This window comes from Eschrichtius robustus, chromosome 12 (genome assembly GCF_028021215.1).
Source record: "Eschrichtius robustus isolate mEscRob2 chromosome 12, mEscRob2.pri, whole genome shotgun sequence".
Lineage (NCBI taxonomy): Eukaryota > Metazoa > Chordata > Mammalia > Artiodactyla > Eschrichtiidae > Eschrichtius > Eschrichtius robustus.
Window position 1 is genome coordinate 95589059 of NC_090835.1, and position 572511 is coordinate 96161569.

At 42.0% G+C, this 572511-nt stretch overlaps 2 protein-coding genes, 1 long non-coding RNA gene and 1 other non-coding gene across 9 annotated transcripts; 2 read left to right on the forward strand and 2 right to left on the reverse strand.

The window, feature by feature from the left end:
- Positions 1–4419: 4419 nt before the first annotated feature.
- On the reverse strand, positions 4420–32740 carry LOC137773966 (uncharacterized). 3 transcript variants are annotated; one of them, XR_011075762.1, is made up of 4 exons: positions 31898–32740; positions 21710–21908; positions 8369–8498; positions 4420–4640 (listed from the first exon to the last, which is right to left on the reverse strand). It is a non-coding gene; the product is annotated as an uncharacterized lncRNA (long non-coding RNA). The 3 variants fall into 3 exon arrangements; XR_011075761.1 differs by having other exon boundaries at positions 21710–21931; XR_011075763.1 differs by having other exon boundaries at positions 8365–8498; positions 21710–21931.
- LOC137774296 (U6 spliceosomal RNA) lies at positions 12662–12768 on the forward strand. Its single transcript, XR_011075825.1, has one exon. It is a non-coding gene; the product is annotated as a U6 spliceosomal RNA (small nuclear RNA).
- Positions 32741–33329: 589 nt separating the features above from the next.
- ATXN1 (ataxin 1) lies at positions 33330–422942 on the forward strand. 4 transcript variants are annotated; one of them, XM_068559472.1, is made up of 7 exons: positions 33330–33345; positions 41344–41458; positions 130041–130162; positions 184647–184775; positions 275798–275926; positions 400548–402603; positions 416835–422942. In XM_068559472.1, exons 6-7 carry the CDS (start codon positions 400708–400710, stop codon positions 417363–417365), a joined length of 2427 nt encoding a protein of 808 aa, XP_068415573.1. In that variant the 5' UTR covers positions 33330–33345; positions 41344–41458; positions 130041–130162; positions 184647–184775; positions 275798–275926; positions 400548–400707; the 3' UTR covers positions 417366–422942. The 4 variants fall into 4 exon arrangements, with proteins under 4 accessions (XP_068415573.1, XP_068415572.1, XP_068415574.1 ...); XM_068559471.1 differs by lacking the exon at positions 33330–33345 and adding an exon at positions 34416–34607; XM_068559473.1 differs by lacking the exon at positions 33330–33345 and adding an exon at positions 35001–35773.
- A 4448-nt stretch (positions 422943–427390) lies between these two features.
- On the reverse strand, positions 427391–470023 carry GMPR (guanosine monophosphate reductase). Its single transcript, XM_068557731.1, has 9 exons — positions 469911–470023; positions 462877–462996; positions 460588–460671; positions 457385–457558; positions 447897–447978; positions 443678–443784; positions 435423–435465; positions 433072–433231; positions 427391–427818 (listed from the first exon to the last, which is right to left on the reverse strand). Exons 1-9 carry the CDS (start codon positions 469995–469997, stop codon positions 427638–427640), a joined length of 1038 nt encoding a protein of 345 aa, XP_068413832.1. The 5' UTR covers positions 469998–470023; the 3' UTR covers positions 427391–427637.
- Between the last annotated feature and the right edge of the window lie 102488 nt (positions 470024–572511).

The window sequence follows — 572511 nt, forward strand, 5'->3', positions numbered from 1 at the left end:
CCCTTCTTCTTCTTCCTTTTATTCCTTCTCCTTCTCCTTCTTCATCTTTCCTCCACTGACTCACTTTTGTACCACTGTAAAAAATCAATTGGGCAAGTGTGTGCATCTGTCTCTAGGTTTTCTGGCCTACTAATACAGTGGATTATATTGATTAATTCCCAAATATTGAATAAGACTTGCATCCCTGGACTAAACTCTACTTAGCTATGGTGTATAATTCTTTGTCTATACTGTTGAATTCTATGTGCTAATATTTTGTTAAATATTTTTGTGTCATTATTCACAAGAAATATTGGTCTTCAGTTTTCTTACTTTGTACCGTCTTTGTTTGGTATGAGGATAATATTAGCTTCATAAAATGAGCTGGAAGTGATCTCTCCTTTTCTTTTCCTCTAAGAGATTGTGTAGAATTGGTATTAACTCTTCCTTAAATGTTTTGCAGAATTTTCCAGTAAAACTCTCTGGGCTAGGAGATCTCTTTTGGAGGAATTTTTAAAAATTACAAATTCAGTTTCCTTAATGGAAAAGGAAATTATCTGTTTCATATTTGGTGAGTCGTTGTAGCTTGTGCTTTTGAAGAATTGGTCCATTTCATCTGTGTTGTCAAATTTATGTAAGTTTTTTTTTATAGTATTCCCTTATTTTTTTTTTTTTAAAGGAGTGTTTCTATTTTTTTTTTAATTAATTAATTAATTAATTTATTTATTTTTGGCTGTGTTGGGTCTTCGTTGCGGCGAGCGGGGGCCACTCTTCATCGCGGTGCGCGGGCCTCTCACTATCGTGGCCTCTCTTGTTGCGGAGCACAGGCTCCAGATGCGCAGGCTCAGTATTTGTGGCTCACGGGCCCAGTTGCTCCGCGGCATGTGGGATCTTCCCAGACCAGGGCTCGAACCCGTGTCCCCTGCATTGGCAGGCAGATTCTCAACCACTGCGCCACCAGGGAAGCCCCCTTATTATCTTTTTGATGTTTGTAGTGATATCTTTTATTTCATTCCTGATATTGGTCATTTGTGTCTTCTTTTTCTTTGTCAGTCTTGGTAGAAGTTTGTCAATTTTATCGATCTTTTTGAAGAGCCAGGGTTTGTGTCATTGATTTTCTCTATTGTCTTTCCTGTTTCCATTTTCATTGATTTCTGCTCTCATCCTCATTGTTTCCTTTCTTCTGCTTGCTTTGGGTTTATTTGCTCCTCTTTTTCTACGTTATTGTGGTGGGAATCTTAGATTATTGATTTAGGCCTTTGCCCCTTTTCTAATGTATGCCTTTGGTGCTACAAATGTGCCTCTCAGCCCTACTTTTAACAGCATCCACAGTTTTGCTGTGCTGAATTTTAATTTTCATTCAGCTTGATGTATTAATTTCTCTTGAGATTTTTTCTTTGGCCCTTGAATTATTTAGAACTATGATGTTTAGTTTGCAAATGCTGGGAGATTTTTTTCGATTATCTTTCAATTATCAAGTTCTAGTTTAATTCCACTCTGGTTAAAGAACATATACTGTATGATTTCAATTCTTTTAAACTTGCTGAAGGTTTTTTTTTTTTTTTCATGGCCCAGGATATGGTTTATGTTGACATGCATTCAGTGGACACTTGAAAAGAATGTGTATTCTATCGTTGTTGGATGCAGTGTTCGGTAAATGCTAGTTAGATCTTATTATTTGATGGTATTGTTGAGTTCTTATATATCCTTGCTGATTTTCTGCCTGCCTGTTTTACCAGTTGTTGAGAAAAGGGTTTGAAGTCTCCAAATATAATTGTGGATAAGTCTAAATATCTTTTCGTTCATACCCAATTTTGCTTGGTACATAGACATTTTGGATTCCTGTATAATGTCCCTCTCTGTCTCTGGTAGTTTTCTGTGTTCTAAAGTATGCATTATCCGATGTTGATGTACCATCCCTGCTTTCTTTTGATTAACATTTCCATGATATATCTTTTCTGCTCACTTTACTTTCAACCCGCCTAGAGTTATGTTTGAAGTGAACTTATCTTATAGACAGCATATAATCAGGTCATTTAAAAAGATCCTCTCTTCCAATCTCTATTTAGACCATTTACATTTAATGTAATTATTGATATATTCAGACTTAAGTCTGCCATTTCATTTTTGTTTTCTATTTGTTCTCTTTATTTCTTTTTTTTTTTAATGTTGAGTTTCTTTAGGAGTTTTTGTTTAAATTCCTGTACTTATTTTTTTTTAATTTATTTATTTATTATTTATGGCTGTGTTGGGTCTTTGTTTCTGTGCGAGGGCTTTCTCTAGTTGTGGCAAGTGGGGGCCACTCTTCATCGCGGTGCGTGGGCCTCTCATTATCGCGGCCTCTCTTGTTGCGGAGCACAGGCTCGAGACGCGCAGGCTCAGTAATTGTGGCTCACGGGCCTAGTTGCTCTGCGGCATGTGGGATCTTCCCAGACCAGGGCTCGAACCCGTGTCCCCTGCATTGGCAGGCAGATTCTCAACCACTGCGCCACCAGGGAAGCCCTTGTTTTCTTTTTTCTGCCTTCCTGTTGGTTATTTTAGAATTCCATTTTGATTTACTTATAGTGTTTTTGAAGCTTGCTGTATAACTTTTTAAGTGGTGGTTCTAGGTATTATGCTATATATACATAACTTATTACAGTCTATTGGTGTCATCATTTTGCCAGTTCAAGTAAAGTATAGAAACCTTACCTCCCTTTACATCCCTTTACTCTCCCCCTTTAAAAATATAATTTTCTGGCACTTCCCTGGTGGTCCAGTGGTTATGACTCTGTGCTGCCAATGCAGGGGGCGTCAGTTCGATCCCTGGTTGGGGAACTAAGATCCCACGTGCCGTGCAGCGCAGCAGAAAGATAAAAAAACAACAACAAGAACATATATATATATATATATATATATATATATATATATATATAGAACAAGTTGGGAAGATATATTTATAACATATATAATAAAAGTTAAAAATATATATATATAAAATTTTCTTATTTCCTCTACACATATTTAGAACCAGACAATATTATAACTTTTGCTTCTCCAATCAAATATAATTCAGAAAACTCAAGAGTAGAAGGAAAATCTATTATATTTACCCATATTTTTGCTTACTGGCTTGCTCTTTCTTCCTGATGTTTAGAGAACTTCCTTTAGCCATTCTTTCAGGATTGGTCTGCTGGTGACAAATTCTTTTAGTTTTCCTTCATCTGAGAGTGTCTTGATTTCACCTTCATGCCTGAAGGATACTTCTCCTGGATATAGGATTTTTTTCTTTCGGCACTTAAAAATATTGTGATACATGATTTCTGATGAGAAATCCACTGTCATTTGAATTGTTTTTCCCCTATAGGTATGGTGTTTCTCTTTTGCTGTTTTTCAAGATTTTTTTCTTCGTCTTTTGTTTTTAGGAGTTTGACTATCATGTGCCTTAGGGTGGATTACTTTGGATTTATCCTATTTGGGATTCGCTTAGCTTTTTGAACCTATAGGTTTATATCTTTTGTCAAACTTGGGAAGTTTTCAGCCATTATTTTTGGTAGTACTTTCTTCAGTCCTCCCTCTCCTCTCCTGTCTTTCCAGAGACATTCTGATGACATGGATGTTAAACCTTTTATTATATAGAACAGGTCCCTGAGGCTCTGTTCATTTTTTATTTCAGCATATTTTCTTTCTGTTATTTAGATTGGTAATTTCTATTCTATCTTCCAGTTTACTGATTCTTTCCTCTGCCCTCTCTACTCTTCAGCTCATCTACTGAGTCTTTTGCTTTGGTTATTGTATCTTTCTCTTCTAAAATTTGCATTTGTTTCTTTCTATATCTTCTTTTTGTTTGCTGAGATTTTCTTTTTTTAATGTGTTTTTGTAATTTCTCGTATAAGCATTTTTATCATGCTTTAAAATCTTTGTCGAATAATTCTAACGTATCTCCCATGTAGCTGTTGCCATCTTTTGATTGTTTTCTTTCATTCAGTTTGAGACCGTCCTGGTTCTTGGCATGACGGTGTAGTGGGCTGAATAATGTTCCCCATAAATTCATTTTCACCTGGAACCTCAGAATGTAACCTTATTTGGAAATAGGGTCTTTGCAGATGTAATTAGTTAAGGTGAGGTCATAGTGTATTAGGGTGGGCCCTAAATTCAATGACTAGTGTCCTTATAAGAAGAGAACACACAGACACACACATAAGGAAAATAGCCATGTGATGAGAGAGGCAGAGATTGAAGTGATGCAGCTACAAGGAATGGAAGGGGCCATCAGAAACTAAAAAAGGGCAAGGAAGGATTCTTCGCTAGAGACTTCAGAGGGAACATGTTCTTGCTGACATCCTGATTTCTGGCTTCTAGCTTCCAGAACTGTGAGTGAATAAATTTCTGTTGTTTAAGCTATCGAATTTGTGATTCTTTGTTATGGCAGTCCTAGGGACCTAATACAGTTGGTATGACAAGTAATTTTTATTGAAACCTGGATATTTGGGATATATGTTTTGAGACTTTGGATCTTATTTCAACCTTCTGTTTTAGCTGGCTTCCTCTGACACTGCTCTTGCTGGGGACGGAGTGGTAGGCACTGCTTCATTACTGCCAGGTGAGGGTAGAAGTTCAGGTCCCACTCGGCCTCTGTTGACAGTCAAGGGAGGATGCTCTTCATTACTCCTAGGCGTTCTCTGACACCACCCCAGTGGAGAGAGGGAAGAATGCCTTGTTACTTCAGGGTGAGAGTATTAGTCTGTGCTCCCTATCTGGTCTCAACTAATACCGGAGCTAGGGAGTAGGGGGGTCAGGAGGAGGAACTACCACCCAGCAAGGATGAAATTCCAGCAAAGGGGTTAGGATGTCTTGTTACAGCCTGGTGATTGTGCAAGTCTAGGCCCCCAATTCAGCCTTTGCTGGTGAAGGTGGGGTTGGTTTTTTTTCTGTAATGTTTGATGCTGGTAAAGCTCTTATTGTCTAAAAGTTTTCTATCTTTCTATACTGCCTTCTTCCTGTCCTTAGAGAAAGTAGACCTTTGTTGGGGCCCTTTTTGTTTGTGTTTGTGGATTGCCACCTTCTTCCACTCTGAGTCTGCAATATATGAGGCGAAAGGAAAACCCAGGGAACTCACCACTGTGTCATCTCCCCACTCTCAAGATCCCTAGCTGGTCTGCTTTCTTTGCTTCACTTTTCAGTCTTTTTACATTTGTTTTGTATATAACATCCAGGATTTTTTACTTATACGTAGCAGGAAGAATGGGGAAAATATGTCTACTTCATATCCCTAGAAGGAGAAATTCTCTGAGCTCCTAACTTTTTATTTCCTTGACCTCCTCAACTTCCTTCCCATTGTCCTTCATTCTCATTCACTGGCAAAACCCAAACTTTGTAACAGCCTAATTCTCTGCCTCCTTCTATGTTTAGGCAGCTAAGTATGAAGAAGAAAAATTGCACAGTGGAGGGAATTGGTGCACCAACATTCCGTGGTATAAAATTTCCAATTGCCCCCATGCTGCCAGCCATGCCTACTGTGTTTATCGTCAGCCCTCTGTTTCTCTCTCCCATTCCTCACACAAGTAACTGAAGCCACCTCCTCCATCCCCTTTCCTAACATCTCACCACCTACCTCACTCTCATCTGCTACCTCATGAAGAAAATGGAAGCCATCAGGTAGGACTCACTCTGCACCTACAACCTTGCACACATCTGCATTCATTCTTACTTCCCTCCCATGATGGAGGATGAAGCCCCTCCTTCTAAAGCCAGTCTCGGCATCTGAGCTATGTAGCCCATCATGGCCTGCACACTCAGTAACCTTGCTCATCAATTATTGCCTCTCTTCTAGTATGTCCTCAACGTCATCCCTCCTAAAAAGCTTATCTTATATCATTAAAAAAATCCCCCTTGCTTCCTTCCCTTCTCATTACCTATCCACTTCTCTTCCCCATTTCAAAGCAAGGATTCTTAAATGTGCTTTCTATACTAGCTGTCTATACTTCCTGACATCTCGTTCTCTCCTCAATCAACTGTGGTATCATATCTGCCCTCACAATGTTGAAACAATTCTTGCCAATGTCTCCAAAGGCATTTATCACTGAAGCCAGTGGATACCTTTCAACCTTACCTTACTTGACATCTTTATAATATTTGCACAATTGAATCTTCTTTTTTTAAAAAAAACCTCCTTTCTCTTGGCCTCTTCTGTTTTCCCTTAATCTCTCTGGCTACTCTCTTTGGTCTCTACCAAGTTTCCCCTTTCTCTGCCAGTGTTCCCTTTTTTAGGCTTCTCTCTTTACACAGTAAGTCTGGACACTCATCCGACCCTTGGTGCCTCACTATCCCTATTCCCTACATCTAATACATCACCGCATCCTTCATTCAACTTCCTTTGTGTATTACTCAGCTCGGGCTGCCCTAACAAAATACCACAGACCGGCTAGCTTAAACACAGAAATTTATTTTCCCACAGTTCTGAAGGTTAGAAGTCCAAAATCAAAGCATGTTCAGTTTCTGGTGAGGACTCTCTTCCAGGCTTGTAGAGGACTCCCTTCTTAATTTGCCCTCACATGGTGAAGAGAGAATGCAAGTTTTCTGGTGTTTCTTCTTAAAAGGGCACTAATCCCATCATGGAGGGGGGCACCCTCATGACCTCATCTAAACCTAATTATCTCCCAAAGTCCCCATCTCCAAATACCATCACATTGGGCTTTAGGGGAAGAGGGGTACACAAGTCAGTCCATAGCACATTGCTCTTAAATTCTTTTGCCTTTTCCATCTCTACTGCCATTTTTTCTTACCTAGATTATTTCAATAGTTTCCCAGCTGGACTCTCTGCCTACATTATCCCACTCAAAGCTGTTCCCCATTCTGTAGCTAGACTGTTATATCTGAGGCAGAAATCAGGCCTCATAAGTCCCCTGCAAAAAATACTTCAGTCATTTTTGATAGACTTTCTATAAAGTCTACACATCTTACTATAGCATGGAAATCCCTCCATGTTTGGGCTCCTGCTTATCTATCTGACCCATCTCTCTTCCCACCCCCTTGTACTCAGTGATACCTCCATAGTACAATACTTAGGGTTTGCTAAACACACCATGATTATTAACATTTCCTCATTCTCAGGACTCAACTCAGATGTCACCTCCTCTAACAAGCCCTCCATGACCCTTAGGCTAGATGAGGTGCTTTATCTAAGTAGCTCACTGTGATTCTTTCTTTCATAGCACTTAGCCCACTTTGTTATAGTTGTGTTTTACTTGTCGGTCTCCCCCACTTGGCTATAAGCTCCTTGAGGGCAGTAGCTGGTCCTAACTCCTCACTCTATTCCAAGTACAGGTGCAATTCTGAGCACAAGTAGATGTTTCATGTTTGCTTCTTAGGTGCAACTTCTGTTTTTGTTGATGAAAAAACTAACAAGAGAACATAAGCTGTCACTCCACCAAAGCCAAGCTAGCAAGAAGCCCAGAAACCAAGGAATGTCACTATCAATGAGTCAGCTGTCAGAGTCTCCAGGCCTAGCACTGATACTATAGAAAAAGGTGACCTTAATCAAATTATTTCACTTCTTTGGGCCTTCATCTGTAAAATGAAAGGGTTGGGCTAAATCACCTCCTAAGTTTCCTTCTAATGCTAATGTTTTATAATTCCATGTAAGGAGACCATAAGTGTCTGGTTGGAATGTCTCAGAAGTCACCAACCTGGGATATTTCTTACTCTACCATAAAGAAATCTGAGGATAGCCTGGGTTTATAAAGAACCCAGGCAATCAGGGTTTCTCTTCACTGCCCATTCATTTCTTTATTAATTCAACATTTATTGAGCACCTAATCTGTACCAAGCATATAATGCTTTTCAGTTTAGAAATTTCATAAGTGCTGATAAACAATAGAGTAAAAAGGACAGAATTCTCTGTGAGGACAATTTGACATATAATTTTCCAAATTTCAGACAGAAACACAGTGACTTCATAGGGGAAAACACTACAGAAGGTTCTATAAGAACTCCATTCAATTGCATTTAGAAATGGTTATGTAACTGTTACATTGAACAAGTGTGACTCATAGGATGTAATCAATCATAAAGCAACACTTCAAATTTATTCCACAGAGTTAGCACTTTCTCTGCTCTTGGGTGAAATTTAGATCAAATTTTTATTCTTCTAGTCACTTCCAGGCAGTATATCCTTTGGTCAGTAATTAACGTGTCTGGATTCATATCACAGTAAAAACGTCAACAGGTTTCTCCCATCCCCATCTCAGCCTCCTACAAAGAGCTACGACTGGGTTAGGAGAGCAACCCATGTGCCCTTTCTTTTCTGATCCCTGCCCCTTGCAGTTTTCAGAAGGTGACTGCACACTTCTCTGCAGTTAGAATACTGGGAGGAAGATGAGGAGAGGGGAGCAAGAAAGTTCTTACTTGCCTGGTAGTGGTGTGAAGAGCTAGTATCAGAGTTCTTTGGCCTTGACAGATATACCAAGTTGCCTCTCTTGTTGGTTTGTATGAGTTTTCCGGAGATGCTCCAGGGTAGGGCTTCTCTCACCTGGATTTCCCTGCAGATGAATGGATACATCTTAATATGGCTGATCACTTACTCTTTCCTGGGACCCCAGGAATCTGGTACCAGCTCCATATTTTTGTTCATCTGGTTATCCGTCCAAATGACCCTCTTAGAAAGGATGCAAGATAACCCCATGTCTGCTTTCTCTTGTGAGTGGCCCACATCTGATTCAATGGAACCACTCACATTTTATTTGCCCCCAGAGATTTAGAAAGGTTGGTTGGGGGGAGGACACCCAGCACACAGACTACTCTATACAAAACAACCCTCACCTCAAATCTCTAGTTTTCATTTTTAATGTACTTTGTATTTATTATACGTAAGGGGTTGAAAAGCCATGTAATCAGATTTTGACAACCTGTGTTGCAAATTTTGCAAAATGGAGGTCTTATACCTCACTTTAAAATGTGAAATCAATGTCTTAGTGGTTTACCTGAAACTTTCATTCTTTTACAGTTCTACCTGCCTTGTGATGCCAGAATGACCAGTTTCTAATCCCATCTTTGGTCTACACTTGCCATGTCACCGTGACAAGTAGCCTTTTCCTCCCCTAGTTTCATCATCTAAGGGAAAGTTAATATCAAGTCTTTATGTAATTTAAAGTACTTACTTGCATAATCTGGAGATTCCTAGGGCTGCCACAACAAAATACCATACACTGGGTGGTTTAAACAACTGAAACTTATATCTGACAGTTCTAGAGGCTAGAAGTCCAAAATCAAAGTGTCAGCAAGGCTACATCCCCCCAAAGGCTCTGAGATTAGAATCTGTACTGAGCCTCTCTCCTAGCTTCTGATGGTTACTGGCAATCTTTGGCTTACAGCTGCATCACTCCAATTTCTCCGTCTTCATTTGATAATCTTCCTGTACATCCATGTCTCTGCAGGACCTTCTTATAAGAACACCAGTCATTGGATTTAGGGCCCACCCTAATCCAGTATGACATCATCTTAATTTGACTACATCTGCAAAGACCCTATTTCCAAATAAGGTCATATTCGCAGGTTCTGAGTGATCATGGATCTGGGGGGGCGGGGGTAACACTATACAATCCAGTACAGGTACTGGATATTTTCTGTAGAAAGGTTTAATATCAGTGCAAATATGATGTTGCGTGGTTTTTTTTCCCCCCCAAATAATGTTTTTAAAACTAGGGAGATTACATCAATTTTGGAAAGGCCTATGGAAATGGGTACCTCTGGGTTGCACTGGAGTACACTGCATAGCGGTAGTCATAATCATAGAGGAATATGACAAAGGAGGCAAACAAACAGCTTAATAAGCATGGGTATGTATCGTATGAGAGAATCAAAGCAAGCTAATAATAGCTACCCTAGAGATGAGCTAGCAGATGCTTTTTCCACAGCTGAATCCTCAGAGGGATGATGTAGTATTTGTTGATTTTGCCATGTGACTTGTAAAAACAAAAGAGATACAAAGAAGACAAATGACATTGTAATTTTGAGTGGTTTGACCATAACTGCACATACTAAAGTTATCATAGCACTGGTAGTGATGTGTTGTTCTATATACTCATCACTTTTTAAGCCTCTGCAACATTTTAGACAGTTTTCCTGAGAGTATTTTCCCCCGGTACCAGGTTTCCCCTTTTCCAAAAGTTTGAATGGTTTGTTGGAACCCTGTTCAAATAATGACATAACATCAGGCATAAAACTGAAAGCAGCTAAAGGAGAATTTTCATGTTATCCATCAAAATTGGGTTTTTTATACTAACTTCAAATACAGTTTCTTCATAATTTATCAATAAAGTCTATCCTGAGAAAATCTGGACCTTCAGAAAAGTGCAATGAATAGGTCTATTTCCTATCCATATCCTCTTGCTAATCTTGAGTGACTTCTTCCTGGACCTTTGATTTTGCTTGGCCAAGACTGCTTTTTGGAAAATCATATATTTACCCATTTCTGCTCATTCAATGAGATTGTGATGCAACTTTGGAAACTTGGAGTGACTTCATTAAATAGCATGTATTTCTTATTCAAAACAATTTGAGACATTTTTAATTACTACTTTTCCTTCTACTTTACATGGAACTTCTTTTCTGACCGTGGCAAATGCCACCACGTGCCTACCTTTGTATGTACAAACAGAGTCAGTGGATACTTATCCATTCTTTCGCTGCAGACGATTGATGCCAAATTTAAATCTTCCTTTGGGTAATTGTTTTCTCTGTGTCTTACTGTGTTATCGCCTCTTTACTGCAATTTGTATTTTCTTTTGTAAGACATTTGGATTCTTATGAAAGTGTTACGTATGTAAATAGCGGAAACAACACCCACACCATTACTTAGCTCCTGTGGGCGCTGCCACACTTTTTTGTTTTCTTTCTTCTTTTTCGTCTTCTCCTTCTTTTTTCTTTTTTTAATCTATTCTTTTAAGAATCGTTCTTAGGAATAGAAATGATGCAACAGTCTAAAAGATATATCAGTGGTCTATTAATTAGTGGAGAGTAATGTTTATATAAAAATTGGCCTCTATAACTGACGGCCAACCTGATTGTTGTGAACGTCATACCATTTTGTGCTGGCTTAAAACACGGTAGCAGATGTGATACAGTTTGTATAATGTTCCACCATAAATTGAGCATGGCAGGATGTATAACACCATCAGTCAAAGTGAAATGGTTATATGGTAACCAGAGAAATTATTGAGCTTCTATATGGATTGGCCTGTTTTGATAAAGTAAGTCAGGCCACAGAGATTTTTCTCCACCTTGGAAAAAGGACCGAAAAGTACCAGTTATGCAAAACCACTGGGCCTGTTTGTAGTCAGTAGTCGTCAAGGACTTTTAGGATATCTTTTACCTGAAGGGCTCCAAGGGCAATGCTTGGAATCTCAAGGTCTACACACAAGCAGTGCCATGAAGTCCCAGTGTTACAGAAGTTTAAGAGAGCGAAGGGGCTGAGGCCTGCTTCCCTCGTTCTCTGCTAGCCTCCTTCTCTTTTGTAGGAGACATTTGTGTGCAAGGCAGGTTGGGACCACATCAGCTCAGGCCATGGGAAGGGGGAAGAAGCCAAGATCCAGTGTGACAGAGGGGACAGAGCATTTGTCTTCAGAAGCTGGCCCATCCCCAGGAGGCAGCAAGGCAGACCAGTGTGCAGCGGTCAAAGGGCATGACTAACACAGATTGAGCCAGACTATTAGGAGATCTGAGTGCATCCTCTCTGCCAGCAGTTCTGGAAGAAGTCCTGGTGACAATAGTCAAAATCAGGCACAGTTCCAGGTGATTGGTCCAGTCACAGCAGGTCCCCAGCAGAAGCTGAGAAGGGAGTAGAAAAGCACATCCTGCTTCCCAGAGGAATGGGCAGAGCAAGAATTTGGCAAAGCACGAGGACCCGAGCTGAGGAAGCTGGGGTCTAGGGCCAGGATCCAATCCCTGCTGAGAACTGGCATGCGTAGCAGAGAAACTGAGGCCAACTGGAGTCCCAAGGCTTTGGCCAAAGTGGTAAGAGAACTCTGAGACTCAGCATCTACAGGAGGAACCAGATTTCCAGGTCTCTAGGCAACCAAACCAGTTTTGTCTATTAATAGGTCTAAGGCTGATGACACCAATCAGGACTGGCTCAGACTGGTTGGGGGCGACTAAGAGCTTCTGGAACTGTAATGTGCATAAGAATTACCTGGGGATCTTGTTAAAATGAAGATTCTGATTGGGTGAATCTGGATGGGGCCAATATTCTGAATTTCTAATAAGATCCCAAGTGATGCTGCTGGTTTTCTAGAAAAGCAAAACTCAGAGAATCCACACTTGCTGTCATGTGCTCCCCCCCACCACCCCTACTGGTCTCCACCCATTTCACCTGCCCAATCAGCCGTCCCTCCTCCCCAGCCCTCTTCCTAGTCATATCTGGCCATCTTCTTTTCCTTTTCTTTTCCCCGTCTTCCCAACCCCTTTGTCCTGCTGCACTTCTCTGTCAAGACCATCAACAGAAAAAGAGTTTCTGTTTAGATACTAGAAGGGGCAAGATAGCAAAAGCCAGAAACATTCTCCCCATTGTCAGCACACAACTAAATGCTTTTATGTTTGATAGAAATAATTAGTCCAGATTAATCTCTTTTTCAGTCTCATAAAGAGCATGAAGAATATGTGACCTTTCCCTCCTAATATAATCCAACAGTTAAGAAATTTCTTCTAAATGCTCGCTTTGACAACACATATACTGAAGTTGGAACAGTGCAGAGAAGATGATCACAGCCCCTGTGCAAAAATGACGCACAAATTTCTGAAGCTTTCCATATTTAAAAAAAGACATTAAAATAGACATAAATTAATGGAGAAATATACTGTGTTTATGAAAGAGAGGAACCAATATAGTAAAATCTTCAATTCTACTCAAATTAATCTATAAAAAGAATGCAAATCCAATAAGAATCCCAACAGAGTTTTAGTAAAACCTAATTCTTAAATTCAAATGAAAGAGCAAATGGCCAAGAATAGCTCAGAAAAATTTGAAGATAAAGAATAGAGTGGGGAAAAGAAAGAAAACTACAGGCCAATATCACTGATGAACACAGATGCAAAAATCCTCTACAAAATACTAGCAAACAGAATCTAACAGCACATTAAAAGGATCATAGACCATGATCAAGTGGGGTTTATCCCAGGAATGCAAGGATTCTTCAATATACGCAAATCAATCAGTGTGGTAAACCATATTAACAAATTGAAGGATGAAAACCATATGATCATCTCAATAGATGCAGAAAAAGCTTTCGACAAAATTCAACACCCATTTATGATAAAAACCCTCCAGAAAGTAGGCAAAGAGGGAACTTAACTCAACATAATAAAGACCATATACGACAAACCCACAGCCAACATCATTCTCAATGGTGAAAAACTGAAACCATTTCCTCTAAGACCAGGAACAAGACAAGGTTGTCCACTCTCACCACTATTATTCAACATAGTTTTGGAAGTTATAGCCACAGCAATCAGAGAAGAAAAAGAAATAAGATGAATCCAAACTGGAAAAGAAGTAAAGCTGTAACTGTTTGCAGATGACATGATACTCTACACAGAGAATGCTAAAGATGCTACCATAAAACTACTAGAGCTAACCAATGAATTTGGTAAAGTAGCAGGATACAAAATTAATGCACAGAAATCTCTTGCATTCCTATACACTAATGATGACAAATCTGAAAGAGAAATTAAGGAAACACTCCCATTTACCATTGCAACCAAAAGAATAAAATACCTAGGAATAAACCTACCTAAGGAGACCAAAGACCTGTATGCAGAAATCTGTAAGACACTGATGAAAGAAATTAAAGATGATACAAACAGATGGAGAGATATACCATGTTCTTGGATTGGAAGAATCAACATTGTGAAAATGACTATACTACCCAAAGCAATCTACAGATTCAGTGCAATCCCTATCAAACTACCAATGGCATCTTTCACAGAACTAGAACAAAAAATTTTACAATATGTATGGAAACACAAAAGACCCCGAATAGCCAAAGCAATCTTGAGAAAGAAAAACGGAGCCGGAGGAATCAGGCTCCCTGACTTCAGACTATACTACAAAGCTACACTAATCAAGACAGTATGGTACTGGCACAAAAACAGAAATATAGATCAATGGAACAGGATAGAAAGCCCAGAGAGAAACCCATGCACATATGGTCACCTTATTTTTGATAAAGGTGGCAAGAATATACAATGGAGAAAAGACAGCCTCTTCAATAAGTGGTGCTGGGAAAACTGGACAGCTGCGTGTAAAAGAATGATATTAGAACAGTCCCTAACACCATACACAAAAATAAACTCAAAATGGATTAAAGACCTAAATGTAAGGCCAGACACTATAAAACTCTTAGAGGAAAACATAGGCAGAACACTGTATGACATAAATCACAGCAAGATCCTTTTTGACCCACCTCCTAGAGAAATGGAAGTAAAAACAAAAATAAACAAATCGGACCTAATGAAACTTAAAAGCTTTTGCACAGCAAAGGAAAACATAAACAAGATGAAAAGACAACCCTCAGAATGGGAGAAAATATTTGTAAATGAAGCAACTGATAAAGGATTAATCTCCAAAATTTACAAGCAGCTCATGCAGCTCAATATCAAAAAAACAAACAACCCAATCCCCAAATGCGCAGAAGACCTAAATAGACATTTCTCCAGAGAAGATATACAGGTTGCCAACAAACACATGAAAGGATGCTCAACATCACTAATTATTAGAGAAATGCAAATCAAAACTACAATGAGGTATCACCTCATACCAGTAAGATGGCCATCATCAAAAACTCTAGAAACAATAAATGCTGGAGAGGGTGTGGAGAAAAGGGAACCTTCTTGCACTGTTGTTGGGAATGTAATTTGATGCAGCCACTATGGAGAACAGTATGGAGGTTCCTTAAAAAACTAAAAATAGAACTACCATACGACCCAGCAGTCCCACTACTGGGCATATACCCTGAGAAAACCATAATTCAAAAAGAGTCATGTACCACAATATTCATTGCAGCTCTATATTCAGGACATAGAAGCAACCTAAGTGTCCATCAACAGTTGAATGGATAAAGAAGATGTGGCATACATATACAATGGAATATTACTCAGTCATAGAAAGAAACGAAATTGAGTTATTTGTAGTGAGGTGGATGGACCTAGAGTCTGTCATACAGAGTGAAGTAAGTCAGAAGGAGAAAAACAAATACCGTATGCTAACACATATATATGGCATCTAAAAAAAAAAAAAAAAGGTTCTGAAGAACCTAGGGGCAGGACAGGAATAAAGATGCAGACGTAGAGAATGGACTTGAGGACACGGGGAGTGGGAAGGGTAAGCTGGGACGAGGAGAGTGGCATGGACATATATACACTACCAAATGTAAAATAGATAGCTAGTGGGAAGCAGCTGCATAGCACAGGGAGATCAGCTCGGTGCTTTGTGACCACCTAGAGGGGTGCGATAGGGAGGGTGGGAAGGAGATGTAAGACGTAGGGGATATGGGGATATATGTCTACATATAGCTGATTCACTTTGTTATACAGCAAAAACCAACACAACATTTTAAAGCAATTGTACTCCAATAAAGATGTTAAAAAAAGAAAAAAAAAAGAAGAGAGTGGGGAAAAAAGAAAAAGAGTAGAGTGTGGGAGGGGAGTTCTCACTCTAGAAAAGCTCAAGACTTAATATGTAGTCAGAGTTATTAAAATGGTGTAACAGGGCTTCCCTGGTGGCGCAGTGGTTGAGAATCTGCCTGCCAATGCAGGGGACACGGGTTCGAGCCCTGGTCTGGGAAGATCCCACATGCCGCGGAGCAACTGGGCCCGTGAGCCACAACTACTGAGCCTGAGCGTCTGGAGCCTGTGCTCCACAACAAGAGAGGCCGCGATAGTGAGAGGCCCACGCACCGCGATGAAGAGTGGCCCCCACTCGCCATAACTGGAGAAGGCCCTCACACAGAAACGAAGACCCAACACAGCCAAAAATAAAAATAATAAATAAATAATAAATAAAAAATTTAAAAAAAAAGGTGTAACAATAGATATTCTATTTAATGTGATCATAAGTGATTTTGATTTTCTTATTTGTGCTTTTTTCCTACACCAAATATGTGCTAGTTTTGTGATTAAAAAAAATAAACCTTAAAAAATAAATGCTTTGAAAAAAGGGAAATATCTTCTGAAAGATAAAAAATCAGAATGGTGTCACATATTTATTTTATGTCCCTACTCCCTAAAAATATATCTATACAAAATATAGATATATGTGTATATCCGTATGTGGTATACACTGAATGTGTTTCCACTTGCAGCCCTAAGGGGTCGCCAGTTCCTGGCTTACACTAAAAAATAATCATATAATGTGAGGCTAGTTACTTAAACCCTCTCAGAAGTTTTCCGATCTATAAAGCGGTGATATTAATAGCTCCCCCAGTTCAACTCGGAGGATTTGTTGTTGGAATTGTATGAAATATGTGAAACTGCTTAATGAGATATTAAACAAGATACAAATGCAAACTGCTATTACTAGTAAGTATTTGAAATTAAGCAGTTGTAGATTTTAGAGTTTTGAACCATCTTGTGTTGGTTTGACTGGACTCTTTGAAGCCATTTGTGTTCCAACAGGTGAAATAAGTGAGTTGGGAAAGCATAGTTTAAATCACAACTCCTCTCCCCACGCCACATCTCATTTCACAACTGTTTTTCATCCATTCAATGACTATATTTATTGGGTGCCAATATGTACTAGAGACTGGAGTCACGATGGTGAAACAGACACTGTCCTTGCATGCATGAAGCTTACAGATTAGCAGAGTATTTGTGGACAAGAAAATAGGCACTTTCAAAATAAGGTGTGACCAGTGCTGTGATGTGGTAAGTCCAGGGTGCCATGGGGCTCTCATGGGGTCACCGCCCAGGCTTGGATGGTCATAGAAGGTTTCTTCAACCATGTCATGATGAAGAGGATGAAATATGCAGATGATTTAAAAGGTAAAAACAGTGGAGGATGCTTGCTGATAGGGCGAGGGGGAAGGGCAGCATGTTCCAGGCAGAGGGAAGAAAACTTTACTGCCCCCACGGCAAGAAAAGCAAAGGAACTACTTTCTGGTTTTTAAAAAAGCACCCTGATCATTTTTTGATCGATTTCAATACTTTATAATGTTTCCTAGGCCAGGCTCAGCATGACGAGTAATAGAATACATTTTAGGGTGACCCCCTCCTCCCGCCAAGCCTCCAGACCACTCCCCTACTAGCCTTTCCCCTCATTGCCTGGTCTTTCCTTTTGAAAAGATAGCACTGAAGAGGTGGAGAGAGGCTTTTCTCTTCTGAAGCAGCAGCATTGTTAACAGAGCAGGAAAAGTCTCCCATGAGCTATGGCAAAATCCTGCAGATTGGTTTATGAATCACTGTAGCTTAGGTTAAAGCCACCTAATTTCCTGAAAGCCACCCCATGGCTTTAGCCTTCCAGAGGGGCATAAAGCTTGTATGATATTTACTTTTAGTTAAACTTAAATGGGAATTGAAAAAAAAACAAGAAAAAACCCAGAGAGTTTCTTCTGGGAGATCCTATTATTAAAGAAAAAAAATTAAAGGCTACAAAGCAATGTGGATAAGATGTATATATTGCATTAAAGAAGGTCTGGGAATATACATATCAAGGTGTTAAAGTGATAACTATCTCTGAGTAATTGGATTTCATGCGATTTTTATACCCTTTTTATTGTGAAATATGACACACGTTAGGGAAAGTGCATGATATATAAAAGTATAATTTAATAAATTTTTATTAAGTGAGCCCTCGCTTAACCACTACTCAGATCAATAAACAGAATATGGCCCAGGGGCCCTCCATCTGCCCCTTCCCACTCACAACCCACTCTCTCCCCGCTGCCCTTACTTTTATAATAACCTCTTTTTTTTCTTTTCTTTAGTTTTACCACCTAAGTGTATATGGATGCTTATATGTATTTATCTTTTCCTGTTTTTTGAACTTTAAGTAAATGGGAACATAACGATTTTTTAATCTCTATCTTTGAACATTAGCTTTCGGTCTTTTAACATTAGGTTTCTCAGTTTCATCCATGCTAAGGGTATTGTGGTTCATTCATTTTCAATGCTGTATGGTATTCCAAGGTTAGATATACCACTCTTTATCCACTGTACTGCTGATGGACAGTTTGGCTTGTTTTCGGTTTGGGGCTATCATGAATAGAGTTGCTATTCTTTTGGTGCTCACGTGCACATATTTCTATTGGATATATACCCAGGAGTGGGAATCTGGGTCACCAGATATGCATATCTTTAATAGATAATGCCAGAGAGTTAACCAAACACTGCAGTAGCAATGAACACTTCCTATAACAGTGTAGGAGTGTCCCCATTGCCCTACACTGAAGTTTTGTGCATATTTTTCTCTAGCTCATCTGAATTTTCTATTTTTCTCTGTAATAAATATCCATTGGTTTAATTAGGCAAAATGCTTTTCTAATATTTCTTAAATTTGTCTTTCCCAATAGGGATATTATTTTTAAACTTTTAAATTGAAGTAAATCATTCTTACAGGAAAAAGGCACAGATCACAGATGTATGGCTTAATGGATTATCACAAAGAGAACCCACCTCTGTATCCACCACCCAGGTCAAGAAATAGAATTTTCTGGCACCCTAGAAGCCATCTTCATGCCCCCTTCTGGCACAATCCTTTCCCTCCTCATCAAAGGTAAACTATATATTTAGTGCTAAAACAATAGATTACTCTTGTGTGGTTTTGAAATTTATAGAAATGGAACGATACAGCATACCTTATTTTGTGTGTAGCCTCTTTTATTTTCCAATATTGTGAGATTCATCTGCGCTGATATGCGTAGCAGTAATTCGTTCATTTTTTTTCTTTTCTTGCCGCAAGGAAGAAATACTGACCTAAGAGAGCTGACCTACTCAGCACTTTTTCAACTCATGGACTGTATTGACCCATGCCACATGTGGATTAGAACACTTTACAGTCATTTGTATTTTTGTTTCTGCACAAGTAATAAGCTTTTGGGTTAGAGATGCTGCAGGGAGAATGAATGTGGTACCTCCGCCCCGCCCCCGACCCAGCTGCCCTCTGATTTCCGTAAAAATGGCTCCACTTGGAATTGTCTCTCATTGATAATGGATGTTTTCTTTGCCTTCTTCTCCATCTAAAACACAAAACAGTATCACATCCCCAGGCTGCGTACTTTTATGTAAAACAGAGCTGTCACAGGATTTTACTGGAAAGTTGATTTATTTCTGAGGATCATGAGAGTCCAAGGATAAAACTGGCATCTGGCCACAGGGAGAGCCCTTGACCTAGAAGCAGAGACAGCTTCAAAGCTGTATTGGTATATAATGGAACAGGGCACTTTTAACATGAATCACAGCCTCAAAACTTTCTAGGGGAAAAAGAAATCCTAAAACTGTCCTCCAAAAGGAAAGGTAAAATCAATAGCTTAGATTTTTTACTCTTTCAGATAAGCAATGCTAAACCCTTCTACACAAAACAGTTGTTGAAATCTAGCTTTTTTTTTTTTTTTAAAGAACAAAGAGTCAACTGAGCTTGAACTCTTAAAGCAGAATCTTGATATCAATCTATTTTCTTAAAGCAGCCAAACAGGCTTTCAGATGGTAACTCTCTGAAAGGCTGCATGTGAATGTGTAGTAAATGTAATTTTTCTTCTTCTTCTTTTTTTCTTTAGGCCTTGAGATGTAATTATTAAAGCTGCAAATGTCCCTAGTGATATTAGCTAGATAATCAAATTTGGATCACACAAATGAAATAACCTAAAGTGTGCCTTCATTACTGCTCTCCTCCAAAGAATTCACTTAATTCTACCCTCCCCCACCCACAAATCTGTAACTAGACAATGGAGATAGTAAAATTAGCCAGAGGAGTCAAAATGGTCAAATTGATTCTCAAAGCAAAGAATGCCATGTTTAAACACAACAGGTAAAAATTTCTCCACCACAAAAACAGAAAAGAACATTGATGAAATCACAAGCAGAAACAACAAATCAAAATGCTGAACAGAACTGCCAAATTTAGGAGACCTTATTGCTAAAGTAGCTTATGAAGCTTACCGATTAACTTTCTTCAAAAAAAAAAAAAACAGGAAAAAATAACATTTCTTAAATAGCTGATTGAGAATAGTTTTTATTAGTAAACATATGTACCCACTGGAAAAATTATCTATGAATGTACAGGTCATTTGAACAAGAATATAATCAGTCTTGTAGAAACTTAAACTAAGCAAAATCAAGATTTTATCAAATTGAGCAGTTCTTAAGTGTTTTTGTACCCTTTCTTTCACTAAAAAGATAAAAATCCCCTTTCGTTCCCACCCACCCTTCTCTTGAATCGAGGCTAGGAGAAATTCTTCAACTAGAAAGGCTCAGGGTAGGAAGTTATTGCATAAGACTCCCTGTTCTCTTTTGCCAATGCTTTTTAATCCCTATGTACCAATCTTCCGGGCTATTTCATGACAAGAGTATCCCAGCTGTGCCAGATTGTGTGATAGCTATATAATCTAGACACAATCCACAGGGGTTTAGAACAGAAATTAACAAATATATTTAAGCTTGAAACCTTAGCTATAAAGAATATCTACCAGTTTCCCAAACATTCATAGACCAGTCAGAGATACCATCATCTTGCTTTATAAAAACCCAAGAGTGAAGATTACTATGAGAAAGGTCTTCTAGAATTGGATCTTGCTTATCACAGAAATGTCCACCTTCTGTGGGTGCTAAAGCAGAACAAACATTGAACTGAGAAATAGATGTCTTGGGTTCCAGTACTGAATCTGCCATCAACCAGTTATATAAACTCTGCCAATTCCTGCAACTCTTTGGCGGAGATTCCTGTCTATAAAACGAAAAAAAAAAAGAACTAGATTCTGTAAGGATCCTTCCAGGTCTAGTAGTTGCGTAAGTGATATTTCTAGACCACAATTAAGTAACAGACCACCCTCTCCCCATTATTCCACATCCACTTGGATTCATCAACACTTTTTCTTTCTTGCTGATGCACTGGGAGACGGTGTTGGGACTGGGAACCTAACTCATCTCCTGGTACCCATCTCAGGTCACATCTTAGATGCGGAGTCAACTGAATATGCTTTAGCATCCTATCTCCTTAGGTTCCTCTTAGAGCAATCCATTATCATATTTGGTCCTTTTTCTGGCATTGGAATTCCCATGATATTCTATGGAGACATTATGCCAAAATGAAAAGTATGAGAATGGCTAAGTATAGAGCTCCAGGCTGCCATATATGTTTGTGATGCTCCCTGGAAAATTTAGAATCCATAAATAAATGAATCACACTCCTTTTAACCTTTGAGAGTTACCACGTGGATCATGTCAGCGTTTAATACTTGTAACTAGAGCTCGGAGGACAATTTGAAATAGTACGTTTTAAGACATCATCAATGAGACGTGACATGTGAGAGAATCTTCCTGCACTAAGAACTACAGCGGATGCCACATGGAGGAGCTGCAAACTGGGAGCAAATCCACTCCATCCTACTATGAGCCCTTCCTGTTTTGTCAGCCAGCACGGTTTCCTAAATCTCAAATTGCAGCCGAACTGTTCTGCAATTCCATGGCTAGCTATTTTGGGAGCCTAACACAGCAGGACAAATGTGTACAAGTCCACACAGTATGACAGAAGAATTAAAAATGTATTTACCATCTGTTGGTAGTTTCCTTGTGGGGCTCTTTTCTTTTCCTCTCCTGAAGCCACGAATCGGGTCTTCTTACTTCCTGCTGTCCTCAGAGAGCAGAGTTCTGTCTTCAGATCTTTGGACATGCAGGGCTTTTTTTCCCCCTCCTTTAAATTTCCCAGACTGTTGAACTCTCGAAGTATTTCCGCTTCCAGGATCGTTTCCCTCAAATATAAAGTGGAGTGAGTCTGTGAAGAGGTGGTAGTGTTTTATACTTTTTTGTGTGGCCAGGTTACTTTCAGATCCTACACCTGAGTTCTGGTCACAGTGGCCTCTGGGAAGTTCAGGGTGGAACAAGAGAAGTCAAACACAGGTCAACTGAAAGGAAATTAAGTCCTTCAAGTTAGGCATGGGAATTCATGTGGGCCCTTTACAATCTATTTAGACCTTACTATGATGGGACGTGCCAGATTTGAGTCACAATTTCTAATAGGAAAGGGTCCTCGGAATGTGACCATGGACTTCAAGTGAGAGTCATTCCAGCCATATAGCAGTGTGGATAAAAAATCATAAGCTGGAGTATAGTTTTGTTGGTTGGGTAACCAGTTAGGTTGCTCTGAAGCCCCTTGGTTTATGTAGGAATATTCAATCCTCAATAAGAATCACTAGCTTTAATTTCTGGGATACATGTATTATTCACTCAAAAATAAAATCTAATAGAGATTAGTATTAAAAATGTTGCTTTAGGGGCTTCCCTGGTGGCGCAGTGGTTGAGAATATCTGCTTGCCAATGCAGGGGACACGGGTTCGAGCCCTGGTCTGGGAAGATCCCACATGCCGCGGAGCAAGTAGGCCCGTGAGCCACAACTACTGAGCCTGCGCGTCTGGAGCCTGTGCTCCGCAACAAGAGAGGCCGCGACAGTGAGAGGCCCGTGCACCGCGATGAAGAGTGGCCCCTGCTTGCTGCAACCAGAGAAAGCCCTCGCACAGAAACGAAGACCCAACACAGCCATAAATAAATAAGTAAATAAATAAATAATTGGGAAAAAAAAAGTTGCTTTAGCCAAAATATTACAATGCAGTGTTATGACTCCACCTGGCCTATTTCATTCAGGTAATGACTTGTTAAAAATTCTCAGGCTACGTAGGTGGATAACTTCACCTTGAAACCAGTGCTGGGTGACCTTGGACCTTGGGCAGGTCCTTTAAACTCCAAGCCTCAGTTTGACCATCTAAGAAATGGGAAGCATGATCTTCACCTCACTGGATTGTGGTGGGGATTTAGATGAAACGACATCTGCAAAACCCTTACCACGCTGCCTGGCATAGAATAAGAGCTTGATAAATGGTAGCTTTTAAAAATTATGATTATTGGAAGCTGTAGCTGTGCTACTTTCTGTTTGTTCTCAAACCTTGCTGTCACGTTTGTACATGATTTTCAATTCTGGTTTCAAATTTTGTTTTTAAAAGTTCTTCACAAATCTGAGTCTGAATGTGAAATTCAGCTCATTCCAACTCAGTCTTAATAGGTATACCAGATATAATTAAGTCAAAGATCAAGTAAATAGAATATATACCATAGTGTGGACAAGATGCATTGGTTTTGGATTAGCTTCTAATGAGGGAATTGTTGTGTTGGAGCTTAAGGCTTTGCACATAGTAGGTCCTGAAAAATATTACTGATTCATTAATTCATTTAATGGTTGATGAATCTTTAGTGGGTATCTGTCATGTGCCAAGGACTGTTCTAGATGTTTGGGGTTTATCAGTGAATAAGACAGACACAACCTCTGCTCTCCTGACAATAAACAAACTAAAGGAAATGACTCTGAATGTTCTGCTGATGGAATAATAGAGCAGAGCCAGGTGGATCAGGAAAGTCAGGGGGTACAGTTTTAAGTAGGGTGGTCAGAGCAGGCTTCACTGGGAGGTTTTTTGTTTGTTTGTTTTTTTAAGAAAAAAAGACTGAAGAAGGCGAGGGAGTGAGCCATGTGGATATTCTGGGAGAAGCATTCCAAGTGAGGGATCAGCAAGTAGAAAGGCCCTGAGGCAAGGAAGCACCTGGCTTGTTTGGGGCTGGAGCTGTAGGAGGGAGGGGAGAGAGGACGGACGTGGCATCTGGAAGACAGAGGGCACCCTGACTGTGTGGGGCCTTGCAGGCCATGGGAGGATTTTGATTTTGACTCCAAGTCAAAGAGAGACATCAGATGCTTTGGAGCAGAGCTGTGGCATCACCTCATGCAGATGCTCAACTATGGCCTGAGCCGGACACGGTGGAAGCAGAGAGATGATTTAGGAGGTCAGTGCAATCATCCTGATGAAGGGTGGTGGTGGTTCATCTCCAGCGGTAGCAGCCCAAAAGGTGAGAAATGGTCAGATTCTGGATACAGAAGGGAGAGCCAACTGGATTTTGGGGCAGATTGGATGTGGGGTGTGAAAGACAGAGAGGAGTCCAGATGCTTTTTGGCCTGAGCGGTTTGAAGGATGGAGCTGCCATTTCCTGAGACGTGTGTGCAAGAACCGTATGGTCCGTCTCTCGGTGACTGTTAGAGAAGAGATACCTCGGGATTCCGGGCTTAAATGTAAGGCCTCCCTCCACCTGCTGGGGAAAACCTCGTAAAACCAATGAGCTTCCAGTTGTGCTTTTGAAAGATGAGACTCAGAAAGACTGAGGTATTCACAAGCAGTTTTTATAAGACTCGAATGAACAGTTTAAAAAAAAAGCAGCAGTTTTTTGCGTTGTATTTCCTCCTCCGTGCCAAACAATTGATTTGGCTTTTTTAGTCTTTTCCTCACCCCACTCCACACATTGAAATGCCACTTCTGAAGAGGAGAGCTGCAGGTGCATCCTGGCACCAGTAGAAGGAGCCGAGGAGCCCTGGGAAGACCTTTGAGCTGAGGCCCAGTCTGGGAGGACACCACCCTCTCTCAGACCTGCAGCAACGTCTGTGCCTCTGGGCCAGAGGCCAGATGTTTCTGGGAGGATGGGGAGGTGGTTCTAGAACTCTCTTGACAACTTTCCTATTCCACTGAAACTTTTGTATATTGGTGCTGTCATGGCTAACATGACTCCATGACTCACATGGAGAACTGACCAGTGGGGGGAGCCACAGAAATGGAGCAATAAGAGGAAAACAGTTACATGGGAAATCGTAAGTGGAGGTCAAATGGGTTTGGGAGTAACAGGAAATATTAGATAAGAGACGCTCTCACTTAGGATAATCTCCATCTGTGCTTATGGCCCTGATTTTTTTCTGTCAGAGTTAAAAAATATATATTGTATAAATAAAAAGAATAAGAAAATAGCACTTCTGTGACTCACACATTGGGCAGAGCTGCAAACTCTTGTGATAATCAGGGAAGACTTCGCAGAAGTGTTGGTGCTTGAGCTGGATCCTGGAAGGTGGGGAAAGATCGCCATGCAAAGAAGGGCTTCCCAGGTAGAGAGAAAGTATATTCAAAATCACAATGTTATCTAGGTGATCCACTACTCTTTACCGTCTTAAGTAGGGTGAAAAGTCTCTAAAAGCAAGGCGCCGATTGTCTACTTAATCTGTATTACTCAGAAACGGTATTAAAGAAATGAAGGGGCAAGAATGTTTCTGGTTTTAATATTAAATGCACAAATCAGCACACAGTAACCTGAAAGAACATTAGGAGCATCTCTAAGGCGGAGTTCATTCTTGGACACATTTGCCAAAGCACAAATATGGAAACCCCACCCTCAGCCAGATCTGAAGAAATCAAAAGGCTGATGTGGTATAAATTCCTCTGCCCTGATTGCATAAAGGAGATCTGCCAACATTTTTGTCTCTGATATATTCCTTTCTGCACAAAGAGCTGAACTGGGTTCTTAAAAACCTGATCGTGAACTGCGATAGGCAATTCTGAATCCCTACCAGCATCTAGGAAAATTAACTCCTCGCTGATCTTCCTAGATAAGCACCCAAGCTCCCCACTTCTGAGATCTGCATCGGGATCTGCCTAGGTTTCTGTCACAGAGCAACTCCCTTTTTTGGCATAAGAATGTACAGGATGCCTGTAAAGTTCACACTGGGTCATCTAAGTCTCTTTAAATGCAGGATGATTCATTGCTGGGGGTGGGGGAGAGAGGAGAGTGAGGGGGAAGGAAGTGCTGAGCGGAGAGGCGGAGCAAAGTCATTATGAAATTGACTGCAGAAAAGCTCCGGCTGGGAGTGCTGGGGTCACATGTTCTTACTATTGGTATTTCAGCTACAACTTTTAAACCAGAGATGGGGGAGGGGTTGGAAGGCATCACCTTGTAACCTGATTGGCTTTCAGAGGAGATGCAGCCGATGATACCTGGCACATTGATTAGAATTACAATGGAGGATTAATTTCTCTTTTTATCTGACAAAGAAGAAAAGCTCTCCCATGACAGTACGGTTAGCAGCATAAGAATCTGGCTGTAGTGGTATGAGTGAACAATTTGTCTTCTCCTACTTGATTTACTCACATTCTAGCTGACAGGGTCTTCCATTCTGTGCATTCATTTTGTACTTAAAAAGGGATTGTTTGTAATTTACAGCTGAAGTCTGAGTGCTATTATTCTGCTCTGTCAGAAAGCATCTGTGACAGGAGCTATCACTTCATGTCTGTGCCACGGCACAAAGCAAATCTGGATCTTCAGTCATCAGTCTTGAGAGCTCCCCAAAGTTGCCCAGCAGTTATACTTTGGAGAGGCCTGACGGACAGGGGTTCTGCAAATACCAAACTGCCTGACAACCCCTGCTGAAATCCCGACACGGACAGTCTCCTCTAGTTGTTTATGTCAAAAAGCGAAGTTTGCCAATGCATTTTTCTCTGACTCTTCCTCTTTGGGGTAAACTTGGTAAATTCCTCATAAAACAGTTGTCTTAAACCCTGACCCTCATTTGGATCAGCTTTTCCTAGCCGATATTGACTCAAGAAAAATAAAGTAACTGTGAGAGCTTATAGCTATGTATTTTAATGTCATGAAGTTAGAGTAACGATTTGATGGGGTTTTTTAGCCTGTTGTTGCCCCTGATCTTAGTTTGAAGGCACCCTAAGCTTTACCCTCACAACCCATCAACTGCCACTATCTTAAGTGTAAACAATGGTGGCTTTGGGCTTTGCTTTTAATTTGGAAAATGTATTTCTTTTGAGGAAACAAAATGCCAAGTTGTTAATGAAATGCTTTTAATAGATTTCCAAATGCTCCTGGCCAATACCAAGCAAAGTTCAACTCACTCATTCCAAGCCTTAAAATGTTGTTCATTTTCTTTTCATGTAAGAAGAACTATGTTCTATAGATGATTAAGACCATAAACTCTTGTTATTTCATAGGTCATTGCATTACATTCAATGTCGGACATAGTTACATTCGTGAAAATGTGTCTAGGTCTTGCTTGCAAAATAACAGCGGTTAAAAATCATCTCGTTTCCTTTTGATGTGTCCTGTTATACTAAATATATTAGAAACTGTTTAACAAAAAAACAGATTTCCTTTTGGTGGCTTTGATTTGTTTTCTAGTGAAGTAGCAATAGTATACTTTGCATTATCCATGCCCAAAGCCATCTGTCATTAAAAGGTATCACCCCCAACCATTCAGCCATAACCAGCTGTAACTTCAGAAGGCTTGTGCTTTCTAAAACAGAGAGCAAGTTTTCCTTTAGCTTTCCAGGGTGGCAAAGTATTTGAGGACTCCCCCACCCCACCTCGAGAGATTGAATCTAACAAAGTTTTAGTCTTACAGATAAGCCTAACAGATTTTCGTTTTCCAGGCCCACATCAGGTCTACCAAGGAGATTATGCCTTCACCAATAGCTTACTCTCAGAGATCATTTTAACAGGGGGTAAGGTCCATGTTCTATACTGCAAGGCGGAAACCTCAGGAAGGTAGAAAAGTAACTAAGTTACTACTACACTACTGCAAAGAGCCATGCCTAAGGTCTCCAATTATGGGTTCTTAGAACTAATTCCTTCACCTTCCCAGCCCCATTGTCTATACCAGTGCTGTCCATTAGAAATATAATGGACACATGTCATTTTAAATTTTATAGTAGCCACATTAAAAAGTAAAAAGAAACAGGTAAATTAATTTTAACAAGATTTTTATTTAACCTAATATATGCAGAATATTTTCATTTTAATACTTAATATATGTATATATGTGCAGATGTATGTGTGTGTGTGTGTGTGTGTGTGTGTGTGTGTATGTTCTAAGTCTTTAGAATCCAAGGTATATTTTACAATTACAACCCATCTCAAGTGCTTAATAGCCATATTGGACAGTACAGACCTATACTAAAGCATTTGTTTTTGTTTTAATTGTAGACAGAATCTTATTTAAAATTGCCTAATGTGTGTACTGTTAAGTCATAAACTGTTGGCAGATGTTTAAATACAACGATTTTAATTTCACTCTTGACTATTGGTGACGTCACTTTCATTACCCAGAAGCCTGGGCTGCTACAGTTTGGTGGAGGGTCAAGAAAGCTGATTCAGAAGGATTAAAGGATTCCTTAAAGGATTCATGTCCTTTAAGAGTCTCTGTGCCTCGAACAGAGCCCAGTGACTTCAGTTTGGGTGTGGCGAGCTGACCTCAGAGTCTATTGTGTGAGTGGTTTTCATTTCTGTTTTTAGTTTATTTTGCTTTTCTGGTCTCTCCAGCTTTATTTGGAAGTACAATCTAAGGAAAGTATATTGGTTTTGCAGGCACACTATGATTTGCTCAGATTTTTAAATGACATATGTGGGCTAACACCCTCCTTATAATACCATGCATGGTTAAAGGTCTGTCAGTGTTTCCATTAAAAATTCAACTTTGGGGTATTTATTACACAGCCATAACAAATTGCTCCAGGCCAAAATTTGGCAAATCTTTCTTTGGCATAGGAGGAAATTCTTTTTAACAATTTTTTAAGAAGATATAAATAATTAAATGTTTACCATTTAAATTTACTCACGTGATTTTTTGGGGGGGATAGACAAGGCATTCAGACAAAACATGTTGTAACTTTACATTTTGTTTGTTTTACAAATTTGCAGTATTAATATTAGCTTTATAAATAAATTTTGCTGATGATTTACACAGTTGCCCTCCCACCACCCAAATTTTTAATGATCCTAATATTTGATTCTCATATTTGGAAGTCTGATCAATATACTGATTCTGAGAGGTACTGGATCAATCAACTGTGAATCTTTAAGTTTCATCATGGTAAAAACAGACATTTTTCAAAAGATAAGATTTGTTTTGCTGTGAACTCACTGCAGATGGAAATGTCTTACTCATCTTTATATTCTCAGGGCCTAGTTATTGTAAATGCACAATGAACGGCTGGTGGTAAATAAGTGATAAACACATAAAAAACATAGCTCAAGAATGAAGACTGTCTCTTTTCATAAGTCTCATTTAAATATTCACTTATTAAATACTCACTATCTAATAACTTTGAAAAATCTTTGAAACTGTAAAGAACATGCCACCGGATCTTTAACCTCTATGATTTCCCTCATTTCTGAACAACTCAATGGATTATTGTTATTATTGAATGACCCAATGCTATGCAGGCACGAGCCAGTTCCAAAACTTTTTTGAGGCTGAGCTTTATCCTGTCTTATCCACCTCCCAGGAGCATTTGAAGATGCAGTGTGGAAGGACTGTAAAAAGTATGAAAAGCTACATAGGTACAATTGAAATGTAAATCCTCCCCACTGCAAACATGAAAGATAAACCCCTGAACTTACTGTGAAAGTAAACATGGTGAGAAGTACCTATACTTTTACCAACGTATTTGACTCCAAATGAAGTGAACTTATCTGATGTAGTATTGGGTTAACTGACCCCAAGCTTTTTAGATAAGCAGGAGTGACTCTCACTTGCCTTACTCTGTGTTGTGTTTCTTTATTTTTCATTGCAGAAAAGCTAAGGCATCTTTTTCAAGTATGACTACTGAGGTCCACTTTCTTTTAAGAATTCAAGCCTAAAACTCTAAATAATTGTATCTATATTCTATTTAACTTCCAATCCATTCAGTCATTTAGTTGTTACAAGCTGCTGAGCCGTTTGTCTTTGCTTGTCTTTGTTTTGCTTTGAACTCTGTAAGAGGCTACTTCCAATGAAGACATATACTACATTTAAAAAGCCCTTACAATTTCGAGGGCCCGTACACTTGCTTTATTAAGTACTCTTGTGCTCCCTCTGCTGCCATGAAGAAAAGTTTCATGTTCAAGACCCTGGTATATTCCTTACAGAGTGTTCTCTTGGCAATGATGATGCAGATTTGTGCATAAATCAGGGCCCTTCTGAAATGCAGTACTATTTGACCAAAGCGTAAAATGTAAGAATTTTTCATTTTAAAAGTGCAAATTAATAAAAGGGGAAGGGAATAAAAAAGAATAAATAGAAGAATTAAGTTCTGCATCTGTGGCCAAATTCATCTAGACAGAGCCCTGTAGTATAGACAGTGTTCTTTCTACTATAATGCACTCAAGAATCACTGCGGGGGTGGGGGCGGGGAGGGAGCTGGTTGAAAGACACATTGGGATTCCGTAGGTCTGGGGTGGAACTCTCATTCTGAATGTCTAAAAAGCTTCCAGATGCTGCTGGTGCTGCTTTGAAGACCATGCTTTTAAAAGCAAGATGTGCTATGTAATTGTATGATGTAAAATATACTTGATAGGCCATTTTAAACCTTCAAAAGTAGACATTACCAAAACAGTGAAATAGATATAAGAGGGTTTAAGCAATGCAGAACCCAGATTAGGAGGATGGCTCAGCTGGCCTTATTTCTCAATTTCCTTTAATTTCAAAGTTCAACTTAACGCTTGCCTGAATACAGTATCAGGTTTATGACCAGGAGCATAGTACTACATCTTTGCTTACTGGCTTCTTGAAAACGCTGCTCTTCTTTCATTGAGTTGTTTGGGTTTTTTTTGCATGAGAAAGTATTGTTTTTAAAGAATCAGGGCCAGTTATTTGTGACTGTACATTTAAAGTTTTGCCATCTGAAACTACAACATTTCAGTACTAAAGGTAATGAAACCGTATCATAAGTATTATGTTTATGTTGGACCTTGCAGGAAGAAATAGTTACAAATTTTAATGGCAGTTTCTGGCTTTAACCTTAATGGCTAAGTAAGTAAATGACACAGTTCTTATTAATTGTTCTTACTGTTTGGGTAATAAACGTATTTAGCTTCCTTGAGGGAACATTTAAATTAATTGACTAACTCTAATCTGAGTTACGTGTTTTAATGTGTTGAAGGTTGTTAAAATAAATTAACTGCATCAGTTTAATAATGAAAATATTGCTCTTTTTTTTAACCCCAAATTCTCTAAATGTAAAATGTCTAAAAATAGAGTGGAGGTGGATGGGACAGTCTGCAGATTAGGAGTTGGAGTGAAAACATCTCAGTTAAGCCAAAAACATGGCAACCAGTATTTTCTGTTATAAAAATATTTTAGATGAATTAATTTTTTTATGAAAGCTGTCTGAAACTGAAATGAAAAGCAGAAGTTCTCTGTTTATTCACAGGCCAGTAATAATAATACCTGCCTCAAAAAGCATACGTCTTTCTCGTGCAGAGCTAGCAGCTCCTGCTCCTTTCAGAAACCGGCACTGCCAAGGGGGGAAAGATATATTACTACCCGGTTACGTTCTGAGATATTAACCTTCACCTTGATAATGCTCGTCAACGAACACAACGCCAGGCAGAGCCTTTTCAGGAAACTGATTTTAATTGTCCACTAGAGGCTGTAATGAGACCAACAATGTCACTTTAGACCAACCTGGGGCTTAAACTGTAACCATCATTGATTTTTAAGTGAAAAAAAAAAAAAAAAAAGTTGTAGAAACGAGTAAACAGTAGTAGTAGTTCTTTAAAAATAGCTATGTATATGTGCATGGTATTTCAAAATGTGAGAAAAAAAATGATTTCCGGGGCTCTACACCTTCCTAGCTAGGGTGCTGATTTTTATTTCTGCAGCACCTTGGCTCTACAATACAGTTGTTTAAAAGCTGACACATTTCTCTTGGTGATTCTGTATCCTGCTTCAGTTGGTGACTAACCGTTAGGTCATAAGTAAATTCAGCCAAAAGGTTTCTCAAATACAGCTTCCAGTCAAATGGAGGCTTCCAGAGAAAAACTTACGTTGGAAGGATCGTATTTCTAGACAGTTGGTTCCAAGCACCTGAGAGAGGTCAAATGCTGCCCCGACACCTACCGGCCTTCCAGAATTATCTGCAGCCAGGAGAACGCCGCACTGAGCTCCCTTTAGCATGGCTGTGCCTTCTCTTCCTCCAGGTGCCACACCTGTTGGCCAGGTACCACCCCTCCAAAGAAGAGTCCTTCCCTTCCAGCTAACGCCTGGCGGTGGTACCCACGGAGGGACGGGGTGGCGAGGAGTCGAGAACCGCACTTAAATTTGAGTCCAGAGGAAGTTCTCCAGCGCGGATTCACGAGAACTGCCATCTGATGCTCGGTTTGCTTTCTCTATCTCCTACACTGGTTGCCTCATTTCCGATGAAATTAATGATCCCGAATTAGCGGCGAGAGGAGTGCGCGGATCGTCTACCCAGGGTAAAGCTGGGTAGTTCCATACCCAAAGCAGATTTCCGGACCTGCAGAAAGAGAAAGGAGAGCAGGGAGGTCACCAGCTTTCGTAGGCAGGAAAGGTGAGGGTGCACGTGCAGACAGGGGGACCCTTAAAACTTTCCTGAGTTGCACGCCAAGGCAATCCCCGCGGCTCGGTGGGCTGGCTTCCGAAACGCTGAGGCTAAACCGGTTTGAGGGTTAACGTGCGTGAAGATCGGAGTCAGCCCTCTTAGACGCTTGTCGGCGCGCCCAGGACGAAGGGAACGTCGGGATCAGAATTGGCCCACCTCCTCTCCCACTTGGGGTATCTCATGGGCTCCGACTTGCAGCTCGACAGCCCTCGGAGAGTCCTCCAGGGTCCCTGAGTTGCACCCCGCTGTCGCTCTGTCCCCTTCAACTAGATGCAGGGACCCGGGAAGGCGCGCGAGGACCCACCGGTCACCGCTAAAATTACCTCATCGCTTCAGCTCCCCGCCCCTTTCCCAAACCTGAAAGCACTGTCCCCTCCAGCCCCGGTCACCCCTCCCGCCCCGCGGCCCTCGATCCCGAGCCGGTCTTGGGGAAACGCGCCCGCCTCCCCGAGGGCCTCCGAGCCCGGGCTGCGCGCACCGAAGGGTTAAGGGCGCGGACCGGCCGCCGCGCTGTGCGCTCGCTGTGCTCAGAGCTGCTCGCCCCGCCGCCCGCCGGAGGGTGCCCCCCCCCCGCCCCCCCGAAGTCGGATCCCAGAGCTGCGGCGGCGGCAGCCAACTGCTCCATATTTGGCTTCTATTACACATTTACATACTGGAGCGAGCTAGCGAGCGAGCGCGAGAGAGCGCGAGGGAGGGCGGGCGGAGGGAGGAGGGAGGGGAGAGGAGCGGGGGGAGGAGGAGGAGGAGGAGGAGGAGGAGAGAGCAGAGTATACCGCAGACATCATTTCTACTACAGTGGCGGAGCCGTACAGGACCTGTTTCACTGCAGGGGGATCCAAAACAAGCCCCGTGGAGCAGCAGCCAGAGCTACAGCAGCCGCAAGACACTGTTTCTCTCCCTCTGCCCCCCCTTCCCCACGCAACCCCAGATCCATTTACACTTTACAGTAAGTGGCTATTTTTTTCTCTCCTCCGATTCTTTCTCTCCCCCCTCCCCCATCTCCTCCTCCCATGATTTAGATTGAGATCCCCCCCCTACCCCCGCTCTCCCTAGAGGGGCAAAAGCAACAACCAGCAAACAAACCCCAAACCCCATTCGGCGGCACGGAAAACAGCTGGAAGAGGAGCGAAGGAAATCGACGCGTTGTGTTGTGGTGTGCTGTGTGTTTGTGTGTGTGTGTGTGTGTGTGTGTGTGCGTACATACACCCTTCCCCGGCTCCAGCTTCCCGGGCCGACATCCCCGCTCTGGGAGCAGGGACAACTAGCAGGAGGGCTGCAGGGGCTGGGTGGGCGCCCGCCAGGCGAGGGGGCGCGCCCGGGCTGGGGGCACGGGCGGGCGGGGAGAGCGGCGGCGGCGCCCCGCTACGGCGGCTGCCGGTCCGGCAGCGAGTGCGGAGAGCCATGTCCTCCTCCCTGGAGGTGGCGCAGGGGGAGGCGGAGGCCGGGGGTCGCGCCGCCCCCTCCTCACTCCTCTCCCCGAAGAGGGCGGCGAGAGTGAGCGGGTCTGGAGAAGGGCTGGGCTTGCTCGCGGGGGCCGCCTGGCCTCGGAGCCCCGTGGTGGGGGGTCTCCCCGCGGAGGCCGGCCTGGCCGGGCGTGCGGCTGCGGACCGGGAAGGGTCTGCGCCCGCGGCCGCGCCGGGACTTCGCGCGCGTGGCCGGCCGCAGAGCGGTGGGAGAGCGGGGGACGCTGAGGGGTGGGTGCTGGGGGAGCGGGTGTGCGGTGCCGGGAGCGCGGCCGGAGTGGCGGTGGCGGCCCTGGCTGCAGCTGCCGCCGCCGCCGCCGCCGCCCTGTTGGTACGGCAGCTTCCTGATCATGTGCAGCCGTCGCAGCGGCCCGGAGCCGGGAGCCCGGGAGCGCCCCAGCCCGGGCCGGCGCCCCCTCCAGCGCCCGCGGCCGGAGCCGAGAAGCCGTGGCAGGCGCTGCCCTGCCCGCGCCGGAGTGAACGGCTGTACGGCTGCTGGGAGGGTGAATGAAGCCGGGAGGAGGGGAAGGAGGAGGGGAAGGAGGAGGTGGCGGCGGCGGAGGCGCTGCGGGGACTGGGATGCGCCCTGGAGCCCCGCTGCTCGCTCACTCTGGGCCGGGCCGGGCCGGAGGCTCCGCCACTCCTGCGACCGCAGCCGCCACCTCCTACGTGGTTCCAGCGCTGCGCGCAGGCCGGTCCCGCAGGGGGCGGGGCGGGGCAGGGGGCCGGCCGGGCTGAGCAAGAGGTGAGGCGGTGGCGGAGCGCGGCGCGAGTGTGAGTGAGTGAGTGCGTGCGATTGTGAGTGTGTGCGCGCGCGCGCGCGGGGGAGGGGGCGGCCGAGGCCGTCGCGGTGGGGAGGGGGCCCCCTCTGTGGCCACTTGGCTGACTCCGCACCGCCCCGACCCCTTCTCGGCCACCCCCCCCCCCCCCCCCCCGCCCCCCGCCTTCAGGCCGCCTTCCTGAACTCCGTGGCTGCTGCTTTCATTTTATTTCAGACCACGTAGGGGGCTGACTGGAAGCGATGAAACAATTCAGGTTTTCGAGGCAGATTGAGCAAGAACCTTAGCGGGGGGTGGAAGTAGGGTGGGGGTGGAGATCCTGCCAGAAAACAAACAAAAAAATCAGTTTCCAAGGACTGTGGGGTTTGGTTCAATCCCGTGGCTGCTCTGTTTTGTTTTGCTTTCTTAGTATATAATCCTACAGATAAGAGGGTAATATAAATACTTCGGGAGATTGAGAAATTGCTGAAGAGTAGTAAGGAGGGGGGGAAAAAAAAAGCCAGTCGGAAGCTGGTTATATAATGCGCGATGTGGCTAACGAGAACGGCAAGCTATTTTTATTTTGTTTACCGTATGCTGTGCAGTAGGGACTCCTACAAACTGGTTCTGTCCCCGAAGAGATTCTTAGTTTCCCTGTGAGATCCACAGGATACAATTAGCAAAATGAGAAGACCCTATTAAAGCCACAGAATAAAAATTAATGGCTTAGAGTGGCATACTCCGTGCACATCCTGGTGCATGCACGGGAATGTGTGTATGCAAATAAGTTCTTTGCCAATCTTGTAGTCACATCTCATTGACATTTGTGTTTTATAATGCAGGCTGTTCTTAATATTTAAACATCATCGTTACATAGCGCTCACAGCAGCGGGTAGTTACTTGATGGTTATTTTTAGGCACAGCTAGTTACTTTTTCGACAGTGTTAGCTAAGCTATTTCATTTGGGTTTCTGAGGAGCCCTGCAGTTCCTAGAAGCCCCTGTCTTAAGCCCACCGGGTGGTTTATTTGGTGGGTGAAGGTAGTTTGACACTAAAGCTTTTTTTGTAATGCAGTGTTTGCCTGAAGAAACCACCAGAGACAAGGATGAGAAAATCCTGCAAATGAACTCTTGGAAAGGGACTGCACCATAACGGTTAATGCTTTGGCATTTAATCTCCTCTGATTGCCCTCTGTGCCTGCATCAGTCAATATTTTAGCAGCTCCACAGATAACCGGGCTTGAGTGCCACCTTCTACATAAAGCAGAGGTTGAAGGACTCCCCTGAACCTTCTGCCTGCCTGCCTTTCTCATCTCGTAGATACCTGTCAGCGGGTGTAGGTTTTCGGTGTACTTACTCCAGCTCTGATCACTCATGTAATTAGATCAGGCTGCCATGGCAACAGACAAGTGTTCCTCCGTCCATTCAGGTGGGTTTGTCTTGTGCCTGGACTACTCCCAAGTGTTTCATGCACAGTATTTGTGCTGCCCCAGCCAGATGAGAGACTTTACTATTTCAGCTACATCTTCTTTCTGTCATTTTTGGACGGGAGACACTGAATGATGCTTCTAGTTACTCAACTTTTATAAAGGAGACCAACAAGCTGTGCTTACTGGGTGCAGTATGTAAATGCATCTCCCCAGACAGTGAGAGGAGCCTGACCGTCCTGCTGGTGTTTATTGTGAACAGATCAACAAGTATTTGGTACTTGTTAGACACCTTTCAGAGCTGACTAAAGCAACATTTCTTTTGCAGGCTGTCTGGTGCCTTTGGCCTTGCAGGCACTTAACCCTTTCAAGTGCAGAAGAAGTCATCCTTTAGAGCTCAAGTTGCCAGTAGTCGCAACTGGGTTTTCTAAAGGATTTATTCAGCGGAAGTAATTTATTCCAGAAGGATATCCCGATTGTCAGATTTGAAAACTGGACGGCCGTCATAATAGCAAAAAAATGCTACTGACAGTAGGCAGTCATTCTGAATGTATTCATTCTTAACTTGGATTTCTTGGCCATGATCCTTACCTTTGTGGTAGTAGGTTAAAAGGTTTTTGTCTCAGGTAAGGGATGATGCAGGCCTATAGCTGGTAGAAATGTATGGTGCTTTTGCACAATAACTTGTACTCTATTTGGGAATATAATTTCATGGGCATTTAATAATTTAGAGAGCAGCATTCTGCTGTTTGCATTAGGGGACCACCTTATTAAGCCTGCTGAGCAAAGAAAAATAACACTGTTCGGAAACAAAAAAGGAAAGAAAAGTAGCTTTGGTTGCTGAAGCTCTGTGTTGCTCAGGCAATCCAAATAAGGGAGAGTATTTTAATAACTCTGATATTTGAAAGAAAAAATAATTGAGAATAATGACGTCTTGATGTCATTGTGACCCTGCCAGTCAGTTTACAGTTTTACAGCCCCATAGCTAAATTGGTAAATCCTTTTTTTTTCCTCTGGGGCTAAGATTGAGAGGGCTACTCAGTGCTCCTCACAGGGGGTTTATGAATTTCTACCATTCTGTGAGTTTATGCAGTTGGTAACGTGATTGTGACCTGCTCAGATCAAGCGTTGCTGTGTTTAAAACGGGCCATTATTTCTAGGAGGTAAATAGATGGGGGAGGCAAGGATATAAAATAAAGCGCAGAAGTTTAAGTTTTACACAACACCTTGGAGGTCCTGGATTACCTTTTACAATGTACAGAAAATCGCTTCACTTGCAGCCAAACGTGAACATGTATTTTTCAGTGTACAAATAAATTCATCCTAAAATAAGTATGAAAAATGTGCTTGATTGGGAACTGTGAAAGTCAGTATTTTCCCTTCTGGATTTCGTTTGAAGAGGGTTTGGTAAACAGAAGTGATACTTCATTAGAAATATTATATCTAGGCTTTCCGGCCTCTGAATTGCCCTATACTCTTGGAGAAGAATTCAAGGACAACTCTTTAGTCATCAAATTATACATGAAATGTCTGTAACTGGCCTTACGTTTCAACAGACCTAACTCAGTTGTCTGGGAGTCCCGGGAAAGGCCAGCCTTAAGAGATTATTAAAATATCAATAAGCATGTTTCTGTGACTCCTGGTTTTGTTGTCATTACAGAGTTTGATTCACATTCCTTTTGTATAAATGTGCCTTTATTTTTTTTTCCATTCTGAAATGTCAAGTGGATTTTCTGTTTGCACTTACCTTGAATGACAGTTTTTGATGACTAACGCATGGTAACACTGGCTCATTTTGTTTCCTATAAGAAGTTAGTCAATAAACATGTTTTTACTAAAAGCCTGAAATTTAGTGAAGGTAGGAGTGAATGTTAATTCTTTCATTTATAGTTGTCTGCAAGTAACACATAGTTTAGACTATGAAAAGCTTAAATACTTGTGTAAGATGACATAGTACAGCAAGGCAGAATATTATTTTTATAGGGGAGACATGATTTGATTTCCATTGCTTTATATCTTTTGATATGTGCAGCTTAACTGCTTCAAACAACAGATTTAGTTCTGCTCATACTTCCAAGCTTATCAGAAGCAGGCTCTCCTTATTTTGTGAAAAGCATTGAAAATAAGAAATCATAGAAATCCCAATAGAGATAATAATTTCTGTTCTAGGGCGTTCCACACAGGACTGCCCCTTTTTAAAGAATTTTGTAGTCCTCAATTATGCTGTTCAAATTTTAGTTTCATTCAATTCAGTTTAATAAAATACGCATTCAGAATTTAAGAGGTGGTATAATAATGAGTATACTCAATGCTAGTGTTGGAGAATATTTTCGGATGTTGGCCGAAAGAGTTGTAATTGGATCAAGGTTTTAAAAATATGTAAATACTTGAAATTGCAGGAGTAATAAAAAGGTTTAGGTAACTAATCTTTATTGGTGGAAATAGTTTTCAGAAATCTCTTTCCTGTTTCATAATTTATATATCTTTGTCTTTATCAGTGTAGTAATATATTTTATAATCCTTATAAATCTGAAGTTTTCAGGCCAATGTACTATAAATATGTGTACTACCTATTACCATTTCAAATGTACTAAAACACATTTTAGAACTATTAAAGACAAAAAAGCAACAAGCATTATATTCTCTTTGACATATTTGATGTGAGCAGAACTGATTCACTGATTTTTTTATAGCTTTTAATGCATCCCATTTGTGGAGTAATGAAAATGCAATGGTAATGGCAATAATGTAAGCAAAAATTGTATCCTAAACCTGAAAATTACTTTTCAGAAAATTCATTGTAGTGTAATCACAGTTTGAGGCTTTCGGGGGGCAGAGGTTCCCCTGATGATGGTGTTTGGATTCAGGCTAAGAGGAACTCCTTTTTTTCTATTTAGGTGCTCTTTAATGGACACGTTTTGAATGAGTTATTTAGCAGAAGTTTTTAGTGATCATTGTCATAGCTGCTAACCTGTAAACATTTATGCTTCTAACATTCAAAGAAAATGTATTTTTTCTGTCACCGCGTATGGCAAATTTTCTTTTATTGCACCCTTAGCTTTGGCCTACTCTCCCCGAAGTATTTATATTATATCCTGTATCCATATTATTTATATATTATCACCTCTTTACTGACTGTCACATCAGTATTACTTAGGCCATCTTTCTGTCTTCCACTATTAATAGTATTGTGTTATGTTGCCCTGCTGTGCTTTTTAAATATTAAGGGTTCCATTTTTAGCAGATACATAAAACAGTCTATAGGCTATTTTCTGGTATGTTGTTTGTATGTTTTTGCAATACAGAGTCCACTCTGCCTTGCTTTATCCTTGTGTTTCTTCCCTCCAGTGGAACACAGCAAGTTATGTTAACTCTTTGAGTTAGTCTAACTGGTGTAGCAACACAAATGCTTTTGAAATAAGTAGGCATACCAACGTGAGAGTAAATTAATATTTTACAGCATTTGCATCATGTTTGACTGTTCTCTGCACTTCAGCAGAATAGAAGGAGACTGTAATTTGGACTCTATAAAAGCTTATCTGCCAGGTGATAGGTAAATAGGATGGTGTGCACATACATCAATACACAAGCCAACACTCTCAACTGTTAGCTCATAAAGCAAGCACTTTGCAAATCCCCGGTACCTGCACCTTGTTTGAAAATGATGATCAAGTATTTTGATGCTTCATTTGAAATGTTACTAGATAAAATCAAGATTACTACCCCCTCCCGGGCCCTTAAAACAAGTACTGTGTAAGGATAAATAGAATATTGTGAGCTTCTATTTAACTTGGCCACTATTTATATTTGTAACTCAGCAAGCTTCTTAGTGAAGGACAGTGTCTTCCAAGGACTTCAGAGACGTTATAGTCTAGAACAGCTTGCTTCTTTCTCTGTCTACACTTACTGATTACATGTGGGGAAACCAAGGCCTAGAAAACTTCCTTCTTCTGCATATCAGTCCCAGGCATGCAATAGATGCTTAAATAAATACTTGGTGAATGGATTAGCTAGAAGTAAGAATACTTTGGCTATTATTCATTACTTCGCAAAGTGTTGGAAAGCAATCGAAATTATTTTCCTTTCCAGCTGGGCTGTGCTCTTAAAAATAGTGAGTGTGTATGGATGAAAATAATCATGAGATGTGTTGCCATGTACCCAAGGATAATTGGCTCACTTACCTGTTTACAGATTATTCACATTGGAGATCATATTCATAGCTCCAGAATAGTTTTTTTTCTGACACCCAATATAATCCTGGGCCTTCTCCTTCCTACTGTTACCTGGCGTGGGCTTAGGAAACCCAAACTAAATTTAAAACCAGCCTAAACAAATATGCAGATCAGCTCCAGGAATCAAAGGCTGAAAAAAATCAGTCCAGCAATGACTAGTTTGGGGATTAGTTTATAATAACTGTGCTACTGATTTTATTTAATGTGGAGAGTTGGGAACTACCAGTATTTAAAAACATGATTTAAATAGATAGTGCTGGAAACTATGTTAGCAGATCGAGCCCTCAACTTCTTCCATTTCTATGCATAGGTCTTTACCTCACAAAACCTACTACAAGCACCAGTCTCCCTGATGGAAAGGTATATGGAAGATTCATTCATTCTCTCTTTCATTCATCCATTCACACATTCACTCATTCATCATACAGTGGGTAATTTTTACTTAAACATGCTCAAGATATTGTGGCAGAATAAAAATCAAGTAGACATACATTCAGTAATTAAATCATTTAAAGTTTAGTGGAAAAAAAAGTCTAGTGAGTATATGCATACTTAAAATTTTTTTTTTCTGCATTTGATTCTTCTATCCCATTAGACTGGTATGCTAATAACTGCTCTGTTTCATGATTGTGCCTCAAAGTTGCATGTTGATAGTAAGATATGCCTCGTGAAAGTTAGACTCTGGCTCAGTTACTATTCAGTCCATGCCCATTTTCACCTGATAGTCCTGTGATTACCAGCATGTGTTTATGAGGAAATTGGCTAGAATCATTAGAGAAAAGAATGACAGTAGCTGTCTCAAATGGGGAGACCAAGCTCTTAATTTGATTGGAGGGATGACCTTTCTGTGTGTTGGCCTCCCTCTGAGCCCTGTTGAATAAAACCAGACCTGCCTTTTGAGCTGGCTGGTGGTAGCTGTGTAATTCTCATAAAACAATGCAAGATTTGATGTTCTTAAAGTTTAGATTTCAGTGCATGGGCACTTTCAGGTGGAATTATGTTTTAAAGCCGTTCGTTCTGTTTCTCATTTTGGATTTCCTCTTCTGCACCCCCTGGACCATTGCAGGAGGATCGTGCAGCAGATCACCAGGGTGGTCCATTCAAGCTGCAGATTTGTCTGTCATCTTCGGACAGCAGGCTCGTCCTCCACAGCCACTGCAGGAAAGCGCGTCACCCATCAGGTGAGAGTTTTGCGATGCTCTCTAGTTTCCATCTGAGGATAAAGTCTGACCTGGGAAAATCGCCTACTAGCCGTACTTTAGCACTTTGTAGACTGTTTAAGATAATTGTTCTTTGCAAACTGTATTGTGTGGGAAATTGAGAAATCGCCAAGAGAGGTTTCTTTAAAGCTCGGATTAGAGTATTTCTCTTTTTGATTTATTTGGTTTATGAAGTAGTCTACCTCTGACTTTGTGGATGGTCGATTATCGTGTGTGTTGGGCTGGAACCTGCTCATTTTAATTGTCACCTGTACTTCAAGCTGGTGAGAATGTTTTGCTACCAAATGGTTATCTTAAGTCACGTTTTAGGTTATTGTGGTGGTATGACCCTTGTGTAGGGAGACGGGGTCGTTTGTTCGGTAGCAACCCATATTTGTTGGATCTCGAATTTCTCTGTGCCTGTTTGGATTTTACAACTTCCTGATTTCTTCATGTACAGTAAATTTTTCTCATCTGGAGAGTCATGCAGACCCAGGGTGGATGCAGGGTTGATGACTCATGGTTCTCTGTTAAAGGGAAGACAAGAGGAGAGTCGAGTGCCTACATGAAATCAGGAGACCATGGAAGTTAGTTAGAAGTTGGGGCAATAAGGGCTTGGGAACACTGGTATTCGCAACCGGAGGAGATTGTGAAATAGATCCCTTCTCTCTGTTTGCCTTGGGAGTAGTCCTGCTCCAAGCTGTGGAAATAGACTAGTTCAGAGGTTCCCGAGCCTGGCTGGGCACCAGAATCACCGGGAGAGGTTAAAAAAAATAGAATAGGGGCTCCACCCTAGATCTGCTGAATCAAAATGAACCTTAATGGTCTCTTGGAGTCATACTGATGTTCCACAGCTTTGGCAAAGGCTGGATCAGGTGGTCTCTGGGCAGCTCTTCCTGAGTCATGTTGGATTTCCTTCCTTGGTGAGATGCACAGTCCACTTTTACCAAACCTCACATCCAAAACTCTGGATTTTCAGCTGATGTTTAAGAGGTGAATACTTGCTTTATCAAAATGTTCATTTTGAAACTGATTCAGTAGATTTCTTTAAATAAAGAACCGCCCCCTGCCAACCCCGGGCTTCTAAGATCCAGTTTTTAACTTCCATATAAATTCCATGGTATTTGAGATAAGAGCGCAGGGCTCTGGAACCAGCCTGTCTGAACTTAAAATCTAGAGCTGCCACTGTGAACTTGGGCAGCCCTGTAACCTTCCTATTCCTCAGTTTCTTCTGTGTAAGATGGAGATAATATTAGACGTTTCTCTAGGGCTGCTGTGAGGATGGAATGACGTAATATTTGTACACTGAGCAGAATAGTACCTGGTATATGGTTTATGATCCATGAACCTGTGCTGTCACTGTGAACCTGTGACTTGTCTTGACAGGGTGATTGTAATGTTCTTATTTGGTTATGGTTGCTTCTCAACCATACATGACTCGGAATAAGTAAATATCCCTGTACCTTGGTCTTTGGACCAACATTGTAGATATTTGCAGCCCTGCAAAGCCAACGGGCCTTTTATTTATTTTTCTGAACTTTGTGTTAGTCTACCTTGATTCCTGATGCAGGTTGCCTATGTATTGTTTTTATACTGTAGGATGAACTGCTGAGTTGCAGGCATAAGTGACGTCACTTGTGGTCTGAGTAAAAACACACACATACCTGAATGCCGGAAGTACTGTGCCTCAGAAAGGGGGGTCAGTAAAGTCCTACTGGGGGACAAGGCAGGGGAGAGAGGAAGTTATCATACACATTCTATCCTTGTGAAATATGGAACTGAGTACTTTACATTTTATGGGCTGTGGGTTGGGGAAAGCGTCTTTCAAAGGAGATAGAACAACTCTAGAATTCTGTGCAGAGTTAAGTCTCATAAGGCCTACAAGTGTCAGCTCCGTCGAAAGGGGTGCGATGTCTTATTGCTAATTTCTCTCTTAGGGGTATTATCCATTTTAGGCAGAAAATCCTCACCTTGAAGTTTTGAGGGAAGTGGCTTAATTGCATATGTGGTTAACACATATGCAATTTTTTTTAACCTGTGGTGTTTAAAGAGAATCATGTGTTAAAACAGGAATGTCTCAAGAATTTATTGTGAAAAAAACGGGCAGCAAACAGTCCTATCTCTTGGTCAGTATGTGTAGCTTATTGAGAAGAGATCCAGGTTTTTATAGTACATAGTACAGTATATTAAGTGTCATAGGAATACTCATATTACTGACAAAGCAGTGCAGAGTCACCTTGAGTTTTAAGCAGCTGACATTTCCTAGGATCGCATTTAAAGGAAGCTTATAAGCATTAGCTAAATGTTTTGCATAAATAATGGCCTCATTACAGTCCTCACAATTGATGGCTAAATGTAAGCAAGGAAACAGTATCATTCATGTTGTACTCTGGTATACTCATTAAGGTTTTTTATTTTTTAAGAAAAATAAAACCTAGATTACAGTTATTTCTGGTTCTAGCTATTTTATTAATACAATACAGCTATAGCAGTTTATGACCTACCTCATTTACAGGCACGGTCTATGTAAAGAAATGATTCATTCATTTATTCACTGTGTATTTTTTTTTTTTTTACTACTGCACAGAGTGAGTAAGAGCTACTAGGAGGAGGTTATATTCTTCGTGGTCAAGTAGGGGGAAGAAGAAATGCTCTGAAATAACTAATACAAAGCAGAATGGGGTGGGTTGTACTTACTGGGGCAGGTTCTAACACAGAAGGAATTCAGGAGAATGATACTGAGTAGGATGATGGGGAAAGACTTGGAGGAGGAGGGACAATTTGAGTTGAACTCTGAAGACTGGTTAGCATTTCTGTGGGAAGAGATGGATAGAGTGTGAGGATGACTGTTTCAGTGCCAGGGCCATAACAAGCAAGTGCATGGTATGTAATTGATGAGGCCATCGTGGCAGAAGCCCAGGTGCCGGTGGACATCTGAGTTGCTGGAGTCCGGCAGACAGTAGAGTGTGGGAATAAGATTACTGAGAGATCTGGTCTGGAGATAAATTTGGAGGAGCCGTTGGCATGAAAGTGATCTTCGAGATTGGGCTTTGGGTTCTTGTGCCTGGCAGGAAGTTTGACAGGCAGGCGGGATGAGTATATTTCAGTGATGACGTCAGCCAGAGTGGAATATGTAGAGGGAAGTAAGAGACAGTGGAGGCAGCAGAAATGGAGCATTGCTGTGGCACAGCCTTTGTATGTTTCCTGTTTAAGACCTGGGGTGAAGGGAGGGAGGATGGAGAAATTGGGATGATGCACGGGGTGGGTAATGGGGGGGGGCGGCGTCTCCCCTAGACACTCAGGCACCTTGGAAACTCAGGGCTGAGCTTTAGCTCAATGAAATCTTATTGAAACCTTTATTCTTTAAGACCTTTAAAAAAATAGAAACTTGAGCTAATTTTAGCCAGATCTAACGTGTGTGTATGAAAATGAATGCTGCTTTTGAAATGCAGCGCATGCAGTATCTCTTTTCATTTAAACAAATGATCCCTCTATTTTCCTCTAAACAGTTTTATTAAGAAGATTTTCAGTGAAGCCCTGGACACACTGACAACGATTCCAGCTTTGCCTTTGATCTTTTCCACCGTGGATTTATTTATCTCATGTGATATGCGTAAATCACATTGTGCCACCTACTTGACTCTGGAGCAATTGTTCATTTGTGGCAATTCATTTATTGTACTTTGATAAATCACATTAATATGGGCGTGTTTCATAACTTTAGTGTGGACTCTTAAATGTTATTTGAGTGTGTGTTTGTGTGTATATGTGTGTGTATATATATACATATATATATATTTCCAGCTACTAGTCACAGCTTTCTGGACAATTTGGCTTTTCATTTATACTTTATAGAAAATGTAGAGTTAGTGAGCCTTGGCTCTGGGGAGAAAGACTGCATAGCTCAAAGTGAAGGAGAAAGCTGGACATTATCTGGTTATATTGCTATTATTGGGGAGTCAGTCTTAATATAATGAAGGAATATTTGAGGATTATTTAAGATTTTTTTTAACCTGAGTTATTTTGATGGGCTGTCTGTAGTCCCCTAAATGGCCCAGAATGAGGCTGTGACTTAGCTACCTTTCATAAAAGACAAGAAGGTTAGGACAGGAGTGACAGGAATGGAGAAAACAACTCAACAACTCCAGGGGGCAGACCATGCTGTCTGCAAAGATTCAATGAGCATATAATATGTGAGAGGCATTATGCCAACAAGACCCTAAAGGAAATCTGGAGATGATCAGATGATCAATAGTCCACACTTTCTGTGTATTAACTCTTTTAATCCTCACTGCAATCCTTTGGGGTAGGCACTGCTATTATCTGCATTTCACAGGTGAGGAAACTGAAGCACAGAGAGGTTAAGTCACTTGCCCAAGACTGCTCAGCTGTTAAGTGGTAGAGTCACGCTGGGACCCCAGCCTGTATTCTTTTTTTTTTTTTTTTTAATTTATTTAATTTATTTATTTTTTATTTTTGGCTGTGTTGGGTCTTCGTTGCTGTGCGCGGGCTTTCTCTAGTTGTGGCGAGCGGGGGCTACTCTTCGTTGTGGTGTGCGGGCTTCTCATCACGGTGGCTTCTCTTGTTGTGGAGCATGGGCTCTAGGCGTGCAGGCTTCAGTAGTTGTGGCACGTGGGCTCAGTAGTTGTGGCACGCGGGCTTCAGTAGTTGTGGCACACGGGCTTAGTTGCTCCGTGGCACGTGGAATCTTCCTGGACCAGGGCTCAAAGCTGTGTTCCCGGCATTGGCAGGCGGATTCTTAACCACTGCGCCACCAGGGAAGCCCCCCCCCTTTAAAAAAATTTTATTTATTTATTTTTGGCTGCGTTGGCTCTTCATTGCTGCGCATGGGCTTTCTCTTGTTGCGGCGAGCGGGGGCTACTCTTCGTTGCGGTGCGCGGGCTTCTCATTGTGGTGGCTTCTCTTGTTGCGGAGCACGGGCTGTAGGTGCACCGGCTTCAGTAGTTGTGGCTCGCAGGCTTAGTTACCCTGCGGCATGTGGGATCTTCCCGGACCAAGGCTCGAACCCGTGTCCCCTGCATTGACATGCGGATTCTTAACCACTGTGCCATCAGGGAATCCCCCAGTCTGTATTCTTAACTGCTGCCATGCATTGTCTCTCAAGCCCTCAGCTCCTTCTGTAAGGCAAGGTGTGCCCAGGAGTAGTATTTAAGGACCCACAGCAGAGTTGCGGCCGGCTCTCAGAGGTCAGGATCAGAGAAGGTTCATGGACGATGAGCCCTCCTTTTCCAGGCGTGCCTGTCTGTTCAGGGTCACATACAGGCTGTCTTTGCTGTGTTGTTTCCCTTTCTTTCACTCTTTGTCCTCCTCCCTGAGATTCCTACGTACTTTCAATAATTATTAATTGAAGAAAATGATGACCATGGCATATGCTTATCTGTGTTTCAGGGGATTGGCTTAAGTTGGGCTCCAAATGTTTGGTGTCCAGTGATGAACTTTTGACTCTTGAAAGCGAGGTGATGAACTTTTGACTCTTGAAAGCGTTTTACTGGGTCAGTGCTCAGTTTGCAAGGTTTGGCAGATAGGAACTATTTCTCTCTGCAGTTTGATAGATGGTGGGTGGCACCCAATCCAACTCAAAGAACAAAACATGGGGTGAGAGGAGGTCACACTTAAGTCAGGGAGGCCATCGGGAAGCTCAGAGCTTGTATCCCCTCCCCTCCTTCCCGCCCCACCTCTGCCCCTCCTGTCCCTTCACCTCTGGTCCCTGCCCCTCCCAGGCTCATTTTCTCACCTTCACTGGACCAGTGATGAGTCTTGACCAACTCATGTCAAAAGGATAGAGAAGAAAGATCACTTTTCTCTTAGGCTGCCCAGGGAGAACTAAGAGTTTCTTTCTTACAGTTGAAGAATGTAAGTGATGATCATTTTGTAACGTGTAGAACCATCAAATCACTCTGTTGTGCCCTTGGATCTAACAGAGTGTTGTAGGTCAATTAAACTTCCATAAAAGAAAGAAAATTACCAAGGATGTTTTTAAAAAAAATGTCTTCAGAGGCAAGTCTTGCTTTATAGACACACAGAACAGGAGGATTTGGGATTTACCCTCTGTGCACACGTGGATGGCAGCCCCAGCCTTCATCCGAGCTGTGATCATATGTGATGCATTTTATTTACAGATTAGGAGGCTCTGACTCTGACATATGACTAACAGGGAAGCTCCTCCCTTGCAGCAGTTGTATGTCATCTGCTTCAGAGAACTAATTGCTTGGCAATTCCCCTTTGGTAATTCCCTCTTTATTTTCTGATGAGTTACTTAACAGTGACGGGCTTGTTGAGCGGAGCGTTGAGTTTAATGTGTGCTCCAGAAACTCCACTGTAGGCCTGGGGGATATGTTTTTCGAATTCTGTTTAGCTTTACTGAAGGAACACTGAAACCATTATATGGCCTGTTAATATTTCACTCAATACGAGGTTAAACGCTGAGCGGTGTGCAATTTTCCAAAAGAAATCAAAACCAGGCTTCTTTTTTTCAGTGTGCCCCTGTGCATTCGAAAATTATTAAAAAGGAATTTAATATTCATAGAATGTTTAATCCTTTTTTTCAAAATAAGATTTCAAATGGAGTAGCTTTCCAGGACACCACAGCGTGAGTGGGGTGTGGTAGAAAGCTGTTGGGCGGGTTTTGGGGAGACCGAGTTTCTTTTAACTGCCTTGCCGCAAGGTGAGGTGGACCACCCGCTCTACCTTGCTGGGCCTCAGTTTCTCCATTTACAGGAAAGAAAGCGGGTGAAAGAAGTGATCACTCGGACCTCTTCTATCTCTAACACGACACAGTTCCGTGAATAGATTTTATTGTAATTCTTCCTCTCGGTTCCCCCCACCCTCCCCCAGAGACCTTTGCTCTGTCAAACATCATTTGTTTGACTTTGTTCGGTTTTGTATTTAATTAGAATTTACATTTTCAGCTATTATTGTGTCATTATTTATAAAGTAAGTCATCAGGGGTGCCTAAAATCATTTATCACCCCATCGCTATTAGTTCCGTACCTTACCGCTTCCTCGGCTCCTTTTTCCTCTTCTTGCTACCATGCCCCAAACAACATCCATTTCTGGAGTGGCTGTGTTATCACTGGAAGGAATCTTTCTGCTAATTATGGAATAATTTTTTGTAAGGAGAGTGCAGAAGCTCTGCTCTTTGCAGTAGCATCGAGGGTCACATTCTGCTTTTAATTTACAAGTAGAAATCCTTTGGATGTCGTTTGGTTTTACCTGCAGGTGCAGATTTGAGGCTCGAGGTAATTCCTTTTTTCTTCCGCATCAACTTTCCCAGTTGGTGTGCATAGCATTACTTTGTCCTTTTGGTTCCTTTGTAAACCGTTCATACTGTTGTCTCTTGACTCATTGAGTAGTGTTTTTCGGCAGCCAGTGCAAATAGAAGAGGTGACATTTAAGCGTGTTTCGTTTTGTTGTTTTGTCTGTTTCATAGGCAGAGAGGAAGGGAGGAGGCAATAGGGGTGTTAAAAGTGAGGGCTTTGAAGACAGGGAGGTTAAGGTTTGAATTCTGGCCCTGGCTCCTTAGTTGTGTGTCCCAGGCCACATTTCTTAAATCTGTGATCCTCAGTTTTTCATCTGTAAAATGGGGATGATGACAAGGTCTATCTTACAGGATTGCTGGAAGGATCAAATGCCCATTCACTGTATATTGCCGGTGGTAGGATCTCAGTACATAATTTAAAGAAAAGAAAGGAGAGGAAAGTATAGAATTTAAGGGCTGGAAAAAAAAAAAACAAGAACTAAGGAAAGAGTTGTATCTTTGGGGGTACTCAGGGTAGGAGGAGCCCTTCACAGCCCTTTGTGGGCAGGTTTGAATTCCAGACGGACCATTGAAACTTGGGAGAGCCTGGACCGCCTTCCCTGTTCTGGGTGTGATGTTCTACTGAAGGTCGACCTGCTCCACAGAAGAGGGTGTTAGTTGCTGTGCAATGGATAGAAATATTACATTTTAAACATCTTTTGTCTATTCTTTACTACAATAAGAGAAAACCAATGAAAGCAAAAGTTCCCTTTGATTCCACCATCCCAGTCCGTAAGTCACTATCAGGTGTTGTCTTTTAGTTCTTGACAATTTAACATATATTTTCACTTTTGCTTTTTCCATTTAGCATAAACATTCTGATTTGCAACCTAGACTGTACAGTTATCCTTTGCAAGGATTATATAATATACCATCAAGTTGTTTTCTCTTAATTAAGGTTTTGTATTATTTGTGGACATTCGAGTTGGTTCTAATTGTTTACTATTATAAAACTGCAGTGATTACCTTTGTACACTTAAGTATTTTCTTAGGATACAATCACATCAGAAGGCTTATTCCTAGATGGAGGGGCCTTGCTCTGAACTGCTTTCTAAAAGACAACATTTACATTGTTACTGATGATATATGACTATGTCTTGCTTCAACCTGATTAATTGTGGGACTTACTCTTTTTTGGCTAATTTAATAGGCTTCTTGGTTTTAAAATTTGCATTCCTTTGATCCCTCTCAGTCGCAGAACATTTCCATCTGTGTTTACTTACTGATTTTCTTTTATACAATTAGCAAGCGGGAGTCTTGATAATTTCTCATCTGTGCCTATGAGCTCTTTGTGTGCTCTAGAAATTGATCTTTCTTAAAGTCATATGTACTGCAGCTGTTTCCCCAGTCCGATTGTTTTTTATTTGGATTCTCTGACTTTCTGTTGTATGGAAGTCCAAGATTTTCGATGATGTCTCTTTTCTTCTGTGATCATACCCAGGGCCAGCCTGGAAGGAAGAAGGAAGATGACTGCAGCTCACATTCTGCACCCGGCCGGCCCGCGGCTCGGCTTGGCTGGAATACTTCTCATTCTCAACTGCTCACCGCCCCCCTGTTGAACACCAGGGAACCGCTCCTTGTTGAAACCCTAGTGCTTTTCTACTGCCGAGGGCCCCTTTCTACTTTCCTTCCCACCTGCTCCGCACTCCTTGACCTTGATCCATCCTGGGCCAGTCTCCTAGATGTCTCGTCTCCTCTGCCCACCTTTGGGGCTCTCCGCCCTGTGTTGCTGACCCCCGTTTCTCTCGGGGAGCCCTGCTGTGGGGGCCGTGCTGGAGGCCTGGCAGCCTCCCTCACGTGGGCCTGGAGAGATCAGTCAGGAGTTCCAGGCTTGGCGAGGTTGAACCCTTCTTCGAGGATCCTGGGTTGGGCTCTTCACACCTTCCGCTCACTTAGTCCGACAGGCCACCTGCTGAGGAGTGAGCTTCGAGGGTTTGATTTTCATGCAGGTTAGACTGAGGGGCCCACTGCTGCCCGGCTTCCCTTGCTATTGTAGCTCTTCCCTGGAGAGAGCTCTGCGGGCAGGAGGGCGGGAGCAGTTTCCCGGGTATGGAGCTCTGGGGGAGTCTGGTCTCCAGGCCTGAACTGGGACCAGTGGCCCTGCTGGGTTGCAGTGGTTTAGGGTGTGCTGTCCCTCCTCAGTGGCCTTTCTCAATGGGCACTTGTTCTGGTCCAACCCGTTTTCCTCTCTGAGGCCAAAATGAACATTTCTTACTCTTAGACATCTGTCTGCATCTCTGTTTCACCTCCTTGGTTTTTCATTGAAGTTCTGAATCCTTAACCTGGCCCAGCAGCTTTGGGGTCCCTTGCTTATCTCCCCGGCACTGTCACTCATCTGTTGCCCCTTCTTTGCTTCAGTCATTTAGCATTTCCTCCTTCGAAGTGCCCTGTCCTTTCTTATTATGTTCCAGCTTTTACTCGTGCTGTTCCCCTTCCTTGACATCCAACTACCCACCTCTATCTGTGTGGCTAACTTTGCCGCATCCTTAGAATCTTTGTTTAGAGTCCTTTCCTCAGGCAGCCGGGGGACTAGTCATGTGCTGCCTGTCGGGGATTCCCAGAGCCCCCTGCTGTTCTTCTCGGCGGGGGTGGGGGGGGTTTGTAACATTTTGCACCTCTTTCCCCAGCTCAGTGACAGCAGGGACAGCAAGGACTGTTTCCCCCACCCCCACCCCCAACCATTCTTGGCATTTGGCATCCAGTAGGGCTGCAATAAATGTAAGCATTTCCCCTACAATGTGGGTTTGTATGATGCAGATTGGATGCAATTCCATCTCTTTATATAGACGATGACTTACAGGATTGTGGTCTGGAGCCAGCCCTGGGGCCTAGTGGACCACAGTCGTGGAAGAAGCTGTGGCATCTGTTGAATACCTGTGTGCATCAAAGAATGGGTGATAAAGGTGTGACCAAAATTTACAAGAGGGCTCTGCTCAGGAGAAAGAAAAGCCTAGTGATGAATTTTCTGGAACAAAAGCTATATGGAATAGATTGCTGGATTTGCTCAGTGATATTTAAATTTTATAGTACTACATTTATAACCACACCAAACGCTATCATCATTGAGCGTCAACACAGGAAAAAAAATTACTGTGTTTTTGAATGTCTAAAACTGTCTTTCTTTGCAATGAAAAAATTCCTGTTGGATTTCGATGATGTGAGAGGATTCTTAGAAACACCGCTAACCTGTGGGATGAATGAGTGGATTTGAGGTTCACCTCCTTAACACCTGTCCTCTGCTTTGATCAGTCTCCCTTACGTGCTCTTGTGACCCTGCTCTCCGATTCAGGTGAAAGTTCTTGGTGGGATAATTTTCCTAAGGAGATCATTTTATCTGGAAGAGAGTAGTTCTGGAGTCTTAAGCAAGGTTGGTCAAGTGGAGGTAAAGCACGCCATGGACCAGGGAGCCCTGAAACCCTCCTCTGCGTGACCCCACCCAGGAGGAATGGGGCTGGTGGGGTCTGACCGTGGTGTCCCTGCCCCTTTGAGTTGGTGGGGACAACCTCCTGTCTCTTGCACGTGAGTTCGTCTAGAAGTTGCCCTGTTGGTGGTGGGTGAAAATACCTTTTCCAGGGAGAGGGTGTCCATTGGTGATCACTGATGTGAGGGTCTGCATGCTTCTGATGGAGGTTCTGACAGGTATGGAAAAGGGTCTGACGTTAGAACTGAGGCCTGGGCCCATCGTCCACTGCAGCGCCCTAAAGCCCTTTCTACCTTGCTCTGTTCTGGCAAGTTCCAAATGGGGGCAGAAAGGACTCTGGATGAATTTTGTTTTGATTGTTCTTCCCCTTTTCAAGGCTCCATGCTGTAATCCAGACCATTGAGAAGTATGACCCCAAGTTGTAGCTTTTTTGGGGAGACAATCTTTTTATAAGGAGCCTGGGAAAAGAATGTTTCCCTTTGGCTGCTGACTCTGGTGCCTGATCTGACACTTTTCATAAGATTAGCAGTTTTGTTCCTTTTGTAAGTGGTTGTAGGCCCATAAGACAAGTTGTCTATTATTTGTTGACAGGAGAAAAGATTATCTAGTTTTTATTTAGATATCTTCTTCCATAAAACCTTGTTTTCTGTTGCATTTGAAAGAAATACAGTGATAGCATCTAAGCCCAAATTTTGGTGTTTTACTTTGGCTTTTCCTGTTCTGCTGAAGCCTCTGTAACCCTTTGTACCGCTCTCTACTCTTCAGAAGGAACAGGTTATATATTTTTTTCCATCTCAGAGCCATCCAAATGAACAGGACTTTTAACAGTCTGTGTAAACAGATGCAAACAAAGGGGGAAGACTACTTTCTTTCTTTTTTTTTTTCCCCTCCCAGCAAGCTTTAGATCCATTTTGGTCATCCTAGAGATTAGAATAGGCCAATGTGAGTAAGAAGCAATGTGAAATGAAAAAAAATATTTTTGCATGTGTCCTTGAAACATGGGTCTTACCCAGGAGTATTGAGCCTTCTCCAAACAAAACTCTGGAAGTCACAGTTCATATCATCTTTAAGCCCTGGAGAGAGGGTTATTAATCTATGAAAATGAACAAACACTAGCTGTTTGCTATTCTGCTGTGCAGAGAACATTCAGTGACCTGACTAATCTGAATTTCTTTCTCTAAATGCTGCACTTTTTACTCTTTACCCTGAAGTCTCAGGAAACGATTTCCTTAAAAAAATTTTTTTGAACTTTTCCATTTTAAATGTGCAGGGTCTTCAGAGACTTCACTGGGATGAAAGTCCTATGTTTTCCTGTTTCTCTTATAGGACTAGTCACAACTATCCTTTTCTCTTGGTGGTGTTTTGCAGTCTGGGCCTCTGATTTAGTAAACATAGCCCTAAGGACCACAGTCATCTGGACCGTGTGCAGTGGCTAGTGTGTCATGGGTCCATCTCAGCTGATAATAGCATATCACAGGAGTCAGAGTGCCTTGTATGACTGGTTGCCCTGGGCAGTCCTAATGATCCCTAGAGCAGAGAATATCCTCTTCCTTTTCTAGAGGAGGAAACAAAACCTAAGAGGTTGACAGATTTGCTAGGTTTCAGGGCTAAAACACACATGGCTTGTGCTGTCACCCGGGCCTTCCGGCTTGCATGAAGTTCAGTGCTTTCTCCATCACCTTGTGAAGCCAAGATCCCCCAGGCCTTATGCAGTTGTGTCTCTGAATCTGTAGACTGAAAAGACAGAACTTTGCTTCATCGAAGGGGCCTAATAGAGCAGTTTTGAGATGGAGCTGGAAAGATGGAGAAAGACAAGAGTACAGCCCCTTGAATGTACACCATCCCCTCTTACCTCTTATAAATTTTGACGTTAGTTTTTGTAGTGCCTAAGCTTGAACTTGACGGATAGGTAGAGAGTGTTTTTTCTTCTGCAGCCACTACACCTTTAAAGTTAAGCTTCTCGAGCTATATATATTTCCTTTAATGCATCAGTGTCAGCAAAGTTAAAAACATCAGGAAATTGTATTGATCTCATCCATGGAATCTTGAAAACTGATGCCATCTTCTCTGGGAAGTTCTTTCCTATGTGGGTGGGAAGGCATTACAGTCAGGTCACTTGCATATTGGTAGGTCCCTCCTGTCTTTCTGCTGGATGCTACAGAAGAGGGTAGAGGAAGCTCACGCAGCCCCCCGTGAATCAGATGTATGCCTCCTGGTCTGGAGAGAGCCAGTGTGAGACACTGAGTTGCTTTCATGATGGGTATCTGCTGTCCTAGGACATCTAGCAGTTAATCTTTTAGTAAAAGTCACCATCCATCTCTTGATGCCAGAAGCATGTATAGTAAGTGTTATGAAGCCTTTTCTGTCTTTGCAGAAGTAATTGGTGCTGACAGCCGTGCTGTTGGTTTCAGAAATACTTGGAATCTGATTCTCTTTGAGACTCACAGAAGCTAGATTTTATATGTGGAATCCTCCTCAGTGATTCTGCAAACCAGACAAAGGCCATCTCTCTTGTAGGCCTCCTCCCCGCAATCTCTTTACAGCTTTTTCCTAGGAGTCAAGGCGCTATAGCCTGGCTGGGGAGTTTTGCTTGGTGACGGAGTAGCTAAGAATGTTTCTCTCTAACAGGTCACAGAGAGTGCTGGTGGACATCTCTCCTTGCCCCAAGATCTTCGGTGGAAGTCCACGGGACTTGGTGTCTGTGCCGTTCAAAGTATATATGAACTCGCCAGGAGGCATAATGCGTCACCATTTAATTCTGGGCCACCCTAAAGGATGACACCCAGCTTCAGAGACCACCTCTTGGACATCATCCCTGAGATCCAGTGTTTTAGCTCCCCATTGTCTGAAATCCGTTTCTGACCGAGTTTGAGCTGCCTTATAGGCTTAGGCATTCAATGGCCAGGACCATGTTGCAGCTACACACCTTTTGTCCCTTTCAGAGCAGCAGCTCGCTCTGAGCTCTTGTTGAGTCTTTTACACAGATATGCTAGAAGACAGGCACCAACCCATTCTTTCCATCTTGGCATTTGCCCACAAGCCTAGTCCTGGGATGACCTGGAGCAGAGAGGCAGTGGAGGATAAATTCATCTTGTACAGACTTGTTCCTGCTAGTTCTAGCCTGTCTCTCGCCACAGATCTAGCTTTTAAATCCTCAAGTGATTGGTTTTGCGTAGGAATGTGTGGATTGTTGGATCGCAGTAATTTTCTCCCTGGATTTCTAGTGTTTATATAAGCAGATGTATATAAAAAAAGTTCTATCATTGGTGTAAACAGCAGGGCCTATTTTTAATAGTTACAGGTGCTTAAAGATGGTGCAAAATAAAAATGTAAGTTTTTTTTTTTGTTTTTTTTTTATTGCAAGTTGCAACACAACCAAAAGTCTATATTAATGTTTTGCCAGGAAAGGGTCAACACGGAAAATTTGCAACAAAGACAAACTAGAATAGAACCAGTGCAAACAGAAGCTGACAAATATATGCCCCATGTTGGGAGTTCAGCCCCTGGAATGTTATGTAGGACAAAAGGAATGGAAGAGGTATTTCAGTAACATTTTGTTCTGTGTCAAAAACCTTGTGAAATATAAATCTGCTGTGTATTGGAGAATGGATACAGCAGTTGATTCAGGTTGAATAGCTTTCATTTAACTAGAGTATCCCACAGAAAGCCCTTCTTGTTCTGACAACCATAGTTTTGTTTTTCTTGACTTAAAGAAAATTGAATTCATGTTTACATATTTTATAGGATTGTTTTATGGACAAAGACACAGGTCAAATCCCATCCCAGCACAGTGGCTATTGTTATAGCAAATAGAAACATTTCTAAATGAAATAAAAACCATTTCTAAGCCATGGCCTGTGGCCCATAGTAATCATACTACATTGGTGTTATGAAACCGTTTGCAACTATCAGTAATTCAGTCGTAGATGTGCTTTTTTTCTAATTCTGTTTTTTAAAAAATATTCTAGTCTCTTGCCAACACACATACCCATGCATATACTTCACTGATTTGCATAGTAGAGAAGGAAGAATATGAATATGTATAATAGGAGTCAACTTTATTTTGGACTTTCTGGAACAGATCACTTTTTTTTCCTCCACATGATGGCTCCCTGAATTGCTTCCAATTATTGAACTTTCATAATTGCCCACAACTCTGTCTGTGTCCTTCTAAGGGTCTTGCCATGTCAACCAACCCAGCCAAAAGCTAGTAGCCAGTGATAGGGGTTTAAGAAGCTGAACTTCAGAATACCCCTGTAAAGGGTATTCTGTTATTCTCCATTTCTACACTTCTCAAGAAGAAATTACGTGCTTGTTGTTTAGTTTTTTCAATTTCCAGATCATTCTGGCATTGATCTTGGACTCATGTGCAAACTATTACTCCTGAAACATTTTGGCTCTCTGTGGCCTATGGTTCAGTAGAATCTGAGGTTTTCCAGGTACATCAAAGACTTAAATTTTAGGGAAATTGATCAAAAGAAAACTTCTCTAGGAATAAATGTCTTTTAGGTTTCAGCCCTATACTACCTTCAAGGTTCTTAACGGGATGCCTTATATTTTATTTCCCTTCCGTATTTATACTCATTTGCTACTTGGATTTACTGTTTTCTGTTTGGAAACAGCTTTTAAAAAGTAACACAGAGCTTAAAAATATAAAACAGTTCCAACCTGCTCCATTCTTACCTTGACTCTCTTTTCTGCCTTATTGCTAGACCACTGCTTCTCTTTCTACTTCTCTTCTGGGATTTTATCTTGCTCAGCGATTCTAGTGTGTGATTCTGAATTCTATGGTTTGAGTTTCCTGACCAGCTTCTCCTTGCATCTGAGTCTATTTCCTGTGCGTAAAGCTTTGGCATTCCATTCTCCGATCCCAGTCAAAAGTGAAACTTTTAGTGCTAATAAGATTAGTCCTTGCGACACTATTAATTCTCTACTCTCCATTTCTCACTCCATTGTTATTTCTCAAAGACCAACATTTCTTTGTCATTAAGAACGTCATTAGGAGATGGTAACTACACTTAATGTGATCATTTCACAGTGTGTACAAATCTTGAACCGTGATGTTGTACACCTGAAACTAATGTAATGTTTTATGTCAGTGATACCTCAATTTAAAAAAAAAGAGGAGAAAGAAAAAAAAAGAACTTCATTTTGGTGTCACTTCCTTAAGACCTCCTGGATTTTTGTTTTACTGATACACTCCACAGCTTCAAACTGCAGGAACCATCAACAGGTCTTTGACAAATTAGTTGTCCCTACACATGGTTTACAATATTACACTTGCTGTTTAAAAATAATTAAGCTTCTCTCAGTGTTCTTTGCTGTGGGTCAGGAACTTTACTTGCTTTGCCATCCAACACAGAAGTTAATCACAAATGGGTCCTCTGAACCAAATAATTAAAAATAGAGCAAAGTTTCTGAACCAGGCGGTTGGCAGAAAAGTCTGTACTTCCATCTGTGCATGGTTAGGAAAATATTTCATGATACTGAAATAGCATCAAGCCTTGCTCTCTTTTGTGTGAGAGTGTATCTGTGTGACTGCATGTCATTCAGTGCTCTGAATGTTTTTGTTTGACAGTTAGCTAATCTTATATATATATATATGTCACTGGCAAAGAAACAGGAAAGCAAATCCAGGTGTTCTGTGCATACATTCTTTATTTGCTGGTTTCTGTGAAGGGAGAATGGTCTTGCTCTTGCTTTTCTGTTTAGTGAAAGTTTTCTCTAAGCACGTGCTTCAGAAACTTAAACAGCATTACATTTTGACTTGAAAATCTATGTCTTTTGATTCTCTGTCTATGAATAACCTTTGCTAATAACTTTTAGGAGCTCTTCTTAGGTGAAATGCTGATGGATCTATTTCAGTTTGGAATGTGGACGATTAGGAGTTTCTGCTCTCCGGAAGGAGACCGTATGCCTGGAATATATATCAAACTCATAAACACTGTATGACAGAGGTACAGACATTCAAGTGACTGATTTTGAGAGAAATTTAATCCTTCAATTTGGATTTTCCTTTGTTTTCACCAGTAATCAGTAACTTATCAAATATGTTCAGTTTTGGCCAGTTCTAAACCTATGCAATGACTTTAAAAGTATATTTTCTATTTATAAGGTTCTAATTGCTATATAAAATAAAGATTATTCCCCTCTGGTATTTCTCTATTGCAACTCTCTCTCTTTATCCCTGGAAAAGTCTTAGTTTTTGGTTGATTTTCTTTCTCCCAGGAGAGCCACTGTAGTAAATAACAACTAATGCTCAATAAATACACCAAAGGGAGATTAAGGAATTATTAAGAGAAAAAAAAAAAAAGGAAATGTCTTAATTTTCTTCCTTTGGCTCCGAAACATACGTATTTCTCAGAGTCACCAGTTTCTTTATGCTTCCGGACACTTAGAGCCTAGGCATACTCTTAATACTGTGATAATAGAATTAAATACTGAAATTAAGAGCTGTGGATTGACCATGCTCACATAAATTGAAATTAAGGAAGGAGGAATATCTTCAATAAATGTCATTATTAATGTAGCAGCTAATTCTTGAGTTTAGCTATGAAGATCAACTAAAGTTGACGATAGTTTGATTATTTAGGCAGTTTGTCATTTATGAAATTTAAAACTTAATAGTTTGATTATTGAGGTACTTTGTCATTCATGAAACTCAAAATTTAATAGTTTGATCATTTGGGCAGTTTGTCATTCATGATGTTTAAGAGACCCTACACATCTTTCTGTCCAACCTCCTGAATTTACATTCAACTTAATTTTGTTCATTTCTTGCAAACCTACTATGTGCAAGGCACAATGCCCAGAGGGAACAATAAAGTTGAATAAATTGTGGCCTGTGGCTTCAAACAAATTAATCTTTGATTTCCTTTTCAATATTATTGGGGGAATAGCTTTTATTTATTTTTATTTATTTATTTTTAAATTTTATTTTTGGCTGTGTTGGGTCTTCATTGCTGTGCGCAGGCTTTCCTTAGTTGCAGCGAGCGGGGGCTGCTCTTCGTTGCCGTGCGTGGGCTTCTCACTGTGGTGGCTTCTCTTGTTGTGGAGCACGGGCTCTAGAGCGCGGGCTCAGTAGTTGTGGCGCAGGGGCTTAGCTGCTCCGTGGCATGTGGGGTCTTCCCGGACCAGGGCTCGAACCCGTGTCCCCTGCATTGGCAGACGGATTCTTAACCACTGCGCCACCAAGGAAGCCCGGGATAGCTTTTAAAAAGAGACACATGGATTTTGCTAATTGTTATTATTTACTAATGTAAGATATTAGGATTTAACTTATTTTCTGCACTCTGAATACTCATAAGGGCGAACGGTAGATGTCCTATTTTTTTTTTTTTTTTTTGGCCGTACTGTGTGGCATGTGGGATCTTAGTTCCCCGACCAGGGATCGAACCCCTGCCCCCTGCACTGGGAGCACGGAGTCTTAACCACTGGACCGCCAGGGAAGTCCTGAATGGTAGATGTCTTTAGACTTTAAAGTTAGTGCTGGATTGATCTTCTCTTATACGAGACAGCTGACATTGCTGATATTAATTAGACTCCCCGGAAAGGGTGCCTGGATACTCAAGTTCTTCACACTTTGCTTGTGGGAGCGTTAAATTTGTTTCTTTCATTCATTTCAGCATCTTCTGGACAACAGTATATGGCCTTTCAGTTTAAAAAACTGCATTTGATTGTTGATATCTTTATTCAATAAATCATTTGGTTGGCGAATATTGATTTACCAGATTCACGATCCAAAACACGAGAAACAGCGCACGCACTAAAGAAAGGTCATTGTGCAGAGAACCTATCGTTTTAATAATAGTAACGGCTAGCTGGCATGTTGAGGATTTAGGGTATGTCAGTGGCTGTGCTGATCACTTAATCTTCACAGTAAACCTAGTTGGTAGTTATTATCTCCACTCAACAGATAAGGTAACTGGGTTAGTAGCTTGCCCAAGGTCACACAACTCGTACGTGGGAGGACTGGGATTCAACTCATACCATTTTCACTTCACACCCTATGCTCTTAACTAATTATACTTTATCGCTTACCACCCATGCTATCATGAGACTTGCAAAATTGCTTTCATGAATGTGAGGTATATACAAAAGCATAGTTGCAAACCAAGATAAACTATAAAGAATAAGGATTCAGTGACCGCTCAACTAACTCTCCACCCAGATTTCATAATGACCACGAGTTCGATGTCCTCTCTGTGGGGTCCTCCCCCATCACGTCACCTTTCTTCCCACCTCAGAAGTAGCCACTAAAGAAAAATGATGTTTGAAAACATCTTTAACACAAGTGCACAAAAACGTATCCCCAGCCAGATGTTTATTTTGTTTTCCCTCCTTTTTCTCGTCTCTCCTCGCTGCTCGGTCATCTCTCTGACTTCTTCCTCCTTTTTCTCGCCATTGTGGGGCATGAAGAGGAACTGAGTCAGATCTGCATAAAAAGGTTAGGGAGAGTGTCCTCTGCTGTGATGTGCAGGCCAAAGTGCCATGACTAGGATGGGGGATTTTGTGGTGGGGTGATAGTTTCTTTGGTGCTCTCAAAGGACACATCCCCTCCCAAGCAAGGCGTGCTCTGGAGGGATGCTAACATACAGATCTGAGGGGGTGATTTAATGTGGCTGGGCTGACACATCTCTAAAAAGCTTGTCAGGTTATAAGTCACAAATATTAGCCATACAGACATGTGGTTCCTGAATAGTGTGACTCTTAAAATAGCGATACGTTTTTGGTAACCAATGTGAGGGCACTTCATAACACAATCAAAAGCCATTGAGTAGAACATGTTAAGATAGTGTAACCTTGTTGTCCCCTAATGCTTGAATGCTGTCTTTCAGCAAGTAGTAATACCTTGTACAATATGTAAAAATCAAAATGGGTTCGGGCCTGGTGGGAATAATATAATTCTTTCATCAGTTGGAAAGTACATTCTAATAATTAACTACATTAAAAAAATAAGCAAAGGAGGTTTTTGGTTTTTGTTTGTAAATCGTACTCTGTTGCATGAAATTTTTTCCAAGGGTCATACAATTCTGTAGGAGAAGGTGGCAATTTAATGCACTCTTAGCTATTAAGGGCTTAGAGCTAGGTTACTTATAAGTTACTCCCATGTCATTGCAAAAATATGTAATGAATTTAAAAGATTAAAAATAATCACATCTAGTTGAACATAAAAGTGCTTATAAAGGCATATGTGTGTACCTGTATGTAGTCATTTGCACATACACATTTATATATGTATGTCTTGTATTAATATTTTTCTGGTGTTGCATGCGTTTGTAGGTATAGATATAGCATGCACTCTTTACAGAACTAATGTTAGGGGACCCTTTTATGAACCAACTATATGATTTGGAGCTTTATCAAATGTGATTTTTTCAAAGGTCACAATTTTGGCCTGTAATGAAAAGCAGTATAGTATTGAGGTTAAAGTGTGTGTATGTGTCTGTCTGTCTATATCTTCTCCCTCTCATCTTTTTGCTTAGAGAAAAATCTATGCTCAAAGATACCAATGTGCCTACTAATAACTTCAAATATGAAAAAAAGAGCTACATATGACACTTCTTTGCAGTTTTGTACATTGTCTCAAAAACATGCTGTAAAAATATGGAAACTAGAAAAATCTTGGCAAATGTAGCCTAAGAGTGTAGCTGATTTAAAAGCTGCATTTGAGTATTCTAAGTACGGTTCTGTGACAGCTATTACTATAGGAATTGGCACAGCTAAGAAAATTTACACTTTAATACTTTAGAGCAAATAATTGCTTAGGATGCTTTAAATAGCACAGGAAATGTGTAGAGTGTTTACTTGACATTTGTTATATTGAACACTAATACTGAAACAGATTCTTTGACCACAGAGAATGCCAGTGTAGGTGGGATGGGGGTAGACGGGAGAGAGAGACAGACAAAAAACAGCCAGCATGATTAGATAAAAATAAAATGGCAAATGAGCTTTTTCATGATAGAGCTATAGCAGAAAAATAAAATGCCCATTTGTTCGATCAAGTTGTCTTGGAGTGTGGTAGCAGAAAGCAAAGTAAACAACTCCCTGGGGTTAGGTTTCTCCTGGTTTTAAGGTCCTGAAGTATGCTCAAGGCTCTCTTCAAAGCCTTCCAGCCCTTGGCTACTCTGGTTTAATTTTTAAGGTCCTGAAAGCGAGAGGAATGACCTCCCTTTTTATAAAACAGAAAGAAAAAAAATCCCTCTTGTTATCTGTTTAATCTGCACACGCTTGTGAGTGTTTTTTTACGATAGCTCTGGCGCCCTCATTTCTCAGTGCAGCTCAGTACTTGTGATGTTTTTCCCCCCCCGAATGCATCTTGCACTCCCAGAGCCTTCTTTTCACCCTTGCCAGGCACTGTTCATGCGATTCTTATCCTAGGACGGGGTCTAGTGCAGTTGAGTGCTGCCCTAAATGCAGAGCATTTCTTTTTGTACCAACTGCATACCATGCAGTGTGATTCAGCTGCATTTAATGGGAAGAAAATAGGATATACTTTAGGCTGCTAAATCCTGTCCCATTCATATATATTTGAGTCAATTGTACAGTGTCTTAAAGGGAGTTTTAAATGCCTATGTTAAAAACGAATTGGTATGTGTGATAGGTCCAAGAATGTGAAATTGTGCAATGTTAATGAAATTTGTTAAAAGCTGCTTCCTTCTAGCTTGTCAACATGAGCCGCTGTAAAATACCCAAGGGAATTTTGAAAACAGCAATCAAGAGTCAAAACTTCACAGTGCAGTGTGGCCCGGCACCCAGAACACTCTGTGGTGGAGAGGCTGTATTTATGGCTTTTCCACTGACTGGAGAGTTGACCTTGAATAAATCATGTTTAACTTCTCTGTGCTTCAGTTAGCTTTTGAAAGACATGTGTGGTTGTGTATAGCCAGTGGGAAGGCAATAACTGAAGTTCCCAACAAAAGGAGAACTTGAAGGAAAATTTTATTATAAAAGAGCCGTGGGCATGAATGCAGGCCTTATGTAGGGTACTATAAATAAGTCTTGGTACACATGGCTCCTAAGAAATGTAGAGTGTTTTATTCTAATACTCTTCCTGTATTTTGTAGAATTAAAAAAAAAAAAATATATATATATATATATATATATATATATATATTGTTTTACCTTTTAATTTCAGAAAGCTTTGTGTTCAGACATTTTTTTTCTATAAGTTCCACCTTATATAAACGGATTTTTTTTCTTTAGAATGTTACAATTTAAATTGTAATCGAGCAGTAACAAATTTCATTTAATATACAAAGACATTTATTTTTATTTTTAAAAGGGCATTCCAAGTTGTTATTTATTTAAAAAATTTTTTTTTTTTTTAGTCTGTTGCTACCCCTGCAGTGATCTCAGTGGTTTTTCATTCATCCGGGGAGTAAGGAAGAAGAATGTCCAACATTTAATACGCCTGAAACACTAGCAAGCACAAAACACTTAAGTACCCATGTGACTTATGGTCAGTGGGCCTGCTTCCCCTTCCTAGTGTGTCAGCAGTCAGCTGGAAGGACTGGAATCCATAGGCGAAAGTAAGATACAACCATGGGGATTGAGAATCAAAGGAGGGCTTTTTAGTTTGTGGTGCCCAGAACCGCACATCATTGTAGGAAGTTGTCGGGTCTCAGTAAACCAGTGGCTGATAGGTCCCCCTAACCCACATCTCCCTGGTCAAGCCCTGGCAGTTAATTGCCTCATTTAAGTTACATTGTTGTAAAAGGGACATAAGTACTGCAGGTCTAGATGCTGCAATTTGAACAAAAGGTTATGAGCTTTGCATGTTACTGAGAGCCTAACTCTGGAGTCTCAGGTGGAGTTGTGCTGTGTGTAAATATAAGCCTCCAGCTCTGAGCTTAAAGAAAACATTTCAAAGAAAGCCAGAGAAAAAGCTTATAGATTTAGCACCATATCCATGACTCACTTTCTCTTTGCTCTTTCCGTACAGCTGTTACTCATTTTACCTCGAACCCCACAAGAAGGCTCCTTGTGATGTTTTCCCTTTGACTGCTTTGCCAAAAATATAAATACATGCCTTGGGAGAATAAGGGTGAGAGAGAGAAGAGACAGAGGTCACAATTTTTTAAAAAATTTATTTTATTTTTGGCTGCGTTGGGTCTTCGTTGCTGCGCGCGGGCTTCAGTAGTTGTGGCTCGCAGAGCACAGGCTCAGTAGTTGTGGTGCATGGGCTTAGTTGCTCCGCGGCACGTGGGATCTTCCTGGACCAGGGCTCGAACCCGTGTCCCCTGCATTGGCAGGCGGATTCTTAACCACTGCGCCACCAGGGAAGCCCAAGGTCACAATTTTTAATCCTGGTTCTGCTGATAACAAGCTCCATGACCAGATACTTTGTACAAAAAAGGAGGATGGTTTTGAAATTCGTTCTCAGTTGCCAGATGGCAGCCATCTCTCTGTAGAAGGGCTTGCCTCAGATGTCCATTGTGTTTGGATTGCTGAGGTACCACTTGGATCAGCTCTCCTGGGCTTTTGGAAGTAGCCCTGGAGGTGGTGACAGCAGCCTTAAGAATCCTTAGCAATTGGGACTGAATTACCAGGAGAACAGGAAGGGATAAAGGCTATGTGGTAGGGAACAGGGTGGCAAGCTCTTCTGAAGCTGCTATTGAAACTTGGCCTGTTATGCCTGTGTGTTCAGTTATCGTTGGATATCCCAGGATTTTCTATCTCCTGTGACACGAATACCAGCCCTGCCATTTACTAGCTTGGTCAAGTCACTTAATGCCCCAGTTTCTTCATCTGAAAAGTGGGGATTATAATGAACATGAGGATTAAATAAATCAATATATGTAAGACACTCAGAAGAGCACTTGGTACCTGGGAAATGCTGTTGATGCGTACTGTTGTCGTGTTATTGTTCTCCTTTGGGGTTTTCTAATTTATCTGTGTAGTGTTTAGGGCAGAGTGCCAGGCATGTGGGAGGTGGTGGTGGTGGGGTTGGTGAGAGGGTGACCGAGCGTGGTAGAGAGTGTGGACATCATCTGGTGTCCACCCCAGGTCTCAGCTCAGCCTTTGCCTGTGCATACCATGTTTATTTCTGACCACCAGGCTTGGCTCAGATTCTTCCCTCACCCCTCTGCCTTCACGCCCGCATTCTGCCCCGCCGTGAACGTCCAGCATGAGCCTCCCCTCCTCCAGGACGGAAAGGTTTCCCCAGCTGTTTCAGCCTAAACCAGTCTCCTTCCCCACTTCCCCCAGTTCCTGTGTACTTGTCTGCACAGCTCGTTTTATCATGTCATTATTGCTTCATTCCGTTTCTTAGAGGTCTTGCTTCTCAGTCAGCCTCCATGTGACTGGGGGCTCTTGCCGCCTCTCAGGGTCCAGGGCAGTGAGGCAGAAAGAGCAAGGATCAGGGAGGAAAGGAACCTGCTTCCCTCTCTCTCATAAACTCAGCATGCTCACGGCATTTGATCTCTCTAATCCTCAGAGCTTTGCAGGTAAAATGAGGGTCTGGACTAGGTGACCTGTGAATTTTCCCTTGCGGCTTCATCGTTTGAGAGTACTGCAGATGTGCATAAATCTGTGTGGAAGGAGTGAACGAATGTCCACTCTCCAGTTGCTCAGGACAGCTTTAGTTATTTTTGTGCCCAGTAGCATCTCTGCTTGGTGAATGGAAGAAACGGTCTGTGTGATGAAGGTTTCACTTTCATTGGACAGAAATTTTGTTCGTTTTGATCCTTTCATGGTCTGAATTCGTGTCCACATCTGAGTTTATATTAGTAATTTGCCAGTGAAAAAAGATTTTCTGTGCTAAAAAGTAATACAAATTATATCACAGACAAAATGTTGAGTACATTAGAAAGGAAAAGAGTACACAAGAAAGCACTTTAGAAGTCCCTGTTTGCATGCATTGCTATTTTATATATTATAATATAAATATAAAGCTCTCATAGTGTATTCACTTAATAATTTATTGCTCATTTTGAAGTTTTTCTGTAAGTACTTAAGAGATTTAAAACTATATCTTTTTTTTATTGAAGTTTAGTTAATGTACAGTATTATATGTTACAGGTGTACAATATAGTGATTTCACAATTTTTAAAGGTTATACTCTATTTATAGTTATTATAAAATATTGGCTGTATTTCCCGTGTTGTGCAATATATCCTTATAGCTTATTTTATAAATAATAGTTTGTATCTCTTAAGCCCCTACTCCTATATTGCCCCTTCCCCCGTCTTCCTCCCCACTGTTAACCACTAGTTTGTTTTCTCTATCTGTGAGTCTGCTTCTTTGAAACTATATCTCTTTTTCAAAGTTTATAATTTGGGCTTATTTTCTTATTCATGTTAGGCATCTTATCTGAATGCAATTTACCGAGCACGTATTATTATTTTTGGTATGTTAGGAGAATTGAGATATATATATATATATATATATATATACACACACACACACACACACACAGTAGCTGAAATTTCTAGCATCAAGTCTTAATAGTTTGGAATTATTTATGCATTTCATTTATTCCTCTTCCCTAATCATCTACATCTGGATCAAAAATTGATTGTTCCTTTATCATATTTAAGGCATCTATTTACTTTATGATTTTATGAATATTTGAAAATTTTGAACTTACTGATCTTAATTTACTAGGGCAAGAGAGAGGGAGGGAGAGATAGAAAGAGACGGAATGGAATTTGGCCGTTTATTTATGGCTGTAACCGTCTTTGTACATGAGAGAAGTGACTTCATAATTGAGGAGCCTTTTGGTCATAAATCACTATGTTTTCAAATGAATTACTCTCTGGAAAAAAATCGCCTTTGAAATATTATGTCATACAAGTTCAGACCAAGGAGGGAGTAAGCTGACTATCTAATTAGGCTCCATATGGCTTGAACTCTTGGGAGAGCCACCTGAAACAGGACCCTGTTAAGAAATTATTCTGTGTCATACATAATCGTGTTCAAGAGGTCTTGGTAATTTGCATTGAAAAATGATAATTGGCATCATCCTCAAAGATGAGTTCTGTGACCTTAGATGTTTTCTGATTCAGCTTAGCAGCGACACTAAGATTTATACTGAAACCTCTTCGAATATTACTGGGAACACCCCACCCCCAACTTTTTATAGTTCACTGAGTGTGAGGAGCTCCTTCCTAGTATTTCATCTTAATCCAGTGATTGGCTTCCATGTTATAACCGAAAGGAAAATGTCTCTGGGTGTGGTGGGGAAGGGGAACTTGCAGGGCACGGGGTCAAGAGGGTAGAGAAATGTCAGCTGCTTTTATTTAGCAAATATTTACCAATCATTCCTGCCCCTGTGCATTTGCTCCTTGTGCACTGGGGTCTGAATTGATCCAAAAGGTCTGCATTTATGGAGTCTTTCCTCATAGAAATGCTTCGGCTTCCCTTGGATGCTTTGTCCTCTTTTTTTAAAAATGGTGCAGAAGAATGCTGGCCTGAGTGTAGTCCGTTTGTATGGAGATGACTCTCTCCCTTATCTGGGCATACGTTTTGTTGGAGGAGAGAAGGTGGGAGTAGGTAGTAACCAAATATGTACCCTGAGTGCAAGTGATAATTGACCTCACTGATTAGAGAGAGGAGGGAAACATAGTTTATAAGTCTTCTTCATAGGATATTTCAAGTTAGATGTTTTTCTGAATTTGGTTTCTGATTTGAAAACTGGACCGAGCTGTTTTTTGTTTCATCCGAACAAGTTTACCGTGAATTGAGGGGTAGAGTGTTTCTTAAGCCTCAGATCTTTAGGCAGCGAGTCATTTCCATGTTGTGGAGACATTTTCTAGCCTTTATTGCTGCGTGTAGCTCATGCTTTTCTCTGGATGTTTTGACTCCTTAAGAAACTCGCAATAACAAATTAACAATCACACTCCTCTGGAATGAAAACACGCAGTAGTGGAGTAATAAATAGCAGTTCTGGAAACCTGAGTAAACAGAAAACTCTGCTTTCTTGCTTAAGAAGGCTCTAGAGAAGGCATCCAGCGTCCAACAGATACAAAGCAAGATACACCATGTAAAGCAAAAAGACATGAATGTGCTTTTCATTTTAATTGTCCAAGGGATTGTGGGGTGGAAACCGTAGATGCACTTTCATTCTTTAAAACTTACTAAGTAAATTATTTTCAGTCTTCTGACCTTCCTTCCCTCAAATGGATCATAACTGATCAACAGGTTTGACTTGTTAAAATGAGCTGTATTTGTTTGGGAACCCCACGGTGGCCTGGGGCTTCTCCACCTCCTGTCTTTCTCTGGTATAACTGGGAATAGCCCTGGGCCTTGACCTTGGTGGGAAAGATGTGAATCAGCACAGTGCTAAGACGGAATGCTGCCCAGGTACTGCTCGGCCATGTACAACCCTGGTCTGTCTCATCAAGTGGCCCATCGGAATTTTTCTATCACAGTGAGATTATAGTCAGCTCCAGGGGCTATTTCCATCCACCCTATTCATGGAGTTGCTTGCTCTGGTGGTGGTGGATGGAGTAAAAGTATACCCTCCCAAGGATCATTACTGACCAGGGTTCTTGGCCTTCCCTATCAACAGAAATTGATAAGAGGCCAGACAAGAAATTCAGGTGAGGCTTTTCTGGGGCCTCTGCTGCAGTAGAAGGGAGCAAAAACAAGTAACAGGTTCCCTTGCTCACTCCCCAAGGAAGGGTGAGCTGGTTCCTTCTATGGGGTGAGGGTAGGGATGGGTCCAGGGGTCAGGCTGGAGGGGTAGCTTAGGTGGTTTGCTTGCCCCTTTGGTGGTGCTGTGTGCAGGGGGCATGCCCAGTACCCTGCTTTTGCTCCCAATACCCTGCTTTTGCTCCCGGCTCCTCAGAAGTGGCAGTTGGCTTTTTGTATCTTGTTGTCTGTAATTTGCCCCAACTGCACATGCACGGAACTATTTTTAGTCCCATATAGTTTCTTTGTATTTTGTTGCTCAAGGAGAGGTTAGTCCAGGTGCAAACACTGCAACAAAGGGTTCCAGGTCCCAGGTCTTAGCCTATCTCAGGGTGAACACTTGATTTGATTAGAGGCCATTGGCATGGAAGATGTTACAGCTCCTTTATGACCATAAGTGCTTGGAGGAGAACATTGATGCCCACAGAATCTGAATGTCTGGGGACTTTGGATTTCCCATTAATCAAAAAGACACCTTAAAGAACCTGCTCAGATTTCATGAATTTTCTCTAGATTCCTACTGAGGAATTGGAGGTAAGTTTTTGTGGGTTTTTTTCCTCCTTGCCTGTTTCAGTGTGTCATGAAATGTGCCCATATTTAGCCTGTCCAGTTGGAAAATGGAATGCCATCCACTTTGTACTTAGGACAGTGAAGTTCTTCCCACACCTGGCTGGAGAAGCTGATTTGGCTCACCTTCCAGTCTGAGGCATGTGAGTCAGACAGAGGCAAAGATTTAAATGTTATTAACATGAGAAAAATCTTTTGAATGTGAAGGCATCATGGTTGAGGTTACTTTGAACATTCCTCATCGTCTCTTTTATGATTTGTACCGAAATCAACACGCTTTAGTTTTATGCTAAAAAACACTGTGGATGGAGTGAAAATGGACATGAATTTGAAATTACATGATAGCCAGAAACTTTCATATTATAGAAATACTACACTGTGATAAATATTTTGTTAAGTTCCTTGGCTCACGGGCTATTTTTTAATGGCTTTGGCGTTCAGGAATTTTGAAAGTCAGATTCTTTGTAATTTAAATTTCCTTCTAAGCAAGGAAGTACACTATGTTATTAATTTTTAAAAAGTATATACTTAGAAGTTCAGATTGTGTAATTATCTTAATGCTCCATAGCCCCTTTTCTGACTAAACATTGGAACTTATGCTGTTGAATGCAGGGAATTTGTCCAGAAAAGCTTAAGGAAATTTAGCCTACACAGGGAAATCTGCTAGATTTATAAATAAAAGGTTTAACTAAAGGGATGATACGTAACAATTTTATCTTATCTATAAAAGATTGCATTTGAGTTTTGTCTCTTAGCCCTTCTTTTAGGATAAGGTAATAATCGTAGCTTGTTTTTTGGTAGTTGATTTATAGCAATAAGTTTTGTGCAATCCGACTGGGGGTAATTGAACTCATTTTAAGTGCGTAAGGATAGACTGCCTTTTAAAGGATCACAAAAAGGCGTCTTTTTTATAAAGTGAAAATGTCCCCAGAGATGGCCCACCTGAGATCTTGAAGTATGAAAGAAAGATAATATAGTACGTCACTCTGTCTCTTGAAGGAATGGCCTCTTCTATTGGAAAATAACTTTAAAGAATTCAAAGTTTAGAATTTTTAGTTGAAATGATTTATAAATCATGGCACTGGCTTTTAATCCTTGGTAGAATTCTTCTTTATTTCTAAGAAGCCTGCATAAATGTTTATATGAACATAACCTTAAGTATTTAAAATGTAGCATACTGACCTTATTTAAAGACAACTTCATGCATGACAGTGCGCACTTAAAGTTCCTGGATAAAAATTCTTTGTACCTTTTTTGGAAGAAAAATCTTACATAGTTTAAAATTTCTTTTTTCCTTTTAACTCTTAACTGTAACAAAGCTTTTGAGCAGAGTAGGAAACTAGTATTGTTACTCACACTTATTGCCATATTGTTGCTCACACTTACTGCTAGTGTTGTTACTCACACTTACTGCTAGCGTTGTTACTCACAGAGCAGGGGAAGCAACACTATATGTTCAACTTTAGCAAGTTAGATGCATTAACTTACTCATTTAAAGAACTTGAGTGACAAAACCTTAATTTTAGAAAATATTAAACCTAAATTATAGAAAATATTAATAGTGCTTAGCAAAGCTGGTATAGAATCAGGTTTGGTTACTATAATGACTCACACGCTTTATAATTTGACATATTTTCTCTGTTTAAGCTTAAGTTTTTTCCTATTATTTTGGATTTTTAAAATTATTACTTACTGTGGGTTTGGCACTCATACAAGGGGAGAGAAATACAGGTGGGTGATCAGGGGAGGAGGCTGGGCGAGGCGCCCGTGGGCTGACACTGCAGTGAGATGGTGGGGAGTCTGCATTTCTGGTCACTGGACTTTCTCAGAACGCCCCACGGCTCCCCAGTAACTGTATTTACATGATGTTATACGAATATGTGTTTTTCTGGGGCGAGGTACATGTAGCTTTCACCAGATCCTCAAAGAATTCTCTGTCCCTCCAAAGTTCTATAAGAACCACTAATGTAAAATTGAAAGGTCCGGATATCTTCGAGGGTAAGATGTTAAGTATGAGTTACAGAAAACAAGCCATGGGTTACCTTTTTTACACAATTAAAAATGACCATGACAACCATAAATTTGTTTTCGGTGTCTGTGAGTTGATAAAATAGATGAACAGCAAGGACCTACTGTATAGCACAGGGAACTATAGTCAATATCTTGTAATAACCTATAATGGAAAAGAATCTGAAAAAGAATATATATATGTATGTATCACTTTGCTGTACACCTGAAACTAACCTAACATTGTAAATCAACTACACTTTAATTAAAAAAATGACCGTGACATGGCCACGAATGAACTACGTTAGGTTGGCATTGCAAACCCACCTGGTACATGTTTAAAACACAGTGTGTTTATTTTGAGATAATGAAAAAATAACATCTTGTGGTTTGTTGCATCCCCATTTTGAGATGACGAGGTGCTGTAACCTTGTTCATGGTAGCTCCTGATTTTTTTCCGTGTTAGAAATTGCTCAGTGGGGGACAGATGAGGCGCCTTTGGGAAATGTGCGAGTGATTGAGTGAAGAGGGTAGTCACTATCTTTCGAGACCTGTCTTCTGGTTTATGTTTGTGTTAAGAAGTATGCAGAGCAGGAGGCCTTGAACAGTTTGGAAGTGGGGAGCTGGTTACATTGGAGTGTCCCGCACACATGGCGCCCCCCTTTTACATTTGCACAGTTGACAGTTTACAAAACTGTACACTTGGCTCTGCGCTTGATAAGGGCAGACATTCCTTGTCTGAGTCTGGCTGTGTCACCATGCTGGCGCAACATCTGGCCTGCACAGTATCCGAAGAAATATTTTGTTGAATAAATGACCTCAGTTGGTTCTCAGGGCCGTCCTGTGGGTACAGACACAGCAAGTTTCAGCATTCCATTCTCTAGGCTCAAAGAGGGCAATTATTTACCTAAGGTCACATGGCTGGTAGCTGAAGGATCTAGGCCTCTCCTTTATGCTGTGCTTGATCTTGACTCTAGTAATAAAAGTGGAAAAGCTACACTTCATCAACTGCGTTTTGATAGAAGAGAGTGGGTGAGTGGTTGTAACCCTCAGAGAGTCTCAAAAATCATGGTAGCCTGTTGGACTTGTAACAGAGAGAAAATCTTAAGTGAGTATCTCTTGATGGTGCTATCAAGTCAGGTTTTTAATTTAGCCGAAGAAAAGAAAAATAATTTATTCCTTTTTATGCAACTAGATATTTATTGACCGTTTCCTCTGTGCCAAGCATAATGTGTGCACTGGGTATATAACCGAACAAATGCAGTGTGAGCCCCTGCCCTCGGAGAGCTTACCTTCTTGTAGGGGACACAGATTACTAGTAAATCCGTAAGCGTACTCTGTATTTCAGACAAAAATCAGAGCAGCGTACGTTAGGGGAAAGAGAGTGATGGTGGCTGCAAGAGGATGATTTTATTTGGGGAAGTCAGGGAAAGCCTTTCATAAGATGTGACATTTGTGCAGAGACCTCAGTGATGTGTAGGAGTGCTGGGGGGTGAGATGGAAATCAGCAGAAGAGCACTGCAGGTGGAGAGAATGGCTCAGCAAACGCCCTGAGGTCAGGAAGAGCCTTTAAGTCTGGAGTGAAAGGCAAGAGGACTTACATTTTATTCTACATGTGATAGGAGACTGAATTAGTTTCCTAGGGCTGCCCTAGCAAATTACCACAAACTTGATGGCTTAAAACAACAGAAATTTGTTGTCTCACAATTCTAGAGGGCAGAAGTCTGAAATCAAGCTGTCACACACTGTCTCTCTGAAGGCGCCAGGGGAGAATCTTTCCTTGTATCTTCCAACTTCTGGTGACCAGACATTCCTTGGCTTGTGGCAGTATCACTCCAGTCTCTGCCTCTGTGTTCACATGGCCTTCTCCTCTGTGTCTGTGTCTTGTCCTCTTCTGTCGCTTGTAAGGACAGTGGTCGTTGGTTTTAGGGCCCACACAGGTAATCAAGGATGATCTCATCTCGAGATCCTTAAGTACGTCTGCAGAAACCCTTTTTCCACAAAAGGTCATAGTCACAGGCTCTGGGACATGAACACATCTTTTGGGGGCCCACCATTCAACCCATTACAGGAACCATGGATGACATTTAAGCAGAGGGAGTGACGGCATCTCTGTCGTTTTAAAAAGATGGCTCGGGTGCTGTGGGAGAATGGTTGTAGGTGGATGAAGAATCAACTAGGGAGACGGGTGAGGGGGCTATTGCAGAGGCCCAGATGAGATAGGGTAGCGGGGGAGACGGAGAGCAATGGGTGGATTTCAGTTCTGCATCACAGGGGAGCAGAGGGGACTTGCTTGATGGATTAGAGGTAACGAGGAAAGAAAAGAGAAAATCCAGGATGATGGTGCCCTTCACGGAGAAGGGGAAGACTGGTTCAGGAAGAGGCTGGGGCAGTGGTGGTGCCCTCTAGAGTTCTGTTTTGGGTACGTAAACCGTGAGAGGTGGAGATGCTGGGCGTTTGTTAACTTACATGTATGGATCTGCAGCTCAATACAGCTATACGTTTGAGCTTTGTCGGTCTATAGATGGGTATTATTGAAGGACACCCCTCTCCAGGAGGAGGATTGTCATGGAGTGGAGACCATGATTGAGTCCACTAGGATGAAGATCACTGAGCTGATGACCACCAGTTTCAATCTCTCAGCCCAGCTCCCGGCATTTATGTCAGTGTCTGAGGGAGGGAGGGCAAGTCGGGTGCGGGTCATCAGGAGAGCCTGGCTCAGTTATCCTAGGCTGTCACAAAGGCTGTTGTGTGCTTAAGTTTTTTTCATTATTATCATCATTTTCTTTGAATTCTTTCATTCTAAGCCCGACAAGCCTGACTGGCAGATGCACTGTCTGATTTTTCTAGTTTTAGATTATATGCTTTTTCTTCAAGCCATCTTCGTCTGTTAACCTACATTCATTTTTAATTTTAATGCTCCAATCAATAATTATTTCGCTTGACAGTTTTTGACAGTCTGCTGCTCCGTTTAGCTGTTCAGCATGAATTTAAAAGGTGATTTCTCAATCTGCACAAGTGAAGTAAACTTGCTCTTTCATCCTCTACTTTGGGGGGTATAGAAAGATACGCATGTTCACTCTGCCCTGGGGAGTTTTTAACATAGAAATACTTAATAGTTTTCTATATAAAAAGAATGAGGACTACAGAGCATTAACATTTTCTGTTATGTAGCGTTTTGCTTATGTTATAAAGTTACTTGAAAGGCCGGATTTCTGTTACTTGGAATTGATATTGTGAGGTCAGCCCTGCAACTGTTTTTTGAATACTCATTTTGTGCAAGGCACTATGTTAAATGTGAAGGGAAATTAATACGCTGTCCCCAGGAAGTACAATGGTCAGGGAAAGAAAGCCACTTCCAAAATTTTGATGGGTAGAAATACTTAGAAAATGCCAATTTTATCTTGCTGCATAGCTGCGCTTAGGCTAAGTGGCATTCCTACTTGGAAATTCCAAGTGAAAAGCTAGGCTCCAAAGTTCACGGTCATCTTTGTGTCTACATTATACACACACATAGGTGAGCATGTTGTAGTCAAGGGCAAATGTAGCCGAAGACCAAACAGAGGGAGGGAGTGTTCTTTCCTACTAGAATCACAGTGTTCAAATTCTTGGCAGCTCAGGTGGTGTCCGCTATAGCTGTTAGTTTACATTTTGATAATTTACCAACGAGCATATAATATTTAATTCTTACTTGGATTGTGCCTCTGAACACAGCATTGCCAGTGAAACACACTGCAAATGTGAAAGTAAGAGTTTTCCTTGGGAACTCACTTATTCCATCGGCTCTTCTGTGAGTGTGAGCATGACCTGTAGGTTAGAAGTTCTGGAACAGAAGGAGGAAACTGGATCATGTCACAGTGAACAGGAAAGGAGGTGCTTAATACTCCTGCGCCTTTGCAGTGAGCTCTGATTTTCCTCCTTGGTCTGGGGCCGTTTGGCCTCGCATATCCTGGCATGATTTAGGGAAGCAGGCCCTGACCTTCTGGTGCCCTCTGTTTCATTTTACTCCAGGCATATTACTAGGCAAAATTCATTGTCATATTTTTGTGGCTAAAACTTTTCCGACTTCAGTACTGAGCCTTTGTTTTTCAGCTTAGCGCAGGGCACAAGAGCTAGCATTTTCTGGACATCACTGACCCTTTACCACAATTGAGATTTTTAAATAAACCTTACATAAACTTCATCACACTTTATGGTGACAGCTGTGCCAGTCACTGATTAGGACCGTGAGTACTGGGCTGTTGCTTGTTTTGACTGAGCTCCGGTTTTTAGATTATTTACTTAGATCTGCTGCCGATTTTCATTGTACACGTACATAGGGATGCAGACATAAACTCTGCCCTGAAGCAGCCAGTGCTTTGGCTTTAGTGTCCCATAAGGACTGCAGAAACCAGTTGAAAGTTAGCAGAGCTGGAAGTGGTATGTCAGCCAGGGCGTCAGAGAGGGCTGGCTGGATCTCCACATGCTTGCCACCCTTAGCCCCTCAGCCCAGAGGTGGCTTCAGGTCTGTGTCCGGGGCTTGCTGGCATGCTAATTCACAGTGAAACACATCACAAATGTACCCTCAGGTCCCCACGACCAGCGCATGCTCTGTGTCAAGCTACCGTGGAATGTAAATCATAGTTGGGAGCTACTCTATTGATTCACCTTGAGAAATTGCTGCTCTCTCTCGATGGCAGGTAGCAGTAGGGGTTATACTACTGCTACCTGCATCTCCCACGTCTCCTCAAGAAACGTTTTATAGGGAGTTAGGTATAATTGCTTGGTGAGCAAGGAATAGAACAAGGAAGTGGGTTCAGTAGCACCAGTCTAACATAGTCTACTTCTCTGTTCATCTCAGGAGAAGGATATTTTTCTAGTGGGACCAAAAACCCTTCAGTCGTTGGCTGTGGTCATCTCACTAGGGTGGTCTAGCCAGTGAAGCCACTTTCTTCCCCCCAACAGCCTTGACACTGCCCACGTTTGCTTTAGGGACTATATTTCCCTGGCCGAGCCAGCCCATGCCCCCTTCTGAAGACACAATCTTTTCTTAAATATATGAATGTAATTCACAGGTACTGGCTGGGGCAGGGGGCAGTGGTGGTGGTATGTTGCTTTCTTCATTGACTTTGTATGTGCATATTCTAAGCCATTAAGTCTAGTTCTTACCATAAACCTTTGACTTGGCCATCTCTTTTCCCTGTTTCCAAGTTCCTGGGGGGGAGTGGTGGTGTATATCTTGTTATACTCCTTGTTGTATTCATTATAAGACCCTCGGAGACGTTGCAATAAAACATCCCGTGAATTATATCTTCAGATCAAGCACTGGGAACTGCACAGCAACATGGAGGCATCTGCCCAGTGCAGGAGTAGGCAAACTATGGCCTGTGGCCCATATCTGGCCTGCTGCCTGTTTTTGTAAAGTTTTATTGGAACACAGCCATGTCCATTCATTTATCTAATGTCTGCGGGTGGTTTTGCAGTATAACTACAGACCTGAGTTGAGTAGCTATGAAAGGGATGGTAAGCCAACACAAAGCCTGAAATATTTACTATTGGGTGCACTTCTGAAAATGTTTGCCAACCTTGGTCTGTAGAATTTGCAAGTCATAGAATTGCAACAGGGGAGAACTAGAAGTCCCACTCCTCCCACCCAAATTCGGTGAACAAATGGAGGCTTAGAGAAAGAATGAGACTTGCGCAAAGGTCACAGAGCTTCTTAGTGGGAGAGCCAGAAACTGAACTCAGATTTTCCAATTCCTAGTGTGAGTACTCGCCTCCTACTTTTGGAGGTGGAACATCGGGAGTTTTACGGTTTACAGATGGTCAACCCTTGCAACACACTGAAATAGAGCTTCTTTAGTGGCAGGAGCTACTTGCCAAACTGATTTCCCCAGGTAAAATCACCAGCCAGGCTGGCATCGATATTCATTTAACAGCACCCACCCGATGCTAAGAGTGGAGGGAAGGGCTAAGGAAACCGATGAATAAATGCCATCCTTACCCTCCGGAAATTTGGATGAGAGGAAGACTCAGATTTTTTTTTTTTTTTTAACATCTTTATTGGGGTGTAAGTGCTTTACAATGGTGTGTTAGTTTCTGCTGTATAACAAAGTCAATCAGCTATACGTATGCATATATCCCCATATCCCCTCCCTCTTGTGTCTCCCTCCCACCCTGTCTATGCCACCTCTCTAGGTGGTCACAGAGCACTGAGCTGATCTCCCTGTGCTATGCGGCTGCTTCCCACTAGCTATCTATTTTACATTTGGTAGTGTATATATGTCCATGCCACTCTCTCACTTCGTCCCAGCTTCCCCTTCCCCCTCCCCGTGTCCTCAAGTCCATTCTCTATGTCTGCGTCTTTATTCCTGTCCTGCCCCTAGGTTCGTATGGAGGTTCCTTAAAAAACTAAAAATAGAACTACCATATGACCCAATATACCCTGAGAAAACCATAATTCAGTCATGTACCATAATGTTCATTGCAGCACTATTTACAAGAGTCAGATATTTGCACATCCTTTTATTTGCAGTGTGTTTAAATGTCATCATGGGGCTGTGATCACGTAAAAGGAAAGATGTGTTAATTCGGCCTTGGCGGGGTGTGGGTAAGGGTGTTGGCAGAGGTGGCTCCACAGAGTTGGAGAAGTTTGAGCTGTGTCTCAAAAGAGAGTTCTTCAGGCAGAGGCTTGCAATGGATGTGGCTTGAGGGCCTCAAGGTGTGCAGTCCAGTAGTGTGGGAATACTTGTCTGCCACAGCCAGAGGTAGGGTGTAAGGGTAGGTGGCGAGGCGGGGACAGGAAACAGAGTTGGAAATGTAGGTTGGGCCCAAATAGTGGAGCCCATGGCATTTCATGATGAAGACTTTAGTTTACATTCTGGGGGTTTCTAACCTGTAGATTTCAGAACACGTGGGAGACCACGGTTCTTATAAAAGAGGGCCTACCCATCCATATGCGCAATAAGCATTGTGTGTAGATTTAGTAATTAATATCACTAACAGAAATCAGAGCTTCGTCCCAAATATATGTAGCTGGCTGATGTGATGAATTCATCAACCCAAAATTCATTTAAAGTGTTACTAAATTAATCGTATCTGTTTGATTGCTGTGTATTTTCTTGATGAACAGATATTAAGAGTTAAATATCCGTTGCTCAAAGTATGCAAAATTTTGGATTAAAAAATAATATTGGGAACTACTGCTGTTGATGACAGAGAGACATGCAATTTTTTGAGTTAACAAATGAATGGTATAGGTTCCGGAGACATGCTGCTCTAAAGCTTATTAGCTGTGTGACTTGGACCAAGTTATTTAACCTCTCCAAGCCTTGGAGCCCTAATCTCTAATAGTAGCATGATAACGTTTGCCTCTTACAGTTGTCATAAAGATACAACAATGTATGAAAAGCGTGTAGCATAGCGTCAATCCCACGAGATGCGCCCAGTATCGTCACCTATTTTTATTATTTTTGGTGGTATATGCAGCGTGTCTTAGATCTGACCCAGCGTGGAGGATGAGTTCAAAGGGGAGAGTTGTAAGACCTTTTGTTACCCAAGTGAGTAATAATGGGGGCCTGGAATGGGCAGAGTGTGGGCGTATGGAGAGTATGGGAGAGTGTATGTCCACTGCAGGTAATAATGTTGAAAATGAAAGAACCCAACTTCCGTTCACGCCCAAAGCGGTGGACTAGGTAGAGACTGCAGTTTAGTGAAACCTGTTCCTGTGATTTCCTGGCACTGTGTGGTGTGAATTATCTGGCAAGTTCCATGGCTCTTAATTCCTGGAATTGATCTAGGTAAGAATTCACCTAGGATAAATTTTTTTATTAGTTTAATGCCTTAATAACCCCTCTTTGGAACATGTTAAAACTAGAATTAGAATATAAGTATTCTGTTTCATGATTATGTAGTATAACTCTGCAGTTTAGCCTATACCCATCATAGAGCTTTCAAAGAAATGTATACAAGACAGTATGTGACATAATCCAAATTTTAAAAAAATTAAGTAATACTTACATATTATTAATTATTGGTATGTCTGTGCTTAGGAAAAAATCAGGATAAATATTAAGTGTCGTCTGAGAGATTTGTATTTCCTTCTTTGTCATTTCTGTATATTCCAAAGTGAATATAGGTATTTAAAAAAATTTTTATTTTATATTAGAGTACAGTTGATTAACAGTGTTGTGTTAGTTTCAGGTGTACAGCAAAGTGATTCAGTTATACATACACATGTATCTGTTGTTTTTCAAATCCTTTCCCCTTTAGGTTATTACAGAATATTGAGCAGAGTTCCCTGGGCTATACAATAGGTCCTTGTTGGTTATCTATTTTATATGTAGCAGTATGTACATGTCAATATGTATTTTTAAAAAGTGCTAAAAAGGAAAACTTTAAAAAGGACTGGATCAGAAAGGCTGAAGGGAATTTGCCATCCCCCTCTTTTTGGGAAGCTGTTTACAAATGTTGGTGGTAGTGGGTGCCCTCCCAAGTGTGTTTCATTTCAGTCAGATGGTGTTCTTCTAAATCTGGTGATATGGGGGCCAGCTCATAAAGGTGGGTGGAAGTGAGAAATTAGAGTAGCGGTAGTGCGTGCTGATGGGGCCAGTCAGAATTTGACTGTTACACTTTATTGAATTATTTTTAATATTAGAGTCCGGGCTAAGACATGGGATTCCTGTTATTTACCATCCTTTCTCAATGTGCAAATTCTCACACACATGGGTGCTGGCACACGTGCGTGGGCATGCAGTGTAGGGGTGCCAGGCCCTCAGCAGGGGCAGCAAGAACACTGATCTAGAGATCAGGAAATGGGGCGCTCTGGTCTCAGCTCTGGTACTTAGTTTGTAGTAGACTTAAGGCATTAACCTCCCCGAGCCCAGCCCTTTCATCTGGGAATGAGGGATAATCATAACAGTTTTGACTACCTCACAGGGTTCTTTTGGAAGTGCATTTTGAACAGATTATAAACCCCTGTACGCACGAGAGTTGTTTTTAATGCTGGCTTGGCCACTCTTCAACATTGTGGTCACGGGCAAGTGACCTAAGCTCTCTGGACCCCGGTACTGCAAAACTAGGGCAATTGAATCTAACTTTTTGTCCATCCGACACAGCGGAGAGATAGGGGGTTCAGAAACAGTGGGTCAGAGGAGCATACCCTGGGGCAGTGGTTCTTAAACTGAACTGGCATCAGAATTACCTGGAGGGCTTGTGAAACCACAGATTCCTGGGCCCCAAGGTTTCTGATTTAATCTGTTGAGGCCTGAGAATATGCATTTCTAACAAATTCCATACTGATGCTGTGGTCCTAGGGACCACCCTTTAAGGGTGAGGGCGGGTAGTAGGATGGTGGGAGAACTGTATGCATTATGAAAAAGCAACCAATTGAATTTAATATTTAATCCCACCCTCCATACATACACACCCAAATCGCCTAAACTAGATGTTTTCTGAGATTCTTTCCTTCTCCTGAATATTTGGTTCTCTCTTGATACCTCAGCCAGTAGAAACAAGAAGGGACTTCGGGATTAAGCAGGTCTCACACAAGCAGCCTAAATAACATTGACAAATCGTTATTCTGTGGCATCAGCTCGAATCCAGAGATGCTTATTCACATATGTATGCGCACCAGAGGCCAGTGATGTCTTTTGGCTCTGTTCTCCTTTTTAAAAATTCAGTGAGTAAGCTGATTTTGTAGGAAAGTCTCAGAAAGCAATTCCTGTAAAGCCAGCATTGGTAAATTGAAATTGAGGAAGCAGTGCTGATTAATGCAATCTTATTGAAGCTTAATCGTGTAGAGGTCCCCCTAGATTCAGAGTTTGGACAGAAACCCTCCTACTCGTCCCTTATAGCTCCGCGGTATGGTAAAGTTCAGTTTGCTCACATGGTGTCTCCTTTTTCAGCCAGGGTTAATTCTTTCACTGGAGGGGATGAGTAAGAGAGAGAGTTGGCATTAATTGCTTCATCAACTGCTCTTGTGAGTCATCTCCTGCTTGTCTTATTAATTCAACTGGAAGGAGGAGAAATGTTATCTCTGGTTCCAAGGCCAGCTTCAGTTAACTAGGATACTCCCTCAGAGGGACTCGTGCTCGTAGTTTCATTCACTTATTAAAGGAATGAACAGATTGTGAATCTCATTATCCTAGCATGTGTATATGTAAATATATAAATAGGAACATGTGACCTCTTGATGTTTATCAGTGATCAGATGCCACAGGCAGGATGTTAGCCGTGGATTATATTGAAGGTAATTGATTTAAAAAAAGAAAAGAAAGGGATGTGTTCAGGTTCATACCTTCCCCGAATTCCCCTCTCCTTGTTTCCCATTTGATTAACAGAGGTGTTGAGGGAAGAAGGGGACAATTTCTAAATAAAATTGCCTTTAGTTCTTTTTGGAGTTAAACACAGTAGCTGGATTATTTTGCAACACAATTGTATGTCTGTTATTTTCTACTACTTACGTTCAGCTCACTCGTGTCTTCCTGTTTGGCTTGTACCTCCCCCTTCTGACTCAGTCTTGATTTCTCTTCTCACTCGACCAGACCACTGTTCTTCCTCTGCCTTTGGCTTTTTCTTACTTGGTCTCCCTTGCACGGCCTTTTTCACTGAAGCATGTCTCATTTTGCTTTTCCCTGATGAAGAATATGGTTTATTCCCAGGCAGACACTCTAGATGGAAAGCACATCTTTCTTATTCAGGAAGAGTTTACATACAGTGAAATGCACACATCTTAAATGTACATTTCAATGAATTTTGATAACCGGATACGTCTGTGTAGCCAGCACCCTACTTGAGATGTAGGGCATGTCCATCACCCCAGAGAGAGTCTTTATTTCTCCTGCCTGTTAATTCCCATCCCCTCATACTCAACCACTACTCTGATTTCTTTCACCATGGATGCGTTTGGCCTGTTCTTGAACTTCATACAAACGGAATCATTCTGTAGGTACTTTTTTGTATCTGCCTCCTTTTGTTTAACTATCCTTTTTGAGATTCACCCAGCTGTTGCATGTATCAGTTCACTGTTTAAAAAAAAAATCTGACTAGTAGTCCACTGTGTGTGTGTCTGTACTACAGTTTATTCATTTACTTGTTCATGGACATTTGGGTTGTTTCCACGTTTTGACCATTATGAAGAAAGCAGCTGTAAATACTCTTGTTCAAGTCTTTTTGTGGACATATATTTTCATTTCTCTTTGGAGTGGAATTGCTGGGACATAGGGTAGGTGTGTAACTTTATAAGAACCTGACTGTTTTCTAAAGTGGTTGTAGCATTTTATGCTCCCTCCACGAGTATATGAAAGTTCCAGTTACTCCACATCCTCACCAGCATTTGGTCCCCTCATTCTTTTTAATTTTAGCTGTTCTAGTGGTTCAGTGAAGTAGTATCACATGGTTTTAATTGCATTTCCTGATGGCTGATGATGTCGCGCATCTTTTCATGTGCTTTTTGGCCATTTGTATATCTTCTTCTCTGTAGTTTCTGTTCAAGTTCCTTGACAATTTTTAAAATTGGGCTGGTTGCCTTTTTTTGATGTATGAGGTCTTTCTATATTCTGAATAGAAGTTTTTTGCCAGATATATGTATTACAACATTTTTTTCCCCAGTGTTTTGGCTTATCTTTTTATTTTTTTTTTAACTGTGTTTTTGGGTAAGCAGTTTTTAATTCTAATGAAAGTCTAACTTATTTTTTTAAAATAAATATTTTTTTCTGTGTCTTTATGGAGCTTTTGCTTGCCCTCTGGTTACTGAGATGTTCTCCTAAGTTTTCTCCCAGAAGCTTTTTAGGTTAGCCTTAATATTTAAATCTTTGACCCATCTCAAATTAGTTTTAATATATGGTGTGAGGTAGAGGTCAAGGTTCAATTTTTTTCATAGATTTATTGAAATCTATGAAATAATGATTGAAAAGATTTTCTTCCCTCATCAGATTGCCTTAGTGTCTTTGTCAAAAATCAGTTGACTATATTTATTCTGTTTCAAGACTCTGTTTTATTCCATTGGTCTGCATGCTAAACTTATGTCAATACCATACTGACTCAATTAAAATAGCTTCATGGTAAGTCAGGTGTTGTGAGTTCTCTAACTTTATTCTTCTTTTTCAAGATTGTTTTGGGTGTTCCAGATCCTTTAGAGCTCCATACACATTTTAGAATTGACTTGTAATTCTTTAAAAAAGCCTTTTAGAAGTTTGTTTGGATTGCACTGAATTATGAGGGATCAATTTAAGGAAAATAAATATATTAACAATATTGAGACTTCCAATTCAAAAACACAGTGTATCTCTCTGTCCTTTTGTTTATTAATTTGTTTCAGTAATGGCTCCCTACTTTTGGTGCAGAGGCATTGCATGTCTTTTGTAAAATGTAACTGTATTTTATGGGTTTTTTTTGATACTGCCATACATTTAATTTTTTAGAACTTCATTTTCAAGTTGTTTGATGTTTAGATAAGGAAATACAATTGATTTTTGTGTATTGACCTTGTCTGTGGACTGCTAACTTCACTTATTAGTGAGGGTAGATAACCATGCCTTGTCCCTTACCTTATGGGGAAAGAATTCACTCTTTTACCATTAAGTATGATGTGAACTATAACTTTTTCATAGTTGCTCTTTATTGGATTGGGGAAGTTTCCTTCTATTTCTAGCTTTCTTAGAGATGTTTGTTTGTTTTTATCAGCAATGGATTTTGAATTTTGTACAGTTCTCTTTCTGCCTCTAATAGATATCATATAGTTTTCTTCCTCTATCTGGTAAATTACATTGATTGATTTTAAACTTTAAAGCAACCTTGAGTTCCTGGGGTAAAAACAAGTTATCATTATGTATTATTCTTTTTACCTATTACTGAATTTTTTTTTTTTTGCTGATATTTTATTAAGTATTTTTACCCATTAAGAATTGTCTTTAATTTTCTTCCCTTGTGTAGTATCTGCTGGCTTTTGGTATTGGCGTTATGCTGCTCTTACAAAATGTGTGATGGAGTGTTCCTGTTTGTACAATTTTCTGAAAGAACTTATGTAAAATATTATTTCTTTTAAAAATAATTGGTGAAATTCAATAGTTGAAAACATTTGGGCCTGGAGTTTTCTTTGTGCAAAGATTCTAAAAGTATTTAATTTAATTAAAAAATATCATACAGCAAAATGTTCTTTTTTGGTTACTGTTCTAAGTTTTAACACATGTGTAGCATTGCTTAACTGTCAACCATAATCAGGATACAGAACAGTTCTATCACTGTGTGCAGAGGATTTTGCTAATGAATTCAGTTTTTCTTAACAGACTATTCAGATTTTTTGTTTATTTTTGGTTATGTTTTGGTAAATTATGTTTCCATTTTTTTAAGGAATTGTTCATTTCATCTAAGATGCCAAAGTTATTGGCATATAGTTGTTTGTACAATCTGCTTATTATCTGTAGGATCTGTAGCAATATCCCCTTTTCCATTATTAATATTATTATTTTGTTTTCTCTTGTTTTTGTGATTAGTCTTGCTACGAGTTAAAGAACAAACTGTTGCTGATTTTCTGTTTCACTGATTTCTGCTCTTATGTTTATTCTTTCTTTCTTAGTTCTTCCTTTGGGTATAATTTGCTCTCCTTTTTATAGATCGTTGATTTGAAATTTTTATTCTTTTCTTTTCCTAGGTGCACAGGTGCATACATTTCTAGGATTATATCTTCCTAATGAATTATATCTTCGTAATGAATACCCTTTAATTTTTATGAAATTGTTCTTTAACTCTGGTAATTCTCCTTGTCTACAAGTCTGTGATATGGGTATGGCCATAACAGCTGTAGCCTATTCAGACTGCAGCCAAGGATTTGGGGTGAATCCTCATGTTTCAGCTGCACCACACAGATTTTGATATATAATACTTTTATTGTTACTTAACTCAGTATTTGGTTATTTCTATTTTATTTCCTCCCCAGGTTGTTTAATAGTTAAGTATTTTAATTCCCAGAAATATGGGGGATTTTTAAGCTTTCTTTTTTTTCTTGATTGCTAAATACATTTTTGATTTACCTGTTTTTTGCCATAGTTGTTGCCTTAAAATTTTGAGGCCATTTTGTTACATGCATATATTTTCATGATCATAAAATCTTTATTGATTTTTCCTTTTGCTGGTATATAATATCCCTCATGGTCATTTGTAATGCTTTTACCTTATATTCCATTTGTCTGATATTAAAAGTACTATCCTAGATTTTGTTTTTATTTTCTTTTTTATAATCCCTTATTTTAATTTTGTTTTATACTTTCACTTTTAAATGGGTTGCTGTTTTTTTCCCCCTACGCATTGTGTATAGTTTAAATGCAATACTAGTCTCTGCTATTTAGTTAGTGACTTTACACCCAATTTTACTTATTTTAAGTATTTTTATTAAGACTTTTTAGTCCTGCTTAATGTTTTCTAATGCCATTTCTTTTTGCTTCTTTTTTTTTAAAACTACTTTCCTTCCTTTGGATAGATTGAATTTTCTTTTGCTGGTTTTAGAAGAATACATTTTATTTTATTCTTATAGTGTCTAGCTCTATCTTAACGTAAACTTAGTTTTCTCTAAGACTTATCAATAACTTCCCTGTTCCCCAGATCACTCCCTACTTTATAACCATTAGATCTTTCCTGTCTCAGTCTGCTATTTTCCTCCTCCTGAGACTTAACTACCTTCTTTCCTCCAAGAGTTTCCCTAAATACTTAGGTTAGTTAACGGGCATAACTCTGAGATGATTCAACCTCCAGCCCGTGCAACTTCCCCATCTTGTTTGGAACCGGAAGTAACTGACACTTTCAGAAAGTTCATTTTTCTGGCAAAGTGGAGGATTGAATTGAAGGGGGTGACACTGGAGACAGAGATACCCCCTGGGGTCTACTGCACTAGTCCCGGAGAGTTTCAGAGGTTGCAAGTGAAGACAGTGGCCGTCAGAGTGGGAGGATTGTGGAACGGTCAGTAGGTCTTGACACATATGAGAGAAAGAGAAGGTGATGGTGCTAAGTGTGAATGGCAGATATATTAAATTCCTTTATTTTTTTTTTTACCCTATCACCTTCTTGAATTCTAGTTGCATGATTTTTTTATCAGGGTTTTGTTGGCAGGGTTAAATGAGGCAAAACCTAAAAGACAAGGCATATATCCTGGTATAGAAGTGATAATTTAGAAAAAATTGAAGAACTTGAAAAATGCTAACTTCCACATTTCTGTCTAAGATGACTGACTGTATGAATGGGCATAGGGAGGCTCAGGTGACCTAGAAGGAACAAGTGTTTTGCTTTTTTGGTTTGGGTTTTTGCTCTTTTTTTTTTTTTCCTGCAGGGGGCAGGGGGAAATGTAATTATGTTATTTCTTGTTATTTTAAATTTGGGTCACCAATGGGACATCTGGGTAGCAGATAATTGAATATATAAGCCTAGAGCTGATACGAGAGAGGGATTGGAGAGTAGTCAGTAAAACTATAGGGGATTGGGCTTCCCTGGTGGCGCAGTGGTTGAGAACCTGCCTGCCAATGCAGGGGACACGGGTTCGAGCCCTGGTCTGGGAAGATCCCACATGCCGCGGAGCGACTAGGCCCGTGAGCCACAACTACTGAGCCTGCGCGTCTGGAGCCTGTGCTCCGCAACAAGAGAGGCCGCGATAGTGAGAGGCCCGCGCACCGCGATGAAGAGTGGCCCCCGCTTGCCGCAACTAGAGAAAAGCCCTCGCACAGAAACGAAGACCCAACACAGCCATAAATAAATAAACAAACAAATAAATACATACATACTAACATCAACATCATTAAAAAAAACAAAACAAAACTATAGGGGATCTTCCAGGAGGAGGTGATAGGGTCGGAAAGAGTAGAGATCCTTGAAAAAAAAAACATTGATAGCATGGATTTGGAGGATGGAAGATCGATCCATCAGAGAAAATCAGGGGGACTGCGTTCTTAACCCAGTTCTGACACTAACTCTTTACTTAACCTTTTGAAAAGCACTTAATCCTTTCAGGGGCTTCTCTTTCTTTTGAGCCCTTTCCTCTCTCTCCCTCCCTCCCCTCCATTCTTCATTAATTCAACAAATATTTCTTGAATCCCTATTATATGTCAAATTCTGCTCTAGGTCCTGAGGTTAAAGCATCAGATAAGATATGGGCTTTGGCCTCTGGTGCTGAGAGCAGGCAACAAATTCAACGATTTTTCTCTGTTAAGCATTGTGATGCATGTATGTTACAGAACCACAGAGAAGGGGCATCTAAATCAGATTTGGGGGGGAGAGAGGGAGTCCGAGAAGGCTTTCGGGACACATGTCCATCAAACTAAGCTTCTCAGAACGCGAAGTAGTTTAGACAAGGAACCTAGACAGCATGTACAAAAAGGGACAAAAAAGTGCAGAATGGTATACAGGTGGGCTGAAGGAGCAGCTGAAGCGAGGCTGGCCTGACAGCATTGGAGAGGTTCAAGGTCTAGAGCAGGAGGGGACCTGGTGTGCCAAACCCAAGAGTTTTGGGTTTTATCTGGAATGGAATGCAGACCCACCGAAAGACTTGAAACAGGGATGTGAAAAATCAGGTGTGTGTTTTAGAAATCCCATTCTTCTCGTGCTGGGCATTTGGTGTGATAAGGGACCAGGTGGTGAGCAGGGAGCCCAGAGGAGAAATAGTTATAGAAACTCAGGTGACAGAGGAATGTTTACTCAACAACCATGAAGCACCTGCTCCATGGTCATCCCTGGCCTGTGTGCTTGGGGATCCCGCCTGGACCTGGGCAGACAGGTCCCTGGTTCTCAGGGAGCTTGTAGTGACGATGGAAAGAGTGGGCAGATTGGAGAGGCGGCGGCATCCAGAGGATTTGGTGACTCATGAGACGTTGGAGGTGAGTGAGAGGGCGGAGTTTCTGGTTGGGATAACTGGATGGATTACCACTCTCTCCGGTGGGGGACCCAGCAGAGCTCAGCAGGGCCTCCAGGTAAACGTGTCCGGCACATAGTTGTATAAACAGGTCTAGACCTCCAGAGGGGCCTCTGCAGCTTACTTGGTTACTAAATGAAAGATGTGAACTAGGTGTTTAACATACTTGATTTTGTTCGGTTCCATGATTCAATTTCAGTCTGTCTATTACAGTTGCTTCACTAAGAACCAGACTTCTTTACATATCTCCCGTAACTTAGTGTGGGGCTGGGCAAAACGGAAGGTTTCTTAGTTGTTTTAGGTAGATCTGGGATCCAGTACCATTGATTTCATTACTCACCCTTCTGTCCCTTTACCTTTCTAGTCCTGGAGTGAGCTCACTACCTCGATTTTGGCTTGTTATGTAAATTGCTGTGGGCAGTGGTCATGATATTCATGAGTGCTCCAGCTTGTAGGGATTTGAGGATGATTTGGTCTAATCTGTGCATTTGACAGACAAGAGAAGAAGAAGCCTGGGGAGGTTGCGAGGCTTCCAAAGTACGAGTAGGGCTGGGATTAGGTCTCTTAACTCACTGGTCTCTTTGGCACTGCCTGCTCCCCCTGCCCCCTTTTCTTAGTTCACACTGGAGTGCTTACAGAGCAAGGCAGAAATGTTTTTAGGTGTATATTTGTGCAGAAGTTTGGAAATGACTAAGCCTGTGTATGTAACTTTGAGACTTTTGTAAAGCTTGTCAAGAAGAACTGGATTACTCTAGCTCTGATGCAGGGAGACGGTGTCCTCGGGTGTCACTCTTGGATTCAAGCAGCTCTCTTTGCCTGCTCGCCTGCTTTGGGGTGCCCTCCAAAGGCTCCCTGTAAGGCATCGTTTGACCCCAGGTAGAGAATCACATTGCACCGCCACTTCAAAGAAAAAGTAAAAAAGTGCAGAAACTACCGCCCTGAGTGTGGGAAGCACTTCTTGTTGGTAAGAGTTTCAAGTGTTAGAGAAGGGATGTGTTGAAAGGACATTTACTTTCATCAGCTCAGAGCATCTGTTTTTTATTCTTTAAAAAGAAGCAACACCTCAAATTACGGCAGTCCCTAGGCAAGTAAGCACTTGAGATTTTGATCTGTACAGATTCTTCGATGGAGTGCCTTGCAGAAGCTTGAAGTAGTGATTTGTAGCACTTGACTGATTCTGTAGAATGACAGCCAGTTTTGGTGGGGAAGGGGAGAGAGAGGCAGAGATGGCTAAGCAACTGCTCTGTAAAACGGCAAATAAGCCATTTCTCTCAGACGTGGGTAGAAGTGGAAACTGGGCTTAGCAGACCCTGGATACCAAATTAAAGGAGATAGGAAATGAAAATTCAACTCCGTATTTTTTTATTTTTAACTCAGTGCCCACCTCCAAAACATTCATGCAGTGTAGGCTCCATTGTAATTTTTCCCCTTTTTTATACAGATTTATATTTTTTTATTGAGGCAAAACATACATAGCATAAAACTTGCCATGTTAACCATTTTTAATGTGCAAAATTCAGTGACATTAAGTGCATGCACAATGTTGTATGTCACCCCTATCCTATCGTTGTAATTTTTATTTTAGGCTAAAGTTTCCCAAATGAAGCAGATTGAGAAGTAGGGAAGTATCACCCTTAACCCCACGGTGCAGCATAACCACTGTTAGAATTAAGATGTTCCTCTCCGCCTCTTTTTTTCTCATTCATATGGTTTTGTTCAAGCTTAGTTGCAATTTTGTTCATAGAGGGTATAAAGAGAATTTTAGAGTTGTTAGGAAATTTAAAGATGGTTCACTCAATTCCCCCCATTTTTTTAAGTTAGGAAACGAGTGGCTACAGAGGACAATGGCTTGCATAGCTGGGCAGTGGCCGAGCTGGGTCTGGTGTCCAGGTGCTCTGTCCCCTGAATCCCCTGCCTTGGCCTGGTTTGTCTTTAGTTTCAAAACTATTATAAAAAATTCATTTGTGGTTTATTTTTAGGGTAATCTTTCTCTCTCTCTCTCTCCTTTCTTTGTGTGGTTTCTGTGTCTGGATTTTTTTTAAATGGCGTCTTCAAACAGGAATTTGTTTTAAACAAGAAAATCACAACATTCATGCCATTCCCAGGGCTTATCACCCATGACCGAGACACTGACATCCACTCCCTTCTTGCCTCTGTTCAGAAATCGCTGTATCCAGGATGTTACCTCCTTTTTTGTTTTTTCCCCATTTTGTTTTGCTGATTGCAGTAAAATCAAAGTTTAAAGGTGATAGTCATTTTCCCAAGCTGAGATTTTTTTTAGCCGGTTTCTTTTCCTTATTAAGATCTGTTTTCCACTTTGAATTGGGTGAAAACTCGGGAAGCAGAGCCTTGCAGCTAAAAACAGAGTGTCTGCTGACCACTTTACCCGCTCAGGGCTGGCCTGCCTGTATGATCCCTTTCAATCCTCTCCAACTTCTAAATTCCTATCAGGGAGTAGTTTGGGCCTCCTCCTGCCCACGTTGGAGGTCTGTGGGAGGTGGTTAGGGAGCTGGAGGAGAGAAGCTGGGGTATATTGTTTGGGTCGGCCATGGCAACCGCAGCAGTAAAAGGAACAGGACTAGTTTTGTGCTGCTCTGTAAATGGCCAGGATTCAGCCATTATCTCTTGACTTCTGCTTGGCACCAGACAATCTGATCTCCTGGTAAGCTTAAACTTGGCTCTCCTCTCCTGCCCTTCTTTGATCACATCCTCAGCCAGGAATGGACGTGGGGAGGGAGTCCAGAACACGGTGAGATGTGTACCCAGCAGAAACATAATGACCACAGAGGCAGAGAACAGGGAGTGTTTTCTCGTCTGTACCCCAGATACAGAGAAGTCCATTCCCAGAGCCTTGCCAGCACTTCCTCTTAAAGGGTTGGGCACCTCCAAAGAGCCTGTGCAAATTCCCAGCTGGACCAGCAGGAGGGAGCAGCCATAGGGAAAGTCAGGGGAGACCCCAGCATGTGTATAGTTAGGGAAGCCGAAATGCACGACCTGCCTGCCACATGTGTTTCATGAACATGTAATTGGAGAAAAGAGTGAGAATCACAGAGTAAGTCTGCATCGCTTAATAATAGCTTATTTTTCCTTGACTCAGAATAGCTTTTCTTTTCATTCAGCAGATCATTTTAGGTGTCATTCAGTGTATTTTAAGCAGTGTGTTTCATCCTGAGCAGATGAAGAATTTTTACTTTTTTTCAACTCCATACCGTGTTGCTTCCTCTTCCTCGGAAGTGTACGCGTGTATGTATGTTTTTTAACGCTGATGAGCAAAATCTAGGTGGTCAAGTCCTAAAGTCTGAATGTGTTTCTGCTAAGGGGCACCCTGGATCCTTATTCAAAATCAGGCAAGTCTGACATTTCTCTTGGGGAAGTCTAAGGAAGTTGGTGAGGGCTTCTGTTAATAAAAACAAGTGTCTCTTTTTCTGCTTATCACCTTTCAGTATCTGTTCGGCTGGCTCACGCAGTGTGGTCTGGCTTAGCTCTCCCTGGAAGTCACATTGTGTTTTAGAGCTCTCTTTTACTATGACCCACAAACAGTCTTCAGACTTCACTCTAAGGAGCCAAAGGTAAAAACCATGAATAAACAGTGCAACAACATCTCCCGTTTCTGACTTCAGCCCTCCCTGAAAGCCACTTGGAATCTGCCTCTGAATTCACTTAGATGTGTTCGTTTTTCTTCTGCTTTCCTATCCTCACCTACTCCTAACCTACTGTGTTCCACTCCCCTTTTATTTTTATTCATTTCATAGTCTCTGACAGGGAAGTAGTTACTCAATTTGTCAAAGGCTGGGTGGTGAGGTCACAGCTTCTGAGATTAGCCTGTAATTTGTAACAGTTTCAGATGGTTGACAGCAAGATTTTGCTTGCTTATTTCTGCGCTGTTTTTTTTGGTCTTTTCAATGCAGTTTAGGAGTAATAGAGAAGTTTCTTTCTGCCGGGGAGCTACTGAACCCTGGGACACAACAGATCAGCAAACACAGATGAACTTCAGCAGGCTCGTAACATTTCTTGTCCACTGGTGAACTGAACATTGCACAGAAGAGAACGAAAATGGGGCTTTTTCTGGAAGTCAAGATCAGATATTAATTTCTGGACAGACTTGGTGTTGCATGGGTTAAATTTTTAAAAATTCTTATCTGGTTGTGTTTTCTTGACCTATCTGAGCTTCTCTGCCTTTTAAAAACCTTTAGCTTCATTGAAAAGGCAGGCCGTGTTAAACACTGTATTTTATTTTACTGAATTGGAAGGACAGTCATAGAATCAGAATTTTAGGGCTGAAAGGGCCTTATCCTAACCTCATGTTCTGATTTCACAGATGAGAAACCTGAGGCGTAGTGAGGTTAAATGACCAACCCTATAACACACAGCTTGTGTGTATTTAAACTGGGACTGAGAAAACCAGCTCTCCAGAGACACCTAGATGAGTGTTTTTTCTTCATTGGGCACAGTTTTTTAGCTTCAGTTAGGATTTTTTTTTTTTTTTTTATTGAGATTAGTTTTAAAATGGGTTGGCCTTGAATATTTATTATTTTAACTTAATTGAAATATATGTACTTACCATATAATGGGGAAAGTGTATATACCTATGTTGAACAGGTTTTAATGATTGCAGGTGTGCCATAGCTACTAGGTGTTTTAATCCTCTCTAGAAAAAGGTTTATTTGTTTAAGAAAAGCCCAGTATAGACTTGGAACACTGAAGCATCACCTCCTAGGTACTGGGAGTGAGAGTGGGAGGGGTAGTGAGTGGTGGTCCTGTAGGCAGCTCAAACACATTTTTGTTCTAGCCTCCCACATGTCAGCACAGTAATTTATCCGTGAAGTCCTTCTTCAGTGGGACTCATTAAGGATAGAGTGACGTGTTGAAACTTGAAGGTTCTAGGCGCTGCTTAAAGAGATAATGAACACAGTCAATTTGCAGTGCAGGTGAAAAGTTAATCACTGAGAGGTGGAACTGGTTGCCACTTTTTTGTTTGCTGGTTGGTTTTTTTTCTCTTTCATCATTCTTTAAAGTTTTTTAAATTGAGGTATAGTTGATGTACAATATTGTATAATTTTCAGGTGTACGACATAGTGAATTTTTAAAGGTTGTACTCCAGAAGGTTATACTTTTTCTCCCCCCTCGTTACCTCTGTGGCATCATCTCTTGCTGTGCCTTTGGAATGGATGATTGGGATGGGCCAGTCCGCTCTCCTGGTGCTCCTGGCAGTCGAGAAGCATTGTGGGTGAGATGTGCGTGCAGGGTGGCCCTCCAAACTCAGGAAGGGACCTCATTCTCTTCCTTGGGCAAAGCTTCCCAGGGCCTGGTGGGTTGCTTCCTAGTGGGTGGGGCTGTTTGGTGAGAACGGTACCCATTGGCTATCAGGACTTGATTATTATTTATTTGTACTTAGGTGTTGTGAGGAGACTTAGTTTATGTTGTTTAATCCATGCTTAGCTTTGTTAGAGGTGGGTTAAAAATTCAGAAGGAAGCAACGTTTGGTCCCTTTGGGGAGGCACAGGTTGGTCGTTTCTCTAGAGAGGGCAGCACCACATGAGTAAATTAAAAACATTTGAAGCTGACTGAACAATCTGGTGTCACAGGACCACTCGCCTACAGATCATGTGGCCAAGGTCCCAACAAAAAGTGAGGTACAGAAGAAAACAAATCAATCCTAGGCTCAGGCTCATTCCTTTACTAACTGAAAAACCTATAGCGAATTATGGAATATTTTGGAACCTCAGTTTTCTTCACCTGTAAAATGGGTATAATAATTCCTGACTCATTTGTGCCTTGTGAGGATGAAATCTGCTGACATCTGTGAACACCTACACAGTATCTGTACTATCAGTGGTGGAGATCTGTAAATACCGGGTTTTTTCCCCACTCTTTTTACTTAATATCTCTCTACCTTGGTTCATCAACTGTAAAAAGAAGATGCTTCATTAGATGATAATTAGGCTCTATTTTGGCTCTTAAAAAAAAATAAAAAAACAGTAAATTATCCTCTTGGTAACAACCAGAAAAAAAAAAAAAAAAAAAAAGAGGATTAAGCCCAGTGACAGTTTTGTCTCTTTTATGAGGGATTTGGGGAGTGGTGGGCAACTACAGGGAAAAAAATTATAGAAAAAAAGAATTTTAAACTAATATATAGCACAGGGAACTCTACTCTATACTCTGTAATGGCCTATATGGGAATAGACTCGAAAAAAGAGTGGATATATGTATAGCAGATTCACTTTGCTGTATACCTGAAACTAACACAACATTGTAAATCAACTATGCCCCAATAAAAATTTAAAAAAATAAAGAATTTTAAAAAGGGAAAAAAAATTAGGCTTAGCTTTCCAGAGATCACCGCCCCCCCCCCCAAATTTAAGTGCAAAGAAGCAGCTAATAAAAGCGCTAAAGTGCTTTTAGTACAGAAACAGAATGGAAGAAGTGTTGTGAAAGAGATGAATAAACAGCTGTATTCTAAATAGCATCTCAATAACTGGGATTTGAAGGGAATAGAAGGCCTGAGAAGGATCTTCAAGGAGTCCAAGGGTGAAAAAGTAAACATATTTAAGGAGGTGGAGATTGTAACAATTTGGTAATAACGGATTTACTTGCTCTTAGAATTACTTTGTGCTTAATACTTAATAATACAGTCTTCCCTTGGGGGATTGGTTCCAGGACCCCTCAAGAGTACCAAAATCTGAGGATGCTCAAATCCTATCAGTCTGCTATTGCTTGAATCCGTGGATATGGAACCGGTGGATACGGAGGCTTGGACCATACGCTAATAATATGCTAAGGAATTCTCCTGCTCTATAACCTAAAGTAAAATTATCTAATGTATGTGCTGCAATTGAAATCCACTTAAAATGCATCGGCAGGTGTAATGGCTCCCCATTCTCCACCCTGCTGGGGTGTTTCCACTTTAAAATGGTGGTGTTGGCACTATTTAAGTGCAGGGCAGCGTCCTAGAGGATTAAAGAAGCCTTGCCAGAATTTTCCTAAAACTCTTACTGATGGAAGTATCATACCCACATAACAAGGATGTTTAAGAGAGAGATGAGCTGAGAAAGTACTGCACTAAAAGTGTCCCTAGTTTTTTCCTCTCTTTAGCTTTTAAGAGTCAAAACTACCTTTTTCTTGAAAATGAGAAGGGGAGAAAACCCTTTCTCCATTATTCCTGTGAGAGATGTTTCAAAACTCTCTGGGTCCACCTAAACCTAGGGGCTTTATGACAGCTGGACCTCTGACCAATATAGGTCCGAAAGTAAATTTATTTCTTTCCTTCAAATGTTCCTCTCCACAAGAGAAGGCAAGCCCATTACTTCTTTAGAGTTTCTTAATGATTATTCACTTTTGTTCTTACTTCATATTTCTCTAGTAAAGATTTAAATATTTAATTTTGTGTACTCCTGGAATTAACTGCTTTCAGATAGACTATTGACTCAGAATATCTAAATACATCAAGTGCTGACTTTGTTAGAAGGAAAAAAAAAAAACCTCAACATTTTCAGGCAGAAATCAAGGTGAAATGCAGAAGTTTCCTAAATAGAGTACAGTAGAATGAACAGTATTTAACTTTTTTTCTTAGAGATTTATTGTCATTTCTCTGAAGTTATTACACTGATAAAGTAGAGTCATGCATGAGGCCCTGGAAGCTCATAATTCTTCTTGATGCCGTGGCCTCTGTCTTATCCACTTTTCTTGGTTGTCATGTCTTAAAGTTCCTTTCATTTGCCTATATCTGATCTGTTGTAAACTTAAGGGAAACCAGATAAGAAAGCTTATAAAATTACTGGGCTGGATTGTATACCCTAATCCTAACCCCTGACTCTTTCCAGCTATTCAGTTTGGCCCAAGGCAGTCCTGGCCATGTTCTGGGTGGCACAGGCTGTTAGTGTGCATGACATTTAAAAAAATTAGTTACAGCCCAAATGGGCATTGGATAAAATAATAAAAATAAATACAGTCACTTCTCTTGCTTAAGCCATTTACGATTCAAGACAAAGCTACTATTAAGACATCTTATAGGACTTCACTGTGTACTGCAGGGTATACAGGGAGGCCTGTTAGGTATAGACCAGGAGCTTCAGAAGCAATCTCAGTGCCAGCGGGGCCCAGAGCTCTGGATTTGTCCCACATGCCTGGCTGGGCATGGGGTACGTAGGTAAACACCTGAGAAACTGGTGACTTAGAGAAACCCACGGCATTTCTCTCCAGCCCCTGTGATCCCAGGAAGCAGAGGAGAGGTGGTGATCTGAATAGTATGAGTTTGCTAGCACTGCCACTTCTGCTTCTAGTCAGCTCCTTTTAGCTGCGGGAGGAGCAGCTGTGGATTTTTATGTACACACCAAAATACTTACTCGGCTCATAAGATAGGTAAGAAGACACAGTGATAATTTATACCTTGTGGGGTTTTTCTTAGGCGTATTTTCCCATAAGTAAAAACAGTAGTTTATAAATGGATCCTTTTCAGAAAGATTATAAATCTGACTTTTGGAACTCAGAATATATCTCTCGTAGAAACGGTGTATGTGATAGCTGGGTCCCAGGTAAGTCCACAGAGTCCCATGATGGCCCTACGACCAGGGCCATCACACTCTCCATGGAGCCGTGGTGCCTAGGAGCCCCTTCAGCTGGCGGTACGTGGTTATAAAGAGTGGCCATCACGGTTTGTAGGACAACAGTGAAAAGGGTGAGTAGAAGCAGGTCGTTATTTAACTGATAAAATGAGTGAAACTAGCAGAGGGCGTGAGGGGAAGTGAACTCACTTACCGAAGTGGGTCCAGAGGGCCCAACTAAGAACAGGAAGGAAGTTAAAGGTAAGGAGAGTTGGACTCCACTTGGGGAATAACGTTCTAACATCAGGACTGCCTGAAAGTAGAACAAGCTGATTGAAGAGGTCATGAGACCTCCATCAGTGGAGATGTTCAAGCAGAGATGGGAGGACCTCCGTAATTCTCCAGAATCCTCCAGAAGGGAGCCATCTGTTGAACAGAGGGTTTTAATGGATGACTATTCCTTTTTCTCCTAACACTGAAATACAGTATTTAAGATACATTTGTGCCCCAATTTTTAATTGGAAAAGATAACAGCATTGAAGTTACTTTAACAAAGGCAAATAGCCATACCCCGATACAGTATAACTTTTTGTTTTGTACGTTATGTTCCTCGTTAGCATACACATAATTTCCATAAAACGGGACAAAATGAACAAACAAAATGTTATTTTCCTACTCTGAGGAGCGTAATATTCATTATGACTCATGTGTTTTTACACTTCTAAGTACTGAGAATAATGAGATATTTAATGGTATATTTTTATGTTATTCCTTGTTCAGATGTTTAAATTCCTTATTAACAAAGCCAAAATTATATTCGAAACGTGGGAATCTTACGTAGTTTATAAATTTTTCATTGTTTCAAGATTTCGACTTCAATATTTCTGCACATTAGTGGTCCTTGAGGGTTATGCAGGGCAAAGTTCTTTTGACTTGTATAATTATCATGCTGGATTCCCGGTTTTTCTTATGCCAGGGTGGGGTGTATTTTAGAGTAAACTCTGATAAAGGGTTATTGGGGGTTGGATGGTGAGCAGAGACTTCCAGTGAGCAGAGAACCTGTGACTTACTCTCTGTGCTTTTCCTAGCTCATCAATTTTCAAAGAATTTGAATATAATTAAATACATTTCATAATGAAGTAGGCTGAACATAATTTAATCTTTCCCTGAAGGTACTTCAGAGTCTTGGAGTGCTCTGGGGTCATGGTGAACATCAATTACCTTCTCACGGTGGGTGTGCAGAAGGAGACAGTTAATAGAGTTCCATTTGATCGAGTCCTGAATGACCAGGACATTTGTTCTATTATTATAGGGAGTCCAGTGTGAAGACTTCGGAACTAGTGCTTAATGTTAAATTCTCAGGCAGGAGAGAATGTGATAAAGATGACCTCTTTGGTTTTGAGAGGCTGAAAGTTGATAATAAGAATTCACATGGAGCAGGAAAGAATGTAATAAAGATGACCTCTTTGGTTTTGAGAGGCTGAAAGTTGATAATTCACATGGACGTGGTAGTATAGAGCACTTTCTCGTTTCCTTTAAAGCGCTGTCACATGCCTTGTCGTTCATTAATTGTTTTATTTATTTATTTATTCATTCATTCATTCATTTATTCATTGATTCATTCATGGCTGTGTTGGGTCTTCGTTTCTGTGCGAGGGCTTTCTCCAGTTTCGGCAAGCGGGGGCCACTCTTCATCGCGGTGCGCGGGCCTCTCTCTATCGCGGCCTCTCTTGTTGCGGAGCACAGGCTCCAGACGCGCAGGCTCAGTAGTTGTGGCTCACGGGCCCAGTTGCTCCGCGGCGTGTGGGATCTTCCCGGACCAGGGCTCGAACCCGTGTCCCCTGCATTCGCAGGCAGATTCTCAACCACTGCACCACCAGGGAAGCCCCCATTAGTTGTTTTTTATGACAGATGAAGCGCAGAAGGTTTAAGTGACTTGGGAAAGGTCACATGGTGTATATATATAGGTGGCTGAGACCACTTGACTCCAAATTCAGTGTTCTTTTTAGCATCCCCAACGATACTAAACCTTGGCACGCACTGAGTCTTGAGTCCTTACCGTGTTCTCTGCGCTGCATGTGAATTACCTCATTTAATCCTCACAACAGCCCTAAGAGCTGGTAGATAACAGTTCTTTTGGTACTGCTGTGATTCCCATGTCTAGAGATGAGGACACAGAGGCACAGAGGGGTCAGGGAGTACAGCTAGTGCGTGGCAGAGCTGAAATGTGAACCCAGGAGCTTGGGTCCAAAGCCTAGCTCTCAGCATCATGCCCCCCGCCCCCCGACTGCTCAGTGTACAGATACAGCGCCATTGAGTAAATCAAGAGCAATGCATCTAGAGGTATCTTCCTATCCATAAAGACCTATGCTGGCTCTGGGATCATTATGACTGAGGTTTTGAACCCAAATCTGCCACGTTATTTAGCCTCTGAGTCTCCGTTTCCTCATCTCTAAAGCCAAAATGTAGAATAGTCACTGTCTTTGAAAGAATGGGATGAGATATATGTAAAGCACCCACTGTAGTGCTTACTTAATAGCCTTTATTTTTTAAAGTGGTGCTGCTTTTGTTACTATTATTATTGTGCATTCATAATGGCTAAAATCGTATTAAAATTTTTTAAAGAATAAGCTATTTGTTTTTACTTCCCATTGTGTGAATGTGTGTGTATTAATTGGATCTAATTGTCTTTCTCGAATTCTTAAAAATAGGCAAATCTTGTAATTACATTTGTTAATATTATTATACCTACCTATACTTAATTTATAAGTTTATTTCATTAGAGAGCTAGCAAGTTGTCTGAGGACCCAAAGTAATTGTCCAAATTATTTGTCAGATAGTTTATTTGTGGCTGTGATAGAGCTGCTAAAGTACAGGTTCGAATTTAAAAGCAGAGAGAAATGTTGATTTCAGTGGTTGCAAACAGGTCAATTATATAAATATATAGAGCTCATTAGAAAATACACAATGATCATCTTTATTCTGTCTGAACACCCAGTGCCTAGAGCTTCTATTTCTACTCTATTTCAACTACATTTGCATGTTTGTTTGTTTTTTTTAAATTATTTGTTCAGGGTATCTTCTCAGTGAATGTTTATTTACCACCCTTTAATTAACGTGTTTTCTTGGTGTTGCGCTTCGGGCTGTAAACTCTTTATAACACAGCAACCGTGTTGGCTTAACTAATGGTACCTACTTAATAAATGGAAGTGATGGTAACTGCTTCATAGGTGCTTTACATTTTTAACTTTTTATAAATACCAAAAAAATCCTATCTTTTCAGATTTGTTTACATTTCAAATAGGTGTTTTTTCATTTTTCCTTAGAGAAAATGATAATACTGCATATGCATTTCCAAACTATGCACATTTCTTCTTCTTTCCTCTTAGGAGTTTCTATTCATTCTTTCAGTAAATTTTACAGAGTACTTGCTCTGGGCTGCGTATTCCCGAGGTTCAGGGAGTATAGTAGTGAACAAGACAGACCAGGTCCCTACCCTCAGGAGCTTTGCCATGAGACCTAGTGATGACTATGATGAAAGGAGCAAGTCATGATTTGGGACCTTGTTCCAAAGGAATATTTCTGTGACACATTCCATGAGATCCTGGCCAGAAATCGTCCTCCTCACTACAGACTGCATGAAGCTTGTAGCACATTATTTCATCATGCACTTAAATGCAAGGAAAGGCACAAGTGGTATTTGCAAGCACTGAAATAAGTTGTCTTTTGGCTCTTTTCTTATTGTCTCCTCATCTCCCCCTTTTGCTTCATCTCATTCTCCATTTTCAGAGCTTAGTCATTATCTCCTAGTCCTTTCCCAAAATGTAATCAGGTGACCTCAGGGCAGGAGGCATGGGTTTTCTAAACGGCACCGGCATGATTTATGAAGGGGCTTGGATGGGAAAGAGTTTGTCACGCTGCGTAATCAGGTCTGACTTTAGGCAGCGCTAACCTAATTTGTGTCCAGTAGAATATGTCTGGGCAAGCCACTCCCCCTCTTGGTACCTCCATTTTCTTGTTATTAGTGTAAGAAGTCGCAGTAGAGTGATTTTCTAAGGTCCCTGCCAATGCTGCAATTCTGTGATTCAGATATTCCTGAAAAGTTGAGTGTACTTTTTTTTCAATAAGTGGAAATATATTTTCCAACGAGCCTGGAAATCGATTTTGCAATTATCCTCTCCCCGGGTTTATAACTTATTATCAATGTGTTGTGGCTTACACAGTGTGTAATGCTATGACTGCTCTAAGCCCATCAAGAGGTTAATTACCTGTAAAGAAGAAGGAGCTGCTGAAGACCTGTCAGACATTCAGGAGAACTTTGGCGTTAATCTCTTCGGTAATGTGAATAAATAAATGTCCTTCATGTATCTAGTACCCAAGTGGAGGCATAACAGAAGTGAGCCATATAGACTGGAGAAGCCATATAGACTGGAGAAGCCATATAGACTGGAGAAGGACTGATGGCGTTGAGTACTGAAGGTCATGATCTATCGGGATTGTCTCTTCTTCCGAGAGCCTCTCCAATCAGAGCACAAATAATACTTTCAAAAAACAACTTATTCTTCCGTGGACCCGAATAGTACTATTAAAAAAATTTTTTTTAAATTTTTTAATTTTTAAAGTAGAAGTATAGTTGATTTGCAGTATTTCAGGTGTACAGCAAAGTGATTCAGTTATATGTAAATATATAGTTATATATATTCTTTTTCAGATTCTTTTCCATTGTAGGTTATTACAAGATATTGAATATAGTTCCCTGTGCTATACAGTAGGTCTTAAATAGTACCATTTTTGATTTTTTGTTTCGTCTTGTTCTCCCATAGTGACTAAAAACTCCAAATGAGGAAACAAATGAGAACATTTGTTGAAAAACATTCTAATGGCCAACACAGTTCATCTTCTTTCCCATTCTTTTCTGTCTGGAATAGAACAGCCCCAGGCCTTTAAACTTGCTTTCCTATGACTTAAGCAGACTCAAGCATTTTAGCCCCATAATACTGCCTGACTCACAGGCTCTGTCCTGAAGAGTATTGTCTTGATTTGCTCTAAAATATACCAGACAGGAAATTCCTGCTGCATATAGGAAAGGTCATGTGTTTACAGACACACACACACACACACATCACCAAGTATATTGCCATGCTTCCGTTCAGTAAAACACTGAGAGAAAGGAAAGAGCTTTCTAACCAGCTTTTGATGTTTGTCAGGAATATCATTAGTGGGAATCTCAAGATATTAAATTTAATTTTATGAAATAGTTTATTGGTAGTTCTAGAATGGCGCTGCTTTTTAGGTAGCACCGTTTGTCATTGCACAGGACACCAAGTGTCACTGAGAATATTCTGTGGAAAGTGGGCATATAAGGAATTCCCTTTTCCCTCCATTACCCTTATTATATTTTTCAGTTTGCTATATTATGTTGAGTGAGGATGGCTGTATTACGTCAACAGCATGTTACAACTTGTCAAAAGTTACTCAGCCTTCAATGTTAACCTGCTTCAGTGTTAAGCAGGTACTTACTTAACCATTTATGAATTTCCTTGGTGCCCTATGGAGAAGGCCTAGGTTAGGAGTTTTGCCTGTCACTGAGACAGAGGCCTCAAACAGGGAAGCCTTGAACTCTTAACTGAGTTGGTATTCTAGTACTGTACCAACTTACCTCTGGAGTTAAGCTTAGAGCCCTCTTTACACTTATTGTTTCTGCGACTTCAGGGCTATTTCAAGAATTTTTTCTTTATTCACTTGTACCGAGTGTGTTTTCTCAGTTTATAGGGAGGGATGGACTCCCAAGAGACAGACATTGCGTTAGTCCATTTTTTTTTTTAAGCAAGAAGGTTTTTTAAGTAAAGCCACTAAATGATATGTCTCACGCTCATGGAAATTCATCAAAATTGTTTTGACCTAGTGTCCACTATCTGACTGCTTTTTACTTTAGGTAATCATTGTGATGGAGTGTACACAAATCCCTGGAGTTTGAAAATAAACTTAAGAGCTAATGTTATTAGTAAGTTCTCAACTCTTAGTGATATAGGAACTCAGTGACATATAATCCACAAGAGGTCCCTGGAGGAAGTGAGTTTTCATGGGAATGTCACATACCTTTGCTATCAGAAGCATGATGGTGTTAAAGGTGGCCAAATGAAAGGACAATTTCTCTATGCCTTATATTGTGTTTGGTGAGGATTTCTGGCAGAGGATTTTTTTTTTTTTTAGCCTCCTGGTTGCTATGGCAATACTGATTTTATAGAGCTTTGGTGACCTCTACAAGTACCAAATAAAGTTAGGTATGATAAAGGAAGCCATATGTGTCCTAAATACAGATATAGAGATTGAATTTCTATGCATCTTTTCCTTCATTACCCATGGTACTTGTTATCTCTGTGTGTGTGTGTGTGTGTGTGTGTGTGTGTGTGTGTGTGTGTTTCTTCTTTTATCCAGGCTGCTTGGGGAAAAAAAAAAAAAAAAGAATGCTGATTCATAGTATCATTGTCTTTTGTTTTCCCAGGGAAATTCTGGGTTTGTTTCTAAGTTCATTTTTCTACAACCCTGAGTTTAATCTCTCCAGATAAATCTTTTTTTTTCCCTCTTACAGACACCAGGCACTTTGCTTTGTTTATGTTAATAGATGTCAGGTTCCTCTCAAAGAATTAGAAGAAATGCCAGTAATTTCATAGGGCTCTTGAGTATGATTTTTTTCCTTGTTTCTTTATATATTGCACTTTGTGGACTTCACCTTTCAGGTGTCTGAAGGTGATATGAGAAGACTCTAAGATTTTACTGGTAGTAGCAGATAATCTTGTCACCACTGATATATACTAACATATCTGTGAAGTAAACTCTTGTGGTTATTTCCTTATCACAAAAGTAGAAAGTTTAATTTTGGAGATGAAGCAGTTTTTCAGATGTATTAAATAGATTTTGTTACAGTGAGGTGAGAGGTACTTTCAGTGGAACATTTCTCATGTACTAGCCAGTAGATGGCTTGGCTTCCTGGTTGTAATTACATGCCAAAGGCCTGGTGGTTATTATTTTAGAAGCTGAGTTCATCGTGGATTCCCCCGAGCACGTAGAGTAACGCACCCTGATTGTCCACATTAAGATTGTAATTCCATCCAAGGTTTATAGTGTCATCATAGAAACTAGATGGAATTACAACCCCAGGAACATTTTGGAAGACTGCATTATTTATTGACATACTTTAGAAAGTTAAATAATTTTGTAAATATCCTGAAAGGTCATGGGACTTAGAAACGTAATCCTGGCCACATAGAAGATTCTCAGTAAATATTTGTTGTTTATTTGATTGACTTCATTTACATCTTTAAATAAACTGTGTTTTTTAAAAAAAAAGTCTGGGTTGTCCTTAAGTATTTGTAGGGCTTAAAAAGAAATCTTGCCTTAAAAGTCTCATAAGGTTTTCTGCTTGTTATTGATAGAAAAATTGGCTCCCCATATGAATATATTATTTAATCTTTTTTGTTTCTAGCCTGGAGTGTAATACTGAGTGGGTCTAGTGGCAGAGAATCTTTATTTCGGGCAAGTTTGGCTATCCTAAGTAATTCTTCCTTAATAAACATCTCTTTCCAGCATAGTCCTCAAAAACCTGTGTGTCTCATACCTTTGAGGTGGACCCGTATGAGGGGAATAATTACACAATCAGAAACTCTGGTTGTCTGTTGGAATATTGAATGGGTGCCTTTCTGATTGGTCTTAATTAGGGCAAGAACTATGAAGATAATTCACTAGTTCATGGTGTGTTACCAGATTGGAAATGGCCTCTGTTTTTCATGCTTCTGGATATACTACTTCAGAAGAATATATGGTTGGAAGTTCAGAAGGACACATTAAGTATTTCAGAATCTGATATGGTTTTTAAGTTTTAGACTCTGTGTTGTTTACTGTAGGATGATTATATATAATCTCTGTAACAAGGTATTACTGGAAACGTTATTGCCTGCGCCATCATGCCCTGCAAGATACAGTATCAAGAAGCTAAAAGTCAATATGTTTTGAGTAATTTTTTTGAATTTGCATTTTTGTGAATTTGCAGGCATGTATGGAAGAGTCTTCAAAAATACAGAACTTTCAATTAAGGAAATTTGGTATTATGCTATTCTTTTAATTATCCAAAATATTTAGAATTTGTATACAATTATATTAATCACCTGTTACTTAAATTTTTTGTTCCTGGAGCTATTCCATTTTTAAAAGTTTGCATATAGAACAGAGAAATATTTAGAAATAAATATACAGGTAGAGCTAAAGTCACTATCTCTGCTCTCAAAAGAATTTATCGAAAAAGAAAATATCTCACTTTGTGAAATTATATTTTTGTTTAAGGGCTTGGTAACACTTGGAGAGTGTTTCAGCTTTTAACAATTTAAAGATTGAGCAATGACTGGTTTCTCTGTTTTCCTGATTTGTTGCCATGTAGTAAACTGTAACTTCTTTTTTATCACCGGTAAGCATTTTGTCAGCTGTGTAAGTTAGAGGCCGATTTAACTAAGTCTGACTCCTTGATGCATCTCACCACTGGCAAAAAGCAGTATTCTCTTCTTCAGCTTGTAACAGGGAGGACTGCTGGGTTTTCTATAAGAAGTCGACTTTACAAGTGGTGGTTTTTTGGCATGTGGTGTGGGTGCAGCAGCAGTCCTGTGCCTGCCTTTCAGAATGTGCAGAGATGCGTCCGGGTCTGTGGGTGGGGGAACCACCTCTGTGCCCTCCCTCGTTACTCATTCAATTGTTCCTCACCAGTAAAGGGAAAACCCAGAGCCCGTACCCGACTCGTTCTGAATAACGGGGGTGGGGAATGGTGGGCCGGAGACGCCACGGTCATTTGGCAAAAGCCTTCATTTTAGAATAGCTTAGCAAAATGCAGCTTTATTACTTTACTCTCAGTACGTATTCCAAGCTAATATGTAAACGGCACTAGTGATCAGAATGGAGTACCATAGTGAACAAAATTTCCCATGCTCTTACAAGTTCACCTGATATGACAGTGAAAGCTTTTAATTTTTTTCCCGCATAAAAAGAATTCCTGGAGCCAGAAGCTGAAGGGTGTGTGTGTGTGTGTGTGGTGTGTGTGTGTGTGTGTGTGTGTGTGTGTGTTGTTTGTAGAAGTTAGCAAATATGTTAGTCCATTGACCGTTTCCTCGGTTTTCTGAAAGAAAGTTTCATTCACTGTGCTTCTGATTTCTTCCCCGTGAAGTCTCTATCACCTTTAGACTATGAAGGTGAATTAATGAAGAATCCTTTATTCTTTTAGAAAACACTCCTAAGAAGGTGACACTTAACTTGCATATAAGACTCTAAAAATGTAGAGGTTATGTAATAAATTCAAAGAAATTGAATTATGTATTCATTAAGAAGACATTATCCTTATTAGCAGAGACTAAATGATTACGGTTTTACAGAATACTAAATACTTAGGAAGTACAGGAAAAGAATGTCATTGGCCTGGCACACCAGGGACTAGGTTGGAGTCTCAGGCCTGTCATTAACCGTTGTGTGGCCTTTGTCAAATACCCTAGCCTCTCTGGGCCTTAGGAAAATGAGGAAGTTGGATTACATCAGTGGTTTTCAAATGTGGCTTCAGAAACCCCTGGAGAGTTCTAGGCCTCCCACCAGCCTCTACTGAATGAGCTAAAGACTTGGGGGCGAGGGGCAGTTTGAGGCCCAGGGATCTCTGTATTATAATAGAGTTTCAGTTCATGAAACCACGAAATCAAATGATCTTTAAGACCACCTCCAGCTCTTATGTTTCAATGCCTATAAAAAGTAGCCCTTGATCAGTTGGCCATGATCCAATAAGGAATTGAGCCTCCAATAAGGGAAACTTTAAAATGGCAAGGGGGGATGGATTTGATCATTTCTGAGGGCTACTGCTTTCCCACTGTCAGGAAAGTCTAAGATCGTCCCAAAGGAATAGAGATGAGAGCTGAGAAAGGTGATTTCTCCTTACCATCTGCCCAGTGAAGAGAAACTCGGAGATAAGAGAGAAATAAGTCCCTGGAGTTGAAGATACTCCTAGATGTCCCCGTGCCTTCAAGCCGTCAACCATGGACTAATTTGTCAGCCCTGTGGTCAGCATCTGAGGTAACAGACACATGATGAAAAAGTGGCCATATTCTGTCATCGTGCCAGACCAAGGAGGGGCCAGGAGAAGAAGCGTGGCACGAACCAGGCCCCTGCCAGGGGCGCTGACAGCTCCTTGGCCCCCAGAGGCACAACCTCTGCCCCTGCAGCCTGGGCACAGATAACATCTCTGGGAGATGGGAACGGGGAGCAGGGGAGGAAAGGAAAGTCGCAGGGATCCTGAAGTGGTAATATCCATAGTGGCGGCAGAACAGTTTGCCAAGAAGAAAACTCTGGCACTAAGTGCCAAGCATGTTTGTACTAGAACGGGGTTCAGACGTTCAAACAGAACTCTGTCTGTTTGCAAGGACTCATGTGAAAGGTTTGTTTGTCCTGAGCTGAAATCCAGGAGTCTGTCATAAGCGCTCTCAGGTCGTCTTCAAGCCCCTCGAATATAATCTCCAAAAAAGGGGAGACAGAGGGCGCGGGTCTTCAGTTCTCTAAGGAGGAGTGAGACATTTTTCTTCCGGACGTCTCTGCCTGTGAGTATTAAGGAGAGCTCTGTGTCCAAAGTTCCTGCAGGAGGGTTAACAGAGGCGGGAAGTTGAAATAACCTTAAAGGCAGTGAAGCTGAGAAACTGCCCTCTTCATCCTCACAGCCACGGTTAGTTTTGGAAGGCTGTCCGTGGAGAGACTCAGGGCTGTTCATTTAGAATGCAGCTGTGTTGGATGCCTCTGGTGTGTTGGCCCATTGGGTACCATATCTCTTCCACACCTTGTCCCGGTCCCAGGTGAAGAAAGCTGCATCTTGCTTGAAGCTAGACCGACGAATGGATATCTAGATTTGCACTCTGAACACACGAGCAAGTGGTTGGTGACATTACAAAAGGAGTCCTTTTTGGTAAATAACCTGAGTTTTTTTTTTTTTTTTGAAAAGGCCAGATGGAAGAAAGCAAAGGTTGCCTTTTCTTTTCGCTTATGTTTTGGAAACCTGGATCTCATCAACTTTCTGATTGGTTTTGGCTGTCAAGGCTCCTTATGCCAGAGCCACTGCAAGCCAGGTTTCTGAGGTTCCTCCTGACCCATGTTGGCAGCCTCTTAAAAATGTCATTCCAAGTTCAGCTAAAATATATAACTCAACCAATAAATACATATAAAGTATATGAACAGAAGGAGGAAAGTGTGGATTAACAGACTAAAAAGTATTAGTCTTGCCATGAAAAATACTATAAAACACTCTTAGGAAGGTTCTTCCTTATGTTTTTACTTGTCCAGCAAATGTAGAGGCGCTGACCCACTTCTCGTGGTCCATAGTTTCCCGTTTCTCTGCCGGGAGGTTGCAAATTTTCTTGGAAAAGACTCCACTCATGTTTGTCGTCAGTTTGTCCTAGGCAGTGCGTGTGGAAGCGATTCAGCATCCTGATAAAATAAATTAAGTGCTCCTTTTACATGCTCCTTTCTTTTTCTTCCATGAGCGTTCTCTGTTGCTTTGGATGAGAAATCCTCGAATATCAAATTACATAATTTTTGCTGATGTTGAAAATAAAAAGTGAGAACAAATAGTCGAAAGGAGGAGGGAAATGCTTCACGTGAGACTCGATATTCACTGTGTTTGGATACAGATTTGGGCAGGTGTGGGGGGCACTCTGAAGGGGAACCAGCTGCTTCCAAGAATGAGGTCAAGACTCAGTAGTTCTGTGCCTTTGGTGGCCGCATTACATCAAGGCTCTTGCGGACGTTACCGCAAAGGGGGACAGGTGACATCGAGTACCATTTTCTGGGACTTGTTTGTTGTACAGGGAGCTCTCATTTTCAGGTCTCGGCTGTGTTCAGAAGAGTAAACGTCGGAACTTTCATCATGCATCTTTTTTTCTCCCAGCTTTTGTTATCTGCCACGTGTATATTTCATTTGGCCTTGAAGTGCACGGTTCTTAAAATTGCTGACAAATAATCTCCATTTCACATTTTGCTGGCACCGTGGTCTCACTGTAAATGCTCCTGGTATGTTCTTGGGAAGTTGCATAATTGCAGCTACTCGAGTTGACTGTGCAATATGCTCAATGACTAATGGCCTAATCAGGACTTGAAAAATATATAAACAGTTCAACAGAAGCCATTGATTCACTGAGCTCTTTTCAGCCAGACAAGGGTGAGCTAATGGGAATGGGAAAGATAGAGGTGTGCAGCCGAGTCTCGGGGTATTGAAGTCAGAGCGTGCCCGCAAATCCCACAAATCCCATGCAGCCTTGCTCATTGGTGACTCATCCTTGTTCACATGCATGAGTCTGGAGGGCCCCAGGGTCGTTCTGATTGCCTCTTATGTGGTGTTCCTTAGTGTGCATGTTATACCTGCGACAACTTTGTGCCTTTTCTCTAAATACTGCTGACTGTGGCAGCTCTGGAGAGGCTGCCGGTCTCACGTGTCGTCTGTGGCATCACCCTGGGATTCTTAGGATAGAATTACAGTGGAGACTGTTCAAGCCTGACTGCCGGGCTTACCTGGGCACATGGTTGATTGACATGTTCTGTCATCCTCAGTGGCACCTTTCCTTCCGAAATGTGCAGCTGAGATGCACAGAGATAGAGACTTTCAAAGGGACTGAGTAGCCCCCCAAAAGGATCCCCAGGTCTCTACTTGGAGCACAGAAAAGTCCAGGAGGAGTAATAACAGTCATCACTGTCATGTCCCCTTCCCTTCAGAATTTATTAGATGGCCCCTAAATTCTATGCCTCCCCCCAGCATAACCTTTTCCCATACAAAATTTTCTCTTAGCTCCACCACTAATTTAATTTTTCAGTTTTTTGATGACATCCTTCAATCTCTAGAAACTAGTCTCTCACTGATGTAATAATTCAAATCATTCCTAATTTTTTTTGATGGAATTTTGTGTTTTCTGAAATAATGGACTGTTTCCTTAAGCACACGCTGGTTAATTCATAAAGGGGAAAAAAAAAAAAAAAAAAAAGAGCCCTTTCACACTTCCCGTGTCCCACATTCATGGTAATGCTTGCCCTTCTTTCTGGCTGTTTAAGAATTAAATGGCCAGTGGGCTTCTTTATGTGTAATAGTGAATAACACTCATCAGTAGTGAATAACACTCATAATGTTTTACTTTAAAGTTTTAAAGCTGCTGGAGTGTAGGTACAATGGATGAGAATTTATTTTGGAGTTCAGGACATTGTAGATTTGGGAACGAAAAGGAAGAAAGGGAAGGGGTAAAACAAGATGTCTGGGGACTAAGGGGCCTTCCTGGGGCTCCTAAAAGCAGTAGCCTTGTCCCAAGGCTGCCTGCAGCTCTGCCCGCTCACCCTCCTCACAGGTCAGTTCTGGGGCTGCTGTCTCACCACAAATCCGGGGTACAGAACCTGGAGGCAGGACAGCATCCCCACTTACTTAAGTCCTACACATTCTGTTAGAGTTTTATTATCTGTACCGGATGTGGGAGACCAGGGGTAAAATACTCCAAAAGGGTGGAGAAGCAAGGGAAAAAAAAAAGAGGTATGAAGGGATTTGGAAAACGTTCGGCACTTATTTGGCTATGTGTTTAATTTTTTAAAATAGCAACCAGATTAAATATTTTTTGAAGAAATCACTTTTAAAGTTACTCTTCATACCACCATGTTAAGAACTCAAGATGTGAAGCCACAATTTTTTAAACTACAACAATAAATTTATTAATAGGCGTTAGAGTTAAAAGAAGCTTCCTGTTACAACAGAATGAATTAAAAGCTGCTGGAAAGCACTACCAGTTTAGCATGCTTCAGCTAAACCTTCCATTTCACTCTAGGGATGTAATACTTATATTAAGAGAGGAATGGTTTGAATGTTCAGACATTATTGTGTGACCCTCCAATGAGTCTAACTCAGCGATTCCCAGACTTTGTATACGTGAAGGTTGCTGTCAAGAGTTGTCTACACAAAATCATGTTTGTAGTGTCTTATGGGAAAGTTAAGGGATTTTCAAAGTGAATTTGAATGATATATGACCTTTGTTTAATGTTTGAACTTAACCACTGACATAAAAACTCACTCTACTATTTTTTTCCTCCCTCCCTCCTTTCCTTACCTCCCTTCCTTACTTTTTTCTTTCTTTTCTTTTTCCCTCCCCTTTTGGTAGATTAAATTCCACAGATTTTTTTTCTGTGAAATTAAAATAGTGGTGTCAATTTATATTCAAATCAGAATATTACTAGCATGCTGAATATTCAGATCTCTTAGAGAAAGTAAATGATGAAAATATGCTGTAAAAGTCTATCTGAATTCCCCATCTTTTGTTCCTACTCAGCTTTCTGTCTTCAGTTTCTCATTTTTAGCTGGAAAAGTGTACCAGCCAAAAGACAGCCAGGTCCTTTGTGCAGCAAAGCATATCAAACCATCTGCAGATTAAAAAAAGTAACATTTTGGCGTAAAAACCACCTTCTGATGTAAGACAGAATGAAAATGATAGTGATTGATATACTAGAGTACATGGCATTGTTATTCAGAATTTGAAAATAAGATTTTCCTATAAATAACTCAAGGTATTCCATAGTTGGTTAAGACTTATGTGCTACAAACATGTGCATTTTCTCAAAAATCAAGAGAAATTAAAGTAGTACCCAAGAAGTTAGATTTTGAAGTAAAAATGTCAGGGAAAATCCTGAAAGTAATTTAAACATTGGCATTGTACAGATTTCACTTATATCTGTCATAGAAGAGTAATTTACCCTGCATTTTTGCCATGTGACATCAACCCCATTAATTTATTTCTGTCATTTCTGACTGGCAAAATTAAAGTAATTCAGTCCTATAAAGAAGCCTTTTTTTCTGCCGTTGTTAAAATTAAGTGGCACAAATGAAAGCTACATCTGATTGATTGCCAGAATTTAGAAAAAAACCAAACAAACAACATTTTGGCTGGAGCAGGTCTTTTAGGCAAACAGCCATGGATGAAAGTTGCACGAAAAAGAAAAAAAACAACCTCACATAAGTTCATCCATGTGCCAGACACTTTCAGACAACCACCGAATTTTTTAAAATTTCATAGACAATTTGAAGCGCATGGTAGATACAGAAAACAGGGTGTGATGGTTGAGGAAAACAATGAATTAAGAGCAGTAATAGAAAATTGTAAACAATTTTATCTGAATTTCATCAATTGCCTTTTGCCTACATTCACACTTTGTTATCTAGTGGAAAAACGAATGTAGGTGAACATTTAGCTTCTTAAAAAAAGGAATTAGCTGCTTGAAAGGACAAATGTTCATGTTGAGTTTTACCTGAAGGGTAACCCTCAAAACACTCCTTTGAAAACACATCAGCCTTCACTGGTATGAATGAAGCAGGATGCAAGTAAAATGGGTAGAATAAACAGGATTTGGAGAAAAATCCTAGTATACAGGGTTAAAAAAAATTGTTTTTTAGTGTAATTAACTCGACCATTCTAATACTGTTTAGACATTTAAAGAAAATACATCAAAAATAAGTTTGTGATAAAGCATTGTTATAGTAAAATCTTCTTCACATGTTCGATCCTAGTCCTAGGACGGATTTGCCTAGAAGCTGCACTGCACTATGAATAAACACGTTTTGTGGCTTTTGATCTTACGTATTGCAAAATAATCTCCAGGTAGTATATAAAAAATTTTCCCCCCAATATTGCTTTTTCCCCATAGCTAGCCATCTGTGAAAAAGCTACTAGAAACCACTCCAGACCTAATGATGAGGGTATAGAGGGAAAATAAGCCAAGAGCTGAGAAATAATTTCATCTCAAATGTTATAATCAAACATCTCAAATATTATATGACTTCTAAAAATAAGTGTTGTGGGCTAAGCATTATGTGACTCCCTGTCTTCTTACCTAGGTGGGGTTTTCAAATAGCGCTTATTCTGGGGAGGGGGATTTAAAAATAGAAGACTCCTTCCCCCAGTCCGCATATAAAACCTGTGTTCCAACTTGGAGCCCTTCACTTGCCAAGTTCATCGCTTGTCATCTCCCAGGGCTCATCCACAGTCTCCTGATTCACGCCTTATTATTTGTTTACAGGTTTGTCTCCTGGACTAAGGTTGGGGAGCTTTTTTAGGACAAGGGCAAACTCCTGTTCCTTTGTACATTTCCCATGGTGCTTTATTACCTGTGGCCACTCAGACATTATTCATTGATTTAAAAAAAAATTGTTAGCTAATAAGTGGAAATAAAATAAAAGAGCCAAATGAGTTAAAAGCTCAGATCTGAAAAGTTAACAAAATCGTGTAGGGGGTACAGCAAACATGGGATAAAATGAACGTGCTATGCTAGATCTTGTGGTGGAATAGAAGAAAATCAGTGATTGATGCTGGTGTAAAACTTGTCTTTGTCAGCTGAACATTCCAGAGTAGAGGCCAGTGTTGTAGTTAAATCTGTTCCAGAGAGGTTTCCAACCAAAAAGAATCATACTGAAATTCTTTGGTCATCATGAGCCATCCACAACAGAAAATATAATTTGTGAGTTGGGAATTAGGGTAGGAAACCCAAGTTTATATCCTTTTTTATAAGAAAAAAATATCCATTCTGCCGCTTGTACTGCTTTCTTCTTTTATGGCTCTGGCACACTCCTTGCCATTGTTTATTATTATTTGTTATTATTGATTGTTTTATCATCCCACCACTACATGGAGAGTGCAAGGACCATATTTTATTCATACATGTCCTTGGGGCCTAGCACAAAGTAGGCGCTCAGCAAATGCTGAATGTAGAAATAAGATGTTTCAATTTCCCTAGCAGCAAAAAAGATATATAAAACCAGTGCTAAGACTAACAAGAGTTGGTTTCACATGCTGGTAATTGTGGGTTTAGAAATAAGGAGCTACTTTATACATTATTTTTATAAAAGTGTGTTGTAAACCTGAGTAACTTTCAAAGTAAAAATTACAGTTATGAGGTATTAAATCTGGCAGGGACTAAAATCCTGTAACTCAGTCCTTTTAAAAGCATTGCCCTGCTCTTCTCCACAAGCCAGATAAAAGTGGTGAGGATAGGTTAGTAAATAGTCTTTTAGAAATCTTAGCTTGTATGTATTTTCACCAGATTGCAAACTCACCCAGCCTTCCTACTTTAGTTCCAAAGGTGGTGTCACTGCCAGCCTGATGAGGGTAGCTAGGTTGGAGACACAGTCTCCGTGCTGTTACCTGTCTTGATGTTTTCATTCATAATGCAATACTTTGGAATTTGGTATTTGGGAGACAATATGTAATGGTGTCCAAGTTTCTTTCCTCCCCACCCCACCCTGTCATCGTCTTCCCTGGCAGTGCCCTGCACCCAATTTTATTTAATTAATTAATGTATTTATTTATTTAATTTTTAATTAAAATTTAAAAATTTTTATATTATAGTTGGTTAACAACATTGTGTTAGTTTCAGGTGTACAGCAAAATGATTCAGTTATACATATGCATGTACCTATTCTTCTTCTAATTCTTTTCCCATTTAGGTTATTACAGAGTATTGAGCAGAGTTCTCTGGACCATACAGTAGGTCCTTGTTGGTTATCTGTTTTAAATATAGCAGTGTGTACATGTCAATCCCAAACTCCCATAGCATAGAAGATTCATCTTCACCTCCCCCTGAAAACTCTTTCCTTTCCCTTTCCCCCTTCAGGTGTCATAAATGCTTGAATTGCAAATCTTCAAAACAAATTGAAAACGTGTAGCACCTTCCAAAAAGGTAAAAGAGAAAATTTGAGTCTGTGGCTGGCAGTGTTGACTGCCAAAAGGCCAGTATCGTTACCTAAAATGAGGAGAATCCAAAAGGAGCATGGTGTTTGGTTCAGGACCTTGGCCCTTAGTTCTTCAGGGTAATGTGATATTATTTTCGGACTTTATAAGAATATTGTTCACTTGGAGAAAGGCCATTGAGAGAAAAATGTAAAATTCTAAAGTCTTAGAATTAATTAATATGGCAATAGTTATGGAGGGTTAACGTACAGAGCTTGCAGTTAAGTTGATCTGTTAAAATGCTACTGGTTATTTGTAGGTACCAAGGATCTATATGCTAATATTCCCTGGAAGAGCATTCTGTAAAGTCACCAATCTCTGCAGTTCGGATCCCCACCTCCATCTAGACTAGACTGATGGTGATCCTATGAATTTAATATCCAATCTTCAAAGCTGTATATTTTTGTTTAAGATTTCAGTAAGAATAGGAGCTGTGTTTTCCATTTACGGTTTTGCTATTTTGAAATTGATGTGGAAAGTCTGAGCGGAGTTAACGAACTACATAAGACAGGATCTTTTAACATCTTGGTTTAAGTCATTTTCTTAGAGAGAACTTGTTGAGGAAATTCTCTATTTCTCTAGTGGACTGATATTCTTTTTCTGAGATGGTGGCTATTTCCTGGGGTCTGATTCCCAAACATCTGTTCTGTCATCAGAGTCAAGCTAAGTCAGTCATCTGCATATTTGATTTACACTGTGTTAAACCTTGTGATTGAAAGGATTTTTATTAATCGTGCCGAGGTAATAAATTGCAGAGAGCTTTAGAGAGTTCTTTTTAACAGTGAAATAGCAAGCATTGGCCTTTATAGCGGCGGAATGGATTGTGAGCTCATTGGCAGGCTTGGGTTGTGGGTCATTGTGGACCAGCCATGTTTCCGTGGCCTTTGGCCGGGAGTAAGTGTAGTGGGGCCATTAAAAGAGGCCTGTGGTTGAGTTTTGACTTAGCGCTGCTTTACAGTGCCAAACAGACTGAATTCATGGGAAACTTTAGTTTGAATGAGACTAGCTGCCATGTAAGTGAAATATATGCACATGATGGAGGCTTCCCCTTGGATGGGAGAAACTGATGGAGAGGAGGAGAGAGCACAGAGCACCAGCTAAACTGACATATGCCTTAGACCAGTGGGTATCAGCCTGGGACCATTTTCAGCCCCCAGGGGACACTTGGCAGGGTCTGGAGACATGTTTGATTGTCATAACTGGGAGGGGGGGTAGTTTCTGCTGGCGTCTAGTGGATAGAGGCCCGGGCTGCTGCTGAGTGTCCTACAATGCATAGAACAGTGCCCACAACAAAAGAATTCTCTGGCCCTAAATGTCAGTAGTGCTGGAGTTGAGAAACCCTGACTTAGAGCCTCTCCTTTTTGTAATTTCCAAGGTGATAAGCCAGGCTGTCTTGGTGGAAGGTGAGCAGGTAGGCTGCAGGTCTGAGTGGGAAGAGCAGGATAAGGAGAGAGATGGTAAGAGAAGTGGCAGTGTTGTTGGAAACTCTTTGGGCCATATCTCATTTGTCTGCAAATGAACGTTTGGGATTCTGTCTTTTTACCTGTTTGGGAAGGCTGAAAAGGATGTGGGCCACTGTACTGTGGCCTTTGTGTTAGAGGTAATCCGAGTGTTTATTTCCTTTTCTTCAAAGAACCTGTATGAGTTTTCTAGGGCTGCTGTAACAAATGACCACAAACTTGGGGACTTAAAACAACACAGATTTATTATCTCCTAGTTCTATAGGTCAGGCATCCAACCCAGGTCTCACGAGGCTGAAATCAAGGTGTCAGCAGGGCTCCAGGGAGAATCCACATCCTTGCCTTTTCTAGTTCCTAGAGGCGCTTGTGGGCCCTCCCTCCCTTCTCAAAGCCAGCAACAGTGCTTCTCCCTGTCCCTTTCCCCTGCAGTCACCTCTCCCTTGACTCACTTCTGCCAGCCTTTTCTACTCTTAAGGACCCTTTGGTTACATTGGGCCCCCCTGTATAATCCAGGAGACCCTCCTCGTCTCAAGGTTCTTAATTGAATCACTTCCGTGAAATCCCTTTTTCCGTGGAAGGTAACATTCACAGGTTGTAGGGATTAGGATGGGGACATCTTTGGGGGTGGGGGGTGCATTATTCTGCCTACACAGAACCCAAAGCATCTACCAGTGCCACTTTTGCTGACTCGAGCTAGACATTGAGAAAGAAGGTTTATAAAAATGGTTTGAAATAATCCTCTTTTCAGGGGTATAATTTCAGTGTTTTAGAAGCAATTTTTCTTTCATTTGGTGTGGTGTGACTACACTCCACTGGAAGGCATTTGGAGAATGTTGAAAGTAATTATTTAAAGTGGCAAAGATACATTCCAATAGAAGAGAAACCAAGAGGGAAACAGGCAGCGGAGGAAACTCCAGACAAAGGGTTTGAAAACTTGAATGTGCAGCTAATACTCACTTGGGGGTAAGGGGCGGACTTGTTGAAAATTCAGATTCCTGGGCCCTAAGAGCCTGGCTAAGTGGGTTAGGGGTGGGGCCCCGGGGACTGTATTTTTAATGTGCACTCTCCTGTGATACATTTAACATAAAAGGTTCTTGGATCACACTTTGAGAAACGAAATGTAAATAACTATTTTAAAACAAATATATATCTTAATAATTTAGTGTAAAATGAAACTATTGCATAGTACTGATATTGAAAGAATAAATAAGTATGTTAAGTATATGAAATTCTTGACATTCTTGTCATTTCAGTTACATTTGTGGGAATGAGATTTGTTTCTGGCATATTCGAATCCTTATTGTATCAAGCCATATTTATATTCAAAGTATATAATGATTTTGACCCTTGATTGTTCTTGTTAAGACTGTCATCTTCTCTGTGTGATTAATTGTTGTGTTGATATAAGTATGATTTTGGCTTACTAATGTTCGAGAACTAATGACTCGGGAATTCACTGGCTCCATCCTATATGTAAGAGTTGTATATCTATCCTATATATACTAGTTTGCATCTGCTCATCCCAAACTCCCAATCCTCCCCTCCCCCACCCCACCCCCTTGGCAACCACAGTCTGTTCTCTATGCCTGTGAGTCTGTTTCTGTTTTGTAGATATGTTCATTTGTGTTATATATTAGACTCCACATATAAGTGATATCATATGGTATTTGTCTTTCTCTTTCTGACTTGCTTTGCTTAGCGTGATAATCTCTAGGTCCATGCATGTTGCTGCAAATGGCATTATTTTGTTCTTTTTTATGGATGAGTAATATTCCATTGTATATATATATCACATCTTTAGCCATTCATCTGTTGATGGACATTTAGGTTGTTTCCATGTCTTGGCTATTGTAAAATAGTGCTGCTATAAGTATAGGAGTGCATGTAACATTTATGAAATTCTTAACAGAATAGTTGCTCAATAAATGCTAACTCTAGCAACAAATTGATTAGAAGCTTTTTCTAGGACTTTCCATTTTAGGAGAAGAAACTTAAGAGTTCAGAATTCCTATCCATTCAGTCCTTAAGGCCCACCTTTGCTATGGCGTCTTCCCTGATACCTCTCCTACATAAAGTGATTTCCTTTCTGAAGTTCCATGGCTCTCCTCTTATTCTCTCACTTTATTGCAAAGAGGTTGTGCCATCTGTGTACATACTTCTCTTCCCAGACGGAGACTAATCTTCCCAAGGGCATGATCCATCGTATCAAATACTTTATACTCCAGACAAGCACCTGGCAGAATTTCTTTCCAAAGCACATATTTAATGCATATGTTGGTGAATTGACTACGATTTAGACAATCTATGGCATCACCTTACAATTTGTCGGGTATTGTCTCTCACTTGTTTAGAAATTGAAAACGTGGCGATGACTTCTGTAAAATCAAATTTGAGAATAGTATTTGCTAAGCTTTGTATGTGAATGATGTCACAATCTCAGAAATTAGCTAGAGTAAGTCTATTTTAATGAAGATGGTTTGTTATCTAGATGACATATTCCACATGTAACATCCAAATGAACTGTAGCATTGAGCCGTTGGCATGTGATTTTGGTGAGCAGCAGCAGTTATTATACATCACTTGGTAAAATTCATATTCATATCTTGTCAGTTTACAGTGAGCCAGAGATTGAAAATAACATTTGTTTCTGTTTTAGTAACTGCTTTAAAAAATATCTCAAATCACTTTATTTTCTTTAGTTTGACTGCTAGTAGTGTTTTTAATATGTGGCCTTTCAAGAAGTAATGAAATGCATCAATGCAACTTGGCAATGCATAACAGGACATCCTTCTAGGATTATTTTTAATGATTAAAAGTCAAGTTGAATTTTTTTTTAAAGACCCAAAATACAGATGAGCCAAGTAAACCCAGAAAGAAATATGTGAATGAAATGTTGGTTCTTGGCCCTTTGCATATTCTCCACATCTATTTTCTCCAGATCCCTTCTTTCTTGCCCATTCACAACAAAAGGGGAAGGGTGATGGGAATCTCAGAGTATGTTCTATTGATGTATTTTTTTGCATTCCCCTTTCTCTTCACTGATAGTTTGAAGAGTACTGTAGTTGTCCATGGTTTGAGGGGGTACAGCCATTAGATCTGTGTTTTCTAGAGGCAGCTTTTGTGGCAGTCTGGAAAGTTGACTGGAGGACCATGAGAGCAGTTGGAAATCTTGGTGGGCGGGCAGGAGGGGTGGGTGAGAGCAGAGGAAGCAATGCTGGAGGGACAGAAGGGGAAGGAAGGATTCAAGTAGTGTAACCAGGAAGTAGAATGGTTAGAATTTGGTACAGCTCACTTGAGGAATAAGGGGGAAGGCAGAGGTACGGATGCTGGTTGTTCCTAGTTTGGGCAACTCAGTGATGTCGGGGTACTAGGAATAGGCTTAATGGATCCATAAAAGTGATGGGCCCCCAGACTCTCTCCTGTCACCCAACGTTGCTTGCCTGCTTTTCTTGATGACCCTTTAGCTTACCTCTTCTTGGCTGGGGACCATGGCTAATGGCATCTTCAGCTTCCCTTGGGTGGTCTGGGGTATTGGGTGCTTAGAAGTGAGAACAGGTGGATGTGGGCACCACTGATGTAAATGTGGAGGTGAAAGAGCAGTATTAATCTAGAGCTGTCCTAGTGTCTAGTATGAAAGGCAGGACAAAAATGTTTGCCAAACTAAGAATACTCACTTCAGATTTCAGTGGAAGAAGTTTGGTATTTACCAGGTATGAACGTTAGCCCTTCACTAAGTAATGCCTGATTCAGAGAACTTTCTTTTGTGGTACAGCACACTGAAGGGGTTCTACCAAGATAGAAAAAAGAGAACAGTGCTTCCTAAACTATAATCACTTAAATGTTGCCATAAGTAAATATTTTAAATATACGAAAATGGCAACATCAGGAAATATGACTAAGAAGTCAAGATGTGACACACCCTTTTGCCCGCACCTTTGTAGCTGCTGAAAATTTCCACCAAGAATGATATATGCAAAGAAGGTTAAGGTCAGGCTGTGAAGTTTCAGAGGGAGGCCAACATTTTCATGGCCTTTAATTTTACAAAATTAAAATCTACTGATGGAGCTTACAAATGGGAATCCAGTATTTAAGTTAGGTAATCTGTCATCGTAATTAGATAAGAGCAGTTACGGTGGCTTTCCTTTCTTAACTTCTGTACAGAAGTTTGGCATGGCAACAAAACAAAACAAAACAAAACAGGTCTGCTCCTAACCACGTTGCTTGCAAATACATAAGCCTTGAACTTATTTGGTTTGTCTGAGAGAAAGAGGAGTTTGGGAGGAGAATGAAATATCTCATGAGTTGGACATAGTTTTGAAGGACTTTTGTTCTTATCACTTGATATTAGATTGTGTCATTTTATACAAAGTTATGTAGCATAATTTTAAAGAGTACAATGCCAAGAGAGTGAGCTGGATTCTTCTGTATCGTGTAGTCTTTGATCCACAGACTTTTTAATATTAAAATGAATATTTTAATATTCATTAAAAAGCTCCATGGCAGTTTGTGGCACTCATATTGAAAACAGAGATATACAGCACACTTCAGTGAGGCATGGGACTACCAGGTAGGGTGTCATTAAGAATGGCTGAGCATTTAGAAAGCACAAGACACAATCAGTGGTTTTCTAGGTTGTACCCCAAATCCATCCTTTTTAATTTTTAAAAATTTTTTTTTTTTGCCAAGGGTTAGTATATACTGTCTTACTTTCTTCTAAAATCAATTCACATTAGGATGGAATGTCACAGATAAACTGGCATGGAGCTTCTCAGTGAATGCCATTGATTGTATTGTACTGTAGACTATTATTCTCTTCCAACATATCTAAAACTTCTGGTTGAATGACACTGCTAATTTGTTTAATTGTGGGACTGAAGAGAAGTATGTTTAAAAATAAAATTGACATAAAAATACATCCTTATGTTCTTCAGTGTTCATCCAAGTGAAGAAAAACAGGAGCAAACATAATATTTTGTGTTCAGCGATGTGGGAAGTGTTGTAGGAGATTCTCCAGAAGGTCTCGAGAACACTCACTCACCAGCTCCCATTAGTCGTTAAAGATGAGACTCACACAGATGAAGCCATGTCACCCACAGTCAGCGAGTGCACAGGAGACCCGTATTGATGGGGGTCCCTGCCAGAGGCACTTTGAGGAAAGGAAGAGCTGGGCTAGTTCTGGGAGGAGAGATGTCTTGAGCTGGGCCTTGGAAAATGATTCAGACTAACCTAGGAAGGTATTCGGTATGTTCTGAATGATTCTGGGTTAGCAGAAGAAAGGCCATTGATGTGAGAGAAATAATGGGCAGAGACGTATAGTGACCCGAGGGAACTAAGGGTTTAGAAAGCATTTGAAAAGGATAATCCTACCTCCCTTGCCTTACTTGGCTGCCTTAGAGATGACAGGCATTTCATTGCCCGTGTTTAATAAATGTGCTTTCAGAGGAATGGAGAGGGAATATGAGCTGAGTGTATCTTGGGTTTTGTTTACAGAACGTCATTAGCAGTGCTCCATCCTCATGACCTTTTAAGCATCAAAAGATTGGGCTTGACATCATCTTGCATATGTGGCTTTTGAGTGAGACTTCATTTTCCATGGATGATCGTTCTGCTTTGGGAGGCAGAAGAATCTTGCTGCTTTGTACATTTATCGGGGTGGGCTCTGAGCCGATTCATCGAGCACCTGTTCACTTTGCAACAGGAAGCGGATGAGAGTGATGCATGATTTGGGGGATAACTGCCAGAGGAAGACTCTGGATTACTGAAGTTCGGTAAACGGTTAATTGGAAATGAAGCAGCATAGTGAGGGCTTAAGAGAGACAGACCCTTTGGTGTCAGACAGATAGAAGTTGAAGTCCTGAATCTGTCACTTAGTTGTTTAGCCCTTCGAATACATTATTTAGCCCCATTCAACTTCATTTCTTCGTTTATTAAAAATAGGAAAGTGTCAGCCATCTAGGACGGTTGTAAGGCTTAAAGAGATAATTTGAAAGCTAAACACTGAAATATTAGCTACTATTATTATTACATGTGTACATTGACACCCAAAGATAACCAGTGTTGTACAGTAGTTCTTTTTAGTTGTTAAAGAGATAACGGTTCATCACTACATAGTTATTTACTTCATTAACTGATTTCATGAAACAGGCCTTTCTGAATCCCTTTCAGGGTACTTTAAAAAGTTCATTGTCTTCAGTTAAGACAAATCCTTCCTAGATTATTAAGGCCTAGGTTGGAAGAAAGTGTTTGCCAAAGAAGTCTAAAATGTACACCTTTCACAGATTCCTACCTGGGAGAATCCAAGTAACCAAATCTTTTCTTCACTGCCGATCCTGTCCTACGTATCCCTTCATGGTTTCTGTCATGGCCGTGGCCAGCCTGGGTTAATAGGCCTTGTTGAGGCTCACAGAAGCCAAGGGCGGGAAGGAAACGAAGTTCTGTGCTTTTCTGCTGGGAGGGATCTGCAGAGCTTAGATGGTCACCTTAGTCAGCAGTTCTCACTTTGAGAACCTCCAAGACCTTTTTGGGTGGGCAAGAGGGAGGACACCTACAAGGTCAAAACTATTTTTATAGTAGTACTGGGTATTCACTTCTGTTCTCTCACAAGTGTATGGTGGGGCTTTTCAGACACTGCGTGTTGTGTGACGATGTTGTATAATGAACATGGTTCGAAAATCTGCGTTAAGTCAGTTGTCACTTCCAGTGACCAGTGTTTGATGTTACAAAATCATGCATGGGAGGAGATCCATCCAGAATGCAAGTCAAACCAATGAATTTTAATAGAACAGAGCACAGAGAGTTCATTGATAAGTTTCCGATTCCGCTTTGCTACCACCCTTTAAGAAACTAGCCCTTGTCGAGTTTTGGTGTAGCATGAAAGAAGAATTTCCACCATTAGCTGAAAATGAAGCCCAGCTTTTCTCCCTGTGCTGCAGCCAAACAACATATCGCAGCAAATTGAATTCAGAGGCACATTTGAGAATTTAACTGTTTTCTGTTAAGTCAGACATTAAAGAGATGTGCAGAAACGTAAATCAGTGCCACTCTTCTCATTAACTTTTTGTTCTGGAAAAAATATGGTTATTTTGCTATTTTATGTAACATGCAGATGGGTATATTGTTACTTAAGCTGAATGAATTAATACATATTTTCAAATTCAGTTTTCATTTCTAATATAACTATCATTAAATGTAATCTATGTAATTGAAAGGGCTTTGGGGTCCTCAGTGCATTTTAGGAGTGTAAAGGGGACTTTGGGACTAAAAACTTAGAGAACCACTGGCCTAGTGTATTGTTCACCAGGGTGTATACTGGTCAGTGCATGTCTACGGATTGCTTATTTCTTCTGGAAAAAGGTATTCTGTGTTCAAATGTATTTTGAGCCAAGCTGCATGCTTTCTCCCCTCTTAGAGATTTACCATACATATTAATACACCAAAGTCCCTCAAAGGTGTTTCCCAAATTTATTCCAACCTTTTTTTCTCCTTTTTATTTTTAGGGTAACATAATGCTCCACAATGGCATCTATCAGCCCATTAAACCACACTGGCTAATATATGATATATGTTACCTTCTCCCCATTTTTCAAAAATAAAAAGCAATTTTTATCAGGTACTTTCCTTGAAATTCATACTTTATTTAGAGGAAGGCCCATGGAAATTTACCGCCTCATGTGATTGCCTCTCTTTTCCTCTCTTTTTAAAAAGAAAACTACTCATACTTTGTTGTATTGTACTATTTTGCTTATAATCTTTGAAGCTGTTTTTAACTTCTGTTTCCAAACTCATATGTTTTAAAACTCTATTTTAAACATTTTTCTGTGTTAATTAGGACACATCTGTTCCTTGTGTCCTAAGACAAAGTACTCTCATCCGCACACAAATTGTCCAAATTGCACGTTAAGTCCCAGCAGCCTAGCTGTGGAGCTATTACTACTGCTTGGTATTTTTAAATGGCAAAGGATACCTTTGGTGATGCACCACATGCCTTTATAAAACACAGTCAGTTTTTGTAACAGAAAGATTTGTAAATGGCAGTGGGTTTTGTATTTTTTTTTTATGACTCTTCCTTTCCAGTTCTTTGGCTTCCATTGGTTTTGGGCACAATCCTAACAGTTAAAACAAAAGAAAAATATTCCACAGTGTGGTTGGGGAACATGTTGCTGGCTGCTACTTGATGGGCGTTTCCCTCCTAAAATATAAGAATGATGGATTAACCAGCAACAGCCCTTTCCGACGACAGTGCCATTCTAAATTTGCATTGAAGCAGACGTGCAGAGATCATTTCTTTCTCTTTCTGTATTTCACATGTCTGTGTCAGGGAAAGAATGGAAAAGTCTTAATTTGTTATAATAATCAAAGGGACAACAGCCTTTGTATTTTATACAGTTCAAGAGCTTTTGTTTTTTTATATTCCGGTCTTGCCAGTTCCTACTTAAAAACTTAATATTGTTGGCATCCTTGGTGACTTTCTGTTGTGAACTGAAAATTGATTTTCCCTTATTATTTAAAAAATTCAAGCAGAATTTACTGTGACTGTCTTATTCAGTATCTTGTTTGTTTCCCTACCACTTAGTAGTTTGCGGGAGAACTCTTTACACGTGCAAAAGAACCACGTTCAGTCTATGGGAATATATTAGAGCGTTAGCAAACTGTGCTGGAAATGCTTTGATAATTAAATCAGCCAGGTTAACCAGACTGAAATTAACCAGACTGAGGTTACTCTTCACGCAGCAAGAGGCTGCTTTTCCGTCTTCTTTGACAGTTGAGTATGGATTGTAGTGTATTTGGGATATCAAAAATTGAAGAATTGTAAAACTATGGGGCAGCTTAAGAAATGTGGTAAAAATGCATATGGGCCATTGATTGTATGAACTATGTTGTGTTAGCACTTTTTGCAGTAGAAAGTCAAATATCAGGTATGCACATTCAAAGTAGGAGAATAGGTTATTCTAGAAGGGTCTTTTTAAAAAAATTTTTTTATACATCTTTATTGGAGTATAATTGCTTTACAATGGCGTGTTAGTTTCTGCTTTATAACAAAGTGAATCAGCTATACATATACATATATCCCCATATCCCCTCCCTCTTGCGTCTCCCTCCCACCCACCCTATCCCACCCCTCTAGGTGGTCACAAAGCACCGAGCTGATCTCCCTGTGCTATGCGGCTGCTTCCCATTAGCTATCTGTTGTACTCTAGACGGGTCTTGACATGCGGTCATTAAGAGCTGAAGCTCTGGAGTCAGATGATCTGAGTTTGTTTCTTACCTCCATCCCATACGTGTGGTGTTGGGCAAGTGATGTAACTTCTCTGTGACTCAGTTTCTCCAACTGTAAAAAGTCATCTAAAATTTCTAGACAGTGCCTTGCACATCATAACTGTATTAGTTATCTATTGCTATGTAACAAATTACCCTAAAACTTGGTGACTTAAAACAGCAAATACTTACGATCTCACCTTTCCATGAGTAAGAATCAGGGCACCTCTTAGATGGGCATCTCTGGCTCAAGGCCTTTCGTGCAGTTATGGTCAAGCCGTTAGCCCAGGCTACAGTCTCATCTGAAGGGTGGGGCGGGGTGTGTGCACTTGGGATCTGCTTCCAAGTTCACTTACACAGATGGCAGCAGGCCACGTGGGCCCCTGCGCAGGATGGCCTCACAGTCTGGCAGTTGTCTTCCCCCAGAGTGAGTGATCCAGGAGAGAATGCGAGACGTCACGATGGAAGCCACAGTCTTTTTGGAGCATTGCATCTTGGAAATGATGTTCCATTACCGCTGCCCCACTCTGTTTGCTAGAAGCACTCAATCCAGTCTATACTCATGGGGAGACGATTATACAAGGGCATGAATATCAAGAGGTAGGATCACAGGGAACCATCTTGGGGGCTGCCTATAACAGTAACTCATGCTTTCACTTGTATCTTCTATCCACATGTTGGTGAATTCCAGTGTATCCATCCACGGGTCTACCTGATACCTCACGAGGATGTCTAATAGGCATCTTAAGCTTAATATGGAAAAATGGGCCTCCCCAACACCTGCTTTTCCCAGTTTTTTCCATCTTGGTGAATGGCAGCTCCATTCTTAGAGATGATTGGGTCAAAAATTTGGAAAGATCCTTTACTCTTTTCTTTTTCTTATACCATGTGTCAACTTGACCTTCAAAATAAATCCAGAATCTCACCAGTTCTCATAACCTCCTCCCCCAGTATCACCACGTTGGTCCATGTATTGTCTCACCTGAATTTTTGCAGTAGCCTAAGTGGGCTCTGTTTTCAACCTTGTCCCATTATAATCTATTCTTCACACAACAGACAGAAAGATAGATCCCTTAAAACATAAGGCAGGGCTTCCCTGGTGGCGCAGTGGTTGAGAATCTGCCTGCCAATGCAGGGGACACGGGTTCAAGCCCTGGTCTGGGAAGATCCCACATGCCGCGGAGCAACTAGGCCCGTGAGCCACAATTACTGAGCCTGCGCGTCTGGAGCCTGTGCTCCGCAACAAGAGAGGCCGCGATGATGAGAGGCCCGCGCACCGCGATGAAGAGTGGCCCCCACTCGCCGCAACTAGAGAAAGCCCTCGCACAGAAACGAAGACCCAACACAGCCATAAATAAATAAATAAATAAATATACAAACCCAAAGTTTAAAAAAACAAAACAAACAAACAAACAAAATAAGGCAGATCATTATCTTGCTCATTCAGGATTCTCTAGTGTCTTCCCATTTTACTTAAAGTAGAAAGCCAAAGTCTTTACAATGGCCTACAAGGCCTTTTGTGGTTATAACATTATTTTTTTGTATCTTATTGTATAAAATGATATAAATATGTATAATAAATGCTGTATAAATGTATGTCTGTGTAAACACATATTAATATGTTTAATTTATCTAGAATTTATTTTCTGAACGGTGTAGGGGAGGGATCTGACTCTTTCCAGATGGAAAGCTAACTTGCCCAGCACTATTTATGGATTAGAACACTAATTCCCCACTGAGGGGTTATTCCACCATGAACCCATTACTCTCTTTCTATGCAATCTGTGTCTAATTGTTGGATTTTAGGATAAAAATGAGTTTTAATAAATCATGTAAGATAAAATTGTGTTTGTAGAGATTTTATTTGATATGGTATACTCAGTTGCATATAAAACCAACTTGAATTATCACTGAGAATTCATTATGGAGAATACTTACTTATGTCCCTTTATTTGATAGATAAGGAACTAATTCTACTTAGGAGATTGTGACTTAAATTTAAAAATCCACTTAGCTGCAAAACTAAGATTAAAAAAAAAAATCTCACGGCTTTTAGACCACAGCTTTTGATTTACATTGATATACTGTACTTTGCTGCTGCTTCTGCTTATAACTGTTCAGAAAATTATCACAAAAATACTTATCAAATTTTAAAATCCTGTAAGGATATATCATCTGGAGTGAAATCCTTGTTTACGTAGCCAACTTTCAGTGTTCCGGCATATCGATGAATGCTGTAGGCCTCTGGCATTCTCGTCTCCTTTCTGGACTTTTGGTCTTATCTCTGTTTGTAACTTCAGCTGGCAAACAAGAATGTGCAGGCAAAGGAGATTAAACTCAAGCCAGTTTGTTTGGTGGGCGATTAGCAGCACTGCTGAAAAGTTTGCTGAAGGAGGGAAATATACTGCAGTTCTTGCTTAAAAGGAGGTGTGTAGAATTTTCAGTGGTTTTCTTTTGATAAAAATTGTTTCATGCCTGTTGCACTATGTGTAATTGAGGGTCAGCTATAAATCACAAAATGAATCACTTTCACATTCTTCACATCTACAGAGGTAAGAATGGAGAATCTTGTCACTTAGATGAGTCTTTTTTGTTTTCTCCTCTGCAAATTGTCTAAGCCTTACTCCTCTGGACACCTGTCTTTGGCAGCCAGTAAAGGGCCCTGAGCTAATAATAGAGGCATTCTGCTTCTGCCAGATCAATTGGCTCTACTTGGTGACCAGAATATAGTCCAGAAATAAATTTCTTTCTTTAGGGCAAGAATAAAACAGAAAAAGAGAGAAAGAGTACCAATGAGAAAGTATTGTGCTTTTGGTAAACTTTTCAAACCAACACGTAACATTACATTCCGTGACATTATGCCCGTTAAGAGTCGGTGGGCATGAGTGATTAAACCCAGAGTCTAGTCAGGGCACAGATTAACTCGCTCTGCGATTTTAAGAGGTTCCTCACCCTCTCTGGGCCAGCAGCTTTATTTGCAGAAGAATCTTGGACTAGATGACAAAGACATTTCCAATTCTAAAATACCAGGACATAAAGCTGGAAACAAATAAGAGAATTGCAGCAGTTTATTTTTAGTAAAAGAAGATTGATACCAGCCAGTAACTCTCAGTGGGCTGGCTTAAATCCTTCTCTCTCCAAATTCTGTTTTTACCAAAATGGTAAGCTAACGACAGTTTGCCGTGCTTTGAACTTCCTGGCTCAGTGTTGATTTGTATCAATATGTTACTGTTACACATTTGAGTGGGAGCTGAGTTACATTTCATGAAAACTGCTCAGAAAACTAATAAAATCGTTAGAACCTCACTTTCGGTGGGTATTGATAGCATCAAGAAAATAAAAAAGCCTTTGCCATTTTCAGGCAGTCGCTCTTCCAGCTAGACTGAAAATATAACGGCCTTACACTCAACTCACTTGTTTAAACATTAACCAAGAGCGGCTTTCTTCTCCTCAAAATCTCTAAGTGCCTACGTGAATTTAACCAGTAATACACAACCCCCCCCCCCAAAAAAAGTCCTTTTAAAAAACGTTGTGTATTCTGTAAAGTAATAGCTTCAGAAGGCTTTCAAGGAATTGATTATTCACACAGCAACCTAGTGAGGCACAGAAAGTATATCCTCTCTCTTACAATTGGGTCATTTGATGATGAGCTCTTTGGCGATTGCCTCGGGACCTTTGGAGATTCATAGAGGGTTTACAGTTACAAGTAGGATGCAGTCACCATAGTTAGAGAACTGGGTGACAGCCTTCCAATGGGCTTTCCGAATAGATGCGGAAGAGCTCAGAAAAGGCTCAAAGAGGATGCAAACGTCTTTTGAAGACCGTTTCCAGGCTCTCAAATGGCCATTGTCAAAGAACAAACAGTGGGGTGGATTTGACTAAGCATCAGAAGAGGCTAGAACAACACCCTGTGACAAGTGAGCCTTGGAAGCTCACAGGGCAGAAGAGAACTTTTCAGAGCGACCTTGTCACACACAGTTCTAATGTGTGGGCTTTATCAGCTGCTCTGAGTGGGGGTAAAGAGGCATGCATATTTTACCCATTCATTTCATATTCAGTGTGTAAAGTAAATGCCACTTTCCAGCTTGGGTGGAGAAGGTATTTATCAAGATATGTCAAGAGTCAGAATGAAAACCCATCAATTACCTATTTGTAGTGCAAAATGGAAAATGTCCTGTCTCTCACACTTTGCCTTTTCTGTTCAATCCTAGTAGCCTTCATTTAAAAATATTACTGTTAGCTCATTCAGTCTGAGTCTTTCATGGGCAGAATTAGATGAATTTTAATTTGAAACATAACTTTCTCCACTTTCTGCCCTCGAGAACTGCACATCAGTATCTCTGTTTTAACGTAATGAATCCTTCTTTATTTACTTATTTCATTTAGTAAACTTGAAACTTTGCAAGCACATTACCAGTGGTAGATGTCATAAAATGCAGCGCCTATCGAACAGGCGCTTTGTTCTTTTTTCTTCCTCCCTCCCTCCCCATCACCAGTATTTTAGGGCTCCATATGGAGATCAATTGTGCGATAGCTTCATTCTGCTAATTAACATGCTTGTTTGAGGTTATAAAATATACATCTGAGAAAGGCCAGGGATTTCCCCCTGAATATCAACGAATTGCTTGAAGTGGCATTTATTTTTCATTCTGACTTGGTGTTGTGTTTTGTTTTACTGCAGCATTCTGGAGCAAAATGAAAGAGTTTATTTTGAGGCCTCCAAAGTAGTGCTGCTACACACCATGAACAAGAAAGAGAAGACCTCAGCCTGCACGAACGGTCTTGAAATGCGAATGGTCTTGGGTAAGTCATCCGAAGGACTTGGCATTCATTAGCTGTAAATTTCATCCATCATCATTAATTTGGTGTCCCAGGCCATCTTATTCAAGTTCACGGTTGTTTCTCTACAACCCAAGCAACAGGATGTTGAGGAAATGTTGATCCAGTGCTGCAGAGCCAAGAGAGCAATGACATTGACTTAGTGTGTTCCTTTCTGAAATTTGCAGAATAGCAGGATTTGAGCAGAATGCATTTGTAGTTAGGAAAGACCAAAAAGACCAAAAAAAAAAAAAAACCCAAACAACTAAACACACAAACAACAAACTTTATCTTCCATATATTCCATTTCAGTGGAGAGCATAAGGGATTAATCATACAAGAGATAGTAGATTCAGTCTAGTGGCATGTTTGTTATCCTGTAAGTGAAGTATTGGGATGAGCAAGGTGAGAGGCGTGGGGAGTTTCCAGATCCTGTTCAACAGGGTCTGTTGAGAACCTTTTAACTAAACATGGTACCCTGAATGACAGTCTTGGTACCCTAAATGACAGTCTTGGGGATGGAATGCAAATGCTCCAAACTATAAATAAATAGGAAATAAATTCCAAACTCTACAGCAAAATAATGTGGACTTCCAAGGAAGTTTCATCAGTCTAGTTCAATGTATTTCTTGGAAACAAGATACCTCAGATGGAAGCCCAGTTCTGCTCACATATCCTGGTGACCTTGGACAACGTATCCACCCTCTTGAAATGAGTCACCTGTAAAAACACCACTACCTTGATGATGTCCGAGGTTGCTTGCAAATTTAAAATTCCACAGCTCACTCTAGTGAAGTTAATTAAATAATACTACCCTTTGATTGTTGGTCATCGGAATTTATTGTGTGCCCTTGGCAAGTCATCGTTCGCAGGGGGCTCCCTGGACCAGCCAGTTTGAAGAAAAGGTGGCAGGCACCTGGGGTCCTCCTTCCTTCTGGCACTGATCTTGTGAGTCAGCCCTTTGGTCAAGCAGGCCTTGCAGTATCTGGTTCATAATTTATTCCCTTGCAGCATTACAGAAAACATGGCGCAGTGTTCTATGAATATAATATTCGAATAAACGAGATAGGTTTCTTTTGAATTATGGTCTTCTGTTTTTCTGTTGGGGATCTCACTTCTTGTTTCTCTGTGCTTGCAGTCACTGTGTTATGGGTTATCTGCCAGTCCTTTAACCCTGTGGAGCCCCAAACTTTGTTTTACGTTGAACGGAATTTATTATTTCCCTTTCTCACTAAATGTCCCTTTTCTGAAGCAGAGCTGCAAATGACACTTTAAATGATGCTCAGATGTCACTCTTGTTAGCGGCTGGCTGTCTGCCTCAGAGCAGTGCATTATTTGGGTTTCATAACAGCATTTTTTTTCTCTTAACAAATGTTAAATTACGAAGTGCAGGAAACCACATGAATGCGGCAGGATGAAAATGCAAACAGTGTTATCTGGAGATGCCAGTTTTATGATTCTCCTGGTGACAGTCTCTTCCCTGCAGTCAACATAGGAAGCCTCCCTACCTGTTTGGTGACAGCGTTGTAGCTTCTGTCTCCATCTGCCTTCTTGCCTTGTCCTGCTGAATTGGGAGTTTGGGTTAAGACGACTGCATGGGACTGTCTCTTTCTATCCAAGTCCTGCCTGACCACCAAGCCCAGCTCACGTTCACAGAGTCTGCCCTGAATGCTCAGGACTTACTGACTGGCCTCTCCTTATGAGCTCCTGTAACATTTAGAGCCTGCATCTTAAAAAAAAAACAAAAAACAAAACAAACAAAAAAACCAAACTCTATGGCTGTGCATTGCTTTGTGAGTTGCAGGCTTGAGGGCAGGAGTCAGATCATAGCCTAGTGCTTCTCAAAGGTGGTCTAAGCCCCAGCACCTCCCCCATCAGAATCACCTGGACGTGTGTATTAAAGCTGCAGATTTAGCAACCCCAGGCTCGATGAGTCAGAATTTCTGGGGATGCTGAGCCCAAGAAACGCACTACAGATAGCTCTTGCGCACTGAGGTTTGTGAGCAAGTGTCTCAGGCTACTTCTTCATCCTCCTCTTTGCCTCGTTGCCCGCAGCAGAGGGTCCAGATCTGAGCACATAGTAGGTGCCCAGGAAATGTTTGCTTGTTGATCTATGCAGCATCAAACCATGATAGTTGTAATATCTCTTCAATCTCCTGACCTTTTCGGATATGAAGTCAGCATATTCTCTGAACCCTGAGAAACCCCTTTTTGTCTAAATGTGTGAAGCGTTCCTCTAGGTCAGAGGCTCCTTTGGAAACCTTTTTATGTCTCTATCTCTGTCACCAGTTGACTCTTGACTGTCCCTGGTAATGGCAGTAACCCTAAGGCTAGTAGAGCAGGAATATCAGCTGTGGGAGCTGGGCTTGATGGAGCCCACAGGACGGGCGAAGGCCCTGAGGATGGGCGCGGTGCTGTGCTAACCTAGATGCTCTATCCTGGGCTCCCAAAGCCACACCTGCTGCCCTTGGCAGTTCGTTTTGAATAGTGTTTCTTTCAGCTGTTAGGGCTAGCAGGTTGTCAGTTTGGGTGGCAGGAGAGCGGTCCCATTGCTGGAAGGGATAAAGTTAAGCTGCAGTGGACACACATCAAAGCACCCACAGTGGCGGCAGCGGATTCAGGATTTGAATCTAATGTTCACAGGTAGCCATGGTGACACTTGGCTGCCTCCTTCCCTCCTCCACTTGCTTGAGCAAGGGCTTGCCTGGGCTTGGATGATCCAGAAGAGATGTACAGGGTGGTGTTTGCTTCTGGTGCAACTCCTGAAGGGCCTTGCTGGAGGATCCCGAACTGGTAGAACGTCTGACAGTTCGAGTTGGAAACCAAACAGAAGAACTCACAGCCAGCCTACGAGGGAACAAGTAGGGGAATCAGGAAATTTATTAGCTGCTAGGATAACCACTACCAAATGCATTAAACCCTTTTTTTGCAGCTTGTTTTGACTCTTGCTTTGCCACAGTTTTTCTTAGCAAAGTTGTACCAAAGCTGAATAAAGTGTGTGTTCCCAGGTACATTCAAGCACAGTGACGGGAAAGCATCTTCTTCTCGGTCTCTGTCTAATCTCGACTACGGGAGTTGTGGTTAGCAGAAAGGTATACCAGAGTGGATTGGGATTGGGCTTTTTCTCAGATTCTCAGCTAAGGGAGGAAGAAAAAAACATGGGTTTCCAAAGCAACGTTAAGGGCAAAAGAGGCATTTTAATATGTGCTTCGTGGAGAGCTGACTAGATTTTCATCTGCTTGGCTTCTTCCAGATATAAGTTGTTGATGTAAGTATCTTCGAGCCCTTGTTAAAGGCTTTCAGGTGAAGGGATAACTAGGGAGAAGAAAATTAAAGGCATGAGAAAGCACGTGATTTTCGCAAAATACCAGATGCTGGCATTGCTGTTTGGGAGGTCTTTATTTCCTTTTAAGTAGCCATCCGTGGTTGGAAAAGAGAAAAACTGTTTTTAAAAGAGCATTTGTCTAGTTAGAAACGATGTCACTTGTGTTGTTTACCGTGAGGCAGCCTTGAGAATTGCGGGGTTTCCAAATGGCCACCTGAATCATGGGGCCCTGCTTTTGGAAGGCAGATAGAAGAAAAGAGCCAGCCTAGTACCCTCCTTGAATGCCATCGTCGGAAAGCTCTTTAACTGCTTTCTAGCTCAGAGGAGTTAGGTACCCTTCACGTCCCTGAGCTGCTGTTCCGTAAAGCAGTACCAAGCATGCCTTCTGTGAAATGTGTTATAACTCACTCTTCTCCTGATACCATCACGGGCTAATAATTACATCAGTCCTTCAGAGCAGCTGTGTGGTTTGGTATAACTGTGAGTGAAACCACACCGGTTCAGGAAATGCAGTGAATTGTCTTCTAATAGACATCATCAAAGCCGATGTTGATTGACTTGGAAGGTACCCTTCCTTGGTGAGAATTTGAGAGCTTCGAAGGGAGGTGTTTGCACTGCCTCAAAAGAAAGTAGAATTAAACGGCCATATTTACACACTGTCAGAGTGAAAACGGAAACTCGCCCGCGTTCATTCCTGCACACGCTCTCCCTGAAGGCGTCATCCCCTCGTGGCATCATTACCAGCTCTGCTCGAATGACTCACGTTGCTCTCCCTTCCTCCTCAGAGTTTAAGGTCATTGGCTTCCAACTTCCTCCCCGACGGCTCCAATTTGAATATTCCAAAGGTGTCTTCAACTTGAGTCTAAACCTGTACTTGTCACTCTCCTGTCTCCCTTTATGGATTCTTTGTTTAGAGAAACAGGATCACCAACCAGCTAGTCACTGATGCTGGTCACCTCCTCCTCTCCCTGTACGTCATCCCTTGACCACATACTCCGGTTTTGCCTCTTAAATCTGTTACAGTCTACCCCTTCTCCCCGTCTCCTCGCCCTTGTTCTCTTTCAGGCTGTTGGCATCATTTGCCTGGACCACTGCAGCCACTTCCAAAAGAGTATTCTTGTCTTAAATCTTTCCTTTCTGTGTTCCATTCATCCTACTATTTTAAGAATTACCTTCTTAAAGAAAGGATCTGATTGAATTATTCCTGAAAAACCCTGACAGTATGCGGAAGTATGGAAGAGTGTTTCTAATACACTATTAAGTGTAAAATTCATAATTCAAAATTGTCTAGACACATTGGTTACAAAGTAATGGTGAAAATGGGTGCCTGTCACCAAAGACTAGGAGTAAATAAAGCAAAAATGAAGATGTTTACAGTATGAGGGCAATTGGTACTTCTTTTTTTAAAAATGATACTCTTGGTGTTTTCCGGAGTAATGAATGAATATGATGAAATGAAAGGAAACATTTAAAGGATTTTGTTAGCTTTTCCTTCCCTTTAAGATAAAATGTGAATTTCGTTGCATAACATTCGCGACCTCCTAGGAACTCATTATCAGCTTAGCGTTTAAATCTCATCTGCCATCCCTCCCGTCTCTCCACACAACGCTTCCTTCAGTTCTGAACATACTATGTATTTTAATAATCATGCCTTTCTTCATGTTGATTCTTCTGCATGAAATTCTGTTTCTCTACCCAGTGGACTCCTCATTCATTGATGCCTAATGGAAATGTCCCCTCTTCCTCTACATGTGCTAGAAGTCTTTGTTTCTGTACTGTCTCTGTGGATGGCTCATGAGGGTGGAGATTGGTTTATTTTAAACCTTGTATTCCAAGTCTTAAGCTCATTCCTGCATATAGTATAGCTTAATACATATTTATGGAAGGTGAACAGAAAGGAAAGACTTCATTTATAGACATACAAGCAATCCTTCAGGTGAGATGTAGTATTTTTCAGATAAGCTCGGTGCTAATTAGCTTGTTGTAAAAATTATAAAAAGTACATGTTTTTGGTTAAATAATTTTTACAAAAGTCATTGAATTCAGCATCAGACCATTTTCGCTAAACTGCTAGGGTGGATCTTTGGTGTTTGAAAATTCTAACATCAGGGAAGATCACGTCAGCTTCTCAGTAGCCATATTTGTGAAGTTACTAGAAATTGCTTTTTTTAACTGTTTTATGTCATGAAAAATATCGGCCAAATCAGAAATCCAAAGAAATAACACATCCAGTGCTGGCAACATCATATGAATATGTGGTATTTTTTTCCTAAGGGACTTTAAAAAGCCAAGACTGGATAACAGGAAGGGATTGATGTAACATTTTCAATTCCGAAAGTCTATTCTACTCTAGAAATACACTTGTTACTATTTTTTCATTTCTAAGAATTCTGTTTGGTTAAAATATCAAAGGAGAAAAAAATATCTTGGCTTAAATAAAATGAAAAGTCAACTTCAAAATTAATTTGGCATCCCTGAAAGTTCCTTTTCAAAGGGTGGAGTAGGATGGTTTTTTAGTATCACATGTTAAAAATGCCACTAAAAATCATCATTCGCACTTGTTTGCAAGGAATTCAGAATGGGATTTGATGGGGATGAATGTATGAGGCGTGTTACACATCTTTTTAAAGAATATTTTGTCATCAGGGTAAGATTGTTTAATACTGTATATTATTTTATAACATTATGTATAATTTTTCCTATTAATGTTAGATGATAGATGATATAATTGCATAAAAGTGCAAGAGGATCTATAGACAAATGGTTAGAACTAATGAGTTATTCAGCAAGATTGAGATTTGGCAGTTTTTTTGCATGATATTCTTACCCAATTTTCAGTTTTCTTGCCTATAAAATTATGCCAAAAGTTGAGCCATCATTAGATGACCAGATTAAGAAATTGGTCAGTCAACAACGCTGAGCACTGACGAGATGTGTTATATACCACATCACTTCTCAGCCTTTCATGTTAGTTGATCCTTGTCTGTTTGCCACAGTGAAGAACATTTGCCAAATTTTCTTCTTTTCCTGTCCTGAGCATTGCATTCATGTAAAAGCCCAACCCTTCGGCTGTCTAGAAGATGTGTCCAGTAATAGACCAGGGCTTGCGTGAATGCATGCAGACTCGCCATTCACTGTTAGTTATTCTCTGGTGCACCGTCCACGGGGCTGCAGCGTTGCCCTGTGACTGCTGCAGTTCATTTACCAGGAGGTACCGACTGTCGAATTGCCCTTTTGTGAGAGCCAGTACTCGAAAGCATCCTAAACACCTGGTGACAAAAACTCCAGCAGGCAGTAGACCACTGCAGTTTTCATTACAGCTTCAGGTGCTACCCAGGGTAGTAGGTGCTTATGTTGAACTGCCCTCTGCAGACCATGTATATGGGTCCATATACTGGGTCCATATGGGGTGATACTGTGGCTGTAGTTTCCTGAGGTTGTTTAGCATTGGCGAGCACAGGCAGATGTGTCTGTAAGCTATAGTAGCCTCAATTAGGAAGTCTCTTCCTGAGACTTTAAGGATCTACAGAACAGGATGCCTTGATGGATCTGAAGTTTTAAAATCCAGCCCCAAAAGAACTGATTACAGTCATCATAGTTTTTTTTTTTTAAAGCATTTAACTGTATTACCCACAAATTCATATTTATTTCACACTCCATAAATTAGTTAACAGTGTGTCCATAGACTTTTTTTTCTTTCTTTTTTTGGCTGCACCGTGCAGCTTGTGGGATCCTAGTCCCCGACCAGGGATTGAACCCGCCCCCCCTGCATTTGAATCACAGAGTCTTAACCACTGGACTGCCAGGGAAGTCTCATAGATTTTTAAAAATAGTACATAATAAATTGCTACAGTGCTGTTGGGAAACAATGTAATGCAGCGTAAGAGCGTAGGTTCTTGAGGCAAACTTCCTGGGTTTGCATACACATCTGCCCCTTACTAGCTGTGTAATGTTCAGCAAGTAACTTAACCTCTTTGGGTCTTGGTTTATCCATCCATGGAATAGGGAAAATAAAGCAGCATCTTTCAGAGTTGTGAGAACAAAATGAGTTAATGCACATAAAGCTGTAACAAAATGTTAGCTGTTATTATCATGTCACTTTCATGGTATTCACTTAGAGGGTTCCTGAGTTTGTAATAAAATTTTTCCAGGCTTCGCCTTCCTTCAGACTGAGTTTATGAATTTACGCTCAATTAGGGAAGGGGAAACTGTGCGTGAGCCCAGTTAGGGAAGGTGAGGAAACGCCGTGGGAACACAGAGGAGTGAGAGACTTGGTCTCCTTGGGGGTGGTGAGGACCTGTAGGAGGCGTTTTGGGCTAGACGTGGAAGCCAGGCTAGGGTCCCAGATGGCAGAGGCGGGAGCGGGGCGTTGCAGACAGGACGGAGAGTGACAGAGGTGAGAAGGGAGGGGCTGTGTGTGCCGGAGGAACCCTGGGGACTGGTTTGGTCCAGTGTAAGGTGTGTGAGGTGGAATAATGAGAGCTTGGGAGGAAAGACATTGATTTAATAATGATGAGGATAATAATAATTAATGTGAATTACTAATTGAATAGCCAGCCACCTCACACCAGCTTCTGAGATTGGTGCTTTACATAAATTAGCTCTGATTGCAATTCACTGCAATGTAGTTATCCCCATTTTACAGATGAACAATTGAATTAATCTCATATTAAGGGTTGGAATTTTTTCTTAAGTGGTGGAGAGCCATTGAAGGTTTTGGAACAGAAAAGGGTGGTGATCAGACTTAGCAGTGATTTACTTATCTGCTGTTACACTCTTAAGTTCCCCGAAATTAAAGACACATCTTACACATCGCTGTGTTCCCCACGAGCAATAATAACACTAGACCTTCAACCTGGTGGATAGTCCGTAAATACTGGTGGAGTCTCTTTTAAAAGCTTCCTTGACAAAACTTGGGGGACACTTTTTATACATTTTACCTTTTAAAGAGAAAACGAATGTAAGAATACTTAATAAATCAGTTTCTTTGTGTCTGTACCTGTTTCATCTCATCTGATCCTCACCAAAAAATTTAAAGACAATGAGTATGACTTTTCCATTCAAGTTGTATGTCATTATAATGCGTGAGGTTATTGGTGCTGAAGAGTATCACACAGCTTGTAGGAATAAAGCTAGGATTGAAACCCTGGACTCTCCCACACCCCTTGCCTGTACTCTGCCATCACCCCCTCCCTCTGTCGAGCCACTTCTGATTTCCAGTCTCTACTAGGGTTGTCTCTTCCACTGCTTTAAAGGGCACTTTGTTAGCACTCTGCTGCTTTCAGAGAAACTAAAGCTCTACAAGAACCTAATCTATTTTGTTGGAGTTGATGGGAAAGAAATTATTTTCAACTGTCCTCAGGACCAGCATCCTTCTAAATGACACTGCTGGCAGGTGGTCATTTCTAGGAGCCCATCAAATTAGCCACTTGTGTAAGAGCCTGGTGTCCTGTGTTGGGTTGGTGTGTAGAGTGAACTTGTCCTTCACAGTAAAATAGAGTTTGGGAGTGAGTACATTGCAAGAGCCTTAAATGCTTTGCTTCTTCCACCTGATTGAAACCAAATTTATGATACTAAAAACACTTAGCAACTGGCCCAGAGCAGCGTTTGCTTCCAAATGCTGCCTGGAATTTGGAGTGACATTTAGTGAAAGGGAAAGTTCAATTCCGACTATCAAAGGTAATGGCCAGTGAACCTACAAGCACATATTATGCAAATTCAACCTAAATCTGTATTTATTAACTTGACAAATTTTGGAGCGGTTATCTGCTCTCTGAAATTGAGTAAGATCCTGCAAAATATCAGATCATCTGCTTAATGCATTTAAATCAGGACTTCTGAATGTTTGGCACCCATGCTGGTGCCGACGTTCAGAGGTTTAAGCTCAGCTGCAGCTGTACCCCCTTTGCAGGAGTGGACATCTATTTCCTGGTGAGCATCCACACTGGTCTCACCCCTTTCCTTGCCTGTACTACTCTCATCCACTTGGGAGAGTCAGTGGACCAGCACTACTCTGTCTTGGGGACCCAGCCATCAATCCAGCACGTGTCCTGAATTTTATTTTTAAATATATATATATATGTATATATTTAATTGCAGTAAGTATATATAGCGTAAAATTGGCCACTTTAAACAATTTTAAGTGTACAATTCAGTGGTATTAAGTACATTCACAATATTATGCAACTATCACCACTGTCCATTTCCAGAGCTTTCTCATCTTCCCAAACAGAAACTCTGTACCTGTTAACCACTAACCCCCTGTTCCTCCCTCTCCCCAGGTCCTAGTAACCTCTACTCTACTTTCTACCTCTGTGAGTTTGCCTACTTTGGGTACCACTTATATCTGGAATCATACAATATTTGTCCCTTTGTGTCTGACCCTTAATTTGATTTTTAGCACAGTGTTTCAGATATTCTTTTTGTGTGTATTTATTTTCAATACTATATTGTATCAGTAATCATCAATAAGATATAATTATTCTAATTTCAGAAACTAGATCCTGTAAGAATATGGGTAAATAGAAGATATGGAAAAAATGTTTTTCTCATTAGTAACCGAAGAAAATAACATCTGTAAGACAAAAATCAAACTCCTGTTAGTTTCACATTCCCTCTTTGGCACAGATTCTTCCTCACTTTGGTTTTAGACCCTCTTGGGCCCGAATCCTTTGCAGAATTTCTGCAAGCAGGCTTGCATTTCCGTAATGCCTACTAAGAAGAGTTCAGAATTTTTTAGATTCCATCTTTTGACTGACTTGCCTTTTCTTCTTCTTTTGGGCGATTTTTAAATTACTCATTCTGTCTACCTGCCTCCGTCCAACAACAGGCAGAAACACGTGACGGCTGCTTTTGGAAAAATTGGTGAATCGTAGCCCTCCACTTGTGGTGATATTACGCAAAGCAGAAGTATTCCTTTCTGCATAGAAGCAGAACCAGTGTCATTTTACTGCAGCAATGAAATTGTAGTAGAGATGAACATAATTCATCTTCTATTTACATCTTTAATGAGCCACAATTAAAAGTAGTGAGTTGACGTGTCAGAGCTATTGGTTTATTTTCAGATTTCTATTCTAGCCGCGGCTGCTGATCTAAGCGGTACTCCACTGGCACCCTGGAGCTCGGAGAGCCTTAAGAAAGAAAGCCCGGAAGGGGCTAATCCACTTCCTGAAAGTTAATGAAACAATAATGACTTTCTGCTGGCCTAAGGTATACATTTGCTTCTAATCCCAGAGGCCTGTGATTCTCGAATCTTCTTTCAGGGTACATCTTTTTCTTCTGGTGCAGGGGCTCTGTGGATTGATTTCAAGTTGAGGTGCTCAGAGATTTTTCTCTCTTCTCATTTTCTCCGGCCGTAAGTAAGATACAGTGGAGGGCTCTCCCTGCGCCAGGTTCCTGGCGCGCGGCAGAGCGTGTTGTAAGCGGCCCTTTCACCAGCCATGCCTGAGCCCAAACCTAAGCTCATTGATTTCAGGGGCACCGTTCCTCCCCGTGTCATCCACATTTCATTGTAACCACTGAGTTTAGTTACATGGTGACACTGATCGGAGATACCCTCTCAGGAACCTTTAGATGGGTTTCCAGAGAATAGGCATCACTGCATAATCAATTACTGTGGATGACAGGTTTTCCTGCCACGGTAGTAAAGCCACATACTGGAATGCTCATCTAAAACATACTGTTTAAACATTTCTGCTGTGGCCACCTGAACTCAGCAAAAATGTGTGCAGAAGTATTTATGATACACTTGATGTTGAAGAGGACTGTAATGAACTATGTAGAGCTTGGCCATTTACAAGTGTCCCCACCCTTGTGATGGTCGCATATACGCCAAGTGTGTTACGGACCAGGCACAGTGGTCTCGAAGCTAATGCCACTTCAGCTTCAAAGCCTCTCACTTGTACAGGCCCCTTCTAAGGCCCGGTATCTAATTTTATGAACTCTTTTTTAAAGACCCATTCCTCCCCCTATTCACCCCTCCATCCCTTGCCTAACTTTATAAGCTTCAGACCCTGCAAACTAGATCCACCTCTGATTAGGAATATATATAAATGTGCTTATGTGTATATTAAATATATTCATTTCTCCTTCATACTAATGTATGTAATTCCTCTGAATCTGTCAGTCCACAAAACTGGAAAATTAAGAGGCTGGGCATAGCCTTTCGTACCTTCACCAGTTGTTTCCAAGGAAATTTATATCTTGGACACTTAGCGAATAATGATATGTTTAACTGATAGGAACTGTTTCCTAAATTCCCCAAACTGATGACTAACAATTATGATTCACATATTCCTGGGAATCTCTCTTCCCCCTGGCTTGCCGTTTGCCTGGAGCATGTACAGTGTATCAGAGTTTCTTAGGAGTTTAGTAAAATTGAACTATATCGCTTTTTTCTTGTTCCCCACGCCACCTAAAGAAAAATTAACTTAATGGCTATTTTGTGAAACATTTTTTCCTAGCTTGACACGGTTACTTGAAGGTAAATTATTTTCCCTATTAAGCAGTTACTTGTTCCAGGTAACTTTGATTGGAGAAGCAGCTGTTGATTTCTAGTGTGCTAAATTAGTTTCTTCCTTTTCCAAAGAGTTCTTTTATTGTTCCCAGTCTGTTGTTAGGTGTAAAAGCTAATTTACTTTAGATTATTTTTGTAATGCACCTGGCATTCAAGGTATGACATTGCCTGCTGAATTAGCGCTGTTATGACCTGGGGAGGAAAAGACCCCAAGAAAATATACCCATTTTAAAAAAAAAGGATAAAGTATCTGTCTATAAAAAGGGTTTTAAATTAATCGTGATATTATTTATTAGCCATTTAACTTTCTTATTAGTCAAGAATCTTAGGGAGATATGGTGTCATAGACTATTAAGGGTGACTGACAGTTGGTGTGGACAGAAGGTCACTATGTGTGATACAGAGCAGAGTGACCGCGGAGTAGAAAGAGCCAAGTATATTTTGTCCTCCCAAAGCAGGGAGGCCTGTTCCAATGGCCTGCTTGACAACAAAACTTACCTTGATGACTTAGCAGCCACAGTGAAGGGCTGGGAAGGGGGAGAAGCAAGCAGGCAGGATGCTGCAGAGTTGGAAACTAGATTGCTTTGGGAGGAGGGGACTGGTCACACAATCCAGGTCTCAGTTCCTGCAATGCCACGACTTTTGTGACCTTTGGAAAATTACTAACCTCTCCGGAACAGTTTCCTCTTCTATAAGAGGAGGGCAGTAGTAGCCTGGATAATCCTTGGAAGTTCCCTTTGCCTGGGACATTCTGTATCTGAAGATTAAGAGACATCTGACTTACAGGGGAAATGAAAATGGTAAGAACGGAAGTGGAACAGGTGGAAGGAAGGCAGGAGTGTAGTGGTGGTCTAGAACACAGGTTGGAAATACCCCCGGTGTAAATTCAGGGGGATGTCTCTCTCCATGGGCAGGTGGCTTTTATTGGGTGAACTGAGCACTGCCTGAGGTTAGGGTTGAGACCTGGGGTAACTAACTTGCACCTGAAAACACCTTTCAGGGAACTGTATTTCCCTTGCATGGCCTGAGCTCCTTGCCCTTCCCCCAGCACAGTAGGCTTAGGTTTGTCTTAGTGCTCAGTGCTGGGCTGGCTTCCTTGCTATCTTCTCGCCTTTTCTTCAGTCATATCTTCAGGATGCTTCTGGAGATGTTCATAGGCCACAGTATATTTTCTTTCTTGTTCTGAAGGCCTCTTACAATTCATTTCTCTGCAGGTTCAGATGTATATATTTATCTTACCACTTTCCTGCTTAAAGAATCAGATACAATTGTATTTGCTTTTGCCTGAACTCACACATATGAATGAGCTTTTGTAATCAGCAGTGTAGGTTGAGTCTGAAATACCTGAGTCCTTGCCAAGTTGCTTCATAGTTGTTTAGTTAACACTTACTGAACTTCTGTCACATCCTTAGTTTCAGGGCCCTGTGTAAGAATAGCTCCTTCTGTCAAGAGTTTAGTAATCAAGTGATGGAGACCAATACAAATGTAAGCACCAGTAACAGAGTAACAGTAATAATAGTCATGCTGTTGAAAGCAGTAGACATTTTCTGAGTACTTACCACGTACCGGAATACTGAATACTGTGCTAAGCTCTTTGCGTGCCCTAAGTGCGTATGTCCACGTACACACACACACATTAAAAATAAATGTTTAATTCTCACAGCATAGGGATTCTTGTTATCTGCCTTCTACAGATGAGGAAACTGAGGCCCAGAAAGGAGAAGTAACTTGCCCAAAGTTACACATTAGTCATGAGTTGGATTAACATTATCACTATAGAGACATCTCTGTCAATGGGAAGTAAGAGCTAAGTCTACTGTTTGCATGGATGCCAGAACTACACAGGGTTCGCTTGGATGGGATTGAGGGAAAAGATGGTTTAAACTGTGTTTTATAGGAAGAAAGAGTCATGGTGGTGTGAAGTGGAGGACAAAGGGGCATTTCAAGCTGGAGATGATTGCTCGTGAGGATTGGACCTACAGAAGCTGGGCAACAAATAGTTTTGTTTAGTTGGAGTGAAGAACATCCTTCCCTGTGATGGCAGCTGGGTGATCAGAATCCAGTGAGTGAAGAGTTATTTTGTGAGCTGTGGTGTAGGCACTGCCGGAATTAGTAGCAAGTCAACACCTTATAAAGTCTCTCCAGAGAGTAAAGACATGTTTCTAACCGAAATGTGTTAGTCTGCAAAGCAAAGTGCAAGCATTAATGTCCTACCCTTAGGAGATTTCTCCTGGGGTTCTCTGTACCAGATGACATGAGCTTCACACCCTGGCTTTGAGCTGTCACCATCTTTGCTTCAGTTTCCATTAATTAGCTCCGAGTCTTAGGTCTAATCGCTTGAAGCTGCTCAGGATACTTGCTCCAACCCCCCGGACAGCGTGGGATATTTGCCTTTTCCGACGTGTCCGTCTCGCCCTGGCAGCCACGTTACACACTCTAGTGAGGCAGGTGCCTCTCGGGGAGGGGTGTGTCACAGCATCTGTTGGCAAACACAGAGCACAGTGGCAGCCCCTTGAGGGCTCTGGATGGTAGGCATCGGGTAAGGGATTTAAACTTGGGTGACCTGGATTTGTGGGTGCTTGGGGAAAAAAATTAAAATGAGGAATTGTAGGTGTAGTAGGTCCTGTTTGTTTCCAAGGTTTTTCCCTCCAAAACTGGAAAAAGAGAAAAAAAAAAAACAAACATTGGGAGGGATTTCCCCAGGCTTGTCAATGGCTGGTTTGTTTGTCTAATTAATTAATTAACTAATTACTTTGTTTATAATCTTCCTTGTTTGGAAAAGATTTATGGCAGTGCCTTAAATCTCTAAATCTATCAAACAAGAAAATCTTATGAAGTGGCCAAGTTAGCTATCCATGCCTCTTTTTAAATGTTTCTTTGTAACAAAATGACCGTCTATCAATGAGAGATTCTAAAAATGAGTACTTAATGTACTGACAATTCTCATCTATTTTCCACTTTAAAAAAATATGCTTTTCCTTTAGCCTTCAGATTGTCTAGCAATTTCACATCTTCTGGTTTCTCTAGAGGTTGGTGTTTGTGAAACTCTAGTGCTGACATGGTAACTCTCGGTTTTTGTTTTTCTTAAAGCCCCTCCCGCCTTTGGGAGCGCTGTGAGTGCAGCGCTGGTGGGAGACACCACCTCTGACTGTGGGACTCTTACTGCCTCCCCAGCCCCCCAGCCCCGGGCTTCATTATCTAGTCTTGGTCTGCTTCGTTGCTTGGTTCCCTGGAAGCTTAAGTGGTTCTGGGTCATTGACAAAAATCTTGCCCGTAGGAATTCAGTTCAGAAGAAATTCAGGAGAGCAAAGACTCAGTGTCTTCCTCCTGCCCACCAATCTCATGGAAATAATAGTGTAACCTAGCATTTACCTCCTGCCTTAACTTATCAGGCGTGTTGCCACGTGCATCCTCTTAACAGCTGTCTGTGTGCCTGTGGCAGTATTCACAGAGGAGCAAATTTTGCAGGCCACCCTTACGGGGGTGGGGGGTGACAGGACCGACTCAATCCCTCCCCCACTGCCCCAGGAGGGATGTCTCCAGCCTGTGGGACACAGGCCAGGGGCCGGGGCTTATGTGAGGAGGCAGTGGGGGAAGAACAGTGATTAGGGGAAGTACACTCTTGGGCGACCAAAGAAAGCAGAAAAGGAAGGAAGTTTACCCTTTCCTGGGCACCCCACTAGGAGCATTACCTATAACGTCCTATTTAAACCTCAAAACCACCCCCAGGAGATGATCGTTACTGCTTTTGTTTTACAGATGTTTCAAGACAAAGGTTGAGTAATAAGATTAATAGCTACTGTGTGAGATATACAACAAGGATTTGAAACCAGCTCTGTCATTAGAGGTTTTCATATCTTCCTCGTTCTTCCTGATGTCAATTTTTAGTTATTTGATGGAGAATTCCTCAAAGGATGTATAGGGGAAATGAGTAAAGGTAGCTGAAACAAAACTGTTATTGATTGACCATTCTAATGAAGGTGTGTGGCTGAGATGGGAGTTTTACAATCAATCACCTTGTGATTTCGGAGCACTGATTTTAATAATTGAGAACTAAGGAAGGGAGAGTCCTATAGAAATGTGGATCATGAAACCAAGAATCTGACTGAGGAGTGGTGAGGAGGGAATCCAGTTGACTTCAGAGACTGATGGAAGGTCCAGTGAGACCTCCGGGGTAGATGTAGGACAGATGATTTAGCTTTGGACTGATTTGGGATTTTGACTTGTGACACCGGTGTGATTTGAATACTTTGCACCATTTCAAGAGCTGGCCAGAGTGTGGCACCGATATCCAGGGGTCTCAGGTGGCCAATGTGGGTGCCACTGAGTGGGAGCAGATAGTGATATTTACACACAGGGGTGGCCAGATGTACCCATCTTTCTAGACCCATCTCTACCTACACAGGCACTGTATACCTTCTGAAGCATTATGGTCATGATACCGCCAGAGTTTGGGCCATTTGATATTCAGGGCGGTGGAAAGAAGCATGGGCTTGGGGTCCATGCGGGGGATGAGAATTCAAATCCAGCCTCCATTTGTTAATAACCATGAGACCCCGGGGCAAGCGACTTCATTCTCTCAACAATGAACCTGGGATAATAATCATGCCTCATAGGACTTCTACATGTAAAGTAGTCAACACATAAATGTGCCTAACTATTATGATCATCTAAGAGTATATATTATTATTATCTAAGAGCAACTAAGGGCACAGGTGGTCTTTTTTATTGAGATCGTAAAAGCTATGGTATACCAATGAAAGGGTCCCTCATAATTCAGTGGGAGAAATCCTTGACATTTCTGCTACTGCAAAAATGCAAATGACTGCTTGGGGCATTTCAGGCGGACATATAAGTCATTGCCATTAATTGCCATTTACATAACGAAACCTCTCTAATGTTATTTCTATTAAAAGCCATACTTCTAAGCATCAGTCTGACCGTTTTGTATTTAGAATCATTCTATGAACAGATCCCTTTTATTGGCTTGTCTTCTTAATATCTTCTGACATGTATCACCTCCTTACTTCCTATTCTAGTGTTTCTGATTTCATAAACTCTTAGAATGTTAGTTTTCTACCTAAGAAGCTCATTTTTAATAATGCATTATTTTAATGTCAGAACTTGGGAGGTATGATCATTGCTTGTTTTCTCTGGTGCAGATTTACAGATGAGCATATAGTGCTCTGCCCAGCATGGTACTTGGAGATCTAGGCTCTCTATACCTTTCTGCATTGAAGTGATTGCTTCTATCAGCTTTTCTCTAACCAATCCCCTGTGAGTCAACCTATACAGTACTTCAGCATATGTTTGTGTGTACATTTGGCCCACGCTGTCCTGTACTCACTTAGGCCCTTGGATTTCTTTATCTGTATGTGAGATATATTGTTAAGTGATAAGACTGATTCTTTAAATCGGCCTCACAACTTCAGCTTAACGACAGAATGGCTTGTGTCCTCCTTTGGGAAGAACTCCTCTTGGGGGCATATGTGGTTTTCTCCTGTTTGCCTCTGACCCCCAGCAGGAGAGTCACAAAATACAGAGGGGCCCAAATGCTTACTGAAGGAATGAATGAGTGAGAGAGACCTGGTGCTTGCCCGTAGTTGGAAGGAAGTTGCCCCAGTAAGAGGAGTTCTAAGACCCAGTCTAGGTCCGTGATTCTATCAGTATGGACATGTCTTATCGGACAGGAACATGGAAGACACCCTCCCAGGAAACATTCTCACCCTCACCTTGATAATATCTAATAAATGGTCAGGATTTTTTAAAAAATCGCTTTTTCCACTAGAGGTTATAGAGGCTCTAAGCAGGCAACATTGATAAACATTTTTTAAAAACTGGGTTTTTATTTTAAAGGAAATCTTCCTGCTTGTCTGTTTTTGAAATATGGCTTTACTAATTAGTACTCTTTTTATTGCCTCATCAGAGGCAGCTTCAGAGAAACAGGGATTTTGATAAGAACATGAGGGTGTCTCATGGACTCTAGCAAAGGGTGGGGCAGCTGGGCCTTAGGTACTGGAAGACAAAACAAAACAAAAGAAGCCAAAACCCAAAATCAACAACCCATGGTGTATCTGGGGTTTGAATCATATAGTATGAACAGGACTGCTCCCACCTGGGTGTTTAGGCAATTTCCAGAAAAACAGATGCTGAACAGACAGGTCCAGTGTGTGTCTGTACTGAGGCTGTACCAAGGGTGTGTGATTGTGTCTTTATCTTTACTTGTACTGCTGTTGAAGATTTTGTGATCATTAGTGCCAATGTTGCTGGAGGAGAAAAATCATTTAAGATGTCTGTCATTCTGTTGTGGTAATTTCTGTTTGCAGGGCTCATTAACATCTTTGCTCAGAATGATCAGTTCTTTTCTGGTTAGAATATGCTAACATCACCCTATGTGTGGAGCCATTCGTCAGCCTTTTCTTGTTTCTTCTTCACCTCTCTTCAGCTTGCTTCCACGAGTTGATCTTCCCCAGATGCTGGGTGGTCCAGTGGAGCTGAGTGGCAGTGTCTGTCCCTTTTGTGATAGGAGATTTGCTGGGAGAGGATCTTGTACTTGGATGTTGGGTGATGTTGATGCAGTGGTTCAAGAAGCAGATGGAAAGTGATCGAAGAGCCTCCTGTACTGGCTGAATGTTGTGAAGGAAAAGCAGACACACCTCCCTGTGGTTTCTGTCATATCCTAGAAGCCTGCCTTGAGTTCATCACATGGCTTCATACAGTTCTAGGTCACCTGAAACTTAGAGCTTGTGTGGTCTCAACTGCTACCTTAAAAGGAGGAAACAGACCTGAAGAAGGAAAATGGCTTGACCAAGAGTTCAGACTGGAACCAGAAATGTGTAGATGGGCTCCTGGTTCCCGTCCTAGCACTCTCTTTCTGCTACTTCACATTGTCTTTCCAAAATGACTGTTTACAGGGCAATAGCTCTGTCCCTAGCAGGTACTCGGCATCTCTAATCATCTGCCAGGGCTGCCATAACAAAGTACCACAGACTGGGTGGCTTAAACAACAGGCATTTATTTTCTCACAGTTCTAGAGGCTGGAAGTTCAAGATCAAGGTTTCAGCAGGGTTGTTTTTCCTGAGGCCTCTCTCCTTGGCTTGTAGACGGCCATCTTCTCCCTGTGTCTTCCCATGGTTTTCCCTCCCTGTCTGTGTGTTCTAATCTCCTCTAATGACACCAATTATATTGGACTAGGACCCCACCCATGTGACCTCATTTTACCTTAATTATCTCTTTAAAGGCCCTCTCTCCAAATACAGTCCCATTCTGAGGAACTGGGAGTTAGGACTTCAACCTAGCAAATTGGCGGTGAGGGGTGGGAGGGTTGGGGGGCAGGGGGGTGCACGACACAGTTCAGCCTATAACAGTATCTGTAAATGGACTTGATTCATTCCTTGAATTCATAATTGATTGATTATGGATTATATTCATCACCCAGTCTTTAAATGACCATCTCAGCAGGCTTTTCAGAGGTCAATTTTACCATAATATGCAGGCAGCGAATTTAAAATGCTAATGTCATAAATGTTTTTAATTACTCACTCTGCACCAGGCATTGTGCACACAAGACTCGCTCCCTGCCTTTTTTGAGGTTAGGGTCTGTCAGGGAAGGCAGATTGCATTCAAATCTTCCCTGGGGGAGAGTTTGCGTTAGGGTCGGCTGGTCATTTGCCTTTCAGTGGGTATTGGAGAATTCGTGTGTCTGGGACGCTAGTTCTAAGGAGGAAAGCATCAGAAGGTATCACTGTGTTCATTCCAAATATGTTTACGTGGCCAGAATGCTCACTCAGTAACTGGATTACTTCTGTGTGCTCAGTGCATTTTTTTTTTTTTTTTTGGAGAGGGAAAAGCTGCTATTTTTACCACCTAGTAGTGTTCTGAAGGCTCCATGATAAAACGGTTCTACACTGAACCCCATCTGTCTCTCTCCTGGGCCCACGTCTTAGTCATATTTTTGTCCTGAATGTCTGGTGGAATGCCTGGCATTTAGTAGGTCTTCAGTAACTATTTGCTGAATAAAAGTGTGTAAATTGAAAAATCGCCTACTATTACTAGCTTTCTGCACGTGATACATGCCTTGCCTCCCCAGAAAGATTGTGGGCTTCTGAGCAGGAACACCGTGAGTCACACACTGTTTGTCTGACTCAGTGCCTTGTAATTGACAGGTAGGCTATGGTAAATCCTCAAGCCCCTTGAGAGTGGCTAGTCATCCCTGCGTCAGGGACCATGGAAGATTCTTAGAGCAAAGATGGAAAAAACGGATACAAGTTATTGCACAGACATACATTAAAAATGTAATCTGTGCAAGATAGACTGACAGACATAGAAAACAAACCTACGGTTACCAAAGGGGAAAGTGGGGTAAGGAATAAATTTGGAATTTGGGATTGACGGATACACACTACTATATATAAAAGAGATAAACAAGGACTTACTGTATAGCACAGGGAACTATAGTGAATATCTTGTAATAACCTATAATGGAAAAGAATCTGAAAGAGAATATATATAATATATATATATAATATATATAACTGAATATATATATGTATAACTGAATCGCTTTGCTATACACCTGAAACATTGTAAATCAACTATACTTCAATAAAAAAAATTAAAATTTAATTAAAAAAATCATCTCAAGGAAAAAAAATGTAATCTCTGCAATTTATGCTCTTTTAGATTTATGGACAGAAATTAACACTCATTCCTTGCCCCCTGGGGGTAGACAGGATTCTCTTCTCCACTTCTGCTGTTATCACAGCTGTCTTCATTATAGAATCCCGGAGAAGTGAATTAAGGTGAACTTTGAAAGAAGGAAGAGATGTAGCTCACTTGATGGATGTGGGAGTGGGAGTGGGAGTGGGAAGGTTGTTCTAGGCATAAAGATGGCATCAAAAAAGGCCGGGCTGCTTTTCCATTTCCAGTCATCGTTGACAGTTTTTATCGTTTAACATTTTTCAAAGTGTCCTCTGAACCTCAGTGCTGTTCAAAAACAAGTATTGCATGGTAGAGATTATGTCAGACAATAAGAGATGCATTATATGATCAGTGGCAGAAACAAAGGTTGAAGCTGCAGTGTGATGAGAATTTAAACATACAGAAAGTCAAAAAATTCAGGAGTTAAACTGCAGGCATGACTCAGTCCCCTCGGGCATATGGTAGTAGCATTTTCTGAATCGTGGCATATTTTGTTAAATTTAAGCCCTTGTTTTTGCAAAGTTGTCGTGTCAAGGTTGTAATGTGAGCAGTAACTTTAGACTCGATTTTTTTAAACCTTCTTCTTACCCACAGTATATGCTGCTGTACATTTGTGCACTGGAATTTGGTATTGCGTATGAAAATAAAAAAAGTGATGCAGTGCTCAATCTGTGGTGCACAATCTCTGTGACTTTATGCAAAAAGAACTCATATCTTTGCTTGAACATGACCTGATACTGAAACAAACACAGCCACCTCCACTTCTGAGATATATATATACATATATATATATATATATATATATATATATATATATGGTAAAATACACACAACATAAAATTTACCATCTTAACCATTTTAGAGTGTAAAGTTCATTGGCATAAAGTACGTTCACAGTGTTGTGCAACCATCACCACCATCCATCTCCAGAACTCTTTCCGTTTTGCAAAACCGAAACTCTGTACCCTTTAAACAATAACTCCCTATTCCCTCCTCCCCCAGCCCCTGGCAACCACCATTCTACTTCCTGTCTCCATGAATTTGACTGCTCTAGGTACCTCATATAAGTGGAATCATACAGTATTTGTCCTTTTGTGACTGGCTTATTTCACTTAGCTGATACACTTTTAGCAACAGCTTTATTAAGATATAATTCACATGCCATAAATTCATCCCTTAATTCTGTGGCTTTTAGTGTATTCATAACTGATATATTTTTGAAGAGAGTAAATTCAATACTTTTTCCTTAAGGCACACATGTTTTTTGTCTGGCAAGTCCAGTTATAAAAATGCCATGAAATAAAGGCACCTTTCTTTAATAAAGGGTTAGCAACAAATATCTAGATTATGCTTAGTTTGGTTCAGATTAATTCAGATACCCAAAATATTTTTGTAAGCATGTTGGCGTTAATTGAAACATCTTCATTTTGCATCTTGGCGCCAGCAATATGTGATTATTTATTATTGTTCTTGTGGGGATATTGTTTGCTTGCAAAGTTGATTGTGATGAGTTAGCCAGAAATTCAACAGAACTGAAATTTCTTTAAGTCTGGATTTGTTCAAAGACCAGTTTTGAATTGACTGAGGCTATAGATGGAACTGGCACTTGAGTTATTTGAGGTCTGGAATCCCCTGTGGCAAAGAGGATATTTTGGTCTAAGTTAGAAAAATGACATTTCATGCTTATCTACTTCTGGTGGGAGTGTTAATTGGTACAAACATTTAGGAAAACAGTTAAGCATTATCCAGTAAAGATGAGTATATATACCCGATGACTAGGCTGTTTTCAGTTTTAAATCTCTTCCCTAGGAAATCTTCTGTATACATGTACCAGAAAACGTGTATGCTGTCCATCACAGGTTTTCTGATATTAATAATGGTTTACAGAATAAACCCAAACCACCCAAATGTTTATCAAAGTAGAATCGATAAGTAAATTATAATATAATCAAATAATAGAATAGAATAGAATAATAGAATACCGTGCAGCAGGGAAAATGAAATGATCTAAAACTTGGTGGAGCAATACAAATAAATCTCGACAACCTGATACTAAGCAAAAAAAAAAAAAAAAAAGTTAGGTTGCAGAAAAATTCTTACAATATGAGTGAATCTGTTTGTACAGTTTCAAAAATATCCATAACTAAACAAGTAAAGTAGAATTTCGTCCTGAGACAGTTGAGAAAAAGCTAAAAGCCTAGAAAGACATGTATTAAAACTCTTTCCCTCTGTCAGAGAGTGTATGTGGAAATGAAAGCTAGCAGCATTTTCTGCCGTTTAAATGCTCCTACGAAATTTCTAAGTACCCTGCATGGTAACTCTTTAAAATACCACATACACGCTACACTAGCAGACTAAAAACCCAACAGGAAGATGGCTGGGTAAAAAACAAATCATGCATAAAGAATATTTTTATTTAAAAATTTTTACATTCCTGAAATAGAATTTTCAGAGAGAAGCTTTTCTAGAATGAAGTCAGATTAAAGGATAGAAGTAAAAATAGAGCTGCAATTTTTAATAACTGAATATTAGTCTAGATTCTAATCAGTACTTCCCGTGTTCAAGACTAATTTTGTCACTCTATTCCTTTAGTTAACATGGGCTGTGCCTGTTCTCACATCCCTTGTACTCTGTTGTTGGGTTATCGTTAAGATCATCACCATCGCCACCACCATCATCACCATCACCACCACCATCACCACCATCACCACCACCATCACCACCATCACCATCACCACCATCACCATCACCACCACCATCACCATCGTCACCGTCATCGCTATCATCATCACCATCATCATCTGCAGCACATGCTTTTTTGAGCCCTGAGCTAAAAAGCTTCTTACAAATATCCCATTGAATGCAAGGTTCTTCCTGCCTCAGGGTCTTTGCCTTACTGGTCCCTCTACTTGATTTCTTCCCCCTCCTGATGACTCACTCTCTCTCTCTTGACTGAGGTGTCTGCTCAGGTGTCACTTTAACTGAAGTTACACCCCCATCACCTTCCATCCCTGTAGCTGCGTTAATTTTTCCTTATTGCACTTACATATATTTCTTTGATTCTCTTCTTCCACTAAAATCTAAGAAAGACTTAGAGTCTATATAAGTGGAGGCTATGGCTGTTTCTCGCACTCTTGTCGCTCCAGCATTTGGCACTGGGCCTGGCACATCTAGAAGCTCAATAATTATGCACTGAGTGAGTGAATGACTGAATCATTTCAGTAATTCTTTGAGATAGATATTGCTACTACCATTCTCCAGATTTAAAAAAGTGGAGGTTCAGACAGCTTAAACTTCCTGCCCCTATTCATTCAGCTGGTGAGCGGTGAGGGCTGGAATTTAAAGCCAGAGTGTCTGACACCAGAGCCTGTTCTAACGGCTCCACTCTTCCGCCTTCTGTCATCTGTCACTGATTCTGATGTGACTTTTTTTTTGCATAGAGCATCTTTCCTTCTTTTCAGATGAATGCCCCCGAATGCATCTTCGTAACAAATAATTATGTCCCCTTTTAGGACTATTTTTGTTTTGCATGTGCAAAGATCCTCCCCTCCCCATTTCAGATTCAGCCAATTTTGGGTTTTTTTTGGTCGTCTTGCCTTCTCCAGCTAACATCCTATGCCCCGTTCAGCACCATTGTCTAGGCTCAGTGACCACAGTGGTTGTGTGAGAGCAGTAGATGAGACTTCGAGTGGGAACGATTCATAGATAACCCACTGAGCTGTGTTATCTCCCAAATGCATGTGTCATTAGACCGTTTCTGATGGCATCTAATGACCTTGTCCTGAACATGTGCTGCCTTGTAATCTGCACTCATTTGTCACTTTTCTACCCCTGCTAGATTTACTGAAATAACACGGATGGAGAAAGCGAAATAAATATTATGGATGCCTGGAATGCTTTATTTATTCTTTTAATTTTCTTTGGCTTGTTTTGGGATACAGGAGCCGGCTTTGAAGTTACGAATAAACCAACTAATGTTCGAGGGTGTCACCCTTTTTAGTAGAACCCCAGATCTTGATGGGGGCTCCGGAAGGTCCTCATTTGGTCACTGAGGAGAATGTGCGGTCCTAGAACCTAGGTTGGTGGGGGTCCTAGAACCTGGGTGTCCCGACTCCATGTCTGGGGCTCCTTCCCCAGTGCTTTACTCACCCAGCTGTAAAGCCATGTGTGCCACGGAACAATAAAAGCCTTTTCTTGGATCACATGTTGGCCAGTTGGCTATCAGCAGCTTCTGTTCTCCTAGGGTATCTGGCTTCTTTATCAAAGCCATCTCTTTCTGACCTTGGTTGACCATAGTGGCCTGTTGGCAGAGCTCAAATGATCTCCATTAAGGCTGCATATTAGTTGTTGCCCAAAACTTCTCAGGATTCTAGGACATGAGGACCTTAATCTTGGGGTGTGTGTGTGTGTGTGTGTGTGTGTGTGTGTGTTTGAGAGAGAGAGAGGGAGAGAGAGAAAAGGGGAAAGGGAGTAAATATGAATATTTAACAATTTGGAGACTATACAACCTTTGAAGACTTCTAGTTTTCCCCTGGCATAGGAATAAATTCAAAGTTTCTTCTATTGTAAAAGTGTTTTTGAAGGGGGGGAGTGTGTAATTGTTGTTCTAAAACCAAAATAATATTGGGTTGGCCAAAAAGTGCCTTTGGTTTTTAAGTAAAAATAAAAGACACATTTTTCATTTTCACCGAGAACTTTATTGAACAACGTATTCACCCTTTTGTTCCACTACCTTCTGCCATTTTTCACGCAACTTCATAGTTCCATCTTCCCAAAACTTTTAATATTTCTGAGCAAGGGACTGTTCCAGGTGCCTTTTACAGTCTTCCAGGGAATTGAAATTTTTTCCATTAAGAGAATTTTGTAAAGACCGAAATGAATGGAAATTCGAAGGTGCAGTGTCTGGTGAATACGGCGGATGAATCAGAACTTCCTAGCCAAGCCCTAACAGTGTTTGCCTGGTCTTCAAAGAAACGTGCAGTCTTGCGTTATCCTGATGGAAGATTATGCATTTTCTGTTTTCTAATTCTGGACGCTTTTCTTCAAGTGCTGCTTTCAGTTGGTCTAATTGGGAGCAGTACTTGTTGGAATTAATCGTTTGGTTTTCCAGAAGGAGCTCATAATAGAGGACTCCCTTCCAATCCCACCATGTACACAACATCACCTTCTTTGGATGAAGACTGGCCTTTGGTGTGGTTGGTGGTGGTTCATTTCGCCTGCCCCACAGTCTCTTCCGTTCCACCTTGTTGTACAGTATCCACTTTTCATCACCCGCCATAATTGTTTTAAAAACTGAACGTTTTCATTACGTTTAAGTAGAGAATCGCGTGCGGAAATACAGTCAAGAAGGTTTTTTTGGCTTAGCTTATGTGGAACCCAAACATCAAAGCGATGAACATAACCAAGCTGGTGCAAATGATTTTCAGCACTTGATTTGGATATTCTGAGTATGTCGGCTATCTCCTGCATGGTATAACATTGATTGTTCTCAGTTAATGTCTTGATTTGATCGCTATTGGCTTACTTGTCTACCTGACCGTGGAGCATTGTCCAGTGAGAAATATCCAGCACGAAACTTTGAAAACCACTTTTGACATGTTCTATCAGTCACAGCACCTTCTCCATACACTACACAAAGCTTTTTTCGCATTTCGGTTGCATTTTTACCTTTCTTGAAATAACAAAGCGTAATATGCCGAAAATGTTGCTTTTTTTCCTGCCATCTTCAATATTAAAATGGCTACACAAAAATTCGAAATTTTGATATGCCTTTTTTTAAATGCACGCTGATATGACAGCTGTCAGATACAATCTAACAAAATGGTTTTGAATGAAGTTAAAGACAACTAAGTGCTACTAGAGCCATCTTATGGAAGAAAACGAATGAACCTTTTGGCCAACCCAATACTAATATTCATTGAGCATTTAACCACGGACAGTTTTAGTGTTTCTAGACATTATACATTTTTCAACAAAGGGATCACACTGATTGGACTGTTTGTGAGCCATCTTTATCACTGGTCCATATATTATGAACATGTTGCATTGCCATTTCAATCCCACATAGCATGATTTTATTGCCTGTATCATTTCATATTTCTAATAGATACTATAACTTACATAAGTAACCTAATGTACTGAACATTTAATTTTCTAGATTTTTTGCTATTGGTAGTAAGGCTGTGCTGGATTTTCTTGAACGTCTATCTTTTTTGGACATTTCTGATTGTTGCCTTAGGATTCCTTTCTAGAACTGGGACTGTTGGCCCAAACAGTAAGAGCCTTTATACAATTTTTGATATATATTATTCAAGTACTGTACTTTAGCATTCAACAACTGGGAAAAAGAGTGTCCATGTGTCTGCACTCTTGGACGACACTAAGTACTATCATTAAAAAACAGAAACAAAGAAAAACCTTGCCGGGCGCTCTCATCTTCTGAGATGGCCCACACTCTGTCTGTGGAGTGTGTTTCTCTCTAAATAAATCCACTCTTACCTAAAAGAAAAAAACAAGAAAAGAAAAACCTTGCCAATTTGATAAGTTAAAAATTACATCTTGGTTTTTTTTACTATTCGATATCGCTTTTTTTAAAAAATTGGGGTATAGTTGCTTTACAGTGTTGTGTTAGTTTCTGCTGTACAACAAAGTGAATCAGCTATATGTATACATATATCCCCTCCCTCTTGGACCTCCCTCCCTGCCCCCATCCCACCCACCTAGGTCACCACTGAGCACCGAACTGAGCTCCCTGCTCTATACAGCAGGTTCCCACTAGCTATCTATTTTACACCTGGTAGTGTATATATGTCAATCCCAATCTCCCAATTCATCTCCCCCTTCCTGCGCCCCATGTCCACACATCCATTCTCTACGTCTGTGCCTCTATTCCTGCCCTGCAAATAGGTTCATCTGTACCATTTTTCTAGATTCCACATATATGCGTTAATATATGATATTTGTTTTTCTCTTTTTGACTTACTTCACTCTGTATGACAGACTCTAGGTCCATCCACGTCTCTACAAATGAGCCAATTTCGTTCCTTTCTATGGCTGAGTAATACTCCATTGTATATATGTACCACATCTTCTTTATCCATTCGTCTGTCGATGGACATTTGGGTTGCTTCCATGTCCTGGCTGTTGTAAATAGTGCTTCAGTGAACATTGGGGTGCATGTGTCTTTTTGAATTATGGTTTTCTCAGGGTACATGCCCAGTAGTGGGATTGCTGGATCGTATGGTAGTTCTATTTTTAGTTTTTTAAGGAGCCTTCATACTGGTCTCCATAGTGGTTGTATCAATTTACATTCCCACCCACAGTGCAGGGGGGGGTCCCTTTTCTCCACACCCTCTCCAGTATTTACTGTTTGTAGAGTTTTTGATGATGGCCACTCTGACCTGTGTGAGGTGACACCTCATTGTAGTTTTGATCTGCATTTCTCTAATAATTAGTGATGTTGAGCAGCTTTTCATGTGCCTCTTGTTTTAATTTGCTTTTCTTTTTTTTTTTTTTTTTGGTGTGGTTTTCAATGAGGTTGGACATTTATTCTTATGTTTTCTGTTTTTTATATTACTTTTTAAACTATGTTCTTTGCTTATTTTTGTGTTAGGACATATATCTTGAACTCATTATATGTATACTCATTTTATATATATATAAAATGTGTATATGTATATATATACATTTTGTATTAAGGCTATTAACTCTTCCTCAATGATGTTACAAGTATTTTCTCACTTTGATATTTTCCTTTGAATTTTATTTATGGTGATTTTGATGTACAAATATTCAAAATGTTTGTGTAGTGAAATGTGTTAATGATTTTTTTTGGCTTTTATACCTTAGAAAAGCATTCCATTCACTAGGATCAGATAAATAATCACCTATAATTTCTTCTAGTCTTTTATTTCCCCATAGTTTATATTTAGAGTTTACTTTGATGTGTGATCTCAGACATGAGAATCAAATGAACTTGTGCCAAATAGTTTATCAGTTCTTCTCATGCCATTTATTTCATACTCTTTTCCCCACTGATAGGAAACGCCACCTTTATCATGTACTAAATACTTTTATAAACTTGAGTATATTTTTGAGCTTTATATTCTGTTGTCTTGATCTTTGTGATTTTGCACACTAGGTATGGTTCTATAGTTTTAATAGTTTTTAACATAAGCAATCTTAGATTCTTCCATATATTTTTTTTGCCCAAAATAAATCTCTCAGCTATTTTTAGACTATTCATTTATTCTTCCATGTGAACATAAGACTAATTTGGTCAGATTTTAAAACATTTTTTCAAAATAAATTTTAGTTGTCATAGATTACATGTTGAACTGGAGAGAATTCAAGTCTTTACACCCCTACTACTTTTGATCCATGTATTTACATAGTCTTATTCAAGACTTTCATTGTCCCTTTGTTTATATTCCTGTTTTCATAGGATATGAGTTCTTAAGTTTTCCTTAGAGATTTTACAGTGTTGGTTATAATTGTGCATTTGATCTTTTATTTCCCTTATATTTTTAGCTTATTGCTGGTTTATAGAAAAACTGTGTGTGTGTGTGTGTGTGTGTGTGTGTGTATGTCTGCATGCATGCACACATGTGAATCTTCTAATAACTGGCCATCTTATTGACCTCACTAAGTTCTAGAAGTCTTGCGGCTAACTCCCTTAGATGTTCTGATTAGGCAATAATAGCATTTCTAATAATGAAAATATTGTCTCCTACATTTTAATGCTTTTAGCTTTCATTTCTTCTAAAACATTCCAATGCCATGTCAAAGATTTTAATTTTTCTAGAAAATCTGCCATTTCTATATTTAAAATTTTATTAACAGAGAGTCAGATATTACACATTCTTAAAATTGAAAATATCCTCAATATTTTTAGTTTTATCCTACTTCTCATTTTTTAATTTGATTTCATTGTTCTTTCTTTGGAGCAGTCGTTTAGTTAACAGTAAATGCGTTTTACTTAGGGATATTTTTAAGGACCGTCTTTTGAAATCTGTTCTGTTTAAAATTTTGAACTTGTTTCTGTCATTATTTTTGTGTTTTTCACCTTCATTTTGCTTTCCCTAGGTTCATTTCCCTTTTCTAATTTCTTGAGTTGATTGTTCTTTTATTTTGAGCTTTTTTCCTTTTTTAAAAATTTTTAAAGTCTTTGTTGAACTTGTTACAATATTGCTTCTGCTTTGGCTTTTTGGCCACGAGGCATGTGGGATCTTAGCTCCCAGGATGGAACCCGCACCCCCTGCATTGGAAGGTGAAGTCTCAACCACTGGACCACCAAGGAAGTCCCAAGTTTTTCTTCATGATGAAAATATTTCAAGTCTTTGCCTCTGAGCATTGGTTGCCTACACTTTGATACATCATGTTCTCTTTATCTTTATTTTCTCAATCTGCAATTGCATAACTTAGTGTTTCTCAGACTCTAAACCTCTTTAGAAGAATATTTTTTAAATGTATATGTTTATTTGAATTGTTTATGCTTTTGTTTATTACTGTGGAGTTTTTTACTGCATTGTGGTCACAGAATATCAAGACGTTGTGAAGTTTCTTTGACGTCCTGACACATGCTTAGTTTTTGTTAATGTTCCATGAGTCCCAGTACAGAAGGTGCATGCTCTAATTACCAGGTTTATCTAGTCATCAGATGAGCCTTATTTATTATTTTACCCTACTTCTCTGTATCTTTATTAAATTTTCATCTGCTTACTTTTCCAAGGACTAAAAGCTGTGGGGTAGTTCAACAACTCTACTGCGTGTCTTTCACTCTCTGCTTATTTTCCTTTATATAGTTCCAAGCTATGTTATCTTGGCACATACAATTTTAACTTTTCTTTAGAATGTACCCCTTGTCAGGAAAAATGACATTCCTGTTTAACGCTTTCAATGTTTATTCTGATTTTATATTAACATTGTAACTCTTGCTATTTTTATTTTTATTTTTTTAAATAAATTTTATTTATTTATTTATTTATTTTTGGCTCTGTTGGGTCTTCGTTGCTGCGCGTGGGCTTTCTCTAGTTGGGGCGAGCAGGGGCTACTCTTCGTTGCAGTGTGCGGGCTTCTCATTGTGGTGGATTCTCTTGTTGTGGATTCTCTTGTTGTGGAGCACAGGCCCTAGGCGCGCAGGCTTCAGTAGTTGTGGCTCGTGGGCTCAGTAGTTGTGGCTCACAGGCTCTAGAGCACAGGCTCAGTAGTTGTGGCACACGGGCTTAGTTGCTCTGCGGCATGTGGGATCTTCCCGGACCAGGGCTCGAACCCATGTCCCCTGCATTGTCAGGCGGATTCTTAACCACTGTGCCACCAAGGAAGCCCAGTAACTCTCTCTTTTAAATGTTCAAGTTTCCTGGTATTCCTTTGCCCCAGTCCTTTTTCTTTTAACTTTTTTTTTTTTTTTTTTTTTTGGCCATGCCACCCAGCATGTGGGATCTTATTTCCCCGACCAGGGATCAAACCCATGCCCCCTGCAATGGAAGCATGGAGTCTTAACCACTGGACCGCCAGGGAAGTCCCTTGGTGCTTTCTGTTGTTTTTTTTTAGAAATATTTATTTATTATTTATTTATTATTTATTTTATTCATTTATTTTGGCTGCACTGGGTTTTAGTTGCAGCACACGGACTTCTTAGTTGCAGCATATGGGCTTCTTAGATGAGGCATGTGGACTTCTTAGTTGTTGCATGCATGTGGGATCTAGTTCTCCGACCAGGGATCGAACCTGGGCCCCCTGCATTGGGAGTGTGGAGTCTTACCCACTGGACCACTGGGGAAGTCCCTCTTTTAACTTTCATAGGTTTCTTGCAGACAGCATAGAGGTCATACTTAATTTATGACTCTACCTGAGATTTTTAAAAAGAATTAAAACCTATCTTCCATGTTGATATACTTGTTCGAATTTTTGTCTTTTTATTCTTTTTGCTTTTATGATTCCTTGATGTGTCCATCATTTTCCACTTTGTGTGATATGGTTTATTCTCTAACAATTTTCGAGTTATACACTATTTAACTTACTAGATATTTTCTTAAATTTGAGAAAAATAACCTATATTTCTGAATGAACAATGTCAAGAAGTTTGCTGACTGTACCTCCTCCTTGTGTAAGATGAGATTAACACATAACACATTTTCATTCGCCTTTGTGATTCTCCTTTCCTTTTCCATGATAGATAGATAGATATTTGATGCATTTTATTATTATTTTGAAATATTATGTAGATTTTCTTATAAGAATTATCTAGATCACCTACGATCTGTTTTCTGGCTGTATTTAGTGTTTGTAGTTTATATGGTTTGGTTACATATCATAAACTATTTTAAAGCACCTTTTGCTTTATTTTTTTTAAATTAAATTTCTTGGTTGACTAGAAACTTCTTCAAATAATGTTTTTATGAAGTACATTTTCTTATTAATCCTTTACATCCCAGAATGCCTTGTTCATGTTTTAACTCTCACACCTCAACAGAAAACTTTAGTTTAGAATTCTTGTATCAAATCCCTTTTCCATCAGAACTGTACAGTTGTTGTTTTATTTCTTCCATTGTCAAACAGAAGTCTGAAGTGAGCCTGATTTTTCTCAGTGACCTGGGTACTTCTATTTTTTCCCTTCCTCATTTGATACGATCTTACTTTGACCTCAAAATTCAAAAGTTTCACCAGAAGGTAAACAGAGGACAGTTTTCATTAATTTATGTATGTGTATATATGTGTGTAAATGTCAGTTTTCATTAATTTTTTTTTCTTGTACAGAGTGAGGTTTTTGTTTTTTTTTTGGTCTGTGAATTTCTTTAGGTCAGTTCAGAAAAGTTTTCTTACATCTTTAATGATTGCTTCTGTGGTGTTTGCTCTGATTCCTTCAGAAACCACAGATACCTGTAGCCTGGCTTCCTACTCTGTCTTCAGTATCCGTTACCATTTATCTTATTTTGTTATCCTTTTTGTCTTTTTGCTGTCCATTTTGGTATAGTTTTTTTAAGTTTGTTCTTCACTGATATGATATTCCAGAGTGTTGTCTTTCCTTTCCGTTGGTCCTAATGTACTTTTAAATTATACTTTTGAAAAATGAGCATTGAGGAAATTCCTAATTTTTTTGTAATTCACTTTCTTTTTGGTTTCGTCCACTTGTCTTATCCTTCATGTCTTGTTACAGAGTCTGTATTTTCTTCTTCTTCCCCTTCTTCCTCCTCCTCTTCTTCTTTTTGCCAGCACAAATCAGATCTTCTCTGAAACTTATTTTCTATTTCCAGTAGTAAATCTTTTTCAAAATTATCTTCTTCCTTCATTTCTTGGATTTTTAAATTTCTTGGATGTTTTGTCACCAAGTTTCCTTTTTTTTGGTGGGGGGGCGGGCGTGCCTTGTGGCTTGCAGGATCTTAGTTTCCCAACCAGGGATTGAACCTGGGCCCCCTGCAGGGAAGCACGGAGTCCTAACCACGGGACTGCCAGGGAGTTTCCGCCAAGTCTTTATAGGCCTGAGGTTGCCTATCCCTGGTATACTCATCATTGAATTGTGAAAGGTCTAGCCCAGCCTGGAGTTTGTTCTTAAGTGATCTCCGTACCTTCTGGAAAAGAATAGATTCCTTCTCTCCATCTGAAGCTGGAGGCTTGGTTCTTTTCCATTTACCAGGCCTGGTGTGTGTTCCAGCAGCTGTACAGATGGGGAGGGCGCTGGAGCCGTGGCAGTGTCTCTTGGGGTTCCTCTTTGCATGGTTTGTGCTTTGTGTTGGGTGAAACCACTGTACATGAAGACAGTTTTCTAATCCTGGATTTCTCCCTGACCCTGACTTCACTCCAAGCCCCCTGTGTAATGGTGAATGATTCCTTCTCATGTCAGAGCCCTGCTGTATAGGGAGACATCTCACAATACACTGGGTAACCACAGGCATGGCGGTGCTTATGCCTGGTTCTCCTATACCCTTGTGCCTTCTGAGTGCCAGTGACCTGGAGCCCAGAGAGTATCTTTATTTCCTAGCCAGCCCTCACCTCCTGCTTTCCCTCATCCAGTTTAGGACTATTACTCACTATTTTTCCATCAGGATCTCTTGTTTTCTTCTCATGATACTACACCACTGTTTCAAGAAGGAGAATCACAAGTCACACCTCTGGATCAGCCTTTTATGTTACGCGTTCTGTGGTCTATCTAGCAAAAATGTCTGAATGATGATGGCTTATGTCTGATGCCCTTCTCTGTTTTCCGGCACTGGGCATATTTCCCCCTATATTTGCATTCTTTTTGTTACTAATATTGAGATTGATGATGTGCTCTAAAGGCAGAGAGAGTGGGGTGGACAGGGGGAGATTTCTTGAAGAAAATCTGATATTCAGAGATCTAAATTTTCAAAGCACAAATGGAGATGACTGAATTTTACCGAACATTGATGGGGTTCTTTGAAATAGTGAACTCCCTCAGGGCACTCAGCACATACAGTAATGTCTAAAAGTTAGGCTTACACATAAGTACATCGTCAGACATGCAGTCTTTGTGTATACTAAGCTACACCTGTATCCTTTATCCTGTAATGGTCCTCACGAGGCTCAGGCTGCGTGGTCCAATTAGATGCAGAACACCTGAGTAGCAACCGTCACTTCACCTTCAGTGATGCTGATGATTCCAAGAGATGCCCGTTTCACCCTGTGCACTTTTCCTGGCAGGGAGTGGCAGCTGGGTTCTGTTTTTTCAGCCGAGCAGATGATTGCTTCACCCCAGAAGCTTCAGTGATCCTTGAAGTCCCTCTCCTAGAAGGAAGAGCAAGAATGCCAACGTGTTATAAAGAAACAACAATAGTGTCACGTCTTTGAATAAGAGCGAAAAAAATAGTTTTCTTCACATCTGAGCCACAATATAGTCAGAAGCAACAAAAGTGAAGTGAAGTGCGCACGGGCAGAGGGTGGGCCGGGGCTTAATGGATCCAGAGGAGCCTTATTTATTGGCTTGGGTTTTCTCCCCTTTCGCTGGTCCAGCTTCAGTTATTGGCAACAGAGGTGACTCAGGAAAGAAAAACCCTGGAGAGAGAGAGAGTGTGTGAGAGAGAGAAGACAGAGGTAGAGCTGGTTTGCTTGCTTGCTTGCCAGAACATCTAGGTCCCAGACAGTTCTAGAACAGAGGGAAGGCAGTATTGCTGGGAGTGTGGGAACAGACCTGGACTAATGTTCAGGCCTGCAGACAGAATCAGAGGCTTCTACTGAAATGTCACTGTGCATATAGCAGTGTCAGCTGGGGAGTTGTTGATAGCGTAAGACACAGACTCCTGACTTTTTTCCCTGAGACTTTAATCTCTCATTTACTGATAGAATTATATGTGGGGAGGAGACGTGATAAGAAGACAGACGTAGAATCTTGTGGGCTCACCATGGGTTGAGGGGCCTTTCTCTGTAGACGGGGCAGTGCCTTACTCTTCTGCAGCCTTGGACGTTTCAGACCAGTTCATGGATCCCCAGAAGGACATGTTGTGAGCTGCCTTCCTGTAGTTAACCATGTTAAGATGTGTGATCGATTTTTTAGAGGACTTTGGATGTGAAAATGAGCAAGGATTCCCATCAGGGATCACGAAGGCATAGTTTGGGGGATACCCTTAAACTGTGGTATCTTTGTTTTCTGCAAGGACATTTTAATGGAAAGCAAGAGGAGGTTCCTGATGATTGATCAAGTTTGCCTGTGTTTTGACATTTCACATGCCAGATGGAAACAGACTTGGCTTTTGCAACTCTCCTTCGAGTTTCCATGCTGACATTCTAGTTTGAAGTTATCCATGAATATAACACTGACACTTTGGAACAAGCTTTACAAGGTTATCTGTGAAATAACATATACCTGGCCTTGGTCATCCAGTTACCCACCCAGCATGTTCAAAGGTGAGACTTTCTTAGTGGCACCAGGCAAGGAGACTATAGTAAAGAAATACTGATAGAATGTTGAATATTGATTGAGCACATGTGCTGTGCTAGATGTTCTTAATATATAATTTCATCTAATCTCACAACTCTTTGAATAAGTACCATTATTGCCCATTTTATGGCTGGGGGAATATAGGCTTGGAAAGTTTCTGTAACTTGTCCTTGACCACACAGCTAGTAAGCTTTGCGGCTCATCCTGGGGTCTTTGACTGGATAACCTACGTTTTTCCTGCTGTCCCACGCTGACTCTCCTCTTGATTTTCTTAACAGAGAGAGACTGTAAATTCTTCTAACGATCACATCATCCAGAAGTGTCTTAACTGAAAGCTCCAACATCTCTATTCTGAGCTTATCCCATTCCCCCAAGCATCCTACCTCTTTTCCAAGCTCCTTTGAATAATTCTGAATTGTGAGCAAATGGTGTTGCAGAATGTGGGGAAAGGGATTGTGTCCCTGCCGTGTTGTCCAGGTGCACAGCATTTTAAGGATAGCCCTGGAGCGGGGCAGGGATCACGAGACGCTCTTGTATCCCCTGCTCTAAGCAAGTCCTCCTGTGGCCTTGGGAAAGCCATACCCTCTCTAAGCCCCGGCTGCTTCATCTCCGTTTCATCTTAAATGAAAGGGTTAGAGTCAGGGATGTCCCTAAGGTTCATTCCAGCTCCCAGACGCTGCAGTTACATGCATCAAAAAATCAGAAGCCTGAGCATATAAAACAGAATTTAGTATTGTCATAAAATGTAACTTACACAAGTGAGTTGATCGAGTACACAGTTCATGATACATTTCATTGATATTGTGCTGCATGGTCACTGGGCATTAGTGGAAGCAGTTCACGTACATGACTCTAATCTGTATTACTTTTACACAATTAAAATAATATTGATCATTTTTCACTCCTTGATTTGCTTTCTGATGTCTATAATTAGTGCAGTTTTCTTTCTCCAGATACAGTATATAATGTGATACGTACACGTGCATGGATGTAATCCACCTGGTATCACATATACCCGTCCTGGGTCCCACCTGTAACAGCTGGGCCTCCCCGTATCCACCTCTTCCCAAACCCAAGGGTGCAGCATTTTCTTGACCCTGCTCTTCTTTCTCTCTTTATTGAGGGGTTCTTGGGAAGCGCTTGCAACTGCTCCCCATTGTCTTCTTGCCATGTTCAGACCTGGTCAAAGGGCCTTGACCAGTCTCCCTTCTGCAAGGTCTTATCCCAGCAGAGGACCAGACAAGGAGACCCCTGGTTTGTGGATTCGGCTTCCGTAGCCCTTCCCACCAGGTCCTGCTGCTCCTAAAGGAGACTGTGCTTCCAGATGCTGAGCTGGAAAACCCTTGCAGAGACGCATCCCTCTTGCTGCCGACGACGTTGTGACTGAGAGCTCCCAGGGTGCTTCTTCCAAGCATCCGCTGCATTGCCTTCCGTGAATCTCGCCTTGGGGTGCCCTCCCTGCCCTGACCTCTGCCCCCGTCCGGTTATTTCTCTCCCTTCACTGCAGCTTCCAGGCCAGTCCCTGCCCGGCGGCCTGTTTGCCCTACTCAGCGTCCATGCCTCCCCTGTTTCTGGTCGAAGCCTCCCGGTTCTTTTGTGGTTTCGTCCTCTCCTGCCTCTCCAAACCTCGCCAAAATGGTGATATTTGATTTGTAAAATTTAGCTCAGACCTCCTCAAGAAGCCTGAGCCAAACCCAGTGCTTTTTGCAAGTCCCCCCCCACCCCCCGACTCCCATTCACGGTGCTGGGGCCTCTCTCTCGGCTGGGTCGTCTCCTCATCTCGAAACGTGCCTTTCCTCGTGGGGAATTTGTTTTAAATCAGGCTCTGGCTGCCAGGGGCTCAAGGCTGTGTAAACTCAACTGGGGGGGTTCATGGAGGTCTCCCCATGAAAAATCCATTACAGGCAGACCTCAGAGATTCTGCGGGTTCGGTCCCAGACTTCCCCAATAAAGCGAGTATTGCAGTAAAGCCAGTCGCACGAATTTTTGGGTTTCCCAGTGCGTGTTGAATTTATGTCTACACTGCTACAGGGTAGAGGGTGGGGACTGGGAAGGGAGTGGCACAGTGAGGAATGGCACGGTATCTCGAGGCTTCTGGGACCAGGGGGATGGGGAGGAGAGGAGTGGGAAAGGGCTGAGATGCTCTCAGGCAGGAAAAGAGCCAGATAAAAGAACAGTAGCAGAGAAGGACTAACCCCAGGCCTGCCTTTAGGGGGCGCCTGGCTCCATGCCCTGAGGCCAGAAGCTTTGAGAAACCGGTAAGAATCAGGCTCTTGAGTTCCCAAGGATTCTGGCCCTAGCAGATGTGGCTGGATCAACCCGGGGCTGCATTTAGCTGCACTTGGGAACCACTGTGTCCTTTCCGAGGATAGTTTAGCCTTTAGGATAGCAATGTGCCAGCTACTTTATATTCATTGACTCATAATTGTTATTATATTCTGTGATAATAATTCCTATTTTATACATGAGTAACTGAGGCTGAGTTACAGAGTTTTTGCCCACGGTCAGAGTGGCGTATGAACCCCGCCTGCGATTTCAATGGATTTCCATCTTTACAGCAGGCCTGCACATGAAACAAAATAAGCTTTTAAAAATAGGGGAGTTACCTTATCCTGTCTCCCAATTCAGAAGGTTGGCTGCTAGCTGATGCTGGAATTTCAAGGCAAGTAAAGCTTTTGATTCCTCAATTTAAAAATGAAAAGGTTTAAACGAATATTTTTTAGGAGGCAAAACAATGAATGACGTATATTCGTATTGAAACAATACGACGTCTCACTGGTGTTACCGTCCACAGCGTTGGGGTGGAAAAGGGGTGGAAAAGGCTACGGACAGAGCAGAAACCCCTGGGGCCTAAGGGGAGGCACCTTAGGGGAAGAGAGGGGATGGATCCTGTGACAGACTTTACCTACTTTACGATTTGAGTCTGTTTCACCTTCCTCTGGGATCAGAAAAATAGATACTGGGGCACGTGCTTTGCTGCTTATGCTTAGCTCACCAAGGATAGCTTAGCATGGGGGTAATATTCATTCCCTTGGCATGAATTTTGAAAACTTCAAGATTTACGATTTGAGAACCCTCCCTCTGAAATGCATGAGAATTTTCTCATAGAAACAGATTCCGCTTGCCAAATAGATTCCACTTGCAAAAAATCTTCTTGTTACATTTCTCCTCTGAGTTATTGAAACAAATAGATTTTAAGTGTCTAGCTGGCTCACGGATTGCATCCTGTTACCAGGTCAGAATGGAAAAAAGATGGGTGTTACCAATGTTCCTGGAAGAATAAACTTGAAGCCCCCTGGGGAAACTCCAGGTTCCACCTCTCCTCCAGTATCCTGCAGGCTCATTTTTTTCTCACTCTTGGTATAGTATCAATTCTAGCACTGAGTAATTTACTCTAGGTGTCTCATTAGAGTGAAGACATTAATATTAAGAATTTCCTCTTTAATTTTAGCGTTTTGATGGGGCTTTTCCTTTTTGTGTGTGTGTGACTACCTGTAATAATTTCAGGAACAAGCCCGGCTTTGTTATGCTTCCTTCACGTTACCTCACCTGGCCTAGATAGCATGCATTCCCAATTGTATTAAGAGTTTGCAGTGAGGCAGCTAAGCAACAGGCCCTAACAGCTGGGTCATTTTCTAAGAATCAAAGGACATGAGTTCGGTTTCCAGGCCTGGCTTTGGCCTGGTTGGTGAGAGCCAACATTTAACCTGTCTCAGCCTGTGCGCTTGGGGATGATTAAAATTGCTTTGCCTGATTCATAACTTAGAGGCGATTAAACTTGTATTTTGAGGCCTTTTCTCTTTCACTCATTTATTCAAACAAGCATTTATCATTGGATGAATGGTGACTTTGACTTAAAAACACTATACAGACATAAAACACTGGCAGCTTGTAGATAGGTTTTTTTATTTGCTCTCCTAAAGGAATTTCATTACCAAATCCTCGTGCATCTTGAACCTCAAGAAGAATAATCCTTGCCTTTGTTGGAGTTTTAAATTTAGACTAATCAGACAATCGTGAAGCCTTCTGTTCAAAGCATTCCTTTTAGTCTACCCACTTATTATACTCTGCTCTTAAGAAGAGATGAATGTGATTAGCGTCGAACATTCAGTTGGTGTTTTTGCATATCTAATACCAGGGAGAAATTTTCAAAAAGTTGTGCCTGCTGTTTAATATTATTCTATAGTCAACTTTTAATTATCTCTGCTGATGGAATGTAATCAGTGATGTGTATACTCCAAAATCATTTCCTTTGGCTTTGGGAAGCACTGTATGTATGAAGCTTTTATTTACCTTCCATAATGGTTTTGCTCAACTAGTATTAAAATGATGCCAGATTCTTTGCGCACACAACTCATCAAAGGAAGGAGGGAGGGAATGGTCTAAAAGTATACTGGGAGTTAGGGAAAGGTTAACTGGAATTTTCACATTTGTAATAGATAATACACAGAATGAATCAACCCAGAATTATTCATCTTGATTATTAGATAGAAAATAATGGCCAATAATTCACTACAGTTGCATAAAGAAAAACACAATAAACCACTTAACAAGATTTCCATGCACATATATTGTTGTTTCCCACTTCTATATTTTGAAATTTTCTAAAAGTGAATCTGCTGAAGTCACACTCCAGTAACCACTACAGCAGTAAACACTGTCAGTTTAGTGACCTCTAAAATGTGGACTGAAGATTACCAATGCTCCAAGGAGGCCTTTTGGGGAAACAGAAGGGCTGGTATCCTGACCTATTAATGTTTCTAAATAACGTCCCTGTTACTTGTATTAGCTGTTACTGTTTATTGCTAAGAATCCCTCTCTCCTTCTTATTTGTTCAGGTTAAGCTTATTTTTATGGGCAGCAATTATAGAAGGAAATTTGGGGAAGGTTTATCTTCTGCGTAGCAGCGTTTTAGATTTCGAAACTCTTCTCAGCCTAAAAATATACTTCTGCCTCAGCCTGCTCTAGAGCCCCTCCCCTCCTACCATTTTTAGCCCTCTCTGTTTGGTCCATTCACCTGAGAGACTGGTGAGATTGCTTGGCTCATGCCTTGGAAGTCAAGGATGGCTGGTTCTCCAGGGTGAGCCAAGGGGTGATCCCTAAGTGTGGAGATACTGATGCCTAGGAAAAGAAAACCATCTCTGGCTACACACTTTGATGTGGGGCCTGTCCTTGGTAAGTTGGTAGGAAAGTCTCCAGCCCCATTGACCTGGCCTGTGGGTCAGTGGGGGTCTGATTGACATCATTGGGCTTCAGCAAGTTGGAAGCTACATTTAATCTCTGCTGCTGGCTTGCCTGCCTGCCACCCGCTCGTAGCTTCACCTAACCCACGCCCTTGCAGGTGACCCTGTAGGACAGCTGTTCAGATGTTCCCCAATGCTTCCTTTCCCCAGCTGGACACCAAGCATGGGAGAGCCTTGGGAGGGGCTAGGCATGGCTCTTTGGCGAAGGCCAGTTGCTAAGTTCACAGCTTGCCAGCCCGTCTACATTGCAGATAAATGTCAGCCTGCAGCCGCCATGTGCCCTTGAGCAGAAGCTGACCTCAGCACATTTGTGAAACAGATTCTGTCACTGGGTCCCAGGTGGCCCTTTCTCCTGCCACCCCCATTTCCATCTCTGCTGACCTCCTCATCATTTCCACATCAGGAAGCCAGCATCCTCACGTTGTCCTCACTTGTTCCCCTATTATGACCTCTTCTGTAAAACAGCAGAGGAAAACTAGTGTCTGAATGTCTGCTATGAGTGGGCCACATACTTTTATGTACATAATTGAACTTCAACTTTGCACCAACCTTCTGAGACAGGTGTTTGTCTCATTTCACAGCTGATGAACTTGAGAGTCAAGCCAATAAATAACTTCCCCAAAGTTACAGAGCTGGAAAGTGGTAAAGCTCAGCTTTAATTCAGAACTTGTTCTCTTTCCATATATGTTTGTGTGTGTGTTTCTTTTTTTGGATGTCTGGATATTCCACTTCCAAGATAGCATATTATTCTGAAATTTAAAGAGAGAGAGAGAGGGAATCTTTAAACCAAAGGAAAGACTCTAATTATGGAATTTCAGGTATCCATGACTTTTTGGAGGGCTGTGATTTTAAAGCCACACCCCTCTGGCAACCAGCCCCTGCAAGGTGTGACAAGCTCTGTAACATGCATCAAAGCATCGTTCTTAATTGACTGCTGCTTTTAGTTAATCCTAGACTGTTCCCTTGCTTCTATTTCCAGCACAGTTTAGAACTCAACTGTTTCTCTTTGCTGTCCCTTGGCCAGGGATGTGTGCTTTCCTGGTTTTCTAATAAAACTTTAACCCATGTTGGGAGCAAAATAGTTTACTTCCAGCCGCCTCTCTCAAAATGAATTTGGCAACACTGCATTTAGGAATATGCTTTGCCTACATTGAGAATAGCTTTATGTTGCTTATCTGGGGGCCCACAGTGACCTTGAACATGAGAGACATTCTTCCCCAAGGAATGTTTTCCTGCCCTGCTGCCTTGATTGTAACCAACAGAAGGGGCGGTCCACACATGCCAGCAGGGTTAAGGGGCTTGAGTGAGCACGTCTGTCTTCCACCGTGGAGACACTCACCGCTGACGAAGTTCCCTTACAAAGCCCAAAGGAATTTTCCTCCTTCCACCGGAGGTGTTTATAACCTCTAATTTGCACTCCATGGCTCTCGTAGAAAGGAGTAGGAGCTCAAACCGCTGCCACGGAGCCGCCATGGGCTGGTGTCCCAGGGCGATGGCACTCCCCTGTGGGTGCTGGGATGCGGATGGGGAGGAGGAAGGATTGGGGTTGGAGCCTCAGCCCCTGGGTCCCGCCCTCCGCCCTGCTCCCTGGAGGTGTGAGCCTGGGCCAAGGGGACAGCCAGTCAGGGAGCGGGAAGGGGCCGCGTGGCAGTAAGTGGAGGAGAGGAGATGAACTCGTGGGCGGGTGGTCCAGCGTCAGAACAGGTCCTTTGCAAGATCTTATACTAAAAGCTTAGCTTTTTTGTTCTCCGTGCCTGCCAGTGAAGAACATAGCCCTGGCGGAAGATTTGTCCTCATACCTGTTTTGCCTTGGGAAAGCACTGCCCTTTGTGCTGCTGTAGTGTTTGATGAGACCTCCACCTGGTGCTTTGAGCATGACCTCATTCCCCATAGGAATTTAAAGGGGCGGGGGGGGGGGGGAGACGACGACGACGGACTGGACCAATTAGTCCCTCCTTAAGCACTTACAACGAAGTACAATAATTCTCCTGAAAAGATCATCTAGTCGTTGAATAGAAAGCCAGACACACTTTTAAGGTAACATCGGAATACAAAGTCATTTTAAATAAAAGCTTTTTGTAGTTGTGGCAGAGGACTGTGTTTTAATAGGATCTTTACATATCAGTGTTACAAAGGGATCCTGTAAAATGTGATGATTTTAGTACCTTTTTTTTTTTAGATTTTTTTTTTTTTTTGATGTGGACCATTACGAAATTCTCTATTCAATGTGTTAACAATATTGCTTCTGTTTTATGTTTTGGTTTTTTGGCCACGAGGCATGTAGGATCTTAGCTCCCCACCAGGGATGGAGCCCACACCCCCTGCATTGGAAGGTGAAGTCTTAACCACTGGACTGCCAGGGAAGTCCCTGATTTTAGTATTTTTGCCGCTCTTGAAAGCTTACCACGCTCTTAGTAGAAAGTCAATGGGAGAGGAAGGAAGGAAAGGCTGATCAAGAAGGAAAGGCTGTTCTCTGAACACTACCTGGCTAGGTTCCAGATCTCTGGCCTAAACAGAGAGGGTATGACTGGTATGATTAAAATAAGGCCCCTTGGCCCTGCTTAATTAAAACAGTGTGGGAGTCTAATGAGAAGCATAATACCTCACTGATAGACAACAAATAATCTCAAATAGGTGACTTAAGGCATTAATACCATTTGCTTGTTTGTTTGACTTTTTATCACATCTAGATGTTCAGAGACACCTATTGTATAGGTGAAGGTGCCCAATGCCACCTTCTCCCCTCACTGTCTGCTTTTCACAGGTCTGTCTGCTTGTCGGGGTTAACCAGTAAGAAAGAGACCAGAATGGAGAAGGGACGCGAAAACATGGTCAAGATAATTTAAAATTCAGAGAGTGGTTGCTACCAATAATAAATGGCCGTGGGGAAGAAAGTTGAAACTGTTGACAACAGTATTGGGTGAAGCTGACCGGGTTTCACAGACTGTTGCCCTGTTCTGTTAACAGGAACAGAACACAGACTCTGTTCCTGTCAGTCAAGAAGGCAGACTAGTTACCGTTACTCTCCTGATTAACTTCAAGGTCTGCTCTGGTGCCGTCCTGCCCTTGTTACCATTGTACCAGGAAGAGGTTCTGTTCATTGTATTCTTTGCCCCTCCTCATGCCCTTTGTTTGCTAAATCTACACTCAGACCCAGCCAGGTCTGTAGATACCTGGGGGAAAGATGTAGAACTGGATGATTTGGACCTCACAGTTGCAGAACAGTAGCCTCCAGCTTTGACCTTGATCTTTTGGGAGGGAAGAAGCCTTTTTCCTCTAAACCTAAGCCTGGCAAAACCTAATTACAAAGGTTTTAAAAATTTTTTTGCTGTTTTAAAATAAAAGCTCATAAAGCTTTTCTTCATCTACTTCAGTTATTTATCCCTCTGTTTCTCTCTTTTTTTTTCTTCCACGTCTTTACTGGAGTCTAAATGCTTTACAATGTTGTGTTAGTTTCTGGTGTACAATAAAGTGAATCAGCTATATGTATACATATATCCCCATATCCCCTCCCTCTTGTGTCTCCCTCCCACCCTCCCTATCCCATCCCTCTAGGTGGTCACAAAGCACCGAGCTGATCTCCCTGTGCTATGCAGCTGCTTCCCACTAGCCATCCATTTTACATTTGGTAGTGTATATGTCAGTGCTGCTCTCTCACTTCATCCCAGCTTTCCCTTCCCCCTTCCCGTGCCCTGAAGTCTGTTCTCCATGTCTACGTCTTTATTCCTGTCCTGCCACTAGGTTCATCAGTACCACTTTTTAAAATTCCATATGTATGCATTAGCATACAGTATTCGTTTTTCTCTTTCTGACTTACTTCACTCTGTGTGACAGATTCTAGGTCCATCCACCTCACTACAAATAACCCAATTTCGTTCCTTCTTATGGCTGAGTAATATTCCATTGTATATATGTGCCACATCTTCTTTATCCATTCATCTGTCAGTGGACACTTAGGTTGCTTCGATGTCCTGGCTATTGTAAATAGTGCTGCAGTGAACATTGTGGTACATGGCTCTTTTTGAATTATGGTTTTCTCAGGGTATATGCCCAGTAGTGGGATTGCTGGGTCATATGGTAATTCTATTTTTAGTTTTTTAAGGAACCTCCGTACTGTTCTCCATAGTGGCTGTATCAACTTACATTCCCACCAACAGTGTAGGAGGGTTCCCTTTTCTCCACACCCTCTCCGGCATTTATTGTTTGTAGATTTTTTGATGATGGCCCTTCTGACCGGTGTGAGGTGATACCTCATTGTGGTTTTGATTTGCATTTCTCTAATGATTAGTGATGTTGAGCATCTTTTCATTCATTTGTTGGCCATCTGTATATCTTCTTTGGAGAAATGTCTATTTAGGTCTTCTGCCCATTTTTGGATTGGGTTGTTTGTTTCTGTGATATTGAGCTGCATGAGCTGCAGTATTTTGAGATTAATCCTTTGTCAGTTGCATCATTTGCAAATATTTTCTCCCATTCTGAGGGTTGTCTTTTCGTCTTATTTATGGTTTCCTTTGCTGTGTAAAAGCTTTGAAGTTTCATTAGGTCCCATTTGTTTATTTTTGTTTTTATTTCCCTTACTCTAGGAGGTGGGTCAAAAAGGATCTTGCTGTGATTTATGCCACAGAGTGTTCTGCCTGTGTTTTCCTCTAAGGGTTTTATAGTATCCGGCCTTACATTTAGGTCTTTAATCCGTTTTGAGTTTATTTTTGTGTATGGTGTTAGGGTGTGTTCTAATTTCATTCTTTTGCATTTAGCTGTCCATTTTTCCCAGCACCACTTATTGAAGAGGACTTCTCTTCTCCAGTGTATATTCTTGCGTCCTTTGTCAAAGATAAGGTGACCATATGTGCGCGGGTTTACCTCTGGGCTTTCTATCTTGTTCCATTGATCTGTATTTCTGTTTTTGTGCCAGTACCATACTGTCTTGATTACTGTAGCTTTGTAGTGTAGTCTGAAGTCATGGAGCCTGATTCCTCCAGCTCTGTTTTTCTTTCCCAAAATTGCTTTTGCTACTCGGGGTCTTTTGTATTTCTATACAAATTGTAAAATTTCTTGTTCTAGTTCTGTGAAAAATGCCATTGGTTATTTGATACGGATTGCATTGAACCTGTAGATTGCTTTGGGTAGTATAGTAATTTTCACAATATTGATTCTTCCAATCCAGGAGCATGGTATATCTCTTTATCTGTTTATGCTATCTTTGTTTTCTTTCATCAGTGTTTTATAGTTTTCTGAGTACAGATCCTCTGTTTCTCTCTTAATATTGAAGGAAATTAAAGAATTCTCTCAATTTGCCATAATTTTGTGTAGCTTAAGTTTGTACATGACTTCCTGTTCCAAGTGGGCAGTTTTGGTCCCTGGGACCCTTAGTATTCTAGATCATTCTTTGACACCTTTGGTAGCCGCCTTGCTTAAGAATTGAATGATTGGAGGCTTCCCTGGTGGCGCAGTGATTGAGAATCCACCTGCCAATGCAGGGGACACGGGTTCGAGCCCTGGTCTGGGAAGATCCCACATGCCACGGAGCAACTGGGCCCGTGAGCCACAACTACTGAGCCTGCGCGTCCGGAGCCTGTGCTCGGCAACAAGATGGGCCACGACAGTGAGAGGCCCGCGCACCGCGATGAAGAGTGGCCCGCGCTCGCCGCAACTAGAGAAAGCCCTCGCACAGAAACGAAGACCCAACACAGCCAAAAATAAATAAATAAATTAATTAATTAAAAAAAAAAAGAATTGAATGATTGGGAAATAAAGCCATGTGGAGCCTTCAAATCATTCATCCTCAGTCTAGTCTAAGTGACTAGTTAATGCCCCATTTGAAGGTGGAAAACTAAACATATCTTAGGAAGTAGTTCTCATTTGTTTTGTTTAGTGAGGAACAAAATATAAACTCACCAGTGTGAGAGAGAGGTATACGATGTTTATTTCTTTATGAATATTCATAACTTGGGCCAATAAAATAAGAACACCAGCTTTAGATCACCATAGCTCTCCTTGATTTTAAAATGTTTTCACAGTTTAAAAAATGATGGGGTGTACTGCTGGTAGGAGTGTAGATTGGCATAGCCATTTTGGAAAACAATATGGCAGCATTGTGTAAGAGTGAATATTCATATACCATGACCCAGTCAATCCATTCCTAGGCAGTACCCCAGAGAAACTTTGCTTATGTGTATTGTTTCTACTGGAAACAGCATTGCTTCTAGTAAAATAATTAAATAAAATGAACACTAGAAACTAAAAATTTTAAAAATCCATTAGCAGAACACTGAAAAATTCACACATAAAAATTTTAAAAATCCATTAGCAGAACACTGAAAATTTCACCCATAAAAATTTTAAAAATCCATTAGCAGAACACTGAAAAATTCACACAAGGGATATTATACAGCAGTGAACATGAACAACCCACAGCTGCTACCAACAGCATAGTTAAAAGAAGCAACATTGTGTGCAAAAAAACTAGCCACAGAAGTCTACATATAATAAGATAGAATTATTTATAAGGTTCAGAATCAAGCAAAATTAAATGATATATTTTAGGGAATGATACAAAGTTCAGGATTGTGGTTACTGCTGGAGAAGAGGTGGGGGAGAGCTTAGGGAAGTAGCAGACAGGTATATGCATCGTTACTGGTAATGTCTTAAATGAGATGGTATGTTTATGGGTGTTCATTTTATTGCTATGCTTCATAGATTATATACATGTTGTGTGCATCCTTTTGTAGATTTCAAATTTTGCATAATACAAAAAATATTTTTGGGTTAAAATTTTTTTTCCAGCTTTATTGAGGTACATTCAGCTCTACGGAAGTTTAGGGTGTACAGCATAATGATTTGACTTTACATGTATTGTGAAATGATTACCACAATGTTTAGTTAACATTCATCATTTCGTATACATACAAAAAAGAAAAAGAAAGAATTATTTTTTCCTTGTGATGAAAACTCTTAGGATTTACTCTCTTAAAAACTTTCATCTATATCATACAGTTGTGTTAAGTATAGTCATCATGTTGTACATTATTACATTTGTAAAATACAAATATTTTAAGGTGATAGCATAAACCAGAATTTCCCCTTGTTGCTCCCATATTCTACCTATTTCCTATCACAGTCCCTTTTTTTAAAAAGTAATTTTATTTAATTAATTAATTTATTTTTTGGCTGTGTTGGGTCTTCGTTGCTGCGCGCGGGCTTTCTCTAGTTGTGGCGAGCGGGGGCTGCTCTTCGTTGCGGTGCGCGGGCTTCTCATTGCGGTGGCTGCTCTTGTTGTGGAGCGTGGGCTTTTCACACGTGGGCTTCAGTGGTTGTGGAGTGCGGGCTCAGTAGTTGTGGCTCGCAGTCTCTAAAGCGCAGGCTCAGTAGTTGTGGTGCACGGGCTTAGCTGCTCTGCGGCATGTGGGATCTTCCTGGACCAGGGTTCGAACCCGTGTCCCCTGCATTGGCAGGTGGATTCTTAACCAGTGTACCACCAGGGAAGTCCCTATAGTCCCTTTTTATAGTCCCCAGTGTCTTGACATTACACACGAGTGTTTAAAAGATGTGGTACGACAGGGAAATCCTTGGGGTCCTTTGGGTGGCTGAGGATATAGGGTGAAGTTGACAGTAACCCCGAAGTGGGATGAGATAGGAGACACAGAAGCCCCCTACTCCTCTTCCTACGTAATGCCTAGAGAATCTTGGGTCATGGAGAAAAGAGAGCCCACTAAGTAAGGTTTGGCGTGATCTTCTGGAAACTCCATATTTATTGTCCCAGTGGTGATGAATAGTTCCGAATGTGGACGATCAGCTTGGATAGCTTATTAGGAGAAACTTGTTCTTTTGCTGCCCACTGTTCTTTTCTGAGAAGAACGTGGCCTTGAGTGAGAAGGGATTTGGCCTGTGTATAATGATGTCATAGGTGACACAGCCAGGCAAATTATCACAGAGGCTCAGTCTTGAAAAATTAAAAGGCGATATGTGAGAGGTTGGTCCATGCGGGAATGAGAATGACAATGAAAGTGGAAAACGTGTGCCAGGACTGGTGTGGTGCTCCTCTGGGTACCAAAGTTCTCTCCTGCTCAGATGCATCATCACTAAAGTGCTGGCCGGTCTTGGAAGGGGAGGGCAGACGTCTCCAGGGGGTCCTCGGCTTACTCTTGAGCAACTGCATAGAGTAATGTGTGGCGTGTGGTGGAGGTTGAGTCTTCCTCTGGATTTCCATTGAAGGAGTGTGTGGAATCAATACCCAACTGCACGTTTGTCCTGAGAACACCCAGAGGCCACTGTGTGGCTTGGTATTTTTCAGACTAATTCTCCAAGAGGAAAATGTGCAGAATGTCTTGTTTTCTAAAATAGTTTCAACATCTTTTATGCAATGCTGATGCATCTGGAAGTGAAAATGCTAAGAGTTTCATTTCACTAAAAATGGATTTTTTTTCTTTAACCTTTAACTTTAGATCACAAGTAGCAACATTTTCACCATAGTCTTAAGGGTATCAAAATGTGTGTGTTCGTTGACACATCGAACCAGTCTTTACTGAGAATATTAATGTGCAAAGGAATGTGCAGTTTGTTACGAAAAATGCAGAGACCTGATAATGACTCTTAGGATCTCACAGTGTAGAGAGGGAAATGGGTCATTCATTACATGACAGGACAAATAACAGTATATGTGGAAGCATGTCACAGACGAGGTGACATCTGAGCTGAATCTTAAAGGAAGAGTAACATTTGAATTAGTAAGAAGGGCCATTCCCAGTTGAGGGACCAGCATAAATAAAGAGGAATTTTGCCTTGTAAATTTCTAAGATTTCACCAGATTTTATGACACAAACACAAGCATCATGATAATGAAATTAATAGGAAATTCAGAGAAATATTTTCTAAGTAAATTAAAACTTTTTTTTTTTTTTGCTAAATTTGTTTGTCCTACCTTTTCATCTTAATCATGTTGCAAAGCACAGTAGATTTGCGTTATGTTAAACTGGTTAATAGTTGTGCCCAATGAATAGAATTATAATTCAGTTTAAAAGTAGTTTAATATCCTACTGGTAAAACAGTTAAGAATTTAGCATTTAAGTAAATTTAGATAATTTAGAGTTTAGATAAATTTAGATAAATTAGAAGTTTGAGGTTAAGAGATACACACTACTATATATAAAATAGATAAACAACAAGGACCTACTGTATAGCCCAGGGAACTATATTTAATATCTTGTAATAACCTGTAATGGAAAAGAATCTGAAAAAGAGTATATATATACACACACACATATGTATACATATAGATGAATCACTTTTCTGTATACCTGAAACTAACACAACATTGTAAATCCATTATGCTTCAATAAAAAAAAGAAAAAAAGAAGTTAGCATTTTTATATTTCCCCTTTGTAACTCTATTACTTCTCAGAAAATGGTTAAGCCCCAATTAGAAATCTAACTTGCTTTGGGTTTTATCATTTATCACAGAGATAAAGATGAATTGAGAATAGAAATCTCAAAGTGCAATAATGATAGTACCTTATATTTCAGTAGCACACAGTATATATAAAATAGTTCAGTATTTGTTATTTAAGTTCAGCAAGTGAGCAGCAGAAAGAGCAATATAAGACTAAATTATAAGTTTGCTTTGCAGAATAAACTATTGCCAGTATATTCTGCTCAACTGTATATTGGTGGCATTTGTAAACAGTTCATTCTTACATTATTTTTCCTAAAAAACCTGTTGCAGAATTATCTTGCTTCTTTCCCCCTCTTTGCAGAGTCTGTTAAATTTTAGCAATTCTAAATCAGAATAGCATCTAATAGACAACACGTGGAATGTGTTGGCTGATAATTCAAACGTTTTTATGGCATATTCATTAGACAAATACATAATATTTATATTTATAAAGTCTGTCCAGTAATTAAAAGAAATGGATGAATATGTATCACTATCTTGTTTTTTTATCAAAAGAAATAATTCACAATAAATGTTTCTAATTATTTCAGCTAAACGTTTATAGCGCTTGAATGATAATATTTGTTGTTTCTATCGTTTAGATTTTATAGATAATTTTTGGACAGAAATGCTTCTTTCCTGTTGAAGTGTCTGTGCCTTTACACATACATTGCAGATTACTGAAACAATAATTTGCCCTTCAGCTGTAGTGAATAAAACTCTCCTTTACCCTTAGTTTGCTGAGGACCTCTCTGATCACCTTTCTATGGCCTTACAGAGATGCTAATGCTAATTAATGTTTTAATAGGAAAAAATGTTGGCAAATAAAACTGTTAAATTTGAAGCATGAATTATAAATTCACCTTGGTTGCCCTAATGATAATGTTTATAGAGTGCTTCCAGTATGCTGAACTCTGTACTAAATATTTTACTTACGGAGACTTCCCTGGCAGTCCAATGGTTAAGACTCTGCACTTCCACTGCAGGGGGCACGGGTTTGATCCCTGGTTGGGGAACTAAGATCTCGCTTGCCATGCAGCCAAAAAAAAAAAAAAATTTTTTTTTTTACTTATATATACTTTTATATATATATAATATATATATACTTATATATATTATTATGTGTATGATATATACACTTATATATTATTTGAATATAAATATTTTACATATATGTGCTTATATATTATTATATGCATATGGTAATATATATACATATATATTATTTAATTTTCCCAATTACTGTGTGAGGTGGGTGTTATTATTGCCCATTTTACAGATGAATTTGTAACCATTATGCCTCACAACATTTAATAATAATTTAAATATACTATATTAATAATATATTGATATTTTAAATATGCAACTCTGGAGCTTTACACATATTTCATATATCTGTAAACTTTCTTTTGTTCATTCAACAAATATTTATTTACTGACTATTTATGTGCCAGGCTGCTATGCTAAACTCTGGGGAGAGTGGGATGAGGCAGTACCCACCCCCTCTTGCCTTTAAGGGACTTAACAATGTACTGGGAGAGATGAACTTGCCTAAGACACAAGTAGAAGAAAATATGATAATTGCTTTAATAGGAGTAGGTACAGGGTATTGTAGAAAAATGGGAGAAGGGGACCTCAGCTCCCCAGAAGGTTTAAGAGAGGTCTTCACAGACAATCAGCCCTAGCTCTGAAACTTGAAGAGTGAATCTGAGTTTGAAAAGATGATCAGAGGGAAAAGTGCAGAGGGAAAAGAATAGACCAGGGTGTGGGCAGGAGCCGGAGCCAGGCAGGCTTGGTCAGGGAGCTACAGGGATTCAGAGGGGCTGAGTGTCAAGTGCAGCTGGAGGAGGGCCATCGTGGCTGAGGTCAGATCACAGGAGGCTGGCCTGCTGTTCTCAGGAGGGCGGACCTTGTCCTCTGTGTGTTGAAAAGCCATCAGAAGATTGATGCAACAAACACTCATTAAATTATGATAAGGGATGTCCTTCTCCCCGCCCTCCCTCGTCTTCTCATTTATTCATTCAACAGATTTTTAGTGAGTGCCTATAACATGCCCAGCATTGTGTTGAACAATGAGGATAAAAGCATGAGCAAGAACTTGACACAGTTCTGCCTTCCTGGAACTTACTAATTAGTGGGGGAAACAAGCATTCATCGTGAATTTAGCAAAAAAAAAAAAAGTAAAATTACAAAGGTGACCAGTGTAACAAGGGAGAGAGTGATTCTGTAAAAGCATGTAGTAGGGGGTAGTGACCTGGCCGAGGAGGTCAGGAAAGGCTCCCTTGAGGAGAAGAGGACTGAGCTGAAGGAGGAAAGAGTACAAGGTCATTTGATGAAGAAGGTGGGTGATTCAGGGAGAAGTCTCAGCAAGGAGGAGATCATGTGCAAAGGGTCTGAGGCCTAGAAGAGCTAGGTACTTTTCAGGAATGAAAAGTAAGGCAGAGGAGCTGCATGGAGGCTGGAAAAGAATGCAAGGGCTGCATCCCACTGGGCCCTGGGAGCCATGGTCAGAATCCAAGCTTTGTAGAAAGCCACTGCAGTGCTTTGGGCAGGTGCTGAGGATGGGCTATAGGAGAAGGGGCTGTAGGGTGGCAGGGGAGGAAGCAGGGAGACTAAATGGGAGGCCAGCAGAATAGTCCAGATGAGTCGGGATGGTGGGCAGCCTGGAGCAGAGGTGGTGGTCGGGAGAGAAGGGGAAGGGTGTGTGCTGGTGGCAGACTCAATGACTGGATGGTTGGGAATGGGGCATAGTTTGGAAAGGACGATGTCAGGGTGATGTCGGTGCCATCGCTGAGCTAGGGAAACATAGGAGGGGGCAGAACCCCCTCTGCTTGGATTTCCAGAAAACGTCAGGAGAGGTGGAGAAAGACATCAAAAGGAATTGAGATTGGAGGTTGGCCTTGAAGAATGAGTAGGCATTTTCTAGTTGGCAAGGAGGGGAAAGGCATGCTAATCAGAGGGCATGGCAGGTTCAGAGGCACAGAGGCATAACCAGAATAGTGCAAACAAATAATGGCATATGTACGCAGGTACAAAAGGGACATTAATATGTGACCCATAAATAACTGTTGATTTCTTGATACGCCCATGTCTATTTTGTACACAGTCATCCTAAGACCTATAGTAGGTAGAGTTTGTAAATAGGTTAAAATGTTTAAGTGGTTTTTTTATTCCATGGACATAATATATAGAAATTCCTCTCTTCCATATTTTAAAGTAAGGATTCACATATGGCTCTTGATTTTATTATCTGCCTTCTTTCTAATGAAATTTAGCCATTTGGGTAGGACTTCGACTTTAGGTTTTTCCTTAGTGTTTTGGCAGCTGGATTTGGGATTAATCGACATTTTAAATTTACTGAAATAACTATAAATTTACTCCTGATGGAAATATGATCATGTTGATTTCAATTTAGCTTGGAAACTAAAATCAAAGGACAATCAAATCCAAAAAGAGTTAGTTAATGCTAAGACGTAGGTGACATATTGACTCTGGGGAAAAATAAGGTGACATTGAATTAATATTTAACTTTTTTATAATAAGTACAAGAGTGTTGATAATCATCAGTTTTGGAGACGTGATATAGCACTGGAATTATGAGCATAGCTTGCGTGAAAGATAGTGGCTTAAATACTGCCTTTAACATCTGCTAGCCCTACAAATGCCCAGTTTTCTTGTCAATAACAGAGATAATAATGATTACTAGCTACCTCACAGGGTGCGGTGGAGTGGAGTATTGTACGTAAAGCATTTGCACAGTGCCAGGAACATAGTCACTGTTCAATAAATGTCCGTGATGACTTTGGGTATCAGTGATACTGTGCTTCACCTGAGTCATCAACAGAGGGGCACGTACAGTTTCTAAAGTGAAAGTCAGGCTGTTATGGTAAATACATGTGCCAAACTTGCTTACCTTTGTGGCTAGAAAGAATCTTAGAAAGCGTCAGATTCAGTAATGTTTCTGACATTTTCTGGGGAAGAACTAACTGTTTTTCATTTCTCAGAAGTTTTGGGATCAATAGGCAGAGAAGGAGGGGAAGGAATAGGGTTATTTTGATGGTGTTATTCCTAAAGTCAGGAGATGGGCTGGGAAGCAACCCCCCTTGGCAGGCAGAGCCCTCTCATCCTCAGAGATGAGGACCTGCTATGTGTCTGCTTGCTGAGTTTTTGGTATTCTGAATTGTCACGTGTGTGTTGTCTCTGTGTGTGTGTGTGTGTGTGTACATGTGTGTGAGAGAAAGAGAGAGAGATAGGGAGGGAGAGAGATTATGCAAATATGTTTTTCTTTTCTGAGAATTCAGCTAATGTGAATGAAGACCACAGAAAACTGCCTAACTCAGTGGGAATATTGTTTTTGTAATTACAGGTCTAGGCTTTTTATATTGAGTTTCTCTACTGTCTCCCCTTCTGCTCAAGCAAAATCTGTGTGAAAAGATCTGCTGGGAAGGAGCTGACTGCTTATGATTCTCCATTGTGATGAAAGCACATGGTACAGGTAAATATCTCCGAAACCTTTAACTGAAAATAACTATCATTTGATTGTAAAATCTCCAAGATAGTGGTGGGGATGTTTACATGTCTGTTCACACACACACACACACACGCACAGAAGCAACATAAACATACATCTGTAGATTCACATGTCCTCCATCTGTTTATTCTCTCCATCTCTTTATAAAAATGGAACCCTTGCTTTTTTGTGGGAAAGAAATTAGCTTCTATTCATTTTGAGCTCACTGACTTGGATGGTGACAAGGCATTAATAAGAAAGAGATAACTCTGATCGTTGTATTTATAAATTCAGCTAGAGAGACTACCATCAGATGGTAGTGGTGAACAATGCAACACGTGCTATCACCTAACCTTTTTCTTCCTCTTAACAATGCAATAATGAACATCTTTTCATTACAAGTTATTTACCTACAAATATATAGCATACCACTGAATACATATCCTAAAATACACTTAATTGATCTTCTCTAGTTGGACATTTAAGTTGTTTCTAATTTTTTTTTCTTTTTTTTTTTTTGCTTTTATGCTACCAAGAATGTTCTTATGGCTTCATGTTAGTTGCCATTATTAATGGTTTCCTTGGGATAGTTCCTTAGCAGTAAATTGCTGAATTTAAGAGTTTTCAAGTTTTAAGACTCTTGATACTTGTTGCCAAATTACTTTCCAATAAAGTCAGACCAGTTTATATTTCCAGAGGCGCAGTATATGACAGACTTACTTCCATACAGTTTTGCCAGCGCTGAGAATTTTGAAAACAAAAAGAGTCTTTGCCAGTTGATTCTGAGAAATGGTGCCTCTGTGTGCCCCTTTTTTGGGGGTGGTGAGGGAGGGGGCATTTATTTGTAAATAATACTATTTTGAAGAACCTTTCTTCTGTAGACAGTAGCATGCTTGAAACTTACCAATAGTAAACATTTGAGAAATAATACTAAATCAAGAAGCATGGAAGGGTCCTAGACAACCATGAGATCACATACTTTTTCAATGGAAAACATAATTTTTTATTTTTTAATAAGAATAAAAACGTATTTAATAAAAAGCAGCCATCATTAAACATGGATCTGAAGTTAATATACATGTATGTGTGAGTGTATATATATATGTACATTTGCAGGTGTGTATATATATGTGTGTGTGTGTATGTATGTATGCATACACATACATATGTGTGTATGTATAACACTACATACATATATGTGTGTCTGTATACATACACATATACCCATCCAACATTGGGAGTAGGATGAAATATAATTATGGTAACCGTATGATTCAGGGGCTGTAGATCACAGTCGATAAGACGGCAGGCTCCAGACTGCCTCGGCTCAAACTCCAGCTCTGCTATTTTCTTGAAGTATGACCTTGGGTAAGTTACTATACAGCTCAAAGTCCAAGTTTATAAAATTTAGATAATACTAGTACCCATCTCATAGGGTGTCTTTACAAGGAGCTATATGTGAGATCATTTAAAAGTCCTATTCCAAAAGAGTATTTAATGCTATGAGAAGATGGTCACGATCAAAGTGAAAAAAGCAAAGTACGACACTAACCATGGTACAATCCCATTCTTGTAAAACTGTTTTTTCCCTTCTTCCTCCTTTGTTTCATCTTCCTCTGGGATCCAAAAAAGGTATAGTATATTTCTGAATGGCTTTTATTAGAATTAATGGAGTAATCCCAGTTCTGGAGAAACTGGCTGACTGAAGTCTGCAAGTCAGAGACCCATTCGCCACAGAGCTATGAAGTCAAAACTGTCTATGACACTGGCCATTGGGTCCCTTGGAGCAGACCTTATGTGAGAACAGAGCCTAATCCCCACCCCCGGCTGCCTGACTCCTGAGATACAGCGAGGACCTTGGATAAGGCCAGCTTCCTGGCCCCCTGGAGCTGCACTGAATCTCTAATGGTCCAGCTCCACATATGAGCTGCCCTGCTAGGCTCATCTTGTCCTCCCATTACTAAATAAGCTTCCTTTCACAAGGGTGAGTCCCTCAACCCTTGAACCACATCATAAGGTTGCAATGTAGAAGGAAAAAGAGTCAGAGCGTGATTTGGCATCAAGGAGACAAACCCACGGCGACTTGTCTGGCTTCAGCTAATGCTTTTCACCCGAGACTCTGCAAGTCTTGTGTAGGTACATTTGTTTTGGCCCAAATTTCCAGTCTAATTTGAACAGCTCTGTACTTTTCAGTAAAAGAGGAACATCTGAATTCCCAATTAAGACAGTTTAGCTTAAGAATTCCTCTTTAGTGGACCATAAATTATTCTCCTCGTAATGATTACGAAGACGCATAAGAAAATGAAACTTGTGTTTATGCACGTACATATGTTATTTCAACAAAATTAATAAGTTCACAAAGGGAGAGAGGACAATGAATGTGTCAGCACAGATAGGTCAGCAAAAGAGTGCGTCGTGTTCTGCCAGACTCCAGCGAGCTGAGGTAGAAAGGCCGAGCATCTCCGTAGTAAGGGCGGTGATAACACCGTCATATGGGATGTTTGGTATTTGGAGAGCACTTTGATTCCTCCCCGACTACAGAATCAACAGGGACTCAAACAGAGAGGAAGAAAGGATTCTCTAGCTGTGCATGCTGGCTGGTGTGCAGAAATGCAGACACGGTGATTACTAGGGGCTTACCAGGGTGAAATTTCTCTAGGGAGGCAGAAGCGTGGGGACTATTTAACCACATTTCACAGCAGTTTTGGGTGTCTCCATAACCAGACCATTGCTGCAATCACGTGGGAAACTTCTCTGCAAGACCAGGCCAAATCATTCTTGAGAACTCAATTCAGAGAGTCCCATAGGGCCTTTGGGGGTGCCTTCTGGCTTTGCCAGTACAGAGTGAGAGCGCAGATTTTGAATTGGAAGAAACTGAGAGGATGTCTTTAAATTCTGATCTCATTTAGTCATTCATCCCTCATTTATTCATTCAGCAAATACCTCTTTGGGGGCTACTATGTACTCACACAGTTCTAAGCACTGGAGATATGGAATGGGACAAGGTAGACAAGGGGCCTACCCTGATGGAGCTTTCATTTCTAAGGCAGATACCGTCGGCAGCATCAGAACCTGGTTTGGGTCAACAGGGGAGATGATCTGGACCATTGTAAAAGGAGGTTTAGAGTGCACCTGAAATGAGAGAGTGGAGAAACCAGTGGAGAAAAAGACTTGTTGATCCGGAAGGCGCAGGCAGAAAGAACCAGAGGAGAGGGACTAGCGGTGAGGTTGTGGTTACTGAAAGCAGGACCAGATTGGGACGTGAAGAAGGTACCGAGAGAAGACAAGTGTGAAACTTGGCTTGGATGCACAGTTGTCAGAGCCCATAAAAATCATGCAGCCATTGATCTCTCAATTTAGGTAATAGAAATAAAGCTTGCTATCGATAATCTGTCTTTTAACAAATTGTGAAATGGGTGTTTTATTCTATGACTGTATAAACATGTGAGACAGGAGGAGAGTGGATGGCTCATGGTATAGGGTGGTACTTTCTTTTTTCAACCGCACCCAAAAGAAGAACTGAGGTGGTGGCTTCACCAGAACACATTGACCTTACTCTAACTTTGACTAATGACATCCCTATTCTTACCTTATCCACCATCCTTCACGTTAGAGAGCGAGATTAGTTCTATGATCAATTTTCCCTTCTGTGGGCAACCACAGTTAACTTTATTTAGTTAACTTTAAACAGATTTAACTTCTGGATCGAAATAGTCTCTCCAGTTGTCACCTCTTGGCCTCTTTAGTATTTTGGTACCCTTCCACTCAGCTTGTTTGTGGGATTGTGGTTCTTCTTACCTTCCTCCCTCCATTCCTGGTTGCTTTTAGTGGTCTCTTAAATAATAAAATCCACTCAGAGATTTATTTTATCTCCTTTGACCTTCAACATGGGTTTGGTAAAGGCTACGTTTTTGGCTTTGGCTTTACTATCATTGAGGGACCCTTGTCTTCAGTTTTATTGCTCCCTAGTCAACTGCTTTATTCTGGGGCTCAAACTTCTACCATATATTTTACTCCCATACTTTTCCTTTCTTTGACAAGCCCAGTTCGTTTAGTTTAGTTGTCCATCCCACTCCCAACCCATTCCACCCAAGCCCCCAACACACACACTGGGATTTGCAATGTACATTTCCAAGGTTAAGAAAACCCTATTGATATTCATTAAATCTTTAAAATAGAGATCTTCTCCAAAATCATCTTTTAGCATAAATATATTCTTCTCTTTTCCACTCTAGTTCCTTCAGTCTGAAGGTAGTCTGCATAACTCATAGCTAGCTTGGGAGAAGGTATTATTTTGAGACAGTTTAATGATGTTTTTCATGGCAAAATGAAAAACGTAGAGACAAAGACTCCAGGGTACATAGTGTTTTATATGTAGGCATAGCTTTTCAAAACTATTTTGGAGTGTATTCGAGTATCTAAAATAATTTACCAGACTTCTGTATAAAGCATTTTATTCTTTGAAAAATCTTATAAATACAATTTACTGTGTCAGTGTGCAAACATTCACATAGTTCTCTTACCTTTCATGAAATGACGTAGAATATTTTGTCATCTGACAGTAAAACACATGAGAAAATGGTTGATACCAAAGCCTACTGTTTTATTTTATTTTTTTTCTTTTCCACGTTGGGACGCTGAAGCATAATGCTGCAGAGATTTCCTCCCTCCGAATACACTAATGCTGCTCTCAGTGTTGGCAAAGTGTACTATTCAAAGTGTGAGTGATGACTAGGTGTAGAAATATCAAAGTGTCAGTATTCTGTGGTACTTTTTAAATTACTCTCTTTTTTTCTCTTAGAGTTTATCAAATGAGGTGAAGTATTTGAATATGTTTTCTAAATTCTAGAATATTACCTATTATAGCTGTTGGTGGTATAGTATTTAGAGGTTGAAGGGAACGTGAAGATCATTTAGTCCCCTTTTCCCCCAATTCAAGACCCCCTCAAATATCATTAGTGCCTTTCATTTCACCAGGGTTCAGATAGCGAGTCATTGATTGTTCATTGATTATTGAAAGAACCATTATCACTGTAAGATTTAGAAATAGTATATAGAAATTCATGGGAGTAATATACTCTTCTGTTTGAGTTAGCAAGAAACAAAAGATGCATGCCTCTAGATGCCAAGCGGTATCAAGGATTATGTCTTTAGATTAAACGAGAAGTATATCATTGATATTTATTTAGATTTTCACTAAGTGTTTTGAGTAAAATTTGGGAAGGTTGTTTCTATGACTTGGCAATTTACTCTGCCTCCTGTTTTCTCTTTGGAAGTATTCTTTCTTCTCTTCCATTTTTCTTTTCTTTAAAGTGAGGACAACAGGTCACTGTGAAGATTACATACATAATCAACTTTGAGAACATTTCCTGGCCTGGCACATGGTTAAAGCATCTGCTGCTACTAATTCTACTCTGTTGTTTCTCCCTGCTACTTCACACTCTGTTTTTTCTGGTAGAGATTTTTCTTGAGTATCAAAAATAAATCAATATAACCAAACAACACAAGAAATTAAGTACTGATATCATATACTTTAGAAGCTGGGGTTGTGTTTGGTTCCACTGGTGGAGATGTGATCCTCTGAGTGCATCCATGGCTGAACCCAAGTTCAAGTGGAACGCCCTGGGTCTGGGGATCAGGAGAGCTTTGAACAAGGTACTAACTTCGTGCCTCCAAGTTTTATATCTGTAACATGAGCAGACTACTCTCTGAGGCTTCTTCTGCTTCTAAAAGAGATCATCATCTTACATCCTTGATGTTTTAAGGCTTTGAAGTCCCCATAGAAAAGAACCCATGAAAAGTCCCAGTCACCCTTTCTGTTCTCTCCATGCATTTGTGTATACGTGTGGAGTGCTTTTTGGTTTGTTTCCTCCTTCATGTTCAGGTGGAGATAATGACCTGCCCCTCAAGTGATGATGATAAAACAAAACAAAACACTTCCTTCCTGCACCAAGGCAACCCCCTCCAGATGCTGAACCTCTTAAGCTAGTATTCAGATGGCACAGAGAGAGCATCACTTCACTTGCCACTGAAATACAGCCATCTCTGGAGGGAAATTTGGCAGCTGTGTAATAGTCAAGCTGCAGTACTTATATGACAGTTTGGGGAAAGGAGTGAGACAGAAATAGCAGATTCCAAAATAATCCAATTAAAAGAGCTGGGAAAGCAGAGTTGGGCAACAGGAAGGGAGGATGGGATGCCCTGAAGTTGGATTATCTCTACGGGTTAGACAATGTGGACTTCGGCTCCTGAAGCTCGATGGTGACCACAGTCAGCAATCTCCTACACACACCAGAGAGGGGGCTTGTCTGATAGCCCATTTGGCTATAATCTTGTGAGTTTTCTCTCTCTTTTCCCAGTGATCTAATTATCAGGCTGTGTTGGCACATGAATAGATCTGTCTTTCAGAGCCATCTCCTCGTTTTGCCCCCTGCATAGGATAATGTCATGGTGTAGTATTTATGACATCAGAATATACTACGCGAGAAGTTGTACGCGAGAAGTTGTTATGTTAAAGCACCTTTTAAATGGCTCAGGCGGGATGAACTTGCAGATAAGAAAGGACAACCCCTCGCCCCCCAAAAAGAAAGGACAGCCCTACTGTTTAATTCAAAGATCTTGGCAATAACAGTGACTGGGGAGGAAGATTCAAGAAATGTACCTGGTAGACGAATGCAGTTGAATAAAAATGGAGAATTCTTTAAGTTTTCTAGAGTGGAAGTTACCATTGTGATTCATATTAGAGCAAGATCATGGAAGTTGTAGTGGATAAAATTGAAAAATACTAAGCAATGTGCACAACAACAATTTTTTAAAAAGCACAGACGAAAGAGTTGTCAACACAGAGATAATCAGATCATCAGATAATAGGACATCAGCTCTCTCAAAAGGGAGATTCCAGGGAATAAAGGAAGCAGATACTAAAGGAACCAGGGCATTTCAATTTAACCAGAAAAGAGAAAACTTTAAAAATATATATAGGGAAAATTTTAAAATCTATAGTTTCATTTAGAAGCATATAAAATCTTTAGGCAAGGAGCAGAGTTCCTATAGTCTACTATTATAAAATAGAACCAAAATGAATTCAAGGAAAATTAAATTCGTGTTGTGGAAAAAAAAAAAAAGGAGATTTGGTAACAGAGATTCTGGTTTTGAGTTTCAGTTGTACAATTTATTTGCTTTGTAACCTTGGGGAAATCACTTAAAATCCGAGGGTTTTTTTTTCTTCTAAATCTGTAAAATAGAGATAATTATATCTCACAGGGGTGCTGTGAGGATCACGTGTAGGAATGCATAAAAAATGTATGGTGAATTGTAAGGCCCCCCACATATGTTATTTCGGTAAATATGCACCGTTTTTATGGAGAAGCTCTTAGGGGCAGTGATCACCTGTGTGTGTGAGGATAACTTAGAGGACCAATCACATAGAGGAAAAATCTATTGTGAATAATTTAAAATATACGTGAATTTTTTTTTTCAGCTCCTCGTTTTTCTGGCCCGGAAATTCTTCTATGTTTATGGGATTTTTCCAAAAATTTTCCAGCCAGCTCTGTTAACAGAGTCGTCCACTATCTGTTGAAGTAGAAACACCATGATTTTACAGTAAATATTGCTTCTGAGTAAACCTTGAATAACAGATTGAAAAAAAGAATGTTGTCTTGTTTTATTTAATAATCCTCATTTCAGGAGGTTTAGGCAGAAATAGGAGGGGGTCTGTGCGAGGGACAACAGTCCAATAAGTAGGATGCTAAATGATGAAGACTTTGCAACGGAAAAGGTGAAGCACAGTAAATCTCTACAGAGTGTGGGCTGGCGTGCTGAAGTTCCCTTTATGCAGCAGCCCATCTGTCGCATTAGCTTCTGTGTTTCTTAATCACAGACTCCATGAAGTGTCTACTTGGCTTTTTTTTTTTTTTTTCCATTTTTGTTTTTAAAGTATTTGTTTACTTATTTATTTATGGCTGTGTTGGGTCTTCGTTTCTGTGCTAGGGCTTTCTCTAGTTGCGGCAAGCGGGGGCCACTCGTCATCGCGGTGCGCGGGCCTCTCACTATCGCGGCCTCTCTTGTTGCGGAGCACAGGCTCCAGACGCGCAGGCTCAGTAGTTGTGGCTCGCGGGCCTAGTTGCTCCGCGGCACGTGGGATCTTCCCAGACCAGGGCTCGAACCCGTGTCCTTTGCATTGGTAGGCAGACTCTCAACCACTGCGCCACCAGGGAAGCCCAGCTTCTGTGTTTCTTAATCACAGACTCCGTGAAATGTCTACTTGGCTTTTTTTGTTTTTTGGTTTTTTTTTTAGTATTTTATCTTAATCTCCTACAAAAGTTAATGAAAGGAAATCAGCTGGATTAGGTGCTGTTTGTGTGTATTCCCATGCAAGTCAGGGACTGCAACAAGCTCTATTTATAAGTGGATACTAACGTGGGGGCCAGTCTGTATGCGTATGAGTGTATTTGCATGTTGCACTCATGAATATGTGTGCATTTGTGTGGATATCTACAGATACAGCACATAGGTGCATCTGTTGTATGTACCCTCCCATGGAAAAGACACATTGACATTAATTAGAAAGGGTGATATAAAATAGTGAAAGTAGAATTCCTTTCGGCAGCATTTACTATTAGAATTAAGGTGCTTGGTGTAACATTGTGTGTGCAGGAGAGTTTGCTTATTCCTCCTTTAGAACAGTAGTAGGAGTTAAATATTAACAGATTTAAGTGTCAATAAGGGTCTAAAAATACACATTCTCTATTGTGTGCAGGTCTTGCGATACAGACGTGTCTCTGCTTGCATGGAATTCAAAATGCTTCGGATAAAGACTATTGCAGAGTGAAATTTGTGGCAGAAAATGTGCCCGATTGTTTGTTTATTATCCCTGAGGGTGTTTGCAGGGCTGAACTATCACATGTAGAAAAGAACAGCTTTGTTTGGAAAATACAGTAGGAGCAGTACAAGAAAATTGAATTAAGTAAAGAAACTTAGGGAGTCCGTCTTCGATGGATGATGCTTCTTCGTTGCTCTTCATTATTCCCTGTGAAGGAATAAAAACTATGAAATTGGATTTGAAAACTGGATTAAGACAAATGGCTTCTCCGATTTTTTTTTACCTAAACCGTTTGCAAATTTCCTAGTAAAGCACATAGTCACTATATAAAGAGTCTATGTTTACTACATTAAATCTTCCTAAAAAATGTGCCCTTGAGGTGTTTGATTTTAGGAATTAGTTTAGAAGATGCAGAGGCAGAGTGTACCCACTAACTGTATGATAGTATTTGTCTCTTAGATTTTTTATATGCCCACTATTTTTATAGAGTGAGCAGTGGAGTAAAAAGGGGAACAAAATGCTGTTTTTCTTAAGAAAGGCTTTCCTGCCTGCCTGTCACCCTACGTTTTCTTCTCCAGGTAAAATTTACAATCTTGCCATTTGACCCATCACTGTACAGGTTTCCCTGCTATCCGAAAGTAGAGTGTTCCTGTGAAACCTTTCGTAAGCCGAAATGGCTTAAAGCGAAGAAGCAATTACCTTAGGACACATCTTGCTAACGGCTGCACAAAACAAATGGGGAGATAAAGCACAGATGCTCACAGACACAGTTCAAACCTGTGGTGTCTTGATGCTGAGATGCTTACTGTAGTTCCAGGAAGGAGCTTGGTGGTGCCACTCTTCTGCTGGGGGTGTGCGCTGCCACTGTAACGGCTGCTGCAAAACCAGTGCTAAAACCATTTCCCCTTTTCACCTGTTTTCATAAAAGCCAAAATCCTCCTCGGATTTCTTTCCATTAGCAAAAATCGGCGCTGATATAGGTCTTTTGTAAAAGCAAAGTGCCATGAAGCGAACTTTTGAAAACTGGAGTAAACTTGTACTCTCCAAATACTTTTATCAAGGACTTCTAGACAGTCACATGAATTTCTATTAACTAGGCTGTTAACATCTTGAAAAAAGGAACTGTTTTATTTGTTGTCACTCTAGCACCTAAGACAAGGCCCTAAACATCATTTGTTTAATGAATGAATCAATGACTCAATCCAATGAATCAGACACCTACTTTTCAAAAGTGTCAAGGTTCTTTAAAGATCAGGAAGGATTGAGGAATGGCCACAGATTGGAAGAGATGAAAGAGACATGGCAACTAAATGCAAGGTGAAATCCGAGATTGGATCCTGAAACAGAGGAGGACATTGGTGGAAAAACTGGTGACATCCTAGTACATTCTATAGTTTAGTTAGCAGTACTGGCCAAGGTTAATTTTCTAGTTTTGATCATTGTTCTTTGGTTATGTAAGATGTTGACTTAAGGGGAAGCTGGATGAAGGGTACAAAGGAACACTCCTGCTTTTGCAACGCTCTGTAAATCTAAAATTATCTTTATGAAACTCTTGTTGAAGGGTGCAATACCAATCCACGAGAAGCAAGTACAGAGCCATACATGACAGTATACAGCTAAGAACTTGTGATGGAGGGGCCAGCTGTGGGCTGAGTGGGTATTGAGGGGAAGGTGAGACAGCTGGGGATTGAAGTGGCCAGGAAGAGTTTCATTCGAGAAGGAAAACCTGATTTGCACCTTGAAAGGAGGGCTAGATATGATGGATGGGGCACACTGAGAAGTTGTTCTAGTTGCAGGGACAGCAGGGGCAAAGGCACGAGGGAGGGATGCAGGTGACCTTTGTGGCTGAGTGATGTGTGTATTTCTGCTGGAGATCAGTGTGAAGGAAAGTTGGGCAGCTTTGGGGAAGACAGAGGAGAGGATCATTAAGACCTGGCAGAGGAGTTTGAAGTTAATAGGGCAGGTGATGCAGAGTTGCAAGTTCTTGTTCAAGGAAGTGACTCAGTGACACTATATATATATATCGTGCAAGGAATGCATATATATATATATGCAGTTGGGGACAGGGTATCCAGGGTGGCTGGAGTTGGGAAAGATAGAGGTCGGAGGGTTAAGAGTTAGAAGTAGGTAATGAGAGCCTATTCATTTGAGGCCTGGGTTGGGAAGGATGGGGGGTCAGAAAAGGAAGAGGAAGCAACATATCCAAAAGCGTTTGAGGAGGTAGAATCATAGAATGTAGTGATTGATGAATATGGGAATAGAGGAGGAAGAGTCGATGAAAATCCCTGGGTCAAGCTTACAGACAGGTGGTGCTGATGTCAGTAATTGAAATCCTTCATTCTGCAGATATTTGAGTGCCTACATTGGAGAATTATGTATTGTAGGTGAAGAAGGAGGATTAAATAGAATATAAACACGATGTCTGCCTACAGTGAGACTTGGAGCAGCAAAGTCCATGGCTTGAGCTGGACTGAATGAATTTATACGTGACCAGGTCAGACCCACCGAAGCGGTGCCTGTCTTCCAAATAAAAAGAAGGGAGAGGATTACTCTATTTTTTAATAGCAGCCGTGAACAGTGGTAGAGTATTTTTCAAGTTGGCATTTCTCTCTGCTTGATAAAGATGTCAAGCCTACTGTTCAGACTCAATTCACAGAAAACCTCTCTATCAAATCACCATTTTATTGAGGAAAAACCCACACATACTCCTTTAACTCTGCCAAGGTAGAGGTCCCTGGGTCCCAGGGGTCCCAAACATGAAAGCTAAAATACCATAAAAGCACAATGAACTTTATGGAAGAAGAAATAGAAAAGGTAAGCTTGCGTGCTTAATTGAAACTGCTAATCTTCAGGCTCTGTGTCTTTTTCACTTGTTGCTATAATGAGTGGGCTCATAATGAATGCTCTTCCGGTTGGGTTTAGTCATGGCATTCTTCTCTTCTCTTGGGCTTGTCCCTCAATCTGTGTAATTTAGGAAAGGGTTTCGGTAGCGTTCATTTCCTTGTTTTCCTCGGTTATTACACACATGTCCACAGATAGTTCAAAGATGACACTATTTTTGTACCTCTGCAGTAAGCTGGTAGCCTCCAAATCAGCAGTTGTGACCTGTTACCCCTACAGTCGGGAGTTAGTCTTGGGGCTTGGGTAACATCAGGGTAGGGGCATAATCGTCGGTGTCTTTCCCTTGTGCATACTTGGACTTACACATTTGATCATGGCTGGCAGTCATCAGATTTGTGTCTTAAAGGAAGGTCTCTGAAGGTTTCCATTCCTCTCTTAGCCAACATTTCAAGTTATGTTTCTAACATAGCCCTTCTTTGATAGCAATCAGGGATTAGGCTAAATACACATTTTATTGACAATAGGCAACTGAAGAGAAGGTTAACCCCTTTTATGATTAACTATAAATGTAAGTTGCTTGATATTCTTGAAAAAACATAAAATTGTGGTTCTGATTTGAGCCCAGAATTGAGTATCACTTTTACAGCACGTTAACTTAATTTTCAGATATCTTTTTAACGATGAGAACTCTCCATGGAATGTGAGTTTGCCTACGGTGGGTTTAAAACATTGTTTAAATGGCAGTGTGTTCCATAATATGAATAGATGTTTTGTGGAGAATGTAAAAAGAAATGACATCTTTTGTAAAGTGGACTTTGGCAATGGCAGAATACTCTGGAAAGTGACTGTGGGGCCCCCTTTGTGGGCCTGCTGTGGAGGCATATATGTTCAAACTGGCAGGATAAAGAAGCTTTTTATGTCCTTTTTAACTAATGTATTGACTTCAGGATTTTTTCGTAGGGAACTTATTTCAAAATTGTAATTGTAGAGACTTCCCTGGCGGTCCAGTGGTTAAGACTTCCCCTTCCAATGCAGGGGTTGCGGATACGATCCCTGGTCGGGGAGCTAGGATCCCACATGCCTCACAGCCAAAAAAAAAAAAAAAAAAAAAGAAGAAGAAAAAAAGGAGAAAAAAACCAAAACATAAAACAGAAGCAATATTGTAACAAATTCAATAAAGACTTTAAAGATGGTCCACATCAAAAAAATCTTTAAAAACATTGTAATCGTAGTCAATGGTTCTATGTAAAGATTCCATAGAAAAATACTTACTTTGTCCAGTGGGTCTTTCCACAGTCCCATAGAGGCCAGTCACTTTTCTTCCCTTCTCAGAGCGCCTGAAGCTTTTGAGTGCATTTACCACAGTGGGTGACTCGTTTTCTTTTGGCAGCAGAAGTGGAAGTCACATGCTGACCTTGGAGCACCATTTTGAACTTATTCTCAAAAAAGTTGCAAGGTAAAGGCAGATGGAATCTCTGCTCTGTAACCCTCAGGCGAGTTCCATAAGGATTGGGAAATCCATCAGGTCATCCTTTGTCAAAGAGGTGGTGCACACACATCAAACAGGTTAATTCATTATTTCTTAAGACGCCACGTGGGAAGTGCATGACCATTCAACCTCGTGGGCCTTTCAGAGATGCAACAAAGAGATGAGGGTGGAAAGTGCCAGAAAATTGCTGCTGGAAGGAGTAAGGATAGAAAGCCAAGTTTTAGGATTAGACAAAATCTGTTTAAATTTATATTAGAGTTTTACTGTACCTTATAACAACTCAATAATGAAATACGGGGGAGATTTACAGAGCAAGAGGTGGGGGATGTTTATAGATTCTTTCTCTTCTCCACTCTCATCTTTCCTTCTTTAGTCTTTTTTCTCCCCTTTCCCATTAAAAGTAAACTGAATGAATGAATATATAAGAGGACGAAGTGAGCAAGCTGCTTTTAACAAAATTCAAGTGATGTCACTTCTGTGAATTTTGTCATAGAAATGATACAATCCTAGTTTTCTTATCCAGCAGACATACTTCCGCGACCCTGATCTACTTATGAAATCAGGAAATAATAGGAAAAAACCTTCTCAGCAAAGAGAAAAATGAAAGACCCCAAATCCTGTACTTGACCCTGTAGGTGAGGTCCTGAGATACTCAGAGCCCTGTTGGCTTAGAAGGACACTCAGATGAAGGTTAATGATTTAACAAGTTTACTTATCCAGTTCCCCAAGCAGACTGAAAGGAGTAAGAAGGCTCTCTAGTATTAAATATACAGACCACAGTGAAGGAAGAAGGAAAACTAGAAAAACTAGAAGCATAATAAAATCTCAGCGGGGTGAGGCCATTTAGTTTGGAGACAGACCAGCTTAATGGATTATTCAGGATAGGCGAACATAAAGGACTTTTCCTGAGATGCAACAAAAAGGTGATGGTGCAGAGGGCAAGGATGTCGCAGTAAAAAACAACCCAACTCTCAGGGAGGAACACAATAGAAGTTTCTTTTTCAATCATGTTATAGCTAACTTGGGTTCCACAGTTGGGGGTGGAGGTGTCCACATGGTGGTGATTCCCAGACCCAGAGTCCTTCCATCTCTCGGCTCAGCTGTTCCCTAGGGTCAATGGGAGAGCTTCTCGATCTTTTGCGGCAATTTGGCCAGCAGTTGGGGGAGAGAGAGAGAGTGAATGTTTTCATTGGAGGTTTGTTAGTGGACGTGGCGCACATCGTTCTCTTTCACCTTCCCTGGACCAGAATTTAGTCCCATGGACATACCTAACTGCAGGTAAAGCTGGGAAATGTCAACCTGTATGTCAGGGAAGCTGGTTTGTTGAAACACAAACCAGCCTCTGCTTCAACTGGATACCTTCCCCAGCCGGGTGTCATCCTCTGCCTCCATCCCAGCTGCACCCTGGGTGTGTACACGGGTGAGTACCCAGTTACTTGCAGGATATCACAATACATGTGTCCTCGGAAAATCAGGATCCCACTGAGTCAATGTATCAGGACTCTGCATCCTTCAAACCCTCTTGATCTGAACGTGCATTCCCTGATGTTATCTTCAATGGGAAGAAGAGCAAACAGTCGTGTGGCTTCACAAGGAAAGGCAAGGACCTTTGTACATGCTGCTCCTAGGAGATGGCACCTCCACCACCATCCCAGGCTTTTGTTTGTGCCTATTGGTCAGGAAACTACTTCTACTTGAGTTTTTTCACCTGTACGTCCCAGGAGCTGGGTCCTCTTCCTGTTAACATTACTAAATAGCAAAGGAATTCCTGCAATTACCCCAGTCCTTCCAGATGGCTCACTGTCTGTGTTCTATTCTCAGAGTGTGGTGGTTTTCCCCACTCCACTCTTCCAAGATTATATCTCCCTTGAAAACTCTGAAAACAAGTGTTGATTGAACTGAACTATTTATTGGCCTTTGATTGTCAGATGGCTGGACACAAGAGGAGTTTGGGTAGAGGGGTTGAGGGTTACCTATATAAAATCATTTTCATGCTCTATTACATGGGCTCGGGTGAAGCATTTAGACAGAAGGTGGGTGTGTGTGTGGGGGGAGCACATAAAGAAAGGCAGGCAGATGCCAGAAAGAACTTAAAAGTTCCAGGTAAGGAAGAAGAAACCCTCTTCTCCCCCACCTCCTCCTGATTCTGGTACCTGTTGTTCCCTGCTTAGCATAGAGGCAGCTTGCTTGAGAGCTGTCAGTACTAGAATTTGTCTACATTATGGGCTTAATAGCTCTTGTTTGCCTTCCTATAAGATCAAGCCTTATTTATAACATCGTTTCTCTGAGAAAATGAGTTTGGAGTTCCAAACAACTGACTTAGAAATGAACTTTCTGTACACAATTCATTTATAAGTTGAGGACTGCGTGTACTAGGCATGTAACCCAGAGATAACATTTATCTGCGCTTTATCAGTATGGGCTTGTCAAGTTAACTTGTGTTTACTTTTCTGTGCCTTCATTTTGATGATAGCCTCGCTCTTAAAACTTAATACTGTCTTTATGTGTTGAGAAACATTTCCTTTGGAGGAGCCTCAAATATTCTGTGAATTGGAATAGTGATTTTATTTTATCTTCCAATTTATCTTTAGTAGGATTCATAGCTATGAAAATCTTTTTGGCTCAGGCAGTCTTTAAATTGTAGAAAAATTGAGAGCTATTTAAAGGAAGTGGGGAAAAAAGGAATTTTCTTCTCATATTACCCTGGGCTGTCAGATATCTTGCAATATAATTACTGTGTTGGTTTGTAAAGGTTAGAGAACTCTGAAGTTTGTAATTCTCTTCTGTGTGTGTTTCATAGATAAAGGGAAAAATCCAACTGATCACAGCAGAATGCCTTGTTAATGTAAAAGTTCTAAGCAGTTTATAGTTTGTCAGTACAGAGACATAATTCATGGATTTTATATTTGCTTTTACAAATATGTGATGAATCAGTTGTTTGCTCCATGGAGCCCATTTGCCGATTACGAACCTTGTTTATTTCTAATCCGTATGTACGTGTAATGTGTGCACAGAAATATTCTTGCTAGCATCGTATTGTGAAGCAAAAAGATGGAACCCTGGCCTTAGAAATGCCCCTTCTTGGGGAACTTACTATCCATATACAAGTAAAAATTTCTGCTGCTAGCAGAGCAGCTGACAGAATATGATCATGAATGTTACTGATGCTGTTCTGTTCAGAGGTAGAATGCTGAGGACTGTGTAAGCTTGTCATAGTTAGATTGTCAGGGTGAAGTGCTTCCATATTAAAAAGAATACATTGTTCCCCGCCTTGAACATGCATGCACCCCTGCAATGTTAAGAAACTGTTTCAGCGATTATTCTGACTTGTACTTGCAGGCTCAGATTTTGATTCTAGTGTAGTTAATATTTAGTGAATAGCAGTCATGTGTAATGATCTTTCCCTTCTGTTTAAAACCGTACTGCAGCCCATGTAAGAAACATTTCCTTTTGGTTTTAAGTTTGTCGTGTCTCTTGATGGTTTTTCTTTACTGTCAAAACTATGAGAATAATTTTGATGTCATGATCTTTCTGCCGTCTCCAGGCTGCAATCCCTTTCCCCCGAGCTGTCCGCATAGATTCCAGATCACCTTTATGGTAAATGTTCATTAATTGACTAATACTTTTGAAAGCATTTTATAGAAATTGAACAGCAAAGCTGTGGTTTAGTACAAAGAAGCCCTTTATGAACGGTAGAGTACTATATAAAAGTGAGGCATTACAATCAAATACTGTCAGGTTTTTACTGAGCATTGGCTGTCAAAACATATAAAAGACATATATATTTTCCCATAAGAACACTGCTATTAATGTTACAAGAGTAGCTAGAAGTTATTCCAATATTGCAAGAGGATGTTTAGGGGAATTCAAGAGTTCTAAAATGCCAACAGAAATCATTAATTAAGGGGGAACTCTTGAAGCCGCCTTTTTAAGACCCCACGAGAAACATGGTACCATCTGAATTTTTCAACCTTACCCAAGCAAAAGCAGAATAGGGTGCTGTACTTCTTAACATTGAGATGCAAAAACATGAAATGCCAAGTGTAGACTATAAATCATTGTTGAATGGATTTATGTTTTATGCCCAGCTCCAGTTTAGATTTCTAGATACCTAGAGATACATGACAGATTTATTCTTGTTATTCGACTTAAATCTTATATAAACGTCTCTTAATTTGCAATGTCATGAAAAATCCTTTTACTTGCTTCCTAGACACTCCCTCCCGTCCCGCTACCCCCGCGCTCCCCACCATCTAGAGTCATGCATGCAGTTACCAGCTCCCATAGCGCTTGGATTCATTTGTAGGTTGTATGCACCTAATGGGGTTGGCACCTCTTCGTGGAAATTGGGCCCAATGGGCTACTTTACAGTTTCCTAAAGTGCTTGTCTCAGTAGAAGTTTTATGTCTTATAGCTGGCACACCACTGACCAGAGTAACTTGTTATAAAACATGATGCTTTATCATTTGTTTCGTATATTCAGCCTTGAACATTGAAGCTGAAACGTGAAGAGACTAACATTTAAAAAGACTTCATTATGTTTTAAAATGGTTTACATGGAAATTCCTTGAGCAATGCTTCCATATTTGATTCCTGGACTGTTCAAATAATAAAGGCATTTTGTGCGTGTGGACAAAAGCCAGCATTACCCAGAGACCCTCAGAGTCATGTGGAAATATATAATAATCATTATTATTGTTGTGATGGTTATTGTTGCAAAGGAATAAATTGGCCTTCTGATTTTTTAACATCAGTATTCCCTTAAAAACACTTGTGGACATTTATGAAAAAGCTTGGTTTCCTGGAACCAGTAGTATTATGAGGTTACTTTTTAGGTAATTATTGGCATGTTTATCAGATAAGTCAAACAGCAAATGCACTGTGGGGAATGGTTTTTCAGTACTTTCTCCTTGAAGTTTGTTCCCCAAAGAAAACGATGTTGGCTGTTCAGTGGAGTAGTTTGGAGGAAACACTGTTTTTAGGAACTCTGTCCTCGTGGTGTGGAGAAGCCAAAAACCAATGCTTCCGAGCGCCCCCTCGGTATTTTTCAGGAGCTTTAAACTGTGTATAAAAGACCCATCCACCTTAAAGCTTTTGCCTGTGAAAGATCAAGAAGATATTGATTTTTACCCACTGTACGCCTGGGGAAACAGAATGCAGTAGCCAAGATTGGAAGAAGCAGAGAGAAAGGAGAAGAGAAATAACCTCCCTGACACCTACCTGAGAATGTCTCCAGGAGGAGGATCAATATCTTCTGATATTTATAAGGAAAGGAACTGCTGGAATGGTGCATTTGATATGCTCTGCCCATCAGGACCTCTCACCCAGGGAAGACGAAGAGTCTTTACTCAGGAGATGGGAAGCAGGAAGCATTCAGAACCGTGGAGCTAACATTTTTCTTTTTAAACTGTACACAGTGCTTTTTACTGTATTCAGAGAATTGTGCAACTCTCTAACCACAGTAAATTTTAGAACATTTTCATCACCCCCCAAAAGGAACCCTGTATCCATTAGCAGTGAATTCCATTTTCCTCTGACCTTTCACCCCCAGCTCCTGGCAACCACAAATCTGTTTTCTTTACATATAGATTTGACTGTTTTAGACATTTTATATAAATGGAATCATACAGTATGTGGACTTTTGTGCCTGGCTCCTTTCACTTAGCATATTGTTTTCAAGGTCTGTCCACACTGTAGCTTGTTATCAGTACTCAGCGCTTGTTATGATAATGATATTCCATTGTATGGAGAGGCCACGTTTTGTTTATCCATTCGTGAGTTGATGGTCGCTTGAGTTGTTTCTGCTTTTTGGCTGTGATGAATAATGCCGCTATGAACATTCCTGAACAAGCTTTTGTGGGGACGTGTTTTCATTTCTCTGGGTAGCTTACTTTTAAGCAGTTAGGAATTAAGATAATGATTTTTTTTCCTTTTCATACATTTGTTTGCTTCACTACTGTTTCTTCTCTTTTCTTACCTATCTCACTCTCTTAAAAATAATTTTCCTTGAGTACGTAGTTGTGTAAGAGTAAGAACATCAATTAACTTCTACTAATCACAAACCACTAGCCTCTCTTCTTTTTTGAACCTACTTTTTATTTATTTATATTATATTTTATTTTTTTTCTTTTTTCTCTTTTTTTAAAATTTATTTATTTTATTTTTGGCTGTGTTGGGTCTTCGTTGCTGTGCGCAGGCTTTCTCTAGTTGCGGTGAGCGGGCTTCTCATTGTGGTGGCTTCTCTTGTTGCGGAGCACGGGCTCTAGGTGCGCGGGCTTCAGTAGTTGTGGCACGTGGGCTCAGCAGTTGTGGCTCGCGGGCTCTAGAGCACAGGCTCAGTAGTTGTGGCGCACGGGCTTAGTTGCCCCGTGGCACGTGGGATCTTCCCGGACCAGGGCTCGAACCCATGTCCCCTGCATTGGCAGGCGGATTCTTAACCACTGCGCCACCAGGGAAACCCTTCTCTTTTTTTTTGAATTTTATTTTGTTATTTTTTTTATACAGCAGGTTCTTATTAGTTATCTATTTTATACATATTAGTGTGTATATGTCAATCCCAATCTCCCAATTCATCCCACCATCACCCCCCCACCCCTCTTTTCCCCCTGGGTGTCCATACGTTTGTTCTCTACATCTGTGTCTCTATTTCTGCCTTGCAAACCATTGAACCTACTTTTTAAAATTGAAGTGTAGTTGATTTACAATGTTGTGTTAGTTTCTAGTGTACGGCAAAGTAATTCAGTTATACATTCATATATATGTACGTATATATTATTTTTCAGATTCTTTTCCATTATAGTTTATTACAAGATACTGAATATAGTTCCCTGTCACCAGCCTCTCTTCTAAGCATCATGCATGTGTTGCAGCGTTTCTGCTTTACACATGTGATGGCAAAGGTTTAAAGAGGCTCCATGAAGCCTGAAGTGTTCAGCTTGGCAGCTGGAGGAGCTGGGATTTGGATCCACACCTATATACTCTTAATCGCACTGCTCTCTGTTGCCTCCCTCATGATAATGTTAACCCAGGTCATGTACCTGTTCATCTCTCAGAGAATTCTCTTCTGTTTATGAGCCTTTCTCTGATTTGATTGTGGAAAGTCAGGGACGTGGTTCCAAGACTCTTCATCGTGTGCCCTTGGACCTGGAGTAGCATTTGTGTTCCCCCTGACAAAATGATGATGAAATATTCCCGTTTGTTTGAGTGAGGGCACATCATTGAAGCCTGGTGCTGGCTGGTGTCAGGTCAGCCTGACTCTTAACTCTCTGCCCTCCCGTTGCTCAGTCTCTCCATCTTGAGATTTGGTCTCTCCTTCACTTCAGCCGCCCGCAAACACTGCCACGCCTACTACCTGTGTCTCAACTTGAACCAGTATCCTTTGGACCTTTCTAAACCTTGAAACCTCCAACTCTGCAATTCCCCTCTCTGGTCACAGCCTCCGGGCCCCCTGCTACCCCTCCCTTCCGCTGAATCCCGCCGTCGCCCTCATTGTTTCAGCTGCCTTCAGGCTCACTGTCTCCATCCCCAGGCCAGGTCTCATGGTTTGTAAGTTTTACTGTGCTTTCCCAATAGTTGTGTCACACAGTCCTTTCCAGACACCACCCCTGGGTGATCCCCGCCACTTAACACAGCTTCTCAGAGGTCCCCAAACCCAGTGTGTTGGTCCTGATGTCAATCCTTGCTCTTCAATTTGGGACGGGTCCCCATGGCTTCTTCTCTAGCAGATGCACTGTCACACTTCCCATGGAACCCGTTCCAAACTTTTCCTGTCTCTTCAAAACTTACCATGACTCTCGCTTTCTGTGGAGGAACATTTATTCCTCTTGCTTTTTGAAAATCTCGAGGGACCCCGACATGACTCCTCCACCTCTCTCCTTTTCCCTTGAATTTTGTGCATTGCCCCCGCCGACCCTGCAGTCTTAGACCTACAAGTGGATCTGGTCTCTAGTATCTGATGTACTGCTAGATGTGCTAGATAACTGATGTGCTAGATAACCAAGGCATCAAGGATTCAGAGGAATTTTCCCTGAAGCCCAGCTGGCTGGAAAGCCTGAGTTTTGTAGAACGTTTCTCAAAATTCTTTCAATTTTATTTCTTCAGCAGTTTCTCTAAGCTGTGTACAAGCCTCACTAATCACTCACCCCGTTCTCTCCTCTGTGAACCCAAGAGAAGAGAACATGAAAGGTGTTAATTTTCTAATCTACAAAAGAGGATGTTGGCACTTTTGACTAAACTAAAGTTGGGGTTTACCTGTGAATTTCAGCCACCCCTGCCCTCCATCCTATCCCACGGACAATGGAAAATCAGCTGTAATGGTTTAGGAAGGTCATAAAAGGGGGGAAAGTAAGCCTTGCCAGCTCTTTTGCCATGATAGATGTGCGTCTTCAAGGGAATCCAAAAAGTTCTGCTTGATAGGTGAGGTTAAAAATACACAGGTATGCTGTAATCTCTGTGAGAGGGTTAATATGAGAAGTTTTGAATCCAGGATCCTGTATTTTTGATGAGCCATTACCACGGACCAGTCTATTCTGCCTGAGCACCCAGGACTCCTTCCAAAGAGAGTCAGAGAGTAGCCAGGCGGAGCAGCGGGGTCTCCACCCTTTCATCTTTACACCTCCTCCCCTCCACCCCCTTAGAATAAGCACTTAAGGGAATGTCTGATGAATTCACTGTAGCGTTTGTCAGGACGTTTTTACAGCTATTTTGTTCTAAATTCAACTGATGGCCAATGGGAGACCTAACAATTCAGTGAGTAGAAATAGGCAAAATTGGTCTTTTTCTTTGTGTCCTGAGGATAAACCTAAACGAACCTGTCTAGTTGGCACATCTCCAGCTGCAGCAGAGGCCAAGTTTAAGTGAATTATGAAGAATGAATTAGACACGTGGTCTTGGAGGCAGCCCTGCCCACTCTGGAGGAGTGTGTGTTGGTGGAGGTGGGAGTCTTACCTAAGGCCTGTACATAGGAAGCTTAGCTGAATGCATCTGTTTTGCGAAAGTTGAATCAGTCTCCTGGGTGATCCCTTGTAAGGGATTTTAAAAAGTTACTAATTTCTTTCTTGAATATACCTATGTTAAAAATAACCAAAAGAACTGTGCAGAATTAGACCACGTATTTTGTTCATTTCATATTTCAGTATCCCTGTCATATTTGTTTCTCTTTTCTTTCTTTTAACTAAAAGAATTAACTAATTTGTTTTAAATCACTGAAAGTACAAAAGGGGTACAATAAGAGGTACAAAGAAAAATTAGTCTCTTATTTCTGTTCCCAAGTCACCCAAATTCACTCCTAGTGGCAAGCTTCATTACCATTTTCTTGTGGATCTGTTTAGGGATATTTTATAACTATAAAATATAAACTATAACTATAAAATAGAAATAAAATATAAAACATAAATATATATATAAATAAAATATAAATATAGGGATATTTTGTAACTATAAAAACTATAGGAGCAAAAATACGGGGTTTTTTAAACACAATGTTTACACCATACACACTGTTCTGTTTTTTACCTTTTTTCACCTAACCATGTATCCTTGAAAACTTTTCTTATCAGAACATAGGGAACAGCCTTATTCTTGTTAGTACCTAAATAGTATTCCATTGTAGGGTTTTGCCGTAGTTTATTCAGCCCGACATTGGTGGACTTTTGCTTGTTTCCAATCGTTTTATACTATGCACAATGCTCCAGTGAATTACTTTCTATAAATAACATTTTCTATATCAGTGGGGCTCTCTGGAGGAGAAATTGCTACAGTAGAATTGTTGGATCAGAAGGAATGTGCCGTTTTAATTTTGGTGAGCCTTGCCAAATTGCCCTCCGTTTTGGCATTTGTACTAATGTGTGCTCCCACTAGCGCTGTGGGCTTGTGCCTTTTCTCCACAGACAGTGTTACTAAACTTCATGATCTTTGCCAATCTAAGAGGTGCAAACTACTATCTTTTAGTAGCTTTAATATGAGTTTTGCTTGTTAGAGTGATGATCGAACATCTTTTCATATGTTTAAGAGCCATTCTTATTTTCTTTTCTGAGAAATGTGTATTGACTTTCACTGCCCATTTTTTACTGGGTTTTTGGGCCTTTTCCAGCTAATTCATTTTTAGGAGCTCAAAGTAGCTCAAAAAAACTAGTCCTTTTGTCTTGAATTTTTTTATTTTTCCATTTCTTTTTTGACTTCTTATGCTTCTTTCTTGCAGGATTTGTTTTTTAAATTATATAGTCTTACTCATCAGACCTTTTTTTTTTTTTTTTTTTTGCTTTTAACTTTTTGACATACTTATGCCTTCTCCACTCAAACATTATGTTTTAAAAATTGTCTCATATTTTTTCTTAGTACTTTTAAAATCATAGCATTATTGAGATGTAATTTACATACCATAATTCATCCTTTTCATGTGTACAATTTAGTGGTTTTCGTATAGTTCCAGAATTGCACAACCATCACCACAATCTAATTTCAGAACATTTTCATCACCCCAAAAAGAAACCCCATACCCATTAAGCAGTCACTCTCCATTCCCTCTACCCCAAAGCCCCTGGTAACCACTAATCTTCTTTCTCTATGGATTCGCCTATTCTGGACATTTCATGTAAATGGAATCATACAATGTGTAGTCCCATGTGACTGGCTTCTTGCACTTAGTGTCAGGTTTTCAAGGTTTATCCTAATACTTTTACATTTTCATTTTTCACGTTTAAATCTTTGGTCGCTCCGGAATTTTAGCGTAGGATGTGAACTAGGGATCTGACTTTATTTTTTCCAGGGGGCCATTCAGTTATTTAAAGTCCTTCTTTCTTCCACTAAAATGCACTGCCAGCTTTGTCATGCACTGAATTCCAGTATGTATTTAGGTCTCTTCCTTTTCTATTGATCTTGCTTTCTACTTGCGTGCCAGTGCATACTGATTTAATTACTGGAACTTAAAAGTATTTTAAATATCTGGTATGCTAGTCTTTCCTTATTTCTCGTTGCATCATTTTTTATGGCTATTCCTTCCTGTTTATTTTTCCATATGAACTTCAGAGTTAGCTTTCTCATGGTATTTTTGGACATCATATCAAGTTTATTGATTACTTTGGGAAGAATTAGTGATTTCTTCTTCAAGGACAAGCAGAGTAGAGCTTTCCAGTTGACATACATTCTCTGTCCTTCAGCAGTGTGAAACTTTTTTCTTTATCTAGATCTTGCATGTTTCTCATCAAATTTATCTCTAGCCATTTTACATTTTTATCGCTATTGTAAAAAGTAGGATGTCTTCTTACTGGTCATCACTTAGGAAGGCTATTGACTTTTGCATATTACTGTTGTTAGTTACCTTATAGAATTCTCTAATTGTCTGTAACAGTTGTTTAGCCGACTCGTTCAGATTTGCAGTCACAGCCTATGCAAATAATGATCATTCTACTGCCTCTTTCCCAATTTTTAGACCTCTTATTTCTTTCTCTTATTCAGTTAAATTGGCTACTTCCACCAGAATGCTTTTAATAGCAATGATGGCGGACAGCCTTGCGGGTCCTCAGTTTAACGGAACACTTCTTATGTTTCCCCATGTACAAGGAGGCCGTCTTTGGGGTTTGGCATGTTTTATGTTCATTGGGCATTTACAGGGCTTTATCATGAGCAGAAAGCCTTTTGGAAATGCTGGATGTGACTGAATGGTTTGCAGAGACAGAAGGCCTGCTCTGCCAGTTCTCCTGCCGTGATAAAATAGTAGACTGATTTTCCTCACTAGAACTGACAGGAGTTTGAGTGGGAAGTCCATGCTTAGAGGAAGAAGGCAGCAATTATACTCGAATCTCATGCTATTTTTCTTTGCCAATCAAGTGAAAAGACTAAGAAGCCATACAAGGAGGTAGCACCAGGAAGATTAAGTAAAGGCTAAAGGGGAAAAGAAAGAAAGGAAGGGAGAACGGATGGAAAGAGAGAAGAGGTAAAAATATATACCACTTTCCTCACTCCCAAAGCAAGCCATGTGATAAACCAAAATACTTCTAGGGTAGTTTTTCCGCCCAAAGTATTATTACCAAAAGAAAGGCACCAAACACTAATTGTCAGCAAATATAGTAGTCTCAGAAAAGGCTTAGAAGAAATAAGGAAGTATTTTACCAGTTGTAAACAAAACAGACTAATAAAGTGTTCCAAATATTGAGAAATCACTGAAGGGAGAAAGAATGCCTGTTGAAACATGTTTACATGTTGATTCTTTTTGATGTTGCCATAAAAAAAGTGTTTTGATCTTTTGCAGAGAAACTGGAGAGGTATTTTATGTGCTAACCCCGAACATGACATTACTCTAGTAGTAATAAATATGAGGACAGGCCGTCCCTTACATTAGCAGAACTAGAAACCAAAACAAAAGATGGTAACAATTGAGGATTTGATGCTTGTTGGAAACATCTACCCTGCAGAATTGGTGCAGTTGTGGTTAAAAACCAAAGAAATTTAGACCGACTCCATAAAGTAGAGAGCTGATAGATGCTGTTTGGGATTCACTACAACATCGTCTCTGTGACATGCAGGAAAGAGAAAGTCCTGGGAAGCGCACAGACTGCCTGGATTGTTCCCACCCGGTTGATTTTGGACATGCACACCTTCAACTTGCACCTGCTGGTCACATGTCAAAACCATGTGTGTGATTTTCAGATTGCAAGAAACATGGGGGTCTGGGCGGGAATCTTGGGCGAGTCTTCTCACCTTCTTGTGAGTTGGTGTGTTGAGAAGTCAAGAGCAAGGGCTTGGAGCAGAAGCATCTGACTCTGCCACTTGCTGGCTGTGTGAACTTGACCGAGCTACTGAACCTTTCTGAGCTTAGTTTCTCATCTGCAAGTCACGTCTACAATTCAAGAGTCTCGTGTGGATTTATTAAGAGATGTTGTACCCAAAGCACCTAGCATAGCTCAGGGCCTGGTAGAGAGCAATTGCTAAGTAAGTGTTCATAGGTGGGCCAGAGGAAGCAAGGGCGGAGGGAAGGAGGGGGAATTGCATGCGTCAAGTGCCACGACCCTGATATACAGAGGGTTCTGGGGAAACTCGTAAAGACTATCACATCAGGACCAGGGATGAAGGGGTGTTTATAGGAAAGACTTCTCAGAGGGATGAGTTATGAAGACTAGGCAGGCAGGATGTTCTTGGGAAGTGCTTCTAGGTAGAAAAGGACAGCATTTTCAAAGGCATAGGCTTGAAGGAGTCAAGGAGTCTTAAACCCAGGGAAGTATGGGTAAGAGGGTATGGCTGAGTCCCAGGTTATGGGTGGGGAGTTGTGAGTGAAAGACAGGAGAGGTTTTCAGCCCTGGGATTGAGTAGGGTCCTGTTTGTCATGTTGGATTATGGTTACGATGGTGGTAGATGTAAACCTGAAGGGCCCTATTGCATTTGCATTTTGGAAACATGGCAGCAGCGTCAACGGGGTGGGTTTAGAGACCAGCGAGAGGGAATGAGCTCCGGGCCATGGAAGTGATTCCTTCCACATTCTCTGCAAATCCTGCACAGTGCTGAGTACATAGTAGGTTTTCAGGAAAAACTACTTGATGGACTTGAACAAAAGCGGTTCTTTTGCCAAGATCATCTTTTCCGTGATTCATTTGTTTTATCATTCATAGATTATTCTCCTGTGGATTTGATCATTTCCCCCCCAATTATTTTTGACCCTCGATTAAATTATCTTAAATGACTGTGTGTTGTGGCATAAACTTACCCTAATCTATTTATAATTTATTGTGCAAGCATCTGTCTCATAAAAGATGTCTTCTTATTTAAAGGGCGCTAGCCTAGAACCGCATGAAAATTGCCACTCACGGTGGTACCCCCTCCTCCCCAGAAATGGTTTCTGTGTTCCCAGCCCCAAGCGCTTTTGGCTTTGCCCATACTCTCTTTTAAAGCTTTCCCTGTTTTAAGATTCTTTCAGGCCTCTAGGCGCTTTAGAAGGAGAAAGCTCTAACAGCTTTGGGCTCCTGATTGACTTCAAGCAGAGCAAGCTCAGCGCCTTACTTTGGAGTAAGGACACTCTCCTAATTAAGGTGGCGAAAGCAGTAACTGTGATGGTGGGCCACGGGTAACTGTTGAGGGCCATGGTTAGTGCTGAATGGAGTAAGAGGTAATTGTACCTATCGTTTACTGGATGAATAAATAGCAGTTGTTCAGAGCATGGATTGTGTTTTCAGTCAGTCATTCAACTAACATTCTTTGAGATTCCACTACGTGCCAAGTAGGGTGCTAAGTACTGAAATACTAAAGTAGGACAAAAGGAAAAGGGTCCCTACCCCATGGTGCTAGTTTATAGTTATTTTAGTACAGTAGATTAAAAAGGAACTAGTCAATTACAATCCATTGTGATAAGCAGCATGAGAGGGAAATACAGGAAGTGGTGGAAGCATCTAGGAGGGGCACCTGACCCCCACTTGGGAGGCCAGGGAAGACTGCCATGAAGATCCAGAGTTTCCTGAACAGGAAGAGGAGTAAGATAGACCTTGGAGAATTTGGGGTGACAGTTTTTATCTATAAGGAAAAAAAAACGGGAGTATCATGGATTTTATTATGGATTTATTACAGATATTTAATAAATCCATCAAAATAGCCTTTGAGCTGTACCATATTTGGAATGTATACTTGGCCGTTGTAATGTAGGTCTGTAGGGTCAGGTCTCTTATCAGACCCATAGTTTTCTTTACTGGGTGTCTCAGCACTGCCAACTGACCAAGAAGCACAGATCCTGGAGGTCAGTGGCCTGAAAGAAAGTAGAATCTGAATACTATCTCTGAAGAGTCTACAAGTCAGGATATACGTGCAGCTGCCCACAGCAGCTTCTGCAGTTGAAGCCATTTTGCTGTCTGTGGTTTTAGTGATTTAGTATTACATCCTCTGGGATACACGGAGCAACCCCACGCTTAGACAGAAGGGCCCAGGTCAAGTTACTCTCAGTGAGAATTCAGTGTACGATCAAGGTGCTCTGCTGAGTTGAATAGCTCGGGTGTGGACCAGCAGGTACAGAGGCATCGAGGTGACAGCACCCCAGGAGACCATGTTCTGTCCGGATCCTCTGGTCAAGACTGGACAGTAATGATGGTTTCTGTCACAGCCAAACTGAATGTTGGATGTGGGCCCATGGAGGTAGGCTTGTGAAAAGTGTATCTTTTATAAATTCAGAGTATGGCGTGGCAGCCCACCTACACTCTTAATTTTTGCTTTTGGAAGCTATGTCCAGAAAAGAGAAGCGAAATTTCTCTGCCTTATAAACTGCACCTTATTCAAAACACACTGTGTGAGTTAATGTGCCACTTCTGCTCTCTGCTAAAGGGAGGGTTTTCACAATATTGTTTCTTTGGCAGCAACAGAGGGAAAGTTTAACAGGAAAACACATTTACTCCTTGTATAGGGACATCTTGAAGGCTCTTTACCCATCTTTGGGGGGAAACTCCCTACCACAGAGCCTCCCAGAAATTCAGGGGCTACTTGCTCCTTAGAAATGGCGTGAGTTGGCTAGAGATGAGCATGAGTTGTTTTGTGTCTAGAAGCATGGAATGCTTAAAATAGTTAGCCATGCAGGATTCATATTCTGTACTCAAATTGTTTCTAGAACCAGCCTCTCCAGGTGCAAGGGAGCAGCTTTGAATGGCAAGAAAGCCATCCTGGCTTGTCACTGAGAGCTTGTGTCCTTGGAGAATGGTTTAGTTCTGCCTCCTGGGTACCCTCACCATGGATGTGCACATGGCGTGTTCTCACACACGCTCAGATGCTTTACTTAGTTAAGAGCTTGGGCACAGAGAGAGATGACGAACAGATTTTTTTTTCTTCAATTGAAGGACATTGCTCTTTTCCCCCTGCCTGTTGAATATGACTTCTCTGTTTTCCGTTTATTTTCAGTGTCCCCAAGGGAAAATGTCAATTTTAACTAGAATCATAGACTGTTAGGTCTGGAAGGAGCCGTAGAGTCCTAACATGCCCAGTTGGAAGTGCCAGCAGGACCCATCTAGAGATGCCCAGCAGGCGTTCTGAAAAACACATCTGGATCTCAGAAGAGAGGGCAGGGCTAGACTTGTGGGTTTGAGAGTCATTCACGTAAAGGCAGTAGACACAGTGCCTCTGGGTGAGGTCATTCCCCTGCTCCAACCCTTCTTAAACTCCTTCAGATTTTACGGAATCATCTCAATTACTCAGAAAGACCCTTGAGATCCTCCGTAATGTGGCCGCCACTTTTCTTTCCCGCCTCTTCTCCCACTGCCATGTCTCTACACACGCCCCTCCAACTGCAGTGGTCCGTTGGCCATATTGGGACACGTATGTCTGTTACCTCTCTTTTCTAAACCTGTTTATTCTTCTAGAATTAGCTCAGATTCCCTTCCTTCTGGAAGCCTTCTGTCATGAATTCAGGTGGTGAAAAACCAAAAGGAATCCTGGGTCCTGTGATGAACTAGAAAAAATATTTTTCCTCCTTCACCAGTCACAAGTCTCGTGTGACATGCTTAGAATAGCCTTGTACTCGTTCTCAGGGGCAACAGTGGTCATCTGGAATGGCCTCTCTCATGGCACAGGGATCCATCCCGACATCCACGACATATACGTGTGCTGCTTCTGCCTGCAGGAAAATATATGGAAATGTATCTAATTTTCTGCTTTTTATCCTTCATTTACATTATTTTCTTTCCAGATGTTTCCTTTCCAAGGAAGTTGTATTGAATTTTCCTCTTTGTAAAATCATGCCAATATTTGGGTTAGAATGTAGAGATTCTTACTCCAGCTCCATGGTCAGCTCATTGGTTCATTTAGGCAAATTACATAACCTCTGCCTTCATTTATCATCTGTAAAATGGGCCTAAGAATAACACACCTCGTTTTTATAAGGATACAAAAACCTAACATTGAAACATTTTGGAAAATGTTTTAAAACGTGGAATATACATAATGCTTTATTCTTGCTACCATACTGCTTAGAGTCAAAAAGAAAAGAAAACTTTTAGTCCTTCTTGATAATTTAACATAGACTATGTCATATTATGTATCATATAACATTGCAGAACTTGACATCAGAAGAAATGAATCCATATTTTGGTTCTGATTTACGAGCGGTGAGTCCATTACTGAATTTCTTAACCTTTTTGAGCTTCCCTTTCCTCCTGTGTAAACTGGGAATAATGATGTTGTTGCTATCTGTTAGAGTTGTTGAATAATTATGTTCTGCAACTATCATGCTTGAAAAACACTTTTAAAACTGCCGAAGAGCATAGTCAGCAATAACCTTCATGGTTTGTCTGGTCGCCTAATAATTGTGCTGGCTATAGAAAGAGGTCAAAAATATGTCCTGATTCCCTTTTCGGAGATACCTGTTGGCTTGCCCCAAATGTGCGAGGGATAAATGGAGGAGGAACAAAAGCATGCTGAATACGTAGAAGAGGATGCAAAGTTGGCAGAAGCCTCTGATTGACTTCTCTCCTATCCTGAAGTTGAAAGGGGTCAAACTGATACGCAGATTGCATGGGAGCCACATGGCCAAAGCTGAGAATTGGTGCAGGAGGGAAGGCAGTGGAAAGAAGCCAAGATAGCATGTTAAAGCCAAGTGATGGTTTGCTAGGGTGTGTCCATGGGCATTGCATGCATATTCCTGAGTGTTCCTTCTCAGCGGTGGTGGGCCTCGTAGGGCACTGGTGACATATTCAGTAGGACAACAGGAACCTCCATGGGAGGTGGCTCAGCTTCCCCAATTACCTCTCTTAAGTTGGGTGGGGATGAAGTGGTGTTATATGTTGAACTGTGTCCCTCCAAAAAGATACTGAAGTCCTCACCCACAGTATCTGTGAGTGTGGCCTTATTTGGAAGTAGGGTCTTTGCAGATGACCAAGTTAAGATGAGGTCATTGTGATGGGCTCCAATCCAATATGACCGGTGTCCTTATAAAAAGAGGAAATTTGGACACCAAGACAGAGATGCTGGGAGAATGCCATATTAAGACTGGAGTTAGTCTGTCACAAGCCAGTGAACGCCAAAGATGGCTTATAAACCACAAGAAGCTAGGATAGAGAGAGGCACGGGACAGATCCTTCCCTCACAGCCCTCAGAAGGAACCAACCCTGCCTGATCTTGGACTTCTAGCCTTCAGAATGTGAGACCATAAATTTCTGTCGTTTAAGGGCCCCAGTCTGTTGTACTTCGTTTTGGCAGCCCCAGGAAACTAACACAGGTGGGTGGGCCGTTTCCCCAGACCCAACTGCTTCTGCATGACACTTGGTCCACAGTTTGGACTTTATGGTGAGGCTACACACGGTATGCATTTGCTGCCAGCCTATATTAAAAATGACAAGATTTCCTGTGGCTTGGCTTTTGACAGCAAGTGCATTTAAAGTCTAATCTCAAGGTTTGGAGTTGACTTAGAATGGAGTTTCTTAAAAGTTACAATTACCTCACTCCCATTATCTCCTCAAATACAGTACCTTTATGTGTGTTTGAGAAGGGAAAAGGGTGCTATCGAGTTGTATATTTCAGTCACTTACTCAAAACCCTGCATTCCGTTATTATTTTTCCAGCATTGGGCACTTTCTTGGGAATATTTTGTGTTCTATTGTAAGTCTGCTTTGGTTAGAGTTTTGGCAAGCCCATGACAAAGAGAGGGAATGTTTCTTTTTTCTTTTCAACTTTCCTTGGGCTTGCCTGTTCCTTCTCTAAAAGATGCTGGACCTTCCCTCCCCTCCTCTCCTGGGGCGGGAGTGGGGTAGGGGAAGGACTGCCTCTTTCCTCGCTGGGAAATGTTGATTCGTATTATATGAAACATTTGTTTTTCCTAGAAACTTCCACTGTGTTGAAATCGTTGGTTCTAATTTATATGTGAAAAATAAATAAACTTGTCATGGAAAGGCGCTGAGGGTACAGTTACATAATAATTATGTATGCCCGCCCCAACTCATTAACATAGGAGACCTCACCTCACAGTAGTTTTGTAAACTTCCATGGCTTCTAACAACTTTTCCCAAACTCCATGAAAACATATTAAAAATAACTGTTATAAGTTGAAAGTCCACGATTTTTTGTAAGTATGTCATAAGTAATTGTATCTCTTAGTGGCAATTTCATATCCCTACTTAATAGTTGGGGCAATTAAGGTTCAGAAAAAAGGCAAAGCTGAGATTAAAATTCAGGATTTCCTGATTTCCAAGCAGTGTACTGCTTGTTTTCTGTGCTAACATTATGGCAGGCCAGGGTTCAGTTAAAACAGGTGGTAGGTGTTATAAGGGCAAGAGAGACAGAGGGGCTTGGAGGAGAGACCACTCAGCCTCCAGTGAGAAGACCTGGGTTCCAGGCCGGCCTCTGTCACTGTCTGACAGCATGGCGCTGGGGCATTTGGCTTCTCAGGGACCTCAGGACAATGACGGAGCTGAAAAACTCTACACTTCATACTGAAATATTTAGGGATTAAGTGATTTGTCTGGGATTTCTTGAAGATGTAAGGGACCATGGGTTGATGATTCTTGATGCTGGGTAATGAATATCCAGTGTTCTATTGAAAGTCTTTTGTACTGTGACGTTTTCCATAAACAACTTCAGAAAAAATTTTATGCTTCTAAAATGTGTACCTTTGATTCTTCTCATCTCCTCTCCTACCCGACGCTATTGTTTGGTTCACTGATTTCTCCTGAACACAAACTCCTCTGAAAGAAAGCACGCCCTTTCCTTTGGTCTGATCCTAATATGTGTATTAATAAAGACTTTCTGACGCCTTCCCCATTTTTAAATTTTTTAACAGATAATACGATGCCTGTGCTTTCGTAATACATTCCAAATCTGCTCTCTGTTCCTCACCAGTGTGAATTGTAGAAAAGAGTACAAAGGATTAGCGTACTTTAAAATAAATCTCGGCTAATTATACATACAACCGCATTCACTGAATGTGAATATTTTCAGGGCTCTCTTTGCTACCAAGTGCCGCTTGCTCATGATGTAAATGAGAACAAATTTAGTTCCATTAAACAAAACACAGCAACTCTTCTCCTATAGCAAAGACTTCTTCAGGTCCTATTTTGGAAGTGGGAACCTAATTCTCGTGTTCCCTTGTTAGCTCTGGGCCTGTGTAAGCTCTGGGCCACAAGGTTGATTACTTGAATATTCTGCAATCTTGCTTTCAGAATTTTAGCAGGCAGACAGGTTGTGATGAAGTGGTTTGTGTTTTACAAGGATCCTTATGAACTCAATGGCATTTGAACTCGTGGTGCCAGCAATTTACCAGGTGGCCTGAATTGAGGGGTACATGCCTTGGCTTTTGCAGTTCTTTGAGATATTTTACTATCTATTGCAAAGAAAAAAAAGAGAGAGAGAGAGAGGAGAAGAAGAAGAAGAAGAAGGAGAAGGAGAGGAAGAAGAGAAAGAGGAGGGAGAAGAAGAAAAAAGAAATCTCAAAATGGTATGTTCTTGGCCCATACCATGGTCTCCCCAGAAGCTGCTGGACTCCACCTTGCTATTTTTTTAAAGTTACAAGGTCATTTAAAGAGGAATTCGTTCATCTCCTATTAATCTGGAACATTCATGATCTCTGTAGGTCCAAAGAGAGTGTTTCTTTGGGGTCTATGAAAGTTAAAACAGCATTCAAATCCAACGTGAATTACCAAACTTTTTCCCAAGAAAGCTTCTATGAGCGGCCTCATCTGTTACGTTTAGAAAGTTAAAAATCCCAGGGCATGGAGGGCACATTTTCCACACTCAGAGAAAAATGGTTTCCTTCCAACGGCCTCTTTGTCTCCAGATATCTGGACCCAAAATCCTTGATGCTGTAGCCAGTATATTAAGAAAGGAGGAGGAAGCTGCTTATCTCTCCTGAAAGTCTTTATTTTTCCTAATCTTTTCTCCTCCCTCCACCCTTGCCCTAAATTCCTTTCCATTTTGCCCTTTCAAAAACTCCTCCCTCCTACAAAAGCTAAAAATAATGGTAATGCTTTCCAGTGATCCTCCCTTAATAGTAGCTCAGATGCAGGCTGCAGGCAAAAAGGAAACCCTTCATGGTTGGTCCTGCTCAGAAGTGCATGTTTACAGATCTTGGCTCACCCCGAGATTTTCAGATGAGAATGTCATCTGAGATTTTTCACTCTCACTTGAATCCCAGGATCTTTGCCTTAGTGTCAGAACATGCCAACATGCTTGGAAAATACCTACTAATGCTAGGTGACACCGACCCCATAGCACCCCAGAGAGAGGTGCATAGACCCAGGAAGGTAAAGATATACCTGAATCCTCTAACTGTGATTAGGGGAAGTCCCAAATGGTGGTGGCAACACTCCAGATTTTAAACCGTCAGATGTCATTTAATAAAGATCACAGACCCGTTCTTACGTTCCCAGGATTGTGCCGACCTGCAGACAAGGGCCCTGAGGAAGGTGGGGAATCTGGAGACCCAGTCCTCCCAGTGGAGTTCCCAGTTGTGTGCGATGTTGCGCCCTAACTTGGCCGGCCGGCCTGGACAGCTGGCTCTGGTTACTGTGGGAACAATGCAAGGAAGGCCGTTGTCACATTCCTCCGGGGCCAAAGGCACAACCTTCCTAACACGCTCAGTCCCTGCTGGCAAAGGGAAAGCCGAGGAGCATGGAAGCAGAGGCTGGGAGTCTGTGACGGATTTTAGAAGTCCGTTAACCCCCGTTGTTTTACTGATTGAGAAGCTGAGACCCAGAGATGTTGTGTGACTTTCCATTGTCAAGTTGATGGCAGACCCAGGACTGGAGTTCTCTAACTCAAGGTCCAGTGCCCCAATGTTTCTCTGGGCATCTTGTTTCAGACTCATAGTGGAAAGGAATTATTGGTAAAGACATTAAATTTTGTGGTGTTTTCACATCCCGTAACTGAGTCAGGTTCAGGAGTGACCGTCTCTGTTACTTTTGGCCCAAGATGTTAAAGCACCACCAGGACGAGTCTAAACAGCAAGCAGCATCTTCGGTGGCCCTAGGGGATGTCATTGGCTTCTAGCCCCAAGCCCAGAAGTTAGAGTTAATTTTTAAGAGTTCATCTTTAACTCAAGCATGAAGCTCTAAAAGCACTCAAGTAGTAATGCTTGAAAACAGCTCAATTCCTCTGAGCTCTGACCACACTTGAACTCTTTCTTTAGAAAATAGCTGAAATTGTAGTGGTTAGGACATAGGAAAACAGAATGACTGGATAAAATTTGTCACATATGCCCTGGTTGGAGGGACATTGAGGAGTTGAATTTATAGGTAATTGAAGATTCTTTTTCTTTCAGCATGCTTTACTTTAAAGAGTCTCACGGGACCTTCCTTTAGCATAGGTGCAAGCCGATAAAAGATTTTCATTTAAGAAGATTTTTACTATTTTAAAAATACACACAGAGGAGGAAAAAAAAAATGTATCTGATCCCAAAGTGCGAAGAATTAGAAACAGCACTTTTACATATAAACTTCTAGATGATGGGATCAATTTTCCTTTCACAGGAAAAGGCACCATAAATCACTTTGCATCAGGAGAACTGGTGCTCGGGTGACATGCTGCTTCCCCAGCAGAACGAGGGGTGGCCATAGTGGGAAGGAGCGAGCAGAAACTGCTGTGGCCCCGCGTGCTTGGCGTGTCCCATGTGTTTGAATGTCATTCCCAAAAGATCATGTGTGGACATGCCGTATTTTAATGCCTCTCTTTCTGTAAAGAATTTGTTTTTTATTTCCCAGCGACCTCTTCCAGGTTCTGACACATGACTGTAGCCTTTAAAAAAAAAAATTGTAAGCTTTTTCCTCCTTGTGAGTTACTGTATTTGGCTGCTGTGAAGGCGCCAGGGCTCACCTAGAATAGGACTTAGCAGAGGCTCCCGAGGTATTTGGGACTGTGGAGGGCTACCATGTTTCCCTCCCACCGAGAGCCCTGACATGAAACAACCAAGAGTCCTGCAAGGAGCCAGGGCAGGTGTAGGGGCAGGGGAGAAGATGAAGCGGCGGCACATCCCTCGCCATGATATTTTCTTTCCGCTTACTGAGGCAGAGTGCTCTCTGCTATTTGAAGGGAGCAATTTAGATTTATATCAAGGAATGAATAAACAGGATGCAGTGATGAAATCTCACCTGGAGCGAATGCAAATCGGGTATGCTAATGATGGCGTGGCCGTGTCACACATTCGAGCAGAAACAGGGAGCCCATCAGAAGCCTGGGTGCTTCTCCCGTCTCCCCCGTTCACCCACTAGATGTTCCAGAGCGATGGAGACCGTGGGAAAAGGTTATTTTTTTTGTTTTTAATGTGTCTCCACGTTGCACCTCACATTATAGGGCCTTAAAGCACTTGACGAGGCTTCAAGTAATTCTGAGTGATGCAGTTTTTAGTTTTCCCAGAAGATCTTAAGAGATGGTTTCCACAGATGCATACGTGAATTCAGTCTGATCCTGAGTGTTTTACTGTCTCTCATTGTTTGACATGGCGAGAAAGTCCCTTTGGTTCCGTCTGCGAGTCACCTCCTACTGTCAGAAGTCCCTAGTGGGAGCCATGCCAGTGTCCGGCTTTGGCCAAGTCACCTTACATGAGTGAGAGGCAGTTTGCTTGTTTGTTAAGTGGGAGGCTGGACCCACGGCTTTCCGAGGTCCCCTCCAGCTCAGGCATTCTGCCTGCTGAGATTCCGCATGACAGGATGCGACAAGATGCAGGTCCGCCTGCAGCACTGTCCTTGAAAACTTGCTCCCTTCTCCCTGACCAACTTTCCCTCCACTGTGGAGTGAAGTCTGCCATGGAAGAATTCCAGGTCTGCTCGAAGATGTTCAGTCCTCAGGAGCAGCTTGCAAAAGCCCTGAGCATGCTTTGCCTTCTCCTGCTCCGGTTGGTGACGAAAAACTAGGTCACAAGAGGTTGCCCCCTTTCCAGTTACCAGTAGGGGAAACCCCCAGGGCTGCAACAGGAACAGATACAGAACAGCTCCAAAGAAGGAAACAGAAAGAGATGCATGAGAGGCGAAGAATGGGTGACTCGCCCTGTTGAGGGGGAGAGGAAGCGAACCCCGACGCTTAGGAAGGAGAAGGAATGCCATCCTGGGCCTCCTTCCATGAGTCAGCAGATCTGTGGAACTTGAGGGAAAAGGCGGGTCGTGCTCTCTAGGAGTTTCGGGGCCTTTGGGCAGAGTCCCCTCTTCTCCCGTGCTTTGTTCTGGGTCGGATGTCCTGGCAGCACTGCACGACGCTGTACGGCTTCTCCAAGTGCATTCTGCAAAGCCCTGCAGGCTCCAGAGAGACCAGGCCCGTGCGCTGCACTTGGCCTCTCTCCTTTATCTCTGTTATATTTCGAGGTTATATAGATCTTGTTTTCTTAAAACTGTCGCATGGTTTTTAAAATTTAAAAACCACTGGTAAATTGTGGAAGAATGCATATTCTAGGCAATCTGACCTTGGACAAGCCGCTTGATTTCCCTGAGCCTCACTTTCCTTATCTGAAAACAACGTTAATCGTAAGTTCTCCGTCTGTCTCACAGAATGAATGAAGGATTAATCAGAATCAGTGATTTGTCCCTTCATTCCACAAACATACATTGAACACCTCCCCTGTGGAAGGCTCTGCTGGGAGAGAAATTCATAAGTAAATGTTTGGGACAGTTATTCCAAGAAGAGAGACAAAGCACGTGCAGAAAAAGCACAAAGATAACTTCTTGGTGCTGGTGCTGGTGGTGATGGTGTTAACTAGACAGTTTAATATAGTGACTCCAGAGCCTAACTGCTTGGGTTTGAATCCCAACTCCAACCACATACCAATGTGACTTCAGGCGCCTTATTTAACTTCCTTGTGCCTCAGTGTTCCCATCTGTACAATGGGGATGATAATAGACCCTATGGCATTGGGTTGTGAGCGAGCTAAATTTAGAGCTAATATTTGTAAACTAACTAGAACAATGACTAATACATGGTGAGCAGTCTCCCACATTTATTATTGTTACTGTTATTGATTATTTCACCATGCCTTGTGAAATTGGTGCTGTAAGGCACGTTGTTAAGGGATGTGCCAGGTGTGCTGTTTCTTGGTCCTCAGCATCACCGTCCCTCGTAATCGTACTTCCATTCTTGTCTTCCCTCCTGCCTCGTGAGCCCCCAGAAGATGCATCCTGTGTTCGAGAGGAAAGGCAAGAGAAACATCATGTCAAAGATTGTCTTTTCCCTCTCTTCTTTCTCCCTTTTTTTGAGGTTGGATTGGCGCTCCTCTCGCACCGAACAAAGGCTTTGCCTTACAGAAAGGATCTTTCTGTGTTCCGTGTGTCATCTGCCTTTAAGGGTGTAATTTGTTTCTGATGTGTATGCAGGGCGCTCCCTGGAGAAGGCTTTGTTGACAATGTGCAGAGGCCTCCTGTATTGATCGGTGATATAACGGTTCTATAGTGGGTGAATGAGATCATTCTCATCGTGTTACTCAAGTCGGTGACCTTGAGGCCGATCGGATGACTAAGCCACATAGGTGGATCCCTGGTTACAGAATGTCCTTGTTTAAAGGTAAATCGGTGTGAGGGTGACATAGTTTTAAGGAAACTACTGCAAGCGAATTACATGCCCCTCGCTGAGAGGCAGTCCATATTAATAAGCTCTCAGGCCACCCAGGCCTTCGTGGGACTGTTGGGGCTGATTTTTCAAGAATTCTTTTATCTGTGCTTCTCTCTTATCTCTTCTCATTAGATTTCAGTTCTCTGTTAAACTGCCATGACAGTGTGTAATACTGTCCATGTGAGGTTCAGAGCAAGATACTTAGTTCTGAGCTAGTTGGCTAGTGTGCTTTTTCTTTCCTTTTTTAAAAATTCAACGTGGGGTGGGACAGAGCAGAAGATGAAAAGATTTTTTAATACAAGAAAAGAGAGGAAGTAAGCATGATGATAAAATCTGCATGTGAAAAACCCTTGTTTAAAAAAGGAGAAGTAAACTCTATAGTTTTAGCTATACATTTAATCTAGATAAACACTTTAGCCTGGCAAATAAAGAGTTTCTGTCTGCCAGCATCCCTGTGGTTGCAGACCAGACCTTATGACATTGGAATAGATGCAGGTCTCAAATGAACGGACTTTGAGCATGTAGGCAGGTGCAGGGCAGTGGTGGGGGTAGGTAGTGGGGAGAGGGTAGGTTATAATACTTGCTTTGGAATCATTGGGTAGCAATTAGCGGTTTTGTTGTGTATGTTTTTAGTATTTTTTTTTAAACGTTTCTTTAATTAATTAATTTATTTATATTTATTTTTGGCTGTGTTGGGTCTTCGTTTCTGTGCGAGGGCTTTCTCTAGTTGCGGCGAGCGGGGGCCACTCTTCATCGCGGTGCGCGGGCCTCTCTCCGTCGCGGCCTCTCTTGTTGCGGAGCACGGGCTCCAGACGCGCAGGCTCAGTAGTTGTGGCTCACGGGCCCAGTTGCTCCGCGGCATGTGGGATCTTCCCAGACCAGGGCTCGAACCCGTGTCCCCTGCATTGGCAGGCAGACTCCCAACCACTGCGCCACCAAGAAAGCCCCTGTTGTGTATGTTTATACAAATGCTTGTATACTACTTATTATGTGCCAATACTGTTCTGAGTGCGTTTTAATGTTTTAATCCTTACAACCATTATTATGCAAATTCAGCATCTGAGAACAATGAAGTTAAATACTTTGTCCAAGGTCATTCAAACCCAGGCATAGGCTCCAGAGTTGGTGCCCTGACCACTTACAGCCTCTCACTGTCAGGGTATCAGGAGCACAGAGAAGGGAATTCCTGTCCCCAGGAGGTATATTTCTTGTGCAGGTAGAAGGAACTTAATTCTTTCAAAGGGTTTCATCAAATGTCCTAATCTGGCAAGTTGCCTTTAAACTCATTGTAATCAGATTGGGAGAATGTGGTGACTCTCAGCATCACTCCTGGGAAGTAAGACTGTTCTCTTCCTGTACCAAACGTCTATTTTTTGCCTGTACCATGATTGTATTCTGATTAGGAAGTCATTGCTAACGTACACACACTCATGCACGAGAGCCCTTTTCTGAGGGTAAGCAGAGAGCTGGCTTTCGCCCTTGGTGGCATCACTTGGCAGAATAGAAATACTTTTTTCCTGTGGCAGTTGGCGAGGCCATCAATTTGCAGAGCAGGAGAGCAGGGAAATGTTCTAGGCAGCTTTAACATTTGCCGGCTCTAATGAATTTGTCAAGCATCTAAACTCAGGACGGTGCACACTTAAAATGATCTGGAATAGACTTCAACTTTCATAAAAGATAATAACAATCTGGTATTGGAGTCAGAAGAGGCACATTTTCCCTAAACCATTCAATTAACTCCTATCTCTCAAGAAAAACTTCATATGAAACAAACAAAAAGTCCTAAAGTAGCTAAGATCAAGTAAGAATTGAAGGCTGAGTGAGTAAATAACCAAGTTCATGGAAATTATCAAAGAAATAGATATGTTTATTATGAATGCACTATTTAAGATGTTTATTGACCAGAGCAATAAGGATGTGTTTTTGATCTGTGATAAGGACAAGTGTTGAAATCCATCCAAGCCACAAACAACGATTTGGAGGGTCCGTGTGGAATATAAAACTCTGCAGTCTAGAGCTCATATCCTATATGGCTTTTTGCTAATTAATAAACATTGGCCTCACGTCTGTGACTTAATAGCCTAATTGCAGCACGTTGGCAAATGTGCCGTCTTTCACTGCTGATGGGGGAAGGGGTGGGATTTTCTGTGAAAGAGGTTAAAAGGAGAAATCATGAAACTAACTTTTTTTAATGAGACACTCCAAAATAATCAGATACATGTGTATTTGGGTCAGATAAGCAATTTCTGAGAAACCTTTTTATGATGATCAACCTCAGCGGTGCAACCCTGAACAATTCACCTTGCCTCTCTGAGCTTCAGTTTCCTCACCAGGGAGGGGAATAATAATAGTCCTACTCGTTTTATTGTGCTGTTGTGAGGATTAGTGAGTTAAAACTTCTAAAGCTCTTAGAACAATTCAACATGAGTTTCAACTTGAATTCCACCAGTTGCTAACTCTGTTACCTTGGGCAAAATAGTTATATCTTTTTCTTCTCCTCATTATCCTCATCTGTAAAATGGGAATGAAAGCATTGATCAGCATTTTGGGGATTAAGCAAAATGATATATGTAAATCACTTAACAGAGTACCTGGCAGAAATTTTTAAAATCATTGTTAACTAAAGTCCATCGTTTATTCAGATTTCCTTAGTTTTTACCTGATGTCCTTTTCCTGTTTCAGGATCCCATCCAGAACACCATGATACATTTAGTTGTCATCTCTCCTGAGGATCCTCTAAAATGTGACAGTTTTTCGGACTTGACATGACCTTGACAATTCTGAGGAGTGCTGATCATTTTTGCGGAATGTCCCTCACTTGGGGTTTTTCCTATGTTTTTGTTATGATTAGAAAAACCCTAGCTGAAGGACGTTCAACAAAATGATCCGTACGCCTCAAAATTGGTAAGTTGCCATTTTCATCACGTCATATATATCAGGGGCACATGCTGTCAGCGTGACTTACCGCTGTCGATGTTGACCTTGATCACCTGGCTGAGGTGATGTTTGTCCTGTTTCTGCACTTCAGAGTGACTCTTTTCACCCACACGGCCCCCTCCCCCCACCTTTCCTACTACACTCTTTGGAAGGAACCACACCTAGGGGCGGGGAGCTGCCTTCCACCTCCTTGAGGGTGTATATCTATTGACACATGAATTATTCCAAGTTCTTCTGCACAGCAGATTTGTCTAGTCTCCCCCATTTATGTATTTACTCAGTCATTTCTTTATATCAGTATAAACTCATGAGTGTTTATTTTATACTTCAGATTATAATCTTATACTATGTTATTTATCTTGTTTCTTAAATTGTTCCAGTTTTGGCCACTGGTAGGTCTTTTGGGAATATTAGGAATATTGTCTCCTGTTTTCCTTTGATATGCCCCCATCATTGTGTTTTTGGTTTTTTTGTTTTGCTTTGTTTTTTTCCTTCCTCTCTCCCTTCCTTCCTTCCTCTCTCCTTCCCTCCCTCCCTCCCTCTTTCCTTCCTCTCTTCCTTCCTCTTCCTTCCTTTCTTCCTTTCTTCCTTCCTTCCTTCCTCCCTTCCTCCCTCCCTCCCTCTTTACTCCCTTCTTTCCTCCCTCCCTCTTTCCTTCCTTCCTCTTCTTTTCCTCCTTCCATCCTCCCTCCCTCCCTCTTTCCTTCCCTCCTTCCTTCCTTCGCATCCCCTTCACACTCATCTTGAATATTCCCTGCCCCAGTTCTACAATCTGCCATTTCTCCAAAGAGCCCTGGTTCCATTTACTGGGAAACGGTGTTAGAAACTAAGATCTGGGCCCTGGGGCTTGCAGAAATTTCCTGCTCAACAAATATTAGTCTCCCTCCCTGCTGTGGAAGTTAGGTGTGTAGAGTAGTGAGCGCCCTTGTGCCAACAGGTCCTCCTCCATTGCTCATCGAGTCCTAGCTGGTGAGCCTCGCTCACTGGGGCCCACTGGACAGTGTCAGCCCAGCTGGTCAAGTCAGTGGGTTTCATTCAGCTCAATCCAGGTCAGACTCTGTGCTGGGCTAAGCGCTGTGAGACCCATCTCTGCCCTCATGGAACCCAACCCTCTAGAATCCAAGAGGGGACAGTATTATAAAAGTGCCATAGAAAATTAGAACAGAGAAAAGCTAGTGCGATCAAAGAGCATTTGAGGCTTCTTATACATGATTGGGCTTGAGCTAGGTCCATTCCAGATGGGGAGACTGGAAGGAAAGATGTGGAAGTGTGAACAGATGTCTTTTAGTGCATGAGAACAGGCCTGGAATTAAGGAAGGACTTTAGCTTTGGGTTTATTTCAGATATGAAACAGGGTTTGTTGATCTTGGTGGGATGAAGGAAATGGGCTTCAGCCAGGGATGTGTAGGAGCCAGCTTGCACCGGTTCTCACGAGGAATATTGAGAACAAGCTGGCATCATGTTGCTAGCTTGAAGTCGGTCATGGTGGGAGCGTTTACAGAAATCTGCAAACGCTACAAACCAGGGCTCCTCTCTTCCCTCCAGCCGGTTATTAAACATTTCCCTGTTTACCAATGGCTTTAGCTATCTAAAAATCTGGTATATATCCTTGCCCTGAATTTATTTTTTTCCTCCAGCAGTTTTTTTTCCCCATGTACACATTTCCCTTCAGTGCTTTGAATTCTGTGACAGGAACTGTCAAAAAAAAAAAAAAGGTTACAATAGAGATGTGTGCCCTTGAACGAAAATTGCATTTTACATCATGTTGGCTGAAACTCTGATAGTCAGAAAATGTTGTAGTTAGTTGGGATATTTGGGACTCTCTAATGGCCATTCTGGATAACTGAGTTAGAAAATGACCTAGCATTCCTCCTTGTTTTGGGTGGGAGAAGATCCGTCATCACCTGAGGGTGGTCGTCAATGTCGTATATAGGCAACGTGGCTGTAGGACTTTCCTCCTTCCTTATGGTTGGGTCGACTTGAAAGAATCTTCCTTTTTCTTATCAAGAATATGGGAAGAAGTGGTGTCATTTTCCTTCAGCTGAGAAACCATGACTCAGCATCATCCTGCTTGTAGTAGGTAATGCAGCCCTCTATCAGCGTGACTTCTGCAAGGATGTAAGGATACCTGAGTAATCCCTGGAAGAGTGCTATGCAAATACGGACAGTTTTCATGAGGTCACCTCTTGTGCATGGTCTATGGTATTGAGCGTTGTGCAGAATTAGACTCAGAGAAGCTTACGTTTCAAGAGAGTCAACTAAAAGTGGTCAGACACCTGTGACCAAGGAGAGTGGGGTTAGGGAGGCCAACTTCTCTTATCATAGCTGGAGATTGTAGGTTTGCACCGTCATCCTAAAAGACAGAGTGGCTTTGCCTTACTTACAGGGATTTCTTTTACCTTTCTTTGCTCTTTCCTATGTCCCTCCATCGAATAGATAAACTTTCCTTTTATTCTTACCTGTCATTGACTATACTCCGGATTCACGGTCATATTGAATCTCTGAGGTTGTAGCATTTAGAAGAGAATATTGCAGGTATTCTGGCCATATAACAGATCTTAGGTGCCGAGTTCACTCTGAGTCAGCGTTACCGAAAGTGGGGTCGGGCTATTTGCAGCCACTCAAAAGCCAATAAAGAGTCAAGGTTGGTGGAAAGGAAAGTTTGCTTTATTTCGGAGGCCAGCAACCGGGGTGGGGGGCAGGGGTGGATTCGTGTCCGAAGGCCTACTGTCGACCCTGCCCTTGACAGTCTGTGGGCTAGAGCTTTTAAAGAGGAGTTTCAGGGGTGTGTAAGCAGAAGGAGGGGGCTACATCAGAAACAGCACAGGCAGCTCTGACCGTCATCTTCAAATTGGTCATGGGGTGGTCTGATCAGCGTCATCATGATTGTTTGAAGTACAGTTAATCTTCAGTTCCAGGGTCGGTCTGTTCCATTTCCTTGAGGCCAGTTCTCGGAATGGTGGCAGCTTATGTCATGGCTACAGGCTGGTCGTCATGTAGTTAAACTTCTTCCACCTGGTGGGGTTTCAGTATCTACAAAACAGCTCAAAGGATATGGTTCAGAATATTATCTGTAGCCCTTGAGGAGGAACTAAAGGTCCTTGACTATGCTTAATGACTAAACTGTTATCATTTGGTCCTATTTGACTGTGTGCCTTTGCTTCTGCATTTTCTCACTTCTCCGATTAAACTTATTCTTTGGCTAAGGTTTTTCAACAGAGAAAAGGCAGGCGGAGGACATGGGGGAGGGAAGGACCATTGGGTCCTGCTCTGTTTCAATAGGAGCCCTCATATTCTCTTCTAGTCCAAATGATCCCTAGATGTGGAGGCTGTCAAATTGTAATTTTCAAGCCTGGTCAAAATTCCTCCGCTGCCTCCTGTAAACGAGCCCTCTCATCATGGCTGACTTGGACCTCCTTGGGATAATCTGGTCCAAAGAGATCACCTGAAAATCTCCCTTAAAGGGCCGAGTGATCACGACGAGACTCTTCTTTTTTTAAAATCGTGGTAAAATATACCTAAAATGAAATTTATTATTATTTTATTTTATTTATTTTTTTATACAGCAGATTCTTATTAGTCATCAATTAAAATTTATTATTTTTAAGTGTACAGTTCACTGACATTAAGTACATTCACATTGTTGTGCAGCCATCTGTGCCATCCATCTGCAGAATGCTTTCCATCTTCCCAGACTCAAGCTCTGTACCCGTTAAGCACGAACTCCCCACATTACCCCTCCTCTGAGCCCCAGCAGCCGTTCTACTTTCTGTCTATGAATTTGATGACTCTAGGTACCTCATATAAGTGGAATCATACAGTATTATGTCCCTTTGTGACTGGTGTATTTCATGTAGCATAATGTCCTCAAGGTTCATCCATGTTGTAGCATGCGTCAGAATTTCCTTCTTTTTTAAGGCCACATAATATTCCATTGTGTGTACAGACCACATTTTGTTCATTCACGCTGGAGTGCTTCCACCTTTTGGTTTTTGTGAATAAGGCTGTTGTGAACGTGGATGTATAAGTGTATGTTCAAGTTCTTGCTTTCAGTTCTGTTGGGTATGTACCCAGAAGTGGGATTGCTGGATCATATGGTAATTCTATATTTAATTTTTTAAGGGACCATCATACTGTTTTCCACAGTAGCTGTATCTGCATTATTTTATGTTCCCACCAGTAATGCACAGGCGTTGCAGTTTCTCCACATCTTGGCCAGTGAGTGTTGTTTTCTGGTTTTGTTTGTTTGTTTGTTGTTTTTATAATAGCCATCCTAAGAGGTGTGAAGTGGTATCTCATTATGGTTTTGATTTGCCTTTCCTTCATGATTAGTGATGCTAAGCATTGTTTCATATGTTTGTCGGCCATTTGTGTATCTTCTTTGGAGAAACGTCAGTTCAAGTCCTTTGCCTGTTTTTAATCAGGTGGTTTGTTTCTTGCCCTTGCACAGGTGTCTCCCTGCTTGCCTAGATAGGGCACTGCTTCAGGAGACTACTGAGCACTTATGCAGGGTTCTCTGGGGCAGCCTATTCCCTTTGCGAGTGTGTCACGCAGAGATAAATGCACAGGGACTTGCCACTATGAAAAACTCCATCTGACATTGAAAGATTTGCCCTTCCTGCTTATTGTGAAGGAAGTTCAATGGTGAATGCTGCAGAAATAAGCCAGTCACTGTTTTTGGATAGCGTGTGATATTGTTATCTGACTTTTTAATAAGTAAAAATAAAATCTCTTTTGGGGAAAAGGAGGAAACAGAGACTCTGTCTTTTATGTTTCCAGTGTAACGATATTCTAGACCAGGGGTTGACAAACTCTGGCCCGTGGGCCATATCCCACCTCCATCTGTTTTTTTTTTTTTTTTAACTTTGGGTTTATTTATTTATTTTATTTATGGCTGTGTTGGGTCTTCGTTTCTGCGCGAGGGCTTTCTCTAGTTGCGGCAAGTGGGGGCCACTCTTCATCGCGGTGCGCGGGCCTCTCACTATCGCGGCCTCTTGTTGCGGGGCACAGGCTCCAGACGCGCAGGCTCAGTAATTGTGGCTCACGGGCCCAGTTGCTCCGCGGCATGTGGGATCTTCCCAAACCAGGGCTCGAACCCGTGTCCCCTGCATTGGCAGGCAGATTCTCAACCACTGCGCCACCAGGGAAGCCCCCTCCATCTGTTTTTATAAATAAAGTTTTATTGGCACACAGCCATGCCCATATGTATAGTATTGTCTATGGCTGCTTTTGTGGTACAATGGCAGAGCTGAGTGGTCTTAACAGATTGTCAGACCCTCAAAGGCTAAAACATTTGCCGTCTGGCCCTTTACCAGAAAAGTTGCTAGCCCTTGACTATTCTGGACATTTAAGAGGTACCATTTTTAAAACATAACATAGTGATGTTGATGGCTGACTGTTCACTCTATACTGGAGCAGTTTGAGAGCTGTAAAGCTCACATAGCTATAAGATAGTATGGCTTTTGAGAATTTACTGAACTCCAACTTTGTGTCCAGAACCGTGTTCTTTAATTAAGTCTTTGTTTTTGATTGGGGCAGTAACTTTCGCATCAGGCATCACCAGGGCTGCTGCCCAACGTGACTGAGATGTTTCTAACACAGGCAGCACTTTTTAAAGTCATAGTATCTGACACTTGCCTTTCCCCTGTGATAGTCCCTGTTTATACTGAACCTTGCTGAAGTAGCTCTGATCTTTAGCTGCAGTGAGAAGAGTTAGACTGCTGGCACATGGCCCTGAAGTGTAGAACACAGAAAACTTGCTGCTTTCACCCTAAAAATAGCATCCTGCTTCTTTTACCCCTCCCTCCAAGCCAGAGGTGCAGCCTTGCTAAGGCAGTGATGGCCAATTTTGGAATTTAGAGGTGCTGTTGGTTTGCTGATTTTGTTCTGCCTTCTCTTGAACCTTTTGGCCGTTCATGCAATGAACTTACACTGATTGCTAGAAGAATGGTGATGGTGTATGGATACTGACTTTGAAGAGTTTATACAGTGTGTTTTGGCAATTCAAGAATATTAAATTTGAACGATTATATATAAAACCCTTTGAGATCATTGGAAATTCTAGACCTGCACACACACACATACACTCGTACTCACCCACAAACACAGACACCCAGGAAATCATAAAGCCAGGAGTGACATCTACCTGAAGTGACATCTACATCTACCTGTGTCACTTTCTCACACAGAGTGGCAGGGTAACCATTTTGTACAATCCAAATAGGATCTCAATAATGGATGAATCTGGTGAAGTGTCACATTTTGCTGTAGATGTAATATTTATCTAAAGGCAAAATTGAGTCCTTATCCCACTTTATAGAGTCTTACTGCCCCGACTGTTCGTGAAGTGATAGGCGTTGGTTGTAATAGTGCCAATCTATTGAAAACTTTGTAGCCATTTACCTTTACTTTTTGAGAAGGAAAGCTGACTTCTTTTTTTCCCCTGTAATCTAATAATCAGTATTTCTCTTCCAGATCTGGTTCTCTAACCTATAGTGATTTTAATTACTCCCCTTGGAAACCATTCCCAAAATACTCTCTCCTCCTTAAGTTACAGGCCTTGATGTTGAACGTAGTCTGGTGAGAATCCCTTTGCAAATGATTTTCTTCAGTTGATATGAGGACAGTATTTCCTTATTTTTGTATTTGTGTGTTTTTACTCCCTATGAACAGATATCTACTGAGTTTCATGGTATCTATTTACAATCATCTTTTCAATTTGTAGACAAGTTTTGGAATTCAGATATTGCCCTTAGAACAACTTGGGGGTCATTCATGCACTCAGTAAGCATGACTTGTTATTTATGGTCCGATGAGAATTCATTAATTTCTGCATATTTTGATTGTCTACTATATATGCCAGGGCTAGATGTTGGGAATACAGAAATAAATGACATAAATTCCTTGCTGTCAGAGCTGGGCCACAACTGAGTGGAGGAGATGCATACCCACAAAAATTTACAATGGAATTTGATTGTAGAGATGTGTACAACATGCAATATTAAGTCTGGGGAATTTGTAAGCCTACTTAAGTCTTTCTATTGAGTTAGACTGTGGACAAATGTATCAAATGTGAAACACATCAATAATATTTATTTACTCTGAGGTAGTAAATGGAAAAGTTGAACGAAATAAAGTGCATTTATTATAACCAATGGCACGCACAAGGCCACTGCCCTTGTGCCACTGTTGTTCCTGCACATTCTTTGTGTTTGGGTCATTAACATTGCGTTTAGGTCAGATGAGAGTATGTTCCATCTGCCACGCTTTGATAGCTGAAGTAAAATGCTGATGGAGATTATTTAAGATCATCTCCGTGCTGTTGATTGCATGCTTGTGGCTCATAATCAGAATGATGCGAAGTAATTGTTAGAGCGACTTGCCGAGGCTACATTTTGTGTCATTGCAACTGTCAGCACTTTGGTCCTGCTTCTCTGCCTGAAGAATGCTTGCCCAGCACCTGTTGGATGGCTACAGCATGACCTGTCACTCAATGTTGTGGGTGACTTTTGTTCTAACATCCTCACTTGCTGCCCCTGTATATTTTATAACCTGAAAAAGAAATATCTACTTATTTAGTGGAAGCAAGTGCTGTCTTTTGTGTTTGACAGAATGCTATGTACTGGGACTTCCATGTAGAAATCCACATGCACATTGCCATGGTGCGCATCTCTTTTCTCTTTGGCCTTGAAACCCAGACAAACCTCGCTTCGAATTCTTGCCTTGTCACCTACTGGTTATATGACCTTGGATAGGTCACTTGTCTTGAACCTTGTTTTCGTTATCTGCACAATGGGACTGACAGAACCTGTTTTACAGAGATTTTGTGAGGATTAGAGATAATAGATAAGAACTTGTCGGCATAATTAGCCACCCACTAAGTGTGGTAGGTAATATTAAGGAATCCAGTGCTTACTTAGGATGACATTATACAATGGCAAGACAGAATTTTCCAAAGTCAATAGTCCAAAAATATATTGTAAGTGTGGAATGGAGAGTATCAGTCCAGTTTTCCTGGCTAGGTCACATTTACCAGAGACACACAATCAGATGGGGACGTTAGAATCTAAACCATCATTTTCCATGGCTGGGTCTGCTCTACAGAATGTGCTCCGGGCCATCCCATGTACATCATCAAAGGATGCAAAGGTCCCTTTGAAAGCAAATTTAAGAATGTGTATCATTAGGTTTCCCTGCGTAAAAGAGACGTTATATAGCACACAACACAGCCTGACCATGTGGTTCTCTCTCATGGAGAAAGCAGTGACCACAAGAGAGTGAAGCAAAGCAAAAATTCTGTCCCTGTAAGAAGTTCATGGTTAGATCTAGGAACATCTCAACAGACTCCTGAATTGTACCATAAAAAGAGATCTGTTAGAAGTAGCTCAGTCCATACTCCTTGATACAGTAAAGTCCCTAGTGGCAGTTGTTGAAGAGATGCTTTCTCTGATTGCATCCAGTGCTAAAATTTAAGGTCTGAGTTCTTATCTCCCAATGTTCATTCTATTTCTCATGGTCAAAATAGAACCGTAGAAATCTCTTCGAAGAGCATGAGCCCCACCACAAATTGTCACCTTCTTTAAAAATTGCGGAAGCTGGACAAGGCATGAACTTTTGTTGGAAGTTAGCATGTGGAGGACTTATCAACTGGTTTCACAAATCAAACTCTATGTTTCTCCACTTTTGTTCTCTCCAGGATTTTCCACTGGTATCTGATTTGGCATTTCTCTGCTGCCACAGTATGTCCTGTCTTTCTTTCTCTGCTGCCCCCTGGCAATGCCCCACCTCCTGCCCGCTTGTAGGAGCAGTGTTGGCAATACTTTAAAGGGTTACATTCATAACTGGAGGAAGAATTCTCTCTAAACATTTTGCCGATTGTGGGGATACATTCACTTCCCCAGCCTCCCCCCAAAAGTAGTATTTTCCTGAAATGATGCTAGTCAGTCACCGTTATAGGTATGGCACAGTTTTCTCAATCAAGGACAATGATGTGTCATACGACTCAATTAAGCTGTATCACATATGTTTTTACGAAACCAACCGTTCTCTTTGAGAAGGAAGTTAGATTAGAAATGTTGAGACTACATAAGCATTCCAACTCTTGATATCTTCTAAATATGGTAAATTCTGATTTTTTTTAAGTTTTCAAGTTCATATAGCGTGATTACAATTTTTAGGTTCACTCAAGGGTTTACAATTTTCAGTTTACTTTTTTCTCTGTATCATTAAGTCACTCCACCATAATCAGACTGAAAAACAGGGACACTTCTTGAACTTCAGACTTATCATTTCACACTTGAAATATAGGCATTTCTATCCACCAATAGCCCTAGTCTTTAAAATGTTGTCCCCTTTCAGTATACTGGATACTCACTGAATATTGTGATTTGTGATATTATTATTCTGTGGTATACGTACTAGTTTGTATTCTTCTCAGCTACACGCACTCAAACCAAAACAATTTTTTGTTATGACTTCTGGTATTTTTTTTAAAATATTTATTTATTTATTTGTTTGTTTGTTTATTTTGGCTGCACCGGGTCTTAGTTGTGGCATGCGGGATCTAGTTCCCCAACCAGGGATCCCTGCATTGGGAGCGCAGAGTCTTACCCACTGGACCACCAGGGAAGTCCCCAAGACTTCTGATATTTATACAAGCTGCCTTTCTTCCTTTTTTTTTTTTTTAACATCTTTATTGGAGTTTAATTGCTTTACAATGGCATGTTAGTGTCTGCTTTATAACAAAGTGAATCAGCTATATATATACATATATCCCCATATCTCTTGCCTCTTGCATCTCCCTCCCTCCCACCCTCCCTATCCCACCCCTCTAGGTGGTCACAACAAGCTGTCTTTCTGACTCTTAACGAAAATATAGAAGCAAAAGAACCACACACTACCCCAGGTGTAGTCATTTCTCACAAATGTGGGACACTGATAGATTATGTAAATTCAGCAAATATGCATTTAGTGGTTCATTCTTTCAGTGCAATACTCTTGCAGCTCTTAAACAATTATGATGGAGATGGATTTATTCATGTTAAAAGAGGTTTACAACATAACAAGTAAAATATTATTAGACTGCAGAACAATACGAATGCTATCATAGAATGTTATGAATAAATTGTATGTATGTATATAATTTTATTTATGTAAGTATATGCATAATATACTCTGTACACTTGAGCACAGGAGAGAGCCTGGAGCCGTAGAAGCCAAAACGTTCAAAGTGATTATTAGTGGGACTTTTGCTGATTTGTATTATTTGGGGTTTTTTCCTCCCTTATCTGTATTATCTAAGTGTTCACAGTAAATGGTTTTACTTTGTTCTCATTTTTCTCACCTCATTTTGGTGGGTGGAGAAAGGGAACACAAGCTCCCACATCTTTGATAAATTATGAAATTATAAAAAAGCCGTGCTCTGTCTTGTCGGTTGTCACAGATCTGTAGACGTGTTGTGCCACACGGCGTTAAAGCGTTTTCTTTTTATTGAGTCTCTCCTGCATGCCAAGCACTGCACTAAGAACCTGAAACATGATGTGACGTCGGTATTATTCCCGCCATCATGCAAATGAGGAAAGGGTTCTGAGAATTTATGTTACTTGCATTGCACAGCTGGTGGGTGACGGAGCTGAGACTCAGGCTCAGATCTGACTCTAAGATCAGCGTTCGGGGTCTTGGTGAATCTCACTGTAGACCTCTTGTCTGCCTTGAGGATGAAAAGGTTAATGTACGCGAGTGGATTATAAAGCGTTGCTTTCAAAAGAAGGTGCTCAGAGATTTTACCAGCGTGGACCATCTTTCACCGCTTGCGGTGTTTCCCTGCAGTGTTTTTAGTTAGAGTGTAAACTTCTCAAGGCAGAATCACGTGGTCTCGGTAGCCCTTAATTCTCCTCTCACAGGCTGGCGGTAGGGTAGGTGGGCTTCCCCCTGGGACTCTGCAGAAGAAGATTGCCTAGAAGATTCTGAGACGCCGGGTCTGGGAATCTCTGGCCAGTGGACACATCCTGAGGAGGAGACTCTGCGTACAGCCCTAGAGGCCTCAGTGCTCTTTTCCTTTTAGGGAAAAGGAAGGAAAAGCAGTGGCCTTCTTACAGCTGGAGGCTGAATCCCCCATGCTCTGGGATTGTGTGAAATTTGCCAGTCTCGCGAGCTAGACTAGCACTGCCTCACCCCCTGCTGAACCTGCAAAGGCATCTTTAAAACAGTCTCTGGAAATTTTTAAAAACTTGGATCTTGAGCTTAGTCCCTTATGCGATGCAGATTAAACGGTCTGTGGCTGTCACACTGCCTTATCTCCCTTTGTCTTCCAGGCTTCCTCTTCCAGTGTGCCCATCGTCTCGGTTCTTTCCCACACTTTATCTCAGGCACTGTGGCTTCCTCGCGGGATTACTCCGTCCGCCTGATATGTGGCCCCCGGCGCCTCTGTGCCAGTCCACGTTCCCGTAGGAGCTTGATTATGGATCCCCTGAGGGCTTCCCCCAACCCCGGCATCTCAGCCTAGATTATGAGAGAGGCATTTAACTCTCAGTTGGCGTGGGGTCATGCCCTCCCCCATCACAACCCCACACAGAGCTGTCCTTTGAATCCCAATACCTTCTGAGGATACAGAGTTATAGGCAGTTCAACCTGATGTAATCCCGATAAACTAATACTAACCTCCCTCTAAGGCAAGTGTCAGGAGTGATGGTTGTTGCTACTTAACTTTCTAATAATCACACTTGGTTACTACCAAGAGAGGTTGATTGCATGGAGGTACCCAGAATGTTTCCATTTTGGACCTCATCTGAGAGGGCCTGTTTTTTTGTTTCCTTTGTGCCTTTCCCAAACCACCGCATTTGCAATGCCCCGTCACGTGCTGAGACTCGGTGGTCCACCTGCTCTGCAGCTAGACGCCGAGGTGCACCTGCAGGTGCGTGCTGGCCAACTGCAGAGCGGCACGCCCCCCCCCGCCCCCCCCAACTCAGGGCTGCCTGCACCTGCAGAGCGAGGCTTAACAGGTTTCTTGCATTGCTGTGCAAATTTGGCCCGCAGTCACAGACTCTCGGAGAAACATTTCTTCACTAAAAAAAAAAAAAAAAATTACGCTTTGTACATGAGGGCGCAGTTGTGGGGTATTGCGGCGAATATACAAATACGGGATCTCAGAAGGTGAACCTACCTGTGGTTCTTTTCGAGATGCCTGTGCCAGACCTGGCTCTGGATCATGTTCATTTAGGTTGATGATCTAGGTGCACTTACTTCCAAAACGTTCCATCTCCTCTAGAGATTGGCCTAAGTGTAGTATTGAGAGCCTGTGTCCATTATTTTATCCCACTTGTCAACTTAATCGCTTTATCTTAACAAATGGGGGCTTCTCTTCTGCCCTTACTGGAGTCCTTGTAAAGGAACTTGACTCTCCTGCTTATCAGGGTACAGAGCTAGTCTGCTTTCTACCAACGCACCGTATGGAATTTAGAACATGGATTATTGATTTCGCTGAGAGACCGTCTGCCTGCTTATTACTCTAAAATTGATCTCTCCTGTCTCCACATACTCTGTGTGCGTGAATTGTGCATTATTTGAAGTGTGAGCGTGAGGGTTTCCGTTTCCTCATCTTATCCAAGAAAAGCCCAGAAAGTTTATCCCCAGAGCACACCAAAGTATAACATGGGACACTGAGGTCTGCTGCTGCCTAGGGAATCAAAGGGTCTCTGAGGAACTAAGAGATTGATAAAGACTAAAGCAAGACACAGTTCAGGGCCTTAGGAAAGGGGGAAAGTGCTAAATTCCTTGCCTATTTTGTGCTATTCTTTAAGTAAAGAGTAAACTGGTAGAGAGGGGCGTGAGGTAAGAAATGGTAAAGCGATAAAATAAGGACCACCTGAACTCACGCCAACCACTTGTGGCAACTTCGGTTTCCTGCTGGGTCGTAAGTAGTTTGAAGTCGACAGTCAGGAGGCATCAAATCATTATCCCAAATACTACAAGCTGTTTGCTTTTACCAGTTGGGGGAAAACTAAGCACACACTGAAGCCGTGAGTTTTTGAAAAGCAACTCAGAGGCTGATCCCCATACCTTGGGTTTGTACCACACAGGTCCGCATGCTGCACGCGTGTCTGCCTTGTAAAAACTATGTGTCGCTGGGCTCCAGCTCATGGTATGCAGGGTGGCTGGACCCGGGAACAAGGCTGCTGTTGTTTCCGAGCTCGAACAGTGCTCGGCCTCGATGGTGTCCCTTTAAGGGAAATCTAGGGAAATGCTCTTGCCAGCGCTGGGATTTTATTTGCTAGAGGCCAAGTAGCAATGGCATGTGTTGGTTCCATAGCAACATGTCTGTGCAGCCAGAAAAAATATAATGACTATGGCAGCCAGTGTATCCTGGGCAGGTTGAGCACAGCCCCGATGCCTCCTTTTATTTTCCATCTTATCCTGGCCTGCCTTTCCCCTCCTGTAGAGAGTGTGGGCTGCTATCTCTGCTATTAACACTTGCCTCCTGTTCCCACCGAGCTGGGGACTCGATGAGGAGGAAGGCAGTGTCTGTAGTAAAATTCTGCAGGCCCCCGAGTGTGCCAGCAGAGCTGGCAGAACCTCCCTGCCTCAGCAAAGCCAAGTCAGCGGAGAGTCTGTCCTTTTCATCATCCCTGTGACCAAGCAGCCCTGGCAGGGTGGCTCAGTGGGCAGAGTACTTCCTGTATATGGCGGTCACCTGCTCCTGGCTGGAAAGTGGGCAGGGAAACAGAGCGGTGTGAGATCTAGGGAAACAGAGGACCCGTTTAATGTGCACCACAGGGATTGAGGAGACCCCTCCTGGGGCAGAGTGCAATGCCAGGCACGGTAGGGCTGCACCCAGAAATCAGTGCACATGGCACACCTTCTCGGAGCTTCCACCAGGGAGGCAGTTTCCAATTTCAGTCTCTCCAGTGGTGGGGGGTTGAGGTTTTAACATTTCTCTGATGTTTTCTCATCTCTAAGATCCTCCATGAAACCATTATAATCACTCTTGGTATCAACAGATGCTTTTTTTCCCCTGAACTCCTGGAACATTTAAAAAATCTTTACCATCTATTTGACATTTGGTTTGTATTTCCTTTTTTAATACATAATGCTTTGTGGGCCTGAACTGTCTTTCTAGGTAGAGGGTAAGGCCTTCAAGGTCAGGAACCATCTATCTTTCTCTTCATCTGTTTTTTATTTTTTTCTCTAATGCTCAGAACTGAGCCCTGTAGATAGTAACCATACGTTAATATTTCTTCATGATAACATTATAGTCTCATCCAGTCTCATAAGGAAGCTTTGAGCCAAGTGTGTAAATATACTGTGTTCTTTTAAATTCTTCAGAGAAAAGATAAATTCAAGAAATTCTTTAACTGCTGTGGTTTTAAAAAAACATGTAGATATGAAATCACAAGGTAAGAATATCTAAAGACTTCACATTTCCTCTTCTTCCTCTTTGTGGCTACTGACCATGACCTGTGTACCATAGGGTTTCACAGTGGCACTGAAGTCATCCCCCCGCCTTCTTGTCCCCCAGTATTCACTACTTCGGTTGAATTAGCCTTATTATGCCTTTTGGGCCAGGCCTCTCAGCCAAACCCCTAGCCATGTCTTCGGAGCTATTAAGTAAGAGATTGGAAGGATTTTTCATTAAGGTGACAGGTTTGATAGATTAGGATAGTGGTTCCTAATTTAGTTTTGAGGTCTGTTGGAGGACGGAAGGTTTTTATTGTATAAAAACCTTTATCTTCAAAGAGTACTCTTCCCTTCCCAAGTCCTGAGGCAACTGAGAACCAAGACAAGTGTAATCATAAGGCAGATGGAGCCAGGGTGCACCTCAGTGACTGATGACAGTTAACTGAGTTAGAAGTTGTATCTTAGAACCAAAAAGAGCTTCCCAACTCATTCTCTAGTCTGGGCCCGATCACAGTCTACCCGCAGGGAAGTTTTGGGTCTGCAGGCCACTGTCTGTGTGAAGAAGGAAGGAAAAAGAGACCCCAGTTGTATGCACCACCCCCACCCCTGTGCTCAACATTTTAACTCTACCCAGTGGTGGATTAACCCTATCCAGTGGGGTTAGTTTCCCGAGGAGAGGCATGGTCCACGCTGGGTTTAGCCTCCAGCCCGCTACCTCACTCCACATCCTTGGGAAAGAAAAAGGATGACGTAAAAGGCCAGGAGGGCTTCGAGAAAATCCTTCCCATAGAAAACAGAGGAATGGAGTGTGCTGTTGGCCTCTGGCTCTGCTCTCTTCTCTCACTCTCCACACTTTGGTCCCCAGTCTCCATCTGACCATTCTCACCCACTGGGTTTTCTCCGTAGCTCCTTGGTTCGTATATGTTTACTGGTTTATTGTTAGTCTCCTCTTTTAGAACGTTAGTGAAAGCAGAAACCTCATTAACTGCTGTATCGCAGTACTTAAAGCTATACATGCACATAGGAGGCATTTGATTAAACCTTTGAATTCATAAATAAATGTTTTTTGGGTTTTTTTTTTTGTTTTTTTAAAATTTATTTATTTATTTTTGGCTGTGTTGGGTCTTCGTTTCTGTGCGAGGGCTTCCTCTAGTTGCGGCAAGCGGGGGCCCATCTTCATCGCGGTGCGCAGGCCTCTCACTATCGCGGCCTCTCTTGTTGCGGAGCACAGGCTCCAGACACGCAGGCTCAGTAACTGTGGCTCACGGGCCCAGTTGCTCCGCGGCATGTGGGATCTTCCCAGACCAGGGCTCGAACCCATGTCCCCTGCACCGGCAGGCAGATTCTCAACCACTGCGCCACCAGGGAAACCTAAATAAATGTTTTTATGCCTCTTCTCACATTTAATTGTCTGGATGTCCTTGTGCCCCATCTTGCCTGGCACATTCCCATTCATATCATAACACTCAGTTCATCTGTCAGTTCTCTGTGGAATCTTCCAGCTTCCCTTCTTCCAAGGGGAAGGAGCACGTTTTTGTTTGTAACCGGTTGCCAGGAGTTGTGTGTGTGTGCGTGCATTTCTGTATCTTCTTTGAGTGTGTACACCTGTGTGTGCTCTCTTTCTGGATCTGGTTCTGTAACACTTCAGTTCACTTATTTGTTTATATATTAAGGTTGTTGTGTTTAACAGGCTCTTGCTTAGTTGAAGAGGTGCGACGACAGGTAAAGTTAAGGAAATCAAAAGAAGTAAAGGGCAGTCAATATGAGAATGATCACGAGGCATTGCTACACAGGATTAATTGCCAAATGGTGATAGTAGAGAAAAGGAAAGCCATCGTGTTAGTCAGGATAGGATAGGCCTCATGCTTCAGAGAGTCAATCCTGAACTCTCACTGGCTTAACCAAGGAGAAGTTTCCTTCTCCCCCATCCAGCGTGCGCTGTGAATCTGGTCCTCCACGCATGGCTCCCCGATGCAGGCTGCATGGGTCTTTTCATCCTACCATCTAGAGACCTCCCTGTGATCACAGGGGGAGAGAGAAAACTAGGAGAATTACACCAGCGATGAAATGGCTTCAAAGCTTTGCCCTGGACAGGGCATGTGCCACCTGCTATGTCCTAGACAAGGCATTCAGCCTTTTATACATAAGCTCCCACCTTCCCAATCCTCTCATGCCTTTTTGTATTTCTCCCACCCAGCACACTGTAGGTGCTCCATGAATATCTGTAGGGTGAAGGAATGAGTGAACGTAGCAATGAATTGTCACTCGTGACTGATTGTGTTTATAACAGGAATGCACGTGACAGCCCCCGAACCCAGACTTGGAAAAACTAAGCCTGGCTTGAAGATGTTGATTAAAATGAAAAGAGCATTATTTAAAAAAAAAAAAAAAACAAAAAACAGAGCTGATATTGATTAGCCACGGTGAGTGGAAAATCATGAAGACATGAACAGATTAAATCCAGTCTAGCTGGTGGTTGAGCTCCTGATAAAGCCCAGCCGTTCATGCTTCAGCCCTATCTCGGCCCTGTCACTGTGTGTCCCCAGCGTGAAGTTCATGTGTTACCTGGCGCCAGCTGCCCTTCTAGCCTTGTTCCTCCTAAACCAGGTAGAGATTACTGTCCTCATTTTAAAACAAAGCAACTGAATTAAGGAGAGGTTAACCTGTCCAGGATGCTGCCGTGATTCCAGCCCAGGTGTGTTTGCACCGCACCGTCTCTCCCCCGCGTCGGGCTCTCTCACACGTGCACCTGCTGCCTCCAGTCCTGGGGTCTGGCAGACGGCAGCATCCACCTCCAGATCCATGGAGAAGGGGGTTCCAGCCAGGGGCAAAGCATAGCTGAGCCAAGCATAGCAGCCGACTGTGAAAAATAAGTTGGAAGCTCTGTGTGTGAATCAATATGGAAAGCGGTATGCTCATAGAGAGTGGGGCAGATTGCACTGGAAAGGTAGGGAGGGGTCACAGCACATGTGTCAGACCAAAGGACGGGGCCTCTCAACCACGTCTCTGTGTGTCCTATTTGATCAAGAGAAACCTGAATGCTGGGAGTACCAGTGATCACAGCCACTAACAGATTCCTAGAAAATGGGACTTGTTTCTGGTTTGGGGGGTGGTGGTCGGTGGAGATGGAGGGGCCCTGCCTGTCATTGTTTTAATGTGGGCAGGGCAGTGCTGTGGAGAGGGTCCTGAACTGAGGGTTCGTAATCACTGGAGATCTTTCGGCAAGCTGGTGATGGGACCAACCATGTTTCAGTGAGATTAGCTTTACAACTGTGTTCACGGCCCAGGAGATGGTGGGGAGAAAACCAGAGACGGGGGCCCTGGTTGGGAGGTTATTACAGGCAAAAGGAGATAAGACTTTGAAAACTTGGGAGCATTATGAAGGGACAGATGTGGTTGACACGACAAGGAAAGAATTGACCAAAACAGGATGATTGTGTGGACGTTAAGAAACAAGGGGAGGAGTTGGAGGTAACTGACTTTTTGAGCCCAGGTGGCTATTGAAGGTGTCCTATGTTATATATTTTTTGAGCTTATTTTAGTAACACTGTTGTTCTGTGAGTTGAGACTTCTTGGGTAGAATTGGGGGTAGCCTTAGACCAAGATAAGCCCCCTTTGAGTAACTGAGTATCGTCTTAACCCCAACCTTATCTCTTCCTGCCCTGTCCTCCCCAAGGTTTAGGATCAATTCTTAAATCAGCAGCAAAGTCATCAGGCTGCAATTTCATCTCCGTCCTGGCCCTCTAGTGGAGATAATGGCTTAAACGTGGGCCGTTTAAACGTAGAATTAAATGTTGCAGCATCTAGCCCCTGATGAGAGAGGGCTCACCGGCCACGCTGTGAGAACTGTCTTTCTCTCCTGCTCGTTTGCCTCGTTACCAGCCTCAAGCTCCCCATAGCTCTGGGAAACACGTGGCAACATTTTGCTGGTTGGTCAAGTTTTTGCAAGCTGACAATTCATCTGAGCTTCACAAGGCCACTGCACATTGCTTTCTTGGTCATTTTAGTCTGACGGAGAGTGCCAGTTTTGATAGGAAGGAGAAAGAAGGCTGATGCGAGAGAGGGGGAACGTTTTGCATTCCCATTTTACTTTCTGGGACTAGTCGTATCACATTTCATAGGCGCCTGTCTCTAGTGGCAGAGGACAGTCTAATGAGAGAAGCTAAACTGTATGCAGTTCACACACCTCAACTCTTAGCTCCCAAGAACCAGAGTGGGTGCTGAGTCCCTGGGATTCAGGAGTCCATCAGCCCCAGGTCTCTTTTCCTTGAATATAGGCTGGAGTTGGAGAGATGCTAGCAGGGGAGAAGAAAACGCCTAACCTCCTGCCCTTCTTCTCTGCTTTCTGTGTGGGTCTGGGAAGCTGGCACCTCTGGCCAGAGGTGCAGAAAGTGTGATAGAGGAGGAGGGCTTCAGGTTGCCGTCCCTCTCCCTGGAATGCCCTTGGCCCTTCTGACACTGCCCTTGGTGGGTAGACCTTCCTGCTTGCCCTAGTTGACAAGTGAACTGCTCTTCTCTATGAAAGCTTTGCCCCTTCTCCAATCTGAGCAAGGAGTAGGGCCCTGCTTCGAGTGGGAGACACTTGGCATTCCCCATCATTTCAAGCCCTCTTACCAGCCCATAAAATCACCACAGTTTGTTAGATTGATTCTTAAGATTCCTTTGAAATAGCAAGATGATCGGAAACCTCTATCATGTTGGGATGGGGGAGGGTGTACATTGAAACAGAAAGCTGAACTATTTATAGATTGTGACGTATTATGTTTCAGGGAGAAGGTGGAAGTCAGCTTTGTTCCCCATCTTGTATAGTTTCAAGAGTAGTTTCTCACTTGTTACTAGAAGACTAAACATTTCGAGGAGTCTCCAGTGATATCTATATTCTTTTGATGTACTTTGCAGAGGAACTCAAGCAGGAACAGGCTTCAGAGTAAGCTAACTAAAGCATTGTGGGCTTTTGATCACTTTCTATTAGCATGAACAGTAATCTCTGTCCTGTCGGATTTTGTTTGAAAGGGCGTTTGCTGTTTAATGAAGATAAACATGTTGCTGGGTATTTAATACGTCTTCTCAACTCAGGGACTGAAAAATTCATACGTGAGATTAGCCCTGTTGCCAGAGAGGGGATTTTCAGTGTCCCAAACATTTCTCTAGCCATTGGCTGAACTTTTGAAATCTGCTTGTGCTAAAAAGAACAGATACTGAACAGATATGTCATTTACAAAGCCTTCTGTTTCAATGTTGAATCCCAGGGGCCTTTCAGCCACGTTGTTGTTATGTAATATTTGGTCAAAGGAAACCTGAGTGTAAGGAGGACACGTGATCACAGCCACTAACAAATTCCTAGAAAGTGATGCGTGTTGTTTGTTGCTGGTTAGATGGTGGCCGTGTGGGGCAGGGGGTCTGAGCCGCTTTTCTTGTCACTGTTTTAATGCATATTCTGCTGTTGCTACTGACTCCGGCTTTGGCTCTTGCTCTGACTTGCAGGAGGGAGAGTGTAACTGCCCTTCTTGGTGTCTGAAAACCTACGGGGAGAAATCTGAGAAGGCAGGTCGGAGGGCCAGCCATAGACTTTGCTCAGCCCATTCTGTTGCTCTTTGCTTGCTGACATATCGGGAGAACAAAAAAAAGGCTTGGGTTCTAAAGTTGATTCTGTCTTAAGAGAAGAGTGCCTTTTAAATGTTTAGAACTTGGAAATGCTGTTTTTAAATTTAGTATTTGAAAAACAGGTGTCCAAGGAGTACAGATTCCTAATTGAAAGAGAACAGTAAGCAAAGCAGTTGCTTCCCTGTTAACATAAAGTGCATTCCTTTCCCATAGAGTTGAGGGGAGGATGCGAGATGTGCCTATTGTCACATGCAGCTGTCTCCAGGTTCTGTGACCATTGTAGATTCCATGGCTCCACATTAGAATCACTTGTGTCCTCTGCAGGAGTTATTTAGGGCCACGCAGACAAGTGGTGCTTTCTGAGGAAGGGGGACCGTGTATTAAAACTCTGTAGTAAAACCTTTCCTATCAGCCTGGGTGGCAGAACTTCTGAGGGTGAGAACATTCCTGTCGCCGTGAGGCTGAGTGGAGGGGGTGCCCCGTGTGTTCTGCTGCCAGCTCACACCTGGCTGCCTCGGGGCATCCTGTCCCGTCACTAGACTTACTCTCGAGTCTGCACAGAGATCAGAGGGGCCTGGTGAGGAGAAAGATGGGAGCAAGGTCAGAGCCGCACACTTAGCAGCTCAGGTGCAGGAGGAAGCCAGGCCACCTGGGAGGGTCCTCTGGCGGTGGGTCAGCCACTCAGGCAGCGTGGTGGCCTGAGACTGACCTTCCCACCCCTGCTGGTGCTCCTCAGGGTCGATCCTGTTTGCTCCAAGCCTCCGCAGCCTCAGGTCTCTGTCCCCTGCTCCCTGAAAGCCACTTCTGCAGCGGGTGTATTAATTTGAATTTCTGAGAATCATGAGTGAGCAGTTTGGAGAAGAAGGTAGACGCTCCAGGCTTCTTGTGTGGCTGGGATGGTTGTGAGAGAGAAAGGAAAAGTGAATAAAGGAAGTCAAGGACCTGCAGGCAAAGTCATTGTCAACCCCTAGTCCTGCAATAGACTCGAGCTTATTCACTTAGCGTCTCTTGGGTTACAGGACAAAGGAGGTTAGGGATAAGTCCTATCATGGAAGTTGTTTGATGCCTGTCCATTTATGAGGGGGAGTGGACGATAGAGGTGGGTGCCCTGTAAATTCCCATGCACGTTTTCTCCTGTTCGAAGTATGAAGTCAGGATAATTTGATTCGCGTGCGGATGCCCCCTAGTGGCCAGCACGGGGCCCTTGAAGAAGGACGGTCCCGGCTGCCACGGCCTCCCATCCCCAAGGAAACGAAACACCCACTTCACAGGAGTTGAGTGTCACATCAAGTCTGTATTTCCTTACTACGCTTTGTCTACCACGTAGGAAAAAAATCCAAAGCGTTGTTACAGAACAGAGAAAGAGGTGCTATTGCTACACCAAAGGAGGAGAACTCTTAGGTCTGTAGCACATCTGTATTATAAGTCTACTGGATGTGACAGAAGACTCTTTAAAGCTTTGATATAAATATTTTCACGGCCAGCTGATGCACTAAAGGAGAATTATACTATTGGCAATAGTGGGCAAGTCCTCTGCTGGCTTCCTACCCTTAAGTAGACAAGTTTTATAAAACTTCAAAATTTTCTCAGCTGTTTAGTTGGCCAAGGCAAAATTTGTTTTCCTCACGCAGAAGGTTGATATATATAGTTAACCTTCTGGTTGCTGACTATAGAGCTTTAATATAGTCTTATATAACGAAAGCCTTATTCACTCATGATTATCTTCTGAATGAATTGTGTAAATTCTGTTTCTGATGAATTTTTTTTCTAGTCAGTTCAACCAGTCAAGTTTGAAATGAGTGGCTAGTGTGAGCTTGATCAAGTGCACAGGAATCACCTGGGGGTCTTGTTAAAATGCAGTTTCTGACCCTCTAGGGCTGAGGTGAGGCCCAAGATTCTGGATTTCTAAGAAGCTCCCAGGTGATGCCAAAGACCGCACTTAGAGAAACAAAATAATAGTTGAGTAGCAAGGTGGTAGGTGATGCAGTCTGTGTCCTCCAGAATCTTACGAGCTAAAAAGGGACTGGAAAAAGTATACAAGTAATTAGGGCATAAGACAGAACATAATGAAATATACAGTGAAAGTAAAAACATGCTTTAGGGGAGTTAGAGATGGAAATGATCACTTCTGATTGGGAAGATCTGGAAATTTTTCATGGAGAAGGTGATTTTTGAAATTGGAGTTGAGTTTTGGGTTAGTCTGCAGCAGTGGTGGGTAGGGGTGGTGAAGGCAAATGAGTCAAAAAGCATAGATTCTGGAAAATGAAGAGTATGTCCAAGGAACAAGCAGCAGCCCGTTTGCCTGGGGTGGGGAAGGTATGAGATACAGTTGGAAAAGTAAGTAGAAGTGATACTATGGACTGTCGGGTAGTGTAGGATGAGAACTCTGGACTAAAATCAAGTAGATTTTAGTTTGTTTGTAGCTTTTCTGATGATGCCCATTCTAACTGGTGTGAGGTGATAACCGCATTATAGTTTTGTTTTGTATTTCTCTAATAATTAGTGATGTTGAGCAGCTTTTCATGTGCCTCTTGGCCATCTGTGTATCTTCTTTGGAGAAATGTCTATTTAGGTCTTCTGCCCATTTTTTGATTGGGTTGTTTGGTTTTTTAATATTGAGTTGCATGAGTTGTTTATATATTTTGGAAATTAATCCTTTGTCCGTTGACTTGTTTGCAAATATTTTCTCCCATTCTGAGGGTTGTCTTTTTGTCTTGTTTGTAGTTTGCTTTGCAAAAGCTTTTAAGTTTCATTAGGTCCCATTTGTTTATTTTTGTTTTTATTTCCGTTACTCTAGGAGGTGGATCAGAAAAGATCTTGCTGTGATTAATGTCAAAGAGTGTTCTTCCTATGTTTTCCTCTAAGAGTTTTATAGTGCCCGGTCTTACATTTATGTCTCTAATCCATTTTGAGTTTATTGTTGTGTATGGTGTTAGGGAGTGTTCTCATTTCATTCTTTTACATGTAGCTGTCCAGTTTTCCCAGCACCACTTATTGAAGAGACTGTCTTTTCTCCATTGTATACCCTTGCCTCCTTATAGGTTAGTTGACCATAGGTGTGTGGGTTTGTCTCTGGGCTTTCTATCCTGTTCCATTGATCTATATTTCTTTTTTTGTGCCAGTACCATATCATATTGTCTTGATTACTGTAGTTTTGTAGTATAGTCTGAAGTCAGGGAGTCTGATTCCTCCAGCTCCGTTTTTTTCCCTCAAGACTGCTTTGGCTATTCGGGGTCTTCTTTTGTGTCTCCATACACATTTTAAGATTTTTTGTTCTAGTTCTGTTTAAAAAAAAAAAAAATGCTGCTGGTAATTTGATAGTGATTGCATTGAATTTGTATATTGCTTTGGGTAGTATAGTCATCTTCACAATATTGTTTCTTCCAATCCAAGAACATGATATGTCTCTCCATCTGTTTGTGTCATCTTTGATTTCTTTCATCAGTGTCTTATAGTTTTCTGAGTTACAGGTCTTTTACCTCCCTAGGTAGGTTTATTCCTAGGTATTTTATTCTTTTTGTTGCAGTGGTAAATGGGATTGTTTCCTTAATTTCTCTTTCTGATCTTTCATTTTTAGTGTATAGGAATGCAAGAGATTTCTGTGCATTAATTTTGTATCCTGCAACTTTACCGGATTCATTGATTAGCTCTAGTAGTTTTCTGGTGGCATCTTTAGGACTCTCTATGTATAGTATCATGTCAGCTGCAAACAGTGACAGTTTTACTTCTTCTTTTCCAATTTGTATTCCTTTTATTTCTTTTTCTTCTCTGATTGCTCTGGCTAGGACTTCCAAAACTGTGTTGAATAATAGTGGTGAGAGTGGACATCCTTGTTTTGTTCCTGATCTTAGAGGAAATGCTTCCAGTTTCTCACCATTGAGAATGATGTTTGCTGTGGGTTTGTCGTATATGGCCTTTATTATGTTGAGGTAGGTTCCCTCTATGCCCACTTTCTGGAGAGTTTTTATCATAAATGGGTGTTGAGTTTTGTCAAAAGCTTTTTCTGCATCTGTTGAGATGATCATATGGTTTTTATTCTTCAATTTGTTAATATGGTGTATCACATTGAGTGATTTGCATATATTGAAGAATCCTTGCATCCCTGGGATAAATCCCACTTGATCATGGTGTATGATCCTTTTAATGTGTTGTTGGATTCTGTTTGCTAGTATTTTGTTGAGGATTTTTGCATCTATATTCATGAGTGATATTGGTCTGTAATTTTCTTTTTTTGTAGTATCTTTGTCTGGTTTTGGTATCAGGGTGATGGTGGCCTCATAGAATGAGTTTGGGAGTGTTCCTTCCTCTGCAATTTTTTGGAAGAGTTTGAGAAGGATGGGTGTTAGCGCTTCTCTAAATGTTTGATAGAATTCACCTGTGATGCCATCTGGTCCTGGACTTTTGTTTGTTGGAAGATTTTTTTTTTTAATTAATTTATTAATTTATTTATTTATTTTTGGCTGCGTTGGGTCTTCGTTGCTGCACACAGGCTTTCTCTAGTTGTGGCGAGCAGGGGCTACTCTTCGTTGTGGTGCGCAGGCTTCTCATTGTGGTGTCTTCTCTTGTTGCGGAGCACGAGCTCTAGGCACGCAGGCTTCAGTAGTTGTGGCACGTGGGCTCCGTAGTTGTGGCTCGCGGGCTCTAGAGCGCAGGCTCAGTAGTTGTGTGTGGCATACGGGCTTAGTTGCTCCATGGAATGTGGGATCTTCCTGGACCAGGGCTCAAACCCGTGTCCCCTGCATCACTGCGCCACCAGGGAAGTGTTTGTTGGAAGATTTTTAATCACAGTTTCAATTTCATTACTTGTGATTTGTCCATATTTTCTGTTTCTTCCTGGTTCAGTCTTGGAAGGTTATACCTTTCTAAGAATTTGTCCATTTTTTCCAGGTTGTCCATTTTATTGGCATAGAGTTGCTTGTAGTAGTCTCTTAGGATGCTTTGTATTTCTGTGGTGTCGGTTGTAACTTCTCCTTGTTCATTTCTAATTTTATTGATTTGAGTCCTCTCCCTCTTTTTCTTGATGAGTCTGGCTAAATAAAGGCTTATCAATTTTGTTTATCTTCTCAAAGAACCAGCTTTTAGTTTTATTGATCTTTGCTATTGTTTTCTTTGTTTCTATTTCGTTTATTTCTGCTCTGATCTTGATGATTTCTTTCCTTCTGCTAACTTTGGGTTTTGTTTGTTCTTCTTTCTCTAGTTCCTTTAGGTGTAAGGTTAGATTGGTTTTTTGAGGTTTTTCTTGTTTCTTGAGGTAGGCTTGTATTGCTATAAACTCCCCTCTTAGAACTACTTTTGCTGCATCCCGTAGGTTTTGGATCATTGTTTTGTTGTAATTTGACTCTAGGTATAAGTGTTCTCCAGTTTGTGAGTCACTCACCCAGCAGTTATGGGATTTGATTTTATTGTGATTGCACCCCTCCTACCGCCTCATTGTGGCTTCTCCTTTGTCTTTAGATGTGGGGTATGTTTTTTGGTGAGTTCCAGTGTCTTCCTGTCAATGATTGTTCAGCAGTTAGTCGTGATTCTGGTGCCCTTGCAAGAGGGAGTGAGTGCACGTCCTTCTACTCTGCCATCTTGAACCAATCTCCATCCTTGTGCTTCGTCTAAAAAAGCTTCTTACCCTGCTTTGCTCTTTTCATGACACTTTTTGCTATCTGACATTATGATTTTTTATTTGTGCCAAGTATGGCAAGTAGGGCCAAGCCTTGCCCTCAAGGAGCTTATAGTCAACTGGTAGAGGTAGACAATAAACATGTAAATGAATAAATATAATGAGAAATGAAGGAAAAATGAGAAAAAATAACAAGGGGGAGGGATGGAGCCACTTTAGCTTGGGTGGGAAGGAAAAGCCTGGCTTAGGAGATGACATTAACCTGAAGATAGGCAGAGCAACTGGCATATGCAAAAGCCTTGAGATGAGAAGTGCTTGGCACATTCAAAGAACCTGAACTTGAACCCATGTGGCTGAAGACCAGGGTGAGTTAGAGGGCTATGAAGTTAGAGTTGGCAAGCCACAGATAGTGAAGAGCCTTGGAACTGACAAGGAGGTTCGATTCTGTTAAGTACCTGGAAAGTTACGTGAGGGCTTAAGCACGCAGGGTGGGTTAGAGGATGGCAAGAAAGAAGGGAACGGGGAAGGAAAACCTGTAGTTGGCCTGAGAGGAAGTGATAGTGGTTTGGACTTGAATGGTGGTAGCAACATCAGAGAGAGGTAGGTGAGTTCAAGATGCATGTATTCTCAAGGTCAGCTGTGCAGGACTTGTAGTTTTCTGATGTGGATGAAGGATAGGGACGTGGTCACCAGGATAATTCCCAGGTTTCTGGCTTGAGCAAGTAAGGAAATGAATGTGTCGCTCACAGAGATGGGGAGAACAGGCACAGAACAGAATTTTGAAAATGTTGAGTTTAAGGTGTACATGAGACATTCTTTTTTTTTTTTTAAATGTGGTGGAATACAGAATTTGCCATCTTAATCATTTTAAGATGTTCAGTTCAGTAGTGTTAAGTATGTATGTGTTGTGCCGCCAATCTCCAGAACTCTTTTCATCTTGTAAAACTGAAACTCCACATTCATTAAATAATAACTTGCCATTCTTCTCCCCCTGGCAAGCACCGTTTAACTTCCTGTCTCTATGAAGTTGACTACTCTCAATGTATCATATAAGTGGATTCTAGATACCATGTAAGTATTTGTCCTTTTGGGACTGACTTATTTTACTTAGCACAACTTTCATAAGGTTCACCCATACTGTAGCGTATGTCAGAATTTCCTTCCTTTTTAAGGCTCAATAATATTCCACTGTACGTATATACATTTTGTTTATTCACACTTGGGTTGCTTTCACCTTTTGGTTTTTGTGAATAATGCTGCTATGAACATGTGTGTACAAATATCTGTTCAAGTTCCTGCTTTCAATTCTTTGGGAAAATACCCAGAAGTACAACTGCTGGATTGTATGGTAATTCTATTTTTAATTTTTTGAGGAGCCATTGTACTGTTTTCCACAATGGCTTCACCATTTCACATTCCTACCAACAGTGCACAAAGGTTCCACTTTCTCCACATCCTTGCCAGTGCTTGTTTTCTGTGTTTTTGGTAGTAGCTATCTTAAGAGGTGTGAGGTGGTGAGACATTCTTTTTAGTAGATATTTCAGGTAGGGTGTTCTGTCTTCAGATCTACAGATCAAGAAGAGGTTTGGGTGTGAGATACAGATTCAAATTTAAGCTATCATCCATCCTTTCAGTGAGTTTTTTTTTGCCAACTTGACTGTAAACATTTTTTTAAAAATAAATTTATTTATTTATTTTTGGCTGCATTGGGTCTTTGTTGCTGTGTGGGCTTCTCACTGTGGTGGCTTCTCTTGTTGTGGAGCATGGGCTCTAGTCACACAGGCTTCGGTAGTTGTGGCTCACTGGCTTCAGTAGTTGTGGCTCGCGGGCTCTAGAGCGCAGGCTCAGTAGTTCTGGCACTACGGGCTTAGTTGCTCCGCGGCATGTGGGATCTTCCCGTATCAGGAATCGAACCCATGTCCCCTGCATTGGCAGGCGGATTCTTAACCACTGCACCACCAGGGAAGCCCGACTGTAAACATTTTAAGAAGTTAGAGATTCAGCTCAAAGAATCAGATTTGTACTTAAACTATTTAGCCTCACAAGCATGTTTTTTTTTTTGTTTTTTTTTTTAAATTTATTTATTTTTGGCTGTGTTGGGTCTTTGTTGCTGTGCACGGGCTTTCTCTAGTTGCAGCGAGCGGGGGCTACTCTTTGTTGCAGTGTGCGGGCTTCTCATTGTGGTGGCTTCTCTTGTTGCGGAGCACGGGCTCTAGGCACGCGGGCTTCAGTAGTTGTGGCTCGCGGGCTCTAGAGCGCAGGCTCAGTACGTGTGGCGCATGGCCTTAGTTGCTCCGTGGCATGTGGGATCTTCCCGGACCAGGGCTTGAACCTGTGTCCCCTGCATTGGCAGGTGGATTCTTAACCACTGCGCCACCAGAGAGGCCCACAAGCATGTTTTGAAGTCATAGTAGATGAACTTAAAAACATTCCTTTTTTTTCTACTTTCATATTAGTTTTGTAAACAAAAATGATTTGTTTACAGCTTCGTAGTGCTAGTGTCTTTGTCATCTTTTGAACCACTTTATAAGTAATCTGATATAGCATTCCAGGGCAGGTTATCTTGACTTCCATCTGAGTCGTTTGAGATACACATATGTTTTGAATCTGTGTGTGATGCTGTCCCCAAGAATTTTATGCCAAGCAACAAGTACCCATGTCTATATCTATTGATTACATTTTAAATACCTTTCCAGCCAAAACAAATCACATAGCCAAGCTCAGTTAATGTGAACATGGATACAAGGAGGCATGATATATTGGGGACCATTACTATAACAATATGGGTACCAAACAATATTGAGAGAGTTGTTTTCTATCCTTCCAGTGAGTATGTATTTACAAACTATACAACTTAACCACTTAACTGTGTTGCTTTAGAAAGCAATCTTTAAAATGCCTTTTATTTAATGTGACATTCATTCTTTTCAACTGTAAAGTCATACTCCCAAGAATAATTACTAGCTAAATCTGTTTTCTTCCTTTAAAAGAAAAAAACAGCAATGCTGCTAGGTGACTTTGTAAGCATGCAAAAGTAGCTTTGACGGAGATGGTTTCAAGGGAATGTTTTCTATAGAGAGTACTTCGTTGTTTAAAATAATGTTTAAGAGAGCAACAAATAATATGATAAGCTTTCTGTGGACTCAAAAATTAAGGGAACTCAATCTTTTCTGAGGGATACATTTGTGAAAAACCTTCGCCTTATACTCAGGCATCCATTGTCAATTATAAACTTGGCTTTGGAGACTTCAGTGTAAGGAAGTTTCCATACGGTGAAAGTTCTTAAACACTTAAGTAGTGATTGAGCCCATTTCTCATAAAGGTTTGCTAAGAAAAATACTTGTCCTGCCTGTTTGAAGTTCAGTCTTTCCTAGAGGTGTAAGAAACCATTCAAGGTTCATTCTGACTTTGCAAAGCTGACCCATCTGTCCATCCATTTATTTCTTCATTAATTTCAAGCACCTTCTATAGTTTAGAGAATTTCTAAGCACAATGTAATAGAAAAGCTTTATTTTTATCAGTGTGGTCAACAAAGAGAGGAATAGCGACAAATATTAAACCAAAAAGATTTGTATTGCTATTACCTCAAAAATTGGACAAATCCGTATTAAAAGTTCTTAACCAAATCTCAGAGATTTGATTTAGGAATTCCATTATATTTTAAGACTCAAAGCATGATGATCTGTTTCTGCAGTGATAACTTGGATAAGGAAGAGAGGGTTCTAAAGAAGCAGCCTTAATATATAATATGGGAGGAATATATGTATTTGGTTGCCAGCTGGTCATTTGTCTACCCATCCATCCATCGTTTCATTTATTTTTACCATCAACTTAATACAGTGTTATCAGTAATCACAAGCATGCCCTTTACTCTCTTAGCATAGAAGAGAATTAGGTAAAAACAAGTACTGCAAAAAATTTTTTCCTCTTACCTTTAAGTTACAAGCTTTGTATCCTAATTAGGCCCACTGGGCGGAGTTCCTCACTTTGACTTCCCTAAAACAAATACTGATATTGTTCATTTCACGTCTTTGACCTGGGAATTGCAAAGTGATTTACCAACCGTAACTCATCAATCCTCCCAACACTTCTGAACAAGACATCAACATTCTTGAACTCAGCATAAAAATGGGTTCTTTGTTTTCCAGAGAATCTAAATGGTTTGCTACCATTGAATAAGGAGTGAGGAGAAGAATTAAAGCTAAAATTGTCCTTTTCTAAACTACTGCTTGGTGACCTGACCTACAGAAAATGTCTTATTTTCTGGGAATTAAAAAAGGGGGAGGGGGTGTGCATGCATCAGCTTTGCTCATGTAAAAGTATTAAATAAGACCATACTAGAGAAAAATCATTAGAACCTCCAAATGACCATTTTCCTTAAAACACTTTCTTCATTGGGTTCGTTCTTAATAAAATGATGAACTTGAAAATGATACAGCCTGCTTGCTGTCACCCAAAGGATGAATCACAGCATGTGGACAAATGAAAACAAATCACCAGCTAAAGGGTCCAACCTCTCTGTTACCCTGGTAATAATAGTTCTCATTTTTCCAGGGCTTCCAATGGTCTTCCATTCCTGTGTAACTCAGTTTATAATAAACCCTGATGCCAAGATTTTTCAGTCAGTTCCCTGCCCAAACCACGATGCTCTCAGCCTGGGCGTAGGCACTGTCCCGCAGATGAAGTGAAAAGGAGAATCACAGAAAGAGGATTATTTCTTTTGGGAGGAAAAGGGATCGTGTACTGCTCATTGTGACATCATTCACAGTGCCTGGGTCTGTGGAGGCTTTTATGAGAAAGCAGAGATTTTTATAATTCACTTAGTCTGGCAAGTGAAGTAACAATAAAATTCCTTAAATGTCTAAAAGATAGAAGCATAGCAGTTTGTTCTCACTCATCTGAAGTTATCACCGAGACCCTAATTTGCTTTCTGCCTGACCATGCTTTTGGAATGAGGGCCTCGTGACAATGCACACGGGTTGGTTATAGTAAAATATTTCAGGAAATTTAAATACTCTGTAGACAGTCAGCTGCAGTTTTGTTAAGGAACAAAGCCTGCTTTTTCAGCAAAACTGGCTTGGGTTCATATTAAATGCCACCTTCCCCTCTTTTTTTGCAAGGGGGAATCTCCAGATCTCATTGCTGTGTCTAACTTTCTATTTTAGTAGGCTGCTGGTGCCCTTATTCCTTCCGATGAAGCCCACAGGTGTTCTTTACCTTATCAACTTTAGGATTTGGGATGTACAGCCTACCCTAATGATAGAAACTCAAAAATAGGACTGATAGCAGCACCCTAGGCACACCTGATAGGGACCTTTTCCACACTGTTTACTTATTTCTTGGTGACAACAAAATCTGGTGGTATTGGTGCTGGCTGGTTAAACTTGATACGTGGTAGGCATACTGATGAGTCAAGGTTGACATGTGGGTTGCGATGTGCTTGTTGCCTTCCTTCAGTCAGGGCCGGTTGCCCACCTCATGTGTATCTAGATATCCAAGCTGATCACAGCTGAGAGGGAGAGCTTTAGATTGTGTCTGGCTGAGTTTTGGCCCCTTGCTCAGTGATCTGGGCTCCCCAGAGGGTGTACGTAGTTAGCTGATATGAAGCGGAAGGTAGTAACCGTGATCCAAGTTGGAAAATAGAACGAGAGCTACAAAAGCTACAAAAGTGGAAGCAGGGGAGCTGAACACAGGAAGAGGTGGGCTCTTCCCCTCAACTGGCCCCAGCCAGCCGTGCAGAGTGGGTGGTGTCTCAGCTCTTCCCCTTGAGGACTCGTGCAGGAAGGAGGTCAGGAATAGCTTACCCCTGTTTGAATGTTAATTTGCCCTGTGTAATTTACACACGGTGAACCTGAGGCCGGAGCAGTGGAGACTTTTAGGGGGTACCAGTTAGCATGGGATCCCAGCCTGGCGTCCGGGTCACCTGCTGGCCTCTACCAGCCACCAGAATGACTTGTCACCCTTTTTAAGTCCTTCTACTTTACTTTGCTTCATAGTCCTCTAAGTGTAAGATCAAAACTGTGATCATGAGATGCAAACATTTTGAACTAGAAATCTAACTGTACAAATACAAAATGTGTACCGGCTTTCTCTAATTTCTCTGATCCACTGATGATAAGATACTCCATAGATTTAATGATTAGTTTCCTGGGGGAATGAAAGACATGTTATCACTTTTTTTATGTGCTGATGATATACCAGTCCTAAGTTCAGAAATGTTAAAGTATGGAACATAAAATCATATGGATATCACATAAAAACTATGTGTATTAGATATAGGCTCTCTGACACACATGCATCTGTTTCTTAAAGGCATGCATTCCATGGAGCCCCAAGCAGTCCTGGGGTGAAAGCTGACCCCAGACAGTTCCTGTTAATAGGGATCAGTGAGGGCTTAAGAGAAAAATCCAGAAAACTCATTTCTAGCAACCTAAACTGCTAGCTAGTAGCTAAGCTGGTAGCTAGGAGTTTCACTGACCATATGTCTTGACCACACTTCTCACTAAGGGAGGTCCCAAGTGTGGATGAAAAGGCGTGAGATATACAGCAGGTGGGGCAAAAGGGAAGTGAAGAAGCTGGGTATTCCAAGCCCTAGATCATTAAACTTCATTATTAAGAATTTTTTAAAAATATATTTATGTACAGAATTTCAGTTTTGCAAACTGAAGAGTCTGGAGATGGATGATGGTGGTGGTCACACAGTGTGAATGTACTTAATGCCACTGAACTGTACACTTAAAAAAGGTTAAGATGGTACAATTTATGCTCTGTGTATTCTGCCATAACTTTTTTTTTTTAATTTTTTTTTAAAATTTATTTATTTATTTATTTATGGCTGTGTTGGATCTTCGTTTCTGTGCGAGGGCTTTCTCTAGTTGTGGCAAGTGGGGGCCACTCTTTATCGCGGTGCGCGGGCCTCTCACTATCGCAGCCTCTCTTGTTGCGGAGCACAGGCTCCAGACGCGCAGGCTCAGTAGTTGTGGCTCACGGGCCCAGTTGCTCCGCGTCATGTGGGATCTTCCTGGACCAGGGCTCGAACCCGTGTCCCCTGCATTGGCAGGCAGATTCTCAACCACTGCGCCACCAGGGAAGCCCTCTGCCATAATTTTTTAAAGTATGTCTATGTATACTCATATAAATGTTTTCCACGGGTTGGATGAAAATGGTTCAACCCATGTCACTCATCCATCCATTCATCCACCTTCATTCACTCAACAGACATTTATTAAGCCCCTACTATGTGCTAAGTCCTGTGCTAAATTGTATTGTACAATTGAAAATACAATATACTCTGTCCTTGACTTATTTACAAGTTAGTGTACATGAATGCCACATGAACAAGAACTACCACCCATCGTGGAGGCAAAAATGAATGTATATACAGAGTTAAGACAGTATCCAGCTATGCAGAGTTGTGGTGTCTTGGCACTTGTCATGTAGGTGAAGGACATGAAGGGCTCACGTGCTGAGGGACAGCTTGGACAAAGCATGGGGAACAAACAGGTGGTGCATAATGCATGCAGTGAACAGTTGACACTCCATTATTGATGACTTGACGATGTGTCATGTGGCTGGTGTAGTGGTGAGCTCATAAGGCTGTGAAATAAAGGAGTGAAGTGTAGAGGGTCCCATATGCCATGTTAAGGACTTCAGACTCCCCAGACCAGTGGCCTAAGGATTTCTCAAAACCTCCCAGATGCCTCCAGAAGTCCTTGGTGGTGATGGGGGGCAGGTAGCAGGTGGAGAAACCAATAGGTCAATGTGAATAGTCTGCTTTATTTATTTTATGTATTAGGTTTCCATTGATACATAAGATTTCATTTGAAGGCACTGTTCTGACTTAAAAAAACACATTTGAAAATCACTGTTGGTGATGAAGAATCACCAAAAGTTATTAGAGTTAGTAACAATTATTTTATGTTTTGAAAAGCAGTATTCAGAGAGATGAACATGTTTTCTCCATTTTTGAACCTCACCTAGCAGCACTTTGCACATGATAAATATTCAATAAAATATTCAGTGGGAATATTTTAGGGATATGACTTGTGTACTGTTGCCATAAGGGTGAATTTAAATAACATATTGCCCAGTAACTCAAAAGGAATTTGTAGAAATATAAACTCACTTTCCCCTCATTCTCTTTGTCCTTATGTAAAATTGTACTGCAATCATTTTTTTTGAGTCTCCTGTCTGTTGTTGAGACGTTAGCTTTTATAGTTTGATGCCTTGGACCTGGTTGACAATCTGATTCTGTATGTGGGATTGAATTTGGTGGAAAGTAATAGTTAATTGTATTTTTTAATGCTTACAATGATATTCTGGGCAAGTTTTGTTTCTTTCTGGACGAAAGCCAGAATCCTACTGTTTTTCAATTTGTTTAAATGCAACAGCTTATACAACATATGTACATGTTCAGTGGAAGATAAAGGATATCATTATTTTTAGCCTATTACAAAGAAAACCACATTTCTCTCTTAAATCTCTTGATAAAAAGTAATTTGAACACAATTTTTTTTTTTTTCTGCTGAACACAATTTCTGCACAAGTCATTTTCAAGAGATTGGCTGTCAAGTGTATTTTTTTAAAGTAGCACTCTCGTAGGAGCCAATGAGACTGTGCAAATTTAGACATATTCTAAGCCTGGGATATGGTTGAAGATGTCAGTTTTTAAACAGCACTTTGAGAAGTAGTTAGCTTAAAAGTATAGCAATTCAGGGCACACAGAGAATGATTTTGAAGAGTAAAGTCTTGATACACTGGAAAGAAAGTTGACAGATTCACTACAATTAAGAGACAAGCAGCTACAACTCCCACTTGTGAAAACTTTTCTCATCAAACCAACTTCTGACACTGGCCTAAGAAAACCTCCAGCAAATTCTTACTCCTTTCCAGCTCCCAATCTGTTGTATAGAAATTCTCCCAGTTTCCTTACATAGTAAGATACAGAATTAAAGCATTGCAGCCCACTGCCCCTAGTCTTTCAGATCTATGCAAAATGACCAGGCTGAAATCTGTTTTCCTACAGGCCTGGTATGTGTGTGTATGTGTGTAGTTGCACACACATTCATGCATGGACCCACACATTTGTTTGAGTGCACCAGTTAGAAAGAGGAGGAAAAAGTGACTTGAAATTCACTTCCCAGCTTCTCCTACCATAACCAATATGTTTTATCAATTCTTTTTTCTACTTTTCTACTATGGTGGAAAGGCTTGTGAATGTGTCCCGTGCTTTGACAGGCAGGATGATATCATGTAAATGTTGTAACTTCTCTACTCTAAGAATATGAATATTTAAGTATGGGCATTTTTGCCTGATATCCTTGGGCCTTTCTGTTTCCCACTGATTGAGCTTTGTAATCATATTTAGGCATGAGACTAAATTCACAAGTGAACGAAGTGTTAGTTTCCTCTGTGTTCATTGTTTTTGTACCACAATAAAGGTGTTTCATGGCCTGTTGCCAGTCTTACCCCATACTGGAGAGAATTACTGTTGCCCCACCATCTCTGAAAACCCTACCCAGCTACAGCTTTGGAGTCATGTCATACCTTCCTGAATTCGGGTGTACCCCTGAGGCCCACCCCTTGTATGGAGACACACACACACACACACACACACACACTCATACTCATTCACACACCCACGTACATGCAACAGAGAGAAAGTACAGTAAATAGCAGGGACAGTGCCCACCGTTCTTTGCTGTATGTATTCCCCAGCCCCATCTTGCAAAATGGGTGCTGGACGGAAGATGTACAGTTGCTGTTTCCCCCATGGGCCCCAGTACCAAATTATATGACCACACTCATCACTTTTGGCCACTTTAAAATTACTGAGAGAGACAAGCATAAATGATAGACTTCGGGGTTGGAAGAATTGCACTGAAATCCCTTCCCTGCCACTTCAAATGCTGTGATCTGGGGCTGTTGCTTAATCTGTCAGAGTGTGATTCCTCAACAGTCATTGATGATAATAATAATAATAAAAATCTCCTTTCCCACGGTTTTTGGGAAGATTAAATGAGAACGACTATAGAGAACTGTTTTTGTTAGTTTTAATCTGAAATTATAAAACTTAAAAAAATGGATGAGTGTCCATCCCTAACTGCCTGCGAGCAGTGGCAGGAAGAGCTGACTCTGAGACCTGGAGGAGTAAGTAGCAACCTCAGATGCCCAACTGCAGGGCGCTGGCTCCCCCCTTGCCTGCACATCAGAATCCTGTTGCCTGGGCTGTACCCCAGACCGATTAAGTGAGGATCTCTGCTGGTGGAGCCCAGGCAGCAGTATTTTTAGAGCTTCCCAGGTGATCTCAATGGGCAGCCAAGTTTGAGAAATGATGATTTAGAGGGATTTGAAAGTCTCCAGTTCTTCTACTGGCTGACCGGATGATACCTAGAATTCTACAACCTATACTTTATTCTTTTTGCTTAAACAAAACAGGGACTTAAGCGTCATGCTAGAAGAATATTATACCTGACTTCCTGTGAGTTAGATTACTAAATTCTCTGCAAAGAGCCAATATTAATAAGCAGGTATTGGGGTGGGAACAAGAACAGAGGTCTCTAGAAAGCTGAGGACAGGAGCACACTAGAGCAGAAGAAACATGGCAACAAATGGAATGAAAATAATGGAAACCCCAGCAATTTCAAGCTACTTGTTGCTTTTGGAAATTAGTCCTTGCAAAAGCACCACCAAGAGCTTGTTGACTTCCCCTAAAGCTCAGGATTATGGCCCTGGTGAGTCAGGGTTCTTGAAAACTTGCTACATTCTCAAAATGTGGGATGAGGAAAACAAGTTTATTCACTTGTATTCACTGTAACCAAAAGTCAGTTAAGTAAATTTGCAACATGATACATATTTTTGGAAGGAAAAACAACTTTTTAAAAAAGAGAATGAACTAAAATCACTCCGTATTCCACTCTCTGTGACCTCTATTCAACAAGTGGTGCTGGGACAGCTGGAAAAGACACATGGGACACATGCAAAAGAATGAAGTTAGACCCTTCACACCATATGCAAAAAATTAGCTCTTCCATTTAGGTTGTTAATCCATTTAAACTATATAACTGTTAGAATAAAACATAGGAATAGATCTTCATGACATTGGATTTGACAATGGGTTCTTAGATATGATGCTAAAAGCACAAGTAACATAAGAAAGTAAATTGGACTTCATCAAAATTAAAAAAAAACTCTTGTGAATCAAAGGGTACTGTCAAGAAAGTCAAAAGACAACCCACAAATGGGAGAAAATATTTGCAAATCATGTATCTGATAAGAGTCTAGTTTCTGGAAGATGTAAAGACCTCTTAGAACTGCACAACCAAAAGACAACTCAATTTTTAAATGGACAAAGGACTTGAATAGACATTTCTCCAAAAAAGATGTACAAATGATCAATAAGCACATTGAAAAGATGTTCAACATCTTTAGTGGTTAGGGAAATGCAAATCAAAACCACAGTGAGATACCACATTATGTCCATCAGGGTGGCCATAATAAAAAGTTAGGAAGATAACAAATATTGGCAAGGATATGGAGAAATTGGAACCCTCATAAATTGCTTTAGAATTGTGTAGCCACTGTGGAAAAGAGTTTGGCATTTCCTCAAAAGGTTAAACACAGAATTACCATGACCCAGCAGTTCCACTCCTAGGTGTATACACAAGAGAATTGAAAACAGTCATTCAAACAAAAACATCTACACGAATGTTCATAGCAGTGTTCTTCATAATGGCCAGAAAGTGGAAACAAACCAAATGTCCATCAACTGATGAATGGATAAACAAACTATGGTATATATGTGCAATGCAGCCAGTATTCAGCCAAAAAAGGAATGAAGTCCTGATCCTGAAAATGTTATGCTCAGTGAAAGGAGCCAGACACAAAAGGCCAGGTATTGTATGATTCCTTTTAGATGCAACATCCAGAATAGGCAAATCCATAGACACAGAAAGCAGATCAGTGGTTGCCAGGGGCTGGAAGGAGGAGGGAATGGGGAGTGACTGATGGGTATGGAGTTTCTTTGGGGGATGATGAAAATCTTCTGGAATTAGATAATGGTGATGGTTGTACAACATTGTGCATGTAATAAAAACCACTGAATTGTACGCTTTAAAAATGATTTAAATGGCGAATTTTATGTTATGTGAATCTTACCTCAATTAAAAACTCTCTCTCTGACCCCATCTGTTCTTCAGTTTTTCACTTTTGGTCTTAAACCAACCCCTTAGCCATTACTAAAGGATCTTGTTCTATCATTTATCCTTTGTAATTCCACTCTCATCCTCTACTTTTTCCCCTCCAATGTCAGCTTCTGCAGAGAGTCATCTACACTGGTCTTCACTTCTCACCAGCACCGCATTCATCACTCCTCCTCAGGCTTTGGTCCCCAGCAGAGCCAGGGGAACATGGCAGCCATGTAAAAGGTCCCTCTGCAGATGCCACACCGGAGCCGGAAAGTTCTGCATGTGCCCACCCAGCAGCTCAGGGGCCTCCCGCTTTACCCAAGAGGGCTTCCAGTTTCTAAAATTTGAAATTGGGTTTCAATGGACTCATCCATCACGGCATCACCACGGAATAGAAACTCTTGGGGACAGATGGGAGAACCGGCATAGCCTCTCCTGGCAGGCCCAGGTGACTCCTGCAAGCTCAGTACAGTGAAGGTCACACATACGAAAATGTAGATTTGTATGAGAAGGTGTAAGGCTGTTACAGAGCCTAAGTCCCTTTCATTCTGGATAATAGTCAGCTCTGATAGCCTTGGAGGTTGATCTCTGAGCCTGCAGAGTGGTCTTAAAGTGGAAGGAAGCTGTATTCAACATTCTCTTAATAATTTCTTTCTTTCCACCCCCTCTTTTTCTGCTGGGGTCAGCAGAAACGGGAATCTTTTTTTTTCCCTTTAGATCAGTATTAGTATGATTATACTGAAAGACCTGTATGGGAGGAATGCTGAGATCTGAATTAAAAATAGCATTTTCTGTCCTCCCACGCACAGCACTTGAGTGCTCTGAATGCCTTTTATAAATGCAGACTTTCTGCCTGGCTAGATAAAAGAAGCTGTCACTTCATTTCCATAACGAAGTCATTCCCAGGAGAATTCCATTGTTTTAGCAATAGAATTTTTGTAAAAGGCCTCTTATTTTGCCTGAAAAAGGTAACAAAAATGAACTTTGGAGAGCTTATTCGACAAAACAATTAAGGAGTGAGATTTTCCTCCTCTTTTGATATGTGAGGAGTTCTAAGTGTGAGAATCCCCTGAGCCATGATATTAGGATAAACCCCCTAAACCTGGAAGACGAAGATGGTGGGGAGAAAGTCTGTTATTCGTTCTTCAAGTAGGAATGGGGGTTCGCCGTTCCCTACCCTGTGGGTTCCAGAGGCATGTGACAAACAGGTGTTGCTAATTCTAAAGAGTTTTAAGTTTATTTTTAAAGTGATGTAGGAAACTTTGAAGATCCTCATAATGTAAGGAATTTCCTTGTGATTTTTAATGAAACGTGATCAGGTGTTTTTAATTGAGTTCCAGGACTCTGCAGGCCAACTGTGGCTGTGTCTTGCTGGGGTCCTGTGCTAGTTGATATTGCCCTTTATTTGACCTTAAAACATTGTTGCAAGTGGCATTGTTACTGAGTCCAAGCTCGTTTGGCTTGCTGCAGGACAGGCCAGTAATTTGAGAGACAAGTTGTTGAGGCCAGGAATAGCAACCTTATTCAGAGAGCCTGCAGACCAAGAAGATGGTGGACGGGTGTCCCAAAGAACCATCTTGCCTGAGTTAGAATGCAGGCTTCTTTTCTACTAAAAGGGGAGGGAGTAAAGTCAAACATTTTCTGGTTCTGGTTGGCCTCCTGGATGTGTTAATTTCTTCCTTCCTGCAGTCCTTCACAGGTGGGTGTGGTGAGGATATTTCCCATAAGCTAAACAAAGGTACTTTAGCTTAATGCTCATTACCTGGGAGGCAGGGTTCCCAGGAATGGGCCATTATGTGTAACTTAAGCTTATAGGCAACATTCCTTTGGTGATTAACTTGTAATAGAATACAGAGTGTCTTCCCTATTAGGGAATAGGAGGTACTTTGTTATACAGCATTACTTGTATGTGGTTCAAGCAGGTATGTGTGCATGTGCCTTCTCCCAGCCTCCCTCCCTGGTGCTACCCACACCCTCCACGCAACAAATCTTTGCTCCAAATACAGTATCAAATCTTTAACTCCATATTCATAAAAAAAGAATAATTGTATTTCTTGGTACTTTCCCGGCACCAAGTAACCCACATCAAAGTCTGCCTTTGGTGTTTCAACAGGTAATCCCTAGATTTAATGCCAAGTGGCATTTCTGTTCCTTGGTCTTTGCAGCTGAGACCACTGAAATGTCAGTTTTAAGCTAGAATAGTTTTATTAAGCCTCCTCCAAAAGAGAAGTTTTAAATAGTGCCTTTGTCTTCTAATGCTTTTGTTCTGATTGCATCAGAAAGTTGTGATATTTAAACAAGGAGGCAGCGACCTGGAATAGTATGAAAAAAAGGATAAAATACAGAGTCATTATATTTTTTGGCTTTCAATTTAATAAAACGTACAAAAAGAAGACAAATGAGGTTGGTTTAATGTAATTATGGAAATCCTGTTGATCCAAACATTATGCAAAGTTGGTTAGTTAAACTGTTGCTGATTTTGAATTTGGGGAAATAATTCTGTTTTTCAAAAGATCTTCCAATAGCCTTTAATCACGTAATGATGCTATAACTTTTAAAGCATGGTTGAAGGTCCTGGTTGAAGCCATACTTTTATGTAGAAACATTAAGTAAAAAGGAAGTCATGGCTTTGATAGGATGCTTCCCAAGTTCTGCTTTTAATACCTTTGGTGAATTCTGTATCTGTCCAAAAGCATTGGGCTGGAGAGTGTATGGGGATTCTGTCTTGTCATTTTATAATGCTTTGACTTACCATTTGGTATTTTGTGAAGTCAGGCCAAACAGAATACTTGAGGATACTATCATACAACTCCTAATATTATGGCAAGAAGAGAATGAGCGGCACATATTCAAATATTTTTCTTAGGATTTTTACTAATTTTGTTATAAAAAGAGAAAAATAGAGCAGACACAGAAAGAAATGTAAAGCCAGGGGATTCCTCGCAGAGGCTACTCAGGAGCCATGACAGCTTATGATTTATAAACGCTTTATAAGCGATCAAGGCATGAAGCACAGGCTCAGTCCCCACCGTCCCCGTTTTTACCAGGCACTTCTGCAACACCCAGACTGACCACTGACCTTCTCCAGCAGGCATGAATAAAACGCTCCTCCCAGGAGAAGGTGTGTGATGGCTCCTGGCAGCCTGAAAGGGACTTGTAACCCAGGGGATGTAGAGCCGCAGTGTGGTCTCTAAGCTTCTTGATCCAGATTGTTCTGTCTCCTGAGCCACAATGCCTTCTGTTGGGCTTCAGCAACCCCCTTTGGAAGCAGAGTATTAAACAGGGCCAGGGAGAAATTGTCAATGAAGGAGCACATGCCATCTTGGTCTTTAAAATCCTAATTTTCCTGGAGACGTCATTCTATGGCTGTTCAGTGCAGATTAGGTATCTCTTGTTTATTTGTTTCCTTTCCTTCTTGATATGCAGACATACTTTTCTCTGGGTGCATAATTGTATTTCTTAGCAAACTTTGCTTTATAGCAGTAAGGAGATAAAACCAGCATACAAATACAGACACCTGCCGCGTCTATATGTGTGTGGATAAAGCCTTACCTTTTGTGATAAGCTGTGCTAATCCTAGGAAACAGTGGCATGGATCAACATGAATTAATTTTTATTTTAACGTTTCATCATAGGATTTTTTTTCTAGCATGTTTATCTCTGATTATGTGTTCTTTCGGCAGACGCTACTTTTAGTTTTCATTACCTAAGCACAAACCAGTGAATATCAGTAGAAGATGTCCCAAGTGCATGCTAGATATTCAGGGACTGCCAGTTTGGAATAAGATTTTACAATGGATAAATCACACAAATTACTGATTTGTTGATTGAAGAGGAATGGCATGATGTGGTGAACAAGTCATATTCTTCAGAATACCCTAGGTTTGGGCTTCATCCCACTGGTCACCTCCCTCTAGCTCCTCTTGAAGTCTTACTGGACATCTATACTTTCAGGAAGTTCTGTGTTGCCGTTCCTGGGAAAGGGGAGTTTTGGGCAACCCCCCCCCCACCCCAATTGCCATGGATGCTCCCTTGTGAGCAGGGTGGAGACAGAGGTTCTGGACCTGCTGGGCTGAGCTGATCCAGAGGAGGCATTTCTGAACTCTACAGTTGGCAGCAACCTTGGCTGCTCCTCTTTCTCCCTCAGAAAGAAAATACGAAGAGTCAGCTTTGGACCTGAGTTGGGAAAAAAAAAAAAAAGGCTCTTATAGAGCATTTCATCAGTTGACTGAGCAGTTTCCATATTGGCTCATGTCATGATTTTTCTCCAAGCCACCAGCAAGGAGCTCACAGAGTAAGGAGACTTGAGGACACCTCAGAGGGAAGAAAGGAAAATACCACATTCTCGGTCAGTTAATCAACAAGTATTCATCAAAGGGTTACCCTTTGCAAAAGCACTGTGGCACTTACAAAGAGAAGACAGACACAGACCCTGCCTTCACAGAGTTCACTACAGTCTGGAGAAATGGTGCCTGTTTGAGGGTAAGGAATAAAATGATTAGTATCCTCGGGAAAAGGAATAAAAACCATAGGAGTTCACATCCAAGGGGAAAAAAAAAAGTACTTCTGATTGAGAAAGTTGTAGCACAGGAGGATGAAGGAAAGAGTGATTGGAAAAGGCAGGACTTGAGCTGGTCCTAGTAGGTACAGCTTGAATTTTTACATAGAGAGTAGAAATGTGAGCTCTTGGAGATGAAGAGATGAGCTCAGTTTGGCTGGTACAACATGCATAAGGGGAGAAGTGGGAAATGAAGTTGGAAAAGCATGTTGGGGCTAGATGGTAAAGGTCTTAAACATCAGATTTTAGGAGATTTTTTGGCAAGCTGGAGGAACCCGTGAAGGTGTGGCATGGAGAAGTTGTATAATCTACTTTAGGATCCAACAGGGATGGCTCAGAGGTTTGCAGGGAGAGTATTGAAGGCAAGAGGACCATCAGCAGGCTGCCGTGAGAGGACAGCGTCTGAGCCAGCATGGCAGCGTGGGTGTAGAGTGCATGCTTAATGGGACTTGACAACAGGTAGACTCTGGGAGAAAAGAGGAGAAGACAACTGTGCCATTAGCATGAATCAGAAATAAAAGGAGGACTGGTTTGGGGGAAAAAGAAGTTTTGAAACAGACATAATTTATTTATACTGCATATATCCAGCAGCTTATTGGGGGAGAAGCCAGGATACGGATTTAAGGATCATATGCAATACAAGGAAATTATTATAGAAGGAGAAGAGAGTCGAGAACGTCACCTTGGAGAGTACATATCCTAGGGTTAGAAGGAATAACAGGAAGGGACAAAAGCCAAGAAAGAGGAGCAGCAGTCAGTGATGTAAGGAACATCAGAATAGTACTGTTTCAGAAATCAAGAGTAGTATTGGGGGCTTCCCTGGTGGCGCAGTGGTTGAGAATCTGCCTGCCAATGCAGGGGACATGGGTTTGAGCCCTGGTCTGGGAAGATCCCACATGCCGTGGAGCAACTAGGCCCGTGAGCCACAGTTGCTGAGCCTGCGCATCTGGAGCCTGTGCTCCGCAACAAGAGAGACCGCGATAGTGAGAGGCCCGTGCACCGCGATGAAGAGCGGCCCCCACTTGCCACAACTAGAGAAAGCCCTCGCACAGAAACGAAGACCCAACACAGCCATAAATAAATAAATTAAAAAAAAAAAAAAAAAAAGAATAGTACTGGGACATTTTGGTTGCAAGAGACAAGTAAAACTCAGCGTGATTTAAACAAAACAAAACAACAACAAAAAAAGAATTTATTGTATCACCTATGTATTAGTTTTCTATTGCTGCAGAACAGATTATCATAAACATAGTGATTTAAAACCACTATTTCTGCAGGTCAGAAGTCTAGCCACGGCTTAGCTGGATTCTCCACTCAGGGTTTCCTAAGGCTGAAATCAAGGTGTTAGCTGGGCTGCATTCTCATCTGGGGCTTGCAGTCCTTTTTTCAAGCTCCTGCAGTTATTGGCAGAATTTACTTCCTTGTGGTTGTAGGACTGAGGCCCTTATTCTGTTGCTGGCTATGGGATGGGCACCACTCTCAGCTCCTGGTGAGAGCCATGCCCCCTCCCACCCCCAAATGTGTTCTTTCATGTTTTGAATCTCATTCCTGGAAGAGCTTGTCCCTTTGAAGGGCTTGCCTTATTAGGTCAGGCCCACCAAGGCTGGGCTTTCTGTTTTAAGGTCAATTGATTTGGGTTGTTAATTTTATCTGCAAAATCCTTCACAGCAGCAGCACCCAGATTGTGTTTGATTGAATAACTAGGAGAGGGTGTGTGTGCACCAGGGGACGAGGCAATCTTGGGAGCCACTTTAGAATTTTGTCTATCACAATGTAACTAAAAAATACAGGAATGAATGTAACTTTTGGCATGGCTGGATCCAAGGGACCTCACTGTCATCAGGACTCAGACGTTCTGTCTTTCAGCCTCGTTCCCTGCTGCAGAGCGTCACCCTCATGTGGGCTTTCCTCACAAGGTGGTAAAAATAGCTCTGAGTAGACCATGCTTCCATGGAGAGGGCATCTCATTCCTCTTAAGTTCCAGCCAGTCTGAGAGAGGCCTTTGATTGGTGTGGCTTTGGTTACATGCCCATCCCTACATCTTGTCATCATGGCAAGAGTGATATGTATTCTGATTCTCCAAGCCTAGATCATATGCCCATCTTTATTTATTTATTTTTAAAATTTTATTGAAGTATAATTGATTCATTATGTTGTGTTGATTTCTGCTGTACATCAAAGTTACTCAGTTATACATACATGCTCTTTTTTATATTTTCCATTACGGTTTATCACACGGTATTGAATATAGTTCCCTGTGCTGTACAGTAGGACCTTGTTGTTTATCCATCCTATATATAATAGTTTGCGTATGCCCATCTTTGGGCCCAAGGCATGAGGTCAGCCCAGCCCAAATAACAAAGAAAATGGGGGAGAGGTCATTCCAGAAAGATGCTGTCCAGGCAAAAATGCTAGTTCACTAAATAAAAAGAAAATTTAAGGAACTACCTTATCAAGTATTATAGGAGAGTCAGTTAGGAAAAGGCCACTACATTTAGAAGACAGGGAGCCATTCCTGACCTTTAAAAGAGAAGGAAGTTTACTTTAAAAAAAAAAAAAAAAAAGTGTTGAAATCAAACTCTAAGGGTTTAAGAGGTACCCGATGAAATACAGTGTTGAATTTATACTACACTTTAACATGTTTTATGGTGAACAGGGGAGCGGTGACAGCCATTTGGGAATGTATTAGGGTCTGGGGAAGATCTTTCAGGGATGGCAAGGATTATGTTTTAGGCTGCAAAGAAGTTTCTGGTAGAGGGGGGAAAACGTTGAAGGAGAGACAGAGGGCAGAATTGACCCCAACAGGCCTTGGAGCCAGTAGGAGACGGACTAAGAGCCACAGAAAGTTTTCCCAGATTATAAAGTGGTGTGGGCTTTTTGGGTTGTTTGGTCATTTGTCACTTCTTTGGAAGGAATGATACCTGTTTATTCCAATGTACCCATCTTCTAGTGATGAAATATACTCAAGATCCTTAGGCTCTGTCTGGCCATGTAATTGACAGAAAGGCTTTACACTTAGAGCAGTGGTTCCCAAAGCGTGGTGCCTGGACCCAGAAGCCTCAGCATCACCTGGGAACCTGTTAAAAGTGCAGGTTCTTTAGCCTCGCCTCAGACCTCCTAGATCAGAAATGGTGGGGATGGGACCCAGCAACACGGTTTCGCAAGACCTCCAGGTATTTTTTGATGGCGGTTCAGGTTTGAGAGCCACTGGCTCAGCATCTGCGTCTCTCCACCATGTACCACGAGGGTTTCCTTAATGGTGGCTTTTGAAAAGCTAGGAGAATCGAGGATAAAGGCTCCTGGTGAAGGGGGGAGGGGTTGTAAATCTTGAAGGGAGATGGCAACTGCTCAAAAGCCATTAGTGACCCAAAATATAATGGATTGGAAGAACAGGAGAGAGAAGAGTAAGTTATAACTTAATTGTTCTCGAGTTCATGCAGGGCTTTCATTTGGATGATAGACATATAGGACCTCCAAGTCCCTGGAGGGCAGAAAAGTGAGAAGGGCTTAAATTATAGCTGTGGAGTAGTGCCTCCTTTGGCATAAGGGTTAAGTCGTAGAACTGGTTTAGGATATGGATCATTTAATTTAAGTGCAGGCTCTTCTACTCAACACCACCAGGAGGCTGCAAAAGAAGGGCATGGCAAGGTTTCTTTCATCAAGGAGCTCATAAACTTTCGGAGCCTTTCAAGACTTACATTGTCCTTTTATACTCCCCTGGATTTATTTAACAGTGCTGAATTGAAAAGAACCTCAGGTCAGAATGCTCGGTAAAGGCTGTAAGTGCTGTGGGCAGTCGGGGAAGGAGAAATTGGCATTGTGTCATTTTCATCTCTGGATGGAGGATGAAACTGTCAGCCTGGCATAATTTCCCAGGTCTCATGGCAGGGTTTTGGACAACTTGGCTTCAGAAAGTTTTTCTTCTTGCTCTTTCTTCCTGAGTTTGCTAAAGCTTGTCAGAACTCCTAAGTCAAAGTGAGGGTTTGGATTTCACGACTTTGAACTTGGAGGATTATTAATATTTTGGGTTATATGAGAAACCAAATATGTAGGAGATACTACATTTTATCCAGTGTCTAAAATGAAAACAGGCTCAAATAGAAGTTTGGCTTATTCATTTCAAACAGACTTTCAAACTTACTCCATTCACGGGAGAACATGAATGAGCCTGTCTGAGGATTGCCTTCATTTTGTAGGATGAAGAAAGCAAATTCCTGATTTTCCTTAGTGGAAAAATTAAGTTGTACCAGCTCTGGGATGGTAGGGAGGGAACAAGAAAGACAGTTCAGATGAACACAACATTTCTGTCGCTTTTTATTTCTGTGCATCATGCTGCTTACCTGGGTAAATAAACAGGTACCAAACCAAGAACCAAAAGAGAAGATGCACAGGACACTCTAGAAAGTGAGGAAAAATACCATTTCAGTCCAGGAGAGAAATAATAAAAACATCCTAATAGTCAAGAGGAAGCCAGCAAATTTGGAACCTAATACAAGGTACTAAGAAGTGGGGTTTTTTGTTGTTGTTTTGTTTTTTGTTTTTAGAAGTTTACGTGTAATGTGATCTGTTTTTAGCCCTTTTAGGGGAGTGTTTTAAGAGGAAGCTTTTATTTCATTGTGATGGTGGGTTTTTTTTTTTAATTTATTATTTATTTATTATTTATTTTTGGCTGTGTTGGGTCTTCGTTTCTGTGCGAGGGCTTTCTCTAGTTGCGGCAAGCGGGGGCCACTCTTCATTGCGATGCACAGGCCTCTCACTATCGCAGTCTCTCTTGTTGCGGAGCACAGGCTCCAGAAGCGCAGGCTCAGTAGTTGTGGCTTATGGGCCTAGTTGCTCCGCGGCATGTGGGATCTTCCCAGACCAGGGCTCGAACCCGTGTCCCCTGCATTGGCAGGCAGATTCTCAACCACTGTGCCACCAGGGAAGCCTGGTGGGGTTATTTTTGATGCATTAGGAAGCCAGAGTCTTCCTTTTCTGTCACATCAAGTGTAATGCCTGCACTGAATAATGTTCCTCTAGCAGAAATTACTAGTTTGTTGCTCTGATGGCCCAGTAGTTGGAAAGAAGAATCATTTCTTATTTCAAGGTATTGAGAACAGTTCAGTTGCTCATTTCTTGATCAAGGAGACCCAATTGAAAAAAAGGGGAAAAAGATGAAATAACAGAAATTAATTGTACAGGTCTAGTCAGCTCACATCATGCAGAGGCTGTTTCCTCTGCCTGGAAACTTGATGACTGGTTAACTCTCGCTCATCTTTTGCTTCCCTGTTTAAGTGTTACTTTTGTAAGAAAGACCTTCCTTCTAAATGATGTTACCCCATTATGGGGTGATTGCAAATCAGTGTTATTTGTCCTTCTTAATGCCTATCTGCTTTTCGAATTTTATACAAATATTAAAAAATAGTATACTCTGATTCTTTCATATCTGTTCCTCTTGCAGCAGTGAGCTCCTTAAAGGCACAGTCCTTTGTCTGTTTTGTTCACCTTTATGAATATAGAATCTGGTGGAATATAGTAAGCGCCAAGTAAAAATGTGTCCAGTGAATGAATGAATAAGAAAGCACTTTGTACACTTGAAACTAATACAATGTTTTATGTCAGTTATACCTCGATTAAAAAAAAAAGAAAGCACTTTATAAACTGAATTCACTATAAAAGTCATGGTTAATTGTATTAATAGCAGACACCTTTCTCCCTTTCATCCTAATATTTTTCTCTGCATTTAAAAAAATTCTTTATTTTGAGGTCTACTTGTCAGTTTTTTGCCAGTTCCAAATCTAAGATTTGATATTATTCATTCTTGACTTTTTTTTGAGATAAGAGATCACATTTTTCCATCGAAAATATTCCTATACCCACAGTGCTAATTCTGGGATTCCCATTTTTGTTCAATGTACGCTTATGACTTTGAAAGAAAAACATGACTGGTACTTGTGGATGATTTATTTGGGAAGCAAACAAGATTCTAGCGTAGCATTTAAATTCTGTTTCTTGTCATCCCCAAAGCCACTCCTGTAAGCTTCCATACCTCAGGCATGCTCCTCAAAAGTACACAAGTCAACATACCCTGATAATATTGGCCCAGGAAAAGTTTTTCCTGGCCCTGTCTTACAGGAGGGAAAAAAAAAAAAATCAAGAAATCCAGGTGTGGAAAATATTAATGAGATATTGAGAGTAAACTTAATCAGGATATGAATAGGTCTTTTCTTTAAAAGCAACAAACAAACAAAAATCACCCTGTCCTTTTCCATCAGGGCTTCAATGTGCCACTTCGGTGGGTGGAAGTGGCAAATGGCCAAGTGGAAAATTTCACAGCCCTGCAAATGTCCAGTGCACTCAACACTGCAGAACAGCAATCCAAGGGAAGGGTGCGGACCAAATCATCATGTTCCTACACATGCCTCCCTCACCAGTTTTCATCTTCTCTGCCTCTTCACTTCCTGATCCAGGCCTTTACTTTTCTTCTTCTCCCTGAGATTCTAGATGCCTCTGTTTCCATCCTCTGCTTCCCTTGGCCCCTCGGTGGAAGAAGAAACATTTGGACCTTTGGGTGCCCCAGGGATGGTTGATTATGGGTGCCTTGCCAAAGCTGGCTTTTATATTCTGGCTCCAAGCTCAGTAACAGGCTTCTGACTACTAATAATCCTTTGTGTCTACGTGGCGCCTTTCTTCTCGGGAACTGTGAGTGCTTTGCCAGAGTGATCTTACTGGTCTTCCCAGCCACCCAGTGAGGTATGAAAATGGCAGAAGGTGATAGCCCTAGCTCCCTCCTTTTTGCAAGAGAGTAAACTCAAGTAGCTTATTTTGAGGCTGTGTTGCAAGTGTGCATCTCAGCTGGGATTGCATCTGAAGTCTCCCAGAATTGGCTTCACCTTGGGGTGGGGGTGGGGGTGGGGGAGAGGCTTGGCTGCACCGTGCTGTCTCCTGGAACAAGAGCAAAAATACTGCATTTCCTTTTTAAGCAAAGCATACTGGAGAATGGTCTTTGGTGAATTATCCATCAGTCTAATTGATCGTGAACTTCATTTGTTGAGATAACAAGGGATTTGACGATGCATTCACCTTTCTCTTTTTCTTTTGTTCTGTTCCTATGCTAGGTACTTCTCCCTTCCCTGTGAAAGGAAGAAAGAACACGCCTGGGCCCAGGAGCACTCCAGCTTCTTGTGGGAAGTCTCCATGGTGAAGGACAGGTTGGGGCTACCTGTGAACCGTGCACGGTGAATGTTGTAAGTTAACAAGATTTGCTTCTGCAGCGACTTGCCTTGTAACGATTTGTGAATCATTGGATCCAGGAGCCAGGGTGCTGAAGTGGTATTAGCATTAGCTCTAGGTGATCCTCCAATTAATTTCTTTTTTTTTTTTTTTTTTTTAAGGGTGGGGGGAGGTTCTGTTTTTATTTGCCATGAACTTGACTTTCTTCAGCTTCTTTGGGGCACTGCTCATTATCTTCTTATGGATCAAGTGTGGAAGACAGTGACTTTCAGTGTAGGAGCGCCCTTTCTCCTGGTGCAGTTAAATAGTATCAAGTTCAGAGCAGCCTCTTTAAACTGGGCTCTGGCAGTTCTTTTACGTTGGTGGGTAGGGGGTAAACTCTTCCAGGCTAAGGTTTCCCAACCAGGATTTGCACCCTGCAATTATTTTATTTATGTAAAGTTTTTGATTGGAATGAAATGTTTTTCTGGCTTTCAAAAATCTGAGGTATGCAAGTACAGTCAGCTGTTCGGTGCTTCTCTTGCTTAAAATTGGCTGATTTATTGCTTTTTATCAGGCTACTGGGTTGGGATTTTGAGATTAGCAGTTTTTGTGTGTCAGCTGCTGGTCACCTTTCATGAGGAGGTTTAGGATCCAGTAATTGAAGAGAAGGCACACTATAGGCTTCGAGAAGCTTATCCAAGCACAAAACTTACGGGTTTGCCCAGCTCTGCTGCTTTCTGGAAGTTTTACCTCATTGCTAGACTGTGTCATAAAAGAAAAAAAAGTTTAGAAGAGTTTTGACCAGGAAAGAGTAAAACTACAGGAAACCCAGGCTGGCCTATGAACATATTACCTTCAAATTTTAGAAAATGAAGCGCCAACTTCGACTTGGTTTGTGTGTGTGTAAATATGTATTTTATATATAGAATATATATATAGACACAATATATATTTGTGTGTATATGTATTATATATATTATATATGCAAATATGTATTTATATATATATATACATAATACGTATACATATATGTACGTATATGTGTGTGTGTATATATATATATATATATATATATATAAATAACTATATCAAGTTTTCAGCTTCTTAATAATTTGGTCAAGAAACTTTTCCAGGCATATATTACCATATTTTTCAGTTGTGTGAGTTATTTTGAATGAGCAAAATGCAATAATATGAGGGCATATATCAGGGAGAAAAAGCATTGAAAAGAAAGATTTCCACCGAGTTTTTATTTCTTGGTTTTCTAAAAATTTGTATTAAATACACATATTTCTCCATACTTCCTGAGGGTTAAATAGTCATATTAAAATAAGCTTATTGAACTCAAAATCTCCCAGTGCCTCAGAGTAAATGGATGATGGGAGATGCTAGTTTTTTCATGTGCTTTCATTTTGTACATATGATCACATTGGTTCTGGTAGAAAATATACAGCTCCTGGAATTATTGACCTAAATTCTATTCCTGGTCCTATGGTCAAGGTCAAGTAAGTCTGCAACCTTGGGCAAGTCACTGACCCCCATGAAGTGTTGGTTTATGAGTCTGTATATTGCTCTATGCCACTTGTTTATTGATGTTGCCATCTTGGTGTGGGCTCCCCAGAAGGAGCAGAGCCTTTTGTAACACACTTTAATCTTACTAAAAAAAATCTCATATTCTAAAGGTTGCTACCACTATTAAGGAATAATTTTGGGGGTCCTCTTGGATCTGGGTGCTACAATAGCAGTGTGCTTTTCTTGAAAGTATTTTCCCAGTCAGGCAGCTGGTAGAATGCACTTCTGGTAATGTTTTTTAAAGCATTTTTATCCTAGGAAACAAGTGTCTTATGGAAAAGTGCTTTAGGTTTCAGGTTACATTTAAAAGAACACTGCAGTTACTATAACCAAGATAGCTTTTGTTTCGAATTTGGTGGTGTTTTTTTTCTTTAAACCATAGCTTTGAACTGCTCATGTGATAACCCTGTCAGATCTCAAACATGAAGTGAGGTTTTCAAAGACGTTCCAAAGTGTAAACCTTAAGATGCCACATGGACAACTTGGAGTCATTTTAAAATCCTTCTTTAAATGGAGTGGGTTGAGAGAGAGGAAAATTTTTCAAAGGATGTGTGCTTGCACGTAGATGGGGTATGATAGTGGGTAGAAGAACATTTGAGTAATAATCATGGCAGCCATTGGAATTAGTGGTGTCCATCCTCAGCAGCCCTTGCAGACTGTGCCCCAGACTCACTACCTGTGTAGTTCTCCTCTGCTTGTCCCCATTAACCACCTTTCAAATCTGCCACCATCTTTCTAGCAGATGGACTTTGCTCCTCAAAGTGTCTCAGATTGGCTCTAAGGTGCGGTATCTTATACAGAGAGGAGTGGCAAGAAGACTGACCTAGGAGTCGGGAGACCTGGGTTTTACCCATGATGCTGCAGTTGCCTGTATAACCTGGGGCCCCCTAAAGCCCTGGGGACCCATTTTATCCTGAGTAACATGAGAAAGTTGAGTTTAGTGAGCTCTGGTGATTCTTCTCAGTGTCTAACGTTGCTTCAAGTATCAGCCTAGATGAGGCAGACTGGACCTTCGTTTTCCCGTTTGGCTTCTAAGGGTCAGTGATTTGGTACAACTTCAATTTACAAGTGCTTTTCAAACATTGAGCACAGTCTTGTGTTTAAAAAAAAAAAAAGGGGGGGGGTGCTTCCCTGGTGGCGCAGTGGTTGAGAATCTGCCTGCTAATGCAGGGAACACGGGTTCAAGCCCTGGTCTGGGAAGATCCCACATGCCGCAGAGCAACTGGGCCCGTGAGCCACAATTACTGAGCCTGCGCGTCTGGAGTCTGTGCTCCGCAACAAGAGAGGCCGCGATAGTGAGAGGCCCGTGCACTGCGATGAAGAGTTGCCCCCGCTTGCCACAACTAGAGAAAGCCCTCGCACAGAAACGAAGACCCAACACAGCCAAAAATAAATAAATAAATTAATTAATTAATTAATTAAAAAAAAAGAATTATTATGTCTGTCACCATCCCACTACCCTTTCCAGAGGACCCTCCCAGGGACCACGTGACAACTGAAAGGTGTTTGAGTGCTTTCTGAGAATAGAGTTTTAGTCACTTAAATTTAGGATCCATACTCATTGGTCTCCTTGAAAATTAAATATGAACCACTTTTGAAATTTAACTTTTTAAAATAGTCCACCTCTGTACTCAAATATTAGTATATAGGTAAGGAGGCAGCGATCTGTAATTCTTTCCTAAGCTTCTCTTAAGCTTCCTTAAGTAGGTCTTCTCCATGTTGCCTCTTTAAAGCAGCCTTCTTTGGCCTATATAAAATAGCACCACCCCATCCCTCTCATCCTCTAGCCTACTTTATTTTTCTTTTAAGCACCTTACATATTTATACATGCGTTTGTTAATCATCCGTCTCCTCAGTTAGACTGTAAGCTCCATGAAAGCAGGGATAACATCATCATCATCATCATTATTCCTGGTGAATCCACAATACCTAAAATGCTGTTTGTCCTGTGGTGGGCATTCAGTAAATATTTGTTGAGCAACTAAGAGCAGAATAAACATATGCCAGGGCTTCTCACGTGTGGGCCTAAGCCATTGAGAAAAGGACCATAAACATGGTTCTGATGAGAACTGCTTCAATCTGATAGTAGTTTGGTCAGGTAGAGGGAGGCGTGGAGAGACTAGTTCATTGTATTTTCCTTAGAAGTAGATGTTAAATGTTTATGATGTGTATAAGTCAATGTGGGAAAGGAAACCGTTAGTTTAAAAAAAAAAAAAAAAAAGGGCTTTATAGAACTATCAATAGAGTTTGGGGATTTTCTGATGCTTGAATTCTACACCGTGTGTATTTCCTCTCCTTTTCCATTTGAGTGGTTTGCTGTGTGGGTTGTTTGTGAGCGGCCTGCCCTGGCATTCTGTGAAGGGTCGGGGTGTTGCCTTATAATCCTATCATTTTATCACTGTTCATGTTTACATCTATTTTCAAAGTGGCAGATGGACTTGGAGTGCCAAGGCTACCTAGAAACTCACCGTTTACTGAATAACATCATTTTCATTTTCTTTTCTTTTTGGTTGATGCATACTTTGGAATAAAAAACAGTGCACCGGTACAGACTGAGTGCGTTGAGTGTTTTTCTGGTATGCAGGGAGAAGTTGACAAACACTTCCTTAGGGAGGGGTCATCCTGTGTGGCTTTTGAGGATCACAGGGATCAAGGTTTCTTGAATTTTCTGTGTTTATTGACCCCTTTTCAGAGTAACTGCTCTGAGAGCAGGAGTTACATTATTCCTATGAAGAAATGGAAGGACTCAAATAAACACCTCTGTGCCTATTTAGACAGCATTATGCTGCCTGTATAAGCTTTGAAAAATGGGAGCTGAATTTCTAGTCTCCAGAGTGAGAGAATTACACACACATACTCTAATCAGAGCGATTTGGGAATTTCCCTATGTGTCTGTCAGTTTGTACCTTTTAGGTTTGCCATCTGTGATACCAGATTTTTTTTATGATCTCTAGCACTGTCATAGAAAAAAAAAAAAACTGAAGTAGATAAGGGGATCAGAGGGAATGGGGAGATTTTACTGTTAGATAAATGAGGGGGGGGAAGTCTCATTTTTTAAAATCCTTGCTTGTAATGGCCCTGTCAATGGGCCTGCGTGTTATAAAGGCAAAGAGGCTCTCATATTTCATGCAAGTACTCTGGGTGTTCTTTGTGTAACCTCGAGTCTTCTGGAATTTTCTCTTTCACCCATGTCTTTCCCTTTCCCAGACTTCCTCCACTTGCTTCTTACCGACGGCATCACTCATTCCTGGCCACTGCTGCCTTGCGGTTGGGTGGGGGGCCTTGCATGAGCTGCCACTTCTGAGAGTTGATGTCAGCCCTACTTCCTGAGCCTCGGCAGAGGGCAGCCCGTCGCAGGCACCCCCGTTCCCCTCGCGTCATCTTCCCCTCGTGCTCAGCCTACTCCCCTCGGCGTCTCGGAGGGGAAAAGGGATATACTTGGAACCCTCAGAAGTTGTGGAAGGACAAATGTTCTTGTATCTTCTACAATATCCGTGTCCTGTGGGGGAAGAGAAGGCGCCTACAGCCTGGTCAGACTGCTTTCTAACTGAGTAGTTGCTGTTACGTAAAAAGGTTTTATGTTCTATTTAAGTTTCGAATTCACTGAATGAATCCTGTGTATGAAAAGGTGGTTGCATGCCAAGGTGTGCTCAGGTCTGTTAGGGATGCAGGGATGGGTAGTCTGCATTCACTGCTCGCTGGGATTTTCCTCTCTCCAGTCACTTTGGGAGGGGCAGAGTCGGGTGCTCCGAAAGGGGTGATGAGTAAGATTCTTCAGATTTGGGCTTTCAGGGAAGGAAGGCTTCACAGAGTGCTGAGCGTCTGAATTAGGCCTTGAAACAGAGGCTGGGTTTCAACGCCGTGTGTGTGTGTGTGTGTGTGTGTGTGTGTGTGTGTGTGTTCAGAAGGCGAGGGAGGGAGGGAGGGAGAGATGATAAACCTAGTCTTTTCTTTAACTGCTTCTTCATCTGGGCAGATGAGACCTCAGAGCCAGAAATGTCTTTCCATCAGGAATGATGTGCCATGACCGCTGACAAAGACATAGAGTGGGGACTTGGAGGACATGGGGACCATTCTTCTTTAGGGTCATTTTATATAAATATTTATAGGCAAAAGCTGAAGCAAGAACTTGGGCCACTTAAAGAAATGGTGCCTCCCCAACCCATGTAAAATGTAGTGTTTTCAGCTGAACTTCGCACAGAAACCACACCCGAAACTAAAAATGTATTGCTCAAGTGGTGTGTCTTTGAAGCGCTTGCTGTGGAAGAATCGGTATACACAGAAAGAAGGAAGGGCAAGGATGACTGGGAGGGAGTGGTGCCCTGGAAGGGGAATCTTAAGCCACGGAAAATTCTTCCAGACAGAGATCAGAGATTGATCAGCTCTACCATCTTTGTTATAAGTATAAATGAATATGACTGTATAGAAATGACTGATGTAAGTCTTTTCTCTCCAAGTATATCATATCATAGTATTTAAATTATTTTCATTGTTCCTCTGAAAGATTGTTGTTTCTCCTTTGCTTTCTTAGAGAAAAAGTAAGGCACAGATAGGAACTAAGTGACATTTTGTCATAAAGCCAAAACAAAATCCGATGGTTCTTATCAGCAAATTGTTCTTTGGGACTAATGTATAAAGAGAAACAGATAATTTCATTCTTTTAATTTCCCACGTTTTCACTTTTGTAAAATGATCATTTTTTAAGACCAGAAAATCAATTAACCCCTCCTTCCCTCAACATATATTCACATTAAATTTCCAGTGCTTACTATGTAATAAATTCCGGGAGGGGGACTCTTAGATTGAAAGAATTAACCCATCTTCTCTATGTCCTGAGGATTATGTTAACCTTTTGCAGACACCTGAATAAGAATGTTACATGATTCAAAAAAGTCATTTTCTACAAGCATAAAATGCTTTTTAGGTGAGATAGGTTTCAAACAGCTAATTTTACTATGTTGGGGGATTTTAGTGTTTCAGTGTCAGTTTTCTTTTTTTTTTTTTAATAAATCTATTTATTTATTTTTGGCTGTGTTGGGTCTTCGTTGCTGTGCACGGGCTTTCTCTAGTTGCGGCGAGAGGGGGTACCCTTAGTTGTGGTGAGCAGGCTTCTCATTGCAGTGGCTTCTCGTTGGGGAGCACGGGCTCTAGGCGCGCGGGCTTCAGTGGTTGTGGCATATGGGCTCCGTAGTTGTGGCTCGCGGGCTCTAGAGCACAGGCTCAGTAGTTGTGGCGCGTGGGCTTAGTTGCATCACAGCATATGGGATCTTCCCGGACCAGGACTCGAACCCGTGTCCCCTGCACTGGTAGGCAGATTCTTAACCACTGCGCCACCAGGGAAGTCCAATGTCAGTTTTCTATTTGTGCTTATGTTCTGAAACAACTTCCTTAAGTAGAATCCCCCAAAATGGAAATATTAATGGGATACAAACGGCAAAACCTCCTTCAGAATCTTTTTGTTTCCAAACCTCAAGTTCCTGTCATGCTTTTTGGACTCTTCGCCATCTTCTTCCACCTGTAAATCTTACTTCTTTCCCAATACCTTTGTCACACACGTCTTGTGACCATCTCCCTTCCGGCCACGACTGTCTAGCACTAGGACTTGTCCACAGTGCAACAGAATTTGCTGCTTGGGACCCCTGCACGGCTACTGGGCTGTGCTACATCTTTCATTCTGTACATCAGCCATCCTTATAGACATTGGGACATCGATGTTTTGCGTATCTGGAAATGAAAATGCTCTTGCTAAAATTGTTTTCTAAAAATTTCCATTAGGTTGTTCTTCATTTCATTTTTCTTTTTTTTTTTCCCTGCAGTCTTTGCAGCTTGCATAGAACTGAAAAATTGTAATTTCTCCAGGGCTAAAATCCAAGACTTTGATAGGCAGTCTTCATGTCTGGGTCTCCTACAAGTTGCTATCCACTATAAGCATTGTAAACCTTACCCTGCAGAACAAAGAGAACTGGACACAAAGATTGTTCCCTTCTCCTACCATGGCAAGCCCTAGTTTCTCAGTGTCTTTTGTCTTTTCTTCCTTGTTCTCCAAGAAGAGGGAGTATGAGATTAGGATGCAGTTGTTCAGAACAGGGACAGCTATGGCCTGTGCAAACAGATTTTTTTCCCTTCCCGTTCTTTGGCAGCCTCAGTTGTTCTACCTGTTTCCGGCTCTCCTGCTTCTGCTATGAACAACCTTCCTTCCCCCACTTTTCAGGAGACTAAGAAATATATAAATGTCAGTTGGTTCCTGCATATCTACAGGCTCACATAATTCAGAATAGTCATTCAGCCTGTATCTTCAGTGAGTTTCTTGCCCCTTCTCTATCACCACCACATCAAGTACAAGTGCAGATTAAAGGATAGTATGTCAAGGTGAGAGCTATCCGCTGGGTAATGTTAGTCTGTCATTCCCTTAGCGGAGCAGATTAGCTGCCAATTGGTATCTTGTTGCTGTCATCAGAATTTACAATCCAGGTTGCCCACTCTGCTGGCGATCTATTTCTGAGCCCCAGCAATGACGCCCGTTGTCCTAGCAACCTGCTGGCTGGCACTTCCCTAAAGGCAAGCAGAGGAATGGCAGTGGAAGAGGGAGGCCTCCAGAGGGTCAGAAGGGGGGAGGTGGCAGTCACCTTGCTCAAAGAGGATTTTCCATTTCCTTCATCTGGGCAGGCCTCCAGGAAGAGTATGTCAGTATCATGGGAGTGTCACTTACTAAGGATCGTGGACCACATGGTCTTTCTGGTGCAGATAGCATCCCATGGAGAATAACAAACTGATTAATGGATAGTCCAGGCAGAATGTGGGGACTGCCGGGCCAGGATGTTAGGTGATCTGAGAACATTAGATGGTATCAGTTTTTCTTGTGAATTGAGTTAATGTTCCCGTTGCTTATCAGCACTGGTGTTCAGAGTTGGGGACATGGGTAGATATTTGGGAGGAATCAGAGGTTAAGGGAGGAGGATAAAGGGAAACACCACAGTCAATCTTGGCTCCTTTTCCTGTTGACAGGTGTGGCCTGAAAGCAGTTGAGTGTAACTAGAGTTCTTTGACTGGGCTCTAGTGATTATCGGTGTTCGCAGCATTGCAAAGGAACCCCCCTTGTCCTCTTCTCTTTAATTACTCTCCTCTGCCGTTGATGTCAAATTGAATTGGCATTAAATGACTTTTTCCCCCTCTTCTTATTTGGATCCAAAAGAACACAGAAGCCTTCTATCTTAAAGCCCCTAACTTAGTTGGCATTGCCTAGATTAAGTCTAAAATTGGGCAGTCAACTGACCATGGATATCTTGGGGACTTAACTCCATAGCCATTTCATCAGAGAAGCCCCTAGCCAGTGCCTTTGGCTGACATTTTTTCCTAGGGAGTGCGTCTGTCTCACTTGGCATGGAGATGTCAGGACATTTTTCACAAAAGGTGCTGGGGCGCCAGGGAATCTGGTGAAAGGGATGTCCCCAGAACATTTGAAGCCCACCAGTGACATAAAATATCATCAGTACCTTTCATTGCTAAAAGAATTTTTGTATTTGCAGAGACCTTTTAGTATTTGCTCCGCAGAATGACCAGACTTAGCTGAGATAACAGCATGTACCTGTGTCTTCAGGATGGGGAAGCCGGTTAGGGTGTAACCGAGCATTTCTAGTACATTCTGTATACTCAAGCAGCGGTGTGCACTCCTATCTAGTACATTTTATATACTCAGCATATATTAATGCCCCCTTTCATACCTAGAATAAGGATAGATAATGAATATCTGGAACTGGAACTAAGAGAAATAATACTTGGACAAAAAAGAAACTCCAAGGGAGTTGTTTGTACTTTCAGAGCATCCTGTGTTTCCAAGATGTTTCTTAAATAAATCAGTTTTGTTTGACAAGCATGTGGTATGCCCAACAGGTCATTATGTTAAGTCGTTGAAATGGTTTAAACTGTGGAAGACATTGTGTGTTTCTAGAACGATAAATATCTCTTAGGTACATTTTGATATGGTGGAGAAGCAGAGTTGATTTTTTTTTTTAAAGGATCATTATGTAACTCTTAATTCAATATTTAATGCTAAGTATTCATTGTTCTTCATGGTACACAGGCAAGGAAATCAATTCTCTCATATTGATATGAATAATAGATACAGACTGTGGATTACATTAAAGTTGGAAGACTAAAGTCCTTCTCTAGGTTGGTTGCTTTTTTAAAAGAAATCTGGTAAAGCAGATGATAGCCCAGTTAGGACTCATGAGCTTCATGCTTCATACTGTTTTTTTCCACAACCTATCTAGATATACAGTAATTGGAAGCACATCTAGAAGAGAAAGAACCTGTTCTCTCTCCCCGTTGAATTTGTTGTTGTCAGTCACAGAGGTAGGTGTGAATCTAAACGTTAACACCTAAGGAGACAATGGGGGTTCCTTGGGCTTGGTCCAGGAGCCAGAAGCATCGGCTAAGGATGGACGCCTGGGTTTTCTTCTCCTTCCCACCCCTCTGAGACCATGGGCAAGCTACTTTCTTTCTCAGTGCCTCTATTTCCATGTCTTCCGAAGGAAGGTAGTTCTTACTTCCATTTGACAGCATGAGATTTAAAGGTATTCATCCAAATAAGGGCTTTTGGACACATCTGTGGGTTCAGATCCTAGACCTGCCACTCATTAGTTGTGTGTCCTTGGGGAAATTGCCCCCCTTCTCTGAGTCTTATTTGCCTCATCTGTAAAATAGGGCTGGTCATACCTATGCTGCAGGATTGTTGAGAGAATTAAATGAGATAATGTGAGTTAAATTTTTTTTTTCACACACACACACTTTATTTTATTTTTACAAGAGATAAAATAGACTGACACCAAGCATTGTAAATGGATGACCACAACAAAAGCAACAATGATTGCAATTACCAAACAATGTGAATTAAATTTTAGCCCAGGGATTGCTCCCTAGTCACCGTGGCAGCTATAATGCTGTTAGGATAATAAATTTCACAAAACAAAATTTATCGTGATGTGTTGCTGAAATGAACAGGTGAACAGTTGCCACTCGCTAGTCTCTTTGTTGTAGAGATGTTTCCTCTGTAATAGGAATTGTCATTAGCTGTCAGTGTCATTGCATAGCCAGCGAAGTCAGTTATGTATTGTCAAAGTCTTCTGCTTCTTTGACATATATGGTAGAGTAATTATGATGGTGAAGGTGGGAGCATTTGTCAGAATTATCCATGTGCATACTCTAAGGGGCCTTGGAATTTTAGGTGAATTTTTTTGTATTAGTCAAACTGAAAGTTACAGTGAGTTTGCAAGATACAGTCGTCTCATCTATAAAAAGAGTAGGGAGATTCCCAAAGGCTATTGATGAGTGGAACTCTTAAAAAAAAAGAAAAACTATAATATTTTGATGTAGTTACCATGTCTAGGTGGTAATAGGTGAAAGTAACCTGGTCTAATTCTTTGAAATTAAAGATAGAAAAAACCAGAAGATAGAGGTATACATTCCTGTGTCTTCTTTCAGCAAGTATTTACTAGGTGTGTGCACTAGGGAAGGCATCCACAACAGCTAAAAAGAGCTTCCAGTCACTGGGAAAAGAGATGAGAAAATAGGCAACTCCTTTACACTGTGGCGAGGGCTCTTTTAGTGGTACCCAGAGGATGCCATGGATGGAAACCAGTGTGGCATCTTCTGGGGTCAGAGAACTCTTCATTCCCAGACCTGAAGGACCGACAGGTGTTAACCTGGAAACAAAGTGGGTGTATCAGTTGGCATATATATGTAACAAGCCACCCCAATGTTTAGTGGCTTTAAAACAACAAGCATGTATTATTTCTTATGATTCTGTGAGTCAGCTGGGCTATTCTAGGCTAGGCAGCTTGGCTGTGACTGGTTGGTCCTTGATGGCCTCACTCGTATGTCCAGCTGTAAGGCTGGTTGGGAGAGGGGAGCTTCCAGCTGGTCCCTGCTCCACGTGGTCTCTCATCCTCCAGGAGGCTAGTCTGAGCTTTCATATTGCGATCTCAGGGATCCCGGGAGCGGCAAGAGAGGATAAACTCCAGCACACAAGTGCTTTTTAACCTCTCCTTGCAACATCTTTGCTAATTTCCCTGTGGCTAAAGCAAGTCACCCAATAAGTCCAGATTCAAGGGATGGGGGAAATGCCAGCTTTAGTTGGTCACATGATGGACAGCGTGTGCCAGGCTCAGAGAGGAGAGAGAACATGACATGTTGGAAAAGTGCAAATAGTCCAGAGCCGCTAGAGCAGAGCTAGAGCAGAAGTGTCAAGGGAGGGGCCAGATCACCAAGTGTCTTTTCAGAAAGCTCTGCGGAGGAGTTTGCAGTGTATCTTGAAGACAGGAGAGAGTCCTTGAAAGATTTTAAGCAGGATGTTGACATCATCAATTCGTTATGTAAAAACTCGGTTAATGGCAAAAGCCTAAAAGCATTTGTAAGCCTAGGCAATTCAGGAAAGTTTCCAAAGAGACGTCCCAGGGATCATTGGAGAAAACAAAAACACTACAACTGAGAGGTGGTTCCAGGTTGACATGGGCTTTCTAAACAGTGGAACCAGAAAAGAGGATGGTGAGCCTCCAAGGAAAGGCAGAGGCGCTCAGGTCATGCGCAGTGTCTACGTGAAGTCTGCCGGGAGGGCTCAGAACACATTAAGGGAGTCAGACCTTGCAGGCAACGTTTATTGCATCACTTCCTGGTGGGGTCCTGCCTGCTCCTGTGTACTGGGGTTTCTGAACAAATACCTACTGATGAGCTGATTGAAAGACCCATAAAGATAGTGTCTTTGGCTGATAGGTAATATTACAGCACCACCCCAGCTGAAGACTCTTCTTTGCAACAGGTTTCCCTGTGACACCTCAAAATAGGCAGTGTGTTCCAGGGGCCCTCAGACACTCTAAAAAAATCCTTCTTTACCCTCGGATGGGATCAGGGCTCACTCGTTAATTTCAAGAAGTGATCTTTTAACTGTGCTATTAAGTGTCACTCTTTAAAAATACTAAAATAGAAATGACTGTTTCATTTCACTAAATTCAGCTCACCGAGACTGAGAACTTGTGGTTTTCATCGGTCCGTTTGGGACCCAGTTTGTTGTCACCGAAACTGCACGATATTGAGTGGGAGTTGGCAGGGTCCTGTTCAGGCTTTGGGGTTCTAACTCCGACGTGCTAAGTACTATCTTTTATAGATTTAAAAAAATGGGGGCAGGGGACACCTAAATGTGCATTAAGCAGATAATAATTTGCCTTGTTTTCTTTTTAATTTTCCAGTAACAAATAGGAAGTACAGAAGAGTGTAGATAGGGCAGTACAGGCTCCTGGGGTGGCTCTTTGCTTTGAGGGACACCTTCCCTGACCGTGAAATTGACAGCAAGTAAAAATCAAGGGGATAGAGGAAGACAAGGCGAGGAGGACTGAAAGCCCAGAGCATGGGCCTCTGGGAGCGCGTGGGCCAATTTTGTAGCTCAGAGTCCTACATTTTCTCCACTTAGAGAGTTTTAAAACCAACCTCTGGTGAGGATACTTGATGGTATCAGCTCTTCATTTGGTGCTCACTGATACAAGTGTTGGGTTAGCTCTGAAATCAATCGGGGGAACGGCTCTGCCCCTTTGGGGCTAGAGGCTTGGCCCCTGTGCCTGGCAGGGTGATCGCCAGGTACTGCTACTTGGTTGGGGACACATTTTCAGACAGGAGAGGGTTTGAGAAACCCCGATGCTGGGTCAGAGGCTAAAGGCATTTGTTTGCTGCTGAGAAACAGCGAGCATTTTAGACATTTTTAGCAGAAAGTCTCAAACAGTTATGTGAAGGACGGATCGATGTGTGGAAGGGGACCTCATAATTTAAAATGTCCCTGTGTGGTGAGCTCCATTGTCCTGTGAAATGGAAATGAAAACATGGTGTGTTTGGGAGTTCTCAATTCTGCTTATTTGCTTTACTAGCAGATTACTGCACAAACACTGACTCATTGCATCTGATCTTGAAAGGAAAATACGGTTTGCTATGTTCCGCCTGGTCTGGTTTCCAGCACAGAGTCTAGAACAGTGGCAGGTGAAGGAGAGAGCCCAGCCGTATAGGTAAAGCAAGGTCCAACTCCCATATTCTTTCTATACAATAAGAGGTTTTGCATGAAATATTAATCAAAATAATATATGTCTCTTTACAAATACGTATTCAATTTGTCCGAGAACATGTAGAGTATAGAGGAGGAATATAGAATCTTATTTTTGAAAAGCGGGTGAAGATGCAGGTGTGTGTATGCTGCCAGCTGTGTATTATTTCACTGGGTTTTGTCACCTTCTTTTCTCACCCACCTGTGCTTTCTGTGGTACCTGAAGCAATGTAACCAGGCTAATAAATCCACAAGGGACATGAGTACACAATTATAAAGTTAACACTGTGATCAAAACCACCTCCTGACAGATTGCCAACAAACACATGAAAGGATGCTCAACATCACTAATCAATAGAGAAATGCAAATCAAAACTACAGTGAGGTGTAGCACCTCACACCAGTCAGAATGGCCATCATCAAAAAATCTACAAACAATAAATGCTGGAGAGGGTGTGGAGAAAAGGGAACCCTCTTGCACTGTTGGTAGGAATGTAAATTGATACAGCCACTATGGAGAACAGGATGGAGGTTCCTCAAAAAACTAAAAATAGAACTACCATACGACCCAGCAATCCCACTACTGGGCATATACCCTGAGAAAACCATAATTCAAAAAGAGTCATGTACAACAATGTTCACTGCAGCACTATTTACAAAAGCCAGGGCATGGAAGCAACCTAAATGTCCATCGACAGATGAATGGATAAAGAAGATGTGGCACGTATATGCAATGGAATATTACTCAGCCATAAAAAGAAATGAAGTTGAGTTATTTGTAGTGAGGTGGATGGACCTAGAGACTGTCATACAGAGTGAAGTAAGTCAGAAAGAGAAAACAAATACCATATGCTAACACATAAATATGGAATCTAAAAAAAAAATGGTTCTGAAGAACCTAGGGCAGGACAGGAATAAAGACATAAAGACACAGACGTAGAGAATGGACTTGAGGACACAGGGAGGGGGAAGGGTAAGCTGGGACGAAGTGAGAGAGTGGCATGGACATATATACACTACCAAATGTAAAATAGCTAGTGGGAAGCAGCCACATAGCACAGGGAGATCAGCTTGGTGCTTTGTGACCACCTAGAGGAGGGGACTAGGGAGGCTGGGAGGGAGACGCAAGAGGGAGGGGATATGGGGATATATGTATATGTATAGCTGATTCACTTTGTTATACAGCAGAAATTAACACACCACTGTAAAGCAATTATACTGCAATAAGGATGTTAAAAAACAAAAAAAACCCACCTCCTGTACTTTTTGAGAAGTTTTAATAGTACGCTGAAGTCTGAGTGAGTGGAACTTTCTTTGAAGCTACCCTTGATCACCTCCATTATTAATGTACAGAGGCAGTCACGTCAGCTAAGGTCTGATGGTGTGGAGACTGTAATGCCTGCTAAGTATTCTGAGGATCTTATAATGAGAGAGAGGCTCTCCTGGTTCAGAATACTGTTGCTTCTCCCCCTTTTTAGGTAAAGTCTCCTGATATCACAGTAGATCTCTCTCTGTCTCTCTAACACACACACACACACACACACACACACCCACCCACCCATATCCCTGGTGTGCTCTCCTGAAGGCAACCCGGCTACAGAGGAGCAGCATGACTCCAGAAAGCATGGAAGCCTTGCATTCAGCTGGCTCTCTAGCCCCAGATTCTAGGATAAGGGGCATAAAGTCATAGCTTACATTAAAGCCCCTCTGATCCACTCTCTTATCTCTTACACCGCTCGCATATCTAGATTCTTTGAACCTAACCTTTTCATTGCAGCTGACTCAGAAATGAAGAGTTCTGAAGCCTGTGTATTTATTTATTCCATCTCAATCTTAGATTTGCTGACCATACTTCAGTTCATGAAACTGGAAACTCCAAATTAGTTTCCATGATGAAATATGTAGCCACAGTTGAAAATTGTTTAGCAGAAGCCATGTTGATTTTAGGATCAAACTCCTTCCGAGTTTTGCCTTGTGACTTTTTGTATTGCTGGGAGTCTTTCAGATAGAAGGGAGGGGTCAGGATGGAGAGCAGAGCTAGGCTTCTATGAAAACCTGTGGCGACAGGTCATCAGTGGCATGGAGAGAATTTCCAAGTAGCACAATTTGATTTCACCAGTTCCTGCTGACTTGTTTTTTTCCACTGTCCGGACTTCCTCTCCTCCTTTTGGACCTCATCTTTCCCCTCTCCCAGACGCCTCAAATCAGTTCATGCACCTTGGTTGACCTGTGGAGAAACAGTCTAATAAAGAGATATGAAGCTGATAGGGACCTTGGCCAGGATAGTTGCACTTTGCAAAAGCTCGGGGACCCAAGGATTGAATTTTTTTAATGGTGGAATTGCAGCTGATCCTGGAGGAGATCTTCTGGGTGTCATTTTTTCAAACATACTAGGAAGCAAGCAGCTGCCCATCTAATCAATACATGCTATCTGTTCTGTCGTCTTTGCAATAACTTTCCATATATAATAACTAATAACAATCTTTACAATACTCTAAAAACTTTGCATATCAATTTCAAAGCTATGGTGTACTTCAACTTTCTTTTGTTCCCAGTTTTTAAAATTGTGATAAAATACACACAAAAAAATTTACCATCTTAACTGTACATCTTTAAGTGTATAGTTCAGTGGTATTAAGTATATTCACCTGTTGTGAAACCATCACCGCCATCCCAGAATGCTTTTCATCTTGCAAAATGGAAACTCTATACCATCAAGCACTAACTCTCTATACTCCCTCCTCCCAGCCCCTGGCGAGTACCATTCTACCTCTGTCTCTATGGATTTGACTACTGTAGGTACCTCAAACAAGTGGAATCATACAGTATGTGTCTTTTTATGACAGGTTGATTTCATTTCTCATAATGCCCTCAAGGTTCATCTGTGTTGGGGCATATGTCAGATTTTTCTCCCTTTTTAAGGCTGGATAATATTCTATTGTATGTATAGACCACCTTTTTTTTTTTTTTAATCCATTCATCCATTGATGGACACTTGGGTTGCTTCCACCAATTGGCTGTTGTGAATGATGCTTCTCTGAACATGGGTGTGCAAATATCTGTTCAAGACACTTCACCAGCTCTCTTTTATGTGCTTGCTGGATACAGTTGTTTGAAGACATGCACCTACCCGCTTTGAGCCTTTTTCATGATAGAACTAAGTAGACTCTGCCCAGTAGTGTTATTTGAAGTATCTTCTCTGCCATCTCTCACCTGATACCTGAAATGCCACTAATAGCAGTTCAGTCCTCTAGAATTGAGCAAACCTTCCTCTTGTTTTACATTCAAATGCAAATGACCCTGGGACAGAAGCTATAGATAAGATTTTAGCACCTTGGTGTGAATTAGTTTAATCAAATCCTATCTTAGAAGCTTTATCTGTCCCTCTCCCTAGTTCTTAACTGTTGGCTCCCTGTTAGTCTGTTTTAATTTATATTAGACATATATTACTATATTTATAGCCTTGCCTTATTACTACAAGCATCACACTGTATTAAAATTGCTCATTTATATTTTGCATCTCCTGATAGATTAGAAGCTTCTTAAGGGACAGGACCCTTGTATAATTTATGTTGGTTTTTCAGGCCCTAGTAAATGTTACACCCAGACAGCTCTAAATAAACATTCATTCATTTATTCATCAGGCATTTATTGAGTGCCCACTCTGTGTCTGCAAGTGAATCTTAAAATTCTGCCTTTCTAGTTTTGGGTGGCCGAAGACCAACTCTGTCCACTGTACAGTTTTGGAAGATTTTAGAAACCTTCAAATCTGCCTTCCTATATTTTTAGGTGCAGAGACTTGATCCAGATGAGTCACTCAACCTCTCAAATAGTTTTCTATCACAAATCTACCCACTATTTTGTGCTTCTGTTCAGAAGCAGCATTAATCTAGGTAAATGTACATTCTTCCATTCAAAATTCTTCCATTCAAAAGACAGCAAGGCAGGAGACTATGTCCCTTTTACCTTCTGGACATGACTTCTAATGTACTGTTTTTCTCCCTTTGCTGCTGAGGAATGATTCAGTGTACATTCTCAAGCAGCACTGAGAACTTCTGGTGGTTCTAAATCTCAGTATCTCCAATATCAGGCATGGACATTTTATAAACGCATGCATTAACTTAGCACATTGTTAATAGTAATCTCCTTAGAAAGGGGGCTGGGGTTTGATTCCTTTGGTTAGTATGCTCTGTGTTGAGTTGTAACTGTGTACCTCACTGTATACTCATAGTCCAGGGTTAACACACACTCCCTAACAGTATGTCCCCCTTTATCAGGTAGTGGTTGTTACCTTGTAACTGAGTTTATTTATCCTAAACTAAATGATCAGGCTCTAGCCTCAGAGTGTGTTATTTCTCAGTGATGTTACTTTCAAGGTTAATAGGAGACAAATTATCATTTTGGTTTATATTGTTGTTCCCCCTGTCATTCTGTGATTATTGCTACAGTTCCCTGTTTGGTAGGTAAACAGAGTTAAATATTCAGTGGTCACTAGATTGAAACAGAAATGGGATAGCTTTACCAAGAGCATATCCATGTTTTATAAGGAACAGAAAAAAACAGGAATAAATGGAATCTTCAGACAATCTTTTAGTCTTCTTTTAGAAAATAGTTTGGCTTTTTCCCCTACTAAAATTTGGACAGTGTTGTTAGCAGGTAATAAAGTTTAAAGTCAACTGTTCTTAAAAAGTTTTCCCTTCTGGGTCTCTCATACTCCTACTTTAATGCACTAGAAATGAAAGTTACAGGAAAGATAATTGCAATATGCCTAAAAACTGAACTACAGTAAATAGCTGTAGTGAATTTATGCCCAAAGAAAGGGAGAATTCAAAACAGATGGCTTTTGGTTAAAGGTATTTCCTGTAACAGATTTCAAGATGAAACTGTCAGCTTAGGAAAGATGATAAAGATAATCTTTTAAAACACTGGTGCTGGGATACCTGTTTCGCTATACCATTCCTCCCTACCCTGAGGACCACTACCATCACCACTCCCTCCTCTGTATGTAAAGCAACAGTTCTGATGGGTAAGAACAGACATCGAAACCCAGCACTGGTGATTGGACCATGCGTCCCTCAGGTTTGTGGATGGGGAACCCATCTCAGCTGAGGAGAAACTGTGAGTCATGCTAATTCCTGGTCACGTTGCTACATTATCTCCATAAATAATTTGCATCATGGGGTATTTCTGCATATCTTGTGCATTTTACTGTTATTTTTAGCCAGGAATTTTTTTTTTTTTTTTTTTTACAATAACAATTTTTAAAATAGACTAATCAAGAAACCCTCCTCCAGAGTCCAGGAAACAAGTGCTGGGAATATGTGGAGGTCTGTCTCCTTCCCTCTTCACACATTTCTCTCTGCTGCTGCTGTCGCTGCTCCTGACGTTACGTTTTTTAACTTCAGTTCTTTGGAATTTCCATGGCTTTTTTCCCTTAGGCATCAGACATGGCTGTTGATGTAATTTGTATCACGAGAGGCTGCACCACAGTGATCTAAAGTGAGCACTGGCTTTTGTGTAAGGCACTGGCTATTCTACCCTTAACAAGGAGAACGTTATTGGAGGCTTGAGTTATGAGATGGAAAGAGTGTTACCTCTTCCATTTGAAAAAATTAGTCTCTTAGAAGTAATCTCTGCAATAGCTTTTAGAGGAGTTAGGAAACTACAGAGAAGCAACATAAAAAACCTACCATGTTGCTGTCGCCTGTAAATGTTGGCATTTGAGTGTTTCCTTCCAGAATTATTTTCTATGCATACATATACAAATAAATGGAGGCAGCTTTACAAAAATGGCATCATAATTGATAGACTCTTCTGAACCTTCTTTTCTCACTTCGGAATCTGTTGTGAACATCTTTCCTTGTTAATAAATATAGGTCTTTAAAACATCTATAGCTTCTGAGTTTTTCAGTGCATGGATATAAGAGTGAAAATTCTCTGGCTTCACCAATGGTAGGTGCCCTTTCTCCTCCCTCTCATTTTCTCTTTCCTGCTGGGATCCACTGTAGACCTCTTGCTCTGCCCTTAACTATGGTAAGATGAGAAACCTGAGTGAGGAGAAGATCTAGGACCCTACTTGATAGAGAGCTACGCTCTTGGGTTCCCTCCTCCTGGTCAGGACTTTTGAGAAAGTATTACTCTTCCACCTTGGCCTCCTTAACATAGCTCAGCATGTCTTTTCTTGGAAATTTTACTTTCCCTTAGATTCCCAGTATCTTCTGTTGACTTTCCCTCAGGGCTGATGACTGATAGATAACCTCACCTGTAGTGGGGTTCCCTTTCTCTCATGTCTCTTGGCCTAAACCTAACAGAGATGCTTCCTTGTACCTCATTTTGACTCTGTCATGTCCCTTCCCAGTTGTCCAGAGTGACCTCATTCACCTTTCAGATCTCATTTTGAACTCCTAAGTACAGTCTAGCACCTCCACTCTTACCTCCAGTTACTTGTCAACTTGTGAGCTTTGTCTTGTGGTCAAGTGCAGTGCTCTGCTGACCACTCTTCCCAGTGGGTTCTACCTCTAAACCTTGCCCGTCACCTCCATCTGAAACACCGTGGCCTCCCAGTTCTTGACTCACAAACCAGTCCCTGCTGGTCTTTCAAAGCCTGGGTGGGAGTCATCTTGATGGCATCTTCTCTGATGAATTCCACTGGGCCCCAGCCAGTATCTGGAAAGTCATCTGGAGGGAAAAATCTCAAACAGCTGACAGTATAGTTTTGTTTTTTTAATTAACAGACTTTAATTTTTTTCGAGCAGTTTTAGGTTTACAGAAAAGTTGATGGGAAAGTACAGAGAGTTCCCACATTCCCTGCCTTGCCCTTCCCCCAAGCACAGTGTCCCCTGTTATTAACCAATATTGACATATTGTTACTAACTGAGGTCCAAGGTTTACAGTTGAGTTCATTCCTTCTGTTGTACATTGTATGGGTTTTGACAAAGGTATAATGATATACGGTATCATTGGTATCAATGGTATATGACACTGTACCCACCATTACAGTATCATACAGAATAGTTTCACCACCCTAAAAATCCCATGCTCCACCTATTCAAGGAGCCCAACCCCCTGCCTCCCAACCCCCAAACCCTTCATCTTTCTACTGTCATCCTAGTTTTGCCTTTTCCAGAATGTCAGATAGTTGGACCAATACATACAGTATGTAGTCTTTTTACATTGGCTTCTTTCGCTTAGTAATGTACATTTAAGGATCATCCATATCTTTTCATGGCTTGATAACTCACTTCTTTTTATCGCTGAATAATACTCCGTTGCACGATGTGCTACAGTTTATCCATTCACCTACTGCCGGACATCTTGGTCGCTTCCAAGTTTTGGCAGTTATTGATAAAGCTGCTATAAACATCCACATAAAAGTTTTTATATGGACATAAGTTTTCACCTCCTCTGGGTAAATACCATGGAGTGTGATTGCTGGACCACGTGGTAAGAGTATGTTTCATTTTGTAAGAAACTGCCAAACTCTCCACCACAGTGGCTGTACCATTTTGCGTTCCCTTCAGCAATGAATGAGAGTTCCTGTTGCTTCAGGTCCTCACCAGCGTTTAGTGGTGTTAGTGTTGTGGATTTTGGTCATTCTGGTAGGTGAGTAGTGGTATCTCGTTGTTTTAACTTGAAGTTCCCTAATGACATGTGATTTGGAGCATCTTTTCCTATACTTATTTTGCCACCTACAGATCTTTTGTAGTAAGGTGTGTGTTCAGGTTTTTTGCCTATTTTTGTAACTGGATTGTCTATTTTCTAATAGTATCATTTTTCCTATAGCTTTATTTTTGTGGTTATTTCTTCGTTAGATCAGGCTGGTTCTTACTGCTTGTTAGATTGTGTGCTACTTGAAGGCATGCGCTCCTCCTTCCTTGATAAACCCCTGTGTCTCCCACAGTGATGTTCACTTCTGAGTCCTCCTGAATGTGAGGTTATCTACCTCTTTCTGTTTCCAGGATGCTTCTTTGTTATAATATCCAAGACAAGAGCAAGAATCAAGAATGTAACATAACATGGATCACCGTGTTTAGGTCCATTTCTGAATCTGGTGTTAAGTTTCAGAAATTCCTTGGTCCCTTTGCATTAATTCCTAAATTTGACTCTATGCTTTAATGATTTAATAGCATATTTTTAAAATATTGTTTCTGATGCCTGTTTAGTTTTCCCTACTGACTACAAAAGTCTTTTCTTTTGTTTTAAATAGGGGTATAGTTGCTTTACAATGTTGTGTTAGTTTCTACTGTACAAAGAAATGAATCAGCTATATGTATACATACATCCCCTCCCTCTTGGGCCTCCCTCCCACGCCCCCCCCCCAATCCCACCCATCTAGGTCACCACAGAGCACCTAGCTGAGCTCCATGTGCTATACAGCAGGTTCCCACTAGCTGTATTTATGGTAGTATAAATATGTCAATCCCAGTCTCCCAAGTCATCACCCCCCTCCCGTGTCCACACGTCTGTTTTCTGCGTCTGCCCTGCAAATAGGTTCATCTGTACCATTTTTCTAGGTTCCACATACATACGTTAATATACAATGTTTGTTTTTCTCTTTCTGACGTACTTCACTCTGTATGACAGACTCTAGGTCCAACCATGTCTCTGCATATGACCCAATTTTGTTCCTTTTTTTTTTAACTTTATTTTATATCGGAGTATAGCTGACTAACAATGTTGTGATAGTTTCAGGTGCACAGCAAAGAGACTCAGCCATACATATGCATGTATCCATTCTCCCCCAAACTCCCCTCCCATCCAGGCTGCCACATAACATTGAGCAGAGTTCCCTGTGCTATACAGTAGGTCCTTGTTGGTTATCCATTTTAAATACAGCAGTGTGTACATGTCGATCCCAAACTCCCCGACAATCCCTTCTGCCCATCCTTCCCCCCTGGTAACCATAAGTTTGTTCTCTAAGTCTGTGAGTCTGTTTCTGTTTTGTAAATAGGTTCATTTATATCATTTCTTTTTAGATTCCACATATAAGGGATATCATACGGTATTTCTCTTTGTTTGACTTACTTCACTCAGTATGACCATCTCTAGTTGCATCCATGTTGCTGCAAATGGCATTATTTCATTCTTTTTAATGGCTGAGTAATATTCCAATATATATATCCAGAAATATTTAATTTTTTTTTTTCTCTGAAGACTGGGACGTGAGATGGGTACCCCTAAATCTTCCTGTTTTGTTAGCTGAGTTTAATTTTACACTGTTTACAAAACCCGGAAAAGTTTTCCCATAAGGTACAATTCACTAGCAGTTCTGGACATCGCATGTTCATTCCTGCATTTAGTAACTCTCCAAATATTTATTGAATGCCAGCCACAGGCCCTGTACCAGGAGAAGGAAATAGAAGCTTTGGCCTGAAGAAACTCACAGTCTTGACTCTGGTTCTTGGCTCACCAAACACCTTGTTTCTCTTCCACCAAATTCCAAGCTTTCTGTTTGTGGATACAATTGAATGCTGTTTGCAGAATTCTCCCTGCTTGTGGTAAGCAGCTATCTTACTCGTTAACCACATTACAAGCTCATGAGTTAGAAAAAAAAACAAAGGGATCGGTGAGTAACATGCTGTTTGGTTTCCTGGGAAGAGGACTGCCCCAGTGATGCTAGGAGAGCCCTTGCCAATGCCACTCCCCACGTGTGCTCGCATTTTCTATACATTCAGCAAACATCTTCAGCATCTTAGAAAGACAAAGAAAGCAAGGCCAAAGATAGAGCCCAGGGGGGTGACAACTTTTTAACCTTTTAAACAACCACGTTTCAGTTCAGTTTGTTCCTGTTGGCTTTGAGAAGGGGGAAAAGAAAGAGAACTCTTAATTACAAAGGCTACGTTTCTTTCAGCTATACTATTTTCAGTCCTATGTGATTTGAACAGCTGAAGTGGCAAGTGCTTGCTTTCAAATGTGGAGAGAAGGGGCCCCCATTTAATGCTTAGAAAATGTTGACTTCTATTTAAACAAAAGGACAATTCTCCGCACCTTTTTGTACGGCATTAGCCCTTGGCGGAGTCTGCCCCTCTCTCCCGCCCTTTTTGTTTGTTTGTTTGTTTTCTCCTCTTGGATCAGGCGTGTTCACAGACTACCACCAAAGTGTGGGGCTCAAAGAGGTTAGAATGAGGCCCATGGCTGGATTTCTGGAAGAGCCTCTTCATGACGCTCAGGAACAGGTTGGGCTGCATCTCTCGCCTGGAAAGTCCATTCCCAGATAGAACTTTGATCCCTGTGGCTGCAGCAGGCTGGTCGGCATTCCTACAAGGTCCCAAGAACAGGGCAGACGCTATTTATTGAACACTGAGTCTGGGGCTAGGTGACTTTCATATGTTATTTCTTGTAAGATGTAGAGGTATCTCGACAAGGTGGATATTGCCATCTCCATGTTGCAGATCAGAGAGGCTAGACAAAACGGAAGTGAGTCAGCTCAAAGTTACCCTACTAATAATAAACATGCTGGTTTTGACCCTAAGTCAGTCTGAGTAATAAAACCCATGCCCTCTCCACCACAGCGCATTCCTTCCCTTGAATCAGAAAGTACCCAATGGGAAAGGTGATGGCAGGGGCCACGGTATCACAGGCAGATGAAACTCTTTCTACCCCCATCCCTCTGTTCTCTGAGAACTGTTCATGTGTGCAAACACGTTGCATCCGTGATGCCTCCAGCCCTTTTCCAGCTTAACTCCAAACATGAAAAAGGAGATTAAATAGACAATGGAGACATTACTTACATCCAAGTGTTTGCTATCATGTGGGAGGAAAGTTGCCCAAGAACTCTGTTTTTTTCTTTTTCTTTTCTTGCCCATATTTAGGCAAGAGCTACAGCAATAATCACCCACAGGTACAAATATCATCCACTGCCTTTACTTGACGATTTACAAATATTTTTAGTACTAGCTCTTTTTCTTTTCTTTTTTGCAGTTGAGTCCAAGATATTTATTTTATGGCATTGACTTGATATTTTCCATGGTATAGTATATTACATGCAGTGATGAATCATTTAAAAAAAAAAGTATACAATTTAATATAATAAACAGGTCAGCAAACATTATTCTCTTCTTCACTTTCCAAATTCTAAGATATCCCCCCCGCAGGGCCCTGTTCACTTTATTTTTATTTTTTAGTATCAGTTCCTTTTTCAAACACAATCTTATGTGAAACCTCAATATATAAAACTGATAAAGGAAAAATTTGTTAGATTTCAATGTATAATGCTGACTTATAAAACCCAGAAAAAGAACAAGGAGGCTTTGTGGATGAACACAGAAATTTGAAATCAGTGTTACGGATGACAGCTGTAGGCTTTTCTAACTTCAGTTTCCAATTTATTCCCTTTTGTTGTTGACGATTTTTTTTTTAATATTGTTGCACAGTATTGAGAAAATCTTGGTTCCCTAAAATAAGGACTTGCAAGTAATGACAGGGTATTGTATTTTTTAAAAACAACTACCTTGCAATCTCAGGATATTTTTTTCCACTTAAACTTAGCCACTTAGAACTTACTCACTTAAAAGGAAGAGTAGAAGTGGCTTCTTTCAAAGTTGAAATCATTAACAATATGAAACAATTTGCATTTTTTAATTGGTAAGGCTTCAATTTGGGGAACCAGTGATAGTTTCCTCAGCTAGTCTAAATCTTCCATTAGAGGCAGAAAACACCTGTCAAATTATAACATTAATGAGATTCTCAATGATGTCTTTAAAAAGAGAAAGAGAAGAAGAAACTTACAAGCCTGGGGACCCATCTCTGTCTATTCCATTTCACAAGGCACCGCTTACCTTGTTTTGCATGGCGAGTCCAATCTTTGATTTCCATGCTGACATTTTGCTACCATAAGCATGGTTACCTAGGTCACTCCAGTGCCAATATCTCAATTTTGTTACACCATTTTCTACCACACACTTACTTCTTATGCCAAAATTCACTGAAGACAAGAACTCGGGCTGTGTAGTTTGGCCTTAGTAATTGAATGTCATGTACCCATGCTATGCTAGGATGCTTACTTGTGAACTTACATGTAAATGGCCATAGGAAGATCTTAAGTTTATATGTTAAGAAAGGGAAAAATAAGGGTAGAGCTACAACCTTTCTAATTAAAGGATGGCATTATATGTGCTGCAATGACAGAAGAAACATTTTGAGATATGCAGAAACCTGGTAGTGTGCTGGTCCCTGGGTAATCTCCACCACGTCAGAATGGAAGTTACCTTTAATTATCAGGATGACTAAATCTCACTTCTGGAGAACTCTGCTATCATCTCCTTTAACCCTCACAATAACAACAACAGCAAAATCCACTAAACATTTAAGATACAGAGACTTACTATCAAAGTGGGATTAAGGAAATGCTTCATGCTAGCAAGAATGCTTTAGAATTCTCTCCACCAGGGATGTTCGAGGCACAGCGGTTTGGACGCCCACACACACACCTGCTACAGACTTTCCCCTCGTGCCTTAGCCTAGCTCAGTGGTTTCTAAACCTCAGTGTTTGAGATAATTATTGCACATGGTGGTATAAACAAAAACCTTCTAGGCTATCCTTGATGCACGGTCTAGGCCCTAGACTCTAGGGGACTTCTATTCACTCAGTAATACTTAGTGCCTTCCCTGTGCCAGCATTCTTACGGGTGCTGGGTCAGCACAGTGAACAAAGTCTCTGCCTCTCAGAAGCTTCATTCTACAGTGAAAGATAAACAGCAAACAAACAGGGAATATATGCTGCAAGGTCAGCTGTGATGAACGCTCTGATTGAAATGTAAAGTAATCTAAGAAGAATCAGAATCGTGGGGGAAAGAGGGTAGGGCTGCTCCTCAGACAGAGAGAGACAGCATTTGAGCAAGACCCCAATGAAGGGAGCACACTGTGTGATTTGCCAGAGGAGGAGAATTCTGGGTCGGAACAGGATTGTGTCTGGCTTGTGGTACAGAACATGGAGGCCAGGATGCCAGAGCAGAGCAAAAGAGGGTGATGGGCAGGAAATAAGGGAGTATCACACAGCTGCAAACAGATCATACATGGCCTTATAAGCCTTGACGAGGACCAGGACTGTAGATTTCTCCATACATGTGGGGGAAGCCACTGAAACATTTGAGTGGAAGAGTGTTAGGATCTGCTTGACGCCTTAAAATCTCAAAATCTTAAGGCTGATTTTGATCCCACACACACTTTGTGTTGGGTGGGAACTTTAGAACTAACCCCTGTGTTAAGTGCTAGTCTACTGTATGACACATGGAATGCTTCATTTAATTGGTTGCTAAACAGTGAGAAATTCAATTTAAAAATGCAGATGCTCTGAAGCCCCTTGGTAAAATGCTTGGCGTTTTAAAACAAGTATAAAAGCTACATGCTTCAGGAAAGATTAAATTAGAAAACTTATACAAAGCTTCTAAGACTGCCACTAGCACCTTAGTGATGCTTAGTAAGTGTTGATTCTGTCCCTTTCTACTCTCTATTCTTTGTCCACACCTTTGCTATCGCTGTCTGGTTGTGATCGTTCATCATCCTGGTAAACTGTTTGCTCACGGAAGAAACCGAGTCATTCAGCAGACTGCTAGCTTCTAATGATAAGTACCGTCGTCAGAAGTGCGTTTTTTGTGTTAAGGACAGTGGCCCCGCTTTTTGAAAAACAGCTCTTGTGACTCTAGGGACAGTTGTTGAACTGATGATGTAGCTGGATGGGGATCACGTTGTTTTTTGTTTGTTTGTTTTTTTAGGATTTTGCTCATCTTTTCTGTCGCCAAGCTTGTCGTCCATAAAAGAGGCACATTTCTGTGACTTCATCCAAGTTATATTAGGCTCTTTACTCTAGTTTATAACCCCCAGTGCTCAGCAAGCTTTAAAAAGTATGATCTGATACCCTACTCCCATAATAGATGGTTAAAATCACTGGCTTGTTGATATGTGACATGGAGAGGAAATATTTTATTGAAATTAAACAATGTGTGAAGGATATTTTAGGTTACTCTAAGGTTTTTTAGTACGAAAAAGTTTTGAGATTTAATTGCTTAAAACTCTTTGAAAATAGAAATAACTTATTTCATGCAAATAAGTAAAACGAAATGGGGTGTGCAGAAGACCCACCTGCATATATGCAATTTTCAGAGCTTCACACCTAGGAATTGTGCTTCAGAAATCAGGGTTGGGCAGACTTTTACTGCTATTAAGTACCCCAAATAGACTAACATGCAGAATACGAAATTTAGTAAGTACCCCAAGTGACAGCTGTGGGAAACCACACTTGAGAAACACTGTTGACTTCCTGAAGGAACATTAATCTTGTGTTATAGAAAATATCAAACCTATCCAAAAGTAGAGAGATCATAAAATGAACTCCCATGCCCCATCACCCCACTTCAACAGCCATCAGCACAGTTTCATCTACCCCACCCCTATACCCAGACTGTTTTGAGGCAAATTCCCAACATCATACCATCTGTGAGTATTTTAGTATTTATATAAACCATTGGGATTATTTTTCTCATACAAAGCTACAACACCATCATCATACCTAAAACATAATAAACAATAATTCCTTAATATCATCAAATATCCAGTGTTTATATTTCTCTAATTGTCTTACAAATCTTTTTGCTATGTTGTAGGATTTTTTTTTTTTTTTTTTTTTTTTTTTTACAGTTTACATGAATCAGGATACAAATAGTCTATTTATGTCCCTTAAACGTCTTCTTTTAAGCTACTGGTTCCATCTCTATCTTTTTTATTTTAGTTTTTTTCTGTTCAAGAAACCAGATCATTTGTCCAGTAGAATATCCACCATCTGGATTTTGATGGTTGTATCCCTGTGGTGGTGTTAGGCACGTTCCTTTGTCTCCTGCACTTCCTGGGAACTGCTAGGAAGTCCTCGAGGCATTGTTTGGTTTTCTTCGCTTTGTTTTGCCTGACAACTTCATAGTTGGACTTGGCGTATTTCCGTCAGGAGTTCACTGGTTAGTAGTATATCCTTTTGCAATGAGATGTTTGTTTAAATTCATAAATTTGCAGGGGATTGCAAAATGGTGCTAGTCTAATTCTATTATTCTTTGTTCATTTATTAGCAGGAATCATTGTTCATGAAGAGAAACTTCCCCTCATCTACTATTTGTTTAACTCAGTGCTTCAGGTTTTGTACAAAAAGCAACGTAAATACTTGATTCTTTGCCTTTTTTCAACATAAAGTTTTTTCATAATCCCCCCCAGTTACCGTTTCTTAAAAGCATTACTGTAAGCTCATAAATTTAAATAAGATATATCTGATGTGTTTCAATCCATTATAGTTTTTACCCTTACTGATACTCAAATGGCCTCATTTTGACTATTGATGGGCAACCTATTCAGTTTGGCTGCTGAGTCCTTTTCATACAGTACTAGTTGTTTTTTGATAGTTGTCTTGCTTTCTAACATGACAGTATGTTCCAGGCTCATCTTGTACATTTCCTGCCTCAGACCTGGGATCAGCTTTTTTCCAAGGAAACCTGTTTCCTGTTAGCAAGCAATGGTATTTGGAGACCACAGTCTGGGCTCAGGGGTGCTCATTATGACTGGGTTTGTCATTGTTTCTCAGCCTTTTCAGTGGGCACAGCCAGAGCTAGGAAATTAATCAATTTCTCTCTATATATATATCTATCTATAAATTTATACATAGGGTATGTGTGTGTATGTGTATATATATATATTGTTAAGATGAAATACATCATGAGTTTATACTGGTGTGTACCACAAAACTCTTCTTGATCTCATTCATCTTACACCAGTATTTCCTTATTTTTCAAGCTGAAAATAGCAGTTCTCAATCACACCAACACAAGTTACTCATTTACTTTACCTCACACTACACTAACCATAATTTCTGAATAAAAATGCCAGTGATACTCCAACAGTATGCTTACTAAAAGCTTCTCACTTTTTTTGTTTAGTTTTGTTTTGGTTTTCAGTCCATTGGGCTAGGGATATACAGTTACATTACAATGTGTTGGGATCACTTGGAATAGTTCCTCTCCGTATGCCAGTAACTGGATATACATTTAAGTTCATTTATTTTATTTTATTTGAAGTTTTTAAAAGAGGCTTTTAGAAAATTATTTTTGTTCAATAATTATGTAAAAATTTTTATAAATATTTCTAAAATTGAGCCTATAAAACAAGTGAAGTTTTGAAGTCTGTCTTTCCTCTCTGTCCCATCTATTTTCTCCTTTCTCTGTACATAATCATTTTAATGCCTAGCCTTTGTTTTTCAATATAAGTAATTAAATTATTTAGGTAGGTTTTTATTTTTTGCTATAATGGATATATTTATATTAATTCCTTAATATAATACCCTTAAAGCCCCCCTTTAAGGGTGTTGCTCCTACTATGAGCAATATTGAAATTCCATATTATTCAGCCATTAAAATGAAGGAAATCTTGCCATTTGTGACAATGTAGATGGCCCTCGAGGGAATTATGCTAAGTGAAATAAGCCAGAGAAGGACAGATACTGTATGATCTCATGTAATACGTGGAATCTTAAAAACAAACAAACAAAAAACCAAACTCTTAGAAAAAGAGATCAGATTTATGGTTACCAGAGGTGGGAGCTAGCAGGTGGGGGAATTGGATGAAGATGGTCAAAACTTACAAACTTCCATTTATAAGACTGAAGTAAATCCTGGGGATGTAATAGACAATATGATGACTATAGTTAACACTGCTGTGTGGTATACCTGAAAGTTAAGAGGGTAGGTCCCAAGAGTTCTCATCACAAGGAAAAGAGCTTTTTTTCTTTTTTCTTTTTTCTTTTTTTTTTTTTTGGTATCTATATGACATGATGGATGTTAACTAAACCTTTTGTGGTACTCATTTCCCAGTATATGGAAGTCAGGTCATTATGCCGAACACCCTAAACTTACACTGTGCTATGTGTTGACTATATCTCAGTAAGCTGGGAAAAAATATTGAAATTCCAGGTAACCCTTTCTTCCTGTTCCCTCTTCTCCCCATAATTTGATTGAGTGTAATATCCTTTTACTCCCACTCAGATGCACATTAGTGAGTTTACTCTTTTCTCTAGTATTCTCCCCTGCCTTTTCTTTATCATTGTACACAGACCTTATCAGGGCCTAAAAAGAACACATCAGGCTTCCCTGGTGGCACAGTGGTTGAGAATCCGCCTGCCAATGCAGGGGACATGGGTTTGAGCCCTGGTCTGGGAAGATCCCACATGCCATGGAGCAACTAAGCCCGTGCACCACAACTACTGAGCCTGCGCTCTAGAGCCTGCGAGCCACAACTACTGAATCCCACGCTCCTAGAGCCCGTGCTCTGCAACAAGAGAAGCCACCCAATGAGAAGCCCGTGCACCGCAACGAAGAGTAGCCCCCGCTCGCCGCAACTAGAGAAAGCCTGTGTGTTCAGCAACGAACACCCTACACAGCCCAAAAAAAATAAAATTAAAAAAAAAAAAGAACACATCAATAAGCACTCCCACCTCTGACTTTGTTTCCTACTCTCTAGTCCCCATTTGTTCTGTCCCAGCCTTAAGGCCTCCCTCCTCTGTCCTCCTACCCCAGGATCTTTGTACCTTCCATTCCTTCAACCTGAAATGCTCTTCCCTAAATCACCACATTGCTTTCTTCTTTGCTTTCCGCAGGCTTTTGCTCAAACGTCACTGTCTCTATCAGGCCTTTCTTGACAAACTTTAAAAAATGGCAATCTAGACCACTGTCCTAACCCCCTTTTCTGCTGTGTTTTTTCCACTTAACATTTATCACCATTTAGTAGAAAATATCTCATTTTGAAACTTTTTGCTTATCTCCACGAGGACCAATAATGATTTTTTGTTGTTGTTCTTTCCCAGAGTCTAGTATGGTGCCTGACAGGTAGCTGCTCAATAAATATCGACTCAGTTAAGAGAGTGTCAATAATAATAAAGGACTAGCATTTATTGAGCAGCTAATATATGTCAGGCACTGTGCTGAGTGGTTTACATTTATTAGTCCCCCAAGGATGTTATTACTCACCTTTTGCAGGTGAGAAAATTGAGCCCCAGAGAAAGTAAGTAACGTATGTTAGATGTCATAGCTGAGTGGAGGGGCCAGAACATCAGCTCTGACAGTCTGTCTTCAGAGCCTGCATCCTTGTCCACGATGCTCTAATGTCTCTGTTAGGAGATGGCATTTCTCAGCAGCTCCATTTTGGACTTTGCCCCCTGCCGGTCCACACTCCCATCTCCTGCTGGGGTTGTCAGTGACTTCCATGTCATTGGATCTTCTTGTGAGTTTTTAAAATAATAGTTCTCATCTTGATATCTCAACAGCTTTGCCAGTGCGGCTCACGCCCTCCTTTCTAAAACACCTTCTTCCCTTGGCTTCTTTAACACCATTCTTTTCTGATTTCCATCCTGCCTTTCTGGTCCTTCCTCCTCAATGCAGTTTTCAGGTGTCCCTCCTCTACCTGCTCTCTCTCTCTACCCCTAAGTGTTAGTGTTCCTCACAGCTTAGTCCCTAGTAACACTCCACTTCTCAAGTTAAGTTTTTCCCCTAGATGATCTCATCCCAACCCACAGCTTCTTGATGGCCCCAAGACTCCCACATTTATATCTCCAGGCCAGATTTCTCCTCTAATCTTGGACCTGTACATCCAGCTGCCTGCTCAGCAGCACCATTTGGAAATCACAGAGGCACACCCTAGCATGTTCAAAGCCAAGGTTATAAGCCTCCCCATCCCACCAAACCTCATCTTCCTCCAGCCTGCCCCGTCCCAGTTATTGGCATCTTCTACTTTCCCAAGACAGATGTGGCTAAAAGCCGTCCTTGAGGTACTTCTCTCTCTCTCTTCCTCTACATCTGTCACCAAGTCCTACTGATCCCATCTCTTGAATCCACCCACTTTTCTCCATTTCCACTGCCACCATGCTAGTCCCCTCATCTCTCTCTAGGAACCCCAATTTCCTGGCCTTCTTATACCACTTTCAACTGTTCCCCATCATCCTATACTTTTCTCTGAGAGCTGTTTTCACATACAAGCATATGTATTTGTGTAATTATGTCGTTAATGTCTTTTCTCCCCAAATAGAAAGTAATCTCTCCAAGAGTAGGGACAACTCCTGTTTTCCTCATTCAGTCCTTAGCTCCTAGTAGCATAGTGCCTGGCATATAGGAGACACTGCGTAAGTATTTGATTTGTTGAATGAAAAAATAACTGAGATGTATCACATGTTAGGCTGAGATCAAGGAAGAAGAAAGAATGTTCAAAAACAGATAGAAAATTATGCTGTGCGGTATAGCATCATAATGAATCGATGGTTATTGATAACACTGAGTCATCAAAGAAAGGTTAAAATTTATTATTCTTTATTTTACAAGGCAGCTACCTAGATGTAGCACTATGAAGGAAACAGATCTTAGAAAAATTTCCATTTGCTAAGTAAATTTTTAGAAAGTGAAGAGCAATTAAGTTAATTTATGTGTGTTCTTCATTTCCCAATAATGCAGATAAATGTTTACATCTAACTGTGAGCACACTTATAATGCCTTCTCACTTATTTCTGCCAATGGAGGCTGAGGGGGCATAGATCATTGAAATTACAGTGACTAAGGAAAGGGATTTATTGATTTACATGCCATCTCTTTTCCTTGATCACAGAAGAATTGCCAGAGAGGCTAAAAAATGGGCAACAGGAAAAAGGAGAAACAGTAAGAATCTTGGATAGTCCTCCACCGGATAATTAAGATTTAACTGGGTCTGTTTTGATGTGTGCACATGTTTCTGTACACGGCAAAGGATGAACCCACAAATATTAGAAATGCCAATTTTTGAAGGCTGTTGGAAAATGCAACCCATAGCATATGGTATCAAATTAATTTGGGGTTTCACTTGTCTCCGTCTGATTTGGGCACATTGAATTATGAGATAATAGTTTGGCATCCGTGTTTGCAGTGCTTTTTGTAAGCTTCTCAATTTCACAAAAATTCTCTGAGGTCAAAGGATGTGTGGTGACCCTTTAGCAGATGAGGAAATAGAGGCATAGAGCTAATTACTGGCTTGCCTGAGCTTTGGAAAATAACTCATCAGTAGAGCCAGTGAGACCTAGGTCTGTGGACTGTGGCTGAAGCATCACCATTTCTGCCTTTACTTTGCGTGCTTTTCTTGCCTGCTTTCTCTTTCATGCTGTTGAATGCAACCTGTTTCATTCCGCTGCCCATCACCGTTAAGAGGGAGGAAGGAATTTAAAACAGGATGGGTTGTCTTTGACAGTAAGGAGCTGTACAGCTGAACTCCATCAAGACATAAATGTGCCCGTAGCCCCAATGGTATTAAAGCTTTCCAGTGATGTTTCATCACGGCTTCACCTGGGCTCCAGGTGGCAAGGGGATGCTTAACCTGGAAAAACCTCTCTGTTTGTAGTGGCAGGTTGCTGTTTTCTGCCCACCTCCAGAATCTCCTAAGGATGTTTGGCTTTTCTTTTCTTAAAGCCAACCATAAAATTTAACTTAAGGTTGAATAGTTGTTTCTCCTGTAGCCCATGTGAAATTTGGGGTATCAGCTAACTGTTTTAAAGTTGCCGGTAAAGAAGTATTCCAAAGGTGTGGACCACCAGTTACTTCTCGGCAGAGCTGTTGAACTAAGGACTAATAGCAGTAGGTACTGTACTCAGCTGCCACATCTGAAGCACAAAAGAGTCTACACTTGATTCCATAAAGTATGTCTATAAGATACTGCTTCCTATTTAGGTGATTACTTTAAAAATATTTATAGACATTGCCAAGGTTTCTCCAAACCTTCACCCAGTTCCTAAGTCTGACACACAAGGGAAAATCATCTGGTTCAGAACCCGTCGTGTATTTGTTGCACTGATGCTGTAGATAAATGCTACGTGGGAAAGGCCTTCTTTGCACTTCTTCACAGGAGAATGTTATTGCTATATATTCTTTCTGAACGGAGAGGTGAGGACTGAGCTCTGTGGTGCCTCAGAAAATATCAAAAGAGTTTTAAAATATTGTTTTGAGGACTCAGAATACATAGAGACTCAGAATGTTTGAATGCCAGCCCAGATGTTGGCAGACTTTGTCGTGAGTAAAATGTGTACTCAGTGACTAGGTTCAAGCCTTTGGTCGTTTATTAGCAAACCTCTCTACTTTTTCTAAATCATTGCAAGCAAAAAAAAAAAAAAAAAAAAAAAAAGTAAGTTAAGCAAATTTTGTGGTGGTGCTTATGCATGCACAGACATGCATGAGGCCTCTGCATCTTCCAAACTTGGAAAGCATATTTTAACAGCACAAGTACATCTCTGCGTTTGATCTACGTCGGAGCCTCTTTTTTCCTCTTTCTCACATGCTTTTTAATTATATAGTTTAAATGTTTTAGCTATTAAATCTGTTTGGTCTTCAAACTGTAAACATCACAAACAGCTAATAAGCTTTAGGAAAGAAAAGGAAATTGACATTTAGTATAGAGGTTCCACAAAGCCAATGAAAGGCTATGCAAATGAGCTAGAACAGACAGATTTGCATATCCTTGTCGGTTTCATGATGATATTCTCAGCGTGAGCCTGGCAGACTCGCCTTTTTACCTCTTGGGATGATGCATGTACTAGCGGTAGAGCACCCTGCAGGGTCAATTTAACAAATGTAACATTGCGATTTTCCATGAGGTTTCTCAGGATCACTGAGCAAAATGCGGCAATAAGTGGTGGCAGAGAAAATCGATTTGTGAAGTAAATGCTTTTGGCGGACAGGGGTAGGGAGGGATAGTCTATCCGTCTTTAACGTTGCCAGGGTAGGGTGAACAAGTTTGGGTATTGGTGCCATCAGCATTTTGAAATAAATGTATACCCACCAATTCCTCTGCTCTCTTGATAGCCCTACACACCTACCACCAAAACTTTTGCCCAGAGACTGGACAAATTTTGCAAGCCTCCTTTGGCTGCATCAACACCAGAAAAGCAGGCTGAGGAATCTCCCTGTGCCACCATCCTGTTAGAATAATAGATAGTAGCCTAATGGCGGAGTTTGTATATTTATTTAATCAAATGTATGTGTTGCCAGACATTGATACCTGGAAGCATAATTACATGGTGACCAAGAAGGATTTGATATTGTCAAGACTGGGATTTGAATTCAGCTCTGGCATCCCTTCCTACCTTGGCTTCTCACACATATGTGAGAGAGAGCTGTGAGCATTAAATGAGAGAGAGAAGGCAAATTGTTACCCTGCCTGGCTCATAGTAAATGCCTAATAGATAGTATCGTTATTTTGAAATGCTTTCCAAATTATAGTCAAGTTTTCCTTTGTAACAAAATTTTTAAAAAATCAAGGTAGCTTTCTGAAGAAAAAGGAAATGAAATTCACCCCTGAAACGGACTTGAAGGATTTTAGAGGGTCTTTTCCAAGTTGTTATAGAACACCTCCGAAGTAAATTTGCCCATTTCTGCCCACACCAATCCTATAACATTCCAGGAATAAAATCTGCACTTGAGTTTAAAAATAAAACGGTGGAACAAACTGAATTAGAAGTCCTTGGCAGACATCCCCCCCCCAGCAGAATGTTCTCTCAATTGGTGGTATCGCAATAAAAAAGAAGATGTATATTTTTTAATCTGCCTTTCTTCCTCTTCTCTTCAGCCAGTCGTATTTCTTTATCTTAAAAACCCAGTGTGCTTGGATTTGACCTCACCCCTCCCTCTGATAACTACACTGCCACCCCCACCCCAGATAAACCACATGCACACGGACTTTCCTTCCCAAGAAAGCATGGAGCAGAGACTTTCTCTGATACCGTATATGTGCATATTGGACAGTGCCGAGCAAGGTCAGAGAAACATGAGAGGGCTCTGCTGTCCTCAGTTGCAAAGACTGCCAAGAAAGAAAGAAAAAAAATCTCAAATGTATTCACATCTCTCCCGCCTCTTTTTTGTTCTGTAAATATTCAAACCCTTTTTAGAGAGGCTTTTGATAATGTGTTATCCCAGCCAACGCCATGAACCTTGGATGTACTGAGTACTCCCAAATCCCATCGGAATGACTCAGTAAAGAGAGTCAGATAAAGTGCGGTTGGCAGGATTGGGTAGAGAATCTTGTTACTACACACACACACACACACACACACACACACACACACACACACACTCACTCTCTCTCTCTCTCTCTCTCTCTCTCTCTCTCTCTCTCTCTCTCTCTCACCCACCCCTATCATCACCATAGAAATTATGTAAAAACTAGACATCCTCCTCTCCCTCACGCAGGCAGTTTCATCTTTCCCAAAAATGGAAGGGGAAAAAGCTTTCTTTGGCTGAGCCATATGCAAAAAATTATGGAACATCTGTGTAAGTAACAACATACAACAAGACAAATTATTGATGGTAAAAGGCAGAGCCCTTGTTTCAAAAACATGTCTGGAGATAGTGTGTATATACAGAACCTTGCTTTGTGCTAATTACGCATAATAACTGTCAGCTTTGGGGACCGCAGGCTGGGCTCTTTAATAACTCGTGGCCTCTGCAGGGTGTGCCTTTTCTTTTTCTTCTCTTTTTTGTCCTATCTTCCTTCCCTCCTTCCTTTATTCTTTTTGGTTCTTGTTGAACGAACTGTATAGCTTTATTTCAGTAGCCGCCGTGATCTGGAAAACTAAATCAGAAATATGGGCGCTTTGGTGACTCACATGTTGAAATGTACTAGTGGACAGATGCCCCCCGCCCATGACCCCTGATCTGAGCATTTCTGTCCAATGGTAATCCGAGAAGTGCGGGAACGGGGGTCCGAGGAACTCATCAATGGGGGGGGGCGGTCTGAGCAACTGACTGATCAGTCAGTTTCAGGAATTCTTTTCCTTTCAACATTTAACTCTATTTTCGTGGCGGGTGTTGAGACTGAGAACGATGTCATTCCAGGCGAATTCGGTTGCTTTACTTATTTGGAGACTCATTGTGATTTTGCCTGAGTGGCAAGCCTTTCAGGCACGTGTACTTAAAAACGTGATGGGGTAGTGCCAATGAGAAATTTGGGGAGTCTCCAGTCAATAAAGAAAAAGGAGTTTGGAAGAACAGGGGGATGTCTCTTTATGGGCAAGAGGTAGTAGAGCAGAATATGGGTTTCATAGGAAGAGAGACAGCTCTAACGTGCTGCTCCTCTCCTCAGAAACCCCTAAGCTCCCAGCACATAGCAAAGAGGGAACAAGGGCAGTGACTGGTGGCCAGGGTGACCTCTGCCAGCCTCCCCAGCCCTTCCCCCCTCTGCTCGCCATCAGTAGCCCCCGTTCCGGACCCCCATCATAATTCCAGCATTCCCTGCATGTTCATCTCCAGGTTCCCCTCCTTCTGACCCAGCCCATCAGAGTCCTCCCCAGGCTTCAGGACCCAGCTCACACCCCGTCTCCTCCACAAACCCTTCCAACTGCAAAGCCAGTTAGTCTGTCCATTTTGGGGGCTCCTAGATCCCTCTATTATTTCTACTCCTTCGCTATTTATAATGCTTAGCACAGCCTGCCTGATCGTGTAGTTTGCTGCGTAGCTGTTTTAGCAGAAAAAGCAGCCCAGAATGCTGGTTAGACGTGCAGGCGCTGGCACGAGCCCGCCTGGGTTCAGATCCCCCCTCTACTAGGCCATCTATTTTAGCGCTGTAACTGGGATATGTACTTAACCTCTCTATCTAGTTTCCTCATTTGCAAACGTGGCTTACTAATAGCTCCCTCACAAGGGCGTAGTGAGGGTTGAGTGCATGTACAGCTCTTACAGTACTGCGTCAGCACTTAAGTACTGGTAGTAGTAGCCCCGATCGGCCAGAAAACAGAGACCACATTTTGTTCACGCTCTGAGCTCTCACAACCGGACTTTACGTGTAGAAAAGACCCAATCCATACACATCAAGTCAGTTCAGGTGCATCTAGCCACGTACTTGAGTCAGCTAAATCATTCAGAGTGCAGCAAACCCTGCGTCCCACAGACCCATCCCTCCGGTCACTGAAAATCTGTGAGGAATCAAGAGTATTTCAAAACAACCTCAGAGCCCTGTGGAAAACCTCTCCAATCATCTTTAGGCGTCTGCTTTCTCTTTTGGGTGCAGACACTCAGCAGAGCCTGATTATAAGGCATGCATATGTATGCAGCATTATTTTGCAGAAGCTGAGGGAAAGAATGGGCGTTTATCCTGCCTGAATGTTTCCCCCCCAGTTTCTAGGGCTCAGTGCTCTGAACACTGAAGGGCACTTTGAAAATGGAGCCCTTGAAGTTCTTCTCAAGCTTTGGAAGCATTTACAACAAATCAGGTGGATAAAAGTATGAAAAAAATCAGAAATGAGAACCACCCGTCCTTAGAGTCTTTAATAACATTGTGTGAGCGTATGTTTATGAATTTGTGTGTGTGCATGTGTGTGTGTTTAACCTTCATGCAAAGAATGAGACGGTATCTCCACTTGGAACCAGCCAACCCTATATAAGGTTCGTCTCCGTGGTTCCCATCTCAGCTCCACCCCCCAGGAGGCATGTTGTCTGCAGACATTTTTGGTCGTCACAACTTGGGGAGGTGCTACCAACATCTAGTGAGTAGAGACCAGGGATGTTGTCCAGCACCCATAATGCACAGGAGAACCCCCCACACAGTGGAATAATCCGGCACAAAATATATCCACAGCACTGAGGTTGAGAAGCCTGGTTTACTTTTTTTGTTTTTTGGCTGCGTGGCTAGTGGAATCTTAGCTCCCAGATCAGGGGTTGAACTCTGGCCCTGGCAGCAAAAGCGCTGAGTCCACCAAGGAATTCCCAAGAAACCTGGTTTACCTTAACCTCAAAAGAACAATAAGAATTCCTGGTGAGGAATGTCTATGACATCTGCCCAGGAGAGAGCCATGGACCTCATGGAATGCCACATGGGGCTCCACCTTTGGACCCAGACTGCGCACTTCCACAAAAACCCCTCCTGCTCTACCTCCCCAGGAAATCCAGTCCACGAGGACAGGCTTTATGGGGAGAGAAGAGCTTGTTCTGACTTTGTCCTTTGCTGGCAGATTATTTCTGGTCCCTTCATCTCAATCCTGCCTTTTTTTTTTTTTTTCTTTTTTTAAAATATTTACTTATTTATTTATTTTATTTGGCTGTGCCGGGTCTTAGTTGCGGCACGCAGGATCTTCGTTGTGGCATGCAGGATTTTTTTTTGGCGCGCGCAGGCTTCTCTCTACTTGCAGCATGCAAGTGGGCTAGTTGCAGCATGTGGGCTCCAGACTGCATGTGCTTGGTAGTTAAGACATGTGGACTTAGTTGCCCCATGGCATGTGGGATCTTAGTTCCCCGACCAGGGATCGAACCCGTGTCCCCTGCTTTGCAAGGCAGATTCTTAACCACTGGACCGACAGGGAAGTCCCTCGATCCTGCCTTGTATTTGAGTTTTTACTTGCAGTTTCTTAGTTTTGTTGTTCCGTGAGAGGAGATACATGTAGAAGATGGAGAAGGGTTAAAGAAGCAGGAGGGTGCTGGGTGGGTGGAGGGAGAGGGAATCGCGTGCACGAGAGAGAGATGTACACATGGAGACTCACTTAGTTTAATGGTCCTGGAGTTTTCAGCTAGAGGTTTTGCTGCCAGTGTCTCTGCATCCTTCACACACACACACACACACCCACCCCACCACCACATACAGGCCAGGTGGCTCCTGCTTACATACATGGCTTGGCGCTTTTACTCTTTGGCTAAGACCATTTCACACATGAACAACACAACCTCCTCCCAGAGATTTGTCATCCATCTGCTTGCAGAAGGGCTGTCTGTTTCCCTCTGAAAATTGGTCCAATCAACATTTTCCTTTGGCCAGAGTAGCTTCCCAGCAGCTCCTCCATAAGGTCCGTAATTGCAATTTCTCATTCTCATTTGCCTGGCTGGCTTCACCCTTCTGTCCTCTCTCTGTGCCTCCCCGCCCATCCCGCACTCTCAGCCCTCTCCTTTCCCGTTAAGAAGCCCTGTCAGAATGAATGACAGAATCAGCTTCCTTCCCCCTAAGCGGCTCATTACTCATAACTTTCAAGCCATGTTGCCTTCTGTCCTTCCAAGGTTTGTAGATTCCCCTCCACACACATGATCCCCCTTCCAGAGTGAAGTACTGGATGCATGCCTTGCCTCACACTCTTTCCAAGCTATGCCACTGTAGCAGGACTGTGGGCAAATATGCCACTGAGTCTTTGCTTGTGATCTGCTCCAGCCTGTCTTTTTCCATATGCTTGTAGCAGACCATGGTTAATATCAGTCTGTGAGCATCTTGAGGCTAGCCCTGAAGTCTGACTCCAGTGTCAGTGTGCTGAAACGGTGCACACCCCTCATTCTGGAACACAGGGTCAGCTCGCACGGGCAAACTTGGTATGGGACGTGGACCACTGACTCCGCTGTTGCAGCCACATTTGTGGTTGAGTTAGGGAGCGTCTGATGGGCACAGGAGAGACCTTCTCCCAAATGACTTCTCATTCCTAAATTTTGAAAAAGCGAATAGCACACGTAGTGAGGGCTATCGCGAGACCCAAAAAGTAAATCTAATAATAAACTCTTCGGTGTTTACAAGATAAATGTCGAAGCAGAAGCCTTAGGGAGTCAGATTATTAGGGAAAGCTGAAATCTGCTGTTTCGAAGGAAAAGGGAAAAGTCTGAAGGTTGATTAAGAAGGTAGGGAAAATCTGCAGAATCCAGGGAGTGAGAATGATGCTTTTCTGTGACCTATAACTAGACTTTTTGTTGCAGTAAAATATATTCGGAGCATTTCTAGACAGTAAGTTAAGGAGTAATCACTCTTAAAATGCAGCTGTACAAAAAGGCATCTTAAACTAATACACTTGAGTAAGGAGTGCAAGTGCCTGATGAGTCACTTTGGGTAAACAGCTTGGCACAGTGAAGTGAAGTGGGGTCCCCGTTTTCCCAAATGTGAAGTTTGTGAGTTCAGAGAGGTCCTGAGACAGCACCTGTAGATATTTGTTTTTGCTCTGCTCCATGGAACCCTGAAGTCAAACATATCTGTATGCTTTAAAATATGAAAGAATTAAGGAGATCTAGTAGTTGGTAGCATTTTAGAGGGAAGAAAAGGCAATAGCTAGAGTATTGCTCTGCTTTTGGTTGATTACTTTTATACGTAGTGGGCACATTGTGAAATAGTCTGCAAAGGCACCAGAAACAGCCATTCATAGAAGAGCCCAGGTGCACAATGCAGCAGAGAGCCCCCAGCCCAGACCCAACACCATCAGATGGTTCTGGAAGGTCCTCAGAAGAGATACAGCACCAGGGATAGGGTTGCTTCCAGCTCGACCAGAGCTGCTCTGAATCTTCCCAAAGGTTCTGAATGGCTCCTAAAGCGACATGGAACACCCACACTCCCGTGGCCCCTAGAACACTTCCCTCCTCTTGACTCCTAACCCCGTCGGAGATCCCAGACGATCCTCTCTATCAAAGCCACACCCAGCAAGATCTTCCAGAGGCTTCCTTAAACATCCCTCTAACCACCATTCTAAGTGGGGAGGGAGGTAATGACAGCAAGGAGAATTCTGGTTTATTCTTCATGAAATGACCACTTTCTCAGGAGGCATGAGCTAATGTGTGCTTGTGCCTGGAACACGGGGCAGACCCTGGAAGTTAGCCAACTTGTACTGCTGTTAAATAGCTAGGGTTTGCCGATACAACCCCTGCAGGTCGTAGAGGGAGATGCAGTCAATAGTCAGGCTCCCAGCAGGGTTCAAAAGTCACCTTCCTGCCACTGTGATTTTCCAGACGAGCCGTGTGGATAGTTCCAAATCATGGAATGATGGCGTGTGCGGCCCACTCCTACACACTTGCACACACATGTGTGTATGCCTCTTTTCTGCCTTCATTTGAACCCATACCTCTGCTTTGGCTTCTAGGAGCAATTATATTGTAGCAACAATTACAAAAGGAACTGAAGGTCAGAACCCCTGAGTTCCAGGCTGGTCTCACCACTGGCTTTCAGGACTGTTGATCATACGTGAACAGGTAATAGATCAGAGGCAGCACTCCAATCCTCAGACTTGTGGATTAACAAGTGAAATATTATTCAGAGATTGATGTGTGATTATGATCAACTCACGCATGTTGATTTGATACATTTATATATTGCAGTATGATTGCCACTATAGTGCTAGCTAACACTTCTGTCTCATCACATAATTGTCATTTCTTCTTCATGGTGAGAACAGTTAAGACAGGCAGAGAGTAGAATGGTGGTTACCAGGGGCTTGATGAGGGTGGAATTGGGGAGATGTCGTTTAAGATACAAACCTGCAACTAGAAGATGAATAAGTCCTGAAGATCTAGTGCACAGCACAGTGATTATATAGTCAACAGTACTCTGTTATAAACTTCAAAAATGCTAAGGCAATAATTTTTTAATCACTTCACTGAAAATGAAGTATTTTTCAGTAGGAAACCTTTAACATTCCTAGTTGCCCTCTGCCTTAGAAAAATATGAAAAAACAAAAATAAGACCTCATTGGCCAAGGTTAAAAAATGGAGAGCTCAGGGATAAATACAAGTGAAAGAAGCATCTCTACCCCAACCCCTGCTGTTGCCGTGTGTTCATTTCCGGTAGCATGTGCCCACCTGAGGAGGCTTTCTTGGAAGGACAAGATTCACAACCGGCTCTCTACAATGAGAAGTAAAGGTGTGCCTGGTTGAGTGAATTCCATTTCTGATTTGCTTGGCGACGGGCAGGACCTCTTACTATTGCTGCTGCTCATTTTTTATAATTTACATAAATCCAAATATTTTACTCTTTGAAAGCTTAATTAAATTTTATTAAGTAACTTTTTAACATTGAAGTGTAGTTGATTTGCAATATTATGTTAGTTTCAGGTGTACAGCATAGTGATTCATTAGGGTTTTTTGCAGATTATATTTCATTATAAGTTATTACAGGATGTTGGGTATAATTCCCTGTGCTGTGTAGTAAATCCTTGCTGCTTATCTATTTATAGTAGTTTTTATCTGTTAATCCCATTCTCCTAATTTATCTCTCCCCCACTCCCTTTCCCCTTTGGTAACCAGAAGTTTGTTTTCTGTATCTGTGAGTCTGTTTCTGTTTTGCATATAGATTCGTTTGCATTATTTTTTAGATTTCCACAATACAAGCGACGTCATATAGTATTTGTCTTTCTCTGTCTGACTTACTTCACCAAGCATAATATTCTCCAGGTCCATCCACGTTGCTGCAAATGGCAATATTTCATTCTTTTTTATTGTTGCCCCTCAATTTGTTAGGGAGATTTCACTGTAGAATTAGGAATAGGATTCACTGACGTAGAATTGCCAGGTGGAGGGACTCAAAACCCCTCTCTGCTAAGTCTCCCTCCAAGAAGGGGGGATCTTTTCAAGTCAAAGAGTAAGAACCTCAGCAAACAAGGTTATAGGTGTCTCGGAGCTTCCATTCATTGAAGGCAAAAGTTTTGAAGGTGTCACAAGAGGAGGGAGAACAGGAGCTATGGTGACACCAGTGGGTGGAGGAGAGGGGTGTGATCTGGACTTTGCTTGTTCCCACTTACTATGCACGGCCCCCTCCAGCTCACCCACGCTGTGAGCTCACGGAAGCCCCTCTGTTGGCAGAAACATTCGCTCAGTGCGTTGCCAAAGGACTGTGCGTCTGATACGTCTTGATGCAGAGTCTCCCTGCCTCCCATCTCCAACTGTGTGGCCTCTCTAAGGAGAATCCTTGCTAGGAGCTGAGACAGCTCTGCTCCAGCTTGGAACGAGTAGGAATATGGCTCCACCATTCTTTCTTGCACACAGAGGCAAAAAGCAAACCCCCGTGTCCTTCAGAAGTTGAATAGCCTATGTAAACACTGTCTTTGCAACAGGCGCTGAGATTCAAATATTAGAAGAAATAAATGTACAATAGCCATGAAGTGGGCTTAAAAGTCAATCTTGGCTAAACGTCGTGTTCTCTCTGTTTATTTCCATAGAAAATCATGAGCTTGGGACTTAATTGTGGTTGGTTTGCATTTGTCCTAGTGTGGTTGTCCTGATCGCTGCCTTGGTATGCAGGAATGTGTGTGTATGTGTGCACACTCAACGCCCCTCCCCAGCACACGTATGAAGCTTTGCGTGTGTCTGCCCTGGCCTTCCCCTCGGGCCTGCGTATAACCTTATAAAGTAGGAGGCAACCCAGTGTTTAACTCTGTAGCTTTTCACGTTCAAAATATTTTTGAAAAGTGCCCATTCAGAAGAAAAGGAAAGACTCCAACCCTCACAAGTCTGAAGATTTATACATTACTTTCCATCCTCTGATCTCAGAGCTGTACTAATCCATTCTTTAAACATTACTTATTTTAGTCATTGTTTCTCCAAGGAGAGGTGGGCAAAAGTAACTGTTAGTGCAATAACTGATTTTGCTTCTTTTCTTTTTTCTTCTGTGTCCTTGCCACTGTTAAAGTGACACCACTGACTGCTCTGTGGGGGCCGTGTGCTGTGTTCGTTTTCGTGTGAATAATCGCACCCTTAGATGCATGTGGACTTCTGTCTTCTCTCACTGTATTAGATAAAAACCTTTAAAACAGGAAGGCCTGAAACACCGGTTGGTAAACAGCTCATGCTGCCCTGGCAACTTGAGTTGCATGAACCTAATACAAAACTGTCCCCTCTCCTAATGTGCTTCTACTGAATTCCAACTGGGAACCTTATGGTTTCCTGTGCAAGTCAAAAAGAGGACCGCTGATACCCAGCCAGAGCGTTTTTTATGCCACAAGCCCGTAAATGTGTGTATATCACATGTAAATCAGGGTCACACAGGGTGACAATCCGCTCTGCAGCTAATGAGAAATTATGCAAAATTAGATGGATTATGTACACATTTTCAGTTTTTGTCTCTTCACAGTTGAAATCTTTAATTAAAATACACAGAAGAGAGGCGTAGTCTGTAACTGTTAGATATTACATGCTCTGGTTGTAAGGTAATAGCCTTCCAAGTTACTTTTATGGGTCATTCTATCCAGTGGCAGCTTAGAAAGTCATCTTTCAGCTTCCCAAAAGGAATGTCTGTTTTCTCACTCTCTAATAATGCCTTCAGGTCTGAGAGTAAGGACTTGCACAGTGAATACAAATTAGGCAATGTCAGGGTACTACTAAACGTGGATTGTTTGGGACTGAGTTTTATCCATTTGGGGCAGAGTAACAAGACCATTTATGGGTGGCCACCTCCATGCACGCTGTGTAGACATACTCAGAACACCAGCGTAACTCTAAGACTGTCTTCCTAATACTCTAGATGGTCTAATAGCTGAGCTGTTGTTAAATAAAACCATGCAGGTCTTTCAAATCGTGCCCCGTTCATCCTCCACCTCTTAAGTGATGCAGACAATAAATGCATTTTAATATTTATATAGAAAGTTGGCATCCTGGAACTGTTTCACAAGATAGCTCATTTGTTTGAAGGTCCCCAGGGACAGTGGCAGTTATACCACCATATCTCTAGCCACCTTCACACCACAGAAACAAAATGCAGCGTAGAACACTCCAACTCAACGTTTATAGAGAACCTTGATGCGGTTGTAATTTTCACTTGATTCAAGTTACTTAGTGAGGATTTACATAATTTGCATTAATGTGTGACTTTCTATCATTTTCAGAGTGCATTTATGTTCCAACAGAGTATTTGCGGGCTCAATCCTCAGAGGCAGTCATGTGGTTGTGTGTACGTGCGTGTGTGTTGTATAAAAAGTTACTGTCCCCCCCCCCCCCACCCCAAGCCGTCCTCCGTCCTTGCATCTTTCTGCAGCAGAATAAATCTGTTCTGATCATGGCCAAGTAGGCCAAAGAATGAAGGCTCACCCTTTAGGAGCTCGGTAGATACGAGCATGAGCAGTTACTGGTCTGTCGCCATCCCCACACACGTCCGCTGCCCTCCGCTGGGGTAGAAGAGTGGACTTTGCCCAACGCTGGCAGACAGCCATGAGATTCCTTCAGATGTGTCACCGGCTTTTTCCCTCCCAGCCTAACCTTGCTTGCCCCTAGCACCTCAACCCCTAGCAGCCTTGGAAATCTGCTCACCACACACGTCCAGCTGTGCTTCCTTCATTTACCTTTCTCCTCAAGGCTCCCCTTGCACCCTCGGTTGTTATATTTGCTGATTTCTCCAAAGAATGAGGTCCACCTTGGGCCTCACTCCTCTGAGAATGGCACCCCTGAGGCCCAGGTCCTCTCCCATGCACACCACTACACCCCACCATGAGGGAGAGTATCCCTTTTGATTGCAAGTCATTTGGACGTTTTGATTCATTCATTCTAAATATTATTTTTAAAAATTCTAGTGGTGATCATTTTGTAATGTGTAAAAATATTGAATCACTATGTTGTACACCTGAAGCTAATACAAGTCAGTTATACTTCAGTGAAAAAGATAAAAATTTATAAAATATACTTATAAAAATTGGATTATTACTGGGCAAGTGAGCAGATAGTAATGGAATGATCATAAGAATAGGCTTGGTTATTAATTACAGAGATAATGACTACAATAGATAACATTTATTGATCATTTCTTTTTTTTAACATCTTTATTGGAGTATAATTGCTTTACAATGGTGTGTTAGCTTCTGCTTTATAGCAGAGTGAATCAGCTATACATATACATATATCCCCATATCTCCTCCCTCTTGCTTCTCCCTCCTACCCTCCCTATCCCACCTCTCTAGGTGGTCACAAAGCACTGAGCTGATCTCCCTGTGCTATGCTGCTGCTTCCCACTAGCTATCTTACATTTGGTAGTATATGGAAGTCCATTCCACTCTCTCACTTCGTCCCAGCTTACCCTTCCCCCTCCCTGTGTCCTCAAGTCCATTCTCTACATCTGCGTCTTTATTCCTGTCCTGCCTAGGTTCTTCATAACCTTATTTTTTTTTTAGATTCATATATATGTGTTAGCATACGGTATTTATTTTTCTCTTTCTGACTTACTTCACTCTGTATGACAGACTCTAGGTCCATCCATCTCACTACAAATAACTCAATTTTGTTTCTTTTTATGGCTGAGTAATATTCCACTGTATATATGTGCCACATCTTCTTTATCCATTCATCTGTCAGTGGACACTTAGGTTGCTTCCATGTCCTGGCTATTGTAAATAGAGCTGCAATGAACATTGTGATACATGACTCTTTTTGAATTATGGTTTTCTCAGGGTATATGCCCAGTAGTGGGATTGCTGGGTCATATGGTAGTTCTATTTTTAGTTTTTTAAGGAACCTCCATACTGTTCTCCATAGTGGCTGTATCAATTTACATTCCCACCAACAGTATAAGAGGGTTCCCTTTTCTCCACACCCTCTCCAGCATTTATTGTTTGTAGATTTTTTGATGATGGCCATTCTGACTGGTGTGAGGTGATACCTCATTGTAGGTTTTTTTTTTTTTTTACGTTTTTATTGGAGTATAATTGCTTTACAGTGGTGTGTTAGTTTCTGCTTTATAACAAAGTGAATCAGTTATACATATACATATATCCCCATATCTCTTCCCTCTTGCGTCTCCCTCCCTTCCTCCCTCCCTCCCTATCCCACCCTTCTAACTGGTCACAAAGCACTGAGCTGATCTCCCTGTGCTATGTGACTGCTTCCCACTAGCTATCTATTTTACATTTGGTACTGTATATATGTCCATATATACACTACCACTCTCTCTTTGTCCCAGCTTACCCTTCCCCCTTCCCCGTGTCCTCAAGTCCATTCTCTAGTAGGTCTGCGTCTTTATTCCCATCCTGCCCCTACGTTCTTCATGACCATTTTTTTTTTCTTAGATTCCATATATATGTGTTAGCATACGGTATTTGTTTTTCTCTTTCTGACTTACTTCACTCTGTATGACAGACTCTAGGTCCATCCACCTCGCTACAAATAACTCAATTTCATTTCTTTTTATGGCTGAGTAATATTTCATTGTATATATTGCCACATCTTCTTAGCAGAAGACCTAAATAGACGTTTCTCCAAAGAAGATATACAGATTGCCAACAAACACATGGAAGAATGCTCAACATCATTAATCATTAGAGAAATGCAAATCAAAACTACAATGCGATATCATCTCACACCGGTCAGAATGGCCATCGTCAAAAAATCTACAAACAATAAATGCTGGAGAGGGTGTGGAGAAAAGGGAACCCTCATACACTGTTGGTGGGAATGTAAATTGATACAGCCACTATGGAGAACAGTATGGAGGTTCCTTAAAAAACTAAAAATAGAACTGCCATATGACCCAGCAATCCCACTACTGGGCATATACCCTGAGAAAACCATAATTCAAAAAGAGTCATGTACCACAATGTTCATTGCAGCTCTATTTACAATAGCCAGGACATGGAAGCAACCTAAGTGTCCTCATTGTAGTTTTGATTTGCGTTTCTCTAATGATTAGTGCTGTTGAGCATCCTTTCATGTGTTTGTTGGCAATCTGTATATCTTCTTTGGAGAAATGTCTATTTAGGTCTTCTGCCCATTTTTGGATTGGGTTGTTTGTTTTTTTGATATTGAGCTGCATGAACTGCTTGTAAATTTTGGAGATTAATCCTTTGTCAGTTGCTTCATTTGCAAATATTTTCTCCCATTCTGAGTGTCGTCTTTTCATCTTGTTTATGGTTTCCTTTGCTGTGCAAAAGCTTTTAAGTTTCATTAGGTCCCACTTGTTTATTTTTGTTCTTATTTCCATTTCTCTAGGAGGTGGGTCAAGAAGGATCTTGCTGTGATTTATGTCAGAGTGTTCTGCCTATGTTTTCCTCTAGGAGTTTTATAGTGTCTGGCCTTACATTTAGGTCTTTAATCCATTTTGAGTTTATTTTTGTGTATGGTGTTAGGGAGTCTTCTAATTTCATTCTTTTACGTGTAGCTGTCCAGTTTTCCCAGCACCACTTATTGAAGAGGCTGTCTTTTCTCCATTGTATATTCTTGCCTCCTTTATGAAATATAAGGTTACCATATGTGTGTGGGTTTATCTCTGGGCTTTCTATCCTGTTCCATTGATCTATATTTCTGTTTTTTGTGCCAGTACCATAGTGTCTTGATTACTGTAGCTTTGTAGTATAGTCTGAAGTCAGGGAGCCTGATTCCTCCAGCTCCGTTTTTCTTTCTCAAGATGGCTTTGGCTGTTCTGGGTCTTTTGTGTTTCCATACAAAGTGTGAAATTTTTTGTTCTAGTTCTGTGAAAAATGCCAGTGGTAGTTTGATAAGGATTGCATTGAATCTGTAGATTGCTTTGGGTAGTATTGTCATTTTCACAATGTTGATTCTTCCAATCCAAGAATATGGTATATCTCTCCATCTGTTTGTATCATCTTTAATTTCTTCCATCAGTGTCTTATAGTTTTCTGCATACAAGTCTTTTGTCTCCTTAGGTAGGTTTATTCCTAGGTATTTTATTCTTTTTGTTGCAATGGTAAATGGGAGTGTTTCCCATTAATTTCTCTTTCAGAGTTGTCATCATTAGTGTATAAGAATGCAAGAGATTTCTGTGCATTAATTTTGTATGCTGCTACTTTACCACATTCATTGATTAGCTCTAGTAGTCTTCTGGTAGAGTCTTTAGGATTCTCTATGTATAGTATCATGTCATCTGCAAACAGTGACAGCTTTACTTCTTCTTTCCTGATTTGGATTCCTTTTATTTCTTTTTCTCCTCTGATTGCTGTGGCTAAAACTTCCAAAATTATGTTGAATAATAGTGGTAAGAGTGGACATCCTTGTCTTCTTCCTGATCTTAGAGGAAATGGTTTCAGTTTTTCACCATTGAGAACAGTGTTGGCTGTGGGTTGTCATATATGGCCTTATTGATCATTTCTTATGTGCCAGGCACTGTGCTAAAATATCTACGAGCATCAGCTCATCAGAAGCTCATGACAGCTGTAAGGTACATGTACTCTTATCCTCATTCAGTAGAAAAGGACATGGAGGCTTAGGGTGGGTAGTAAATGGAGGAGCTAGTTCAGGAAGGCTAACTAGGGAAGCCTCTGTGGACATATCAAGGGTAAAGTCCCAGGCTGGGGACAAACTTGGGGTTTGCACATAGATGATGTGTGGTACATTCCATCCCCTGAAACATCTTGAAATAGGAAAGCATTGACTAAATTCCAGACCGTGACTGATGTCTACATCAGATACATAAGGAACAAACAGAAATTTGTAGCATCATTTACACTAAGTTGTTAACACCTACAATTTTTAGAGTTTGGAGGATTACATAGTCAAACTATCCCAGTCTCATGAGTGATTCATGCTTCTGTTTCTTCTTTGATTTGACATATACCATGCTCTGTATTGCAGTGGATTTCTGCACTTGCTACTTTATTCCAAAGACTAAGCATTTCTGGAAGTACTCTGCTGGGGGTGGTTGAGGGGGGAGTTCATGTGTCAACAGAGAGACGTCCCACTTAGTACGACCCCCCCCCCCATTTCCATTTTTGTACAACTACAAGAACTTTTCACAGGGAACCAGGGATTCAAAGATTAGAGGACGAAAATAATAGCACAGGGAAAAGTGTCTACTTTGTCAATGACAATAATTTGAGAAAGTGTACCTTCTACATAAAAACAGTTCAACGAAGAATTATTCATTAATTTTTCCATTTAATGAACATTTTAAGCACCTGTTATGTGCCAAATATCTTTTGGACAGTGTTCACTTCTCAATCTTTTGCTGTATTAGAGTAATTGGACACACACTCCCATTAATCACCCTAGCTCACTGCTCCTTCTTGTCCGTTATTCATTCATTCATTCACACAGTTTTTAACCTCAAGAGCCCTGAGGTTAAAGATGGAATTAATATGGTGGGCTTCTGAGAAGTTGACTTTTAAACCAAGTCTTTAAAGGAAGAATTATATTCTAAACTGGAGAATCATATTCTAAACATGGAAGTCCCATGTTGCTTCAATTTGTCTCTTCTTGATAAAAAGGTAAAACTTAGAAATCCCACACCAGTTGCTGTCAGTCATCCCATGCTAGACTTACGTAGTCCTGCCCTTCTATAATAGTCTGTAAATTGTCAAGAAGTACACATTTATATAAGTTATTGTTACTGAATATAATTTGACTTGAATTGATCATCATTGCTGGTGTAATTTTCAATAACATTGTATAGAGTTTGATAAGTATATGTTCAGTAGAACAGTATAATTTGGCTCAGGTCTCAATGTACAGAGTACTATTGCATGGAATGGCAATATCCTTGAAGTATGAGATGTTGATAATTTATGATTAGCCTTCTTAGGGACAGAGTCATGGATTTGTTCTTTGAACCCAAATGGCATCAATTGTTTGGTAGCTAGATATAGTATTCATGAAGCGAAAAGCAGGGTGGGCCATTAAAAAAAGGTGTAATTCCCTCTGTTTGTTAAAGTAGGCATATAATCAAATGCTTTCTATTCTGATTTCCCTTAAGAACTATGGCTTAGAAATTATTGTTGGTGTTTGCCTTGCCTTCATGACAAAAAACTTCCAAAAATCCCAGCAGATGTTATCTATGAAACAAACTGGGGATGGGGCCACTAATATTAGTAAAAATTCAGTCAAGATGGGATGGACCTTTTCCTTTTAACAGACAACCTTTTTTTTTTTTTTAAAGTGTATTCTAGAGAATTAACAATTTGGGACGTGTGAAAGGAACACTAAATGTTCAAAAAGATTAAAATATCGGTGGGGTAGTTGCCTGTTGGACCCTAGGATTTATGTCATCATGTATTTCTTTGTTCACTAATGCATTCATTTATTCATTCAATAAATGCTTACTAAAAACCTATACTATACATTGTGCTAAGCCATATTCTACTGAGTATACAATGATAAATGAAATAGGGTTTCTGCTTTCCAGAAACTAAAGGTCTGTGAGAGGAATTCAGCTATGTCCATGACATAATAAAAGGAGAAAGAGGTAGGAACTAAGAAAGAAATACATTGGAAATGGGATGGGATTCAGAGAGGGGTCTGAGGTATTGTATGTAGAGTAATTATTTTAAAATTTATGGTGTGCAAGGTAAGTTGGAGATTTGTTTAGAAAACATCTCTTTATTAAATAGAAGTTTATACATTGAGGAGAAGAATAATTATAGTTGACATTTATGGAATACTTAATATGTACCAGGCATTATATTAAGTGCTTTTCATGAACTGTCTCATTAAATCTCCACAACAACCCTATAAGGTAGGCATTATTCTTTCTTATATTTTACAGATTGCTCTATTGTATACTCCATGGTTATAGCAAAAGCTTTGTCTGTATTAAAAAGCCATAGGGGTAGAGGGTACAAAGGAAAGTAGATGTGTAATGCAGTGTTAATTATTGGGCCAGTAAAATCTCTCTAATTTAGGTTTTGGGGGAGAAAGTCATTTTACATTAATTTGATCTAAATGATGGGATCCTTCTAAGAAAATAAGTTGTGTTACTTCAGATACTCCCAGACACATACATTATTGACTAAAGTTTTTTCTCAATTCATAAACACTGCTTTACAGAAACGAGATAATGACCATTTGTTATCAGCACACTTAATGCAAAAATGGATGCTCAAGAAAGCCTGATATTTTTTTCCCACGAATAAATTAAACATTTACCTACAATCCTATTTACATTATTGACTTAGGTACTGATTCTGTTTCCCCTCACTGGGCATAATTCTCCTCACTCATTTGAAGGGAGGAAAAAAACAATTTAAAATGTCCTCACCTTATTTTTCCTGCCTTGAGATAATTCTTGCTTCCGGAAGAGATGGGGAGGGGTGCTCTCAGAGCCCCATTATGTTCCATACTTGAAGCAGGAAGGCTCTAGATAACAGCAGGACAGTATTTATTTTGGCTATAACTAAGGCTTTTTTTTTTCCATTAATAAAAATGTTACTTTAGTGGTTACCAGTGGGGAGAGGGAAGTGGGGAGGGGTAAGAGGGGAGAGGGGTTAAGAGGTACCAACTAGTAGTATAAAATAAATAAGCTACAAGGATATATTGTAAAGCACAGGGAATATAGCCAATATTTTATAATAACTATAAATGGAGTATAACCTTTAAAAATTGTGACTCTCTATATTGTACACCTGAAACTTACATAATATTGTAAATCAACTATACCTCAATTAAAAAATACATAAAATTAAAAAAATTAGCATAAGCAAAAATAAAAGCAGTAAGCTGGGGATAAAAAAAAAAAAAAAGTTATTTAACTGTACCTTGACTTCATCAGACAGGCAAAGGGTAAATTAAAGTTGTCACATGTGGTGTCCTGGGTCGTCCCCAAGGCTGGAGTAGTGGGCACAACTCACTCATGGATGCTTTTCTCAGCTGCTTCTGCTTTTGCTTCCTACCGAACTCTACTTCCCACCTGCCTGGGGAAAACTAGGACTTAGATGTTGAAATAACTCCTCTGGAACCTACAGTTGTACAATAAAAATATTTGTGCAAAAGAGATATATAATACACTTGAATTGTCACTTAGTGAATTTTATTTCTTTGCATAATGAAAGGTAAACGTTAAAGAAACCCCCCTGCCCGAATCAATACATTCCATTGGGATGCAAATCAATGAGGCCTTGCGTATCAATATCTAACCTCTGTTGAAGTGATCTCCAAAGTTCGAATTCAGTTTTTACTTTCATTAGAAAGTAAGTTTTAAGAGGTACCTTGACAAAGACATAAAAACGAATTATGTATATTAAAATTACATATGCCTATATACCAACTGTTGTTTTGGTGCTTAATATGAATTAATTGGCCATCTTTTTATTCCATATAATCCTTCATATTTTAAAATTATCATTTCTGTTGGAGAAACCAAGGTGTAAGGTAATTTGCCAGGGGACACAGTTAGTATCCTAGGTAGGAAATTGGGTCCCTTGGAGAGTTGTTATAGAAATGAAATGAGGCTCCTGGTAAAATGTCTGAGATGTAATGACATCATCATTCTAGAACCCAGAGAGCCATACTTTCAGTCCATTGTACTGAACAAAATCCCTCAGATATTTAAATTGTACAACCTTATTAATTTAACTTTAAGGAGCCAGAAAAACGGACTTATCAGGAAATATTCCAATCTACCAATATATTTAGTAAATGGAAGGACAAAGGTCATCATCTCTTTCAGAGGCTGCAAACTGTATGTTATTTTCAATAAGCTGCTATCAGCTTAAGGAGGCAGTTACTGTGCTCGGATACATAAACACAGACTAACTCAAATCAAGAGGCCCAAGTGAAGAGGTTCTACTGGATTTAGCTCCTTACTGTCGTTCAGCTGTGTGTTTTTAAACCAGTTTACACTTCATAAGCTGATAAAGCCTTGAGTACAAGTTTGAACTCCAAGAAGCGGGTTTGAGTAAGTCTAGACATTTGGTTATCTTCTGTCTAGCATTCATTTGTGTCGTGGGCGTCACATTCTGGGGATTAGCGTTTCATTATGCAGAAGCTGTTTTATCTTTGGCTTCCTTATAATAGCTTAGCGTGAATGCGGAGTGGAGAGAGAATGAAGGCCAGGGCTTTAGTAACTTCTGGGATCATACCTAAATGGGTTGGATGGATATGCATTATAACCTCACTCTCTTGATAGTTCAGTTGGTTAGAAGCGTCTTGCCTCCTCATTTAATGTGCAGTATACCAAGGAATTGACCAGAATTGCCTGAACAGTGAGATGATACGGTAGAAATCCATTTCTGTACCAAGTATCCGACACCTGGTATAAATGATAGCCGCGAGTGAGATTATCTGAGCTGTGGAAATCTAAGGGCCTGTGGGACACCTCTGAGTATATAATCACTGCCTGGTCACATTTTAATTAGCTTCTTTAGGCTCCAGAAAGCAGTTCAGTTTTTATCCCCTGAATTAAGCATGTCTTCTATAAACAGTCAGCATTTTATTTTCAAAACTCAAAATGAAACAGTGTTTGATTTTCCTGACTCTCTGATTTTTTGAGGATGTGTTTCACTTTTAGAATGTATACAGGAATTTGAATTGTTTGCCCAAATAACCATCTCTTTAATATCTATTTCCTTAAGCTACATCCTTCCAAAGGACATCTTGGCTTCAGGCTAAGTTCAGTGGCTCATAGAAATCGGCATTGTGTCAGGTGGGCTGCTGTGTCAGTGAAAAAGGCCAGACCAGCATCATCCATGCAGGCTTTTTCTTCAGACACCAAAATGTAATGTCACGTGGATTTAAAAAGAAAAAAAATAGTGATTAAGATGCACTGAGGACCAAGGTTACCGATTCAGTCCCAGTATGGACTTGTCAGATTCATTCCTTCATTTATTCTCTCACCCACTGACTCCCATTCATTCAAACATTCAGTAAACATTTGTTGCATAAGATATAACTGCTAGATAGGCTTCCATTATTAGGTTCCCATTTTATGGACATGAACCCACAGTACAAGAGGGTCAGACTAAGAATAAGTGGATGTGATAATCCAAGTCTATAACAAAAAGGATGAGTCGGGAGTCTCACCTTCTACAAAATGAACACACTACATTTTGCACCTAAAAACCAGTTTTTCCTTTTGAAAGGCAGTGTGGTATGTGGTAAGAACAGGAGTTTAAGAACTAGACAGGCCTGGGTTTGAATCCTGCATCTGTAATATGCTAGCTGTGTCATTTTGAGGACGTCCTTTTGAGCTTCGGATGGTCTTTGTGGAGCAATGGTTCCTACTTTGTAGGGCTGTGTGAGATGAAAGATAAAACACGTGGCATGATCACTGGCACATTTGAACCATTTCAGCAAGTGCTATTTACCGTCCCTTCCATTTCAAGCTGGTTTGGGTAGGAATTGGGAGAATCCTTTTCCCCCTGTGAATAGACAGATACCTCATCACCCCAATACTTGAGAACCGTAGGACTTTCCTTTGCAGACAGCCCCCAGAGGGCAGCACCTTGATGCCAGAAGGTCTGGTTTGGTGCCTGTCCCACTGGGTGGCAGGTACCCAGTTTTCCACCATCACCTCAGAGACTGAGTTTCCCACTGTGCTGGGTGTTCATCCACTCTGATGACACCTGTAGCTCCCAAGAGAGACAACAGCCCCACGGAGTGGCCTTGAGAGAAGCAAACTCTCAGCAAGGCTCTCCCCCTTAGGATGCCGTTGTTCCATTGCCAAACTCATGACCTTTGGGGAATTTGGAAATTTACTACTCTGTGGGGGGAGAGAGACAAAGAAATTCAAGATGAAGCTTTATCTAAAGTAAAGGGCTTTTATTATGAGTGTTGAATTGGGTTTGGATTTTGCACACCCTTCAAATTTCTTAGGGTGTGGGTGAGGGCGTCCTAGGAGATTTAATTATTTCCTTGAGAGGTGCCGAAGTTTGTGACACTGAGGCCCATTTTCTTCTGTTGTCCATGGAGGTGGCGGATGCTGGAAGTTAAATTTCTGAAAGACGGAGACTGTTGCCATAGATAGAATTGTATGGATATTTGAATACAGTTAAGTACTTGGTGGAGTTTGATTTTGTTGTTTTGTTTTTGGAAAGGGAAAATTAAAGTAGTGTACATATGGGTAGAGAGGAGTGTGGGCAATGGAGTTATAATGCTCTAATGGGCTCATGAGATAAGGAAGACTGGGTTACAGTATTAGTAAACCCTTAGGAGATAAGGACACACAGAATGCTGCCTAAGGCAGTGTATTAATCTTAATAGTCTCTCACGATTAAGACCTGGCTTATTTCAAACTAAATTTCTTACCTTTGAGTGTTTGCATGCAAGGTCTGGTCTGGATGCCTGGGAACATGCACAGCCAAAGGGAAAGCTTTTAGAAAGTTTCTGCTACTTGGCAGAGTTTATATTCTATAGTTCACAGTTCCTGGAATCAACATTCACATTAACTTAGATGGTAACATCTCAGAATTTGCATCCAAGATCCAACAGCATCTTTACTGCCTTGATTTAGCAAACCTGTATTTCATGCATTTAGTCATATGTTCAACTAACATGTAATATCTCCCCAAGCAAGCTCCTGGGCGATAGAGAAATGAATTAAAACGTACAAGTTGACCTCAAGAAGGCTGACAGTCTATTCAGGGAGGTAAGACAATAACTTAAACACAGGAACCACGTGGAATCATGTTATGAATCGAGATTGGATTCTAGTGGGTGGAGAAATTACTTCCTTCTGAGGAAATCAGAGAAAGGCATGAGGTATATCTGAGCCAGGATTTTGAATGACTAGAATCCGGGTCCACTCTTTTCACATCATGAACCAGCAACCTCCACACTACAATGACATTCATTTCTCTTCCCAGGTCAGTTATGGGCAAGAGTTTTATCATCCTGAACCTCGTCATTGATCTGCGCCCTTACTCTCGTTCTCTCCTATCCTTACCTTACCCCCTCCCTGACTTCTTAAATCCTGATGCAGTCAGCAAGGGTTGTCTTGTTTTGTTTTTTAACCTTCAAGAAGAGTCTGGGTGAGGGTTCCTGGATTCCTGCTTGTCTTCGTAGGAAAATATCAGGTCCATGTTGCTACGACTGGGTGTAAACTTGCTCCCGTTTGCAGCAATAACCGGATTGTCACGGGCTTTCACTGAGCATCACCCATGAGTAGGACCCTGAATTTCCCTTTTTTTTTTTTGCATACTTATTAATTTATTACAAGATCTACCATTGACTTTAATTCAATATCCATGTTGAAGTAACATACAGTATTAGTAAGATTAATAGAGACAGCCAGACCTAGAGTCAATAAGACATGAAAATTAGTAATATATAACTATTATTGATTATGCCTAAGTTATTTTCAAGAGCATAGACTATGGCTAATATCAGGAAGCATCCTTTAGACTTCTATTTTCTGAGTATTTCACATCTTTTAGCATTGATCATTCTCATTCAAGATGAGCACTGTTATGCATGAGAGAACACTTAAATTCACTTTGTTCCACAGATGATGTGTTTGACCTGAATATATGTGATTCTGATATACTTGTCATTCACTGGAGGTTTCCAATTTAAAGGACGCTCATGACGAAGGCTTTAATTTGTTTTACTTATTGATTTTTGGCTGTGTTGGGTCTTCGTTGCCGTGCGCGGACTTTCTCTAGTTGCGGCGAGTGGGGACTACTCTTCGTTGCAGTGCGCGGGCTTCTCATCGCGGTGGCTTCTCTTGTTGCGGAGCACGGGCTCCAGGCGCGTGGGCTTCAGTAGTTGTGGCACACGGGCTCAGTAGTTGTGGCTTGTGGGCTCTAGAGCGCAGGCTCAGTAGTTGTGGCGCACGGGCTTAGTTGCTCCGCAGCATGCGGGATCCTCACGGACCAGGGCTCAAACCCGTGTCCCCTGCATTGGCAGGCGGATTCTTAACCACTGCACCACCAGGGAAGCCTTTAGAAAATGAAGAAAAATTAGTAAAAATTAGAAAAATGAGTAAAGCAAAGGATTGCATCATTTTATATCTCTGAATTTTGTGTCTATTAACCCTGCTTAAAGCAGGGGACTTCATGTAGAAGGCATCCCCTTACATGGGTTTAGACAAACCACTGGTTAAACCCTCATCTCCCAAATATTACTACATGAAAAAATGCCAGACAGAGCCTGTGAAGTAAGTCTTAGTCAGAAATCCCATTGCAAGATCAGCAAGTCGTGTCTTCCTGTGCCTCACCTTTGTAAATCAGATTTATTCTTCAAAGGTCATCTCAGCTTCTTCTCCTCCATGAAAGGCCTTTCAGCACTTGTTTGGTTCTCTAATTGGCTTATGATAGTAGGCCTTGTATCATCCACTGGATTATAAACTCCTTCAGGGAAGAGACCTCAATTAAGCACACAGTGGAGTCGCAGTATTTCAAAATCGAAAGTATAATCAGGGGAGAGGAAGGTGGCCTGGGGTTGTGACTTGACCAGGGTCACAGAAGATAAGAGGCTGAAGCAACACAAGAACCCAGGTCTCCCTGTACCTGCCCCCATGTCATCTTCTATCTCACAGCTGCCATTTGGGTCGCGTTCTTCATATGTTTTTGGTAATTTGATACCCATCCTCCATCCTCTCCAGCCAAAGAACATGAATCCAAGCTCAGTTCTTGAAGGGTTCATTGTAAAGCATGCTTTAGAGCCAGCTTAAACCTGCTCTTCGCTTTACTTTTCTCATCCAGCATCAGTCAGCCGAGACATCACTTCCACAGAAGGCCAGCAGGGGGAGTCCACTTGTGTGGAGCTTCTATAAAACCAACTGTATTTTAAAAACCGCAGACCGCGATGTGTGAGGTGAAGGGGCCAAGAAGGGGACCTGGCTTCTGCATGTCTGAGAGCTTTTTAAAATGGTCTTGAAACAACCCTAGACCTCCATCAACTGGCTTTTTAAATTACACAAACTGCAAGTCAGATTCTTAACTAGGTTTAAAAAGTAGGTACACATCACAACTACAATTACTGTTTTTGTTTTTGTTTTTTTTAATTTGCGTTTATTATGGTTGTGCTTTGCATAGAGAAGACAAAAGGAGAGGCAATTCTGCAGAGCAGGCAACCGCTCAGGGTAACCGTCTCCTGCTGATTTGTAAATGTCGGGGCAAAACAGAGTTCGTTTTTTTGGGAAATAAATGTCAAAGCAAGTCAGAGTCATTTATTCCTTAGCAGGAAATATCGATCTGGTGACATTGTTCAATTATAATGACTGTTTCTATTGTGTTAAGTGACTGAGGTATATTTAACCAATTTCTGTGAAGAACGAAGTGCACTGTGTCATTGGATTGGCTAAATGTTAGAAGCCCTGTGTTGTTTTAGCCAGTTCCTTTGTTCCATCACCAATATTTATTAAGCACCTACCATGTGCCAAACATTCTGCTGGCGGCCAGGATAAGAAGTAGGTTTTGAAAAAAAAAAAAAAAGAAGTAGGTTTTGGAATTGGACACACTGGGGTTCAAATCCCACTTCCGCTACCTACCTGTGAGAATTTGGACAAGTTAGTTAACCGTTTTGTCCTCATTTTCCTTACATTAAAGCCGTAGAGGTTATTCTGAAAATTACAGAATACGCGTCATGAATTTAGACAGTGCCGATCAGATGGCATGGCCTAAGTTATCATTAACTTTCATGATCGTCCTCCTCATGTTCTTTCTTATCATAGCCCTCATCCTCATCTTCAGGGTACCTATTTGGTGAAAGAAATGTTTAACTCAGCAGCTTAACATGAACACATTTACCAGCGAACTGGATCTAGAAATGGGGGGCAGGGAGCAAACGTGAAAGCCAGCTTTGGTGATGACATGATTTAAAATAACTAGTGCTTATTTAAAAATTTAAAAGAGACACTAAGTCACATTTCACAAGGCTATACCATCCTTAAGGGTACATTCGAGGAGTATGCATTAAGGTACCTATAAGACAATACTTTCTTCCTCAAACTCCCAGCCACCCCCCAGCCTGTTCGTCCTCCTGCCTGTTCCTGAGATGTCACCAAGGTTCTCCCAAGCGCCTTCCAGCCCTGTTTCTGCCAGGCTCGTGGTGACCCCCTCCTCCCTCCATCCCTCCCTGTGTTCATGGTATGACCCCCAGACACCCTTCTGGAATGTTTCATCAGCTCCTGTTTCTGCCCTTTGATGTCAAAAGGGCTGGTGATTGGTCATTCTTTTACTCCTTTACCAAGCAGAGATAGGGAAATATGTCCCTTCCCTCCTGAGTGTTAAAAATTCTCTTTTCAGACCATAAAACATGGCAGACTTGCATTCGTTATGACCCCACTGTCCCTTCCCACTGCCTTCCCAAGAGGCTGGGTTGGTAGATGCTCCCACTGTTCCATCTCTTTGTATCAACATCACTCTGCCCCCCTCCAGCATCCCTCCCAGTTACACCTGACCCTCTACTCAGAGTCAGTTCCTTCCTTAGACTGCCAGCTGCTGAGAAGGTCCAAGAAATACTGACCTTCAGACACCATGTGTCAGCTACTGTTGGTTTGCTGCCATAAGTCTCATCAAGCAGGCCTCTGTACAGATATAACGTCTCTCCCCCTACGTCACAGGCCACCCAGACTAACCCACATTCACGGTGGGTGTGCAGCAGCTCACACCCTCCAGCTGGGCTTCTAGCTGCACATGATCCGATGATGAGAAACTACTGACCCAGGATTTCAGAGCATAGGTTTCTAGCCTGATTCCTCGACTCCTTAACAGTATTGTGCCCTCGGGCATTTTAGTCATCTCCTTGCTTCTCCCCTTCTTTAAAGTATGGTTTTTACTAAACACCTTGCAGTATCTAATTGAAAGTGACGTATAAGCAAACAAGATATTGTAAATGAAACCATCCTCAGCATCCAAAGGGTGATACAGATACTTTTGAGGAACATGTGTCGACATATTCTTAGGACAGACTGACCGTGAGAAGGTCATCTCTTGGTGACCTCCGAGTGCCCCAGGGAGAGGAGTTACTGCCATTCCAGTGTCCACCTAGGCATTGGTTTGCATGCAGTTTCCGACTCCAGTCATTCCATCCGTATTATTTTGCATCGTAAAGGCATAGCCTTAGGGGAGAATGTTTTTTTCAAAACATTTTAATAATGTGTTTCTGTCCTTAACCTAAAGTTAAAACTTTAGGTAAGAGTAATGCCTTAGAATGTGATCTTTTAAACTTAAGACATCATTGCTACTTCCTCCGTGACCTTGGCCACGTCTCATCATCTCTCTGAGCCACAGCTTCCCATGGATGACCTCTGACCTCCTCCTGCTGTGAACTTTCACCAATCTAATTCCATATGGCAGATATGAAGGAAGTAGGACATCTAGTAAAGCCTTCACAGGTTATGAATGCAGTACGTGTGTGTCAAGTTCAAGCTCATTCATCTTCGCTGTACCTTGAAACTAGAGATGGCTCCATTAGTAGCTGACTGGGAGTGAATCACAGTAGGGCTTGCTCAAAGTTTCCTTTAGTTTCTTGAAAAGCTATTTCACTTGGGTTCTTCTGGGTATGATTAACTTAGAGAGAAAAGGAATCCAAAAATTCTATCCACCTCACCATTCCTCCAAGGGTTCCACTTCTTTAGTGTCCTGTTGTTTTAATTTAATGAAGGCAAATTATAGAGGGTGGAAAGAAAGAGAAAACGAGGCTGTGGGCCATCAACTTCGTCTGCATTTAAAGTAGAAGAAAACATCCCAAACACATTTACCGTCTTTCCCTTCCAAAAATGGGAGAGCACGGGGTAGATGCTTCTTCCTGTGCTAGTTAATGCACTGTCGTTTCATGAAGAAGTGGGGAGCAGTGTTAAAGCCCCAAAGCCCAGATTCCCTTTCCAGCCCCCAGCGCCATCGCCTCTCCCCATTTGCTGCCTCATCTTTCACCTCCAGTAAACTTAACGTCTTCATTGGAGCACTGATTGCTTGAGTGTTCTGTAAAGGACATTAGCAGACTTTGCACATGAGATGCATGAATATTAGCCAAGACGGAGGGACAGGATGTGCTGTAAATGATCTGTGGGAGGAGTGGCGGGCAGGAGTTGTGGTTGAAGACTGGGTCTCCTCCAATCGACCATGGCAACCGGGAGCCTGGTGCTTCAGCTGTCAAAAGGAGAGCTTGGCATAGTTCACCTCTGAGATTGCTTCTCGTTTAGTGCTAACGATTTATGAAACCTAGGCTGTATAAAACAGATTGTTTTATTGCTTCCTGCATGACCAGTCTGTTGCATTTCTGGGCCCAGCTCCCTGAGAGCATTTTGAATTATAGCTCAGGTAATTTCCATCCACAAGGTGCATGACGTCATAGGGGGCACTGGGGAAAATTGAAAGGAGGTAGGCTGGGAAATAAAGGTGTTTCAGGATAAAAAAAAATAAAGGTGTTTCAGGATAAAATAAAAAATACCATGTAGGTCCTAACTCTCACCATATAGTTGTTTATAGCTCACAGCTAAGACTTTTGGCTTTTATTAGTATGATGTAAGTAGACAGCTCCCTAAGAGACTGTCTTTAGTCAAAAGTTGACTAGTAAGTTTTGTGTGCCTGCAGTATACTTACTACAGAGCAGATTTATCTGCTGACATGTGACACGCGGGGGAACACTGATGCAAATGCACTTCACACGCGGATCCGACTCTTATTCCAGGGCAAGGGGTTGGAATGTGGATTCCTGTGTCCAGGTCGCATTTGATACTCCGAGAGCTCCAAATGCAAAAGGCTTGCTTTTGAGAAATTAGACAAATACCAGGACATCTTCCAAGCCAAGCATGGTGGACGAATGTTTTAGATGCTCAATAAATATTGTTAAATGAAGGAAGAAAGTTTCCCAGACTAAGAGCGGGTGACTGGAAAAGTGATTATTATGCATATAAAATAAGAGTGTGCGCTTCTCGGCTGGATGGTCTTTCCAGCCTGTACTGGCAGCCCCTTGCTTGCAGTCACACCCCTGTGGCTGAAAGATGAGCTGCTTGGGAGGGAGCGCTGGCATCTCACGGGATGTGGATCAGAAAACGGCCCTCTTGGAGTGTGTGTACGCGTGCGTATGGGTTGGGGGCTGGAGACACAGCTTGACTACAACCCGAGGATGTGAACCCGAGGACAGGACTGCACTAGGTGGGCTCTACCCTGCTCCGGTGGGCTTGGACTTTAAAGTCAAGTAGGAGGCTGAGCCTGAGAGAGACCCCCAGCGTGTTGAAATGGCCCTAACCCGATATCGCGCACGGCCTGTGGGATCAGAGCTTGTTGTGTCTAGTTGGGTCTGGCCCCCAGGGAAGAAGTGGGCAAGATGTCCTTTCATCACTGGGGGCTTTGGGAGGGCACGGGTGGAACTAGAAGGTACATTCCTCCCAAAGCATCTTCTGTTGGAAAATGGGAAAGCAAAACATGCCCAGTTTCAACAAGTTTCACTTTCTCTGATCCTTCTTTTGTTATTTTCCTCTGTCTCTTAAATACTGTTGATTAAAAGAGCTCTCCAAGAAAAGATTTCCAGGGAATGCTTTTTAGAGGTCATGTGGAAGCCAAGAATAATTGGCCTCCTTTTTTGGCCAAGAACTCTGAAGTTAAGGAGAGTTTGATTTGCTCCCCCCCGAGTCCCCACCGTGCACGCACTTATGTTCATATCATTAACCGTCAGCTGCTCTGGATCCTTATCAAGGATGGACACACGGACCAGCAAAAGCCAGAATTCGGCTCAATATCAATCCCCTAGATGTGAATGTCTCTTCTAAATTTTAGTCTACATAATTTCAACACTTTTTTTCTACCACTAGACGTTTAGAGCTCCCTCCACTGTCACTGTGTTGTCATATTTAAGTTTTTTTGTTTGTTTTTTAAGATCAATACTTCTTTAACCATAGCAGTGAGAGCATTTTATTTTTTTTTTACACTTATTTCAAGAGTTGCACGTGAAGCCCAGAAATGTCGCAAGGATTCCTAGCACCCATAGACTGGCCGTTGCTGATACCTGTGCTTCTTTCAGGGCCAGGAAAGTTTGGGGGGCGGGGGGCAGAGGAGGGTGAAGAAGTGGTTAGAGGATGGCACTGAGAAAAGGAGCAGCGTGATAAATGTGATGTAAAAGTGGCTTCGCTCAGCTCCTCTGCTGTAGGAAATGGCAGAAGCCCGATCTTTCAGCTAGGAAGCTGGGGCCCTGGGATTCCATCCCCTTGCCTGCCATCGTATGAAGCAGCATGAAATGCCTTATGCGTTTGATTCTGCTGTGAAGGCGGTGGCGCATGTCCACAGTTGGATGTGTTCTGCTAGGTTTGGGATCTGGCAGACTTCTACTTCCTGCTAGAGTCCCAGTCTGTCTTTTTTTTTTTTAATTTATTATTTATTTATTTATTTATTTATGGCTGTGTTGGGTCTTCGTTGCTGTGCGCGGGCTTTCTCTAGTTGCAGTGAGCGGGGGCCACTCTTCGTTGCGGTACGTGGGCTTCTCATTGTGGTGGCTTCTCTTGTTATGGAGCACGGGCTCTAGGCACACGGGCTTCAGTAGTTGTGGCACGCGGGCTCAGTAGTTGTGGCTCACGGGCTTAGTTGCTCCGCGGCATGTGGGATCTTCCCGGACCAGGGCTTGAACCCGTGTCCCCTGCATTGGCAGGCGGATTCTTAACCACTGCGCCACCAGGGAAGCCCCCCAGTCTTTCTGAGTGTTGTGTGCGTTTTGCAGGGGGCAGGGTGTATTTATATTTGTATGTTTCTGTATAGACACACCCGTACAGCTATGTATGTATATGCATATATAATCAACAAGATGTTCAAAATCCAAAACGTTGTTTTAACAATTATTAAAAATTCCTTATCAACAAATCTGAGTTCAGCCTGGGGTAAAACCACCTCCCTCATTTGGCTGGCGAGAAAATGGTTTTGGGTATTGTAAAACTTTTCTAGAGACGTAAGGTACCATTTGATGCTGGGGGGAGAGAAAATAGTTCTCATGTGTAATTGCATCAAAGCTTAGCAACTTGGAGGCCACGACCTCCACGTGCAGTGGCGTCCTCTTCATTTTCTGCAGTGGGGAGACTCTAGCCCTGGGCTGGCAGGAGCCGGCTCTGACATCAGATGCTCTCTGTTCCTGCTTAATGTCAGTGAGAGCTGGAAGTTAGATAAATGAGAACAGGAGAGGTCTGGGCCCATGGAAATGGTTCTCACTTGAAAGGAGACCCAGCTTTCCTAATTTGTTGCAGCTAAGCCTTGCATGCGTTATAGCCCTGATCCTGGGTGGTGAGGATCTCAGAAGTAATGTGTTCTGTCTCTCTTCTTCTGTCATTCTTAGCTTGTGAGTTGGCGTGTCTCTTGTCACCCAGAACACTGCTATAAGCCAGTTATCTCTAATTTTTAAAAACCAGTTTGGAATGAACAGATACATACTACTATACATAAAATAGATAAACAACAAGGACCTACTGTATAGCACAAGGAACTATATTCAATGTCTTGTAATAACCTATAATGGAAAAGAGTATTAGAATATGTATAGTATATGGTATATATAACTGAATCACTTTGCCGTACACCTGAAACATTGTAAATCCAACTATACGACAATTTTTTAAAAACAAGTTAGAAAACCCATAAAATCTTCCTGACCAATATGCACTGTCCCTGTTTTATGAAACTACATTAAAAGGGCAAATAAAAAGAAAGGGGAACAGTCTGAAATGTGCTTAGAGAATACTCTAAATTCTAGGGAAGTAAGTGACCAGCAAGTGATAGGCCTAGAAACAAATAATGGGCAACATAGGAAGATCTTATTTTCTTTAATCACATGGCTCAACTAGTGATTGAGAAAATGTAGCAGCTGAGATTTCAGAATCAAGAGATCCCTGGGGTAGGGCTGTTGACCCTACATGGGGAAAAATACTCAGTTACACTCATGAGATTTAAACATGGTACAGCTGACCCTCGGACCCGCCAAAATCCAGGGATGCTCACGTCCTGTGGTCCACCCTCCAGTATCCACAGGTTCCACATCCGCAGATTCAGCCAACCTCAAATAGTGTATAGGTTAGTCAAATCCAAGGATATAGGGGGCTGGCTGCATATTTGTTGAAAAAAATCTGCGTGTAAGTGGTACCACGCAATTCAAACCCATGTTGTTCAAGGGTCAATTGCACTTCTGTTGCAACTGCTGAGAACTGAACAGTTAAAAGTCAATATTGATTATTTTCCTCTTTAACTAGAGACTCCCAGGGTTTCCACCAGTGGGCACTCCTACTAGAGGCAAAACCTGTAGTGGTTGTTTTTGTTGATGATTTAACCTTTTTTGACACCGTCTCATCTGCTCTAAGATAAAAGTCTCAGCCACAGCTCTCCCTGTTTCCACTCTTTCAAGCTTTGCAACAATACCAGCATCATATCCTAGAAGCCAGCTTACTCTGGTGGATAAGTAGTTTATACCGGCTCGTAAAGTGTTACACTCTTGTCAGAGTAAGTTCCACATCCTCACCAGCTGCTTGACTTAAGGAGGTAGTAACTGTCCAGATTATGACAACATGTTTTCACATGCCTAGTAAAAGAGAAATTGACCCCCTGTTCACAAAAGTACAATATTAATGAAATAAGCTTCCTGTTTAGCTAACCAGACTTATTGTCCTAATAACTTAGCAGTGATTTCCCGGTCCTTTTTAAACCAATTTTTATGCTTTTATGAGAATCTGGCAAAGGTATTAGAGGGAGAGAATGCAGAAGTTCACGTCGTCCTCAGTGCTTCATCCAAGAATTTTCTTTCCTTCTTCCCTTCTCTGTTTGATACCTTGCTTCTAATGAAACTCAGGGACGAGATTCTAGATTAGATTCTAGTTAGAAAATCAAATTTCTATAAAGTGTGCATCCAGAGAGGAAAATGCATTCGTGTATCCAACATTAGGCAGATAGATAAATAGATGAATATAGATATTGAGCACCTTGACTTTTCAGATGTTTTTCAAAAATTCTCTTTTGGGGCTTCCCTGGTGGCGCAGTGGTTGAGAAGCTGCCTGCCAATGCAGGGGACACGGGTTCGAGCCCTGGTCTGGGAAGATCCCACATGCCGCGGAGCAGCTAGGCCCGTGAGCCACAACTACTGAGCCTGCGCGTCTGGAGCCTGTGCTCCGCAACAAGAGAGGCCACGACAGTGAGAGGCCCGCGCACCGCGATGAAGAGTGGCCCCTGCTTGCTGCAACTAGAGGAAGCCCTCGCACAGAAACGAAGATCCAACACAGCCCCCCCAAAAAATAAATAATAATTAAAGGTGCTAATAATTAAAAAAAAAAATAGTTGTACCTTTCTTAAAAAAAAAAAAATTCTCTTTTGGCTTACCTGATTTCTCTGTAAACTTAATGATTTCGCCTTCTGAGATCTTTCTACAAATGGCATGCTCCTCGACTAGTAAAAGCATAATGAAGATGTAAGAAGTAACGTGGATGAAGCAGGTTTGGAGAGGAAGATGCTGAGCTCTGTTTTGGGTGTTTCTGGGCTTTGTAGAGATAGCCCGCCAGGCGAGGTATAAGGAGCTGGGAACGTGAATCTGGAGGTTGGCAACGTGGGCGTCTTCAGTTCAGAGCGGAGCAGTCAAGTTCTGAGTGGACGAGGCACCCAGAGAAAACACAGAGCGAGGAGAGGTGTAAACCAGGGACAGGATTCGTGTTATAGCAGAGGAGGAAACAGCAAGGGAGATGAAGGAAGAGGGGTCAGTGAGCTTGAAAATTCAGTAGTCTCTCCCATCAAAACACAAGGAGACAGGTAGCAGGAGGGGAACCTGCAGGGACTCAGCCCTAAGGCCCTCATTAAAATCCAGCCCTCCCAGCTGCCCTTGCCAAAGACTCACCCTCCCATCCCTTCCCACAACTTAGAATCACCTTATTGGGAGGAGAAGTGGAAAGATAAACCTAAGGAAAAGAGCGCCCATGGGAAGCTTGCTCTCTGAGGCCAAGAGCAGAAATCACGCACGCTGACCATTCTCAGGCCTACTTGGGACAGAGACATCAGAGGCAGCCCCAGGCTTGCATGCAAATTCCTACAGGAAGGAGCATTCCAAAGAGGAAAAGCACGCTCTTCAAAAAAAAAAAAAAAAAGCCATATGGTTTCAAGGGCTTTTAACCTCTCAACTCGGCCCATTGAAACTTCAACCACTGTCCCCCAAGGTCTGGAGCTCCCCTGCCTCTAGGAAAGGGCATGAGAAGAACTTCTTGAATTCATGGAGAGATGTGCACAGTCGCTCTCAGACGTTTTATTCCATTAGTGGTGGTAACAAAGGGGTGGCATAAGGGCACATAAGCACTCTTGTAATTTCCATCAGTCCTCCTTTTTTTTAATGAAGAAAATTGGTGATTTCTCCATCTTGTGTAAAGAGCCGTGCAAATGTGGCTTCAGAGCAAGTCTATCTAACCCACTCCACGTGGACTGTTCCCCATCGAAGCAGGCCCTTCTGTGCAGACCGTGAGAGCTGCTGCTAGCTTTCAAGGGTGAGTTTTGTGAAATTGATGGGGAACTAATATATGTAAGTCAAGTCTTTGTTTTAACATAAGGACATTTTAAAATAACTTTTCTAATCTTTTCAAAAAGGAAAGGACATTTTAACGTCCCCAAAGTAAGAATAATATCTCAGAATGAATCATAGAAATTTGGTGTTAACGACAAATTCGCCATACCATATTTTCATTTCTGTGCATTGGCCCTGGTTCTCAGACCAGCATGTGGGCTAGAGGGTTAGCCAACAAAGATGGCCAAAATATCCCATCCCCAGCAAGGGTAGACCATGACGTTCTTCGAGCCTTTCTCTGACTTGTAATTCTTGAAGCCCCTCGCTAGTGCCAAAATCGAAGACTTTCCCTGCCCCCTTTCTCTTCTAGACTGTGAGCTCTTTGGGGACAAGGACAGTATGGTATTCTTAATAATTTTTAGCACAGAGTCAGGTATGAAAGAGGGGCACCATAAATGTGTGATGAATCAGTGCATGAATGTTCTGAAGTGGGGGTGGGGATTGCCATTGTCGAAAAGATCAAAGAACCGGCAGCTCTCGTGTAAGATGTCCATCCACGTGGTCCCTGAAGAATTCCATGGTTGGGGTGAGCCCAAATCAGAATGCCCGTCAGCCAGGTACCCAGAACACCTGTAAAGGCTGAATGCGACTTGAAAACTGGTACCTCGAAGCAATGAAGGTAAGCAGATGGCCCTGTCATCTGGGCCTGGCTGTGTCATCAGAAGAGAAGGGATTTTTGAACGAGGAGAGAGGAAGCAGTGGTGGAGCCCGCTCGGGGTTGTCGGGGGTGAGCTGCCTTCTCCTGGAAGGGCCGTCGCATGAACTGGTGTCTGCAGGGAGCCGAGCGAGCCTCTGCTGGAGGGGACATTTTGGAAAAACTGTTGGAGAGCATAGCTGCTTTTACTAGATCTGCTTAATCGGAGGGCAGAGTGGAGAGAGTTAATGCTGAGTGAGCAGGAGAAGGACAGACAGCCCTGTGGGGAAGGACTGGAGGATGGGTGAAAGGGACGCTTCCATAATGCTTCTCAAACTGTAAAGCGTATGGGAGTCCCCTGACGTTCTTGGTGAAATGCACATTCTGGTTCCGTTGTCCTCTGTGGGGCGTGAGGTTCTGCATCTCTAGGAAGCTCGCTGGTGGTGCTGATACTGCTGGTCTGTGGACCACACTATGAGTAGCAAGCATGTAGGTCATGGAAGAGAAGGGTGTTGAGGGGGCCCAGGAACCAGTTAGAATGTCGATGGAAGATTCTGTGGCTGATCACTTCTGCTTGCTGTGAGAGCAGGGAATCTCAGCAGCAGCACTCTTGACGTTTGGGGCCGGATGAGTCTCTGTTGGAGGTGGGAGGATGGGGGCAGGAGGCTGTCCTGTGCACGGTAGGATGTTTAGTAGCATATCTGGCCTCTACCCACTGCATGCTTGGTAGCTCCATCCCACCTTCCACTCCCATGTTTGTGACAACAAAGACGTTTCCAGACATTGCCAAGTGTCCCTTGGGGGACAGAATTTTCCCCAGTTGAGATCTAGTGGGTTAGAAGGAGAGTTAGGGGCCCTCCCGTACACATCCACCTCCTGTTTTCTGGGACCACGAGGCAGAAATGACTTAACTCTGATATGCTTAGAAGGCAACGCACTTTTCACTATTTCAGTCTTCAGAAATGCTGAGAAAGTGTTTGCTTTTAATTTGACAGCCTGATTACTTTAAAGTGTCCTCCGCACAGACCAGCGCCTCAGCCCCATTTCCCTACAGTTTGAGTAAAACAGTAGGGAAATTTCTTTCCAAGAAAATGTTGGCTCAGTAACCTGACATCATTTTAAGTCATCACCACACACCCACCAAAATTGTGAGATAAAATGGAAACTCCATAATCTATTCTCAGGATCCCAGTATTAGCGATTCACTGTGGACCGCTAAGAATCTCTTTGTATCCATCCATGGCCACATTCAACTCTTCTTCCACTGCCTCTAAAATGCTTTCCAGCTCCGAGGTCAGTCAGTTGAGCCTCAAAAATCCTGACAAGGGGACAGATGAGCATGCTTTTTTCCTGTTGTTAGAGTTATTTCTGCTCAACGTGTTGAGAAAACATCTCAAGGTTTTAACCCTGGCTTGGTCTTGGAACAAGAGGCACTTTAACGGGCTAGCACTTCATTTGGCCCTGGGGGGTGAACATGCCCTGTAGGGACCGAGGGCCTATCTTGTACAATCGGTTAAACTTTCTCTTCAAGCCAAAGAAAACTTAGATCCAAACAGGATTTAGTCTCAAGCTAAAACAAAAATGTACATCATGTCAAAAAGCCTTCTCCAAATGCTGCTGTTAATAAGCAATGCTGTGTTTTTACTGGAAAAGCATGTATCTAGCCAGGCATTCTTCACATTTTTCCCAGGATTTAGTCATAAAATCATTTTAGACATATTGCAAGGATAAAATGTGTACATATCTGATAAAGGGCAGTGATTTTTTTTTTTTCTTTTCTGCTGTATCACTCCCTAAGAATGGGGAAAAACAAACTATGGGGAAAAACATGTGTATGTATATGTATATATGCCCATGTGTACACATACATGTGTATATGTATGTGTATGTAGTTTTCTCCCCCGATGGAGAATGTACGTGTGTGTGTAAAATAAACTATATAAAACAAACTACACACACACACACACATGCATATATATCCATTTTTACCACTGAATGCAAGAACCTGGCTTTTTAATTCACTATTATGATTCGATTTAAATTGGATACCACAGATCTTTCCCCTGGGTGTGAATAAGTTAGATCCAAAGCATAGAAACATTCCCTTATCATGCTCACGTGCCTACAACGTCTTTAGGAATTCACGTTGAGTGTGTTCGGATCTGATTTATCTAGGCCATTGCAGTGTGGACATAGTTTCTGTGTGTGGTCGGGAAGGGAACAGGGCTGTTTGGGGGTCATTTTCTATCCATGTAGACATGGGTGCGTCGTCATTGGCTGCATTGCTAACCAAAGGAAGGAGAAAAGTGAACCCAGATGTTAATCATTTGAAAAAAAAAAATTCCCATTTTCGAAACAGACTGACATAAAAAGCAGTAATCTGTGGTAGAAACTAAGGAACACTGACTGGACTTGGATTTCTGGGTTTGAGTCCTGGCTGTGCAACTTACTAGATTGTGACCTTGGATGGGTCACCTGACCTGACATTTCTCATCTGCTAAATGTGGATAATGAAACTCAATATCGAAGTAGTCATGAGGACTCGATGATGAGCTCATCCATCAAACTCTGTGAACCTGGTGAAGGTCCATACAAACGTCAAGTGGCCTTTTTTTTTTTCTTGCAGATGTGATTCTTGTGTGAGTTCTTGGTGATGCACACATAACTACGTTTCTGAGTCAGACTAATTTCTGTCGCAGATCATAGAAATAGTCAATCAGTAATAGATTAATTGGAAACTCTGGACAGTGATTTGGTGGTAGGTGGTTTGGTGGTACACGCCTGTGCCTGTAGTGATGGAAAGTCCCCTAGCCCTACTCTTCTTGCCTTCAGAATTCTAGTTCTAGTCTCATTAAGAAAAAGCTGGAATGAACGCCATAGTTGCTGTTAAAAGTTTAGCTACTGGCTTGGGGATGACAGGGATTCTGATTTGTAGCGTTTGCTGACTCTTGTGATGTAAATACTCCCACAGTGACCAATTTCACACCATCAACAGGACATCATCCATTGTGAGGTTGGGAACAGACGCATAGTAACTCACCATTACATAGCATTGGGTTGGCCCAAAAGTTCGTTCGGGTTTTTCCGTAAGATGTTACGGAAAAACCCGAACGAACTTTTGGGCCAACCCAATAGTTCCACTATGCAAGTAGATGGAATTAACCTCAACCATATAGATAATAGTAAAATTGAGTAAAATAATTATGGAGTGATGAGTTTTGAACATAACTTGTTTAATTGTAAGTTTATATAGTTTAATTTTTAATAATGATTGTGTTTGACACTCGGCTCGCATATTTAGCGATCGGCTGGTACAGGCTGGCTCCAACACACCACTATTTCTCTTTGCTTACGTTAAAGCACAAACTTGTACCATGAGTCAGCAAGTTCAGGACCATCCTGGAAAACCAGCATGGAAAATGCAGCCATAAATGGATTTTTATTTCTGTGGACTTTGGATGAGCCAGCTATTCATGGTCCCACATTTTCTACTGTATTTCCCTCTGGCTAACAAAGTGGGTATTGGTTTATGAGAATGGTTTATGGATCTAGTTATTGGGACTTGTATTTGAAAGTTTCAACTTTTTAACTATTTGAAAGACGGTGACGACTTAGAGCAGGATCTCTTTGTTGGTGATTAAGAGAAGAATCTAGAAACTATTCCTAAGGAGAGAATAGTAATTTTTCTTCTTCTTCTAGCTATCCTAAAAGGTCCAGGAGGAAATGGCCATTGGGGAACAAAGGATTAAAATTTTAGCCCATTCATGATGTACATGCTTGGGAAAGGGATCTTCAGGTGACATGTACCTCCTTCTTTAATCAGAAGGTGATGTGATGGAGGCCTCATGTTTGACCAGTCATGTTGTGACTGTGGAGAATTTGAGAAGCCAGGCTAGGAACACAGAGAAAAAATGTTTAAAGGCAGCTTTTATTCAACACCATCAAAAGGACCTACAAGCCAATGAAACCAGTATTTCAGATACTAAATTATTAACTTACTCCTAGATGTGTTTCAGGAATTGGGTTTATTTTGAAGCCTAAGAAGACCACACAAATGTATAGACCCATGATATTTGGGCCAAGCATAGGTTTAATATGGCAGGAGATGGGGGGTTTAACAGGAAAAGAGGCAATGGTTCCATGTTAGAAATGTATTATATGAAAATGTATTATACTTGCTGTAGATTAATTGCAAAAAAGCATATTTTAAAATTCAGTCCCATCTGAAATATTGCATTTTATTTTCTTGAGCAGGACTTAAAACATTAATGCCATTAGGACCAGGATTTTCAAACACATGGGTCACCTATCATGAATTTAGTAAACATATTTGCAGGCAAATAATGTGGTGGTCAAGTCATGTGTTTTAAGACAAAACAACTCACCATAATTCTCCTGAGAATTTGTAAGTCATATGCTGTTTTTGTGTTGGGGAAATGTGTGATCTTTTAGTAGTTCTAAAAAAAAAAAAATAGTCTTCATCAAGCAAAAATGTCAACATGTTATTGTTTTGCTTATGAATTCACTCAGATAAACTAAGATTTTGATGATTCTTGGAAGAAAATAATTCTTATTTCTTTTTGGTGTGTTTACGTTAAAGGGACTTCTGTGGTGATGGCGCTCAAATTTCTAATGGGTCAGCGTCACCTGGAGAGTTGTTAAAACTCAGATTGCTGGACCCCACCCCTGAGTTTCTGATTCAGTAGGTCCAGAGTGAAACCTGAGACCTGGCATTTCTTTCTTTTTTTTTTTTTTTTTTTAATTTATTTTTTATATTATTTTCTTGGGCTGTCTTGGGTCTTAGTTGCGGCACGTGGGATCTTCGTTGCGGCATGTGGGATCTTTCGCTGTGGTGCGCGGGCTCTTCGTTGGAGCGCGCAGGCTTCTTCCTAGTTGTGGTGCACAGGCTTCTCTCTAGTTGTGGCGTGCGGGTTTTCTCTTCTCTAGTTGTGGCGCGCAGGCTCCAGGGCACGTGAGCTCTGTAGTTTGCAGCACGCGGGCTCTCTAGTTGAGGCGCGTGAGCTTGGTAATTGTGGCGCGTGGACTTAGTTGCCCCGTGGCATGTGGGATCTTAGTTCCCTGACTAGGGGTCAAACCCACGTCCCCTGCATTGGAAGGTGGATTCGTTACCACTGGGCCACCAGGGAAGTCCCTCTTTTTTTTTTTTTTTTTTTTTAATTCTTTCTTTATATGGCTGCGTCGGGTCTTAGTTGCTACACGCGGGATCTTCGTTATTGCCACGTGCGGGATCTTTAGTTGCAGCATTCAAACTCTTAGTTGCAGCATGTGGGATCTAGTTCCCAGACCAGGGATCAAACTCAGGCCCCCAGGAATTGGGAGCACGGAGTCTTAGCCACTAGACCACCAGGGAAGTCCCGAGAATTGGCATTTCTAACGTGCTTCCAGGTGATAATGATCTTCCTGGTCCTGAGGATGACACTTTGAGAACCACTGACTAGTGATTTTAGAGATAAAGAATGGGTTGGGGAAAATGTCTAGCAAATCAGTTAAGCATAAAATTAATTTATTATTTATTTAACTATTAATTTGACCATTAATGGTTCGTCAGGCATTCAGAATTCTGAGGAGGAAGGGAGGGAATTAGGCTATTTTAGAAACACTTAATTTATTATAACTGGCAGTTATCCAGTTTACAGCTGCTACTAAGCTCAATTCTAAGGGACTTTTAAGACTGCCCGTTTCTGCATCCTTGGGTATCAGCTGGGGAACCCGAGTTCTGTCTTTGCCCTTAGCACCCCTCCCCACATGTCCTGTCTCTGACGGTAGCATTGGAATTTCCCCCCAATTGAACAGACTGGCAGAATAGCCATCTGAAAAGGAGAAGGCAGCAAGGTTTTTGATGATTGCTAGCCAGCATCACTTCTGTTGCCAACCAGGCAGACGAAGCTTTCCGGCATGTTCTTGATCACCTCTGGAAAGAGTTGCATGTTTCCTCTGGGGGATCAGAGAGTTTTCTGCCACTGAGCTCTGCTTCTCCCGCTCCCAGCTTCTTCCTCTAAAATCATCTCGCAAATACCACTAATCCTGGTGACTGGCTGCTGAGTTTTCACTCCAAGAATCAATCCCCGGACAACTGGGAGGAGGAGGCACGAGGCCACCGGAGGGCAAGTGAAAGCATCAGGACGTGACGAAGGGTGCCGACTTCTCCTCTCTGGGCTGCTGGGCCTGGAGGGCAGAGAAGGAACAAATCTGAAAGGGATGCAAGGCCTGGAGGCCTCAGTAAAGCCCCTGTAGCCACCTGCTGCCATGTACACCCTCCTCCTACCATACCTATAGGTCAAGGTCTGGTTCATAGGACACATTGCTTTTCCAGAGCCTTCCAGAGCCAGCATGCTTGTGAAAACTCTTTCGCCAGGGAAGTTGTCAGACTCTAGAGTTCCAGGTAAAAAACCTGCACTAAAACAGATACCCTCTGTAAGAAGGAATAAATAACAAATTCATGAGTCATAGTTATACTTAAATTTCCTCTGTCACAGAGAAACTTATTTTTAAAAAGTGGATCCCAAATCTAATTGATCGGAATCCTTTGAGGAATTTTAAAAAATAAAATTCCTCTGCACCAACCCAGAATATTCACATTCCGTAGGTGCTTGAAGCTGTCTGAGCATCTGTGTTTCCTGCAAGGCGTGGTGCTGATTCTGAAGGGTAGCCACGCCCGAGAGTGTGTCACTGAGCAGTGCTCAGTTTTGATGGTGATAGTGGTGCTGCATTATAGGAAATTCAAAGAAAAAAGCTTTCCTTAGGAAAGACCGGAATCCATCACTATCATAGTTTTGATCTGGATCGTGTTCTCTTGTTTTTGAAAGACCTTCATAACGATTATTTTATGTCCCTTACAGTGGTCCTGGGAGGGTAGAGGACAGGACATGTGTTACTGGCACCATTTCATGTCTGAGATGCCACTACAGAGCGGGGCCAGAATGAGACAGGAACCCTGCTGCTTCCTGTCTCATGTGCTTTCCGCGATCCCAGCTTTGTTGCTTGCTTTTGCAGGTGTTTGTTTTTGATATCTTGAGTCTGTCATCTTGGTTTTCATGAATGAATTGGCTGCCATTAACATGGATAATCAGGGCATAGGTAGAGGTGGAGAAGCCAAACTGAAAACAGAGCCAGAAGCTAAGGTACACCCAAGGGTCTCGCCGCCTATGTTCTAAACCAGGGAGCAAGGCCAGAGTTCATCTGTTGCAAAGCCAGGCGATTGCAGTTGTGGATATAGGATAAAATCAAGCATCAAAAAGGCAGATCGGTCCGTTAGAGGAAGTTATTTGCATGCATACCGTACCAGGAAATGTACAAGAAAAAATGTATGCACGCGTGCAGCTGAAGTCCAGTGAGGTCCAAGATCCAGGCCACGGAGTGTAATAGAGCTTAGCGAGGAAGGTGATAGGGCAACAGATATTGAAGACATAGTAGTGAGAACACCAGAGTTCAGAGATAAGGATTTCCATTGCCAACACTTGGGAGGAAAAAACAAGAGTGTGGGGTTATGGGTCAAGGATCTCATACTTAAAGGACTAGCACAAGGGTGGTCCTGAGCCTGCAGGTTGGGACCAGCTGCGAAGAAAGTCCAGGAAGCTCAGGTTAGCCAGACGTTACATATACTTCGTTATATCACCTTGAACAAGCCCCGCTTTCCTTAGCTGCAAGATAAAGACTTGGCAAATTAATAGTCCATATACGTGCCTTGCAGTGAGGAAGTCTACCTTTGGCAGATGAATAGCAAGAACGTGGCTTAGTGCAGTGAGTGGATGAGGGAGGCTGGCAGAAGGTGAGTGTGTACAGTACTTCTTAGCACTGATCCTGGGTCAGTGACATTATTGCAAGTGCCGCCTCCTTTCGCGGGGAACAGATTGAACGGTTAGTTGCAGCACAGTGAATACACTGGCAGCCCAGTCAGATACACAGAATGAGTAGTGCACCATTGCTGCTGATGGGATTCTTCCCAGGGCCGCAGCTGGCAGCATTGGCCGGGGACCTATAGTCCCTTTCACCTTGGTGGCAGGTTCTTTGGTGAGGAGACTCCTTCAGTGGTCAGGGCTCTGCCCCAGCTTCTGGGCATCTACATGCTTCCCTGTGTATACCAGGCTTTGGGTTATTGCCTGATCTCAAAACCAGGATGGTTGTTGAATGGCCGAGTATATGAACTTGGGGGTTAGAGGAACCCGGGTTCACACCTTGGTCTCCTCCACTTATTGCTAAGTTGAGTTTTTCTCTCTAAATGAGTTTTCTCATCTGGGAATTAAAAACTAGGATCCACCAAATTTGTTGTTGTGAAGATTCAGCACCTGGCATGCAGTGGTGTTCAATAAATGTTGTCTATCAATATTACTATTGTAGATATCCTCAGACAGAAGACCCTGACAGAGGATGTCTGATAACCCGATTAGATACTTTATGCAGAGAGAATTAAATACAGAAGGACCCTAGGCCAACGCCATCTATTCTAGAGAATGTTTAAACTGTCAGTGTTTCACAAGGAAGCAGGCAGGACGGTCCTCAGCAACGAACACTCTCTTGCTCCTTACAATGCAGTTAGCACCCCTGGTCTGTCCCTGCCCACTACCTTCTAGTCACGTCCCCAAGTTCCTGTAACAATCCAGAAGGCCCTCATGCCTTTTCAGATGTCCGTGGAAGGGTATCACCCTCCTTGGTTGAGAATCACTGACGAAGCACAGCCTGAGCTTGACTCTGAACCATTCGCAGGAGCATGGCACCACCTCCACCCTGTGGCCAGTGGAGAGGTCTTACATTCTGAGTGTACAAGGGAAGAAGTTCTGGTCTACGTTGTCTAGTTTATTCTGTGCCTCCAGAGGGGCTGTGGCTAAGCTTTCTGATGATCCTGCGGAGAAGAGTGGCAGTTTAGTGCAGTGGCGGCGGCGGCGGGGAGGGGAGCAGGAGGGCCTTACTTCTGCTTCATCTGTGTACACACGCTCTGAGCAGGATTCTTGGTTAGTTTAAGTGCTGGTCCTTGACCATCATTGAGCTATGAATCTTTGTAATCAATCTGTAATTCAGGGATTTGCTTGATCCCTTGTTCCAGATGCATTTATTACCCATCTATTACATGTCAGGTGCTATTAAACATGTCATACTTATAATGATTAAGATGTGACCTTTGTCCTTAAGGAAATAGTGGGAAAACAGACATCTGTGGAAACGATGTAAGGGAGTGGTGTTCTGTTACTATTTGTAGGCATTCAGTCTGTCAGCCTAAGGAGTTATGCTAATTGCTCTATATGTACCTCTTTTAGTCATGATGTGCATTTCTTTGTTCCTTTTTATTTTTGTCTCCCACTGTACTCCTTACAAAGGATATTTCCAGCTTCACCAGGGAGCTGATATCCAGGCGGCCTGAGGCAGCAGGTCAGGAAAGCTCAGGGAGCTCCCATTTGCTCTCTTGACTTTCTAGAGGAACACAACATCCCTGCCCATTTGTCGTTTTATCATCTATGTCTCCTTTTATGCAAAAGTTTTAAGTTGAGGACTCAGTCGGATCTGAAAAGGAATGTTTAAGTTCTCAGCATAACTATTCTAACTCTCTGGTGTCTTTGCCAATATGTTAAAATGTTCTCAGCCACCTCCAGTCCTGAACTTGCATTTTTCGTGGTGAGCAGGCTGTCACCCCTCCCCGGCAGTCTACAAAGCAGCCGCAGAAGCAAGGCGAAGACCTTGCTGCGCACATGCGTACAAGCAGGCTGACATGTCATCTCAGGGAGGGCAGGATGGGAGGGGAGGCATGATGCGTGGGAACTTTGAGGGGCAACCTTTGCTTAATGATTTTTGCATAGATTCCTGAATTATGGCTTCTTTGCCAGAAAAAAAGAAGATCCAATAATGCAAGCTGCTGTAGAGCCTGGGATGTGTCATTGTGTTTGAGGATAATGGCTTAGTTCTCTGAGAATGAGCATCTGTCTCTACCTAGAAATTCTTCACCTTGTGAAAGCTGAATAGCTCTCAGGGTGAAGGAGAGGACGGAGACCCTGCCCAGGAGTATGATTGGAGCGGTTGTTGGGGGTAATCAGATGAACGGACTGGAATCCTGTATCAGGAGGGAAAATGTGTCAGAGATTAGCAGGTTATCAGAGAAATGTTTGCACTTATTCTCTGAATAAGTTCCAAGCTGTTTCGCTTCTTTCACGAAGGCAAAGTAGTAATTCAGAAAATGCGGATGTGTTGTCAGATGGAGAAGATTATGCTGGTGTGCCTGTTCAAGTTACCAAATCAGCTGATGTGTATGGAGTACCCACTGTGTGTAGAGGATTGGAGAGAGCCTTCGATGCTGAGTTAAAAATTTTTAACTTTATCCTAGGGTCAAAGTGGGAAAGTAAAGCCCTGGGTTAGAAAGAAGCTGTTACACGATTTCTCCTGCATCCCCTGTGTGAATGGCAGTAGCCAAGCCAGAAGCCCCCGTCCTGCTCCTACATGTTCCCACCTCCAACTGTTCAGTACCCGTGGTGTGCACTCTGCCTGCACAATCTCTCTCCTTCCAGCTCCTCTTCACCATCCACGCTGCCCCGCACCAGTCTGGACCTCTTGATATCCCAGTGGCCCTGGAGCAAGGTCCTCCCAACTGTCCTCCCTGCCTGTAGAACTTGGTCCCTTCCCACCATCCTCCACCCTGTGAACCAGAGTGACCTTTTTAATATGAAAATGACCCTGCTTAGCCCTTCGGAGATTTTCCATGGCCTTCAGGAGACATATTGGGTAGGGAAGGGCCCTGCCTACTTCCTTCCTCCCCTCCTGACACTCCATACTTGTACCTCCCTCCGCGGGCCATGTTCCCTCACGCGACTCCACGTGCCTTTGCACATGCTCCTTCCTTGGCCTAGAGCTGTTCTCTTTAGTTTCATATTTGATCATTTCTGTGTATTCTTCACACTCAATATTGCTGTCTCCTCCAAGAAGTCCACCCTGACTGCCCCCTCAGTTGTGGTCTTACTGAGCCGTGCTGTGCTTCCTGCCCACGTAGGATTTTTACTGTCTGTTCTCTTGACAGTGTCTGCGTAGTAGGTACTGTGAACTTGGGAACAAGAACTATGTCTTTTTGATCTTCTGTTTCCTGTGTCTGGAACAGAGAGGCAGTCAGTGAGCACTTGCTTCTTCAGTGAATGGATGAAGTCTTGAGGCTGAATAGAAGTGGCAGTGGACATGAAGAGATATCACACATTTATGTTCCTTGCCATCTGTGCCATTTGTTCTATCTCATAGTCACTCCATCCAAAGGAAGGTCACACACTATTTTTAGAGAACCTTCTGGGGACTCACCCCATGTTCAATTTTTTTTTTTTTAATCACAGGTCTCTATAGGGGGTCCCTGTCTCAAACAGTCAATGGGAGAGTATTTTTGAAAGCTTTGACTGTCTTGGATACATGGAGAAAGTCAGAAAAGGCAGGTGTATCTGAGGCAGCATAGATACAACTTTCTGATAGTGAAAGAGGTGGAATCATCTTGCCATTCAAAAAGTGGTATCACTTGTATTGTTATATAAATAATAAAAATATTTTGATATAAACAATAAAAGTATTGTTATATAAATTGCAGTGGGGCCATGGGTCCCTTGAGTTACCTGGAAGTACAAAATAGAATTTAAGACAGAGTACAGAGAGAATACAGTCCACATACTTCGTGTAACCTTGGCATGACCATTTGAAAATTGTGGGTATAAAGTGGCATTGACCAACTTTCTGTTCACAGATTAGCAGAGTTGCCCCAGGTTTTCCCTTTAAATGGAGAATTCCTTTTTTGACCCAAGTTCATGATAGTAAAGTGAAGTATACTGTAGTTGGCATTGCATTCATAACCTTTCACAAGCAGGTTACTCTCTTCTGTATATGCTAGCACACTGGCCTTTACCTCGTTGGCGAAAAGAGAGCCCCAACTCAAATTTCCTTGTGTACCAACCCTGTCGTCCATGGGGGACAGGAATGATGGTATCTTAGCCATCTCTGTCTCCAGGTTACTAGTGAAGTGCCTGGCACTTAGATGTTAAATGACTGTTGTTCAGGCAAAGCTATTAGCGGAATGATCTAATGACCATAAACAAGAAAGCGTGCGTGGGCAACTTATATTTTAAGAATTATGTTTTAATAAGTGGTGAATTATTGGGGTATAAATCCAGTATTAATTGTCATCAATAATGGATGAAATATATTGAGCATTTACTCTGAGTACTAAGCCTTACTGCCTCTCCCATTAAGTGAAAGACTAAATTTTATAGTTTGGAAAAAGAAAAGGACATAGAATTTAAAAGTGCATTTAGTAGCATAAAGAGCTCAAGTAGAAATAAGTCTGGTGTGACAAAGTATTCCTAAGTAGGCACCCTCCCAGTTCCGCTTGCATTAATATGGAATGTGCCGCGAATAAGAGAAGAACATTACATATCATAAACATCTGCAGTCCCCTCCCTCCCTCCCCATCCGAGGACTAGTTCTCTGCTTGTCTAGCCTGCTCTTCGTTGTGAGGTCAGAAAGGTGAATGATTAAGCTGAGATTAGGCCAAAGTGCCCCTCAAGAGAAGTGCAGTGGCCAGTGGCGGAGGGGCATGAGACCAGCCGGGGGCGGGGGGGGGGCCTCTTAGAGAGAGTAAGGTGAGGTGGGAGGCCACCTAAGGAGCGGTTGCCACGTGAACTGCAGCTTGGGGAAGAGAGGTGTAAAAGGCTTTTTAGGAAGTCTTCCTGTGCCTGGCACCATAGAGTGGTTCCCCCTAAACCCCACCCTCCCATCCACCCCTGCTTTCCATGCCGCCTCAGAAAATGCTGGCCAAGACCCAAAAACTTGACGCCAGCTCTTCCTGGTGTCAGATTTATGTTTCCTTTAAATGGGACACACATCATGGAAAGCCAGCCTCCGTCTCTACATGGGTTACAGTCACAAACATTGAAAGTCAGCGCCTTCCCTGGAGGCCATGGAGGAATGGAAATTGGAAAACTGCTATAAAAGAGGTGTGGATTTTTTAAAATGTACTGTTCTGTAGTTAAACATCCTGTCCTCTCACCCTACCCCACCCTTGCCCCCTAGCTTCTTTGCATTATTAATTTTCTCAGCTAATCCTATTCCCAGAAAAAGCAAAAACTTCCAAGGGAATTCTTAGTTCCGCAATGGGTAAAATTACTAATAATAGCCAGTTATCAATGAGTGGAGACTTAATTCAGGCTGTTTGATCTATTTTGAATAAACTTCCGTTCCGTATGACTCAGTGTTTTAAAGCACTGTGTTTAAAACTCAGTGTTTTAAAGTGTAGACACGTATCAACACAGAAATGTCAGTGGCTCTTAGATTGAATATGTTAATAATAATACTCTACATCTGTCTGACCATCAGGAACTTCTCAAACTGGCGGGAGGTTTGGTACCTACCTGAGAAATTGTGGGCTGCTTTGTAATGCCCAGTGTGGATAACCTGGGGGATAGAGTTGTCCGTTCTGGAAGAGCGACAGCTCAGGTCACTGTATAATATAATGCGCCTGTCTTTAGCGTTCAGTAAGAATTCTGTGGTTTGGGTGCACAGGCACAATATAAGCTGAGAGGACTTCAGTGGCGCTGTTATTGCATGACAACTGAATTCCAGTCGCTAGATGATAAAGTCATTCCTTCACACACAAAGGACATCATATGCCTGTATTAGTTTGCCAGGGGTGCTATAACAAAGCACCACAAACTGAGTGGCTTCAACAACAGAAATGTATTCTCTCACAGCCCTGGAGACTAGAAATCCCAAATCAAGGTGGTGTCAGGGCCATGCTCCCTCTGAAGGTGCTGGGGAAGGATCTGTTTCAGGCCTCTCTGTTTCTTGACTTATGGCAGCATAACTCCAGACTTCCCCTTTTTATAAGGACACCAGCCACACTGGATCAGGGGCCCACCCCACTCTGGTCTGACCCCATTTTAACCAATTATACGCGCAACAACCCTAATTCCGAATACAGTCCCATTCTGAGATACTAGGGGTCAGCACTTCAACATATGAATTTAAGGGGGACACAATTCAACCCCTAACAATGCTCACGAGTGATGGTTTTGAGGGGTCAGGCTGAGTCTAGCGGCCCTTCGTTCAGCAGAGTCCCCTTTTAGGGAGAAGGGTGTCAAGCATTCATTTATTGCAGGTAACAAGTCCCTCTCGAGTCTGTGATGTAATCTCACACTCCCCTAAGAGCTATTTATGGCCTACGAGCCTGTGAACGCTGGAATGCGCATGTGCGGAAAAGACAATCCGCCAGACAGGCTTCTACACCCACTTAGAGCCCTCACATGGATCAGTCACCCACCCCGAGCATCGCATTAGATTTGACATCTGAAATGTGTCTGGCGTTTTCAGGTAGAGAAGCCTTTAAAAAAAACATCACGTGGATTCCTTACTCTCTCCCTGCAAGAGCCCAAACACAGAGATCCAGACACAGGGACTTGCAGGGCTATCAGACCAGAATCAAGCTTCTGAATAAGCCTGGAATGAGGCCACAGCGTCTGCTGCCTGACTATTAGGCTTAGCTTTTCGTACTATTTAGTCCACCTGGCATGCAGTGGGCACCCATTGAAAGTTTGTGGACAGATGAGAGATGGAGTCTCTGTCCCTTGGGCTTGGATCGTAAAGGTCCCTGCATTTTGCTCCTCCTCCGGCCTCTCTTCTAAGGAGGGGGGAGCCTAATGCCTTGTTCCCAGGGCCCCATGGCACTGTGCACACAATCTGGGCCTATCGGGGTGCTCATGAGTCCGTGATGGACAACTGGATTGCATCCTGAACGAAGTCAGAAATACACGTCCCGCTTGGCAGAAATCCTACAGCTCAACCAATGCATGCCTTCGGAAAGCAGAAACATTCCGCCCCCCACCAGGCCGACATGCACTGTCCATGCTGGCCCTTCTGTATTTTCTGACTTTGTTCCTTCTTTCTTATTTTCCCTTCCTCCCTCTTTCCTTACTTCCTAAGCCAATTATTAAGTGTATCCTTTGAAGCCCCATTTTGAGGAGATCTTTAGAGATGGCCCATCTTTATCTGCCCATATGCACGTGGGCAGTGAGTTGCTGCTGCCTTCTTTCCTACCAACATCTCGTGGAGGCCTGTGTTAGAGCCTTTTATTAACCTTCACTATACTGACCTCTACATATGCCTGACTCCCAATAAGGCGTGGAGTCTCAACTTCATTTTTTTGGTCTTTGTTTCCCTAATATCTACCACAGTGCCTGGCTAGCACAAAGTAGGTGTTTAGTATACGGGCATTGATAAATTGACCAAATGAATGAATGAGTCCCTACTGTGTGCTTGTGGTGCATTATGTCGTGGAGGACACAAGGAAATATATTTGATGGGAGGGCATTCTTCCAAATCACTTACATTGTGAAAGATAAAACATATACTTATTCCAAGCAAATAGCATCCTAATAATAGGTTGATAGGAGGGCCCGGTGGTATAATGGAAAGAGCAATGCTCATAGGCTCAGGAGATTCGGAGCCCGGTCTTGGCTCCACAAGTTACATTTTCTATGACCATGGGATGTAACCTCTCTGACCCTCAGTTTACTGATCTGGAAAATGGGTCTAATGCCGATCTTAAAGGATTGCTATGGATATTAGAGGGAATGATGTATGTGACCTTTGTGAGTGGTAAAGTGATATGTAAGTTTAAGGTATTTTGTTGTCGTGACACAAAGCGCCATCTGAGTTAGCACAGGCCAGCAGAGAGGTATGGGCAGTAAATAGTCTGAGCTTCTAGGCAGGAGTGGGCAAGTCATGCATAGGCAGAAGAGGAACTGAACCTGAGCTTCCAAGTCTTAAGGCCGTCATGGATGGGCAGAAGGAAGGAGAGTGGCCTGCGTAGCAGCACACAGCGTGCAATGGGCAGGGAGCGCGTGTGCGTGTGAGGGGCCAGTGGGGAAGCCTAGTAGCCAGAGCCAAGGGTCCGCGAGATTACCCTCCCCATCAGGGAGTGGGTGGAAGGTGTTTAGGGCTCCACTGTCTCCAAGTGAGCTAAATCGCTTCTCCTTTTCCATATATACACTGTGATTTATGATGACGCTTCCTTTCAACAGAGCTGTAACTCACCTGGCCCTGGGAAATCCCATACCTTTCCCCAAGCCTACTGCACCCTCTTCTGCCGTCACTGTTTTACATGCATTCCTCCCTGGTTGTGGAAATGCGGTCCTCTCTCTCATGACTGCTCATCTTCCCAGATTCAGGTATAGATCTTGTCTTCTCTGTTCCCAGCGGCAGCCCCTCTCGCTGCCTGTTCCTGCACAGTCTTTTTTCCTCTCTCCGCTCAGAGCACTGTTCCCCCTGCCCTGGAGTAGCATTGCTGGCGATGTGCTGGGACAGGTTTTTTTTGGTGTCTGTCTCCCCGACACGCCTGCAGGCTCCTGGAGAACAGGAAGTGTAACCTGTCCACCTGTGACCCTCCAGCACCTCAGAAGCCAGTATATTCTGACTCCAGTAGGTTCTTGGTGATTGGAGGGACAGTGGGAGGTAGGAAGCTCTTTTCAAACTCTGTACTTAATTTTCAAGAAAGGCAAGTCCTTTGGCTTTAGATCTTTGCCAATAGGAAGAGCAGTATCAGGAAAGGAGCGATTGTGCGAATTGAACGTGATCACGTGGACCAGTCAGCTGACTTGCCCACAAAAGCCTTTTGAGCCGGTGCCTTGTTCAGTCCAGTCCAGTGGAATGGCTTCAAACTCACTTCATTTGAGGTCGACATATTTTTTGGCTTTTGGCAGAAATAGTGATCATGTTGCTTTTTTTATTTGCAGTTATGAATATGGCCTCTGTTGATTTTATTTATTTAAATATGCAGGGATTTTTATGGTATGATTCTTGAGGATACTGGAAATCAATTGATGGGAGCACTCGTGTGAGTGAGTGAGTGAATGAATGAATGAATGAAACAATTTTGAAACTAGCTGGCTAGGTCCCTAGCCTAGATGGCAGGTATTTCTGTGTTCGTTTTTCACCTTTCAGGAATGTCTGCCATTCCCTGTGCACAGTAACTTCCTTGAGAATGTAACTACAGTATGACCATGCTTTTAAATTGAACAATTCTAAAGACAGGTTATTTTGAGACCAAAAAGTAGAATTTGGTGTCAATATCTGGTTTAAAAAAAAGGGGGGGGGGCGGAATTCAGAGTTTGCCAACAATTATTCAAGTGGTAGAAAACATAATGTGAATGGCATTCTTAAAAAATGTATTTTTGTATCCTTGGTTTTTAAGAAATAAAGGGAAGGTGTGTCTGGAAGAGCTATAGTTTTTAAATTAAAAGGAAGGTAATACACTGGTGTGATTTACTTGTTTACCTTTGAAGAAACTCAGAGTATGGGGGTCTCCCTCCAGCCCCTCCTCATCCACAAGCTGTACGTTGGCTGTTTCCTTCATGTCACTGCAATGTGGGTTATTTTTTTTTGGAGGGCACACTGTGGTCGGTTTAACCTACAGTCTATTCAGATTCATAAAAAATTGGCTGATCGATAACGAGTTCCGCTGGATTAAGTGAAATCCTGTGGGTAGACAGACTAGTCCAAATACAATCCCCACAGACCCCAAGCGAATATTCCTTTTCATTTCCAATATGCTGTGGGCACGAAGGAAGGATTTAGTCCAAAGTGCCTTGGGGTTTTGTTCTGTCCAGGGTGTGATTTTTTCCTCTTTTGTCTATAGCCATTTCCTTGACATTACTGAAAGGACTTTTTTTTTTCCTAATGAAGCATGAAAATTGATTGTATCTTGCCAGGAGGGTTCTTTCTAAGTCTTAAGATATTAAAGATTTCATGAGAACCACATGAAGAATATCTTCCGGAATCATTTACATTTTCCCCTTTTGTAGGCTTATGTAACCATGCAGAAAATCTAATAATAAGTGTGCTATTAGCGTTCCATGTGCCGTCCTGCAGGCAGCCGTGCTTTGGAGGCAGGAAACACCAGTGCCCAGGGGTTGCGGAGAGCATTAAATTGCACAGTGTCTGAAGTAAAACCCTGTTGGAAACTCTGTAGCTAATTGGACAGAGAGTCCATTTTGGTCAGGCTTTTTTTTTTTTCTTTCCCTAGTCAGTCTTTTCTCTTGTAGCAGAAGGAAACATAGAGGCGGTGGAATATATTCACAAGGGAGTATATTTTCCTAGGCAAGTAGCTTGAACTATTTTGATTCTCGAATCAATGTTGGTCTAATATGAGTGAGGCCGACCCATGTCAGAACAGGGCACAGGTGGCTAAACCGGGGTTAGAGAGAGTCCTTAAATTATTAACAATCATAGTAGGGCAATAAACAGGAAAACAAACAAAGATACAAACATTATCAGGGGAATTTACGCAGCATTTATTTACAAATCACAAGGAGTTCATACTGCCCAGCCTTTCTCAGGATCCAAAATTGATTAAAGGGTTCCTCCCCAGAAACTGCCGTGATCATCAGGGTGAGAGAATGAAGAATAAAGAATTTTTAAATTCTCCTATTTTTGTAACCAGGCACGAGGGACGTTTGGTGGGCTGGGGATACACATTAGCATCTGTAGTAGATAAAAGGAATTGCAGAATCGTTGACAGCTGTGTCCTTAGAGACACTTTTCCTGAAGATATTTCCTTTGGACCCTAAGCAACAGGGCTGTAGTTCTTAAAGTTTATTTGTGCTTGGGAAAAGAAAAAAAAAAAAAAAAAGAGTTTTCTGTTGAAGATGGCTTAGGGGAATCAGAGAAGTTGAACCTGGGCAATAATGTATCCTTTCCAAGTCCTCGTGCCTTCCTGATAATCCAGGAGCTTTCCTTAGTACCCCTTTCTCCTTGGTGTTCTTTTGATGTGGTGTTGGGGTCTGAGCACATCTGGGCTCTGTTTGCTGGGGGCGGGGAACTGTCCTGGCTTGATCAGCCTTTCTCATCCTCTGTCCTCTGTGGCACTTCTGCCACGTCGCCAGGTATGTGGGAGAGTGGGTGCCTTTTCTCTGCCTGCCCAAGAAGTGTTCTCGGGAAGCAGAGTTAGCAGGGCTCACTGCTGCCACGCAGGCGGTCAGGCTGTTTGCATTTCTGCAAAATTCGACAGTTTTCAGGGGTTCTGGCTAATGCTCCGCTCTGCTCTTTGCCTTGGAAAAATAGAATAAAACATGCAGGTTTCACCAAAGGTATTCTATGTTGAACAGGTGTATTTCTTTTCTTTCAGAGTTTCTTCTTCAGCAGTATTCCCGTAATATTTGTGTGCTGGGGTGTCCTCCTTTTATCTCATGCAGCAGCTTATCTCCACGTCAGACAGAGGTGGGAGCTGCTGATCTTTAGGGCACATTTACCTTCCGACCTCACAGCATCCTTTCAACACTGCTAACCTGCGGTAGCGTGCCATTGTTGAAGCATCACCATTTATACCTCTTGAGACGTTTTCTCCTTAATTGATGCTCACTTGGACCTATGATATTTCATTAAGGTCCAGAGGTGCTCATTAAAACAAGCATCGAAGAACGTGCTAGAGGTGCCTCATCGCTATGAATCCAAGAAAGGGCTCTGTGGAACTTATTATAGGAGGCATTTATAGATTGTTAAAGGATTAGTGTTGTGCTAAGCCATTTTCAGGTTAATCAGTTGTGGGGAACCAGATTTGATGCTTAAGCCGACTTGCACTATGGTTTTATAGTAAGGAAAGTTGTTAAGCTACTGTTTCTTCTAATACACCTTCTACCTTGCTAATTGACTGTACTCTGCAATTTTGCACTTAACCGAATATAATTTTGTCCTCTAATTTTGTTAACGTGTGAGCCTTATTTTTTCCAACTGGTCCGTAAACTCCTTTTTAACAGGGACACCGTCTTTTTTCTTTTTTTCCCCTGCCCCCACCCTAAAAGCTTCTGGTGTCTTCTAGGTGCAGAGCAACTTCTAAGGAATTTGTTTATTGAGTGATTGCTACATCGTTCAAATATCATTACGATGTTATCACATGGTTTCCGTCATTGTGGTTCACGTGCAGTGTTGTCTATTTGTAGACAAACACTGATATTACATGTCGCTGTGTAACTAGGTTGTTATCAGCAATAGGAAAAGCGCTACAAAGTTCATATGGACATAGAGGGGAGAAGCAGGCCTAACCTGGGTGTGATGCCATTAACCTCATAAAGAAGTGGCTTCCAAACCGCCTCCCGGAATGGGCTGGATTCGTCTACCCAGCAATGTGGGTGGGACTGATCAAAAGGTCTCTTTGTCATTTATCTTTCACTTACCTGTTGCTAATAATTGCCTTTTGCTGGTGCACATCAACATTCCCATGAGGCAGATAGAAAATAAAATAACAGTTGTATAAATGGAAAAACTAAGGCGCAAACAAGTAATGTTAGATCCTTTTTAAGTGGTGGCCAGATCATCTGTAAGTAGAACTGTACTGTCAAGCCGTAGTGGATATAAGAATACAAGTGATGGTTGCAGATTTCCAGGACTAGATTGAGCCTTAAACAGAAGTGGCTTAGGTGGCAAGACCAGGACATCCACTTGGGCCTCTTGTCCAACATCATATCACATGCCCCCTTCCTGCCATAGAAAGGTCTCATCCCTACCTTCTCCACTCTACCCCAGCCACATTTTCAGAGTCTTGGCTATTAAATACTACCATAAAGGAGTCAATGGGTTGCATACGTGGGCCCTCAGCATCTCAGACATGACAGTTACTGCCAGCCATTGCCAAATGGAATCCACTTTCTCCACATGGGCAGGTTTGGGGCTAAATGTATGATGGACTAAATGGAGTTACTGCATTTCTGTGTTGGAGGGATTTATCTCTTTGCAGTTTCTTCCTAGCTCACCCATGTCTTCCACCTGTGAGTTTCTCTCTTGTTCTCTCTCAACTTCTTTTTCATTCTCTCCATATCTTCTGCTTCTCTTAATTGCCTTTCTCTTCTTTCTCATTGGTATGGCCCTGGGTCTGAGGAGGCCAGGGACGTGGGAAGATCCAGGCTCCATGCCAACCTTTCTTCCAAAGCACAGCCTTCTTCTTGGCATTCATTGAGATCCTCAACTTGCTGTTTTTCTGATATTCCTTCCAGTTTTATAAAAGAGAAGTAGGTCCGGTTTGCCAAATGCCTTGACTGGTTGACTTTAAGAAAATGTGATTTAAGAAAATGTGTATCAACAATATTATGTAGAGATAACTGGCTACTGAATCTGGCCTGCCCTGGATTTAATCAAACAGTCATTATATTACAGAAATTTTGCAATATCACGTGGTCCAGCAGAGAAAGGAGTCAAAGAAATGTGTAAATTTCTGGGACCTCTTTAGACACCTAGGATTAAACCAAATTAAAACACTTCTGTCACTTCAGTTTAAATATTGGTGCTTTGAAGAACAGATCAGCATATTGTATATCTTTTGCTATCATGTTTCCTCTTACCTGACCAGCTGAAATGGGACTAGTGTTCATTAGAAATATTAACATCTGCAAAGATCATAAGTTTTTTTGGTGCAGCAAATCCTCACTTATTCACACATGCTTAGAGAAAGTCAGAAGCATAAAAGGAGTGTAACTCCGTCATTTTTAGTTCCCGTATTAGCCCATATTTAGCATATATAGGTGCTTGAGTGACATTCATTTGTAATTAACGAAATATTTGTGTGCAGTTGGATATTTTTAAAGTGATTATGGTTCCTTCTTGTGTTATTCTTAGAGTATGGTTTATACCATTCATTTGCTTTGCAAAACCATTCTTTCCAGGTAGTGTGAACGCAGATAGAGCCCAGTTCACTCAAATTTTCGGTATTTCCCTGATTTCTGAGACTCTAGAATGTAAGCTCCCAGCATCAGGGACTCTGCCTTACCTGCTATCACATCCCCAAGCCTGCCTCTCTGAAAGATTCCAGCTGCTTTGGATTCAGTCAGTACTTGCTGATTAAGACTTAGCTCCATTAATTTATATGCCAAAATTACTTACCAAGGGCTTTCGACAATTAGTTGCAAACTGTACTGTAAAGGTTTTTCCAGTTTTATTTTGTCTTTAACTAGTTTTAAAAAATAGTTGATTCCATCCTGTAATTTGGATTATGATACAGTGTTCAGTGAAAGAAAGTAGAATTTAAAACTATGTATTCAGAATTATTCTAATTCTGTAAATATACGTGGGTAAATGTGAGCTTTAAATATGTATATACATTATATATATTATATATTATGTATACACATTATATATTTTATGCGTATACATGCCAAAAATAATCAAAATGTAAATAATGGATATATCAGGTTGGTGGGGTTATGAGCAATTTTTATATTTTTAAAGTTTCTGTATTTCTAAATATGAGCACATTTTATTTTTAGGTCAGAAAAAACAAAAATATTTTAGTTCTACATTACAAATATTAGTTTTGGTGATAGCCTAGACATCTGAAAAAAAAACCTGTTATTTCTTCTCTCATGGCTGTCTCAACTTTTCTTAAGACCATCTTTGTGTGCTCGTTCTTTTTAGGACATTACTCAGTTTTTAATGTTTGCTCTTGAAACTTTATAAAACCAATAGGAAAGCAGTTTCAGCAGCTTCTGTTCTTTAATGGAGCTGTACCTTTCAGAGCTTTGATTGTTACTAGTGAAGAAAAGAGCAGACCCAAATGAAAACCAGTTGCATTTAAAAACTATGTCCGGCGGGGGTAGAGGGGTCGGGTAAGTGGTTAACGTGGAAAGAACTGCTCTTCCTGAACTTGACCGTGGAAGCAGCAGCTCTGCTCTTCTCCTTCTGGGTTGCCTGGAGCATATCATTTAACCTTCTGCATCCGTTCTCTCTTCTGGACATTATAGTATTCATAATACCCACCTCGTGCAGGATTCCTGCAAGGAGCAAGTCAGATAATCATGTGAAAGTGCTTTGAATGGCAATCACGACATCGTTATCACCACTGACATTATTTCCCCGTCTAAAAAGGTAGAAGAGGTGAGATGCAGCTGGTTTCTTTATCTTGGCACAGAAGTCAGGGAAATCCAGGTTTTTTCTGCTTTGCCCTCCAGCATGACGAGTCAGAAGGTAAATATCAATATTGCTCTTCATAACTAATAGCCTCATAGTTCATGACAGGTGATTTCTTGGTTTCCGTTATTTCAGAGACCATAATACACAGCAGTCATCCTTCGCAGAAGTAGGGAAAACTCATTTTCCAAAGCAAATAGTCTCCAGTAAAGGATTCCGTCCTGGTGGAATGAAATAAAGAAGGGCAGTTTATCTTTAAGGTAAGCTAGAATTTAAGCAGGCGTTGGAGATGATCAGAGATGCTTGTGGAGGGTGGAGGTTACTGAAGACTTATGCCCTTTTGTACATCTTTAAATGTCTGTAGTTGCTCAGAAGCCAAGAGTGAAACAGTAGATGCACCCAAATGTTAGAGGTTAACCCCACCTATGGGCATTCACCAAGTAAGTAAAATTGATCACGCAGTGCAAGATTATGACTCGGCTACTCCATGGCGCATGCCTTTTATTTGCAAGGATGCACATTGTTCTTCCAAACTTTGGGGCCATATCTAGGGGACAAAAGTACTCTGTTGGATATTGGGTTTATTTGTCCTTGGGAGTAGGCAGAGATATTACTGGAGGTGGAGCAGAATAGGGGAAACCACATATTGCCCATCCCTCTGTTACAATTTTTGTTTTGAATATTTTGAAATAAGAGGAGTTTTAGAAGACTACGTAGACAATTTGAAGTTACTGTAACATCAAGGGGGAAAGCTTCCTTCTATTTTTAATGACCATAGAGTGATTTGTAGAAGTGAAGATGGTAGGCTGGGGGTATGCGGCTTCCCCAGGTAAAAGCAGTTAGTTTATTTTTTCTCATTAATTGAATCTAGTGAGTTTTGTCAGTTTAGTAATATCCGTTAGTTTCAGAGGGTTATTCTGTAAAAGCACCCGGGACTGTGTTTTACAGCTACAGTATATTGATTGTCTTGCACGCATATTGAAATAAAGATACTTTTTTTTTTAATTTTCAAAAAGACTTTATTGTTTCACTTTGTGTAAGATGCATAAAAAGCAGTCAAGCTTATGGAGCCCAGCACAGTAGCTACATAAACCCCTTGGTCCCAACAAATATTAACATTCTTATTCCGCAAAGGAGCTAGTGATTCAACACTAATCTGAGGCTGTGGGCCTCATGGATGCCATTAAAGACAGAATTTTTAGGGCCTGTCCTAATATTCTTCCACATTAGGGAAGCCTCTCATCTCCAGCAAACACTGTACTTTATTTATTAACATCTTTATTGCAGTATAATTGCTTTACAATGGTGTGTTAGTTTCTGCTGTATAACAAAGTGAATCAGCTATACATAAACATGTATCCCCATATCTCCTCCCTCTTGCGTCTCCCTCCCACCCTCCCTATCCCACCCCTCTAGGTAGACACAGAGCACCGAGCTGATCTCCCTGTGCTGTGCGGCTGCTTCCCACTAGCTATCTATTTTACATTTGGTAGTGCATATATGTCCATGCCACTCTCTTACTTTGTCCCAGCTTACCCTTCCCCCTCCCCGGGTCCTCAAGTCCATTCTCTATGTCTGCATCTGAAATGAAGATACTTTTTTAACATTTCAGATACTGACTCATCCCCCAAATTTGAAAATCTTCATTTAGCCCTCTCTAAAACATCAGTGCAAATTAATACAGTTTTATAGATTTATGTACTAAGATGCAGATTAAGACATGTGCCAGTTAACATAACAGGAAAGAAAAACTTCTCAAGTCTATTCATTCCTATGCCTCTTTACATTTTTTTTTAAATTTAATTTATTTATTTTTGGCTGCATTGGGTCTTCGTTGCTGCATGCGGGCTCTCTCTAGTTGTGGAGAGTGGGGGCTACTCTTCGTTGCAGTGTGTGGGCTTCTCATTGCAGTGGCTTCTCTTGTTGCGGAGCACGGGCTCTAGGCGCGCAGGCTTCAGTAGTTGTGGCAGGTGGGCTCAGTAATTGTGGCGCACAGGCTCAGTAGTTGTGGCACACAGGCTTAGTTGCACCGCGGCATGTGGGATCTTCCCGGACCAGGGCTCGAACCCATGTCCCCTGCATTGGCAGGCGGATTCTTAACCACTGTGCCACCAGGGAAGCCCTCTCTTTACATTTTGTATTGTTTAATATCTTATTCCTTGAGTATGTGTGATTTGGGATTAGATGTGCCAATTGGAAAACCTTGGAGGTTCAGAAATTCAGAGACATGTGAAATGTAAAACTACTTTCATTTAACAGATACTGATGGGCATATAAAATAGAACTTCCATCATCTATCTTTAGAAGTAGAAGATTAAACAGAAGTGTAATTAATTTGCCAACACTGCTTCCCTGATTGAGACATTTATCAATGTTGATCTTTAATCGTTAGTTTCCTTATCTGTAAAATGAAGTCTATTATGACCTCTAAGGTCTATTTGTAACAGGATTAGGTGCAGTTCCATGCCATCCCCCCAACACACACACACACAAAGGCTAAGAAAATTAGACATGTATTTTTCTCACATAAAAGAGGTTGGGAGGTAGGATTCCAGGACAGATATGGCAGCTAACCAGGCACGGGGACCCAATCCTATCTTTTCTGTTTTGCCATCCTTTGTGTATCTCTCATGTGCAAAATGGCTGCTTAAGCTCCAGCCTTTACATTAGCATTCCAGGAAGAAGGAAGGGAAAAGAAAGGCCACCTTTTCAAAGATACTTGCAAGAGGTATCATACCACATTTTTGTTTACTTCATGTCAGCTAGAATTGAGTCTCAGTACACCTAGCTGCAAGGGATGATGAAGATAAGCCTTTCAGCTGGGCAGAGATATGTCCATTCAAAATCAAGGTTTCTACTTCTAAGAAAAGTGAGGAGAATGAATATTGGGATAAGCAATGATTAGCCACAAGTTTTGAGCTCAGAAGGGCATGATTTCACATTTCTGGGAAAATTTGACCTATGCAATCAAATTTTAGTGTATACCAAGTGTATAAAATCAGGCAACTTGCACTATATGCCTTCATTGGCTTTGCCCCATTTTTTTAGACCTGAGATTGTGTTTTCAAGCCTAGATCAGAATCCTTCGGTTGATTTGTGTGTGTGCATCAGAAACGAAATCTTTCCTGCTAGGTGCGATGTATATAAACACAGTCGCTCAGCAATTTAGAGCTGCCCAGTCTCTCCCCCCACCTCCCTCCCCAGGGTCAACATACACGATGTTATCCCACATTGTCAACACTTCACATGATTAATAGTCACAAGGAAATGTATGCTTTCCATGAGAGTTGCGTGTACCTGCTAAGGTTACTAATAATTGCAACACTGTTGTGTTATGCTACATGGCTTGTCTGTTAAAACAGGCATGGTGGCTGAGGAGGGCAGGAAGATTCCCCCAGGATAACTGAGAGAGAAAGTCACTAAGAGTTACAACTCTCTGGTTTGGACTGTATGCGTTAAGATCATTCTTGAAAGTCAAAGCGAAAAAAGAAATCACACGTTTGTACTTTTTAAAGTCAGTCCTCCATTTTAGTAGCTAATTAAAACCAGGACTCTTCTATTCTGAGCCAGAATCTCCACAGGACGTTTGTGAATATATTACACGTGGGATGCTTGGAGGTTTGGGTCTGTTTTATTCAGTGCATTTATATTTTTAAGTGTCTCTGAGATTCTTGATCAACCTACAACATCCAGGAGTCGCTTTTGTTATATTCTAAGTCCGTTTGTGCTCCTGATTATAGCTAAGAGGTCAGCTCATAGGATGCCAGAGCCCGAGTTTAGCTAGGTGGAGGGTTCTGAATTAATGTGGTATTGCTGTGTGGTGTAATGTTGTTTCCTAGGAAACTGCCAGTATCTGGCTAGCCTCCAGGAAGACATGTGGTCAGGCAGGTGGAGGTGGTGTTAGAATTGTCATTATTGCTGTTGTTGGTGGGTTTTTTTATAGATCTTTATTGAAGTATAATTGCTTCACAATACTGTGTTAGTTTCTGTCGTATACCAAAGTGAGTCAGCCATATGTATACATACGTCCCCATATCCCCTCCCTCCCATCCTCCCTATCCCACCCTGCTAGGTCATCACAAAGCACCGAGTTGATCTCCCTGTGCTATGCTGCTGCTTCCCACTAGCTATCTGTTTTACATTCAATAGTGTATATGTGTCGATGCTACTGTTTTAAACAGGCAGACATGTCATGAAAACTCACTGCAAAGGTCCCCTTTCCATATCAACAAGGCTTCATAGGGAATAAAAGGTAGACATCTGAGATTTTTTTTTTTTTTTTTTAATGTTGCTATTGGTCCGACCAAGATTTGGCTACAAAAATAAACACAGTTCCTGATGCTGAGAAGAGGTCAGAATGAGTTGTAAGTCAGGGAAACAAGTAAGTAAGCAGACAATAATTTTTTTTCACTTTGGTGTAGATGGGGTTGGTGCATATGGGGGACTCTGAAAGGACCCATCACAGGCAGGTATGTAAGTGGAGATGATTAATATCTAGACTCCGACAGAAGTAATTCTACACCAGTGTGGAGAAGCAGCAGGAAGTTTCTACAGCAGGAGGAAGATAAGGAAAAGAAAAGGTAATTATTAAATATGAGATCATTTCAGGTTTTTTGGATGCAGTAGGATTTCCATTGTCTCACCTAAACGCTGCTTGTAAACAGTTTGCAAGTTTGAATGTACTCTGACTGTAGTCAGTGCTATGAATTGATTAGAATTGGAAAACCGATGAGAAATAAAATACTTTGTCAAGAGGTTTTCCAATTATGTTGTAATTTTCTTCCAGTAACAGGTCTAGGGAGGTTAAGCCCCTGCGGTGTCATTTTGATGTTTCTCTAGTATAAAGCAGAAGGAAGAATAAGCACTTTGAAAACCAATAGTGCAGTGTTAGTCCTCCTTGTTATACTGTTTTTAAAAACTCTGTGCTGATTTACGACACACCTGTGTTTTCGATCCACGACATGTACACCCCTAGCTTCGCACCATCGTGCTGGGAAGATTTGGGCAGTAATCATCAGTCGTGCCCTCTGTCCCCACTTCCTGATGGGAAGCTCTTTGAAGGACACAAGGCACCAGGTCATATTCTACTTCATATCCCATGACCCTATTGTTCTTCCCGGCCCATACAGTGTTTGTTGAATGATCTCAATGAATGGATCACTTTCTAATGAATAGTGGGGTGTAAGTAGAAGATTACACTCATGAACAGCATGGTATTCATGCAGTGCCACACTTTCTATTGGGCTATTGGGGGATAACCATCCCTTTGTCTTACAACCTAAAAATATCCAGAACTTTGGCATGAAATCATTTCAAAAATGGTGCCCTCCCCCCCCCCCCTTCATCAAATACAAGGAATTCAACTTGGGGAGTTATTTTTTGTAGATAAGGTACTTCTGATAGTCTGACTTCAGTTTTATCAGCTGCCCAAGGGCCGATGTTGAGTGTAATTAAAATACCAGGAGGTCTTCAGTCATCATTCGAGGTCCACCTTTAATAGACTCTAGGTGGTGGATTTAGTAAACTGAACAGTTTTAAGCTCTAAGCTCAGAAATTAAAGCCATCTCCTGCTGCCAAATGCATTGTCTCATAATCAAAACGATTTCTAGAGCCTGCTTGATGTAGATGCCCCGAGAAACTCCCACTGACGTGGCCATATCAGGTTGTTACTGTATTTCACAGTCACTTAATAGAAAGATTTCACCAGATGTCATGACCCCAATATTTATCCGTTAACTCTTGTTCTGGTACTTATCTCAGCAGGCCCCGCAATTACATCATGTCACCCTTTGCCTGGGGAGAAATGAAAAGTTTACAAACTCACTCCTGCCTCCACTCCCCACCCCAAGTGAATCCAATAAACAATCTAGAATGGAGAGAGGAGTGGCTAAGAGGAGGGGAAAATGGGTAAAATTTGAGAATGCAGTGAAAACCAGCTAGTTTTAAATGGTGGAGATGGAAACATACCGCCCGGTTTTGCTCCACTTTAAAAATCTCAGAAGGAACTCAGTTCTCTGTGTGGAGGAGAAACTTTGCCTTCTTCTGGGTTAGACTGACCGTGCTGAATAGATCAATTCACACCAAAGAGCATTAATTTTTGCTAATTTAAACCCTGGCTTAAGTCCCATTTCAAACTTTATTTACTCTTAGTGGAACCTTGAATTGACCCCGAATTTTGTTTCGTATCTTTCAGCGGCACGTGGGGCACCAGAATAGCCCAGTCAGCAAATATTGTTAAATGCTCAGGATTATTATGAGACATGATACTTAGCACGTCATGGAATTGATTTGTGTAACAAATATTTAGCGTGTGCCTATCGAGTATGTGTCAGGCACTATGCCAGGGCATTAGGGTTGGGGAAAAGAAAGACATCTGCTTGCCCTCAGGGATCTTAAGAGTCTTGAGGTTTTCTGTGTCCTGCCACTTGTAATTCTGAAGCTGAACGGCCAACCGATATCTAATAAGCATCCATTTTTCCAGAAAAACTCTGTTAAGGATGAAATAATGTAGTAAGGGTGATGAGAAAAATAGGCAGGGGTGGGACGGAAATGGGGGAGATACAGTTACAAAGGAATTACACACATATATGTTACATAGCTCTGTACCTGTACCCATGAATCATCTCATTTAATCAAATATTATAATGGCAACTAGGGGAGGGCTTACTTAAATGAGACTTTCCATATAAAACACTAGCATGTAGTGAGTGCTTTATACATATTAGCTATTAGTCCTACTTCTTGTTAATACGTTGTAGACACTCAATAAAGGCTTGTTAGTGAATGACTAGGGGGTGAAATTAAGTGCTAGAATTTAAGCCTGTCCATAAACTGAGTATAATATCTATATGAGTAGAGAACCTTGTATAGGATGAGTGAGAGTACGATTTTCACGTTATATTCTGACAAAAGTGATCGGAAATCTTAGTTCAACTTCATAGGCTTCAGACACGTTTCTCTATCCAACATCACCCTCCATTTAAAAAAAAAAAAAAAAAAAGCAGCATCTCTAAGATCCTGCTGCTGGCAGGAAGAGGCAAGGAAAGTGTCCTTCTGTTTCACTCCAGAGGGGAAAGGTGATAATAGGAGAGGGACCAGGCAGGAGTGAAGTGATGATGGTGGTGATGGAGGCCAAGGCAGTGGGAGGGGGAGGGTGGGCACCAGGACCAGGATGAGAGAGTGTGAGCCTGTGAAGACAGGGCTAACAGGTGGACACTTGAGTGACTTCCCGGGAATGTCTCCCGATGGCAGCGCTATCCTTTACCTGAAGTGCCCAGACTAGAGCTAGCTTCTTGCTTTAGGGGCGTAATGCCCCAGATGTTTACAAATAGTTTTGAGAGCTGGGCCTCGGATCCTCAGGAGATCTAGTTGCGTTGTTTCTCCATCATCACAAGCTGATTAACGATGGGGGACGGGTAGGCAAGAACGGCCTCCGTTGCCTTCAGCTTGTGCATTGGTTTGAAGCAAGCTTTAGCAGTTCTGCAGGCCATGAGGTGCTGAAAGTCGGCAGGAAGGCTGACTTGGCCAGCGTATTACAGGGAACTAAGGGCATCCACAAGTCAGACCAGGAAGGTGCAGGGTAAAGGAAGCCATTGAATTTTCTAGAGTCGCCCAAATTCACCAGGTAATTATGCAATGTGATACTGCTTTCTTATGGCTGTGGGCACACAGCCTCAGTAAGGTGAAACACTTTAAGTGAATGATCCCTAGGAGTCCGGAAACATTGATCCTTTAGGATCAGAAGATCCTCACTCAAGTATGGCCTCACAGGAAATTCCAACGTAAGGATTCGTGCGGTGAGTTCAAACTGGACAACTGAATTGTGGGTCTGACATTAAGACAACAGGAGGAATAGAGGAGGAGGGATTTGGGAAGAGAGAGAACAGTGGACTCTTCTGGGAATAAAATTTATTCCTGAACATTAAAACACAAAGTCTACAAGTTCAAGTCAAGAGTCGTCTTGTTTGTACCCGAAATGCTGTAATGTCCTTTTCATTAATTTGTTTTTACAAGTTTTAGGGGCCAGTTACGTTTTTTAGCCTGCAATCGACGTTTACTCCCAGAGTGCTGCCCTATGAGACAGTCCATCAGAAATTTCCTCAAGGCTCTGGAAAAGGGGTGAAAAGGCTTAATTTAAACGGTGGGTGTGTATGCGCAGACTACGTTTGGTTTACAGAGATCTGAAATGCTGTAGAAATGATTAGCCACGTGCACGAACCAAAATAATTAATACCAAATGGTGCGGTATCCTTTGTGAACCCTATTTCAGAACAGAACTTGAGTGAAACATGAAGTTCTATCTCCTCACGTTACTCTGGATTTTATAATCACCGCTAGTACCCTCTTGGCTACGAAGTTAATGTCCCTGTATAGAGCCGTCTTCCTAACGTTTCTCGCCTCTCGGATGCCTCATGGCTTTGGGTGTTACACTGCTTGCTTCTCCATAGGGGCCCAGAGGACTATTAACTATTGATCATTTTAATTACCTAAACTAACTGCCTGTTGCTAACGTACAACAGCATTGAAGAAGCTGCTAGCTTCGTGCAGCCTGGTCCCCGGGAGTCATTCATCTTAGAATAGGTAAAGACATTCTCACATGCTGGCTTCAGACTTCTTACCTTGGTGGGTTGGTCCATCACAAATTGACAGGGCTCTTCTAGAATCCAGTTTTCGACTTTAGGGAAGGACTCCAGTGGTGTGTTGGGATGATGGAGACAGGACTGTGTGTGCCTGTGTGTGCGTGCGTGCGTGTGTGTGTGTGTGTGTGTGTGTGTGTGTAGCGCGGAGGGGGTGGTCCTCCACTGTCTCTCTTCAAACGTAAACCTGCGCGATCATGTTGCTAATAACGATTTGCATTACCTCTCACCGAGTTTACCATCAGAGGAGTTGAGATTGGCTAATAGGGCTCCCATGAATGAGCCCTAGGCTTAAAAATCCGTTGAAGAGGGAGCAAACCACAAGAACAGTATTTTCCAAGAGGTTTACTTCCCTTGAATTGAAACCTAATCATGTTCCCTGGCTCCCAGGGCACTTGTACAAAGCCCATCTGTTTATTCAAGCACTTGCTTGATGATGTGGGAGGTTCAGCCAGTATAATCCCAGGCATGAGGTTTCCAAATGCTGAATGTGTTATTCAAGGACATTATTTCCCATTGACATACGTAAATTTAAAAGAAGATGATCAATAATGCAAATGTAGCCATTGAATATAGGACCTGGAGAACACATTCAAGATGTCACCTAGTACATATATCCATTCTCCACCTTTAAAGCAGGACTATAAAACTGTTCTTTTGAAGTCATGTGTGGTCATACAGTTTAATACAATGGTCGTTAACCCGGATTCTGAGTCAGTATCTTTCAGAAGCTCACCAGTGCTTCTGATGTTCAGTGTGGACCGAGAACCACTGGTCTAATCAATGGCCTTTCTTAGTTCATGTCTTACTCAGTTTCTCAGCTCCATTTAATGGAGTTAACGTCTTAGTTTTCTTCCACCTTCTTGACCACTTTTTCTCTGTTGAGGAAAGTGGTGAATCTTGGTGAATCTCTCAGAGATTCTTGGTGTATCTCTCTCAGCCTCAGCTTCCCTCTTGGGATAGTAATTAGTACTGCTTCTGAAATCCTGGTCCCCTCACCTGCTCTCTGCCCTCCCAGGTGAGTGGCCTGTGTCCGTCTTGGAGCCTTGTAAAGCTGAATGAGTGTTAAACCGATGATCCTCTCCTCCTCCAGAGTAACATCCTTCCTATTTCATTCATCCGATAGCATCGTACCCTTCTTATTCCCACGTGAGCGCTCTGGATTCCTTTGGCTTAATTCAGTCAATCGCTAAGCCTTGCTAATTCTTCTCACCTCTCTTCCACACTCACCGTTGCTCCTTTAGCCTAGACCCCAGGAACCTTCTGCCTAGGGAGATGGGCATGGAGTGAAAAGTGTAATGGAGTAGGAGTTGGAGGGACTGAATTCTTGTCCTGATTCTGCATTTCATTAAAACACACAACAAGGTTATATGACCTTGGTAATACCCATGATGTCTCTGGGTGTCAGTTTTGCCACCTATAAGATAAGTGTATAAATGGAATAACTATAAAAAAAATATACACCTATGTGGAATTTGTATAAATTCCATATTGATTGGGGTTTCTTGGCTTTAGGCTGAAACTAGCATTTAAGGATGCTGATGAAAAAGATAAAAAGAGACGGTATTATATGCCATTTCACAGTCACACACAGCCCTTTATATTAGTCGATTCCATGATTCCTGCTCTCTGAATCTAGACCTCCGGAATGTCAACACTAAATGCACATATTTTTGGGTTTTTTTAGTGTGCTTCCTGAATATGGTCAAAATTTTGTTTCCTTAAATTTATCTTCTCCAGAATGTTTGACAAATACTTAATTTACAAACCAGCTTGCTGTCTTTGAGCTACTGTTAGAAGAGAAACCTGCTCCAAAAGAAGTTTGTACATAGTTAGTATGCTAGGATTTTAAAAAATCAGATAATCTAGGGTAATCTGCATAAGTTATGTGCTTTCCCCCAAAGCATGGCAAGCAGCTTTCTTGGTCTCCTGATGATTCTTTAGTTTCAGAACAGTTCACACTGCTCTCGGTAGTTTTTTACAAAATGAGAAACTGAGGCCTTGTTATGTAATCCACCTCTCTGCCAAGGAAAATTGAAAAGCGCTATGGGGAAAATACCAACAATTATCTGGGCCTTGACTACAGAGTCTGAAAAAGGTATTCACTGAAGGGCAAAATATATCACTATTCCCAGAACACTGCCAACAGCAAAGAGATGATGCTGGGAATTAAATACAGCCCTGTTTCAGTTCACCTTAGCTTTGAAACTCAGTGAGAGAGAACAGTGGAACCTTTTTTTCCCACTGAAGGCCAAGTTAGGTCAGAAAAACATGTACGTTGAAACTTCTAAGTCAAGAGGATGAGGAAGGAAGAGGTAAAAAGTCCATGACCTGTGCCATTTGTTTGGTCCCCGATTCTTTTGTCCAAAGAGTGGACACTGTGGGCAAGAAACATAGGAGGAAGAGGGGAATCCCTTCTTGGGTGTCTCCGTGTGTCCAGAGATAAGCAATCTAGCCATTTGCTTCATTTGCTCTGTCTAAGTGGCATAGATGTAAGCACGAGGAAGTTCCGAGGCAGCGTGCCTGTTAGTTAGTTTGGTGTGGTGATGGTCGGACCTCTCGGGAAGGAGAAACAGGAGGGGGTCCCAAGGAAGGAGTGGGCCGCATCAGTGGCACACCCAGAGTCGGCCCTTCATCTGCTATTTCTAAGGAGTGGTGTTTGGAGCTTGGGGTGCTTATAGTCACAGGAGAAGGCAAGAGGGGGTAGCTCTAGTGGTCAGCCTAAAGGATGGGTGAGGACTCATGGAGCAGAGAGGGAAAGGTCATGCCCTTCTCATAAGCTGAGGCTCCTCTTTGCCACCAAGCTCATCCATCAGGGTTGAAGCTGCTCTTTTTTGTTTCTCAACTTAGAAGAGGCTGCTAGGAGAGCAGCAGATGCGTCACCTGTCACTAAGGGTAGGTGTTCCCAGCACTGGGGAGTGTGGAAGGCGGCAGCGAAGCGCCGCTGCGTTTGTCCACGCGGTTGAATTACCACTGCTTGGTGCCCTGATACAGGGACTTCGTGTCAAGGTCATGTAGAAGGACAGTGGCATCATCCGTGGACAGCACAGTGGACTGGATTCTGCTCTCAGCCACCCGAAGCGAGCCTGGATCAGGCCAAGGGAAAAAGCTGTGGACCTGCCTTCTCTTTTATGCAGCCAGTTAGAGGCAGTGACGCTATACACAACAGAGGTCTTTGCTGAAGGGAGGGAGGAGGAGGAAAGCCGTGCACTTCAGCCGTGCTGAAGTCAGATGCGTTACAGGACAGAGGAGCGTGCGGCTGGCAGGGTGTGGCGACGGAAGCTGTGCTGCCGTGGCTGCACGGAGCTCCCTGCTTATCAGAACTGTGGGGGCCTGACGTGGATGAGTATTTCTTGTCCCTGTCACAGGCCAGACAGCGTCGGGCCCCAGCCAGCCAGGCTTCCCTCTTGACCTAGAGGCTGGCCTTTGAGCAACTCAGGGCTTCTTGCAGCGCTCTGCCCCCCAGAATCATAGCAAATTATCCTCTAAACATCTCAAAAAAAAAAAAAAACCCGCTAGATTTTGTTTCCCGGGTAAAGCATGGTTTAATAAAAGCAAATTCCATATAGGCTGACAAATAAATTTGGAGCTCAGTACACATTCATAGATTGTTCTGGAACCTAGCATTTCATTTGTGTTTTTCTATAGTTGGAACGTCTGTAGGCTTTAGAAACGGCATGCGTCTGGCTTTATTGTGGAGGCCCTGCTGTATGTCAGGTACCGGGGTGGCGGGTACGTTAATGAACGTGAACTTAGGGTCTAAGTGGTGATTCTCAACCTAGGATGAAATTTTGGATGCCTGGTCCCACCCTAGGCTTTATGACATGGTGGGCTTGGGATGTAGCCTGACCAGCAGGATTTTTTTAAAATTTCCCCAGATGTTTCTAATGTGCCACCAGTGGGTCTGGTATCGTAGGTTCCCAAACTTCGCTGCTGATCAGAACCACCAGAGGAGTTTTTAAAAATATAGATTCTTGGGTCTCAGCACGGATCTGCTGAATCTTGGAAAACTACAGGGAATGTGTATTTTTAGAGTCACAAGTGTTTCTGATAACCGGCTCAGGGAGCCCTCACTGTAATGTATTCATATACAATTGTGATCTAGAAACGTAATGCTTAGAACAGTTTTAATTTCTTTTTTCTCATAGACAAGGTCATTTTTTACTCATTTGGATAATGGCCAAGCGTGTTTGTGGTGGTTTTTTTTTTTTTTTTTTTGTGGTTGTTTTTAATGAGACTTTCACAACGTTCTGAAGCTACCAACCCCCCAACAGCTCTCCCCGTTCTCTGAGCTCTTTTCCCTGCCACGTTTCTGTCAGGGAACTTGTTTTCTGCCTTGTTAAAATAATCCCTTTTGAGGGGTCTGTTTTCTTAGATCCCCACATCTAGACACACCTACCGCCCTCCTCTGTTACTGAATCTGACTGTAACTTTCCCATCAGGCTTCTGTTGAACCACAGAGCCAGTCTTCGGGATGTGTCTGGCTATGGTCATTTATGGTCATCTAAAGATCTCCCACCATCCTGAGCTGCATTCACCACGAAGTGGTCCTGGCAGTCAGTGTGGGCAAGCTTGTAAATTCATGCATTTAATTAAACATCTTCCACACTGTCCTTGAGGAGAATTTCAAATCAGCTGTGAAACAGAAAACAAAACCCATCGGACTAAAGCGTTAACTCCTACCTGACTGCGGCTTGGGGAAGACTCCCAGGCTGCTCCCTTTCTGATCGCCTGTTGAGAGCTTTCTGTGACGTTCTCAGGAGCTAACACTTTGTATATTTTACTAACTAGGTTTATGATGGGTTCATTTTATCATTTACCTTGGAAATATTATTGATCGACTCAGTCACTGCTTTCCTGCTGGTTTTCACCAGGCTACCCACAACCCCATGAGGTAACCAGAGCAAAACGGAAGCAAACTATAGATTTTTCAAACCGACAGAGCAGAGAAAGATCCCAATTTTTGAGACATGTTCTTATGAAAAAAATGAGTGTATCAGACAGGGAGACCATATGTCTGAAAATCAAAGGGGTGCATTTTTTCTACTTAACACTAAGACATTTCTAATGGGAGCCTCTTTTATTTATATTTTTGCTTATTTTAGGAAAAGCCTAACTAACTTATTTTAAGAAATTATCTCATAGCGAAATAAAAGCCTTTTTTTTTTTTTTTTTTTTTTTTTTCCCATTTCCCAATCTAAAGTACACTCCATGAGAGACCAGGAAAGTAGTGGTCCTCAGCACACATCTGGGACTGTCTGTAGCCCACATCGTGAAATCAGGGGGTGCTGATGGATAGGAGCTGAAAACACTGAAATGAGGCCTAGTTTCCCTTCGCTCTGTTGGAATTACATTGTAAGGAAAGTGTATTGATCCTACATACTTCAGTCTGAAGCAGAACTTTAAAAAAAATCAATCGGGAAAAATAATAGATTTCCTAGAAAAAGAACACCAGCAAAACTCAAAATGAAAATGCTTTGTGGCAAATACTGAATATGTTGACAGAATTCTCAGAGTATTCTGACCATTTCCATCATCTTCTCATAATTATAAAGGAAAAGAAGTTACTATGGATATAGTTCCTACTGGATACGAGGAACATTTCTTAGCTAACGTATTGCGTGCATACCCTGTGCTTGGGCACTGCACGAAGTGCTTAATATACTTAATCTCATTTAATAGTCACCGTAACCCTGCAGGGTAGATACTGTTATTATTATCATTTTAAGATGAGGACGCAGAGCCCTGGGTAAAGTAACTTGCTGGGACTCAAGGCCCCCCACCCTATACTCTCCTATTAGGTATAACGTAGATTATCTCCCAGAAGCCAAAGGCAAAGTCTAGTCCTTTTTTGGGGTGGGGGGGAACAAGGCCAAATTCCTTACTCTGTGGTGGGATGGAAAAAAAAAAAGGGACAGGAGTGAGGCTCTTTTCCTTAATGGTGGAGACATTTTGAAGAAAGATCGATACCTCTAGGGGAGTAGTGGTGGTTAAGTGGTAAGGAGTCATCAAAATCAATGCTGCTTTAGACCTGGGAAGATGGTGCAAAACAGTGGCCCCAGTATGGAAGCAGAGTGGATGCTGGTTTGAGAGGGATGATAAGGGGACCATGTACGTGAAGGTTCCTGACAGGCAGTTGGAGCTGACGTTCAGGAAAAAGAACATATTCGGATTTTTTGTGATAGACGTTGCACTTTCTCCCCATACATCGTCTTATTTCGTCGCACAGCAATCTTTTGAAATCATTATCGTCATCATTCACATGTTATAGACGAGGAGACGGAGGCTCAGAGAGGTGAACTATCTTTCAAGGCCACAGTGCTAGTGAAGAAAATGAGCTTTGTTGTCAACAGGGCACCAACTTACTTGTTTGCATTTCCGTTTGTCCATTAAACATTTTATTGCCTGTTACAGATTATAGTCATTCGATGCCTGCAGCCTCCAGCAGCATTATTTGTTGCCTTTCATTTGCTATTAGGGTCTTAAATAAAATAGCTGGCCACTTTTTGTGCGTTTATAATGTTGCAGAGATTCTCATTAGGGCATGGGTATTCCGAAGAGGTTAAATAGGAAAAGGATTGATTTAATTTGTGAGGAGTAATTGTGCCTAAAATGGGTACTGTGCTCCACGTTCAGATAAGCCAGAAGGCTTCTATTGATACAGCGGGAAGACACAACAGATAATACGAACAACTCCAAATTTTAAAACATGAGCGCATTTGAATTTTATTTTGGAATGTAGATGTGATTGATCATTTGTTCTGCAGGCTAAGGCTTTAGTCCAGTTAGGGGGAAAAAATATCAATGCACTAGTGTGGATTATTTTCTAGAAGACGTTTCAGAGACTTAGTAAACTTTCTGAGCTGTAGAGACTTGAAATTCCTCGTTAGCGGAGGTGAAGCAAGGAACCTTTTAGAGACTGTTGTACCCAGCGTCTTCACTACAGTTGACTGGCCATGTGTTGCATGAAGTAACCCAGGAAAGAACTCAAGGGAGGCAAGTGTGTGGGTTTTTGTTGTGTTTTGTTTTGTTTTAACCTCAGAGTCAGTCATTATGTTTATTATACTGGGCAGCAAACAAACCTGCCCTTAGCTCTGGAGGAAGAGATCTTCTAAGGCTAGAACCTATACAAACATCCTTAAAAAGATAATCCAGGAAGGGGGCGGGGACAAGTTAGGAGTATGGAATTAACAGATACAAACTACTATACATAAAATAGATAAACAACAAGGATTTACTGTATAGCACAGGGAATTATACCCAATATCTTATAATAACCTATAATGGACTATTATATGCAAAAAAGCAGAATCACTATGCTGTACACCTGAAACTAACACAGTAGTGTAACTTAGGTATACTTCAATTAAAAGAAAAAGACAGCCTAGAACAAAGAGAGTCAGTGCCTCTACTTACAAGATAATGCAGCAACAAGAAAGACCCATAGAGAGTCGCCTCCCTGAAAATGACATACACATTCATTGCCGATTACACAGGTACTAATATCCACTAAGAGCCCTAAGGCACTGCTTGTTTTGTGATGGGTCAGGGAATTGCTTGGAGTCGCAGGGTCTTCCAAGTGTGTGTTTTTAATACAGGTGAAAATATGACCCAAGTGAAGGAAGGTGGGGAGGGAGGGCCCTTCTCAGGAGAGAATCATTAACGTCAGCGGCCAATATTTATAGGTCGTGCGGCGGGCCAGGCCCTGGTCTATGTTCTTTGAAGGTGTGAACTCCCAACAAGCCTACATGGGCTGAGTACTGGTATTATTCTCACCGTAGAGATAGGGAAACGGAGGCACGGCTGGTGGGCAAAGGAGCCAGGATTCCAACTCTGGCAACCAGAATCCCAATCCTGTGCCCTCAGCAACCTTAAGGGGAGGTCATTTGATGCCTGGAAGCGGTTCATTGCCCTGGGTAACTTTCTGTGAGGTTCTCCAGCCTGCTTGCTGGGCACTGCATTGTCGCATGCTGTTCCCTAACAATCCCATGAAATAGAGCTTATTATTATCTCTATTTTCTTAAAGAGGAAACTGAAGATTAGAAAGTTGAACACCTCCCCTAAAGTCACCAGTCACCAAATGCCAGAAGCCACAAGTCTCTCCCAGGTCTCTGTGACATCAGAGTCAACCATCTGTCGATTGCCCAGCAGTAAGAGCTATGGCATAAAGTGTGGGCTGTCTCTAAGTGCATAGAATAAGCAAAGCCTGTCTTCTCCTTAGTCTTTGACCAGTTTTTCATCATAGCCTCCCTTCATGGCATAGGCAAGAAGTCCTGCCTGGAGGGGGATTCCCTTCTTCCCAGACCCTACATTAAATAAAAGAATCTAAAACCATCCCTGACATTTCCTGCTGAATGCTGTCTACTTGACAGTGTGCCACATTCGGAGGGCAGCGGCATCCTTCCAGGGAGAGTGTGAAATGTTCTCATTGAATGAATACCTGATTAAGTTCATGGTGCTGAGCCAGGGTGAGGAGGAGCAATTTGGCAGCCAAATTTCTGGCAGCTCATTCAACATCCTTCATGTTCCACCAGCTTCGTGCTGGGCTGCCTGTGAGCCCCCCCGGGAGGGGCCGTGGTAATTAACTCAGCGTTTTGATTGAAAACAGCTGCAGGTAGCAAGTCATCCCATTGTCCGTTTTGCTGGTGATTGGAAACGACTCGGTGCATCTTGGGCTCCACTGCGCAGCCTCCCTCTGGAGAAAAAAGTAGAGGTAGAGTGTAGGTTTCCCACTTGCTCTGCTTTTCAAAATGAACCATTCATCTTTTGAGGGTCAGAACTCAGCCACCCATTCAGTGAGTATGAGTCATACCCCTAATTTTAAAACAAACGTTTGTTTCAGAGAGAAGTCTTATCTTGGCTGATCTCATAAGCTCATCATCTCTCTGTTCTTTGTATGCTTGATTTAGGCTGGGTTTCAGTAAAATTGTTGTCTTTGTAAATACGTATTCCTTCCAGTAAATCCAAAGACCATCAGCAGCATTTCCTTGGGATTAATGCGAGGACAATCTGGACATAGTTTTGGATAATGGGATGTGGCTTTTTAGAGGTTAAAGATGTGTAGCCCACATCTTTAAAAACGTCTCATAGGGTGTGCTTTTACTTCCTGCTACGGCAAGTATCCGGGCTTCGTAATCTCACATGAGGATCTGTGCTAGAAATGGAATCTCTAAGTGCAGATGCTTTTCAGATACACAGTATTTTATGTCTCTCTGTCATGAGTTCCACTTTTGATCCAACACTGTACGATCACGTCCAAAAATTTAGAAGAAGATCCAGAAACACTTTGCCTTTTAGTAGCCAACTTCTAAGGGAGACAGAATAGCAACAGACAGACACAGGATGAGAACCGTCAACCGACAAAGAAAGGACAGCAGCCCTAGAATCCCACAGGGTTATGAAATTCAGTCTGTATCCAGCACAGGGAGTTTACAGTCTAATGAGAAAGAGGCATGAAAATAAGTATAGAATACAATGAACACATTATATAAGTGCTGGTGAGCCTCAGAGAAGGAAGGGCTGTGCAACATTGCAGTGGTCTTGAGTGGCTTTGTCAAGATGTTAGGAGTGATTACAAAAGACAGTTGCAGTCAGGGGGGGCATTGTGGGCAAAGGCATGGAGCCAGCGGCAGTGTTAGCCTAGGTGGGGATTGCAGACAGTTACAGGATGGTGTGTATGTGATAAGACAGAGCATGGTCTTAAGGAGCACAGAGGAGAGGGCATGGGGTTGGGGTGGGGAGAACCTAAAATAAGTGATCTGGGGGGCTTCCCTGGCGGTCCACTAGTTAAGACTACACCTTCCAATGCAGAGGGTGTGGGTTCTGTCCCTGGTCGGGGAGCTAAGATCCCACATGCCTTGTGGCCAAAAAACCAAAGACATTAAAAAAAAAAAAAACCCAGAAGCAATATTGTAAAAAATTCAATAAAGACTTACAAATAAAATAAAAGATCCACAGCAAAAAAAAAAAAAAAAGAAAAAAAGACCTGGAAGATAGGTTAGAGCCATGGTTCTCAAAGTATGGTCCCCGGACAGGCAGCCTCCACGTCATCTGGGAAGTCTGGGTACGAGAACCTCTGGATTAGAAAACAAGCAGCAAGGGGCATTGTGCAGGGGTGATGGCTGGAGTGGAGAGTGTTCAGATAGAGCTGAGGGAATCCACATACCCAAAGGCCTTGAGCCAAGTGTGTTTGAGCTGGAACGGGACACAGCTGCACCCATCTGTTTATGGGATGATCTGGGGCGCCTTTCATGCTGCGCCGGCAGAGTGGAGGCCTTCCGATGGACTGTACAGCCTGCAGAGCCGAAAATATCTACCGAGCAGCCCTTCCCCAAAGTTTACTGACCCCTGATTTAGCAGGTGGGACTGACATTACCTGGTGATGGAGCCAAGGGGAGAACACAAGGGCAGCGATATTGGCCAGCCTTCTGTGTTGAGTGGGCAGGGATGGGATAGTTTGAGGGTGGGGTGCTGCCTTCAGTGGATGTTTCTTAACTTTTTTTCAAGTATAGTTGATTTACAATGTTGTGTTAACTTTGTATACAGCAAAGTGATTCAGTTGTACATACATATACGTTCTTTTTCAGGTTCTTTTCCATTATGGTTTACCATAGGATATTGAATATAATTCTGTGTGCTCTACAGTAGGACCTTGTTGTTTATCCATTCTATATATACTAGTTTGCATCTGCTCGTCCCAAACTCCCAATCCATCCCTCTCCCACCCCACCCCCCTTGGCAACCACAAGTCTGTTCTCCATGTCTGAGTGTGTTTCTGTTTTGTAGGTAAGTTCATCTGTGTCATATTTTCGATTCCACATATAAGTGATATCATATGGTATTTGTCTTTTCTTTTTCTGACTGACTTCACTTAGTATGATAATCTCTAGGTCTATCCATGTTGCTGCAAATGGCATTATTTCATTCTTTTTTATGACTAAGTAATATTCCATTGTCTATATGTACCACATCTTCTTTATCCATGCATCTGTTAATGGACATTTAGGTTGTTTCCATGTTTTGGCTGTTGTAAATAGTACTGCAATGAACGTTGGGGTGCATGTATCTTTTCAAATTACAGTGTTTCCAGATACATGCCCAGGAGTGGGATTGCCGGCTCATATGGTAGTTCTATTTTTAGTTTTTTGAGGAACCTCCATACTGTTCTCCCTAGTGGCCGCACCAAGTTACATTGCCACCAACAGTGCAGGAGGGTTCCCTTGTCTCCACACCCTCTCCCGATGCTTCTTAACTTCTTATGGTTCCCAGTTCTCATTGTGAATGTGAGAAAATGCACACAAGTTTAAGGGCTTAGAGACACCCCAAAGTCCAGCCACGGAAAGCAGGCTAACTCTAGCAGGTATTTGGGGGGATCCACGTAGCTCCAAGCAGAACTTTGGGGGAAGGGGCACTGTGAAGTTTAAAAACAAAATTGCAGTTGGTTTGCAAACTTGTAAAATCATGATCTGTAATTTAAGTTTTTTTTAATTGAGATAAAATATATATAACATAAAATTTACCATTTTAACCATTTTTAAGTCTATATTTCCGTGGCATTAGGTACGTTCACATTTTTGTGCAATCGTCACCACTATCCATCTCCAGAACTTTTTCATCATCCCAAACTAACTATATACACACTCAACAGTAACTCCCCATTACCCCTCCCCCCAGCCCCTGGTAACCTCTGTTTACTTTCTGTCTCTGTGAATTTGCCTGCTCTAGGTGTACCACACACAAGTGGAATCGTATATTATTTGTCGTTTTGTGTCTGGCTTCTTCCACTTAGCATAATGTTTTGTAAAGATTTATCCAGCTTACAGCCCATATCAGAATTTCATTCCATGGCAAGGCTGAATCACAGTCCTTTTGTATGGATGTACCCCATTTTCTTTATCCCTTTCTCTGTTGAGGAACACAGCAAAACCAGCTTGGACTATCCCAGGATGCACACAGCATCCTCTGTGATCTGGAGGAAGTACTTCCTCAAAACTCTGGAGAGGGACTTCCCTGGTGGCGCAGCGGTTAAGAATCTGCCTGCCAACGCAGGGGACACGGGTTCGAGCCCTGGTCCAGGAAGATCTCACATGCCGCGGAGCAAGTAAGCACATGCACCACAGCTGCTGAGCCTGCGCTCTAGAGCCCAAGAGCCAGAACTGCTGAGCCCACATGCCGCAATTACTGAAGCCCGTGTGCCTAGAGCCCGTGCTCCGGAACAAGAGAAGCCACCGCAGTGAGAAGCCCGCGCAGCACAATGAAGAGTAGCCCCTGCTCGCCGCAACTAGAGAAAGCACGCGCAGCAACGAAGGCCCAATGCAGCCAAAAATAAATAAATAAAAAATAAATTTGTTTAAAAAAAAAACAAAAAACTGAGGACATTTAAAAAAAAAAAAAACAGAAACTCTGGAGAGCCAGATGATGGAGCCCAGCCCTGTATTTGGTCTGTTGGGATGTTAAGCATCCATGGGGCCTTGGGAGATGTCTAGTAAGTCAGTTCCACACAGCAGACTGAGAATATTGAGACACCAGCAAGTAGCTGATGGGTTGCCCCCATTGCTCCAACACCTAGAACTCTGTACGCAGAAAAGTGACACATTCAGTGCTGCTTACATGTGTGTGCCACTGGGTAATTGCCACAGGGAGACTTTCCCTATGTCCAGATCAGATTGTACCAGGCAGTGTTTTCCTCCCTCATTCTGTTCCATTCATCTGCCTGGCCACAGGCCACTGTTTTGAAATGTAGAGATTTGGATTTATCTGGTCCTTGGTGCATGATACATTCTTTTCCCTGAACCCCGATGAACTTCATTTATTATGCTTATTTTATTACTTGATCCATTTAAGTGTATAATCATCATGCGCTATAAAAAGGAGTTTATGAGCCAATTACAAAGTTAGAGAACAGTTCCCACAAGACTGCCCTCACTTCTCACACCACTTATAGGTTCTGGGGTGGGGGGAGTCCCCCAAACCACCCTCAGATTCATCCATTGACTAGAAGCACTCACAGAGCTCCCTGAAAGCTGCTATACTCACAGTTACAGTTTACTACAGAGAAAGGTTACAGATTGAAATCAACCGAGGAAGAGGCATATAGGGCAGAGGTCTGGAGGGGTCCAAACACGGGGCTTCCAGGTGTCCTCTCCTCGTGGGGTCGTGGAGGGCGTTACCTTCTCCCAGTCCTGCAGTGTGACAGTACACACACAGTACTGCCACCCATCGAGGCTCCTCCGAGCCCCGGTGTCTAGAGATTTTATTGGAGCTCAGTCTCATACCACCCACGTGGCTGATCTTTTATCCTCAGCTCCTCCCGGAGGTTGGGTGCGTACCTTTAGTCTTTAATTCCTCCAGAGGTTGGCACTGATATCGCATGGGGCCCAAATCCCCCATCATAAATTATATTTTAGACTGGTGGTCAAAGCCCCCAGGCAAACAGACACACTTCTATAGGCAGGACCTCCCAGTAGCCAGAGACAAAGACCAGACGTCTGTTTGGGTAAGGTTAATCCTGCACTATATACCAGCAGATCTACTGCATAATCCGAGAATTGGAACCCAGGTGTTTGTATCAGATGAATCAAGATTTTCATCTTATTTCTGCCATTTATGAGCCATGTAACCTTAGGGGAGTCCCTTAACACGCTAAGCCTCAGTATGCTGGTCTTTACAATGGGGTGATAATACACCGGTTGTTGCTTGTATGGAAAGCATTGCTATCTATAGTCTACACGAAGAAAGCCCCAGTGGCTTCTGTCATACCTGCTTTGCTGGGTCCCAGGAGGTCTCAGGGCCTTTGTAGCCAAGAGGGTGGTAGAGTTGTATAGTGTCCCAGAGACTGGAAGACAACCACAGAAGGGACCCCAACATGGAACTCCCAGGAGGAATGACTTGTTAGTTCAAGCTTATACAGAACCTTCCACCTTCCTTCCACCCGGCCCCATCAAGGGCAACAAATACCTCAAGACTGTCTCAGACTGCCTCAGTTCCAGAAGGGCATTTTTCTGACTTGATGGAGATTTTCATGTTCTCTGTTTGTAAACTCGGGCCATCTAATCTCCTGGAACCCCAGCACCCTGGTAGTTGATAGAATCTGACTAAGCCTCCTCCAGCTACCACTGGCCCCTTGCTGTGTGGTATGTAGCAGAGCTTATGAGAGTGTGTGTGTGAGAAGACAGCTGGCAGCCTTCCCTGTGGGATGTGGAAAGAAGATTCTGCAGTTCCCCACCATGCCTTTGGGGAATTACTCATCTAAGTGTTGTGGAAGAGCAGGCAGAGTGGAACCAGGAACCATTACACTTAACCCTTACAGAGACACGCCAAGCTCGAGTTTAGCATCTCACCTTTCTGTTGATTCTACTTGTACCTGCTGAGTGGCTTTCATGCTTTTGGGTGTGAATGGGGGCCTGTGCATTGGGAGCTATTATAACTATAATCCCTTCTACCAGCTGAAGAAAGAAAATAAATTCTCAAACATCCATGGCTTTTTTTGTGTGTGTAAATCACAGGTGTGAGAAAAAACCCAGATGCTGGAAAAGATTGAGAGTTTGAAGGTATTGTGTTGATTTGATCATGGAACCAGGAGAGATTAGTGATACATCAGTGTGGGTGAAAACAAAGGGATTCAGGAAGAAGCATTTGCTGAGTTACAATTAGGATGGTGAGCATTTATTGAGTGTGTGCATTATGCCAGGCACTGTGCATACTAATTCCTCCCCATTTTTAAAAATATTTATTTATTTATTTATTTTTGGCTGTGTTGGGTCTTCGTTTCTGTGCGAGGGCTTTCTCTAGTTGCGGCAAGTGGGGGCCACTCTTCATCGCGGTGCGCGGGCCTCTCACTGTCGCGGCCTCTCTTGTTGCGGAGCACAGGCTCCAGATGCGCAGGCTCAGTAGTTGTGGCTCACGGGCCTAGTTGCTCCACGGTATGTGCGATCTTCCCAGACCAGGGCTTGAACCCGTGTCCCCTGCATTGGCAGGCAGATTCTCACCCACTGTGCCACCAGGGAAGCCCCCTCCCCCTTTTATAGGCAGAGATATTACTCATAAGATTACACACTGTTGAGACACTTACTGTCTAAACTGGACACATGTATAATTAGGAGTAAAATAAAAATTACAAGAAAGAAAAAGATTCCATAGGCAGTAGGAGTGAGGCCAGGGTTGTTGTTTTGTTTTCTTTTTTAAATTTTAATTTTCATACAATTTGTAAAGGTTACTTTCCATTTACGGTTACTACAAAATATTGGCTCTATTTCCCGTGTTGTATAAGACATCCTTGAGCCTGTCTTACACCCAAAAGTTTGCACCTCCCACTCCCCCACCCCTATGTTGCCTCTCTCTCCTTTCCACTGGTAACCACCAGTTTGTTCTCTGTATCTGTGAGCCTGCTTCTTTTATGTTGTATTCACTAGTTTGTTGTATTTTTAGATTCCACGTATAAGCAGTATCATTCTGTATTTATCTTTCTCTGTCTTACTTCACTTAGCATAATGCCCTCCCAGTCTGTCCATGTTGCTGCAAATGGCAAAGTTTCGTTCTTTTTCAGGGCCAAGTAGTATTCCATTGTATAAATATACCACATCTTCTTTATCTATTCATCTGTTGATGGACACTTAGGTTGCTTCCATATCTTGGCTATTGTAAATAACGCTGCTATGAACATTGCGGTGCGAATATCTTTCCAAATGAGTGTTTTGGGGTTTTTTTCAGATACATGCCCAGGAATGGGATTGTTGGATCATATGGTAGTTCTATCTTTAGTTTTTTGAGAAACCTGCATACTGTTTTCCACAATGGCTGCACCAATTTACGTTCCCACCAACAGTGTAGGAGGATTCCCTTTTCTCCACGTCCCCGCCATCCTCGACAACATTTGTTATTTGTAGATGAAGCCAGGCTTTGAACTTGTCCTTTACCTACACCCCAGCCTATTCTTTCTACTACTCTCTGTGTCCTCCTCCTATTAGTAGTAGTAAGAATATTAATTTGTTACCTTCCTATCAGTAATAATAATGTTTTATCCTGATATTCCAACGATGCCCGTGGAAGTGAGTGCTGGACGACTTCTGAAGTGAGATTTCTCACTGTTGTGCTAAGAACATTTGATCAAGAGTCAAAAATGACAGATCCTTGTCTCCTAACCCCAATTCTAACCACGTTACTGTGGCCAGTTCTTTGCATCTCGTCACAGCAGTCCCTCTGTCCTTAAAACAATTCACTCTGGAGCAGGGTGAGAACTGCTGTGGGGTCGTGGAAAGCACCTATGGTTCCCAGCCTTCAGCCAGAATGGTGGGTAAACAGAGATTCCCGTGTCCCGGGGTAGCTAATCTGGCACACACAACACTTGAGAGCAGAAAGGCATTTGCTTACGTATTGAACCAGGGAAGGTCTTGACAGAAAAGCATTTCCAGCTTTTCTTAAAAACCCAAACTCGACGTCTCTTGGACAATTCATTTGGGACCGGTTTCGATCCAGATGGTTATCCCTTCAAGTGATTATTTTTCCATCTTGAGCCTTTCCAGGAGTTTCAACACGGGCAGGCTGCCAGGGGACACTGGCTGCTCAGATGCCGTGGCGACATCCCACGTGAGCCAGGGACAGCCCAGCCCAGCCCAGCCCAGCTGTGGGCCTCACCCCTCTGCCCACCTCTCTCAGGCCTGATCTCCTATGGACACAGAAGTGGGCCACATCCCCACGCAGTGGACCCACCCAGAGGACAGATCTCCCTGTTTTTCCAGAGGTGGCAAAACCCACTAGAAACAGCCCCCGGTGTCACAGTAATCACGTGGATGAGATAACGATAACGGCAGAAGCCAGGAACCAAGGAAGAGCTTCGCCCAGGCTTGAGGAAGCCTGTCGCTCTATTATGCTGACAGTAGAAGCAGATGATGGAGCCCGACTTAGGGAGGAGGGAGACTAGGGAGGAGGGAGACGGAGCCCGACTTAGGGAGGAGGGAGACGGGGGTTAGCTCCATGCCAAGCAGAGGAGTTCAGTGGAGGAAGGGCAGCAGAGCGGCTGAGCGTCTTGAAGAGTCTCCTCCAGCATCTGTCCATCAAGGGGATAGAGATTTAATCAGAACCGTTTGTTGCCCTCAGAGCTTCCCTGAGCCAGGGAGCGCCCAAATGCAACTGTATTCTTATAGGTGGATTTAAATTTTTTTAATTATTACATTACATTTAGTCACTGTATTCATTGCCCCCAAATCTATAGATGAACAGGGCCCCCCAAAACTATTATTCTTGGTGCTAATAATATAAAGAGAGGGACTGCTTTCTCCTGCCTGTCCTCATTCCACTAACATCTCAGCTGTAGATGGTCATGGCCAGATCCCTGCCTTCCCAGCCCTGTGTGGCGTGCGTCACTTCACTGACCGAAGGGTCCTGCACCCTGGTGCAGACTTGAACTTGCTTTTGGTGACCCTAGAGGGAGAGAGAGCTTGTTTACACAGCGTGATAGTATCCTAGGTTCTCCACCTCTGACTCTGTGGGATTTTCCCTCTGGGGTTTCAGCGCTGCTGTGCCCTGGATCACCACTAGGTGGGCTCATTGATCTTGGTGCTGGGTGATGTGCTGGGGGGGGTCCCGGCTGGCAAGCCTGGGAAGTATGAAGATCTCTCTCTCACTTCCTTAATCAACTCCGCCTCTAACACGGTACGCCACGCCCCCTGCAGTCCCTGATTAGTGCTAGGTGGAGTGCAGCGGTGCCCTGTACGTTTTCTCCCCCTCTCATGCCTATGATTCTGTCTCTCTTCCACATGGGACCATCACTTCGTGTCTCTAAACTCTGCCTCAGCGCTGGGGATGACACGGGGATCCCTACCTCATGAGGCAGCCCAGCTCATTTTAACAGTTCTGATTACTTTCTCATTTCTACTGTATACAGTCGTCGCTCAGTATTTGCGGGGGATTGGTTCCAGAAGCCCCCGATGCTCGAGCTCCATGGTCGACATTCCATGTAGGTGGTTCTGCGTCCTCAAATTCAGCCAGCTGCAGATGATGTAGTACTGCAGGTATTTACTGAAACAAAAATCCCCGTATAAGTGGACCTGCGCAGTTCAAACCCATGTTGTTCAAGAGTCAACTGTATATCAATGTAATTTGTAGGTCATTTCTGCTCTCCTGCCTTCCACGGAGGGCCCATTATAGATCTGAGCATTGCACCTCTGCTCTGGCTTTTTTCTTTCCCCCAGGCCACACATCTTCAGTTGCCTCAGCTGTTACTTACCTGTCTTGGGTCCAGACCTCCCACTAAACCCATTGCTCCACCCTGGGCATGCCCGCCAGCGTCCCCTTGCCTCAGGACTTTGTGGCTTTACCAGTGCCGTATGCTCCTGCAGGATTCATTCCATTATTGGGAATACTGTGCTTTTTAAAATGAAGCTTATAGTTAGGCCAGCTTTTAGGCACCGTACCCAGCTCTTGGTTCATATTGAATGGATGGTCAAACAGAAAATTCCTGGGCTCTTTGATGTGAACTATTCTTAAGCCAGATTGCTCCAACCCTGCTATTAGGCTAATTGAGCTATTGAAACCAAGGGCAGGGCATGTATATTTGTTCTCGTTCATCTTTATTTTTTTGGTTTTGTGCCATCACTTCCAGCTTCTCAGGATACGTTTGAATATTAATTGCAGTAATATATTAAGCATCCCTTCCAGCCTTCTGTTACCTCTAAATATGATAACCAAAACAGTAATAAAATGATGAACAGAATAGAACTGAAAATAGGGTTCTGGCATACCATTTGCCCCATGCTGACACTGAATGATTAAGGTCCACGGTACATACTAGAAACAAGGTAAGCGTTTGGTGAATGAATATGTGATCCACTTCCTTTGGGGCATTCTTGTTCAGTCAACCATGAAGGTATCTAATGACGCTATCATCCAACCCACTCTTCTCCATCCCAGAAACCTCAAGGATGTCAGAGTTGGGCCTATTTTTAATGTTTCACCTAAATGAAGTGCCTTCTACCCTTCCACTACACAGATCTTCCTGTGTAATAATTTAGTAAAGCAAGAGATTTGCATGTCAGGACTTCAAGAATCCTTGCCATGTCCTAGTGACCTCTCCCATCAGGTGCAGGTGTTCTGTCTTTTAAATGGTCATATGGTTTTTCCAGAACTGACACAAGCTCACCAGGCTGCATTTCCTCCTCTTTGAAACCGAAACCACGTCTCTGCTGTGCATGGACATACATGCCAGACAGTCATGGGTTTCACTCAAACTGAGGAACTCGCAGGATGGGAGGGTGCTGGGCAGAGCAACCTAGTTTATTGCCCTGACCTTGGAATGCATTTTTAGGACTGTATGTATCAGATTCTAGGAGTGTCTTCCATTCAGAGCAGTTGGTTGTTATTTACAGGACTTGGAATCAGTGGGGGATCATCTCATTTTCCTAACACTTCGGAAGCAATCTGAATCCACGTTAATGGGTGGGGGACTCTGGAGATTTTTGAATGATATCAAAGATATAAATATCTTCCTTTATTAAAGTCTGTTTTTTTTCTCCTGGAGATGATTGAATTATACATAAAATGTACAGTAACAGCCTTTTTAAAGTGTATTTCCTTATAGTTCTTGAAGATGGAAAGAACCAGAAGAAAAGGAGCATCTGTTACTTAGAACTGTATTGGGTCTAGGTGACCCCACGATAAACAGCTGAGTTCTCCCTAAATATTAGCTGCTTATCTCCAAGGCTCCATCGATTCTGTTTGCTCACAGCACCTAGTTTGGTTTCCCAGCACCTACTCCATTCAGAAGAGCCTGGAGATGTTTACTTTACTTAGAAGCTTATGCAGACAAGCTGAGCTTCTCACACCTTGCTGTGCATATGAATCATCTGGAGTTGTTGTTAAAATGCAGACTCTGAAATCAGGAGGTTTGGGTGGGGCCTGAGAGTCTGCTTTTCTAACGCTGCTGGGGGAGCTGGTCGGAGGACCACACTTGGAATAGCAAGGTCTTATTGCCACTGAGCTAAATTTTAAGATACTGATGAGGAGAGAGATACAAATGTAGATATAAAGATGCTTAAGATGAATGTATTCAGAACAGTGGTTAGCAGGCAAATTGTATGTAGTAAACCCTAAATAAATTTGTCTTGATCCATCTATTAATTAATTCCCTGTTCACTTTCCCTTTCCTAATAATAATGTTGAAACCTATGATCTGCATGTGTGGCTCTTCGGTAACTTAGCAGTTATACAGTGGTGTGTGGCCCCATGTCTCTGTTGTGACAGGTACATCCGGAAGTGAACTCCTCGTGGGCCCAGCTGAACCACTGGTGCGTTTCAGCACTGAAAAGGCAATGAGGGACATGGAGACCATGTGTCTGCAGCTAGAAAGAGACCCTAAAAGCAGGCATCCACTCACCTTTTTTCTTCTCTTCTTTCTAGTCTCTTTCTCTCTCCCTTCCTTTTCCCTGCTGTACTTTGCACCTTCATAATTTACCTCTCTGTTCTTTTAATTTATGAACTATCATCCAATGTACCAGGGACATGGTGGCGTCCTATGGCGCCCTCTGGTGGTTCACTGAAAATACAGCAAGATACAGTCCCTACCCTCACGATGATTTCCCCTGATCAGAGATACAGACAGTACAGAGAGCTAACGAAACACAGAGAAAGGGACACATGCCCCAGAATTAGAGAGACCCGACTCCTCCAAGCTGCACTGGTAAATAGGAGACAAGGTCCTCCTAAATGTAGGAGGAGGGAGTGTTGAAATTTGTATCAGTTTGGCCCCAGGTCGCTCCAGTTAATCTTTGTATCCTTGATTTATCATTTGTATTATCTGGAAAAGATGTTTGTCAATGGACAACTTTTCAGAAGAGAACATTTGAATTTGTGTGGTAAGGCCGATATGTCCTAGTTGGTCCATTAGCAGAAGACCAGCCATGGAATCTGTACTGAGATCTTTAGGGCCAACTAAGTCAGCCAGTGTCTTTCAAAAAACAACACAGTGTAAATAAACCAAGGCACTGCTGAGAACCAAGCCAGCGTTCAAATTCACTAAAGCTGAGTTCTTTTTTAAAAAGTACCTTCAGAGGGGTTTTCTAGGTTTGTGTATGGTGCATTCGGTTGTACAGCAGTTTTACATTTGCATTGCTAATGGACCTCTTTCTGAATGCGTTTGACATTTTACTTGGCTTTGAAAGGACTTTTATGCTGCTATTTTTTCTTCCCTAGAGCTGCCTTGGGCTAATTAACCTATTGCCTTACTGGCTGGGCCTACTATATGCAAATATTCTCATTCCGGATTCTGACATACTATTCTTGCATGAACTTCCCTAATGAAATCCTGTGGGGTTTTATTGGATCAGTGCTGCTGTGGAGCCAGCAGGGGGCGCATGGAACATTTCACTGTGAGTCCATCTCCTAAGTGACTTGCCTTTGCTAGTCTGTGTGGGAACAGAGCTTATGCAGTTCTTTCTTAGAGTGACTTAAAACCTAGAGATAAAAGATCAGTATCAGTACTTTTTAAGCAGTCAAAAGGGGCAGCTGTTTCAGTTTTTGTAGTTTAATTTTATTCTATCATTGTTTTGAAAATAGCACTGTCATCTTAATCTATTTGCACATATTGGGTGTAAATTACGTGCCATGCATTTCATAAGAGAAGGCTATACAGAATGCAGTTATCTGGGACTTACAAAGCCCTAGGTCGGGGAGGGTAGTGCTGAAAACCGCTGCCTTAACTGTGTCTGTTTTAACATCAGACTATAGAAAAGCGGGTCTGCATAAGAGAAATGCTAAAAACCCAGGGCCTGGAGTTCCCAGAGCCTGATCCAAGGCTTCCCAGGATCACAGCGCGTGACATGGCTCACAGCTGCAGCTGCTGCCTGTAGGCGGCCCTCACAACTGCCGCCTGTAAGCCTGGTCCCTGTTGGTTCCATTGATGATCTGCCTCTTGCCAGGTGGGCATCTGTCTGCCTACACAGTCATGGTAACAGAGTTCGGTGGTTCCTGAAGGACCGAGATTAGGTGTCCATGAAAAGTGGCTCCAGGCTCACTACTTGTATGTCCAGGTTGAAACATTCAGGCCTGATGGGTCCAGCAGAGGTTTCATCTCTAGGGTTAAGGGTGGATAGACCCTTTATGGAGCGTGTGGAGAGAAAATTCAGAGACCACTTGAAAAAGAAGTAAGAGGCAGAGATAAAGCAAGCATAAAGTCACCCTCATTGAGGACACCCTCAATGCATCAGCCTGATTATTGCATTTTTTAAAAACCATAACCATGTTCCTATTTTAACTGTCAAACAGATTCCTTTTGGCTTTCTGTTACCACGTGAGTAGCTGTACTGGGAGTTGTTTGGAAACTTGTAGAGAACACGATTATTTGGGGCTCCCTCTGCTGAGTTGGCCTCTGTATAGCGTCTGTGCACGTGCGTGCATGCATGCATGCGTTAGGGAAGAGAATTGTTGTAGATCCAGTATGGACCCAGAGTCAGTGGAATCTTTGAGTAGCGCCTTTGGCAGATGAGCACTCAGAGGTAAGGTATGAAGTCCGCTGAGGATTTCCGTCCCTAACCTTGCCCTCCCAGTGCCTGGCTCAGAGGGTCGGTCTGGCTGACCTTCACCGGTGTCATCCTCCTTGTGGGCATCATTTGATTGCCCAGCGAGGTAAAGATGGAGCTGAGGAGTGGGAGCGGCGTTTCTGGAAGCGAAACTAAGAAATGCATTGTCTACCTTCTGAAAAGAAAAAAAGAGAGAGGGTATTAAGAGAGGTGTCTTAGGAGACTTGCTGAATCCATAAAAAAGGAGGTTTTGACTTGCTCCATGTTGTAATGATCTTCCTGATGTCCTAACCAGCGTGGCCAGCGTTTTACCTGCTCTGATGTTGGGGCGGGCGGGGGCGGGCGGGTGGTGGTTGGAATTCACGTTGACCCCAGAAGCTTAGTCTCCATCTCGAGGAGGACATTCTTTTCCGGTGCTGATGTTCTGATCGCCTCTCTCCTCCCTCTCCTCTTCCCCTTGTCCCCACCCTCTTCCTCTTCCCAGATTCCAGGGCGGCTGCTGGCGGATCGCACCCACAGGGAGATGATTCCTCATGAAGAGCCTGGATCCCCTACAGAAATCAAATGTGACTTTCCGTTTATCAGACTGAAAGCAGAGCCAGCCAGAGAGTGAAACGGTCACCGTGGAGGGGGGACGGCGAAAAATGAAATCCAACCAAGAGCGCAGTAACGAATGCCTGCCTCCCAAGAAGCGCGAGATCCCCGCCACCAGCCGGCCCTCGGAGGACAAGGCCACGGCTGTGCCCAGCGACAACCACCGCGCGGAGGGCGTGGCATGGCTCCCGGGCCACGCGGGCGGCCGGGGGCACGCGGGCGGGCGGCTCGGGCCGGCGGGGCCCCCGGCAGAGCTCGGTTTACAGCAGGGAATAGGTTTACACAAAGCGCTGTCCGCGGGGCTGGACTACTCCCCGCCCAGCGCGCCCCGGTCCGTCCCGGCGACCACGACGATGCCCGCGTACCCGCCCCCGCAGTCCGGGGCCCCGGTGTCGCCCGTGCAGTACGCCCACCTGCCGCACACCTTACAGTTCATCGGCTCTTCCCAGTACGGCGGGCCCTACGCCGGCTTCATCCCTTCTCAGCTGATCTCCCCCACGGCCAGCCCCGTCACCAGCGCGGTGGCCTCGGCCGCGGGGGCCGCCACTCCATCCCAGCGCTCCCAGCTGGAGGCCTATTCTACCCTGCTGGCCAACATGGGCGGCCTGAGCCAAGCCTCGGGGCACAAGGCTGAGCAGCAGCAGCAGCACTTGGGCAGGACCGCGGGGCTCCTGCCCCCCGGGTCCCCACCACCCACCCAGCAGAACCAGTACATGCACATCTCCAGCTCGCCGCAGAGCGCCGCGCGCCCGGCCTCCCCGCCGGCCATCCCCGTCCACCTGCACCCGCACCAGACGATGATCCCGCACACGCTCACCCTGGGGCCCTCCCCGCAGGTTGTCGTGCAGTACACCGACTCCGGCAGCCACTTCGTCGCCCGCGAGGCCACCAAGAAAGCCGAGAGCAGCCGGCTGCAGCAGGGCGTGCAGGCCAAGGAGATCCTGAACGGGGAGATGGAGAAGGGCCGCAGGTACGGGGCGCCCACCGCGGCCGACCTGGGCCTGGTGAAGGCGGGCGGCAAGGCCGTTCCCCACCCGTACGAGTCCAGGCACGTGGTGGTCCACCCCAGCCCCGCCGACTACGGCGGCCGCGACTCCTCCGGGATGCGGGCCTCTGTGATGGTCCTGCCCAACAGTAGCACCCCCGCCGCCGACCTGGAGGTGCAGCAGGTCACCCACCGAGAGGCCTCCCCGTCCGCCCTCAACGACAAGAGCGGCCTGCACCTAGGGAAGCCCGGGCACCGCTCCTACGCGCTGTCCCCCCAGCAGGCCCTGGGCCCCGAAGGCGTGAAGGCCGCCGCCGTCGCCACGCTGTCCCCCCACACGGTCATTCAGACCACACACAGTGCTTCGGAGCCCCTCCCGGTTGGACTGCCGGCCACAGCCTTCTACGCAGGGACTCAGCCGCCCGTCATCGGCTACCTGAGCAGCCAGCAGCAAGCGATCACCTACGCCGGCGGCCTGCCCCCGCACCTGGTCCTCCCCGGCACCCAGCCCCTGCTCATCCCTGTGGGCAGTGCTGACATGGAGGGGTCGGGTGCGGCCCCGGCCATCGTCACGTCGTCGCCCCAGTTTGCTGCAGTGCCTCACACGTTCGTCACCACCGCCCTTCCCAAGAGCGAGAACTTCAGCCCCGAGGCCCTGGTCACCCAGGCCGCCTACCCAGCCATGGTGCAGGCCCAGATCCACCTGCCCGTGGTGCAGTCGGTGGCATCCCCTGCAGCCGCGCCCCCTACGCTGCCTCCCTACTTCATGAAAGGCTCCATCATCCAGCTGGCCAACGGGGAGCTGAAGAAAGTGGAGGACTTAAAGACGGAAGACTTCATCCAGAGCGCAGAGATCAGCAACGACCTGAAGATCGACTCCAGCACGGTGGAGAGGATCGAGGACGGCCACAACCCGGGCGTCGCCGTGATACAGTTCGCTGTCGGGGATCACCGAGCACAGGTAACGTTCATCCAGGTCACACAGGTAGGGGGACACCCCGCCGCACCACCTTCATCGCTTCCCGGCACACTGAATTTCTTCCAAGAGGCAGACCTGTCAGTGGCTGTGGGGATGATTGAGGGTTTTCATTTATACCTAGAGGTTAGACTCATCACATTTCCCAACCACGATCTCTAAGAGAATTAAGCCCTAGTACACCAAAGCACCTGCTGTTTGTAATGAATTTACTTCTCTGTGTCTAGAGGGGGGCTGGTCAGGTACCATTCTCGGGACAATTAAGAAGATAGCCACTCAAGTTATTTTTTTGTTCTGTGGTTTAGATGAGGAACGCTGATTAAGAAAAGTCATCTGTCCCCCTCCCCCCACCCCCCTTTCTTTTGGTCAGGAAAAGACAGTGCTGGTTCAGGTGAGAACATTAAATGCCCAGAGTGGCCACACCCCATTGCACGTCTTTGTTTTAAAATGTAGGTTTTGTTATTATTTAGGTATGGTGAGGCCAACAGATGAGAACACAACTGCCATTGAAAAGATAGTTTGTTATACTCAGATGCCAAGAGGAGGGTTTGTGCCGTGCCATGCAGGGCCACACGGGGAAGCACCAGGGTCAGTCAGGAGGCACTGGGAGTGAGGAGAAAACATGGGCAAGAGCCTTGATTGTGGTTTCAGTGGGAAGGAGTGGGTGAGGCAGGGTAGGCAGACTTAGGATTGGCCAGTTGGAATCATTTCAGCAGGCTCTGGGCATAGGGGCTGTCCCTGGGTGTCTGGTACCTGGCCCTGGGGTGATAAGGGCTGGTGGATAGTGGCCCAGAGAGTGAAAGCTCCATAGAGGAGGTGGCTGGGATGTGGGTGTTTGCTTTGCATATGAAGGACATTCTTCCAGGCAGGTGAGCTGTCAGCTATCTCTAGGAATGAGCTAACCCAGGGAGGCACAGTCCCTCCAGAGTCAACAAGGCCCCAAGATGTCAAAGCATCAGATATAGAGAATAAAAGGTGTGGTTAATATAGTCTGCAAAGTCAGGGCTACCCCAGGTGAGCTCCTGGACTTCTGTTAAATAGGAACCCCAAGGACCAGATGTAGCCAAGCTGAGTCATGTTAAAACTGGAACTATGATTAGCTCTCTTAATTTCCATGGGTTCCTTCAGTCCACTCTTTTCCAGTTTCTTAAATCACTTGAATGCATTTATTCTGCCCATTTGTATGAAATAGCAGTTTCACTGCCTAGCTTGCTTGGAGTCAATCAGGTTTGGCCCCCAGGCCAGGAACTGCCCTGGTGGGTGGTAGAGACTCACTCCCTCTGGGAATGGTTTCACTGAGGACTTTGAAACACTCAGATGTGACAGCACCTCCTTCAGGTTGAAATGAGTTGAAAAATGGTCATGGCATAGCTGGTATTTGGGACATTCAAAGAAAATAAACAAACTAGTTAATGGTTTGAATTGTTTTTAGTATATTTAAAAACAAAAGATCAAGTGAGGTAGGGGAGCCCGATTTTCCAAAGCATTTTCCAGAACTGCTTGTGAACGTCTGGATGTGGGATCTTGCACAATATCAGGGGACCTGTGTTGCCAGGAGCTTTTAGCCCCGAAGACTTTTCTTTTTTTATGATGAGATGTTGCTGTAGCCTTTGGTAAGACCCAAGAAAGATTTCTCAGAGTTCTGATTTAAAAAAAAAAAAAAATATATATATATATATATATATATATATATATATATATATATATATATAGCAAAAATCAGAATATTTGGAAAAGGGCATCATTATTTAGAACTCACTACCCATCTGTAGTTTCTGCTCACTCCCGCTGTCCTACATGGCTTAGGGGCGGATGGATACTCGTTGAAAGAACAAGCTGTCTTTAGCAAAGTTGTCTTTTAACAGACCCCAGGTGAAGCCTGGAAAATAAACAAGAAGGAGAAGTAAACATGTTTTTTCACGGTCCTTTTAATCCTTAACGCAATGCTGTGAAGAGAGGTAGGCACGGAAAGAGGGGTGATTTTGAAAATGCTGCTGTCTCCGGCCTAGCATCTCTTTCAGTAAAGAACAGCTCTGAGCTGAGGACTCATCTCCAAGGCCCCGGCAGCCTCCGCAGTCATCAGGAGCGTCACAGACCTCTAGGTTTCACATCGACCCGACCCGGCAGTTCTTAGAGAGCAAGCATCTCTCTGTGTTTGCCCCCGCTCGATCCTTTGCAGAGTGAACGCTTAAACGATGGTGAAATCGGCTTCCGTGTGTGAAGTCTCATTTCCTTCCCGTCGCCAGACCACCAGTCTCCTTGCTGACAGCCAAGGTGCAAATTAGAAGGCAGCGTGTTTGTCAGGGCCTGCTCACAGGTCTGTGGCTTCGGCTCCAAAGGGTGGCTGGAGTTTCAGGCTGTAGAAACACAAGTGCGGGGCCCCGACACCACCGGCGATTTGTCACTTTACCCCGAAGCCTATCAGAAACAGGCTGACATCATCACAGCTAAAATACTCCACCAGCTGTGTTTACCACAAGTGACAGGAGCACAGTCAGGAGGGAATCAGAGGAAGCGAGAGGGGGAGAGGGAAGGGAGAGAGAAAACGAAGGTCTGGATTTAATTTACACTCCGAGGGCTGAGGACTTCCCTCCATCCTCAGCGGCACTCGGTGGGGTTTTCTCCCCTGGTCTGTCTGCTCAGTGGATTAGAAATCACTAACACTTGCACCCGCAGGGAGATTTAGAAACATGCAAAGTGTTGCACTTAATTAGCAAACTCACAAATTGGATTGGGGAAGTTGTGGAAGGAAGGGGTGGTTTGCTAGAGGACCAGATGGCTTTATGACCCCAGGCATAAATCCTGCATGGAAGCAGGACCACAGGGATGCTTGACTTCATAACCAAGCACGGGCATCCCTGGTCAATGTAGTATGGCTGGTGGGGAGAAGCCACGAGCCTGGGGTCTGGTTGGCTGCAAGAAAAGTGGTCTTAGCTCTCAGAGCTGGGGGTTTTCTCATCGCTAAAATGGGCGAATGATTCCTTATACAAGATCATATCTTGGGCCTCCTCTCATTTTTGTAATCCCTTGCTTTCCTGCCGTGCAGAACAGCCCTTGTAAAATGTACTAGCATCCACTAAGCGAAAACCAAAGGGGGGGGACATAAAGGGAAACTTCCCTGACTTCATGCTGATAATCAGCGCATAGACCTCGTTGGAAGGAAAGCCGTCCTGATAGAGCCAAGGGAGTTTTCATTGAGGGGATTATTTTCAGGAGCCAAATTCCTAATTATTATTGTGTGAAAGACACCTCCAGGGTGGTCTCCAAGCTAACGCTCCAGATGAGGCAGTGTAGGAGAAAAATGCTTTTGCGTGTTCGTCACCATCCGTGTGGTTTTGTCCTACCCAGTGCAGTATCTCTCGGCCCAGGCAAAACGTCCTTGCATCCCAGTTCCCCCACGCCGGTGCCGTGGGAGGACAAAAGGGGCATCCCAGGCATTGTCTGTTAGCCTGTGCGCGCCACATGAAGTCTCTTCGTAGCCACCCGTGGTCTCCTTAGTCTGTGGCGAGTCCCAGAAGGGATCCCCAGGTGATAGCATCAACGTGGGAGTCAGTGTGAGTCGGCTGGAGGATGGTCTGCTTGGGTGGGAAGCAGGTGAGCTGGTCAGAAAATGCAGGAACTGGAGCCGAAAAGACCCAAGGCTGAACCCGTACTCCACCACTCTGGAGCTTGTGCAAACCATGTATAGATTAGTGCACACATACTTCACGGAACAAATTACATATGAGCCTTCCATTCGGTTTACGTCGTAGTGCAAAGAAAGAAGGTTGTCAGAAGAACGAAAGGAAATAACGTTCGAAGGAACCAGCACAGTAGGTAACGCGTAGTAGGCCCTCGCCAATGTTAGTTTCCCTTCCCTGCTTCCACTTGGGTGACTTTGGCCCTGAGAAGAGAAAGGTTAGCTTCATGAAGAATGAATAAAAGGCTTCCTTCTCTCCAAAGAGTTTATATGGAAGGAGAGACGGTTTAGAAAAGTCTAGAAAGAAGGCTGACCTTTTCCAGCGAGTGCAGTGAGCCATTTTGCGCTGCCTCTGTTCCTGTGGCATGTTCCCCTGAGCGGCCCAGGAGCACCCATCCTGCTGCTTCTCTGCGGAAGGCCCCGTGACCTCATGCTAGCCTGTGTGCCTGTCACACAACCTGTGTTTTCCTGAGCGTGAGCCAGACTGGAGGGGGTCTGGTCCTGCGCATCAGTAAGAGGACCGATGCAGAAACAGGCTCGTGCCCCTTTCTTTTGCAGAGAGGATCTAAGCATCGTGCCCACTGGGGGACCCCCTGCCCGGGATGGCCCCCCCCCCCGGGGAGCCCTGGGCTTCCATCTGGCAAACAGTGTTCTGTCTGTGAGCAGCTACCCAACCCGTCCATCTCATTCTTCCCAGGCTCAACTTTTCTGAAGAGTACACAACATTTTGTCAGAATTGTAGTACATTTTATCTGTGAGTTGCTCTGGGGTGCCACTTGTCGTTGACTGCGTTTTTCCTGAGTGCTGGCCTCCGTCTGTTACTAGGGCTGTCTTGTCGCGTCCCAGATTCAGGAACGTGACTGCTTCCTTTTACCTCCTTGGTGGCTGCTTAGTATTCCGTGCCATTTTCTTCTCCCGACTGTCCTGTGTGTGTGTGTGTGTGTGTGTGTGTGTGTGTGTGTGTGCGCGCGTGTGCGTTTGCGCGCGCGCATGCACACTTTTACAGCGTGTTATAATGACGTGATCACTGCACGTCTACTGATGGCTTTTCTTTCATTCCACTGTTTTTTATTTTGACTGCTGCGTTCTGTGAGCCGTCAGTGGCAGCATGATGCCTTTAATGGATTAGTTGGTGCCTAAAAATAGCCAGAGCCCTCACCCAAGCCGCACAGAAGCCTGTATAGTCCCTTAGCAGCCAAGGCAAACCAACTTGCCAAACATTTTATGTGTAGGGCTTGGTGGACATGAGCCCTAATGAATCAGAAAATAGGTAGCGGCTTCCCTCAAAGCAAAGCTCATTACCGGGCCTGGGGTCCAGTGATTGGTGGAGAATACGTTCAGTTCTAATGCCAGAAAGGCTCCAGCAGAGAAGCGGTACCGAACACATTTTTGTTTGTGTGTCTGTGTTCCCTCCCCCTCCCCACAAAAGAAGAAAAATGCTCTCCTTTAGCCTGTGTGTGATGTAAGTTCCCCCAGCTTGGGGATCTCACGTGTGTTATTTTATTTATTTATTTATTTAAAGGCATAGAGGAATTTTTTTTTTTTTTTTTTTTTTTTTTTGGCTGTGTTGGGTCTTCGTTGCTGCGCGCGGGCTTTCTCTAGTTGCGGTGAGCGGGGGCTACTCTTCGTTGCAGTGGCTTCTCCTGTTGCAGAGCACAGGCTCTAGGTGTGCGGGCTCTAGAGCACAGGCTCAGTAGTTGTGGCACACGGGCTTAGTTGCTCCGTGGCATGTGGGATCTTCCCGGACCAGGGCTGGAACCCGTGTCCCCTGCATTGGCAGGTGGGTTCTTAACCACTGCGCCACCAGGGAAGCCATTACGTGTGTTACTGAAGCAGATTCTCTTGGACCATTGTTGTTTATAGCTTTTTTAAAAAATAGACTTTATTGTTGAAATTAGTTTCAGGTTTACAAAAAATTGAGCAGAAAGTACAGAGAGTTCCCAGACGCCTGAAGTTTCCCCTGTTATTAAAATCTTGCATTTTTGTGGTATACTTGTGACAACTGATGAGCTAAATTGATACATGGTTATTAACTAAAATCCATACTTCACATTAGGGTTTACTCTGTGCTGTACATTCTGTGGGTTTTCATAAATGGGTAATGTCACCCATCCAGCCTCCCAGTGTCCTAGGAACTAGTTTCCCCACCCTGAAAATCCTTCGTGCTTCACCTACTGGTACTTCACCCCACACCCCTGGCAACCACTGATCTGTTTCCATCTCTGTAGTTCTGCCTTTTCCGGAATGTCATGCAGTTGGACTCCTATAGTATGTAGCCTTTTCAGACTGGCTTCTTTCACTTGGCAACATGCGTTTAAGGTGCTGCTGTGTCTTTTTGTGGCTTTGAGAGCTCATTTCTTTTTAGCACTAAATAATATGCCGTAGTTCTTTCAGTCACGCATTTTAAGACCCCAGGGGAGGAGGGCAAGTGGGATAGACCCGTGTGCCCCAGACCTGCCCTGGTCACCTGCTGCTCGGGTCCCGTGGAGGCCCTGGGAGCCAGGCGACAGTGCGAGAAGAACCTAGCTCATCTGTCATGTGGGGTTTGTGTTTGGAGGTGTCTCTGCGCGGGGATGTGGGTTTAATGAGACAGCTTCCACCAAAGACTGAGTCAGGCTTAGCGCGAATGTGATGAAATGTTTTAAATAGAACACTCGCAGACGCTCTTACACTCGATTGAAGAGGTGTGACTCTTTTTATTAATGATCTTTCAACGTCGAAGTAAATGGGGCTCTCCGTCAGCCCCTCCGTCTTTGCTCCAGGGTTCTCTGATTTTCTTGACGTGGGGAGTGTGGTTGTGCAAACTGGCCTTCGAGGAAAGCAGACTGGCTTTTCTCTGCAGGTGAAACAGGACCAAGAACTTCACTTGCAGACAAAGTTAGGGATTCCCAGTGTAGTGTAATCATTTCACGAAAAGCAAGACGTCATCACTGAAACCCAGCTTCTGAGCGATGCCCTTGCTCCCAGATGCAGGCAGAATTTGTACTTTTGTGATAGGCTCAAGCAGAAACGTTTTTGTAAAACAGATGCCCTTCGCATTTGTGAAAACAGGGATTCTCGTGAAGGAAAATGGAGACAAATTTAAGCAACAGACGTTTTGTTTTCTTTATATCTTGCTTTTGGTGATACGTAACATATGTGTGTAAATAGACATAGCACCAATCTACCATTGAAAAGTACAACCAAACAGCATAAATATGCGTATATGCATGCATTGTTCAGATACAGTAGTCTTTAACTAAGTAGCTAAAGGAATTTTGCTGAACACAGGAAGGTGACATGGAATAAATAATGATCAGCCCAGAAGTGAGGATGTGTTGCCTCCCTGTCTTGGTTTCTTCATCCCGAATAGAAGTTGGAGGTGATCGTTTTAGAGGAGTTGGTTTAGCGGGGCTGGAGAGAGGGAGGGGAGGGCAGGTTTCTCTTCGGAGCAGTGGTGAGCGATGGGCGTGCCTGCAGCAGCAAGAGGAGGCGGGAAAAGGGCACAGGAGGATGGGAGGTGATCACCCCTAAAAAAAGAGAGATGCTGGATACAAGACGTCCAGAGATGAAAGGCAGAGGGGCCTCAAGCTGACACCAGGACAAAGGCTATTCATGCTCCCATTTCATCTTCCAGACTGCTTAAAGTGTTTGGAAAAGGAGATATTTATGGGATGAAAAAAAATGGACTGTGTCGAGCTGCCAGGAGTTATGTAACATGCTTTGGCTTTATACGGTACTGCCCCCATGAGTTTATTTTCATTGGAGTTTAATCAGAGTCTGTCTGAACCCCGACAAGATCATAAAGTGAATTAATGGTTATTAGCGTGGCTGAAAGAGCAAAAAGGAACCTCAGGGTTGGAGAGAAAGTAACTGAAGTGTGATTCAGTGAAATCAGGGTGAGCTCAGCATCTGACAGGGGAACATGGAGTGAGGCAGCTATGCCTCAGCCAGGAAAGCTGTCTGTTGGGGGCTGAGCAGCAAGACCCAGGGAAGGTGCAGCTCCTCTCCCTGGGGAGGACTGTAAGCCCAATTTAGTCCTGGCTGGTGGAAGCAAGGCCAGCAGAGCCTCTCCAGCGTCTAAACATTGACCTCTGTTGGCCAGTAGTGCCATTGCAGCGTTTTTGACATGTGGAAGGCAAACACAGAACTTGTCTTTCCGATTTGTAGTGAGCACCTGTTACATGCCAGGAAGTATTCTATACCCTGGGGATAGAACAATGAGCAAAGCAGGCAATATCTCAGCCCCCATGGAACATATAGTCTTAGGGGAGTTTATGGGAAGAGGTGAAACAGACAAATATGGAAGTAAACAAAGTAATGCATCGAAAGATAATAAGTGCTATGGGAAAAAAATAAAGCAGCCTAGAGCGGGGGTGGGGGTGGGGCGGGGAATAAGGATGGAGGGTGGTTATTTTAAACAGGTGGTCGGTGAGGCTGTCTCTGAGAAGGAGAACGGGAGGACACAGGGCAGAATGGACTCCACATGGAGGGAATAGCAGATGCACAGACCCAGAGGCACGAGTGTTTTGGAGTGAAAGGACCAACAGGGAGACCAGTGTCACTGCAGTGCAGGGAGGAGGGGGTGGGATGCAGACCACGCCAGGCTTATTCACGGAGGCTTTTTCTCCCCGTGAGAAGCTGGCTTGGCCAGGACTGTGGAGGTGGAAGCATGAGAAATGGTCTTATTCTAGCTGTAGCTGGAAGAGAGAACCGATAGGATTTGCTTGTGATTTGGATGTGTGTGGTCTGGGAGGAGGAGTCGAGTAAAGTATGATGCCCAGGCCGTTGACTTGAACACTGGAATAATGGGGACTGCCCCTGGAGGTGGGGAGGAACCCAGGAGGCGCCAGTGGGCAGGGGCATATCAGGAGGTCTGTTTGGGACACGTTAAGTTTGAGTTGCCCATAGATATCCAAGTGGATATCACCAGGTAACATGGTTGCCAGTATCCACATATGCCCTGGTGAAGTTACTTGTTTTGCATACATGTTCTGGCTCTTCACTGAAGGCAAGTACTAGGTCTTAAACAGTAAGTCCCTAACACAAACAGTAAGTACCTAACACTTCGCAGGTGCTGTTACATTTTGAACTTTATTAAAACTGCAAAACCTCAAGTGTGAACACTTAATAATATTTCTCAGCACCAGAGGGAGACCCACGTGGACCTCAAATTCAACGAATTCAGACTCATTTCTGGTTTAAAGTGACATCATGTCACAAAATCCTACCATCTCTGTTTCACCTCCAAAATAGTACCCGTTGGCATTGACAGCATGTTTTGAGGCAGATAATGTTCCTCTCCAAGGGAGTTTCAAGAGGACAGACCCAACCATAAACGTTCTCACTGAAAAATCTGTTGGTATGATTTGTTCATTAACCGTTAATGATCAGTTAACCTTTAAGAATGTTTATGTCCTTCTGACAAACCTAAATACGAAATTGAAATAGATTTATTATGACTTACTTTCGTGTGCTTATTTGAGATGTGTGCAACAAGAGTTTAACTTTTACCAACGACAGGGCAAAAACTTAACTTTAGTTCACATATATGCAGACCAAAAAAAAAAAGTGCATTATCTAGATAATTCAGGCTACATAATTAGGGTGGGAAGAATATTCGTGAGGATAAATATTAGCGAGGGTAAATAATTAGGAGAAAAAATAACATGTGGCCTGAGCCATCCAGCCCACTGCTTACAATGATCAGATTTATCTGAATCTTTTGCTCCTGATTTGTGTGGACCCAGCTGAGGGGGTGGCATTCTTTTCCCAGGATGGCAGATCACTTTTGGGAGAAGACGAAGCCAGAATTTAGGAGGAAGGGACCAAAGGCAAGCCTTTGAAGTGACAGAGAAAATTTCCCCAAAGTTCTCTAGGTTAAAATCAATCCCATTATCATTGGCTCTTTTCAGCGCACCTCTCATGTATTCTCTCTCCTCATCACTTTTCTTTCATGAATTTTTAGGTAGGCTGTTCAAGTTACCGACCATCTCACAGCATTTAATTCTAAGACCTGCCTTCATAGTTTGGGGAATAATGAAGGGCTTTCAAAATGCCCCAAAATATGGTGTATGTAATGGGGGGGAGCATGTGCATCTATATCACAGCTTGTGGAATCACCATTAATGTTACTTGTCACAAAGGCTTTGAAGCCATTTCTTCTTAGTGAGTCTGCAGATACTTGGCAACGTGTAAAAGTCTTCGAATAGATTTGTATACAGTAGAAGTTATTTTCAGAACATGAATATTGGCTGCTCTGAGGAATGTGTATAATATGGCTCACACAGCAAGAACCTGTTCGTTAGTAGGTGTTGGGCTGTCTGTCAGTGAGACTCTGCCCAGGAGCAGGGGTTCATCTAGGAAATGCAGACGAACAGTTGCCACTTGAAGTAGGAATTGTTCCCTCTGCTCAGTGTATGATGTTAATGGCTTTAAGAGGTTTGGGACAGGATTTATGGAGCCAGCTCCAGGTTGGTCCTCCCACTTGGAACTCAGTTGGCATCCCCATCCGATACTGTTACTTGTAAGTATATTTGTACGTATGTACATGCGAATATATATGTGTGATGTGAATGTAGTTCTGTAATTGAATATCAGCCTCATGACACTTACATAGAGAGACTTGATTTGCATAGTAGATGTAATAAGGCTGATGCTCTTTCACAATTTTTTGTATCATGAAAAAAATCCATGACCTCAGGTCATTGGATCCTATTTATTTCAAGTAACATTCCCCACTTTTGGAGTAGTGGAAATGTTAAGTTCGTGTCTTCTGATGGTATTACAATACCTTTGTTCACAGGGGCAGAGATCAGGAACATAGGAAAAAGAAAATGGGTTTGGGGGCCAAAGAGACGGGGATTAAATTCCAATTCCATCGGTATATAGTCATGACGTTAAGCAAGTGATTTAATCTCTCTGAAACTATAGTTCCTTATTTGTAAAATTAGAACAACGGTATTTTTCTCACTTAGTATACTGTATCGAACAAAATGCTTTTTGTAAAGTGTGTATCTGAATGTTTGACAGATAGTAGAAACTCAAAAATTTTTAGTTCTCTTTACATTATTAAGATAACCCAGAACAATGAAATTTTCCCCTGATAACATGCACACTTATATGGGCTTATGCTCACACACGCACTATAGTAATAGGCTTCCATATAAATTCACTCTAGTTGTTTTTTCTAAAAACACTTAGGTCTTCTATGGAGCAAATAAAGTATACCATTCAAAAAGTGTGTCTAAAACTAGATTAATCATAGTTATCAAAAAAAGATAAAGAGGTTAAGTAGAAAAGCCACAAGCCATGTAAATTACACGGAAATTCACTACATTTAAAGTGGGATATTTTAATTATTTATGTTTCTGTATGTGTGCCTGTGTATGAAATTCAACAGAACATTTTCAATATTCTTGTATTTAGTCAATACAGTCAGCTCTCCATATCTGTGGATTCCACATCTGCGGATTCAACCAACCACAGATTGAAAATATTTATGGGCAAAAAATTCTAGAAAGTTCCAAAAAGCAAAACTTGAATTTCCCCAAACTTGAATAGTTCCCAGGCAACTATTTACATAGCATTTACATTGTATTTTAAGTAATGTAGATGATTTAATGTATACAGAGTATGTGCATAGGTTATACGCAAATACTGTGCCATTTTATATAATGGACTTGAGCATCCTTGGATTTTGGTATACTTGGGGAGTCCTAGAACAAGTCTCCTGTGGATACTGAGGGACAACCATATTATTTTAATTTGCTCACACATCTACCATTTTCATTGTTCTTCATTCCTCCCTGCATCTGCAAACTTCCATCTAGATTCATTTTTCCTCTACCTGAAGAACTCTTTAGTATTTTCTTTAATGCAGATCTGTTGATGGTGAGTTCTCTCAATTATTATTTATCTGAAAAACTGTCTTTATTTTGCCTTCGTTCTTGAAGGATCTTTTTGCTCAGTGTAGAATTCTTGGTTGGCAGTTCTTCAATACTTTAAAGATATTCCATTGTCTTCTAGCTTCTATTATTTTTATTGAGAAGTCAACTATAAATTTAACTGTTGCTTATTTGGAGGTAATGTATATTTTGTTCTGGGGGCTTTTAAGATTTTCTTTTCCTGACCTTGATTTACAGCAGTTAAACTATGACCTGCTGAGGTGAGAATTTCCTTTTATTTTTCCTGCTTGGGGTTTAGACCTTCTTGAATCTGTGGTTTATTGTCACTTATCAGTATCAGAAAATTCTTAGCCATTACCTTCTCTCTCTCCTCCTTGTAGGATTCAAATTATGTGTCTGTTAGGTCTTCTCAATGAGTCTTCTATGTCTCATACCCTTTCCTCTGTGTTAGCCATCCTTTTGTCTCTGTGTTTTATTCTGTATAGTTTCTTCTAAATCTCTAATTTAAAAACCCAGTTCACTAATTCTCTCTTAAACCATGTTTATTCTGTGGGAAAATCCATTGCATTCTTGATTTTAGTGGATGTATTTTTTTTCATTCTAGAATTTCCATGAATCTTTAAAAAAAATAGATTCTAGTTCTCTATCAGAATCCTCAACTTTGTCTTTAATCTGCTTAAATATTGTAAACATAGTCATTTTAAAGTCTATATCTGGTGACTCTATATCAGAAGCCCCTGTGGGTCTGTTTATAGTATCTGTTGTTTCTGCTGGTTTTTATTCATCTCATCTGCTCATGGACCTCCTCCCCCTTTTTTAATTGAACGTCCTTTATTTGAAAATTTGTGGAAATAATTCAAGACCTTAATTTAATTTTAGGGATGAATGAGATGATTAAAATCTGAGCTTCAGACATTGAGAGGAACTGTCTGCTTCTGCTTCACCTTACTTCTAGAATTCAGTGCTTTGAGGGAGCACCCTCCTGTGGCTTACCCTGAATTCCATTCCCTGCCCCCTGAAACCCACCTCCCATGCTCTTGAGATTACCCAACGCCCACTTGAACTGCCCCACTTTGGAATGTACAGATACCCTTAGGGGGAAATAGCATCAAACAGCAGGTTCAAATCTCTGGCCAACACCCTTTCCTGATCCTGACCCAATGACTTTGTTTTACTGTCATATTTTGGTCTACTGCCATAAGAAAAACATATTTCTTTTACATTTTGTCCAGAGTTTTTTTTTGTTTAGAGTATTTAGTTGTCCTCATCAGGAAGGTTGGTGCAAATTAACTGGTCTACTACATCTACAAAAGCCATTGAAAACTGACTGTTTAAAACTACTTCATTCTTCTCTTTTTCTCTTTTATATAGCATAAAGTTGAAGAAATTAAATTTCTATGAAAATTAAACTGTTCAAACCTCAAGTGCATTTCAACTTGATTTAATGGCAGTAGTAATACTTGCACTGGAAGTTTGCAAATCCCTACACAGACCACCTCCTTGCCTTTGTTCACATATCCCTACTTCCAGGAATGTCTTCTCCTTGCAATCATTCCTCTCCTCCAGTCCCATTGTTTTTCAAAACTCAGCACAGTGTATCCTCATCCCAAAAGACTTCCTTACTCACCTCTTCCATGCCTTTTCTCTGCCCTCCAACAGCTTAATCCCGTGCAAAGTATTAGAGCCCCGCTCTGTGACCACACTCGCCACATTCATTGGCAGTTATTGTTCCTGTGCCTCTTCTGCCCATTGAATTGTGAACTCCTTTGTGACCAAGACTGTTGTTTTCAATTTATTGAAATTCATCACAGTGAATGGCACATAGTAGCCTAGAGAAAACAGCAGGTATTGAAAGGATACTGGGCTTCCCCTGCTTTTGATATTTGTTTTTCAAACAAAAGAGAGACTGATTTGAGTACCTGGGGCTTGCCCATGTAGATGGGCCAAGCACTTGAGCTGTCTGTATTCATTTCACCCTCAAACCCCTCCAAATCCTGCCCATCCTTGGGGTCCTGGGAAAGCCCTCCCTGCTTTCTCCAGCCCTCACTGATTCTGCTCCCCCTAAATTCCTAGAGTATGCATTCATTTATCCAGTAAATATTAAGTTTCAGCCATGTGCCAGGTACTCTTTTAGGGGCCAGGGACACAGTGATGAGCACATAAGTGCCTGCCTTATGGGGCTTAAATACAATCTAACTCTGATCCATATTCAGCCCTGTTATACATGAGAATAGCATCTGTCCAGTGAGCTAATAAAACACAAGAATATACCTTGGGCTTGAGTCACGTGCAGCGCCTAGCCCAGTGCCGAACACTAAGTAGGTGTTCCATCATCCTTGGGGGTCCACTGACTTGTTTTAATGGAGACCAGCTGTAGAGCTGATACACAGTAAAACGATATTTTGAATGCTGGATGGACTTCTACCGGCTTCTACCCAACATCTATATACGGTAAGTACAGGTACAGCAGAAAGTTAAGAGCCTCATTTGCATCTGTTGGTGGAGGAGCTTTGGGGAACCGAGTCTTATTTTTTTCCATTCACCTACGCGTATGTATGTCTGTGTACGTGTAATGTATACAATAAAACAAGAATAAAATGTCTTCATTTCTTCCTTCTCTTCCCTCTCCCTGTCTCTCACTGTTCCCACAGGTCAGTGTGGAAGTTTTGGTAGAGTATCCTTTTTTTGTGTTTGGACAGGGCTGGTCATCCTGTTGCCCGGAGAGAACCAGCCAGCTCTTTGATTTGCCATGTTCTAAACTCTCCGTTGGGGACGTCTGTATCTCGCTCACCCTCAAGAACCTGAAGAATGGCTCTGTTAAAAAGGGCCAGGCCGTAGATCCCACCAGTGTCCTGCTGAAGCACTCAAAGACCGACGGCCTCGCGGGCAGTAGACACAGGTACGCCGAGCAGGAAAACGGGATCAATCAGGGAAGTGCCCAGATGCTCTCTGAGAATGGCGAACTGAAGTTTCCAGAAAAAATAGGATTGCCTGCCGTGCCCTTGCTCACCAAAATAGAACCCAGCAAGCCCGCGGCCACGAGGAAGAGGAGGTGGTCGGCGCCGGAGAGCCGCAAACTGGAGAAGTCGGAAGACGAGCCACCTTTGACTCTTCCTAAGCCTTCTCTCATTTCTCAGGAGGTTAAGATTTGCATTGAAGGCCGCTCTAATGTAGGCAAGTAGAGGCCGTGTGGGGAAAGGAAATCTGGCCCTCCTTTATCATTTGTATCCAGATTACTGTACTGTAGGCTAAATAACACAGTATTTACATGTTATCCTCTTACTTTAGGGTTCTGTTATAACCTTGTCCTTAGAGTTACAGCGGGGGTTGGGCAGGAGATGGTGCATATGCTTTTTCCATGCGTGTCTCTCAGCGGGTGGGCAGGCAGGGGCTGGGGCAGGTCCAGCCCGGGCTCTGGGCGGGCGTCCTGGTGGAAATGAACGTGGCCCCATGGTGCCTGCCTTTTCTAGCAGTGCAGATGCACCCATGGGGTGCCGACTTCTCCCAGTTTCGGGACGACGGGCTGCAGGGGGTGCGTGCGTGCGTGCGTGCAAGTGAGGGTGCCGGGTGCCACGGCTGGTGAGGGTCTCTTTCTCTCTGCCTCCCTCTCTCTTGCTCTCAGCACGGGATTGGAGGTCCAGGGGAACGTCCTCATGAGATTCTCACGTGCAAAATCAGCATCAGGACCCCAGGTTCAGGGCATCCCAGAGAGGCCGTCAGACAGCAGATGGAAAACTAACCGTGTAAAAGAACATTTTTTTTTTTCCTCCAACATATTTTACAATAAAAGCGACTTTTAATCATAGAGATATATATTCCCCCCATGGGGCCTGACTGCACTGATATTTTTTTAAAGAGCAACTGCCACCCGTGGGATTTCGTTTCTGCTTTACTAGTGCAGTGATGTCTCCAGGGCATCGTGGTGGGCAGGGCAGCCCCTGATGCCATCGCTCCGCACCTGGGAGGTGGTGGGCAGCAGGGGTGGCGGAGAGTGAAACCCACCCTGGTCTCTGTGCAGTGTTAGGAAAACCAATCAGGTTAATTGCATTGACTTCACTCCCAAGAGATAGACACAAACTGCCCTTCAAGAGAGCCGCGGAAGCTCTTCGCATTGGGTTTGCAAATCTTCTGTCTTTTAACTCTAGTACTGTTTATAGTTCATGACTATGGACAACTCGGGTGCCACTTTTTTCAGATTCCAGTGTGACGTGAGGAATTAGATTTTGAAGATGAGCATATATATTACTATCTCTAAGCACTTAAAATGCTGTTCACACTTTATTACCAAGCATCTTGGTCTCTCATTCAACAAGTACTGTATCTCACTTTAAACTCTTTGGGAAGAAAAACTAAGTTGCTTTCTTTTTTTTCAACACTGTAACTACATTTCAGCTCTGCAGAGTTTCTCACGGAGCAAGATGTTGAAAGTTTCAATGTGGTTTAATGGGATGAATGTGAATTTTGAACTAGTATGTGACAATGAATGACCACCAAGTACAGCCTGACAGGAGGCACTCTTCACTTTGATGTTTGAGAAGGAATTAAAAGCATATGCAGAGCTGGCAGAGGAACTGAGAGGAAAGGGATGGAAAAAAGAATACTCACTTTTGTCCAGTGTTTTTCTTTTTAAGACGAACTTTTAAAGAACCTTGCGATTTGCACATCTTGAGTTTATAATTTGTGTGATATTCCTGCAGTTTTTATCCAATAACATTGTGGGAAAGGTTTGGGGGACTGAACGAGCATAAATAAATGTAGCAAAATTACTTTCTAACCTGCCTAAACTCTAGGCCATTTTATAAGGTTATGTTCCTTTCAGAATTCATTTTGGTCTTCTTACCGCATCTGTCACATAAAACCAGGTCTTAGCAGGACAACTCTGAGAATTTTCTTCAGATTCATTGAGAGAGTTTTCCATAAAGACATTTATGTATGTGAGCAAGTTTTTTTTAAAAAAAAGAAAACGGATTACTTTATTGTTGTTGTTACTGATGTTATTTTCAGAATGACTTTTATTTTTCCATCTGAAATCAAATCGAGATTTAATGTTTGGTACAAACCCAGAAAGGGTATTTCACAGTTGAAACCTTTTATTCCCAGAGATCTGAAATATTGTTTGTGGGTTTTGCGTGTGCATTTTAAAGTGCTTTAAAAAAAAAAAAAAAAGTTTTATAAGGAGGGAGAAATTTTTAAATATTCTTACTTGGAATGGCTGCAACTTACCTGATTTTTTTTTTTTTTTTTTTAACCATTGAGAATAGTACTTTTTCCATTTCACAAATTAAAAAAAAATTCTAATGTCAACCCACATTTTGGCTATCTAGTATTCACATTTAGCTCTCAGCAGAACTAATGATTTTTACAAACCATTTTCTGGGGTGTACCAAAAACATTGGAATAGGTTTAGAATAGCTAGATCCAGCCCTTGACTTTCTTTGATTTTCATTCCCCTCTCAGCATGCTAGCAGAGAGCTGGGCGAGTCCTTTCTTGCAGTCATATTGCTTATTTAGTGCTGTATTTTTTTAAATGTCTCTGTTCAGAGAACTTGCTTAATCTTCCATATATTCTGCTCAGGGCACTTGCAATTATTAGGCTTTGTTTTTCTTTTTGTTTTCATGGTAAGAGGAATATGGGGCTGCCATTGTAGACCTCGTCCTCATCAGTACCACTCATTACAGCAACTCACGTGGACTCAGAGAAACACCCACCACCTTTTGGCTTCTTTCGAGTATGGAACTAACTGGATCCACACCTCCAACACTAAAATGGGAAAACATAACATGGTTTGGAGCAATAGGGACATCATCATCGTTTTTGTGCTTCTATTTCAGGTATAGGAATTATCAAATAATTGGTTCTTTCTAAACATGGTCCCATTTCACTTTCTTGCTTCTTTAGCATGTGCAATACTTTCCGTGCCAGTAGAGTCTGATCAGCGTGCTCTAGAGAAAGCTCAGACCCTTTTGGCTTTTTCCTTACTCGGTCCCTCTTTCCTGTTCTGGCCAGAGAAGGGCTGGAAGGAAGGAGCCAGGAAGGGGAGGGCCTCCTGCTGCGCGTTTGCCCTGCTGCGGATGCCGAATCCTGGGGCAGGGGGCTTGCTTTCGGGAGCCCTGTCTGTCGCCTCGTTGCAGAAGGAACAAGCAAAGGAGGTGGAAGGGGAGAACGGCACTTCCCCCGTCACCACGAGGAATGGTGAATGTGCAGTGCAGACAGGAGGGAGACAGAGTCCTTTCTGAGGCACACTCTGGAGCAGTGTAGTGCCAGGATCAACCCATGCTCCACGATCTTTTCCGCCAGTGGGCAGGTCTGTGTCCTTGAGACTTCGAGCCGAGCCTCTGGGCGTGGGCAGGAAGCGTGGCCCGCCGTGTGCGCGCCTTCCAAGCGTCCGGCCGGTGGCTACGGAGGGGGCCACCTGCGGACAATGGTCACCACTCCTTTGTGGCAGCTCTCTCTTCAAATAGGAAGAACATCCAGAGGACAAGGGCCTCCTCCTGTTTGCAGACAGGGGCGAGCCCCAAGGCTCCCAGAGCAGCCTTTGTAACTGCGCCTGCGTAGCCGACCTAACAATGACAGGCATAGAAACCCTTCCGTGCCGTGCAGCTTACGAGGATCAGCGTGTGCCTCTGTACTGTGTCCACTTTGCAATATTTACTGAACCCGTCTTTTCGTTCTCCTTTCTTTCCTGTTTTCCATTTTGAAACTAATAACAGCAGGCCTTTTGCGTTTACAGTGGAACACAATCACCAAGAAATTAGTCAGGGCGAAAAGAAAAAAAATAACAACCAACAAACAAGAACCTCTCTCTATAGGGATTTCTAAATACATAAAAATGACTGTTCCTTCCTTAGAATGTTTTAACTTAAGAATTATTTCAGTTTGTCTGGGCCACATTGGGGGTGAGGTGGGGATACAGAGATGGATGCCACTTACCTCAAATCTTTTAAAGTGGAAATCCAAAATTGCTTTTTCATTTGGACGTTCAGGATAATTTTCTATGTTGGTCAATTTTTTGTCTTTTCCAACTCACCCAGTTTGTTTTGGGATGATTTTTTTTTTTTTTCATTGCTGTCGTCAATCCCATTTCTCACTCTGAATCATGACCCTTTGTGTTTTCTGTTCGGTGAGTGTGTTGGGTTTTGTCCCCCACCGGGAAGTGGCGGCACCCCTCCTTCTCCCCTCTAAGGAACTCTGCGGAACCTTTCACACCTCTAACTCAGGGACGGGGCTGGCGTGTGTGTGTGGTACACTGATGTGTCCAGAAGCAGCACTTTGACTGTTCTGGAGTAGGGTTGTACAACTTCAAGGAATGTTTGGATTTCCTGCATCTTGTGGATTTCTCCTTAGATACTGCATAGATTGCAATATAATGCTGCATGTTCAAGATGAACAGTAGCTCCTAGTAATCATAAAATCCACTCTTTGCACATAGTTTGATCTTTACTGAAATACGTTGCCAAAATTTATTTTTGTTGTGGTGTAGTTTTGGAATTTTTGTTTTTTTTTTTTTTTAAGGAAACAATTGATAATACCCTTTAACATCTGTGACTACTAAGGAAACCTATTTCATAGAGAGAGAAAAAAAATCTCAAATGCTTTTGAAGACACTAATGCCATGCTATTTCAGATCTGGGTGAAGAAGCAGAGCTCCGTGGACTGAAGGCCAGGCTTTTTGAGCTGTGTTGGTTGTCATGGCTACCGTCTCATGAACTGCAAGCAGCTCAACAAACCATGGTCTGTTTTCTCCTAAAACCCTTTGCACTTCCTATCTCCTAGTCACCCGTGATGATCCCAGGTGAAAAAAGGGCCAGCGGTCTCTGTGGCCCAATCCAGCTTCTTCGGGGTGATGTGAGAGCAAAGGGAATTACGCTTTTTGAAGTGAAGTGGAGGTCTCTGCTTCCACCTTGTTTTCAACCCAGAAATTTCTGAAATAGAGAATTTTAAGAACACATCCAGTAATAACTATACAGAGAATATACTTTTTTATAAAGCACATGCATATGCCATTGTGTTGGGTTGGTTTCCTCTTTTTTTCCATGGACAGTGTTGTGTTTCTGTTGATAGGGAAACTCCAAACTGTTTGCACACCTCTACTCCGGAGCTGAGATTTCTTTTACATAGATGACCTCGCTTCAAATATGTTACCTTACTGATAGGATCTTTTCTTGTAGCACTATACCTTGTGGGATTTTTTTTTTTTTTTTTTTTTTAATGTACACCTAATTTGAGAAGCTGAAGAAAAAAAACTTCGAAGCGCTCACTTTGAGGAGTACAGGTAATGTTTTTAAAAATTGCACAAAAGAAAAATGAATGTCGAAATGATTCATTCAGTGTTTGAAAGATATGGATCTGTTGAAACAATGAGTTTCATACCTTGTTTGTAAAAAAAAGAAGAAAAAAAGCATAAAGGTTGAAAGTTACATGTTTTTTTGTATATAGAAATGTGTCATGTCTAAATGATCAGATTTGTATGGTTATGGCCTGGAAGAATTACTACGTAAAAGGCTCTTCAACTATACCTATGCTTCCTCTATGTTTCTGTTACGTAGAACCCTCTTCTGAGGGAGAGTTAACTCTGTATTCTGCGATTGGAGAATACTCTTCATTCCTATGCCGAAAGTACTTCTCTGAGCTCCCTTCGTAAACTCTTAAGCCATTGCAACTCCTTTTTCTTCAGAGATGACGATTGACATTTTCAGCACTTCCTGTTCCAATAAACCCAAAGAATATAATTCTGAACAAGAAGTGTTTGTAACAAGGGATCCTAGCTACCAAGAAAACAGGACTCATTACGAGGACACACACAAAACAACATTCAGCCTTCTTTCCCCCCAACACCTCAGTTTAATGGGGGGTGGGGTAAAACAAGGATTTCAGTTGAAATGCCTCATTTTACTTTGGTTTTGATTTTTCTTTACTATTTAAGAGGCCAAAATAAATGTGGAACAACTTCTCAGAAGTCATATACTCTGTCCAGAAATCAAGCTAGCCAGCAGAAACTGGACAGCTGGGGGGATATTGAGCAAATCCCCCTCCAATTCTTAAATTCAGAATCTCAGCCCTTCCCTTACTTACATGCAATGTTTCTGGTAGCTGACATTTACCTGTACGGTGGCGGGAGGGAACAGCGGCTTCAGTTTTTCATATCCTCGTGATTCGCATACAAATGGTTCAGCTGTATTAAAATTAAGTGCTTTGGGCCAATAGGTAGTATCTGTACAGTGACCGTCTCTTAAGAATTTCTGTCACTTTTCTTATCTGAAAGGACTCCAGTCTTCCACTGCAGATAATTGGAGATTTCACCCAAGTTTTCTTTCCCTTTAGTTTGTTCGTTTGCTGTTGGGATGGCCGATGAGCCAGTCTCCTTTTCCATGGCCAGTCTGAAGGCCCCCTTTGGAAGCGCTGTTTACAGTCATCCTTGCCGAGGTAACATTCTGTCCTCTGGAATAGCAAATCTGAGCGGTTACCACACACATCTGGGTGTGTAGGTTTCCTCTGCTTCTTACACGAATCACCTACTCTTAAATCAATCCGGTCCAGGAGTGGGGTGAATTCTTTAGTCAGTGAACATTAAACTTGATACCTGTGCATTCAGTTCTGTGAATAACTGCCCTTTTGGCCTTTCGGGGAGGTTTCTTCCTCCTCAGCCTTCACTGCTCCCTGTAAACCCAAATCAGTGTCAGCTGAAAGGCTCCAGTTGAGCCCAGCCAGTATTCGTGGTGGCCTTCGGTTAAGACGAGAGTCCTAATTTCTAGCCAGTGGGGTCCTGGTCCCAGAGCCATCTCTGAGAGTCGCACTGTTGTATTTTTTAATGTCAGCTCACGACCCACCAACCTCCCAATCATACGCCTCCCACCGGCCAAGGGAAAAGAGACACTAGAACTCTGAGGGCACTATCAGACTGACATGGCCAGTACAGAGGAGAACGAGGGAGGGAATGATGTTTTGCACCTTATTGAAAAGAAAATTTTAAGTGCATACATAGTTAAGAGCTTTTATTGTGACAGGAGAACTTTTTTCCATATGCGTGCATACTCTCTGTAATTCCAGTGTAAAATATTGTACTTGCACTAGCTTTTTTAAAACAAATATTAAAAAAAAAAACGGAAGAATTCATATTCTATTTTCTAATCGTGGTGTGTCTATTTGTAGGATACACTCGAGTCTGTTTATTGAATTTTATGGTCCCTTTCTTTGATGGTGCTTGCAGGTTTTCTAGGTAGAAATTATTTCATTATTATAATAAAACAATGTTTGATTCAAAATTTGAACAAAATTGTTTTAACTAAATTGTCTGTATACCAGTACAAGTTTATTGTTTCAGTATACTCGTACTAATAAAATAACAGTGCCAACTGCAAACGTGTCTTTGCCTTGTGTCAGGTCCTCGGAGAAAGATGAGGCTATGGTTCGTAATTCCTCCCTCAATCTGCTGTCATCACTGGGTAGGTTTGTGGTGGGGAGGGTGACGTAAGGCATTGCCTTTCCTACTGATTTTGGGGGTGGGGAGAGGGTTGGTCTTGCTTGAGATGAGATTCGGAGATAAAAGGCATGTTTCAACACCTGATGTCTTGGCTTGTTCCGTTCATGTTTATTTCTCCTATCTGAACATTGCTGTTTGCAAGCGATAACTGTTTCTCAGCAGTCTTTGGCATCTTTGTTGGCTCGTATAGCATTATCCATTCACTCCTGTACAATTTTGCTGTACGCTGGTTAGTTGTCTGAAAGTGGAAAGTTCATTCATGCTTCCTGTAGTTCATGCCTGTTTGTTAGAAACTCAGAGGTTTGCACGGTGCCGAGTCTCAGCTAGATGAGGCTCAGCAGTTGCCCCAGAAACTAAATTCCTCCAGGGCCCAAGCAGGTGAAGCCCTCTGCCCGCATCTGCACGCGTGGCTAGCAAATCCTTCCAGCCCTAAGGTTCTGCAGAGCTGGAAGAGAGCTCTCGGCATTAAATCCAGAGTTGTCGCTTAGCCCAGGCAGGGACGGGTAACTCCTTTCCTGTTACTGCCTTCTTGCTTCACGGATGGGGACCTCTCACCAGGACTCTCCTTTAGGACTTAAGAGTTGAGGTTCCGACGCATTGTGAATGCTAGTGTGTGAGAGAGAGAACGTTGGTGTGTAAACTAGCAGTGATGAGCTGAGCCTTGTAACCCAGACAAGAAGGCTGCCCAAGTCCTCGTCCCCCAGAGCATTCTGGGCAGACGTGGGCAAGTCTGGCGAAGCAGTCTGAACCGCTGCCTTCCCTGCTGTTTGTTTTAATATTAGATGCTAAAGGTCCTGACACGTTTGGGGTCCAGTAGCTGTGAGACTTAACCTGAAGCAGTCAAACTGATGATTAGAGAAAAGCCTTTGCTTCACATGCTGCAACGAGGCAGACCTTGAAGCCGCCAGCAGCACGGCAGGAGCCCACAGGTGGAGCCGCCTAAGGTGAATGGCATCTAGTCACTGGCACCCACCCCTGCACAGGAAGCCCTGCAGTCAGCAGGGTCTGAGGGCTGCTCCAGGGAAGGATCGCCCATGCCCACGGCTACTAGAGGCAAGAGATGAACTTGCAGAGGGTGAAGGGGCCTTAGAAGTGAAACCTCTGCTTCACAATGATCCTGATGAGCTTTTGGCTTCTGCAGTCACTCACGTTTTCGCTCCCCTAAAAACCAGGTGAGCGAGGGACCTGCCTTCCCGCCTTCGTGGAAACAGAGCAGGTAATCTGCAAAAATCTCTGCACAAGATGGATCAAGCAGGTGCACGTCACCGTGGAGAGGACCGCCCAAAGGGATGCCGTCACGTGCTCCACCCTGATGGGAGAAGGTGACCCCCAAGCCAAGACCAGGAGTATGGAGAAGGATGCCATTCTGGAAGTTTCCTTATTACTTACTGCTGGTCCATTTTAATGGATTTAAGACTTCTCCACTTCTCTTCCTTATTTTGCAAATAAAGAATCTCTTACAAGACACTCAAGGGCTCAAGTGTAAAACACGTCTTCCACAGGAACAGCATGGGGCTCATACCTCAGACAAGCAGACAGAAGAGGTGGGGTGCCTCCAGCAATGCCCCACATCTTGCTTGATGTTCCGCATCCTTTAGACCCTCATCTCAAATGTGTAGCCATTCGTGTTTCTACAAGTATAAGAAGTATTCTGAATGGATTTAGGAGCAAAAAGCATTACAAAGGAGTTCAAGTTGCTGGATCTTTAAAGTTATTCTTCTAGGACTAAACTCGGACCTGTAAGTTCCTGGAGTGCCATGGTTTGGTTGGATTCCTCATACGGTGTCGGTCACCATGGACATCAGGCAATTAATTCGCTCTTACGCAGTAGGAATGTGTGGCTCCTTTCTGCTCCAGGGCTGTCACTTGTCTTTTCAAAGAAAATTTAACTCCTGTATCTGCTTCTTCAGCCTCGTTTAAAAGGAGATAAAGTAAAACATCCTGGGCTGCATATACTTCCCAGTCCTAATATTCAGATAATGCTTCAAAAGAAGTGGCTGGTCATCATTAATTCATCCGTGTTCACTGTTTAGACAAGTGTCACAGTGGACTGCTGTGGGATTCCCGCCAAGGCCACAGGTCCTTTCTCCAAGGAAGTACCATTGTCACCAATGAACAGACCCTTATACAGTAGTGCCCAGTGGTCCTTCCTGGAAACGGTGACAAGGGAACGGTTCTATCTCAGATTTTAAACCTGCTCAAAGTTTTGGTTGTTTTCCAGTGGGACTCTACCTGCCAACTTTTCAGTGGATAACCTTTCAATAAAAGATCCCATGGAACTTCAAAATAATATTCTGTCTTTGAGAGGCCAACCTCACGAGCCAGAACTGAGGAGGAGAGGGAAGAGATGGAGCAAAACAAACCAAATGAAAAACCAGGACAGGGACAGCTTCCTAGAAGCAGCACCAAATGCAGCAATAGAGGACCTGCTCCCAAAAGGCACGTGCAGGGAAGGTGATGGAAACATGTCACCGCACCTTGGGGGCACCTGCCGGAAACCAATTCTTCAGGTTCACCTGTCAACTGCTTTTGTTCTTTTCCAGCAACCGAAAGCTGGATGGAGGGGATGCCGGTTCCTCTAGCTGCGGTTCCCCCCAATCCTCCCCTCCCGCCCTCCCCTCCCCAGGTACCTTGACCGCTAAAAGCCAAGCGTGGGAAGAAGGCAGAAAAACCCCCAGCTCCCCCGACCACTTGGTCCTGCAAATGCAGACTCCAGCACTCAGGCAAGTCTTCATAGCATTATATTAAAGTGAAACCATTTTCTTAAAAAAAAAGAAAAGAAAAAGGCGTGAGTGTTACTTTTAACAAGGAGGTTACACGTTCCGGGCAGCTAAGCTCCAAGCGCTGACCCAGGAAGTGCCTTGCTTCTGGGATCAGCCAGAAACTCTGCCGTCACAGGAGGAGGGGGATGGGAAAGCAGGCATGTGCGGACGCTTCCGGCGGCTGGAGGTCGTCTCGTCCTTGATCTCGAGGTTAGCTGAACACGGTGTTGTGCTGCTGGGTCACCCGGATGAACGTCGCCCTCCTGCTGAGCTCTTTGAGTTTGGCGGCCCCTACATAGGTGCAGGTAGACCTCAGTCCCCCGAGAATGTCCAGAATAGTGTTCTCGACATCCCCTTTGTAAGGCACTTCCACGGTCTTGCCCTCAGAGGCTCTGGAAGAAAAAGGGAGGTTTTTCTTTCAATCTGGTTCTTTTCCCTTAAGAAGCCGGCCCGAAGGATTCCCCGCTGTCGCCCAAGGCACTTGGGCAGCGACACGCCACACCCTCCAACGCCACGCCCGCATCGGCCACGCTGCACACACCACGCAGGTCAGGCCAGCATCTCACATGAACGAACTCTTCACACCCAAGATGCACGACCTCGCTGCTGGCTGCCCAGAGCCCGTCAGCAACACCGGAAGAGTCACAGACCCGGACCATCACCCCGGAGGGCGACGTCCTCCCCAGCAGTGTGCACCACTCCGTCCCCATCGAAAACCGGCCCCGTCTCTCCAGTCTCTGTTAATGTGTACACCCACCTCCAGCTGACCCAGAGCCCCAGAATACCTACGGGACAGCGGAACAGACCTCCTGCCCACTGCCCACCAGCGTCTCTCCTGCTTGCTCTCCCTGATCAACAACGGAACAAGCCCAGAGCGTCCCTCCCCCACCCCTGCCAGCTCTCCAATCAGCGTCAGACAGAGCACCTTCACAGGGCACCTTCACAAGGCAGACAGAGCACCTTCACAAGCCAGAGAGGAGGAGGAAGGGATGGAGAAAAGGGACAAGTCAAGCACCGCGAGGTGACGTGGAAACCTCCGCTAGTAAGGTTAGTGGCTCCACTCACATGGCCTGTCGTTCCAGGGCCCTTGTTGGGTGCCCCTGCCCCCCGGCCCCAGCTCACCTCCCTGCGTCTGCACAAACCACTATGCCTGTTGTCCCGGGCGTGGCGCGGGGCCCCTGAAAGGTGGAACCAGAGCAGAACTAAGGACCTTCTCAGCACCGGAGGCTGCAGGGCTTTGGTTAGCATCTTTCGAGTTTTCAGGGGGACGTTAAGAAATTCAGAAGAGCTGGCACGTGGCACCAACACTAAAGCACATCTAGCTGCCCTTGCTGAGTCCTCGTCCTCCTCTTCACAAGGCCACCGAGCAACACCGCTTGATTCCACGTCACGTCCCCTTACGGCAAGATGGAGATACAATCCAGACTTGCTTTAGGAGGGGCATTACAAGAAGGAACTCTCCAATCCATGCAAAACTCTAGCCTCCATCTAAGGGTCAGGCCATCTGGAAATTTTAACGATTAACCAAATTCTGGAACTTTCTTTAGCTGGTCTCTTCAACTGAAAAAGTAGCATCTCTTGATCAAAAAGTTATTACCTAGAATTCCAAAAGGGTAGTAACTCTTGGGCATTGAAATCTACAGCTGCAAGACTACCCTCGGGTGAAATCTAGCAACTTAAACCATCCAGCAGACCAAGGGCTGGCCTAGTTAGGGGCTGGTTTACAGCACCGAGTTCACGAAGCCGGCCACTGGCCACGCCCAAGATGACTGGCACCACTGCACTCTGTGACCAGAGCCCAACATGCGCACGTGTGCCTGAAATGATGGCCATTTCATTTTTTAAAAGAGGTTTCCATGGCCTTCCCGAGGCTTACTGGACATCCTCCAGTTCCTCAGCATTGCTTCTTCGCTAAGTGGTGATGGCACCTTTTACAAGTCACTTATCGTTGATGCCCAAGTCTTCTCATCTGTAAAATGAAGGGCTCTGATCTGTCTCCCAAGGACAGCAAGAGAACTAAGTGGGTAATGAGTGGGAAAGAACTAGTAAAGCATAAATAACTCTGCCTTAATTAAATACAACATCAAAGAAGGAGAACCATTCTCAGGAGGAGACCAGGTGATGGGAGGGAGGGAGGGAGGGAGACAAACCTACAGAGAGAGAGAACACAGATGCAGCCTCCAGGGCTCAGGCTGCCTCTGGATTAAGGTTCTAACTCCTTCAGCACTTTCCTTCCTTGGCTAAGATTCGAATCCACTTCTGGAACTGAGTCTTGATACTCCCAAATCTTCTGTTTTCTTTTTTGTTTAAACCCTGCTGAAATCACAGGAGAGGATTTTTTTTTTTTTTTTTTCCAGCTCCTTGGCTTCTGTTCATGCTCTAGTCTGGTCTGGCCTTCCCTACCTACTTCTCTTAGAATCCAAAACAGATGCAACAGCTAGAGGGCAAAAAATGTCCTCCAGGCAAAGCATCTGGCTGTCACAGAATCGCAACGGCTCCACTTCCAGACCAGCACATAGGAGACAGGCGTGGGCCCTTGAACGGTGACACTGGTCGCTGGCAAAGCATTAAGCTTCTTGGCCAGAGGTCCAGGTCGGATGTGAGACAGTAAACCCCTCCCCTTCTCTCCCACGGCACACTGTACAGCCTCCTCCATCAGTCGCCACACAGGAGAAAAAGGCCGTCGGAGGCTGTGTGGGAGGGGCGTGTCCCTCTTGTTTGGACTGTCTGCAGTTTCCAGAATGAAGGTGTAAATGTCCCCTGCTCCTCATTCCCACCCTGCTGTTCGCATACTACAACATCATTGATACTGAGATTCCCCCCAAAAGAGGAGGAGGACTGAAGTCAGCCTACCAGTACCCAAGGAACAGAGCTTTGGTGGGGGGGGGGAACCCCACCCCTCCTGCCCACCTGAAAATCTCAGTGGAGTTGAGATGTGTACCTCTAGGTTGGCTCCAACCTTACACAATACATCTGAATCCCACATCTTCATTGTAAGCTTTTGGGTATGGAATAAGTGGTAGGAAATGGAGGGTATCAGCCCATGGCAGGGGGCCTGAGTTTCCATCCTTCTAAGGATGCAGGGCCTCCTGTCCTGTGCACATGGCACAGCTTGTCATCAGTGCAAACTCTGATGAGAAGCAATGACAGACTCTATGGAGCAGGGCGAGACAGTGGGTATATTCTGTCACAACGTTCTTAAAACACACGTGCACACAATTAAAATGGAAGTGGAGCAGATAAGCAGACGTGAGCATCCCTTCTGCACAGTAACATAATTAAATGCCTAAAAATACTGCCTGTGTCAACTGTTTGAGCCCAGAGGCAGGGAAGAGTCCTGTGGGAGCTACTGCAGGTGACACACAGCACTCTTCCCAAAAGGCCTGACCTCTGTGAGGTGGTCTCGCCCACCCCTGTATCATATGCAGTGGGAGACCCATCCTTCTGCCTGCCACTTATAGCCTGACTCACCTCAGGCTCCACATCAGCTCTATCAGGACAAGGCCTGGAAGTCTGGAGGGTCCCCTCCAGGGCTGGTTGAACATGAGTCATACCTACTCACACATACCCCTAGTTCCATTTCCAACTTATCCCCAAATACTTCTGCTCTGCACTGCCTTTCCAGGGCCCCAAACACTGCAAAGGCTGGTTGGATAAAAATTATAGCTACTTTGAAAGGGCAAGATATCTTTTCTAATCAAAGATGACACAAACAGATGGAAAGATATATCATATTCTTGGATTGGAAAAATAAATATTGTCAACATTACTACACTACCCAAGGTAATTTACATATTCAGTGCAATCCCTGTCAAATTACTAATAGCATTTTTCACAGAAGTAGGACAAAAAAATCTTAAAATTTGTATGGAGACACAAAATAACCAAAGCAATCTCGAGAAAGAAAAAGTTGGAGGAATCAGGCTCCCTGACTTCAGACTACACTACAGAGCTACAGTCATCAAAACAGTATAGTACTGGCACAAAGATAGAAATATAGATCAACGGAACAGGATAGAAAGCCCAGAATAAACCCACGCACCTATGGTCAACTAATCTATGACAAAGGAGGCAACGATATACAATGGAGAAAAGACAGCCTCCTCACTAAGTGGTGCTGGGAAAGCTGGACAGCTACATGTAAAAAAATGAAATTAGAACATTCTTTAGCACCATACACAAAAATAAAATGGATTAAAGACCTAAATGTAAGACCGGATACTATAAAACTCTTAGAGGAAAACATAGGCAGAACACTCTGACATAAATCACAGCAAGATCCTTTTTGACCCACCTCCTAGAGTAATGGAAATAAAAACAAAAATAAACAAATGGGACCTAATGAAACTTAAAAGCTTTTGCACAGCAAAAGAAACCATAAACAAAACGAAAAGACAGCCCACAGGATGGGAGAAAATATGCAAACTATGCGACCAACAAGGGATTAATCTTCAAAATTTACAAACAGCTCATGTGGCTCAATATCAAAAAAAACAACCCAATCAAAAAATGGGCAGAAGACCTAAACAGACATTTCTCCAAAGAAGACATACAGATGGCCAAGAGGCACATGAAAAGATTCTCAACATCGCTAATTATTAGAGAAACGCAAATCAAAACTACAATGAGATATTACCTCACACCAGTCAGAATGGCCATCATCAAAAAGTCTACAAACAATAAATGCTGGAGAGGGTATGGAAGAAGGGGAACCCTCCTACACTGTTGGTGGGAATGTACATTGGTACAGCCACTATGGAGTACAGTATGGAGGTTCCTTAAGAAACTAAAAATAGAGCTACCATATGATCAAGCAATCCCACTCCTGGGCATATATCCAGAGGAAAACATGGTTCAAAAGGATATATGCACTCCCAATGTTCATTGCAGCACTGTTTACAATAGCCAAGACATGGAAGCAACCTAAATGTCCATACACTCCATAAAGAAGATGTGGAGTATCTATATACAATAGAATATTACTCAGCCATTAAAAAGAATGAAATAATGCCATTTGCAGCCACATGGATGGACCTAGAGATTATCATACTAAGTGAAGTCAGTCAGACAGAGAAAGACAAATCATATGATATCATGCGGAATCTAAAACAAAAAAAAATGATACAAATGAACTTATTTACAAAACAAACAGACTCGCAGACTTAAAGAATGAACTTATGGTTACCAGGAAGGAAGGGTCGGGGTAGGGATAGATTGGGAGTTTGGGATTGACATGTACACACTGCTATATTTAAAACACATAACCAACAAAGACCTACTGCATAGCACAGGGAACTATACTCAATATTTTGTAATAATCTATAAGGGGAAAGAATCTGAAAAAAAAATAGATGAATATGTATATATAACTGAATCACTTTGCTGTACACCTGAAACTAAGACAACATTGTAAATCAACTGTACTTCAGTTAAAAAAAAAAAAAATTTAAGCCATACAGTTATTTCTTTAATTGAACATCTTAATTAAGAAATATATATGTGTTCTAGCTCCTTCCTATGGTACTATAATATAAACAGACTCATATTCTTTGAGACCCACTTCCACCCCATTTCTGTAAGAAGCCGGGGAACGCAACCTCACTGGTGACGGCGCTGCCCACCCCCGCTCCACCCACCCTCCATACCTGTACTCCGCAACCCCTCCCGCGTGCTTCTTCATCGCTGTCTCTGAGCTCATCCCATAGAACAGCTTGAGCTTCTGTCCATTCCTCTCGATCACCTCTCCAGCACACTCAGTATGGCCCGAAAACATCCCTCCCAGCATGACAAAATCTGCTCCGGCTCCTGCACTCCGAAGTGGGGACGAAAAGAAGCAGCAGAGAAAAGAGCTCAGAGAAAATCGGCTCCGGAAAGATGCAAGTGCTACCAAACCACCCTCCCTCCTCCTGACTATGGTCAGAGAAAAGCTCAACCTCCCCACTTTGGAAAAAAGTTAAGAAGGGCAGATGGGCACTGGATGCTCCAAGCAACAAGTCAGCCTGCTGAAGCTTGGTGGCTAATACAGTGGACAATCCTTAATGGTTATTGATGACTTCCTATCTATGACCACCTTCCACAGGTCTAACTCTCTGAAAGTCAAAGAAACATTAATAATTGGGCAGCACCTCAGCATGTTGTCCAATCTCATACGTAATACAATAACTCCTCTGCCATGTCCCCATCAGGCATCTGGTCTACCTGAAGCTCTCAGCACTCTCACACAGTGTAGATATGAAGGGACCTCAGAACAGACAGAACCTCCTGCACTAGAGCTTGGGCATGGAGGAGAGAAACCTGTAAGTACGTATATATGTATATGTACATCATACACATATACACACATATATATGTGTATACATCCTGTAAAACTCTACCCGCACCTCTGTTGTGATAAACATTTCACTTCCAGAGTAAACAATACCCCATATTAATCACCAAATGACATGAAACTTCCAGGATAGGTACACAGGAGACTGGGGTGTTGAAACTGCCTTCGTAGGTTACGTTGGATCAGGACCAGGGATAGTTGGAACGGGGGTGGGGGCTAACTCACTGCTGTGTCCTCAGTGTTTATTATAGCACATGGCACATGGAAGATGTGGAGTAACTCGTTGTTAGCAAAGTAAAAGGCATATGTGGAAGAAACAGAAATAGTCACTATTCCCCATCCTCAGTGAGTCCTATTGAGGGTTTACATTCAGAATAGGAGGACATCAGCGTACAGATGCGTTAAGTAATCTCGATGAAGGACAAGGAGGAGCAGACACAGGATCCTCCGAAACGTGACCTTGACTGCTTCCATCTGGTCACTTAAATATTTACAAGAGGACTTTGGGGTGTGCATCAGGCGTTCCAGTCCCTTCCGTCCAGCATTACGGAAGCCAGGGGCTGCAGGGCTGGCCCCTGGGCCTGGCAATCAGGCAACCAAGGCACAGGACCTCTCTACTTGGCAGCAAGCTTTGCAGACTCTTCCCTGCAGGGTCCCTAACACAACTGCTGGCTCCTTGACCCCCCTGCCGTGATTATAAGGGGGCAGAGGACAACTGGTGTCTGGCCAGGCCTCCGGAAAACCACAACCCCAGGAGCAGATGTAAACAGCAGGAACACAGAGCACAGATCCACTCAAACAATGCTTTGAAGTGGCTTCCAATTATTTTCCTTTCTGAACACTCTCGTGTCCCTTCCTAACCAGCATTTTGCCCCAACCTGGTCCCTCCTCCCTCCACAGGCATGGCTGCATTTCCTGGGGGAGCGCGGGGAGGGAAAGCTGCCGGAGCGGGAGTCCAGACACGACTTGGGCAGGGTGCACCGTGGGCACTATTAGAAGGGAACCCGAGACAGAACACCCATCAGTATTAAGTACACGCAGCACAAAAATCAACAGCAGGGATGTCCCTGGCAGCACGCAGGGTCCCACCTCACAGGTGGGATTCCCCAGCTGTGCGGCAGCGCTGACTCCTGCCCGCAGTTGGCGAGGGTTCAGCGGCAGGCAGAGCACGGCATGCAGAGACGCTGGGCCTCCCGGTGCCTCTCCAAGGAAACACCTGGCTCCTGCGGGATCACAGCTGGACGCCGCTGCCCCCTGCTGGGACACAGGCTCCTCAGCCTCCGGGGAGAAACTGCGGCTAGGGCTCCCGTCCCTCCCTCGGGATTCCCCCAGGTTAGGCTCCAAAGACCCCCTCGCTGAAGTTTTCGCTGTCTCAGACCCGATACAGTCCTCTTCCACGGGTACCCTGAGCCTCCTCAGTGGTGACTTCTGGGCTATGACTTCACCCACTCCTGGCCCACAGGGTAACACCCCTCCATCTATCCCTGGGCACTCGGCCTGCTCTGCCACCAACCGGAACCAAACTGATGCCAGGATTTGGGCCAATTAGGGGCTGAAATCCAGGGAGAGGAAACCCAGGATTGGCCCTGAACTTCCTAACGTGTCTGCCACCTCCTTCCGGCACCCCTGCAGGGAGCTCCCTCCCTTCCCCGCTCTGCGGCCTCTTACCAAAGGCTTTGGCGACATCTCCTGGACACGTGCAGCCTCCGTCCTTCAAAAAGGAAAGAGCAAAGAGAGGCCGTCAGTGGGAGCCCGGCCCGGCCGTCCCCCTCCCTCCCCTGGGGGGATTCGGTGGCATCTGCTGGTCCAGCCCCCTCCTCCCACCCCTGCCTGCAGCCAAGCACACAACCCTCAGGGCCAAGGCCCGACGCGCCCCTCAACACCACACCTTCTGTTCCCCAGGCCCCGTCAGTCCTGTCTCAGGTCTGCACACCCACTGCCTGTCCCCCCTCCCCAAGCCCGGGCACCTGCACCCCGCCTAGGATGCAGAAGCAGGAACTGCTGAGCAGGCAGGGCGCAGGGGCTGGACCTCATCCTCCGCCAGCCCCTGCACAACACACCCGGCCACTGGCCAGCCACATAACCATCATTCAGTGGTCACCTTTCCCCCGCTGCCCGGTGTGAAGTGAGGTTTATTTAGCACAAAAGCGGAAGTATTTTATGAGCCAGAGAGGACACTGAATTCGCTCCTTTATACTTCCAGCCACTCCACGTGTCTCTTAGTCACCTTCCTGTAAGGTATCCAGTTACCTCCAAGTCAAACATGCATTCCTGACACCCACTCGACCCGCACAGTGCCCTACGCTGGTTCAGTGCCTGACAGGGTTGCCTGACATCTAGGGCTGCCCGGCACAGTTTGGCCATGGGGCTTATGTTTCAACACCAGGGACCCAGTACAAAGCTACTAGGACACAGACCCGTTGAGTTTTCTTACAAGCACAAGAGGCACAAAATAACCAGGCTGCTACCTCCTATTGGCAATGGGGCTGTGTGAGGTCCGAGGAGGAAGAGGCCAGAGAGGTGGCCTGGGGTAGCAGCCTGCCCAGCAGGGAGAGGCACGGAGCAGAGGCACCGAAGCCGGGTCAGTGCTCGGGGCTGGCGTGACGTGACAGAGCCCAGAGCGGGTCTCGGAGGGAAGTGCCTGTCCCCAGGAGGGGGGACACACTTTGGGAAGGACACACAAGACCCAGGCCACCCGGGCTACCTTGTGTGATGATGGCAGGAAGGTGCGCACGCCCCTGGAGTTGGAGGGCGTCTCCGTGGAACTGGGACAGACCACTGTACAAATAGCATCTCCAGCTGAGGACGTGGGTCTCTGTGACTCAATCCTTCTTTTCCGATATGCTTTTAGGCCTGTCCCTCCAGGAGCTAGACCTCAAATACTGCTTTCCTTGCTTCTTTGCAATTCAGATCAAAAGGCAGGTGTGAAGGCTCAATCTCTGGCTTTTATGAATATTTACTGACGGCAATTATCTCCTCCTTGATCAAGTGCGTTATTCACATGTGGCTTCCCTGACCCCAGAGGGCCACGGGTTCATGAGCAATTATTTCAGAGGCAGTCTCTCCATATAAGGTATCTGGCCAAGGCCCTTCATGTGAAGACAGTCAAGGCTCTGTGTATCCTGTTGGTGCTTCAAATCTCCAGCATATTTACTTTCTCTTTCAAAGGTGCAACCCCTCTATGCCCTTCATTTGACCTGCCATTATTTTTAAAGTGCTTTATCTTTTTATCAAAGCCAGTTCTCCACAATAGGGTTTCAAACTTGTAACCTCAAAAGATTAAATAAACTCATGCTCCCAATAAAAAAGTCCCTAACATGATCTGACTTTTAAAAAAGTATACTCAGGTGCACACACACGCACAAAAGTGTGTCCTTAAGTCTTTTGCTCACTCACTAGTGAGTGATTAGCTCGTGACTGCTAGGGTGGCTCATGCTGGCTTCTGAAAATGCCACACTCATGTGGTCAGTGATGAGGGCTGACTCAGAAAGTCTGTGCTCTTGGGACCCCAAGAAAATGAGGTCTTCTCCTCCCAGGATGGGCCAAGATGTCCACAGTTAATAGGACTTTGTGACGTGCCACAGAGAGGAAGCCATACATAGGGCCTTGTCTGTTCATTGTGCTGTGGTGGGATTTATGAAACAGATAATGCAGAGCAAACAAGCGGGACTGCAATTTAACCCAATGCAACCCAACGTCACATAACGCTTTACGGCAAAGGAGTCTGCTCCCTACTACCATTTATAGGTAATTTCCAGAAGTGGTTAAAGCATCCTTTCATGTTCTCAGGAGGCAGAGCAGTATGGGGAAACCTCTGCAATCTGAGACACGTTTACTTTCATACATGAACATGCATAGCTGCACGGAGTTTTTAAAAAACAACATGCAAATATTCCAACAGTTACTTGTTTTCCAAGAGTGTTAACATATTTTAGTAGAAAAGGCATCACATGACATGAGTGGCAATTCGATCTGTGAACTGTCAGCATGACCTCTTCTTAAAAATACTTGCCCAGCCCTAAAAGAAGGGGCAGTGAAAAGTCAGCATGCAGTGGGCAGAGGGAATTGGAATCAAGCACCAGCTATGAACAAGGGATTGTTACAAACTTCATTTTTCTATTAAAACACCACAAGAATCTGAAGCTGATATTTTATAGGTGGGGAAAGACAAAGAGGGAGACTCAGAAAGGCTGAGTGACTTGCCCAAGGTCACACAGCTATAATAATGGAAGAATGAGACTAGAACCCTACTTAAGAGTAAACTCTAAAAATGTCTAGCAGCATACATATAAAAACATTAGCAGTGGTTATCTTAAGATGGCATTTCTATAGAAGCAAAAATAAAGAAATGGGACCTAATCAAACTTACAAGCTTTTGCACAGCAAAGGAAACCATAAACAAAACAAAAAGACAACCTACGGACTGGGAAAGAATATTTGCAAATGATGCAACCAACAAGGGCTTAATTTTCAAAATATACAAACAGCTCATACAACTCCATAATAAAAAAAACAAACAACCCAATCAAAAAAATGGGCAAAAGACCTAAATAAACATTTCTCCAAAGAAGACATACAGATGGCCAACAGGCACACGAAAAGATGCTCATCATCACTAATTATCAGAGGAATCCAAATCAAAACTACAATGAGGTATCACCTCACACAGGTCAGAATGGCCACCATCAAAAAGTCTACAAATAACGAATGCTGGAGAGGGTGTGGAGGAAAGGCAACCCTCCTACACTGCTGGTGGGAATGTAAATTGGTGCAGCCACTAGAGAAAACACTATGGCAGTTCCTTTAAAAACTAAAAATAGTTACCATATGATCCAGAAATTCCACTCCTGGGCATATATGCAGACAAAACTCTAATTTGAAAAGATACATGCACCCCTATGTTCACAGCAGCACTATTCACAATAGCCAAGACATGGAAACAACCTAAATGTCTGTCGACACATGAATGGATAAAAAAGATATGGTACACATACACAATGGAATACTACTAAGCCATAAAAATGAATGAAATAATGCCATTCTCAGCAACATGGATGGACCTAGAGATTATCATACTAAATGAAGTAAGTCAGAAAGAGAAAGACAAATACCATATGATATCACTTATATGTGGAATCTAAAATATGACACAAATGAACTTATCTATGAAATAGACTCAAAGATACAGAGAACAGACTTACGGTTGCCAAGAAGGAGGGGGTTGAAGGGGGAATGGACTGGGAGTTTGGGATTAATTAGCAGATGCAAACTATTATGTATAAATGGGTAAACAACAAGGTCCTACGGTACAGCACAGGAAACTATATTCAACACCCTGTGATAAACCATAATAGAAAAGAATATGAAAAAGAATATATGTATGTATAACTGAATCACATTGCTATACAGCAGAAATTAACACAACACTGTAAATCAACTATAGTAAAATAAATTTTTTGAAAAGGATGGCATTTCTAGTAATCTTTATTTCCTTTATCTTTGTATTTCTCACTTTTTCTAGGCTAAACCTTTTTGGTTGGGGAATTCTTCAAGCCTCAAAATAAATTATTTGAATGACTTTGTTTAGGTCTTTCCAAATAATGGTCTGTTTCCTAAACAACTACATTAAATCAACAAAATAAGAAATTTGCCAATCAATCTTTCCTTCTTTGCAGAGGGTCAGTGAGTGGATGAGAGCCCTACTGACTGGGTGTAGACAAGGAGGGGGTCCGGGGTAACTCTGAATCAGCTTGACCTCTATCATTCCCTCCTCAAACTAGAGAAGCACGCTCTCTAGGTCTTTATCAAATGCATTGGTTAAAATGTTGGCCTTGAGTAAAGAGACAATAGTGATCCCAGCCAACCTCATCACAGGACCTTTTTTTAGGTCCTGTGAAGCACTACAAAGTCCAAGCCATTCTGGGTATCAGTGGACGATGAACTCATCTGGTTGTTCCAATCCCTCCCCTTCCTAAGGGTTCACTGGGTCCTGACTCTGATCCCTTCACTTGAAGACATTCTTGGGGACCCTGTGGGGAAAAGATGAGCTATAAGCACAGGTTAAGCTGAAGTCCCCCCAAAGCAGTGTGATGGGAAAGGAGCAGACCCGGGATGCTGGGCCAACCCCGCATTCTTGGTGACTTCAGCTAGCCCTTCACCCTCTGAGTCTCCACGCTTTCTAAATGAGGGCGGTCAAGGGAAGGAGTGGAACACAGGAGATGAACAGACCTCAGTTTGAGAGCTGGCTCTGCCCCCCACCAGCAGTGTGATGCTGAACAAGTTACTTAAGGTCTCAAAGCTTCAGTCTCCTCACTGGGTGTGACAGTTAATTTTAGGCATCAACGGGGCCATGGAGTGACATTTGGTCAAAAAATTGTCCTGGGTGTTTCTGTGAGGGTGTTTTGGGGATGAGAGTAACACATGAATCAGTAGACTGAGTAAAGCAGACTGCCCTCCCTAATGTGGGGTGGGCCTCACCTAATCACTTGAAGAATTGAATAGAACAAAAAAGCTGAGATTTTCCCAAGTGAGAGAATTCTTCCTGACTGACTGCCTTAGAACTGGGACCCTGGACGCTGACTCCAACGGAAACACTGGCTCTCTCTGGTTCCCAGGCCTTCAGACTCAGACTGGAATCACACCATCGGCTCTCCTAGGTCTCCAGCTTGCCAACCCACCTTGCAGATCTTGAGACTTCTCAGCCCCATCATCGCATGAACCAATTCCTTATAATAAATCTATATCTACACACACGCACACACACACCCTATTGGTTCTGTTTCTCTAGAGAACCCTAATACACCTGTCCAATGAAGAGAACAGCTACCTAATACCTAGTTTGTTCCAAGGATTAGAGATTATAGGTGTACCGTGCCCAAAAGACAGTAGATGCTCAATACATGTCAGCCATTACTTCCTCTAATGATGTTTCCACCTTTAAAATGCTCTCCTTTGTGTCATGTCCCTAGCAGATGACAAGACAAAATGAACTGGTCACACCTTAATCTTCACTTACCCAGGAGGTGTCCTGGATTTCTCAGTCTTCTGCCTCTCAGAAGCCCACGTGAACCACAATAAATAGAAACCTAGTTCAAGTCCAGCCTCTCGGGTGTAACCAACCCCCTGCTGTGGCTTCCTTCTGAACTTCAGCAGCACAGACATGCTAATTCAGCAACGAAAGTGTAAAATGAGACAGCTGGAAGGAAACTGGACAAAGTGGCAGGATCCAAACAGTTGATGGGTTTCCAGTGGGTTTAGGACTCTTGGCAAGTGGGAGAAACCTGCTTGTGAAACTCCATTAGACAAAGAGACAGTGAGAAAAACAGCTGCTTTGAACCCCAAGACACTCAGTTGCTGGTCAGAAGGAATGAGCTGAAGTCAAGGGTACAGAACCTATATAAGTCTGTGAACTTCACGGGGTCTGCAGTACAGATTGAACTTCTAACCCCATCTAGGAAAGCTCTGGCCATCAATGCAAAAATAAGAACCTTGGAGCATTGGTATCACCAGCCTGGGCTGTCACTGCTCCTGAGAAATTCACAGAAGCTGTTCCCTGGGTGCCAGCAGACAGCTCTGGCTCTGGCACACGGACCCGACCTGTGTGTACCGACCCTCGACTCAAGAAGCCAGTGGTTCTCAAATTTGGGAGCACATCTGAATTACCTAGAGGGCTTGTTAAAAGATTCCTGGGCCTCACCTTCAGAGTTTGATTCAGTAGGTCTGAGATGGGGCCCAAGAACTTCTAACAAGTTCTCAGTTGATACTGATACTCCAGGTCTGGGCACACACTTAGAGAACTGCTGACATAAGCTATAAAATGATGGTGGGTAAGGAGGTCCCAAGTTGATTTTCAGAGTCACTTGTGGTGCAAGCAGAGCCTCCACCCCTACTCCCCAAATGGTCCTATAAACTAAGCAACTGTGAAATTTCTAGAAAGACACAAGTATGGGATCTCAGAATAAGTTCATACTAAAACTTCATTAATTTGACCTCCACTGATTTAGAAATGGTGGCCACTCAAGGAAGATATATAAGGTCTAAATTGTTATTAAGACTCTTCATGGTGAATGGAGACTTATAACTAATTACATATGGTGCTCTGGAGGGCAAACTATGAAGAGTCTAATTCAACAGGATGGGGTCCAGGAATGTCTATGGTGAAGTGTCTCCCTGGTGAATGTCATGCAGCCAGCCCAAGACGAGGCTACGGTGAGCATTTGAGAACCATATTGGAGGACAGTGCTGTTTGGTGACTCCAGTGAGTTCAATCACCACACTCCGTAAAGGTAGGATGGCTCTATGTCAGCCTTTTACACAGGAGTTGTTCAATAAATGGGTCTTAATTTGTTCACTGGAGCAAAAGCTTAAAGGAAAGGATATTAAATGGACGGTCTTAGATGCTCTGTCAGCATCCAGTAAATCTTCGGTCATTTATTCCGGCTTCTAGCACACAGTAGATGCTCAATGAATATGTGCTGACTGAATGGATGGATGGACGGATGGATGGAAAGTCTGGATGAAGAACTCGAAGGAGCACAGCAAGTGCACGCTGGACCACGAGGCAAAGAACTAGATCTTCGTTTTGGTTGTAACAAGTCACGTGCGGGGAAGCAATGGCTGCAGGGCTCAAATGCCATAGTAAAACTCAAATGAGATGGTGTGCACATAGGGATTTTTAAAGAGTATTATTATACCCTCAAAGCAGGTCCAGAAATCAAATCTCACCAGCTGAAATGCTGAGCCAAAATCAACAAGAGATCATTCCACCAGGATATGTAATTTACTACATCTGGATTTTTTTCAAAATAACCTGTCAATTATTTAATGTGGGAGCTTGGCTTAGCAACTGGACAAGTGAAAAGGTCTGAAGATTTAATTTACTATATTCAATGTGAGTTCATTGTTACAGCACCACTAAAAATACACCACTACTTCAGAATTTCAATATATATATTAAATATACATAATTTACTTATATATAATATATATGTATGTATGTATCACCCACATAAGTGGAAGCCATAACTCTGTCCAAGTCCATCCAGTTATATCTGACGTGTTCTGTCCTACTCTGAGCATCTCATCTAGAAGGGGAGAGACGTGGTAACTATGTGAATGACGGTCATGTCGATAAAGGTGGAGTAGAATAATAGATAAATTGAGGATTAACTTGACATTCATTCAATCCTTGATATTTAGTGGCTGAGGACTGAGGTGCTGACTTCCAGAAGCTTCATGATCATTGACTCTGCTTTCTGCTCACCTCCTTCCCATACATTTCTCCACCCACAAAAATCTAACTTCTGCCCCCAACATCCTACTGAATGTGCTCTCACTATGGTAACCGGTGGTGACAGCATCTGACACCACTGCAGATGTGATTAGCGAAAATGAGGTCACCCTGGAGTAGAATGGGCCTCTAATCCAAAATGATGGATGTTCTTATAAAAAGGAGTAATTTGGACACAAAGGCAAACATGCACACAGGGAGGACGCCATGTAAAAATTGGAGCTCTGGTGCCATAAGCCAAGGAACTACCAGAAGCTTGGGAGGCCTGGAACAGAGCCCTCCCTGGAGGCTTCATGGCCTGCTGATGCCTTAATCTTGGACTTCTGGCCTCCAGGATTGTGAGACAATATATTTCTCTTGTTTGAGCCACCCAGTCTGGGGTGACGGCAGCCCTAGCAAGCTAACACGTGGCCCTCTCATTTTCTCAAAGCTCCCCACGTATCCCCCCGTCATGCTACCCACCACCTCGAGCTGAATCCATAGGGAGTAGGGTCGATTGTCACCAAATGCTGTGTCCGTGTGCCTGGCTCACTCCTGAGCCCACAGGATGCGAACAAGGTGAAGGGCAGCCAGGGAGCAGAGGCCTTCCTCAGATGCTCCCAGACCCTTCTGCCAGCCCCACTTGGACACTTACCGAGATGATGTGCCCCTTCAGGCCGTGGGCCGAGTCTGCACACTCGATCACAGCACTCAGCTGGGGGTAGCCCACTCCCGTCTTGGTGCGGGTGGTGCACACAGAACCTGGATGGAAGAAGAGGGAGACCCCAAAGAGAGATGGTTATGAATGAGCAGAACGGGATACAAAACGAGCCTCCATCACCGTCACACAGCCCTGCCCCAATTTCCCGGGGGTGAACTTTCCACAGTGGCGGGAGGGGAGCCATGGGGCTGCCCCACAGCTCAATGGAGGTGGCCACCATCTGGCCTCGGATCCCTTCAGGGCCTCATCACCGTCATCTGCTAATGCCCAGGACACTCCACCCTACACCGTCACTGTCACTCTCTTCTGTGACATCAGCTCCCACTTACTGACCCTCCATCCTTAAACTCCATTCTTTCCCACCTTCCTTCACTTTCCACACAACCACAAGGGACCTGCAGATGCCTCCCATGACCTTGAGCCTCCTTGACCTTGAACCTTTGTCAAATTACTAACTTCTCTAAGCCTCGGTGCCTCGCTTGTAAAATGAAAATAAAAGCACTGACCTCATAGGGCTGTGAGGAAGATTAAATGACAAGAGGGATGAAAATTGCCCAGCCTGCAGTAAGCGCCTGAGAAAAGGGAGCCGGCGCTCAGGGCATTCCTGCAGCCTCCCTCTGCCTCGGCTCCGTCCTCTCCACGCCCCAGCCTCCTGGTCCTCACCCTCTCGTGGTCCATCTCCCACCCAGTCCCGCCAGGACTCGGAGGTCAGCTTCCTTGCAGAACTCACACCAGCCACCTCGATGCTGTCATCCCCTAGACCTCTGCCCTCCCCACAGTCAACTCCAGTCCTGGCTGACTGCCTGCAGAGTATTAGCCCAGGGAGGTCCACTCCGAGTCACGCCAAGAGCACGGGCCTCTCCAGCACAGGTCCCCTTGCTCAAGCCTCCCCCTCCCTCCCAGCAGGCGAGCACCCACTCCGAGACCACCTGGATCAAGCTCCGGACCGTCTCCCCTGCTCTGCCCCTTCTCTCCTCCGGCCCCTACTCAGCAGGCTCCAGCCACGCCGCCCTTTCAGTTCCTCCCACCTCGGGGATCCTCTGTACACGCTGTTCTCTCTGTGGAGCGCTCCCCTCTGCACCAACCCCCTGGTCCAGCCAACCCTTTCTCATCTTTCAGGCTTCCTCTTAAATGTCACTGCCGCAGGGAAGTTGTTCATCACAGCCCTCATTTCAAAAACAGCATTTAAATCATTATTTGCTAAGAACCGAGGATCTGTTTTCTCTGCTGGAGGGTAAGTTAGCTCCATGGATATTCAGTGTGGTCAATCCAGCGCTGAGAACAGAGCCCTGAACATAATAAGGGCACTATAAATAGTCACAGAAAGAACGCGTGAACTCAAGAATGAATGAGTCACCCACGTCCCTGTCTCTACCGCTTCACCACTCACTCACTCAGTCCCTCCTGCAGGTTTGCTGGTGTCGCCTATGGGGCGCCCTGGGGCCGGTGTAAAAGCTGGGCGTGAACTCCTCCCTCCCACCAGACCCTCGGGCGAGGCTCCCCACCACCACCAGTGGCTCCTCAGCTTCCCACAGACCTCTCCCGGGGTGGGGGTGGGGGTCTTTAGGGACAGGACTAGAGAACCACGGCTACACCCTGAGGCCTGGCTCCAGCAGGGAAACCAGGACTGGGGAGCCACCTTCTCCAGCATCCAGCTGCAGGGCAGAACCGCCTCTTTCTGTCCATCCTCACAACACGGGCCACTCACTACCCTGGGGCCAATGACCTTCTCTCCTGACCAAGGCACCCCTGTGCGAGGCACAACTGGAGTTGTATAACCTCTGGTTCTGGTTCAGAATTCGCTTTTCTCCTTTCCCACTCATCTGCCAGATCCTCAACGGAGGGCAGGGGCTCAGCTGCAGCGGCCTGGAGCTCTGGACAGCTGAGGGACAAGGCGTGGGAGTGGTCTTGATTAAGCCCCAGGTTGCAAGGAGAAACTGGGTACCAGCCCAGAGCATGGGGTAGGGTGAGGGGTGCATTTTTAATGCTTTTTCCCAAGTCCCAGGAGTTGTTCCATAATGAACCTTTTCTAATGCTGTCATCTAGACAGTACCCAGTGTTTTTATGCTGAAGAATTCGTGAAATGTAAACATCATCTCCAATAAATTTACAGAAGTGGCTCCAATACATCAGGCTCAAAGAAAGCCTCTTACTCCTTTCAGTCACGCCTGTTCTAAACAGGCAGCCTGGGAGGCACACAGCGACAGTGGAAGGACAATAAATCTTCGGGGGAAAGAGACTGTATATATAGAGGACGTTTGGGAAGGAAACGAGGGCGGCTGAATGCTCCAGATTACATCAGGAACTGCTCTGAGGGCCGAGAAGACCACTTACACACCTCACATCCTGTACAGCACCCACCCAGCACGATGGCAGCTAGGAGACACTCAATACACTTGATTAAATAGGTGACTGGTGCGTGCTCTGCTTTGGGGGAAAAGAGCCTTCCCTGTCTATTATCAGCCTATTCGACTCTATTTACAAGCCTAATCTATTAACAGCCCATTCTAAGCGGGCAGAGTGCCCTGTAAGCAAGAACTGGGCTTTATCCTCTCTGACTTTTCAATAATGACAGACAGCCAGGAAAGACCAAAGTGGCCTTTCCTCTTGCTCAGAAGGTTACAAATTGGCTTAGGTGAGTGGCAATATTAAAAGCCCAATCTTGAAAACCTCCCTGTGTGTTAAAAGCTCAGGGCCTTTCACAAGCGAACAGGGCTCCCCTTCCCCAAGAGTCTCCTCATGTCCACCCTAGCTCCTCAAGGCTGACAACGGTGCCAGGTCACAACACAACAACGTCTTCTGCATCCCGGCAGTGCTCTCCCAAAGACTCTTCTCATATTGGTTTATTATTTGCTTCCTTTTTTGGTAGTGTCTTCTGGGTGGACGATATCTATAAAAAATCTTTGCTGTTTATTATTCCCGAATGAAAATGTGTATCTCCGGACTTCCCTGGCAGTCCAATGGTTAGGACTCCGCACTTCCACTCCAGGGGGCATGGCTTCAATCCCTGGTCAGGGAACTAAGATCCTGCATGCCGCACAGCGCGGCCAAAAATAAATACATAAGATATGGGTTTCTTTAAAAAAAAAAAAAAATGTGGCGCTTCCCTGGTGGCGCAGTGGTTGAGAGTCTGCCTGCTAATGCAGGGGACATGGGTTCGAGCCCTGGTCTGGGAAGATCCCACATGCCGCGGAGCAACTAGGCCCGTGAGCCACAACTACTGAGCCTGCGCGTCTGGAGCCTGTGCTCCGCAACAAGAGAGGCCACGACAGTGAGAGGCCCGCGCACCGCGACGAAGAGCGGCCCCCGCTTGCCGCAGCTAGAGGAAGCCCTCGCACAGAAACGAAGACCCAACACAGCCCAATAAATAAATAATAATTAAAGGTGCTAATAATTAAAAAAAAAAAATGTGTATCTCCTTCTTTCCTTCTCTTCAATTTTAGTGTTTGGTTAATAAAGGATGTGCAAGGAGGAATTTTAAAATGTGACAATGAAGACATTAAAAACACAGAAGCTCATGCTCCTGTCTGGCCAAAGGGGAAGGCCAGCATCAAGTGGCCCCAAGAGAAAATGGAACCGCCCAGTATAGGACAGAAAGGTTCCTCCTCGTTCCTCAGTTCAAAATGCCAATGGCGATCCTGGGAGAGAAGGCCTGGCAGGATGCTGCAAAATCTGAGATGCATATGTACCAGGCGAGGAGCCAAAGCTGAGAACTGCCTAAGCCACAGGTCAAGTTCGACTGTGACCTCACAGCTGCATGCCTATTTGCAATGTTTGGGGTCCCTCAAACATTCACATAAACTTGTCCCCATGGATTCTCCACCCTTCACCTTCCTCTTCAAGGTGAATGGGATCATTCATGAGACCTCATTCTTTTCTTCCACGTTAATGTTCTGAAACCAAGAGCTCATTCGAACCACATTCAAGTTCATTCAGAACTTCCCCAGAGGCATCAGAAAGCAGCTCAATGATATTTCTATTCAGGAGCCTCTTGTGATCAGAAGCTCAATGATACTTCCAAAAGAAATGTGCTTTAAACTTGTGGACGGATCATTCATGGGGTACCTTCTGGGCATCTCCGGTCCCTCCAAGCCCCAGATCCCAATTCTGCCCCCCACCCCACACCCCATGTTGTGTTCCCAGCAAGTCTTACCTGGTCCAACGCCCACTTTGATTATATCTGCTCCTGAAAGAATAAGCTCTTCCACCATCTCTCCCGTCACCACGTTCCCTGCCTGGGACAGAAAGCATACAGCTCGAGATCATGAACTACTCCTGGTGGAACAAAGGTAAGTGATGGAGGAACCCCACACCTGAAGATAAGGGGGAGCACATTCTGAAGCCACCAGGCAGCCAGGGGACAAAAGAAAAAATGGGAGAAAACAATGGGCCAGTCCCTGAATCGACATTCAGTCTGAAATTGGTGGGCTAGAGTATTCTCCAGGTTTCCTTTCTTCTCTATTAACAAGCACACAGAATTGGACACACGGGGCTACCTCTGGGTGAGCTGATAACATGAGGAACTACAGAATTAACATGACTTTAGAACTCCAAGAGACCTTAGACTATCTAGGTCAGGGTTTGTTGAACATATCAGTGATGGACAAAACAAAATCTTACAGAGAACCCAAATACATAAAATAAGCAATGAAACACTCTCTCTGCTGATTAAAATCTTTATTGCTCACAGTCTGTAAAACCCCTGAGGAACTTCTATGGAACCCAGGGTTAGAGAACTACTGGTCATCTCACAGTTGGGAAAATACCTGGGTATCCCACTCTAGGGTCAGTGGTTCCCACCAAGATATGAAACGGCAGACAAACCCAACAGCACTGGAACGTACATCATTTGCAGAACAACATGAAGCTGTGGTCCTAATAAACACATAAGCCAGGAAGTGGCAGAATCTAAAAACCAGAAGGATGCAGCTGGTTTGAAAATAGTATATGTTCTTTCACGGCAGGAGTCTGGGAACACAAAAATAGCCCTTTTTGTTACAACTCACTGCCCTGTGGATCCTTCAGCTGGTACATAGGATACTTGGCAAGATGCCTGTTTAAATTTTCACAACTATGCAAAGTCTTATTTTGGGAAATGCATCCCTAACTTGTGCGACTGATTCTTTGGCATTGAAGCCCCAAATGTCTTTTCGCTGAATTGATTCCCAGAGAGAGTATTTCTTTCTCCACCTAGACAAAGTGACTTTTAACTTTGTATAAAAGGATCTTTGGAAAAGGACAATGAGGAGGGCTCAAAGTTACTTTAATTCCAACAGCATCTGATAATGGAAAATGGCAGATAGCCCAGAAAAAGGACGGGAACATACGAGAATATAGTACATGATAAAGATGGCCTTACATGTCATTGAGGAAAGAACAGTATTTCAATAGACAGAGCTGGGGAAAGGGATCTTTTGGAAAAAGATACAGATTATTACTCATACTTTTCACCAAAATAAGCTTCAAATGGATTAATGAGTTAAATTAAAAGTTGTCTCCCAGATTTAGAAGAAAACTTTGAATACTTGTAATAAGCATAAAACAAAAAATATATAAAGATAGATCCATCTATATGAAAATTAAAAACCTGTGTACATACAAGTGCACACACTCATACATATAATCAACAAAACTAATAAGCAACCTGGTGGAGAAAAATACCTGCAATTATGACAAAGAGTTACTAACATTACAAGAGCTCTTCCAAATCTACAAGAAAAATGCTACCACCTCACAGAATAACTGCCAAAGGACATGAACAAACTAATGAAAGAAATAAAAGTGGCCAAAAACATAGGGAAAGTGTTCAACCTCACTAGTAATCAAATTTAAATGAAGATACCAGCGAGGTACCACTTTTCACTTAAATTATCAATGATTATAAAGACTAAACACTGAAGAGAAAACAGACACTCATTCTCTGCCAGTGGAATGTCTACTCCAGAACAAGTTTTCCCAGAAAGCAATTTGTCCATGTAGAGAAATGCAAAAGTATGTATATCCTTTGATCCAATAACTTCCAGGATTTTCTCTCAAGGCAGTAATCACAAATGAGGTCAAAGATTTAACTACAAAGATGTATTATTTGTAACAGTGCAAACCTGCAAATATAGTCCCCAAAATGGGAATGGTTTGACAATCTATGACCCATCCATGTGATGTTTTCAAGATTGGTTTGATGCCATGGGAAAATGCTTAAATGCTTTCAGTATAATGTTAGGGGAAACAGAAAGAAATAGTTAAGATCTCAATTTTGTTAGACAAGCATAGGTGCAGATGAAAACATACACCAAAATGCTGACAAATTACGTCTAGGTGAAGGAATATTCTGACTGTTATTAATCATTCTTCTTTACAATTTCCTGGATTTGACAGTAGAAACTGCATTACTTTTATAATTAAATGTGATTTTTTTTTTTTAGGGTGTTTTTCCTTAAGCACAGGACCAGCATGAACTCTGAACCTGAGAAAGAACTTAGTAGGGGACTTCCCTGGTGGCTCAGAGGTTGACAGTCCTCCTGCCAACGCAGGGGACACAGCTTCGAGCCCTGGTCCGGGAAGATCCCACATGCTGCAGAGCAACTAAGCCCGTGTGCCACAACTACTGAGCCTGTGCTCTAGAGCCCGTGAGCCACAACTGCTGAAGCCTGCATGCCACAACTACTGAAGGCCACGCACCTAGAGCCCGTGCTCCCCAACAAGAGAAGCCACCGCAATGAGAAGCCCGCGCACCGCAACGAAGAGTAGCCCCCGCTCACCGCAACTAGAGAAAGCCCGCGCGCAGCAACAAAGACCCAACGCAGCCAAAAATAAATAAATAAATAAATTTAAAAAGAAAAAAAGAACTTAGGAACCCAAGAAACAAGATGCCCTCGTTCTTTCTCCCTGGTTGACTTGCTAAAAATTCAAAATATATTTTAAAAATAAAAATTAGAGTTAATTTAAAAAATAAAAATAAGTTAAAATAAAACACTTAAAAGAAGCTACTCTAAGCTCCCTACAAGGTTTCATTTTCATTGTGGATTCCCCCCCCCCCAAACCTGATGCCTCCTACAGACCATTTGATTTTAAAAGGGCCTACTTTACACCAAATAAATTAATTCAAATCAGCTCAGGATGAACATACCAGGTACAACCATATGAGGTCAAAGTAGGTTTAAAAGCATGGAGGAAGCTGATGCTATTTTAAGAGCCCAGAAGCTCCCCCAGGTGTCCCCGTGTCCCCTGAACTGCCTGCGGGATCCCGAACCAGTGGTCAGACGCAGTCACGGCAGAGAGGGCTGAGCGTGGAAAAACCCAGAGTGATTACGAAAGCCTTCCAGCCTGAGGACCACACAACAAGAATGCAGATGACCAGGAGAGAATGGTGAGTGTCCACTTGCAGGAACAAAATCTGTCTGTTCAAGTTTGAAACCAAGAAGGGCAAAAATAAGGGCAGAAAGGAAAAGACAAATGCAGAAATGAGAGAGGCCAGGGGAGCGCCGTCGGGCTCCGGGGAAAGCCCAGCCCATGGCCCAGGCAGCCTGCGGGCTCAGGGTGGCGGAAGTTGGCAGGGGGTGATTAGCAAGGAGTCGGCTTATCTTGGCTGAAGCAGCTCCTGTGGGCAGCGGATACCAGAGGCTCAGAACGTGACCGCACGTGGCAGCAGGTCCGGCTCGGCCATGACCGGGCAGCCAGGACAAAACAGAAGCTACAGACCCTCAGCTGGGCCCCAAAGCAGGCAAGTGGAGATTTCCGCTAGGCAACCCCTCTTCCCGGGGAGGCCAAGCCCTGTCCAGGCGTCCCTCTGGCTCCTCCATGTCCAGGACAGGTATGAGGTTCCAAGGAAAAGGCATAAAAAGGGACAAAACAAACCTTTCAAGTACTTCTGTAGCATTTTAAAAAGTCCTCTGGGCAAGAACCAGCCCCAAGTCCTCCAGCTTTCCTTTAGACCCAGACATCTATGGCAAAATAAGTTCAGAAAGCCCTGGGGTTGAACGATGGCCCTCCCACTCGCCATGAAATTTTAAGAAAATAGCTTCAGGGACTTCCCTGGTGGCACAGTGGTTAAGAATCCGCCTGCCAATGCAGGAGACACGGGTTCGAGCCCTGGTCCGGGCAGATCCCACATGCCGCAGAGCAACTAAGCCCGTGTGCCACAACTACTGAGACTGTGCTCTAGAGCCCGCGAGCCACAACTACTGAGCCCACGTGCCACAACTACTGAAGCCCGCACGCCTAGAGCCTGTGCTCCACAACAAGAGAAGCCACTGCAACGAGAAGCCAGCGCACCGCAACAAAGAGTAGACCCCGCTCAATGCAACTAGAGAAAGCCCGCGCACAGCAACGAAGACCCAATGCAGCCAATAAATAAATAAATAAATAAATAAATTTATTTAAAAAAAAAAAAAATAGCTTCAACACTGAGTCTGCATATATCCTGCTATAAAGCGGGACTGATCAGACCCACCCATCGTTGTCACGGTAAGGTTTATAAAGAAAGTTCAATATCCATCTCCAGAACTTTTTCATCACTCTAAACTGAAATTTCATAACCATGAAACAATAACTTCTCTACCCACTTTCTACCGGCTCCTCTGAGGCCTTTTGCCAAGAAAAATCCTTTCTGCAGAATGATCTAAGGCAGAGGTCAGCAGGCTGGATCTGGCCTGGGGGCCAACACCTAATAGAAGGTGCTGGAACATTAATGCCAGAGCCTTCTCCAATGCCCACGAAGGTGTCCCTTTACTTACCCGTGAAACCAGGGACTAGGAGATGCTATCAGGGCAATAACCACCTTTCACGGCACAAGAAACTGAGTTCACTGTATGACTCTCAGAGACAAACATCGGCTGAATCTCTGAGGCCTGTCATAGCTTCTGCCGCAGTTTCAGTTCACACCAGTTGCAGAAAGAGGGTGAAAACAAAATCCAGGTAACTCAGCCTGAGAGGGCCCTTATGCTTCAAGGAGGTACGTTCAGCTGCCCATGGCCGACACCCGTGAGGAACACTGAAGGGCGTCCGCCTCTCGGGAAGAGGCACAGAGCGGGCAGGGCCTCCACGGGGCTCAGAACCTTGTCTGACCATGACAGCTGGAGAAAGAACCCAGGCAGGTGCCTGAGCCGCTGGCCACACGTGGAAATGCCAAGGACGTGCCAGTGGCTACCTGGGGATCAGCCAATGGTGGCTGACTTGGCATTCCCCAGGGGAGCAGAGCTAGTCTCATCTGAACAGATTAGGTGTCACGGGCCTATGTCCTCAGGACCAGATCAGAAAGAGCTGCCAGGGACTTCCCTGGCAGTCCAGTGTTTAAGATTTCGCCTTCCAATGCAGGGGGTGTGGGTTCGATCCCTGGTCGGGGAGCTAAGATCCCACATGCCTCGCAGCCAAAAAACCAAAATATAAAAACAGAAGCAATATTGTAACAAATTCAATAAGGACTTTAAAAATGGTCCACATCAAAAAAATCTTTAAAAAAAAAAAGAGCAAGCCACCAGCACAAAGGCGCTTCCCAGACCCAATGTAGGGACCTCTGCATCCCAATGAGCCTGAGCTGGCAGGTGGCCGGGCCGCAGCACGGTATAAAGGAGAGATGCCAGGCCCCAGGGACAGGCGCTGAACCCCAGGGCCCACCTCTCACTGGCTGCGTGACCCTCAAAAATTTCTTGACCCGAGATGAAGTTTCCCATCAATTAAAGTACAACAGGCGCCTTTATCTTACACAAGGACGAGTTAATATTAAAAGAGAAGTGCCTGGTCCACGCTAGTGCCTTTTTTCCACAGTACCTGGAATACACCCAAGAACACATCATTCCCTTTCCTCTATGAAAGCCACCAGGCAAAGGCCCAGAGGACTTGTCACACCCTTCTCACACCCAGCATCTTCACAGGACCCTTTTCTGCCAATGACATTGGCTAAAAATCCCCGCTTCCCCCCTCTCGACCTGTGGCAGTGCTTGCCTTAGGTGAAAGACAAGAAAAAAGGGTCCACGTAAATCTAGGATGTGCTGGGCACCAGAAGCAACAAGCCCTCGCCCCTGATGCAGACACCCAGGAATCGCCAGCCTCTACCAACAACACTTCTGAGCTGCGCTTCGGTTCACTGCAGTGTAACCATCACAATAGCACTCAGCACCCATGTTATATACCTTTCAGTTTCCAAACACTGGACAAATGCATCCTCCCAATGCCTCCAAGAGCCATGAGAGAAATTATCTTCCTAAAAACCAAGGACATACGAGTACCAGAGGTTTCCAAGTGAATCACAGATCTCAGGGGTCAGTGCAGGCAAAGCACGGCTGAGGAAGACACACCTACCTCGCCGAAGCCTCCTGCTCATGGCTGGGGAAACCAACACGAACAATGAGAACATATTCCCTCGGCAGCCGGCAGGCGCTACAGAGGCACCTGCCATTGGTGGCTGTCCGGGGGTCCTTGGGAACTCTGCGTCAATCTCCCCCTCCCTGCCTCACTCCCCACACCCCAGCAACCCCCAGGCCCTGCACTGGCCACGATGCCCTTTCCCTGCCCCGTCCGTCTCCCTGGGGCTGGAACCCAGGCTCCCCGGCTCCACGACGAGCAGCTCACTCAGCCCTGTGCACAGCCAGCTGTGAGTTAAAACTCAACAGCCAACTGGGTGGACCATGCAATGGAAGCTCTGGGGCTCCAGGGGATTTCTGCTATCACTACCCTTGTTTAAACAAGTGGGACACATTTTCTCCCTCTTCTTAAAACAAAAATCCCCCAACCCACCCCAACTCTTCTTCTCCGTCAGCCTTCCACCTCCGGCTCCGTTCCCAGAGCACGTGCCCTCAACGGTACTCACCACGACACACCACTGTGTGACTGACCACCACACCCTTAACAAAACATCAGCCCATCTGATCCCCCAAAAAGTGCTCCAATCATTTTTATCCTCAACCTCCTTTTCACAGGGGAGGAGAATGAGATTCAGAAGGTAGGCGATGTCCCCAACATGGTTCGGCTCATGTGGCCACACCAACTTCAGGGGCACTCAGCGATGTTAACGGTGGGACAACCAGCAGCAAAGTGGAGCGAGAGGTCGAGGGCAAGGGAGGCGTCTGGGAAGCGGGATTAAGATTCCTTCCAGGAACAGTGTATTACTGCCCAGCTTCCACGAAACGACATGGGTACATCTCAGTGTACTACAGAGCCAAAGAAGACCCAGAAGATTTTCTGGGTAGGATCGCCATTTATATAAGGTTCAAAAATAGGCAAAATTAAAGTGTTGTTTAGGAATGCATCAGTAGATGGCAAGACTGGGGACACACAAGGAAGGAAATGAGCACCAGGCAGGATGGGGTGCTGAGGTGGGATTTCGTCTGAGGTGGGAGCAGGGGCTGCTGAGCACAGGTATGCTGAAGGGCTGCTTCTTTTATGACTATTTATTAAACATCCATGTTTTAAGCACTTGTCTGTATGTATGTCATATTTTGCAACTGAATATGTGAATTATCAAAGACAAAAAAGTGGAGCCACTAAGTTCCTTCATTAAATAAGTGTCATTTCTGATTCCTAACCCTTTAACTCACTCCTATACCCTCAAATGCCAACAGGTGTAAAGGGCAGCTTCCCCACTTTATTGCTCCCCTGGATCTCCAGAGCAATTAGAACACTGGAGGTGAACTGGAAAGATCTGGAAAGACCCAGATCCCACCACCTCAGATCAGAAGCAATGTCAACAGCAACCCCTGCTCACCAGAAGGAATCAAGAAAGGACGGCTCTCCTGCTCAAATATCTGTCCTGCTCTTTTTACCATCCCAGTCATCACTGCACAGTTTATGTTTAATACCAAATGCCTGTAGGGTTACCAGGTCCCATCTGAGGGCAGGGGGCTTCTGCCCTCCCAGGAGCCCAGCTTTCTCATCTCTCAGTTTCCACAGATGATGAGGGGCAGCGGAGTCAGCTGGGGCCTCGTGACTAGATACATATGCATCATTGGAACGTGATAGAAGGTAACTCCATCACCCAACAGCACGAGCCCGAAGAAGATCAACCTCCCCACCCCAGAACTGGGAAGCAGGCCTAGTGGAAGGAGGGAGCTTCACCACTAAAGTTAACAAGGACAGAGCATGTTAACAGGTCTCCAGAGCTTCGACTTTGAATTCTGACCAACCTGACCTCAAATCCCAGCTCTGTCGCTCAACGTGGGTATGACCCTGTGAAAATCCCACAGTCAAAGAATCAGGAATTAGGATTCCTCCTCTGTGGTAAACTTGGGACAACAGTTCCTACTCTTTACAGAGATGTCGTAAAGAAGAGAAAGAACAAAGGTAAGCCTCCTGAATCACGGGTATTCAGCAAACGGTGTTCCTATTATCAAAAACACGACAACGCTGGCAGCACTATTATGCGGGGGGTGGGGGGGGTGAAATGAATCTTGCTGTTTCCCACCCAACTCAGACACGGTACAGCTGGTCGACCTTGGGACAATTCTTGATGCTTTCTTCTCACATGACTGGAAAGCATAAAAATACTTTAAACTTTTTGAAAATCCTTAACAGATGATTCAACTCCATCAGCAGAAATACTAATTCCTGTCTCCCAAATTCCTTAAAATGATGAAATGTGAGGAGAAATTAAATTAAGAATTTGTAAAAGGAAGACACGGAGAACAGACTTGTGGTTGCCTGGGGGAGGGGGAGGGGGAATTGGGGAGGGATGAATTGGGAGTTTGGGATTAGCAGATGCAAACTTTATATACAGAACAGATAAACAACAAGATCCTACTGTATAGCACAGGGAACTATACTCAATATCCTGTGGTAAACCATAATGGAAAATATGAAAAAGAATATCTGTATATATAACTGAATCACTTTGCTGTACAGCAGAAATTAATACATTGTAAATCAACTATACTTCAATAAAACAAATTTAAAAAAAGAAAAGAGAAAACTGGGTTCAAAAAAATTTGTAGAAGGAGAGTTAGGTAAATTATCTAGGGGTCAATCAATAATTGCCATGTTAATTAAGACTAGTAAAGACACACAATTACAATATAGATTTTCCAAAAGCCCAAATTTAACCCTAAAGCTTCTAGTTCATTTTTCTGTAAATCTATGTTTCCCAGCAATAAGAGATACACATTCTAACTAGCGAAGGTGTTAAAAATTAGGAAAATGCCCCCCAAAAGGCAGGAAAAGTCAAAAATAAAGATGTTAGATAAAACAAGACACCAACTGATTTGCAAATAACTGTTGACTATTCTGAAGTGTTCACATTGTGGATTTCAACTCTTACAGCAGAGTTTTCTACTGGCAAGGAGACTGGGGCAGAGATGACATAAATACGTTAAACAGAAAGACAGTTATGTTTTCATTTTTAAAAATATACCCTTTGTTAAGCAGTGACACAGACCTTGGTTTAACGGTCTCACATGGTAAGAAACACTTGATGATATTTAGCAGAGACAAAGAGCCAACACCCTATGGCACTGATCTGGATTTTATATTTTTTTTTTTTAGAGCAGAGCTAGTTTTCAGATCTTCATAGCTGCTGCCTCTCCTTTTCCTGCTGATTCTCAACTAGTCTGCTAAGAAGAAGGCACCAAAAGCTCCGAAGAGAACACAGCTCCCCGGACACCCTACACACGTCTTCTCTGCTTCCCCATCCAGAGGAGGTCGTCCCACCATACCTACCATGATGGTGTGTTCTGGAAATCTGGCCCGGACGAGCTTCACGAATTCCACAAAATGTTCCGAGTATCCATTGGCCACATCCAGGCAAATAAACTTAACCTGTGGCACGGCTTCCAGGATGCTGCTCATCTTTTCCAGATCATTCTTCCCACTGCCCGAACTCACGGCTATATGCTGTATCAAACAAACCAAGAGGCGTAAGACACGAACAGTAACCCTGCCTCCATCCACGCGCCTGTTCTGGGCACAGTACCCTGACCCTCTGAGGTTCACCCTGATTAAACAGACACACAGTGGACCGGCTCAAGAAACATGCAGCAGCAGAGGTAAAGGAGATTCACTTCTTCAGCTACCTAAACTGACTCTGCCGTCTTTCCCACCATTAAACTGCACATATCCTGAGCCCTGGACCTCAGCCACAGAATCTCGTGCCTGGCTCTTGTTTCATTTCCTCAGGCTCTCCACGTGGAACTCGGAACCGTGGAGCTGCTGGTGCAAATTCTCCTCCAGGAGGAGAGGAGAGGTAAAGGGAGCCAGGGTGGCCGGGCTGCTCAGGTTCCTCATGCCAAAGCCGTGGTCATCACCCTGAGCATCTCGCTTAGGCGGCAGGAAGAAGGAGGGAAAGATGTCTAAAACCCCTCTGATAAAACTCCTTCCTGTTTTCCTTTTCACTCCCGATGCAACATTATCACAACATGCAAATCGTAACCTGCACGGGTTGCTGCAAGTCTTAGCGTCTCCATTCTAGAGGCAAAATGTCCCAAAGTGCGAGAATGAACGAGCCCCAAAAGCATCCTTCCCATCTGCACTGGGACGTGTTTACATCTGAAGCCAGCACAGCCTCGTCCGTGACACCCTCTCCCCCAACCTGCTCAGCACTGGTGCTCTCCAACCCACCCCTCTGCTCCTCTCAAAATCTGCTCTTTGGATTTTAGTAATTTATGCCTCAACAAAACTAACCCATGGGATTGTGGCCAGAGTCGGCATCTCCCCTTTTATGAGATATTTATATTTTATAAATTTATATAATGTTTATATTCTAACTCATATCTCTAAACTATAAGCCACAGACGAGGGACATATCTCAAAATCCTTTGTTATTTCCCCCAAATCACAACAATGTAGCTACAACCCAGATACTGAATGTAAGCGGACGGGTAATGTGATACATATTCACCCCAATTTTCACTCCTCCTGTGCCCCAAATCCACATGTTCTTTCCCTCCCACGGAGTTCTGCTACCATTTTTATTTTCTCCTTCATTTCTGTTAAAGTTTAGCAGGTGAAACTCAAGATTGGTTAGTTTCTCTCAGTGCCACCGAGTTTGTACCATGTTCCCTTCTTAATGAGCTCTAATTTGGTGGGAGTGGAGCAGTAAGTGAAATGACCACACTTGGTAATGAAAAAGCCAAGGTTCTGATGAATAATGCACTGCTGGAAACTCATGCTCCCCAAACTTCACCCAGAGAAGAGGGGAACAAGGTGAAACAGAGATGATCCATTAGAATAAAATATGGCAAAAAGGAAGGACCCACTAGTGAGCCAGAACTACTTTATCTCTGAAACCACTTTCTCCCCAATCAAAATCCACACATAGTCAAGGCACAGGAGAAAAAAAAAAAGAAGCCAGTGTAACTTCAAAGCAGTACGATATGAAGTCATTTTCCAATCACAGATGATCTCACCATGTAGAAAAGCATCTAAATGCAGAGATTCCCCTATGGCATTGACGTAGAACCATTCAAGTGTGCCAGGATCAAAGTCTGGTGTGTTCTATTGGGGCTTTTGTTATTTTCAAACTGCTTTTTTTTTTTCAGTGTTACTGAGATATAGTCAAAAACAATTCAACTTTGAAAGTGCACAATTCAATGGTTTTAGTATTTTCGGAGTTGTGCAACCGTCACCACAATCAATTTTAGAACATTCCATCACCCCAAAAAGAAATTCCCACACCCTTTAGCCCTCACCCTCAAACCTCTCATCCCACAGCCTTAGGCAACCACTAATCTACTTTCTGTCTCTGTCTCTACAGGTTTGCTTATTCTGGACATTTCATGTAAACATAATCATGTACACAGCCTTTTGTGTCTGGCTTTTTCACTTGGTAAAAAGTTTAAGATTCATCCATGTTGTAGCATGAATCAATATTTCATTCCCTTTCACTGCTGAATATGCTATTGTATGGATATACCAGATTTCATTAATTCATTCATCAGTTGATGGACATTTGGGTTGTTTCCACCTTTTGGCCATCATGAATAATGCTACTGTGAACATTTGTGTACAAGGTTTTGTGTGAACATATAGTTCTATATCTGTTGGGTCTATACTAGGAACAGAATTGCTAAGTAATATGGGAACTCTTATGCTGAACCTTCTGAGGAACTGCCAAACTGTTTTCCAAAGCAGCTGCACCATTTTACATTCCCACCAGCAATGTAGGAGGATTTCAATTTCTCCACATCCACGCCAACACTTTTTATTATCTGTCTTTTTGATTAAAGCCATCCTGGAGGGCATACTGTTTATTCCGCTCCATTATATTCAGCTCCAATTATAACAACTTGCTATAATTAGGTGTCTTTTCTGGTCAAAAGGCACGTTTAGAATGGACCCGTTGCCCGGAAGGAAACACTGCCAGGTCCTCTGCAAGTTCTCATGATAGAACACTTCACTTCTCAAGGGAAAAAAGATATTCCTTGCAGGTAAATCCTAATGTTTTTTAAAAAGAATACAGTACAGGCTTCCTGGGCAAATTCCTGGCAATGATCAATGGCTGGGGGACCACTATTGCCTTCCCCCAGTTTCTCCTTGGGACTCTGTGTGTCTATCTGCTGCCAATTCAAATCCTTTTGACAACCCTAAAGATTTTCTTCCGAGTAGCATGGACATATACACACTACCAAATGTAAAATAGATAGCTAGTGGCCACATAGCACAGGGAGATCAGCTCGGTGCTTTGTGACCACCTAGAGGGGTGGAATAGGGAGGGTGGGAGGGAGACGAAAGAGGGAGGAGATATGGGGATATATGTATATGTATAGCTGATTCACTTTGTTATAAAACAGAAACTAACACACCACTGTAAAGCAATTATGCTCCAATAAAGATGTTAAAAAAAATAAAATAAACAAAAATGGAAAAAAAAAAAGATTCTCTTCCCCCTGCAACAAATGTAATTTATAACCAGGGTGGAGCCATACCTGCAGGCATTCTGGGTGATTAGTGACAAAGAGCTTCCAGTCATCCAGGGTGTAATGCTTGTGAATTGCTGTAAGCATGGAGTGCTAGGAAATAAAACAGCACCATTAGGACGAGAAGTCAAGGGAGTTCCACGCCCCCTTCCTCCATATGGCGAGGGTGAACCACCAATACAAAAGCATCCGGTGTTCCAGCCCTTCATGCTTAATTTGCTTTGAATATGCTCCTAGGAGGCCCAAACAGATGAAAGTGTAACTAGGGAAATCACAAAACCGTGTTTTCCACTCTAATCTGATCAGACAACACAGCATTCAAGATTTAGGAGGCAACGCCAGGAGGCAGGCGGGTGGAATAAGGGAGAATTCTCAGAGCCCTGGGCAGCCCACACTTGACTGAGGCCAAGAGCAGCACAGAGGGCTGGTCCCCTGCTCATCAGCAGGGCAGCCTGAAGGCAAAGTTATGCTTAGTCAACCTAAAAGAACCTCAGCTTCTACCTGAAAGCTTTTCTTTGGGTTCACAATCTAAACATTTCCTGTTAAAAGCTAAACCCATCAGGCAGTTGGTATTCTTGAGGGAGGGAAGTACATAAATCATAATCCTAAATCTATGACAATCAACCCAGCAAGCGTTTACTGAATACCTACTTTGTGCAAGCGCTTCGCATACATTATTTCATGTACTTCTCAGAACTTTGTAGAGCAATAGTAGCTTCGTGGGCAGAGATGGGGCTTAAGAAACTTAAGTTTAAGAAATTTAACAATCCCTTGGCCAAAAAGGGGCAAAGGCCAGAATCAAACTCAAATCTGAATGCAGAACCCAGGCTCCTCCTCCTGTATCAGGGCCTCGCTCCTAACTTCTCTCAGTCCCCTCTCCTAAAATTCTACGACTTTATTAATGCAAGACACTAACTCAGTGTATCTTAGAAATGGAAGATTCGTAGGACCCGCACATGATTAGCTATTTCAGTGCACACTGTCTCATTCATGGGGAGTCTTTCCTGTGCAAATGGGAAGAGCACAGCAAGTTCTCCGTTCTTCATGGACTAGTAATCTGATATGTGAATTCATCAGGGCTATTTATTGCTCCCTGATTCCATGCATTTTTACACAAACACATAATTCATTAGCAGCAACGGCTGATCACAGCAGAGGGAGGAAAAGATAGGGAGCAAAAAATACAAATTCCTTTTGCAATTAATTTATTAGCCTCTGGCCCAAAGCTCGTTGGGGGCTAAGGGCGGACAGACGAGGCAACTGATCCTGGACTCAGACAGACCACTCCCCACTCCATTTTGTGACTTCATAATTTGTTTGAAAATCTTCCTTCTAATCATGGGCTAATAATGAATCCCAGCACCTCCTGAGGTTAGACATGCTGTCCACAGCAAGAAGCTCTTTCAACTAATTGGATTTATCTTTTCACTTGGCAGGCATTAGCTACGGAAATAGATGCACATACTCTGTGCATCAGAAGCAGACATTTCACGTCTATGATGAATAAATGCACTGAACCTCGGACACAAATGCAGACACAGATGTGTGAGATGAAGATTTTGCCCACAAATAACTTTGCTTTTATTTTTCTAAAGCCAGGGCACTAGCTACTCCCTTTACAGGAAATGACACAGCAGCTGGCTCAAGGGACCCTGAGCTTGTACTAGTATCTGTCGGTGTAAGTTGGGAGACAAATCCCTTATTCTGGAGTCAGTCTGGGTTTGAAATTTTGGCTCAGTGACTACCTGCCTAAATGCCTTGAGCCAAGTGACCTCTCCTCTCCTTCTCTGCCTTGGTTTCCTCATCTGTATAAGGAACCCACCTGTGTGAGCTGTGACCACATCATACACATTACAATCAGTGCTTGGCACCTAAGTTTTCTCCATAATGATGTAATAAATGCTACAGAACAGACGAAGAGGTTCTGTCTTCATTTTAAAGGTGCTGTCACTCTTCTATTAATACAACACTCATCTAACTGTATAATATGGCACAATGTCCAACTTCTTTTTGTGTCTCTAATTTCCAAAAGGATCACGAGCATTTTCAAGAAAGAAATGGATGCAGATCTAGACCATCTCCCTGAAGGCAAAGTCCAGACTCCATCCACCTTCTGATGGAAGAGAGAAAAAGAAGTGCCTGTAGTAACAATCAGACTCAGAACCAAATAGTTCGGCCACAGCAAATGACCTGAAGTGTCTCACTTTTCTCCTCTTCCCTGTGTCTGAGCAAGTCGAGGGTGGGCTACTGACCACCTGTCCAGTGTGCTTCTCAGAGGGAAAAAGCCCACCATCCTACCTGTGACATCACCACTGCCATCTCAAACGTCCCCACGGTGTCCATGTTGGCCACAATGATGGGAATCCCCGAGTAGGTCTGCTTCGAGTTCCGAAATGTGAAGGTTCGCTCAAGATCCACCTATTGCAAAAGGGAAAAGAAGTCCTTGGCTCTTTATGTGATTTGGGTAGAACTTCTAGAGTTTGGAGCAAGTGGAAAGGACACAAAGGAAGTGTAGGTCCCTCGGTCCCTGGATTCTCTTAGGGGTTGGGCCAGGGGTTCCAAAGACAGGTGAGTTCCTGAGGAAATGGAGTCATGGGTTGTTATTCAGGTGCAAAAACTGAACCGGGCTCCTTACAATCCTCAAGCACCAGTACAAGGCACTGCATGTTCTGCCATCAAGCCCAGCCTCCAAATCAAAAGCTCCCTGCTTCAACAGCCTCTCCCATCCCCCTGCCACCTTCTGTCCCCAGCCTGGTTCACCCTAGCCCGAAACACCCACATACAAGTCACCTTTCCCCACTTCCAAGCACTGGAGGGACAGTTCCCCTTCTGGGAAAATCCACTCCACTCTTCCCTGTCAACCAAGCCCTCCCTTTAATTCTCACCTTCCGAGAGAACCAGGCCATCCAAATTCACCCTGCAGTCAGCTGCAACCCATAAATCCCTTAGCCCTTCAACCTTCTCAGCTATTTTGTGACTATCAGCATCTTTCAAAGAGCCAGGAGGAAGGACATTGCAGCCATGTCTGTGTGCATAACCACTTGCTCCTTTGACTTGCAAACAGCTCCAATTCTACCATAACTCCAACCTCAGGGTATTTATGACTAACTCAAGCGACAGGGAATCCAGAAGAGAGCTAGGCCAGGAAGGTGGGCTCAGCAAAAGCAGTGGGTAGGGCCAGGCGCTGGCCACAAGCTAGCAGAATCGAAATCACTTCTTCGACCCAGGGCAGATCCCGGGCCTGTATGCGCACAGATGCAATGCTCATCCTTCCCCTGCTCTGCTCTTATCCCAAGCCCCCCACCCCACCCCACCCCCGGCAGGCTCCACTTCCCAGGCTGGCTTCTGGCTGGGTTTGGGCAATGGGGTCACTGGTGGGACACGGGAAGACAGTGGGGGAGATGGTCCTGGGTGAAGTCAGAATAGTTCTCCCAGACCCCCCCCCTCTGCCTTGGCCTGCACGGTCTTGGTTCCAGCTCACAGAGTGATCCCAGGCCTTGGGATCCTCCCCTTCGGGAGTGGGTTGTCTGCTGCCAATCTCTGGGGTCCCTCAGTATTCCATCCGGCATCTCAGCTGTGTCACAATGCCTTGTATTAAATTTCCTGTTTTAAATATGCAGCAATGTTCATTTCCTCAGCGGGACCCTGAGGGATACAGCCCCTCCTGGAAAGGGGCACTTCCCCAATGAGAACCGGCAGGACAAACACAGGTGTAAATCTTAAGCTTCTGCAAGAATTTGGACCTACATTAATCCTGCTTGATTGAGGACAGCAGCAGCAATCATTTCCTATCAGTATTTATCTAGAGGCTTCTCCTATTTTGTCACTGGAGGTAACTTTCACCTTGCCATCAACATGTCAAAACGCCAGGGGACACCTCAGGTCCTTTTCACACCTCCTGCTCCTCCACACCCAGAAGGCTTCCTGGGCTAACAAGGTCATAAATATGGCGGCACTGGCCTTAAACAGCAATCGGTGAGGCGAAATGAGATGCTGTCACTGCGGGAGCACTTGTGGAAGGCAGCTCAACCCTTTCCCCACTTCCTTCATTACCATCCTTGGTTCTACTTCACTGAAGCAAGTTCGATCTGCATCCTGAAAGATAACTGAAGGGATCTATTAATTGCAGCCTTCTGGGCTGCTAATGGCGTGCTGACACTTTGGCTTTGCAGGCTTAAAACAATCGGAATTCCTTGGTCTCAAATTACTTATACTCCTTCCAAGAAGCCTGGGGAGGGCTGCTACGCTCTGCACCCAGCTGAGCTCACAGTGGGTTTTTCTTGGCGCTCCAAGACAGTTCTCCATGGAAAAGGTCAGCCTTGGCAATGAACTCTTCCCCTCATTTCTACTCTCCTGCATATGGCGGAGTCTATGCGATCCTTAATTCTAGGAACGAGAAATAAAATACCTTCCCCGACCTTATCCACACAGACGGAAGGACACAGACACACACACACCCAAGACGACCAGTTGTTCACGGAGAGAAATATTTTAAATATTCTAGCCACCAGAAACAAAACTTGGCACTTAATCTGCCACAGCTGGTCCATGCACCAAATATAGCACCTCCAAACTCTCTCTGCTAAGCCTGGTTTGAAAGGGCACATAAAGTAATAAGCCACCCCTCCCCCGCCTCAATAATACATGTTTCTGCTGTTTGTTTTTTTTTTAATTCCTCTACTTATTTATTTATTTATTTATTTATTTATGGCTGTGTTGGGTCTTCGTTTCTGTGCGAGGGCTTTCTCTAGTTGCAGCAAGCGGGGGCCACTCTTCATCGTGGTGCGCGGGCCTCTCACTATCGCGGCCTCTCTTGTTGCGGAGCACAGGCTCCAGACGCGCAGGCTCAGCAACTGTGGCTCACGGGCCTAGTTGCTCCGCGGCATGTGGGATCTTCCCAGACCAGGGCTCGAACCCGTGTCCCCTGCATTGGCAGGCAGATTCTCAACCACTGCACCACCAGGGAAGCTCTCTGCTGTTCTTTAAACATACCTTCGTCATAGTCCTGCAGCCCAACATTTGGGGGCCCCAAAATACAAATAGAGGCCCACCTGCCAAGTTTCTAAACATCTCAACGTTATGAGTAACGTGTAAGAAGCTGCTACACAAATTTTGTTCTATCCTCCTACCTTTACAACACAATTTCATTAATGACCTGGAAAGCACCAGAACATGGTGCCATGGGAGCCAGCCCTGGCCCGTCTCTTCCCACGCACATCCTTCTGGGCACACATGGACACCCCAATCTGCACACTAAGCTCCATGCACACACGTCCATCCCCACAAACAGTGGTCACCTGGCCACTCTCTGAGGTTAGAGGCGAGCATATCGGCAGCAAGGCTGGCCCTTGGGAAACACACCTGGGGAAGAGGCCCCCCGTGCAGGCCTTGGAATCAGCTCGAAATCATTTGGGCAGGAAATCCAGGATCCTGAGTATCTGGAGCATGGCCTAGAGGGAAAGGCCCAGCCCTCAGCTCTGTCCAGTAAGGAGGGGACAGGGGAGCAGAAGTGGAGCCCGGGGCAGGGGCCTCTTTTCCCTAAATCTATGGCTGGTGCTGTTAAAGCAATTCTCTTATTAGATTATTCATTATCTGTCTCACCTGTAGACTGTAAGTCGAAGCGTAGGGGCAATGCCTTTCATCTCTGTGGTCCTAGTGGCTCAAAAAGGGTGGAATAAATTAATGTCTGGCTAAGGGGTAAGGATGATATTGTTTTGGACCCCAGCCTTTCAGGGCAATGCATGGTGGGCCCCAGCCCGGCCCTCTGAACATGCTCGGTCCCCTGGAAGTTTCACCATCAGGTGTCAGGATTCAGAGATGCGCATGCAGCCATACACTACCAGAGAGCCACGGGGTTCCACAAATGCAAAGGCTCCGGTGGCCAGTCTGTGTGCACACCAGAATCATGGTGGGATGACTCCCAAGATACACATGCTCAGGCCACCCCAAACTTAATAAATCAGAACCTTTGTGTTGGAGACCATATGTGTATTTTGGAGTGTCTCCCTAGGTGATTCTGATGCATTAAGAGCAAGCCTCATCAAACCCTCCAACGTTACAGAGCAAAATTTACAGAAGCTGTTATGGTTTGAACTGTCTCCCCAAAAAGGTACTGAAATACCAACCATCAGTACCTGTGCATGTGACCTTACTTGGAGATAGGGTCTTTGTGGATAATCAAGGTAAGATGAGATCATTAGGGTGGGCCCCATTCCAGTATGACTGGTGTTCTTATAAAAAGGGGAAATTTGGACAGAGACACACAGAAAGGGAGAATGCTGACTGAAGAGGAAGGCAGAGATCAGAATGACGCATCTACAAGCCAAGGAACACCAAGGTTATGTGTAAACAACCCGAAGGCAGGAGAGAGGCGTGGAAGATTCTTCTCCCTCACAGCCCTCAGAAGGAACTGCGAGACAATAAATTTCTGTTGTGTAAGTCACTCAGTCTGCAGTACTTTGTTACGGCAGCCCCAGGAAACTAATACAGAGCCCAGGTAATAAAATAACTAGCTCAGAGCTTGGAAGAACCCAGACCTCCTTTCTCCCAGCCGATATTCTCTCTACTCTGCCATGGTCTCATTCCCCTCGGGCCAGCCTGCCGTCCACTGAAGCTGGACCAGAACTCACCAGAACTGGTCCATTTCTCACTGGACCACTGGTGGAAAAACGACTATGGAGTCTTAAGGAGACTGATAGCACGTCAGGTCATGTCTTCTCTGTCCCAGGACAAGTAAGTGGCCAATTTTCCTCCACTGTCTGACTTCCAAAGTTATGGTTGTGTTAAGTTTGTGGTTTTTAAAAATATCTTCCTAGCTTAAGGGCTAGGGTGGGAACAAGAAATGGGTCCCGAGGAAGAAAATGCTCAGGGAGTCAAGGGATGATGTCACCTCCCCAGTGTGTCAAAGAAAGACAAAGTTCTTGCCCAATTGACAAACATGTCACTTCCTCTGAAAAGATTACCCAAATGCTCCCACGCAGCCCTGTGGCCCTTTATTCTTGTGGCCCAAAGCCTTGTGAAGACGTGAGCGTGGGCAATGGATGCACAGTGAGGAGACTGCCGATCTGTTACAACCACAGGAAGGCGACCTGGGCCACCTCCACCTGTAGCCTTCGCCTCTGGGAGCTGACCTCAAATTCATTTTATGTGACACTTGTGGAAATGCCCTTGCAGGAGCACTAAACTTCTGAGTGGAAGGGCACTCTGCCTTTCTCTCCATTTCCTGCTCACTGCCTGATGATCCAGCAGCAGGCCCAGCTCTTAGCAAAACTGCTGCAGTGATAAATCTTGTCAGTTGTCATAACTCTCCCTTCCCAGCCAGACTCTTTCACAGGGTATGCTTTCTCTCCCGGCTCCAGTGTTTTCTCTCCTGGCACCACTCAGATCTGCTCTCTGGTTAGGCTCAAAGTCCGGTCATTTACCATTTAGTTTCAAATTTACACTCAGGTATCCTCCTGCCTGGGGGCATACATTTAGGATTCTATCTGGTCGTACAACGCAAAGTTTTCATCTGCTTACAAGAAATTTCAGGCATCCACAAGCAAACTGAGAAAACCCTGAGAGGGGATTAGAGGTCCACCTAGATCCCTCAACATCAGTGAAGCAGGCAGCCAGGTGATAGGGGGTGGCCAGCAGGCAGCTAAACCGTGACGGGAACCAAATGGAAAGGCAACGCCAGTTAACTCAGGTTTCCAGGCAGGGAACTGGCAAACGTGGAAATATGAAAACACTTCTCAAGGACACAGAGATCTCACTGCTATGTGTACATGCAGACTGCAAGGTGTCATGGGAAGCCGGGACATTAACACTTTCAATCAGCCCAAATTACGAAACCAAATGATGCACGACAACGTCATACGATTCCCTGGGAAAGAGTAATTCATTTTATTACATAAATCCTGAGTTTTACCTTCACAAGAGGTTTCCTGCTTCAGAAAATACACATACTATATCCTTGTTTTAAACATATAACTTTTCTTAAGATAAGTTTCTCTCTACTAAGTGAATTGTGAATATTTAGACTATTGAGGCCAACAAATTACTAGTCTGCCCAGAATCCCCACATCTCATCTTGGCCTGGACTCAGGTACCAGCTACTGCTTAGACTTCAGGAGGAGACCAAGGCCTGCCATCCCAGCTGTTTATTGTTCTAAGCGGCTGCCTCGCTCTTTAGCACCTGAAAGGACACAATAGAGGACAGGAAGCGAGTTGAGCAATCCCCGGGGTTTAAGGGTTAATCATTCCTCGCCTCTTCCAGTCCTGGCTCCAGCTGCCAACCCTCCTGCTTGAGAAGGTGAGTTGGGAGGGCCTGGTCATTGGCTAAAGCAGCAGCAGGCTTCCTTAATTCAAACAAGCCCTCAGCTGACAGCACCAGGCACTGCAGTTAGGAGTCAGGCGGGGGCACCGGCAGGCAGCCCAGGGCCTCGCAAGGAGATTTATTTATGGTCCTGGGAGCGGGGCGGATGAAGCAGTACGCTGGCTCAGCCTCCTGCTGTTTACTTCTGCAGCCCCCGCTTCCAGACCCAGCAGTTTCCTCACCTTCGGCTCCGGCTCTCAGCCTGCCACGCAAAGCCACGGTCACCGGGATACACGACTCCGGGGGACTCTGTGTGCAACTAGTTTATCCTTCACGGCTTGACCTTCCTCCTGCCCCCCTCCCTGGCTAGCTATGTCCAGTCTGGTCTCCACCTGTTCCTCAGGCTTTGCTCTCATTAAGGCAGGACCAGCAAAAACGCCTCCACCCCTACTCCCGCACCCCGGTGCTCCCAGCTTCCCAAACGCTGGGCTGGACTGAAGCAGTCCAGTAAGTGGGTGCCATCAAGCACAGGTCCGCAGCCCCACTCCCAGAAATCCACTGAAACGCAGAAAGTAAACCCTGAACTTTTGCCCCGGCGTCTCCCTGTTTTGCAGACGTTTTTAAAAAATTCCATTGCTGGACCTGTTACTGAAGCAGCCAGAGTTCCCCGCACTGAGAGACACTGCCCCAAAATCTCCTCTCCCTTTATACTTCTTCTCTGCTCTGTGTACCACCCCCCCGCCATCCTAAGTCAGTTGGTCCCGTGGTCTTCGCTCCTCTGGGGTCTAGTTCTATAGTGTGCTTCCCCTCGCCCACCCGACCGGACGGATTTAGAATTTTAGGCCGGAGTCGGACCCCTTAAAGACACCTCCTGTCCTGGCAGGGAACCAGCTGCCTTTCCCCTTCTACAGTGGTGAGGAGGGCAAAGGGGGTCAGCGTCCCATCCATCTCCAGACACACAGAAAAGCTAGCAAGGCTGGCACATCCCAGCGCCTTGCACCCGCCTCCCCCGCGCCACCCGGGCAAAAGATCCCACCTCGGCTCGGCTCTTGAGGCTGCTTCGCTTGGGTCGGAGCAGGACATCCTTGAAGTCCAGCTTGAGGTCGGCATCTATGCGGGGCATGGCGCCGGCGGCGCGCTCGGACCGGCGCGCCGGGAGCCCGCAGCTCCTCCCTGCGGCACGGGCTGGGGGGCGGGAGCAGCCGGGGCTTGCGGGGGCGTGGGGAAAGGGGGCGGGGCGGCGGGCACGCGGGGCTTGCTGTGCCGCGGCGGGTGCTCGGCCGGGCGCGCACGCCGCGCCCTTAAGGCCTGCGGACACCTGCAGCCGCACTCGGCCCGCCCCCGCGCCCTGGGGGCTCCGCCCCGGCCCCGCTCCCCCCGCCGCCGCCCGCTCCGCCCCCCCCCCCCGGCCGGGGCCCCGGGGAGGGGGAGGACCGACGAGTTGGGGACAGACCAGACAGATGCTAAGAAGCCCGCTTGTGTGACATTTTTAACCACCGCCCGCCCGTGTTGATGGCCTTGCTCATCGCGATGACCGAAGTGGCGGGGATTGGGGAGGAGGGGGAATGCACACCGTCTTGTCTGTCACCGACGTCCTCTATAGGGAGACTGGGCATGTGACCGCCTTACCCGAGGAAAAGTCCTCCCCTTGAGAGGCTTCGCTTCTCCTTTCTCTGATTTCAAGCCCCGTGCGCCTGTCAGGTGCTGAGTCACACCTCTCCTGTGCCAAAAACTAAGAAATCCCTGGGAAGTTGGATCGAATTAGGAAAAGAGAGTGGGCAGGTGAATCTGTTTAGCAGCAGTGGGCTTGTTGAGGCCATTTTTGAATTCCCTTTGGATTTCAGGGGTTGGTTGGTTTGTATAAAAGCGTGATGTCTGTAGTCAGCGCAGATCCTGGGACTCGAGGGACCCGAGTCCCTCTGAGAGTTATGGGTGATGTCAGTCTACTTTTAACTCACTTGTTGACCACATGGAGCCGTCATTATGCATTAGGAACATGCTTAAGTGCTCAGCCTGCACCTGTTCGTTCACTCCACAACAACCCAAATGAAGGAGCCGGTTTGCAGATAAGGCAAATGAGGACCGTATAAAGGAAATAACTTGGCCAAGGTCTCAGTAAAGTTAAATATAAATCTCTCAGCCCTTAAAACTTACTACAACGTTAGCTAAAGCTGCTTTTGTCCTGGGACCTCTCTCTGCCTGGGTTCAAAACCTGACCCCACCACTTTCTAGCTGGATAACCTTGGGGGAGTCACTTAATTTCTCTAAACCTCAGTTTTCTCATAAGTTAAAAGGTGAAGAAAAACGTTTAATGCTAACCTCTCCCAGGTTTTTGGGAGAATTAAATTGTGTGTGTGTGTCTCCCATAGTTACTCAGTAAGTGGTAGCTATTTATTTGGGGTCACAGGTTACATTATGTGCTTTATGCTTTATATCCTCAAACTAGATTGCTAACTGCACAAAGGCAGGAATCACCTTTCATTTTCTTCAGTTGTCTGTAGGCTCGACCTGTTCTCAATGAACTCATATTTGGTACAGCTGACCATAAAGACATCAAAATATTCATTTAACGCAAATTCTGCAAATGATAAAATTCTTAGCCATCCCACTTGCTCTTATCACCTTTGTCCCACAGGAAGTTCTTGAAGTTCATGAAAGGAAACGAAGGTGATCTGGGAGAGAATGAAAGTTGCCACAATTAGTTGAGCAGACGAAATATTTATGACCCTTATTGAATCGTTGTGAGGCCGCCAGCTGGGCCGCTTATTTTCAAAGTAATGAAAGGGAACTTAATTCTGATCTTAAGTTCCTAATTAAAAACAAAATAAAAGTAAAATATAATTATTCTATGGTATGGTTATTTAAAAATGATTCTCGCAAGAGGGAAAAGAAACTAACCTTATTAAGCATCTGCCTAGGGTTAAAGTTACAGGGGTGAATGTGGGCTTTATAGTCGTTATTACCTACGATGTCTTAAAGCAGCGGTCCCCAACCTTTTTTGCACCAGGGACTGGTTTCATGGAAGACAATTTTTCCATGGACGTAGGTGGAGGGGGGGATGGTTCAGGCAGTAATGTGAGTGATGGGAAGCAACGTGAAGCAGCAGATGAAGCTTCGCTCGCTGGCCGGCCGCTCACCTCCTGCTGTGCGGCCCAGAGCGGCCCAGTTCCTAACAGGCCACAGACCGGTACTGGTCCCCTGCCCTGTCTTAAAGGAAAAGTCTCCTTAGAGTGACATTGCTTGTTTACCGGGATGGTACTTCTCCTCTTGGTTTCTTGCCCACTCCCTTTCTATTAGGATAGAGACAGAAGCTCACTTTGCACATTTCATTTCTTTTCCTTCTGGAATGTTCCATCATACCTGCCCTCTTCCCAGGCACAAAATCATGTTCCAGGGGTCTCAGCTGAGAACTTAGAAGGGTAGAGGGGAAATTATTTTTTCTCTCCTACAATTTGTTAATTTAAGTTACGATCTTACCTAGTCTGTATGCAATGTTGAAATAGTCACAAGAACATAAGGCTCAACCTATTTATAATTTAAATTTATTAGATTTATGAGTTATTTAAACACATGGGAAGATTTTACTTAAGTCAAACAATTGAAGCACTAAACGGAAAATGAATATATTACATTTAAATATGCAGTGTAACATGTTTATAGAAATTTAATTACATTTATGAACAGGACTAAACATTTTCAAAGGCTTCTTTATGGTAAAATTTGCTAAACTTAGAATAAGATGATTAGGAACCTAAATTTGAAAACTTAAAGAATTTGAGGTTTTAAAAGTGTAACTTTTTTTTTTTTTTTTTTGGATTTTAGCAGTTGTATTCATTTCTATTGCTATGTAACAAATTACCAAAAAAATTAGCAGTCTTAAAAACACAGTTTCTATAGGTCAGAAGTTTGGGCCTGGTTTACTCGGGTTCTTTGCTTCAAGGTTTTATCAGACTGCAATGCAGGTGTTAGCTGGAAATGTGATCTCATCAGAACCTCAACTGGGGAAAGACACGCTTTCAAGCTCTCTCAGATTGTTGTGAGAATACATTTCCTGCAGCTGCAGAACTGTGGATTTCAGATTCTTGCTAGAGGCCTCTCTCCGCTCCTAGAGGCTGCTTACAGATCCTTGCCATATAGGATTCTCCAATATGTCCACATATTTCCTGAAAGCATGCTTCTTCAGAGCTGGCAATAGAGAGAATTTGAGTTTGCTAGCCAGATGGAGTCCTGTTTAACAAAATGTAATCACTAGAGTAATGTTGCATCACTTTGCCATATTCTGTTGAATAGAAGCAAGTCATAGGTACCACCCACACTCAACAGGAGGGAATTATAAAAGGGCGTGAGCTCCAGGAGGTGGCGATCGTGGAGGCAACCCTAGGGCCTGTCTGTCACACCAGTTTTTCTACTAATTTTTTTTTTTTCTGTTCCAGGATTCAAATCAGGATTTCAAACGTCATTTCATTTAGTAGTCAGCAACAAGGGCATCCTTAGACTCTTCCAATCTGTGACAGTTTCTCAGACTTTCCTTATCATTCATGACCTCGACACTTTTGAAGAGAGTTGGTCGTGTATTTTGTCCCTCAATTTGGATTTGCCTGATGTTTTCTTAATGTAAGACTTGGGTTATGGGGGGTGGGTGTAGGGGGAGGGGGATGCCACAGAGGTGAAGCACTCTTCTCATTGTATCATATCAGGGGTTCATAATATTAATGTAACTTATTACATTATCATTAGATGTGAACCTTGATGACTTGGGTAAGGTGTGTCTGTCAGGTTTCTCCACTGTAAAGTGACCATTTTCACCTGTCCATGCTCTATTCACTGGAAGCGAGTTACTAAGCCAGCCCACACTCACGTGGAGGGGATTTAGCTCCACCTCTTGGAGGGAAGAGTGTCAAAGAATTTGCTGATGTATGTTAACACCACCGAGCAATAAATACCACTGAGTAAATAAATTTGGGGAGATATTTTGAGGCTGTACAACTATCCTATTTCTCACCCTATTTCTCACTGAAATTTCTTCTATTAATTTTAGCATTCATGACTGATAATTTTTTATCATTTGCTTTTTCCCTCCTCTACTAATATGAAAGTTATATTCTGTTTCTATTTTTTTATTCAGTTCCTAGAAATTATAACATGTGTGTTTAGCTTATTAAGTTCTTTAATAAACTTAATTTTAAATTATCAAAATCTTTACCCCTGTCCCCCAATAATACAAGGAGCTCAGAACACTTTAAGTCCATTCATCACATTCCTGACTTACATGCTATTTTTGTATGGTATTTTGAGTCTCTCTGTCATTTATTTATTTTTACCCCAGTAGATCAGTAGATAATATCATTGCTGCTGCTGCTGTTGTTGTTGTTTTTAAATCACCATCTAATTACTTTTACCTATACGTTGCCACTTTATCCTTCTTGCAACTCAGTCCTGCTAGGTTGGATGGCTCTCTTATTCTGAAGAATATTCTTTAGAAAATTTTTTAGTGAGGTTTTGCTTGTGACAAACTCTCAGTTTTTATTTATATGAACATGTCTTTATTTTGTCCTCATTTTTAAATAATATTTTTCCCAGATATAGAATTCTAGGTTGGTAGTCATTTTCGTCAGCACACTGAAAATCTTTCTCCAATGCTTTTCGCCTCCATTATTGCTGTAAAGAAGTCAGTTGTAAATCTAACTGTACTTCCTTTAATGGAGGTAGTACTGCATTGAGGCTACAACTTCTCAAGCATTTCCCCCTCTTTCCTTTTTTTGACTATTCTGCTCAATAGTCAAACAGCCCTCTTTGCACTCAGCTGAGAAGTGGGGAGAGGTTGGGACTTGAGCGTAGATCCTCCTCATCCTAACCCTGAAGATTTAGTCCTGTGGGGTCCCCATTTAGTGTGGGCAGGGTCTTCTAACAGACCCTCTTCCTTGCATGGGACCTGAGACCTGACTGCTCTTTTTCTCCTGACACAGATGCTGAATTGAAGTAGAGGTGAGGGGTGTCAGCAGATGCTCCCAGGGAACATGAGAGGCTGATGCTCAATTAATGTGCTTACCTCTCCAGGTACTGACTTTTGGGCAAAAACTGGCTCATGAGCTTCCAAGTGTGTTCAGTTCTACGATGTTGAACAAGCTTCACGTTGTTGTTATTTTAATTCCAGTATTTTTCATTATATTTAGAGGGAGGGTTGATCTGTATGACCTAGTCCATCATTAACCAGCAAATAGAACTTGACAATAGTCACTTAATCACTAAGATTTATGGATTAACAGTGACTGGACCAGCTGAGTCATTTGTCAGACACAAGTTTGAAGGAAAGTCACATTAGGTAAAGTATGGCTACTGGTCCTTTCCATTTCTTAAGTCATTACTCTCTACTTGCCCCTACACTAAATCCTTGAGGTGCATTGTCTCCTTTGATTATCAAAACACAGCTATGAAGTACAGCCTATTTTTATTCCCATTTAACAGATAAAGAAACAAAGTGAAACAGAGCTGTTCAAACTAGGATCTGCCTGACTACAGACCTCCTCTAGGCAAGCCCTCTTACCTATAGTGCCTCCCAAAGAAAAACAAAAGTCTATGTCAAATTGGATAGAGTCTCCTCTAATTAAAAATATATCTTGGAGACATTACTTCATACCTATTAGGATGGCTATTATTTTAAAAATGGAAAATGCTGGAGAAGAGGTGGAGAAATTGGAACACATGTCTTGCTGGTGGGAATGTAAAATGGTACAGTTTGTGGAAAATAGTTGGGCAGTTCCTCAAAAAGCTAAACACAGAATTACTGTATGATCTCAGTATATACCCCAAAGCACTGAAAGTAGGGACTCAGACACTTGAACATCAATGTTCATAGTAGCATTATTCACAGTAGCCAAAAGATGGAAACACTTCACATGTCCCTGGATAGATAAATGGATAAACAAAATGTGGTGTATTCATGCAATGAAATAGTATCCAGCCTTTAAAAAGGAAGTAAATTCTGGTACATTCTTTAACATAAATGAACCTTAAATACATTATGCCAAGTGAAATAAGCCCAGTCACAAAAGGACAAATATTGTAAGATTCCACTTATATGAGGAACCTAGAATAGGCAAATTCACAGACACCGAAAGTAGAATAGAGGTTACTAGGGGCTGAGAGGAGGGGAGACTGGGGAGTTAGTGTTTGATGGGTACAGATTTTCTGACTGGGGTGATGAAAATTTCCTGGAGATGGAAAGAAGTGATGGTTGTATGACATTATAAATGTTCATAATGTTGCCGAATTGTATATTTTAAAATGGTTAAAGTGGTAAATTTTGTTATGTGTATTTTACCACAGTAAAAAATGTCATGAAAAAATAAATGAAGTAAATCATGTATATTTTTTAAAAAGTACTTCTTGATATAATACATTTCATCCCTGCCTCACCACCCCCCCACCATATTCCACCTTAATTCAGTTCTTCTAAAGCAATGTCATTTGGGGGTACACAAGAACATGGTCCTAATCCTATAACCATTTACTGAGAAATGGTCTATGTAGGTTTTCCAAGTTCCCATTGGAACTCAGTTAATGTATACTCTATTCTCAATGGATTTGAAATAGCACACCAAAAAAAAAAAAAAAAAGAAGTCTGCACAAAAGGATATATAGATCATGGAATTAAGGAGAAAGGAAAATCATATTAGGAGAATAATAAAAGCCAGAGGTAAACTGATCACATACAAATGCATCACATGTTCCTAAAGCTAAAAAAGACCTCCAAATTTTGACCAGCCTCCTAGAGTAATGGAAATAAAAACAAAAATTTAAAAAAATGGGACCTAATGAAACTTAAAAGCTTTTGCACAGCAAAGGAAGCCATAAACAAGACAAAAAGACAACCCTCAGAATGGGAGAAAATATTTGCAAATGAAGCAACTGACAAAGGATTAATCTCAAAATATACAAGCAACTCATGCAGCTCAATATCAAAAAAACAAACAACCCCATCCAAAAATGGGTGGAAGACCTAAATAGACATTTCTCCAAAGTAGACATACAGATGGCCAACAAACACATGAAAATATGCCCAACATCACTAATCATTAGGGAAATGCAAATCAAAACCACAATGAGGTATCACCTCACACCTGTCAGAATGGCCATCATCAAAAAATCTAGAAACAATAAATGCTGGAGAGGGTGTGGAGAAAAGGGAACCCTCCTGCACTGTTGGTGGGAATGTAAATTGATAGAGCCACTATGGAGAACAGTATGGAGGTTCCTTAAAAAACTAAAAATAGAACTACCATATGACCCAGCAATCCTACTACTGGGCATATACCCTGAGAAAACCATAATTCAAAAAGAGACATGTACCACAATGTACAGTGCAGCACTATTTACAATAGCCAGGACATGGAAGCAACCTAAGTGTCCATCAACAGATGAATGGATAAAGAAGATGTGGCTCATATATACAATGGAACATTACTCACCCATAAAAAGGAATGAAATTGAGTTATTTGTAATGAGGTGGATGGACCTAGAGTCTGTCATACAGAGTGAAGTAAGTCAGAAAGAGAGAAACAAATACCGTATGCTAAGCACATATATGGAATCTAAAAAAATGGTACTGGTGAACCTAGTGGCAGGGCAGGAATAAAGACGCAGACGTAGAGAACGAACTTGAGGACACAGTGGGGGAAAGGGAAGCTGGGATGAAGTGAGAGAGTAGCACTGACATATATACACTACCAAATGTAAAATGGATGGCTAGTGGGAAGCGGCTGCATAGCACAGGGAGATCAGCTCGATGCACTGTGACGACCTAGAGAGGTGGGATAGGGAGGGTGGGAGGGAGGCTCAAGAGGGAAGGGATGTGGGGATATATGTATACATATAGCTAATTCACTTTGTTGTACAGCAGAAACTAACACAACATTGTAAAGCAATTATACTCCAATAAAGATGAAAAAAAACACAAAAGACCTCCAAATATGACATTCAGAATTCTAGGACCAAAATAGTGGGAGAAGAATGAAATGTGCTATGTATAAAATGGATCAGTAATGAGAACCTACTGTATAGCACAGGGAACTCTACTCAATGCTCTGTGGTGACCTAAATGGGAAGGAAATCCAAAAAAGAGGGGATGTATGTACACATATAGCTGGTTCACTTTGCTGTACAGCAGAAACTAACACAACATTGTAAAGCAAATATACTCCAATAAAAATTAATTAAAAAAAAAAAAAGAATGAAGCGTGGCTACACAATTCAGTGGCCATAAATATGAAAACAAAGTCCTGAATTCTTCCTGTCCCTGAAGTGAGATTTAAAAGGCATTTCTCTCATGGGTCTTTGTAAGAGAACATTGTGGATGGAAACATGAGGAATTTCACATGGTTTTTTTCTTATGACATTTATCTGTATAGGTAAACCCACAGCATAATCCGGGGAAAGCAATTCTGTAGGTAAAAGGCCCTATTATATAACTCAAATATTTCTTGAGTCACTAAGCTGTTTCCATAAATGGGACAAATTATCAACCTGTCCTCAAAGATTTCATCCAGGGACCAGGGTAGAAACTAGTGACTAAGAAAGAGCCAGTGCTATTTACAGGGCTTGCAAACTTGCTTTCTCACCTAAACCTGACCTGTCTGGTTTAACTAGCACAGTGTTTTTGTTTTGCTTTTTTTTCCCCTTTCATTTTTGTAATTGCAAGTGCATGCTATTAGCAGATGATATATTTTCCAGTTCAGGGCAGATCCCACCAGTTCCCACCATATTACCCCCAGCCTGATTTACATATTTATTTTGCTTGCCTGACCTCTGCAGACATTTATTTGTAACTTCGGAATGACTTCACACCTGTTAATTATTGCTGTGTAATAAACATACCCCTGCCTTTTATTGTTATTACTCAGCTGGTTAGGATTATTGTACACCATCACCTTGAGCATTTTACTGAGGTTTGTGTGATACAAAAGCCAACTAGTGAATCAATGGCCTTTTTGCATGACGTTTGGTTTGAGAATTTTACTTAAGCGTTACAGACTTTAGGATCTTCTCATATGAGACATGCTTTTCTTTTTCTCATTGACCATTACTATAAGAGGTTGAGCCTAAATCAAAGTGTCCAACTTTTTCCCCCTGTGGCCTCTGTCCTCATTAACTATGCATTTGCGACGATGATGACAATCTCATTCCACACCTATTGACTCACTGGATTCGTAGAGCACCGCTCTCCAATGCCTCCAAGAAACTTTAAACAAAAGAGCGATCTAATTTGATTTCTACTTCTAGAATGTGTCTCTGGGGTTTGTAACAGAACCCAGGAGCACCAGAGAGCTATTTTAGGCAGAACCGTGCCTTGGAGAGAGAGCAAACAGAATGACAAAGGTCCTAAGTATGTGACACATGTTTGGTACACTATGTCAAATATTTTAGAATCTTCAAATAAAAGGTGCTGTTAAGTCCCTTGGTGATAACTTTCGGCTGAGTTGCAGGGAGACTGGATTATTCCAATAGCTCAATTTTCTTCAATGTTGTGTTCTATGCTATACCCGGACTCTTCTCATTTTTAAAACATTGTTTAGTGTTCTTGCTAGCTTTGATGAACGGAGAACATAACCTACTCTTTCTTTCTTCTTTTTTTGAATTTTTGAATTTTATTTTATTTATTTTTTTATACAGCAGGTTCTTATTAGTCATCAATTTTATACACATCAGTGTATACATGTCAATCCCAATCGCCCAATTCATCACACCACCATCCCCACACCCCCTGCGGCTTTCCCCCCTTGGTGTCTATACGTTTGTTCTCTACATCTGTGTCTCAACTTCTGCCCTGAAACTGGCTCATCTGTACCATTTTTCTAGGTTCCACATACATGCGTTAATATACAATATTTCTTTTTCTCTTTCTGACTTACTTCACTCTGTATGACAGTCTCTAGATCCATCCACGTCTCAACAAATGACCCAATTTTGTTCCTTTTTATGGCTGAGTAATATTCCATTGTATATATGTACCACATCTTCTTTATCCATTCGTCTGTCGATGGGCATTTAGGTTGCTTCCATGACCTGGCTGTTGTAAATAGTGCTGCAATGAACACTGGGGTGCATGTGTCTTTTTGAATTATGGTGTTCTCTGGGTATATGCCCAGTAGTGGGATTGCTAGGTCATACGGTAATTCTATTTTTAGTTTTTTAAGGAACCTCCATACTGTTCTCCATAGTGGTTGTAACAATTTACATTCCACCAACAGTGCAAGAGGGTTCCCTTTTCTCCACACCCTCTCCAGCATTTATTGTTTGTAGATTTTCTGACAATCCCCATTCTAACTGGTGTGAGGTGATACCTCATTGTAGTTTTGATTTGTATTTCTCTAATAATTAGTGATGTTGAGCAGCTTTTCATGTGACTCTTGGCCATTGCTATGTCTTCTTTGGAGAAATGTCTATTTAGGTCTTCTGCCCATTTGTGGATTGGGTTGTTTGTTTTTTTAATATTGAGCTGTTTAATATTGAGCTGTTTATATATTTTGGAGATTAATCCTTTGTCCATTGATTCGTTTGCAAATATTTTCTCCCATTCTGAGGGTTGTCTTTTCGTCTTGTTTATGGTTTCCTTTGCTGTGCAAAAGTTTTGAAGTTTCATCAGGTCCCATTTGTTTATTTTTGTTTTTATTTCCATTACTCTAGGAGGTGGATCAAAAAAGATCTTGCTGTGATTTATGTCAAAGAGTGTTCTTCCTATGTTTTCCTCTAAGAGTTTTATAGTGTCCGGTCTTACATTTATGTCTCTAATCCATTTTGAGTTTATTTTTGTGTATGGTGTTAGGGAGTGTTCTAATTTCATTCTTTTACATGTAGCTGTCCAGTTTTCCCAGCACCACTTATTGAAGAGACTGTCTTTTCTCCATTGTATATCCTTGCCTCCTTTGTCATAGATTAGTTGACCATAGGTGCGTGGGTTTATCTCTGGGCTTTCTATCCTGTTCCATTGATCTATGTTTCTGTTTTTGTGCTAGTACCATATTGTCTTGATTACTGTAGCTTTGTAGTATAGTCTGAAGTCAGGGAGTCTGATTCCTCCAGCTCCATTTTTTTCCCTCAAGACTGCTTTGTCTATTTGGGGTCTTTTCTGTCTCCATACAAATTTTAAGATTCTTTGTTCTAGTTCTGTAAAAAATGCTATTGGTAATTTGATAGGGATTGCAGTGAATCTGTAGATTGCTTTGGGTAGTATAGTCATTTTCACAATATTGATTCTTCCAATCCAAGAACATGGTATATGTCTCCATCTGTTGTATCATCTTTAATTTCTTTCATCAGTGTCTTATAGTTTTCTGCATACAGGTCTTTTGTCTCCCTAGGTAGGTTTATTCCTAGGTATTTTATTCTTTTTGTTGCAATGGTAAATGGGAGTGTTTCCTTAATTTCTCTTTCGGATTTTTCATCATTAGTGTATAGGAATGCAAGAGATTTCTGTGCATTAATTTTGTATCCTGCAACTTTACCAAATTCATTGATTAGCTCTAGTATTTTTCTGGTGGCATTTTTAGGATTCTCTATGTAGAGTATCATGTCATCTGCAAACAGTGCCAGTTTTACTTCTTCTTTTCCAATTTGTATTCCTTTTATTTCTTTTTCTTCTCTGATTGCCGTGGCTAGGACTTCCAAAACTATGTTGAATAATAGTGGTGAGAGTGGACATCCTTGTCTTGTTCCTGATCTTAGAAGAAATGCTTTCAGTTTTTCACTATTGAGAATGATGTTTGCTGTGGGTTTGTCATATATGGCCATTATTATGTTGAGGTAGGTTCCCTCTATGCCCACTTTCTGGAGAGTTTTTATCATAAATGGGTGTTGAATTTTGTCAAAAGCTTTTTCTGCATCTATTGAGATGATCAAATGGTTTTTATTCTTCAGTTTATTAATATGGTGTGTCACATTGTTTGATTTGCGTATATTGAAGAACCCTTGCATCCCTGGGCTAAATCCCACTTGATCATGGTGTATGATCCTTTTAATGTGTTGTTGGATTCTGTTTGCTAGTATTTTGTTGAGGATTTTTGCATCTATATTCATCAGTGATATTGGTCTGTAATTTTCTTTTTTTGTAGTATCTTTGTCTGATTTTGGTATCAGGGTGAAGGTGGCCTCATAGAATGAGTTTGGGAGTGTTCCTTCCTCTGCAATTTTTTGGAAGAGTTTGAGAAGGATGGGTGTTAGCTCTTCTCTAAATGTTTGATAGAATTCACCTGTGAAGCCATCTGGTCCTGGACTTTTGTTTGTTGGAAGATTTTTAATCACAGTTTCAATTTCATTACTTGTGATTGGTCTGTTCATATTTTCTATTTCTTCCTGGTTCAGTCTTGGAAGTTTATACCTTTCTAAGAATTTGTCCATTTCTTCCTGGTTCTCCATTTTATTGGCATAGAGTTGCTTGTACTAGTCTCTTAGAATGCTTTGTATTTCTGCGGTGTCTGTTGTAACTTCTTTTTCATTTCTAATTTTATTGATTTGAGTTCTCTCCCTCTTTTTCTTGAGGAGTCTGGCTAATGGTTTACCAATTTTGTTTATCTTGTCAAAGAATCAGCTTTTAGTTTTATTGATCTTTGCTATTGTTTTCTTTGTTTCTATTTCATTTATTTCTGCTCTGATCTTGATTTCTTTCCTTCTGCTAACTTTGGGTTTTGTTTGTTCTTCTTTCTCTAGTTCCTTTAGGTGTAAGGTTAGATGGTTTATTTGAGGTTTTTCTTGTTTCTTGAGGTAGGCTTGTATAGCTATAAACTTCCCTCTTAGAACTGCTTTTGCTGCATCCCATGGGTTTTGGATCGTCGTGTTTTCATTGTCATTTGTCTCTAGGTATTTTTTGATTTCCTCTTTGATTTCTTCAGTGATCTCTTGGTTATTTAGTAACGTATTGTTTAGCCTCCATGTGTTTGTGTTTTTTACGTTTTTTTCCCTGTAATTGATTTCTAATCTCATAGTGTTGTGGTCAGAAAAGATGCTTGATATGATTTCAATTTTCTTAAATTTACCAAGGCTTGATTTGTGACCCAAGATGTGATCTATCCTGGAGAATGTTCCATGTGCACTTGAGAAGAAAGTGTAATCTGCTGTTTTTGGATGGAATGTCCTATAAATATCAATTAAATCTATCTGGTCTATTGTGTCATTTAAAGCTTCTGTTTCTTTATTTCATTTGGATGATCTGTCCATTGGTGTAAGTGAGGTGTTAAAGTCCCCCACTATTATTGTGTTACTGTTGATTTCCTCTTTTATAGCTGTTAGCAGTTGCCTTATGTATTGAGGTGCTCCTATGTTGGGTGCATGTATATTTATAATTGTTATTTCTTCTTCTTGGATTGATCCCTTGATCATTATGTAGTGTTCCTTGTCTCTTGTAACATTCTTTATTTTAAGGTCTATTTTATCTGATATGAGTATTGCTACTCCAGCTTTCTTTTGATTTCCATTTGCATGGAGTATCTTTTTCCATCCCCTCACTTTCAGTCTGTATGTGTCCCTAGGTCTGAAGTGGGTCTGTTGTAGACAGCATATATATGGGTCTTGTTTTTGTATCCATTCATCAATCCTGTGTCTTTTGGTTGGAGCATTTAATCCATTCACGTTTAAGGTAATTATCGATATGTATGTTCCTATGACCATTTCTTAATTGTTTTGGGTTTGTTTTTGTAGGTCCTTTTCTTCTCTTGTGTTTCCCACTTAGAGAAGTTCCTTTACCATTTGTTGTAGAGCTGGTTTGGTGGTACTGAATTCTCTTAGCTTTTGCTTGTCTGTAAAGCTTTTGATTTCTCCATCGAATCTGAATGAGATCCTTGCCGGGTAAAGTAATATTGGTTGTAGGTTCTTCCCTTTCATCCCTCTAAGTATATCATGCCACTCCCTTCTGGCTTGTAGAGTTTCTGCTGAGAAATCAGCTGTTAACCTTATGGGAGTTCCCTTGTATGTTATTTGTCGTTTTTCCCTTGCTGCTTTCAATAATTTTTCTTTGTCCTTAATTTTTGCCAATTTGATTACTATGTGTCTCGGCGTGTTTCTCCTTGGGTTTATCCTGTATGGGACTCGCTGCGCTTCCTGGACTTGGGTGGCTATTTCCTTTCCCATGTTAGGGAATTTTTCGATTGTAATCTCTTCCAATATTTCCTCTGGTCCTTTCTCTGTCTCTTCTCCTTCTGGGACCCCTATAATGCGAATGTTGTTGTGTTTGATGTTGTCCCAGAGGTCTCTTAGGCTGTCTTCATTTCTTTTCATTCTTTTTTCCTTATTCTGTTCTGCAGCAGTGAATTCCACCATTCTGTGTTCCAGGTCACTTATCCGTTCTTCTGCCTCAGTTATTCTGCTATTGATTCTTTCTAGTGTAGTTTTCATTTCAGTTATTGTATTGCTCATCTCTGTTCGTTTGTTCTTTAATTCTTCTAGATCTTTGTTAAACATTTCTTGCATCTTCTCAATCTTCGCCTCCATTCTTTTTCCGAGCCCTGGATCATCTTCACTATCATTATTCTGAATTCTTTTTCTGGAAGGTTGCCTATCTCCACTTCATTTAGTTGTTTTTCTGGGATTTTATCTTGTTCCTTCATCTGGTACATAGCCCTGTGCCTTTTCGTCTTGTCTATCTTTCTGTGAATGTGGTTTTTGTTTCACAGGCTTCAGGATTGTAGTTCTTCTTGCTTCTGCTATCTGCCCTCTGGTGGATGACCACATACTCTACTTTCTAACATCTGCTATCAGCTGGCTACCAGGACTGCTGCATTCTTGCTTTCAGTTACTAGGTGGCCTGGGACACCAGTAGGAAGAGTTAAGCTTCTCCTACAGCTGAGAAGCCAATAATGATAACTAATTTGCTTTTTATTCCCTTGAAGTTATGAAAATTTGGAGGAAAAAAAGGGAGAGAGAGCAAGCAAGAGGGAGCATTTTAGCATTGTGTTCTCATAGCACCCTCCCCCATCATGCTTTTGATTTATTATAATTTTTAAAGGGAAGGGATCCTCTTGTGAGAGCAGAGCACAGTAAGAAATCAAGCACTGAACTATCCTGGGCTCCCCAAGAAGCAGATGTTTTTTCTTCCAATACCAGAGGGGGCAAACTCAAATCAAATCTGGTCCTCTGGGTCTTCACATACCCCTTTGAGTATCTAAATAATTAGCTTCTTTAGACTTTCCAAACCAAGAGCTTCCTTCCCTGTGTTCTTCTTGTCCTTTCAGGGCTGCAGTTGTTAAATAGGGTTGCAAGAAAAACAGCCCAAAACTCAGGCCAAAAAAAAGCTAAATATCCACATAGTATCTGGCTTCTGCAGATGTTTAATGAGACCATGATGTTCCCTCCTCCTGCATGAATGAATGAAGACCTCAGCACTCAGCTCAGGCTGGTGTACGTGCAGAATGTACAAAACAAGGTGACGGCCACTCTTCTTTTTTTTCTACTTGGCTGTTGACCCTTAGCCCATTTTCTTCATGAGCTGCCTTTATTTTTGCTTCTACTGATTCATAAAATCTCTTTTCCCCTACCTATTACTCCTCAAGTCTAAAAATATCCCATTTGTTAAGAATCAGTAAGATCTCCAAAAAAATCAAAATCTCTCTTCTCCTGGACATATTGAATTATTGTGTATTATTGTGTGTGTCCATGTAGCTAATGTAATATTGGACCGAAAGTAGTTTGGCATGGAACAGCCCTGAGCAGTGCTAACTCAAGTTTCTCATTCTTCATCAAAACTGAATTCAAATTATACCAGGGGTAGCCAGGGCAGGCAGGAAATATAAATGAGTTACTGGTTCTGGTATAAGCCGTCATTTCTTGGCCACTTCTCTTAAGCTTGGAGAAGAATAGGAATAATGTTGAGGGGATTCTAGGGTCACTGTCAGCATTTTTGGACAACTCACGTCTTTGAAGAGAGTGGAAACAGGAAGACAAAAAAAAGCATTTACCCACAGATCAAGTGGTTCTTGTGTGGGAACAATTTTGCTTTCCCTGGGGATATTTGGCAACGTCTAGAGACATTTGTGGTTGTCACAGCTAGGAAGGTGGGATGCTAGTGCATCTAGTAGACAGAGGCCAGGGATGCTGCTTAGTATCCTACAATGCATAGGACGGCCACCACCAAAAAAATTCTCCGACCTAAAATTTCAAAAGTGCCAAGGTTTAGACAACCCTGCCCTAGATAGATAAGAATTGTCACCTTCAATTTGTTTTCAAGTATCCCTCCAAAACTACTTATTCTCTTGCATATTTTTAATTGGAATCTAAAACTCTTAATTGTAAGTTTAGTTGCAAAAGATGTAATTCCTAGCTTATTTCAAGTGAAAACATTATATCATTTTTAAACATATCAAATGAAAACTAACACCAGGATTACTTAGCGTTTATCATCATTTAGTTGAAAAATACATGGAAAAAACTCTACTTTTAGAGTTGAAATTTCATATTGTTCCTTTTTGTCCTTGAATTCCTATTTCCATTCCATATCTCCCTCAGGAATTTATCCTAGTGTAATCCATTTCAAGCTTTATGAATTGAATTGCATTGGGATAAAACACTTTTCCTGATCACCCCATCACACTTCTCTGCCACAAAAATCATAGAAATCAAAATTTATACTTTATTATTTCCTGTGATCATAATGATCTAATCATTCACATTTTCTTTTGGGTTGAACTATGACTTTTATTTGACACAATTGATCAGAACAACTTAAATAAATTATGTATATAAATAATTATTAAGCATCAAAAGTAACATTTCATTAAGAAGTACTTTTTATTAAAACTATCCGTCTGGACATTTCTCCAAAGAAGACATACAGATGTCCAACAGGCACATGAAAAGATGCTCAACATCGTTAATTATTAGAGAAATGCAAATCAAAACTACAATGAGATACTACCGCATACCAGTCCGAATGGCCATCATCAAAAAGTCTACAAACAATTAATGCCAGAGAAGGTATGGAGAAAAGGGAACCCTCCTAGACTGTTGGTAGAAATGTAAGTTGGTGCAGCCACTATGGAAAACAGTATGGAAGTTCCTCAAAAAGCTAAAAGCGGAGTTGCCATATGATCCAGCAATCCCATTCCTGGGCATATATCCAGAAAAAAACTGTAATTCAAAAAGATACATGCACCCCTATGTTCATAACGGCACTATTCACAATAGCCAAGACACAGAAACAACCTAAATGTCCATCGACAGACGACTGGATAAAAAAGATGTGATACACACACACACACACAATGCAATACTACTCAATCATAAAAAAGAATGAAATAATGCCATTTGCAGCAACATGGATGGACCTGGAGATTATCATACTAAGTGAAGTAAGCCAGGGATAGAAAGAAAAATACCATATGATATGCTTTATATGTGAAATCTAAAATATAACACACAAAACAGAAATGGACTCACAGACATAGAGAACAGACTTGTGGTTGCCAAGGTGGGCTGGTGAGGGGGGATGGAGTGGGAGTTTGGGATTAGCAGGTGCAAACTAGTATGTATAGAATGGATATCAACAACGTCCTACTGTATAGCACAGGGAACTATATTCAATATCCTGTGATAAATCATAATAGAAAAGAATATTTAAAAAAAGAATGTTTATATATGTATAACTGAATCACTTTGCTGTACAGCAGAACACAGCATTGTAAGTCAACTATACTTCAGTAAAAAAAGCTATTCATCTGGAGGGGCTGGATTATATTCAGGTACTTAACACAGCACAAGTGTATCTCTTGCTCATACGACTGTTCCATTCAGCAAGAGGCATTGCTCATGGTCATTACTCTGGGACCCAGCCTTTTGGAGGCTTCATCTCAACATGTGTTTCCATGATCACTCGGCAGGAAACAGGAAACGTGGCAAATAGTGCAAAAGCTCTAAAGTCTCTGCCTGTAAGTGATACACGTCCATGCCATTCACACTTCATTAGCAGTGCAAGTCACGTGGCCACACCTCACTTCATAGGGGGGTGGGGAAGTACAAACCTTTCACATAGCCGAAAGTAAAGAACTAGAATTCATGTGAAGCCCTACATAGATATAGGACTCCCCTCCCACTCCCCTATTAATTCTTGTACCTGTTCATGACTACTGTTTATTGCTAGAATGAGACAGAGTTCAGCATCAATTCCATTCCTATTATCGTGTTTGTCTTTGTAGATAGAAGTTATGAGAAACTTTGGTCATGTAAGTAGATGGGAATGAAGGAGTTTTGTTATAGCAATGTCACCCATTTCTTTGATCTCCTCTGTGTTAAATGCTAAAAATCTAACAGTAATCTATCACAAACATTAACTTATAACAATGATCTACCAGCTGATACCTTGATTATGTCCTTCTTTATTTTTCTTGAAAGCACAACTTAGAAACCAAAGTTGCCAAAGGATCTGTACCCTTTTCCAACACTCACACAAATATTTCAAAGAGCACCCAGAGGTTTTATACCCCAGGACAACGCCACACAGTGAAGATCAGGTTGAGTGGAAGGATGCCTTTCTCTTGGGAAGGAGGGAACCTCAATTGTACAATTGTGCAAGGGCAGGGGTGAAAAGGGAACCTGATCCTCCATCACTGGTGGATGGAAGTTGAACACAAGGATGGAAACTGATTCTGTCTTCAAACCACTCCTGTCTGCATATGCCTTGGAATGCCGTTGAGTGACCCAGGGGTCCAAGTACCCTGGTGTGAAGTGTGCTGCATTAAAATTCACTTCCCCAAACCATGAGAGTGTAAATTTCCTCCCACTGTTTCATGCACTATCATCATGTATATTTGAAGTTCTTAATTTTTCTTTCGTTCATTCAACGCATATTGATCAGAAGGACCAGAAATTTAGTGATGTGTGGTTTAGGGGATCCAGATTCTTATGTGGCCTTTTTCTAACATGCTTTCTAACAAACCATGTAACAATGAGAAGAACACTCCACCTTTTGGGGCCACAAATTTTATCATCTCTAAATTAAGGGCTAACTTACATATTCCCTAAGACCCCTTTTTGCTTTAACATTGAATCCCTTATTCTTTTCCCCTTTGTCTTAGTCAGTTCAGGCTGTCATGACAAAATACCACAGCCTGGGTGGCTTAGACAACAAACATTTATTTCTCACAGTTCTGGAGGCTGGAAGTCTAAGATCAAGGTGCTGGGAGATTCAGTTCTTGAAAAGGACACTCTTCCTGGCTTGTACACAGCCATCTTCTCCTTGTAACCTCACATGGCACAGAGAGAGAGCTCTGGTCTCTTCCTCCTCTTATAAGGGCACTTATACCATCATCAGAGTCCCATCCTCATGACCTCAACTAAATCTAATCACTTCCCAAAGGCCCCACCTCCAAATACCATCACATTGGATGTTAAGGCTTCCAGACACGAATTCTGGGGGGACACATTCAGTCCATAACAGTCCTTAATGATTTTTCACAGTAACTGAAACAGGAAACCCTCCAAAAATGCACATCTATTTCAAAACTCAATGATTTCATTCCTCTCTGCTCCATCACTGGGCACCTGGTGATGAATGTCTTAATGATGACGGCAGGGCTGCTTACAATAAGCAGAGTCTGAAAGTCTTAAGTGCAGGAGAAGGGCTTCCATAATCTGCAGACCAGATAATTAGCCTCTAAAGAATCAAAAGTTGAAAGTAACTAGTTTAAATCCCCCAGCACCAAAGCAGTGAGTTTTGCACCATCCACTGCTACTTTTGGGTATTGCTGTCACTTCTTTGCACAGCCATCTTCAAAATTTTTGATGGATTCTATGTTGACATGCTGTTGATGTCTGCCAACACCTCATGTTCACAGTCATTGTAATAAACGAAGTTCAGCTGACTTGAGTAATACTTAATAGATTAAAAAAAATTTCCACAATTCCTCCACAGAGATATAATTATTTTTAATTTTTACATTTGTAATTTGTATCTTACATAGGGTCAATAATTTCATGTTGGTCCATTTCTACACTAATTACCATTTATTGTGTATATACTCTATATACACAATATAGTATGCCTTGTGCATTCCACCTGTAATCTGATTTTTCCTTGTGCAGACCACTGAGCTAGGCAGTGACCTCCCTTGGAGAGCGTGACAGGTGGAGAGTGTGACAGGTTGAACTATGTCTCCCAAAAATTCATATGTTGAAATCCTAACCTCCAGTATCTCAGAATGTGACCTTATTAGGGAATAAGGTCATTGCAGATGTAATTAGTTAAGAAAAGTTATACTGGAGTAGGGTGGGTCCCTAATCCAATAGGACTGGAGTCCTTGTAAGATGGCCATGTGAAGACAGAGACATAGGGAGAATGCCATGTGAAGATGGGAGATTATAGTGATGCATTTATGAGCCAAGGAATGTCAGGGTGGCCGGCAGAGGAAGAGATGAGGAAGGATTCCTCCTCTCCAGAACTGTGAGACAATACATTTTGTTCTTTCAAGCTACCCAGTTTGTGGTACTCTGTTATGGCAGCCCAGGGAACTAATACAGAGAGCTTCAGTGACTTACCCAACGCCAGTAATGAGTAGATGGCAAGTTAGGGTTTGGATGGAGGTCACCAATTCTGAAGTCCAAGTTTTTAATCAGCACCCCTCACTGTCGCCTTGAGAACAGTTTCTGCTTTACATTATACAAAAGAACTTTCCCACTTTTACATATCCTTCATAATTACCTCTTATTACTCATGTCTGGTAGTAGTGTAAAACAATTTACCAAACTATCACTTTATGGATAGTAGCCCAGAGGGAGTCATACATATTAAATATAGATGTACATTTTTTAGCACCTTTGAGAGTGTTTTTGTGCACAGGGAGACTATTCAGAGATTTACTTTGTTTTTTAAAGTCAATATTTAATGTATTAAAATTACAGATTATAAAATCTAATTTTAAACTTTAAAATTCAGTTGACTCATTATTCTATTTATAAGTCAAATTAAAAAAAATTTTTTTTACAGAGGCCTATCAAGAAAAAAAGACCCCAGGGACTTCCCTGGTGGTCCAGTGGTTAAGACTCTGACTTTCCAGTGCAGGGGGTACAGGTCTGATTCCTGGTCGGGGAACTAAGATCACACGTGCCACATGGTGTAGCCAAAAAAATAATAATAATTAAAAAAAAGAAAAAGTTTGATCCTCACTTAAAAAAAAAAAGAAAAAAAGATCTCAGCCTTAGAATTTTGAAACTTTGCCATTTCTAAAAACTCTATCACAGGAAGGAGGAAGAGCACTGGGGACTCGTATGCCTCAGTTCCTTAATCACCCAAATTACAGGCTTTCTCTTGCATCTGCATCCCCATGACTACCTTTGAGCTCTTCCAAGGTTGGCCTGTGGTCAGCAGGGGAGGAGGACCGGGGAAGAAGAGAGATACGATGTCGCTCAGTAGATGGGGCCAAAGTGGAACTTTTAGACCAAAGGTAGCAAATTTCAAAAAGGCTGTTTGAAAGGGGTGCTAAAGATCAACAGTTGAGGGCTTCCCTGGTGGCGCAGTGGCTGAGAATCTGCCTGCCAATGCAGGGGACACGGGTTCGAGCCCTGGTCTGGGAAGATCCCACATACCGCGGAGCAACTAGGCCCATGAGCCACAACGACTGAGCCTGCGCGTCTGGAGCCTGTGCTCCGCAACAAGAGAGGCCACCACAGTGAGAGGCCCGTGCACCACGATGAAGAGTGGCCCCCGCTTGCCGCAACTAGAGAAAGCCCTCGCACAGAAACGAAGACCCAACACAGCCAAAAATAAATAAATAATTACAATTAAAAAAAAAAAAAAGATCAACAGTTGAGAAAGGTTACTGCATTTGTCCAGCTAGACTTTTAGGATATATAAAAGGGTCATGATCTTTTCCTGGAGGAGGAAAGTGTTAAGGATCTCTCTGTTAGCTGCAATTTTAATATTTAGACTATGAAATGTGGAGTTCGTTAAGAGGGAGGGGGTTCATCTCCTCATCATATTTCCCCCTTCTGTGGATGTACGAGGGCAAACATGTACACCTATACTTTATTAGGCTATGATAGGCTCTTATACTGGTGGCTTCAACCTACTCTCTCCTCTTGGCATCCACGCCCTTGGGTTTTCCCTTCCCCCTGACCCTGGGCTAGCCCTGGAAATTGTTTTAACCTATAGAATGCTACAGAAGTGATGCTGTGTCCAACTCCAGATTTAAGCCTAAGGAGATCTAGCAGCTTCCATTCTGTCCTCTTGGGAGTGCTGACCCACCGTTAAGAAGTCCAGCTACCCTGCTGGCGAGACCAGGGGGAGAGGTCACGTGAAAAAAGAAAGGTCCGGAGAGTTAATGGAGAGAGAGAAGCCCAGCCATCGCAGCTGAGTCCTGCTCCCATCTGAGCCACTAGCTGAATGCAGCCATGTGAGTGACCACTGGCGAGACAGCAGAAGGATGGCCCTGCTGAGCCCAGCCCAAACTGCAGAATCATGAGCAAATAAAATGGTTCTTGTTTTAAGCCACTAAGTTATGGGGGCGGTTTGTTGCTCAGTGATGGATAGTTGGCACTGGCTCTAAATGTGCCTCCCAAGGATTAGAACTGTTCACCTTTATTGTAAGAGACCATTATGGGTTGAATTGTTTCTCCCCAGAAGACATGTTGAAGTCCCAACTCCCAGAACCTATGACTTTTTTTCCTTGGAAATAGGGTTGTTGCTGATGTAATCAGGTTAAGGTGAGGTCATTAGGGAGGGCCCTAATCCAGTATAGCTGGCCAACTTAGAAGAAGAAGAGAGAGACACATAGGGAGGATGCCAGGTGAAGGTGGAGGTAGAGATTGGAGTGATGCATCTACAAGCCAAAGAATGCCAAGTGTTGATGGCTGTCCTCAGACACTAGGAGTGAAGCATGAAACAGGCCCTCCTTCAGAGCCCTCAGAAGGAACCGACCCTGCCGACAACTTGATTTGGGCCTTCTAGCCTCCAGCACTGTGAGAGAATCCATTTCTGCTGTTTCCATCCACCCTGTTTGTGGCACTTTGCTATGGCAGCCCTAGAAAACGAATACAGAGAGTCTTGAAGACAATAGACAATAGAGAGTCTTGAAGACAATAGCGAGAAGAGGGGAAGGAGGGCGGGGCCAGCACACAGGGCCCTGAGCCTGTGCACCTCCTTCAAGTCTGCACCTGAGGTGCCTAGCTCACCTCACCCTGGTCCCTAGCAGCGTATGATGAAGTAAAGATGATAAGAATCCTAACTAACATTAGCTCCGAGGTTTTCTAGTTTATTCCAGCTGTCCTGAAGTTACTTCTTCTGTATCTCCGTGGAGTTTCTTCCATGTTCACCGTGGACTCCCCTGTCAGTCAAAGATGGAACAGGATCAACTCTCTTGTAGGCTGAAGCCACCACAGGGTGGTGAAAGCTGCCTCCTCTGAGTGACTTCAGGGCTGTCACGGCCAACTTCGCTGCCGGTAGTTAAGAGGTGGCCAGGGTTTGCTGTCTCTGGGTCTCCATTTGCATCACGGGCCAGACTTGCAATGAGATGTCGCTATTCCCAAGGGTAGTGAAATGAACACATAGTCATCAGGGGTGATGAAGAAAAACTGCCTGGGTGAGAGGCAGTTATTTTTCCTCCTAATGTTCTTTTACAGAGAATCAGACTTCTGGCAGGAATAAATATGTTGGGGCACCCACACCCACTCTTTACAAACCCTGGAGGATAAGTGACCTTTGGTAATGACAGCACTGTGTCCTCCAGGTACTAGAGGAAGAGCTGGACTCTGGATCTCCTCATGATATTTGCATGTATTTTGAGCCATTTGGTCAGTTGAATTGTGGCTCCCTGGCTTGTAGATGCATCACTCATGATCATTGGAAGGGCCTCAGGCCATTTAAAACAAATTTACTTAACATTTGCTTTGAGGTTTCATTTTCTTTCTTTCTACTTTGCCAGAGCTCTGAGGGTGGTACAAATTACATGGTTGCCATTTGCATACATGTTGGAAAACTTGTTCTTTAGAATGAGAATCTTGGGCTGAAACTATGTTAAGAGAAATTTCCTAGCAAGGAAATTCCCTAGTGAGACAATTTCTGGAGCGATTTTTTGCTGTAATAATAGGATTGCCATCCTGCAGGGGAGAGCCTCGGGCCATCCAGAGACTAGAAGTATTACAACTAAGTCATGGGAATATTGCATTGACCAAGGAAGTTTAAAAGAGTCAGTTGCCAGGTTGTGGGGGGGCGGCAGGTTTGATAACGTCACCACTGGGTGCTGTGCGGGATGGCACTGGGTTCCCTGAACGACACCGCGTACAAACAGGGCAAAGCACACGATGAGAAGCTGCTAGATTAGAAAAGCCAGACACAAGCAAGCATTCTTTTTATCTGTTCCCTTGTCCCCTCTGTGCCCAAGCATGCTGCTGAATGTTATGCATTGTCTTCATGGGGGCCATGGAAAACCCATCTGGCTGTACCTAGAATTTGTGACCGGATGGAGGAAGCAGCCCGCTGAAGCGTGGGCAGCCTTTTCTATCACAGCCCCCTTTTGTGAACTAGAGGTAGGGAGGGGCTGGATGAGGAAATGGCAAAGGTGCCAAGATCCAGGGCTGATGTTCTGTTGGGGAAGTGCCTTTAGCAGCTGCATCACCCTAAGCTTTTCCCTTTTAAGTCAGCAGTGACCTGATTTACCAATACCAAACAAAACCTTCCAGAGAACTAAGTAATTGTTACAAATCCAATAAACTAAAGTAAACCCAAAGTTCTCTTAGAAGTTTCAATACTGAGAACGACTTTCACCTTAAAATCATATGTTTAAGTCGATTGCACAAACACACATTTCAAATTGTAGTGAAAAGGCTATGTTACAGGCAAAATACCAAATATGCAGACACGTTCTTAACATAAGGGTATTGACACTAGTGTTCTGATTCTCTTAAGCCTTTCTGTACTTAACTCTGAATTTTTAATTCCCCCCAGGTTGAAAAACACTTATTCGTTTAAGGAAGGTGGTCACCCTACCAGTTCACCAACATTCTCTACTGAGGGAGACTTACAGCTGAAGGCTGCCTGGATTCTCATTTGTGACCCTGATGGAACGTGCTTGGTTCTGGCAATTCCTTTATGATTCCATGACAACAAGAGAGCAGTGGTCTCCCTGGATTTAAATTATGCACCTGACCTAATTCTTCTCTACTCCAGCAGGAGCAGACGGGAGGCCCCAGCTCCCACCTCACTGATAAACTTTAGATGTGTGAATGTTTTTTTCTTGTAACCCTGGAGACCTTTGAATGTGACGGGTTCCTATCATGTTCGAAGGTCTCCAGGCCTCATGGAACCTTCCATTCTTTCATATTTAAAAAAGAGATGACATAACCCTTTCAGATATTGAACATTATAGATAATTAAATTTTGTATTTTTAGGTGATTTTCAGTGACTGAAGGTTATTACTTATGAAGCTGGTCAACTGATATTCTCTTTCAGTCAGTCAGTGCTTTTCAATTTTTAATTTTCTACATTCTGTATTCTTCATTGATTTAATAAATGAGCCAACAACAGCAATAACAAGGCTCAATAAAAATGCATTCTATTCACCTGCTTTTACAGATTAAAAAAAAACCTGTTAATTCTCACTTTTTGCATCTCACTATGGATCCCATGGCTTTCCAGATTTAATGTATATCAGAGGGCACAGTCATTAATCTCTTTTTGAGGCTTCAATCGTGTCAGCTTTGGCAAGTGAGACCTTTTCATATGACTTTTTCAACTTGTTTTGCTGCCTAACATATGATCTCATTTCTGGCCAACTTTTAAAATCTTTGAACTTGATGGAATTCTGAAAAGTTTTTTATAAACTTCTTGCCTCTTGAGATCATGCCACTCTTACAGATATTACAGTGGTAGTGAATTGAATTTTGGATTTCTCTCATGGCTTTATCTGATTGAAGAGTTCCAGTTTTCAAGGTCATTCTGCTGACAGGACACACCTCGGTTTGAAACCCAGCATTACCACTTGTCAGCCATTCCTGGGCAAGTTTTGCCTCCATTCTGAGCCTGTTTGCTCATGTAAACATGCAGATAATATTGATACTCATTTTAAGAGGTTTAATGAGAGGATTAAGTAAGATAATGTATATATAGTCTTTATCACTGTGCTTGGAACATATAATTTAATAAATGGTAGCTGTGATGTTATTGTTAATATTATTTTATGTAAAAATGAACTCAGATGAATTAATGAGTAATGTCAAAATGTGTGTTCATGTTAAAGACTAAACATATATCACAACCTAACTGTCCATCAAAAGAGGAATGGATGAAGAAGATGTGGTGTATATATACAATGGAATACTACTCAGCCATAAAAAAGAATGAAATAATGCCCTTTGCAGCAACACGGATAGACCTAGAGATTACCATACTAAGGGAAGTCAGTCAGACAGAGAAAGGCAAATACCATATGATATCACTTATATGTGGAATCTAAAATGATACAAATGAACTTACTTACAAAACAGAAATAGACTCACAAACATAGAAAACAAACAAAACAGAAATAGACTCACAAACATAGAAAACAAACATAGACTCACAAACATAGAAAACAAACAAACAAACTCACAAACATAGTAGGGGAGGGATAAGTTAGGAGTTTGGGATTAAAATATACACACTACTACATATATAATAGATAACCAACAAGGACCTACTGTATAGCACAGGGAACTATACTCAATATCTTGTAATTTCCTATATTGGAAGAGAATATAAAAAAGTATACATATATATATAACTGAATCATTTTGCTGTACACCTTAAACTAATACAACATTGTAAATCAACTATATTTCAATAAAAATTTTCTTTAAATTAAAATTAAAATTTAAAAAAAAGACTAAACATAGACTTTCACATACATTTCACTCTTCCCAAACCTCAGGCTCCTGCTACCCTGGCTCCTGAGGAGAAGTGTTTGCCCCCCCTTGGAGAAAGTCTAGCATGAGATGTTAGGTGAGCCAACGCAGAGTGTGAAAGAATTCACAGAAACATTCGCAAGAGGAGAAAAAGAGTTTTTATTCACTTTCCAAGAGAGGAAAGGGGCCAGACGCATGGAGTGGCTTTGGCACCGAAGGGTGGGCCTTTGAATCTTTTATTGGGCTTCAAAGGGCAAGCTGCAGGAAAGAGGGGGTGGGTTCATATCTGTTTTGGTCCACAGCTGTATCCAAGCTGGCTGTGCTTCTATAGGATGTGGTTTTTCTGAGAATCTGTAACTTTCTGTCTTCAGTAACTTTCCAGTCCTTGGATGTCTGAAACGGACTTACTAGGGGCCCTGGACAGGCCGTTACTCGATTTTGAATCATGTTAGGTGGGTTTACAAGAGATGTTACCTCGTGTTGAAATTCCACAGCCTCCGCGAGAAGTCAAGAGTTTCAGTGTGTCTCTAGTTTTCTGAAATTTCTCCGGAGGGAGAAAAGACATGGAAGCCTGGCGGGCCTCCGAGCTGGGAGGGGGGTTGGGCGCTGGGGGCTGCCGGAGGGCAGTTTGGAGCTTTAAATAGAGAAGCTTCAGACTTGAGTCACGTGTTGCTTATTCTCAGTTTAGCCAAGGATCATCTCTTGTTTCCTCTCACCTCGTTCTTTGCATTAGTCAAATGCTGTCTCCTTCAAAGCCATCACATTTCATCCTCCCTTGCTGTCTTGGAAACAGTTCCTCTTTTCCAGCTCCTCTTTTTGATCTCTCTGCCTTCTTTCAACCTCTTTTTAAAAATAAAAACAACATCAAATGAAAATCCTGAGTCCTAAGAAGTCTTCCTTGAAAAATGCAAAGATTTACAAATATGCATATTTACTAACTTTCTCTTTAGGAGTGAAACAAACTCCCCCTTTTTAACTTTTTTTGTCGGTGCATTGTTTTCTCTGTTTCTGATCAAATGCAAGACCACCTCTATTTTCTTTTGTGGCACCTAGTATGTTTGATTGACTGTATTATTTTAGTACATTTATATTAATGTTGAAATTAATTGGGGGCATCTGCCCCATCTCTGACTGACAGCTTCATGTAGAAGCTGAATATATACACCTCAACCACACACCACTCTGCCATATGATAGAAAGAATTCCACGTTTCAGGTGGTGAGCTACCCATCTTAAGTAATATCTCATATAGTAAAATTCTGGTACAATTAAGCCTAATTTAAGGCCTAACATATAATAAGCTGAGCTTTGAGAAGACTTAGGATAATTCTATTTCACATCTGAAAGCATTCTCAGAGATCACCAAAGCCTTAGATTCTTGGGGGATAATTCATTTAATTAAGAGAGGAAATTAACTCGATAGCCAAAGCAACTTCCCATTTTACAAAGGATATAGAAAATTCCTCTAAAACATGACAGATTGATAAAAATTGATGTGCACACATCTCCATGTCCATTACTGGTGTAGCTAAGGACACCTGCACACAAAGCCTCTGGGCTCTGTGGTAGATCAGTGGCAGCGGATTGGGGTCCCTCTCCTGGAGATGTGCCCAACTTGTTCTCTTGTCATCAAATTGAAGACGTGGCCTAGTGGAGACGCTCCCTCTAGGTCAACGTGTAATAAATCAATAAATCATTAGCCAATCAAATAGTGTCACTCCTGGCTGAAAAACTGCTAAGCAGAACTCAATTTTTCCGAGCAGACTGGTAAGAAAGGCCGAGGACGCTTATCCTTAGCATACAATGTAGTGTTTTCTACAGCCTCTCCATATTCATTATATCTTCCTGGTCTTGGATGCCGGAAGCCTCTTTTTAATAACTTAAAGCTTCATGTGTCACATCCTGTCTGAATCTCAGGGTTTCTGGAAGAAACTGAAAATAGGATTAAAAAAGCCAGGTTTCCAGTAGTCCTGTATCTTTGCAACCTGTGTTCCCTTTGCTCTGGAGAAAGGACACTGACAGTCAGTGTGCTGTATGCACCACTAGAGGGCACTTTGACACTTGCTTTCGAATCTACAGTTTTTCAGACGCCCCAGATTGCAAACATCTGTATCTGCTGTTGTGTCTACACATTAGTAACGTTTCATAGTTGCTCTAATGAAATGCTCTCCCTGTCCAACAATGACACTCTGCGATTCTTAACAAATATTGGTTGATGATGGGGATAGTTGCAAGAGAGTCTAGTTAATTAAGAGGAAATTGATAAAGGTGTTACACTCCAGTGGTGGGCAGAATTTTAAAGGCAGGGATTAGAAAAAAACTCAGAAGAGATGCTGCCTATGCTTTGATTGTCTGCCTTGGTAGGAAAGCACACGGAATAATACTGTGATTTACCAGACAAATAGGGCAGACTAAAGGGTAAGCCCCATCTGACACAGACGTATGGCTGGCAGTCATCAGATAAATTCAGATCCTGCTGAGGAGGAAGGGCAGACAAACACTGGGATTATATATATATCCCAAAGAACTTGGGTTAAATAGGTCTATTGAATACTACAGGGAAGAAAAGAAGGGCAGTAAATTTAAAAGGGTTTAAGGTCAGCACTGTTCTCCTACCCCCTCCCCCAATAGTCTAGAGATCATCTGAGGCTGGGGCTAACTAAGCAAGCATCAGAAGTAGAGGTGGGTTATGATTCCTTCTTTTAGACAGAAATGACTAATATTTGAAAGGACAGTGAGTGGAGAGTTGTCACCATACACATACTTACTGAGAAATTTGAACAAACACTCAACACAACAAAAACAAAGAACTGGGAGTTGGAAATTTTGGAGAATGACCACAGAGCACTGCATAAAACAGATACACCTCCTTATGGTGGTGTGTGATCTTGAACAACCCAGCCTCACCACTCTGACCGCCTGTCTCAATACATTGTCTCCATCCCTTCCCGTTTCCAGAACACAGACCTCATCCCTGACCTCCTTGACTCCAGGAACAATCTATTCACTTAGAGTCTCAACTTACATTCCCCTTGACAAAAATTCCATGTATCATCTGTGACCTTGGGCATTATGGCTAATTTTCAGCTTACCTCCTCTCAATGCACCTGATCTGTATCCCCATTCCCATAGACTGCTTCAGTTGCAGTGGTCTCCCTATCTCCAACCCTGTCTGTACTGGCCTTACAGGTGAGAGTTTTGGAAGTCAGGGACACCTGTTTTTTGTATTCTCTCATAAACCTAGCAGAGGGTTTTTGCATAAAATCAATATTTCAGATTTGAAGTAGAACTTAATGGTCATCTGGTCTACCCTTCTATTAGACAGTTAATGTTGAATGCTCAATGACTATTAGGATCCTATCAACCTTTAAAATTTCTTTTATGAGATGTTTAAATAAAACTACTAAAAACATTTGTGTATAGGTTTTTGCATAAATACACATTTTCCTTTCTCTGGATAAATATCCAGGAGTGCAGTTGCTGGGTCATATGGTAGACCTGTGTTTAGTTTTTTAAGAAGCTGCCAAACTGTTTTCCAGAGTACCATTTTACATTCCCACCAGCAATCGATGAGTGATCTAGTTTCTCTGCATCCTCGGCAGCATTTCCTGGAGTCACTGTCTTTTACTTTATTCTGTTGGGTGTGTAGTGATCTCCCTGTGGTTTTAGTTTGCGTTTCCCTAATGATGTCGAACATATATTCATGTGCTTATTTGCCATCTGTATGTCTTCTTCAGTGAAATGTCTGTCTATGAATTTTGGATTAGTCTTCTAATTGGGTTGATTTCTTTTTTTAAAGGGCCATTTATTTATTTATTTTTGGCTGCGTTGGGTCTTCGCTACTGCGAGCGGGCTTTGTCTAGTTGCGGCGAGTGGGGGCTACTCTTCATTGCGGTGGGCCGGCTTCTCATTGCCGTGGCTTCTGTTGTCACGGAGCACGGGCTCTAGACGCGCGGGCTTCAGTAGTTGTGGTTCGTGGGCTCTAGAGTGCAGCCTCAGTAGTTGTGGTGCACGGCCTTAGTTGCTCCACCGCATGTGGGATCTTCCCGGACCAGGGCTCTAACCCATGTTCCCTGCATTGGCAGGCAGATTCTAAACCACTTCGCCACCAGTGGGAAGCCCTGATTTTTTTTAACCATTGAAACTGTAGAGTTCTTTATATCGTTTAGATATAACTCCTTGTCAAAGATGTGGTTTGCAAATATTTTCTCCCAGTCTCTAGCTTGCCTTTTCATCCCCTTAACAGGGTCTTTCACTGACAAAAGTTTTTAATTTTGATGAAGTTCAATTTATTAATTTCTTTCTTTTATGAATCATGCTTTTGGTGTCAAGTCTAACACACTGCCTAGCCCTAGATCCTGAAGACTTTCTCTGATGCTGTTTATCTATAAGTTTTATAGTTTGATGTTTTACATTTAAGTCCACGATCCATTTTGAGTTAATTTTTGTATAAGGTGTGAGACTTAGGTCAAGGTTCAATTTGTTTGTCCATGGATGTCCAATTGCTCCAGCACCATTTGTTGAAAAGGTATTTCCATTTTTTTGACTGATTATAGGCAGTACTGTATTTTTAATTTTGTATTTTTAACTCAGTGCTATGTTGAATATAAGTAATAAAATCAGAGATCCTTCTCTTGTTGCCAGTCTTAGGGAGAAATCAGTCTTTCAACATTAGGTATAATGTTAGCTGTAGCTTTTTGTAGCTTTTGGTACTGTCTTTGTTTTTGTTATCAGGGTAAGACTTCTTTCATAACCATGAATTGGGAAGTGATCTTTCCTCTTCTCTTTTCTGGAAGAGATTGTGTAGAATTGGTCCTTTGGTCCTGAGATTCCCTTGCTGGTCTGCCTTCTTTACTCCACCTTTCAGAGTTTTCTTACCTTTGTCTTATATATAACATCCAGGGGTTTCAGTCGCATTAGCAGAAGGGATAGTGAAAAGTACTTCTCCATCTTCCCAGAAGAGGAGTTCAGTTTTCCCATATTTTAGATGAGAACGTTGGTCTATAATGTTCTCTCAAGATCTTTTAAGCTCAGTAAATTATGTTATTCATGATATATTAAATCCTCATTTGCTTTTTTTTCGTGTTTACTGGGGCCTTGTAATCATTATGCCATAAACATGTTTTCTAGTTCCAACTTTATATTGTACCTACTCACCGCCACATGCTTTCTGCTTGGATGGGGAGAAACAAAGCAAAGTTCTTGAGATGGTATCGCTGTTTCCTTCAATAAAAAGCCCAGCCCATTGTACATTTTATGAGATGGTGATTGCTTTGGGAGGAACCCCGCTTTAGAATGTGGAAGGTCCAGGAACTCCCAAATGAGGTGGAGAGTCAAAGAGCTGAGAACCCCTGGTAGAGGGTAAAATATCCTTCACGCAGAAGCACAGGCTTTATTCACTAAAGACATTTCTCATAACATTAAAATGCAAATTCAAACACTGCCTGTAAAAACTGACACCAGCACGTTTTCAGAATGCTTCATCTTTCCATTTGCAAGCTCACGTCCCATACAAGATGGTTTAGTCTGAAACCGGCTCCATTGGCATGTACAGCGGTGTTAAACCTTGTTCAAATGTTAATGCAAGTGATTGCTGTTAATTTCCTGTTTACCCTAATACAAAAAATGTGAAACTCTCTTCATTCAGCCAGCATTTATTCTCCTCCCAGATAGATCTCCCACCAGTCTCTCATTGCCTCCCTCCTTCTTCTCTTTACCCAGACTCATTCCTACAGAAATGCCCTTCACTCTATTCATTTCTCCCATGCTTCCACTATCTTTGTTCAATTATTTACCAATGGGTTTAAAAAAAAATTAAAACAAATATCATAAAATTTTATACTGATTATCGAACACCAACATTTAATCTTAGCAGAACAATAATTATTCTGTACTTCAACCTGTTTCTTAGTTGTATTTTTATAGGGATGATTTTTTTCAATATAGTAGTCTAACTTTAAAAATTGAGATATAATTCATATACCATAAAAATCACCATTTTAAAGTGTACAATTCAATGGTTTTTAGGATAGTCACAGGTTGTATGAGGTCCATGAAGGTACTGAGGGAGTTGATGAATGAAGAGTGTGCAGGGTGGAGTTTGAGGGAGTGGGCAACCATGTGATGTCCTGAAGGATACAGAAATAAAGGAGAGTGTGTAGAGGTGATAATGAAAGTCCTGGGAGGGTGTGATCCCTCCATACCAAGATGGAAATGCAGAAGAGCAGAAGGTCCCAGCAGGTGGAAGAAGTCAGTCAAGGAGTCCTTAGCCTAATAGAGTTTAAATCAAACTGGGGAGCAAAGTGCGTTCATGCACAAAGCAACTGGGGACCCCTTCCATGTAACTGTGCTGGTGAATCTCAGGGTAGGGACAGAGCCCATCACTCCTTTGTGGGTAAAGTTTGCCTCAGGTCTACTCACACTTGGCACAGTCATGGCCTCTTCTCCTCGGAGCCATTGGTCATACTATCTTTCCATCCTAAGTGCCACCCCTAGAACCTCCCATTTTTCATTGCCCACCTCATGTCCTCTATGAAATATTCCCCAGTGATCCTGCCCACAGTGAGTCTTCTCTTACTGCATTATTAAGGAAATTTCACCATTCGGAAGTCATCATATATTTGCCAGCAGCCTGATCACCAGCTGCCAGATAATCTTGGTCTTGCAGCCTAATTCATAACCCTGCCTCATCTGTAACTGACAGCAGCTTTCATTATCAATATTTCTTTCCAAGTGATCATTTAAAGGATCATCACCAGGTGTAACAGTCTGCTAGGGCTGCTAAAACCAAACACTATAAACTGAGTGTCTTAAACAACAGATACCTATTTTCTCACAATTCTGGAGGCTGAATGTCCCAGATCAAGGTGCTGTCAGGGTTGGTTTTTCGTGAGGTCTCTTTCTGTCTTGCAGATGGCCACCTTCTTGCCATGTCCTCACATGGCCTTTCTTCTGTGAGTGTGCAGGGAGAGAGAGAGAGAGAGGAGAGAGATCTCTGGTATCTCTTCCTCTTCTTATAAGACATCAGTCCAATCAGGTTAGGATCTCATCTTTATGACCTCATTTAAACTTAACTGCCTCCTTAAAAGCCCTATCTCCAAATACTATCACATTGGGGCTTAGGGTTTCAACATATGCATTTGGGGGGGGACACAATTCAGTCCATCACACCAGGAAAAGACTGGGGATCCCTGCCATAGAAAAAAAAAGATCTAGAACATATACTAGACTTCTGTATTTCCATGGACTTAAGGAAGGTAAAAAGTTGTCTCAAGGGAATAAGTACATGTACACACACACATAGAATAGGTCATCTTCAAACATTTTTCACATATACCATAGTAATTTTGATAGTAATAGTAATGCTATACAATAGCAATGCTATACAATAGTAATAGTAATGCTATCCAATTCCTTGTATTTTTTAAATATTTATTTAATTAATTCATTTGTTTATTTGGTTGTGCCAGGTCTTAGTTGTGGCTGGCAGGCTCGTTAGTTGCAGCTCGCTGGCTCCTTAGCTGTGGCATGCATGTGGGATCTAGTTCCCTGACCAGGGATCGAACCCAGGCCCCCTGCATTGGGAGTGTGGAGTCTTAACCACTGTGCCACCAGGGAAGTCCCCAATTCCTTGTATTTTTAAGACTGTCACCTAAAAGGTTTTATCATAAGTTTTAAGTTATTGCAAAAGATTAAATGTCTGGTTTGAGGTATGGCAAATATTGAAATTTTAAAATAAAACTGTGAACATTACTCATTTAATCATCACCGTTTAAAAAATACAAGTTCTTTTTTTAATGAACATAAATTTTAAATTTCTCCTTTTTCTCCTTGAACTTGTATCTCAATTCCACTTCCCCACAGAATTATATCCTGTTGTAATAATACATTTTATACTTCAGAGTCATTTACTGATCACCCTATCATATTTTTCTTCAACAAAAAGAATAAAATTAGTTTTTAAAAAATTCCTGTGACTAAAGGTTAAAGTGTTAAACATTAATCTGGATTGAGTTATTATTAATTTATTATTCCTACACAATTGATCAAAACAACCTATATATTTCGTATACTTTGAAAAGGATAACTACATGTAAAAAGTAAACTTTTATTGGAAATTCATCTATTAATGAGATGTGTGTTTCCTCCATTGTGTTCATATATCTATGAATGAATATTACTTCTAGAGCTCTCAGACACAATTAAACATTAATTCGATTCCTATTCTTGCTTTTATAACTAAGTGTAAACACTGAACAACTAGCTCATATAAATCGTTGGATGAGAATTGGTATACTTTTGTTCTTGCAAATCACTCAGTTCTTTGAACTCAGAATTGCATGCTAAGAATCACATGATGATCCCTGGCCCTGCCCCTCCTCCCCTCCTCCTTTCTCTTTCCCTCCACCACCCCCTCTCTCTTTCTTATATGCCGGGTTCTCTCCAAAGCATGTTACATGAATTATTTTATGTAGTCTCCTAGCAACTCTATAAAGTATGGCGTTTTATTATTCCCATTTTACAAATGAGGAAATTGAGGAGGAGATTAACTCTCCAAGTCACAAGTTTAAAAGATGGTAGAGCGTGAATTCAAAACCAGGCAGAGCCTGCACCCAGAGCCTGCACCCAGAGCCACGACTCGTCACAGTAGGTGGTGCAAGAAAGTCCAATTCTGTCCCAGTACTTGGAGCACATATTTATCGGCCAGTTCTCTAATGAGAGCGAAAACCCCAGAAATAGGAACATTCCATAAACATTGTTTAAAAGTTCATTCAATGCATCTTCAGTCTGCTGGAGATCAGCTACCCAGCAGCTCCTGAACAAAAGACCCAGCTGCCTGGTTGGTGATATTTAGAAAGCTAGCTGGAGGAATTGCCACGATGTAAGGTCCTTTCACAGTATTTTCAGGGATTGTCAGGCAGTGTTTTTCACCCTTTCCATGCCAGCAAAGTACATACTGGCTCTGACTCTCCGTCCTGGACAGCCTCATATGTCCTATATCCAGGGTTTCAAATGCCCAAAGAGTTGGTCTAACTCAGCCTCATCGCCCCCTGCTGAGGTCTGGTCTATAGGCTTCAATTTCTATGCCAGGCACCACTGAAATGCTGTTTGGTTAAGTCAACCCTGTGTTAGGATCTCAAGGTACTGGATGGGGGTCAGCAGCATATTTCTCTGTTTATTTTCTTCGGATGCTAGCAGTTATATCACGGGCAGTGTTGATGTGCTGGGGCTGCCGTTGCCTACTATCCAAGAAAATGAGGATTGGAGCTGTTGGCAGAGGTCCTGTGGGCATTAGGGAGGGAGGGGGGTGAAGGGTGTGGTTGGAGTCATGTTTGGAAGTAAGAGGAGCCAATGGAAAAGCTTGGGTCTTGACTGTGCCCGACTGGCCGATGAAATGATCCCGTTTGGGTAACTGGCTGTGCAGGCCTGGAGCCTGGTTAGCAACAGCCCTGTACATCTGGACACACTTTGGTCTGTTTGTGGCAGCTGATTTTGGGCTTCACGGCTATTAATCAGAGTCAGGAGTAATGTCTTTCATTCTGAGACGTCTAAACCCCCAACCACAGGCCTGTGTTCCTCCAGGGCAGAGGGCAAATGCAATTACATCTGTGACCAATTTACACAGCTGGGAGCTCAGCCTCCTGACAGAAACATTTATTTGAGATTCAAGTCTCCAGGGAGCTGGGGAGCCAGACAGGAAGTGAGGTCCCTCAAGCCTTTGTTGCTTGCTAGTCTGAGCCTTGAAAACAAAACACAACAACAGAAAATGTCAACTTTGGCTTTTATAAGCTAAAAATGAGACCACTCTCTCTACAAACCAGGAGGATTTTCGAGGCATAGAGGAAAATAAGAATATTCAAATATGACCTGGCTGCCACTGAGTAAAGAAGACTCATCCACACCACTGTGGGCAGGTCTCATCGAATCCATTAGAAGGGCCAAATAGAACAAAAAGGCAAAGGAAGGACACATTTTATGTCTCTCTCTTCTTGAACTAAGATATACCTCCTCTCCTGCCCTTGGACATCAGAGCTCCTGGTTCTCAAGCCTTCAGACTCTGGGACTTATGCCAGTGGCCCCCTTGTTCTCAGGCCTTTGGCCCCAGGCTGAATTAACTATCAGCTTTCCTCGTTCTCCAGTCTGCAGATGGCAGATTGTAGGACTTTTTGGTCTCCATAACCATGTGAACAAATTCCTATAATAAATTTCATCATATATATATATTTATATATGTGTGTGTGTGTATATATGTATATATATATATATATATAGATATATATATATATATCTCCAGAACAATATATATATACCCCATTGGTTCTGTTCTCTTTAGAACATTTACTAATACATCTACCAATGGACATTTGGGTTGTTTTCACTTTTAACTATTATGAACAATGTTGCTTTGAATATTAGTGTATAAATGTTTATGTGGACATACATTTTCATTTCTCTTGGGGGTATATGTGGGAGTGGAGCTGCTGGGTCATATGATAACTCTGTTTAACCATTTGAGGAACTAACAGTTTCTCAAAGCAGTCGTACTATTTTATGTTCCAACCAGTAATATATGAGGTTCCAATTTTCTCTACATTCTTGCCAACACTTGTTATTTTCTGTTTTTTTTTTTAATTACAGCCATCTTAGTGGGTGTTAATTGGTATCTAACTATAGTTTTGATTTGCATTTCCTGATTGCAAATTATGTAGAGCATCATCTGCTTGTTGGCCATTTACATATCTTCTTTGAAGAAATGTCTATTCAGATATTTTGTCCATTTTTTAAATGGGTTGTCTTTTTGTTGTTGAGTTGCAATAGTTCTTTATATATTATAGATATGAGTCCCTTATCATATATACGATTTACAAAAAATTCTCTCATTCTGTGGGTTTGTTTTCACTTTCTTGATGATATCCTCTGGAACACAAAAGTTTCAAAATTTAATTATGCCCAGTTTATCTCTTCTTTATTTGCTTATGCTTTTAGTATCATATCCAAGAAACCACTGCCTACCCCAAGGTCACAAAAATTTACACCTATGTTTTCCTCTAAGAGTTTTAGTTTTAGCTATTGCATAGGTTTTGATCCATTCTGCTTTGTATATGGTGTTTGATAGGGTCCAAATTCTTGTTTTAAATTTATTTTTGCATGTCTATCCATTGTCCCAGCACCATATGTTGAAAGACTATTCCTTCCCCATTGAAAGGTCTTGGCATCTTGGTTGAAAGGCAATTGACTCTAAATGTGAGAGTTTATTTCTGGACTCTCAAATCTATTTTATTGATCTATATGTCTGTCCTTATGCCAGTACCACACTGTTTTGATTACTGTAGCTTTGTAATAAGTGTTGAAGTTGGGAAGTATGACTCCTCCAACGTTGTTCTTTTTTTCAAGATTATTTTGGTTGTTCTGGATCCCTTCAAATTCAATTTCAATATGAATTTGGGGTTAGCTTGTGAATTTCTGAAAAGAAGTCAGCTGGGATTTTGATAGAGATTGCACTGAATCTATAGATCAGTTTGGGTAGTATGGCCATCTTAATAATACTAAAGCTTTTGATCCCTGAACCTGTGGTACCTTTCCACATTTTTAGGTCTTATTTAATTTGTTTCAACAATGTGTGTAGTTTTCAGAGTGTAGTGGCTCTAACCTTTTTGGGGGGTTAAATTTATTCCTAAGTATTTTATTACTTTAATGCTATTATAAGTGAAATTTGTTTTTAATTTCATTTTGGTTTGCTCATTGCTCCTGCATAGAAATACAATTGATTTTTGCATAACCTTGATGAACTCATTTATTAATCCTAATGGTTCTTTAGTGGATTCCTCAGAATTTTCTATAACCAAGATTAAGTCATCTGAAAATATAGTTTAACTTCTTCCTCTCTAACCTGGATTCCTTTATTTCATTCTTGCCTAATTGCCCTGGCTAAGGCCTTTTGCATCTCAGCTGTCTAAGGAGCTGAATTTCTGTTATCAGCCATCACAGAAGGACGACATCACAGAAGTGCTCCAGCTCTTTCAGCCAGGCAGCTAATGCTTAATATTCAACCTACCCCCAAATCGAGAGATACATGCTCCCCAGGGTATATTTCAATAGAGCAAAACAAGTCTCTGGCACTAATCAGGCATGTGCTTGCTCAGTTTACTACAGTGTTCCCAGGTAGGGAGTTGGGACAACAGGAAAGAAAGAGAAGAGGAACAGCTTTGGATGTAGAACCCTTTCTGTGAGGGCTAACACCCTTAGGGCTGCAGCCAGAGAGGGAAATGGAGGAGCTCGCAGAGGAAGAGCTTGGGGCTCACGCAGACAGAACTGCAGCCATGACCTGGACAAACCTCCCGGCTCCTGCCCGCCATCCGCACTGCCCACTGCAGGTCGAAACAGAAAAGAAAATCACTGCTTTTTCAGGCTACTAACCAAGTAAGCTCTTTTCTTCTCAGACTTGGAGTCGACAAATTCTGTAGGCCATCCTAATTAATGAGGAAAGCTCCAAGTCAGGCATGTTTTTCTAATGTTTTCAAGCATTCTGTGCTTCTAGCACTTCCCTGATTGGCTGGGCTCTGGAAGGTATCCAAAGAGACCTCTGTGATTGTACATACTTGGGGCGGCTGTTTGCTGTGAGGTGGAAACAGACCCTTCTCCCTCACTGGAGGTAACATCACGGCCCCCGTGACTTCAGCAACAAGATGAAATAAACATCTTGGTTTGCGGGCAAACTGTGCAGAGCAGGCTTTGTGGGGCAGCCCTGCAAAGGTGGAAGAGCTATTCAAAGGTTGCCAGAGCCCGAGAATAAACTGGCTTTGATGAGGCTTATGGACACAATCCAGTTTTCAGCAAAATCCATGCCCAACCTCCTTGAAGTGCCCCATTGAGAAAACGGCTTGAAAATAGGTTGAATGACATGGGGAGCAACATCGGTAGAATAGATTTAATGAGCCAAAAAATGTGGTTTCAAATGCCCCTCTGAGTGCCACTGCCTGGCTTTGCCAGCAGATGTAAAAATCTGTGTACTGGGGAAAACTCAGAGAGACACAAAGCAGTGCTTATGCAAACTCTAAGCCAGTCAGCTGCATTCATGTTCAAGTCCAGAAAATTTACTCATGTGTAGAAAGATATGTCTGAGCTGAAGGGGAATTGTTTATGGTCCTGACTGCACGGTAGGGTTGGGGGCAGGGTGTGTGCAGAAGGAAATCTCTCGGATCTCCTCCAGAGAGTTTTTGGCTGTGCTTTGCCTTTGGCTCCCAGAAAGCGGGGAGGAGGTTGTTTACTGTACAGTCAGATCCTGATTATTCAGGGGCTGATTACCCATTTCATGGATTCACTGGCCTTGGGCCTCTCCTCCTTTTTAAGGGTTTCCTGACTTTTGGGGATGCTGTTACTCAGCTGATGCCAAATAGTAGAAAGAATGAAAAGAGACTAAAAATATTTTTACCGTATATGAGCAATTCCTATAAAGGATTTGATCACGAAAAGGGAGCAAACTGTGCCATTAAAACAGAATCTGGGGCTTCCCTGGTGGCGCAGTGGTTGAGAATCTGCCTGCTAATGCAGGGGACACGGGTTCGAGCCCTGGTCTGAGAAGATCCCACATGCTGCAGAGCAACTAGGCCCGTGAGCCACAACTACTGAGCCTGCGCGTCTGGAGTTTGTGCTCTGCAACAAGAGAGGCCCGCGCACCGCGATGAAGAGTGGCCCCCGCTCACTGCAACTAGAGAAAGCCCTCGCACAGAAACGAAGACCCAACACAGTCAAAAATAAATATAAATTAAAAAAAAAAAAAAGAATCTTGGGCTTGTTGGGGGGATTTCTTTCTCTGCTCCCTGTATGTGGTGTCTTGAGCCCCTACTGCTGTTGGGACTCCGTAGCAGATTTGCTGGGGAAAGCTCTGGAAGGCAAAGCTCATGAAGTGAAGATGAGGAGAGAGAGCAGCCAGCTGGGCTCACAGTAAGGAATGTTGACTGCAGAGAGTCAAGCAAGGCAATGGACCCTGAAGAAACATTTGGGCTCTGACTACACTTGGTCTACAGCTGCTTACGTGTCATCAGTAGGATTCAAGCTCCATCAAGCTCCTAGACACCAAATGATCAGACACTTGGTAACGATGACTTGAGGGGGGTCAGTAGCAAATGCCCAGAGGCCAGAAGCAAAAGTACAGATCTGTGAGGACATCTGGTGAAGCCAAACCCCAAGAAAGTCATGGAAATGGATAATGAAGATATTCATTTCCACGGGAGAAGTTGCATTAACCATTGGGAAGGAAAGTGGGATGACCTTTCATAAAATTAATGGCAGAAGAATCATATGACTTAAAAAATATCTTCCTTTAATAAAGATTTCTTAGAAGGAACTAACTCTTTTATGTTAATATACTGAAGGCTAAGAACTGGTTAATGTCATTACTTTGAATTGTAATTTCTTCATTAACCTCTCTCACTTTCCTTTATTAGTGACCATTTATATTTTTTAATTTATATGATACATTTAATAAAATGATTGCAATTATACTTTAAATTTGTAATTAGGATTTTTAAATAATTCACATAGAGCTTTTCAAAGAGTTCTTCCCTGCTCCGTCACTCTTGTCCTTTCCTCTAGTCTCACCACTTAATTCAAAATGAAAGTTTTTATTGCAAGTGAAACAGAACAGGAATTATATTTCAGTCTTAAGTCTTTAACCTTGCTCTTGATTTTTTTCCTGTTGTTATCAAGTTTAAGAACATTCAGGGCTTTGGGTTCAAATATCTATTATTTTTACTGGTGAGGTTGACAGAAGCTCCCACCAAAGACAAGGTGTGTTATAAACTAGAAAAACCGATCCTAAAAGCTTTCTCCACCCCTCACTGCTAGGATGTTGCAGGAAAAAACTAGTTTGACAAGAATAATAGTCCTTAAACTTCTTTAGTCCCAGTTGACTTTGAGATTCTAATAAAATTTATGGATTTTCTTCCCAGAAAAGTCCACATGAACACAAAAACACGGATTCCTTAAAGCTATTCTACTCTGGTTAGAGTCTCCTGAAGCAAAACTGCGGTTCTACAGCTGCATCCATGGGAGATGAGCTTTAAGGAGGATTTAGAAACTTTTTCTTTATAATCAACATAAAGAAATGAAGGATTGCCAAAAAATTAGGAAAGGAATGCAGTGGGGGAACTCAAAGGAAACAGAGGTGTAAAAAATGAAAATAAGTAAACTCATACAAAAAATGCAAAGAGAAGATTATGGGAAACCTCTTGTGGTAACACTACATGGGAGTTTATTCTGTCTTAATCTCAGCGGCACCCAGGGAAGGGAGGACCCCAGAGTAAAATGATCTGCAAAATTGCTTTTCGGAAGCAATGCAACGATGCTGACAACAACTTGAAACAAGCATGTGAGAGGACGGCTGGGAGGAGAAAGTCTGAATTCAAAAGACCCCAGCAGGAGATGCCCTGTGACAGAATCCGACTTGACAGGCGGAGGCATGTACTTCTGCTGTCATCTCAAAACAGAAATCTCAGGCGACATATTTAGTATGCTCTTGAGAATCCACCGTATGTCAAAGGAAGAGCAGGCGTATGGTCAAGCCACAAGGGAGAACCTGCCCTGAGTGGTGGAGATGACTCAGACCTTCGTTCCTATTCCTAATAAAAGAAGGAAGAAGGCAGCTCTCTCCTGCTATGGGATGGCTTGGTTAACTACAAGTTGATTGAAGATGCATCGGGAGTGCCGACTGTCTTTAGGCAAACTGTACCGCAGAGCTAGCCACTGGTCTAGTATTAACCTATATTTAAGGGGTTTGGCAAAAACATGTCTAATCAAGCAGTTTGAAACTGATGGGTTTGTGTTGAGGAGTCTGTTACTGGATGCTTCCTCAAATAGCAACAAATAAATCAAGAGCTCCTAAGAGTTATGCTTTGCTCTAAGTACAGTGTGTTGCTGTAGTGGCAGAGATAAAATTCACAGAAACATTGTTATGAGTTTTCAATGACAGCATTATTTCACATTTCTATGCAACTGATATTGTCTTGATCAGGAATAGAAAATGCTATGTGGAGATTATTCAGAACGTCTGGTCAGAAATCTGGCCAAAATAGCCTTATAGATTTATTCCCTGAGACCTCCCTTCGCCCCCAAACACATAGCAATAATATATAAAATGGGCAAACAGTAAAGGATATGTAAATACAAAAACAAAATTAGAAAGACATTGTGCGTCATTACTGTTAGCTACTGTTAACAATCTCTGAAATCTCAGGGGTAAAATACAAGAAGAGTTTATTTCTCACTCACGTAAAGTTCAATCAGATGTCCAGGGGCTGCCTTCCATGCAGTGACTCAGGGACCCATGCTCCTTCAATTCTGTAATTCTTCCATCTCTGAAGAGTACCTCACTTCCAGCCAATGACTAAGAGAAACAGAGAGCATGGGACATGATGTGGCAGAGGTTTTTTTTGAGACAGGTCTAGAAATGTCATGTATCACTTCTGCCCACATTCCTTAGCCATAACTTAGTCATATGGCCATACCAAATTGCAAAGGAGGTTATAAATGTAGGCTAGTTTTGTGCTGTGAAAATAGAAGAAACAGATTTTAGTAAACACAAAAATGTCTGCCTACATAGTAAGACATCCTTGTGGCCCAAACATCTCCATGGGGTACATGTCTCCATAGAACAATGGCAGAACAAAAACACAAAACAATAAGCAGGAAGTAAAGTAATTGGCCACTACACTGCAGCAATGCAAGCATAAAGCGTAGCAAAAAGATTCAGCTCCCGGAAAATGAATAGTGCTAACAGTGATTCCCATAAATTGAGAGGCTGGGATAGGTTCACTGCTGGAGTCTCTGACTCAAGAAAAAAATATATTGAAAAATGCTGCTTGATGGAACCATGTATAAAATACTGCATATCTGGGGAGGTAGATGGGCATAGACACAGCCTCTTAATCAGAAACTGAGGCAAGCTTCCATTATATCTGTGATTTCACTGTTATCATCAAAGGGCCAGAGAGGTCCATTCAGACTTTGTAATGAATAGAGGCAACTGTAATGACAGAGGCAATTGCAAACCCTGTAGACAGGGAGGGGTCAGAATAGAAAGAATGATTTGGGAAAAAAGTCAAAGACAATATTATCCTACAGATCCCAATTCCAAAACATATCAAGGAATATAACACTAAGCAAACAAACAAAAAACAGAATGATGACAAAAACAGCTTCCAAAATTAACAATCAGGAAATAAATTGATTCTGGATAAACTTGTAAAGGACATTCTGAAAAAGACCTAAAAATAGTTATGCCTGGAATACTCAGCGAGATAAGGAAATTATATCCATGAAGTAGAACAGGAGATTATATTTCTAAAAATCAGCCAAGCATAAATAAGACAGGAAGATATAAAAAAGAATCAAGGGGGCTTCCCTGGTGGCACAGTGGTTGAGAATCTGCCTGCTAATGCAGGTGACACAGGTGCGAGCCCTGGTCTGGGAAGATCCCACATGCCGCGGAGCAACTAGGCCTGTGAGCCACAACTACTAAGCCTGCGCGTCTGGGGCCTGTGCTCCGCAACGAGAGAGGCCGCGATAGTGAGAGGCCCACGCATCGCGATGAAGAGGGGACCCCGCTTGCCGCAACTAGAGAAAGCCCTCGCACAGAAACGAAGACCCAACACAGCCAAAAATAAATAATAAATAAAAAATAAATAAATAAAAAAAAAGAATCCATTAAAATTTTAGAAATAAAAAATATTAATTTAAACAAAAATTATCATTGAAAATTTTAAAATATTGGGAGTTTACAAAAAGTGAAATTACTGCATACTAAGGACTGAGGATGCAATTTAAGTGGTAGACACAAATATACCAATTAAAAACCAAGGAAGACTGAAAAGAAATAAGATTTAACTCTAGAGGCTAGGAACACAATAACAGAGTAAACCTGAAGTTAGTAGAAGAAAGGAAATAAGGAGAGGATGTGAGGGGAAATGATGTTTTTTTTTACCAGCATGTGATACCATTTAAACAAAAGGAGTGTATTTCATTCTTCATTTTGCTGGCTGGAATGTGGAAGTGATGATGAGACCTGGATACACCATCTGAGAGTGTGGGATGGAAGCCATGAATTGAGGATGGTAGGATGAGATGGACTCTGGTTCCCGACACCATGAAGCCTCTGGATCCACCTGGAATGCTTAAACTGTTAGGAGAGAGAAAATACATTCCTATCATGGTTAAGCCACTGTTCTTTTGGCCTCTGTACATTTCACACATATAACGATACTTCCAAGGTAATAAAATTATGAAGATTCAATTCAGCAATATATAAATCTGAGGGAGGATGGGTGCACTGTTGTTTATCTTATTGTTATTCTTTAAACTGTACCATTGATGTGAATTTTTAGTGTCCTCACGGATGGCTTTTGTATGCAGAAATAATGATTTATGTTTATTTGTTCCTTAAGAATTAATATTCAATTATTAACATGATTTTAAAATTCTAGTGTACTTTAGAAATGCTATCATTTTATTTGTATGTTTAACTGATTTTTCTAATAACTTTTTAGAGAACTTTGTAATACTTGTTTTCTTCTACAAACTTAAAACACCTTTCCTATAGAGTATACCACTCCAATAGTCCAACATTTATAAGTATATTGTGATTTCTTTCTAAGTACATTGTTAGAATTAACAAACAAAACTGCCTCAAGTACTTAAATAACACTTCAGAAATATATTAAATTAAAAGTACTGAAAAACTTGTTTTAAAAAATGTCTTCAATACATAAAATGTCAAATTTATACAAATAATTTATCTTCTCCTTCCTCCTCCTATCATTTTTAGGAGAAATTTTCAATCATATACAAGAAAGAATAGAATATCCATCACTCAGATTCAACAATAAAAATTAAAATTTTTTGTCCTTTTGTTTATCTGTTTCTTTCCTCCCTTTCTTTATTTACTAAAATATTTTCAAAACAAATCCCAGAGAGCTTAACACCCTGTACACTTCAATATAGCTCTCTAAAAATATAGATATTTCCTTAAAGACCTCAATGTCATTATCAATCACAACAAAATTTACAACAACTTTTTTTGTGTCACCCAATTCCATGTCCATAACCACAGTTGCCCAATAATCTCAAAAAATTCTTTTTACACTTGCTTTGGCCTAATCAGGATTCAAGCAAGGTCACACAACACATTTGATTGTTTTGTCTCCTGAGTCTCCTACAAACCAGAGTACTCTACCCTCCCTTTTCCTTTCCTGAAGAAACTGGGTCAGTTGTCTTGTAGAATATTTTCTATTCTGGATTTACATGTTTACTTCCTGGTATCATTTAATATGTTCCTTTATCCCCTCATACTTCTTGTAAATGGAAGTTATCTCTAGACTCTTCAGGTTAAACTTAAAAAAAAAAAAAAGCACTTTCTACAACCCTCAGAATGGGAGAAAATATTTGCAAACAAAGCAACAAACAAGGGGTTAATCTCCAAAATATACAAACAGCTCGTGCAGCTCAATATCAAAAACACAAATAACCCAATCGAAAAATGGGGGGAAGATCTAAATAGACATTTCTCCAAAGAAGGCATACAGATGGCCAACAAACACATGAAAAGATGCTCAACATCACTAATTAATAGAGAAATGCAAATCAAAACTACAATGAGGTATCACCTCACAACTATCAGAATGGCCATCATCAGAAAGTCTACAAACAATAAATGCTGGAGAGGGTGTGGAGAAAAGGGAACCCTCCTGCACTGTTGGTGGGAATGTAAATTGATAGAGCCACTATGGAGAACAGTATGGAGGTTCCTTAAAAAACTAAAAATAGAACTACCGTATGACCCAGCAATCCCACTACTGGGCATATACACTGAGAAAACCATAATTCAAAAAGAGTCATGTACCACAATGTTCATTGCAGCTCTATTTACAATAGCCAGTACATGGAAGCAACGTAAGTGTCCATCAACAGATGAATGGATAAAGAAGATGTGGCACATATGTACAATGGAATATTACTCAGCCATAAAAAGGAACAAAATAGTGCCATTTGCATAGATATGGATAGACCTAGAGACTGTCATACAGGGTGAAATAAGTCAGAAAGAGAAAAACAAATATCATATAATATTGCTTACATGTGGAATCTAGAAAAATGGTACAGATGAACTTATTTGCAAAGAGAAATAGAGACACAAATGTAGAGAACAAACTTATGGATACCAAGGGGGGAAGGGGGGATAGGATGAATTGGGAGATTGAGATAGACATATATACACTACTACGTATAAAATAGATAACTAATGAGAAACTATTGTATAGCACAGGGAACTCTACTCAGTGCTCTGTGGTGACCTAAATGGGAAGGAAGTCTAAAAAAGAGGGGATAGGGCTTCCCTGGTGGCGCAGTGGTTGAGAGTCTGCCTGCCAATGCAGGGGACACGGGTTCGAGCCCTGGTCTCGGAAGATCCCACATGCCCCGGAGCAACTAGGCCCGTGAGCCACAACTGCTGAGCCTGCGCGTCTGGAGCTTGTGCTCCGCAACAAGAGAGGCCATGAGAGTGAGAGGCCCACGCACCGCGATGAAGAGTGGCCCCCACTTGCCACAACTAGAGAAAGCCCTTGCACAGAAACGAAGACCCAACACAGCCAAAAATAAATAAATAAATAAATAATTTTTTTTTTAAAAAAAGAGGGGATATATGTATACATATAGCTGATTCACTTTGCTGTACATCAGAAACTAACACAACATTGTAAAGCAACTATACTCCAATAAAAATTAATTTAAAAATTGCATAAAAAAGCTTTGAGATATTCACACACCATACAATTCACCCACTGAAATGTACAATTCAATTATATTTAGTATATTCACAGGGTTGTGCATCCATCACAACAATCAGTGTAAAATATTTCATCGCTCCCAAAAGAAATCCCGTACCCAATAGCAGTCATTCCCCATTCCTGCCTCTCACCCCCAGCCCATTCTGTTTCTATGGATTTGCCTATTCTGGACATCTCATATAAATGGAAACATATAATATGTCATTGTTTGTGAATGGCTTCTTTCACTTAGCATAGTGTTTTCAAGGTTGAAACATATTGTGTCCTGTATCAGTACTTCATTCCTTTTCTTTGCTGAATAATATTCCATCATATGGATATACCACATTTTTATCCATTCATTAGTTGAGGAACATTTGGGCTGTTTCTACTTTTCTGGGTACTTTTAATAATATCGCTATGGACATTCTCATACTAGGTCTTGTGTGCACATTTGTTTTCATTTTTCCTGACTATACACCTAGGAGTGGACTTACTGGGTCATATGGTAACTCTGTGTTTAATACTGAGGAACTGCCAGACTATTTGCCAAAGCGTCTATACCACTTTACATTCCCACCAGCAATGTTGGCATGTTCAACTTTTTTTTCAAGAAAACTGTGTGTATATATCTACAATTTTAATATAAAATTATCATACAAATTGAATGTTACTATTACTCCAGCAATATCTAACTTAAAAATATAATAGAAAATAGGAAATCTTCCATATCAGCAACAGAAACCAAGGAACAAACTCAATAAAAGATGAGAAATTCTGTTTTGGAGAAAAATTAGAAAGCATCATTGAAGGAACTATGGAGAAAAACATCCCATGAATTCAAAATTTAAATTATAGGTTTGTCTTTTACCAAAGATCTGCATCCAGGAAGAAATGAGGCCAGAGCCAGGGACTAACATACCTCAGATCTTACAGCTACTACATTTGAAAAGAGATTTTTAAAAAATACATTGTAAAAAGAGAGTGAGAGTATTTGTTCAACATAATGAAGGAGACTTTGATATTGATGATCTCTTCAAGGGAGTAAAAAATTAAGCGTATTTTTGTTACTTGATTGTTTTATCTTTTAGAATATGTGATAAAGTGTTATAGATTATTGAAGGGTTTTATCTCCTCACCAAAGTATGTAAAACTTTAATAATGGAGAAATAATTATACCATGTCATGGATGATAAGGCTAAATGTCTTAAAGTTATTCTCTTAAAATTAGTCTCTATATCAACCAAAATCCCAACAGGATGGTTTTGACAAACTGATACTGAAATGTGTATAGAAAAGTAAGGGACCAAGATACAGATGTTTAGTATATGGCTATTTAATGATGACTGTGTAATACAGGTATAGGTATATACAAATAGTCCAATAAAACAGACTAGAGACCTAGAAACAAAGGTGATCCTATGTGGAAAATGGTATTTGCCAGGGTTAACATTACATATCAGTGAGGAAAAAGATTGCCTATTAAATAAATGGTTCTGGAAAAATGGGCAATCCATACAGAAAAAACACTTGGGGCCCCATCCAACGTTAAATATAAAATAGATCCCTGGTGCAGTAAATATCTAATGGTAAATAAGGAAAATTTTATTTTATTTTATTTTTTTTTAAAGATTTATTTATTTAATTGATTGGTTGCTATGTTGGGTCTTCGTTTCTGTGCTAGGGCTGTCTCTAGTTGCGGCAAGCGGGGGCTACTCTTTATCGCGGTGCGCGGGCCTCTCAGTATCGCGGCCTCTCTTGTTGCGGAGCACAGGCTCCAGACGCGCAGGCTCAGTAGTTGTGGCTCACGGGCCCAGTCGCTCCGCGGCATGTGGGATCTTCCCAGACCAGGGCTCGAACCCGTGTCCCCTGCATTCGCAGGCAGATTCTCAACCACTGCGCCACCAGGGAAGCCCAGGAAAATTTTATTTTTATTAAAAAAAATAAGAGAACATCTTTATGTTCTATAAGTATGAAATAATTTTTAAGCAATGTATCGGAAAAGCACAAACAATAGAGAAAAAATAAGTTCAAGTATATTAAAATTAAAATTTCTACACAGTAAAAGACCAAGAGCAAAGATCAAAACAAAGTTAGAATGGGAGAAGGTATTTCCAGTGAATACAAGTGAATAACAAGAATTATATAAATAATGTATTTATAACTTTAAAAAACTCAATATGAAAAAGATAAACTATCCAGTCGAAAAATAGGCAAAGGATATAATTAAGCAGTTCACTGAAGGGGACATCCAATTGGCTAATACACATACAGAAAGGAATTTAAGTCTCCCTGATAATCAGGGAAATGTAAATTAGAATAGATGGACAAAAATTAAAAATTCTTATAATTCTATGTGATGGCACATAGAATGGTTATGGATATGGTTCCTTCACCTAATTATCAAGAGTATTTCATAGGAAGAGTAATTTACCAAAAAACTCCACTCTAGCTTTTGCTACTTTTATCTGTGAGGATGCCTTTGGCACCATCTGACAAATAACGATGTTTCCAATAGTTTCAACAACAAGGAAATCTCTTACCTTACTTAATAGGAAGTTCAGAGGTGCTTGTGGAGGCTTAGTTATTGGTGACTTCAGCGGTTCAAAAATGTAAACAAGGACCTTGTTACTCCCCTTGTCCTTAATGCTGTTCCAGCATTAGCTTTGCCCTCTAGCTGGGCCCCTTTTGTGGGAGGAGGGCTGTCAGCAGTATTTGGGGCTCAACCTTCATAATTCACATCCACTGGGGGAAAAGGAGGCTCTTTGTCATCATGGAGTAAAGGGCCTTCCCTGTGGTCTGATAAAGCCAAATTGGATCACTTGCCAACTCTGGACCCTGTACCCATCCCAGACTTGAATATAAGAAATGGGTTTGCTGGAATTAACTTAGATGTCTGGAGTTGGGTCAATTTCTAAGCATGCTGCTGTGGATGAGGATTGGATTGGGTGCTGTGGAAGTCCATTGCACCTCCTGTGGGCATATGACTCCCAAACACCCCAGATATAGACCTACAAAACCCCAGAAATAGGAACGAAAGGCAATATCAATTTTAAATACAATTACATGACACTTTACATAAGGCTTCATTAAACTGTTTTAGTCATTCCTGAAGGCAGGACAGTGAGGAATCTCCGAGGAGAGTGAGAAATTGAGCTTTGCATGCATCTCGGCTTGAGAGGCAAACCTTGGAGTGGTCGACTCTCACAGCCCCAAACAGCACTCAGGGGCACCATTTTTCCTTTCAAAGGTGATATTGATAGGAGAAACATGCCGTTGTACTGCAAGCTTTTTTCGCTTGCCTGGAGTGGGACCACAGGCACAATTGCCAGCACAAGTATTGTCATGGTAACCAGAAGCTGTATTCCTATTCTGATTCTAAAATTGACCCATGTCTTGAGTGTTCGTTCCAGAACTTCAGTGCTCAGTCCATTTCTAACAGCTCATTTCCAGAGTCCTACTCGCACCAAGAGGAGCATCTTGACTTTTTGAGGTGTTGCTGAGAAACACCTTCTCAACTGCTGAAAGTTCAGAAACTTCTCTGAATTTTGCACTGCATAAGCAGCGATCCCCTCCCCCCAACATATAAGAAACATTAGACACCCACTCACTCAGAATTTCCAAACTGTTCTCCTTGGAGACTCTTTAGAACCTTGGCTGGCGGGGTGGAATGAGAGGGAGAAAAAAAGCCCAGTGGGAAGAGCTCTAGGATTCTAATCTTCCTTCAACTACCTTCTAATCTGCCTTGATCTACTTTATATGTTGAGCTTCAGAAAAAAAAAAGTCATTTGCACAAAGTTTCAATGAATAAAAACATCGAAAAAAAATCCCAAAAAACTGCTGACCTGTTCCTATTCCTTTTTGCTGGGTGGCAAGGAAGGCCAGAAAGATGACATTAAGATAACCCAATTTATCAGAGTCAGAACAAGGATCAAGTTCTGAGGACTTCTCATCTGCGGCTCAGTCCATCACATCAGTGTTTACTAAGATACCTTCTGTGGAACACTAGGCCCATAAAAGGATATTAAAAAATTCTATGGACCAAGTAAGGGGAAACTTTACATGTTATATCCTCTTGGAGAATTATATCAACATCTTTAAGATTCTGAGTAGTGAAGAAACCTGTTTAATTTGGTATTTTCTAATCTAATAGCAGAACCTGTTATGTGAAAGACATCTATTAACATCCTCAGAACTAATGTTCCAAAGAACGTACTTTACGAAACATTGCATTATATCATATAGCCAAATAAACAACAAACTTTCAATTTTAGATGTATGAGCTACCTTAAAAACATGCTTTTAACATGGAGTATTTCAACCATATGCAAAAGTAGAGAGACTAGTATAATGAATTCCATGTACATGTCACCTAACTCAGCAATTGTCATTAGTTATCTTTTCTCTTTGTATCACCACCCATTTTCCCAACCACTCATGATTATTTTGAAGCAAATCCTAGACATATGATTTCATCTGAAGACATTTCAGTATGTATCTCTAAAGACAAGGGCTTTCTTTTTTTTTTAAAACATAACTTCAATATCATCATATCCTGAAAAGTGCAACTATAAGCCTAATATCAGTGTTCTTATTTTCCTGATTGTCCATAAATGTTCTAATTTTAGTTTTTTTGTTGTGTTTTGTTTTTATAGTTTGAAATAAGATCCAAAAAGGTCCATATATTACCACTGGTTAATAATTTAAGCCTATTTTAATGAAAAGATTCTCCCTCTTTATACTTCTGCTTGTTTTTTTGTTTTTGTTTTTTTTAAACTGGGCCCTTTGTCCTGAGTTTCCCCTAGTCCAGATTACATCCCCATGGTGTCTCTTAGCATGTTCCTCTGTCCTCTGTATTTCCTGTAAGATAAACAAATTCTGGTTTGGTTTCTTTGGCAAGACTATTATATAGGTGGGTGGAATACTTCCACTGAGAGACATACAATGTCCCTTTTTTGATGTTATCAGCCATGGTTGATCATTGCCTAAAAACACTAATTCATTAGGCAATACAAATAGTGATGTTTCTATCATTCCTTCTTCATTTATTAGCTAGATTACTTCTGTAAAATTAAACTTCCTCTTATTAAATACTTGGTTACATTGAGATACAATTCCTATAGAAAGGGCAAGAAAAAAAAGTTTGATTCTTTCTACTGATAAGTTTTCAAAATAGTGCATTGGTTCCCTTGAGCTGGTAAAGAATTATCAGTGTGTTACTGTTCTGTTATTATTATGAACCATTAAATTTAGACATATTCTATGTGTTTAAATAAACATATTCTATGTGTTTAAATCCTTTTTAATTATCACACTTATTGATGTTCAGATTTGTCCCTTTTGCCCAATGCTGCTGAGTCCTTTTGACACAATCCACATAGCTTTTGATCGATTTCTGGTGTTTTGGTAGAACAAGATGTACCAGGTTCTTCTTGCACATTTCTAGCACCAGACCTGGAATGAGTTATTTCTTCCAGGTGCCCTGGTTTTGTTTTGTTTTGTTTGTTTGTTTTAACTGGGAAATGTATTTAGAAAACACAGTATGAATATGATCTTTTAGAGTTTAATATAGATAAAATCTCCTGGGGCTTCAGTTAAATGTTTCATATGACAAAGGAGAAAAACATTTATTTTGAACTTGACCAATTTACTCTCCAAATCTGTTTTCTCATTTGTAAAATGCAGACTATAATCCTTACTCATAGTTTACAGATTAAACAAGTCAATACATGTGCAGTAGTTAGAATAGTACCAGTGATAGTGAGTACTTAATAAACATTAATTATGATTTGACACCTAGCATTAGTTTTATACTCAGATTTCAATATATGGTGATTTATTTTAAGATCAAATTATTATTCTTTAACAACTCACAGTTCCCTTTGATGATATGACACCCCAAATTCCCCTAAGGTAGTTTGAGCAGTCACATTCCCAGGCAGCAGGGTTCAATTAAGGAAGCCAGGAGAAAGAGCAAGCAACTCCAGAGTTATTTTTTGCTTCTTGGAAGGCCATCTGCTGCCATGACCCATTTCACAGCATGGAAATTCATCAGCTGAGTGCAATTTCCCTTCAATCAGTGGCCCGGTAAATAGAATTACGTTGCTAATTTTAAATTTCAAATGGTCAGCACAGGTTAAAAAATGCCCATTCATCAGTCAAGATTCTGCAGTTAATTGTGAAAACAGAGGGTCCACTGCATGCCAGGATTTTGACAGAGAAGTGAGAAACAGTTTTGTTTTCCTTCACCTCTTAGGCCGCTGGCACACAGCAAACAGATAGTTCCAAATCTTTCCCTCTAAATTTTTTATTTTTTGCCTTGATGCTTCAGTGAATAAGTAAGTGAATTTATCTTCACAAACTTGGTCCTTTCAAGACTGGACTGATCTCTTTAAGGGGAATGGGTTTGTTGATCTTTGAATAAACCTTATGAAAAGCCCACATTAAAAATAAATTCATGACAACAAAGTGTTTTCAAAATAATATGGACTTGTTAGTTATACTAAAGAATATCAATGTGTTGTGGGACTGGATAATGTATCAAAAATTGCTTTGCAGGGATGTTATTAGGACAATTGGTGAAACTGGCATAATATTGTAAATTAAAATATTACATCGATATTAAATTTCCTGAATTTGATAACTGCTTTGGTCTTAGACAATACACACTGAACTAGTAAAGAGTACAGAGACATGATGTCTGCAGAGTACTCTCAAATGGTTCAAAGAAAATTAATGTGTGTGTGTGTGTGTGTGTGTGTGTGTGTGCAGAGAGAGAGTCCATGCACACACAGCACTCAAATGTGACACATGTTAAAAACTGGTAAAAACTGCTGAATTTGGGTGAAGGGTATAGGGAAGTTCTTGATATCATTCTTAAAATTCGTCTGTAAGTTTAAAATTATTTCAAAATAAAATGTTTTTTTAAAAATTAATTTGTTAGGGACTTCCCTGGTGGCACAGTGGTTAAGAATCCGCCTGCCAAGGCAGGGGATATGGGTTCGAGCCCTGGTCCGGGAAGATCGCACATGCCGTGGAGCAACTAAGCCCGTGCGCCACAACTACTGAGCGTGCACTCTAGAGCCCGTGAGCCACAACTACTGAGCCCACATGCCACAACTACTGAAGCCCACGCGCTCTAGGGCCCATGCTCTGCAACAAGAGAAGCCACAATGAGAAGCCTGCACACCGCAATGAAGAGTAACCCCCGCTCACCACAACTAGAGAAAAGCCTACACGCACCAACGATGACCCAGCACAGCCAAAAATAAATAAATGAATAAATTAAAAAAAAAATTAATTCGTTAAAAAATTCTATAAATGAAATCAAAAGCCCAGGCCAAAAAGGTTAAGAACATGAGCAGCTATTCAAAAGTCAAATTAATAATCAACCTATAGAGAAGCGGGTTAAGCACGAACATGTGAAGGTAATGATTTGAGCTAAACATTAAGAAAAACCAACAATGCAAGCCTTGATGCTCTCCTGATACCAGTACCATATTTACAAATTGCTCACCATACAGTTCTTCCAAGACGATCCCACAGGCAACTTAAATTCAACAATCCTGAGACCTAAGATAGCTAAGAAAACGTGAGGGTAGCATCTGTCTTCTGTTGATGAAGAGGCCTGATAGAGATAACTGGGGAAGTGGCTCACAAGCTCTAAGGTCAGCTCTGCAGCTGGAGATCATGTTAAGCAAGGTCCTGCAAGAGCTGAAGACCTTGGCTTCTGAGAATAATGAAGCTGCTCTCTCAGACTGTGTGGGAGAGTTCCTGGATAAACAGATGAAGGACATAGCCTCTCTGGAATACCATCTTGGCTGCTGGAAGGAATTAGAAGAGCTAGCCCAGTGGGAAACCCTGTTTGAAAAGCCTGCTGCAGCCTCAGGTGAAGAGATTTAACTTTTGAAGGCAACACAACAAGTCTTCCCATTACAGTGAGTCCCAAAACCAGCTACTTAAGAGTCTTGATCTTCTCCATTTGTCAGAAGACTGCTTCCTTTTTATCTAGTATCCCAATCATCATCACTGGGCTTGCAAATAAATTTGCTTTGCATTATACATATATTTTAAAAAAACAACAACATGATACCAGCCAAGCTTTTCCCCAGATGTTCCCCTCTCTCTAATGTAGCAGAGAGCACTATCCTCTTTAGTGGTTCTTGCATTTAGGCCCATGCGGTTTCCATGGCTGCTGAGTGAACTCCTGTTAAGGCTGTGTTGGGCTGCACCCCACAGGCCTGCAAGCCTTGTAGTTGCCCAGCCTCGAGACCAAAGAAAGAGCTGGGAAAGAGTGACAGAGACATCTTTGGTTTATTGGATAGGGGGAGCTTACACATTTGCAGCAAAAGGTCCTGAAGCAACACCTCACTGTAGACAGCAAACGAGACACAGCAACAACCATCACTACTCAGGGGAGAAGTTGGCTGCCATTTATAGGGGGAATTGACGTCAGGTTCGCTCATCAGTTACCAGGGAAACCAGCAGCTAGGGCGGGGGCAAGCACGTAGGCAGTGCCTGATTAAGCCCTATAATTAAGGGAATTGGATAGTCATGTGAGTGAAGCAGGGACTAGTCGAACAGGGGATGTATAGAGAATAGCCGTCTTGAATGGCCTGACCATACAGGCTGGAAAGTCTTCCTTCTCTGATTCCTCCAGGAAGAGCTGGTTGTTTCCTCTTCTTCTAACTTAGGGAGTAACCGTATTATAGAACACTTCATTTTGTATGTTTGTTGGTATAGCTAAACTTCTCAGAAGACTGAGTTCCTAGAAGGTACATAATGTGACTTACTCATCTTTGTATTACCTGGACAACTCTGGCATATTGTAGGCTCATGAGAAGAAGGAAAGAAAAGAAAGAAAGAGAGAGAGAGAGACAGAGACAGAGAGACAGAGGGAGACAGAGAGAGAGAGAGAGAGGAGAGAGAGAGAGAGAGAGAGAGAGAAAGAAAGAAAGAAAGAAAGAAAGAAAGAAAGAAAGAAAGGAAGGAAGAAAGAAAGAAAGAAAGAAAAAGAAAGGAAAGAAAGGAAGGAAGGAAGGAGGAAGGAAGGAAGGAAGGAAGATAGAGGGAGGGAGGGAGGGAGAGAAGGAAGAAAGAAAGTGAGCAGATAAGATCTGAGCTTGAGCTGGATGAAATGAAAAAAAAAATCAATATAATTAGTATTTGTTTATCTGATATATCTGAAGTCTGAACCAAGAGTGCTAATACAGGCACAATTATTTACCAACAGATCAATCTCCATGTCTTAGCTATAAGATATACAAGTCCTGAGAAGGAAAATACTACTGAAATACATCTGAAACATGCATGTACTAAGTATCATTTCTGCCATTGAGGCCATTTTTTCCTACATGTTCCTAGTGAGAATTAAGTTCAGAGTGAGGAGGTTACATGCCTCAAACAACCAGACCCAGGAGAGTGGAGTCCTCTTGGAGTTCAGTTCTATGAAGAGGCCTCATGAAAGATGGTGCTGTGTCATGATTCCTGCTTCAGAGAGTATAAATATATCCACCCAGGCTGAAGATCAGTTGAGCAAGTTACCTAGCCTTTCTGGGCCTCATTTTCCCCCCCCCTTAAAATAACCATAACAATACCTACCGGTACAGGTTAGGGTTGAGTTGCAGAGAAAAAATCCGTGCTAGCTAATCTACACAGGAAGAAATAGTAAGTGATTTTCAGATTCATTGAGAGGCCAGAAGGAGCAGACTCACAAAAGCTGCACTTCAGAACCAAATCAAAGCGAGCTCCTGCCTCTTCTCAGGTCAGGAAGCCATGAGCTCCTGAGGACACCACCCTTGTGACTCAGGAGCCCTTACAATTAGGAAGCCACTGTGGTTAGAAGGCTGCTCGCTACAACTAGTACCAGTAAAATGAATGCCCCATGCCATGCCTCATAACACCGTGTAGCTATGACTGGACACGGGAGCCTCTGATGATGATGGGGGAAAAGTACATGCCCCCACTATCCTATGACCAAGCGAAACAGCAGGGCGAAACAGCAGGAGCAAAGCCTCCTTCTCATTTCCACCCTCCAAATCTCATCCAACTTGGGAAACCGAAATCTCAAGACAATAACCTCAGATACAAGGCAGTCTGGGAAATGTAGTTTTTAGCTTTCCGGCCTCTAAAGTAGAGAAAAGCATACCAGCAGGAAGTTGGAGTGAATGTTGAATGCCAATATGAGTATTTACTGCCTTTTAGAGTGGGGAGGATTAAACGAGATAATGTATATAAAGTACAGAGCTCAGTGTCCATCACACAGTAGTACTCAATAAATGGTATTCATATTAAATCTGCACAACTTGGATACTCATCTTTGTGCTACAAAGCTGTACTACTTCAGGTTTCAAAATTAAATGGAATGGTATTTTTTCCACCAGGATGGACTTTAAAACTAAAAATAGAGCTACCATATGATCCAGCAATCCCACTCCTGGGCATATATCTGGAGAAAACCATGGTTTGAGAGGATACATGTGTCCCAATGTTCATTGCATTGCTGTTTACAATAGCCAAGGCATGAAAACAACCTAAATGTCCATCGACAGATGAATGGATAAAGAAGATCTGGTACATATATACAATGAATATTACTCAGCCATTAAAAAGAATGAAATAATGCCATTTGCAGAAACATGGATGGACTTAGAGATTATCTTACTAAGTGAAGTAAGTCAGACAGAGAAAGACAAATATATAATATCGCTTATATGCAGAATCTAAAAAAAAAAATGATACAAATGAACTTATTTACAAAACAGAAACAGACTCACAGACATAGAAAACAAACTTATGGTTACCAAAGGGGAAAGGGGGGGAGAGGGATAAATTGGGAGTTTGGGATTGACATGTACACACTGCTATATTTAAAATAGATAACCAACAAGGACCTACTGTATAGCACAGGGAACTCTACTCAATATTCTGTAATAACCTAAATGGGAAAAGAATTTGAAAAAGAATAGATATGTATAACTGAATCACTTTGCTGTACACCTGAAACTAACACAACATTGTAAATCAACTATAGTCCAATATAGAATAAAAATTAAAAAAAATCAAGGGTGGAATATGGCAATGGAAGGGTATTCCATGTTCCAAAGGACATCAGCCTGTACAGGTGGCCTGCAGTGTGCCAGGTGGTATGCTCCTGATTCATACTCCTTATCTCACTAATTCCTAACAATTCCATGAAGTTCTTGTTATAGAATTTCACACGGAAGCTAAATAACTTGTTCAAGGTCCTACAGCTGGTAAAAAGCTGGGGCTTCATACAGACCCAGATTGGCCAACTTTAGAGCCCATGTGATTTCCATTAAGTCATAGGTAAGGTGCATGGGCACCCTTAGGGAGCAAAGGGACTGGCTAAATAAGATGAGCCCTGGAATTTTGTTTTGATCTACAGGATGCAGATGATCAGCAGTACTTGTTCCTGTGTAGTTGGGTTGTTTAATGGAAAGGTAGGTAAAGGGCTTAGACTCCTGGTAAGTGCTCCACAAACATTAGCTTATTACTAGTCTTATGCAAAGACGTTTATACATTGACTGGATGGTAATATTATTAGCTGGCTTTGCACCTTATAGAACATCCATTTCCAAAGAGTTTTGGTTAATGGCTAAATATTGATAAAGAGAGTTCTCTATGTGGTGTTCTATATTGACATTGAAATTTCTACCATTTCACTTTCTCTAACTTCTAGAAATTCCACCATATACATGGCATTGTGACTTTGGGTGAGTCAGTCTTTCTTGCCTCTGTTTTTTCATCTGTAAATGGGAATAATAACCCTACAATATCATAGGGTTGTTATGAGGATTAAAGGTTTAACATATACAATGCACTTTTTGTTCTTGCTTTGGTTACTGTTTGTTTTACCAAAATGGGAATAATATATAATTTTCTTTATTTCCCTTTTCTTAACAATATCTCAAGAAAATCATTTAATATCATTTGGTATAGTGCCAATTCATTCATTTTAATGGCTGTATAATATCCATAATGTGGATATACAATAATTTATTGGCCATCTCATTCTCCTGGTCAGCATTTGCTTTTTTAATAATTTTTCACTAAGAACAATGCATTAAAAATCCTACGCATGTCATTATTTGGGGGAAACAACAGCTTGGTGCACAAATTGGAGGTATACAGCTCAATAAAATTTTAAAAACTAAACATATTCATATAATCAGCACTCAGGTCAAGAAGCAGAACATTACCAGGTCCCTAGAAGCATTCATTATGCCTCCTTCTGTCATTAACAGCTACCCTCTTGATTTCTCTGAATTTTGTTTTTAAACTGTATAAATGGAATCAAGCATTTGGACTCTGTCATACCTGGCTTCTTTTGTGAGATTCACCCATACTGATGTTTGGAGTTATAATGTGTTCATTCTTATTCCTGTACAGTATACCAATAAATGGATACGACAATTAATTTGTCCATTCTAATCTTCATGAATGTTTGGGTAGTTTCCAGTATGAATGGTGCTGTGGTCAACATTCTTCTACATTTCTTCTGGTGAAGGTATGTACACATTTCCAGTGGGCATATACCAAGAGTGGTACAGCTGCATCACAAGGCATACATATGTTCAGATTTAGAAGACACGGACAAACAGGTTTTCAAGGTGGTTGTATCAATTTACACTTCTACCTGGAGTGTATGATAGTTTTGATTGTTCCCTACTCTTGCCAAAATGTGGCATTTTTATTGTACGTAAGTTTTTTTATTTCTGAGGGATAGATTGTCAGAAGTGGGATTATTGAGTCAAAGTGTGCATGTGTTTTAACTTTAACAGATGTGGCCAGATGGTTTTCCAAAAAGTCTGTATAACTGAACATTTTCACCAGGAACATAAAAGAATACTCTTCTCCCTACATCTCTACCAACAATAAATATTATTGTTCTTTTTAATTTTTGCCATTCTGATGAGTACAAAATAAAATAAAATGTTATTTTAATTTGCACTCCATACTATTAATTTTTATATTTTTGGCTACTGGATTTGATCTTCTATGGACTGTCTTTTTGATAGAGGGAAGGTTATTGAATATGTGACCAATAAGAAAGGATTAAAGGAATGCCTTTGCCCAGAGAAGAAAACATCTAAGGCAAACTGTATTAGTTGTCTTTGATTATTTGAAGGCTCATATTGTAAGGGATTTCATGTATCCTGTGAATCTTTTGAGGGCAGATTTGGGACCAATGAATGCAAGTTTTAAGATGACATATTTTAAGTTAAATTAAGAAACTAACAGTGTTATCCCGTTGAAAAAAACACCCCCCCCACACACAAAACCTCTCTGTGAAGTTGTAAATTCTCTACCTCTGCATGTGTCCACGATGAGGCTGCCTGCTTACAAGTCAGAGATGTGTTGGGGGGATTCTTCTATTGAGCTGAAGATAGACTTGGCTAAGTGGTTCCAAAGGCAGGCTGTGACTGAGAATCAATTTAGAAACTTTAAAATGCAGACTGCTAGTATCCTGCCTTGAAGACTTTGCTGAAGAAGGCCTAGGAGAGCCCCAGGAATCTGTATTTTTGTAACACTAACCAAGTGATTCTGATTAACCTGTGTACAGACCAACATTTGAGAAACACTGGACTAGACGACCTCTCTCTCTGAATTTCAAAATGATCGATTTTATCAGCTGCTATGTTATCAATGTTATTTAACACAAAATGTAATGAGTCAGATACTAAAGGACTATAAACAACCCCACCTGCAGTTCCTCACCCCTCTGTACCATTCTAAGGAAATACAAGAAATATATTTTCCTCCTACAAATGAATGTGTCAACTATAATCCTCATGCAAACAAAAATACCCATGAAATTATGAGTTACAGCTTAATAATTTGTGGACAAAGTATCTTTGGAATTCTGCAGCTGAGTGTTGAGTGGGGGCTCATGAATTAACTCTCAGAAGTTCATTCGATAAGGAGACAAATCCTCTGTTTAAACGGAATCACCATTAAAGAGAATGAGCTTTGGAGTCACGGGTCAGACTCATTCTCACCTTCTCCGTATCTCTAAAGCGGGGACAACAATACAGCAGTTTCTACTTTAAGGAGATTTCCCCTCAGGATTAAAGAAAATAGCATATAAAGTGCATAGCACAGCACTCAGCATGGAAGAAATACTTAATAAGTATTACTTCCCTTCCATTCTTTCTCTTACAGTGCCAGCAAAAGTCACCCTATTTTTAATACAGTTTATGCTCTTCTTTCTACAATTCAGTAAGTCAGAAAGTAAGTTTGATCTTGATACAGCAGTTTAAAAAGATTACAAGCATTTCAAAATATTTGGCTCCTTCTTTGATAGCTAATGAAGGTACATAGTGTTTTAGCTCTAGATGTTGATCAAACAGTTCAAGGATATTTAAAGGAAAGTATTTGTATTCAAGAAAGAGAAATATTTGGTCTTCATAGGAACATTTTAAAGGTCATAAGAAGAAGGCTCTTTTCACAGTATCCTCATCTGTTCCAAAAGGATTGAGTAACTAAGTCCATTCTTTAACTTTCAACTAGTTGTTTTGGGTTTCAGATATTTCTTTAGGTCTAATATTCAGTTAGTCTTAAGCTTAATTTTATTACTAATTTCTTCTACTAAACCAAGCTTGCCCAAGTATCTACTAAAAGCGTAGGCAGTTGGTAATTGGTCAGAGTCTTGGGTCGTGTAAGGAGCTGTTACCTCTTAGTATAAGAGGAAATACCTAGAACTATTTTCCTTCTACTAGGTGAACAAATAGGTAAGTCAGGCTCAGTTTTAACCAAGTTCCCGGAGACAGGGAATTGGTCTTATTTGTTTCTGTAAAATAAGTGCTTGGCACATAGTAAGTTCTCAATAAATGTATCTCAGATAAATAAATGAACGAATGAATGAAAGAAATCAGAACTAGGAGCTAAGAATTGGAAATAAGGAAGACTGAGTGAAAAAGCAAAAAAAAAAGCACACAATACTGATTGATCCGGTTCTAAGAATATGGAAAACCGGAAGACCCCAAACAAGCTCCTTATATCATGGTCCAATATGATGGCATATTGTCAGGCAATGAACGGAGAAAATATTCTCCAGAATTATTCTTGTAAGACCACCGTATAGGTCTGGAAGAAATTCTCTAATAAGTCCTTTGAGGGAGTAGATGAGAACCCCAAGGGACATGGTATAGGCATAGTTGCCCGTATAAGGGAAGGGAGGAGGGATTTATTTATAACTCCAGAATGGTGAGGGGAGAAGAGGGAGTGTAGAGGAGCCTGAACTTGTGGAATGTCCCTGTGCTGCAACTGAATGACGTCTACAAAACAATCAGGGCTGCTTGCTGTGGTTGAACTTCTTGCTGAAACAAGAAGAGACAGCTTGGCAGGCTGTTTAGGAGTCAGCAGGCCTGGAGATGAGAGCATTGAGGCTGAGAGACAGGAGGAAACAAGGTGCAAGAATTTGCAGAAATTATGAGGAGGGCTTTGCATTATCTCAGCCCATAGAAGTAGGGTTTCAACGAGGTTATCAGATCTCTGATACCAGGGGGCGGGGAGACTCTGCTGACATCTTGGTTACATGAGTGGGTCTAAGAAATTACATTCTTAGAGGAAAGTTGAATGAGCCCTTCTATAGCTGGGTCTTTTCCTGTGCCAGTCATGAGGCTTAGTTTATTGAATTAACATCCATTGCCATCTTGGCATCCATCGTGTTCCCGAGTCATGTTATTATTAATATATATTGATAAGATATTTGTACACACACACACACCCCTATTTTTTTCTCCAGGAATTTACAAATTCGTAGGATAGATAAGAGAAGCTTACTAATAATATCAGTGCAAGGAAATATCTAAGTACCCCGAGTTACAAAGATACTACAAAGTCTCAAAAGAAGGAGAAGTAACTTCAGGCTGGAAAGGACTCCTAAAAGAGGCAGCTTTTGAGTAAGCGGGACAAGGAAGCATGAGTGTACTTTCAACAGGTAGAGGGTTTAAGTGAGGGCATTTCAAGTGTCTGGGACAGTGAGAGTAAAGAGATGAGAATGAGAAGAAGCACGTGTTTCGGGGAGAAAGCAGTGAAAATCTGTTGGGCAGAGCAGGACCATAGCTTTCTTCTTCTGGTTCTTGACCTCAGGAGTCTAACCGTTTCAGGCTCCTATTTCTCCAAAGAGCCCAACCACGCTGGTTGCCAAACTATGGCCAACACATAATAGTGGCTGCACTTATTATTCACTCTGCGACTGACCTAGACCTAGTGCTTTTATCTTCAGTTCATTTCACCCATGTCCTTCAAGTTAAGCTTAAGTTCAGCTTAGATTTGTTACCTATGGAGCTTGAAGAGGAGAATGGATCAAAACACCCCCGAAACACCCACTGAGGACTTATAGTATTGACTGGTTTCTACCACATGAAGTTCACCATTTATTCATTCATCAAATATTTATTGAATTTATTTATTGAGTCTGAATGTTCTTAACTTATATAGCGAACAGTGTATTAACTGCAGTTCATAGTTTATATAAAGAGCCAGAGTGATTGCTATACTCTAACTAAATGCCCTAGGCCTTTGGGGCTTCATTTATCTCTGTTCTTGAGTTTCCAGATATTCAAAGATTATTAGTGTAGGGACACCCTTCTCTCTTCTCAAAATATACAAGTATCTCAAGCCCACAGAAACTGACATTGCTTCCACCAAGCGAAAGGAAATCATGTTGTCTTAAGTGCTGTGGAAGTTCAGCTGGAGAAAATCAGCAGCGTATCAAAGCAGATCTCCCATCCGAGCTCTCTTTCTGCCATCTGCACCAAATGAGCAGTTGTTCCTTTGGGCTTTTTGATGGTGCCAGGATTCAGTAAATGTTGCCAAAGGCCCCAAATCAAGCTGGCGTGTTGAGGTTAGAGGGATAGCTCATTCCTCTGCAGGGAGAGGTTACAGCACACTTGGTACTTGCACCTAGAGAATCCCATTTTCCTACCCCGGATCTCTGAGCACCAATGGCCTGTCCTTGGAAAGCTTGAATTTGGGCCTCAAGCCTTGTTTGTTTCCTTGCAAGTTTATGTTTCAAACTGAGTAGTGAAATCTGCTCAAAGTCCATACTATTGGAACTCAAGCTTTTGTTTTACGAAGTCAGATGGTCTGTGTTTCTGGAAATGATTCCACCCCAAAGCAAAATGAACAGCCTACTCTGCAACACACACTTTGCTTTCAAAAGCCTCATTATTTTAAAGCATTTCCCCAAGATCCCTCTGATGTAGCCCATTTTTGAAATCCTTTGGTTGTGTAGAAACATAAGCCTCCATAAATAAAATTGAAAAAATTTTCAAGTTGTGAAATTTTAGACATAATTTTTCATTGTTTCCAATCTCTCTATTGCTATGTTAAGGTAGACCCTGTCATTCTTATTTGGCAAGTTTGGGCTCTACATTTTTGGATTTTCAAATGTCTTCTCCATCCTCATTGTACCCTTGGGCATCTTTCTGAAAGTTATTTGTTTGGCTATGAGCTTCAGAATGGCAGAATTTTGTTGCATGCATAAATGAATGAATAAATGTTTATTCCCCAAGCATGAATCAGCCATTATTCTAAACATTTCAATTCAATTCAACTCAATTCAATTTTAATTTTTATAAACCAGTTAAAGAATGGGAAACTGGACAGGGTGACCATACTTTTCTTTGACTCCATAGGGGTCCTGACCTGTTGGGAAGGTTCTGCCAGAGGAGCAGCCTTGAGTCACTATTACTGGTCAAGCATATAGACTTCGAGCTACAGGAAAGATAGGACAGCCTTCAAGCTGAGAATGCTTAATTCTAAAGCAAGGACTTGTCCTTTCTTGTCAATTTTTTAACTTAAAGAATTTATAACTCTTTGTGGTTTCTGTGGTGTGGAGGTGAAAAGGGAGACTGATCTTCTAGAAAGGACAGTTAAATGCTAAGATGGAAAAACCATCAGGGAATCCAGTCTTTTCAGTGATGTAGGAATATGTAGACATGGATGGCAGTCTACCCAGGCACATCGCCCCTTGCTCCATGACATTACTGGCTTCTATATGTTCAAGACCAGGACATCGCACAAACAGGAGGTTAGCATAGGCCCAAATGAGCATAATTAAAATTCCACAGGAAAGCTAGACCTCACTGACACAGAAGCACAGGAAGCGAGAGGGTTGGGAAAGAGCTGTATTCAATGGTGGTTGTAACAGGACAAGAGTCAGAAGCAATGTCCCCAGTCATATGACACCCTGGACTCCCCTGAATCTCTCCCTTAACAATGTGTGTCTTTGTTTCTGCACGTATAAACAGTGGTTCTGATTGCACGTTTTCAAGGGCTGTCTGGGGACTGGTGCAGTTTGAAGTACTATGAGAGCATAAGATGAAAAAACCAAATTCCTGAAGCTGGGTATACCACAGAGCCCATGAATCCGAAACTTCATGTTGTGCCTAGCAGTCCCCCAAAATGGTTATAATTAGCTGTAATAATCCTGATCACCAATCACCATCATCACAGAAGAGCAAACACTCCATTTGAAACCCTAGAGGAATGCTAGATCTTCATATAACAAAGTCCCAGGTACTTTTCAAGAGTTCTTACTTCTGCTTCCTCCTACCCTCAAGCCTTCCAAAAAAAAAAAAAGAATCAAATTTCTCAGGCATTTCTGTTTGGAACCACTTTACTAGACCTAAGCCTCTATAAGTTTTAGTTCAAGGGCCTCAACTTTCACCGTGTAATTTAAATAGATTCTGAGTTGTAGTTTTCTTAATTAAAAACACACAGCCTGGAGAGTGCTTAAAGGATGAAAAAGAGTTATTCTAGTAAGGATGTGTATCTTGAAACCAGAACCGGCACCGGGGCAGTGGATGCTTTGGGCCCTGACTCTCTCCTACCTTTTCCCTTCTAGCTTCCGCTATAGGTTGCAAAGTTTCCCTTTCAACAAAACTACCTGCCCTCAGCCCAACTCATGACTTTCAGGGCATGCCTTGGCTTATCCATGGTTGAGGAGACCTCTCTGAGAATCTCTCTTTGCATAGCACTGGTCTTTCTGTTATTGCCTTAGTGTAGGCTTAGAACCACCAAGTGTAACTCAAGAGACCCCCCACCTTCACGTGGTTCCAACTCAGTCAATGCCATTCTCACCCAACTGAGATTTCACTGGACACTGTCTGACAGCCATGTGACACTTTTTTCCCTGTTATCCTGGATTTGTCACAAACATCTAACATGTCCAAACCTCTCTTGTGGCATTTTCCTTACCATTCCCATTTTGATTAAAGAGATGCCTCAAACCTACTGTCTGTTGCTTTTCTAAATTGCTTGTTTCTAAAGTATACTAATTCTTTCCACGGCCAACTCTGGTTGCTTTCATCTAAGGAGGTCTGAATGGTTTCCCTGTAATGAAAGAAGGATGCTGAGCTCCCATCTGAGAATCCTGGGCCCCAAGGCAGTTAATTACCAGCAGAGAGTCTCAGTGAACTCTATTGTCCTTGTGTTTCAAAGAAGCACATTGGGTGGAAGGCAATTTTCTTGAGTGGAAAGATGAATACTCTGAGATCCCTGGAGCCAACCCTGCCTCTGGCATCACCATAAAAGGAGATAGCTTCTAACCACAGAAGACCATTCGATACCCCACCACAGTCCCAGACGCAAAAGCAGGCAAACCTGGCAAAAGCACACATTTTCCTGTTACATGCAATGAAAACCATCTGCAGGCAGTTCATTTTGACATCATCCAATTGGGAAGAAAACTTATTTTTGAAGTCTACTTATTAATTTTGCTCACTAACCTCAAATCACTTTGGATGTCAAACAGTCATTCATTATACCACACACAGCACCCAGAAGACACAAGGCAGTCTGCATGCCCTCCCCTTCTTCATGCTCTAAGTAGCCCATCTATAGGCATAGCTCCATTCAGCTGTACTCACAGTAGGATGCTCGGGGGAAGAGGCTGGACCACTAGGTGGTACTTTAGTGATGTGGCCCTCTGATGCTCACGCATTTTATTGTATTTTAAAAATAAAACATCTTATATTAATAATAGTCTCTTTAAGCTGATAACAACTTAATTTCAAACATATACAAAGTTTTACATATATATACTGCCCCCCATTTTATGATTTTGATGTCACAATTTACATCTTTTTTTACACTGTATGTCCATTAACAAATTATATTGTAGTTCTAATTATTTTTAATACTTTTGTCTTTTAACCTTCATTCTAGGGTTATAAGTGATCTACTTACCACCATTATGACATTAGAGTATTCAGGACTTAACTATATATTTATCTCTACTGATGAGTTATATACTTTGATATGTTTTCCTGTAGCTAATTAGCATCTTTGTTTCAGCTTGAAGAACTCCCTTTAACAATTTCTTTTAAGGCCAGTCTAATGGTGATGAACTTGTCTTTAGCTTTTGCTTGTCTGGAAAACTCTTTATCACTCCTTCAATTCTGAAGGACAGCCTTGTCTGATAGTATATTCTCGGTTGGCAGGGTTTTTTTCCTTCAGCACTTTGAATATATCGCACCACTTCCTTCTGGCCTGTAAAGTTGCTGATGAAAAATCTGCTGATAGTCTTATGAGGGTTCCCATGTATGTAATAAGTTGCTTTTTTCTTTCTGCTTTTAAAATTCTTTCCTTGTCTTTAACTTTTGACAATTTAATTATAATATGTCTAGGTGTGGGTCTGTTAGGATTCATCGTGTATGAAATTCTCTGGGTTTCCTGGATCTGGATGCCTACTTCTTTCACCAGGTAGGGAAGTTTTCAGCCATTACTCCTTTGAATAAGCTTTCTGCCCCTTTCTCTCTTTCTTCTCCTCTGGGACCTCTATAGTGTATATATTGGTCTGCTTGATGGTGTCCCATAAGTCCCTTAAGCTTTCTTCCCTTTTTAATTCTTTTTACTTTTTGCTTCTCTGACTGGATGAATTCCACTGTCCTGTCTTCAACTTTACTGATCCTTTCTTCTTGATCTAGTTTGCTATTGAACCCCTCTATTGAATTTTCCAGTTCAACGATTTTATCTGTCAGCTCTGTGATTTCCGTTTGGTACTTTTTAATATTTTGTCTCTTTGTTGAAATTCTTTTCTTGTTCATGCATTATTTTCCTGACCATGGTGAGCATCTTTATGACCATTATTTTGAACTTTCAGGTAAGTCAATGATCTCTGTTTCATTAAGGTCTGCTTCTGGAGTTTTATCTTGTTCTTTTGTTTGGAACATATTCCTCTGTTTATTTTCCTCAATTCTCTGTGTTGGCTTCTGTGCATTAGATAAAAGCTACCTCTCCCAGCCTTGACAGAGTGGTTTTGTATAGAAGGTGAACCTCATCAATCAACTTGGCCCAAGCTCTTGGTTTTCTCTCAAATCTTTGTGATTGTCCAAGCTGCCTTCTTTATTCTTGGTGCCTCCCAGTAGTTTAGTGTATGCCAAGATCTGTGACTGTCCCAAAGGGGAGAATGGCAGTCAGCACCTAGATGCAGGTTGACTGGAACTCAGACTTTCAGAGAGCAGCTGGGAAAGCATGTACTTAAGTATCTTCTAGGGAGAAACTGGGAGATGGGCATTTTTGCTTGCTCTTTCTGGGCTTCATCCAGGTGGATAGCCATATTGTGTAGCGCTCCTGTGCCTGTTAAGAACTGCTTCTTTGTTTTCTGTAGTCCTGTGGGATTTATAAATGCAAGCCATTTTGGCTATCAGAGCCAGGCAATACAAGGGCCCATTCCTTGGGCAGCAGCCACAAAACCTGGGGCACCAGACATGTGTACAAACTCCTTCCAGGGAGATACTGATGACTCGGAAAGGGCAAGAGGGAGAGGGCAGGGGAGGTATCCACAGGCTTCCCTGGTCTCCAGGGAGGATCCTGGTGGTCATTTATTAAGTAGTTATGCATTGGTGAGATTCCCTACAGACGAAGTAACAATCTGCTCCATTGGCCACAGGTTCTAAAACCCAATATAGAAATAGCCAATTCCAGAACCTCCACCAGAAGGTCTGTTTGGTTGCGGGAAGGGTCTTGGTATCCAATAGCTCACATCCAAACTTTCTGCTGGTGTTCCAGAGAGAAGAAGTCCACCCAAATCCAGAGTAGACCTAAGGTGGTTTCAGAGTCACCAGCAACCTGGTTGTATAGATACAAAATGGATTGAGACCCTTACTGAGAGGCAAAATCTGAGTCATAGAAGACATATTTCTTTTAAAGTAGTATGCGGAGGAAAAAGAGACCCTTTCTTATTCTTTTTCTTTTTCCTTTTCCTTCTCTCAAGTGTCTCAGATGGGACGTTTTTGATCTGTTCCGTAAACATTAAAAGAAAATGATTCTTTTTTCAAGGGAATAAAATCATGGGATACATATTAAATTTGCTTCTTCTGATCTTGCCTAAATAAATCAAGAATGAACAAGGAGTCTAGGTTCTAGGATATAAAGAACAGTATGGTAGGATTCTACAACCACAAAAAGGCTGGATTCCAACATATTCATTTCTGTTTGCCCCTTACGCCATCCTTCTCCAGGAAGCAAGATGATGGTATTAATGGCTGCCACTCTGGAGCACGTGTTGAACATATGTTCTTCAAAATATAATTGCTGGTACAGGAAGTGGCAACTTAAACTAAGTCAGGAATATTTTTGGAACAACCTCTTTTTCCAGATGGTCTTCCCCATTCCTTGACCTACTTTATGTTCAGGAGGCTGGAAACTATCTCTTTTCTCAGGATCATCTGTTTCTCTCAGGGATCTAATATTATGTCAGTTCAATACGGTAATGGAAACACCATAATATGCATGGGACTTTACAGTCACTTCAATAACATTTTCCCCTTGTTTTTGCAGTTCAGTTCAATGACCTCTAGGTGGTGGTAAAAGTTTCAACCATTTTTTATGACCAGATTGAATAGCTAGTCATCGAATTGCTCTGTAGGGTCTTAAAGAGTTAATTGACAGGACTTGGATGAGGTTGACTGTTGTCTTGTGGTTTCAGTATTACCTTTTTTCTCCCTGATTCTCAGTAGAATGTGTATTGTGCATATCAAGGAGCTCTGAAAACCAAGCATGAAAATGAGAGCAAGGCTTAGAAAATGCTTTTTTTAGTTTAGAGATCTCACTTGAAGCTTTATGGAAACACATTTCAAACCAGATTCAAACGTCTTCGAGTTTTAATCTGTTTACAGTGAACGAAAGATATTTTCCTGTTTTTAATGGAAAGATATTTGGTCATCAACTCCCATTAACTGGGCATCAGTTTGATGAGTACAGGAAACAAACGTATAGGCTCCATTTCTTACAGAATATACTTTTTTAAAATTTAGGAAGAAAAACATGGTTAAGAAGCATATCTTGAGTTCAAAAAATAAGTATTGCAAAGAACACTTGACAATAGTAGTTTGCAGACACTTGTGTCCCCATTTGTTCTTCAACTTTATTTTAGGAAAGGACGAGACATAACCAACCTGGTCCTTCTAGGGCTCAGCCTGTCCCAGGACACCAGTTGCAAGACACGGCCCTAGATATGTTGTGAAGATCTACAGACCATCTTTCACATTCATCTCTTACTCTGGTGGCCAGGCTCTGAATATCACTTCTCAGTGAGTCTTAAGCTATGTGCTGGGAAGGACCTGACCCAGGGCTTTTGATAGACTCCTGTTCCCCTCAGGAATTAGGACATGAACATCCTACACTGAGTACCAGGATTCACCTGCTAAACTTATTTGTTAACTAGACCACAGCTCTATGTATTAATTTCAGCCAACTTCATTCTAGAAAACCATAGCTGTAGCCAAATTAATTGTATGCATGGCAAGCTATAACTGCTAATAGAATGGCCAAATTCAATGAGTCATTCAACACATGTTTTTTTGAGCACTACTATATCCAAAGCCCTTTGCTGGGATTTGCTGGCCAGGCTGCTGTCCTTACAAAAATAACAACTCTTCTAGATTTTCTCTGTTCCTCCCAAACAATCATCTGCTTCCATAATTTCAGTTCTCTAAATACATCTACTTACTATTGGTGGGGGGGGCGTCTATAATACTTACCCCCCCTTTAATATAGACCTATTAGATGTAGCTTATTTCCATTTAGCCTTTAATCCTGAATTCTGTGTGTGTTCTATTTTTTGTTTGTGTATTTGTGTGTGTGTGTCTGTCGGTGTGTCTGTGTATTTTTTGTTTGTGTATTTGTGTCTGTGTGTGTCTGTCGGTGTGTCAAGGCAGAAACTGCCTTGACCCTCTTTTACTCTGTACCCCTGCAGGGGGAAGCTCTTAGAACTCCTGGTCCTTAATTCTTTTTTTGGCTGCACCTTGCGGCTTGCGGGATCTTAGCTCCCGGGCCAGGGATTGAACTCGCACCCTCAGCAATGAAAGCACAGAGTCCCAGAGTCCTAACCACTGGACCACCAGGGAAGTCCTCTGGTCCTTAAATTATGGTAGGGACCAGTCACTAATATGATGAGCTGCATACAAGTTTTGAAGAAGGAAAGGGAGGATTTAGAGAAGTTAACATTTACTAAGTGCCTATTAAGAACTTTCTTGTATGTTGTTCATTTGTTGTCAGAGCAAAGCAGAGTGTGGCAACAAAAAGAGCATGGACTTTGGAACTGGCAGACTAAAGTTGGACTCCTGGTTAATCTGTACTAACTTACTGACCTCAGGCAAGTAACTCTTGGACATAAGATTCCTTGGCTGAAAAACGGGATTCTTACAACAATCCAACTCCATACTGTTGTATAAAGAATCGAGTTCCTAAGAGGCATTCAATTTTGTTCTTACTTCCTTTTGCTGATGCGGAAAATAGAGAATGTGTTATAGGCTCCATATGTATGTTTTATAAAACCAGTCTACAGCTCTAATGAGACTACATAAACTAAATGGTACATTTCAACCATTTCAGTAAAACTGGATTCCAGCATATTTCTACTTTCATGAAAATAAATTTAGGTTAATTCCCTTCTCTCCTAGTTGCCTGAGGGGTGCAACTTTACATATCTTCGGGGGTGGGATGACTCCTTCTCAAAGATGTTTGACTGGGTCCTTTGGAAGAGATAACTTGTTTTCCCTGGAGAAAACCATGTATAGATATTCCAATTCAACCTATAAGATTTTGATGGTGCCATTTGTTATATGAAAGATTCATTTGCCTAGGAAAATTAGCTGAAATCTTTAAACCTCTATTTTAAATTGTCTTTATGGCAGCAATATATCAACCAGAGTATTTTTTCTTTCTGGCTTGTGTGTAATTTTTAAAGTCTCCAAAAAAGTAGACATGTGGTATGAAATCAGAACTAGCAACGGACAAAACTGTCAACACAGAGGACATGTACCTTTGGGGTTCACCTGTCTCCCCTTTGATGCACTTCTCTCTGTTCTTACATTTTCTAGTTTCTTCTTGTCATCTACCATTTAAAAATTTTCTGTAAACACAGGGAGTGCCTATCCTGTAGTTCTGTCTCCACAGCCTTTTCCCTTGACAAAACCTGTTATTTATTTCATTTCAGCTTTGCTATAGTTGGAAAAGCTACGGCAGACTAATTCATCTTATTGACTCATAAATAGCTTACTCTATTACCCCTTGGCGGTGGGGGAAGGGAGGAAAGTTCGGGATCTAATATTATTGATGTAGGTTGGAGATGCTATCTCATTTTTATCCTGACAACAACCCTATGAAGTCTATATTTCAATTTCCTGATTGACAGATGAGAAATCTGATGCTTTGAGAGGTAAAGTTGCCCAAAGTAGGAAATGTCATAAATGGCAGAGGTAGAAGTTGATTCCAGGTTTTTAAGATTCCAGATCATGTACACCATTCACCACTGTACTATCTGAGGCATTTACATTTTACCTGGAGTCACGGCTTTGACCACAAAGGTCATGGAATCCTCAGCACAAAGGCAGGCTGGGGTGGGTAATCACACCCCTCATTGAACCAACTCCCCTGAACTAGCAGATCTTAGTAGAAACACATTTCTTTTATCTCTCCCATTCTAACTCAAGAAATGCCCTTTGTTTTAGAAGTAATACCGTGGGGGCAGGTTCCTTGACCAACTACTCTTTTCCTTTGACTAACCAAGAATCTTTAACCCACTGGGGAGGCAGAGTAGAGACGCTGGGTGTTGAGGAAGGTGGGGAGTAAGAGCAAAGTCCCCTGGGGGGGGCACAGAAGGCCCCCTTGGAAAGGACTTAGTTAAGCCTGTTTTGCAGTGAGCATAACCAAAGGCTCTGCCAAGTGTTCTAGAAAAGCTCCTCTTCCAGCCAGACCTTGCTTAAGAAGGAAGAAAAAATGAACTCTCTAGAGATTTAGAGAACTGAACTGATAATCAGTTCTGTGATGGGAAGGAAACCTTGAGTGTTTGGACAGCAGTCCTTAATTTCTGAGGTCAGTGTTCTAACAGGTCAGGGAGTGTGGACCAAGGATCTGAATCAAATCTCAAGTTGGGAGAGAGCTCAGCATTTCTTTCTCAACAATGCTGGTCCATTGCTCTTTCATGAAACCATTTGGGGATTGAGGGGGAGGTGGGGCAGGAAGGGAAAGGAAAAGAGGGGCATGGAATTTTGAAGGAGTCTGTTGTGCCGTTTTAGGATCAACATTACAGGTTGTTTGTGCTAAGTTTGTGTGAAGCAACCTAAATGGACTCAGGTGGCAACACACTAAAAATTTCAACTTTTCTTCTCTCCTTTTTTTTCCCCTTGTGGCTAGACAGATGGCATGCAGGAGTGGGGTGGGGTAAGTGAGTAAAAATAGGTTATTTAAAAGAAACCAAAAGCTGCTGTAAAGAAGAGTACACTTTGTGTAGACAAATGCTGCTTGCTTGAAACTCAGGACTTGGGTGCTTTTATTTAAAACTCTAGAAAATAAATAGGCAGGTTTGCTTGTGTTCTGGGATTTACTGCTATCCTTTCAACCCTCCAGACAAATTAGGGGGTGACCTGGTGGACTGCTGGGGTCTGTGGGAAAAAAGTGAAACACCTCCCAACACCAGAGACAGTCACCTTCTCAAAAGGAGAACATATTCAGTGCCATCTGTTGTCCCTGAGTTTCAGCTCAAGAGCCTTACTTCACCAAATCCAAGTTTAAAAAGAAAAAACAGGTGTGTGGTGGGGAGGGAGTGGGGGGTCTGTGAGGGGATGGAGTAAAATGTTAAACAATGTCAAGAGGATATAGACAGCAAAATCTAGACTGTAGAAAAATTCCGGCTAGTCCAGATTGTGAAGAGATGATCAGGTTTCTCTTAGAAAAAAGTTGTGCCCATGCAAGAGAGGTACAAAGAGAGAATTTTATACATCAAAGGGACTTAAGAGACATGTCAAACAATTGCAATGTATGGATCTTATTTTGATCCAGATTAAAACAAAATATGAAAATAAATGAGTAGAGAGCCACCCCCCACCTCTGCAGGAGACCCTCCAACACTAGCAGGGAAACAGGAAACGTCCACAAGCCTCTTAGATACCTTCATCCACCAGAGGGCAGACAGCAGAAGCAAGAAGAACTACAATCCTGCAGCCTGTGTAACAAAAACCACATTCACAGAAAGATAGACAACATGAAAAGGCAGAGGGGTATGCACCAGATGAAGGAACAAAATAAAACCCCAGAAAAACAACTAAATGAAGTGGAGATAGGCAACCTTCCAGAAAAAGAATTCAGAATAATGATAGTGAGGATGATTCAGGTCCTCGGAAAAAGAATGGAGGCAAAGACCGAGAAGAGGCAAGAAATGTTTAACAAAGATCTAGAAGAATTAAAGAACAAACAAACAGAGATGAACAATACAATAACTGAAATGAAAAATACACTAGAAGGAATCAATAGCAGAATAACTGAGGCAGAAGAACGGATACGTGACCTGGAAGACAGAATGGTAGAATTCACTGCTGTGGAACAGAATAAAGAAAAAAGAATGAAAAGAAATGAAGACAGCCTAAGAGACCTCTGGGACAACATTAAATGCAACAACATTCACATTATAGGGGTCCCAGAAGTAGAAGAGACAGAGAAAGGAACAGAGAAATTATTTGAAGACATTAAAGTCGAAAACTTCCCTAACATGGGAAAGGAAATAGCCACCCAAGTCCAGGAAGCACAGCGAGTCCCATACAGGATAAACCCAAGGGGAAACATGCTGAGACACATAGTAATCAAATTGGCAAAAATTAAAGACAAAGAAAAATTATTGAAAGCAGCAAGGGAAAAATGACAAATAACATACAAGGGAACTCCCATAAGGTTAACAGCTGATTTCTCAGCAGAAACTCTACAAGCCAGAAGGGAGTGGCATGACATATTTAAAGTGATGAAAGGGAAGAACCTACAACCAAGATTACTCTACCCGGCAAGGATCTCATTCACATTTGATGGAGAAATCAAAAACTTTACAGACAAGCAAAAGCTAAGAGAATTCAGCACGACCAAACCAGCTCTACAACAAACGCTAAAGGAATTTCTCTAAGTGGGAAACACAAGAGAAGAAAAGGACCTACCAAAACAAACCCAAAACAATTAAGAAAATGGTAATAGAAACATACATATCGATAACTACCTTAAACGTAAATGGATTAAATGCTCCAAGCAAAAGACACAGGATTGATGAATGGATACAAAAACAAGACCCATATATACACTGTCTACAACAGACCCACTTCAGACCTAGGGACACATACGGACTGAAAGTGAGAGGATGGAAAAAGATACTCCATGCAAATGGAAATCAAAAGAAAGCTGGAGTAGCAATACTCATATCAGATAAAATAGACCTTAAAATAAAGAATGTTACAAGAGACAAGGAAGGACACTACATATGATCAAGGGATCAATCCAAGAAGAAGAAATAACAATTATAAATATATATGCATCCAACATAGGAGCACCTTAATACATAAGGCAACTGCTAACAGCTATAAAAGAGGAAATTGACAGTAACACAATAATAGTGGGGGACTTTAACACCTCACTTACACCAATGGACAGATCATCCAAACAGAAAATTAATAAGGAAAAAGAAGCTTTAAATGACACAATAGACCACATAGATTTAATTGATATTTATAGGACATTCCAACCGAAAACAGCAGATTACACTTTCTTCTCAAGTGTGCACGGAACATTCTCCAGGATAGATCACATCTTGGGTCACAAATCAAGCCTCAGTAAATTTAAGAAGATTGAAATCATATCAAGCATCTTTTTTGACCACAACACTATGAGATTAGAAATCAATTACAGGGGAAAAAACGTAAAAAACACAAACACATGGAAGGTAAACAATACGTTACTAAATAATCAAGAGATCACTGAAGAAATCAAAGAGGAAATCAAAAAATACCTAGAGACAAATGACAATGAAAACACGACGATCCAAAACCTATGGGATGCAGCAAAAGCAGTTCTAAGAGGGAAGTTTATAGCAATACAAGCCTACCTCAAGAAACAAGAAAAATCTCAAATAAACAATCTAACCTTACACCTAAAGGAACTAGAGAAAGAAGAACAAACAAAACCCAAAGTTAGCAGAAGGAAAGAAATCATCAAGATCAGAGCAGAAATAAATGAAATAGAAACAAAGAAAACAATAGCAAAGATCAGTAAAACTAAAAGCTGGTTCTTTGAGAAGATAAACAAAATTGATAAATCATTAGCCAGACTCCTCAAGAAAAAGAGGGAGAGGACTCAAATCAATAAAATTAGAAATGAAAAAGGAGAAGTTATAACAGACACTGCAGAAATACAAAGCATCCTAAGAGACTACTACAAGCAACTCTATGTCAATAAAATGGAGAACCTGGAAGAAATGGACAAATCCTTAGAAAGGTATTACCTTCCAAGACTGAGCCAGGAAGAAATAGAAAATATGAACAGAGCAATCACAAGCAATGAAATTAAAACTGTGATTAAAAATCTTCCAACAAACAAAAGTCCAGGACCAGATGGCTTCACAGGTGAATTCTATCAAACACTTAGAGAAGAGCTAACACCCATCCTTCTCAAACTCTTCCAAAAAATTGCAGAGGAAGGAAAACTCCCAAACTCATTCTATGAGGCCATCATCACCCTGATACCAAAACCAGACAAAGATACTATAAAAAAAGAAAATTACAGACCAATATCACTGATGAATATAGAAGCAAAAATCCTCAACAAAATACTAGCAAACAGAATCCAACAACATATTAAAAGGATCATACACCTTGATCAAGTGGGATTTATTCCAGGAATGCAAGGATTCTTTAATATACACAAATCAGTCAATGTGATACACCATATTAACAAATTGAAGGATAAAAACCATATGATCATCTCAATAGATGCAGAAAAAGCTTCTGACAAAATTCAACACCCATTTATGATAAAAACTCTCCAGAAAATGGGCATAGAGGGAACCTACCTCAACATAATAAAGGCCATATACGACAAACCCACAGCAAACATCATTCTCAATGGTGAAACACTGAAAGCATTTCCTCTAAGATGAGGAACAAGACAAGGATGTCCATTCTCACCACTATTATTCAACATAGTTTTGGAAGTCCTAGCCACGGCAATCAGAGAAGAAAAAGGAATACAAATTGGAAAAGAAGAAGTAAAACTGTCACTGTTTGCAGATGACATGATACTATACAAAGAGAATCCTAAAGATGCCACCAGAAAACTACTAGAGCTAATCAATGAATTTGGTAAAGTTGCAGGACACAAAATTAATGCACAGAAATCTCTTGCATTCCTATACACTAATGATGAAAAATCTGAAAGAGAAATTAAGGAAACACTCCCATTTACCATTGCAATAAAAAGAATAAAATACCTAGGAATAAACCTACCTAGGGAGACAAAAGACCTGTATGCAGAAAACTATAAGACACTGATGAAAGGAATTAAAGATGATACCAACAGATGGAGAGATATACCATGTTCTTGGATTGGAAGAATCAATATTGTGAAAATGACTATACTACCCAAAGCAATCTACAGATTCAATGCAATCCCTATCAAATTACCAATGGCATTTTTTACAGAACTAGAACAAAGAATCTTAAAATTTGTATGGAGACACAAAAGACCTCGAATAGCCAAAGCAGTCTTGAGGGGAAAAAACAGAGCTGGAGGAATCAGACTACCTGACTTCAGACTATACTACAAAGCTACAGTAATCAAGACAATATGGTACTGGCACAAAAACAGAAACATAGATCAATGGAACAAGATAGAAAGCCCAGAGATAAACCCATGCACCTATGGTCAACTAATCTATGACAAAGGAGGCAAGGATATACAATGGAGAAAAGACAGTCTCTTCAATAAGTGGTGCTGGGAAAACTGGACAGCTACATGTAAAAGAATGAAATTAGAACACTCCCTAACACCATACACAAAAATAAACTCAAAATGGATTAGAGACCTAAATGTAAGACTGGACACTCTAAAACTCTTAGAGGAAATCATACGAAGAACACTCTCTGACATAAATCACAGCAAGATCTTTTTTGATCCACCTCCTAGAGTAATGGAAATAAAAACAAAAATAAACAAATAGGACCTAATGAAACTTCAAAGCTTTTGCACAGCAAAGCAAACCATAAACAAGACGAAAAGACACCTCTCAGAATGGGAGAAAATATTTGCAAATGAATCAATGAACAAAGGATTAATCTCCAAAATATATAAACAGCTCATGCTGCTCAATATTAAAAAAACAAACAACCCAATCCAAAAATGGGTAGAAGACCTAAATAGACATTTCTCCAAAGAAGACATAGCAATGGCCAAGAGGCACATGAAAAGCTGCCCAACATCACTCATTATTAGAGAAATGCAAATCAAAACTACAATGAGGTATCATCTCACACCAGTTAGAATGGGCATCATCAGAAAATCTACAAACAACAAATGCTGGAGAGGGTGTGGAGAAAAGGGAACCCTCTTGCACTGTTGGTGGGAATGTAAATTAATACAGTCACTGTGGAGAACAGTATGGAGGTTCCTTAAAAAACTAAAAATAGAATTACCGTATGACCCAGCAATCCCACTACTGGGCCTATACCCAGAGAACACCATAATTCAAAAAGACACATGCACCCCAATGTTCATTGCAGCACTATTTACAATAGCCAGGTCATGGAAGCAACCTAAATGCCCACTGACAGACGAATGGATAAAGAAGATGTGGTACATATATACAATGGAATATTACTCAGCCATAAAAAGGAATGAAATTGGGTCATTTGTAGAGACGTGGATGCATCTAGAGACTGTCATACAGAGTGAAGTAAGTCAGAAAGAGAAAAACAAATATTGTATATTAACGCATATATGTGGAACCTAGAAAATGGTACAGATGAACCGGTTTGCAGGGCAGAAATTGAGACACAGATGTAGAGAGCAAACGTATGGACACCAAGGGGGGAAAGCGGCAGGGGTGGGGGTGGTGGTGTGCTGAATTGGGCGATTGGGATTGACATGTATACACTGATGTGTATAAAATTGATGACTAATAAGGACCTGCTGTATAAAAAGTAAATAAAATAAAATAAAAGAAAGAAAATAGATGAGTAAATCATTCAAAAAATATTTATGAGGCAATGGGCAAACGTGAACACTGAGTGGATATTTGAACGTATTAAGGAATTACTGTCCATCTGTGAGATGTGATAACAGAATAGTGGTTATGTTTTGAAAACGAGTCCTACTCTTTTAGAGGTGTGAATCTTTCTAGAGGAGATTAAAGTCTTGGATTTGCTTCAAAATACTGGGGCAGGTGGAGGGAGGAAGGTGTTCAGGGAGTGATTGGACGTATATGTCCAATGAGATTGGCCTTAAGGGGATAATTGTTGAGGTTGGGGATTCTTTGTATGTACAGTTGTCTCTACTTTTGTATATATTTGCAATATTCCATAATAAAATGTTAAAGGCAAAAACCCATTATATCATGCTGTGATCTTTTGAACAACAGAGCTGCCCTCTCTAAAAGCCTGACAGCGTTGGGTAAGTATCCCCAAAAGACTAGGAGAATATCCTCCTTTTAAAATCATTTGTGTGTTAATTCAAACAAGTTCCCTGTCTTGCACCAGAATCAAACCACAAACAGTCCTTTTTTCATTCTACTCATAGAAAATATACGAAGGAACTGAAGAGAATCTGAACACAACGGAAAGGGAACTCACTGCAGTAAGGACACTCTAAGGCCAAGGTTCAGATCCCCAGTGCACTGAAATGTACAGCTGTCCCGGGCAGCCGGCCATGCCCCAGTCCCCACAGCTGTTTGGACAACAGCCGCCATTGGTGACATCTAGGTCTGCCTCATGTTTGTGTCTTTTGACTCGTGTACATTGATATGTCACAAAACTCAGAATAGTTTGCTTCCTGGTTGAAATAATGAACTCTTTTGCAATGGATCTTGTCCCAGGTTTCCTGAACGAGCACCACATCCTTAAACGGCTCATAGAACAGAGCAAAAATGACCTGTGTGTCTTTAAAATGCATCTGAGGAATTGGGCCTGGTTCCTCTTTATAGACATCTTGAGGAAGATTCAGTTACATCTTCTGGGTGGTGACTCCAGGCTGCTTCCAAAGGAACAAGAGAGCTTTATCTCTATGTTGGGCAATCAAAGCTAAGCCTCTTGGAAAATACTGACCCAGAGACCAGGGTTAAGGATTGAGCTGAGACGTTTTCTGGGACAGACTGTGGACAACAAGAAAGAGCCAATAATAAACAGGAACCCAAAAAGTCTGGAGCCACCAGACTGACCACAAGGCAGCCTCCCACGTTTTCACCACCAGGAGCTAGAGAGGCCTCAAGGTGGTATTGTTTCTGTTTTCCTTTGAAGGCTTGACCCACCAAGTCCTCAAAATAAAAAAAGAAAGGAGAGACAGAAAAGGATCAGAGAAAAGAAAAGAAGACTGTCCACCAGCAAATGCTCGTGAAAGGAAGGTAGTGGGTCTGTCCCTCCTGGGACTCTGATTCTGCATCTTGCTTTTCTTCCAAAACACTTCCCCATTTCACTCCACCCACCATTCGTCTTCACCAAAACAAGCCTAAATATACTTCTGAGTGAAAAAGCAAACTACAAATTGAGTTGACACTCGTGGGTAGTTTGAAAAAACTGATAGGGAATTCAAGAATACAGTTCTACATTTTTTCCAGTTTTTTTGTGGTATAATGAACATACAAGCTTGTATCAGTTTAAGGCATACAACATAATGATTTGATACCTGTGTATACTGTAAAATGATCACCACAGCAAAGTTAGTTAACATCCATCACCACACATAGTTGTCAATTTTCTTTTCTTGTGATGAGAACTTTTAAGATCTATTCTCTCAGTAACTTTCAAATATACAATACAGTATTATTAACTGTAGTCACCATGCTGTACATTACATCCCCAGAACTTATTTATCTTATAACTGGAAGTTTGTATCTTTTGACCACCTTCACCCATTTCTCCCACCCCAGTCCCCCCCTCTGGCAACCACCAATCTGTTCTCTGTTTAGATGAGGTTTTTTGTTTTTTTGTTTTTTTTAAGATTCCACATACAAGTGATGCTATTTATTTTGCCTTTCTCTGTCTGGCTTATTTCACTTAGCATATTGCTCTCAAAGTCCATCCATGTTGTTGCAAATGGCAGGATTTCCTTCTTTGTCATGGCTGAATAATATTCTATTGTATATATATATGCATACCACATCTTCTTTATCCATTTGTCCATTGATGGACACTTAGGTTGTTTCTGTATCTTGGCTATTAAGAATAATGCTGCAATGAACACGTGAGTGCAGATACCTCTTTGAGATTCTGTTGTAATTTCTTTTGGATACATAACCAGAAGTGGAATTGCTGGATCATATGGTAGTTCTATTTTTAATTTTTGGAGGAACCTCCATAATGTTGTCCATAGTGGTTATTACTAATTTTCATCCCTTTTCTCCACATCCTCACCAACATTTATCACTTGTCTTTTTGATGATGGCCATTCTAACAGGTGTGAGGCGATATCTCACTGTTGCTTTGATTTGCATTTCCCTGATTAGTGATGTTGAGCACCTCTGCAGGTATGTGTTGGTCTAATTCTATATTTTTTGGCATCTGGAGAAAAGGTGCACCTGTATTATATTTTAAGCTCCTTTAACTTTTTAAAAATACACTTTTAATTTTAGCATAGTTTTAGATTTACAGAAAAATTGTGAAGATAGTACAGAGAGTCGCCATGTACATCATACCCATATTCCTCTATTACTAACATCTTACATTTGTATGGCACATTTGTCACAATTAGTGAACCAATAATATTGTTATTAAATAGAGCCCATGATTTATGCATGTTTTCTCAGTTTTTACCTGAAGTCCTTTTTCTGTGCCAGTAACCCATCTAGGTCACCATATTACATTTAGTCTTCAGTACTCCTTAGGCACCACTTGGCTATGAGAGTTTCTCAGACTTTCCATGTTTTTGATGACCTTGACAGTTTTGAGGAGTGATGGTCAGGAATTTTGTAGAATGTCCCTCAGTTAGGATTCAACTGATGTTTTACTCATGATTAGATTGGGGTTATGGGTTTTTGGAAGGTAGCTCTTTAACTTTTTCATCTTAACTTCTGAACATCAGATGGTTGTTTCTTTAGCTCTCTTCAAAGCCAAATGGTTTTAGGCATCAAGAAATTTACCCTGGGCATGTGTTGCTCCTGTGCCCTGCACATTTATTATTATTTGCCTTCAAGCACCTTTTGCTGTTTACTCTGCTAAAGAATAAAAGCATTTTTAGAAATTGGGGATGTGCTTGGCAATAGCTGCTGCAAAAAAAGGTGTGTATAGAACTCACTTTTTTTTTTTTTTTTTTTTTTTTTTTTTATTTTTATTTTTGGCTGTGTTGGGTCCCCGCCTCTGTGCGAGGGCCTTCTCCAGCTGCGGCAAGCGGGGGCCACTCTTCATCGCAGTGCGCGGGCCTCTCACTATCGCGGCCTCTCCTGTTGCGGAGCACAGGCTCCAGACGCGCAGGCTCAGCAATTGTGGCTCACGGGCCCAGTTGCTCCGCGGCATGTGGGATCCTCCCAGACCAGGGCTCGAACCCGTGTCCCCTGCATTGGCAGGCAGACTCTCAACCACTGCGCCACCAGGGAAGCCCTCACTTCTAATTATAGTTGCTGTGCAGGGAGAGTTAAAAAATTAAAGTAGCAATGGATTATTTTACTCACAAACATGAATGGTATATAAATTCTCTTTTCCTGTCAAATAGGGGATCTGGATTTTTTTTTCTGAAATCATTCGTGTCATTTTCCATTTTTAATTTTAGTTGCTACAGGAATTAGGTTCATCTTTAATTCTGTTTCCCAGTGCTGTTTTTGTACCATCCAGGTTTGGAAAGACTATACTAAAAAGTACACTAGATTGCATCAAAAAGAAGACTCCAGACCAATATCACTTATGAATATCATAGGAAAAAGTCTTAAATGAAATATTAAAACACACAATAGATCACCTCATTAAAAATATATAACAAGCAAGTGGGATTTATTCTGAGAAAGCAGGGGTGATTCCTTACTAGAAAATTCAATAATATAATCCTTTATATTAAGAGAGCTAAAGAGAAAGATCATATAATCATCTCCACAGAGGTAGATAAGGCATTTGATAACATGAACTTTCACTCATGTTAAAAGTATTCAATAGACTAGAAATTGATGACTACTTCCTTTTAATGATCGAAAGCCAAAATTTTAGTTCATGTGGTAACATTAAAAACTTTTCAATAACATGATTAACAAGACAAGGATGCACTATCTTTACTACTATTTTACACTGGGATGAAAGTACTAGCCAATACAATTAGACAAGAAAAAGCAATTAGAAGGATAAAAATTGGAAAGGAAGAGGCAAAACTATCTGTAGGCGACATAATTTTACATATATGCAAATTCCAAAGAACCAGTGAAAAACCACCTTAAACAATAAAAATAGAGTTTCAGATTATAAAATTAACATATAAAATCAATAACCTTCTCATACACTAATTAAAATCCAATATAAGATACAACAGAAGAGAGGACACTGTTTTCAACAGTAAAAAGACAAAAACAAAAAAACCCAGGCATGAACCTAAACACTCAGAACTTATGTGAGGTCATCTCTAAAACACTGCTAAGGATACAAAAGAAGACCTGAAAAACTGGAAAGTCACACCATGGTTTTGGGTAGGAAGACTCAACAGCCATAACATGCCAGTTCTCACTAATTTAGTTTATAAATTTAATGTAATCCCAATAAAGTTAACATTAGGGCTTTTCCTTAGAACAAGACAACTAGATCATAAATTCATCTAGAAGGGCAAGAAAATCCCCAAGAATAGTAGGAAAACCCCAAAATGCAGAGCAGGGACAGGGGGCTAGCCCTTCCATAAGTAACATATTATGAAGCCTCTATATTAAAACAGTGTGATATTGCACATGAATGGACAGATAGACCCATGGAAGAGAATAGAAAATACAGAAATAGACCTAATTAAGTACAGAAATGTAGAATGCAGTGAAGGTGGCATCTCAAAATAGAGAGGAAAAGTTGGATTTTTATTGGTGGTACTGGGATAATTGAATGACCATTTAGAAAAAGTTAATGTCTTTTTCACACCATATACCTGGATATATTCCAGGTAAATGTAAATATAAAAATGAAACCATACAGGTACTAGAAGCAAATATGAATAAATTTCTTTATAGCTTGGGGGTGGGGAAATTTTCCTTTGCTATGATTTGGAATCCAGAGCAATTAAAATTATTTTTTATTTCTTAAAAATACAAATTTGCATAGTAAAAAAGACGACTTTAGTAAAGTAAAATGGAAAATGACAAACTGGGGAGAATAACAGCAACTGAAATCACAAAGTGTAGTCAACGCCCTCCAGCCAAAGGCCACCAAGCACACACCTGCGGATGAACAAGTTAGGATTTAAGCCCCTTGTAACAAAGGAGACTGTCCACCACGGGGTACCACAGTGGGATTCAGGAAGGCAGTCTTAAAAATGACTTTTTATAGGAGTTGGGCTTTGGTTAGGCAACTCTGTAGAGGGTTCAAGGAAGTAGGGCTTTGCTCTGGATTGGATGCTGTCAGGAAACAGTAAGCAAATCTATTATTGAATATCTTATTAAACCTTATCTCTAGGGCGAGAGAAATGAATCAAAGCTAAAGCCACAATTGGTAGAGAAGCAGCAGTCGCCCATGTTAGCCAGTATAGGAAGATGTGTGTGTGTGTTTGTTTTTTGTTTTGTTTTCTGTGGTTTACACAGTAACCTTGTTTTTGTCTGTGCTTAGAAGAGTCTCAAATTGTGTTTTGTTTTGTTTTGCTTTGCTATCATGGTTGCAGAGTGACCTTGTCTGAATCATACTGGTGCTCTACCAGATTTTTATATCCAACGAGGGACACCCATCTAGCCGTCAGTACCTAGCAAACTCCTGGCAGCATTGAGGTCCAGCTGAGGCAGGCCACCTCTCAAATGTCAGGGACTGCTTCTCTTTCCCATACGGTACCCCTAATATATAAAGAGTTTCTAAAAAGAGAGACTAGACTAAAAATCCGATACACCTGAGCAATCTAAAACAGTTGCCACTAGTCACATGTGATTATTTAAATTCAAATTAATTAAAATTAAATAAAATAAAAAATTTAATTCCTCAGTTACACCTGCCCCATTTCAAATATTCAACAGCACATGTGATTAGCGGCTACTATATTAGATAGTGCAGGTATAGAATGTTTCCATCACTGGAATTATATTAAATAGCACTGCTGTGGAAAAAAGTACTAGAGAAATTGAGAGTTCACCAAAAAAGAAATGAAAATGTCTTTAAATCATATGAAATGTTACTCAAACTCATTTAAATAGAAATGCACATCAAAACTCCACTGGGATCCATTTCTCTCTAAAAGATTAACAAAAATCTAAAAGTTTGACAAGGTACTATATCGGTAAAGCTGTGGGTAAAGCTATATTGTACGAGCTTCTTTATACACTGCTGGTGGGGATGCAAAATGGTACAACCCTTAGAGAGGGGAATTTGGCAATATCTAACAAAATTACATGTGCATTTACTCTTTGACCCAGCAACCTCAGAGAGTCCCACCAAAGATTCCTGGGAAAACATAAAAAGACATATGTACAAGGCTTGTCATAACTGGACTACTTTCAATAGCTAAAGACTGGAAACAAATGTTGATCATTAGGAAACTAGTTAAATAAACTAAGGTACACCCACATAATGGAGTACTATGCAGCTGAAAAAGTACTAAGAAACATCTCTCTGTGCCAGTATGGTGTGACTTCCAGGATACATTTGTAGACTGAAAAAGAAAAAAAACAAGTAGAGAAGAATATGTACGGCATGACACTGTTTAGCTAAGAAATGGGACACACACACACATACACACATGCACACATACATATAGTCTGCTTTTATTTAAAAACAAACAAGCAATGGAAGGCTAAACATTAAGAAATGGCAATTTTATTAGGGAAGGGTAAACATATAGAAGCTAGATTTCTCTGAATAAACACTGTCTTGTTTGTTTGACTTTGGAACCATGTAAATATTTTACACCTAATTACAAAACCTGGAATTAACTGAACAATTTTAAATTGAAAGTAATAAAATCTAAGAATTAAAAATAAAAGCAATGAACCTGAATATATATTCAGGTGGCAAAAATCACACAGTGAAAATTATTCTAAGTGATTTAACACACAAGAGTTTGACAATATGTCCTTGACAGAAGACACTCTAAGAAAATATAAGATCTTCCAAAACACACAGACAAAACTCTCTTAAACTGTGTTCAAGAATCCCATTGTTAGGGACAGGTTTGATATTATTATTCTGAAACTGTTGGGCGTGTTTTGTGGGAGACAGCAAATGAGTAATTTTGTTATTTTGAATTCTAGCCTTTCTGTTGTTTTGAGATTCAAGATTCTCTATGTGGGAAAAAGGAGGTCCAGATGAAGATCAAGGAGGTTAGACCAGAATCTGAATTGGAATTATCAGCATAAACTCATGATATATTTCATCTTAAGAAAAGTATATATATTCCAACTTTGTTTACCAAAATAGCCTAGAAATAATGACTACCTACTACCAATGAGCAGCCTTAGAGCCCAGATTAATGTTTCTAATAGCATCTCCTAGAGTGCACTGATTGTTGGTGTGGGGCAGGAAATGTATCAGAGGAGCCAGAAACATCTTGTCATACCAGATAGCAAGGAAGGTATCAAAGACTCACATCAAATGATTCAGGAGCCAATTAAAGAGACTCCCACTGGCCAAAGATGGGACAATTTAACCATCAAAACCAGAAAAAACAGCACTGGGTTGAAACACATCAAATATGTTAAATCTGTAAGTTTATAATAATAACAAACAAACAATAACCTAATTGATCATCACTGGAAGATTCTAGAGAACAAATATCTTATTTTGTAAACTGGTTAAGCATTAATCCAGCCATTCCCAAGGAACCATGCAATTGATAGTCAAATAGGAGATACAGGGAATTTTCTCTTCATAGAAATATTCTTGCTATAAGTATGAAGGAATGATAGAATTGAAATGAATCAACTTGCAACACCCGATGAGTGAACGAATCTAGGCATTGAGCAGCAAGGCTGCTTATATCACAGAAAGAGACAACCGGACTTTATCTGCTTCCTGTTGGAAGAGCACCCCTGCCCCCCATGAAGTCATCTAGCCCTGCAGAAATAACCAGAATCTGAAGCAGCCTCTAGACCCAATAACCAATTTCCAGGAAATACGGAAGACACAAGAACATGTTAAACAACACAACGGGGGTGAAAAATCCACATTGTACAAAATTCTACAGGAAAAATGAAGACCTAGTTTCTTAGTAAGTAAATTACAAGGGACAGGGATTGGGGGAGAGAATAAAGAAGAGGACACACTTAAAGATTAAAAGAGATTTAAAAGTTGTATCAAATCAATGGCAATGGGTACACCTTATCTGAATCCTGATTCAAGCATAAAAACTATAAAAAATTTTTATAAGACATTTGAAAATTTGAACACTGACTGGATATTGGCTAATATTAGTAAATTATTATATTCAAGTATGATAATGGCATTACAGATATGTTTTTTAAGTTATCTTTAAGAGACATATACTGAAATATTCATAGATAACTAATGTGATGGGTAGAAGTGACTAGACGTATAGAATCTATATCCTCTATATCTATATTATAGATAAAACAAGGCCATGAGTTGATAATCGTTGAAGCTTGTTGATGGGTACATGGACTCATTATACTATTCTTCCTACTTTTGTATATGCCTGAAAAGTTTCTACAATAGAAAGTTAGAGCAAGATTTAAAACAAATAAGGCAAAATAAATAATCTTGATGGTGGGTATAACGATAGTCAGTCATCATTTCCTATTCTTTTTTTGCACTTTTGAATTGCTCATAATTAAAATCAAAGCAATTTGTAAAAGAAACCATGATGAGAATAGCTGTGGAGATACTTAATTTGAGGGAGGGTGCTATAAAATCTTATTTCTTAAAGAAAAAAGAACTAAAGTGAATAAGCAAAATATTCACATCTGCTTGCTCCTGGTGGTGGGCATAGGTGTTTGCTTGTTATTTTTTGTTCCTTTTGTTTGTTAAGATTTTTCCATAAGTTAAATAATAGCTGTTTATTTAAAAAAAAAAAAAAAACATGACTGTGTAATACTGAGATCACATTGCCCTCTGGGGAAGCTGCTTGTGTCTGGTCACAGAGATCACCAGTAGATTTAGTGCCTGGACATTCTGTATCAGTGAGAAGTGGAGAGAAAAGGACAGGGTGTCTGGGGAGAAGGGGGCACTCCCACACCCCCATTCCACTGCATACTTTCTCATACTCTGCAGCTTCTCTAGGAATGCTAAAGGGTCCTTCAAGTTGTCAATGAATAAATAAACACAAGGAAGAGATACCTCAGGGGTTAAGCATTTCCCTCTACTCCCTGAGTGGGTGCCTAAGGCACCCTCCTTTACACACACCTCCCCACCATGGTGGTCAGCACCCCGGGGCTTTGACCTGAAAACTACACTCTCAGTGCTGCCCTCTCTCCTGGGTCAGGCAAGTTCCAGCATTGCTAGGTTCACCCAATTATCCACTGGCTGATGTTCTTGCATAGTTTACTTAGACTTTTCCTATTTGTTTGGCTAACTCCAGAGAGCACTTCAAAGTAAGATCTGGGAAACTGCAGAAGAGTGTGTTTCTGGAGGAAAAGCAAATATAGTTAAAACTTTTGGCTTCAGGTGGTAAGACCAAGCACACTTCCCATTTTGACAAACAGAATTTGAGATGAACCTTTGGGAATGCTGAGGGGTGGGGAGGAGGGTAATTTACCCCGAAGGTTGGTGCCTTTAGGCTCTGCTAAACAAGTCTAGGGTCAGTAAGGGAAGATTCTGCAGCGAGCCTGGAGTGCAGACCCCTGAGGCCATTGAAACTGTGGCTTTGCTCTGAATACAAGATAGTTTGTGGGGGGAAAAAAAGCCATCAGATATTCCCATCTCAGCTGGTTTTGTTCTATCCATCTCTGGAGAGTCATAACGCATGAATTTATTTGGGAAGGAGGGACAGTGTTAAACAAGGCATATTGTCAATTACTCTTCAATGTTCATATACTTTTGAAATTAACATGTTAAAAAGTGATGACTAAAAGGCCAAATTTCTAAAGGGAAGAAAAAGTTGTTTTAGGATCAGACCAAGCACATTTATTAAGCATTCACTCATTCATTCATTCATTCATCTTTTAAATATTTTTAAAGCACCTACTATGTTTCTGATTGTGCTACCAGGTTCTATCCTAAGGTTACCCACAGGACACGGTAGCCACTTACAAGGAGAGGCATTGGGTAAGGATGTGCTCAGTTTTATCTACATTAAATTAAATTAAAAACCCGTTGTTATTTAAACATTTATATAACTACAGGCAGTCATTATCCGGGTTGTTTTCCAAAGGCCAAGTTTGACTCCGTGCGCCTCTGATTACTGACACAAGGCACTGCAGCAACATGAAACATCTCTTCAAAACAAAGCACACCAAAGAAACTATTAACACAGGAGGTTTAGTTCAGGGAAAAGAAACAGAGAAATAGCTGGGAGTACAAAGCTCTTTATCTCGGTTTCCAAAATGCAGTGGTTTAACATTTAAAAAGGTTACTTTGGGGAATATTTTCTCCTGAAATTTTCTTTCACACATTTACAGTCAGGAAGTACAATAGAACCATGAACATCTTCTACTGTCCGGAGAGGATTTTCCTGCTTTTACTTATGTATTAGATTAAAATAGCACTTTACTTCTCTTCAAGCCTGAAGACAGGATTACATTTGAGTCTAGGTCTTCCGTTTCAAAATGTGAATTGTTAACCAGGAGATAATGAGACCTGACTTTTAACCAGGCAGCCCTGACTGTTGAGAGGGCTGGCATCTTATGTCCATAAAGTTCCCCGAGGTAAAATGAGCACCAGAGGTCTGTAAATATCAACACTCTTACCTCCTTCCCCCTTGAGCTGACAAACATTTTAGTGGTTGTTTTTCCTGGTCAGATACAGCTGCCTTAAGAGATTTCAATATTTATTTCTTTACTTATTTCTCACCTGAGTTTTCTGAACTTTTCATCCCTTAAAAAAAAAAAGGAGAGAGCAAGCGGAAATAGACAAGATCAGAACCCCTTTAGACATCTCTCTGGTTTAATTTGTTGACAATCTAAACCCCAATGGAAGACATGTCGCCAGTATTGTGTATCTTACCAACATGTCTGAATCATGTTTCCTATTTCATGAAAATGCTAGGATTGTACCAAGTTCTCTTTACACAATTTACAAAACAAAGTGATCCCATAGACAAACATTAAAAGAGTGTTGACCACTTAGATTCCTGATATTGAAAAAAAAGATGTTAACTGTTAGAAAAGTCAAATGGTGAGTAGAGGGATTTCTTGTGTGTGTTCTGTAGGAATAAAGTGTTATTAACACAAAATGTTATTATTTCAGAACTGCAAAGAGCCTCTGGGTGATCCAGCCTCCTTATTTTGCTATCATGGAAAGTGGGACCAGGGAAGTAAAGGGACTTTCCCAACATCACATCACTAGACTTCAGTCTTTCTATTCCTTGCTGCAAGATACCTCTAATAGAGACAAAAGAAGGAAATAGGTAAAGAATGTTCAAAAATAAGAAGTCTCTTAAAATCAGGCCTTAGTGCAAACAGCACCTCTTCAGAGAGGCCATCCCTCAACAGTTCCTTACTCAGCTTTATTTTTCTAAAAAGAACTAAGCTCTTCCTGAGTTTATGGATTTATTACATTCCAGGGTCTCTCACACTAGAATGTAAGCTCCAGGAGGGCAGGAGTTCTGTCTGTTTTGTTCCCTGTTATACATACTCAGCACCCAGAAGTGTGCTTGGGCCCCCAGGTGATGCACAATAAGTAACTGTTGAAGTGAATGAATGAATAAATGAAATGAAATCTGGCTGCCACCACAGGTGAGAACCAAGGACTTGTGATAGAAGGAGCAAAAATAAGATATGAAAGCCTGTATGATATCATACTGCAATCAAAAATAATAATAAACTGAGTGGACATTTTGAGAATCTTCATACAAATTCCATCCTGCCTCCTTCCTCATGAAGGCTAAGATCCTGGATACTGCAATTCCCCTAACATTCCCAAACCTTTACTCTTAGGGTCAAACTCCTGGCATTTAACTAATTAACTAATTTATACACACGAGGTATTTTATAATGATATTTTAGATATTAGAACAAGAGGTGTCAGCAAGCAGAAGGTGAAGCAATGGACTAGAAGTAGATAACTCACATCATAAATATTCAGCTCTTGATGGTCCTGAGTTGCGTGAATTGTACTGGGATCTCAAGATGCTGCCAGCGTTGAGGTCCTTTTCCATTGGTTCCAAAGTAGCCAAAATTTGTGTGCTGCTTGTCATCTAGTACTGACTATAAACATTCAATTTAATTTTATTCAAAAAAATTTAAGTTATTGAGCATCTACTCAACAAATGACTACGCTAGGCACTTTAGGGAAAGATATATGAAATAGGTTGAGTTCTGATGAAAAATGTTGGCTGCCTGATGTATTGCTTGCTTGGCACACTGCCTGCAAGATGCCGGTGGCAGACAATTTTTTTTTCTTGCAGTTGTGGAGCAGAAAGGATAGGGGAGGGGCCCTTTCTGTTGGATTAATAAGGAGATCATCAAATCTGAGTTAATAAAGGACAAAGATGTCGAATCTGAAAGAGAGTTCAATAGGACTAAAGAGGCTTCCAATGACCTGGATGATAAACATTTTCAATCAGGGAAAAATATAAAAAACAAAAATAAAACAATAAGGTGATGAATAAAGCGGTTTTAAAAAAGGCAAAAAGGATTTAAAGATTGTTTTCTTCACATTAATTCTTAAACATAACTTTCAGTGGACCACCTTGATTTTATGTAAAGTCAAGAAAAGAAGGAAAGGAAGAATATAGAGTTTAAAAAAAATTTTGTTTTAATTTATTTATCTATTTTTGGCTGCGCTGGATCTTCATTGCGGCACGCGGGCTTTTCTCTAGCTGCGGCGAGCGGGGGCTACTCTTTGTTGTGGTGCGCGGGCTTCTCATTGCAGTGGCTTCTCTTGTTGTGGAGCGTGGGCTGTAGGCGTGCGGGTAGTTGTGGCACGTGGGCTCAGTAGTTGTGGCTCGTGGGCTCTAGAGCGCAGGCTCAGTAGTTGTGGCGCATGGGGTTAGTCGCTCTGCGGCATGTGGGATCTTCCTGGACCAGGGCTTGAACCCGTGTCTCCTGCATTGGCAGGTGGATTCTTAACCACTGTGCTGCCAGGGAAGTCCCTATAGAGTTTTCAGATGAAAATAAATGCTAAAGAAAGATGAAGCTTTAGACAGATGAAGACAACAAAGAAGTCATCGGAAAGCCCCACTGGAAAGTCTCAGTAAGAGACTATACATGTGAGGGGCTGAAAATGGAGTATTCATCCAGCAGGAAAGGACCCAGAAAGAGAGGAGGAAAAGGAAATGGATCATCATGGAAACCAAGACAAATTCTGACAGCCTTAAAGGTGCTGTTGTCTTAAGTTTCTATAATATGTTATTGGTTGAATTAGGTACAAGTGGCTCCATAGGTAGCAAAAGCCAACTGGTAATCAAGAGACAATGCTGCAACAAAACAAACAGTGTATCTTGGCGATGGCATAACAGACATCTGCCGTGTGTTTGTTCTTGGATACAGCTCTACAGGAGGACTCCTGACCCATTTCTAACAGCATGGCACCAGTGTATTAATCACAATGTTTCTGGCTGTAGGTAATAGGAAAAGCAAATAAAGCAGCTTTAATAATAAGAAAAAATGTATTACCTCCCATAGCAGTTAAGTCAGGAGGTAGTAGGAGTGGGCTAGGGTGGGCTGGGTCTCCAGGATCAGTGAATTCAGCTGCTCAATGTTGTCAGGATGACCTGTCTGATCTGCCATACTTTGCATGTGTGCTAGCTCTCCTCTTCTTCACAAGATTGCAGTAGCAGCTCCAGGCATTACATCCTCACACAACACCGAAAGCCACAAAAGAAGAGGGCACATGAGCCCCCCTGAAACCCCTTTTTAAAGAAAGAACAGAACTCAAGCAGAAGCTTCCACACCTTCACATCTTTGATTGGTAAGAATTATGTCAAATGTCGCAGTATTTTTCTTTCTCTATCTGGTTTATTTCACTTCGCATATTGCCCTCAAGGTCCATCCACATTGTCACAAATAGCAGGATTTTTTTCTTTTTTATGGCTTAACACTATTCTATCATATATATCTCACATTTTCTTTATCCATTCATCTGCTGATGGACACTTAGGTTGTTTCCATGTCTTAGCTATCGTAAATAACGCTGCAATGAATGTGGAGATGCAAATGTCTCTGACATTGCGTTTTCATTTTCAAAGGCCATTCTTAAACCAACCAATGACAAGAGGAATTGGCAGGCAGGGTACGGGAGAAAGGCTATTGGGTAGGCAACAATGGTGTCTGCCATCACCTCTCATTTACACACAATAACAGTCACTCTTTTGTTGTGTACAGTTCTGTGGGTTTTCAGAAATGCATAGAGTTGTGTAATCACCACCACGATAATTAAGATATAGAGAAGTGTATTACGAAAGTGGGTGGATCAACCAGCATGGACTTGCTATTGCGGTATAAACAAGCAAGAAAGAGAGGAGTCATGGTTCTTACATCCTTTGCCCTTTATGAACACACTTCCAGGAAGATGACCAGGCAATGTATAAGTCTGATATAGGGAGGTACAAATAGTGTGTTATAGGGGCTTGAAGGAGAGACTCCTATGCTGGAGCTACAGCCTGTCCTTGTGACTGTTTCTGGTTCCCAGGACACCTTGTTCAGGTAGCCACTCAAAAGGCCATCTGTGATTGCTGCCCTGTGGTTGTCATGATGGTTAACTTTGCTTTCCAGAACTCACAAACCTTGTTTTATTTTGCCCATCCTTCTTGTCATCCCCCAGTTAGCCAGCTGGGGTAGTTCAGGTCCTCTGTCCAGATTCAGGACCTGTTTTCAGTCCAAAGAGGGAGGCTGGCTCTGCAGAGGGCCTAATTCCAGGGAGGGATGGCTGGCTTCAGGAGGGCATGATGCTAACTTGGTTTGCCTTTTGATCTTCATTATGGCAGGTAGATGATGCTGACAAACTATTGTCTCGTCACAGAGACAAGCATGGCCTCTGTGATGAATTCAAACATAATAAATAATACAGTAAAATGAAATAATGATTATAGTAAGGACAGCAAACACAGTAGCTAACATTTACAAACCAAATGACTGTCCAGTGAGAGCAGCTTTTCAGCCCCATTCAACAATACTTATAGTGTTTAGAGTCCCGTGAATGAGCCCAACTGTGGCTAAAACCAGTCATCTAACCCGGCTTGCTTTCATGCAGGGAGCTGGCGCCAATGCTTGTCTTTACTGCCCAGGGCCAGGACTTGCCCGTACAGTGCCTTTGTGCAAAGTAGAAAAAGTCTCCCCTTCCTCTTGATACTTTTCCATCTATTAGAAAAGCATTGTAATATGCAGTAAACTTGTAATAGTCAATATACAAATCCTTGGGGTATGAACTGTGAATGGTGCCCCTTAGGTTACAACCAGAACAGCTGTAAACAGTAGCCTTGGGACCCACTTGTTTGGGGCATGAGAATAAGTCCTGTTGTCTCAGAAATGTAGCAGGTCTGGATCAGTGGTTTGAAGGATACCTGGCAGTTTATTAATTTATTCATTCATCACTTATGGAGTGGTTACTATATTCCAGGTGCAGTGCTAAGTGCTATATGAGCGTTATCTCACTTAACCTTTGCAAAATAACTGTGAATAGGTGTTATTTTTATCCCTACTTTATAGATGAGGAAATCAGAGTTATTGCTTGCCCTAATTCGCACTGTTCGTGACAGAGCTTAGCTAGAATCTTGATGGAGCTGATACTAAGGTTACCACTCTGCTTCTGAGTACAAGCTCTGACTACATGTATTTACATAAAATAATTCTGTTGGAATTGATGTTGGTAATTCTTATATTCATATTATTTTATCTCTTCATTTTTAATATATTTTGTTGGAATTCTCAGAAAAAAAGAATGGACCCTGTGATTCTTAAGGTGCTGCAGAAGATGAGGATGGAAACACTTTAAACTTGCAAATATTAAGGGGAAAAAAGATTTATCTTTTCAGAGCAAATAACTGAAGACAAGTAACTGTTTCAGCAATAGAGGTGAATTGCATGGGGCTTCTGTGTTGCTGGCTTCAGTGGAGATGGGTCTGATTGTACCCAATTAGGGGGATTAGCTCTCCAAATTGGAAGCATGCTGGCAAAGACTCAAGCATGAGAGCCTGAGCTTTCGCAGTGATAATCCTTTCAATCTTAGAAGACATGGCAGCTTCCTCCCGAGCACATGCCAAAGAAGAATCTAGTAGCCAAACACCAGGTTGTCCTTTCCTCTTGGTTTCTGTAGTCATGAGAGCTTAGCTTTTGGGCCAATAAAATACTCTTGCTGAAGTCCTGCTGTCTTGCTGCCTTCTCTAAGGAAGCTGATTGAAGTGAATGAGAAATGAAAAATTTTGCCCAACGGCTTTTTACTGGGTTCTCTTACATGAAAGATTCTTAATTTAACTGATTTCCTAATTAGATTTAGCAATTAGGGTTGCCCATTAACCTAGAATTTTCCTGTAAGAGTCTCAGCCTCCATCATGCCTGCCTGCCTCACAGCACTATAGCTGTATAATCGCAGTTAAATCCACATCTCCTCTTCAAAGCAGAGGAGATATACATAGCCAGATCCCGGTGGCTGGCTCTTGAATCCAGTTGGATTCGAGAATCATGTGCAAAGCACTTTGCCAGGCACTCTTATGTGATGGAAAGATGAGGGCAATCTGGGATTTCTAGGCTCCCATGAGTCACTCACTTATTAATTTAAAAAATGTTTATTGAGTACCTACTATCTGTTAAGCACTGTTCAGGCGATGGGGATACAGCAATAAACAAAGTAGACAAAGTCCCTGTAGTTTATGCAGACAGACAATAAAGAAATAAATAAGTAAATCTATAGTATGCTACATAACGGTAAGTACAAAGGAGGAACTACTGTAATCCAGGCATATGCATTAAAATGCAAACAAAAACCCTCTGATCCTATGTGTTGGTGCACAGTGCTCTCAGTTATAATGGAAGAACTCATTTTGACAGAGGAGGGAAGATTCGTGGAAGAATTTGTGCAAGTGAGGAGATTTAAGCTGGAACCTGAAGAAAGTTTAGGTCAGGTGAATACAGCCATGATGCAAATAGGCAAGAAAAAAAAGCTCTCCAGGCATTAGGAAACATTTCAGCAAAGGTCCAGGAGTGCGAAGAGAGGGGATGCAAACCACGTTCAGAAGAGCTGAATAGTTTACTCCAGTCTCGGCACTGGTGGGGTAACAGGTGGAACAAGAACCCAGTCTAGAAAGGTATGTAGAGGCTAAGTGATGAAGGGTTTTGACTTTCAAGGAGTATGGGTTGAGCTCTGCTGGCAGTGGCAAGTGCCCTGAGCAGATGTGTTTATAGGCAGCAATGTGTCAAACAGTAATATGTCAGCTGGATGCCTTGTCCAGGTGCAGGAGATACTCGAGGTGGTGCTGGCCCTGGTCGCTGACACCCAGTAGCATTGAGATAAGCAGTCTTTGGTTTTCCTTAAAAAACAGGGGCATTATCTTATGATTCAGATGATTCAGGATAATAAGCTAGACATTTACATTCAAATATGATCTTTCCTTCATTCCTAAGCCACTGATATTCAAGTTCAAGGGCAGTAAACTGAGGCCCTGACAGATTCAGTTTCTTCCTTTTACAGTATAGTTGAGCAACTTGTGAGCTGAAAAGCTGAGATCTACTGATAACCCAATGATTTCTTGCACCAAGCCTCAGTGAAGCCTTCCATTAACAAATGTGGCTTGCATCGTCTCTTGACAAACTGCATATACAGTCAGCTCTCTGTATCTGTGGGTTCCATATTCTAATATTCAACCGTGAATCAAAAATATTTGAAAAAACAAAATTCCAAAAAGCTCCAAAAGCAAAACTGAAATTTGTTGCATGTTGACAACTATTTACATGGCAGCTACATTGTATTAGGTATTACAAGTAATCTAGAGATGATTTAAAGTATATGGGAGGACATGCTTAGGTTATATGCAAATACCACACCATTTTATATAAGGAACGTGAGCATCTGCAGATTTTGGAATCTGTGAAGGGTCCTGGAGCCAAATCCTCTGGATACTGAGGGATAACTGTTGATGGTCAGAGACATACAGTAAGGAATGAATTCTACCATCTTCACTCTCCTGACATTGCACTTTACCCTCATGGTTCATAAGTAATAAACAGCTCTAAAGAGAAGAGAAGGAACAAATGCTTTCATTTCATGAGTTTATTTCACTATCACCTCCCCCCCCAGCTGACTCTCCTTTGCTAACTCAGCCAACAAAGATATTTGGTTCACCTGAGTTTAAAGAAAAATATTTTCCATTCCTTTGTTCTTTCTTCCTCCGTATTTTCCTTCCTTATATTTATTAGGCTCATTTTCTTGTTTCCTCTCTTTGTTGCTGCTTACAGTGTCTGGAAAGGAAGAACAGAGATGCTTGCATGGGGGGTTTTAGACATTTTTGCCACACTGTGTATATAATGTGAGTCCTTTCCCATCTTTCCTCAATGTCTTGAGCGAAGTATCCATTTCTCAAGAATGCTTTGTGGAGTTGGCTCTAATATGCTGGCCTTTTTCCTGGTGGGTGTGGGCCTGGAACGGGGGCTGCCCTCCAAGCGTCCACCGTGCTGGTTACAGAAAGAGGATGCAGTGCACAGTGCACACACATTCTCCCCTCCAACTCGAAGGCCTAACCTGCCCAGGCTCTTGTTTTTTCCTCAGGGATTACTGGTGGTAACATGAAGCCAGCTGAGTTGGGCTGGTGAAGAAATGGGTATTAACAATGATACTTTGAAAGTGCACAAGCTAGCCAAGATGTAAGTCCTTCAGTTGTTTTCAACAATCCTTTCAGTCGGTCAAAAACACAGTGCCGGACATCCCAGACTGCTAATCCCATCCCCTAATCCACCAGTATACCTTCTGTTTGTTTAAGGTTTTTTTTTTCCCCCTAGAAAACACATGATGATTTAAAAAATTGCTTCATGTGGTGGAACTGGGCTGTTTCAAAGCAGAAGTATAAGAACCACGAATAGTGAGGATTCTTGCAATCAACAGCTGCACCCTCAATCTCAAGGGGGTGGAGAAAATTTGGGCTGCCATGCTCATTAAAACAAACAAAAAACAAAGAAGCAAAACCATTTATTTGCCATTAAGTCCCTTCAGACGTTCTGGGTGAGACCCTCTGAGGCCCTGTGTGACTTTGCCGCCATGTTGGATGGGGCTTCAGAACCCCACTGGCCTGCATCTGTGAATTAATCCCAGTGTGGGTGTCAGGGATGGGGGCGTCCTACACCACACCAAGCAATTCTCAGATATCAGCAGGGTGTCGAGAACTCAACTCAGTTCTAACACCATCTAAGCGGAGACACCATCAGATTCCACGGGGTAAGGGTTCAGTCCCGCAAGACTGCTCTCCCCAACTTCTGAGGTAAATCGAAAGCCCAGGTTGTCACCTGTGCTTCTGATTGGCTATAAACCAGAGGCTCCCACAGCCCCCTCCTCAGGTTTGATTAATTTGCTAGAGCGGCTCACAGAACTCTGAGAGACAATTCACTTACTAGATCACCGGTTCATTATAAAAAAAAAAATATAACCCAGGAGCAGCCAGATAGAAGAGATGCTTAGGGCAAGGTGTGTGGGAAAGGGCACCGAGCTTCCATGCCCTCTCTAGGCGCCCCAAGTCTCCACATGTTCACCAAGCAGAAGCTCTCTGAACCCTCTCCTTTTGGGTTTTATGGAGGCTTCATTACATAAGCATGATTGATTAATTCACTGGCTATTGGTGACTGATTCAAGCTCCAGACTCTCTCCCCTTCCCAGAGGCTGGGGGAATGGGACTCAGAGTTCTGACCCTCTAATCTCATGGCTGGGGACCCTGGCAAGATGAAGTCCAAAAGTTACCTCATTAACATAACCAAAGACATATTTATTGCTCTCATCACTAAGGAAATGCCAAGGGTTTTAGGAGCTCTGTGCCAGAAATGGTGACAAAGACCAAATATATATTTTTATTATGAATCACATCACAACTTGACTGCTGGCTCTCCGTCTTTCTAGCTCCGTGAACTTTAGAAGTCACTTCATCTTTCTGTGCCTCAAGTTTTCATCTATAAATGAGGCCAAAAAAGAGTACCTACTTCACAGGCACATTGTGAGGATGAAACGAGTTGATTCCCGTAAAGTCGTTAGAATGGTCTAGCCTCTGCTGCTGGACCTCTGTTACCATCCATGCTAAGGGACCCTACCAAAGAGTATTAAGTAGTACTGTGCATAAATTTAGGTTAAATACCAGAGAGGAGAGGGGAAGCTTGGTGGCTTCTCCAAAGGAAAAAGAACTTTCAAACATCAGGATGCTATGAAGGAGGAAAAGCTTTCCAGAATCAATTATTGAAATGAGGGCGGGGCTCATGGCTCCCACAGACTAGAGTGTAGGGTACCCCTTACACTGTCCCCTGCAAAGAGTCAGAAAGCAGAAGAGGGGGCACTGAGAAAGATTTGTAATCCTGCTTTAAGTTTCCTCTTCCAGTATAATGGGTTATTTGTATACACTTGCTCTTGGTAGAACTTACATAATATCTAAAACCCAGTAAAGTCATGGTGATACACATGCAGAGACTTGGGCTTGAACAGATAACCTGAGTGCCATTTAGAAGGCACTGCCTGACCCTAGGAGTGTCATGCACGCCCCCCAGTGATAAGCATCGTGTGGCACGGGCAGAGGTGGCCTTTGAAGGAGCTTAGAAATGGTAGCTCCCCTAACTAGGAGTACTAGGTAGTACCCCCTAACTCTCTCCACATACACTCTCCTGGCCCGTATCAGCGGCAGCCTCCAGTTTTGAACACAAAGGACATTCGTTCCATGAAATCATTGTATAAAGCTGGCCTCTTTCTGTTATGAATAATCATGAAATTGGGGGTGAAGGAGAAAGGCAACTCCCCATTTGAAACTACAAAAAGGCTGTGATTCATTTTTAGTCTCTTTATTAAGCAGCCTAGTTTCAGTTAGATAATTTGCAGCAAAGTTCTACCCTGGAGCAAGTTTCCTCAGTCATGTTAAATTCATGGGGAAAATCCTCCCAGGATTTAGAACTGAAAAATAGACAGCTTTAATAACAGAAACGTTGATGTAAAAGAGCAGAGAAAGGCAGTATGTTCTAACCATTTAGGGAAAAAATGGGTAAGATGTTACTAATAAGCCCTGCTATATTTTTATCCTACCGTTTTCTTCATCTGAAGGGATACTGACGTGAGCTTTTAAATTCTGAATGATTATCTGACAGCTTCTATCTTTAGGACAAATTATCAGCAAGGGTTTTATTTCGCTATTACCTTTACTCAAAACACAGAGGACACATGCTTCCCGGAGCCCAGATGAGGAAATGAAATCTACAGACAAGAGTGCCATAAACAGAACAGCAGAACCCAGCTACTTCGAGGTTGCCTTGGTGGACATTGTCCTTCTTCTTGAGCGTGGCTGGGATAGAGATGAATAGGGGCCACAGCACCCTCCTGGATGTAGTGCCAACCTAACTTCCCAGTCGCATCTCTCACCATCCCCTCCAGCCATACACCCTATATTCCAGTTACGCCAAACTGCCCACTGGTCCCAAATATGCTGCATGTTTGAACACTCTCCTTCCGCCCACATTTCCTACCTGGGCAAGTTTCAACTCATCTTTTAAGAGTCATCTGCAATGTGACTTTCTTCTAGAAATCTTTTCAACCCCAAGCAAAGTTAGTGGCACCTTATTCTGCTCGTCCATAGTACCCGGTACCTGCTTCGTTATGGAGCGCGGTGCACCGGAATTCTTCGTTTACAGTGTCAGTTCCCCCTGTGATCCTGAAGGGCGAGGACTTCACCTGGGATATCTGAACCCTCCAGCCCAGTGTTTCTCAACAGCAGCAATATTGACATTTTGGGCCAGAAAATGTCTTGGTGTGAGGGCTGTCCTGTGCACGGTAGGACGTTTAGCATCATCTCTGGTCTCTACCCACTCAATGCCAGTAGCACACCAGCCTCGGTGTGATGATAAAGGACCATCTTCAGACACTGCCCAGTGCCTCCTGGGGAGAAAATCAGCCCGGATGAGAACTACAGCTGCTCTAGCCCTAACAGAGAGCCTGATATATACCAGGTGCTTAATATATATTTGCTGAGTTAATAAATCAATGTCCAAGTTAATGAATACAAACTGAATGAACCACAGATGAAGAAAGATCTTACTGTATCTTTCACACACT

Bases quoted from the DNA above. Each gene is read 5' to 3' on its own strand.
- GMPR (XM_068557731.1), bottom strand. From the start codon at position 469,997: ATGCCCCGCATAGATGCCGACCTCAAGCTGGACTTCAAGGATGTCCTG. The intron at 457,559-460,587 runs GTATGGCTCCAC...TGTTTGATACAG, and splicing joins ATCACCCAGAATGCCTGCAG to CATATAGCCGTGAGTTCGGG. The intron at 433,232-435,422 runs GTAAGAGGCCGC...TTCGGAGTGCAG, and splicing joins AGATGTCGCCAAAGCCTTTG to GAGCCGGAGCAGATTTTGTC.
- ATXN1 (XM_068559472.1), top strand. From the start codon at position 400,708: ATGAAATCCAACCAAGAGCGCAGTAACGAATGCCTGCCTCCCAAGAAG. The intron at 402,604-416,834 runs GTAACGTTCATC...CTGTTCCCACAG, and splicing joins TCGGGGATCACCGAGCACAG to GTCAGTGTGGAAGTTTTGGT.